Source organism: Amia ocellicauda, chromosome 6 (assembly GCF_036373705.1).
Source record: "Amia ocellicauda isolate fAmiCal2 chromosome 6, fAmiCal2.hap1, whole genome shotgun sequence".
Classification (NCBI taxonomy): Eukaryota; Metazoa; Chordata; class Actinopteri; order Amiiformes; family Amiidae; genus Amia; species Amia ocellicauda.
The window spans coordinates 35,973,411-36,550,126 of NC_089855.1; the positions used below are offsets into that span (position 1 = coordinate 35,973,411).

Consider the following 576,716-nt stretch of genomic DNA (forward strand, 5'->3'; position numbering starts at 1 on the left):
CACAGTTTAATCTTTGTACCAGAAGAAAACATTAAAAAGCTACCATATGTTCCATAGACAAAGAAGAATTACATCAATTTGCAATAATTTTCAGAGGGTGCTTTAACTGCTTGTCCACGTTTGCTTTTGTGCACTTAATCAGCTGTACTAATGCGTTACTTAAACTTTTAATGCTGTTTAGCAACACTTCTTTTTAGGGAGACAACATATGTGAGAAGAAAGCTCCATCGAATTGGCTTTGACTTTCAGCTATGATTATACTATTTACCCACACTTCGCCAGTTCAGAAACTTGTTTAAGAGCAGCAGCCTCTGGAGAAAAGGGAGTGTGAAATAAAGGCAGATTAAAACTTGAAAGAACAATATATGTGGAATGTGGAAATAAAGATAGATGAAGATAGACTAGGATAATTCAACTTTAGAGACTTTTAGAATTTGAATTGCAATATAGAAATAGCTTAAACATGCTTTGTCACTTTGCAAAGTGTGGTGCTGCTATGGGTGGTCACACCTTAATGGATGTCTACACTCTCCTGTCACAGCCATGTCTCCCTGTGTCTCTTGGTTAGAGCCGTTGCAGGACCCTGGACAGTAACACTGCAGACAGTGCAGTTCAGCAGCAGTGTGGTGCCATTAATCAGTCTCACCTGAGAAGAATATAGAGGACCAGCTGCAGCTGCTAACTGCTAATCAGCACCAATATAAAAGGAGGAGCTCCCACCAGGGGAGCGAGTCATTTTATGCCAAACAAGCCTGGTGTACAGACCTTTTTTTTTTTTTTTTTTTTTTGGTGGCTTTATGGAATAGGAACCGATGGGGAGCTCTGAATGCTGCAATACCACTGACCATCTCACAACCCTGGACCCACATGTGCTCTGGCTCTGCTACACCTACCCTGGGCCTGACACTTCTTCAGCCTCTGTCTACTGCATACCAACCCCCACAACCCGCTCAGTGTCACGTGAGGATGGGAAATGTAATGCAGGACACCCAGAAGGTGGGAAGCATAATTAATTTAATAAAAATACTGGGGTTTTGGAGAACAAGTGAACACTGTTCAACAGTTGCCCCAGACCATAGTTACTGGAGATGTTTGGAGTTCACTGTCAAGTATATTTTCAAGTGTAAAATGTGACTCATGGAGAGTCCAGGCTGTTGGAGAGAGGAAAAACAAAAATGAAATTCAAATGGAAGGAGAATCTTTTTCTGCGTAATCAATTTAGAAAACTCATTTAGAAATTTGTTGATATTGCACACTCTCTTAAGCAGTGTTTCTTGCCACATTCAGCAATTTTGTTTTTAATGTATGACCACTACCCGTTTAAGGTAATCGGTTATTAAATATAGCTTACAGTTTGTGTATTTTATTTTTAATATTTTAATATCCTGTCAATCCATGTCAGGTCTTTTTCACTTATTTTACTACATGTTTTTACATGTCTTTTTCTGCCACTGCTGCCTGCTTGAGTAAATTGGTTAATAAATTATAAAAGCCTGTTGATCTGTGTCGGGTATTTTTTCTTTTTCTTTTACTCATTTTTAAATATGAGTTTAGTCTTTTCTACCACTATGGCTTATTAGGGAAACCTCTACCTCTGAGGTCGGCTCCCTGGACACCACCCCCACAGAACACAACCTGTCAATTTCTTGCGAGGTGTGGACATCCATACATTTTGTCCACCAGCCACCACTAACTACTAAAGCAGCAACAGGGATAATTACCTTCCTTTTCTGCAATGCAAATTTACTCCTTAATGTGGCGTTAAAGTATAACCTTTGAGAGAATGTGTTAAAACAGTCATAGATATGATGTATATATCATATGCATATATTGTGTTATGTAGGCTGTTGCTTTTATCAACACTGTGGAACATCATGAAGTGAATTGGAGTAGTCAAAGAAATTTTAAACGTGGCTCAGGAATCCATGTAATAGTCTTTAGATCTTAGATTTCCCACCTCTTTGCGCCTGAGACATTGCTTTCATAATGCTGCAGGCAGATCCGTTCACAATGTTTCACTGTCTCATTATCACCCCTTCACAAACCTAGTTTCTCTGCCCATTTGCAACCCTTTTCACAATGACTCATTCATGGGAAGCTGTCAGGAGTGTAATGCAATGCTGAGTTAAGAAGCAACCAGTTAAAGCAAACCTACAAGCAAAGGAACAACTGGCATTCTTAACACACCCTTGAGTATTTGTTGATTTGGTTCTTTGCAGAATTTATTTACCAGTATGTATGTCATTATATATATATATTTTTTTCTCCAGTGGTAGATAAAAGCTGTCAGTATGGTCTCAAAATTAATGTCGACACTATGTGCTATAATACCTTCTTGGATTGTTCTCTACTGGTCCTATTGATTTGCTATGTGTTCATATCAGCAGCAAACTGAGTGCCATTTACAAAAGGATAGATTTCACACTTTCAGAGAGTCTGCTTGCTTTTTCAGTTACTATATTGATTATATTTCTTTTTTTTTTTTTTTTTTTTTTACTGGCACAATCTAGGTAATGTACCTCACTCAATGGTACAACAGCAGTGTCCCTCACCTGGGACTGAATCCATGACTCTCTACTCCAGAGTCCAGAGCCCCAACTGCTACTTCACACTGTAGTGTGTAGTGTATCACTTTCCTTTTAAAGTGCTGATATGGACATCTGATCATTCAATTCAAGTAGCCCACCAATTATTATAGAATGTATTCATTTTTTTAAGGGAATAACAGATTGTAATGTGCCAGTAAAACTGTTATAGAAAATAATTGAATGTTTGCAGTATTATTGAAGAATAGGGGTTTTACATATGAAATACTGGGTGTAATCTGTAACTCCAAACACGGATTCATCTGGAGAAGAAATCGGAGCACTGTGCTGTGACAGATGGAGTGCAGTGATGATCAGAATAAAAGTAGCAGGAAGAGACAAATATTTCCAGTGTTATGAATGTATTCAGATCATTCTATACACTATAGACTACAGACATTTATTTTTTTATTCCTGTCTATGCTTCTGGGAGAACTGCAGCACTTTCCTTTTTACTTGTCATTATACTACAATTAGTAATGAGAGACTTAAAAACATATACATAAAATAGGCACATCTGTAGCAGGAGGTTTCTACAGATGTGACAAATGAGGATATATTTTGTTGGAGGATTTATGGTCTGCTAAATGTTCTGATTTAGGCATCAGAGCAGGACTTTTCAAATAGGACCATCTGTTTTTATCTTCCAAATTACCTCTTAATCCTATGTGATAATTTAATCAACCATTTGTGCAATTAGAATAATAAAAGTTGAGCAAGTGTTATGTTTCTTTGTTTCAATAAAAACGTGCCACATATAATGGCTAGGTTATAGAATATTATATAAAAACTGGACACAAACTTGACTTGAATCTTGATTTAAGACAATGTGTGTTGTGCAAAGTGCATTTAGAATAGGCTCAGCTGTCCACATTTCTGATCCAATCCATTGGCAGTATCAGAGGTAAATAGAATCCAGATGTAAACTATGGGTCACAAACCTAGGTCCTGAAGAGATTACAAGATATGGCAAGTTCTGTTTTTTGTTTTATTAGTTAATTCTGATGAAAGCAACTGAGTAAAGATGCCTGTAAAACCCCATGCATTGATGATGTTGAAGACCAGAACTGATGGCAATTGATGCTAGCTATCATCTAGCTTCTGAAAATGGCAAAGAAACAATATGTTAAAGATGGATGTTAATTAGTTGGTGGTTTTGTTGTCTTATTAATGCTATATTTTGCATAATGGAGCCCGATAAATAAAATAAATACATTTTGTATTGATACATTTACATTTATTTTTTTCAATGATTGTGATGATAAGAATAATATCATTACCATTACTGCATTACCAGCATTTTCTTTGTTAACTTTCACTTTCACTGAAAGAATCTTGGATCATTTAGATGCACCGACAGCAATCCCCCCACCATCGATCCTCACTTCCTTTCATATTATGAAAACCATTTCAGTTTCTTACACCTTGTAGGCAGTTTAAGTAATCATTCATCTTTGGAATATTTTAAGCAAATCAGATCTATGTATTTTTTTCTTTCACTCAACTGCAAGTTAGAGGAAGAAATGTACCAATATCAGCAGCTTGCTTTCCACTTCCACTGCCACTAAAGATCAGAGGCATTCCTCATAAATATCTTTGCAAGCTAGCAGTGAATTGCTGATATACATTGAATTGTGTTAATTTGTAAAATATGGTAGGCACTAGTGACTATGAACTGTCACATAGTGGCTGTCACATAAAAAAACTAAGCATAATGTGAAAAGAGAATGCTCAGATGCACGGAGAATCAATATATGGAAATGAAAAAACTTGCTCATAATGTGAGCATGCGTTAATAATTTGTAAATCAGATTGAAATTCCATCAAGTCAAAAAGCATATTCTTTGTGCTGCTAGATTTAATGGAGATTGGACTTGTTCATGTTATGTGTCAATGCCTAGCAGATTGGAATCCTATTTTGTTTCCTGGCATGCCTGTCTCTGAAGGGTTGCAATAATTCACAAACAAAGACAAAAGATCCAGAGCCTTTAAAGGAGTTTCAGAAAACCTCTAGTTAGATGTTAGTATAAATTATGTTGAGAGAAAGGATCCTGTAAATTAACAAATACAAACCAGTTACATTTTGCAGTTTTTATTTACCACATATAAACATATTCCCAAGACTGGATATTATATTACTAAATTAATATTATAGATATTAAATTGTGTAATTTCCTCACCAGATGAAGATGAAGATGAAGAAAAAAAATAAACAACGGGGCTTACAAGGGTAAAATATCGGCAATGATTTGATTGCAATGAAACATTTTAGAAATTCTTAATCCTGCTGTGCTCAGGTAAACCATGCAGTACCAAGGTATTGTAATGTCCTTTATACAAAGATCAGTACATTAAAGGCTCGAGGGTGTATTTAGACCTGGACCAAAATCTTTGACCCACACATTTAAAAACACTGTCCTTGGTGGTGTTTTTATATTCTATAAAAGGAGGAATCATCTATGGAATAAAAAGTCACATTAAAGAGTTTTAATTGTAATTTGTGATTGATGGGTAGCTCCACGTCTTGTTGATTTGGATGTAGTAGGTATTTTTCTTCTTCTGCTTTCAGGCATTTTTGTAGTCAGATTCACTTGGAAAGCTGTAGTATTGCTTTATACACTCACCTAAAGGATTATTAGGAACACCATACTAATACTGTGTTTGACCCCCTTTCGCCTTCAGAACTGCCTTAATTCTATGTGGCATTGATTCAACAAGGTGCTGAAAGCATTCTTTAGAAATGTTGGCCCATATTGATAGGATAGCATCTTGCAGTTGATGGAGATTCGTGGGATGCAAATCCAGGGCACGAAGCTCCCGTTCCACCACATCCCAAAGATGCTCTATTGGGTTGAGATCTGGTGACTGTGGGGGCCAGTTTAGTACAGTGAACTCATTGTCATGTTCAAGAAACCAATTTGAAATGATTGGACCTTTGTGACATGGTGCATTATCCTGCTGGAAGTAGCCATCAGAGGATGGGTACATGGTGGTCATAAAGGGATGGACATGGTCAGAAACAATGCTCAGGTAGGCCGTGGCATTTAAACGATGCCCAATTGGCACTAAGGGGCCTAAAGTGTGCCAAGAAAACATCCCCCACACCATTACACCACCACCACCAGCCTGCACAGTGGTAACAAGGCATGATGGATCCATGTTCTCATTCTGTTTACGCCAAATTCTGACTCTATCATCTGAATGTCTCAACAGAAATCGAGACTCATCAGACCAGGCAACATTTTTCCAGTCTTCAACTGTCCAATTTTGGTGAGCTTGTGCAAATTGTAGCCTCTTTTTCCTATTTGTAGTGGAGATGAATGGTACCCGGTGGGGTCTTCTGCTGTTGTAGCCCATCCGCCTCAAGGTTGTACGTGTTGTGGCTTCACAAATGCTTTTCTGCATACTTTGGTTTTAACGAGTGGTTATTTCAGTCAAAGTTGCTCTTCTATCAGCTTGAATCAGTCGGACCATTCTCCTCTGACCTCTAGCATCAACAAGGCATTTTCGCCCACAGGGCTGCCGCATACTGGATGTTTTTCCCATTTCACACCATTCTTTGTAAACCCTAGAAATGGTTGTGCGTGAAAATCCCAGTAACTGAGCACATTGTGAAATACTCAGACCGGCCCGTCTGGCACCAACAACCATGCCACGCACAAAATGGCTTAAATCACCTTTCTTTCCCATTCAGACATTCAGTTTGGAGTTCAGGAGATTGTCTTGACCAGGACCACACCCCTAAATGCATTGAAGCAACTGCCATGTGATTGGTTGGTTAGATAATTGCATTAATGAGAAATTGAACAGGTGTTCCTAATAATCCTTTAGGTGAGTGTATAAACAAACTGCAAAAATGTAAGTTATTATTATGTTATTATAAATCTAGGCACCCGATCCTCGAGATTCTATATGCATCGAAGCGCCTAGTACAATAAATGTTTATGCAATATAACATATAACATATAACACAATATAGCCCCCCCCATTGTAGTCTATGGAACAACTACCGCAGGTCCCGCTAGTGGCATAAAAACGCTGTGAGATGTAAGGCTTAAACAAGGGTATTTTGGCTTCTGGAAGTGCAGAGCCCGTGGGCTAAAGCATGCCTTGTGTGGCACCTGGAAGCTGTGAGATGTAAGGCTGAAGTGAGTGTATTGCAGCTTCTGGGGGGCCAGGATAGCATAGGATAAAGCAGTGTTAGCTGCGGTAGTTGTTCCATAGACTACAATGGGGGGCTATGTCGTGAAGGCTCAATGCATATGCCTTTGTCACCGGGAGCTACAGGGGCGGCCCCCACTTGCCTTGATTGCATTACATTTTCTTCTACTAGGCACTTTGATGCATGTAGAATCTTGAGGATCGGGTGCACCAGCCATTTGGCAAAACATGTACGTTTTAGACAGGCTATCTGTAAACGGCAGGTTAATATTTTGAAAGAGTCTTTTTATTAAAATCATTACATAAAACATCAAGACTTTCTTGTTAATATTACTACTACTACTACTACTACTACTACTACTACTACTACTAATAATAATAATAATAATAATAATAATAATAATAATAATAAAAATGTAACCATTTGTTGAATGTTTCTTGATCTTTGAAAATTAACAGCCAATTGTCTATTTCATCAGGTACATTTCATACAGTGAGAATTGGGACCATGATCTAGCCTATCAACTTTTCCTTTGAATTCCACCTTTTTTCTGATACAAAGGCTTTGAGGGTACCAGGGCTGATTCACACTGAGGAATGTCTTCATACAGTCCATTTATTTTTAAAATGTAACTGCTGCAGAAGCTTCTGGTGGCTCAAAGATGAGTGCGAAACACATTTTCACCCCAGAATACACTACAATGCAGTTCAAGGTTGTGCATTTGAAAATGCAGGCTCTCATGGTTAATGATGCTGTCAAAACTGACAATAAAGTGGCTGATACAATATTTTGCACCTTTACAAATGCCCTTTGCTTTCCTAACATAGCAGTAGCACTGTCACTGAATGCACACACACACAACATTATATGTCAACCCTTCGCTCTTCAGAATGTCAAACAAAAGATTTCAGAATACTGTCTCCTTATGTCATTGCAGGCACAAAGCTTCTTCTTGAATTGTATATGATGAATGCCATTTATATTGGGATTTGTATTGTCCTTAAAAAAAAAAAACAGCTGATTGTATTTGTGTGTCATGTCATTCATTTGCCACTGTGACATGCTTTGCAATTTTGAAATATTACCTTAAACATGTAAATCCTCTGCAGTCTCCACTATTTGATTTGTTTCGCTAATTTTATTATTATTATTATTATTATTATTATTATTAATAATAATAATAATAATAATAATAATAATAATAATAATAATAATAATAATATTATTTTGCTAAGTTAATTTTTAATCTTTTGGGGTGAAAATGTCATTGAATGACTCTCAACACCATCACAGCAGAAAACAGAGACACACAAACATTTCTCTCTCTCTCTCTCTCTCTCTCTCTCTCTCTCTCTCTCTCTCACACACACACACACACACACACACACACACACACACACTCTCACTCATGCACACACACACAAACACTCCACCATCCTTTTCAAAAACAAAATTCAAATCTGTTACATCCAAGCAGGCGTACACAAATGAGTGTCTAATTCTGCTCCCCAGTGCATCACCCTTCTCCTTTTTGATTTGTCATACTACATACATACATACATACATACATATATACATATATAAATAAAAAAACATAAGAAAAACAGAACAATATTAAAATTTACTTTGAATAAGCATGTTCATTCACATATTGTAAGAATTGTAATAGGATAGAGAAGAATACTAATACAATAAAAGCTTGGAAATGTAGAATGTGGCTTGCTGTTCAAGATAACTAATATGCATTCCAAAATGTGTCTCAGACTGGTCAAAGGAGTCTGCTTGCCATACAAAATGTGCTTTTATTCTATCATTGGCAAGCATGCTATAGGTTGCACACCCCTGGTCTACATGACTGTGTGCAGAATTTGTAATTAGATGCTCCATCACTCAACACTGATCTTTCAGAAAATGGTTGCTTCATTGTTTTATTTTGAGACAAATACATATTCATTTCTTATTCAACAAACAATGCAAGCTAGTGGTAAGACATGTATTTTATAGGCTTGTAAACAGACACCACAGTTTTCATATTATATGCAATGCAATACAAATACCTCTGTATTAATAATACAATTAACAAAATATAAGAGCAATACAAAGTGCAATAATACAGTGCAGTTCAAGGCATACATTTTACAAAATCCAATTTCCACAAGTGTATATGAGATATACAGTAAACAATATATAAGGTCTTACATCCTAGATTGTAAAAGCTGATAAGTGCCGACAAGATGTTAAGTCACAGTCAAGGGTCAAGGGAAAGGGAGCATAGGGGAAATCAAAATAAACAATATGAGTACTAGTAATGCAAAAGCAAGAAGTTTGAGAAAATGTTTATAAGTGCAATCTTACAGGAGAGTAAATGACTAAATTACAAGTACAGTCTGAAAAGATGCAACTTGAGTAATCGCCGGAAGGAGGTCACGGACTCTGCTATTTTGACTTCAGTAGGATGGTTGTTCCACCACTCTGGAGTAAGGGGAGTGGAGAGGAGGCAAGGTTAGTCTTCTGGTACCGGAAGACCGCAACGGTCTGGAGGGGATGTATGGAGAGACGAGGGTCTGAAGGTAACTCGGTGCAGTCTGGTCGAGACAGCGGTAGGTGATGTAAATAATTTAGTGAAATGAAAGGATGCTGATCTCATAAGATACAGCCAAAATTTTGCAATGGACAAATTGTTTTAATTTATCATTGCAGTTATTGTTTTATTAGTAAGTACTTTTGACTGTCTTAGGACTTTAAACTAGAGTTTCCGTTTTATCTGGTATCAATATCTGAAGAAATAATAATTGCTGAATAAAGTACTGTTATCTAGTGACCCCCATACATACAACACACAGCGATCAAGTCCTCTGAAAACGAGATCGGGTTGATATGCAAGTTACCACAATACTTTACTATACATGGGCCTGGGACATGGTGCGCAAGTTGAGCAGGGTATACACAGATTAGCAGTGAGGTTGATCTGCATGAATTAACCTTGAGGCTGTTTCGTTTTATACAGATATTAAAGGTTTTATAGGTTTATTAAAAATGTAAATAGACAACATGTATTTGCAAAGATAGGATAGAGACAAGCAGGGTGGAAAATATTAAAAGTAAGAGTGAGAAGAGAACTATCCAATACTCAAGTTTTGACTGGAGGCACAAAACATGTAAAATAACAAACAAAAAATTATGATTACGCTAGCCGTTCCTACAATTTAGATCCCATACACAGCTAGGATTTATGTAATTGTGGTTTACCTAATTCTTGACTAGTACACGAAATATACTACCTGTGTGGTTTACTGAGATTCAGTTATGCAGATGCCCGATAGCGGGGAGGGCTGGCAGACTGCTTCCTGGATTTCGTCTCCTTGGTTTCTTGTCCCAGGTTGTTCCACTCCAAATTGTACCACTCCCAGTTGTGCCACTCCGAATTGCTAGTTTCAACTTTCTGTTTTTATACATTTTAGACAAAGAGATTCTAATATTTTTCCTTCCAAACTTCTGATTGGTCAGGTTTGGGGTAATAAAATTTAAAATTGAATCGAAGCAGTCTTTGCCATTCCTCTCCCTTGATTCCTACAGAATGTGTACTGGTGGTGTGATGGCTTTGAGGAATGTGAAAATGGTTCAGATGTTACCTAGAGTTTCTAACTCTCTATATTGTCAAGTTTTAGTTCTATCAATTACATTTTCAAGTTCCTTAAAGCATGACCTTATAGTTGATACCAAACAAGCCAGGTGTTCTCTCTCGGTAATGTTACATTTGAGTCTTCTTGGAATTCCAGGGGTGGGGGTGGGTCTGATGCCAATGTCAGTGTAGGATCAATTAGGTTGTTTGATTAATTCTCTTACCAAATGTTAATGTTGCATTGTATGTGAAATATAAATGGTCCAATGGTTGTTTTAGCTAATGATCTTTCTTGGCTTGAGCATGTTTTGGTTCTGAGGTAGAATTAAGTGTCATTAACTTAGTTTTAAGTCACCTTTTATTGTTTTGTTATCAAACTGAGGAAGAAGCTGGTTAACACTTCTGTTAGTAGTATGTACAGTGAGGGAAAAAAGTTTTTGATCCCCTGCTGATTTTGTAAGTTTGCCCAATGACAAAGAAATGATCAGTCTATAATTTTAATGGTAGGTGTAGTTTAGACAGAATAAAAATACAGAAAAACGCATTTCAAAAAAGTTATACATTGATTTGCATGTTAATGAGGGAAATAAGTATTTGACCCCTTCGACTTAGTACTTGATGGCAAAACCCTTGTTGGCAATCACAGAGGTCAGACGTTTCTTGTAGTTGGCCACCAGGTTTGCACACATCTCAGAAGGGATTTTGTCCCACTCCTCTTTGCAGATCCTCTCCAAGTCATTAAGGTTTCGAGGCTGACGTTTAGGAACTCGAACCTTCAGCTCCCTCCACAGATTTTCTATGGGATTAAGGTCTGGAGACTGGCTAGGCCACTCCAGGACCTTAATGTGCTTCTTCTTGAGCCACTCCTTTGTTGCCTTGGCTGTGTGTTTTGGGTCATTGTCATGCTGGAATACCCATCCAAGACCCATTTTCAATGCCCTGGCTGAGGGAAGGAGGTTCTCACCCAAGATTTGACAGTACATGGCCCCGTCCATCGTCCCTTTGATGCGGTGCAGTTGTCCTGTCCCCTTAGCAGAAAAACACCCCCAAAGCATAATGTTTCCACCTCCATGTTTGATGGTGGGGATGGTGTTCCTGGGGTCACTCCACCGGAGGTCCGGCTGCGCTTTCGGTTTCAGTTTCATTCACAAGAAGAGCCTTTTAAAAATAATAGTCGTGTTTATACAGTGCTATATATATTCCGACTGCATGCTGTGTTGGTTTTTTGTCCACAGGGCTTTTTCCTCCACAGCAGGGGCACTAGCAGCGGCAGTAAAAGTGTGTCGTAAGAGATCTCGCCCGCGTGAGGTGCTCCTCCATCGGCTTGCGCCCGCACTACAGCCCACAGCTGCGGCTCTAGGAGATCTCGCTCTCTCGGTTCGCTGAGAACGAGCACTGCTAGCCCTCCCGGTCCGTGCGTTTGTGCCTCGGTTTTAGATCCCACTACCGCTGGTGGTCTACTACCCTCAGCCCCCGCGGACCCGGCCTCCGCATCACCCGGTGTCCCTGGAAACCCCGGCACACACGGTGTGGTTAAGCCTACGGGCCTACGCGGCGCTTGTATCCAGCACCTGGTGCTTGGTATACACAATGTTCAGTCTGGCAACAGCAAGGTTACGTGTGGTTGGTGTCGTAGCGCCCCCATGTATATAAACATTGCCGGGTGGAGACGCACTTACAGCGGCGGGCCCGCTAGGTGCTCCACTTGTTGCAGAGGTGTTCCAGTTGTTGTATGCCCCTGGTGCAAGCACTGATCGGCGCCTCTGCTGCACGTTTCCCTGTGCACTCCAGGGTGTGGTGTGGACGCGAGTGGGGGACCTGTTGCATTGTGCAGCACTTCGCGTCGAAATCGCCACTCTCCTGGAGAAGCGTGCAATCCACGAAGTGCCCCTGCCAGGGCAGCACCAGGGATTTTATTCCCCATACTTCCTTGTACCCAAGGAAGATGGCGGTTTCCGCCCCATCTTGGATCACCTCAAGGTGCTGCGCTTCAAGATGCTCAACTTGCGCACCATGTCCCAGGCCATCAAGCCCGGCGACTGGTTCACCACGGTGGATCTGAAAAATGCTTACTTTCACATCCCCATTGTGCAGGCACACAGGAAGTTTCTCCACTTCACCTTCGAGGGCCGAGTGTTCGAGTTTGCTGTTCTCCCCTTCGGCCTGTCGCTAGCGCCATGCACTTTTTCCAAGTGCATGGACGTCGTGTTAGCCCCTGTCGTTGCCATGCTCGCCACGCTAGCACCAAAGAGAGTTGCCTCAATACACAGGTGTCTGTTCCTCTTCCGACTGAGAGCTTGTGTCAGGGTATCCCTTTGCCAGAGGCTGCTGGGCCTCCTAGTTGCTGCATCACAGACCCTCCCCCTCCGCCTCCTCCAGTTGAGGCCGTTGCAGTGGTGGTTCAGGTCTCTCAGGATGCACCCTCACCGCGATCGACCACGCCGAGTCACAGTCACTCCGGCGTCATGGAAGGCGCTCCGTTGGTGGCGGAGACCCCACAATTTGACCCTCGGTGCGCCCCTGGGGCCAATTTACCACCGAGCAGTCATGACGACAGACGCCTCCAAGCAGGGTTGGGGAGAAGTCTGCAACGGACGTGGAGTCCGAGGCAGGTGGACAGAGCAAGCACAGGCCCTCCATATCGACATCCTGGAGTTACAAACAATACTCCTTGGACTGGCTCATTTCCTGCCAGTCCTGCGGGACAGATATGTGCTGGTTCGGACAGACAACACAGCGGTGGTTGCCATTATCAACAGGCAGGGAGGTCTCCGGTCACGCAGACTGTACTGTATAGCACACCGTCTGCTTCTATGGGCGCAGCCACGGTTCCGTTCCATCAGAGCAGTTCACCTCCCAGGCCTGTCCAACACGGTGGTGGACCTCCTCTCTCGGGTAGGTCTCGGAATGGCGCCTCCAGCCGCTTGTCCTACAACAACTGTGGAGCCGGTTCGGCAGGGCGGACGTGAATCTCTTTGCCTCGGCAGAGTCCACACACTGCCCACTATGGTTCTCTGTCCGAGACCGCTCAAGAACCCTAGGGATCGACGTGCTAGCCCACACATGGCCACGCTGTCTCATTTACGCGTTCCCACCATTCCCCCTTCTCCCGGTAGTCCTAGAGAAGGTCAGGAGAGAATGAGTGACAGTTCTGCTGATAGCCCAACGGTGGCCTCGCAGATTCTCATTCGCGGACCTGATCGCCCTCCTCCAAGGAGAGCCTTGGCAGCTCCCAGTGAGAGCGGACTTGTTGTCTCAGGTGCAGGGCACGCTTTGGCACCCCAATCCGGGCCTCCTCCAGCTCTCGGCCTGGCCCCTAAGTGGGAGCGATTGATTGCCTGGGGTCTGTCGGACGCGGAATTTGCCACTATTCAGTTGGTGAGAGCTCCCTCTACGAGGTCACAGTATTCCTACCGCTGGCGGAGGTTTAGCACCTGGTGTCAAGACGGCGGTCAAGACCCAATTAATTGCCCCATTGGGGTCATATTGCAATTTCTACAAGAGCTGTTGGACCAGGGCAAGTCCCCATCCACGCTCAAAGTGTATCTGGCTGCTATCTCCGCATGTCATGACCGGATTGATGGCGAGCCTCCTGGGTCTCATTTTCTGGCTGTGCAGTTTTTAAAGGGAGCTCGACAGCTACGGCCTCCTCGAACCCTTTCACTGCCTGCATGGTGCCTTGATGTAGTGCTGGACACACTTTCCCAAGCTCCATTTGAGCCACTGAACTCAGCTGAGCTGAAGCTGGTGTCACTTAAGACTGCGTTTTTGCTGGCATTCACCTCTGCAAAACGCATGAGCGAGTTACACGCCCTGTCCATACACCCATCGTGTGTCCGTTTTGCGGGAGATTGCTCCAGGGTCACGTTACGGCCTAACCCTGCATTCCTCCCAAAAGTGCTGTCTCCCCTGTAAGTGCATCCTGAGGGAGCTGGTGAACCATGTCTTTCCCTTCCACCGGACTATGCCTTCAAGTCGAGCACCCACGCAAGCTGCGCCTGGATGTACGGACAGCCCTGTCAATATGTTCCCAGGGCTTGTCATGCGGCCTACAGGCATGTTGCCTTATGAGGCTGCCCTGTATATAGTTAATTCATTATAATTATGTTGCAGTGGTACATGCGTTTGGCCTGTACATTGTACTCTGTATATTGGTCAGCAGGTCTGTGGCGCGCTCTGGCTGTATTACGCCATAGAGCAGGGGACCGCTGCTGTTGTCCTCCAGCGCAGAGCACTTGAGTTCTCCAGTGCCCTGCTGTGTACATACAGTGGGGGAAAAAAGTATTTGATCCCCTGCTGATTTTGTAAGTTTGCCCACTGACAAAGAAATGATCAGTCTATAATTTTAATGGTAGGTGTATTTTAACAGTGAAAGACAGAATAACAACAAAAAAATCCAGAAAAATGCATTTCAAAAAAGTTATAAATTGATTTGCATGTTAATGAGGGAAATAAGTATTTGACCCCTTTGACTTAGTACTTGGTGGCAAAACCCTTGTTGGTAATCACAGAGGTCAGACGTTTCTTGTAGTTTGTAGGGATTTTGTCCCACTCCTCTTTGCAGATCCACTCCAAGTCATTAAGGTTTCGAGGCTGACGTTTGGCAACTCGAACCTTCAGCTCCCTCCACAGATTTTCTATGGGATTAAGGTCTGGAGACTGGCTAGGTCACCCCAGGACCTTAATGTGCTTCTTCTTTAGCCACTCTTTTGTTACCTTGGCTGTGTGTTGTGGGTCATTGTCATGCTGGAATACCCATCCACGACCTATTTTCAATGCCCTGGCTGAGGGAAGGAGGTTCTCACCCAAGATTTGATGGTACATGGCCCTGTCTATCGTCCCTTTGATGCGGTGCAGTTTTCCTGTCCCCTTTGCAGAAAAACACCCCCAAAGCATAATGTTTCCACCTCCATGTTTGACGGTGGGGATGGTGTTCTTGGGGTCATTCCTCCTCCTCCAAACACGGCGAGTTGAGTTGATGCCAAAGAGCTCGATTTTGGTCTCATCTGACCACAACACTTTCACCCAGTTCTCCTCTGAATCATTCAGATGTTCATTGGCAAACATCAGACGGGCCTGTACATGTGCTTTCTTGAGCAGGGGGACCTTGCGGGCGCTGCAGGATTTCAGTCCTTCACAGCATAGTGTGTTACCAATAGTTTTCTTGGTGACTATGGTCCCAGCTGCCTTGAGATCATTAACAAGATCCTCCCGTGTAGTTCTGGGCTGATTCCTCACTGTTATCATGATCATTGAAACTCCACGAGGTGAGATCTTGCATGGAGCCCCAGACCGAGGGAGACTGACAGTTATTTTGTGTTTCTTCCATTTGCGAATAATCGCTCCAACTGTTGTCACCTTCTCACCAAGCTGGTGATGGTCTTGTAGCCCATTCCTGCCTTGTGTAGGTCTACAATCTTGTCCCTGACATCCTTGGACAGCTCTTTGGTCTTGGCCATGGTGGAGAGTTTGGAATCTGATTGAATGATTGCTTCTGTGGACAGGTGTCTTTTATACAGGTAACGAGCTGAGATTAGGAGCACTCCCTTTAAGAGAGTGCTCCTAATCTCAGCTCGTTACCTGTATAAAAGACACCTGGGAGCCAGAAATCTTGCTGATTGATAGGGGATCAAATACTTATTTCCCTCATTAACATGCAAATCAATTTATAACTTTTTTGAAATGCATTTTTCTGGATTTTTTTGCTGTTATTCTGTCTTTCACTGTTAAGATACACCTACCATTAAAATTATAGACTGATCATTTCTTTGTCAGTGGGAAAACGTACAAAATCAGCAGGGGATCAAATATTTTTTTCCCTCACTGTAGGTCATTTATTCACACGGTAAGAGCTGTAGTTGCCCTGCGTTAGCTGCGCTATTCGACAGGTGTCAACTGCTCCTGTGTTCCACGTGTGGCGCATGAGCCAGCTCCTGCACCCCATGATGTACAGTGCATCTGGAAAGTATTCACAGCACTTCACTTTTTGTTATGTTACAGCCTTATTCCAAAATGGATTAAATTCATTATTTTCCTCACAATTCTATAAACAATACCCCATAATGACAATGTGAAAGAAGTTTGTTTGAAATCTTTGCAAATTTATTAAAAATAAAAAACAAAAAAAGCACATGTACATGTACACTCAAAATTGAGCTCAGGTGCATCCTGTTTCCACTGATCATCCTTGAGATGTTTCTACAACTTGATTGGAGTCCACCTTTGGTAAATTCAGTTGATTGAACATGATTTGGAAAGGCACACACCTGTCTATATTAGGTCCCACAGTTAACAGTGCATGTCAGAGCACAATCCAAGCTATGAAGTCCAAGGAATTGTCTGTAGACCTCCGAGACAGGATTTTATCGAGGCACAGATCTGGGGAAGGGTACAGAAAAATTTCTGCAGCATTGAAGGTTCCAATGAGCACAGTGGCCTCCATCATCTGTAAATGGAAGAAGTTTGGAACCACCAGGACTCTTCCTAGAGCTGGCCACCCGGCCAAATTGAACGATCGGGGGAGAAGGGCCTTAGTCAGGGAGGTGACCAAGAACCCGATGGTCACTCTGACAGAGCTCCAGCATGTCTCTGTGGAGAGAGGAGGACCTTCCAGAAGAACAACCATCTCTGCAGCACTCCACCAATCAGGCCTGTATGGTAGAGTGGCCAGACGGAAGCCACTCCTCGATAAAAGGCACATGACAGCCCGCCTGGAGTTTGCCAAAAGGCACCTAAAGAACTCTCAGACCATGAGAAACAAAATTCTCTGGTCTGATGAAACAAAGATTGAACTCATGTCTGGAGAAAAACAGGCACCGCTTATCACCTGGCCAATACCATCCCTACAGTGAAGCATGGTGGTGGCAGCATCATGCTGTGGGGATGTTTTTCAGTGGCAGGAACTGGGAGACTAGTCAGGATCGAGGGAAAGATTAATGCAGCATTGTACAGAGACATCCTTGATGAAAACCTGCTCCAGAGCGCTCTGGACCTCAGACTGGGGTGAAAGTTAATCTTCCAACAGGACAACGACCCTAAGCACACAGCCAAGATAACAAAGGAGTGGCTACAGAACAACTCTGTGAATGTCCTTGAGTGGCCCAGCCAGAGCCCAGACTTGAACCCGATTGAACATCTCTGGAGAGATCTGAAAATCGCCGTGCACCAACCTCATGGAGCTTGAGAGGTCCTGCAAAGAAGAATGGGAGAAACTGCCCCAAAATAGGTGTGCCAAGCTTGTAGCATCATACTCAAAAAGACTTGAGGCTGTAATTGGTGCCAAAGTTGCTTCAACAAAGTATTGAGCAAAGGCTGTGAATACTTATGTACATGTGCTTTTTTTGTTTTTTATTTTTAATACATTTGCAAAGATTTCAAACAAACTTCTTTCAAGTTGACATTATGGGGTATTGTTTGTAGAATTCTGAGGAAAATAATGAATTTAATAATAAGGCTGTAACATAAAAAATATGGAAAAAGTAAAGCACTGTGAATACTTTCCGGATGCACTGTATATATGTGTATATATGTATTATGTGTTAAACAGCAGGACTGTGGCTCCCTTCTAAAATTGTAGAATGGAGTTCACTGCCGCTGTGTATATGGTTCCTTTGTTAACACAGTAGAGCTAATGTTGCCCTGCGTTAGCCGGTCTAACCAGCAGGCATCAACTGCTCCTGTGTTCCATGGGCGGCGCATGACTTCGTTCCTGCACCCCATGGTGTATATAGTTCGTTTGTACGAATTCTAAATTGTCAGCACAATGGAGCTCTTCCACTCTGTACTGTTTAGTTGAGTAGGATTCTCTTGTGCTGTGCACTGACAGCATGAAGGTCTTGCTGTCACGCGATATGTTTATATTGTATATTGTTCAGCTCGGCTACTCTGTTAACTAGCCAGCTATGTATTATATTGTATTTTTCTCATTGGGTCAGGGGTCCACTGCCATGATATTGCACGGAGGCTGCACAAGTGCTCGGTTGCCCGCGCCAGACATTGTGCAAGTAGATTACGGCCTCGCTCCTAGCTGCACTAGTAGAGCAGCCAGCCTTGCTTTTGTAAGCGGATGGTGTAAGAGTTAACCTCTGTAGCCCCGCTTTGTATATGCTGATTGCAGACAGTTCCCAGTAGAGCGTGACAATGGTCCTTGCTCCTGGATGGCTCAGGTGCGGCTCTACGGGGCCCCTGAGGTTACTGTCTGGAGTTGTGTAGCCGAGGCCCCCTAGCGGTGCACCTCGGGGCAGCTCCCTTATCAGCTCGCTGCCTCCTCCCTTGCGACGGTTTTGTTATACAGTAACCCCTCCCCCTTGGGCAGTGCTCCCGACTTGAAAGATAACTATAGGTTGCGTATGCAACCCCGGTTATCTGATAAAGGAAGCACTGCCCAAGGGTTGCAAGGTCACGCGGGAGTCCTGGCTCCCGACAAAAGAGGACGAACCTGCGCTGACGTCACGTTTTATAGAACAGGAAGTGGGAAGGGACCTGTTCTGAGTGACGAGCCCGGGACGCCAATGGAAGCTTTGATAGAGTGATGTTTTGATCGGGTTCCTAGGGAAGTGCAAAGAAACCCCTCCCCCTTGGGCAGTGCTTCCTTTTTCAGATAACCGGGGTTGCATACGCAACCTATCGTTCCCTTTCCTTTGATAGTATTGTAGCATGCTATAATGTCAAACAAAAGAGAATTATTAGATTTGCAAGCAGAAAAAAAACTTTGCTTGTCAAACATTGTGGTTTAGTGACTGATAAAAAGGGTTGAGTAGGTGGTAGAAAATCTTCCAATAAGCAATTCCTGACTGATGGTAAAACATTGGATTACAGATGAAACCTTGGTTATCTGAAATAAAGAAACAGTTGGGGTTTTGGGAAATTACCTTTAACCTCGGAAACACTTGAATAAGCAATATTTCAAAGTCACCAATAGGCCCCTGTCTGCAGTCAGTCACTTGGCCCACACCCTTGTTCAGCCCAAGTACTCTGCACGCAGGAGAAACACCCTCTTTGCCTAGCTGTATAAGGCTGAAAGAGCAACCCCAGTTGAGGAACTGTTTTTTTTATTTCCCTAGAGGATGTTGTGAGACTGTATACCCACTTCGACATGATAGAGAACATGTCTGCAGAAATGCCCACAAGAGAGCACAATAAACGGTAGATCATCCTTGCACCACACCAGGGTGGCTAGCCATGACTGGGACCACAGCAAGAGTCTGCACACCAGTCACTGCAGCCTTGACCACTATAGAAACCCCTAGTGTTCCTGTCAGAAAGTACTGCAGACCCTGGAAACATCATGTACAGCTTCAGCGTATTGATATGGGGAGACTTCAGTTGCTTAATCCACACCCTGTAAGTGCCCACACCATTCCACATTAACACCCCAACTAAAAGGGTAATTTCCTGATGACAGACCCTGGCTGAGGGCTACACTGTGTGTCAAGTGAGAAGGCTGCCTCCAGCATTGGAGCATCTTCCAATAGGCTGGCATCACCCACATTCGAAGACGGTGAACGCCAGCTTCATGAACCAGACCTGAAGTGGCCTGAGATACAGCATACCCAGTGAAGAGTCTAAAATAATCCAGAGAGAGATGCATGGTCAATCAAAAATTGCTAGAGAAGCTGCTGTTAACAAGCCCAGCAGCCTCTGGCACACCCCTACTGAACCCTGTCCCCCAGTTTGAACTGTGAGAGACAGATCTGGATGGCAGCAACTCAAACAGCTATGAAGGACGCTGTTATGGACACAAAGTCCAGACGCAATCCCAGAAATTGTGGTTGTTGATTCGGCTCCATCTGGCTCTTCTCCAGATTGACCATGAGCCCCAGAAATGCGTGAGGTCCAGCTTCACATGCGCTGCCACCTGCTCCCACGATTGGGCATACACCAGCCAGTAGAAAGTAATTCAGCTAGATCGGCATCCATGCACTTCAAGAAAGTATGTGGAGCAAAGGCAGGCTGAACACAAAAGTATTTACAATAATTAATTGGTTAGTAGTTTTGGTGACAGTGTCACGAGAGGTGCTTGCTGAACTTATTTAATTTCTTTATTTGTTTTCACTTAATTGATTTATTTATTATTGTATGTGTTTCTTTATTATTCCGTTTTTTTTTATCACTTATTGTTGCTTTACCAGTTGGCTTATTTTACTAATTGTTTATTTCTTCATATGTATTTTCAATTACTTGCACAAGTTAATTTCAGCACTAAACAAGGTACACCTGCCCTGAGCATCCTCCCCTTGCCCAACCAGCACACTTTTACAATCTCCTATCACTCCAAGTCTAAATCTCTCCTGGTGTATAAAGATTGGCTGAAATGCATGGAGGGGAGAGCATTCAGGAACACAAGCACAGGTGCAGGGCAACAGATGGGAGCAAGCGGTGTGATAGAACTGGGGAAGGAGACTAGAGACAGCGTAGATCACAAGGCACGCTGATGAAGCTGTGAGGAATTCCAGCAAAGCCAAAAAGCTAAGTATTAAAGGAACTTTGAACAATTGGATCCACTGTATAAACAGCTGTCTAAATCCCCCGCTGTGCACTGCTCATCAGTCAGTCGCACCTGCAAGAGAAGAGAAGAGAACATCACAAACAGTTGTACAGTCCTTACATTCATTGCTGCTATTTTTACCTACCTTACAGTGACGAGTTCCCTTTGAAACCACGGAGGTCTGGAGCCTAGATTGGGTCAGCCTGGGGAGAGAGACATGCTGTAAAAGGGGGTGAGAAAGGAACATGTTTCAAGCCACCTGCTGTGTGAATGTATATTGCCTCGGTTCCACTGGCTTATGCGTCCGTGTTGTGTCATGCCGTGCCGGACGCGTCCGTCTTCAGACGCGTCCCAGAGCTTTTTTTGCAAAACCAGGCCGCTGTGAAGTCCGTCCCTCTGATGGGAGGAGCAGCGAATGTGGGTTTGGTTTGTGTTTCGTTTTAAAAACAGAGACAGGAAACACTACGAGCGACACAGCCTGACGTGGAGATGACTTGTGTGTCTGTTTTATTCTTTCTGCTTTACATGATTGTAAACAGCGTAATAAATACACGTTTCTGTTAAGAGATACCAGGAAGAGCTAAACGTGTATACACAACATTATATTCAGACTAGCACGGTCCCATAAGAATACGTTTCCATGTGCAACAATAATACTAAATAGCAAATATGTATTGTTATTATTATCGTCATCATTTGTGCTAGTAGATATGTATTTTAAACGGCACAGCGTGACTCCCTTAATATATTACTCTTACTACAGATTTGTAACTGCAAGCAATACATTTTGCCGTATTATTTATAATTTACTTATCAGACGTCCTTAACCAGGGCAAGTTACAGTTGGAACAAAATACACACATTTAACGATGAATCATCCAGCTACAATATAGCAGGTTATAATTGAACTGAAGTGTGCACGTCTCAGTCATGGCATTTATGGACACATTTATTAAACCAGTCCTTAATATTTTAGAGGTAAACCCAGATCTGCTGTATTTATTTATTCATTAATTTAACTTGTAAATGGGCACACATTAACTGAATCGTGTTCACCTTCATACTGACTGTCTCTGCGGATTGTCCTGCACATCATTCACAAAACACAGCCTGAAACACCGTCCAGTTATTCATAAAATATTAATAAAATCGTCTGCTACCGATCTGATTATTATCCTTCAGTTTATTTTTAACTAGTCACGGCACTGCACAGGTACTGTGAAATCCAAGTGTTTAATGCACTCAGATATTAACTGTAAGCAGTCATTGTTTCTGTACCTGGATTTCATTCCATGCTGTTAATAAACCTGTAATTTCTTCGTGATCGCACACGGCACTTGAGATTATATCTTCCGACACAATGTATCGGATCTCTTCCCTGTGTCTACAAGTCAAGCACACACCTCCAATTCTGAAAGTGAATCATGTCCTCAGTGGGGACAGACGCTTACGGACACGTCTAGCACCAGATTGTTAACCGTTCACAAAACACGGACACGTCCAGACGCTTAGCCAGTGGAAACACCCGTTACAGGTGCTCTCCCTAAGCCCCCTCTCTCTATCCAGTTGTGGAAGCTGGCTGCATCACAAGAGGAGTCCAGGAGTAGAAGAGCCGCGGGAGAACTCCAATCAGATAATACAAGATTTGAAGTAATTATTACATTTGAATTATTGGTATGAGTTACTTGAATGCATGGTGAGTTCACAAAAATGAATGTCATAGCTGACATAAACTAAGGTGGGTGCTGAGGTGATCGGAATTTGTGTGTCTGTGCAGTTGTGGTTGCTCACTCCAATAATGAGATGTACATGCTTCCAGTTGGGCCAAGTATAGCATAACCTGGAGAAGGATCACTCAGCCCATGAAAATTAGACTTTGGAGAGCTATGGATATATTGAGCTGTTGAAAATAGTCAACACTGAGTGTACTCAATAAACTGGGCATTCAACAACTGTAAACACTGTAAAGGCTAAATCAAATGTTTACCATGAGGACCCAAGTTCTCAAAAAACAATTAATCCTGCTGTGCAACTGGGAATCAGCTGATTGGGTAGTTGCTTCTCATCTGATGACACTGTCAAAAACTGTACTCTCTGTTTCTTGAAATAACATGTACTTGATTATCTAAAAATGCTGCTAATGGAGCTGCTCTGGACTTATTTTGTGTCTATGTTCTAAAACAATCCAAGTTATAAAATCTGCAGATTCTCCTCTTGTACACTAGATCTGCATCCCTTGATGTTTACAAGGTAATAGGTTCTGCTTCTGAAGAACTACTGCAACCAGCTAGGCTCAGTAAATCGCACAAAGCCTCAACAATCAATCACCAGTTATGATTTTCCAACACTGACATTTTATTTGCATAGATGCCAGCGTCTATATAACATGAGTAGAAAGAATTACCTTCATAAAACTGAGTTTGTGAATGAACAAATCAGAAATTTGCAGTAAAGAATGTATTGATTTTGTGTTATTGTAAAAGGACAAAAACACTCACTTAAACAGGTTTGAAAAATCCTTGAGTTATTCAAAATCAAAATCACAGGTACACGATTAGAGACCACTAGATATATAATTCTGACAATTGATTTAAAACAATGGAAATTGATACATTTATTTGGATAAATCTTTCTTTAGGTGACAATTATATGTTTATATTCAGGAATTAGATTAGTGAAATGAAACTGTCACGGTCTCCCCTGCTTCTACCTTAGTTTACCACCAGAGGTCTCCCTCTCCCGAATACTAAATGCTTCTCCTTTCCTTTGTCCAGTCCAACCAGTTTTTCCACATTCTTTCCTTCCAGGTGCACCTGTTCTGTCCTCCTCTCCTGTCATTGGTTAGTCATTCATTCACCTAGTTCAAACCTTCTTTGCTACACAGTATTTAAACCCCTCTGTTTCCTAGCTTCATTGCGAAGTCTTGCATTCTCTCCCGGATCAATTCTGAGCCTTGCTTCTTTATTGCCTTACCGTGTATTTTTGACCTCTTGCTTCCCTCTCTTGTTTACCCCTTTTGGATCTCCCAACTAGCCTGTTCGCTTGATCGATTGACCTTGGACTGTCCCTGTTTACTCTCTCTCGTTTGCCCTTATTGGATTATCTGCTTCAACTCTAAGCCTGCACTTGGATCCTTTCCTTTGGTCCTTGAGGATGTTACAGAAACTCGTATATATGGAAATATTGTACATTTTTATTAAGTTTATTAAGTGGTTTCACCTTCAGGATAAGGTGTAAGTGTAACAGCAAATATTGTAGCAGGTTAACAAATTATACTATGTTAACCATGTTAAACCCCCCTTGGATTGGTATTAGGATTTTCTTATCACATTATTGCTATGATGTAACAAGACAAAAAATGTATTTAACAATTTTTCTACAGACCCTTTGCGGTGAAAAGATCAATTTGTGAAAGGTTATTTTAACTGACCTTGAATAACAAGAAGAGATTTTGCCCCCTTATCTCTGCACTGTTGCAAGATATATTAGCATGGAATAAACTAACATTGGGACTTTGCACAACCTTAAACTGATTAAATTGGTAATTATAAATTCTATACTGTGGAAGCCACCATCATTGATAATGATATATTTATAGATTTTTTGTGTGCATGTGTACTTAACGTATATTACTAGTTTTTCAAATAAATAACTAAATACATTTTTAATTGTATCATCTGCATGGTCAACAGTTCTTTTTTGGCATATACATCAATACCATTAGACAATCAGATTTAACTATTACTGTGTCTATTTGTAGTATGTATGAAGTATATAATATGTATATAATAAACCATGCATATCTCTTTGAATGATATCCAACTAATCCTCCATTGAACACATTTACATACATTTTGAATTAAACACTAGTCAAGTGGATTGCCTTTGCAGCATATCAAAATGCATGCTCCTGTCAGTGATATTAGCACAGGGATAGTTTATCTTCACCATCTGGTACACCATAGCAATGTCATCAGTGTGTGGTAAGGTTAATTTTGGTATGCAGTGCTTGGATCGTGCCTTTATTCATATTGTATGTGTAAGAATAAATCTTTCATGTGTATTCATGTTTGTAATGCTTTCTTATTTCCTAATTATTTATTTATCCTTATTTCCTCTTAAAACTGAAACTTGTACTTCCTGGTGCCAAAGAAGGACAGTGGCTTCAGGCTCATTCTTGATCTGAGGGGCCTCAACATGTTTCTGAAGAAAATACCCTTCCGCATGTTGACGGTGCAGCATATCCTCCAGTCTGTCTGCCCAGGGGACTGGTTCACGGCAATAGACCTCAGGAACGCTTACTTTCACATCAACATCCTCCCAGCAAACAGGAAATACCTGCGCTTCGCCTTCCAGGGCCAGGCATATGAGTTCAGTGTGCTGCAGTTCAGCCTTTAACTGGCTCCCCGCACTTTCTCGAAGTGCAAGGATGCAGCCTTGGCCCCCCTCAGGACAACGGGGATAAGGATCCTGAACTACCTGGATGACTGGCTGGTGTGCGCAGACTCCAGGCTTCAAGCGGATTAACATACAACGGAGGTCATACATCATGTGACTGCACTGCAAAGCTCCCTTGAACCCGCACAGACAGTGGGCTTTTTGGGAATGAAGCTGGACTCTCAAAATATGCTTGCCTATCTGTCCAGAGACAGAATCTAGTCATTGGAGAAATGCCTGGCGTCATTCAGAAGGGCATCAATTCTCCAGCTGGTCAATTTTCAAAAACTGTTGGGGCTGATGGCGGCCACCTCGAATATTCTTCCCTTGGGCCTTATGCACATGCGCCCATTGCAACGCTGGGTAAATGCCCACATGCTACACCCAGTGAGACACAAACACCACCCACTAACAGTGACCTCAGCGTGCTGGTAGGTACTGTCCTGGTGGAGAAATCGGAACAATCTGCGCCTTGGCTCCCCCCTCGGATGCCCGCACAGATGGGAAGTCATCACCACAGACGCCTCAGGAACAGGCTGGGGAGCTATCTAGAATGGGAGGGGAATCCAGGGAGTGTGGAGCGGCCTCTGGTCAGCTGCACACATCAATGTACAAGAACTACAAGCGGTGTGACTGGCACTGTACCACTTTCGCCATGGTCTGGCAGGCAGACACGTGCTGGTTCAGATGGACAACACATCAGTGGTGGCCTACATCAACCACCAGAGAGGCCTACACTCCTACTCTGACTACATCATGTGGTGTGCAGACTTCTCCTGTGGGAGCAAGACAATCTCTGCTCCATACGGGCAATACACCTGCCAGGTATGTCCAATACCGCGGAGATTCAGTGGAGCAGATCTGGAAGAGGGCGAGACGAACTCGGGTCAACCTCTTCGCTACACAGGTGACAACCCACTGTCCTCTGTGATTCTCCCTGGAGACGGGAGGCGCCCCCCTGGGTCTGGACGCCTTTGCTCACTCATTGCCACAGGAACTGCTGTATGCCTTCCCCCCACTGCCACTTCTTCCACTGACACTGGAGAGGATTTGCCAGGAAGGAGCTCAAGTTCTCCTGATCGCTCCCCGGTGGCCGAGGCAATTATGGTTTGCAATGCTGGCACAGATGATCAGCGCGGATCCATGGCAGCTTAGATGAGACTTGCTGAGCCAAGCAGAGGGATTGCTGTGGCACCCCAACCCAGCACAGCTGCAGTTGTGGGTTTGGCCCCTGAAAGGCACCGTCTGATGTCTCTGGGGCTGCCTGTTAATGTTGTGGAGATGCTGCAGTCGGCCAGGGCCCCCTCCACCAGGGCCCAATATACTTACAAGTGGTCAGCTTTCCAGAACTGGTGTCTAGAGAGATGTGTGTATCCGGTCCTGCCCCATATCGACAATCCAGTGATTTCTGCAACAACTGCTTGAAGACAGGAAATCTGCATCCATGCTGAAAGTTTAATTGGCTGCCATCTCAGTATGCCACGAGAAAATGAACAATGTCTCACCAGGAGCCCATTTCCTGGCAATCCAGTTTCTGAAGGGTGCAAGGTGCTTGAGACCACCAATAAAGGACACAATTCCAGCCTGGGACTTGGAATTAGTGCTGAAATGACTGAGCGTGCTCCCTTTGAGCCCATTTGCACAACAGAGCTCTGCTTCCTCTCGCTCAAGGTGACCTTCCTTGTAGCGATAACGTTGGCAAGGAGAACCTTGTCTGTGGATAATGCCTGTCTGATCTTCTCGAAAGAGTCACTCTCAGGACGAACCCAGCCTTCCTGACCAAGGTTGTGTCGGCATTCCATATAAACCAACCTATTGTCCTGGAGTCTTTCCATCCCCCTCCACATACAGTGAGGGAAAAAAGTATTTGATCCCCTGCTGATTTTGTATGTTTTCCCACTGACAAAGAAATGATCAGTCTATAATTTTAATGGTAGGTGTATTTTAACAGTGAGAGACAGAATAACAACAACAAAAATCCAGAAAAACACATTTCAAAAAAGTTATAAATTGATTTGCATGTTAATGAGGGAAATAAGTATTTGACCCCTTCGACTTAGTACTTGGTGGCAAAACCCTTGTTGGCAATCACAGAGGTCAGATGTTTCTTGTAGTTGGCCACCAGGTTTGCACACATCTCAGGAGGGATTTTGTCCCTCTCCTCTTTGCAGATCCTCTCCAAGTCATTAATGGTTTCGAGGCTGACGTTTGGCAACTGGAACCTTCAGCTCCCTCCACAGATTTTCTATGGGATTAAGGTCTGGAGACTGGCTAGGCCACTCCAGGACCTTAACGTGCTTCTTCTTGAGCCACTCCTTTGTTGCCTTGGCTGTGTGTTTTGGGTCACACCCAAGATTTGACAGTACATGGCTCCGTCCATCGTCCCTTTGATGCGGTGCAGTTGTCCTGTCCCCTTAGCAAAAAATCACCCCCAAACCATAATGTTTCCACCTCCATGTTTGACGGTGGGGATGGTGTTCTTGGGGTCATTCCTCCTCCTCCAAACACGGTGAGTTGAGTTGATGCCAAAGAGCTTGATTTTGGTCTCATCTGACCACAACACTTTCACCCAGTTCTCCTCTGAATCATTCAGATGTTCATTGGCAAACTTCAGACGGGCCTGTACATGTGCTTTCTTGAGCAGGGGGACCTTGCGGGCGCTGCAGGATTTCAGTCCTTCACGGCGTAGTGTGTTACCAATTGTTTTCTTGGTGACTATGGTCCCAGCTGCCTTGAGATCATTAACAAGATCCTCCCGTGTAGTTCTGGACTGATTCCTCACCGTTCTCATGATCATTGAAACTCCACGAGGTGAGATTTTGCATGGAGCCCCAGACCGAGGGAGACTGACAGTTATTTTGTGTTTCTTCCATTTGCGAATAATCGCACCAACTGTTGTCACCTTCTCACCAAGCTGGTGATGGTCTTGTAGCCCATTCCTGCCTTGTGTAGGTCTACAATCTTGTCCCTGACATCCTTGGAAAGCTCTTTGGTCTTGGCCATGGTGGAGAGTTTGGAATCTGTTTGATTGATTGCTTCTGTTCCCAGGTGTCTTTTATACAGGTAACCAGCTGAGATTAGGAGCACTCCCTTTAAGAGAGTGCTCCTAATCTCAGCTCGTTACCTGTATAAAAGACACCTGGGAGCCAGAAATCTTGCTGATTGATAGGGGATCATATACTTATTTCCATTAACATGAAAATCAATTTATAACTTTTTTGAATTTTTTTTGTTGTTATTCTGTCTCTCACTGTTAAAATACACCTACCATTAAAATTATAGACTGATCATTTCTTTGTCTGTGGGCAAAATCAGCAGGGGATCAAATACTTTTTTCCCTCACTATATCTCCATTTTATAATGTTTTGAAAAGGCTGGTCCTGCCTACATAACATGGGTATTAATGGGTGATTACTCTGGTTAAAACACTTGTTTATGTTGTATATACCTTTTAAAAAGTACATTTTTCATATTCCCAACAGATTTCTTTCTAGATAAAATATACATATGGGATAGTAAAATAATTTGGAAACTGGAAATTTCAAAAACAAAATGTAAAAATTATTTTGTGTAAGATATCAAATTTAGTGATTGTTACAGGGGCTGTATAATGTTTATAAATTCCTTGTGCAACTGTAAATGTTAATTTCTTTAAATGAGTAGTGTGACCTTTACAATCAGAATGTAAGTATTGTGTTAAAAACATTATAAATTATGTTTTCATATGCAGTTTACAACGTATAATACAATGCAAATATATTTGAATGCCTATATAATATTATTTATACCAGTAAACCTTTACTCTGTTGTTGATGGGATTAAATTAATAGTGTTCCTTATATTATTTAGTGAAAATAACAGGAATAATCTCATGTTGTTTGTCAGTTAAGTTTCCTAGTTTTATATTTTAAGTAATTATGTCTGCAGCATTTTCATTATGATAATAGTCACAATTTACTTTGTTTATAACATCCTGATTTCCATGGTCCCTTGGGGTACAGTGGAGTGCACCAGTGTTATTTGGCTGTTATTTTACTATAATTGTTATTATTTTATTTTTTCTCTCTTTGTGATCAGATGCTAAATCCTTCTCTGATGTTTATTAATATCACCACAGGGCAGCACAATCTATTGCAACTGGAAGGTGTGGCTGTCAGCATTAATAACACTGCAGAGAATGAAGTGCCATTAATACAATAGTATCCACTCCACTTCTTGACAACTATGAATAATGCCACCCATAACAAATTATAGTGATGACTGAAAATATTCAAACTTGAGTCATGTGCACTAAGTCTTTCATTTGTTACATCAGTATTGTATTTCCTTGATTAAACTGGAAATCAAGCAACATTAATAGTTATGTTGCCAAGATCAAAATTATATATTATATAAAATGATATTTGTAGAACAATTTTAGGAAGCAATTTACAAAACTAAAGTGTTGTTATTTACATTTATTTAGTTTGTTTATGAAACTAAACAAATGTATCAGTGATCTGGTTTTAATTGTGTCGAACATTAATTCATCCAGACAGGTAGTTGTAAAGATTGCAGATAAGGAATGCCAATACTTAAGTCTGTGACTGAATATCATATTTAACCAAAATGAGGTTCACTCCTCTTGCAGTCACAAGAGTGATGTGCTCCATGATAGTAAATACATCTAACATGAGAATTTAACAATTCAAACAGCTGGTAGTTTCACAGTGGTGGTTTGAGGTGAATAGTGTTGAGAACATCTGATGTCAAGTCAGTTTCCTGACCTAAATGTTTTAGAAAATGTCTGGAAACATAAATCTCAGTTTTAACAAATCTACAATCGAGATTATAATTTTAATACAAATCAACTTTTAATAAAATCAACACAGGCTTATCAGAATAAATAAGAAGTCCGATTTCAATAGCATTGGAGACTGATTGCTATTACATAGGAAGGTCATTCTCAGCAAACTGTTGCATGCAAATTAGTTGTTATCAGACACTGAAAGAGTTTTGAGAAGTTATCTGAGGTCAACCACAGATGTAGCAGGTTATTCTGGTGCTCTGCTTTGTGCTGTGCCCCTCTTAAAAGCCACTGGTTTTATAAATGTGTTTGTAAATATTAAAAAATGTAGAATCAGCTTCACAGACATATATTCTGTGGCAAAGATTTAAGATGGATGTACATTGATCCACTGAGTTGTATCCTTCTAATTGTCGAAACATGGTACTAATCTGCAAAGCAATTTGGTGAGAGTATTGATTTTAATTGTGTTTAAGTTTAAGTTTCATTGTGTTTGAGTCTGAGTGAGACTATTGTGTTGAAAGAAGAATTACATGGGGCAGTCCATCACATTTCTCACTGCTTTAGGAGACATTGGGAGTTGACATGGGTACTGTTCTTTGTTGAATTCAGCACACTCAATGCACAGCAAAATCTATAGTGTTAATATTACAGTGTTAAAATGTAGTGTTAAAAATCTGTGTTATTTCAATACTCATTGGGTGAAATTAACATTCTGAGAGTTAAACCATCTTGAGAGTCAGTGTTAATACTGAGTGTCAAAATAAAGAGTGTTGAATTAACACTGTACTGGTGTAAAATCAAATAACTAAACTTTCCCATAATGCATTGTGGTAGTTTCCAGAATAATCAATGTTTTATTTTTCATGTTGTTATTTTTGATATAGGCACGTAATTATTGTGTAAATATTAATTATTGTAAAGCAATTATTGTTTGAGTGTAAAATGTGTCTTTACCCGCCAATATATTTGTGTTTTTCTATCCTAAATACGAAGTCATGTCTTTGAGTCAACACCTCCCACATTTTTTTTTTTTCTTTTGTCTATTTTTCTGCTTGTGGTGGTGCTTTTGAGCATGACCTGTATATGCATGACCAGTTTGCTTGTCTTACTGGGTCTGGGTATTTACTTATTTATTGGATTATTTATAAAACCAATTAAATTACAATACATCTTTAGATTTATATGTATGTATATATAAAGGACTGCTAGAAGTGTTGGGAAACCAACAATGCATGAGTGTTGATTTAAAACTTTTTGGATGGTCATGCATGTACACTTTAAAAGGGTTGATTTTAACACCTACAATGTTAAATTTGCTAATGATATTTTGCTGTGTAGTGTTGCTCACACTGGTACAGAGTACATTTTTGAATCTTTGTCAGAAACAAAGATACAAAGAATGTATCCCCTATGTATTGCCAGCATATCTGTCACACCTGATGTTCTAAAGCTAATTGCAGAAGGAAAATAAGTAAAACTGAACACAGTTAAGCTTTTGCAAATGGAATTTCTTTTAGTTAGTAAAATAAACACATTTAACAAAATGATCTATATTATTTTAATGTAATTTTGCGTTACTGTGTTTCCAGGCATAGGTTTATATAAATACATTACAGCAATTTTGTTCATTACCTGCCACAGAGGCTTCTGACCAGCCCTCTGACATGTGGTGTCTGGCCCGTAGGTTGCCAGGTGCCGACCACTGATGTATTGTTTCTTGAAATGTGTATATTGTGTGGCCATTCTGCATATAAATGAACATAGAAATAAATAAATATAATCAAAATACAATTTGTCACAAATCCCATTTACTTTCTACCAATACTCACTTGTTAATGTGCTGATTTACTAATACAATATTCCTCCATGTCAGCACACATCAAGACATTAACTTTTTAATCTTTTATGTAGCCTACTCATTTCTGTGGGTTTGTCAGTTTGTTTTCAGAATGTAGCATACAGGCTCAAATACTCTTTAACACAAAGATAGTGTTGAATTCTGACAGATCAAAAGAAAAACAAACACAAATAAACAAATTAATATATCATCATTGATTCACAGGACATACTCATTGTTGGCTGCAAACTGATCGAAATGGACATCATAAAATCCTCCAAAAAAATATTAAGAGTTTTGGACAAGATAATTTCCCAGAACGTTGTTTGGCTCATCCTGTAACGGAAAAACATGGAGCCATTGAAGATACCACCACAGGAAAATATTGCTTAACTATATTCTCACTGAAAAAAGGGGATTTGCATAACTGAAAACTCTATTTTGTGTAAATCTAGGTGTTCACAATTTTTAGGAGATGAATTATGGTACAATACTTAAAGGCTCTTGCTTCATAATCTCTTTATAATTGGTTCCATATAATACCACTCAAGGAATTTACTTTGGAGGGAAGTGTTATTGATAGCAAGCTTAAATCAAGACAAACACATATACACAAAGTGGAAACTGAAAAAGCTAGTATCGACAGCTTTTCTCACATTAGAAAATAAAATATAAAAAATAAAATGAGCTCACATGATTAACTGCATCACATTAAGGTCTGTAGCTGAGCTAATATTGAGTGTTTCATGCTCTCTTATGATCTTAAGGGATACAAAAAAGATAGTGAAATATATTTCTTATTCGAAGTGCCATTCTCCTGGGAGTGAGACAAAACCAGCTATGAAGCCAGCTAAATACAGTAAAATTGCCTGCAGCAACTCTAAATGCTGAGACCCTATTTGAATACACCAGATGGAGCCCTTGGTAACCGATTTAATTACAAGAATTTTAATGGAACCATTGAAGACAATACAGATTATAAGTTTAGAAAGGAAAAAGGTGATTTCCCCCTCCCATTCTACATGTATTTGATTTGTTTATAATAATAACCTCAACATTCTCATGCATCTCTTCAAGCAAACAAGAGTTCATGTAATCATAATCTGTCACCCAGCAGAATGAAACGGTGATATCAATCAAAGGAGCACTCTGAGAGTGTTCCTGGCATCTCATTTGCTTTAAATCTATCTCTGCCTCATGAACCACTGTCACATGAGCAAGAAGCAAGGACTTGGGGAACTATAAAGATCACTTTTACCATCTTGTGGGGGTTTGCAAATGAGGTGCAACAATGCTGTTGATGCTCTTATTTATTTGAATACAAATTATACACCGATCAGCCATAACATTATGACCTGAGATCTGGGGAATTTGGAGACTCGTGATTCATCAGACCAGGCCACCTTCTTCCATTGCTCCGTGGTCCAGTTCTGATGCTCACGTGCCCATTGTAGGTGCTTTTGGCAGTGGACAGGGGTCAGCATGGGCACCCTGACTGGTCTGCGGCTACGCAGCCCCATACACAACAAACTGTGATGCACTGTGTGTTCTGACACCTTTCTATCAGAACCAGCATGAACTTTTTCAGCAATTTGAGCTACAGTAGCGCGTCTGTTGGATCGGACCACACGGGCCAGCCTTCGCTCCCCACGTGCATCAATGAGCCTTGGCCATCCATGACCCTGTCGCCGGTTCACCACTTTTACTTCCTTGGACCACTTTTGATAGGTACTGACCACTGCAAACCGGGAACACCCCACAAGAGCTGCAGTTTTGGAGATGCTCTGACCCAGTCGTCTAGCCATCACAATTTGGCCCTTGTCAAAGTCGCTCAGATCCTTAAGCTTGCCCATTTTTCCTGCTTCTAACACATCAACTTTGAGGACAAAATGTTCACTTGCTGCCTAACATATCCCACCCACTGACAGGTGCCATGATAACGAGATTATCAATATTATTCACTTCACCTGTCAGTGGTCATAATGTTATGGTTGATCGGTGTATACAGTGAGGGAAAAAAGTATTTGATTCCCTGCTGATTTTGTACGTTTGCCCACTGACAAAGAAATGATCAGTCTATAATTTTAATGGTAGGTGTATTTTAACAGTGAGAGACAGAATAACAACAAAAAAATCCAGAAGAACGCATTTCAAAAAAGTTATAAATTGATTTGCATGTTAATGAGGGAAATAAGTATTTGACCTCTTCGACTTAGTACTTGGTGGCAAAACCCTTGTTGGCAATCACAGAGGTCAGACGTTTCTTGTAGTTGGCCACCCGGTTTGCACACATCTCAGGAGGGATTTTGTCCCACTCCTCTTTGCAGATCCTCTCCAAGTCATTAAGATTTTGAGGCTGACGTTTGGCAACTCGAACCTTCAGCTCCCTCCACAGATTTTCTATGGGATTAAGGTCTGGAGACTGGCTAGGCTACTCCAGGACCTTAATGTGCTTCTTCTTGAGCCACTCCTTTGTTGCCTTGGCTGTGTGTTTTGGGTCATTGTCATGCTGGAATACCCATCCACGACCCATTTTCAATGCCCTGGCTGAGGGAAGGAGGTTCTCACCCAAGATTTGATGGTACATGGCCCCGTCCATTGTCCCTTTGATGCGGTGCAGTTGTCCTGTCCCCTTAGCAGAAAAACACCCCCAAAGCATAATGTTTCCACCTCCATGTTTGATGGTGGGGATGGTGTTCTTGGAGTCATAGGCAGCATTCCTCCTCCTCCAAACACGGCGAATTGAGTTGATGCCAAAGAGCTCGATTTTGGTCTCATCTGACCACAACACTTTCACCCAGTTCTCCTCTGAATCATTCAGATGTTCATTGCAGGTGCTGCAGGATTTCAGTCCTTCACAGCGTAGTGTGTTACCAATTGTTTTCTTGGTGACTATGGGCGGCGACTTTGGAACCTCTGGAACTGCTCTCACCTGGTTCTCCTCCTACCTCAACGACCAGACTTACCAAGTGACATGGCGGCCTCCCTCTCCTCAGTCCTCATCCTCCTTGACCTCTCCGCAGCATTTGACACCGTTGATCACTCCATCCTCCTCTCCTGCCTCGCTGACCTTGGGATCTCTGGGACTGCTCTCACCTGGTTCTCCTTCTACCTCATTGACCGGTCCTACCAAGTGACATGGCGAGGCTCCTCATCCACCCCCCAACCTCTCCTCACAGGCGTTCACCAAGGCTCCATCCTGGGCATGCTCCTGTTCTCTCTCTACACTTGCTCACTGGGCCCCCTCATCGCTTCCCATGGTTTCTCCTACCACTTCTACGCTGATGATGCCCAGATCTTCCTGTCTTTTCCCTCTTCTGACCCTCTCATCCCCTCTCGCATCTCTTCCTGCTTGTCTGCTATCTCTGCCTGGATGCACTCACACCACCTCAAGCTCAACCTCTCCAAATCATATCTCCTCTTTTTCCCCCACTCTTCCTCACCTTCTGCTGACCTCCCCATCTCGATCCCCTTGGAATCCACCACACTCTCTCCTTCTTCTTCCGCAAAAAATCTAGGAGTCACCCTCGATCCTGCGCTCTCCTACACCCAGCACATCACCACGCTGACACGCACCTGTAGATTCTTCCTGAGCAACATACGCCGGATCCGTCCCTTCCTCACCGACTACTCGACTCAGCTACAGTCTTCTGTGTGTGTTATTAAGACATTTTAATTTTATTTTATTTTACAACTATTTATTTATTTGTGTATGTGAGGTACAGTTGTTATAACCTATAGGGCAAAACATACAGTATTTTAATAAGTTACAGAAGGCTATAAAGTAAAGTATGATAACTTCAGACCTAATCAAAGTAAATACAGTAATACTCATTAACTCCTAATAAGACTGAGACAATTTAAGATAAAGTTCAATTTAGCCTACACTTATCAGATAATAATACAGTAATTTCAATGACAGCATGTTTTTTTTTTATTTAACAAACAAAACAATTGTGTTTGTAAACACGTTTTCACATAATATTTGTAGTTGTAATATTTTACTGTTATAAGTAATAGTTTAAACAACAATAAATACTTCTATTGTATCTCCACTTCTGTGCGTTATAGGCAATGTACTTCCATCCCTGAGCAATATGGTCACCGGCTTGGATACTGCCCCTCATAGTGCTTGTATAGGCTTATTCATCTATGATAAATTAATCAGTTAAAATGTATTTTTTATTTTTGTTCTCTTTGAAAAATACTTTGTAAGTACTACAATGAAAGCTTAGACGTTGTGTTTCACATATGGTGCTAAAAGGTTGCATGATTGTTTGAAAAAACAAAAGAACAATCATATTAAAATTTTAACCTACCTGCCAGTCATAAAATTCAAACACTTCATGGTGCTTGTAGCTTTCCATGTTCAGGTGGCATCTTGTTAATCTGACTCATAAACAGTACAATACCTGGGGACTTTGAGCAGGTCTGTCAGTAGCAAGAAAAGTCAAAATGTCATGCTGTTCCAAAACTGGTTGAGATGAGGAGGTTTTTGCCACATTCATCTAATATTGAGCACAGGTGAAACAATGCCATCAAAGGATTGCTCAGCTGAAACAAACATTTTGTGCAAGTTGCTTCTTCAGTATTACAGAGATTACTGTAGAATAAAATCAGGTTATTGCCTGAATACATCCATTTACACAGGTAGTGTGAAACAGCCACATCTGTTTAAAAGAAGGAAAACAACTAAACAAAATAAACACCTTATTCCAGTTTGGAACCCTATCATATAATATTATATGTAATGATCACTAGGCTAAGCCATTGACTGATAACAAAATAACATTAAATTTACTGGTCCAGCCAGGCTTATATAATAAACTCCATATTCCATTTTTTAACTACCTATTCTTGTAAGGCAGATCCTGAGCATTGCAGTACCACCATATATGTGTTCCTTATTCAACTCGTTCATTCAAAAGTGGGTTTTCTTGTTGCCCATCTGAAGAAAAGCCAAGGTCTCCTGAGAAATGTACGCACACTGAAATTTAAAAATATCACACACGTGCCTGTTATAAAACATATATGTTAAACTCATATTCCTCTTTACATATTTTAATTATAAGTTAATATAGTAGTAGTAATAGTAATAGTTTAACTAAAGTTTTTAATCTTGGGAAGAAATACTGAGCTAACCAAATTTCCTTCCTGTACATTCTGTTTATTTGCCATACCACACCAAACAGGATTCTGTTCTCTACATGGGCTGCATTGTGAGACCACATTGGTATGCATGTATTGCTTTTCTGCTGTAATCAATAACCTCTTCTAACTGAGCTATTGTGTAATCTGAATTATGGTCTTTCCTCCTGCAGCTAAATTGACTTGTTCTTGGATAGATTTAGGACATTTACCAATATAGCCATCAGCTGTGCCATCTACTCAGCTACATATGTACATGTCTAGGAAGCTGCTGCACTTGGATAGAGTTGCCAGAAAAATATACTCTTAATACTTAATCAGATCTCTGGGTCAGTCTTTGTTTTCCTGCATGCTTTACAAAAAAAACACTAAACAATTAAAAGAAAATCTCAGACTAAGATTTTCATAATTTCAGTTTTAGTATTTTAAAAGACATATTCTTTCTATATTGTAACAATTCGATATTGTGACCATTTCTGCATAATGGATCTTCTGATTAAAAGTAGTTTATCAGAATACACCGGAGATCAACATTCATGGAAGTGCATGAGGTATTTGTGAAGCCTTCATGTGGTATTCATACTTTAATCATTAGGAATTGCATCCATTATCATAAAGTGTTACCCTTTTAGTAACTTCTTAAACCTGAATCAAATAGTGCCAACAGTGAAATGCTGTTTTGATTTAATCGCATAAACACCTGGTTGTATCCAGTTCTACTTCTAATCTGCTTACTTTTAATTAGAAGAAAAAAAAAACATAAAAATGATAGGTTGCGAATGCAACCCTGTTTATCAGAAAAATAGGAAAATGCAACCCAAAGGAGGAGGGGTTAAGCAAGTTACCATGGTACCTTATACGAAACATTAGAATATCAAAGCTGCATATTATCACAGTTCCCTAGCCCTGACCCTCTTTCCCCATTAGAGGCCACCAATGTTCCCTTGCCTTTTCCTGCTCCCTTCACTGCTTTCCTTTTCTCTCTCTGTCAATTAACATTCCTCCACACCCTTGTGCACTTCTGCTCCTGTCCTCTGTTCTCATTGGTTCTGCTCCTGCCTTCCTAGTTCCTGCTCTCCTTTATATACCCCTCACTGCCCTCACTCTGGGCGAAGTGTTGTCAGCTCTCCCTGCATCACCAAGCCTGGTTCCTTGTTCTCCTGGTTCCTTGTTCTCCTGGTTCCTTGTTCTCCTGGTTCCTTGTTCTCCTGGTTCCTTGTTCTCCTGGTTCCTTGTTCTCCCTAGCTCCTTATTCTCCCTAGCTCCTGCTGTTTCGCTCTCAGTCCTGTCTTTGTCTCTATCTCTCTCTCTCTCTGTTCTGTATCTGTCTGCTCATTGTACTAGCTCTGCACTTGGGTCCTTCTCTACAGCTTGACGGTCTTCCCATGAGGCAACCGTGACACATATAGTCTGAGCCCTATGTGGCAGTTCAAAATATGAAATAAATAAATATAGAAATAAATTAATACATACATGAACAAAAATACTTAAATGTATCTATCTATTTATGTATTTATTTCATTTTTTATTTATTTATGTAGGCGTATGTATTTCATATTTTATTTATGTATTTATTAATCCATCCATCCAAAATCACTTATCCTGGTGAGGGTCATGGGAAAGCTGGAGCTGATCCCAGCAGGCATACACCCAGGATGGGATGCCCATCCATTGCTGGGCAACACACACATACATAGACAGGACAATTTTAGATAAAATGTCTTTGGATGGTGGAAAGAAACCAGAGTGCCCAGAGAAAATCCACATGGACACAGGGAGAACATGCAAACTCCACAGACAGGCACCCCCAGCCCTGACTCAAACCCAGGACCCCGGTGCTGTGAAGCAGCAGCACTAACCACCGCACCACTGTGCCACCATTTATTTATTAATGATGTCACAAATTACCCTCTATATTTATTTACTGAATTGAATATATACTTTGAAAAATGGACTACAACTGACTTAGGTAACTGTAGGATTTAATAAAAGTCTGTTTTGGACTCGTAGGACATTAAGAAATATTTGATCTAAATCAAAAGAGTCCGTATGTAAATTGTAAGTGAATATGCAAATTGGGGATGAATATGGAAATTGGTGATGAACTGTCACTGGTGATTAAATGTCTGTGACGAACTGTCGCTGATGATGAAAAGTGCGTGTTGAAAAGTGCATGATGAAAAGACGGGATCCAAAACAAAATACAGGCATTGGCCTGGTACATAAGTTACCACATCTTGCGGACTGTTTTATTCCGTAATACTGTCTTATTAAGAGTTTGACATGAGCACATGAGGGAGCCTCTTTGTCACAGTAGGTCCGAAAAACTTAAGGAAAATAAATCTGAACAGCTGGCAGACCTAATACATTTACAATTTGTTTGACAGATATGTAAAACAATAGGCATTTATAAAGAAAAATGTTATGTAAATGTAAAATGCAAAATACTCTTATCGAAACAGATACAAAATAAAATCTTTAATATAGGGTGATCAAATTATGATTATATATAGTGATAACACTTTACAATAAGGTACCATGATTCTGCATTAATTAATTAATTAATACCATAGGATCTAAACATCAATACATCATCTGATGTTGAGCACATAAACCCTCACTTACCCTAACCCTAACCCTGTTATACATGTGATTAACATAAGAACTCAGATGATGTGCATGACATATTTATGTGTTTATCCTGTGGTATTCATATATTAATTAATGAGGAATCATGGTACCTTATTGTAAAGTGTGACCAATATAGCATATAACAGAAACAGTCAGATTCCAAATAAATGTCTCTCTTTCACCTGTTTACTTCTCTTTGTGTAAATAAAAGTACCTAAAGTGTAAAACAATGTAAAAGATTTTGCCCTTCTGCAACAGGCATAAAATAAATCTACAAACACAGAACAGCCACCCACATCTGCACTCACTTCCCCTTGGTTCTCTGCTGCTCTGGTATTTAAAGGTTCCATTAGGATGGAAGAAAGCACAGTTGCCACATCCAGCAAATTAAGGTGACGCACAATTCATGCACACAGTTATTGACATAAAGAAAACAATAACTATCAAACAATTTTGCATAACTAAAGTAGAAAGTCAATATATAAAACAATCCCATCGAAAGTGAATAAAGCACAGCAAAATAATGCAAATTAACAACTAGATAATAAAGTAATAAAGTGCAATAATGCCCTTAGTCACTTACCGTAACATATTGACGTGGGAAGGACTGTATAATGGCTACTTTATCCAATTTTTCTTCTTATGATTACTGTTCTTTTATTTTGTTTTCTCTTCTCCAACCATATATTGTTGCTGTATAACTGTTGTCGTCTTGCTTGGAAGTCCTTATCTTTTTCTGTAAGATTAATCCTCACCTCTGTTACTCAAGGACTCTTGCAATTTTTCTTCCTGATACTATCCTTTGAGTATTCTGTAACTGCCCATTTTGTGACCTCCTAAAGTTAATTTGAGGCCTTATTCTCACACTGATGCCCTGTACTGTACATTGCACTTTCAATTGAATTGTTAACCTGACGCATACTGACACTGCTAACTAGTGTAGCTGGAAAGCAATAGAGAGAGGTCTTCTTGGGAGAAATAAAAAAATGGATGGGACTAATTATTCATTTTGGAGATAAATATGGTTGAAGTTCAAATCCTGGGCAATAGTGAATTCATTGAAATACTTTAAAATTCTGCATTCAACAGAAGAATACTCTATCAGGCTATGTTAATTCTCAGGGCCTTGGATGCAAAATAAACTACCCATGAATAGTTGTGAGTGTATTTTCAATCTCTGGTGATACAATGATATTCTAAATTTAGAAATGTATGTGAATGTGAAAGGTGAGCCCCCTCCTCAATCAGTCTTCACAATACCTGCAAAATACACAGGCATATGAATGCTGGATAATATTAAACTTAAAATAGGCTTTACTTAGCATAGCATCGTACATAACACCATACTTGGACAATAGGTGTCTCTCTTTACATACCAAAATGACGTAATATCCTTTCTAGTCATTCTAGATCTGTGGAATATATACAGACTCGTTCCTATGACCTGGCATAAGTTGTTTTTGAACATAGGTCATAATTTTAGTCAGCAAAAACAACACTGGTGGAGTGTGTATGACTGTGAATACAAAAACACTTTTATTGAGCTCACCCTTTGTCTCTGCCCTCCTAAGTGCTTGCACCTGACACAGCACTCTGAGAGAGAGAGAAAGAGGGTGATCTCTCCTTAGTATTAAGGAAAGTAGCCAGCCTGAGAGGTTTTGATGTACCTGAGTGTGTGGGTCTGAGCTGGTCAGAAGAGGTCATTGATCCGTGTTGTTCTTTTGTCTTCTTCTGCACTTTCCATCTCTGTGAGGTTCCTGATCATGCTAGTGGGAGCTTCCAGAGCCACTCCAGTTTGAGGTCGGAGCACTGGCAGAGAGCAAACAGACCCTGAGGATTGTAATGTTTTCCTTTTTCAGCCTGAAATATGGGTTCACCATTGGACACATTTTATACTGGACAGTGCTTTTATTGAAGACTGTTTTTTCTTGATATTGTATATTTATTTAGCTTTAGATTTAGATATTTGTCCTGTCTGTTGAAGGCAATTTTGTTTTAGACTTACGTTGTAAGTCGCCCTGGATAAGGGCGTCTGCCAAGAAATAAAAATAATGTAGTCTGGAGATTTTTGTATTATATGGACCCTATATGTAGACTTCCTGCCTTATACATCTTTTATCTTTCTTTATAGATTACATGTGTTTTTGAGAAGAAAATACAACACACATTGCTGTTTACTTACCTCGTGCCTTGTACTATTTTTAGTTACCTTGTATGCTTACCTTGTAACAAGCTTGGTGTACTGGGGATCTACTGAACCTGCTAGGGAAAACAACTATATTGCCAAATATAAGCTGTAGCTTGCCTTAAATTTAGGATCCCTCCTCTGCAGACAAAAAGGGGTCATGTAGTAGTTTACTACTAGTTATTAGCAATTTTATTTTCTGAGTTACATGAAGATCTAACCTCCACTTCCAAAATCTTCACTTTTGTAGAATTAAAATAGTAAAATAGTTTTCTTCTAATTTATTTACACATCCTACCCCACAACTTCCAACTTAAAACATATCCTAGAAACTTGTCAAAAAGTTATTAAAAAAAAAAAACACCCCTCTTGTAAAAGCAATCCTAAATTATCTCAGGTGTAAGCAATCACCTTCAAAATCTCATACCAAGTTAAGTGGTCTTCACCTGTGTGAAAAAGAGGATTATTGCAAATGAGACACAAATATTAAATGAGAAAGCAGCCTATTTATACAGAATATTATTTTCCACTAATATTGGAGCCCAGGTGGGCTGAAGAAGTCTATTAAGGGACTATACCGAAGGAGGGATTGTTTATCTTATTTGCTTTCCTAACCAGTGTTCTTACCTGCAGCCTGCTGGTGTCCTTTTTGGCCGATGGGGTGATGGTCCGGTATTCCTGGGAAAGAAGGACACAACAGTACAAGGGCTTTGAGAGGGAGTCTGTTGTATTTTTCATCTTGAGTCACATCTACAGTGAGGGAAAAAAGTATTTGATCCCCTGCTGATTTTGAACGTTTGCCCACTGACAAAGAAATGATCAGTCTATAATTTTAATGGTAGGTGTATTTTAACAGTGAGAGACAGAATAACAACAAAAAAATCCAGAAAAACGCATTTCAAAAAAGTTATAAATTGATTTGCATGCGATTTGCGACTGTGACGTCAGCGGCAGCTATGCTTCCTCTATTTAATCTCGCTCCCTCCCTGGTGGGGGGAGCTAACCATTGTGACAGGGGACTGCCGATCCTACCTTTTGTTTGCCCGGAGCACCCTGTTTCTTTTGGTTCTCTTGAGATACCGTATTGCCTTAGTTACCCTTTTTGTGTTTTTTCCTTGAACTGTGAGAGGTCTTCTTCTTTTATAAAGAATTTGCGTAGTGTTTCCTCTATCACCCACTAGGCAGTGACATTATCCACCATGAAGCTGCAATAAAATGCTGAATAAAAGCTGTCTTCGGGCGGTGATTTGATGTTTTTGCAGATGATTTGTCCAGCTGAACATAATACATTGTGAGTAGAGCAATGCTTTTTAAATTCATTCACAGACAGCTATTGCTGTTCTTCACATTATCATTGTTTTATGATCAGGAATGCCTGCCCTACAACCTGATACCTAATACACTTCCTCTCGCTATTTTCTGTTAGTGTGCAGAATGGGTGCAGACACTGGACATTGTACATCTGGATTGACAAATCTGTGCCTCTTAAATGACAAAGCTATTAGAGGCTTGCGGTTGCATTAGCAAGCCCTTCTAAGAGATCTATTAACAAGGAAATTGAAGCCATGGCAATGAGTCATCTGCAGTTGTACATTCTAGGATCTGCTCTGGGTAATACTCATTTACTAATTACTGGTTCACAAACAACTCTGGCTAGAATTGCTCGTTTACAGTTAATAAGATCCATGCCCACATTGATTCAGTTTTATACAGATTCATAGGAGCGTTTTGGATCAGATAATAAGCGTGCATACAAAGCAAGTTTCCCACACTGGGGACAACATATATTATATATTTTTTACACTATAAGTTGTCTGTGAGATGTGACAACATTCCCCTAATTTACTATAATCCTTCAGCAAACATGATATCATAATTTGTGCCAATGCAGAAAAGTTGAATTTCCTAAAGTACTCCCCTTATTTGAGTACTGAAAACAAAGGATGTTGCCACACTGTATATCCATGGCAATGTATTAGGTGTATACAACCCTAACCATGGGATCTTTAATCATACATGTAATTTGGGAAAACACCATGTCATAATTTAGCAAATAATGGGTGTAATAAAATTGCTCAGAGCTCAGCAAATGAATGAAAGCCTAACATCCCTGTGACTTTTAAGTATGGGGATATGGAACCATTTTATATTAGGCTTTGTTTAAATTATTTATTTCTAATATAATATTTCTGTTCACTTCAAGTGTTTATATGCATGATGCATGTGTGTATGGGCAAATATATGTCAGTGACACAAGTTCCATAAAATATGGGCAGTTCTTACCAATACTGTTACTGAACTCTTTATTAATCCCTTAACCTTAATACAAAACTGTGTAGTTAATGTTACATTTAAATTTGAGCCATTGTTGTGTAAGCAGGAAGAACAAGTTTTCTAACTGACAGGCATACGCATACAATTATTAATCATTTAAAATTACCCTCTTGATTTCATATTGATTGATTTAGGGATCCTCACCAGTTATTGAAAGTATTTATTATATTGATAGGATTATATAAACCTTTTAATCATTTGTGTCACAGATGTGTTTTCTTGGCTACAGAAATATAAAAAAATAATAATATGCTGCTACTCAACTGGAGGAATTGTTCCCTCAGGATAAGATCATTTAAATGCACAGATTGTTTAAACTTAGGAGAAGTTCTGCAGATTCAACTAAACAACAAGTCTTAGGAAAACAAAAAACACAATTAAATTATCAGAAGCTAAAGGATATCCAATAATCAAATCTTCAGGCAGTCCCATATGAAGAACTGCATTTCTTTCCCTGTGTGTCTGTGTAAACAATGTCACTGTCTCACGGTCTTACTGTGCTACAGCACTGTGCCATAGTTCAACCCTGATACCTAGAAGAAAAGGGTTTGATAAGAACCAGTTTTCACCAATTTGGGATTGATACATCGTATATTAAACATTACGTATGCCTTAATTTTCCCCAGCTTAGCCATAGATGGGTCTTCCTGAGCAGTTGTCAGGCAGAAACTGAGCTTCCATTAATCACGGATCAGACATGGTAGCCCTGTTATATTTCTCTCCTGTCTGGTCTGCATAAAAGTGTCTCTAGTTTGTAACTTCTGAGATTGCCTCTAGAGCACCTCTTCCATACAGCCGCTCGTATTAAACATGCATCTTTCTCTCTTGATTCTTTGGACACTTCACCATATATATCTCAAACTTATAATTACAATGTGTGTTTGTGACAGGACACTGTCTGTCAAGGCACGGCTGCTGCTGATGCTCACTAATTAGGTGCTCAACGAGCACCGAGGCGACTGTGACGTCAGCGGCAGCTGTGCTTCCTCTATTTAATCTCGCTCCCTCCCTGGTGGGGGGAGCTAACCATTGTGACGGGGGACTGCCGATCCTACCTTTTGTTTGCCCGGAGCACCCTGTTTCTTTTGGTTCTCTTGAGATACCGTATTGCCTTAGTTACGCTTTTTGTGTTTTTTCCTTGAACTGTGAGCTAACCACAATAAAGCCCGGACACCCAGAGACTGTCTCTCTCCACGTATTGTGTCTGGCTGTTAAAGTGTTCTTCAATAATTTTTTCAAATTATATTCTGCAAAATATTAAATTCAGACACAAAACATTTCCTGTTATTACTGTTCAATTGAATTGAATTCAATTGAATTAAATGAAAATCATTTTTACATGTATTTACTAAGCAGTTTAAAAATACAATTAACATACTACAAACATACCAAGTGCAAGACAGTGTATTGTGCACACTTTGGAAAAGGAAAACACATACCTGTACTTGGCCTATCCAGTTTTAAAGGAGAGACAGACAGAGTATCCTTCCCCTGCAGCCCCATCTACATTAAGAATAATGGAATATCTTAAACACCAAATCTCAGCATGAAATAGGTAGCAAAACCACGTTCTGCTACCGAACACGTTCTATTGGTTATACCCCCCTCCAAAATACAGATCATTCACACAGGTGATACATTCATTGTTGGTATGAGACCAAGACTGTATAAGCTATAAAACCAAATATATTCCGACTGCTTGCTGTGTTGGTTTTTTGTCCACAGGACCTTTTCCTCCACAGCAGGAGCGCTAGCCTGCCCGGCCAGAGCCGCGGTTTATCATAAGAAATCTCGCCCGTGTGAGGTGCTCCTCCGCCGGCTTGCGCCCGCACTACAGCCCGCAACTGCGGCTGTAGGAGATCTCACTCTCTCAGTTTGCTGAGAACGAGCACTGCTAGTCTCCCGGTCCACGCGTGCAGGCCTCAGTTTTAGATCTACTACCCTCGGCCCCCGCGGCCCCCGGACCCTGCGTCACCCGGTGTCCCCGGAAACCCCGGCACACATGGTGTGGTTAAGCCTACGGGCCTACACGGCGCTTGTGTCCAGCTCCTGGTGCTTGGTATACACAGTGTTCAGTCCGACAACAGCAAGGTTGCACGTGGTTGGTGTCGCAGCGCACCCGTGTATATAAACTTACAGTATATATGCACTTACAGCCGCACTCGCCGCTGCGGCCAAAGATCTCCCACTCCAGCGGGGGGGCCTCGGGGGCCTCTCTTCTGAGTCGGCGTTAGCCCCCTCCCCGCCACGCCATCGGCGACAGAGAACTGGCTTCACAGACAGAGGCAGAGATGAGGCCATCCTTGCCGTGAATAGCAGGATGGACCACATCTGCACCTTTCTGTCTGCACAGTGCCAACATCAGCCCTGACCCCCCCCCCACATCTCGAGTCTCCACTGCCGGCCCATGTACCACGGGACTCTGAGGGGAGCCTCTCTGCCCTGTCTATGGACAAGGACAGCAGATAGGTAATCTGGGAGGAGGACCACCTAATACTGCAAGCAATCCATGGCCCCCCTGGCTGTCATGTGGGGCGCCTGCCTGCCGGTTCAAAGATCAGCAGCAGCCCAGGCAGCAATCCCGTCCCCCTGCTGATCTTTGAACTGGCAGGCAGGCGCCCCACACGGCAGCCAGGTGCCAGGCCTTATGTCCTGACCGCCAGCGGTCCAGCATGACATGCATCAGGAGGACGGCTGGCAGACCTCCACCCACTCCCCCTCCTGCATCTCGACCCTGTGATATTCCAGCTGTCTCTGGCCCACCCGTACACCTCCCAGCAACTCCAAACTATAACAGTGTAGATTCAGGCCCATCCACCCCCCTTCAGAGGCATGGTGTGGCCATGAGTAAGGGACCCGTGGCAGTGTGTGGCACTTTGCGTCAAGATCGCCCCACTCCTGTAGAAGCGAGCAATTTGCGAAGCTCCCAACTGGGGCAACACGGGGGATTCTCATCCCCACACTTCCTAGTTACCATGGATAGTGGCGTTTTTCTCCCTCATCTTGGATTGGAGATGTCTGAACCGCCACCGTCAGGCCCATCGACTGGTTCATTTCAATGGATCTGAAAGTTGCTTACTTTCACATCCCTATTGCGCAGATGCACAGGAAGTTCCTGCGCTTCGCCTAAGAGGGCCGAGCATTCGAGTTTGCTGTTCCCCACTTCGGCCTGTCACTAGCCCCACACACTTTTTCCAAGTGCATGGACGTTGTCGGCCCCTTGCATTGCCAGGGCCTCCACATCTCTATACACACATGTCTCTCCCTCTTGTGACTGAGAGCTCGCGTCAGGGTGTCCCCTTGCCAGAGGCCTCGGCCTCCTCCGATTGAGGACGCTGCAGCGTTTACAGATGCATCCACGCCACGATTATGCACGCCAAGTCACAGTCACTCTGGCGTGCTGACGCCTCCAAGCAGGGTTGGGGAGCAGTCTGCGACGGACATGGAATCCGAGGCAGGTGGAAGGAGCCAGCACGGGCCCTCCATATCAACGTCCTGGAGTTACAAGCATTTCTCATTTCCTGCCAGTCCTATATCAACAGGCAAGGAGGTCTCCGGTCGTGCATACTGTATTGTCTAGCACGCCGTCTGCTTCTGTGGGCGCAGCCACAGTTCCGTTCCATCAGAGCAGTTGACCTCCCAGGCCTAGCCAACACGGCAGCGGACCTCCTCTCTCGGGGAGGCCCCCGGGTCTTGGAATGGCACCTCCACCCATCTGTGGTACAGCAACTGTGGAGCAAGTTCGGCAGGGCGGACGTGGATCTCTTTGCCTCAGCAGAGTCCACACGCTGCCCACTATGGTTTCTGTCCCAGACCACTCAGGAACCCTAGGGATCGACGCGCTAGCACACATGTGGCTGCACTGTCTCCTTTACGCGTTCCCACCGTTCCCTCTTCTCCCGGTGGTCCTGGAGAAGGTCAGGAGAGAACGAGCAACAGTTCTGCTGATGGCCCCTGGGTGGACTCGCAGATTCTGGTTCCTGTTCGTCCTCCTCCACGGAAAGCCTTGGCAACTCCCAGTGAGAGTGGACTTGTTGTCCCAGGTGCAGGGCATGCTTTAGCACCCCAACCTGGGCCTCCTCCAGTCTGGGCCTGGCCCCTGAGTGGGAGCGACTGATTGCCTGCGGTCTGTCAGACACGGTAGTAGCCACTATTCAGTCGGTGAGAGCTCCCTCTATGAGGTTGCAGTATTCCTACCGCTGGTGGACGTTTAGCACCTGGTGCCAAGATGGTGTCAAGACCCAAGTCATTGTCCCATTGGGGTCATATTACAGTTTTTACAAGAGCGGTTGGACCAGGGCAAGTCCCCATCCACGCTTAAAGTGTATCTGGTCGCCATCAAAGCATGTCTTGTTCAGATTGATGGCGAGCCCCCTGGGTCTCATTTCCTGGCTGTGCAGTTTTTAAAGGGAGCTCAACAGCTGTGGCCTCTTCTGCCCGCATGGCGTCTTGATGTAGATGGCTCCAGGGTCATGCTACGGCCTAACCCTGCGTTCCTCCCAAAAGTGCTGTCTCTATTCCATGTCAACAGACCTATTGAGTTGATAGCTTTTCATCTTCCTCCCTTCACTTCTGAGCAAGAGAGTCGGCTTCACCTGCTCTGCCCTGTGTGTGCCCTCAGGTGCTATTTGGAACGCACTAAAGACCAACTGTTTGTGTCTTATGGAGCGCGGACACAGGGCCAGGCGCTGTCAAAGCAGCGCATCTTGCATTGGATTGTGGATACCATTACCCTGGCCTACGAGTCCGACTGCTGCAGCACGGAGCTCACTGCTGCTGTTTCCAGGTGATGGCACTCAAGTTTCGTTACCTCGCTGTGTATATAGTTCCTTGGTCAGCAGGTCTGAGGCCCACTCTGGCTGTGTATGCCATGGAGCAAGGGGACCACTGCTGTTGTTCTCCAGTGCCCCGCTGTAGTACATTGTTCATTTATTCACACGGTAAGAGCTGTGGTTGCCCTGCGCTAGCTGTGCTATTCGGCAGGTGTCAACTGCTCCTGTGTTTCCATGTGTGGCGCATGAGCCGGCTCCTGCGCCTCGTGATGTATATAGTTTGTTTGTCACGACACAGTCAGGCTGGTGTGGTCTTGCTTCTAGCTGTGCTATTGGAGCAAGCGGCCACAGCTATGACGTCCCACGTGTACCGCATGTGCAGGCTCCTGCGCTCCATGGTGTATATAGTTAATTTGTACGAAATCTAATTGTCATCACAATAGAGCTCATCGAATCTGTACTATTCTGTAAGCGGAGGGCGTAAGAGTTGACCTCTGTAGCCCCGCTTTGTATATGCTGATTGCAGACAGTCCTCGGTAGAGCGTGACTACGGTCCTCGCTCCTGGACAGCCCAGTTTGGCCCCAAGGGGCCTCTGTGGCTCCTGTCTGGAGTTGTGTTGCCGAGGCCTGTAGCAGTACACCTCGGGGCAGGCTCCCTTATCAGCTCGCTGCCTCCTCCATTGTGCCGGCTTGGTTATACAGTAACCCCTCCCCCTTGGGCAGTGCTTCCAACTTGAAAGATAATGATAGGTTGCATATGCAACCTCGGTTATCTGAAAAAGGAAGCACTGCCCAAGGGTTGCCAGGTCGTGCGGGAGTCCCGGCAAAAGAGGACGAACCTGCACTGACGTCACGTTTTATAGAACAGTAAGTGGAAGGGACCTGTTCTGAGTGACGCGTGTAGGGGCCAATGGCAGCTTTGATAGAGTGACGCTTCGATCGGGTTCTTATGGAAGTGCGCAGAAACCCCTCCCCCTTGGGCAGTGCTTCCTTTTTCAGATAACCGGGGTTGCATACGCAACCTATCAATTTTGTTTATTCACTTGTTCACTTTACTTTACCACTAAACCAAGTGTAAAACACATAACTGTAAAATGTATACTAGTGACAGTACAAATCAGTTAAAAAGTTATATCCACACAACTTTCTCACACTGTAACTCTCAGACACTGGGTATCTTTTTCCCAGATGCATCATAATATCAAGGATTTTTGTTCCTAAATATTTCCAATTGGATTTTTGGCACTGATTATTTTATTAATTTCTCATGAGAACAATGGCTAAATACAATTCAGGACACATTTATTTTAAAATATACTTATTGAACTTCCCCATGATTAGACTTTTAAGCCAGCAAGTATCAACAGATAACATAATTATTGTATGTATTACCATCTGCTGAAAACTGGGAGTTATATTTAATCTTAAATTTACTTTTGACTTGAATTTGACAATTGCTACGAATGAGAGATTTTATCATGTATGAAATATTGACAGATCATCCATGTGGATACTGAATTTTCTATCTATGCAGTGGCCCTCTTTGAAGTAGAAATAGCTGAGAATCCCTCAGGAATATCACATGACTTCAAATCATAATACATAAGAAGGGCAAGTGATATTTGTACTGAAATTAAGACAAGGTGTGGATTTTTTTTCTAACAGCAGAATAATGCCTGACTACTAACTTTGTATTCTGATTAGCCAGTACCTGCGTAAATTGTGGAATCTTAAAATCATTCCATCTTGCCATCTTTTTCTTTTTCTTCAGGGTCATTGCCCATGGTTACATTAATTTCTTGAAGACAAATTGAATTGGATTGATCTTGAATTATTATTATTATTATTATTATTATTATTATTATTATTATTATTATTATTATTATTATTATTTCTTAGCAGACGCCCCTTATCCAGGGCAACTTACAACATAAGTGCAAAAATACAGTAAGTACAAGGCATCAATCATTACAAATTCAATTTAACTAAAACATAGCAATTCAAAATACATTTTACAAATTCCAAATTACAATTTACACAAGTACAGTAAGTGAGGTCCTACATCCTGGACGGTGAAAGCTAAGTGCTGTCAAAATGTAGGGTCACAGTCAGGGATTATGGGAAAGGGAGCAAGGAGGAAAACAAATCAAGAATGCAAGCAGCATAATAAAAAACTGTGAAGTGTTTTCTAGCAGGGATAAAAGGACTAATATTATAAGTAGAGTCTGAAAAGATGTGTCTTGAGTAAGCGCCGGAATGAGGTCAAGGACTCTGCTGTTTTGACTTCGGTGGGCAGGTCGTTCTACCATTTAGGGGCCAGGGATGAGAAGGAGCGGGCTCTGGAGGAAGGAGAGTTGAGAGGAGGGAGAGTTAGTCTTCTGGCACTGGAGGAGCGCAGTGGTCTGGAGGGGATGTATGGAGAGACGAGTGTCTGAAGGTAAATGGTGCAGTGTGGTCGAGACAGCGGTAGGTGAGGGTCAAAATCTTGAACTGAATGTGTGCCTGTATCGGGAGCCAGTAGAGGGAGGGAGATTATTTGTTGTTAAACAAAAATAAGAAAATGTATATAGTAGTTATGGTGTGGCACTTCCTATTACAGTGATGTATCCATGGCAATGTACGTTCTCCATAACTTGCGCCTTCTTCCTGCGATACGTGTACATACATTTATAAAAAAAAAAATTGCAAGCGTAAAAAAGAAAAATAAGTAATGCATCAATTTGTTATTAAATGTCCAAAACTAGTGGAGGATATATGCAGGGGTTCATCTTCTGTGGATGACGAATGTCGTGTAAATTACTGATTGAAAAAAACTGAATTCGGTCAATGTGAACCGTCTTCTTCGAGGGAGGGAAATGCAATGATATGCTCTTCATAGATAGCATATTTTAGAGACCTCTATTACACTTAATATGTGAATATGTATTCTATTAACATAAATACAAAGTACTATGAAATAAAATAAAACGTTGCTCTCACAAAACTCAGAATCAACTGGCTGGGCAAGCACACCAGCTTCCTCCCCAGAAAACCAAAGCTGCACGTGACTGTGTTTGCAGGTGGTGCAGCTTGGATAGAGAGAGACAGAACGTATAGTGATGCTCAGAACTTTCTTGATTACTCTGGGACTCACTACAATCATTTTTCTGAGTTCTATATTTCTGACAAGACCATAGGAGAAATATATTTTAATGTTGAATTCATATAAAATATTTCATTTCAATTATTGGCAACTTTGTGTTTGGCTCTTGCATTTGTGATTCCTTGTTGTCCTAAATTGTGCTGTTTTTATATTGTATTGTATTATGTTGAACAGCTCCTCAACAGAGCTTCCCAGCATCCCAGAACCACCCCCCTCCATCCAACTCAACTCAGCCTTAATTTTTACTGTGCTTGAGACCTCAAAAATAATCTTTCAGTTTCAACCAAAGCCAGTTGCTACTCCTCTCTGCTGCTTTAGATTAATTATTCAGTGTGCGAACAAATATTTGACCACTGAATCCACCATCTCTGAGAAACCAGGTCGTAGAGTATATCACGAATCCTTGACAGCCCACTTCCATTGGGTAGGCCTGGAATCTTCATCCTAATTGTTCCACTTCAGCAGCTAGTTCAGCACCAAAGTCTCTTCCTCTTGTACGCTTCATTAAGGCATTCCAACCATGGCATTGTTAATTCTACCAAGTGAACAAGGCATGCTGATCCAGACCACAAGACAATATATGGTCAGAGGATAGTGGTGCCAATTTCAGCTGGGAATATCAGCCGTCTCAATCAGCTTCCAGTTGTCCTAGTTATGACTTGGTTCTAATATCTTTCTTTGGTGGTTGCTCCTCTGGATGTAGAAATGTTGCTCATGAAGCCAAATAAACTGTCCTTGGCTGAGACCCACTTTACATCCTGTCACTATGTGTCTTAAAGTTGCAGGTGATGAACACAGAGGACACAACTGATCCTTTCCTATTCAGAGTTTTAGGTTCTGTGGTGATAGAAGCACATCATATGTTGACATGATGAGGAAGCTAATATCTATCTAGCCTGGGACATTGCCTTTACACACTCCATTCATTCTTCCTGCTTGTGCACTTAATTGATTACCAGCATCCTTTTGTTGAGCTGTGGCTGCCTTGTGCCATATAGGAGGCGCTGAACCGAGACCAAGACCTCCTCTTCCATGCTTAAGTTGCCCCATGATGTCTCCAGTTTGAAGGGCAGTTTTTGCATCTTCCACAGCTTCTTTCACGGAGCTGTCTTCCTTACACATTTGTCTAAAGTCATTTCTAGATGTAGCTTGGCACACTTAAGTACCTGTTAGTGAGGAGACTGACAGCTGTAGCATTCCTTTACCATAAATTCCCACTTTGCTGAGACAGCATGGAACTCCCAACCATTTCCGATGTATTTAGTAATTAATGCTTCCAGCTTCTCCATGGTTGTCAGGAGAACCTTGTACAGTCAATGGCCACAGTAGCCTTGGCATTAGACCAAACTGAAAGCCATAGAATTTCAACTTGCCAGGTAAAACACTGCTGTCTATGTTCCTCAACCCATCCAATTCTTGTTGTTTCACTTCTCCCACACATATTTTGGACCTTAAGTCCCCGTCGTACAATCTTCCTAGAATTTTCAGTGGTATTTTCACTTCTTTCATCTTTGATGTAGAATCTTTGATCCACTACTTATACTCCTTGATTTTGCAGGCTTAAATGTCATTCATGCCCATTCAATGTTGGTGGTTGTGTAATTATATTAGTCATACATTTAAGGAGTCAAAATATTATATTAAAACTTATTAAACTTAAAAAAGAGGAGATCAGATTTGGAGAGGTTGAGCTTGAGGTGGTGCGAGTGCATCCAGGCGGAGATAGCAGACAAACAGGAAGAGATGCGAGAGGTGATGAGGGGGTCAGAAGACAGAAAAGACAGAAAGACCTGGGCATCATCTGCGTAGAAGTGGTAGGAGAAACCATGGGATGTGATGAGGAGGCACAGGGAGTGAGTGTAGAGAGAGAACAGGAGGGGGCCCAGGACAGAGCCTTGGGGTATGTCTGTGAGGAGAGGTTGGGGGGTGGATGAGGAACCTCGCCATGTCACTTGGTAGGTCCGGTCGTTGAGGTAGGAGGAGAACCAGGTGAGAGCAGTTCCAAAGATTCCAAGGTCATTGAGGCAGGAGAGGAGGATGGAGTGATCGACGGTGTCAAATGCTGCGGAGAGATCAAGGAGGATGAGGACAGAGGAGAGGGAGGCTGCCTGAGCACAGCTGAGGGAGTCAGTGACTGCCAGGAGAGCAGTCTCAGTGGAGTGAGCTGTAGTTCTGAGGAGAGGTGGCATCAAAGGTTGGTCTCTTTATGAGTGGGATGACATCAGCTTGTTTAAATGCCGAGGGGAAACAGCCAGAGGGGAGTGAGGAGTTGAAGACGGAAGAGATGAAGGGGAGAAGATCAGGAGAGGTCGCTTGGAGGAGGTGAGAAGGGAGAGGGTCCAGGGCACGTGTTGTAGGTTTGTGACGTAGGAGGAGAGCGGAAACTTCAGCATCTGAGAGAGGTGAGAATGAAGAAAAGGAAGCTTGATCGGTGGGAGGTTTGAGTGTGATGGGAGAGGAGGGGGGACTGTTGAAGAGCCTGCGGATGTCTGCAATCTTGGAGGAGAAGAAGGAGGCGAAATCATCAGCAGTGAGAGATGAGGGAGGAGGAGGGGGAGGGGGGGCAAGGAGGGAGGAGAAGGTGGAGAAGAGTTTGCGGGGGTTGCTACCACCACCATGCTTCACGGTATGATGTGTTGTGCTAGGCTAGCTCCAAACGTAGCGCTTAGCATTAAAGCCAAAAAGCTCTATTTTGGTCTCATCATAAGAAACATAAGAAAGTTTACAAACAAGAGGAGGCCATTCGTGATCATTTGGTGTCCATTAATAACTAAGTGATCCAAGGATACTGTCCAGTCTATTTTTAAATGTTCCCAAATTTTCAGCTTCAACCACATCGCTGGGGAGTTTGTTCCAGATTGTGACAACTCTCTGTGTGAAGAAGTGTCTCCTGTTTTCCATCTTGAATGCCTTGATGCCCAATTTCCATTTGTGTCCCTGGGTGCGTGTGTCCCTGCAGAAAGCTCTGTAAAAGCTCCTCTAGTTTGATGTGGTCGATGCCTTTCATGATTTTGAAGACTTGAATCAAGTCCCCACATAGTCTCCTCTGTTCCATGGTGAAAAGGTTCAGTTCCCTCAGTCTCTCCGAGTAGGGCATTCCCTTCAAACCTGGAATAAGTCTGGTTGCTCTCCTCTGAACTGCCTCTAGAGCAGTGATATCTTTCTTGAAGTGTGGTGCCCAGAACTGTACACAGTATTCCAGATGAGGTCTAACTAGTGCAGTTCAGTATTAACATTACTTCCCTTGTTCTAAATTCGGAAAACCGAAAAATACCCCCCATTCTATGTATCGTCTGTTTCTAGTCCCTGTAGCCATAGGGTGTATATCAGTAAGGCTATGTGTACGCAGTTACCTGATATGGTCGGCAAAGTGTAAGCAGGTGCTTGATTGGTGGTGATTAAAGGCCATAATATAATAGTGGAAAATGTGTGTTTAAGGGTTATAATAGGGTGTTGTCATATCTGCATTTCTGACAGTCTGGTATAATTGTCCGGATTCTTGAAAATAAAACACTGGAAATATCAACATTGACAGAAAGCAGAAACTCTAGAAGAGACAAAGAGCAGAAGAACATGAAAACAGTGCTCCAACTAATTGGAGGTCTTTGAAGTGTGCAGACCCCAGCTGCACCTCATATTGTCCATGATATATTTCCATCCTGGTTTCGAGCAAGGAATCCGGAAGAGTCTGTAATGTGTCAGCAAACACTCTATGTGCCAGGGCCACAAGTGTAATGTTCGTCGCTAATGGCCAATGCCACCGAGGTGTGGTCACCAGACAGTTCAGGATGCACCCAGGTCTCCAATGAGCAGGGTGTCATTCACCGGAAGACACACCGTTTGTGTTTTGTAGGGCACATCAGTGGGCCGAACCTGTATGCGGGCAATGAAGTCCAGAAGCACCATTTGTGTAGTAGACACCTCTTTAGCCTCCTCGGCATCCTGTGAATAAAGCGCAGCGATGATGGTAAAGGGTGTGTTGCCCTCAGAGAGTGGAACACGAACAAGCCATGAAAGGCAGTTTGGTGCAACACTCAGTTGTCTGGAAATGACAACATGTAGCTAGGAGTTCCAAAGCAATTCACAGCCATTGTGTACTGCTCCTGTGGGTTTAAACCTAAAGCATTGGAAAGGTTTAGGGAGACATCATAAATGATCATCAGTTGAATGGAAACGCAATGAAGCATCAGCAGAGATAAAGAAGGGAGGCGTTCTCATACAAATTGTCAACATGTCATATTAACCATAATCAAGAGGCCTCAGGTGAACACACCCAGGAGAGTGTTATTGGAGAATCCATCCAACAGACTCTCCCAACAGAGGCCATAGGGCAATCCCTCCAAACACTTGATTACAGCATTCAATAACATCATAGTTGCAAAATAAGAAAAATTGAAAGCGGAGTGCTAAGTTTCTATAGTAATACAACAGTCAAATCCTAATTCGGTTTCCGAAATCCTAATAAGAAATCAAGTGGGTTTTTGTTCAGTCGAGCAAAGCTAGTTATCTCAAGAAATGAAAACATGGCAGACTGGAAAGTCCTGAAGGACACAAAGCCTAATCAGCAGAGTACCCTGTGTACAAAAACAAACTCAGACAGTGAGATAGAGGAAGGAAGGTAGGGAAGAAAGGCAGATGAATATTACTGCCTGAGCAGTATGAAAAAGACAGAACATACACAGAGCATACTCAAACACCCAGTAACATTTTAAACAATAATTCTTGGCACTTTCAGTAATGGAAGAGCCACAAACAAATCTAAACCCGTACTAAAATATAAATCTCTCTTACAGGAGGAGCAAGGTGCCATTGCTAATCCTTGGAGATAACAACAATCTCACCCCTTGAGCAGGGAACAGGGAGCAGGCAGCTACAGAATATAAGTAAATGTGTGCATGTAAACCATGAAGTGTAGTTTTCAAATGCTTGTCCTAAACAGAAACACATGCCTATATTGATTATCAGTATAAATGTGAAAGTAACTGCTAAACCCCAGACAAACCAGTCCTTCCTTTAGTGCTGTGATATCCTCTTTGTCCACACTACTACCCATGCACTTGCAGTGATCGTAACAGCGTTCACCATTATTCTGGCCCTCTTACAGTTAATGTCAATGCTCATGTCCTCCGCCCTTCTTTCATTCAGAGTGTTCTGTACTACCTATACCATGCCCTCCTAACACTCGTGTCGGTCTCGGAGATGGAGTTATGATAGCAGTCTATGTGGGGGAATATGTACTACTACAGCCCTACCCTCTGGTCATGAGGAAGACTCATGGCAGCAAATCGGCAGTGGGCATAAGTGTGACCCCCGTCTAACCAGGCATGCAACCTGGAGTTCTCGACTATACCCATAGTGTTGGACTGAACTGCTTCCAATAGGGCATGACACTAAACTGGGCCTCAGTGGGTGAAATGTGATTGTCTCAGGGGAAGAGGGAAAATGATGTTGAGTCTTAGCGTATCGTTCTGGAATGGTAAATAATATAATGCTGCATAATAGGATTGACCCTTGTGTAGTGTGGAGAGGCACAATCTCTCAGGCACAGAACTAACAAGTAGATCTCAAGCCAAGTCTTGACAGGCTTGTGGTCAACATGTCTCATGTAGTGATATACGGTGTGAGCTATTGTGTATGTTGTAGTGTGAGTACATCTGATGTTTTGTTTCTGTTTCCGCCAACTCACAGAATCCCAGATCTGAAGTGCGTGCTATCCATTCTGTATACTCCCTCCTGTACCCAGCTGTTGTGCTTGTGACTCAAGACAGTCTGCATTGAGCTGTATTCGATGGAATCGGTTCAGAACGCTCATCAACCATTTGCACAGGGTTTGATGCATAAAACATGAAATATTCAAAGATTAGAAAGAAACATTACACAATTATTACATTCATTATAAAGCACTTCTATGATGAGTGGTGGTTCCTGAAGTGTAGTTGGGCCTGATCACGTCCACTGCGCCTAAGGCAGTGGAAATGGCAGTGGCAGAAGGTTGAAAAGCTGTCCTTCCATGGGCATTAAGATGTGTTCACTATAGTACTGGCTGGGAGCCAGACACGGATACATATAACTACAGGCAAAAGGTGAACAGGATCGGCATCTGTATTTTGCTAGGAATTCATTGGAATGAGAGGTTGCTAGCACTTCATTCCCTTCAAGACCTCTCAGTTGGTCTCTTTCCCTATACAAATTTTAAATGATTGATGATCCTCACGCTGGTGGGCACCAACCTGAAAATAAAAGTGTTAATGGGGTGACACCATGGTGTATGAAATTGGGGAGTGGGCACAATCTGAACCAAGGCATCACTGCCTGCTAGACGGCCATTGCTGTTCAGAGTAGATAGCCGGGCATTAAAGGTCTATACCTGGTCTCCCTTGGGCTCCTTCTGGGGCTCACCAGGTATTAGCTTATCTCATGTTGACTGTGTAAGCTCTACATTAGGGGGTTCCTAGGAGGGAGGAGAAGGTGGAGAAGAGTTTGCGGGGGTTGCTACCACCACCATGCTTCACGGTATGATGTGTTGTGCTAGGCTAGCTCCAAACGTAGCGCTTAGCATTAAAGCCAAAAAGCTCTATTTTGGTCTCATCATAAGAAACATAAGAAAGTTTACAAACAAGAGGAGGCCATTCGTGATCATTTGGTGTCCATTAATAACTAAGTGATCCAAGGATACTGTCCAGTCTATTTTTAAATGTTCCCAAATTTTCAGCTTCAACCACATCGCTGGGGAGTTTGTTCCAGATTGTGACAACTCTCTGTGTGAAGAAGTGTCTCCTGTTTTCCATCTTGAATGCCTTGATGCCCAATTTCCATTTGTGTCCCTGGGTGCGTGTGTCCCTGCAGAAAGCTCTGTAAAAGCTCCTCTAGTTTGATGTGGTCGATGCCTTTCATGATTTTGAAGACTTGAATCAAGTCCCCACATAGTCTCCTCTGTTCCATGGTGAAAAGGTTCAGTTCCCTCAGTCTCTCCGAGTAGGGCATTCCCTTCAAACCTGGAATAAGTCTGGTTGCTCTCCTCTGAACTGCCTCTAGAGCAGTGATATCTTTCTTGAAGTGTGGTGCCCAGAACTGTACACAGTATTCCAGATGAGGTCTAACTAGTGCAGTTCAGTATTAACATTACTTCCCTTGTTCTAAATTCGGAAAACCGAAAAATACCCCCCATTCTATGTATCGTCTGTTTCTAGTCCCTGTAGCCATAGGGTGTATATCAGTAAGGCTATGTGTACGCAGTTACCTGATATGGTCGGCAAAGTGTAAGCAGGTGCTTGATTGGTGGTGATTAAAGGCCATAATATAATAGTGGAAAATGTGTGTTTAAGGGTTATAATAGGGTGTTGTCATATCTGCATTTCTGACAGTCTGGTATAATTGTCCGGATTCTTGAAAATAAAACACTGGAAATATCAACATTGACAGAAAGCAGAAACTCTAGAAGAGACAAAGAGCAGAAGAACATGAAAACAGTGCTCCAACTAATTGGAGGTCTTTGAAGTGTGCAGACCCCAGCTGCACCTCATATTGTCCATGATATATTTCCATCCTGGTTTCGAGCAAGGAATCCGGAAGAGTCTGTAATGTGTCAGCAAACACTCTATGTGCCAGGGCCACAAGTGTAATGTTCGTCGCTAATGGCCAATGCCACCGAGGTGTGGTCACCAGACAGTTCAGGATGCACCCAGGTCTCCAATGAGCAGGGTGTCATTCACCGGAAGACACACCGTTTGTGTTTTGTAGGGCACATCAGTGGGCCGAACCTGTATGCGGGCAATGAAGTCCAGAAGCACCATTTGTGTAGTAGACACCTCTTTAGCCTCCTCGGCATCCTGTGAATAAAGCGCAGCGATGATGGTAAAGGGTGTGTTGCCCTCAGAGAGTGGAACACGAACAAGCCATGAAAGGCAGTTTGGTGCAACACTCAGTTGTCTGGAAATGACAACATGTAGCTAGGAGTTCCAAAGCAATTCACAGCCATTGTGTACTGCTCCTGTGGGTTTAAACCTAAAGCATTGGAAAGGTTTAGGGAGACATCATAAATGATCATCAGTTGAATGGAAACGCAATGAAGCATCAGCAGAGATAAAGAAGGGAGGCGTTCTCATACAAATTGTCAACATGTCATATTAACCATAATCAAGAGGCCTCAGGTGAACACACCCAGGAGAGTGTTATTGGAGAATCCATCCAACAGACTCTCCCAACAGAGGCCATAGGGCAATCCCTCCAAACACTTGATTACAGCATTCAATAACATCATAGTTGCAAAATAAGAAAAATTGAAAGCGGAGTGCTAAGTTTCTATAGTAATACAACAGTCAAATCCTAATTCGGTTTCCGAAATCCTAATAAGAAATCAAGTGGGTTTTTGTTCAGTCGAGCAAAGCTAGTTATCTCAAGAAATGAAAACATGGCAGACTGGAAAGTCCTGAAGGACACAAAGCCTAATCAGCAGAGTACCCTGTGTACAAAAACAAACTCAGACAGTGAGATAGAGGAAGGAAGGTAGGGAAGAAAGGCAGATGAATATTACTGCCTGAGCAGTATGAAAAAGACAGAACATACACAGAGCATACTCAAACACCCAGTAACATTTTAAACAATAATTCTTGGCACTTTCAGTAATGGAAGAGCCACAAACAAATCTAAACCCGTACTAAAATATAAATCTCTCTTACAGGAGGAGCAAGGTGCCATTGCTAATCCTTGGAGATAACAACAATCTCACCCCTTGAGCAGGGAACAGGGAGCAGGCAGCTACAGAATATAAGTAAATGTGTGCATGTAAACCATGAAGTGTAGTTTTCAAATGCTTGTCCTAAACAGAAACACATGCCTATATTGATTATCAGTATAAATGTGAAAGTAACTGCTAAACCCCAGACAAACCAGTCCTTCCTTTAGTGCTGTGATATCCTCTTTGTCCACACTACTACCCATGCACTTGCAGTGATCGTAACAGCGTTCACCATTATTCTGGCCCTCTTACAGTTAATGTCAATGCTCATGTCCTCCGCCCTTCTTTCATTCAGAGTGTTCTGTACTACCTATACCATGCCCTCCTAACACTCGTGTCGGTCTCGGAGATGGAGTTATGATAGCAGTCTATGTGGGGGAATATGTACTACTACAGCCCTACCCTCTGGTCATGAGGAAGACTCATGGCAGCAAATCGGCAGTGGGCATAAGTGTGACCCCCGTCTAACCAGGCATGCAACCTGGAGTTCTCGACTATACCCATAGTGTTGGACTGAACTGCTTCCAATAGGGCATGACACTAAACTGGGCCTCAGTGGGTGAAATGTGATTGTCTCAGGGGAAGAGGGAAAATGATGTTGAGTCTTAGCGTATCGTTCTGGAATGGTAAATAATATAATGCTGCATAATAGGATTGACCCTTGTGTAGTGTGGAGAGGCACAATCTCTCAGGCACAGAACTAACAAGTAGATCTCAAGCCAAGTCTTGACAGGCTTGTGGTCAACATGTCTCATGTAGTGATATACGGTGTGAGCTATTGTGTATGTTGTAGTGTGAGTACATCTGATGTTTTGTTTCTGTTTCCGCCAACTCACAGAATCCCAGATCTGAAGTGCGTGCTATCCATTCTGTATACTCCCTCCTGTACCCAGCTGTTGTGCTTGTGACTCAAGACAGTCTGCATTGAGCTGTATTCGATGGAATCGGTTCAGAACGCTCATCAACCATTTGCACAGGGTTTGATGCATAAAACATGAAATATTCAAAGATTAGAAAGAAACATTACACAATTATTACATTCATTATAAAGCACTTCTATGATGAGTGGTGGTTCCTGAAGTGTAGTTGGGCCTGATCACGTCCACTGCGCCTAAGGCAGTGGAAATGGCAGTGGCAGAAGGTTGAAAAGCTGTCCTTCCATGGGCATTAAGATGTGTTCACTATAGTACTGGCTGGGAGCCAGACACGGATACATATAACTACAGGCAAAAGGTGAACAGGATCGGCATCTGTATTTTGCTAGGAATTCATTGGAATGAGAGGTTGCTAGCACTTCATTCCCTTCAAGACCTCTCAGTTGGTCTCTTTCCCTATACAAATTTTAAATGATTGATGATCCTCACGCTGGTGGGCACCAACCTGAAAATAAAAGTGTTAATGGGGTGACACCATGGTGTATGAAATTGGGGAGTGGGCACAATCTGAACCAAGGCATCACTGCCTGCTAGACGGCCATTGCTGTTCAGAGTAGATAGCCGGGCATTAAAGGTCTATACCTGGTCTCCCTTGGGCTCCTTCTGGGGCTCACCAGGTATTAGCTTATCTCATGTTGACTGTGTAAGCTCTACATTAGGGGGTTCCTAGGACAGACAACAGACAACACAGAACAGACAAATGGGGTCCTGCAATTGCTTGTCCCCATTGTACACATAATAATTGAGTATAATATAATATTTTCCTGCCTCCTTGTCGTGGGCCCAGGACCTGGAAAAAGGAAGAAAGACTCATACTATAATTAGTACATTGACAAATGCATACCATACAGTACTGTATAACAGTGACCTTGTTTACAGAGACACACAGGGAAAGAAATACAGTCTACTGTACAGTCCCATCTACTTACATTACATTACATTATTTGTCATTTAGCAGACACTCTTATCCAGGGCAACTTACATTTTACACTGGAGCAATCTAAGTGAAGTACCTTGCTCAAGGGTACATCAGCACTGCCCCACCCGGGATTTGTACAAACAACCATCCAGTTATGAGTTCAGAGCCCTAACCACTACTCCACAGTGCTGCCTCTAGTATTATCAGCAAATTTGACAAGTTTGCTAACTATCCCAGAGTCCAGATCATTAATGTAGATTAGAAAAAGCAAAAACCCTAGTACTGATCCCTGTGGAACTCCACTAACAACCACACTCCAGTTAGAAGCGACTCCTCTAATCAACACCCTCTGTTTCCTATACATCAACCAGTTCATAATCCATCTACTTACATTACCCTGAATGCCTACAGCTTCCAATTTGGGATCAGTCTTTGGTGTGGAACCTTATCAAAAGCTTTTTGAAAATCTAAGTGTATCATATTATATGCTTGCACATGATCTACAGCTGCAGTTGCATGTTCATAAAATTCTAATAGATTAGTAAGACATGATCTGCCTCGTTTAAACCCATGTTGACTATCTTCAAGAACATGGTTTTCATTAAGATGCTCCTCTATTTTCTGACTAATAATGCAGGTGAGACTGATTGGTTTGTAATTTCCTGGATCAGTTTTGTCCCCTTTCTTGTGGATTGGTATGACATTTGCCATCTTCCCGTCAGTTGGCACATGTCATTTGAAATATTTGAGTTAGTTAGTTGAGTTATAAATAATTTCCCTAATTTCTTTAAGCACTATTGGAAATATACCATTTTGTTTGTTTTTAATTCTGCTAGTCCCTTTAGTACCTCCTCCTTATTTATCCTGATCTCTATTAGGGTTTGACTGGACTGGTTGTTAACTTGTGGCATGTTATCTGTTTTTTCTTTTGTAAAAACCTCTGTGAAATACTCATTTAGAACATTTGCCACACCTTGTTTGTTTTCCAAGATACTTCATTTTTTGCCCTTTATCTGTTTCACTTCCTCCTTTATTGACCTCTTGCTGTTGTAGTATTGAAAAAAGCTATTTGCATTAGTTTTAGCTCCAATAGCTATGTTTCTTTCTATTTCCCTCTTTGCTTTCCCTTTCTTAACATCTCTTTGCAGTTCAGTATATTCTTTGTATTTTGTTTAATCTCCATCCCTTTTGTATGCACTATACAACATTTTCTTTCTCTTTTGTTTGCATACTTCTATTAAATCATTTTGGCCAATGTTTTTTCATCCTCAATTTGCTAAGTTTTGGTACAAATTTCTCCTGAGCCTCAAGTAGTATATTCCTAAAATATAACTATCAGTTTTCAACTGAATCTGTATCCAGTGTGCTCCAGTCTAACTCTTCATTGTGCCACCTCATACCTTCAAGGTTTGCTTTTCTAAAATTGTAGATCATTGTCTTAGACTTGGTCCTTGTTTTTTGAAAGAATGCGTCAAAGCTAACCATATTGTGATCACAGTTTATCTGTGATCTAACTAGTGTCCCTCTGACTATATCTTGGTCATTTAAAAATATCAAGTCAATGCATATGCTCTCTCTGTTTGGTTCCCTGAAAATTGAGTTAGAAAGCAGTCATTTACCATCTCAGCCATATCTATTTCTGCTTCTGTAGTCCCAACTGGGCTTTCCCAGTCTATGTTTGGGAAATTGAAATCCCCCGTTAGCCAAATCCTTGCTACATGCAGTCCTGATTACATTGTACAATATAACATCTTTCTGAATATCTGAGTTGTGTGGTCTGTAACACACTCCTACCACTAATCCTCCGGATCTTTTATTCAACAGTTTAACCCACAAAGATTCTGTTTCGTTACTAGGACCTAATTTGAGTTCTTCTGCCTCAATGTCATTTTTGACATATAATGCTACCCCACCACCTCTTCAATTTTGCCTGTCCCTCCTAAACTGTGTGTATCCTTTCAACTTGTATTCATCCCCATCATTTTATGTAAGCCATGTTTCTGTCACTCCTACAACATTATAGTCACACGCCAGCACTATGGCTTCTAGGTCTAACATCTTGTTCCTTATACTCCTGGCATTGAAGTACCAACATTTCAGGACTTTCCCACTAATAGTTTCCCTTGGTTTTATTTCTTTAGTGGAACATCTCCCATTGTCAGAACTCCCTGCCCCCTTGGTCCCTAGTTTAAAAGATTCTCAGATCATAGAGTCTCCCACATGGCTTCTGGAAAACTCTAGCCGAGATTTTATGCGAGTTGTTTTCTTTCCCATAAGGGTCACTTTTGTGAAGCACCTGGCCTATTGTTGCAGTATGCACAATGTCTCCTAGCTCAGCCATGGAAGACTGTAACTCCTTTAGAATTGCCATAGATAGGCCTCTTGGTGGTACCCCTGACTAGTGCTCTTCTCACCTGGATACTCAGTTTTTGAGGACGGCCTGAGGCAGATTCACAGTTGTGCCATATTCTCTCAATTTCTTAATAATGGACTTTACTGTGCTCTGGGGGATATCTGATGCCTTGGAAATGGTCTTATATCTTACCCCTGACTGGTGCTTTTGAATAACCTTATTCCGGATTTGCACTGAATGTTCCTTTGTCTTCATGATGTAGTTTTTGTTAGGAATTGTACTAACCAGTTGTGGGACCTCACAGAGACAGGTGTATTTAACCTGAAATCCCCATTCAACTAATAACTTGACTTCTAAAGACAATTGGTTTCACCATAGCTGAACCAGGTGTGTCATAGCAAAGGGGTGATTACTATTTTGTATTTGTAATTAATTTAGTTGTAACACAATAAAATGTGGAACAGTCCAAGGGGGGTGAATACTTGAAGAGCCACTATATATATGTGTGTGACATCAGTGAAGCAGAGTGAAGATGTTAAAATGGCAATGGGAGACGTATATTGCCACCAGAAGAGATCAGATAGACTGAGGAAGTGATGGAATAGGTCTAAAGATATGAAAGACTACCAGAAAGAAAACCACATAATGTGGATGGGGAAATCAGAAACATTGCACTTATTGTTATTCCCTATAAATGCAATTGAGCTGGTAGTAGAGATTTAGAGTTAATCTCTGTTTATATTGCATTAGTAAGCATACATTTTGTATGCAAGTAAAATCAATACAAATTGGGAAAGAAGAACACAAAATAACATTTTGAAATGTCCTGTTATTACCCGTCATGCTTTCTAATCATGTATTTAATGTGCATGCAAATGTGCATATCTTTTTAAATGGTAATTGTCTGTTAAAATGTCTTGCCTCACAACATTATGCACTGTTATGTTTTGCTTTACTGTGGATAAAATGTAATACAAAATAATGCATCTGCAGTTTGTTGGTGTGTGTGGATGAGTGTGTAAATGTAGTTTAGTATATCTGTAGCAGGCTGTGGAGAAGACGGGCTCAGCAACTCAGCAGTTACCACAACCTTGGTGGGCCTCCAACTGTTATCTAATTACTTCACTTCAGTGCGTCTCTGTTAGCAGTGCAAATGTGGCACCAATGATGTCACTGCTATCTGTCTTGTCAAGGAATTCACAGCCTTTGCCCCACAAGTGGTTGCACATTTTGATTAATAGTTGCTTCCAATTGCAGGCTTCAATTCAAACCATTTTAAAACAGTGAGCCATAGGCCACAAACGCAGTGTTGAAAGAAAATGATGGGAGCTAACAGAAAACTAGTCACCCCTTGATCTCAGCACAATCTATTATGTGAAAATATATCTGATACAATGCAAGCAATTTGCTTCATAAGGTTGGTGTGTCCTCAATGTAGAGAAAGACTCTACAACATCTTAACATTTCCCAATACTGTAATCAGATATAAGTTTGGGGTCACTTAGGAATTTCCTTGTTTTCGAAAGAAAAGCACATTTTTTGTCCATTAAAATAACATCAAATTGATGAGAAATAGAGTGTAGACATTGTTAATGTTGTAAATGACCATTGTAGCTGGAAACGGCTGATTTGTAATGGAATATCTACATAGGTGTACCATCAGTCCTGTGTTCCAATGGCATGTTATGTTTGCTTATCCAAGTTTATCATTAAAAGGCTTATTGATCATTAGAAAATCCTTTTGCAATTATGTTAGCACAGCTTAAAACTGTTGTGCTGATTAAAGAAGCAATAAAACTGGCTTTCTTTAGACTAGTTGAGTATCTGGATCATCAGGAATTGTGGGTTCGATTACAGGCTCAAAATGGCCAGAAACAAATAACTTTCTTCTGGAACTCGTCAGTCTATTCTTGTTCTGAAAAATGAAGGCTATTCCATGCGAGAAATTGCCAAGAAACTGAAGATCTCGTACAATGCTGTGTACTACTCCCTTCACAGAATAGCACAAACTGGCTCTAACCAGAATAGAAAGAAGAGTGGGAGGCCCCGGTGCACAACTGAGCAAGAGGACAAACACATTAGAGTGTCTAGTTTGAGAAACAGACACCTCACAGGTCCTCAACTCGCAGATTCATTAAACAGTACCTGCAAAACACCAGTCTCAACATTAACATTGAAGAGGCGACTCCGGGATGCGGACTTTCTAGGCAGAGTTGCAAAGAAAAGCCATATCTCAGACTGGCCAATAAAAATAAAAGATTAAGATGGGCAAAAGAACACAGACACTGGACAGAGGAAGATTGGAAAAAAGTGTCATGGACAGACAAATCTAAGTTTGAGGTGTTTGGATCACAAAGAAGAACAATCGTGACATGCAGACCCAATGAAAAGATGCTGGAGGAGTGCTTGACGTCAACTGTCAAGCATGGTGGAGGTAAATTGATGGTCTGGGGGTGCTTTGGTGGTGGCAAAGTGGGACATTTGTACAGGGTAAAAGGGATCTTGAAGAAGGAAGGCTATCAACCCATTTTGCACCGCCATGCCATACCCTGTGGACGGCACTTGATTGGAGCCAATTTCCTCCTACAACAGGACAATGACCCAAAGCACAGCTCCAAACTATGCAAGAACTATTTAGGGAAGAAGCAGTCAGCTGGAATTCTGTGTATAATGCAGTGGTAAGCACAGTCACCGGATCTCAACCCTATTGAGCTGTTGTGGGAGCAGCTTGACCGTATGGTACGTAAGAAGTGCCCATTAAGCCAATCCAACTTGTGGGAGGTGCTTCAGGAAGCATGGGGTGAAATCTCTTCAGATTACCTCAACAAATTGACAACTAGAATGCCAAAGGTCTGCAAGGCTGTAATTGCTGCAAATGGAGGATTCTTTAACGAAAGCAAAGTTTGAAGGACACAATTATTATTTCAATTAAAAATGATTATTTCTAACCTTGTCAATGACTATATTTCCTATTCATTTTTCTATATTTCCTATTCAAACTCATTTCATGTAAGTTTTCATAGAAAACAAGTGACCCCAAATATTTTAATGGTAGTTTACACTTATTTTTTTGCAGAGCTATATATATATATATATATATATATATATATATATATATATTAGCCCAAATCCTCAATTCGATTTGACTTCTGATTTTTAGGTCACGATTCGACTCGATCTACATTTTATTTTTCAGTGCTGATTACACCGCTGTTAAGACTATTGGCCCTGTTTTATAAATAAAAAAACACTTGCTTTTTATTAAAACAACTTTTATGTAAATACAATGTAAAAATAACAAAAAATTTGAACATTTAAATTAACACTCAAACTTGAACAACTCTCAAAAATAGAACACTTACAACAATAACAATGTAACATTTTTTGAATTGGTGGCAAGTATGTCCAGCACTTAGTTGCCTATTTTAATATAACTATTTACACCTTGGCATATATTTGGAAATGCACTACACCCAGTGTTTTCCACCACCAAAAAAGGCTGCAGATCCATTGCCATAAACTTCGCTATTGCATTTGTTATTTCTTTGGCACGAGTAGAGTTTATTGGTAGTTTGGCTCAAAATGTAGCTGGGATAGTAGGTTGAGTGAATGCTTTCCTTCCACTTATATCAATTTCTTTGTGATGCCTCTGCATATGACCTGCCATGTTTGATGTGATACCGGAGGCAGAATATGACACCCGCATCTAGCAAACATGGCAAACTGCAGTTTTCTTATCAACAACATGAACATTGTTCTCATAACTCACAGGGGAATTAATAATGTTGCCATACTGCTGATTTCAAAGAAGCAGGGGGCATCTCAAGCTCAATAGTTTCACCTCCTGCTTGAGAAGCAGCCATCGTATTTTCTAGAAAAGTGAATGTGTGTGCCCACTGCCCTGTGCCTTATTTAGTTGCAAGGCAAAGACATGGAAGGTGTGGGGGGAGTAGCAGGTTAGCACAGATGTATTTTGTCAATGACTGCATACAAAAAGTAGCTTATTAAAAGTAACGACTCTTCCGAAGTTAAATAAATAATAGGCCTGCAGGTATAGAGCGGTATAGTTGCTTTTAACTTTTGTGAGTGCAATTAGTTTAATGCCAACTCCTTTACATAAACAGTACACGATCAGTTGCATGGATTTGGTGGAGGTGGTAACAGCTGGCCACAATCAATGACGTGCGGTCACTTAATCACAGTTTAATTAATTCAACTCCTTTTAAATTATTTTCTAATAATTTTTGATTTTCGAACTAGAATCGAAATTGTTACACCCCTACATAAACACACATACATATATATACAGATGGGTGACAAATTAAATGAAAGTAAGGTGTCGGGCCACGACAAGCCGACAACAGCTTCAATGCACCATGGCATAGATTCTATGAGTCTCTGGAACTCTACTGGAGGAATGGAACACCATTCTTCCAAAAGATATCCCCTCATTTGGTATTTTGATGATGGTGGTGGTGGAGAGCACTGTTTAACGCGTCGGCCCAAAATCTCCCATAGGTGTTCAATTGGGTTGAGATCTAGTGACTGTGAAGGCCATATGATTCACATAATTTTCATACTCAAACCATTCAGAGACCACTCCCATCAGGATAGAAATGTTTCACCACAGGATAAATGTGATCACTCAGAATAACTCTGTAATGATTTGCAGAGACCCTTCAAACCATGCCAGGAAAATGCCCCCCACAGCATAACAAAGCCTCTGGACCCCCCTCACTGTAGACGTCAAGCAGTCAGGCCTGTACCGTTCTCTTGGTGTATGCCACACATGCACTCGCCCACTCGTCGAGAATATGGTGAAGGATAACTCATCTGACCATATGACAATTTTCCACATCTATGTAGACAAGTGCCTATGTTTTTTGCACCACTGAACTCTCAAATGTGCATTTGTCTTTGTAATGAGGGGTTATACACTGCAACCCTACTATAATATCCCTCTCTGAATATTTCTCGACATACTAATCTTGCTGACACAGTCTGATCACGTCCTGCATTGACATTCTCAGTCACCTGGCAAAGAGTTGCTCTTCTATTCTTCCTTACATGTTGCAGTAATGCACGGGCATCACGGTCATCAATTGGGTGATTTTGACCACGATTTCCAACCCTATTTACAGATGTCTTTCCCATAGATCTAAATGCAGATCTAACTTTAGTCACTGTTCCAATGGAAACACTAGCCAGTTGAGCAGTCTTTGAGACTGAAGCTCCTGCCATTCGTGCCCCAATAATGACCCCTCTGAAGTTACTTAGATCCTTTCCTCTTGCCATCTTGATCCAAAATCAAGGTCAACTGCCCCTACTCAGCATTTTATACATGCCACACAGCATGATAGGATCAATTGCTTAATTGTATCATGCAGTACACCTGTTTGGAGGCAGGTCCTCAGAGAACTACAGAGAAAGGGCCTATGAGTGTTCTGACGGCTTCAGGGAAGAAGGCCTGGAAAACCTGGAATCAGGCTGCAATGACCTCTTGCTGCTATGTTAATTGGTGGCACATGTTTTGTTAACCAACAAGTAAGCCCTTGCTAAATGTCTGGGTTAATGTGCTAAGTTCTGTTCATTGCTTTGTTGGGGTGGGTCCATTTAGCCAATTAAGGCCACCTGGACTTAATGAGCATTTGCTTTGTTCAAAAGGGAATTGATTGATTGTAGAGAGTAGAAGAAAAAAAAGTATCAGGAGTTTAAAAGCCAAGACAAAGATAGAGGGCTCTTACTGAATAGAGTATATTCCATTTTTGACTTCTTTTGCTTGTTTTGTTTGGCATGATTGAGTAGACTTTACTGTTGTAATGTGGTCTCCTTTGTTTAGTGGGAGAAAAGGCCAGTTAAGTGGAGACCTGTATTAGCTTTGCTTTTGATTGTTTTACATTATGGATGAACATAATTGACAAGCCCTTAAGTGAAACCCTGTTTTTCCCTGAATAATAAAATCTTGAACTTTCTCCAACTTTTTCCATGTGTTGGGTCACTAAATGTATGTGTGTGTACACCGATCAGCCATAACATTATGACCACCTGCCTAATATTGTGTAGGTCCCCCTTTTGCCGCCAAAACAGCCCTGACCCATCATGGCATGGACTCCACTAGACCTCTGAAGGTGTGCTGTGGTATCTGGCACCAAGACATTAGCAGCAGATCCTTTAAGTCCTGTAAGTTGCGAGGTGGGGCCTCCATGGATTGGACTTGTTTGGCCAGCACATCCCACAGTGCTCAATTGGATAGAGATCTGGGGAATTAGGAGACCAAGTCAACACCTTGAACTCGTAATTAATCAGACCAGGTCACCTTCTTCCATTGCTCCGTGGTCCAGTTCTGATGCTCACCTGCCCATTGTAGGCGCTTTTGGCAGTGGACAGGGGTCAGCATGGGCACCCTGACTGGTCTGCAGCTACGCAGCCCCATACGCAACAAACTGCGATGCACTGTGTGTTCTGACACCTTTCTATCAGCATTCACTTTTTCAGCAATTTGAGCTACAGTAGCTCATCTGTTGGATCAGACCACAACAGCCAGCCTTCGCTCCCCACGTGCATTAATGAGCCTTGGCCGCCCATGACCCTGTTGCCGGTTCATCGCTTTTCCTTCCTTGGACCACTTTTGATAGGTACTGACCACTGCAAACCGGAAACACCCCACAAGAGCTGCAGTTTTGGAGATGCTCTGACCCAGTCGTCTAGCCATCACAATTTGGCCCTTGTCAAAGTCACTCAGATCCTTAAGCTTGCCCATTTTTCCTGCTTCTAACACATCAACTTTGAGGACAAAATGTTCACTTGCTGCCTAATATATCCCACCCACTGTCAGTGGTCATAATGTTATGGTTGATCGGTGTATATATATATATATATATATATATATATATATATACACACACATGTATGTATGTATGTATGTATGTATATATATACAATCCATAGTACTTTTCTTTCGAAATGCAGTCAAGGTTTTTGTTTTTAACTTTTAACTGTTAATCAGAAGAGAGGCAATCAAATACTTATTATAATGTCAAGTTGCAGTGTTCTTAAGCACCAACATAGAAACATATATCCTACCATACATGTGTTGCCTTGAGTCGCATGTGTAAATTATGTTAATTATTACTTCACTAGAATTATTAATCAATAGCAATCAAAATGTGCATTTTCTAATACACCAGATAAAGTCAAAACAGCCCAGTAATGACAGAACTATTCAAACAATCTCTTGTTTTCAGTGGAAACACTGAACCACAATCACAAACAATGTATTTTCCAAACAAAGCATGTTGTTTGCTTTTTATGGCTAAAAACCATGGCAAGCCATGGTGACATTTAATTGCTGATATCTAAAATAGAATTGCTGATATCAGCAATTCATGACATGCTGTTGTGACATTTTATCCTTAACCAGATGTTAATTAGAATGCATTTTTGATATCAAGAATACAATAGTTGATATCAATACTATTTCTGATATCAAGAATACAATTGCTGATATCAGAAATACAATTGTTGATATGAAAAATTTAACTGGATGCTGATTAGTATGCATTTTTTAGAATTTGTATTTTTGATATCAGAAACTGAATTCTTGATATCAGCAATTTAAGTTTTGATATCAGCAATTATGGATTAAATGTCACAATGGCTTGCCATAAAAACACACTGATTTACTTTTTCAATGTGTGCAATGTGACACTTTTAATTCTTGTGAATTATTCATTAACATCATTTACTCATGGGACTCAACATATGTATGTAGGGCAACACATATGTATGGTAGGACATATTTAAAAAAATTACAAATAAAAATTATAGCAATAATTATAAATGTATGTATGTATAAATAATTGTAATAATACCATCAGTACTACACCTGAATAATTCCCCTGCTTGTATTGCTGTTTGTTATAGACACTTTCAAAACATCAAATGTAGGCTAATAATAAACACCCAAGCAAGCACATTCCAAATAGAACAAGCCCCCCAAAAAATTCAACCTGAAACTCTCAAAAATATTAAGCAACTGTAAAACAAGAAGGCTGGTAAGTTCATTTTTATAGCATTCTACTATGAAGAATGGGACAAGCTGCATAGTATTTTATTAAAATGTTACTTTGCTCATATTCACAATTGCATTGAATAATATAAAATAGCTGAGCTGCAGTGCTGTCACATTTCATAGTGAACATTTCTGTTTAGTATACTTTGCCCTAGTAAATAATTGCTTCTAAGGGAATCGGTTTGTTTGTAAGAGTATGATTTTTATGTTCAGTTTTTAATAGTCAGTTTAAAGTAAGTACATTCCTTACTTTATGGTAACTTGGTGTAACCTGTGTATTCACTCTGTAGAGGGCTGCTCACTGTATTTGTTTCAAGTACTTAACTTGACTCAGACACTACATTGTCACTAATAATATAATGCAGTAATAATAATAATAATAATAATAATAATAATAATAATAATAATAATAATAATTAAAACAATTGGAAAAAGCTGTAGTAATGCGTGCTGTGGCAGAGTTTATAATAATGTATTATAATCATGTGACATAATTGATTGATTTACAGTAAATAAGTGGATGCCCCTCCCCAGAGTGTTCATGCGATTATATATTATATAATTAATTATGGAATTAATTATTTGATTTGCTTGTTGCAAGATTCTCTTTGTTCGCAGTGACACTTAAGACACATACCTGCACCACAGTGTGGGGTTACCTCAATTCTGTCCACCTGCAACTGTATACCTACTCTTCTGTTGGTTAGAAAAATGTTTTGATTTAAGGAGGACCTGCAGGTAGGTGAACAGGTGCAGCACTTCACTGAATGCAACAGATGGAGATGGAGTGAAAGGAAAGTGCTCCAGTGAATAAAGCTAGAGGAAAGAGCTAGTCTTGGGAATCCTGCCAGAGCCTGTTGCAGGGTGCGAGTGTAGTCTAGAGGTCCTCTTCTCTTTAAGTAGTCACTCATTTGGTAAGAAATTCTTATTAGAGGGGATCATGACATATTTATACATGCCAAAACCTGCATCAAAAACTTTGTATACTCAAATACTCAATTACACTTTTTTAATGTATTTTTTATAGCTCATTGCTTCCAGTGTTATACTGAAATAAGATAGCATTTTTTAGCTTCAAGAGCAGAGTTAAATTCATCCAGTTAATCATAATTAGAGACCAATTAAGTAGCCAAGAGCTGGGTTAGAACACAACCCAGTAGACACCACAGCCCCCCTCAGTAACTTTGATCCCCCTGGGGTAGAACATGTGTGAAAATGAGGAGCAGTGGTCCCAAATTAAGCTTCAGATAATTGCACACATTTGGCTCATTCTAGGTGAGCTGACTCCCAAAACTGTCACTTTGACGTAAAACAGTTAATGGGCCGATGAGCTCAGGAATTCTTGTAACTTTGGGGGAGAAGTCTTCTTTAGATCAGAGTTCCAGCTAAGGGCTAGAATGCTCTATCAAAATACACCCCCCCTTAACACTACACTTGTGTGTGTTTAGTTATTATTGATAGCTAATCCCGATTCTGTCCCGTCCACGCAACAGAGGTCCGGCTGCGCTTTCGGTTTCAGTTTCGTTCACAAAAAGAGCCTTTTAAAATTAATAGTCGTGTTTATATAATGCTATATATATTCCGATTGCTTGATATGTTGTTTTTTTTGTCCACAGGACCTTTTCCTCCACAGCAGGAGTGCTAGCAGTGGCAGTGAAATCCAAGGCCCGGCCACCCGGCCGGAGCCTCGGTGTGTCGTAAGAGATTTCGCCCGCATGAGGTGCTCCTCCGGTGGCTTGCGCCTGCACTACAGCCCGCGGCTGTGACTGTAGGAGATCTCACTCTCTCAGTTCGCTGAGAACAAGCACTGCTAGCCCTGTGTAGGCCTTAGTTTTAGATCCCGCTACGGCTGGTGATCTACTACCCTCAGCCCTGTCGGACCCCGGACTCTGCATCACCCGGTGTCCCTGGAAACCCCAGCACACACGGTGTGGTTAAGCCTATGGGCCTATGCGGCGCTTGTATCCAGCACCTGGTGCTTGGTATACACAGTGTTCAGTCCGGCAACAGCAAGGTTGCGTGTAGTTGCAGCACCCCCCGTGTATATGAACATTGCCGGGTGGAGACGCACTGACAGCAGCGGGCCCGCTAGGCGCTCCACTTGTTACAGAGGTGTTTCAGTTGTTGTGTGCCCCCGGTGCAAACACTGACCAGCGCCTCTGCTGCACATTTCCCTGTGCTCCTCTTGCCCCTGCCACTGTGCCGCTTGCGGCCAGCGCACCTCGCCCACCTGGAGTGGGGAAGTCTTATGCCCCATCTGTCTGGGCACCGACAATGGGTGCAATCTGGCTGCGACTTCCGGGTCCCCTATGGCGCACCCAGAGGTCCACCATTGCACCGGGCGCCGCCGCACTCGCCGCCACACCCGAAGATCCCCCACTCTGGCGAGTGACGGGGATGGCCTCAGGTGTGCTGGATCTCCGCCTCTCCCCCGAGCCCTCCGTCTGCTCCTCCAGGGCTGCAGTGATGGAGACAGCCACGTATTTCCTCCTGCTTCCTGCATCCCCCCATGGCAGCCGCGCCCCAGTGCGTGCCGCTACGGCCACGCGCAGGTGCACCCCCGGGCAAGCACGTGACCAACAGGAAAGAGTGGCGGAATGACGCCCATGGGCTCCCTCCCCCTCTTCTGAGTCATCGTTAGCCCCCTCCCTTTCTCTCCATCTTCGCTGCACTGGTCTCCTTAACCCCGCTGTTCGCAGAGTCACGTGACTTGGCCTGTCCTTGACCCTGCTCCAGAGGGCCTATGAGGCTGAAGCCCATGCGGCTCGCCTTCGTAACACCAAAAGCCTGCTGGCCCTTTACCTGGCCCAGTCACTGCATCACAGGCCCCGCCCCCTATCAGAGAAATAGCGGTGGTTGCCGACCTGCTGGTCAATGGCACAAGGGCAACTGGACGCTCCTTGACAACTTTTGTTGACAACCCGCCTCCTAGACGCACCCATATCGCTGGGCTTTACTTTGCGCACTTCCAGGAGAGGGAACAGTCCCTGCAGCGAGCCAGGGTCTACCTGGTTACACCCTCGGCCCAGCCTCGCAGGCAGCCTTCAGGAGCTCAATGTCTCTCGACCTTGGCTCCCAGGCAGCTGCCCAGGCAGCAATCCCACCCCCCTGCTGATCTTCGAACCAGCAGGCAGGCGCCCCACATGGCAGCCGGGCGCCAGGCCTTACGTCCTGACCCCCAGTGGTCCGGCATGACATGCATATCAGGAGGATGGCTGTCGGACCTCTGCCCCCGCCCCCTCCCCCTCCTGCGCCTCTGTGATATTCTAGCAGTCTCTGGCCCACCCGTACACCTCCCAGCAACTCCAAACTATAAGAGGCCCCTGAAAGACCTGAGGTCTTGTCAAATTTAAATACAATAAATGATATATCAGCTCTGCATAAATATTCAAGTGTATATGAATATATATATATATATATATATATATATATATATATATATATATATATATTTATTTGAATGGAATATGTAAAATGTTGTATAGTTCTGTTTGTCTGTCTCTCTACCCCTGCACACCCACTTTTCTGGTTCCACGTGTAAAACACGTAGAACAACTATTCCCTCCCCCTGCACAGCCACTTTTCTCTTTGTCTGGTTTCACGTGCAAAACACGTTGAACCACTCTCTCCCCCACAGTCCTTTGTGTGTCCCAGAATGCTTTGCGGAGGAAGCGGTGACGTCACCCTGATGCATGGTAACTCCACCCTCCAATCCACATGCACATCCGGGAAACTGCCCTCTGCTGATTGGACATTATGCACCTTTTGTTTAGAACTGTATAAAAATGCAAACCCGGAAGATAACTGTAAGAAAAAGCTGTTTGGACCGCCTCGCGTTTGCTCTGTTCTTCTTCTTCCGGGCTGGGCTGAATAAAATACTTATTTCCATTTGCAACACAACTTCCGCGCTGCCGTTTTTCATCAGTTTAAGAGGGTTTCTACAGCCACCTTGGCAGACATTTGTGCGGTTGCAGCTTGGGCCTCGCCGCTTACATTTGCCCGGTTCTACAGGTTGGACGTGACTGGTCCAGTCCCTTCCATTGGGAACCTGGTGTTGGCTGCAGTCGAGCCCCAGTAGCCTATGGGCTCTGGCTCCTGCCTTTTCCTCTCCCAGTCTGCCCCTGTTAAGTGCATCCTGAGGGAGCTAGTGAACCACGTCTTCCCTTCCACCGGACTATGCCTTCCAGTCGAGCACGCACACGAGCTGCTCCTGGATTTACTGACAGCCCTGTTGATGTATTCCCAGTCTGTTATGCGGCCTACAGGCACGTTGACTTACGAGGCCGCCCTGTATATAGTTCGTCCATTATGCATTGTGTTGCGGTGGTGCATGCATCTGGCCTGCATCTCTGTGGTGCATGCATCTCTGTATATATATATAAAATGTGTTAAACAGCAGAACTGTGGCTCCATCTGACCTGTGCAGCATGGAGCTCACTGCTGCTGATCCCAGCTGATGGCACTCGAGTTTCACTGCCTCACTGTGTATATAGTTCCTTGGTCAGCAGGTCTGTTGCCCGCTCTGGCTGTGTACACCATGAAGCAAGGAGACCGCTGCTGTTGTCCTCCAGCAGAGGGCGTTTGAATTTCTCCAGTGCCCCACTGTGTACATAGTTAATTTATTCACACGGTAAGAGCTGTAGTTGCCCTGCGCTAGCTGCGCTATTCGGCAGGTGTCAACTGCTCCTGTGTTACACGTGTGGTGCATGAGCCGGCTCCCGCGCCCTGTGATGTATAGAGGTTGTTTGTTTGTCTCCTGCCTCGCTGACCTTGGGATCTATCTCTGGGACTGCTCTCACCTGGTTCTCCTCCTACCTCAGCGACCGGTCCTACCAAGTGACATGGCGAGGCTCCTCATCCACCCCCCAACCTCTCCTCACAGGTGTTCCCCAAGGCTCCGTCCTGGGCCCGCTCCTGTTCTCTCTCTACACTCGCTCCCTGGGCCCCCTCATCGCTTCCCATGGTTTCTCCTACCACTTCTATGCTGATGATGCCCAGATCTTCCTGTCTTTTCCCTCTTCTGACCCTCTCATCCCCTCACGCATCTCTTCCTGCTTGTCTGCCATTTCCGCCTGGATGCACTCGCACCACCTCAAGCTCAACCTCTCCAAATCAGATTTTCTCTTTTTCCCCCACTCTTCCTCACCTTCTGCTGACCTCCCCATCTCGATCCCCTTGGAATCCACCATACTCTCTCCTTCTTCTTCCGCTAAAAATCTAGGAGTCACCCTCGATCCTGTGCTCTCCTACTCCCAGCACATCACCACGCTGTCGCTCACCTGCAGATTCTTCCTGAGCAACATACGCCGGATCCGTCCCTTCCTCACCGACTACTCAACTCAGCTACTCGTCCAGTCACTGGTCCTCTCCCGCCTGGACTACTGCAACTCCCTCCTGGCCGGCCTGCCTGCATCCATTACCCGCCCACACCAGCTCATCCAGAACTCTGCAGCTCGTCTGGTATTCTTTCTGCCACGATTCGCACACGCTACTCCACTGCTCCGCTCCCTCCACTGGCTCCCGATAGCGGCACGCATTCAGTTCAAGACTTTGACCCTCACCTACCGCTGTCTCGACCACACTGCACCAAGCTACCTTCAGTCACTCGTCTCTCCATACATCCCCTCCAGACCACTGTGCTCCTCCAGTGCCAGAATGCTAACTCTGCCTCCTCTCCTCTCTCCTTCCTCCAGAGCCCGCTCCTTCCCATCCCTGGCTCCTAAGTGGTGGAACGACCTGCCCACCGAAGTCAAAACAGCAGAGTCCTTGACCTCATTCCAGCACTTACTCAAGACGCATCTCTTCCGACAGCACTTGTAATATTAGTCCTCTATCTATAGATAGCACTTCAGCTTATTATGCTCCTCGCGTTCTTGATTGTTTTCCTCCTTGCTCCCTTTCCCATAGCCCTCGTCTGTAACCCTACATCTTGACAGCACTTAGCCTTCACCGTCCAGGATGTAGGAAGTCTCTTACTGTACTTGTGTAAATTGTAAAATGGAATTTGTAAAATGTATTATTTTGAATTGCTATGTTTTAGCTAAGTTGAATTTGTAATGATTGATGCCTTGTACTTCTCTGTATTTTTGCACTTATGTTGTAAGTCGCCCTGGATAAGGGCGTTTGCCAAGAAATAAAAATAATAATAATAATAATATAGTCGGGCTGGTGTGGCATTGCTTCTAGCTGTGCTAGTATAGCAAGTGGCCACCGCTCTGTTGTCCCACGTGTGGTGCATGAGCAGGCTCCTGCGCCCCGTGGTGTATATAGTTAGTTTGTACGAAATCTACTTGTCAGCACAGTGGAGCTCTTCCAGTCTGTACTATTCAATTGAGTAGGATGCTCCTGTGCTGTGCGCAGATGGCATGAATGTTCCTGCTGCCACACGATACATATTACATAAGAACATAAGAAAGTTTAATTTGACAAGTTTGCTAACTATCCAAGAGCCCAGATCATTAATATAGATTAGAAAAAGCAAAGGCCCTAATACTGATCCCTGTGGAACTCCACTAACAACCTCACTGCAACTCCTGTAATTGAAACCCTTTGTTTCTTATACATCAACCAGTTCATAATCCATTTACTTGCATTACCTTGAATACCTACAGCTTCCAATTTGAGGTTCAGTCTTTGGTGTGGAACCTTATCATAAGCTTTTTGAAAATCTAAGTATATCATATCATATGCTTTCACATGATCTACAGCTGCAGTTGCATGTTCAAAAAACTCCAATAAATTAGTAAGACATGATCTTCCTCGTCTAAACCCATGTTGACTATCAAGTTTCAGACCAATCTTAGCATTGCTCATTTTGTTTTAAGTTTGACTAAATTAGCATTGTCTGTAGTTTGCCTAAATTGAAGTAAATTCAGTTCAGATGCTGAGTTGATGAAAGTAAACAGGTTGTAGAAGGGAGATTGTGTCTAGGACTAGCAGGAATTCTGTTGCAGGAGGAGCCAGGCGTGGCCAGTTAGGTGTGAATTGGGGGTAGGTAGACAAAAGCTACTGCTGCGCTGTTTCTCGGTCACAAAAGTTAAGCATTCGACTAGGCAACAGGAACCAAGGGACTAAAAAAAACAAAAAAAACTAACATTTAGAAGCATGTGGCCACTACAGTGTCAGGTTTGCAGAATGATTGCCTTCCTGGATGAACTCATCCAAGAAGGTTTAATTTGTGAATGTTGTCAACAGGTTGAAATCCTAGAGATCAAGGTTCGTGATCTTGAGGCTCAGCTTGTTGATCTGCTTTGTATTAGGTATATAGAAGAATTGGTCAATTAGCCCATGAGAGAGATGGTGTGCACACCAAAACCTAGGAGAGTTGAGACCTCAGAGCAGGACAGTGTAGAGAACTGCTGGGTTACAGTAGGTCGTAACCATAGAACAGGGCGTGCACAACCCCTAGAGACCCCAAGAGCTAGAATTGCCCAACAGGTTCCAACTGCTGAACAGAAAATTGGACAATGACAGCTCAGAGAGTGATGGGAGGGCAGTTGAGCACCAGAGCACCATGGTGCCCACTCCCCCCCAGAAGAGGGAGGTAGACTCAATTCTTACAGGTGTAGATCACACAGTGTGCTCTAGTGATAAGGAGACCCGCATGGTATCTTGCCTGCCTGGTGCTCAGGTTGCAGATCTCCCTAAACTAGTAGACGGGCTACTGGACAAAGCCGGGGGGAATCCACTGGTCATGGTCCACATTGGAACCAATGACATAGGAAAAGGTAGGACAGAGGTTCTGCAAGACAAATTTAAAGAGTTAGGAACAAAATTAAAGAGCAGAACCTCCACGGTAGTTTTCTCCAAAATACTTCCGGTACCACGTGCCAGGCCAGGGAGACAGGAAGAGATTAGAAATCATGGTTGAAATCTTGGTGTAGGGAAGAGGGGTTTAGGTTTATGGAACATTGGTCTTTCTTCTGGGATAGATGGGACCTGTACAAACCGGACAGTCTACATCTAAACAGAAGGGGGGCTAATGCATTGGGAGAGCATATGGGCAGAGAAATTGAGAATAATTTAAACTAGGGACCAGGGGGGCAGGGAGCTCTGACAATGGGAGATGTTCCTTTAAGGAAAGAAAACAAAGGGAACCTGCTAGTAGGAATGTCCTGAAATGTTTGTACCTCAATGCCAGGAGTATAAGGAACAAGATGTTGGACTTAGAAGCCACAGTGCTGGCATGTGACTATGATGTTGTAGGTGTGACAGAAACGATGGGGATGAATACAAGTTAGAAGGATACACACAGTTTAGGAGAGACAGGCAAAATTGAAGAGGAGGTGGGGTAGCATTATATCTGAAAAATGACATTGAGGCAGAAAAACTAAAATTAAATCCCAGTAACAGAACAGAATCTTTGTGGGTGAAACATTTGGACAAGAGATGTGGAGGATTAGTGGTAGGAGTGTGTTACAGACCACACAACTCAGATATTCAGCAAGATGTTGCATTGTACAGTGTAATCAGGACTGCATGTAGCAAGGATGTGGCTGTTAGAATGGGGGATTTCAATTTCCCAAACATAGACTGGGAAAGCCCGGTTGGCACTACAGAGGCAAAAATAGAGATGGTTGAGATGGTAAATGACTGCTTTCTAACTCAATTTGTCAGGGAACCAACCAGGGAGAATGCATGCATTGACTTGATATTTTCAAATGACCAAGATAGAGTCAGAGGGACACTAGTTAGAGAACCAATGGCAAATTGTGATCACAACATGGTTAGCTTTGAGGCATTCTAAAACAATGGTCTACAATTTCAGAAAAGCAAACCTTGAAGGTATGAGGCAGCACTTAGAAGAGGTAGACTGGAGTACACTGGATACAGATTCAGTTGAAATGGATGGTTATACTTTAAGAATATACTACTTGAGGTTCAGGAGAAATTTGTACCAAAACGTAGCAAATTGAGGACCAAAAAACAGTGGACAAAATGGTTTAACAGAGGTATGCAAAAAAATATCAAGAGGAAGAAAATGTTGTATAGAGATGAAACTACATACATAGAATATGTTGAGCTGCAAAGAGATCTTAAGAAAGGGATCAGGAAAGCAAAGAGGGAAATATAAAGAAACATAGCTCTTGGAGCTAAAACTAATGCAAAGAGCTTTTTTCAATACTACAACAGCAAGAGGACAATAAGGGAGGAAGTGAAACAGATAAAGGGCAAAAATGGAAGTATCTTGGAAAACGAACAAGATGTAGCTAATGTTCTAAATGAGTATTTCACAGAGGTTTTTGCAAAAGAAAAGACAGATAACATGCCACAGGTTAACAATCAGTCCAGGCAAAGAGAGATCAGGATAAATGAGGAGGAGGTACTAAAGGGACTAGTAGAATTCAAAATAAAAAAATCACGTGTACCATATGGTATATTTCCAACAAGGCTAACGTCACGTTTTATAGAACAGGAAGATGAAGGGACCTGTTCTGAGTGACGCGCACAGGGGCCAATGGCAGCTTTGATAGAGTGACGTTTCGATCGGGTTCCTACAGAAGTGTGCAGAAACCCTTCCCCCTTTGGGCAGTGCTTCCTTTTTCAGATAACAGGGGTTGCATATGCAACCTATCGATTTTAAAGGATATAAAAACCTAAAATATTCCTTGCCATTTCTTCTGAGTAGATATCAATTCTAACATTCTAACAGCCAATTAGCAGGAGTGGTAAATTGTTTTACAACCTAAAAAATATTGGTAATCCAATCATTCTTCCCTTATTCTGCAGGTTTCTTTGCACTGCAGCAGATTATTTTGCTTAGTGTGTGGCAATCCTTCACTCACTGTAGTTTCAAAGGAAAGGGGAGGGGGGTGGATCTTCAATACAAAAATCTATGATAATACAGGACAAAAAGGATGTTGGTAGGTATGATCAGTGAAGTTTCTAGTACTTTGTTTTGTTTGTGTGATGACAGAATATCTTGAGATTTTTAGCTTTCACTCTTAGAACCTACAAACTAGTCTTTGTTAATTCAAATAAAGGCTGTAACACTTATGGCTCTTATGCTACTTTTGGCCAAGGGAAGCAGTAGGGGTAGCTGGTAAGGATAATCTCATTTTTGTTGCAGAACTCTTGAGGATTCATATGTGCCTGCAGGACTGTTCCATTATTATACTCATGTCATTGTTTTTGTGTATATTGTATTCCATTGCAGACTATTCAAATCTATTTCAACTACATATTTCTTATTATTTAATGCCCCTAGATTAACCATGTTGGTCATATGATTTTGTGGGGTGAAAACAGAAGAACAAGATACCCAGCCAATTTGTTAACGCACATAGCCAAGGATCCTCACAAAAACAGCTGGGTGATCATTTCAACAATCAGTTAATAGCATTCAATCAAATAAGCTAGATGTGCCAAGCGGCCTCCTTTCTTTGTCACCTTACTTTTGTTCTTAATGTTCAATCAGGTTTTAAAGGCAAGTAACACAGACAAACAATTAAAGATTCCTGTTTGGCTTTACAGTGCCAGTTTTAATGGGAAAAGAAATACAATAAATTACTCATTCATTACATTTGACAGAAACATTCAAACATTCATGAATCAACATATAAACACAAAAAGTATTTTATCTACAATAAATAAAATCACAAAAAGGGTTCCAAATCTGTTAAGCTAGCAATGGCCAATGTATGTCTTGTGATTGAAATGTTATGTTTTAAACTGAGCCTCAGAAAGGCACATCTGTCTTCTTATTGAATCACATAGAGCATTTAACATATTAAAATGACTATCAGCATGTGTCCTGGCCTAGAAGAGAACAAGGCTTGGACTAAAATATTTCAGTTCTGTTTGGAAAGACACAGAACAATCTCAATATATTTTTCAATATTTCCCTACAAGATGTAAATAAAGAACAGTAATGTGTGTCTTCCTTCAAAAGAACATTAAATCCCAATGATTTGGATGATAGGCTTATTAAGCACTAGGACAGAAATTAATGCAAATGTCTGTTATAATCTCACAGAGCTCAATTAATCTGGAAGCACTTTATTTTTTTTATAATTAGTATAATGAATGTTATGTTCTATGCATGTCATTGAATGGAGTAATTACTGCATAGCAATATACTCGTAAGGTCACACTATGCTGAGTACATTATTTTTTTAAACACACAGACATTGTATGTTTACTTATAATCATTTTTTTGTTCAGTTCCAGAGTTTAATTTTAATTTTATTCTTAATTAACAGAATTAAAACAAAATAATTATAATTTGATGTTGTTGAATCCAATGAGCAGGATAGCCGTCAATTCTAAAATGCTTCTGAAGAAGACACATTGTTCAATACCTTGATCTTTTGTATATCTACCTATGCGCTAGATGTATTAAAGGATTGTGCATGTAGTCACAAACAGCTTGGAAATGTCAGGTGACGTGCTAAACAAGAGCATTCACTTTTGCATTGGTTTAAATAACTGTTTTGCGGGAAATAATTTGTGTTTATGGTCAAGCCTCAAGACACAAACATGGGTGGAGATGAGGTGTACTATTTATTCCAATCAGATGTAACTAAAGCTGCAAGCCTTAAATATATGTACAGTTGTGTCAATTAATTAAGAACTTGGAAAGTGTGTTTAAAACTGTCACAATCAGTGTTCCTTTCAAAGGACGTGGGAAAAACATTATAACCTTTTTGAAGATCAAAATAACAAATTAGAATCAGGTACAGTCTTGCCAGCTACACAAATTGTGAGTTACTGGATCATCAAAAGGATGACCTGAATCCTGCCCACTGTGATGGTGGAAATGTCATTGTCTGTCACTTTAAACTTTGAAAAAGTGTTGAGAAGGGGAGTGGTTGTTTTACTCATCCTGCATAAAGATGCCATGCAGATGGGGAAGGATTAGTGTGTGAGTAGTAATATAGGGTACTTTTTCGAAAGTGGGGGCTGCGGTGGATTTGACCTTTGACCTGAACTTGAGTTGAACTCGGGGGGGCCCCTTCCTAGGGGGGCTGCGGGGGATTTGACCTTTTGACCTTGAACTTGAGTTGAACTCAGGGGGGGCCCTTCCTAGGGGGTGGGGGCCTTCCTAGGGGGTGCGGGGTGCTTGTACCGCGTCACAGAATAATTACCATATTGATGGGTTCCGAAGGAATGTGCAGGGTGGTGGGGGTCTTCAACTGTTTTTCAAACCCTCCAAAAGATTTGTCTTTAAGCCAGACTGATTCTTCAGTAAAATAGCTATTTTTCTCTATACGTGTGAAGCTCCAAAAGAGCGCTATGTATACCCTTCAGATTCTTTAGAAAACATAGATATTTTTCCCTAGCTAGTGAAGCTCCAAAAGAGTTGTATTTAAGTCCTCCCGATTTATTTAGTAGAATAGCTATTTTTCCCTACGCGAGTGAAGCTCCAAAAGAGTTCTATTAAAGCCCTCCCGATTCTTTAGTAACATAGATACTTCTAGTTAAGCGAGATCCGCGAGGCTGTCTCTTCAACAGGGCCAAAGCTGTTACCTCTTTCAAATGGACAAGGGTTATGTCAGTCTGAAGCTTTTTGAGCAAGTGGGGGTGGGGACGAGCTGTCTACGTCTTTAGTAACCTCGGATCGTTGAAGAATTAGTATATTTGGGGGCGGAGTTGACAGGGCACTGAAGAAATAGCCTATCACGTTAGAGTTTGGTCTGAATAATTTAAATATTTGGGGGCGGAGCTAACAGGGCACCAGAGGAATGTACAAGGGGGTGGGGGGGTCTTCAACTGTTTTTCAAGCCCTCCAAAAGATTTGTATTTAAGCCAGACTGATTCTTCAGTAAAATAGATATTTTTCTCTTTACACGTGTGAAGTGATTCTGGGTCTTCAGCATGTCCGACTGTATCTACGAGAAAACACCCGAGAGGAAAACCCGGGCTAGGGTTCCTTCACGATATGATGTGAGACTCGACCGAATCTGGGTTCTGGAGGATGATGAGACAAGGTGTGGATACCGTTTTAAAATGGACAAGGGATATGTCAGTCTGGAGCTTTTTGAGTTAAGAGCTGGTGAGGAGATGTCTACGCCTTTTGTAACCAGAATTGAGTACACTTACGAGGATTGGATGCATGTAAAGGACTGGACAAGGGAAGGGGATGTGGATAAAGCGTTAGAGGCGTTGAAACAGTGGAATAGAGAACGTGAAACTGCACCACTGCCTCTGATGTTTGAAAGTCACGACTGGGAAAGCGCTCTATCTGTGAATCATAGTAGAACTGTAATGACTCTAACTATGACAGGGTACAACAGAATAGTGTTTAGGAAAACACACTATGCCAAACAAATTAGCTTTTTTTACAATGCTGAACCTATTTTTATGGATCCTGAGGATGAAAATGAATATGTTACTGAAATTGATTTCTACGCCCAGGATTGGTCGAAAATGAAAATGGTCATAAAAGAAATTAATGAGGGTTTTGAGGTCTTGAGGAAATATGTAGAGTTTGACTCTGTTAAAAAGAGACTTTATTTCAACAGCGAGGACAGGCAAAAATTTGGCGGGGGTTGGTTGCATGCTGCCAAAGACATCGACAAGGACTTTGTCGACATTACCCCCATGCCCCCACCCGTCTAACTGTGATGTAATACATGACGTAGTAAAAATATTGTATTAAAGTAGCCACCCCCCTTGCTCTGGTTTTAGACCAGAGGTCTGCACTGAAGTAAGTAGAATTATTAAGAACGCCCTGGTGTATATACTGAATGCTCTCATCGATCGAGCCCTGAAAGAAGAGTGCCTGGGGTGTGAAGTGAATCATCCTAGCCAGATGAGACACAGCTGTCTGTCTGAACCAGAAACATATTATTTTCATCTCTATTTCAAGGATATTTACAAAAAACTGAACAAACTTTGGTTGAAACCAGCGCCAGTCAAAGCATTATCTTATCATCATCTGCATGTTTGTCCCGTGCAGGTCCAGAAAATTATAGATGAAATTTTGTTGGAGCTGAAAAAGGAGCCGTACATCAGAGAGAAACTCAACCAGCTGTTTGACGAGTTGGATGAGAGCAGCAGAAAAACCTCTGGCAAGCTGAAGGAATATTTCTTCCATAAAGAAAGTAAAGCAGAGTACAAGGAGAAGGAATTTGATCTGTACGAAACCGACTCAGAGGCTGAAAGCAACTGAAAGCACCTGAAGATGGGGAATGTTCTGGATTGTTTCTGTAACCGGATTTGTCGCCAACAAACCGCGACAAATCTGAGGGCCCTATTGTACAAAGTATTGGAAAAGAAAGTGGCCGACGAGCGCCTTTTCTCTACAGATTTGACTGTCGACGATGCTCAACTTTCAAACCTGGAGCATTTAATGGATGATGTGAAAAAGACTGAGGGGTATGAAAACTGGGCGGCTATGATCACTGTTGCAGGGAACGATGTTAGACCATTTCATCAACATTCATATAATCTTTTACAAGTCATGTTTAATGAACGGTTGTTGATTTTTAAAATAGCACATATTATTGTTTTATACATGTATGTAATCGATGTGTGTACTTATAAAATAAAAGCCGGTGTATTAGTGGATATAGAGCCAGTAACCAATCAGTTGATATCTTTTTGTTTAAATAATGGGAAAATTGCTGTATGTGTTATACTTTTCTCAATTGCTTAAAAATGGGTTTGTACTCTGAAAATGAATAAAGAGCCATTTTCTAAATACTTTAGTCATTGTTTTTGTGTTCTCATACAGAATGTCTCAACAAGCTCCTAGGATGAAGGATTTGTACTACAACCCCGCCAAAGTAGGGAGTTTGGGGGGTCGGAAGGGATTCTGGAGAGGGTTGTCAGAGCAGGGTATTAAGGCAGATAAGATAAGTGTGGCCGAGTGGTTGTCTGCGCAAGATGCTTACACCCTACATAAACCGGCTAGAATTAACTTTAAAAGAAATCGTGTGTATGTTTCAGACATAGATTCACAATGGCAGGTGGATCTAGTGGATATGTCAAATTTATCAAAACATAATAAAGGGCACACATTCATGTTGACGTGTATAGATATATTACCAAAATATGCGTGGGTGCGAGTGTTGAGGAATAAAACCGGCGTTGTTGTTACGCAGGCCTTTAAAGATATACTTTTGCAGGAGTGCTGTCCTAAAAAACTACAGTCTGATAAAGGTAAAGAGTTTCTCAATAGAGAATTCCAGAATCTTTTGAAAAGACACAAAATACATCATCTCACCACAGGAAACGAGCTTAAGGCCTCGATTGTGGAGAGATTTAATAGAACTATAAAGACAAAAATGTGGAGATACTTCACAGCTAACAATACTCGAACGTATCTCGATAGAGTTCAAGAGTTTGTGAATGCTTACAACCACAGTTATCATAGAAGTATTAAAATGAGACCTGTAGAAGTGGATAAGAGTAATTCTTTTAAGGTCTTTAAAAATGTCTATGGTCCGTTTAAAGCCTCAAAGAAACAGGTTTACAAGTTCAAAGTAGGAGATGTTGAAAGAGTTTCAAAGCTACGGAGACCCTTTGTAAAAGGTTATGAGCAAACTTTTTCGGATGAATATTTCACCATTATCGAACGTGTGCCTCGAACCCCGCTGGTGTACAGGTTAAAAGACTATGACGGGGAGTCTATAGAAGGTACTTTTTATGAGGAGGAGTTACAAAATATTGTAGTGGGGAATAATAGCATATTCAGAGTAGAAAAGATTTTAGGGAAAAAAACTGAAAACAGGAAAAAATATGTGCTGGTAAAATGGGTGGGGTGACCTGAAAAGTTCAATAGCTGGGTTTTGGCTAGTGCGGTGCGGGATATACAGCCGGTATACAAGTGAAAGCTCATGGGGGATCTTTCATTATGGGTCATGAAGATGGAAGAGGGAGGATTCTATGTGACGCTGCCTAGTAACGCGTCCCTCGACATTTATCCTAACAACACCATTTCTAGTATTACGGTCAAATTTGTAAAACCTATAGAACTGTGGGGGCCCTGGGAGGTGGGGTTGTCGGAAATACAGTACCCCCACACTTGGGCTGTAGTACGCGATGCAGACTCTGTCTTTTCAATTTTGGACGTCGGAGTTAAAAAACAGTGGACTTTCACATTACAAGACGGTTATTATGAAAATATTGAAAAATTATTAGAAGAGATAAACAAACAGATCTCTGGAGGGAAACAACCTGTCAGATTACATTACAGTTCGATTAAAAATAAAGTTTACATGGAGTCCGCATCTACGATAAGAATTAAAACCAGCGGTAACCTAGGCCGGATTTTAGGGTTTTACGCCAACAAGGAGGATGAATTTAAGGATATAATAGCTCCATACCCCACGGATATCCGCGCAGGATTTCACACCCTTTATATCTACACAGACATAATTTCACACCAGAGGGTGGGGGATAGTTACGTCCCCCTTTTAAGAAATGTACATATTAAGGGTAAAAACAACGATGTGGTCACAATTACTTATGACAAGCCACACTACGTACCTGTCTCCAATACTCATTTTGACAATATTACGATCGAAGTGAAATCGGATCAGAATATTGACATACCCTTCCGTTTTGGTAAGGTTATAAGCAAACTACATTTTCGACCTGTGAAACATTGTGTAAATGTGAACTATTACAAAATGCAGGCCGGTAACGGTTTGCCAGGGTTCGCTGGGGCTAATGTGATGTATGGGAGTGGAATAGGTGGACTCTTTCGAGGCCTCTTCTCAGGAGAGGTTTTGATATAGTGAAACCGCATCTTAAATCAGCCGCCAAACACATCGTAAGCGATGTGATCAGCAGCGCTATGGCCAGATCCAACAACAACGATAACCAGGAGGGTTCGGGTCTAATAGTCCTGGCCAGAGGCTCTCGTAAAAGACGACGCCCACCCAGAGGGTGGAGAGTGGTAGCTAACAAAAGACAGACTTACTTATTCAGCGACAGACCGTAGTAGAACTCGTAAGAGTAGACAGCCAAAAAAGAAGAAGAAGAAGAAGAAGAAGAAGAAGACCGTTAAAAGAAAACCTAAAAGAAAGTCAAGAACCTGTTTGGGATATATATTTTAATCATGGCTTTTGTACACAACATGTCGGAAGAATGTGTGAAATCAGAACTGGATCTGTTTACGGTCCCTTACACACAAACAAGTATCGATAAAAGCATCTATGTGGAGATTCCGCCTCTTTCTGCCATTTCAGAATTCGCCCCTCTGGAATTTTTCATAACCAGTAATGGTGAAGATTATTTAGATTTGAATAATACCCTTATTTTACTCACTTGTAAAATTGTGACTGAAGAAGGACAGGCTATCGAGAGGGAGGCCAAAGTGGGGGTTATCAACTACCCGGTGGCCACCATCTTCTCGCAAGTGGATGTAACCTTGGGGGATAGACTGATAAGTCAAAGCAGTAATACATACCCCTATAGAGCACTGATGGAGTGTATACTTAATTATAGCGAGGAGACTCTAAACAAACAGTTCAGCCCCGGGCTGTTTGCCAAAGACACACCGGCCGCCATGGATGTCAAGGATCCAGGTGGCACCAACGCGGGTCTGAAAAAAAGAGCAACATTTTCTACAGCAAGTAAAACAATTGAGCTTTTTGGTCATGTTCATTCAGACATATTTTTTCAAGAGAAACTGATGCTCAACGGGGTTGATATTAAGATAAAAATGATTCGGAACAAAAATGAATTTTGTCTGATGAGCGATGATGATGAAAAATATAAACTCATTATTTTATCGGCCTCTCTGTTTGTTAAAAAGGTATCTGTTTCACCGGCTGTTAAACTAGGCCACACTCAGGCTCTAATGACCACTAACGCCATGTACCCCATTGAAAGAGTCTATATGAAAGTGCACAGCATCGCGGCAGGAACTCGCGTTATGAATCAGGAAAACCTCTTCCTCGGACAGCTCCCAAAACATGTCATTATCGGGCTGGTGGATAATGACGCATTTACAGGGTGATATACAAAGAATCCATTTAATTTTAAACATTATAATGCAGAATTTATAGCTTTGTACATTGATGGCACGCAGGTCCCCACCAAACCTTTTCAACCCGATTTTGAAAATGGTTGCGCGGTCCGTGAATATTACAGTCTAGTTCTCGCTACAGGGAGACATCCGAAGGACCAGCGCCTGATAAACCGAGCTGAATACATCAACGGCTACTCTTTGTACGCCTTCAACCTAACCCCCGATGAAGAGTGCGGGCAACATTTCTCCCTGGTGAAAACAGGAAACATGAGACTGGAAATACGTTTTAAGCAACCCCTAGCCGGTACTGTAAATATGGTTGTGTACGCCGTGTTTGACAATATTATAGAAGTGAATCAGAGAAGGAATGTGCTCTATGATTATTATTAACCATGAACACCAGAGAGCTCACGGCTGTCATGGACTGTAACCCCTACACTAAGAAGCTGTTTCACGGAGTCTATGCCTGCGATCAATTACCTGAATTGAAGCTAAAGAACTTACCCGCCATGTTTATAATTAACACTCACCCTGAAACCATGCCTGGAGAGCACTGGCTGGCTATTTATCTGACGGAAGATCATCGCGGCGAATTTTTTGATTCTTACGGAAACCCTCCAGATTTTATTCATTTTCCAGATACGATCAAAAACTTTTTAATAAACAATTTGAAAGAACCGGTTTATAACTGTCGCCAAGTGCAAAGTCTACAGACTACAACCTGCGGTCAACACTGTGTGTTTTTCTTATATCATAGAGCTAAAGGTCTCCCCTACACAAATGTTATGATGCTGTATGGCCCTGATTTAGGAAAAAACGATAAAACTGTGTCCTGGTTTGTTCAAACATTGTGTCCTAATAATAACTATGTTAAATACCTAACATGTATACAGAATGTCTGTTCTTGTAAAGATTTTAAAAAATGTCATGCGTGTTAAAGAAAAGAAAAGCTTTAATACAAAAGCATTTTTATTTGACATAATCCTATATAATCATTACATTATAAAATGTTAAAAAAAACATTACAGAATAAGAATATATCATGTTGTAAAAAATGTGTAATACATGTCAAAATATGGATATACAACATAATAAAAGTATCAAACGTTACATACAAAGACTTTGCTTTTCCCCTTTCCAACTGCAAGTATACATTTATACCATTAATAAGGTGTCCATCTATGTTTTGATGCAGGTTTCATTATTTTCTTTCTGGCGGGGGGTTCAACCCAATCACTCTCACCGGCCTTATAGAGGCAGATTTTGTTACGGGTGGTTTGGTTAGGGATTGTTGATTGAGGCATGTTCAGACTCGCCAAAGCTTGGAGGAAATCTCTCCACCCCGTAGGCCTCCTACTATCCAGAATCTTATTAGAACTCGTTACATTCTTGATCAGATCAAACATGTGCGATCCTTTAATCACCCGACCTTTAAAAATAAATTCACCTTAGTTATTCCAGGAGGTCACCTGAGGGGTGTTAAACATTTTATGTAGAATATATTTTGCATTTCTTTGACTTCTTACAGGCATGCTTTTCAATACATCTGATAAAACCACATGTGCCTCTACAGGGTGTTCTTCTTCTGTTTCAATAACCGCACTACTTTCAGAAAGCTGCTCTTTCTCCGAAGGTAGAGTACTCTGGCTTTTTGCACCCTGTTTAACGATATTCAGATATCTCTGTAAGGCGGCTGTATAAAGCTGTACTTTTTCATAAGGGTTTAAATCGCATCGCGATAATATAGACTTCATTTCAGAGTCTAGATTATTTTCCACAGTCTGTCGGAGGGATTCTGAAGGCGGCAGGGTTTTTGCTAGTTTGTCAAGTTCTTGAGGTACCAAAAACATTTTTTGGGTGTATTCCATCGCTACTATACAGATCTGGAAGCTAGAAGGTTGGTTAAGAAAGGCAAGGGTATGTTTGTGTTATAGCCATTGCAGAATTCTCTAAAAGCCTTTTAAGAAAAAAACTTTTACCAGAATTGGAAGGACCTGATATAATACATGAAAAGGGGTGTTGAAGTCTGTTATCGAATCCCCCATCAATATCCATAGGGTAGCGAATTATAGTCTGGCAAAATAACTCTTTTGTTGTACACTACCCGAAACCTTTTCTGTAGTGGCCTGTTTTCGAGAGTGTACACCTTATTATTTCGGACGATCTGATTTCCGGAAGTAATCACCTCTTGAGGTTGAATTCCTTGATCTAGGCCTGCAACATAACCAAAGTCGTTAGAGACTTTATATTGATCAGTTTCTTGTTAGTGTGATTCAAAGTTATACCTTTCACCTTCATACAGCTCTTTCCTGAAGCTGTTTTATAAGCGTATGTCTTTGGACCCCCAGAAACAAACTCTGTCTGCTGACAAAGACTACAGAGTCCGTATCGTGATATAAAGTTCGCTCCTTCAGACGCTCCATTAAACTATACAATTCTAATCTAGCATAAGCTGTTGTAAAAACAGCTATAAAAACGTTGACATTCCCCGGCTTGGTCGGGAAATCTTGAGGTCGTCACCACTGAACCTGAGCTACTCTGTCAGTTACAAAGCTAAAGTGTGACACATCATGCTCTTTGGAAAACAGAAATTGAAGAAACTGCGACGGATCTTTAATCAAGGTAGTGTTTATTCTATTAGTCCGCTCTCCAAATTTACCCCACAGGCTATTTAGAATCAGTTTTGATATCTGTCTCTTCGCTGGGTTTACAGTTATGTTTGCTCGGATCCAACCTGATTCCCTCTTTTTCAAAATATTTCTGAATATAGCTCTCTTTACTGGTTTCATCAGTACACCATGAAGGGTAGCCGGAAGCCTCCTGCTTCCCTTTAAGGTGTGTCATGATGTAATCGGCAAAAAGCGTGTCAGATTTTTCAGAGAAATGCCAGACCTCGTACACTTTACCGACTCTGTAGCCTTTCTCAATCGCTTTATAAAGCTCCACGCTGCACCACACCCCTGTCAATGACCTCTCATCATCCTCATGCGGACACTCCACCGTCTGGTTTTCAGTTTCAACGCACGTTCTACATAGCGGAAACATCAATTTTCCCGAAGCTCTATAAGGCAAAACTGGCAAGAAAAGCCCCCTGGGTGGATCGTGACCTTGATTAAGCCAAAGTATTGCTGGAGATCGAGAAAGTCGCAATAAATTATGGTGGGGTGTCCTACGGGGTAAATTTTTGTCTTGTTGACAAAGGGATACAGGCTAGTGAAATCATAGTAATCTACTATCTCCTCAGCCTTCGCCTCGTAATGTAAACAGATTGCATTAGTGCGCCCTCCGAACAAAGCGTCTCTCGGTTTGAGACGTTCAGGAAAATCAAAGGTTTTCATAAACGTTCGTACACTACCGTCCTGTTTTTTCATAGCCGTCCACTCATGTTCACACATCACTTTCACAGTTAAACCATAGGTGTTTTTCAGAGTCTCGATTCTTTGTAAGAAATCAAAGTGCATATCTCCACAGATTTGATGAGTGACAGGATTAAAAGTGTTTGCGTCAAAGCACCAAGGACAACCGTGGTAAATACAACCAGCAAACTCATAAGCCGTACGAACCCCATTTTCCTCTGAAAAACCATCCAGAAAGTAGGGACCCATTCTAACCTCGCCATAATTCAAAGCGTGTCTGATCAAGATGTTATGATTATCAGACATATATTCCAACCATTGGATGGAGGCCATAGAAAAACTCTTTTGTCGGGATCTGTAATTGTCCGGCGTTGTAATGGCAATGGTGTTTTTCTGCAAGAAATTGGCTCGAAACATTTTCATACAGAGAGAAGCTATTGTCATACACTGTAAAGGGTCAAGACCCGCTGTCTTAATGACTTCATGCCTGAACCTAACACATGATTCTTTAAGGATCAACACATAATTTCTACAATAGGCGGCCATGTCCTTTCTGAAATCAAAAATGCCATCCTTAACCATGTCATACCAGTTGAAGAAGTCCTGCCTTTCCCGAGTCATCATGGATTCAACCCCATAATAACTGGGTGCCGGGTAGACGCCTCTATAATTCTGTGTTTCGACCGTGTTAAAAAAGTGGCAGAACCAGCCCTTTTCTCGCGTTTCAAACCCCAACGCTTTAGGTAAAGCGCTCAGTTTCATGGGTAAGAAGTTGAGCGAGTCTATGTAACGCTGGTTGAAATCATGGTCTGTGAAACACATTATTTTACACCCCTGCGCTATGATGTCGGGGGTTACACCATTTTCCACCAAATATTTCATCAAGATATAAGAGTCATACCCCCTAGCATTATGAGCTATGAATGTGTAATCTCGATACTTTGGACAGCGGTATTTTTGAAAGAAACCCTCAACACATGACTCAACGACCGCAGCCCACTCGCGATCCAACATGTCTATACAGTGAATATAATTCGCTATATGAAAAGCTACCTTTAACAGCTTCCTGCCTACACTCAAAGTCATAAAAGACATACTTGTTATGTAGGGGTGCCGGTTTAACAGACTGTATGAAACATTGGTGTTCGGTCTCGGGTGTTAAGTCGGCGTTACAGAGATGACACCTCAGAGCGGCACACTTGTGGGGTTTATCCTCTTTATAGGTGTACTGTCTATAACACTGGAGACAGAATTTTGTTTTATCGCAAGGGTTAATGCTTTGACTCGTACCCCCTCTAGGTATTTTGTGTTCGGAAAAACAGAAAGCGGACCGACAGATCCTTAAACAATCCTTAAACCGCACTGTGGGAGCTTCACCCTTTCGACATTGCGGATGGTAACACACATTACAGTACCCGGCGCATTGATGGTTCTTCCTATCGTTAAAACCCTTGTAGCAAAAATCACAGACGTACGAACAACCCAGAAAAGCCTTCAAATTTCTAATACCGTAGTAATGATTTTCGTGAAGGAAAAAAAACAATGTGTGGGGGTTAAACTCTGAGTGAGTTTGAAATGTATCAAATACATCATTTATCTCACAACGGTACCAGACTACGATCTTAACACCCGCCACCTCCTCAAATTTGTGGATATCTGAGAAAGTCACCATCTCCTGTTCCGATAGACCCGCTGCCTGATGCATTTGCAAAGCATCATGCAAAACCTGCTCTGCAGCTATATTAGGTTTGAGCAGGTGTACTATACTATACGCAAAGCATGTTTTGTTATTTGTATTACCCTCATTCACTATTTGCCCGAGTTTCTTATGAATTATTTCAGTCTTGAGACAACTTGACAATCTCCTACGAACACCACCCTCAGGGTTACGAACAACGTTAATGACCAAGACCAGACTTTCATCGGCCAGGATGGAGGCTTGACTCTGAAGCAGGTTTTCAATTTTAGATAGAAAAGCCTCAACATGTAACTCATCACCTCTCATTATGGTAAAAACACTGCTAAATAATGAATCCGCTCTCAGCTCCAACTGCACCACATCCTGGGGTCTAACACGTTTGGTAATTTGATCAAGCATATTTTGTATAATATCATGCATTGTAACAAATATCTCTGCATAATTGTCGCTGTTGAATAATTCTGCAAAGCTAAATCTGTGAACAATTTCAAAATTACCGAAGTTTGGTCTGTCTACGTGCTCTACACCCCCATCATTATTATCAGCATCGATATTATGGCAATCCCCACCACCACCAGCATTTGATCTATGGTTACTACCCCGAACATCTTCAGCCTCTTTGTTGATATTTTGAACAGCGCTAAGCTCGCGACTAAACCCATTGTTAACACCTGCAGCTTCACTGTTCTGACCTCCGCCACAACCCCTTTGTTGTACATTGTTTAAAGCATGCTGAAGACCTTCAAAAGTGTCAACACAATTGTCATTTACAACATGGTTAGATGCATACTCAGGAACGTTTTCTGTTGGAGCAGGACTAGTAATAAGTTGGTGTTGTTTTGTTAAATTGTTTGCGTTCGGAAGGGGTAGGTGTTCTAAGGAATCAACCATTTGTAACAAGTCAGAATTTACAGAGGGATAGCAGTCTATAGCAGGCGCCGGTCGGTTGTTTATTTCAGCCACCATTTCTAATAGCTCGGGGGTAATCGGTACATTTGCTATGGTCTCAGGATCGTTCATGTCAGGATCATTCTCTCTAGATCTTTTGGACTCCTGCTCGTGAATGTCTGCATCATTGGTCCTTTTATTACTTTCAGACATGTTCAATCCCCGATCCTGTTTATATAGCTTGCTAAGGCATTAATTAAGATTGTTTGACCCTCAATTACCTGTCTTTGGTTATTCAACACTATATGTAGCAACTCACACAGGTCCGTAGATGCCAACTCAACCTGTAGATTGATAGTCTCCCGCAAGGTTGTAGTTAGATCTTCTTCTTCACTCGATACGACGCTGACTGGTGATGCAGGCGGTCCAGGCAGTGTTTGGATATGCGTCGGGGAGTCCTGGCTCCTAACTTGCGGAGACACCCGGGCGGTTTCTCGGGGTGTTGTTGGTGAATAACTGGGGCTACCTTGCTGCGTAATCAGCCGCAGTATTGAACTGTCTGAAATAGACTCCGATGAACCTGAAACACATGAGAATGGATACGTTTAATCACAGACGCTAACACACAAAAAAAAAATAGTAATAATAATAATAATAATAATAAAAAAAATTAATAATAATAATTAAAAAAAAAATAATAATAATAATAATAATAATTAAAATAATAATAATAATAAAATAATAATAATAAATACATAACAATAATAATAATAACATAAATAACATCCTTAAACAAACAATACATTATTATCATAATTCGATTTATGTAAACCTATAGCTTTTAAATGAACTATTCTTACTCTTATTAATACAATAGTGCTCAGATGATTATAGACCATTCATAATAAAAATATATATAAAAATGTTTAAAAGAATAACTACATCTAGAATGTTGTATTACAATAATAGACAACGTTAATAATTGTCTCAATAAAGCGTGTGCTACGAAAACATTAATAATAACGGTCTAAGTAAGTACATTGTAAATGACAAGAACCCGGACAATATTATCGTTTCATAAATAATAGTTTTAAATACTCGGTTGTAAAAACGTATAAACGATGCAAACAGACCGTTTAAATGCAGATGTCTTCTTAGATCCGGCGTTCCTGATTCAAGATCATCATCATCACTTTCGGTGTCTTAAACGGAGACATGTATAAACATAAGTTAATACCCTAGGTTAGTCTGTGCGCCGCAGCCAGTTTACTTTCACTTTCAAATGTAGACTACTACAATCCTTTAAACACTACAGATCCCAGCATGCCTCGGGGGTCAGACTGCGTGCGCATCATTCTGCTCAGATGGCTCGGCGCAGGCCCTCAGCACAGCACGCCCGGACAGCGCAAGACAATAGAGCCATTGTGCACACTGTGTACAATATAACCACGGCTCCATCTCTTGGAGTAATGAAATAAAGGCCTCACTCACCCTCGGAACGCGTTCTTTTCCGTAAATACTTGACACAGGTCGTTCTGGATAGATCCTCTGATAAAAACACAAAATAATATAAAAATCCACCCCGTATAGATCCATAATTTAACATCACACATCCTGGCGATATTTACTACATGTATAAAATGGAAAGTATAACTTACGCGGCTCAGCGTTTGACGTTCCGGGTCGCTCGTCATCTAATGTCGGGAACAAATCTGAAAGTAAATATGGTTATATGAAAATAAAATGTACATACGTTCATAACGCGTATAATTAATACGGTCGATACATTATTAAATGAGTCTTACCCGTGTTCATTGATTCGCTCGTGTAGAAATCAAGCACATTGTATGGGGCGCTCGGTAATCCTGCAGATACTCAAGTGCTTGTTAGAAACATCGCGCTGTGCCTATTATTTATAAATATTTAAAAAATACATCAATACATAATAATACCTAGTGTAAAAGGCTCTTGAGACGTTTGAAAATCAGCATTTCCTATAAACAGAATTTAAACGTTTAAATACAAATATATTTAAAACATTTCAAATATTAGATTTCTTAAATACGTATGTAAATGTAGCATATTTTTAATCTTTCTGAACTAGTGTACGGATATCTAAACACTTCGCAATTATATTTCTTGATTAATTGAATTATACTTACCATCAAAGTTTGAGAAGTTTAGTGTCCGCTCCGCATGGTCGTGGCCGGGCATCCTGATGTCTCTTTGTGTGTTCTGGTCCGTGCAGGCAGCGTGTTGATCAAATGGACTGAATCTCCGCCGCGAACCCGCATTTAAACACCGCGCTGTGCGCGTGAACGCGCTGATGACCGCCGCAATCCCCGCAAACTTTCCGTTCACGCGCTTGAAAAAATGTCTTGTTCATGAAAATATCGGGCTTATTAGATTTATTTAACCTTAATATCTTTAAATGTTCTGTAAATTACACGTATCTATCGTATGTTGTACATCATGTACAATGCTTGTTGTTGACATATGTTTAATAAAGTTTTCTGTAGGTCTTTCCATTTATTTTGATATAATATATATATATATATATATCCCTACATGTTTAAAACTGTGTAAATAATATATTTATATAAACAGTCGAGCCTAAACATTGTGACATCAACATTAAATACACATGTTTAAAATGAAATAAATAAAGTTGTCTTTTCTAGGTTTGTATACATCTCTTATTATATTTTATTACATTTTAGAACCAAAATACCTATTTAGACAAGGGGGCTTATTAAGTGCTCTCTCTCTCTCTCTCTCTCTCTCTCTCTCTCTCTCTCTCTCTCTCTATGCGTGATTGAAGTTACAACATCCCCCACCACTGCCACACTGTTATCTTTTAACACATAGCGGCTGTATGTACCACCAGATTCCTAAATGTTTTGTGGTAACCATCATTCGTTAATTAAATCGTTATCATGTTTTTATATCTTCATACAGCCTAATGGTTAAGAATAACTATAAATATTTTGATAGCCTTATAGTTTCAGGTTTCCAACATCGTTTCGGGTAGGATTCTTTATCACATTATTGTGTTAAGTTAAACTTTTTTTTTTTTTTTTTTAAATACAAGCGGCTAGATAACAGCTCGTTCTCGTCAGAATCTGAGCCCTTGAGATAAGCGTTCCAGCCTGCACTCGGTATATATGTAAACACACACGCACACACACACACAGAGGATGTTCTGAGATCGTATTGAGTGTATTTACTTAATCTTAACGCGTGAATGGTTTATATTACATAATAAGTTGATATTTGATTACTAATATTATTACAAATGCTGCTTTTATTGAGTTGTATTGAAATGTTCCAGTTTCTACATATATAGTCTATGCTTCTTATATAACATATATATTCTATAACTCTTCTATATTTAAGGATTTCTTAACTTAGTAACGTTACATTGCTTTTACATCACCGGGTGTTGTGAACACACACACACACACACACACTTTTAAAACTTCATAATTGTATTTATTCAATCTTTACATTCTATCTGTTCTTTAAATAATACGTTTGATATATATTCTGAAATGCAAGAAAATATTGGTCTTGGGTTGGTGTAGTATTTACTGAGATTATACTGACTACTGAAAGTTTTAATTTACATTTTCTGTATTACATTTCTTTTCATTTTGCTCATATTCAGGATTTTCTAAAGTTCAGTCCATCTTGTGTCTCTCAAGCTGTCCACAGCCCCCACCGCTTCTACAGATCGCTATCTCTCGCCACATTCCATTATCTGGGGCTAGGGGGGCCCATCGCCTCAAATGTCAACAGAGCCGCTTCTTAAATTGAAAACAGACCCCACCTGTCACCAGTGCCCTGTTTGCTCCGCCCCCAAATATTTATATTATTCAGACCAAACTCTTACATGATAGGCTATTTCTTCAGTGCCGTGTCCGCCCCCAAATATACTAATTATTCACCGATCCGAGGTTACTAAAGACGTAGACAGCTCCTCCCCAGCCCCACTTGCTCAAAAAGCTCCGGACTGACATAACCCTTGTCCATTTGAAAGAGGTAACTGCTTTGGCCCTGTTGAAGAGACAGCCTCGCGGAAGTAGAAGTATCTATGTTACTAAAGAATCGGGAGGGCTTTAATAGAACTCTTTTGGAGCTTCACTCGCGTAGGGAAAAACAGCTATTCTACTAAATAAATCGGGAGCACTTAAATACAACTCTTTTGGAGCTTCACTAGCTTAGGGAAAAATATCTATGTTTTCTAAAGAATCTGAAGGGTATACATAGCGCTCTTTTGGCGCTTCACACGGTTTGAAAAACAGTTGAAGACCCCCACCACCCTGCACATTCCTTCGGAACCCATCAATATGGTAATTATTCTGTGACGCGGTACAAGCACCCCGCACCCCCTAGGAAGGCCCCCACCCCCTAGGAAGGGCCCCCCCACCCCATAGGAAGGCCCCCCCCCCGAGTTCAACTCAATTTCATGTCAAAGGTCATATCCCCCGCAGCCCCCCCTTTCGAAAAAGTGCCCTATATTACTACTTGTGTGGGACAAGAAGACATGTTACCTGTTTAGGCTACCTGGGAAGGTTTAGAGTGTGGGACAGGAAGACATGCTACCTGTTTATGTAGCAGCAGTTGTCTTTGTTTGTTTTCCTTGTTTCTTTATTTTGTTAAAACCAACTTAACCCTATAAAAATATAACTACAATGTGCATAATTTTCAATTATGTACAAACACTGAGAGTGATTAATGAAGGCTGGAGAATGGTTAGGTTCTTTACTATCTTTACAATCGAGGGAAGGATGTTTCTACTCTGCTTTGGAACTCACCAACTGGTAAAATCAAGACACCCGGAAGTCCAGGACTGGGATCATTACAATGGGAGTCCACAGCCTGCAGCACTACAAATAGGAAGTCATTGGAAAGGGTTTGAAGTGAACTTAATTTTCCTTGTTGACCTGAACACTGTTTATGCAGAGACTGTGACTAATTTCTTCTGTTACATCTCCCCGATATTGATTGTCCATCACTCTAATAGTATCACATGGTTACTGGTTATCATTGGACTGTCATTGTTTTGTTTACGTATTGTTTTGTTTGTATTTTAGTATCTGGGGTAGCATGCTACAGGTTATGCAAGCATCCCATGGTCATTCAAAAATAGAGAACAATAACACAATGAGTGTTGATTTCTCTACCGTTGTGATTACTTTCCTACTACTACTTCTACTACCTACTACTACATCACTACATGCTAGACCCTAGCCTTTTGTTTTGCTATGTGGCACAGGTTGTTGAAACTGGTATACATATAGCTATGACTGATGCATTCTAGTAACCTGGTATAATATATTATTTTGGTGGGATTACTGCTATATGCCCAACTGGCACCCAAACTTTATATCAGCCATTGCAGAAAAATCATGCCCGAACAGGGACTTGAATGCATGTTACATGTGTAGTGTTAGTAGTGGTAAGGTTTGCCTATGGTGCTGTTTATTCTCTGGTTTGATTTGCATAGTGTTTTGTAGATTTTTGGCTGTGCTCAGACTCCAATTATGGATTTTAGGCATTTATTACAAGATCCATGTCTTGATCCTCTTGTTACTTCTGATGTGCCTGAATTGGATCAATCCTTGATTGAAATAGACTTGGAAGTTGTGTATTCGCCTTTGCTTCTGTTGATCCTGTAGTATTAACTAATGGGGTAGACCTTATTAAGACTGCAATTAATGACATCCAGTTAATGCAACAGGATTTTCATAATTAATTGCTGCACAATGTGCAAGGTAATATGGAAGAAAATACAGCCAGATGTAAAGAGACTGTTTCCATGTTGGAACAACTGAAAGCAGAAAACAGGAAAACAAGAGATCTTAGATTTGATAACATCTCAATTCAAAGCTCAATCAAGTCACTTTGTTAATCATCTCAAATGGATGGTTCAACAACTGCAGTCAGAATTACAACAGGAAATTAACAATAACCATCAAATATATTTGTCTCATAAAGACTTTGCAGGAACATGTTTCTGAGTGTTTGGATCAAGTAAAAGGAATATGTATAGATGTGCATTCTTTGAAAGAGTTATGGAGTGAAAAGACTGAGGCAACTGGAACTCCTAAAGTAGAGGCTGAATTACATTATTTTCCTGTTGGTTTGCCCCTTAGTGCACATAGTCATGTTCATAGTATTGAATTGAGATTACCTTGTACTTCTCTTCCTCTTCTACCTCAGTTTGGTGATGTCCCTCGACATCCCAAAGGAGGATACCCTATTAAATTGGAGTTTCCCACCTATGGCGTTGTAAAGGGAGTCATGCTCCTGGATCTTGTTCAAAGGCAAAACTAAGGTTAAGGGAGTAATTAGTAGTGATAACTCTTCTCCACATCCACATAATGAAGTTACATCCACTGGATTACACAAAGGTATCCGTACTGTTACTACTGTAATGCATGATACAAAGAAATCCTCTTCAAAGGGATCTAGTTGTCCGACGAGTAATTACAAACCCCTTATCTCTGTCCCTTATCAACCTATTATGCCTTTATCTAGTCACAAATGGAAGGGGAGAGCTATTCTGGACACACTCTTAAACGAGCAGCTTTGGATTAAACTGAAACATCCTCAGGAAAATCTGAAATCTTGGGAATATGGCCCTTTATTTTTAGCCAATGGTGAAGCCAAACAACCACTGGGATGGAGTGAGTTAACTTTCACTTTGCATGATCAGTCCTTGACCTTGCCGATTGTGGTTATGCCATCTGAAACCCTGCCATTTGCTGTTCTACTGGGGGTTGATTTCTTATTTTTCAGAGGTATTCAGTTGGATGTTGCTGATAATATGTATTGGTTCAAAAGTAATGTTTCTGAAAAGCTTTTTTTCAGTTTTGAACCCAACAAGCAGTGGACTGGTTTCCATGTTCTCCATGAACTTCTGCAATATTTAATGTTCATTCTTCAGTAAATGCGTTGTTTACTGTATCATCTTCAATAAGCCCAGATTCTTCTTTCCAAGAGGCAAAGGAGTTGGTCACTTGTATTCATGATGCAGTACAGCAATCGCACTTAGTTGATACTGAGAAACCTCTTCTGTTGAATCTTTTAAGAAGTCAGAATCTGGTTGGCAAAGGGGTTCTTGGGCAGAAAAAGGTTGGGAACCCCTCGGTAATCACAGGTTTATATATAGAAACTGCCTGTATCACTTCCACAACTAAGATGGAAATATTCTGTAGCTTGCAAACATTTACATAATGCTCAGATTCAATTGCTTATCCAAATTAATATTAACTGCAATGTATGTAGTAAATCAAATGCTGATGATTCAATCAATAGTTGAATGAGTGCTTATTGTTCATTCATACTGTGTAAATGGGAAAATGACAGTAAAAGTCTGAGCTGTCCTCCTAAGAGGGCTGAAAGGTCATGCCATAGCTTACAGTGACCAGGATCAACAAGGAAAAACACTGAGGAATACATTTAAACCATTTTAGATGACTGTGAAGCTCAAATACATGAATTGCTGCCCACATAGAATAAATAGCCCTTTCAGCATTTTTTCCTTTTTAAAGTTTGTATAGGCTGTATAGCAGAGTGTTTTTGTATAGCAAAAGGAAAACTCCATCTGAGTTTTTCAAAGGAAAATTAAGCTTTATTTCCAAAAGTGCTGAAAAAGTGTCCGTACCTACCTTAGCAATTGTAAAGTCAAGAAAGAGAAGCCCATGATTAAATCACACTTATATAATATCTTAACTGAAGTAGGACAAGTCAATGTTTTACAGCACACTCACTACTAAGACATTAAACACTAGTCAAAAAGCAGACTGCCATGTTTAACCGAAATGTATTTGATTATGATGACAATTTAGCTGTAAATTGGGGATATGCTACTGTCCTTACATGACTTAGTGATGTTTTAGTGCTCCGAACAAGTAGTTTTATATAAATCATCCACTTGTGCAAACTTATTCTAAGAATGTGTTTTCTTTTTCCACCTATGGTAGAAACTAATAAGAAGGAGGTTTTCAACCCAGCACAACATAATTTTTCAGACAGATGCATGGGTCCAGTCAATATAATAGTCATATTTCCTTAGATCACTTGTCTTCAATGGACAAAATGTCTGTACACTGTATTAGAACTCTCTAAGATAACCTGGTAACTTGAAAATTTAGAGATGGAAAGTATGTGTAGTCCCCAAGGTTTATTTTATTAATGGGAAGTTGAGAGTAAAACAAATGTAGTCCTTCTTTTTACCTGACATTACCTGAGGAAGGGGCCTGTATGGCATTATACTTCTGCCAATATTATAAATCAAAGGTTTTGGAATCAAAATCAAAAGTATTACAGTATTGCAAACAAAAATAATACTATTGAAAGCAAAACATAAAAGTTGCAAACAAATAATTCTGAAGCGTGAGCAAAACTAAAAATGAAATGCCTAAAATAGTTCTATGTGAAATACTTTCAATCATAACACAATACAACCCATTTCAATTGCCTGCAGTTTTCCTACCTTCGGTTATGTTACCCAGATCTTTGCTTTTGCTTCTCATTTTTGCATTTAAGTTTGTTTTCTTTGCTCTAAATATTTAGGGATATTCTTCAGGAAGGCATTTTTGATGTGTCGCCATTCGTCAAATGGGATTGGAATGACAGTTAAGCCCCACACACTGATCTATCTTGTTTACACCCCCTCTTAAACATAGCATTTATTTTCAGTACTAGTAATAGTATGTTTAAAATGTTGCTCACGCATCAAAATTATTGCAACTTTTATGTTTTGCTCTCAGTATTATGTTTGCCAGCAATACTAATCATTCAATTGCAAAAACAAATAATATTGGCACAAATATAATGCCATAGGCTTTGTCTTTTTTTATATATATAGAATCAAGTTTGCCAGGTTTGCCTCATTAAATTGTATTGTTTTTAAGGTGAATTTATAACCTGTGCATGCATTTCAGTAATGCACTTTTGGAACCAGTTTTGTCTAAAGATCACCAAACAATTATTATATATTTTATAAAGAAAATATGTAACATTTCTGGATATGTGTAACATGCTGAAACCTGACTTTTGTTGAATGGGGTACCCATATCTTACCAGATGATATCCAGTTACCTGCTCTCATTCTGTCCATGTTTGCCCATGAGGCCATAAAAGCACTTAATGTATGACATTAATGTATGACATTTGAGATGAGATACACAAGAAATAATATACAGTTTGCTTACTGATTAAAAATGTTCAAATTATGACACTTTACCTTATTAAATGTAAAAAAATATATATATTTGATTAAAATCTACACTTGTGTGTGTAAATTGTAATCAGGATAAAGGAAAGGTGCAATAATATAAGTTATTTTGTTTTTAGCATTCATTGTGTCCCCTGAGGGAACTATCAAATGATTTCTGTGTGCAAATACAGCCTAGTGAATACTAGGTCACAGCATTACATTACATTAACATCACTTAGCAGACACCCTCATCCAGGGTGACTTACACTTGTACCCATTTATACAGCTAGGTATTTTGCTGGAGCAATGTTAAGTACCTTGTTCAAGGGTACAACAGCACTGCCCCACCCAGGCTTTGAACCCACAACCTTCTGGTTACAAGTCTAGAGCCCGAACCACTACTCCGCAGTGCTGAAAAACTGACCACTTGTAAGTATATTGGGCCCTGGTGGAGGGGGCCCTGGCCGATTGCAGCTTTTCCACAAAATTCTCAGGCAGCCCCAGAGACATCAGACAGTGCCTTTCAGGGGGCAAACCAAACTGCAGCTGTGCTGGGTTGGGGTGCCACAGCAGTCCCCCTGCTTGGCTCAACAAGTCCTGTGGAAGCGGGAGCTGACCACGCTGTCCACGCTGACCATCTGCACCAGCGTCGCAAACCACAATTGTCTCGGCCACCGGGAGGGGGGCGATCAGATCAGGCGAACTCAAGCTCCTTCCTGGCGAATCCTCTCCAGTGTCAGTGGAAGAAGTGGCAATGGGGGGAAGGCATAGAGCAGTTCCACGGCCATGGGTGAGCAAAGGCGTCTACACCCAGGGGGTCGCCTCCCATCTCCAGGGAGAACCACAGAGGACAGTGGGTAGTCACCTGCATGGCGAAGAGGTCGACTCGAGCTCGTCTCAGCTTCCTCCAGATCTGCTCCACCACCTGAGGATTCAGTCTGGACCTCCCCTTGAGAGAATGTCCGCTGCTGTATTGGACACACCCGGCAGATATATTGCCCTTATGGAGCAGAGATTGTTTTGCGCCCACAGGAGAACTCTGCACGCCACACAATGTAGTCTGGGGGAGTGTAAGCCCCCCTGGTGGTTGATGTAGGCCAGCCGCACCGCCTGCAGCTCCTGTACATTGATGTGTTCGGCTGACCAGAGGCCGCTCCACACTCCCATTCCAGATAGCTCCCCTGCCTGTTCCGGAGACATCTGTGGTGATGACTTCCCATCTGTGTGGGCATCCAAGGGGGGTCTATTGACGTGAACCAGTCGCCCGGCCGGACAGTCTGGAGGATACGCTGCAAGGTCAACATGCAAAAGGGTCTTTTCTTCAGAAACATGTTGAGGCCCCTCAGATCGAGAATGGGCCTGAAGCCTCCATCCTTCTTTGGCACCAGGAAGTACCCCGAGTAGATGACTGCTTGAGAGTCTTCGTCGGCCACTAGTCGTATCGCTCGTTTCTCCCGCATCACTGCAATCTCCTGAGAGAGAGCTTGAGCCCTTTCGAGACATCCGACAGTAGTGGTCAGCACCCCAGGGGTCAGGGGGTGGGGCGAGGGCAGAGTGGAATTGGAGGGCGTATCAGTGGGTCATTGTCATTCGCACCCAGGAGTCCTGCAGGCTTGCTATTGGTTGAGTCCGGTCAGTCTGTTTGGGGGATGGGGTTGTTGATGGCGGCCGCGTCCCTTCAGGGACGTCTGTTTTGTCCTTAGGCTTACAGCCAGAGAGCCTGTTCTTCACCCTCACCGGTGGCTGGCCTCCGCAGCGCTGCACAATAAGGTTCTACTTTAGCTGCAGTAAAAGGGATTAATATCAAAGAGATATAAAGTGTAATGAATTGTCTCTTCTTCTCATTCCCAGCTGCCGTTACAGAATCCAGTCAGATAAGCAGCGATGTTCTCTAGAATAAAGTGCAATAGTGAAATTGAATACTAATTTCCTTCTTATATCTCCTTTTACAGATCCCCTGGCCACACTGCTGACACTGGGAAGAAATGCCCAGCGATAAGCAACAAAGGCTCAGAAACAGGTTTGTAGAGTCACTGAACACACCGTGAGATACTACTGAGCAGTCTGCAAGAGAGGAATTTGTTATAAAAAATCATGATTTTCCTAAATATATCTTCGCTTCAGACTATTTGCAAAATTGCCATATTTACAACAATATATACAGCTAACAGAATTAAGATTTTAAAATAAAATTGTGGTGAAGTTCCAAATTAAGCACACAATCTTTATCATATTCCTCTGAAACTCAGTGATTCACTACTATTGCTATCCCCACAGAAAATCTATTCAGAGCTGTGGGGTCCCTGTCTTGTTCTTGAAAGAATTCAGAAATGACATAACTACCGGTAATCTGTGGAACACTTGACTATTGTGTACGTTGACGTAGTCGATGGCCTAGAAAGTGTGCCAAATTTAATCAATGATATTCAGTTGCACTATGAATTATTATTTCAGTATTTATTTTCATGAGGACTGTAGTCATTTGTCGATATTCGTGGGAAGTATTACCTGTGCAAATATTTACATATACGGTATGCACATATGTATATGTAACATTTATTTTGCAATCTCATTTGTATAAATATATGTAGTGAACATCTGTTGGCGTTTTCTGTTTCATGTTTGATGGTAATCAAAAATAATTACACTGGGGCTTTGAGAAACTTTGTATTTATTGTTTTACTTTGATTGTCAGATGCATAGCCTGAATTTAAATGCATTAATGGTGATTCAGCAATTTAAAATAAAAATGTCAAGTCTCTTATTGCAGGTGGACTTCAAATAGATATTTTCCCTTTGTTTAAACACAGTTGGGACAGCTTGTAATGATGGACAAAGCACACCAGTTGCTGCTAGCCAGTGAAGGAAACAAAAACATAACGACAAAGTCTGTTCAGCCAAAATGCTCAGCATTCACTGAATTATTTTCTGTTATATGCATATTAGTAAACAGTAACCTCTTACACAAATTAGCAGTATCTACAATGGATTGTTTTCTTGCTTTATTCTTTTTCCTAAAAACATTTGTTTTTCATTTTCACATATTTTGTATCGTTAGAGAAATACAAGGTTATCAAATGTATGAATGTAATCCTATGGGAAAATGTATCTTTGTGATGGACTCATGAAAAATTAAATCTTAAACAATAAATCCTGATGCTTTGCCTTTGATCCCAAATGCTGGACATGTATTTATTTATTTCTTTTTAAAAAGAAATTAATTATTCTTATCAGATGGAAAATACATATGCAAAAACATTTTTCTTATTTACTGTCCTTATGTACTGTTCTTTGTTCCCTAAATGCTGCCAACTGCTTTAGTAGCTGTTATAAATCTCCTTTTTTAGCTGCTGGCATCAAAGCTTCAGTCACTTGCCTGTTGCTTTTAATATGTGGGCCAGTCGAAACAATTTTAATTAATCCTTTTATGTCTGCTACCTCTGAATCAGATTATTTTTGACACTTTTGTCTCCATAATCCTTAAAACTATCCCAGTCCTCTCCAATGTCAATGTTTATTTAATATATATGTATATTTGTATAATACATTATATAACAACATGGGGGATCTCAATCATAACATTCTGTCTTTTTATAGGACTGTTGTCTCAAATAACATTTTGTCTTAGGGTTGGTTGTTGCTGAAATGTGGAATGATCTAATTCAATATGCTATAAACTTTCAATTGACAGGGGAAAAGCACAGCTGGATTGTGGATGGTCTGGCTTTAGTACTGCAACTCTCCAATATGGCAAGATTCAGCTTCTGAACATAACCCAGAAAAACTTTTACCTTACACGCCAAAGCAGACATGCTAAGCAGAAAGTTTTAGAAAAGTCTACATCAATTTCAAAATGCTTGTTTAGGAGTAATACATGTTTTTTTTTGAGAAAACAGATAGACCCTTAATTTTCATAAACACTCCAGGTCTCCACTTGACTTTTTTCCTTGTGCTTAATTTTATAGATTTTAAATCTCATTTAAATCTCATTTTATTTTTATTTTAAAGTTGAATAAGATCACACACATGCATTTTGTTTCTCATAATAACGAGAAGAAGAAATAATCACACTTTACAATAAGGTACCGGGATTCCTCATGAATTAATATATGAATACTACAGGATAAACACGTGAATATGTCAAGCACTTCATCTGAGTTCTTATGTTAATCAGTAATTGTTGTTTGTGGGGGCCGCATTTCTACATATATATATAAGTCTTGAACTGAATGCGTGCCGCTATCGGGAGCCAGTGGAGGGAGCAGAGCAGTGGAGTAGCGTGTGCAAATTGTGGCAGAGAGAATACCAGACGAGCCGCAGAGTTCTGGATAAGCTGGAGCGGGCGGGTAGTAGATGCAGGCAGGCCGGCCAGAAGGGAGTTGCAGTAGTCCAGGCAGGAGAGGACCAGTCTGTATAAATCTAATTATATAATTAATGAATTAATCAGAATCAGATAAATCTGCTTTCAAAATACCTGTAACGTTACAGTTATGAACGTTCAGTTCCACCTACAGACAGCATAGTCATCACAGAATAAAGACATGGCTGTAAATAAAAAGGTACTTTGAAACAGAAAATCTCATGATGAGACAATTCTATTTCAGCTCAAACAAAATGCTAGAAGCAGGGAGTCATGTGAGGTAACAGAAGACAGAGTTATTATCAGTTACTGATATTAAGACCAATTTCTTAAAGTAACTTTTATGATATATTTCTAATGTTTTGTTCAAAACAAAACCTAATGTGCAGACGTGAATAAAAATGTATTCGTCCTCTTTTGCCGGGAGCTAGGACTCCCACGCGACCTTGCAACCCTTGGGCAGTGCTTCCTTTTTCAGATAACCGGGGTTGCATTTGCAACCTATCGTTTTCTTTCAAGTCGGAAGCACAGCCCAAGGGGTTACTGTATAACAAAACCGTCGCAAGGGAGGAGGCAGCGAGCTCATAAGGGAGCCTGCCACGAGGTGTACCGCTAGGGGCCTCGGTAACACAACTCCAGACAGTAAACTCAGGGGCCCCGTAGGGCCACACCTGAGCCACCCAGGAGCGAGGACCATAGTCATGTTCTTACTGGGAACTGTCTAGAATCAGCATATACAAGGTGGGGCTACAGAGGTCAACTCTTATGCTCTCCGCTTACAATAGCTAGGCCGGCTGCTCTAGTAGTGCAGCTAGGAGCGAGGCCGAATCTACTTGCACAATATCTGGTGCAGGCAATCAAGCAACTTGTGCATCATGGTAGTGGACCCCTGATCCAATAGGAGCGGGGCCACAGACCCAATGAATAAACAACAGAATACATAGCCAGCTAGTCAACAGAGTAGCTGAGCTGAACAACAATATACAATATGTACATATCGCTTGACAGCAAGACCTTCATGCTGTCAGTGCACAGCACAGCAGCATCCAACTCAACTGAATAGTACAGAGTGGAAGAGCTCTATTGTGCTGACAGTTAGATTTCGTACAAATGAACTATATACACCACGGGGTGCAGGAGCCTGCTCATGTGCCACACGTGGGACATCAGAGCAGTGACCGCTAGCTCCACTAGCATAGCTAGAAGCAAGGCCATACCAGCTTGACTATGTCGTGACAAACAAACTATATACATCACGGGGCGCAGGAGCCGGCTCATAACGCAGGGTAACCACAGCTCTTACCGTGTGAATAAATTAACTTTGTACACAGCGGAGCACTGGAGAAGCTCAAGCGCCCTCCACTGGAGGACAACAGCAGCTATTCCATTGCTCCATGGCGTACATAGCCAGAGTGGGCCACAGACCTTCTGACCAAGGAACTATATACACAGCGAGGCAGCGAAACTTGAGCGCCATCAGCTGGGAACAGTGGCAGTGAGCTCCATGCTGCACAGGTCAGATGGAGCCACAGTCCTGCTGTTTAACACATTTTATATATATATACAGAGCGGGGTACAGGCCAGACGCATGCACCACCGCAACACAATGCATAATGAATTAACTATATACAGGGTGGCCTTGTAAGGCAACGTGCCTGTAGGCCGAATGACAGACCCTGGAAACACATCGACAGGGTTGTCAGTAAATCCAGGAGCAGCTCACGTGGGTGCTCGACTGGAAGGCATAGTCTGGTGGAAGGGAAGACACGGTTCACTAGCTCCCTGAGGATGCACTTAACAGGGGCATACTGGGAGAGGAAAGGCAGGAGCCAGAGCCCGTAGGCTACTGGAGCTCGACTGCAGCCAACGCCGGGTTCCCAATGGAAGGGACCATTCCCATCATGTCCAAACTGTAGAATCGGGCAAATGTAAGCGGCAAGGCCCAAGCTGCAGCCGCACAAATGTCTACCAAGGGGGCACCTTGAAAAAGGGCCCAAGATGTGTCAACGCAAGTCAGAAGAGGGAGAGACACGTGCGTATGGAGGCAACTCTCTCTGTGTGGCGAGCATAGCAACGGAATCGAGGCACAGTCCAAGGAACTGTGCCTGCCGAGTTGGCGTCAGGTGGCTCTTCTCTTGATTGACCCGAAGGCCCAATTCGGAGAGGCGGCCTAAAGTCAGGTCCGTGTGTTTCTGAACCTGCTCCCTCGAGTGAGAACAAACCAGCCAGTCGTCTAGATAATTGAGAACACGACATCCATGCACTTGGAAAAAGTGCGTGGGGCTAGCGACAGGCCGAAGAGAAGAACAGCAAACTCAAACGCTCTGCCCTCAAAGGCAAAGCAGAGAAACTTCCTGTGCGCCTGCGCAATGGGCATGTGAAAATAAATATCTTTCATCTTTCAGCTTGATGGCCTGGGACATGGTGCGCAGGTTGAGCATCGTGAAGTGCAACACCTTGAGGTGGTGGTTCAGGCGCCTCAGATCTAAGATGGTGCGGAAACCGCCATCTTTCTTAAATAGAATCCCTCGTGCTGTCCCCACCGCACACTGCAACGGGTCCCTCACTCCCTCAATTGTAGGGAGTATTCAAGTATTCAAATTCATAAGCCAGAGGCTGCTGGAATGCCTCAGGGATGGGGCGTGGTGGAGGAGGTGGGGTCAGGCTGGGTCCCCTCCTACCACGAGCTGCCATGGCTGCCGGGGGCCAGGGGGGCGAGCTTGCAGGTGGGCAAGGTGCGTTGGCCACAAGCGGCACAGTGGCAGGGGCGAGAGGAGCTCATCGCCGAGTGCCGAGCACTGAGCGCACACGCGCGTGCACAGGGAAACATGCAGCTGGTCAGTGTTTGCACTCGGGGCACACAACAACTGAAACACATCTGCAACAAGTGGAGCACCTAGCGGGACCGCCGCTGTAAGTGCGTCTCCACCCGGCAACATTTATGTACACAGGGGCACTGCAACACCAACCACACGCAACCTTGCTGTTGCCAGACTGAACACCAGGTGCCGGATACAAGTGTAGGTAAGTAAGTAGTGCCGGATACAAACGTAGGTAAGTAGGCCCATAGGCTTAACCACACCATGTGTGCCAGGGTTTCTGGGGACACCGGGTGACATGGAGTCCGGGGTCCGAGGGGGCCGAGGGTAGTAGACCACCAGCCGTAGCGGGATCTAAAACTGAGGCCTACATGCACAGAAGGGGAGGGCTAGCAGTGCTTGTTTACAATGAACTGAGAGAGCAAGATCTCCTACAGCCACAGTCGCGGGCTGTAGTGTGGGCACAAGCCGGCAGAGGAGCACCTCACGTGGGCGAGATCTCTTACAACACACCGAGGCTCAGGCCGGGCAGCTGGGCCTCGGATTTGACTGCCCCTGCTAGCGCTCCTGCTGTAGAGGAAAAAGCCCTGTGGACAAAAAATCAACACAGCAAGCAGTCGAAATATATAAGGCACTATATAAACACGACTATTATTTTTAAAGTGTACTATTTGTAGCCAAAACTAAAACCGAAACGCACCGGAGCCCTGGAGCGCGGACAGAACAGAGTCGGATTAGCTAATAATAATAACGAAATAATACAAATAGACACAGTAATAAACGGTGGTGACAGCACAGTCGTGAAGCCAACTAACCGAATAATAATTGTTAAACAACAATAAGGGTCTAATGTACAGACAAGACACAGAGAGCTAATGTTCTCGGGTCCAGGTGAAGTGGCAAAAGAGGACGAACCAGCGCTGATGTTACGTTTTATGGAACAGTATGTGGGAAGGGACCTGTTCTGAGTGACGAGTGCAGGGGCCAATGGCAGCTTTGATAGAGTGATGTTTCAATCAGGTTCCTATGGCAGTGCGCAGAAACCCCTCCCCCTTGGGCAGTGCTTCCAACTTGAAAGATAACTGAGATTTCAGAAATAATTTGATACATTCTTGGTTTGCTATTATTTAAGTTTATTTATATAAAACATAATGGGTATGAATTATGATGCAGATGCATCAATGCATGTGTCTGGGAAACCTCCCCCAACCCCAGATTTGAACAATGGGGGGACCTCAATCTCACCCAAATAATGTTCCCCACAACCAACAAGTAAGTGCAAACACATTTCCCCCGCCCCCAAGAACATAAGAAAGTTTACAAATGAGAGGAGGCCATTCGACCCATCGTGCTTATTTGGTGTCCATTAATAACTAAGTGATCCAAGGATCCAATCCAGTTTTTTGAATGTTCCCAAATTGTCAGCTTCAACCACATCGCTGGGGAGTTTGTTCCAGATTGTAACACCTCTCTATGTGAAGAACTGTCTCCTGTTTTCTGTCTTGAATGCCTTGAAGCCCAATTTCCATTTGTGTCCCTGCCGATCTGGAAAAGCTCCACTGGTTTGATGTGGTCAATGCCTTTCATGATTTTGAAGACTTTAATCAAACCCCAGGGTGAAAAGGTTCAGTTCCCTGAAGCAGATGGGTTCCTCCGTGCGGCACTCTTTATACTTGGTCTCTCTCCTCTCCATAGTTCCCCGGATGGCTCTCCAATGGCAACAGATGGAATACATTTTTAGGAGGTCAGGCAGTTGTAGTGGGGGGTGTATTTTGGTAAGAGCATTCATAGCTCTGAGCTGAAGCTCTGATCTGAAGAAGACCTCTCCCCCCAAAGTTATCAGATTTCCTGATCGGCACGTGAACTGTTCTATATCAAAGTGGCAGTCTTGGGAGGATGGCACAGAGAATGAGCCGAATGGCTTGGGATCCCTGCTGTGAAATGTCTGGGGAATAGGGCCTAGAGGTAATAAAAAAGCTTTGAAGTGGACGAGAGCCGAAATCCCGACACAGAGCTACGAACCCAGGCCAACCGGCATTTCCAAAAGATGGCATGGATTCACATCAGTCATAAATCAAGCCTCCTCCAATAGGACACTGGGGGCTGAAACCAAAATTCAATCTCACAAACTCAAGAACCAATCATCTATTGATCTGACAAGCGTATAAAGGGTAGCACACGGCATCTCTCTCTCTCTCTCTCTCTCTCTCTCTCTCTCTCTCTCTCTCTCTCTCTCTCTCTCTCTCTCTCTCTCACCTGAACCAGTAACTCGCTGCCACAGCTCAACCTGTAGTTCTGTTGCCAGAACTGGAACCAGTTACCAACTAAGTCTTTGCCGGCAACAGAAGAGTTTAACTGGAAGAAGGAGACTGAGCCGTACGAAAGAACTTTATTCAGTTAAAGAACTTTAGAAAATGCGCATGCCCGCCTGTACCCATTTGATCAGTGGAGTTTTACAGCTGGACAATTGACTAAGCCGACTGCAATACGAAGTGTTCATTCATTTAAATAGCTATTGAGTCTTAAGAAACTTGACCCTTGAAAACGAACAGGGTCCTGCTTTCCTCAAAGACTTTGTCTTCAAGTAACTACGGTGGAAACCCTGCTTGCAACGAAGATTTTGTGCACACCCTTGGAGCCTTCAAACCAGTGGAAAATCTGTTTGGAAAAGATTCTACTTTCACGAAACCCCAACTTCCAGGTGAATCGACTGAGTGGAAGTTATTGGACAAAGCCGAACCGGACTGCCTTTGTTCCAAACCACACGGACCTCGTGCCGTGTGTTTTTATTTGAGCCCGAAGACAGAGAGGCCTCTCTGCGACAAAGTTCAGATAAGTTTAACAGTTTGGAGTTTATTATTCATGACATTTGAGAAATCAATTAGAAATGTTATTCTGTGAGTTATAAACTTTAGAATGTGTAACATCATTTAGTATTTTCTTAAATATAAATGAGTGCTGCATTAAACTGTTTTGTTTGACAATTTTAGAAATAAAATCTGTCAACGCCGAGAAATATCTTCTCATTCCTGTTTAACTGTTTAGACTGAAATTGACACATGTTAATAGACACTAAATTATAGGTGGCCCTCCCTATCCCTAATCATTGAACAGTAATCAATTAGGGAGAATTGTGGTAACAAGAAATGATAGAATCTTTCTCGGCACCCAAACGTAAATGAGACTGATATATATAACGAGAAGTTATTTGACTTAAATACTAACCTGCATTAGTTATTTAATGTCTGACTAACAATACTAATGAGACTCACCTTCGTCTTACTAACCGGTATTGTAATGTGTTTGTAATTTTGTGTAACATTTTGTGTGTTATCATATGCCATTCCATGGTCTTTGATTTAGTCATGGAAGTGATTTGTCTTTGATTTGTTGATCTTGAGTGAATTTTAATTAGTTTTTCCCTTTTTGTATAATTAGTGTAGTGCTACATTTTATCTTTGTTTTTCTCTGGAAACTAACTTACTAATTTAGGCATATTTCCTCAGTACATTAGTGACATTGCATGGAAGACTCACCACTGCAGAAACTGCTGCTTCATGGGAACTGATATCTTCGAAGTCATTAAGGGGTATAGTCTATATGTGAGCACTACAAAGAAACATTTGAAGCATGCTGTTTATAACATTTCTGAATGTATTATGGTGTATTTTCTGGAAGAGCTACAATAAATATGAAAGCAAATGAAATAATGAGGGAAAAACAAGCAGTGCTAATATTCTATGCAAGTTTTTACTTCAGATGACATTCCATACCTCAGACTCTAAGTTGTTATTACACTTAACTGAGTAATTTAAATGTAACTGAACGAGATGCAGGGTTTAGGAACATTCAGCTAACTACATGACATTTGCTGTAGGGATCTTTTTTGTCTTTTCATGAAATCTTAAACAGCCTCAATGGACAAACTCACTTTCAACAGATTCACAATTACAATACCCAGGAACAAGGACAGATATGGAACATAAATAAACAAAATCTACATTTTGATGGTGTGTAAAGTTGTTGAAATGCTATTAGGCATTATACTGGATTAAATTAGAGAATTAATCCGTGTTTCAGAGATCAAACAGTGCTTATAGGATTGCATGTTATATAGTGTAAGATAATTTTATGCACTGTGCTGAATTTTTATAGTGATATTATTACATTTGTAATTGTAGTGGTCAGCAGCCCACTACTTAATCTGCATGTTTCTTTAGTATGTGTTTTAATTTTTTTTTATTTTTTTTTGGTTTCACAATTTGTGTTGATTAATTGAATTATCTATTTATTATTTATTATTTATTTCTTCTATGCATGTTTAATTTCTCCCTATCCTGTCCCTGTGTAGTGTGAAGCTACGTTAAAATTAATGAATGTGATACTTGATCTAAATTTAGGAAGATATAAAGCCCACAATGTAGGTAAGCTGAGCAAGAGAAAATGTTAACAGCAGTGAGTCAAAAGGGTAACAAGAAAAGGAAGTGTAAAACCATTTCTGCCTCTTCTCACCTGTACTGTGCTGAGTTTTTTGTCTGCTTTTTGATAGACTGCAGTTTCAGGTCAGACATTAAGTAAATATAAGGGTGAGCAAAAATGCTTCACACCTGGATCTGGAGAACCCATGCATTAGTAACATGATTTGAACATGAAGCATCATACCTTTTCACACAGTGTATTTATAAATTGTCTAGATTTCTGCAAAAATGTTTTGCTCACCAGCTGTCAAAACCTGTTTATTAGTGTGTGTGTGTGTGTGTGTGTGTGTGTGTGTGTGTGTGTGTGTGTGTGTGTGTGTTACAACTCTTCATGTTTGAAAGAAAAAAATAAGAATGACAAAATAGCAACAACAAATACATTATTGCAAACAAACCTAACACCCTAAGCAGATAGTTTGTAGTATCTTTAAAGTATTTTTTTATCAACTTTCTATAGCTCTCTTTGCTTTTAACTGTCATACTAATTCAATATAAAATACTCAAACCAATTAATTTTGAAAAGATTCCTCTGAAGACTAAATGTTAAGCAAAGAAGAAGGGCAGATGTGTTTAGATGCAGATTTAAAAAATAAAATAAAAGTAATAGAAAATATCCTCCCTACGATATTGTGAGGCTGTGCTGTAGGCCACAGATGTTTTTCTCTAACTAGAAGGGTGCGCATGGATGAAAAAATAACATTCCAGGAAAGGGAAGGTCAGTTTTTTGTCATGCTAAAGAACTAAACAAATGTTTTTATTTTCCTTGAAGCCATAACCAAGACTGTACTATTTATCTCAATACTTGAATTCCATAATTTTCACATCAATAATGTTGTGTGCACATCCACCTGTAATTTTATAAAGATTTAAGTATACAGGTTGGGGTAACTTGCATTTGTACCAGCTGTTATATGTATGTCACCTCCCTGTAGGTTTCTTATAATGTTGATATACCTTTTCTCCATGTCCTTCCCTTCTATTTTTCTCATGCTTTACTTCTATATTCAGATTTTCTATATTCCAACACTGAATTCAGACTGATTGCAGGCTGTGGTGGACCAATGGGTATTTTTTATATGTTATACTTCACACATTCCTCTTGTATATAAAACAATACAATAAAATCACATACAAACCTCAACACCCCAACCCCATTTTAATTAAAAGTTGTGCAGAAGACATTCCAAATCATACTTGTTCAATAAACAAATATTGTCTTGGTTCTCGTAGCTCAGAAATATCATCCCTGTTATTCCTATACTGAAATAGGCTACACTTGGCCTTGACACCCTCTGCGTTCATTAGATTCTTTCTTGTATTTTTTCTCTGTCTCAGGTTTAAAGTTGTCTCCAATCAGTTCATGTAATAACAATGAAAAATAATATTATTGGATCCCTGTACAAATTAAGCAAAAGTGTTGTGAGTAAATAAGTACATTAAACCCTGCTTTAAAAAACTGAGAAATCCCTTTGTGGTTATGCGAAATATATACCCTGCATAGCAGATATAGAGGTGAAAAGAGGGATTACACCAAATCCATTAAAAACCATTCTGGTTTTTGTTAGTAGTAAATGTCTACATTCAGCTCTTGGGCAAAGAGAAATTTAATTATTACGCTGAAATGAGGTAGGAGAAGGTCAGAGAATTCAAAGAAGGTTAGGTTTTTTTAATATAAATTTCAAATATAGACAGTTCTTTTTTATGCTCAGACCACAGGAAAAATATAATTAAGAGGGCTAACTCTACCTTGTGCCACAGGAACAATCATGCTTTCAATTGGTTTCAGGCTATTCGTGTAGATGGCTATACATCCTAAAAATATTGGTTTTATGACCTATCTTTCTTTCTAGGTTTTCAATGCAATAAAAGCTTCTTCAGTTTCCTCTGTGTCAGACAATAATCCTCTTGATTAGTATTTCTTTAATATTGAAAAAAGGCAAAATAGAATATACCTAAAATATAAATTTAACTTATTAATTCCTTCATGAAGATTCCCAAACTAATGGGAACAATGTGTATGTGTTTTTAAGACACTGCACTGCGTATTGCACAATGTAATGTCAGAGAAGAATTTACTAATTCGGGCAGGCTTTGAAAGAGTACAAAACTATTCTCAAGTTATTGATTTTTAGACTCTCTGAAATTGGACTGCCAGGTGTTGCTGTACTCTTGATATGATATTGATTCTCCCCAAGTGCTTTATAGAAGCATATATCCCTTGAATGTAGAACATGAGTCTTCTTTTGTATTAATAACTTAATTTTAAATTAGAATTTGATAAACTTCCACATGACACATGGGCATACTACACTGTCTGCAGTGAGCTTTAATAACATGGAGCAGAGGTTAGATTCATTCTCTCTATCAGGTTTGGTTTTGTTTGCCCATCCATCAATTTACGAAAAGCCTTTACCAAGACTGTCATGCATTGACTTTGTGGTTATGAGCCTAATGAATTAGGAAGTATGACAATGTGTATCAAATTGGACTTAAAAGATCTTTAAACCGTAGCTCTGTTACAAACAGTCTGACTCATCAGTTAAAGTTTTTTGTTTTTATTTTTTATCCCAGGGCTGTATGTTTTTCTATTTTAATGACAGGGAAAATAATGCAAAACCATGTTACTGAGTGTGTGAGAGAAGGCACTCCTGGTTATAAAAGAGCCCATGGCCTTTGATCAACTTTCAAGGGTGTCTGTCTTTCATTCCCACTGTGAGATTCATCATTGTGAGCGATAGATGTGACACTGAAAATACACTCAGTGTGCCAGAATTAATATTCAGTACCTGTACAGATGTATTTGATTTTTGTTACTTTTAAATTAAATTAAAATAGATAGAATAAATAGAATCTAATATATTATCTAAAACTATCAGCTTAATCCTGTTTTTTTTGCACATATATCCCTAGGGTTTGAAAAACATTTATGTTTAAGGTAAAAAAGTAGGTTAGATTATTGGCTTAGTATTAGTATTAGTATTGCAATATCAGCCTTCAATATAATAGCCCAACCATGGAATCTGTAATACACTAAAACAAATTAGCTCTGGTTCTCTGCATCCAAGTAATTTAGTCAACTCTATTCCTGTGCTTCTTTAATCATGGTCATCAATCAAAATCATTTAACAGTTCTTTAATATATTTTTAACTGTCATTGCTCACTTACAGAGTACCTTTGTATTGTATTAATAGCCTCTAGTATCTATCATTAATAGCAAGTCCCCTAGAAAACCCAGCAGAAATACCATAAGTTTTGGTTGCACATAACTTTTGCACATAACTTTTTTACTGGTCTAAACACTTTAGATGTACAGGAAGTCCTTCTACTTACACCAGGTGACATCCCAGGAAAAGGATCTGTAAGTCGAAATGAAAAAAGGGGTTACGTTCGTGACCATGAAATGTATTTTATTAATAGTTTTGAAATATAATTTTCTCATACTGGCTTTCTTGTGTAGAAATCTACCTCTATGTGGTAGCCGGCAGAAAACAGATGACATTATTAATTAAATAAATAATTACCTAATTGCAAGATGTCACCCAAAACTTGCATTCAGTTGTTTTCTGTTTTGTATTTGTAATTAATTTAGAACAATTTGCAGATTATATTTTTTCACTTTGACATTATATGGACATTTTCTTTGTTGATCAGTGCCAAAACCTCCTGATGAAATCCATTCTGATTTCATGTTGTAACACAATCAAATGTTGAAAAGTCCAAGGGAGGCGAATAAGTTTGAGAGCCACTGTAAAACAAATTAATCAGCCACAGGAAGGAGACTGACTGGGTGACATACAGACATGCTCAAATTTGTTTGTACCCTTACAGCTCATTGAAATAATGCTTCATTCCTCCTGAAAAGTGATGAAATTAAAAGCTATTGCATCATGTATACTTGCATGTAGGGCCGGAACGATGCGTCGATGCGTCACTGTTTACGTTCATCCCCAATGATAGCGGCTCCGGCTCCTGAGCATGCTGAAAATGTGCCTTTATCCCAAAAAGCTCGACCCCGATCATCAAAAGTGTGGGAATTCTTTAAACATAGACCTAATAAAATGGTGCTCTGCAACATAAACTACACCTCACCATAAATACACAAAAGCAGAGAGCATGTTTCAACGTTAAGCTATTTATTCAAAAGTGTAAATCTTTGTAAATAATGTAAGTCACGTTGTTGTTGTTTATCTGTGCTTAACCACTTTGTAGAATTCTAGCTACATCAGACAGTAGGTACCTTTCCTGCCCAGCTCCTCCACGATAACTTGCCATATATTGTCGGTCTATATTTATTTCCTCTGTTGTATAGTTACTCGTGGTTAGACACGCAGATCATAAGCTTTTCCATTCCATTCTAGTGTTTCATTGTTCGATGTCATTTTTAACGCATAGAATCAGATCGAATCGAACTCGTTTCACAGTCAGTGTGCAAGGTGGGAAAGGGAATATGAACACACTCGTGTTTTTCTCTTTTCACGCAAGTTATGATCGTATGCATCATCCAGTGTGCATGTAAATGTAAATATTGTGCTACTATGCATACTCGTATTGTTTCTCATTTCAGGAAAAAAAAAATCTACCCTCAAAATCCAGTATTGGACTGTTGTGGAAGCTATTTGATGTAGAAAAGCCTGTAAACACTGAATTTAATGTTTACATTATTTTTCATTATTTATCAAAAGAGTTTAGCACCTTTCAAAACCAAGAGTAAAACAGCTTTGTGTTTTGAGATCAATGTAAAAGCACCTGTTAATATATACACTATATGCTTTATTTTTTGCACATATGTTTTATATTGGTTTTATAACTGCCATCTCAAGTTGTTTTAAAGAGAACATTACGCAAGATGAGGAAAAACTCATTTTCAGCTTCAACCACATCGCTGGGGAGTTTGTTCCAGATTGTGACAACTCTCTGAGTGAAGAAGTGTCTCCCGTTTTCCATTTTGAATGCCTTGAAGCCCAATTTCAATTTGTGTCCTTGGATGCATGTGTCCCTGCTGATCTAGAAAAGCTGCTCTGGCTTGATGTGGTCGATGCCTTTCATGATTTTGAAGACTTGAAACAAGTCCCCACGTAGTCTCCTCTGTTCCAGGGTGAAAAGGTTCAGTTCCCTCAGTCTCTCCGAGTAGGACATTCCCTTCAGACCTGGAATAAGTCTGGTTGCTCTCCTCTGAACTGCCTCTAGAGCAGCGATATCTTTCTTGAAGTGTGGTGCCCAGAACTGTATACAGTATACCAGATGAGGTCTAACTAGTGCATTGTACTAACATTACATTAACATTACTTTCTACAATAATTAAGTCTACACTTTTGACAATATACATTCTGTTTGCCTTTTTAATTGCTTCCCCACATTGCTTGGATGGAGAAAGTGAGGAGTCCACGTAGACTCCTAGGTCTTTCTCATGCATTTCTTCATCTAGTTCTATTCCTCCCATAGTGTAATTATAGTGGACATTTTTGTTACCTGCATGTAATACCTTGCACTTGTCCACATTGAATTTCATCTGCCAGGTGTCGGCCCACAACTGAATATTATCTAAGTCCCTTTGAATAACCTTTGCTGCCAAGATTGTATCTGCTGAGCCACCTATTTTAGTATAATCTGCAAATTTGACAAGTTTGCTAACTATCCCAGAGTCCAGACCATTAATATAGATTAGAAAAAGTAAAGGCCCTAATACTGATCCCTGTGGAACTCCACTAACAACCTCACTCCAGTTAGAAGCAACTCCTCTAATCGACACTCTCTGTTGCCTATACATCAACTAGTTTATAATCCATCTACTTACATTATCCTGAATGCCTACAGCTTCCAATTTGAGGACCAGTCTTCAGTGTGGAACCTTATCAAAAGCTTTTTGAAAATCTAAGTATATCATATCATATGCTTTCACATGATCTACAGCTCATGTTCAAAAAATAAATAAATTAATAAATTAGTGAGACATGATCTGCCTAATCTAAAGCCATGTTGACTATTTCCAAGAATATGGTTTTCATGAAGATGCTCCTCTATTTGCTGTCTAATCAGTTTTTTCCAACATTTTACAGGTGACACAGGTGAGACTGATTGGTCTGTAATTTCCTGGCTCAGTTTTGTCCCCTTTCTTGTGGATTGGTATGACATTTGCTGTCTTCCAGTCAATTGGCACATCCCCTGAATTATTGCTTAATCTAAAAAGATATTCTAAAATGGCCTGGACACATTTGTTGGTACCCCTTAGAAAAGATCATGAATAATTGGATTATAGTGATATTGCAAACTAATTAGTTTCTTTAATTAGTAGCACACATGTCTCCAATCTTGTAATCAGTCATTCAGCATATTTAAATGGAGGAAAGTAATCGCTGTGCCATTTGGTATCATTGTGTGCACCACACAGAACATGGACCAGATAAAGCAAAGGAGAGAGTTCTGAGGAGATCAGAAAGAAAATAATAGACAAGCATGGTAAAGGTAAAGGCTACATGACCATCTCCAAGCAGCTTGATGTTCCTGTGACAACAGTTGCAAATATTATTAAGAAGTTCAAGGTCCATGGAACTGTAGCCAACCTCCCTGGCCGTGGCTGCAAGAGGAAAATCGACCCCAGATTGAACAGAAGGATAGTGCGAATGGTAGAAAAAGAACCAAGGATAACTGCCAAAGAGATACAAGCTGAACTCCAAGGTGAAGGTACGTCAGTTTCTGATCGCACCATCCGCTGCTTTTTGAGCAAAAGTGGCCTCCATGGAAGAAGACCCAGGAGGACTCAATTTTTGAAAGAAAAACATAAAAAAGGCATACTAGAATTTGCTAAAATGCATATTGACAAGCCACAATCCTTCTGGGAGAATGTCCTTTGGACAGATTAATCAAAACTGGAGCTTGTGGCAAGTCACATCAGCTCTATGTTCGCAGACGAAAAAAAAAATCTTTCAAAGAAAAGAACACCATACCTACAGTGAAACATGGAGGAGTCTGCTTTTTGAGTCTGCTTTGCTGCACCTGGCACAGAGTGCCTTGAATCTGTGCAGGGCACAATGAAATCTCAAGACTATCAAGGCATTCTGGAGCAAAGCGTACTGCCCAGTGTAAGAAAGCTCTGTCTGAGTCACAGGTCATGGGTCCTCCAAACAGGATAGTGACCCAAAATACACAGCTAAAAGCACCCAAGAATGGATAAGAACAAAAAATTGGACTGTTATGAAGTGGGCTTCTATGAGTCCTGATCTGAATCCTATCCAACATCTATGGAAAGAGCTGAAATTTGCAGTCTGGAGAAGGCTCCCATCAAACCTGAGACAGCTGGAGCAGTTTGCTCGGGAAGAGTGGGCCAAACTACCTGTTAACAGGTGCAGTCTCATTGAGAGCCACAGAAAATGTTTGATTGCAGTGATTGCCTCTAAAGGTTGTGCAACAAAATATTAGGTTGAGGATCCCATCATTTCTATCCATGCCATTTTCATTTGTTTTATTATTTGCAATATTATGTTGAAAAACTAAATCAAAAGCAAAGTCTGATTTCTATTAAATATGGAATAAACATTGGTGGATGCCAATTACTTTTGTCAGTTTCAAGTTATTTCAGAGGAAATTGTGCATTCTTCATTTTTTGTGGAGGGGTACTATGGGTTCAAATTAGCACCATAAGTAACAAATTCAAAATAAAAAATATTGTAAACAAAAAAAAAAGTTGAGTAAAAATTGATGTTGAGATCAAAAATAAAACAATTGAAAGCAAAATGTACAGAATTGTAAACAAAAATAATTATATCAAAAGCAAAAAACAATATATTGAAAAGAAATGATGTTAAAACGAGAGCACTGGAGTCCCTATCTTTGGTTGCAATGCTGCACTCCTTGCTTTCGCCGCCAGTTTCTTTGCTTTCGTTTTGGCACTGATTTGTCTTGAGGGTGGGGCTTAGAGGGAGGCGTAGGTCATGGTTCTCCATTGGTCCAATACTTTTGAGTGACGGTTCTTCCTAACCCAATCAGTGATCAGGGTGGGCTGGTCGGCATTGGAATTCACGGTTCTGGTCTGACAGTCACCACTATGCAACACATCTTTGACTTTACCACTGATTGTACCCATAAACTGAGTGATTGCAACTACATGGCTTCTGAATTTAATTATAAACAAAGCATGTTTTTTTTAATGAAAGTTATAGACAATCATTTTCTACATTTTACATATGTGTTAATTTTATACAGCCTTTAGTCGTATCTTTAACAATGGTGCCAGTAATTTTATAGGTGACTGGCATATGTGTATATATGAATGAGTGTATGTGTGTGTGTGTGTGTGTGTGTGTGTGTTTCTTACCTGAACATAAACTGGGACATCACATGTTCTGGATGAATATTTTCCCCTCCATTTGCCTCTTGTTAAATTATGTGAACTCCATCAGTCTGGCACTTTGTTATCTAAGGAGCTGAATTAAAGTGCTGGTGCAGGTTAAATTAATATGAACATGATATTAAACATTTTACTCTGCATGTAGCAGGTGAATCCTGTGTTTTGTTTGAGTGCTGAATGTATGGGCTCAAATGGTGGTGGGATCCAGTGATTTTCCAGCTTTTGACTGCAGGTCTATGAACACACACAGGATGTTTAAGGAGTTGCTAGAATCGGCGGTGTTGTTGAAACCGAGACAATCGATTCCCATCCCACACAGAAATCACCCAGACCAGCCCACCCTGATCACTGATTGGGTTTGGAAGAACCATCACTCAAACGTAGTGGACGAATGGAGAACCATGACCTATGCCTCCCTCTAAGCCCCGCCCTCACAACAAAACAGTGCCAAAACTAATAAACGAAAAAAAAAAAAACGAAAGCAAAGAAACTTGCGGTGAAAGCAAGAACTGCAGCATCGCAACCAAACACAGGGACTCCAGTGCTCTCGCTTTAACATTATTTCCTTTCAATATATTGTTTTTTGCTTTTGATATAATAATTTTTGTTTACAATTCTGTACATTTTGCTTTTTTGATTGTTTTATTTTTGATCTCTACATCAATTTTTTCTCAACTTTATTTTTTTTGTTTATATTTTTTATTTTGAATTTGTTACTTATGGCGCTAATTTGAGCCCATATGGTACAAACACATTTGAGCACATCTGTATGTATGTTTGAGTTACTGTCATGCAAGTATCCAGTGCCATAAGTTTTAACTTGGGTTTAAATGGCAGAGCACTTTAATTGCGAAATTGAAATAATGTGGGATCTATGTTTAGTGTGACTACATGACTCCATTCTGGATAGGATGTCCTTAAAGGGAATATAATGATCACTGATCAGCTGTTTCTGCCACCTTGTGAACAGCAGATCGATGTTACTGATTTAATCGGGAGAGAACAAACACATCAGCATTGATATGCAATTAAATATTATGTAACAGGAGATGAATGCTGACTTTAATGTATTACACAAAATAAATAAGATCTATCAAAACTGAGATACAAATATGTTAGCAGCCTTTAATTATGTTTATTGCTGTGCAACAATACTCAGCTTGGCAACAATAAATGCTAATACACACAGATCAAAGATGGATGAATAATAATAGCAGGAGTCTGAACGATCGCGCACACACTGCAACTTAAACAGGCTATCTTTGCGGTGTAATAATCCACCAAATAAACAGAATTACTAACTACAGTTTGCATATACTAACACATAAACAAGCGCAGAGGTTACTTACAGTTAGTCAGCGATGCACACTGCTCTGGCTAAACACAAAAACTAAACTTAAATAGGAGAGAGCAGAATGTACTCTCTTGACTCGCGTCTGGTCGCACTGGGAAGAAGTCGCACTGCACTCGCGTCACTGAAAGGCGGAGCTACAGCTCTTAAGCAGAATGACGCAAACTATAGCAAATCTGTAGCCTTTTGTACAGCCGCCCCCAAACTGCTTAGGCAGTTTGCTCCTGAAAAAGGCTACTAAGGGGCCACAGCAGCCATATCATCAGGATCATCTCCATCTGGGATGGCTGGGAGGACGACCAGTCGGGCAACTGGCCGTGTGTATGTCTTGTCCTTAATCCTGACCTCTGCTGACCTCACGTGACCATCTGCATTTGGATGCACCTTGATCACTCGTCAAATTGGCCAGAGGGCTCTAGGAAGCTGCGGGTCGACTAACATGACTACCCCGTTTTCAGTGAGGTCAGCTGCTGTGGCGTGCCACTTCTGACGGGCCTGCAGGCTGGGCAAGTAATTCCTGATAAAGCTAGACCAAAAGTGCTCTGTAAGAATCTGGCAGTGTCTCCATCGACGTCGGCTGAGAAGTTCAGTTTCAGGATAAACCACTTGAGACAAAGATCTATCTAGTCACCCCATCAACAGGAGATTTGGAGTCACTGGGTCTGGGTCCGAAATGCTGGAGGATACATAGCCCAAAGGCTTTGCATTTAAGATACCTTCCACTTCTATATGGACGGTCTTCAAGACTTCCTCCGTTACAGACTGGGCCCCCACTGTGGTGTAGAGTGCAGCCTTAACAGATCGGATCTCTCTCTCCCAGGCTCCTCCAAAATGCGGTGCACCGGGAGAATTGAAATGGAAGGCAATCTTCTGTTTGGCCAGCTGCTGCTGCAGGCCTGGTGACATGGCAGTGAAGGCCTCACGCAGCTCCCTCTCTCCTCCTCTAAAGTTTGTTCCCTGGTCGGAGAACAACTCTGCAGGCGTCCCTCGACGGGCAATGAATCTCCTGAGAGCCATTAAGAAGGAATCAACATCAATATTGGTCAAGAGATCCAAGTGTACGCCTCTGGTGGTGAGGCATTTGAATATTATCCCCCATCTTTTCTCAGTCCGCTGCCCCACTTTAATTTGAAAGGGTCCAAAGCAGTCCATGCCTGTAGAGTGGAAAGCTGCCTTGTCGCAGGCGTGCGGCTGGTAGGTCAGCCATCTTGGGAACAACTGGTCTGGCTTTCCACCTTCGGCATTCTGTGCAGGTGTGCTGGAAGCGACGGATGGCTTCCCGTCCTCGCAGGATCCAGAACGTGCGGCGGATCTCAGCAAACACCCTCTCAGGGCCTGGATGACACAGGCGGCTATCGTAGTCTTGAATCAGGAGTTTAGTAAAGGGGTGACTAGGGTCTAGAACGATGGGGTGCACTGTAGAATGTTCCATACCTTCAGCTCGACAGAGTCTGCCCCCAACTCTAATAAGCTCCACATACTCATCCAGTTCCAGGGACAGAGTAATTAAGCGGCTTCTGGCAGGGACGGGTTTACCTGCCTTCAGGAGACGTAGCTCATCTGGGAAGCTGTCTTGCTGGACTCTCCTGAAGATGCGGTTCTCGGCTTCCTGATAATCCTTTGCCATAATGGCACTGTCTTGTTCTGCAGCCCCATTTAGCTCCTGTACTGTCACTTCCAATAGTTCCTTCCATGTGTTGCACTGGGTTGCATCTGAGGCTTGGGGACTGGACACAGCAGATGTGACACCACAGAATGTGGGCTTCCGGAGCTCTGATATATCCTCCTCAGGTTTGGTGGTCGGATTCCCTGGCCACTCGGCTGGACATTGACGGAGGGATGGTGGTCCCTGGCTCCATCTGTTGGCCTTTGCAAGCTCTCTTAAGGTCTTGCCTCTTGTGATGTCATCCGCTGGATTCCTCGCTGAATCCACGTAGCGCCATGCATGACGATCTGTGAGCTCTTGAATTTCGGCAACTCTTGTGCTAACGAAGACTTTAAAGTGGTACGACTCTGACTGCAGCCATGTCAGCACTGTTGTGGAATCTGTCCACAAAATGGTTTTGTCGATCTTCAAGGTGAGCTCTCTCTCCAGTACTTTCGCCAGCTGGGCTCCAGTAAGTGCTGCACAGAGCTCCAACCTGGGCATGGAGTGTAAGCGCTTAGGGGCTACTCTGGACCTGCCCATGAGGAAAGACAGGTGTATCTCCCCTAGACTTTCTTCTGTCCTGAGATATGCAACAGACCCATACGCCTTCTCGGATGCATCACAGAACACATTCATTTCTCTAGTGACATCTGATTGGTCCACCTCCTCTGGTACGTAGCATCTGGGTAAGCTTATTTGTGGCAAGACCTGTGGCTCTTCTTCCCAGTCGTTCCAGGCTTGTAACAGATCTTGGGGAAGGAGGGGGTCATCCCAGTCCCTTTTTTATCCCAGAGACGTTGGACCAGCAACCCCGAGGGGATCATACTGCCTTGAGGAACAATGAGGAACCTTATATATGTTCCTCATGGTTGGAAAACCATAGTCCACCGGTCGATGCTTATACCCCAAGGTATCAGTCTGGAAGTGCCAACTGAGTCCGAGTGTGCATTCAGAGGCATCTGCTTTGTCTTCAGCTAGCCAGAGCTCTGTACTTTCCGATCTGGCCTCCTTTGGTAGGTGGTTAACGATGCTCGGCACATTGCTGGTACACTGCTGCAACTCGAACCCGCCAGATGCCAGGAGCTTCCTCAGCTTACCCACTAGCTGTCTTGCTTCGTCAGGGTTTGGCAAGCTCTGTAAGCAGTTGTCAGTCTGGTCCGGATAGCTGCTGGCCCACCTGGAGGACCCAACCACAATGGTTTGATGGGAGTGATCAAGTGGGGATGATCAGCTCCAATGAGGACCAAGGGCTGAACGTTCTCGAATGTCCGTAGTGGTATGCCGGCCAAGTGCTTGTACCTCCTTTGAAGCCTGGATACTGGATAGGAGTGGTCTGCTAGCCCCAGGTGCGTGGCTGTGAAGGCATCCTTGATGAGGAAGCTGGTCTTAGGCTGTGAGGCTGGGGAAATGTGGAATGTCACTGCGGAACCGCGGAGGGTCTGGATGTCTTGCCTTATTGTTCTCAAGGCTAGATCCTCTGGAGTCACTCGTAATCCAAGCCTCTGGGAGAAGCATTGTATGTTCTGACCCATCATCCAGTATAGCATACGTATCAAGAGTACAGTTTCCGTGGTGGAGGTGCACTCTGATGATCTTTAGCAGGACTCGGTTGCAGTCTTCCGGCCTATCCAAGTAAAGCACATCAGTAGCTGTGCTGACCAGACAACTCTTTTCCTTGGGCACCTCCTTCAGTGCTCTAGTGTTAACCTCATGAAGAAGCTGTAGATGCTTCCCTTGATAGAGGGTACAGGGCTTCTTCAGTGTACATTGGGTTGCCTGATGGGACCTCCCACAGCGCCAGCACCTTTTGTTTAACTTAATCCATTCAGTTATTTTGTCCTTAGACAACTGCTGAAAGGCTTAACACTGGCTGAGGTAGTGGTCTGAGGTGTCACAGTAGGGGCAATATGGCTTAGCTTTACCTTCCTTCTTGCGAGCAGCCAGGGTAGTTTCAGAGGCAGCGGCCTCACTCTCCCTTGATGCCCTTCTGGCTTCAGTACAGACCTGTCCTTGTTCCCCTTGCTTAACTGGCCATCGAAGTCTTGGCACCAGGACTCGTACTGAAGCCACTCTGAGAAGTCCAGTAGGGTGTACACAGCGCCAGGCTGGTGGAACATGTGATGTCTGAAGTCTGACCTCATCTCTGGTGGTATCTTGCTTAGCAGACGTGCGACATGTGACCCACACCTCAGCTCCACATCACCCTCAGGTCCCAGGGTCCTGAGCATGCCTACCAAGAGTCCATGACACTAGCGATCTTCTTCAAGGCCATCTGATGTGGCTGCCCAAACTTCTCGTTGAGAGCTGCCATAGGGTCTGTGTACGGAGTGGGAGAGTGGAGGTAAGAATCTACTACTAGGCGAGCCTCTTCTAACTTTAGATGGTCTACCAGGATCTGGTACATGAATAGCTCGGTCCCATCCACTGGCAGGAGATTCTCCAATGTGATCTTCAGACGAGCAAACTCACTTGGGTCTCGGTGGCTGAAGTTCGGGATTGTCGGACGGGGCCTTTTTTGGTGTGTTCTGCTACTGCGGCAATGGTGTGTCCAACATACGGCTGCACAGGGGGTTGGTGATAATTTGGCCCATGTATCCATGGGGAGGCATGTCATGGGCCAGCCGGTGAGTGCCTCATTCTTCGCGGCTCATCAGCTGCTGGGCAGCCTAGGCTGCTTGGTTTGAAAGCCTGGGGTGAAAACTGGTGAAACTGTAGAACTAACCTGGTGGGGGCTCTGTCGATACTCCCCATTGCTGTAGTGGCTTGACTCTCTCAGGTTCATCAATGGTGTAGAATATCTAGGTGGGGGGCCGGGAACCCTTGCTGCTTGTGGTGATCTATTTGGCTGAATTGCAGTGGCCAGGGCTTGGCCCCTCAAAACTTGGAGCTCACTCATCATTTTATCCAGGCTATCGACTAGCTGCACCCTTTCTCTGTCTGATTTCCCTAATTCCTCCTCTGGAGGCCATGGTGGGGGGGCTTGGCCACTCCTCGTCATCTGCTTCCACTTCCTCTTCAATAGGCACAGGCATATCACATTCAGGTGGCGGTATAGGCACTTGCCATGGTGGGATGGGATGAGGCTTTAAGGAGGATGAAATAGCAGCGGTGGATTGCTGGAGGCTGGAAACACTCAAAATTAATCTCCTCATATCACCTTCCATGTCTTTCAGTCTTTCTATGTCTTCACGGAATAATCCTTGCGATTGATGCAGCTTGCTGTTTTCTTGACGCATTTCTTCCAGTTCTGCTTGGTATATGGGTGGCTGCTCCCAGTAATTGCTGCCATGGGATGGGGAGGCTCCTTTGCTATACTCTCTATAATTTCCATCTATCTTCAGGCTGTGGGCTAGCTGGGTTTCTGACCTGTATCTGCTCTGATGATGGCTCTGATTTCCGTTATTCCATACATCAGGCGTAGCATCCCACTGAACCTGTTGAGTAGATGGAGAGGCGCATGAAGAGGTGGGGGGTGTCATCTTGGCAAGTCCCTCCATGATATGCGCTTCCTCCTCTTCTCGCCCATGATACTGTGCTGTGCTAACTGGGTGCAAGGTACACTCTTTGTAGTCCAAATAGTCCACTTCATAGTCTTCAAGACGTTGTGGTGGACGAATCTCGCGCCTCGGGCGGCGTGTCTTCTTCCAATTGTCACCGGTACACTGATATATCTTGTATCCAAGAGTAAACACTTTAGATCCGGCGCAAAGGACCACAATGTTGGGTAGAGCTAGGGGGACTGTAAACCTTAGGGGTGGTGCTGGAGTGTGTTTGCTCCTGGGTGTCGGTTAGGACACAGATGACTCAGACGACGACGTAATGTTGACTTTAATGGAGTTTAATGGAGAAAGGCAATTTAGAACAGTACAGGTCCCAGCACAGCACATGGGCAAAGGCACTTAATTATCTTTGAACATCCTGTGAATAGCCAGCTGAAGTGATGAATAATTGTGTATCTATTTGAATGTATGTGTATGTGTGTGTGGTCTACAAAGGAATAAAGAAAGATACAATTACTATACATAACACATATAAAACTATAATGCACATTCAATAATACTATCTCCTATTGACACACTATATATATATATATATATATATATATATATATATATACACTCACCTAAAGGATTATTAGGAACACCATACTAATACTGTGTTTGACCCCCTTTCGCCTTCAGAACTGCCTTAATTCTATGTGGCATTGATTCAACAAGGTGCTGAAAGCATTCTTTAGAAATGTTGGCCCATATTGATAGGATAGCATCTTGCAGTTGATGGAGATTTGTGGGATGCACATCCAGGGCACGAAGCTCCCGTTCCACCACATCCCAAAGATGCTCTATTGGGTTGAGATCTGGTGACTGTGGGGGCCAGTTTAGTACAGTGAACTCATTGTCATGTTCAAGAAACCAATTTGAAATGATTCGACCTTTGTGACATGGTGCATTATCCTGCTGGAAGTAGCCATCAGAGGATGGGTACATGGTGGTCATAAAGGGATGGACATGGTCAGAAACAATGCTCAGGTAGGCCGTGGCATTTAAACGATGCCCAATTGGCACTAAGGGGCCTAAAGTGTGCCAAGAAAACATCCCCCACACCATTAAACCACCACCACCACCCTGCACAGTGGTAACAAGGCATGATGGATCCATGTTCTCATTCTGTTTACGCCAAATTCTGACTCTACCATCTGAATGTTTCAACAGAAATTGAGACTCATCAGACCAGGCAACATTTTTCCAGTCTTCAACTGTCCAATTTTGGTGAGCTTGTGCAAATTGTAGCCTCTTTTTCCTATTTGTAGTGGAGATGAGTGGTACCCGGTGGGGTCTTCTGCTGTTGTAGCCCATCCGCCTCAAGGTTGTACGTGTTGTGGCTTCACAAATGCTTTGCTGCATACCTCGGTTGTAACGAGTGGTTATTTCAGTCAAAGTTGCTCTTCTATCAGCTTGAATCAGTCGGCCCATTCTCCTCTGACCTCTAGCATCAACAAGGCATTTTCGCCCACAGGACTGCCGCATACTGGATGTTTTTCCCTTTTCACACCATTCTTTGTAAACCCTAGAAATGGTTGTGCGTGAAAATCCCAGTAACTGAGCAGATTGTGAAATACTCAGACCGGCCCGTCTGGCACCAACAACCATGCCACGCTCAAAATTGCTTAAATCACCTTTCTTTCCCATTCAGACATTCAGTTTGGAGTTCAGGAGATTGTCTTGACCAGGACCACACCCCTAAATGCATTGAAGCAACTGCCATGTGATTGGTTGGTTAGATAATTGCATTAATGAGAAATTGAACAGGTGTTCCTAATAATCCTTTAGGTGAGTGTATATATATATTAGTATAATTATATCCTAATTGTGTATAAATAAAGTAATTCTACTAGGCGTATAATATTATAAACTTAAGAAGATTAACTAATTGAACATCAAAGGCTGCTGCCTCTAGGAGACCTGAGTTTAACACTGACATCTTCCGACCTTAATCAAACATTAACGAGACATGAAGGTAAGCAACCTGCCATTTAGTATCGGGGTCACAGCTGTATGTACAGAACCTGAATATATAGCGATATAACAGAAATAGTAACACGTTATCAAGCAAGAAATAATAATAATAATAATAATAATAATAATAATAATAATAATAATAATAATAATAGCCGGAGTCTGAACGATCGTGCACTTAAATAGGCTATCTTTGCGGTGTAATAATACACCAAATAAATGGAATTACTAACTACAGTTTGCATCTACTAACACCTAAACAAGGACAGAGGTTACTTACAGTTAGTCAGCGACGCACACTGCTCTGGCCAGAGCACAGTGTGTTCTTTTGTGTCCCACAAAATGTTACACTGGTGTCAGCAGTGGAGTACATTGAACAACACTGGCTGAACCTACTTGACACTGGGTGGAGAGATGACAAGAGAGGTGACGGAAGCACAGTTGCCTACATAGAGACTTTACTTTACAACTTCCAGTTGTTTACTTTCACCCTCTTAACCCTTCTCATCTTTAGCTTCACCTACTTTGTCAATAATAATTGTTTTATCACAAAATACAGGACTTTCTCTACCTCATCACCTCTTTGCAGCATGAGATGAGGACCGCACACGGACAGGCCCTGTACAACATGACATTGACAAGGGTGTCAGGCACATCCACATTCCCCCACGCCACCTCACCTTTGCTAAGAGAATAGTGATGGAGGAAAATATCAGGGAGATGGCTGCTGCAGGGGAGATTGAGCCCTCCAATGGCCCATGGTCTACCCCAGCCATCCTTGTCAAGAAAGAAATATGTTTTTTGTTGGTTCTATATGTACTACAAAAAGCTGAATCACGTCACCCAGAAGGACTCCTCTCCTCTCCCCAGGATCGATGATGCTCTTGACTATATCTCTCGAATGACATGGTTCAGCTCGTTGGACTTTTGGCAGCTGGAACTAGTGCCTACAGCCCGGGTGAATACTGCATTCTCCATTGGGCAGTTGCTTTGACAATTTACAGTAATACCACTCCGGAATTCTGTAACACCGCTATCACTTTCGAGTGCCATATGGAGTGTGTACTACAGTGGCGAGCAGTCATAGTAAGTTAGGTAAGCAGTGCTATGGCAGAAGCAATTAAAATTACGAGAGAATGTAGCCTACATAATATCAATTGAATTTGTCTTATATTATTCTTATCACTTTATATTATCATCATTATATTTCTTTTAAACTCATGTCATGTAAGTATGTTTTCATCTACCCCCTTTATTTTCTCTTCAAAGAACAAGGACCTCCATTCATTTTGTGATTACAGCACTATGCAACAGCACTACGCTATCTACGAATGATAAAGCTGTCTGGGGTTTAGCTTGCTTTGTGCATACGCTCTGTGTGTCTCTCAGTCAAATGTATGTTAAAAGTATGCATCAGCTTCCATCACGTCCAAATTCTTATAAGCTGGCTAGAAAGCTGCGTGTGGAAATGCTTGTTTAGGCACCACGCATGTGCACTATCAACTAGCTAGTCAATCATACAATAGAGCCGCAGTTATGTTTGGCTAACTAAACAGCTTGCAGTCCAAGGTGAGGGAACAATTTCCATGTGCCAGTTTCATTCATTGCTGTGCACACATCCTGAATTGAGTGTTGTCACAAGCAAGTAGCACTATCTAAGACTGTAAGGCATTTATTTATACTTTAAATGGTTTAGCCTAATTTTTTTCTACTTCTGCAAAATGCACCAAGGCTCTAGATGATATTGTTAAGAGACGTTTCCTCAGTCACATCTACAAGGTGGAATTACATGTCTCGTTTGGTTTAGGTAAAGATAAAGACCACCATTAATCTCTAATCAAACTGTTCCATCACATCAAAATTATCATTGCAATGGGAGGAAAATTCTATTATTTCAGTGATGGTTCTTTTAATAATTTTGAAGAAGAATCCCAATTCCACTTAATCTTGAAGCATTAGTTCTACAAGGACTCAGCAGAATTCCCTTTGAGCCCATTTCCATAAGGGAGCTCCGCTTTCTCTCACTTAAGGTGGCCTTCCTTGTAGCAATAACGTTGGCAAGGAGAATTAGATAAATTCATGCCTTGTCTGTGGATAAAGCCTGTCTGATCTTCTTAGGAAGCAACAACAGAGTCAGTCTGATGACAAACCTGGTCTTCCTGCCCAAGGTTGTGTCGGCGTTTCATATAAATCAACCAATTGTCCTTGAGTCATCGGATGAGGACCGCAGACTGCACACCACCACAGATGTGATCAGCTGTTTTTCTGCTACGATTCGACCACCAGAGGGTGGGCTGTTTCTAAACGACTGGCACACTGGGTGGCGGACATGATCCTGCTCACCTATGAGACTGCTAAAGTTTCCATGCCTGAAAACACCTCAGCGGACTCAACAAGGGGACAGGTCATGTCATGGGCTCTTTTTCATGACGCCTCACTAGAAGACTGGTGTAATGCTGCGACCTGGTCCGGTCATCAGACGATCACAAGATCGGTACTCGGGTACTACAGGCAGCTTTCCCTCAGGTGCTATGAGGCTCTGCTGCGATTGCTATAATGGGATTGGGGCTTAATTCGGGTGTCGGGGCTTGTGACAGCTCTGGTATATACTGTACTTCCCATTCTGTAATGGCTGTCTTTCGATTTGAAATAATAATAATAATAATAATAATAATAATAATAATAATAATAATAATAATAGTAATAACTATGTATAACATTTACTAGCTTATCCACAACTAAAACTAGACAATTGTATGCATTCACTGTCACGTGTGCCTCGGGGGCTCGGGAACAGGGGACCCAAATGCAGTGATGGATCGCGGGATGGTCGGACAGGCGTGGGTCGGGTACCGGCAAACAGGGCAAACAAGGGCTGGGCGAAGACGTGGTCGTGGTCACGGGCGATGGTCGGAGGAACAGGGTTCGGAGGAACAGGGCTCGGAGGAACAGGGCTCGGAGGAACAGGGCTCGGAGGAACAGGGCTCGGAGGAACAGGGCTCGGAGTCGCAGGCAGAGCTGAGGAGACTTTGCCCCGAGTGAGGGCAGTGAGAGGTTTAAGACAGGGAGCAGGAACTGGGGAGAAAGGTGCAGAGCCAATGGAAACAGAGGAAGAGTGAACAAGTGCACATGGGAGACCGAAATGTTAATAGGCGAGAAAAGAACAATGAGGGGAAAGGAAAGACAGGGAGATAGCGGCCTCTAGTGGAGATAGAGGGTAATGGCATAAAACCATGACATTCACATATTCACATTTCTTGGTAAACAAAAGATTCAATACTAACATAAAAATATACTTAAAAAAGAAGACAATCTACTATTTTAATTTATAGATTCTTGTTTTTTCTATTACTAACATAATTGGTATTAAGTTTGTCTGTAATTTACTATTAGCGGGTTGTTAAATGTTTTTCTATAATTCTGTGCAGACCTATTGCAGTTCCTACCCTCCCACCCTAAATAAAATGTGACGTGATGGGCTAACAACGAAATTCTGGCTGCCTGCCATTTTGGAATTCACACTGACAAAGCTTCTCTTTTCCCTCAGGTTTAGGTCTTATATATGTGATCACACACTCAATTTGAAATCACGAAAAATAAATACATATTTTTTTGGAAGAAAAAGCTGACTCTCATGTGTCTTCAAGGCATGTAAATGACAAAACGTCAGCAATTTCTTTAAATAAATATGTATGTATTGTTTGGGATTGCAAATTGATTAGAGTGTGCAATTTCTGTTTTTGAAGTGACTTGCACATCATCTACACTACTGGTGTGCATATGTTCTTTCGTATTGTCTTGTATATGTGATCAACATTAGATCTCAGTGGAAGTTCATGAAGCATTCATACATTATTCCAGGAAATCATACATGAATTCATTAAGAATTGGTGCCCATTAGTGTAAAGTGTTACCTTATATACTATGTATATACACACATCTATGTACTCAGACATTGCATAATATAGAATATCTCTTCCACAATCCATTGGCAGTACATTCTGTCTGTATCATCTTATTCTATATATATATATATATATATATATATATATATATATATATATATATATATATATATATTTCCTTGGCTGAAAAGCTGAAATTGAAAACATTTTAATAAACAGCTGCCAGATTCAACACTTCGAGGTTTAGGTCATAGAAGGATGAGGTTCAAACCATAATTATGCATTATGACATAAATAACTTGAAGTTAAAGTGAGCTTAAGGAAGCACACATAAATCATAGAAACTGAGCTGAGTGTGAATAAATATCAGATCAAAGACCAGGACTGAAAAATCTCTTGCCAGATTAAATCATGTATATGCAACAACATATAGCGGACAAAAGACGTTTCAGTGACAAAGGCTACAGAAAGTGGTAATGTACCACAAGGAACTGTCTCAAGTGTGATAGGAAAAAGAAAGAAAGACATCATCACTTAAGAGCAACAATGGGGAAATATTAGTACTCAAAAACCACGATGCATGGGCATTAGTCTGCACTGCGAAGCCAAACAAAAGAGCAAAGGCAGACAAACTGTGTGCTGACCCTTGTTGTCTCATGCCAAATTGCATACTACTGATGTGCTGACACTTGTAGCAAGGGCTTTATCACATATAGGCTGGTGCAAGGGTTATAGTGAAGTACAGCAGCAGTGTGGAGTGGTGGTTAGAGCTATGGACTCTGAAGTGGAGGGACGTGCTTTCAATCCCAGGTGTGGGACAATGCTGTTGTATCCTTGAGACAGGTACTTTACCTAGATCGCTACAGTAAAATCCCAGCTATATAATTTGGTAATTGTATGTACAAATACTGTATTATATTTTAACGGTAACACTTTACAACAATGGGCATTAATTCCTCATGAATTCCGATAGTACAGTGATTTTCAAACCGGTCCTGTAGTACCGCCTGCCCTGCTGGTTTTTGATCCAACTGAGGTCTTAATTACTTAATTGAATCTTTAATTGCCCTAACAAAGCAATATACCATTCAATTAAGTAATTAAGACTTAGGTTGGAACAAAAACCAGCAGGGCAGGGGGTACTCCAGGACCTGTTTGAAAACCACTGCGATAGTACAACACAGGAAAAACACATAAATACATGATGTAATTCTTGTGAACTCAGATGAAATTCATTTGTAATTCAAGTATGTGAATTCATAATGATTTAAAGGCTCTTATTCATATGGAATTCATTTCTAATAAATGAAGTTGATCATATATATGTAGCGTTATTTTGGGTGTATTTTGATAAGAGCATTTTAGCTCTGAGCTGAAGCACTGATCTAAAGAAGACCTCTCCCCCCCCAAAGTTATCAGATTTCCTTAACTCATCAGCTTGGAACTGGTTTACATCAAAATGACAGTTTTGGGGAGGATGGCACCAAGAATAGGCCAAATAGTCTGGAATCCTGCTATGAGATGTCTGGAGAAAGGGGCCTGTAGGTAATAAAAAAACTCTTTGAAGTGGACGAGAGCCGAAATCCCGACATAGAGGTACGAACTCGGGCCAACCGGCATTTCCTAAAGATGGCATGGATTGACATCAGTCATAAATCAAGCCCCCCTCCAATAGGACGCTGGGGGCTGAAACCGAAATCCAAACTCAAAAACTCAAGAACCAATCACCTATTGATCTGACAGACTATAAAGAACAGTGCACAGTCTCTTTCTCTCTCTCTCTCACCTGAACCAGAAACTCGCTGCCACAGCTCAACCTGTAGCTCTGTTGCCAGAACCAGAACCAGAAACCAACCAAGTCTTAGCCGGCAACAGAAGAGTTAACCTGGGAGAAGGAGATTGAGCCGTACGAAGAATTCTTTTAAAGGACTTTATTAAATAAAGAACTTTACAGACTGTGCATGCCCGCCTGTGCCCACCTGATCAGTGGAGTTTTACAGCTGGACAATTGTCGACTGTATACGAAAGTGTCAGTCATTTAAATAGCTATTTGAGTCTTAAGAAACTTGACCCTGGGAACAAACAGGGCCCTGCTTTCCTCAAAGACTTTGTCTTCAAGTAACTACGGTGGAACCCTGCTTACAAAGAAGATTTTGTGCACAACCTTGGAGCCTTCAAACCAGTGGAAAATCTGTTTGGAAAAGACTCTACATTCACGAAACCCCAACTTCCAGGTGCATCGACTGAGTGTAGGTTCTTGGACAAAGCCGAACCGGACTGCCTTTGTTCCAAACCACACGGACCTCGTGCCGTGTGCTGTTATCTGAGCCCGAAGACAGAGAGGCCTCTCTGCGACGAAGTTCAGATAAGTTTAACAGTTTGGAGTTCATGATTCATGACATTTGAGAAATCAATTAGAAATGTTAATCTGTGATTCATAACTCTAGAATGTGTAATATCATTTAGTTTTCTTAAATATAAATGTGTGTTGCATTAAACTGTTTTGTTGATAATTTTAGAAATAAAATCTGTCAACGCCGAGAAATATCTTCTCATTCTTGTTTAACTGTTTAGTCTGAAATTGACACAAGTTAATAGACATTAGATTATTGGTGGCCCTGCCTATCCTTAATCATTGAATAATAATCAGTTAAGGGAAATTGTGGTAACAAGTAATGATAGGATCTTTCTTGGCACCTAAACGTAAATGAGACTGATATATATATAACGAGAAGTTACCTGACATAAATACTAACCTGCGTAGTTATTTAATGTCTGACTAACAATACTAACGAGAGACTCACCTTCGTCTTACTAACCGGTATTGTAGTCAATGTGTTTATAACCTTTTTTGTTTAACGATTTGTGTGTTATCATATGCGATCCCATGGTCTTTGATTTGGTCACGGAAGTGATTTGTCTTTGATTTGTTGATCTAGAGTTGAATTTTAATTAGTTTTTCCCTTTTGTATAATTAGTGTAGTGCTACATTTAGTCTTTGTTTTTGAATAAATTTGACAATTTATATCTTTGGAATTGGTGTCTGTGTCCAATTATTACAGAAATTGAGTTCTACAAGATTCCAAGATTCGTGATAAGGTGATACTATAAATTCACTTCTTAAATTGAAATTTAAGTGTACCTTATGCTACATATATGTATCATGTCTTCACACATTAATTAATGTTTTTCACAACATTTTCACAACAGTAAGAGGGTATGAATTAATTATGATTCATGGTTATTAAGGGTCTTCTTTTCTCCAGTATGTTCCTCATGAATTCATGCGTAATTCCTTTGCAACAAATGGTGTTTATCACGTGTACAAGTCGGGACTGGCTATATGAATAAAAGCAAACAAAATGTATGGATTCATGACAATTTTGAATTTTAAAATGTATTTTTTCATTGCAATAATCAGCATTATGCCAAGTTACGTTTTCTTGTAAAGAACCATGCTTATTTACAAGCTAATCACATGCACTTCATGTTTACAGACAATTATACAAGTCATGACTTATTCATGTTATTTCCTAATGAACACTACATGATCAAACAACTAGTAAACTGACATATGTGGGTATAGCTGCTTCATGCTATGCTGTAAGGGCATACAATTATTTTTTTTGAACATTAGCGCATATATACAGCTCTGGGAAAAATTAAGAGACCACAACATTGATTTCTGAACTTGGAGTGGTCTCTTAATTTTGTCCAGCGCTGTATATATACATGTAAATATTGTTGCGATATCTGCTGTATGCTATACAGTGAAGGAAAAAAGTATTTGATCCCCTGCTGATTTTGTACGTTTGCCCACTGACAAAGAAATGATCAGTCTATAATTTTAATGGTAGGTGTATTTTAACAGTGAGAGACAGAATAACAACAAAAAAAATCAGAAAAACGCATTTCAAAAAAGTTATAAATTGATTTGCATGTTAATGAGGGAAATAAGTATTTGATCCCCTATCAATCAGCAAGATTTCTGGCTCCCAGGTGTCTTTTATACAGGTAACGAGCTGAGATTAGGAGCACTCTCTTAAAGGGAGTGCTCCTAATCTCAGCTTGTTACCTGTATAAAAGACACCTGTCCACAGAAGCAATCAATCAATCAGATTCCAAACTCTCCACCATGGCCAAGACCAAAGAGCTGTCCAAGGATGTCAGGGACAAGATTGTAGACCTACACAAGGCTGGAATGGGCTTCAAGACCATCGCCAAGCAGCTTGGTGAAAAGGTGACAACAGTTGGTGCGATTATTCGTAAATGGAAGAAACACAAAATAACTGTCAGTCTCCCTCGGTCTGGGGCTCCATGCAAGATCTCACCTCGTGGAATTTCAATGATCATGAGAACGGTGAGGAATCAGCCCAGAACTACACGGGAGGATCTTGTTAATGATCTCAAGGCAGCTGGTACCATAGTCACCAAGAAAACAATTGGTAACACACTACGCCGTGAAGGACTGAAATCCTGCAAGGTCCCCCTGCTCAAGAAAGCACATGTACAGGCCCATCTGAAGTTTGCCAATGAAAATCTGAATGATTTAGAGGAGAACTGGATGAAAGTGTTGTGGTCTGATGAGACCAAAATCAACTCAACTCGCTGTGTTTGGAGGAGGAGGAATGCTGCCTATGACCCCAAGAACACCATCCCCACCGTCAAACATGGAGGTGGAAACATTATGCTTTGGGGGTGTTTTTCTGCTAAGGGGACAGGACAACTGCACCGCATCAAAGGGACGATGGACGGGGCCATGTACTGTCAAATCTTGGGTGAGAACCTCCTTCCCTCAGCCAGGGCATTGAAAATGGGTCGTGGATGGGTATTCCAGCATGACAATGACCCAAAACACACAGCCAAGGCAACAAAGGAGTGGCTCAAGAAGAAGTACATTAAGGTCCTGTAGTGGCCTAGCCAGTCTCCAGACCTTAATCCCATAGAAAATCTGTGGAGGGAGCTGAAGGTTTGAGTTGCCAAACATCAGCCTCGAAACCTTCATGACTTGGAGAGGATCTACAAAGAGGAGTGGGACAAAATCCCTCCTGAGATGTGTGCTAACCTGGTGGCCATCTACAAGAAATGTCTGACCTCTGTGATTGCCAACAAGGGTTTTGCCACCAAGTACTAAGTCGAAGGAGTCAAATACTTATTTCCCTCATTAACATGCAAATCAATTTATAACTTTTTTGAAATGCGTTTTTCTGGATTTTTTTGTTGTTATTCTGTCTCTCGCTGTTAAAATACACCTACCATTAAAATTATAGACATTTCTTTGTCAGTGGGCAAACATACAAAATCAGCAGGGGATCAAATACTTTTGTCCCTCACTGTATGTGTGTTAGCCACCAAAACAACAAATAATCGGACCGAGTCATGTTTCCATCAACGGCTTTATTTTTCAGAGCAACAGCTTCTTAATGCAGCAACACCTGTCTGTATCACTTCTGTCCCGTCCTGCTTCTGCCGGTGCACCTGGGGCACCCCTATATATACCCTCGCCCGGGACCGGCTCCCCCAATCATGCAGGGCTGACCCATGAACCCGGAAATCAGTATTTCCTGCTTTCTAACAGTAATAATCACAGTAACACTAACTACCCACCAATTTTTTTTAAATCCTTGTATTATTGCTCGGTATTTTATTGTGATCTTATTAACAGTTACATTTTTCATTGTTTTCTTGTCTTCTTGTTTCGCTTTGAGCACCATCAAAAAAGCGCTGAATAAATAAAGGTATTATTATTATTATTATTATTATTATTGTTATTGTTATTATTATTATTATTATTATTATTATTATTATTATTATTATTATTATTGAATGCCATGGAACACGTTGATGATCACCCAGTGGACCCGTGTGTGACTCACAGACACATCGGGGCACTGTTTGTGGTAGTATATCCCAAACAGCATGAAACCCCTATACCCACATATTTCAGTATACATTCTTGCCCCTAGACTAAGGACTTTACTATAATTGTTTGATCATGTAGTGTTCATTAGGAAATACACAGCATAGTGTATGACTTTACTATAATGGTCTGCTCATGCAGTGTTCATTAGGAAATAACATGACTTTAAAATAATTGGCTGTAAACATGTGCATATTTGTTGCATGTGATTAGCTTGTAAATAAGCATGATTCTTTACAAGAAAACATAACTTGGCATAACGCTGATTACGGCAAGAAAAAATACGTACAAAAAAAAAAATTGATGGATCCATAAATTTTGTTTGCTTTTATTCATATAACCAGTCCCGACTTGTACACGTGATTAACACCATTTGTTGCAAAGGAATTACGCAGGAATTCATGAGGAACATACTGGAGAAAAGAAGACCGTTAATAACCATGAATCATAATGAATTCATACCCTCTTACTTGCTCACCAGGGGGTTGTGAAAAACATTAATTAATGTGTGAAGACATGATACATATATATGATCAACTTAATTTATTAAAAATTAATTCCAAATGAATAAGAGCCTTTTAATCATTATGAATTCACATACTTGAATTACAAATGAATTGAGTCTACAAGAATTACATCATGTATTCATGTGTTTTTCCTGTGTTGTACTATCAGAATTCATGAGAAATTAATGCCCATTATTGTAAAGTGTTACCATTTTAACAATTGTAAGTTGCACAGACGGGTGACAAATTAAAGGAAAAACCAACATGAAGTGTCTCAGTAAGATGTTGGGCCTCCACAAGCTGCCAGAACAGCTTCAATGCACCTTGGCATAGATTGTACGAGTCTCTGGAACTCTGCTGGAGAGATGGAACACCATTCTTCCAAAAGATATTCCCTCATTTAGTGTTTTGATGATGGTGGTGGAGAGCGCCGTCTAACACGTCGGTTCATACTCATAAAACCATTCAGTGACCCCTCGTGCCCTGTGGATGGGGGCATTGTCATCCTGGAAGAGACCACTCCCATCAGGATAGAAATGTTTCACCATAGGATAAAGATGATCACTCAGAATAACTTTGTAATGATTTGCGGGGGGACAAGTGGACCCAAACCATTCCAGGAAAATGCACCCCACAGCATAATGGAGCCTCTGGACCCCTTCACTGTAGGGCTCAAGCAGTCAGGCCTGTACTGTTCTCTTGGTGTCGCCACACATGCACTCACCCACTTGTCAAGAACACTAGCCAGTTGAGCAGTCTTTGTGACTGAAGCTCCTGCCATTCCTGCCCAATAATGACCCCTCTTTCAATGTCACTTAGACCCTTTCCTCTTGCAATCTTGATCCAAAATCGAGGTCAACTGGGCCTGCTCAGCATTTGTATACATGCCACAGAGCATAATAGGATAAATTGCTTAATTGTATCACGCAGAGTACACCTGTTTGGAGGCATCTGCATTCATTATGTTCCTCCACTAATTTATTCAGGTTTTTACTTTAATTTGTCACCCATCTGTATATATATATATATATATATATATATATATATATATATGTAGGAGTTCAAGAGTGAGAATGAAAGTGTGAATGAGAGAGAGAGAGAGAAAAAGAAACAGAGAGGAAATTTGTTGTTTATTTATTAAAAGTGTAAATGTAAATTGAGTCAATATAAATACACTTTTGTAATGTAAAGGACTGATTTCATCAGGAGAAAGCTGATATATTGAACTTGAAAAAGTAAGAAATGGCACCCATATTTAAACGTGTTTGCTTTAGGTTTCCACTTGAATTGAATTGTTCTTTTTGCCTTTGTCTTTTGAAAATGTAAAATGTAGTTGCTAATTATCCTTTTTTCTGCTTTCTTTCCATAAAGCCCTTGGATAATTCCTGGGGTGTTGTAAATGTCTTATCAATCAAGGCTATGATTACATTTCACTCAGAAATGGCAACAATGTCTTTATTATATATCCTATGTGTTTCATCCTCATCTGCTGCCACAGCAGGTATCAAGTCCCCCTTGGGAAAGAGAGATCCCTACCGGGAAATAGACATTTAAACTCTTATCATAACCTTTGCAAATGTAGACATCCATGCACTGTTGCAGAACCTCACATCTCTTTGTTGTTTCTGTTTGCTTTTGGCCATACAAAAGCCTGTTATGAGACTTTTCCCTATAGTTTTAATATTTTTGGGTGGGGTGGGCAGTGGTGGGCCAACAATTTAATTGTCCCGAGTAGCATGTAAAATCATTCCCTCCTTTGCCTTTGATGATGATTCCTATTAATGTTAATAGTGATCTTCTTGGCTTGATTAACATGAATATTTTTTTATTATTATTAATTAGCAAAGGTAAACCATAAGCATTCAGTATGCAATTACGGTTGTTCAAGTTCTTAGTTTTAATATGGAAGAAAAAGTGTAGGTGTCATTTGAAGTAACCTTGAGCCCACACAGTTAATCTAAGTTCTCCTTACTTAACGTCAACATTACTTCCATTACCAATAACATGCTCTCCTAGGTAGCGAGGCTCCATCTTCCTGTCAGAGCAGATGGGAGAAGACATGTAGACTAAAGGCAGTGTAATTATGTGGTGTCTGTGAAGGTGGAAGGTGAGACGGCTGAGAGTAGAGGAGATGAAAGAAACTCACTTTGAAATAATTTAGAAAACCGTTTAACCCTGTCCCTGCTAAAATGTGATGATCTGGTTTTCAAAATGACAGAGAATGAAGAATCTTAGAAGGATCTAGAGTACAATCTATTTTTATCTGTACTGAATTCTCATAGAAATGGAAAAACAAAGGAATACAGTTTGTTTCTGTTGGGGTTGTATTGTTGTACTGTATAGTAATGTTGTATTGTTTGATTTCTTTTTTGTTCATTTTTTTGTACGTGAGTTACTGGATTGCTCTATAAGATAACACCTAAACTTCAGTTGCAAATTGTCATCAGATTACCAATAAAGAGGATACTTAGTGTTTTTTTTCTTTTTTCTTCATAACACTGCCTTTAGATGGCAGTGACAGCTTTGACTTTCATTTTACAATTCAGCATAAAAAAAATAAAAAAAAGAATAGCTTGTTCATTTCTATCTACTTCTATCTATAATCTTTAAAATCCAAAGGGAATGATTTCTGTTGTTCATTGTGTTGGGGATATGCAACAAAGTAAACAGTTGTTATTGACATTGACAGTACATCTATCTGAGAAGTCAGAGCTTTCATCCAAGCTTTATTTTTAAAAACCAAAAACTACAAATCACGTTTGAATGACAATGGGAGAGTTAACAAGTACTGTTTTTATCTTGTGAAGTAATGATGCGCGTGCATGTCTGTGCAAAAATCTGTAAAGAATTAGATTTGAAACCCAAAAAAAAGGCCACATAGAAGAAGAGCACTTAAAAAGTATGAGAACACTAGAAAAACACTCCCAGTATCACATAGAAACCTGCATTTTATGTGCAAAGGCTACAGAAATAATCATATATATCCATGCCCTGGACAAGGATGTCTGCTAAGCAATAATACATTTTATATCCTTAAATCCTTAAAGATTACTGGTCAGTTTATTGTGGGTTTCAAGGTAAAGTAAGTTGCTGATGGATGTTTTATTTTTAGCAATGGTGTGTTAATGGCAATGCAGAAAGCAGTTTTTTTTATTATTATTATCATTATGCTCTCTTTATTGTTGTGGGTCTGTTGTGCACTTTTCATTATTGTACATCATGCTGTAATCCTAACTTTATAAAACACTTATATGCACAGATAGCTAGCTCCATTAGTGACATGAAGAAACACTCGGGTAAGATAAACAAGCTACAGCTGCACACTGTTTAAGTTGAACAAGTTGTCGCATGACAGTCATGGATTCTGTGATGGAAGTGTCTCGAGTATTGTTCTCATGCATGTAAACCACCCTCTCTGGGATTTTCCTGCAAAAACAGCACAAGAGCTGTATGTAGAGCTAATTTACATATTCATTCACTCCTTTACCCCTAATTTGCATGACGTTGGGTAAACAGCAGCTTGTCCCAAGTGATATAAACTAAAAACATGTAATCCATGAGAGGGAGAAGATAATTTAAATCTTTGACATGAGCATATTGTCTCAAGAAAGGTAAAAACACACATGTAAACTCCGCCTTTATCTAGTCACTCATGGAACAGGAAATAATAGTCCTGGGTGATTGCAGGAGCTGTGGATATTTCTAAATCAGTTGTAAGCGGACAGATCACCATTAAATGGTAATTTTGCTTTCTCAGTCAAGTTGACTATTGAATACACATTATAATTTTCTTTGGTGGAAAAAAAAATACTGGAATAATTATTAAACTATATATATATACACTCACCTAAAGGATTATTAGGAACACCTGTTCAATTTCTCATTAATGCAATTATCTAACCAACCAATCACATGGCAGTTGCTTCAATGCATTTAGGTGTGTGGTCCTTGTCAAGACAATCTCCTGAACTCCAAACTGAATGTCTGAATGGGAAAGAAAGGTGATTTAAGCAATTTTGAGCGTGGCATGGTTGTTGGTGCAAGACGGACCGGTCTGAGTATTTCACAATCTGCTCAGTTACTGGGATTTTCACGCACAACCATTTCTAGGGTTTACAAAGAATGGTGTGAAAAGGGAAAAACATCCAGTATGCGGCAGTCCTGTGGGCGAAAATGCCTTGTTGATGCTAGAGGTCAGAGGAGAATGGGCCGACTGATTCAAGCTGATAGAAGAGCAACTTTGACTGAAATAACCACTCATTACAACCGAGGTATGCAGCATAGCATTTGTGAAGCCACAACACGTACAACCTTGAGGCGGATGGGCTACAACAGCAGAAGACCCCACCGGGTACCACTCATCTCCACTACAAATAGGAAAAAGAGGCTACAATTTGCACAAGCTCACCAAAATTGGACAGTTGAAGACTGGAAAAATGTTGCCTGGTCTGATGAGTCTCGATTTCTGTTGAGACATTCAGATGGTAGAGTCAGAATTTGGCGTAAACAGAATGAGAACATGGATCCATCATGCCTTGTTACCACTGTGCAGGCTGGTGGTGGTGGTGTAATGGTGTGGGGGATGTTTTCTTGGCACACTTTAGGCCCCTTAGTGCCAATTGGGCATCGTTTAAATGCCACGGCCTACCTGAGCATTGTTTCTGACCATGTCCATCCCTTTATGACCACCATGTACCCATCCTCTGATGGCTACTTCCAGCAGGATAATGCACCATGTCACGCAGGTCGAATCATTTCAAATTGGTTTCTTGAACATGACAATGAGTTCACTGTACTAAACTGGCCCCCACAGTCACCAGATCTCAACCCAATAGAGCATCTTTGGGATGTGGTGGAACGGGAGCTTCGTGCCCTGGATGTGCATCCCACAAATCTCCAACTGCAAGATGCTATCCTATCAATATGGGCCAACATTTCTAAAGAATGCTTTCAGTACCTTGTTGAATCAATGCCACGTAGAATTAAGGCAGTTCTGAAGGCGAAAGGGGGTCAAGCACAGTATTAGTATGGTGTTCCTAATAATTCTTTAGGTGAGTGTGTATATATATATATATATATATATATACACACACATACAGTACTGTGCAAAAGTTTTAGGCAGGTTAGAAAAAATGATGTCAAGTAAGAATGCTTTCAAAAATAGACATGTTCATAGATTATATTTATCAATTAACTAAATGCAAAGTGAGTGAACGGAATCAAAATCTACATCAAATCCATATTTGGTGTGACCACCCTTTGCCTTCAAAACAGCATAAATTCTTCTAGGTACACTTGCACACAGTCAGGGGTTTTGTAGGCATATAGTCAGGTGTACGCTTAAACAATTATACCAAACAGGTGCTAATGATCATCAATTCAATATGTAGGTTGAAAAACAATCATTAACTGAAACAGAAACAGCTGTGTATGAGGAATAAAACTGGGCGAGGAACAGCCAAACTCAGCTAACAAGGTGAGGTTGCTGAAGACAGTTTACTGTCAAAAGTCATACACCACAGCAAGACAAAAGTTAGTTCTACTGCATCAGCAACCTCTCCTCCAGGCAGATATTTCAAGGCAGACAGCTATCCAAGCTCTTATGAAGAAACACAAACAAACGGGCAACATTGAGGACCATAGACATAGTGGTTGGCCAAGGAAACTTACTGCAGCAGATTTAAGACACATCATGCTTACTTCCCTTCACTATTAGAAGATGTCAAACAGTGCCATCAGCTCAGAATTGGCAGAAAACAGTGGGACCCTGGTACACCCATCTACTGTCTGGAGAAGTGTGGTCAGAAGTGGCCTTCATGGAAGACTTGCGGCCAAAAAGCCATACCTCCGACGTGGAAACTTCTACCACATTGCTGGGGAGTTTGTTCCAGATTGTGACTACTCTCTGTGTGAAGAGTTTCTGTTTTGAATGCCGGGTGCGTGTGTCCATGCTGATCTGTAAAAGCTCCTTTGGTTTGATGTGGTCGATGCCCTTCATGATTTTGAAGACTTGAATCAAATCCCCATGTTTCCTCCTCTGTTCCAGGGAGAAAAGGTTCAGTTCCCTCAGTCTCTCCGGGTAGGACATTCCCTTCAGACCTGGAATAAGTCTGGTTGCTCTCCTCTGAACAGCCTCTAGAGCAGCAATATCCTTCTTGAAGTGTGGTGCCCAGAACTGTACACAGTATTCCAGATGAGGTCTAACTAGTGCATTGTACAGTCTTAACATTACTTCCCTTGTTGTAAATTCTACACATTTGACAATATACCCTAACATTCTGTTTGCCTTGTTTATTGCTTCCCCACATTGTTTGGATAGAGAAAGTGAGGAGTGTTGGCCCACAACTGAATGTTATCTAAGTCCCTTTGAATAGCCTGTGCTGCCGAGATTGTATCTGCTGAGCCACCTATTTTAGTATCATCAGCAAATTTGACAAGTTTGCTAACTATCCCAGAGTCCAGATCATTAATATAGATTAGAAAAAGCAAAGGCCCTAGTACTGATCCCTGTGGAACTCCACTAACAACCTCACTCCAGTTAGAAGCGACTCCTCTAATCAACACCCTCTGTTTCCTATACATCAACCAGTTCATAATCCATCTACTTACATTACCCTGAATGCCTACAGCTTCCAATTTGAGGATCAGTCTTTGGTGTGGAGCCTTATCAAAAGCTTTCTGAAAATCTAAGTATATCATATCATATGCTTTCACATGATCTACAACTGCAGTTGCGTGTTCAAAAAATTTGAATAAATTAGTAAGACATGATCTGCCTCGTCTAAACCCATGTTGACTATCTCCAAGAATATGGTTTTCATTAAGATGCTCCTCTATTTTCTGTCTAATCATTTTTTCAAACATTCTACAGGTGATGCAGGTGAGACTGATTGGTCTGTAATTTCCTGGCTCAATTTTGTCCCCTTTCTTGTGGATTGGTATGACATTTGCCTGTCTTCCAGTCAGTTAGCACATCCCCTGTTCTAAGTGTCATTTGAGTTAGCGGCCTAAAAATAACTTCCCTAATTTCTTTAAGTACTGTTGGAAATATACCATCTGGTACACGTGATTTGTTTGTTTTTAATTCTTCTAGTCTCTTTATTACCTCCTCCTCATTTATCCTGATCTCTCTTAGGGTTTGACTGGACTGATTGTTAACCTGTGGCATGGGATCTGTTTTTTCTTTTGTAAAAACTCTGTGAAATACTCATTTAGAACATTTGCCACACCTTGTTCATTTTCCAAGATACTTCCATTTTTACCCTTTATCTGTTTCACTTCTTCCTTTATTGACCTTTTGCTGTTGTAATATTGAAAAAAGCTCTTTGCATTAGTTTTAGTGCCAAGAGCTATGTTTCTTTCTATTTCCCTCTTTGCTTTCCTAATCCCTTTCTTAAGATCTCTTTGCAGTTCAACATATTCTTTGTATGTAGTTTCATCTCTATTCAACATTTTATTTCTCTTGATATTTTTTTGCATACCTCTATTAAACCATTTTGGCCAATGTTTTTTGGTCCTGAATTTGCTAAGTTTTGGAACAAATTTCTCCTGAGACTCAAGTTGTATATTCTTAAAATATAACCATCCATTTTCAACTGAATCTGTATCCAGTGTGCTGCAGTCTACCTCTTCTAAGTGCCGCCTCATACATTCAAGGTTTGCTTTTCTAAAGTTGTAGAGCATTGTTTTAGACATGGGCCTTGTTTTTTGAAAAAATGCCTCAAAGCTAACCATGTTGTGATCACAATTTGCCATTGGTTCTCTAACTAGTGTCCCTCTGACTCTATCTTGGTCATTTGAAAATATCAAGTCAATGCATGCACTCTCCCTGGTTGGTTCCCTGACAAATTGAATTAGAAAGGAATCATTTACCATCTCAACCTTCTCTATTTCTGCCTATGTCATCCCAACCGGCTTTCCCAGTCTATGTTTGGGAAATTGAAATCCCCCATTCTAACAGCCACATCCTTGCTACATGCAGTCCTGATTACACTGTACAATGCAACATTTTGCTGAATATCTGAGTTGGGTGGTCTGTAACACACTCCTACCACTAATCCTCCATATCTCTTGTCCAAAAAGTTTCACCCACAAAGATTATGTTCCGTTACTGGGATCTAATTTTAGTTCTTCTGCCTCAATGTCATTTTTCACATATACTGTATATACAGTTAGGTCCATAAATATTTGGACAGTGACACAATTGTCATATTTTTTATCTGTACGCCACTGCAATGGATTTGAAAAGAAATAATCAAGATGATTGGACAAACTAACATAATCATCAATTAAATTGTGAGTTGCCTGAAGTCTGGAACCCATAGACATCACCAGATGCTGGGTTTCTTTCCTGGTGATGCACTGCCAGGCCTGTACTGCAGCTGTCTTAGCAGAGCATCACCAGGGAAGAAACCCATGGTCTATAGGTGCTTGTTTGATGTCCCTAATGTCTGATCTTACGTGTGGTGAGCTAACGAGGGTAAACGGCTGAGTGATATGGTCGAGTGGTCTTTGACTCCTTGTCGAGCTGCAGGGAGGCGGCTCAATCCGGAAGGAGTCCCTGGAGACTTATTGTGATTGGGTTGGATGGATATTTGATTAAGATGATGAACTAGTGTAGAGTTATTTTGCATCCGTTTAATCATTGAACAGTGTGTCCATGGGCGTGATTCCTGGAAGGTAACAGAGTTGCGTGAAGGGGTGAGAGGTTCATGTGAATGAGTTTAAAAATCATTTCCTGATTAGTCCATTTTATTTAGTTTAAAGGCGAAATTGTGAATCTGTGCGGTGAGGAAGCAAGCCTGATACATGGAGGCGAAGAAGAAGAAGAGGTCGAAATATGATCGACGTGCTGGATGGGGAGAGTCTTGGGAATGAAGAGGCTTGAAGGAACTGACTGATGATGGAGTAAAGTGGAATGATTGTTTGCAAGATTAGGCATAGAAGACTTTTAATGGAAAAAAGTGAGGTAACCTGAGCAATCATTTATGGTACCGGCCGGTTTTGCTGGTTGATGCTTCCAAGTTGGATCCCCAAAAAGTTGAGATGCTCTGAGAAGTTCGGACAAGAGCCACATGGGGCTGCAGGGGGTGCTGGGGGACAAGCGAACAAGGTTAGCGGTGGGGCAGGAAAAGAGCTGAAGGGGCTGCCAGGGGACAAACCAAACAAGGCTAGGGGTGGGGCAGGGAAAGAGTTGCCCAGGTATGTATACCTTATGGGTTGGAAGCAAGAGCTGAATCAGAGTTGTTTGCTCCTGAAATTCTATTGTAATTTCCAATAATCAATTGTAAAACATGTGCTTACACATGGGAAATTAAACTTAACTTTAAAATAAATGTAACAATCTACATGTTAGACTCAAAACACTTGCATTTTTTCCTTGCTTCACTTATGTATGGTACTCCTCAACTCTGGACTTTTTACTGGCTTCTTATCCTTGCCTTGTAAGTCTCTCCCTGCACCCCTTCTCATCCTCTCCACTTCTGCTCCACAGGTCAAGTAGTCATGGCTTCCCCTCCAATGAGCTACTTCTGCGCTCTGTCCTTCTCCTCCTGTGAATGTGTAAATTAAGATGAAAAAATAAAAAGTCATTTTTATTGTATGTATTATGTATTCAGCATACCATATTTCAATCTAACACGATTTATTTGTATTAGTTGTAAATTCACTCTTATATTTGTTCCTTTCAATCCCCTGCTGAGCATTGGAAAATACATACATACATACATACATACATACATACATACATACATACATACATACATACATAAAATAACAGTCAAACAAACACTCAACAGGATGTATTAAGTGCAAAGATATAAGTATAAGGATGTCCCTTTAGTGATATTTCTAACTGTTATTTATCAAGGTTTATAGAGTTGTATATTATGAATTTCATTAGTAAGCACAAGCTATAGGAATAGATAAAACAAAGGATTAGTTGCCCCAAACAGCTTCTCCCTGTAGTGGAAATATAAATTCACAATCTTTAAGGTTTGTGATGCTAAAACTGAAAACTCAGTGTGTAAAGCAGCACATTCCTAAGCTAGCTGACAAGTCAAGTAAATATATATTTCCTTATAACAAACCACAGGGACACAGTGACAAGCTATTTCATGACTAGACATTAATTTCAGTAAGCTTACAGCTTCCATTTGATTAATTTCCTCCCTGTGGGACATGGACCCCTGTGCTTGCTCATAGCATTATTCTGGCAGCTAAGTGGTGACCTAAGAGCAATAGTCAAAGTTCAGAGAGATAGTACGACAGATCAATCATTGCTTTGACTACAAAGGGCATTAACAACAAAACACTTTCACATAATGTCTTTGGCTATCTACTATGCCTTTCAGAAAAGCACTTTGAATTGCTGCATTTACATTTTTTTCCCCGTCGTTGTTGTTGCCTGCATGGCATATGTCAGGTGATAGGATGTGATTGAAGGTGATGGCAGTTTCCTCCTCACCCTTCCTCCTCCCACTTAACTCTCAGTATTTAGCAGGAAACAGTGGGTAATTTAGCCAGTTTGGGAAAGGATATTACAAAATAATAAAAATTGTATCACTAGATGAAACAAAAAATATATATATTACATAAATTAATGTATTAGGTTGTGCCTTGAAAAAGACAAGCTACACAGCAAAATCTATAGTGTTAAAATTACAGTGTTAAAATGTAGTGTTAAAAATCTGTGTTGTTTCAACACTCATTGGTTGAAATTAACACTGAGAGTTAAACCATCTTGAGAGTCAGTGTTAATACTGAGTGACAAAATAAAGAGTGTTGAATTAACACTGTACTGGTGTAAAACCAAATAACTAAACTTGCCCACAATGCATCGTGGTAGTTTCCAAAATAATTGATGTTTTATTGTGTTTATGTGTCTTTAACTGCCAATATATTTATATTTGTGTTTTTCTACCCTAAATAGAAGTCATGTCTTTGAGTCAACACCTACCAGATTTTTTTATTTATTTTTTCGTTTGTCTGTTTCTTTGCTTGTGGTGGTGCTTTTGACCATGACCTGCATATGCATGACCAGTTTGCTTGTCTTACTGGGTCTGGGTATTTCCTTATTTACTTAAAATTTAAGTATAAAACCAATGAAATTACAATACATTTTTAGATTTATATATATATATATATATATATATATATATATATATATATATATATATATATAAAAAATTATATATAAAGGATTGCTAGAAGTGTTGGGAAACCAACAATGCATGAGTGTTGATTTAAAACTTTTTGGATGGCTGTGCATGTACACTTGAAAAGAGTTGATTTTAACACCTACAGTGTTAAATTTGCTAATGATGTTTTGCTATGTAGTGTTGCTTACACAGTGGTACAGAGTACATTTTTGACTCTACCTAGTGTTGGGAAAATGCTGTTTCAACACTGAGCACTACATGACATTTGTTTGATTTGACAGATAAAATAATGCAATTCTTCCTTAGTGGAGGTCTTCCAGAATAAGAACATATACACTCACCTAAAGGATTATTAGGAACACCTGTTCAATTTCTCATTAATACAATTATCTAACCAACCAATCACGTGGCAGTTGCTTCAATGCATTTAGTGGTGTGGTCCTGGTCAAGACAATCTCCTGAACTCCAAACTGAATGTCTGAATGGGAAAGAAAGGTGATTTAAGCAATTTTGAGCGTGGCATGGTTGTTGGTGCCAGACGGGCCGGTCTGAGTATTTCACAATCTGCTCAGTTACTGGGATTTTCACGCACAACCATTTCTAGGGTTTACAAAGAATGGTGTGAAAAGGGAAAAACATCCAGTATGCGGCAGTCCTGTGGGCGAAAATGCCTTGTTGATGCTAGAGGTCAGAGGAGAATGGGCCGACTGATTCAAGCTGATAGAAGAGCAACTTTGACTGAAATAACCACTCATTACAACCGAGGTATGCAGCAAAGCATTTGTGAAGCCACAACACGTACAACCTTGAGGTGGATGGGCTACAACAGCAGAAGACCCCACCGGGTACCACTCATCTCCACTACAAATAGGGAAAAGAGGCTACAATTTGCACAAGCTCACCAAAATTGGACAGTTGAAGACTGGAAAAATGTTGCCTGGTCTGATGAGTCTCGATTTCTGTTGAGACATTCAGATGGTAGAGTCAGAATTTGGCGTAAACAGAATGAGAACATGGATCCATCATGCCTTGTTACCACTGTGCAGGCTGGTGGTGGTGGTGTAATGGTGTGGGGGATGTTTTCTTGGCACACTTTAGGCCCCTTAGTGCCAATTGGGCATCGTTTAAATGCCACGGCCTACCTGAGCATTGTTTCTGACCATGTCCATCCCTTTATGACCACCATGTACCCATCCTCTGATGGCTACTTCCAGCAGGATAATGCACCATGTCACGCAGGTAGAATCATTTCAAATTGGTTTCTTGAACATGACAATGAGTTCACTGTACTAAACTGGCCCCCACAGTCACCAGATCTCAACCCAATAGAGCATCTTTGGGATGTGGTGGAATGGGAGCTTCGTGCCCTGGATGTGCATCCCACAAATCTCCATCAACTGCAAGATGCTCTCCTATCAATATGGGCCAACATTTCTAAAGAATGCTTTCAGCACCTTGTTGAATCAATTCCACATAGAATTAAGGCAGTTCTGAAGGCGAAAGGGGGTCAAACACAGTATTAGTATGGTGTTCCTAATAATCCTTTAGGTGAGTGTACATGTGATTCACAGCTCCTAATCTATCATATTAATAATAACATGTTGGCTAATGCTGTATAGATTGTTTAATGCACTTAATTCCAGCTGATCATTATCATTATCTAACTTAACTCTGTTCTTCTCTCAAAAAGTAGATAGCATAATTGATTGGGAATTTTAACTTGCTGTTGAGTTCTTATAAGGAAAGTGTAACCACTCTAAAAATCTTGCTCGCCAATCTTTTGAGGCCATAATCAAGTGTATATATGCTGGCATCAGTCTGTCAATTAAACTGACTTTGGCATTAAAGTGTTTCTTTTAGTCATAGTGGGATCACATATGTACAATACTCCTCATTCTCAAGTGTCATATATTCAACACAGCCATTTTCAGAGGATGGCACATAAAGTGTTTCAAGTCCTGAGGCTGCTTCTCTGACTAGAAGGAGATTAATCTTCCTGTGTGCTGGCTCAGTAGTCAAATGTTAGTCCACAGAAGCTTTTCCAGAAAGACTGCTATAATTAAGCATAAGATTACCATGCACACATATGTTCAGGAAAATAATGTCAGTCTAACAATATACTGTATATACCATAATATCTGGTGGAGCAAACTGCTGTGAACACATTTAATTGATAGATAATTTCATGGAACCATCAAGTTAAAATGTATTGTGTATAGTCACAACAATATATACAGACAACACTGTATTATCCACACAAAGGAAATGTTTTTGTTATTGTGATTATTGTTTTAATATTAGATAAACTTGTGTTTAATGTAATAACATATTATTTTGTTTTATTTAATTAAAGAAACATAGTTACTAACTCCATGAAACTAATTACCAACACTGAAACTTAAAACAGTTAGATGATTGAAGAAAATGTGACATTAAATATATGCAGTGCCTTATTACTAATTAGGGGATTTCTGCTTTAGCAATTTTCACAGCTCTATGTCTTAATTTCTTAAGCAAGATTTGTACTTTTCAAATTATATGCATGAGAGGATAAAGAAGTGACTTAGGGACTTTGGTACAAACACACTATAAGGTATGCTGTTCTTTCTAAATTGAAGACGTACTTTTTAAGGCATATCTTTCTTTTAAAAATTGCTGTCTCCTGAAAATAAATATATTGTGTGAAAAACCTGCAGCCGCATTTACATTCTAAACAAACATTTCAACATTTGAATACACTGTTCAAAGATAGACTTACAAACCCTTATCAGAAATTATTTGGACAAATGCGGTGCGCAACTCTTCCCCTAATAAAAAAGCATGGTACAGTATAAATCCAGAGACTAGTACACTATTTCAAAATGTTTACATCTGCAATGAGCTTGAATGAACAGAAGATGACTTTGTCTGGTTGGTGTCAAGTGAATAGAAGGGCTCCTCTGTCATGGTCCCCTAGCACTCCCCCTCTATCCCCACTAGGGGCCACCAATTCCCTGCCTTTCTTAGCACTCTCCCAGCAATCAGTCTATTAACATTCCAGTCAACCATGTGCACTCTTGCTTCCACCCTCTGTTTCCATTGGCCCTGCACCTGCCTTCCCAGTTTCTGTTCCCTTTATAATCCCCTCACTTTGGTCAGTCAGGGTGAAGTTTTGTCAGTTCCAACTGCGATCCCTAGCCTTGTCCCAGTGCCCGTCCGTCCGTCCGTCCTCGTCTTCGCTCGGCCCTTGTTTGCCCTGCTTTGCCGGTACATGACCCACGCCTGTCCGACCATCCTGCGATCCAGCACTGCATTTGGGTCCCCTGTTCCCGAGCTCCCCGAGGCAATCGTGACATCCTCCAGCTCAAAGAATGATGCCTAGGTACTTCATTGTATGCTGATTTAACAGATTATGGGTAAACTCTACTTTAACAGTATTGGTAACTGATGCATTGTATTGCTATGAAGTTGATATGCTTGTAAATGTATTGTATTGTTTAGCTTTCTTTTTCCCCAAAATGAGGCTCACAAATTAAAGGTGTCTTAAAGTTAAGGGTGTCCTACATTTGAAGGAATACTGTATTAAACCTATAAACCGCAGAATGTGACTATAATTATATACATATAACACGTGTGTGGGTGGGATACAATTTACAGTCACATAATATAAGATGTGATTATGAACATGACATTTTGCCAAGATCCCTGCATGGCTTTGGCAGCAGGTTAAAACCTAACACCCTGAAACACTATTGTTGCTTCAGATGGTGGTTTAGTTCTGAGTGAGGGACTGATCACACTCATTGCAATGGTGCTGTGATTCAAATCAATGAGCTTGGGGCTGTTCAGTCCAATTAGTCCATATGTTATCATGTCCAAAATGGCACACTTCTTGGCAGTTGCTGTTTGAAATTATGTTCCTAATGATTTTAACTAGAACCTCAAAACTGCAAAAAAAAAAAAAAAAAAAAAAAAAACTCTGAGGAGTGGAAATACAATCATTGAGTACCACAGATTTGAATAATTTTAGAAATATTGACCAAAAATTTAAGTATTACGTCTTCAGACAGCTGATTTCATAATTAAGTGAAACATACTGTAAATTAAAAGAAAACAAAGCTGTAACATTAAGGTATGTAACATTTATAACAAATATAGAAAAACCTCTTTTTATTTAATTTGCAGTTATTTCTGCAATAGTATATCTTTACCTCCTGTATATATAAAAGCAGCACCAAATTATTGCTTTTGGGATTGTGTGCTTCAAATATACAGTGCTGTTTTTTTGCATTGTCTCTACACTAAATTGAAAAGGGCAGGCCTTTGTGAAATTGATTTATAAGGTGAGAGACTAGCAAAATCCATATTGGGTATTGAAATTTCACAAGATCATGATGAGAGTGGCACCGCCTATTGGGTACGTAAGGGCGACACGCTCACGCCACCTTTTGTTTGACGAGAGAGGACCTCGTTCACCCCCATCAATTCTCTCCCCGAGCAGGCTCGACCTGACCCCAGAACACCACCACACGGAAGCCAAGTTGACAAAAAAAATTACAGTTTATTATATATAGCTAGAACACGGCATGAACACTGTACTAGCTCAGAACCCTAGGAAATTGGCATCCCTAAAATTCTAAAACCTATATTAAAATGCCTTTAATAAAAATGGGAACATAAACCCTACCCAGAATAACAAAAGAATATAAAATAAAGAAAAGACTAAATAGAATAAATAAAACCCAATCTCCTAATATAAAACACGGAAAGCAACGAGAAAGTTTCACAGTATCTTCTGTTCACAATAGGTGACACCACACGGAAGAATCCCCCTTCCTCTCGGAGAAAACACAAGTCGACCAACTGGGACCCCAACAACTGCAGGTAGGAACAAGTATTAGTAAGTCTCCAAGTGCACGAATTCAAATGTAATTAATAAATGTATTTTCTTCTATCCCACAGTCACCCGTCTGCATCACAAAGACCGACAAATAAATCACAGCAGGTAAGTCTCTAGCCCCAGGACAGGGAACGCTCTCCACAAAGCAAACCGGCAGAGGAAATCTCAACAAAGTCTCAAAGAAAGTTCAACCTCTGCAACGTGTGGCTTCTCTTTTCTAAATTTCCTAAAATCTTTAATTCTAAAGAATTACAACCGGCTACTTAACTCTCCAGCAATCCAGTGTGCGTTGTTTCCAAAGCTTCCTTTATAATCCGTGCCTGGAGAAATCTTCGCCGTTCACTGCTTTCCCGGTCGTCACTCACTCTGCCGGCTGCGGCTGCTGCTTGGTTAGCCCATGTGAGAATGTGGTAAGGCATCTTGCGCTTGGCAACAAAAGCAATTAATTAATTAAACCAATAATCAACCCAAAAACCAAATTAACCATAAAAATAGAAACAATAAGCAAGTAAAAAAGAACATACTTCATAAATAACACAATCGTGAAAAATAAACACAGTGCGCAAGCAATAATTAAGTGAAAAAAAAATGAGAATAAGTAAATGCATAATAAGTGATCAATTACTGCAAAGGGCCAGTCACACCCCACCCGTGACAAGAGCAACATGCAGCCACATTGGGAAACATGCTCTTATTGTGAAGAAAAGGTAGGTGTATTGCTGAGTGAACCCAAAGTTAGCAGTTAGATCATTTCTGAACATACTGTATACGCCTAAAAATCTGGCTTTTGTTTTAAGTCACATAGTTGGCTGTTACACATAGAATTACTGAGAATATGAGAATGTTTCAAGGTCAAAGGTAGACAACCTTGTGAGACATGTTCAATCCAACTGCTGTGAGGTCTGTCTGTGAGCTACCAAGGGACAAAAGTGCTTCCTGGTATCAACTGATTTAGGCAGACTCCTGACCTGGTAGCATAACAGATCCACTTCTGAACTAAGACAGCGACACTTGTTTCACTGCTTCCCTAGCTGGTTTGAACATTCAGATCTAACCCATTTGTCACGGCCCTAACCTCGACCTCATTCCACTCCTGTGGGGATGTGCGCAGAGGAATGTTGTCGGTGTAGCTCCACATCCAACTAATGCACATCATTTGGCAGCCCTATTAACAGGAAATATCTTCCCTGAAAACAACAAAATATGTGTCGATGCTTCATCATGTCCTGGCAATCAATAAGGCCAATGACAGTCTACAGACCTGCTTATTGGGCAGTCATTTTGTAGTGCCTATTGTAGTCAAGGATACTGGGGAAATGAATGTATTCTTTATACCTTTCTTAAGTGGTGTGCGTAAATATAAAGTAAAATATAACAGTGGTTGAAATTTATACAAATGTGCATGTTTCAAGTTTCTCTAAGTAATTTAGAATTTCTGATTCTTCTGGTATAGCTGTTGTATAGGGCTGTTCTTCAATTAAACTTTCAGTTAGCTAAATTAACAATGTAGGATAAAGAGGCTGTGGAAAAGGGTACCTTCTAGACATGTTTAAATGTATTACTAATTACATAAATTAAGCAAAATTATGGTTCTGGCAGAGAAATTCAATTTACAAACATTAACAATTAATTATGGAAATGTTATCAAGGAAATTCATGTCCCATTTCAGATTACCTTACTATACACAGCTAATCCTATCAGTTAGCAGTGCTTATAAACAATTTAATAATTACTGAACAACAACATCCAATGAATAGCAATAAAGCAATTTTAAAAGAGCATTAAGGGAATTTGAGAGAAATATAGTGTTACAACCACATGTGGCTTCAGCTGTTTTAAGTAACATCCTTGTAATTTTTCTTCTCATGGTTTGATTTCTGAAAAGCATTTAAGTATATAACTCCCATGCAATCACTTTTCAAGAGGATAGCTTTCTTTTATGTAAGGGGTTATATCCACAAGGCCACAATCTTCCTGAAGCATCTCACAGCTGTTGGAGAAATGCCAACTACAGGCAATTTCATCTCATCACAGTTTGGAGAAAAGCTTTCTTCTAGCAGCTGTTCTCACTTGTTCACTTCTGTACACATTTGTGTACTCATAAGTTATAGAATTATTGAAGGCAACCACTTTTAACATGTCTGAATTTATTCATGCCCTAAGGCTGATAATTCCTATAATCGTGGAGGTTGGAACCCCAAGATGGCAATGCTGTGGAAGGAATATAAAAGGAAACTCAGATAGTCCCAAGTTGTCAGAGGCTGTAGAAAGCAACAGCCTCTCAGAGCACCATCACACTCCCAATAAGTTTGTCCTATTAGGACACACAAATAGTATTGGAGCATTTTGCAGACAAAGGATTTAAGAGTTTAGTATCACTGTTATCATGTCCACACAGATGAAACAGGTGATTGTTGTATTGCACCAGTATTAAGGAGAACTGCTATGACACCATACTGTGAAAAAAGATCTAAACTAAACTAAATCTACAACAGTATCAGGAGCCAAGGTAGCTCATATCAGTATAACAATAGACATGCTTCCTAGCTAGAAGAGACCCACTCAATGACTAACTACATTTGATGAATCAGCCTGCCATGAAATGACAATGAAAATAGCAGATTGGTGAAACAAATTCACATAGATAAGTATTGTAGTCATACTAAAAATTAAGGAATAAAACAGTCTTAAACCTGGTAAATTCCACCCTGGTAAAATACCACAGTTTGTGACAAATCTGGTACCCCTAAGTGTTCTTGGGTGGTGTCCTGATTCACAGAAAGTGGCCACAGTTGGTTGTGTCAAAGCATAACAATAGCCAGTGATAAAGAGGAGACAGCCTGTTTAACATGCTTTGGAGAGGGATGATTTAATCACCCTCGAGAGGTAAGCTTGATTTATGCTTCTGCATCTCCGTCTCTGCGTACATGTGTGGGCGTCGTACGCAGATGTTCGCATATGTGTCTGCCAACATACTTGTACGTAATGTTGATGCATGGATAGGGGGCAGTGTTGCATTTACCACAACACAATGTACAGAAAACAAAACGTTTTCTATGGTGCACATAAGGTTGTATGGATGTAAATCAACACATACTTTAATGACATGTTACAGAAACTACACACACACACACACACACACAATTGTCATATTGCATCCTGTATGTGCAGATCTATATTGTCTTGCTATAATTGTCTAGAGACTTAACACTAGAGCCACTATAGCCGCCTTTTCAATTCAAAAGTAAATCTCTCTGCGTATGTGAATTTCTCTTGCATATCCATTCTTATATGCTACTAAATATTTGAATTAAATACATATACAGCATTTTAGCTGTAAACTCCTCAAACTTAAGCTATGAATACTTACTTACCAAACGCCGACCCAAAGTTTATGCAGTAGGCTATACTAAATATAATATTGCACACAATCTGGTCTTTGTAATACAATTAGTAATTGTGAAAGATTTATAATCATGTTGATTGGTGAAACACATTATTTTCTACACATCATATATTCATTATTATCATTATGTAGGGGTATTGTATTAGATTTACACCTGGTTTAGCTCTCGTCAGCTATCTTAATTGGCTCAGCAAGTGTCTAACTTTCTTTTGGAATTCAATCTTGATTACGTTGCAAACCCAGGTCTCTGGATCAATGCCTTGATCAGTCACATGTTTGATCATGAATGCTAATTCTTTTGTATCAGGTGTGTGTGGCTGGAGACAGGTTGACTGGTGCACAACATTAATTTATCCTTTTATTTATTATGGACATAATGTAACTCGGCTGTTCATTCCATCCATGGAAGGCAGAGTATGTTTTACTTTTCGTCCACAAAATTGCCAAGCACGAAATAAGTGGGCATTTCATTACACAAAATGTGAATTATGTTCACAAAATGTGAATTATATGCATGAAATGTGCATTTCGAGGGACAAAATACTCATTATGAGCTCGAAATTATGAATGACACAAACGGTGCCCCCTAGTTTTGTGAGACCTCTGCACATGTCCAGGCCTGTACAGTCTGTTAGTGAGACAACTGCATTTTGTGGATGAGAAAATGCATTTAAAATACTTTTGAATGTCATCACATTATTTTTCGGACCTCCTGCAGTGCCTACAGCCATACATTGTACACCAGTTGCCCCAGCACCGAGTGATTGGCCGTGACTCTCCCTGCTCAACCAATCAGCGCTTGCTTGATGCACAGAGACGCACAAAGTGTTGTTGAGATTTCGGAGGAGTGCGCGTCGGCTCCTCTGCGAGCCTCTGTGAGCTACGCTTACCCAGAAACCCCTTCTTTGCGTCACGTACGCTTATCTACGCAGAAGCATAAATTGGTCACATACGTGTATCTACACAGAAGCATAAATTGGGCTGTACAGGTGTGGGTAACCAAAGTCTTTAACTTGGAATGTGGGAGAGAGGTAGGTGAGGGCTCCATTATCATATTGTATGCTAATAGGCAACTGCCATTGGCTACTCTGGTCGGTGGGGTGGTAACCCTGTAAGGTGCAGTTGGACAGGTGTTCAACTCATAAAAGATGTACTAACTGTACTTGTACTCTGTAATAAATCGCACTTAACCTGAATTGTCTTAGTTCTAGTCAGTTTTACAGCTTCCATTCTTACAAAGCCAAAAAAGGAAGAATTGAAAGGAACACAAGATTATTACTATTTGTATTATTTTGATTTCTTTGCAGATGCCCTTATCCAGGGTGACTTACAACATAAGTGCAAAACAAAGTGCAAAAATACAGTTCAATAAAGGCATCAATCGTTACAAATTAAATTTACATAAAACATAGCAATTCAAAATATAATACATTTTACAACTTACAATTTACACAGGCAAGTACAGTAAGTGAGGTCCTACATCCTGGATGATAAAAGTTAAGTGCTGTCAAGATGTAGGGTCACAGTCAAGGGGTACGGGAAAGGGAGCAAAGACTCCATTAGTTTGTACTAATAAGTGGTTTCTGTTTAACATTATAAAGAAAATAATTATTCCCATATTCCCACTAAATAAATGGTATAAGGGAGCTTTACGATGAAACTCATGATGAAAGGACATTGTGTCCTTTTTATTTAGTGAGAGTTTGACATCTAGAAAAGCATTTTATGAGAAAACAAAAGCTAACAAATAATTTGCTACAAAGATGGTACTGAGATATAATTCTACAAATGGGGTAACATACTATTAGCAATTTTGTTTATTTCTTGACCACATTTTCATTAGTAAAGCTGGCGTGAAATTCAAAACACACAAGCTCACCCACCCCCACACACACAAACACATATGCAGATAATTAAATTTGAAAGCAATCGACTGTTGCAGGTTGGCAGCATTACATTCGTAACAATTGGATATATCACATAGCAAGGAAATGTATGTCATTCAATTGAGGTGATGTATGAGGGATTGGAAAGGCAGTCAAAATACCTTCTGCTTCCCAGATGTGCTGCTAATAAGGAAGTTAACAAGAACTATGATTTAAGAAAAAAATATAACCTTTTCCTGAAATGCAGTTAGATTAATTCCCTAAAGCACAGCTTATGTAATAATATTAAGCACCTTTGTTTTGCAAATGGATCAGGGAGGCATCTGTTAGCCTAATTCTTAAAGCACTTTTTTCTTGCTTTGTTGAAGAATACCTATGAGTACTGAATTAACTGTTTAAAATATTAATCAAACAAAATAGCAGGAATGTAAAACTCATTTCCAATTCCACTTTTGCAGCAGAAGCAAAATTGAGGTTATAGCTTCAGCAGAAAGGTGATTTAAAACTAATCACAATCAGCTTCACTGGCCTTAATCGTCATACTTAATAAAGGAGTAGATGCTCTTTAAAGCTGATGGGATTATGTAATATATTTCAAAAAGAATGGATGCAATCTGCATGTCATGTTGTAGGCCCTATGAAGTTAATTATGCTAGCATGTGTTGCTTATTCAGTGTATTGTCTATGTACATTAATTTCTACATATAACTTGGAATTTCTTTCTTTGTTAATGTGTGCAAATGTTTATTTTCCTTACTTAAGAAAAAAAAAACATTCCTTCACTCACTATAAAATGATAGATCCTTCTTGTAAAAACACAGTTTATTTTTACTCTCTGATTAGTCCAGAAAATGTAAGTGAAGAAAAACAAACCAAGCAGTCGATGACTTGGATGAATCTTGATATGCAAGAACAGTAATAAAGATTATTCAGGATATTTTTTTAGGTCAAACAGCAATATTATTCAAGCAGAGCCACTGTCTGGAGAATGCCGTCATAGACTATGTTTACTGTACTTTACTGTCTATCTGTGAGACAAACTGTAGGTCAGGCAACCTTACTCCATATAAAGAATAAGCGGTTTCTTTATTTTCTTAAGAACAACCTTCAACCTGGGGAGTTTGTTCCAGATTGTAACAACTCTCTGTATGAAGAAGTGTTTCCTGTTTTCCGTCTTGAATGGCTTGAAACCCAATTTCCATTTGTGTCAACACAGTACACAGAACACACTGTACACAGTATTCCAGATGAGGTCTAACTAGTGCATTGTACAGTCTTAACATTACTTCCCTTGTTTTAAGTTCTAAACTTTTGACAATATACCCTAACATTCTGTTTGCCTTTTTTATTGCTTCCACACATTGTTTGGATGGGGAGAGTGAGGAGTCCACGTAGACTCCTAGGTCTTTCTCATGCACTTCATCTAGGTCTATTCCTAGTGGACATTTTTGTTACCCGCATGTAATACCTTGCACTTGTCCACATTGAATTTCATCTGCCAGGTGTCGGCCCACAACTGAATATTATCTAAGTCCCTTTGAATAGCCTGTGCTGCCGAGATTGTATATCATCTGCAAATTTGACAAGTTTGCTAACTATCCCAGGGTCCAGATCATTAATATAGATTAGAAACAGCAAAAGCTCTAGTACTGATCCCTGTGGAACTCCACTAACAACCTCACTCCAGCAACTCCTGTAATTGACACCCTCTGTTTCCTATACATCAACCAGTTCATAATCCATCTACTTACATTACCCTGAATAACTACAGCTTCCAATTTGAGGATCAGTCTTTGGTGTGGAGCCTTATCAAAAGCTTTCTGATGATCTACAGCTGCAGTTGCATGTTCAAAAAACTCAAATAAATTAGTAAGACATGACCTGCCTCGTCTAAACCCATGTTGACTATCTCCAAGAATATGGTTTTCATTAAGATGCTCCTCTATTTTCGGTCTAATCATTTTTTCCAACATTTTACAAGTAATGCAAGTGAGACTGATTGGTCTGTAATTTCCTGGCTCAATTTTGTCCCCTTTCTTGTGGATTGGTATGACATTTGCTGTCTTCCAGTCAGTTGGCACATCCCCTGTTCTAAGTGTCTTTTGGAATATTTGAGTTAGCGGCCTAAAAATAATTTCCCTCATTTCTTTAAGTACTGTTGGAAATATACCATCTGGCCCAGGTGATTTGTTTGTTTTTAATTCTGCTAGTCCCTTTAGTACCTCCTCCTCCTTTATCCTGATCTTTCTTAGGGTTTGACTGGACTGATTGTTAACCTGTGGCATGTTATCCATTTTTTCTTTTGTAAAAACCTCTGTGAAATACTCATTTAGAACATTTTGCCACATCTTGTTCATGTTCCAAGATACTTCAGTTTTATTGAAATAATGCAGAGCTCAAAAGGCATTCAAGTAAAGTTTTCCATCATTTTTTATTTGAATGAACATGTGCTGCAGCATATGTTTCTATAACTGTGCCGAGAAGAGAAATTAGTTGGAACCTTTTTGTCATTCCTTTCCAAATGTATTGAATTTTGCTTGACCCAGCTTTTTTGAATGATAAAGTGGGTCTATGTGAGTTTTTTTTTTTTTTAATTGCATGTGTTAGATAACCAGTCATATTTATATTATGTAGATGATTAAACTGCTGTTTATACTGTGGAGGTGGGAGTATCAGTTGAGGAATACATTGTTTTCCCAAAAGGATTGGGACTAAATATAGTTGTTCACAATACATGTAACAGGGTGTAGGCCCACAGTTGACCCTAATGACTGCTGCAATCCTAATGATAGATAGCCAGAGTGGTATTGTATCACCCCTTCCATAGTGTGGCATGGAGAGAAGTTGGTCTGGAGTCTTTTCCTGATTTGTTCTTTCAGTTCATCCCAGTAGTAATCTAGGGGAATAAGGCCCTGATTCTTATAATGTTATTGTCATGCTGTCCTTCTGGAACCACTGTGTTATGCACTGAGTCTTATTGTAAGAGAGCAACTCCAGTCACTCTGGCCCAAATATCTTTACATTAAGAACAACAGATTACACAAAGGTATAGTGAAAATAGGTTTATTTACACAGACATCTGAATTTGTTCAAACCAACAGCAATGGGTTAAAAAATGGAGACCCCTGCTTATTCAACTTGATGTCATAAGTTGTTCAAATAAACTTTGTTTAAATTGATTCCTTTTTCTCCCCAGTACAATGTCTTGAACACTTCTTCAGGAGTTGCCATAAAGAGTTTTAGAAAGATTGTTTCCTTGACATACTCCTTCACCTACCTGGAGAAGTCCTAATTGAGTGAAATAGATTACATGTTAAAGAACCGTAAACATAATGGAAGACAGATTGAAAACTGGAAGTGACTACAGAATGGTTTGGTGCAGAATTAATCTCTATACCAAAAGTCGAAAGAAGAAAAATAATGAAGAAACCTAACAATTTAATTGTCAGAAATCATCAAGTGGAGTAGAAATAAGAAATGAAGAACCAATTTAGTGAACTTCATGACCAATACAAAGACCTAGAAGCAACACTGTTATGCAATAAAATAATGAGTTGCACTGTGGAAATTGCAAGAGAATTTGGAGGAATCAATAAATCACAACCAGATTAAAAGATCTCTCAAGAAACAAGAGAACTTGAGAAGAAGAAAAATGTAATACAATCAAATCAAAAGTTAATTAGATTGAGCTGTGAAAAAACAGTAAGGAAATATATAACTGAAAATGTAAGAACGTTTAATAATAACCTAAAAAAAAAAAACATTGAAAATAATAGGAAGATTAAAAATGCTAAATATATGTATGTGTATATCACCATCACCATCAGCCTATATTGACCCACTGCTGGATGAAGGCCTCCACAAGATGTTTCCACTTGCTTTGATCTATATCTTCTCTTTTCCATGTCATGCCTGCAAAGTGCATGATTTCATCTTCCCATCTTTGATGTGGTCAACTTCTAGGTCTTTTTTAATCTCCATCCACTCAACAGAGTAGAGACCGGATTTGGAATGGTCTCGGTCTCGTCTTGGACTCAACCCTGTCTGGACACAGTCTTGGAATCGCCCTGGATAAGGGCATCAGCTAATAAATAAATAATAATAAATAATAATATTAATAATCGGACTCAGCACCTGAGAACACTCTGTCTGCCCCCCAACTGCTCCCCCCTGCCCCCCGCCCCCTTCCATCAGAATTTAGTCATCAAATCCTGGTGGTCTGTTACTGTCATGTGCACTTTACTGCCTAATATGAAAACATTTAACGCTACAGGGTAGAGTTGTGTATTCAATACTTAAACTGAAATTCAGTATTATACCTTATTTCCTTGTGAAATCTGCTCGGTCACAGCGGTTCACCACCCTGGCTTGTCCACCATGGCTGTGGACTTCCACAATGGGAAGTCCCCTGGCCTTGAAGTGACACTTCCACCCACAGCTGGTACAAAGAATTTGAGTGTGTAGATGTCTTTGCCACACGAGAATGCATGCACAGCCCTCTACGATTCTCTGTCCGAGGTCTTTGCATTTATTTTGCATTGAGTATAAATAATTAAATTATTATTCATTCGTAAATGTCATTGATAACTAAGTAAGAACGGGGAAGGAGTAAAATAGTTCAGGAAATGGGTGTGGGGGGGGGGGTAGATCGTGTTGTGTTGGGTCACAAACACCTTGTTTTGAAGAACATGTAAATAAAGACTATGTAAATAATATCGGGATGCATGGACTTTCATTAAAGTGAAGTGGTGTGTTGGAACTGAGCCAGTGCATTTTTTAAAAATGAGCAGGAGTCTCTGATATGTGACATCACAAAACAACAACAACAACAACACAGCAAACTCAGGTTGTTCAGCAAAACTACAGGCAGAGAAATCTTTCTTTCTTTTTTTTTTACTGTGGAGAATATTGCATACTAATGCGTCCACAAAATCTTCTTTCTCCATCCTTCAGCCACAGGGTGATAAATGTCACTTTCTTTTGAGAAGGGGGACAGTAATTCTTAGTTTTTTATTTTGTTTTTTGTTGATTGCAGGCTTTGGATTAAATTGTTAAATGATTTGTTCACTGCACTAGGTTTGAACTTTAACCCATTCTAATACACTAAATGGAATAAAATGTGTCAATATGGCAGTTGGAAATAGCACTGTTGCCTTACAGATCCTGGTGACCATGTGAGTTTTCTCCAGGTGTTTTGGTTTCCTCCCACATCTGAAAGATCTCTTTAGGTTGATTGGCTACTAAATTGACCTGTAGCCATGTGAGTGTGGTGTGCATGCATGTATGTGTGTGTGTGTGCTGCCCTGCAATGAACTAGGATGAATCCTGCCTTGCACCCTGTGTCCACCGGGTTAAGCTCTGTGACCCTGTACTAGATGAAGTGGTTATTGAAAATGTCAGCTGGCAAGCTTTAAAAAATGTGCAGAAATTTAAATTCTGGTAATGCCTGAAAGTGGTGGTGACCGCAGGTATTCATACTTGATTTTATGTTTTAGAAACTGGTTCACCAGTTAGACATGCTTGAGATGTAGACAATCTGGACAGTTGGAGAAGTAGTGTGTTTAAGAGTAGAATGCAATTATTGTAATTGGGAGTGATGTGCTCTTAAATTATTTATATGTCCATTTTAATTTTAACTTTATACATTTCTGTTTATGTAATTAAATGTGTGTTTTTATTTTTATTTTCCTACAATAAAATTTTTTTGCAAAGAAAAAAAATCTAAGGAAGAGTGTCAATACATTTGTCAACCTGTCATTATTGATTCAAATTATTTGCATAGCATAGGATAATGGCAGTTTTCAGACTTTTTAGTGGACCCCTCATTGGTTCCAATGGCACACCAGCCTCTGAGAGACACATGGGCAAAAAATCTGATCCATCACTTTCTGTCCCTGTTGGAGTCCCGCAACGAGGGGGACGAGGAGGCGGAGGAGGATCCAGAGATCACCACCACTGAAATCTCCTAGGTGATAAAGAGTCTTAAATCTGGAAGGACACCGTGTCCCGATGAGATCCCTGCTGAATTCTATAAGGTCTTTTGGGAGGTGCTTAAGGAATATCTGGCTCAGGTCTTGGGTCTTGTTGATGTACAGAGAGAGTAGACTGGCCTCTTCTATGAAGAGGAGTATCCTCTCTCTTCTTCATAAGAAGGGAGATCCAAAGGATCTGAGGAACTGGCAGCCGGTCAGCCTCCTGTGCACCGACTACAAGATACTGGCCAAAGCACTGACGCTCCGGCTGCAGCGGCCACTCCCTCAAGTCGTGGGTCCCGACCAGGTCTGCGGTGCCTGGGGGAGATCTGCGGCCGACAACGCCATGCTGCTCAGGGATGTCGTAGCCTAATCAGTCTGGACCAGGAGAAAGCCTTCGATAGAGTGGGTCACGAATACCTGCAGCTCGTCATGGAGAGGATGGGTCTCGCTCTTGGCCTGAGGAATTGGGTGAAGATCATCTACAGCAGTCTAAGCAGCAGGGTCCTTGTGAACCGAACCATTCCCGGTCAGGTCGGGGGTCTTACAGGGTTGTCCCCTGTCGGCCCTGCTGTACATCCTCTGTTTGGAGCCGTTCATGCAGGCGATCCGCCGGGATGTCCGGGTGACAGGTTTCCATCTCCCGGGTTCCGGCGGAGAGCAACTGAAAGCCCTGGCCTATATGGACGACGTGGCCGCCGTCTGCCGTGGTCCATGGCCAGGGTTGAGGAACTGCTGGACGGCTTCTGCAGGGCAACAGGGGCCGCTGTCAATAAGGCCAAGAGCAAGGTCTACCTCTCCAGGGCATGGCCTGTCGGCCGGGGCCCCGCCGACCGTGTTCCCTGTGAAGCCGTTCATCAAGGTTCAGGGGATCACGATCGACGGAACCAACACGGGCACCTGGAGCTGGGAGGAAGCCTTTTCCAAGGTCCAAAGGAAGATCCACGGCTGGAGCACAAGGACCTTGACGATGGCTGTGTAAGAGAATCTGGAATGCTTGGTTTTTCAGTCAATCTAAATAAATAGTTGAACTGAAAACTCATAGGTCAATTGGTTTCTCTTTTAAGATTCTTTTTAGAGGGAAGATGCGGTCAAGTCACAGATGTGCAATAATCATTTATTTTGACAAAAATAGGAAACTAATATCATTCAATTATATTACTGAAAATAAGTAATATTAAGCTTCTGCTGGATTACAGTAAGAAACAGATAATACCCATTTTCTTCTTTCTCCCCTCAGTACAGCTTATAGGCCAGTCTGGTCAGGCAGGAAGCGGTGTGTCTCTCTCTGTCTCTCCTCTCCAGCTCTGTCTTGTGTCTCGTTGCAGGATGAAGAAGTTAAGAGAACTCAAATTCTCTTTGTTTTCCCTTTTATAAGGTTTCCTTCCAACCAATAGCATATTGCCACCACCATGACTTGGGTGTCTTATGCTAAAGTAATCTAGAAGTGGGGGTCATTTCGAATTTGGCTAGGAGCCAATCAGAGGACAGGTCCCTTTTGGTCTCTGGTCATAAAGATAGGGTTACCAGGGCTACCAGGGGCTACCAGGGGCTACAAGGAGGAGATCTGTTTCCTCTATCAAACCAGATGGTATAGAATTTCCCATAGAAAAATACATTCTAACAAATAATATCTTACAGCTGGTAAGGTGCTGGTCGTAAAGGCCATCCTCTTCCCGATACTTCTCTACGTAGGTATGATCTTCCCCCCATCGTCTTCGCAAAACTAGTGACCAGAATCATATTTCGGTTTGTCTGGGGGAGCAAAATGGAGACGCTGAAAAGAGTGCAGATGGTGAAGGGTACCCTGGATGGAGGCAGGGGGGTCCCAGACGTTGTGCGACTTATAAAGGCGCAGGGGCCTGGCATATGTGGTCAAGACCATTCGGCCTCTGCGCCATGGATAACACCAGGCCACACTCGTGGGATCCCCCGCCGTTCTACAGGGCGCTCCGAGCTTTTGCGCTCGAAGTAGGCCTCCATAAAGTCGTGCTGGCCTCCTGGGATTATAAGACCATCTGTAGCCAGATGAGATCTACCCAGGAGACCAGCCCGATAGAAGATTTCCCTCCCGAAACCTGCCGGTTTATCTGGGCTAACGCTACGCAAGTTTGCCTCACAAACACGAAGAAAGATGTCTCCTGGATGGCTGTGAGTCAGTGTCTCCCCACCCGAGTGTTCATGCACAGAAGGGGCCTGGCCCCTTTTGACATCTGCCCCTACAAGGGTTGCCTGAGAAGGGAGATGGAGGCTCATATCTTTAGGGATTGCTCCTCCGCCTGCAGGGTCTGGCTCCTGTTTTCTCCGTTCCTCCACAGGTTTGCCGTTCCTGTGCGGGTGACCGCCCAGCAAATCCTTTATGGTCCAGCCAGGGGAATCACATCTCCAACCCTGAGGTGCTGGTGGCGTGTCGTCTGCACAGTGAAACAGGCCCTGTGGGAGGCACGGAATATCTGTCTATTCAATAAGCAGGAGCTGGACCCAGTCGTCATCGCGTGGAGGGGCATGGTACTCATAAGAGACTACGTCAATCTGGAGGTCCATCAGAATGGCAAGGAGGAAGCCTTCAAGAACTGGCAAATACAAGATCTGGGGGAGCTCAGGATCCCGTGATGGGACCCACCTCCAGGGACGGCCATCTCCCCCTGCTGGAGCCCGAGTTCAAGATCTTTTAACCTTTTTAATGAATGATTGCTTTTAAAAATGATTTAGAAAAAAAATAAAATTTTAATTGTTTTTAAAGAATGATTTGATTTTAAAATGCACTTGTTTTGTTTGGGTATTTTGGTTGTTTTTGTTTTGTTATTTTGTCAAATACATTGGCCGTTTGGATTTTAATTTTAAATTTATTTTATTGTTTTATTTGTTTTATGATTTATCTGATGCATTTTCAGTTACTTTCAATGTATTTGACCTTTTTTGTTGGTTTGCAGTTTATTGTTTCATTGATTTACGCACATGTTTATTTGAGTTTATGTATTTTGTTAATCACATTAAGATTTTAACATTTTTAAGTGATTTTAGAAATTGATGTAAAAAAAATTTAATCATAAGTATTAAAATTTTGAATGTGTTTTTAATTTTGTAATGTAAAATACTAAAACAATAAAAACAGTATTCTATAATCTAAACAAATTTGAAGTGCAGAACTTTCCTGGTTATGCTGAAAACCCTTTAAGTTATTGTTGTTGTTATTTATTTCAGTTACAATTTGCAGGATATTAGGACCAGTCTCATGAGAGTTGATTTTGAATCAACCCTAAATTGTATTTCACATAGCTTAGTTCAATATCTAGTACACTAAGAATACAGACATTTTGTTTATCAAAAGCACTAACTTAAATTTCTACAATAATCAGAATAAGAATAATAACACACATATATAATGAACCTTTAATATTTAGCAGAGACATAGATCATTATTCCTCTTAGCATGATCAGTGCTTTTCGTATCTTAATATGCAAATTTAAACATTCTGCATATTAACATCTGGCTGCCATCCCATCGAATGAGGCAAGATGTCTTTAGGCAATGGCAATCACTGTTAAGCTCTTATGAATAAAGATATCTCACAGTTGGAACTGCAAGAACATTTCCTTTTCTTATACTGAAATACTAATTGAGATAAAGCTTCTTCTTTTCTGTCCAAAATAAAAAAACTTCACTGCTGACAGAAAACTCTAGAGCTGCTCTTTGAGTGCGTGTCACAGAGGCACACGCATTAGGATGAATTGCTCAATTATTATTACATGTGCAATGTGGAGTTTAAAAGCATCCAAGACATTTGTATCTCTACTGGAATTATCAAATGTGATGGAAGAAAAAAAGAAGAGACAGTTATCCATTTAATAGTCATGGGATTGTATGAGTCCACATGTTATCTAGCATTAATACAGTGATGACAAATAAATGTTTTAAATATGAGTGTAGTCTGCAACATAAACATTTAAAGGTCAGCTTTAAACAGCTGTACAAATAAGATCACAGGCAAAGTAAATCAAGCTCAGCTTTTATAACCCCGATGATTAAGGTAAGCTCAGTATGACTACAGCTTTGTGTTAGTTATCTTTGATTCAAACAAGCAGACATCTGGTTTAGCCACCTTCAGTTGTGTGTAGTATTTAATTTCAAAATACTTGACACAAACCTCTGTCACGGCTGGTAGCTTATAAAATTAAGAATCACTAAACATTAAGAAAATACTGTATCACTATTTAGTAACATAATGTACATTACTAGACTCATATACAGTACAAGTGGGAAATATAATGATAAACACAGGCCTGTTGTATACTGTAATTCACATCTTAGCTATAGCATTTATATTGAAATATTATTAGTACTCCAACAAATATAAATCATTACAATAGATTGACATACTCTCTTTGTTCCAGTAAATTGAGTGTGAAGAGTGCCATAAATTAGTCCTGTCTATTTTGATTAAAATTAAACATATTGTGCTTTATATTGGATCTAGTTAATTTTACTATGTGGGTGTTTCTTTCTCTTCAAAAAGGCGAGTGCATTGTTTTACAAAGTCCACATTTCCAGGGAGAAATCATCAAACTGATGTTTATAAATTAACATTATTGGTACCAATACTATTCTACACATGAAGACAGATTGTTTGAACAAAGGCATGGAAAAATTCAACTATCATTTCATTTGACATTTAACAAAAATCAACTTAACATATTACAGTACAGCAACAAAATGTATTCTGTTTCGATCAAATGTTTTCAGCCCATCTTTTACTGGGTAAGATAAGGTCACCTGTCACTAAGCAATATTTGCAGCCTAAAAATTGATACATAACTATGGGAAACTGTAAAGAAGGTGAAATTTTCAAATATGTGATGAAGCCTGTGACCTTTACTTTAGCAGATTTAATATTGTTACATTCATATGTGTGTTTGTAGTCTTCAAGAGAATATGAATCACTTTTCCATTGGCATATACACTTCTTTTATAGGGGAAAAGGATAGGTAATGAGATTTTTCTATGCTAAGGGAATATTATGATACAATATATTGTATATTTTGAGATGGAGTTTAGTTTGAACTGAGAGACAAGTGCCAATTTAAGTAAAATAAAACAAAAAAGCCCTGGGATTATATTTGCAAATATGCAGTTTATGTGGCATTTTTATTAGTATATAAAGTGAATTGGCAAGAAATGTATAGAGAAGTATACATGGTAAGAACTGGATAGTTGTGCAAGGGCAGAATATCTTGACAAATCTTACGTTTTAATATGTATTTTGTGTAAATTGTGAAAAAGAAATACGAAAGAAAAACAACTTCAAACATTATCAGACTTAGAACAAGGACTCTTAGTAGCAGCACATTTTCAGCTTGTACATGATTAGAAGGAATAATGCAATTAAAAGAAAACAAAACAGTATATGACATATTTTCTGAAACAGTAAAACTCTTATTTGACTCGTTATTGTTACACATAGACATATTTTCCATTTTATCAAGGGGTTAAAATAAGGCCATAATGAAGCGTGATAATTGTTTTTAACCAGCAATCATTCTAACCACTTTTTAAGTACCTGCTGAAATACACACCTTTTTAAACTATACCTGTAGATCCAATTATTAATTTGGATTACAGACTCCTTCACTAAAAGTACAGTACTATTTGAAACTGCCTGGTATGGTGAAGAGAATCTCAATCACCTTTTTGTTTAAAAAGTCCTGCCCATTGTTTTCTGATTTTTTTTATTTTCTATAGTATTTTGTCAATCTATAGGTTTTTCCTTTATTTTATTTTATTTGTGTTGGTCTAATCCAGTACTGATTGCAAATCAATTAGCTGGATAGGTATTAACTAACAGGAGCTATCATTACAGATGTGTACTTTTGATAGTGTCAGCGTCAGTAATGGAGCAGCAAGCTATTTCAGGGAAGTAGTTTAAACTACTGACTGATTTCATGAGGGTGAGAATCAATAACTGCGCTTCAGAAGGAAGTGAAAACACCTGTTCTGTGTTTCTGACTGCAATCACCAGCTGACACCTTAGGTGCACCAAATAAGAAATTGAATTTATACAGCAGTTTTAGTTTAATTACAGCAGTTGCTCTGTGACTAGCATTTAATGCTATCAAGATTAAGTGCATTTTTTACACGTACAAACAATGTGTGTGTGTGTATATATATATATATATATATATATATATATATATATATATATATATATATATATATACACTCACCTAAAGGATTATTAGGAACACCTGTTCAATTTCTCATTAATGCAATTATCTAACCAACCAATCACATGGCAGTTGCTTCAATGCATTTAGGGGTGTGGTCCTGGTCAAGACAATCTCCTGAACTCCAAACTGAATGTCTGAATGGGAAAGAAAGGTGATTTAAGCAATTTTGAGCGTGGCATGGTTGTTGGTGCCAGACGGGCCGGTCTGAGTATTTCACAATCTGCTCAGTTACTGGGATTTTCACGCACAACCATTTCTAGGGTTTACAAAGAATGGAGTGAAAAGGGAAAACATCCAGTATGTGGCAGTCCTGTGGGTAAAGTAAAGAGTTGTTTGTAAAATTTAGATTATTTTTAGTTTTTCTGAACATTATTAAAGAACATACAAAGGAATAACTGACTTCTATTTTAATTGAGGTATTTCAGTTAAATAGTTAATTAGTTTCAGGCTCCTTATTCTGTTTATTATGCTTAATATTATGTATATTATAGAATTATATTCTATGCATTAAAAAAGATTTGCCTAACGTCCATTATACAGTGAGGGAAAAAAGTATTTGATCCCCTGCTGATTTTGTACGTTTGCCCACTGACAAAGAAATTATCAGTCTATAATTTTAATGGTAGGTGTATTTTAACAGTGAGAGACAGAATAACAACAAAAAAATCCAGAAGAACGCATTTCAAAAAAGTTATATATTGATTTGCATGTTAATGAGGGAAATAATTATTTGACCTCTTCGACTTAGTACTTGGTGGCAAAACCCTTGTTGGCAATCACAGAGGTCAGATATTTCTTGTAGTTGGCCACCAGGTTTGCACACATCTCAGGAGGGATTTTGTCCCACTCCTCTTTGCAGATCCTCTCCAAGTCATTAAGATTTTGAGGCTGACGTTTAGCAACTCGAACCTTCAGCTCCCTCCACAGATTTTCTATGGGATTAAGGTCTGGAGACTGGCTAGGCTACTCCAGGACCTTAATGTGCTTCTTCTTGAGCCACTCCTTTGTTGCCTTGGCTGTGTGTTTTGGGTTATTGTCATGCTGGAATACCCATCCACGACCCATTTTCAATGCCCTGGCTGAGGGAAGGAGGTTCTCACCCAAGATTTGACGGTACATGGCCCTGTCTATCATCCCTTTGATGCGGTGCAGTTGTCCTGTTCCCTTAGCAGAAAAACACCCCCAAAGCATAATGTTTCCACCTCCATAATTGACGGTGGGGATGGTGTTCTTGGGGTCATTCCTCCTACAAACACGGCGAGTTGAGTTGATGACAAAGAGCTCAATTTTGGTCTCATCTGACCACAACACTTTCACCCAGTTCTCCTCTGAACCATTCAGATGTTGGCAAACTTCAGATGGGCCTGTACATGTGCTTTCTTGAGCAGGGGGACCTTGCGGGCGCTGCAGGATTTCAGTCCTTCACAGCGTAGTGTGTTACCAATTGTTTTCTTGGTGACTATGGTCCCAGCTGCCTTGAGATCATTAACAAGATCCTCCCGTGTAGTTCTGGGCTGATTCCTCACCATTCTCATGATCATTGAAACTCCACGAGGTGAGATCTTGCATGGAGCCCCAGACCGAGGGAGACTGACAGTTATTTTGTGTTTCTTCCATTTGCGAATAATCGCACCAACTGTTGTCACCTTCTCACCAAGCTGCTTGGCGATGGTCTTGTAGCCCATTCCTGCCTTGTGTAGGTCTACAGTCTTGTCCCTGACATCCTTGGACAGCTCTTTGGTCTTGTCCCATTGTCCCCAAACACTTAAAGAAGAATAATAACACAGTATGAAAAGTGAGTCATAAAGTACAGGATATCCAATTTGGAATGGTGACAATCATTGTATGCCTGCAAGCTGAAAATAAGACATATACACTGTGCCATTCTAATTCTAATTTAAAATTGTACTAAAACATATTACTTTATATAAGTTTTCACAGGAATACACAAAGCCACTGTGTATATATGTATGCATACATGTATATACACACACATATAAACAGTATATAGTTCTTTATTTGTGAATACTAAATAATTTTGGACAGTCTACATCTGCACATGTAACAATGTGCAGTGTTACAGGTAGGCCACAGGAGTGTAGCTGAATTACAGCAACAGCATTAAGACAAAAAGGCACATTAGAACTGCCGGGTAAACCAGGGAATTTGCAGATGGATGCAAGAATTGTGCCATAATATAGAAAATAAGCTTTTAAACTTTAGATGTCTTGTCATACCACTGTTTTATGTACTCTGAGCATCTTACTATCAAGTTTGCATCTGTAGTTCACTATTGTTGTTATTCTCCCCATTTATATACTCCTGCTTTATTTTCTTAGGTGTTCAAAGTTAACAAAATGCTCATCTTTAGAGAGTTCAACAAACCCTTTATTCCCTCTTCTTCTCTTCTTACTACTGCTTTCCTCTGCCCTTTTTGGATGTCCCATTTTCCTACTCATATGAGTGGCAGTGATCTACAACTGCTGAGCTATTGGAGTTTTGAATCTGAATGATTCAAAACCTGGTGAAATATCTGACTGGGATAAGTACCTTTAAGTAATTTATACAGATGTGAAAGTATACACAAATGCCCCAAAACAAATGACTACTACTACTACTACTACTACTACTACTACTACTACTAATAATAATAATAATAATAATAATAATAATAATAAAGCATTGTGAACTCATTCAAACACATGCTTTTCTTGGTTTGCTATATATAACAGACTGTTTATTTAAAAAATATTATGTAGACGTTTGCATTCAACTGGCGGATGTAATGTAGCAACCAGCTGAACACCAGGGGGACAGTATAATAGTAAATAAGAAATATAATTGTATTATCAAGCATACACTACCTTCATATGTGTTAGGATTGCTAGCTTGGCTATGGCACAATTTAACTCTGCCTTGCCTATAACCTGCCACCTTCCAAACATCTACTGCAATACTTATTCTTACATAATTGTCTTAATCAATACTTATTTCTCCATATGACAATTTCTTGTACCTTACATATTCTAGTCTTTCTTAAAAATTGCTTTTGAAATCTTGCCTTCATCCAAGATTTGTTAGCTTTAATCAGCTTTTGATATGTTTATTTTTTATTATGTTTTATATACAGCAAATAAATTCTCTACTGGATCATTTACAATATTAGCTTACTGTTTAAAGCTCATCTGTATTTTAGATTAATAATAATAATAATAATAATAATAATAATAATAATAATAATAATATTACATGGAAAAATACCATTGTCAGATGTAGCCTTGTGTGACTGTCAGGGTGTTTATATTTATTATTCATCTATCTTCAACAAAAATGTGCTTGGAACATGCTTTTATATTGATGAGAAGAATCAAGTAAAGAGAATAACAGTATTACTGTGGACAAGTACCTGAATTGATCAGCTTGCTAATTCACATAAATCTAGGGCCAGATTAAACCAAAACTTTGACCCACCCGCTAATAGAAAACTATAGAACTGTACTCAGTTGTGGCTGCATTTTTAATAAGATGCCACTTTCTTCTAATCATAAATGTAACTGCTATGATCTACAGGTTTGTAGTTTGCTATTAGCAGGTGGGTCAAAGTTTTGATTTAATCCAGCCCCTAGACTGAAACCATCTGCAGCAGATAATATATATTATGACTTCTGTTCCTGTATAAATGATATGCTCAAATTGAATGAAAAACTGAATATGCATTTTTATCTTGCCAATTAATATTTTTTTATACAGGACACCCACATTATGTAATTATGTAACATTGCACTGAATGGCCTCCCTGTCAAGGATTTTACAGCACAGAAACATATTCACCTCAGCCTCCTTGAAAAGGATCATTCAGTTTCACTGAGAGAGCAATGGGTTACTTGGACATGATAGGTTTCTGATTGGGGTCAAAAGCATATGTTCTCATATTCCTCATTGCTTTAAAGTCTGTTTATCTTTATCAGAAGCCCCTACCTGATGTTTAAGTTTTAAGTCCACACTTATCAAGCAATAGGAAGTTTCAACAACAATTGCTTGGATGTCTTCTATAGCTCCTTCAGGGGGAAACAAGACCTTAGCTTTCTTAGGAGCTTCAAAAATGTTGCCAATATGTCTTTAAAAGAAAATAATAAATGGCTTTTGCCATTTCAGTGAATAGTGCTATAATTTTCTTAGCAGAGTCAATAAGGCTTCACGATTCTATTCCAGGTAATACTGCAAGTTATTTGATATGATTTGATATGTGTCTTTGTTTCACTTCCTCTTAGCTTATACATTGTTGAAGTGTGGAATTGCAAGAATGTTTCCTGTATGTTTTTGTAGCAGGAACTCCTACATGTGTCAAATGAGTTCTGCTGAATCTGCAGTCACTTATGAGGGGGCAGGAGAGAGAGAAAACTTTTGATTTTAATGGAAATACACAAGTTTAGAGGTGTCGGAATTATCATACAGGTGGACTTTTTTAAACCTATACTATATATATATATATAGTTACAAACCCACCCACTTCAGATGATTAATTATTACAGAACAATCAACCACAAAAGAAAGAAACATCAACCAAGTCAACCAATACCAACATATATTTTAGAAAAAAATTATCTGTAGTAATTTCTGCTGCATTTTGTCAAATAGCTTCAGGCTTTAAAAAGCTAACCATAAACTATTGCTTACAAATGGAGCACAATTTAATTGTATAGTCTTTTATATTGTTTAAGCTCTTCCTTTTTCAGGGTCACATTTAGTTTCCAGTGGCTGCAGTTGTTCAATTCAATATCTGAATGGAAGAGCAGTTAGAACAGTTTAAGCCTAATGGTTATTTATCACACCTGAATTGTACTTTGTCAGTTAATCTGACTTTATGTTCTAGCATAAAGATTTAATGCTTCTTCTCGCTGCAGCAGTGAGAAAGCATACATATCCATATAAAATACAGGCTTTTATGTTTGATGACAGTTCTCCCATTCAGTCCTGCACACATAAAAATAATTGCATACAGGTGTACATAATTACATTATAAGTGTAATAAAATTAAGCTATAGAAACTTTCTAAACTGTAAAATATTAACAGTATTAATAGAGTAGTAATAACTTGATAGCTGAACTTTACTAATGCTTCTGTACACATTATGAACACAAGGTCAGTTGTTCTCATATGTAACACCACATCCTGTTTCAATTATTAATGTATATGCATACCTTACTAGTGTTAAAGAGTTGGGTGTGCAATAAGACCTATTTGATTGAGGTCCAAATCTGAGCTTCAAGTCTTAATTTGTGTGGAAAGTGCTTGGGATATTTGGGAAACTAATCCTGAAGGTAAACCCACTGTTGCAACTCAATCATTGAAAATGTTGTGTGTTATAAGACAGTGCATCCCAACCTGTTTTGTACCAGAGCCCGGTTGTCGATAATCTTCCTCCTTGTAGAACCGCTTAAGCTTACAATAAAACAATGGAAGAAAAAACATAAAATGCACCCTCCCAAGCTGTCTCCAATAGTGTCTCCCTGGTACTGTGTCCCTGGTTGAAATGCATATTGCTATTTAATTACTGTGTATCAGTTTGTTTTTATGTAATCTCTTAAATATACAGTTTTAACATAATACCCAAATTCTATAATTCTATAATAATTAGGTCATTTTACAAGGCAGAATTGTCCCTTACTGAATACTGAATATGCAGGATGTGCAGTTTGGAGCTCCTGCTTAAAGTCAAATTGCACCTTCACAGGTACACCTCCAAGTGCTCCCCTCCACACAGCTCCACCCAGCAGAGCAACAAACATGCTATGCCTTAATTGTAATGCATGTCAATTGTATATGACCCAACAAAGGTGGATTTTAACAAGGGCCAGCGTGGTCACGCCCCCCAAAAAAGTGGCATTAAAAATGTTCACCATTTCACATGTACAATTATAAAGTGCTATATTTGTAAATAATAATAATAATATTAATAATAATCATATTTTTGAAATTGTCTGTGAAATTGTCAATGGCAGCAATACTCAGTAGATACTCAATAGATCATTATGTGGGCATTATTTACATAATAACATTACCCCATCTGTTTAACACTGTTTTACTACCTACTCACAGCCACCACTGGGATGGGGTCAGCCCCACCTCCCACTTACCATTCCACTGTCCTTGTGTCATGGACTTTCAACTACAATGGTGGATATTTCCAAATTTACTTGAACAAGGCTCCCTCTGCCAGTCCTGCATTGTACCAGTCAGGTGCTATGTAGAGGGACCGTGTCATAGACCAACTATATATTCACCCTCTTTCAGTCAATTTCCTCCAGTCTAACACATTGGAAGAGAGTTTCAACCTACAAAGAGTGTTGGTGTCATATTGCTCTCTGGGGAATATTGCTCAGAGATGGAAAACTGTCAGACATGCCAGAGTGAGATGCCAGACAAGCAGCCCAAAAACCAGATGTGTGTGTCCGTAAATGTTTCCACCGTATGTAGGAAACTTCATGCATGAGGGTTTTATATCAGGACAGCATGACGATGCTGAAGAGATATGAACACACAGAGAGGGATACAATTGGTGGCAAGTCCATCACAAGTAGTATCCAAAAGACTGGTCATGCCTTCTGTGAAATTCTGCTCCACTTTATTTTCAGTGGGAGTTGATTCAATCTACATTGCTTTGTCCTGAGAGATCAGTGTGGATTTAAATGTGTTTGGTACAGCGCTGTACTACCAGCACAGATTGATTTATGTTGAGCGTCTATGTATCTACCAACATAATACAATACCACAGCCTGGACCAGAACAAATCAGAGTCCCTGAATTATGTTCCTTCAATATTAAATATTGAAATATGAATTTGCCACTGGAAGATGTTTCAATGTTTTTATTTGGTTTGAGCCACTGTAATAAAGCTGGGAGTGTAGCACAGTAGTTCAATGAGAATTGTTTTGAAATCACAGGTCCAATAAAGAAACAAACACAAAATGCTAAAAACAATATATTTCAGCCAACATGAAATAGAACAGGTCAGCAGTGTAACTGTACAGTATTTATCTAGTATTTCAATATTGAGGGTATATTCTGAATATGTAACCAGCAGGAAGAATGAGAATGTTGCCCTTCTTACTGTACTGATATAATCTACAAAGTGCAACAGGGCCACACTGATAATGATTTGTTGCAAGACTTCTTGGGATTAAAGAAATACAAACTGTGTTGACAGTTCTCCAGAGACTACTGAAGAACAAGCCATAAAGAACTTCAAACTTTTCATATTTGTTTGTCCTTATTCTTTCAACACACAAGTACTAAACCCAGCAAGATTTTCTCTATTAATCACAGAGACCCAGAGAGACAGGCCTATGAAGTAACCCTCACACTGCCTGTTATTAATTAAAAGTTAAACTTTATTTTGACTCCCTCAGCAAATTACAAGCTTGCTGCTAGTACAATGTTTAATTAGCACATCATAAAGCAGACATGGGAATTAAGATAATAATGTAGCATGTCACTTCAGAGTTGACAATTTTATGACAAGGTTTAGGAAAATCAATGCAATCAATGCAACTTTTATTCAATGAGCAAGGAGGTGTGCTGTAGTGCCCATTCAACATGACATTGAAGATAGTACAAGATGTTCTTGGGATGAATGTATGTGATGTTGTTCAGAAAATATGCTGTTTGCAGCTTATGTTGCACTTGAATCAAAAGCCAATATAATATTTTTTCTCATTATTAATAATTAAGCTTCTTTGTTGGTCACACAATATAATCAGTGGAATGGAATCCTAACATCATTTCTGCAACATAGTGAACTAGAATTGTCAGAATTTTAGTTGGATTATTTTCTTTACCTCAGCGGTTAGGATGCAGGTTAATGAACTTTATTCCAAAGCACATTGGAAGATAAGGCCATGTGGTGACCCTAATTATTTCATATTGTAATACTGCCTTCTGCTGATTAAGTATCATTATCAATTTAGCTGAGTTACAGCAATCAGTTCAGGTATTTAAAAAAAAAAAATCTGTTTATGCCAAGGGTCTCAAGCTTAATCCTGTGTATTGTTCCTAACAAGCTCTCAGTTTTCTGAATGGCCCAATTATTTCATTCACTAGATGTGTTTAACAGTTCCCTCCAGGCCTCAAAAACATTCACACCAACTGCTTCTTGAATGCAGTACATATGCTGAAACTGAGCAAATATTTGAGTAACCAAGATTTAAAAATTGAATGAAATTCAGTAAACCCTGCAACCCACAAGTATAGTGGTGTGAAAACCTTAGCTGAGGGGCCACCTTAATAACCTGTCCTGTATGTCCTGTCTCAAAATACCCACAGGTTATGTAGAAAGTTGGCAATCCCAACACTCCCTGGAAATTAATTACCCCTATTAGGCTACAATTGGACAGTATAGAAGGGCCTAAATTACCATAACAAATCACTTGTCTTGACAATATTCCTCAACAGAAGCCATGGACAGGGAGTTCTTCTATTAAATTTACGAACATAAAAAAAAGCCATATATGTTTTTTCTGCCGAATTAAATGGCCACAATCCTAAAAGCATCATATACTGTCAATAGTGTGGGGGGAGGGTTAAAGAGTTATGCATGGTCTTACATTTTTAAATAAGAAAATTTTACTGTTGAAAGTTTAAAAATAAATAATGCAATCTTGCATATTCTAAAACCTTATGGTATACATGACCTAATTTGCAGAAGTGTCAACTTATCACAGCAGTGCCTTTAGCTTTAGCAAGTGTGAATCAATGTGAATTGCCAAGTGGTGGGGTGTGTGGGATAATTAACAGGTTCAAATTAATAATGTAGGGAAAATGCATTATTTTAAAGCCTGGTGTTCACTCATTGTGAAATCTACATAGCTAAAAACAGAAAAGATGCAAAAGGGCAAACCAAATTATACCACCATTGTAACCTAAAAGAAAAGAGAGTGGCATAGCTTGGTTGTTCTGTATCTTACAAAGGGATGTATGTCATGGACACAGATCTCTTTTAGTACACAAATTTAGGAAACAATTTTTTTATAGTTTTGATGAGAGTGAGGGGAGGGGGGTATACATCTGGTGATGGAAAGAAAATGAGCTTTGAGTTCTGTTTCTAAAAGTCTGAAGGCAAAGCCTCCAGTAAGAATGATTGACCTACAGGTGCTAATAAAATATGAGAACCACTAAATCCAGATCTTAACATGAATTTCACTGGGGCATATGTTATCTTCTAAAAGAGTACACTTATACTTATAAAAGCAGCCAGGCACTGCATTTAAATGTTAAAAAACAAACAACATACAATTTTACTGTCAAGAAAAATAAAAGAAACAAAGAAATCCTGTTTTAATTTAATGCAGACAGTTTCTTAGTCTCTACTCCTTTTTTTTAATCTCCATTGTTCCAAGTCATTATTTTTCCTGATGTTAACTATAATGGTTCAGTGGTTTTCTTCTGCTTGGTGTGTTATTAATTAAAAAAAAAAAAATCTCAGCAGGGGAGAGTTGCACCTGGGAGTCTTGGCAAAGGTTCCTTTGCCACAAACATTTCCAGTCTTATTAGACTCTGAAAGTGCATCTCTATTATATTAGTCTCAAAAGAATATGCATTAACAGAATGCCAAGGTTCACTCCTTTGCCACCACTTATGTTGTACTTAAGATTGTTATTTAGTCTGCAAAGCGTTCTAGTCATTCCTTAGCTGCGTCATAACTCAGTCAAATGCATTTGCAAAGCCCGAAATATTACTTTGACTTTTAAGTCAATTTTAGACTCCTGAATGTCCTCCCAGCTGGAGTATTATATTCAGAGTGGTCTTTCACAGTAGCTAAAATAGACACATTTAAATGAAGATTACTTGTACATGTTAGATTTTTTTAAAACTCAAAATATTGTGCATTTTTAGCTTACCAGCTTACAATGCAAAAACTGAACTAGCAGAAAAAGTAACTGTCAGAATAATTCTTAAGCAGCATCTTTCTACCTGATTAACATAATCATATTTGCTATGTTTCTCCTGTGATTATTCCAGAGTTTTATTAGTTATTAACACAGTAGCATCTCAGTAGCAAGTCACACAACTAGTGTAGATCAGCAAGTTTTAGTAGCTGTAGTAATCTGTTTTGCATGCTATTTCAGTTGCATTGTGTTTGTTACATCAAGCGTTAAGTCTAAATTTAATACTATTGCCTGGTGATGAGACCCTAGTTGTTTTATGTTCTATACTATATAATGTTACAGTCATGTGGGCACCAATGCTGCCTGTTCAGTGCTCAGTGTCTCATTGTTTAAATTCCAAATGTGGAAAGTTTCCAAAAAACTATATTCCACATTGTCGAAAAGTTGCTAGTCCTACTTGCTTACCTTCAATAATTCCGTTGACCCTCACTTAATCAATATTGACTAGATTTTATTGCATATTTCTTAGTTGTAATCATGGAATACAACACAGAAATATGCATACTCTTACACATAATGTCTGATTAAATAGTTTCGTCAAGAGGTTTTAGAACACTGTGATTTTTTAATGCTAATAGGCTGCTCATTCTACATCTGTAGGGCTAGAGAGACGAAAGACCATTCCCGGACAATCAGACACCTTTGTTAAGTCATGACTATTTGATCTGTAGAAGATTATGGAGAGGGTCAGAGGGGGTATAGGGAGAGACAAGAGACAGGAAGAAGGATGGGTCAGCATGATTAAGTAATAGTGTGTAAGGACTGGTGTCTTGATAGTCCCATCTTGATAGGAAAAGCATCTGGGCAAAAAGCTTTGTAGAGTAAGTAGTTAGAAGATGTATGTTACTCAGAAAGAAACTACAAGAGCATGCCACAGAAGATATATGTTGAGTAGGAAAGAGATTGATCACCAAGGTGACACCAAGGTTTGTGATGGAGGAAGAGGGTAGAGGGTGTTCGAATCAAGGAAAATGGAAACAAAAAGGCAGCAGAGGGGATGTAGAGAATGTCAGATTTAGGGAAGTTAGGCTTTGGTTGACGCAAATCCATCCAGGATGAGATTGCTGAAAGGCAGTGAGAGATGCCAGCGATGGACTGGTGTCCCGTCCTGGGTGTATTCCTGCCTTGCGCTCTATACCTGACGGGATCGGCTCTGGCTTCCCTGCAACCCTTGACCAAAATGAGCTGTTTTGAAAATTGATGGATGGATGGACAGTGAGAGATGCTAACAGAGAGGCCAGAATTAAAGGATGCAAAAAGAGGAAGATCTGGGCATCATCAGAATTGTAGGAGAATTCATGAGAGTAGATTACAGAACCCAAAGAGCAGGTGTAGAGAGCGAAAAGTTGAGGTCTTACCAGATCAGATTTGAACTCGTCTCGAACTTGACCCTGTCTGGACTCGGTCGGTACATAAGGCTGAGACCACAGAGCAGGATCAGTCAATATTTCATGCAAAATTCATAGCTACACTGTAGAACAATATACAGTTATTGTAGGTCCATAAATATTTGTACAGTGACACAATTGTCATCATTTTGGCTCTGTACGCCACCACTATGGATTTGAAAGGAAACAATCGAGATATTTTTTAAGTGTAGACATCTTTAATTTGAGGGTAGTTACATCCAAATTGGGTGAACGGTGTAGGAATTACACCCATTTCATAATCATGAGATAAATTGTAAGTTTCAATACTTGGTTGCAAATCCTTTGCAGTCAATGACTATCTAAAGTCTGGAACCGATAGACATCACCAGATGCTGTGTTCCTTCCCTGGTGATGCTCTGCCAGGCCTGTACTGCAGCTGTCTTTAGTTCCTGCTTGTTCTTGGGGCATTTTGCCTTCAGTTTTGCCTTAGAATTAAAAACAAACCAATCAGAGAGATAGCAAAAACATTAAGTGTGGCCAAATCACTAAGCACTGGTGAGCTCAGGAACACCAAAAGGCCTGGAAAACAACTGTGGTGGATGACAGAAGAATTCTTTCCCTGGTGAAGAAAAACCCCTTTCACAACAGTTGGCCAGATCAAGAACACCCTCCAGGAGGTAGGCTTGTCAAATTGTCGAATGTCAACAATCAAGAGAAGACTTCACCAGAGTAAATATAGAGGGTTTACCACAAGATGTAAACCATTGGTAAGCACCCAAAACAGGAAGACCAGAATAGAGTTTGCCAAAAAACATCTAAAGATTCAGCCAAATGCTTCAAAACTCAATGGATGGCGTTTCACAGTGCAGATGGACTATTACCCGAAGCATACTGCAAAATCACCTGACCTGAATCCAATTGAGCATGCATTTCGCTTGCTGAAGGCAAAACTGAAGGCAAAGAACAGGCAGGAACTAAAGACAGCTGCAGTACAGGCCTGGCAGAGCATCACCAGGGATGTAACATTTGTTAGGTTAAAAATGCTAATGCTGATAACTGTGTTGGTCTGACAAAGTGAACTGTGGATTGTTAACCAGTACTGTTAATTTGGAGATGTTTCCGGGGTGAATGTTTTGAGGGAGGCACAGTTCCGCTGTCGTTGTGTGGGGTGTGTTCGTCCAGTGGTGGCAATCGTGTTAAGTCGGAGATACAGAACTCAGTATTTCTGGACCCTACAAATAATAAATATTATCCTGTAAGGACATTTCTGAAGTCTACGAGTTTCTATTGAACCCGGAGGGATGCTTACATTAGTTTGTCCAATTACCTTTGAGCCCCTAAAATTGGGGGGACCACATATAAAAATCGGTGTAATTCCTACACCGTTCAGTCAATTTGGATGTAACTACCCTCAAATTAAAGATGAAAGTCTACACTTAAATCCCATATTGATTGTTTCCTTTCAAATCCATTGTGGTGGCATACAGAGCCAAAATGATGATAATTGTGTCACTGTCCAAATATTTATGTACCTAACTGGACTTATCATTGACTAAGTCAAAGTACATTACACATATTATTAATAATACATATATTAATAATTATTCATAGTAATTATTACTATTAATACAATATTTTATTTAATAAAGCTTTACCAGTTTTAAGAACTGCTTGCTTTTGCAATTTGTCCAGATACAAAACACACAAACTGTAGGTGTATAAAACAGAACATGTTGCTTAAAATACTCCTGTTTGAAGTCCTTTTCATTTTGGAATATAAGGCTCCTTTACCATCTTCTCACATCATACATTCATTTTGGGAGTGTTTTAACATCTGCTTTGGTTTCATAACAGCTTTACCATGTACTAATCATAGACCTGTTGTTTGGTAAGCCTCACTCCCATGTCCGTGTGATGAGTTGGGAAATAATTACAAAGATTTATTTTCCCTTGGTATACTAGATTATATATAATCGCCACAAAACTTTACAATCATTTAAGAAACATGACACAAACCAATGTGTGACAGTGTCAGAGGCAAGGCTGGGGTCAGGGCGGGTCTTTCAGTGGAGGAGACTACAAAACCCCTCCTCCAAGACTCCAAACCCCAGAAGCCAGCAGGGATCCTGATGGCCATAGCCCCGCCCACCACTTTCCCTATAAAAGGAAGAAGGAAGCCTGCCATTTAGGGAAGCAATAAAACAACAGCAAGCCTGTTTTGTACCCTTTGCCTGCCTTCCTACTGTGTGTTTCAAGACCAGACCCCGCCTACATACAGCCCTTTCTTGTGACGGGCCCCCCAACCCGTTACAAATGACAGATTAATTCAGTATAATTCATTAATCTATCCCTCACAAATATTTACAGATTAAAGTGTCACTTATTGCTCATCCCATTTTGAATTCAGTGGACACTCTTTCAAAATGTAAAATGCTGTGCATCACTAATGAAACACTGTTTTTTTGAAAAAAAAAAAAATGTCAATCCCTACACTGGATGCTGAACTGTAAAAATAATTATCTTATTTTCATGACCGCTACAGACGCACATATCAGAGCCCTTCAAACCTACTTTTATTTTTGTTCATTTTTCTGTATGTGTTTGAGTACATGTCACTGCGTACAAGTCAGGCTGTACAAAAGCCTCTGAGCTGCCAGCATACCGCTGTTGAAGAACAACTTTTCTATTATATGGTTTTCAAACAAACTCTTGCTGAAACTCTTGATATGAAAGCACAAGATGGAACACTTGAAGTAGGAAACAGGTTTTCCATTAGGAGAACTGCTAAGAAATAGAAAAAGGCAGGAAGGGGACACAAAGTCTGCAGTACTATAAGGAATTAGCCTGTATCAGATCTGTGCCTTCTGAGGCCAGAAGCAAACATATGAGCTGAATAATAATAATATATATAATAATAATAATAATAATAATAATAATAATAATAATAATAATAGTAGACTTAGTAGTAGTAGTAGTAATACAAATCATTATAATCTTCATAACAATAATGATAATGGCCTGCATAATGTTCATAAGACAAGAATACATTTGAAAGGATTTCATAACCTTCTAATTACATTTCAAAGGGAATCGTCTACTTGGTCAGATAAAATGTGCCAGAATCCTGCCAGCAGCTAAGTCACTGTAGATCTTGAGCTCACCAAGAAGAATGTTTTTTGCTGGTCAATCTGTTTTGTTCTCTACTGACCCCAGCTTCTCCACCATCCGGCCTCTGTGACTGTCTCTCTGGAGCAGTACAGTCAGATTACTGTCCTATTCCTTGCCAGACAGAACCCAGTTTGAGACACAGTACTTTTAATAACATCAATCCCTGATAGAATACCCCCCCCAGTGTCACATTGATCTGATTAGTTTGAGTCTTCAGCCTATTTCAGATGGGAGTTTATAAGGAACAATAGGATTTACCACTGAAAAAAATAAAAGTGCACATGGTTACATTTAATAAAGTTTCTCTCCTGCACAATGCTTGATGAAAATACAACACATATATGCTGTTTTTTTCTTATCTTTTTTCATTTTGGAAACCTATCTTTAACTTTTATTTTTTAAATTTACAACTATCCGATGTAAAGCTGTCAAATACAGCTTATTACTTTTTGTGAATCTTTATCAAGGGTGTGAATCATTTTGGCGGGTACTGTAGGTATCATTTATATCTGAGAATGCCTAGAGCTTCCTTTGAAACCTAAGTGATGAGGCAGGCTGTGTTAAGCGGTGTATTTTTAAAAGTGTCTCCCATGCAAATAACCTGTCAGCTTTTTTCTCCTTAAAGAGAACCTTTGAAAGTGGCACATGCTTAAAATGTGTATCCGACAGCAGATTGGACGGAGGAAGAACGGTCATATTGTTAACACCTGTGGTATTAGCTTTGTTTTCAATGTGATACTGAATTGACACCAAGTGAAAAGATTAACACCTTCGGTATTAGTAATATGTAACAGTAGATTCTAACAAGAATAAAATCCTTACATAAAAATAGTGCAATTTAGTAGGGGAAATTACGGCAGTTTTCCAAAGGTTTCACAAAACTCACTGCTTTGAAAAAAAACTGAGTTTGGAGTCCTATGATGCAAAAATAAGGATTTTTCACTGTCACTGAAAGACAGGCCTGACAGTTGGTTCTGCCCTCTGTGTGGGGCTCTTTGACCAGTAGTGCTCTTTGGACAAGCTTGGCCTTTTCAAAGCTGCCAGCACTGGATTAACCCTGTGGTAATGGAGGTTATGAAAGGGCCTTGTTCACTGAAGCCCTGTATGGAGCCATCTCATACGGGGAAACCGCATGGCATTACAGCTCAGTAGTACAATGCCAACGCAAAACTAGTCTGTAAGCAACATTAGGTCATTCATTGGTACCTAAGACCCCCCGCCGCCCCCATGGAAATAAATAAATAAAATAATACTATAAATATGATAAATCTACAGTACTATTTACGAATTACAGTTATATACAGAGTTTATTGATGTTTTAAAATAATACATTATTTAAGTTCTGAGCTCAACATTGCAACAAAGAGGGTAAACTGGCTATTATATGAAACAGAAATAATTCTAATATACTTCTGTCAGTACAACTCAATCAACTGTCAAATTGTGAGATCAACTATATCAGTCTTGGTAAAGGCACTGAAAAGATAAGAAGGCATGATGTGAAGTTAAAATGCTTTGATTTAATTTGGTCTTCCTTCTGATTTGTTTAGAATAGCCTGATTCTCTTTGTACATTGAAAATGTTTTTTACTTCTCCAAAACCTGAAATGGCAAACATTGACTTGGTGATATAATCGCATAGCGGTCAATAACATGGTGAGATTCTGTAGTTTTATTAAAATGTTTACTTGAGGTGGTTTTGCTAAAAACTCAGGAGTCAGGAAATGTCTAAAATACTGATAAAAAATATGATCTTCAGGGAGAGAAAACTAAACATGGACAATATGTATCAGTTTATAAAGCTGAAGGAAAAGTCACACATCATACACAATTCACACACGCAAAATCTGCGTAGTTCTTAATAAGAAAAGACAAGGATGGGCTTCTGTGACAGGGTAAATACACTGAGTCTGTAAGTCGAATTGTTTTAGGGGTGGCATTCCAGGTCTTAAGGTAATTGCAAAAGCAGGCAATATTCAAGTACTAAGAGTGGGGCAGCAGGGGGTTCCAATATATCTAAGAGAATATGACTAGGGGTCATGGATCCATGTTCTCATTCTGTTTACACCAAATTCTGACTCTACCATCTGAGTGTCTCAACAGAAATCGAGACTCATCAGACCAGGCAACATTTTTTCAGTCTTCAACTGTCCAATTTTGGTGAGCTTGTGCAAATTGTAGCCTCTTTTTCCTATTTGTAGTGGAGATGAGTGGTACCCGGTGGGGTCTTCTGCTGTTGTAGCCCATCCGCCTCAAGGTTGTACGTGTTGTGGCTTCACAAATGCTTTGCTGCATACCTCGGTTGTAACGAGTGGTTATTTCAGTCAAAGTTGCTCTTCTATCAGCTTGAATCAGTCGGCCCATTCTCCTCTGACCTCTAGCATCAACAAGGCATTTTCGCCCACAGGACTGCCGCATACTGGATGTTTTTCCCTTTTCACACCATTCTTTGTAAACCCTAGAAATGGTTGTGTGTGAAAATCCCAGTAACTGAGCAGATTGTGAAATACTCAGACCGGCCCGTCTGGCACCAACAACCATGCCACGCTCAAAATTGCTTAAATCACCTTTCTTTCCATTCAGACATTCAGTTTGGAGTTCAGGAGATTGTCTTGACCAGGACCGCACCCCTAAATGCATTGAAGCAACTGCCTTGTGATTGGTTGGTTAGATAATTGCATTAATGGGAAATTGAACAGGTGTTCCTAATAATCCTTTAGGTGAGTGTATATGTATTTCTTGATTTATTTATTGAACTATTTCATGATTTATTTATTTAATCTTTTCATTGTCAACCATGCCATCATTAAATAAATAAATAAATTGCTATTCATTGATTACTCAAAACATTTAATTTTTTGAGTAACATTCTCGGGCACTAGGAAGTACAGGGAATATAATCCCTAGTGCTGCCCCAAAGGGGGCACTTCGCGGATTGCCTGCTTCTCCAAGAGAGCGACGATTTTGATGCAAAGTGCCACACACTGCAACAAGTCCCTTACTTGCGTCCACACCATGCCTCAGATGGGCAAGTCTGAAACTGCAGTGAGTAGCCAACTGTTACTTTGGAGCAATGCTGGGAGGTGTATGGTGGGTCAGAGGCTGCTGGAATGCCACAGGGCCACAGCGCAGGAGAAGAAGGGGGGCTCCAGCCTTGTAGGCCCTGCGGAGCAGAGTCTCCGTAACACGACACTGCCTGCGGGATTAAGGAGACCAGGTGGCTCTCAGTTCATCCAGGGGGTCAGGAAGCAGCGGAAGGGCCAGCATGGGCCACTGCAACAGATGCCCTCTCTCAAACCTGCAGTGTGGCGGGGTGAGGTCAGAGGGCCAGGGGATCTCCAAGCAGTCCACAGCCTTCTGTGTCACCGCCAAAAACTCCCGTTCTTGTCGGGGGGGGTGGGAGGCCAGTTCCCCTCCATTAGCTCCGCCTCCAACTCCAAGCCCGCGTGTGGGCTGACCAATAGGTGGTCCTCCTCCCAGATCACCTGTCTGCTGCCCTCATCCGGAGAAGGGTCCAGCGGCACGTGGGCCAGTGGTAGAGACTCATGACATTGCTCGCCGGAGTGGCGAATCGCTGGACATGGCAGCAATTGCGGCAGTGTTTTGCGCAGGACTCAGCCTCACTGTCGGTTCCACAGTCGGATTGTACCTGCTTTCAGTGCCCAGACATACAGGGCAAAGGACCTCCCCAATCCAGGAGGGCAAGTGGCCGCAATTTGGTGGCAGCAATCGGCACAGCGGAGGGCACGAGCAGAGGAGGAGCAGGGTCTCAGACACATGTTGTCAGTAAACATGCAGCAGGGGAGCTGGTCAGTGCAAGTACCAGGTGGCACACAGCAACTGGGACGTGGCAAGTGGAGCGCCTAGCGGGACTGGCCGCTGTAAGCGTGTCTCCACTCAGCGATGCTATGCTTGGTTTTGTGCTAAGTTTGCACTGGTTTGTTCCATTGAAATAAACGTTTGTGTTGCTTGGGTTTTGAAGATCAAACCAAACATACCTCTTTCGTTTGTGCTACGTTTGTGCCGGTTTCTGCCGTTTAAATTAATGTTTGAACTATTATGGTTTTAACATTATTCGTGATTTTTAATTAGACGGGTGACGTCACTCAGCCCCCACACAACATCAGAATCAAACCAAACATATATCGTTCGTTTGTGCTACATTTGTGCCAGTTTGTGCAATTTAAACTAATGTTTCAGCTATTCTAATATTAAAGATATAACTAAATTAAATTATAATTACATTATTTTTGCTGAAACTCCTATTGCATATGAATAACAAACACAGTAGGCTACATTCATAGTACTAACAGGTTCCAAAACACAGGATCGGTTCTGGGCTCACTAGATCCGAATCATGAAAAGGCTTTGTACGAAGCGGATCAAGATCTGGCGGCACTGATGCGAGTGTGTGTCTCCTGTTAAACCAGCTGCCTGACTGCTGTTATATCTGATCGCGGCTCTACAGCTGCAGTGACAATAGTACAACTTTCACAAAACTATCGGTATCCGGGATACGATTTTGATCTTGATCTCAATTGTGTTGTATTAAACGGATCAGAGCTCAATCAGAGCTCCAACCTGATCACAATTCATGCGACTTCATTGTGTTCACCACCGTCATGGATACTACGTCATGAACTACGAAGCGCAATGATCGTAACCACATTTCTGAAGCTGTGTTTAGCGTTGAGAAGTAGTAGGTGACATTATTGGTGTAGACAAGTTTGATTAAGCACAGATAAACAACAGAAATGAGACCTTAAATCATTTAGAAAGATTTGCACTTTCAAATAAACAGTTTTAGGTTGAACAGTGCATTCTGCTTTTGTGTTTTTATGGTGAGGTGTAGTGTGTCTGCGGTTTTTATTTGTAAACAATGATGTAATAGCTATTTCTTCAGCAGCCCAGCTGCAACTCAGCATGGCGGATGACAGAGCTCCGTTTGCATCGCAGCTCCCCAGCTGAGCAGTGACTTCCTCAGGCTCTGAAGCACCCCTCTCCACAGTTATAAGGACATCCTTAAAACTCGCCTTTAAAAAAAGCTTTTAAGAATCTCTGTTAGTTGCAAGTTTTAAATAATACTTTTATTGCTACTACTGTTGCATATTTTATATTTTTACTATGTCTGTTTTGACTACTTGACTTGTCGCTCTGGTTATGAGAAGAGAGTGTTATACATAAAATGTATTATTATTATTAATAGAATAGTTGAGGAGATCCAGAAACAGTGACGTAGCTTGAGAAACAGGCTGTGTACTTTGTGCTGGGGCAGAAGCAGACAAATTAACATGTATTGGGAAATGGCGTGAACAATTAAGATTGTTTAATTAATAAACTGTACAGCACTTTAGCACAATGGTTGTTCTTCTGGAAGGTTCTCCTCTCTCCATAGAGACACGCTTCTTCCATTTACGGATGATGGAGGCCACTGTGCTCATTAGGACCTTCAATGCTGCAGAATTTTTCTGTTCCCTTCCCCAGATCTGTGCCTTGATACAATCCTGTCTCGGCGGTCTACAGACAATTCCTTGGACTTCATGGCTTGGTTTATGCTCTGACATGCACTGTTAACTGTGGGACCTTATATAGACAGGTGTGTGCCTTTCCAAATCATGTCCAATCAACTGAATTTACCACAGGTGGACTCCAATCAAATTGTAGAAACATCTCAAGGATGATCAGTGGAAACAGGATGCACCTGAGCTCAATTTTGAGTGTCATGGCAAAGGCTGGGAATACTTATGTACATGTGCTTTTTTGTTTTTAATTTTTTATAAATTTGCAAAGATTTCAAACAAACTTCTTTCACCTTGTCATTGTTTGTAGAATTTTGAGGAAAATAATGAATTTAATCCATTTTGGAATAAGGCTGTAAGATAACAAAATGTGGAAAAAGTGAAGCACTGTGAATACTTTCCGGATGCACTGTATGTTGATATTGAATGTCATTTTATGTTGTGTTTTGTTCAGCAATGTGTCAGTATTCATTTAGTTTCATTTTGGTTTCATGACTTGTTTAACTCCTTTATTCTGCCGTTGCTTTCTTCCCTTCATGTCTTAACAATTGATCCCTTCTTATCAGATCTTTCGTGGGAAAAGTGCCTACTATCGAGTGTATATTACCCCTCACTCGTACTCACTAGCGCCATGTCTTTGATTTGTATGTGTTGCACCGCAGCTACCTCTCTCCCCTCCCCTGCTTTCCCTGCTATTCTGTCTTGGGCGCTCATTGGTCGGGCCTGGTCTGCTTGAAGTTCCGCCAGCCCAACCTGCACTGAGGCTATAAAAAGCCATTGCCAGGACTGTTAGGTGTGTGTTCCTGAGTTCCTGCATTAAAGTCCTGTTGTACCAGTCGCTCGTCCTTTCGCCGCCGCTAGAAAACCGAAACCGCTACAATATATTCAGCCTATACCCTATATAAAGGGGGTGTTTCCATGCTTGATACATTTGGATACAACGCACTCACCACAGTTTGAATGTGGATTTTGATGTATGCATTTTGTACCCGATGTTGGGACAGTACAGTATTTCTATAATTCACGCATCTCTCTTTATAGGCTGTTCGGGGCGCTTCTCACTGACAGTTATAGGGGCTGGAAAACTGTGTTTCTAAAGACGGCGTAATGGGGGCGGATTTTGGACAGTGTTCTCCGTTGCTTCGTACGTCTTTCATCGTAATATTTTTAGGGGGGCTGACAGAAAATGTAGGGGAGCTGAAGCCCCACTAAATAGGGTCTAGCGACGCCCGTGGGCTATATGTATATTTGGGAATGAAGGCGACTTTTAATACACGAACACTACATCAAATTACACTGCTGTCACCAGCTGTATAATTGCTATGATGAAGATGTACACAAAAAGGTAAAGCATCTGGAGACGTCTGGATGAGATTTATAGAATATTGTTACAGGCATATATGGTTGTCTAACTTGCAAGCCAGTACACATACAAGTGTGTGACGTTTGTGCACTGCACGTTGGGTGCAAAAACAAAAACAAAAACAAAACAAAAAATACACACACAAAAAATCTAGAAAAATATGAACGATCTGAACTATCAATTATCTAGTAGCAGGTGGACAACGTTATGCCTTTATCCTAGACACAGTAGCCTATATAACATGGAAATGATAACGATACACTACTGTACTGTTCTGCACCATTACCTTGACACACACACAATATAGAAACAAGGTTGCAATGTTAATAGCAATTGCCGCTAATTGGTCGATTTAATTTCCACAAAAACCGCAAAACTATTCAATGTAATGTTTCCTAGGTTTTCGAATGGGAGATATAGCCAATTTCATATATAAATAAGTCTATAGATATAACATGTACGCAACAGCATAACGAAACCTGTAATAATGTAGCATCAATCATTCATTACTAATCACAGATCACAGAAAGTGGACTATTATGACAATGAAAATTATAATGGCAGATATTGATGCCTGCGTCCTTCCCCTTGCCCGAAGGTGTCGAAGACGATGCCAGCCCTACACTTTCAGATCCATCGGAACTTTCTAGACCCTCTGATCACCTTTTAATAAGACGTTATCGGTTTGATAGACACAGCATAGCGTTATTGTGTCACCTGCTGAAGGATAAATTGAATAATAGATTTGCACGCAATCATCCTCTCACTGTGGAGACAGTTATGTGTGCGTTAGCCTATTATGCTACAGGCTCCTTGCAAACTACAGTAGGGGACGTTGTGGGAGCACCAAGCCACTATCACAGCTGGCACTGTGGAAAATCAATTATGTAGACTGGCATATATACAACTGACATATACACAGTTATATTACATTGTCATATTACAACGTGTACTGTAAAGAATATTTATGTACGGATCAGTGGCGTAGCCAGGAAAATGAGGGCAAGGCATAATGAGGAATTCACGGTGGGGGTCTGGGGGTCCTCCACCACAAAATGTAGAAAATTAAATACCTGAAATGAGTGATTCTGAGTCATATCGGAGTCGAACAACTTATATCAATATCTTCATGAAATATATATTTGCTTCACAACCACATATCACAATGGGACACATCCAGTGAACAATCACACATCAACCGACATTATGCAGGCAAACTAGGGACCGGATTGAATCAAATATGTGACCCACCAGCTAATACAAAACTACAGAACTGAACTCAGTTGCAGCTTCATTCTTCAGTTGATCGTTTTTTCTAATAATGAATGTAACCACTATGATGTTCATTTTGTAGTTTTGTATTAGCCAGTGGGTCAGTTTTTATTGAATGCACCGCGCTACATATATTATTATTATTATTATTATTATTATTATTATTATTATTATTATTAGTAGTAGTAGTAGTAGTAGTAGTAGTAGTATATTATTTGTTTATTTCTTTCTTTATTGGCAGACACCCTTATCCAGGGAGTCTTACAAAACAGAACAATACAAAGTCCAAAGTGCACAAGACAAGTAAACGCTGATTTAAAGCGTCCGTGAATAAGAGATTTGCATTGTTCTGGTATTCACATATAACCAAATATATCAGCATTGATCCACCGGCTAATAGATAATGCCTGGATAAGGTTGTCTGCGAAGACATAACAAAATTAAAATACACAGCTGTCATCAAGGGTGGCTTTTGCTTTTATTATTGTATCATTTTTTCTTCTACTCATATTTGTAACCACTACAAAGTACAGGTTTGTAATTGTGTTTCGGAGCGTAAGATTTCTGTACCTTCATGCGCCATCGTGGGGCCGGATAAAATCAAAACTTTGACCCACCCGGTAATAGCAAGCTACAAACCTATACATCATAGCGGTTATATTTATGATTAGAAGAAAGTGGCATCTTACTGAAAATGAAGCCGCAACTGAGTAAAGTTGTGTAGTTTGCTAGTAGCGGGTGGGTCACAGTTTTGATTTCTCTGCTTTATTGACTTATCGCTCTTCTCGCAGCCCGTCCTGCTCTCCCGCCCCGGCTGTCTCTCCAATTTCAGACACTGTGATTGGCTCAGGGTTTCTCTCGCACTGCCCGCCCACCCCAGAAGCCACGCCAGAAAAACAGGCACCTCCCAATTCGCAGTTTTTAGATTTAATTCAGCGAGGAGCTGAGCTGCGAGTATGGGCTCAAATTAGCTCCATAAGTATCTCATTAAAAAAAAAATATATATATCACATTCAAAAAAATATATATTGTAAACAAAACAAAAAACTTGAGAAAAAATTGATGTTGAGATCAAAAATAAAAAAATCGAATGCAAAATGTATAGGATTGTAAACAAAAAAAATGTTTTGGAAAAAAAAAAAGAACGATAGCAAAACTCGCCTGCAGTCCCGGTCTTTGCTTGGGATGCTGCAATTTTTGCTTTCGCCGGCAGTTTCTTGCTTTTGATTTTTTTTTCGTTTACGAGTTTTGGCACTGTTTTGCAGTGAGGGCGGGATTTACAGGGAGGTGTGGATCCTGAGTCTCCATTGGTCCAGCAGGTTTGAGTGACAGTACTTCCTAACCCAATCAGTGACCTGCTGGGCTGGTCTGGTGATCTCTGTATTGGATGGGACTCGACTGTCTCGGTTTCAACAGCAGCGCAGATTCAGCGACTCATTAAACACACTGTGTGTCCAGAGACCTGCAGTCAAAAGCTGGACAATCACTGGATCCCACCACCATTTGAGCCCATGCATACAGCACTGAAACAAAACACAGGATTCACCTGCTACGTGCACAGTAACATCATGTTCATATTAATGTAACGTGCAGAGGACTTTAATTCATCTCCTCAGATAACACAGTGCCAGACTGATGTAGATCACGTAATGGAGGCAAATGGAGGGGCATCGTATTCATTAAGAACATGTGATGTCCCAGTTTATGTTTAGGTAAGAAACGCACACACACACACATACATACATACATACATACATACATACATACATGCACACATACACACATACACACTATATATATATATGCACAGTCACCTACAAAATTTCTGGCGCCATTGATAAAGATGCGAATAAAGGCTGTATGAAATAAACACATGTAATATGTAGAAAGCGATTGTCCATAACTTTTATTAAAAGCATGCTTTGTTTATAATTAAATTCCAAGGCCATGTAGTTGCTCCTCTCAGTCTATGGGTCAGTCAGCAGTGAAGTCAGATGTGTTGCAGAGAGGTGACTGTCAGACCAGCGCACCTGCTCACTGATTGGGTCAGGAAGAACCTTCACTCAAACCTACTGGACCAATGGAGACCCATGATTCACGCCTCCCTGTAAATCCCGCCCTCACGACAAAACTGTCAAAAAAATCAAAAGCAAAGAAACTGGCAGCGAAAGCGAAAATTGCAGCATCGGAAGCAAAGACAGGGACTGCAGGAGAGTTTTGCTATCGTTTTTTTTTTTTTGCTTTCAATACATTTTTTTTGTTTCTATAATATATATTCTATACATTTTATTTTTGATCTCAACATCAATTTGTCATCGTTTTTGTTTTGTTTACTATATATATATATATATATATATATATATATATATATATATATATATATATATATATATATTTGAATGCGATATATATATATTTTTAATGCGATACTTATGGTGCTAATTTGAGCCCATATGCGAGATCCCCTCCTGTGACTCTTCCGCGACTTTTCACGCTCGCACTTTGCGAACATTTTTTATTTAATCCTGGCCTATGTTGGTATCTATCAGCGTAATGCTAGGATCAAGTTAATGTGTCACGATGAGTATTGAAATAGTAACACTTTCTTCATGCAAGGTGCTTTTTACTGATAGTGGCAGACATCGGTAACAACAAAACCAACTCTTGCTTCTAAAAGGTAGTAGGCAAGTGTTGTTTTACCCTACTCATATACCTGTAATAATTCAATATGATGCAACATGCCCTGTATATGTGAGCTGTGCAATCCATTAGAAAACACAGCCCACTGCAAATAAAAAAATATATATACTAAAATAATCCCATATATACAGTACTGTGCAAAGGTTTTAGGCAGGTTAGAAAAAATGCTGTAAAGTAAGAATGCTTTCAAAAATAGATGATAACATATATTTATCAATTAACAAAATGCAAAGTGAGTGAACAGAAGAAAAAATCTTATTTGGTGTGACCACCCTTTGCCTTCAAAACAGCATTCATTCCTCTAGGTACACTTGCACAGGGATTTTGTAGCCATATAGTCAGGTGTATTATTAAACAATTATACCAGATAGGTGCTAATGATCATCAATTCAATATGTAGGTTGAAACACAATCATTAACTGAAACAGAAACAGCTGTGTAGGAGGAATAAAACTGGGTGAGGAACAGCCAAAGTCAGCTAACAAGGTGAGGTTGCTGAAGATAGTTTACTGTCAAAAGTCATACACCACGGCAAGACTGAGCACAGCAACAAGACACAAGGTAGTTCTACTGCATCAGCAACGTCTCTCCCAGGCAGACAGGGGTTTCCAGATGTGCTGTCCAAGCTCTTTTGAAGAAGCTCAAAGAAAGGGGCAACATTGAGGACCATAGACGCAGTGGTTGGCCAAGGAAACTTACTGCAGCAGATGAAAGACACATCATGCTTACTTCCAGGGTTGTAGTGGAAGGTAAATGCATGTAAATGCCATTTACACACCATTTTATTTGTGAAATAGCATTTACTCACATTTTCATTTTCATTTTTATCATTTACATACGATATGCTCATTAAGGGCTCTTGTGCATGCTTGATTAGACTTGCAAGTGTGCAATGATTCATCTCTCCAACAGGAAACTGCGCTCATCCGCATCCCGCTATACCAGGGGTGGGGAACCTTTTTCCTATCAAGGGCCATTCGAGTGTTCACAAATGAATTCACAGGCCACAACCTTAATTAATACACCTACATCAAAACATTAGTACAGATGAAACTTACATTCTAATGCAAGAACAAATCACTTTTTTCTAAACGCACACAAAACATAAATAGCTATATAGCCTACAATAAGCAAAAACCTCAAAACCAGCATACAATAAGATAATGAAACAATTGTAAATGTAAATATTGGAATAATGCTCAAAAGCAATATTTTATAGTTCAAAAATAACTATTGCATTTATCAAATCATAACTGTAAACTAAAGTAAACATTTTCAACACTGTGTAAACTTTGTTTTCAACATACAAAGCTACAGTCAATAAAATCAATGTATTTCAATAAACTATTTACTATATATTTAGCCTGCATACCTGACAGCTCGGGACAGTCCACACAGGACACGTTTCTCCACTTTCCCTGCATGAGCTTGTACCTCACACTGCATTTTGACAGCCCTCTCCAGGTGAACACTTTTACTCCACGAATATATAGCATCGCAATAAATGCTCCTCCACTGATAATGTCCATGCATCAGTAGAGTAAAAGCACTCGGTGCCATTTGGACCCGATGTTTCACTCGCAATGTTTTCACAACACTGGCACAAACCCACAAATGATCTGTCATTCGCTGTATCACTGATGCCCCTGAATCAGTCATGTTCACATACACGGCATTTCCAAAACGAGCTCTCTTCAATCTCCATCTCCAATCCATGTTTATTTGCGGGATAATCACTGTATCCATTCAATCTGAAAACACCTGTAATGCTGTACAATGTAAGTAGATAGTAGGGTTTTTTGGGCGCGGCCTATTTTGTTATGACGTATGCCCTAAGCTTATTAATATTCCTACGTCATAATTGGGGGGCGTGATTTTAGGTAGATTTATTTCCTTAATTATTCCTACGTCATATCCGTCAGAAAGTGTACACCCATAAAACCCTGAACAACAAGGCCGCCCATAAAGACCCCCACCCCTCTGAAGGCAACGCCCCGAAACTCTCCTCTCTATTTAAGAACCCGCGCTGCTTTTAGGCAATACCTCTTTAATTCTCAGCATCTGAAACATCCCGCTTCTTCAACATGTCCAGCGACATCAACATGAAACCCCGCAAGAAACAATCCCGGGCAAGGGTTCCTGTACTCACCAATTTGAAGATTGAACGCTCCTGGGTGTTGTTCTGGGGGGGTCGACGGGGTTACCGCTTTAAAAGGGATCCCAGCTATGTTGGAGTGGAGCTTTATGCTTTGGGAGAGAAGGAGGGTACGTTGGAACCTTTTGAGACGGTGATTGAATACTCTTATGAGGACTGGTTGAAGGTGATGGCATGGAGAGACCAGGGGCTTGTGGATAAGACTCTAGAAGGCTTGCATGAGGTTCCAAGAGAAGGCGAAACGGAGTCTCCGACTCAGAGTTTTGAAAGGTGTGAATGGGAAAGCTTGCAGAACTACGGTACAGTGTTGAAGAGTCTATCTCTAACTACTGATCGTAAGGTTTTGTTTAGCAGTACCCTGATTACAAACCCTATTGAAGGGGTTGTGGAGGATCCAGAAAAACAGGTTACTGAAATTATGTTTGACGCCGTGGACTGGCCGTTCTTGAAAGAGGTCATAAACTGTATAAATGATGGTTTTGACATCTTGACCAAATGTTCACAACTGGATTCTGTTAGAAGGAGAATATGCTGGATTATGGATTATATATCCCCCTTGAATGACGACGACGATGATAAAACAGACGACCTGTGGGGGTTTGGAGGGGGGTCTGACGGCTCAGGGTCTACTCTCTTCTAAGAGGGCGATGTGTCGTGACGTAGTGAAGAGATAGGATAAAAGGCGCAACAATTCATTCATGGTTTAAAATTAAAGAGAATGTCTTACCCGAAAGCTGCAGACGTCGACAGGCTCTACAGGCCTCTTCAAACCCGGGATCAACCCTGGTTCTATTCCCCAGATTTTGTATACACTCCGGAACCCTCTGACTGCGGTTACCCTCCAAGACCTCAGACCCCGGTCCCTCAGGACGAAACAACATGCGGGGCGATGGATGTCCAAATGAGTCTCGTGGATCCCCAGCCTCTGGAGCTCCTGGAGGGCCTCGATTTTGCCGAACTGTCTACCGTCTGTGCGTCTCAGGAGGGGGTCAGTCCAATGGATGTAGAAACACCCCACAAACCATCAGGCGACCCAATGAGCATCGGACTGTCTCGGGGGCGTGATGAAGACGCAGGATTTATGCCCGGGGTATGTGACCAAGTAAGCAGAGTGGTTAAAAGCACCCTGGTGTATATTCTGAGTGCTCTCATCGACCGAGCTCTGAAAGAAGTCTGTCGGGGGTGTGAAGTGAATCACCCCAGTCAGTTGAGACACAGTTGTTTGTTTGAACCAGACCGTTACTATTTCCTGTTCTATTTCAACGTGTTTTACAGAAGACTGAACAAACCGTGGCTGAAACCGGCACTAATCAAGGCTCTGTCTTACTCCCACATACATGTCACTGCGGGACAAGTCCAGAAAATCATAGATGAGATTTTGCTGGAGCTGAAAAAGGAGCCGTTTATAATAGAGAAACTTGGGCAGCTGCTCAATGACCTGGATGAGCCAAGTAGAAAAACCGCTGGCAAGCTAAAAGCTTATTCCTTCCGTAAAGAAGTTAAAGCTGGGGGCAGCGACGAAGAATTCGACATCTACGCCACTGATTCAGACTCTGACCTGAACTAAGGGACTTTGAACATGGGGAATGTTCTGGACTGCTGCTGCAACTGGTTCTGCCATCAACACTCTGCAGCTAACCTGAGAGCGCTATTACACCATGTGCTTGACAGAAAAGTAGCCAACGCGAGCCTTTTCTCTACAGATTTAACCATCGATGAGGATCAACTTTCAAACCTGGAAAAGTTAATGGTTGCTGTAACAAAGACCGGGGGGTACGAACACTGGGATGAAGCGCTCAAGGGGGCCAAGAATGATATTAGGCCATTTCATCAACATCTGTATGACCTTTTACTGAGCATGTTTAATACCCCTCTGTTTACTTTTAAAATAGGTCATATTGTTGTTTTATTTACATATGTAACTGAGGTGTGTGCCTACAAGATAAAGAAACAGGTATTTGTTGATATAGATCAAGTAACCAATCATATGATTTCTTTTTGTCTGGACCGTAGAAAAAATTGTTGTGTATGTTATACTTTTCTCAAATGTCTAAAAAGGGGTATCTGCTCTCCTGAAGTTGAATAAAAAACCTTGTATAAAAACTTTGGCGCATAGTGTGGGTCTGTGTGTTTATTTGGCAGAATGACTCGGCAAGCTCCCCAAATGCATGAACTATACTACAACCCAGCCAAGATTGGGGGTTTGGCGGGTAAGAAGGGTTTTCAAAGAGGACTCGCTGAGACCGGTGTGAAGGTTAATGATGTGGTTGTTTCAGAATGGTTACGGGAACAAGACGCCTATACCTTACATAAACCTCTCAGGATTAACTTTAAAAGAAACCGCATATATGCAACTGACATAGACTCACAATGGCAAATGGATCTAGTCGATATGTCAAATTTATCAAAACATAACAATGGTCACAAATTTATGTTGATGTGTATCGATGTGTTATCAAAATATGCCTGGGCTCGCATTCTACATAATAAAACAGGTCGGGCGGTGACAAGAGCCTTTGAGGATATATTGTCCCAGGGCCGATGTCCTAAAAAACTGCAGACTGATAAAGGAAAAGAGTTTCTCAACAGAGAATTTCAGAATCTACTGAAGAGACACAAAATACATCATTTCACCACCAGTAATGAGCTTAAGGCATCGGTGGTGGAGAGGTTTAACCGCACCATAAAGACCAAAATGTGGAGATATTTTACAGCGGTCAACACGTTCAAGTATTTTGATAAAGTTCAGGATTTTATCGATGCTTACAACCAAGGGTATCACGCCAGTATTAAAATGAAGCCTATAGATGTTGATCAAAGTAATTCTTTTAAGGTCTATAAAAAATTATACGGCCCATTTATTAAGAAGGGGAAAACTACTTATAAGTTCAACATCGGCGATGTGGTTCGCGTTTCAAAGCTAAGGAGTACTTTTGCCAAAGGTTATGAACAAACATTTTCTGACGAATATTTTACAGTTACCGAACAGGTGGCAATAGACCCCCCCGTGTACCGGTTAAAAGACTATGACGGGGAGGCTATAGAAGGAACGTTTTACGAAGCCGAGTTACAAAAAATTATTGTGGGTAAAGACATTGTATACAGAGTTGAAAAGATATTAGCTGAGAAAACCCAGAACCGGAAAAAATATGTGTTGGTGAAATGGCTTGGATGGCCTGAAAAGTTCAATAGTTGGGTCCCGGAACAACAGGTTTGTGATATTCAAGCCTTATAACAACATGCCCGCGGGTGTGGTGGGGTCATTACTTTCGATACTCAAGATGGAATCAGGAGGCTTCTACGTGACTCTACCCAGTAACGCCTCTCTCGATATATACCCTAAAAATGAAATATCCAGTTACACGGTACAATTTGGAAAATCTATAGATCTAAGGGGTTCGTGGGAAGTGGGGTTGGCGGAAATACAGTATCCTTACACTTGGGCTGTTTTACAAGATAAGGATGCCACCTTCGCCATTTTTGATGATGTTAAAAAGAGTCAATGGACATTCATGATACAAGGAGGTTATTATGACAATGTGGATACAATATTAGATGAGATGCATAAACAGTTCTCAGAAGGCACCCCCAACATCAAGCTATATTACAACCCTATTAAAAACAGAGTGTACAAGGTGTCAAAACCTTGTATTAGCATTCAAACCAACGGACAACTGGGTCGTATATTAGGGTTCTATTCTGACACAGAGAGCAGGTTCTCAGAAGTGGTGGCACCCTTCCCGGCTGACATCAGGGGCGGCTTTTACACTCTTTATGTGTATACGGATATCATAACACACCAGAGGGTCGGGGATAGCTATGTCCCCCTTTTGAGAAATGTACTTATTAAAGGTAAAAGCAATGACATGGTCACAATTACTTATGACAAGCCACACTACGTACCAGTCTCAAAGACCCACTTTGACAACATCACGATCGAAGTAAAATCGGATCAGAATATCAACGTACCCTTCCGCTTCGGTAAAGTTATTGTCAAACTACATTTTCGACCCCTGAAACAGTGTGTACATTATTAAAATGGCTACCTCGAGGGGTTATGTAGATCCTAGCGCCTATGTGGATTATTACAAGATGCAAGCCGGGAACGGCTTGCCCGGTTTTGTAGGAGCCCCTACAATGTATGGAGCCGGTCTAGGAGGACTCTTTCGTGGTCTCTTTAGAATGGCCGTACCCCTGCTTAAGAGAGGCTTTGCTATAGCCAGACCCCACTTGAAATCAGCGGCTAAAAATATTGTTAGTGACGTGTTCACCAATGTTATGAACCGGGCAGCTAGCCATGAGCAGCAGGAGGGTTCGGGTCTCATGGTAATGGCGAGGAGGGGGGGTAAAAGAAGAAACAGTATGTGTCCACCAGGGCGACGAAGATCCGTGGCTAACAAAAAACGAAGAATCTCTCATTCTCCAACATATCGTGGAAACACTCGGAGAAGGAAGCAGCACAAGAAAAAACCGGCAAAAAGAAAGTCGCAAAGAAAGACAAATAGAGCCTCAGGATACATCTTTTAAAAATGTCTTTTGTCCACAGTCTATCGGAAGAATGCGTCAAATCAGAACTGGATCTGTTTACAGTTCCATACACTCAAACGAGTATAGATAAGAGCATATATGTAGAGATACCCCCTCTTTCCGCAATTTCAGATACGGCCCCTCTGGAGTTTTTTATAGCTGGCAATGGCGAGGATTATATTGATTTGAATAACACATTTATTTTAATGAACTGTAAAGTGACTGATGAGGATGGCGATGCAATCGAGAAGACGGCCAACGCTGGGGTCATCAATTACCCGGTGGCCACCATGTTTTCACAGGTGGATGTGACCCTGGGAGATCGGCTCATTAGTCAAAGCAGCAATACTTACCCCTATAGGGCCATGATGGAGTGTATCCTTAATTATAGTGAGGAGACCCTAAGCAAACAGTTCAGCCCCGGCCTTTTCTTCAAAGACACCCCGGAAGCTATGGACGACCAGGATCCAGAGGGACTCAATAAGGGTTTGCAAAAAAGAACGGCCTTTTCAACAGAAGGGAGGACCTTTGAGCTAATGGGACATATCCATGCAGACATATTTTTCCAAGAAAAACTCATGCTCAACGGGGTAGACATTAAAATTAAAATGATCCGTAGTAAAAGTGCTTTTCGTCTGATGACCCCTGATACTGAAAAATATAAACTGACCATATTATCGGCCTCGCTGTTTGTGAAAAAAGTATCCGTCTCCCCGGCGGTTAAACTAGGACATGCACAGGCTTTAATGACGGCAAACGCCAAGTACCCGATCGAAAGAGTCTATATGAAAGTCCACAGTATCCCCGCAGGGACACGGGTGATGAACCAGGAAAATCTGTTTCTAGGACAGCTCCCAAAACAGGTTATTATAGGTCTCGTGGATAATGATGCATTTACCGGGGTTTACAACAAGAACCCCTTTAACTTTAAACATTATAACGCGGAATTTATAGCACTGTACGTCGATGGTGTGCAGGTTCCATCCAGACCTTTTCAACCTGACTTTGAAAACGGCAACGCGGTTCGTGAATATTACAGTCTAGTACTGGCTACGGGTCGCCATCTCAAGGATCAACCTCTGCTGATCGATCGCCGGGAATACTGCAGCGGTTACACCCTGTACGGTTTCAACCTAACCCCTGACGAAGAGTGTGGACAACATTTTTCACTGATGAAGACGGGCAATATGCGTTTGGAGATGCGTTTCAAGCAGCCTCTACCACGCACTGTAAATATGGTCGTGTATGCTGTGTTTGACAACATTATTGAGGTGAATCAGAGGAGAAACGTTCTGTATGATTATTATTAAAATGAACACCAGAGAGCTCAACCACATCATGAATGCCCTGGCCGGCTCACGGAAAGTGTTTCAAGGAGTCTACGCCTGCGACCAGCTGCCTAAATTTAAGATCAAGAATTTACCTGCAATGTACATAATCAACACACACCCTAAAAATATGCCTGGAGAACATTGGCTGGCTATTTATCTAAGGGAGGACCGCTGTGGGGAATTTTTTGATTCCTATGGAAACCCCCCGGATTTCAGACCTTTCCCTCGGAAGATCAATAACTTTCTGCTCAACAACTGTCAAGAAACCATTTACAGCGGTCGTCAAGTACAAAGTCTTCAGACCTTCACTTGTGGTCAACACTGTGTGTTTTTCTTATATCATAGATCTAAAGGAAGGTCATACCCCGATATTATGTCCTTGTACAGTGAGGATTTAGGCCAAAATGATAAAAAAGTGGCAGAGTTTGTCAGGACACTGTGGACTCCTCCTTATAACACAATTACTTACGACCCTAGCCAGCCATGTATACAGATGGGGTGTTCTTGTGAGGATTTTAAAAGATGTCATGCGTGTTAAAGTGAAAAAATAATGAAAACAGCCTTTTAATCATTAGTTTTGTTTTTATTCAACACAATTCTTATACAAAGCAGGGTTATGTTATAAATAAATGTACAACATTTGAAAATAAAAATAAAAAATAAAAAAAATTGTTTGTCGGTTCCTTATTTACAGGGGAGACAAATAAAAACATGAGATTAATAAGCTTCCCAACGATGGATAGATCCTGAGGATGGTTGCTCAGCACGGTCAGAGTAATGAGATATCGGCGGCAGATCAGTCGCCACCTCTTTACACAGATGGATTTTTTGTCGCGTTTCCTGGTTAGGGACTGTTGATTGGGGCATGTTCAGACAGGCCATCGCCTGTAGGAAAGCATTCCAGCCTACAGGTCGGCGACTATCGGGGACCTTATTAGTGCTAGTGACACTCTTCAACAAATCAAACATGTGTGAACCTTTGATCAGTTGTCATTTAAAAACAAATTCACCCTGTTCATTCCAAGTCGTTACCCGCGGTTTCTGAACCATTTTGTGCAGAATATATTCTGCATGTCTTTTGCTTCTGGCCGGCATGTTTCTCAAAACATCCGTTACAACATCTCCCTCTGAACTCTCAACAGGTTCGGGCACCGCAACATCTTTATCAACCGTACCCCCCGCATCAGCCCCAGAACCATTTTCTTGAGAGGCCATGGTTAAAGTTAAAATGTTTTGATCTTTTTCACCCTGTCTAACCAGACGGAGGTAGCGCTGTAACGTGTTGCTATACATCTGGGCTTTGGAATACTGATTTAAATCGGCCCTGGCCAGTATAGCTTTCATTTCAGAGTCCAGGTTGTTTTCGGCCGTTTGTCTAATGGGCTCTGGCCCGACAACATTTTTTCTCAGTTTCTCAAGCTGCTCCTGAGGGATCAAAAACATTTTCTGAGCATATTCCATTATTAACTCTGGAAGCTAGAAGACTGGTTAGGAAAGGCACGGCTCTGCTCAACAGCGGTCCTATAAAACCTCCGGTTTGATTAATCTTCTTTCTTTTTCTTTTAATAGAATACTTCTTATTAGCGATGATCTTGATAACCGCTTTTTGTTTTTTGAGTTTAGAATGTTGAGAAGGGGTTAGGGGTATATTACCGCGTAAGATGTTAAAAGCTATTTCACACAGGGTCTCGATCAAATCCGAGGGGGCCCCTGCCAGCACAGCTTTCCTATGGCGCGGGCTCCCCTCAAATAACATTTGCAAAAGCGGCAGATTTCTTTTAATCCGAACAGACATTCTTATTTATTTCCTTTTCTTTAGCACATACACTGCCGGCCAATCGGGCGGGCACAAACCTGTTCTGAGGCGAAAGTCTTCTGGGGTTTGTGCTTTTAAGTCCACAATCAAGTAACCGTAGGGTTTTTTGGTGGCATCCTCAAATGCCTCCAAAAAGAACTTGGTCTGGTTAGGGTACATTTGACAAGCCAAGACGGTGACCTGTAGTTTATCTCTGGGGTTTTTAAAAAGAATTATATAATTGGCATTTAAATTAATAGTGCGGCTTTTTTTACCTTGAAAAAATAGATTTTGAACTAAATAAATAATACTTAAATTCCTATGATGAGTGTACTTTGTGAAAGCTTTTTCCACTTCACTGTTGTCACCGGCCTGCTCCATCAGGTCATCAAGGATCACTAGATTAGTTTGTCCGGGCGGGAACAGGTCATCGTCACACAACGAGGCGGGGAGACCTTGCACAAATTTCAGATTATTTTTTTTTGATGCCAAATCATCGTAGAGAGGTTGCCAGCAAGAGTAACACCACACTATGTTGTCAAGAGCTTGGGACACGGATGCGTCCACATCTTCTATGATGTTCTTTATAAGATAGCTCTTACCCGAATTGGAGGGACCGGCTATAATACAGGAGAAAGGGTGTTGAAGGCGGTTATCAAAACCACTGCTAATATCCATAAGGCAGAGTGGTATAATCAGTCTTCAACACTCTTTTATTGTACACCACCCTGAACCGTTTGTTTAGTGATCTATTTTCCAATGTGTACCCCTTTTTATTGCGATAGATCTGATTTCCGGCTGTAATAATCTCGCGAGGAGGCGCGTCTTTCTCGGTTACAAAACTTTGTACCAGGGTCGTCAGAGACTTGATGTTAATGAGCTTGTTGTTACAATGGTTCAGAGTGAAACCCTTAACTTTCATACAGGTCTTACCCGCAGCCGTTCTGTATGCGTAAGTCTTAGGACCCCCTGAAACAAACTCCACTATGTGGTCCTGAGGATCTAGCTCGCTCGTTAACTCCCCAAGGTAGTCCCCGAGGGGAGGGACCCAATCCCCTGGCCTGGTGACAAAGATTACAGAGTCAGTATCATGATAGAGCGTGCGTTCCTGCAGCTGATCCATTAAGTTGTACAGTTCAAGCCGGGCGTAAGCCGTGGTAAAAACCGCTATGAAAACATTAACGTTTCCCTGTTTGGTGGGGAAATCTTTAGGGGCCCTCCACTGGACCTGTGCCACGTGGTCATTTAAGAATTGAAAGTGTGATACTGCATGTTGTTTGGAAAACATAAATTCTATAAACTGTTCAGGGGTTTTAATCAAGGTTGTGTTTAGACGGTTATTTCTTTCCCCAAACTTACCCCACAAACTGTTTAAAATCAGTTTGGACATTTGTCTCTTGGCGGGGTTTACAGTTATGTTCCCCGGCTCTAGACGGATCCCTTCCTTTTCAAAATATTGCTGAACGTACCGCTCTTTGGCCGCGGAGTCAACACACCATGAGGGATAGCCCGATGCCTCCTGTTTCCCTTTCAGATGGGTCATAATGTACTCAGCAAAAAGAGTATCAGATTTTTCAGAAAAATGCCAAACCTCATACACCTTACCGACTCTGTAACCTTTCTCCACCGCCTTGTCAAGCTCAATGCTACACCAGACACCCGTCAGCGCTCTCTCGTCATCACTGTGCAGACAAGAGGTATTTTGATTTTCAGTTTCCACACACGTTCTACACAGAGGGAACATCAATTTTCCCGAACACCTGTAAGGCAACACGGGTAAGAACAGCTCGCGAGGAGGGTACATGGTGACTTTGATCAAACCAAAGTACTGTCCGATTTCGAGAAAGTCACGATAAACAATGGTTGGATGCCCCAACGGGTACATTTTGGTCTTGTTGACATAAGGGTACAGACTGGTGAAATCATAGTAATCTACTCTCTCACCCTCCTTTACCTCATAATGTAAACAGAGGGCATTGGTACGACCCCCAAATAACGCATCCCTGGGCTCTAGACGTTCAGGAAAGTCCAAGGTTTCCATAAACCGTTGTACCCCCACATCCTGTTGCTTCAGGGTCGTCCACGCGTGTTCCCAAATCACCAGCACATTCAAACCATAGATGTTTTTTAAAGTTTCAATTCGTTCCTGGAAATCATAGTACATGTCACCGCAGAGTTTTTGTGTTACGGGGTTAAAGGTGTTTGGGTCGAAGCACTGAGGACAGCCATGGTAAATACAACCAGCAAACTCATAAGCGGTACGCTGCCCGGACACGTCGCTAAAACCGTCTAAGTAGTAAGGACCCATTTTGACTTCCCCTTGATTTAAAGCATGTCTGATGAAGATGTTATCCCGGGCACTCAGATATTCCAGCCACTGTATGGAGACAGTCGAAAAGTTCTTTTGTCTAGCACGATAGTTGTCAGAAGTGGTGACCGCTATAGTGTTTTTCTGCAAGAAATTGGATCGATACATTTTCATGCAGAGAGACGCTATGGTCACACTTTGCAAAGGGTCGAGACCCGATGTGTTGATAACCTCGGCGCGGAAACGCAAACAGGCTTCTTTAAGGATCACCACATCATTTTTACAATAAGCGGCCATCTCTTCGCGGAAATCAAAAACACCTCCCTTAACCGTATTGTACCATTTAAAGAATTCCTCCCTCTCATGAGACATCATAGTATCAACCCCATAATAAGAGGCGGGCGGGTAGGACCCTCGATAATTTTGAGTGTCCTTAGTATTAAAAAAATGGCAGAACCAACCTTTCTTCTGAGCCTCAAAACCCAGAGCTTTAGGCAAAGCGCTCAATTTCATGGGGAGGAAATTTAACGAGTCTATGTAACGTTGGTTGAAAGCTTCGTCGGTGAAACACATGATCTTGCTACCCTGAGCTATTATTTTTGGGGTCACCCCATTTTCCACCAGATACTTCATCAAAATGTAAGAATCATAACCCTTAGCATTGTGGGCAATAAATGTGTAATTGATGTATTTTGGACCGCGATACCGCGTAAAGAAATCCCTGACACAACTCTCACCGCTAGCTGACCACTCACAATCCAACATGTCAATACAGTGTATATAATTAGCAACATGGACCCCGTTTTCTTGCCGGCATTCAAAATCAAAAAAGACATACCGGTTGTGCGTCGGCTCCTTTTTAACCGGCTGAATAAAGCACTGGTGTTCAGACCCCGGGGTTAAATCAGCATTACAGATCCTACATCTCGGCTCCAGACATTTGTGTGGTTTAGCCTCATGAAAACGGTACTGGAGGCAACATTGCGGGCAATATTTAGTTTGATCACAATAACTCCGTTTTTTAACCCCCTCAGCAGCGGCCCTCTGTACCTTATGTTCGGAAAAACAGAACGCGGAGAGACAAATCCTTAAGCAATCTTTACATCGGATGGTAGGGGCCAAACCCTTACGACATTGCGGATTGAAACAGACGTTACAGTAACCGTCACAGCGGTGCTTAAGCTTATCATTGAAGGCCTTATAACACCAATGACAAACATACGAACAACCCAAAAAAGCCGTCAAACTCTTTATTCCAAAGTAATGACTATCACTTAGGAAGAGAAACAGTGTCTGTGTATGGGTTTCAGGATGTGTCTGAAATTTCACAAATACTTCCTTTACCTCACAACGGTACCACACAACAATTTTTAAAGACAACAACTCCTCAAACCTGGTAATGTCTGAAAAGGCAACCATCTGTTGAGAGTTTAAGCCGGCCCTCTGATGAAGCATTAAAGCCTCTTGCATAGCTTGGGGTTCAGGCATGTCGGGGGTGAGTAGTTTTATTAAACTGTAAGCAAAACAGAGCTTATTGTCCCCATTGGAACTCACCACTAATTGCCTGAGCTTGTTCCTAATTATGTCGTTCTTCAAGCATTTCGACAGTCTTCTAAGTGCCCCACCCTCAGGGTTACGAACCACATTCATTACCAGAGACAGACTTTCATCCGCTAAGATGGATGCGTTACTTTGCAATAACGCTTCGATTTTAGCCAGAAATTCATCAACATCTAAATTATCTCCACTCATCATTACAGATAGGTTGCTAAACAAATCATCCCCTCTGAGTTCTAACTGTACAACATCTCGAGGTCTGACCCTTTCAGCAACCTGTTCAAGCATGTTTTGCAAGGCCTCGTGTATGTTGACAAATATTTCTGCATAATTGTCACAATTTAAAAGTTCTGCAAAATTAAAACGCTGAATCATTTCAAAATTGTTATAGGCCGGTCTATCTATAATCACGGGATCACTGGTACTCTTGGCCACATCATCATTTTGAACAAAGCCTTCAACCCCTACATTCTCACAGAGCATGTCCTCCACAACCTTATCAGTCTCAGAACCCTCCACATTCCGAACACCCCCACTGCTGACATCTACAAAACCCCCTTTTTGAGGAGGCTCATTTAAAGCCTGTAAAAGTCCTTCAAAGATATCCAACCGGTTAATGTCAAGACCCTCCTCTATAGTGACGGCTGCTTCTGCCGCCGTACTGTGTTCTAATTGTCTCAAATCATTTATAACAGGGGCAGAATTTGGTCGGGGTAGCGTCTCCAAAGCCTCTACCATTTCAAACAAATCGGGGTGAACTAGGGGTTGAACCTCTATAAGCTCTACCGTTGGGAGGTGGTTATTTAGATCATTGACCATCTGTAACAGGTCGGGGTTCACCGGTAAGTCTGTTAATTCACATTCTATCGGGGGTGATTGGGGGTTATTTAAATCATTTATCATTTGTAATAGTTCCTGGTTCATTGGGACATCAGAGGAGTTCACAACAGGGCCGGGGATGTTCTCTCGGGAAGGTCTTTTTGGGGCCCTAACTTGATCATAATCCTTTAGTTTGTGAGTTCTTTTACCAAGTCCGGACATTTTTTTATTTATTTCTTATTTTTCCAACAAACCACAATAGTAAGGCGTTTTGTATCTATTAAAACATTAAATACGATACAATTCGTTAGTAAGGGTATTAATAAGGGTGTTTTGGCTCTCTATCACAAGGTTTTGTCCCACTAACACAAGTCTTTGATTTAGTAACAAAGTACGTAGCAACTCATGCCGACCTTCAGGAAGTAGCTCCGGGGGATGGTGTCCTGGCACAGCTTCAAAGGATGGTCGCTCCGGTAAATCTCGGTCGAAGGAGGCAGGGAGCGAGCGTATACTCACGGACGGAGACCAAGAAGGCCTTTGCGGTGACACCCTGGCCAATCGCGGTGTACTGTTCAGCGTTTCTGTAGCCAAGAAACGGGGATGGGGGGACGATGTTGAAACCAGTCCGTCGTTGGGTGGTGTGTCAACCCTGACTGACGGCGACCCCTGAGGTTGTTGGTTGCCTGTATTTGTTCCGACCGACAATGCGTCGGGCTGAATCTGGGTTGTTGAATTACCCCCAGAAGGCTGTGGCCTGAGTAGATGTTGGGGGGTCTCCAAGACCACCGTGGGGGATCCTCTCGGTGATCTCTCCGGGGAAGATGTTTGATCCCACTTAGACGGGGTAATTGTCCTCAATAGCTCATCCACAGAATGACTATCCCAAGAGTCTTGGGAAGAATAAAAATATACATTACATTTACATCTTTAAACGGCGACAGAAATCAAACTTAAAACAACATATCCAGGACTTTCAAAACCTTTAGCTTTTTTAGACCTTTGAAAATAGGCTTAGACATTCACTACAACGCCTTATTATTTACAGACAATATATTTATTAGGACTTGATAATAAATGTAAAACAGAGAAGCCTCTGTAAATAAACGGTTTCTTAAATGTTTCTTTAAAAACTGTAATATTGTTAATAAAACTTTATATACACACACACCCACACCACATTTCATTTTTAAACGAACCTTCCAAGTGTAAACGCTTCCTGATCCCGGGACTTCCTGTTTCACAAACGTTTTCACGATCTGTTTAAATATTAAATACAATGAACACCTTCAAGCCTTTTCCTACAGCCACTTTAAAACAGAAGTATAATTGCGGAAGATAAGCCAAACAACTTACTAAAACCTTTCGGCCAGCTTTACTTCCTAACCAGACGGTAGGACAATCGGTCATTTCTAAACACATGCCCCAGAAACAAGCCTAGACCTGTCCGGACTTCTAAAGATCTTTCCCAGAACCCCCCGCCCTACAGGAAATGGGCACCCATCGCTTAAATATTAGCCCTCAACGGGCAAACAAAGCCCTTTTAAAAACATTAAAGTTTGAAAGATCTTACTTACCTCCAAAGAATAATCGTTTCTTATGTTTTTCAGCTGGTTTAGCTTTTTGCACTTCTGTGGAGGTAAGAGACATGTTTAACCTTTAACCACCCCCGCTTTATAAAAAGCTTTAACCTCTTACAAGCGGCAGATATATACTCACCGCTATCAGATACAGGGGCTGACGGCCTTTCAGATTCTTGAAAGGTTACGGTTCTCGAATGTAAAACGAAACAAGACATCGATGTGGAAGGCCTTTCGTTGTCTCGAACCACGTTTCTTAATACTGTTAGAAAGGATAATTTTTTAAAATTAACAAAACGGGCCTCAAACATCTTACAGAAACGTTATACAAACAAACAGGGGTTTAGTTCTTACCCGGTCGGCAGACAGCCTGTCTAGGGACAACCACTTCTCTTGTTTGATCCTCGGAGACATTAATCACAGGCCTTTCGATAGTTTCTGTGTAATTAAAGAGACTGGCATTAATATATATTAAAACGTTTTCATAACTCTAATGAGCCGCTTCAAAACCACACACACACACCCATACATAAGAACCCTTGAGCGCAAACACAAAAATCTTACCGTCGTTGTTCCAGATGATATCCTCAGCGTTGGGAATTAACTCCTGTTGACTGGCTGAAAAATAATTTTACAGAACTTAAAACAGATGGTATAACCTTATTTACAATACATGACCACAACACGCTCTGAGTCAATGAAAATAATTTGAAGACTTACCTAAAAACTCGTTTAAATCGAAGTCGTTGATGTTGTTTCCGGACATTGTTGATCTTTAGGCTTAAATCGAAAGGTCAGTACGAGTCTGTCGAGCTGAAGACCAGACCTTCATACTTATACTGATGGCCAGCTGCCGGATCTGCTTGTAAGGCATTGTTCTGGGCTGGCCTTTGTGCCATCCTGTTACCAATTAACATATCAAAAACAACCAATAAAATGACCCTGCATCAAATTTCAAATAGAAACCAAGATGGCGACGATCTCTCTCCTCTCTACTCTAAACTTTTATTAGAACCTTTTGGTCTCTCAAAAAACATTTTTAAGCATCAAGACCTATAGTCAATAAACACTAAGAATATTTCAGGCCTTTATACGCGCTAAAAAACAACCTGAGCCAAGAAAATAACTATAAAGATCTAAAATAAGTAGTGCTTTTACAGCGTTTTTTTTTTTTTTTTTTAATAGCGATGCTTTGTTTGGTATTAAACAAGTCACAAACTACTCAGAACAGCGTTTATCCCGCAAAAGAGATATTTGGGTTTATTTTACAAAGCTTATAAATTATATAGTTTAAAAGTATTCTGAATGTTTTGATAACACACGCCATACCGACGTTTGTCTGAGCCCACCCCCGCCCCCCATGGTGTGAGTGATTTAGCCTTGAGTGTTGTGATCTATTTAGCATTGAGTGATCAGTTGTTTTTATTTTTTAAATGATTCCTTATCATCAGGGATTGAGACTGCTAAAATACCTTAAAAACATATCCTTATCTTAAGTCTAACTCTTATGAGCTTTAAGACCCTAGAATGTATTTAAGTAAAACGAATGAACACATTATGTGTGAGATAAAATATAACCACAGCTTTTTTTTATTTTTTTTTTATTTTATTTTTTTTACAAAAACAATTAACCTATACACACAAACACCCCCACACACCCACACACCCTCTTTTTTTTAATTTTATTTTTAATTAAATTTGAGGGGAGAGACAGAGCCATATACCTTGGGGTTAACATAAGTACCCTATGCAAAACAGGCATTGTTAGGACCTGGGACCATTACAGACAACAGAACTTGTTGATCTTATAAAATGCTTGGGCGAGAGAGACAGAGAGAGAGAGAGACAGACAGAGACAGAGACAGTGTGAATATGATAAAAGCACTATTCAAAATGGCATTGTTAAGACCTGGGACCATTACAGACAACAGAACTTGTTGATCTTATAAAATGCTTGGGCGAGAGAGACAGAGAGAGAGAGAGACAGACAGAGACAGAGACAGTGTGAATATGATAAACGCACTATTCAAAATGGCATTGTTAAGACCTGGGACCATTACAGACAACAGAACTTGTTGATCTTATAAAATGCTTGGACTAGAGAGAGAGAGAGAGAGAGAGACAGACAGAGACATAGACAGTGTGAATATGATAAACGCACTATTCAAAACAGGCCTTGTTAAGACCTGGGACCATTACATGTATATTTAAAAAAGACCCCCAACCACTACAGGAAGAGCCGACCCATTCACACTCTACAGTTGACCAACAAGAACAACAAGAACAACCGGTTATGGGCGGCCTTGTTGTTCAGGGTTCTATGGGTGTACACTTTCTGACGGATATGACGTAGGAATAATTAAGGAAATAAATCTACCTAAAATCACGCCCCCCAATTATGACGTAGGAATATTAATAAGCTTAGGGCATACGTCATAACAAAATAGGCCGCGCCCAAAAAACCCTACTATCTACTAATGTATGTGTTTTTCAAGCACATGAAAAACTGTAGACAGGTAGAAATCGTCACTTGAGTGCCAGACTGACTCTATTGTAAAGGGCAGGCAGGATTATGGGTTGTATTGAGTTATTATGTATTTTAATGACCGGTGAAAATAACCCAATTTTGGCTTTTCTAGGTAACTGTGTTAATAACTTATTTATTTTCATGTTTATGCAGTTAAAACGCAGTAGAGATGTTTGTTACATAAGCTTGTTACACAGAAATTATTTTTTTCAAATGGACTCTAGGGCCAGAGCAAACTGCCTCAGGGGCCGTATAAGGCCCGGAGGCCAGACGTTCCCCACCCCTGCACTATACTGACGATGCAGAACTGCCCAGCCGCGGCTTAAGCTCTCACTCAGACAGAGATGACAGACATACAAAACTTTTTTAAACGTCCATTAACTCCAGCGATTTCCTTGTCTTCACCTCCCCTGAAAAAACCCAGGCTCTTGGATAAGGAGTTATCAAACGGTAAATAAAATACTGTTTTTTCTGATATTTCAGTTGTTGAAATCTGTGATTAAAAACACACACATGCAGACAAGAATTTTGAATGTGGCCAACATACTGACTTCAATTAGTCAAAATGATTAGTTTTAATTGGTTTTTTGGCAATTGTTCAGACAATGAGTTCTGCAAGCAAATGTGATAAACTGCAAATATTATTTGTCACCGGTTTCATGTGTAATAGTTATGCATTGTACATTAATACATTGTTTATCATCACATATTGTATCCACAGTAGTGTTTTTTAGCGCTTCAAAATACTTACTGTATTTGCACTGTAGGTCATATCAGATAATTATTAATGTGAATAAAAATATTTTAATATCAACATTTGCAAATCATATGTTTGGTGGAATGTGTGTTCAGTCCTGATGATTTTTTTTAGATTAATAACCAGCTTAATTACCTACACTAGGCCTTCCTTTTTAGTAGACTTGCATCAAATGCAATTAATTGATACTGTTAAAAAATTTAATACGTTTTCAATTATACCAGCAGTACCATCAGCTCAGAATTGGCAGAAAACAGTGGGACCCTGGTACACCCATCTACTGTCCGGAGAAGTCTGGTCAGAAGTGGCCTTTATGGAAGACTTGCGGCCAAAAAGCCATACCTTCAACATAGCAACAAGCCCAAGCGACTCAACTATGCATGAAAACACAGGAACTGGGGTGCAGAAAAATGACAGCAGGTGCTCTAGACTGATGAGTTAAAATTTGAAATATCTGGCTGTAGCAGAAAGCAGTTTGTTCGCTGAAGGGCTGGAGAGCGGTACACAAATTAGTGTCTGCAAAGCAACAGTGAAGCATGGTGGAGGTTCCTTGCAAGTTTGGGGCTGTATTTCTGCAAATGGAGTTGGGGATTTGGTCAGAATGAATGGTCTCCTCAATGCTGAGCAGTACAGGCAGATACTTATCCATCATGCAATACCATCAGGGAGGCATCTGATTTGCCCCAAATTTATTCTGCAGCATGACAACAACCCCAAACATACAGCAAAAGTCATTAAGATCTATCTTTAGCATAAAGAAAAACAAGGAGTCCTGGAAGTGATGGCATGGCCTCCACAGACCCCTGATCTCAACATCATCGAGTCTGTCTGATTACATGATGAGGGAGAAGCAACTAAGGCTGCCTAAATCCGCAGAAGAACTGTGGTTAGTTCTCCAAGATGTTTGGGCCAACCTACCTGCCGAGTTCCTTCAAAAACTGTGTGCAAGTGAACCTAGAAGAATTGATGCTGTTTTGAAAGCAAAGGGTGGTCACACCAAATATTGATTCAATTTAGATTTTCCTTCTGTTCACTCACTTTGGATTTTGATAACTGATAAATATAATCTATTAACATGTCTATTTTAGAAAGCATTCTTACTTTACAGCATTTTTTCACTCCTGCCTAAAACTCTTGCACAATGCTGTATATTTAAAAAAAAACACACACTTATGCATTTAAGAAAGTAAATTGGAGCTACTATTAACAAAAGAGAAATGTAGGTTTTTGTAGATTGTATTTTCTTTGCTCAAACCTATACATAATTCACGTACTTTAATTTACTGGCTTTAATTGCCTTTCATTTCTGAAAATCTGATTTGATGTAAATATCCTGTATTACCAGAATATTGCAGCACTGAACATTAGAAAAATGTTTCAACCTGAGAATATTCTTTGTATAGACTCACATTCTTTGTAAATGGGGATAAGCCACCAAATTGGCCTACAATGTCATTTTGCTTATGTGGTAAATTAAGAACAAGAAATTAGGCACCTGTGAATATATGAAAAAAAACATGTTATTTTATTTTTATGTTTTTAATATGGTTCAAGTAAATTATATCTTGAGTAAATGGTGACAAATTCCTTGTTCAAAGCCAATTCTGTATCATTCCTCTACCTTATCTGTCCAGGTGAGTGGTGTTTAATAATGATTCTGTCGAGTATATTTGTATACTGGTCATGTTTGTTGCTCATTGCCTTATTCATTAAATTGTGAATTGACAAAATGGGTTCTTACAAAATTACAGATGTCCATACTGGACTCTAGGGATTTTTAACAGCCGAACAACTGCGATCTCCAGCAAAAATAGTAACCATGACCAGATTCAATTCCATTCTTAATAGATTAAATATGTCCAGAATGAGTTGCTGGTGGCTTTTATTAAATAACTGAGCTCCCATTTCTAATGGTTTAAACACTAGGAAACCATCATTATATCTGTAATTCCTTATCCCTTCCAAACACTGTCAGAGGCATAAATGGTATTGAGTATTATTCAATGTACGGGACAGTGTTTGGCAAAAGGCAAAAAGTCCTTAACACACACTGGTCTCATTGTTTTTGCTTTTTTAAGTTACATCAGTTCTCATGGTATTAAAAATTGACTCCTGGGCCTATATTTGTACTTATTTAGTACCCAACCTGTGCTACATAGTGTCTGGTACAACAAGGAACCTATCAGCTATTGCAGGAAAGTGATGGAATGAGGAAATCAGTCCTGACAATTCCAATTGTGCAGTATCCCTGGAGTCAGCATAGCCCCATGCCATTAAATTGTGGTTGTGGTACGATTTCATTTTCATTCTTTCTTTTTTGTGTAACTATGATTTCCTAGATAAGGAAGGGAAGCCTATGGGAACCAAGGGACAAAAAGACACAGACCTGCACCTCCAAACTGCACCTGGGGATAAAATAAATAGTGTGATAATTATTACTATTAATATTTATTTCTAGGCAGATGCTGTTATCCAGGGCAACTTACAAAATATGAGCACAATACAGAGTTCAAACATACAGTTCAGTACAAGTCATAAAACATTTTAATTCAAATTTACATAATACAGTGAAATTCAAAGCATAATACATTTTACAAGTTCCAATTTACAAAAGTGAATACAATATAAGGTCTTACATCCTGGATTGTAAATGCAGAGTGCAGACAAGATGTTAGGTCACAGTCAAAGGCAAAGGGAAAGGGAGCATAGGGGCAATCAAAATAAAGTACTAGTAATGCAAAGCAAGAAGTATGATAAAACGTTGTAAAGTGCTATCTTACAGGAGAGTAAAGGACCAAATTACAAGTACCGTCTGAAAAGATGTGTTTTGAGTAAACGCCAGAAGGAGATTCTGCTGTTTTGACTTCAGTGGGCAGGTCGTTCCACCACTTAGGGGCCAGGGATGAGAAGGAGTGGGTTCTCTGAAGGAAGGGGAGTGGAGAGGAGGCAGAGTTTGTTTTCTGGCACCAGAAGACTGCAGTGGTCTGGAGGGAATGTATGGGAAGATGAGGGTCTGAAGGTAGCTTGGTGCAGTGTGGTCGAGACAGCGGTAGGTGAGGGTCAATGTCTTGAACTGAATGCGTGCCAGTATTGGGAGCCAGTGGAGGGAGCGGAGCGGAGCAGTGGAGTAGCGTGTGCGAATCAGGGCAGAGAGAATACCAGACAAGCTGCAGAGTTCTGGATGAGCTGGAGTGGGCGGGTAGTAGTTGCAGGCAGGCCGGCCAGGAGGGAGTTGCAGTAGTCCAGGCAGGAGAGGACCAGTGACTGGACGAGCAGCTGAGTAGAGTAGTCAGTGAGGAAGGGTCGGATTCAGCGTATGTTGCTCAGGAAGAATCTGCAGGTGCATGTCAGCGTGGTGATGTGCTGAGTGTAGGAAAGCAAAGGATCAAGAGTGACTCCTAGGTTCTTAGTGGAAGAAAGAGAGATTGTTGTAGATTCCAAGAGGATTGAGATGGAGAGATCAGCAGAAGGTGAGGAGAACAGGAAGATCTGTGCATGATCTGCGTAGAAGTGGTAGGAGAAACCATGAGATGTGATGAGGGAGCCCAGGGAGTGTAGATAGAGAACAGGAGGGGGCCCAGGACGAAGCCTTGGGGTACGCCTGTAAGGAGAGGTTGGGGAGTGGATGACGAACCTCGCCAAGTTACTTGATAGGTCCGTTCGTTGAGGTAGGAGGAGAACCAGGTGAGAGCAGTTCCAGAGATTCCAAGGTCAGCTAGGCAGGAGAGGAGGATGGGATGAGAGGGAGGCCGCCCGAGCACAGCTGAGGGAGTCAGTGACTGCCAGGAGAGCAGTCTCAGTGGATTGAGCTGTGTGGAAGCCTGATTGCAGAGGATCCAGGAGTGAGTGATGGGAAAGAAATGCAGAGAGCTGATGGTGGACAGCACACTCGAGGGTTTTTTATAGGAAGGGGAGTAGGGAGACAGGGCGGTAGTTCTGAGGAGAGGTTGGGACAAGGGTAGATTTCTTGAGGAGTGGGATGACAGCAGCTTGTTTAAATGCAGAGGGGAAAACAGCCAGAGAGGACTGAGGAGTTGAGGGAGGAGATGAAGGGGAGAAGATCAGGAGCAGTCGCTTGGAGGAGGCAAGTAGGGAGAGGGTCCAGATCACACATTGTAGGTTTGTGATGTAGGAGGAGAGCAGAAAGAGTCCGAGAGAGGTGAGAATGAAGAAAAGGAAGCTTGGTCGGTGGGAGACTTAGGCATGATGGGAGAGGAGGTGGGACTGAGCTTGCGAATGTCTGTGATCTTTGAGAAGAAGGAGGCAAAATCATCTGTAGTGAAAGATGAGGGAGGAGAAGGTGAAGTAGAGTTTGCGGGGGTTGTTGACACTCTATAAAAAACAATTTTAAAAAACAAGAAAAAATGTAAATAAGAATTTTCTTCTTAAAATAATCAAAATTATCTGCCAATGGTGTAAGAGAATTTGACCCCTATCATCTTAAAATGAGAAAAAAATAGCAAAACTAGTATTTTTTGCTCAAGTTAGGACTGTAATCCAATGTCGTAGTATGATAAGGTATAAAATCTTGAAAACAAGAAAACTACACTTATTTTATTAAGCTACATGACTAGAATCGAGTAGATTTACATTGATCTAAGCAGGATTCTCTTAAAACTGGATAGAGAAAACAAGCAGTTTTTGCTCGATATAGGAAAAAGTCAATAAAAAAAGATAATTACACTTATTTTACTAGGCAATACGACTAGTATTGAGTAGATTTACATTAATCTAAGAAGAATAATCTGAAAATGGATGGAAAAACTAACCCATTTTGCTTGATATAAGAAAACGTCTGATTAAGCATGACCTTAAAGACATTCTTGCACTACATTACATTATGCTTGTCCCACAGCAAATGCAATAAAATATATTTACCTGATGCATAGCCTTGCTTAACATTCATTTAAACAACAATAGCTGGGTTTAGAGATTGGAACATGAAATATTCAAACACATACAATTGTAAAGCCCTTATTTGGCATTTCACACATTCACACAGTCAAAGAAAAAACAGGCAAGATGTTTCTAAAGTGGAACACATTTCTATACCTCCATTTTAGAATGGACTGAGCAGTTTGTAAGTACCTGAACCCATGCTATTATGTTTATTAAAAAGGTTACTTTGTTTTATTGAAAACCAGTGAACCAACCATATTGATTCAGGAACTTATAAACAGCTCAGTCCATTCTAAAATACATTTAGCAAAATGTAAACTAACGCTAGTCCGCTAGCCCGAGGCGAGTGAATTTTTGGAGGGACTACCTAAATTATCACTCACTAGTCCTCATGGCGAGTGGAATCTGAGGAATTTTGATCATTATTTATGTCAGGAAAAAGACCTTCTCGATAAGTGAATGGGTAAACTTTCCACTATTCAACAAATTGATGAGGATATCTGTAACGCCTGTGCCCTGACTTATCGCGCTGTCACCGCTAGAGGTCACCCAAGCCACACTTTCCCCAGACTCTGTTCCAAGACTCTGATCTCTCCATTATTCAATTATCATCCCAGCTGTCCTCGTTAATCATCTCCACCTGTTTCCAGTTCACATGCCCATTACAACCCTTATATATTCTCTTTTGTTTCCTCCACCTAACACGAAGTCTTGCCTTGCCTCACCACAGCAATTCTGAGCATCTACTCTTGTTCCCTGTGTATCGACCTTTTGCCTTCCTTCAGTTTCATGTCTCCGGATCTTCCCTATTATCCTTTGCTGATCGACCGACTTACCTTCCGTGACCCTGACTATTCTTTGCCTCAACCCTTTTGGCTTTCCTGATGCTGCAACTTGATCTGGTGTAGCACTGTAGAGTAGTGGTTCTGGACTCATAACTGGAAGGTTGTGGGTTAAAGTCCTGGGTGGGTCAGTGCTGTTGTACCCTTGAGCAAGGTACTTCATTTTGATTGCTCCAGTAAAATGCCCAAGGTATAAATGTAAGTCGCCCTGGATAAGAGCGTCTGCTAAATGACAAATGATGTAATGTAATTACTCCAGTCACCTATGGTTCCAGCCCTGACAATATCAGTTTTTTTTTTTTTTTTTATGTAGTGGCACTTTTCATCGAACTTATCACTACAACACATCAACCAATATTTATTTTTGTGATCTAAAAAACATCTGAAATTGAAATAAACGCCTGCTTTATTCATACTCCTATTTGTAATCATATTTTGAAAGCTATACATTTACAACCAATAAAACTTTTAATTAGTAGGGGAGAGCGGGGTGATTTCAGCCTGTGGGGAAGTTGAGCCACACCTTGTTTCTAGGCAACCAGAAAAAATTGGTCATGTGACCACACATTTTTGTCATCCATTTTACTCACCCTGTGATGGAGAGAGGCACATGGAATAAGTGGTAAGCACATTTAAGTTCAATTTTTTTTTTTTTGCTGTTTTGCTGTTTTTTTATGTTCAAGGAGTCATGATTCTTGTGTTTGAACAATTACAGACAAGTTTGAAAAAAAATCTCACATGTGTTAGTGCTTTAGGAAGTTACAACATGAGGCTATACTGTTAGCATGACTTTAGCTCTAAACTGCTAAATGATACAAGTTTGTATCACTCATCCATAAGTGATGCTACTGGTTCTCCTACCCATTTGGGGTATGTGTCCCCAGGAGACATACTTCCCTTCCCTAAAACCACAGCAACTAAATCTAGAATGAAAAGGAAGAAAGTAAAATCAAAAATCTTGACCGTCACACCAGAAAAGCTGGAGCCGGAGAAGGCACACTGACAGAGAACATAAAAAGACTAAAAAAGGGAAGAAAAAGGCTCTGAAAGGGTCAAAATAAATCAAAACCAAGAAGAAAACTGTTGTTTACAGTAGCTCAGAAGAAAGTGACAAACATTTCGCTTAACGACACCACTGACTATGATAGTTCAGAAGATGATCTGAGTGAGGATGATGGTGACAAGAATCTGTCTGCTGGTGACTTCGTCATTGTGAACTTTGCAGGTAAAAACAAATCCTATAATTACATTGGATTGGTGGAGGGCACTGACATTAGTGTAAAGTTTGTGGGAGTTCTGTGGATGGAAAGCCCACCTTCGCATTCAAACAGAATGATGAAGGACTCATCCCTACAGATGATGACCATGTATGGGCCATTTTTAAAAAGCAAACCTTCAAAATTCAAGGTTAAATAAGGCGATCATGTGAGGGTATCAAGAATAAAAGGGAAATTTGAAAAGGGGTATGAGCAGACATTCACTGATGAGATATTCATAGTCAAAGAATGTGTGCCTGGATTAAGACCTATTTACAAAATAAAAGATTATGCTGGTGATGAGATAAAATATTTCCTAATAACAAGAGCTCCAACTTCACTGATCATCTAGCCAAATTCATTGATCTACACTGCAAAAAATGAAATCTTGAAATAAGGCAATAAATCTTGTTTTTTTCCTCCTAAGATAAATTAACTATCCCAGAATTAAAAGTAAAAGATTATTTTGCTTGTTTTGACAAAATATAACTTAAATTTTCTTACTTAGAAAAAATGGCCTATTCTGGTGATTTATTTAAATGTATTAAGTATCTTTTTAAAGTGTATGGTATATTTTGACACAGTCCATCCTGAAACCAGAAATTTCAAGCCATATTTCCTTATTTTAAGAGCATTGTGTTTCTTATTTTTAGAAAACAATGTTAGGACATTCTGACACAAAGATTTTTATTAATTTTGTTTTCTACTTTACATTGTTTTACTTAATTTGAACAAATGAGAAACAAGAAGTAGCAAATCACAGAAGCATAACATTTTACTTCACTTTTCTTTGTTTTCCAGTAAATTAGCAGTCAGTGGTGCACAAATCTCACACACATCTCTGAGATAATACTTCAAAGGAATATAAGTACGGTTCTTAAAACTGAGTGCATAATATGATGTATAATCTAGAATTTTATCTGCATCCACTATCTCAGTGGCTTGAGCAAGGTTAGGGACCTCGATTTCATAAGAAGCAAACTCACGACTGAAACCCACTGTATTATAAACCTGACATTCAAAGCAATACAATGAAGAATTTGTAATGTATATGTCCTTTATGAGCCCAAATACAGGAACACCTTCATTTACACTGATTACAATCACTGACTTCTGTACATGTTGCCACTTAGCTCAAGCCATTTTACAGATACCACATGATGCATGTTTTCTACACCCAAAAAATCTCTCATTTTATCCTGCACATACTTCATATTTTCCACTTCAGATGGAGGACCCAATAGAATGTCTTTTGAAAAAATTGGGTGCTTCTCACAGCTGATATTTTGACAACTCTCAAACATCTGATTGTGTTTAAAACCAAGGACTTGCAAACATTCTTGAAATTTAATTTGGAAGACCACTGTTTGAAAAAACAGTGTTTAGATTCAAATCTCATAAACATGTGTCTGAGCATTGAACCTAAATCTTTAATCTGTTCAGGAATATGTATCAAAAAAATGTTGCTTTGGTGTTATATTGTTCTCAGGAAATAACCGTTTCATATTGCTCAAATCTTGCTTAATAAGCAACTTAAGCTTTGCTATAGTGGCCAAAGAAATAACTGGTGCAACTAAGATCTGAACAATCTCTATTAACTCAATAATCACTTGAAAATATTAATTTATTTCACAGCTGTCCAATATGAATGGTAGGAGCTTCAATAGGAGGAGCATTTGCCCAGCTGATTGCTTTAGTCTGTTGTCATTTGATGATAACTTGGTGACAGCAATAGGGCAAGGTTTGTCTCGGACATCAGTTGAGTATGGGTATCCTAGAATAGCACTGTTAAATGTGTCCAATTCCAGTTGCCCTGATAGCACTAGATGTTTTAGTATAGTTTTTACTTCCAGTGGTGCTACACCTTCTAATATCACATGCATAATATCCTGAGGTGTTTGCCAGATGAGATCAAAGGCTGGAAAATCAATCCGTTTGCTTTTCCTATTAATTCCATATTCAATTTAATTACACTGTCTGACATATCTATCTAAAGACCGTCTGACAAAGTATTCTGCATCAAAGTAAACTTGCATATCCTCAAAACTACACTCACAGTGTCTGCATTTGTGGAATGCAAATCCAACTCCCTCTTTAAAGCCTGTTAGCTCATGCTGAGCCAGGGTATCACCACAGAGAGAAACTACTGCACCATATATTGTTCTCTGTCCGTGTGCAGTTTTGATGTTCACTCCGTTATACAACAAATTAAAATCTTCTTGTATTCTCTGCAAAATCACATCTACATCACACTGAGAGATGTCACTTGATTTTGCAATGGCAAGAAGATGTATGACATCTAACTTAGACCTCTGTTTAGGATTTATATTGCCCAAAGTATAGTACACCATTAGTACACCATGTTTTTTGAGGCATGAGACCCCAGATGATTGCACAGTTCTATCTCATCAGTATACAGGATAAGCTGCAGAGCATTGGGTCTCACAGAGAACAGTAGATGTGACTTCAAAATATCCCCATCAACAATGTCATTGATAAATCCAGCCTTGCTTTGGCTTGGTCCATTATGTAGCCGATGCGGCGTCGGAGCGCCCCGCCCGGGATTCAAACCACACACCACCGGCGCCCCTCTGAGTGCTCCAACGCAGTACAGCGTTAAGCCCTCTACGCTAAAAGGCTGGACCTCCTACCACGGGAGGCTTAACACTGTACTACTTTTACTGAGGGGTTACGTCACTTTGTAACAGGCTCATTATGGCACAAATGAGCCCCGGTTACAATTGTCAAACATTGCTAGAATCACTGGATGTGAAAGTAGTTGTTCCAAACTTCGGACTAAAGGAATATAGTAAAAGCATCTTGTTCTTATTCTTAGAGATTGTGAGGCTCCCCATTTCCTCAAGGATGCAGTCTGGGAAATTTCAATTTCTTCTGCTTCAACTACCATGAACTTATTTTTTAGATTTGAATCTTGCATATATGTAGTGGAAACTGTGTCAAAAGGGTCTTCAAAATTATTAAAAATGTCCAACAGTGAGGCTTGATACTGCTGCACCCCGGAAATGATGTCACTGACAGCTCGCTGAAGAAAAAGCAATAATTTAGAAATAGAAATTCATGCACAAGGAACAGAATGTAAGAATATAGTTTATTACTGTAATTTCACATAATTAACTTCAGTGTCTTACCTGGGAAAGGCAGTGTTTCACTCTTGAAGTCAGTACACAATGCAGAAGCATGCTTTCTCAGTTCATCAACTTCAGGCTCATCATTTATGACACCTTCCTCTTGCTGGAAATGAAAAACATTTCAAGACTTTAAAATTCAAATAACCTAAAGTAATGCAATATACAGAGCAACAGTGCCCATTCAATTTTCAGAAACATTGTTTCAGGAAGTATTTTATTCCTATTCAGTTTTCCATTTGGACACAAAATTTATTTGTTCAATAATTATATACCATGAACCAAATCAATGAGCCAGGAGGAGATCATTAAAAAGAGACAGCATTACAAATTTTGACGAAGGAAAAATAGTATTTGAAAATCAGACAAAGACAACAACACAGGACTGAGTACTTAAAGGGATAGTGCACCCAAAAATGAATATTCTGTCATCATTTACTCACCCTCAAGTTGTTTCAAACCTGTATACATTTCTATGTTCTGCTGTACACAAAGGAAAACATTTGGAAGAATGTTTGTAACCAAGCAGATCTCGCCCCCATTGACTGCCATATTAGGAAAAAAGAATACTATGGTAGTCAATGGGGGTCGAGATCTGCTTGGTCTTTATTAACTATAATAACTAGCTTCCTGCAGATGGCCGTACGCATCAAGTTCCGGCGGAAAAGTGACCTCTGACCCGACGCATGATGCGATGTGACGAGCGCGGAAGCTCAGAGGATAGAGCAAAACAAAACACCGGTCACGAATTAGAAGTCTAAAATGAGTCTTATGCTACTCCTACATTCTATGTCATACACGCATCACGGGTTACTCACTTGTGCAGCCGGAAACTAGTTATTTTAGATTATAAAGCTTTAAATACGGATATTTTTCTTACTCGACGAATTGTTCTTCCGGGTTCTGACATTACACCTGCACCACTCTATGGGAGCTACATGGGACATGTAGTTCTTCACTAAGGGTATGTTTACATGACAACGATGTACTAAAAACAGACAACAACGTTGTCAAAATGATCCCCGTTCACACAGATTTGTGAAAATAACTAAAAAGGATGTATTTCGCATGCCAGGCCAGTAGTTGGCGATGTCACTTTGTCAAGTAACACCTCACGAATACGTAATACACATGCGCATGACGTCACCGTTTTCACAAATACGCATTTTTGTTGTTTACACGGAGATGGTAAAGGCATCGTTTACAAAACCTTGCACTTTAAAACCTGTTTTCAGGCCCCCAAAACGCCGTTGTCGTGTAAATGAAAGGCCAAAACGCATACAAAGTTTTCAATTTTCAGATGAAAATGGTGTCATGTAAACATACCTTAAGATATCTGCAACTAAACAACAACAAGCAAAAAAATCAATTAAGCTATGAGTCGTCGTTAAAATTCCACTGTGGATAAAATAAATTGTACTTTTCTCCCGGGACCAAGACAGTTGCACTCTATTAAGCTTATGTCCAATTGCTGGCTACACGTGTCTGTATGCTGACATATCCATGAAAGTCAGGTTCTATTTGTAAATGATTTTCAACTTACGTGCATTGCCTCTTGTTCTTGTTCAGTCAACAGTGTAAACGCAGCACCATCAGCAGAGCTGGATGTATCGGCGATGTCTGGTTCTTGGCCTCCACTGGAGTTAAAATCCTCCTCGTGGTTTGCATCGCCTGGTATGCTAGACACATCATGTTCATTTGGCAGAAATTCTGGCTGAAGTGGGATACTGAAATTCTCTCTTCCACTTGGATTCCAGTATCTGCAGATGCACACGCACGGGAATTGTACCCTTTAGCTTTATCTGCATTTTGGCTTCCACTTGACCTCGATTTTGACTGATAAAATGCAAATAATGCCTCCGTTTGACATGATGGTAAAATGAGTTGTACACTCGATATTCCTGAGCGCAACCATAAGTCCCACAGATCACATGAAAATCTGGGCTGGAACTATGCAGTGTTTATGTGACTCATCAGAGCTCTTAATGACAACGCCACAAAGAGGCAGCAAATAACACAACGCCAAATAAATTTAAGTGGAAATACCTTATATTATGAAATGTTATAAATGTTATAATTTAAACAGGTTTTATATAAAACCCTATGTAGCGCAATGGAACCGCCCTTAAATTTATGTCACTGGAACAAACGACCGTTAACACTTGTGCCAGTTTCGCGGTTTTCACCATTTTGTGCACTTGAAGGTAAGTGAGATAAAACATTTTTTTGTTAATCAAATTATTTATTTTTGCATGGATGTAAGAAAGAAAGATATTCATTCTGATAATTAACGTGTATAAATAATGTGTTAGAAATATGACATTGTAGTCTTAGATATTAGAAAATTACAGGTTAATTCATTTATTTCCTTCTCTTTGATAATTGATGTCATAACCAAGTAAAGGTAGCCAACAGTCTTTTGATCTTTCTAATTTCCATTTAGGTGGCATTCATGGAGCAGCTTGATTCAGTGACACGGTCCACTTTACAAGGTACATTTTAATGTTGATGTAGACTCGGCTATATTTGCTCAGTGCACATAAGAAGTCTTAGGTATGTTAGGTTTTCACTAAAAATACTTTAGTGTGCCAGTCACATATGTTTATATATTTCCAAACTGTAATTTTGCTATTAATTGTAATAATCCAGTGAGATTTTTGTATGTACAAGAAATCTGACAAAGGTAGCTTTCTCAAATAGTTTTTGAGATTTTAGTGTTATAACGTCACAGTTCTTGTGGATTTAGTCTGTCGTTTTTTCTGTTTCATGCAATCCCACACTGAGTCGATGATGGTTAAAGCTGCAGTCCGTAACTTTTTTTTGTACATCATGAATCAATTTTCCAAACTGTGTTTTTGTGTTATCCTGAATCACTATGGTATACCTATAATAAGTGTTTATATTGGGACTATTTTACACTGGTTCGGGTCGTACCACTGCGGAGTAGCACAGAACCTGCGTGACTCGTCATAGATATACACTCACCTAAAGGATTATTAGGAACACCTTTTCAATTTCTCATTAATGCAATTATCTAACCAACCAATCACATGGCAGTTGCTTCAATGCATTTAGGGGTGTGGTCCTGGTCAAGACAATCTCCTGAACTCCAAACTGAATGTCTGAATGGGAAAGAAAGGTGATTTAAGCAATTTTGAGCGTGGCATGGTTGTTGGTGCCAGACGGGCCGGTCTGAGTATTTCACAATCTGCTCAGTTACTGGGATTTTCACGCACAACCATTTCTAGGGTTTACAAAGAATGGTGTGAAAAGGGAAAAACATCCAGTATGCGGCAGTCCTGTGGGCGAAAATGCCTTGTTGATGCTAGAGGTCAGAGGAGAATGGGCCGACTGATTCAAGCTGATAGAAGAGCAACTTTGACTGAAATAAGCACTCGTTACAACCGAGGTATGCAGCAAAGCATTTGTGAAGCCACAACACGTACAACCTTGAGGCGGATGGGCTACAACAGCAGAAGACCCCACCGGGTACCACTCATCTCCACTACAAATAGGAAAAAGAGGCTACAATTTGCACAAGCTCACCAAAATTGGACAGTTGAAGACTGGAAAAATGTTGCTTGGTCTGATGAGTCTCGATTTCTGTTGAGACATTCAGATGGTAGAGTCAGAATTTGGCGTAAACAGAATGAGAACATGGATCCATCATGCCTTGTTACCACTGTGCAGGCTGGTGGTGGTGGTGTAATGGTGTGGGGGATGTTTTCTTGGCACACTTTAGGCCCCTTAGTGCCAATTGGGCATCGTTTAAATGCCACGGCCTACCTGAGCATTGTTTCTGACCATGTCCATCCCTTTATGACCACCATGTACCCATCCTCTGATGGCTACTTCCAGCAGGATAATGCACCATGTCACAAAGGTTGAATCATTTCAAATTGGTTTCTTGAACATGACAATGAGTTCACTGTACTAAACTGGCCCCCACAGTCACCAGATCTCAACCCAATAGAGCATCTTTGGGATGTGGTGGAACGGGAGCTTCGTGCCCTGGATGTGCATCCCACAAATCTCCATCAACTGCAAGATGCTATCCTATCAATATGGGCCAACATTTCTAAAGAATGCTTTCAGCACCTTGTTGAATCAATGCCACGTAGAATTAAGGCAGTTCTGAAGGCGAAAGGGGGTCAAACACAGTATTAGTATGGTGTTCCTAATAATCCTTTAGGTGAGTGTATACAGTACAGAGAGAAGTAGCTCTGGCTACAATGTTCTTCTGCAAGACGCATGCAGTTCTGTTTATTAACCGCTAGAGCGCCAAAAGTTATGGACTGCAGCTTTCACATCATCTGTTATGACTCCTTGTGCATTGAAAAAATTCACTGAACTATTAAAATAATACCAAAATTAATTAAATGTAAAGTGAAAGGCCTATTTCAAACCAAACTGGCACATTGATGCAAGATATATAAATAACTGTCCTAAAACAATTTGTAATCTATAATGCCTAAAACTTTTTCACATTACTCTGCAAATGAACAAAATTGATCTACGACATCATTGTTTTAAATATGTTTTAAATCATCCTAGCTGCAAACATCAGCGCAGCAGTATTACCAACTTTGTCACATGATCTTTTCCCGGGACCAGAAAACTTTTTACGACGGAAAACCATATGGGAAACGTTTCATACAGACAAGGAGGTAGACCTTTACTCAATTTTTCCAAATAACAGTATTAATTTTAATTATCTATTAGTGTCAGAAAAAAAAGGTTATGTACAGCAATGTTTAGGTAATTTACAAACAATCACACTAAATATCTTAATTTATAATGGGCTGTTTGAATAACAGTCACTGATCTGATAAATGACTGGATTGCTTATTGCGTTCTAAACTGGCATCAGGCAGTGAAGCCACCGGAAGTGTTCGAGTGGCCATCCTACTATTCCCTACCGACAGAGGGCATCATTGACTTCCAGCCAAAACATTGACCTAATATCACCCGATTTGCAATGTCTCAGTCTCACAGGATTAGTTTTATGATATATGTATGTAAATTAATTGTTACTTCAAATGTTATCTGTAATGTTTATGGTCTTTTCGGAGATGATTAGTCATATATTGAATGTGGGTCTGATTACTGCACACTTCTGCAACAGGTAACCAACTAAAAACATATTTCTTTATAAACATAATTATGGATGAAATATTAAACATGAACATACATCTGTGTTTAGTTGCAGAAATGTATTTGAATAGCCTATACAATAAATATTAATACAAGCCACTGTTTAAATTTAAGCCATTATATTGCACTATATTGTATTAAAATTCTAAAAGTTTATCATGCATCATCTTGGAAATAAAGCAGCCAAGCTGATGTTCACTAATGAATATGCACATATCTTTTTATTAAGCAGGGGAAATTCCTGACTTTAAACAAATAAACCATTTACGTGCTTATGACATTTGCGTTGTAAGAATGTACAGAGAGACTTCAGATATAAAAACAGTGTCTCGTTAAGGCAATGTTTTCTCAGTAAAATTTTATGACGTCATGAGCAATCCAGTTCTCTATATAGATCAGTGGTAACAGTTAGTTTCCTACTTTAAGTAACCTAATTTGCTCCTTACTTTAACCAGTGGCCTGTAATGCGATGTTATGATCAAGAAGAGTTTTTTCTTTTCTTTTTTTTTATATTAACAGGTTTGTTGTTGGTTTTGTTTATATAAATTGCAAGAGGTCTTGCCTCAATCAAAACAAGGAGCAGGCGCGAAGAGCCAAGTGGTCATAATACATTGGATCCTCCAAGAACCTTGCAGTTGCCCAACCCTGAATATGTTGTTTACACCGACAGTGAGCTAGAACATGTTAGAAAAGAGTATTTTGATCTGCAGCGAGTTGGACAAGAAAGAGGTTGCAGACTTTCAAAAAGAACTTCGTTATCGACTAGTGAGGAACACAGTGACCAACATGGTGTCTATCATGAGAGCATCAAGCACTGACTTTATGTATCCATCCAAAAATGATGTCCTTTCAATGGCAAAGCGACTGGTAGACTATTATCCCATGCTTCGAGATGACTCTGTGAACTGCAAACATAATTCAGTAAGTGTTTAAGGGCTTGGGATTCAAAAATAACATTTGAGGGCACTTAATACATCATATATTGTGTGTACATTTAGGAGGTCCTTAATAAGAACTGATAATGAAAGCACTGAGAATTAAGCCATTATATACATATATTTATTTGAATGTGTCTGGTTGTACAATCTTTAACATCATCTTCAAACAGGATTCCATCTTCAAGCAATTAATGAAGATACTCCACAACATAAGAACCCCAAAGAAGAAACAGGGTCCAACACCACAATGAAGAAAGAAAAGGCGCTTGAATTTTGAGGACTACGATGGTGATTCAAGCTCTTGCACGTTAGATTCAGCAGAAAGCAGCAATGCTTCAGCTGTAATGTTGGACACAGGAGAGAGCAGCACACCACCATCAGTGAGCACAAAACCACTTGCTGGTAAGTGTACCACATGTTCAGAATATACTTAAAAAAAAGTTTGTGGACCAAAAGGTTCCCAGCAAGCAATAGCCGTCATTTCACCGTCTCAGTTAACTATAGACCCAATATAGTCCAGCTATGAGTAACCCACTTCTAGACAAAATAATCTTGAATTTGGTTACATATCGTTTTTTCCAAAATAACTTGTGAGATATTCCACATGTAAGCAAAGTCAACAGTGATTACAAGGTGTTTGGTTTCATTTCTTTGACATGTTATCTAATTGATGAATAGTCTATTCTTGGGCTATGGTTTAGACGTCTATTAAATTTTCAATGACAGCACAAATTTTGCCTTGTTTTAGCCTAGACGTCAGAGCTGAATTTGGACTGCTATTAGATGTCTTTTAAATGCAAAATTGCTTGCTGGGTTTATACTGGTTTCTTTTTTCTTTTTCTTTTTTAATAAGGAGGAACAGCTGAACAAGATATACCATTCAGTCAGACTGACCATAGAAGAGATGAAGACCATTCTGACACTGATAGTCAACAAAGCCAGGCCAGACATTACCATACTCTCAAAGAGATCTATACAAGACCAAAGCCTAACAAGGAAGCAGTTGCTCAACTACTTGACCTTGAGTTTGATGCTCGGAGAGCCTTCATCAACTCAAACTGTTTCAAGGATCAGGACAGACCTTCAAAGATACTGCAAGCATACCCCTGTTTCTGAGAACTACATCATGTAAGTAATATATCTGATAATATATTTTAGTTCCTAGTGACTTCAGTTGTTTTTACAAATTTGTATGTGTGGGATTATTCCAGGTGATGGATGAACTTGGCCGGATTCTTGACAAAGGAAACCCCAGATTCATCCCAAAACTAAAGGCCCATTGGGAGAGCTTCTACAGCAAAGCTCAATTCTATGGGGTTTACAAAAAGGTGTTGAAGCCACCAATGACACTAGATGGAGGTAAACTACCTGCCTTTACTACTTGACTTCAAAGTCAAAATCAAAATCAAACAATAGTTAAGTTTTACTTGCTTGTCAGTGTCATACACTATCATTATAACGTTGTAGAATGGTAAAAAAATTAAAAGAAGTCTCTTTCTGCTCACCAAGGCTGCATTTATTTGATCCAAAATACAGCAAAACAGTAATATTGCAATTTAAAATAACTATTTTCATGTGAATATATAGTAAAATGTAATTTATTCCTGTGATCAAAGCTGAATTTTCAGCATCATTACTCCAGTCTTCAGTGTCACATGATCCTTCAGAAATCATTCTAATATGCTGATTAAAATATATTAAAAAATAAAGCACTTTTATTTATTTTAAATTTTAAATATTTAAATTTTAAATATTTCACAATATTACTGTTTTTGCTGTAGTATGGATCAAATAAATACAGGCTTGCTGAGAAGAAGAAACTTCAAAAAAACATTCAAAAAATCTCACTATTCTAAAACATTTAAACGGTAGTGTATTTGAAATCGGTAACAGATTGAAACAGATTGTTATGAAAAGTTTAATTAAAGTTTAATAATCCTTTTGACTAAATCCCAGTACTTTCAATTAAGTTTTTATCCCTTTTTAATGCAAAATTGTTATGACTGTATCAAGATTAGGAGGCAAAGTGAAACTCTTAAAGGGATAGTTCACTCAAAAATGAAAATTATATCATCATTTACTCACCCTCAAGTTTTTCTAAACCTGTATGAGTTTCTTTCTTCTGATGAACACAAAAGAAGATACTTTGAAGAATGTTGGTAACCGGGTTTTTTTCAATGGGGTCCATCAACTGTTTGGTTACTAACATTCTTCAAAATATGTTCATTTGTGTTCAGCAGAAGAAAGAAACTCATACAGGTTTCAACTTGAGGGTGAGTAAATTACAAAATGTTCATTTTTGAACTATCCCTTTAATGCATGCTCAACTCACTAATTTCAGTACATTGTAAAAGACTGTTTGTTCTCCTCAATAGTGAAACGCTCCATAGCCTTGATGAAGGCTTTTTCAGAGATGTTCCCATCACCTGTAGCCCCACCAAAAAAGATGGGACATGCAAGTGAATCAATGCTGTACATCCCTGAGGTAAGACATAACCTTATTTATATTTCTATAAGACCAAGAGAAATAGAGGAGTGGTCATTTATATCAAGATGTACTGCTGAGTTATTTTTGTGATTGTATTTCTAGCCAACAGAAAACCCAGATTCCTTCCTCAAGGGGAGACCACTCTTCAGTCCCCTCCTGATCGTGTCAGAGGACAACTGCATGTTGGTTGCATGAAGGTGTGCTCTACCTAATGGCATACTATTATGCACTTCATCTTATGTACCCAAAGTGTGTTGCAACTCTACTGTCTGTGCTTCACACAGAAGTAATTTCAGATGCAATCCATGAGCGTGATGCAACTTCCTCCTACAAAAAAGCTATTTCGGATTGGAAAAAGTTAATTGGGGAGTAGTGAAAAAGTCAGACTTAGGTCCTTTGATTACTAATTGTTGACAGCAGTTGTTTTCATCAGGTTCTTATAGACAGCAGTTGCTTTAATTCTAAAACAAAATAAAAATGCTGTTTTTCTTTTCTTTTTTTGTATATTTCACTGTCTCAGTGATGTATCTGTGTAACCTTGGCCAAGCTTTGTTTTTAAAGGCTTACCAATTGCTGTGATATGATGCGTTGCAGTCATTTTTGAACAATCGTTTGCTTTACTTTTGCAGTTGGAGTTAATAAAGCAATATTAAGAGCATGTTTGTTGTACCTGTTTGTATGTCTTTTTCAGAGCTTATTTTAGCACTACAGTCTAGACTGAAAGGGTACATCCATATTAGTTAGTCTTATTTTAAGACTTTAAATACTTATTTTAAACCAAACCTTTCCCTCAAAATAAGCCTGACATTCTTAAAATGTGTATATATATTCTCATATCAAGACATTTTTACCAAGAGTATTTAAAACTAACCACGAATAAAATAAAATAAATGCTAGATTTTGCTATTTTTTCATTGGTTTCTAGACATTTGTACTGATTGAATCTAGTTAAAATATCTAAATTTACTAAGTTTTTTTCTTGTTTTAAGATTTTAAGACTTTTATCACAAGTTTTTTTGTCTTGTTTTTTCTCACCCCATTGGCAGATATTTTTGCTTGATTTTAGTTTTTTTTCTTAATTTGTTTCATTTTCTTATTTTTGAATGTTGATTTTTTGCAGTGTAACGGGTAAATGGGAGGTAGGGATGGTGGAGATGCACTACCCCATGACCATCAATACGTTTGACAGGAAACAGAGCATCGAATTGCTTTCTGAAACAACCGACACAAATTGGTATTATGAAATATCACAAGGCTACTATAAAAGCATTGATGTATTGTTAACAGCCATGAATAATGCTGTCAAGGCAGTCCCCACATCACCCAAAGTATACTTTCAATACAATTATATTAGTAGAAGCATGAGGCTTTTCGGTGATTCGACTTTATTGTTTTTTACTAGGGGCCAACTAGCACACGTCTTGGGGTTCATTACTGAGAAGGGGGGAAAAAATAGCCCCATCCTGCGGATGTTACTGCTGATTTTAACCACATGTATGTTTATACTGATATAATTGAACACCAACTAGTGGGTGACACTTATGCCCCACTTCTGTGTTGTGTGCCTAAAAAAGGGGAAGAAGGCAAGTTTGTTACGCTGTTATATAATAAGCCCCACTATGTCCCCCTGAGCATGGATCAATTTGACACCATCACCATTGAAATAAAGACTGATTAGAACGAACATGTCACATTCGCATACAGCAAAGTAATAGTGAAGTTACATTTCTGACCTGTTAGATACAACCACTTTTAAATCATGGTTATCAATAAAAACTATGGAGACCTGCACATGTAAAGGAACTACTACAAGTATCACGTGGGTAATGGTCTCCACGGTTTCGCCGGGATGCCTGTACAATATGGTGCAGGGGTAGCTGCTATATTTAGAGCATTATTCAGAAAAGCTATGCCAAACAGCTATAAATCAGCTATTGTCAAACCGCACGTCAGATCAGCCGCAACAAACATAGCTAAAGATGTGGTCGGACAGGTTACAAGTGTGGTGGCCAGTAGAATAAATGCTCCGAAACAAGAGGGCTTGGGACTAATGTATATAAGGAGATGCATTAATAGAAAAAGAACATTACCACTAGGGCTCACAGGGCCCCCGACACCTGTTAAAAGAAGGGCTGTACGGAAGAAACACAATCGTAAAAGAAACAGCACACGCAAGAACAGGAGTTCCAGAAAACAACATTGCGGGGATATATTTTAAGCATGGCTTCCGTTCACTGTAGCTCTGTGTAGTGTACCAAATCTGAACTGGACCTTTTCAGCTGGCGCCCACATAGACCAGTATTGAAAAGAGTTTCTATGTTTAGCGCTCTCTGACAACACCCCACTGCAATTCTACATCACTGTAAATGGTGAAGACTATCTAGATCTGAACAACACTGTGATCTATCTGACTTGTAAAATAACTAAGCACGATGGCACCGATCTGACCCAAGATGATCAGGTGGGCCTGGTAAATTACCCGATGGCATCCCTTTTCAGTCAGGTCGACATCACAATTGGTGACTGCCTTATTAGCCAGAGCAACAACTGTTATCTGTACAGGGCTATAATAGAATCCATTCTTGATGAAAGTGTTCAGTCTGGCCAGAGGAAGCCGGGTGTGCAACCAGGAAAATTTGTTTCTTGGCCAATTGCCTAAAATAATAATAATTAGTTTTGTGGATAATGCCGCATTCAGCGGTGACGTTACACAAAACCCCATCAACTTTAAACACTGTGTAATTTAATAATTTTCTGGCCCTGTATGCAGATGGTGAGCAGATCCCCACTAAACCACTACAACCGGATTTCGAGGAATGATAATTGTGTTTGGGAGCACTTTAACCTGGTGGAAACTGCCGGAAAGTGCCTAAAAGACAAGCCTCTTGTAGTGGACCGCAAAGACTTTGCTAAAGGTTACACGCTGTTTGCATTCACCAATAGTGCACCGGGCACTATTCACTCATAAAAACGGATCCTGAGAGCAGAAATTAATTTTGCCCAGCCATTACCAACCACCGTGAACATGATAGTGTACATTGTTGAAATTAACATGAGACGCCAAGTCCTTTACGACTACAGCTGAAAAGGAAAAAAAAAACTGATTGCTTTGTGCCTTTCGAAAAGTAGCCATGGATACTGTAGCATAAGGTACACTTATAAATTTCAGTTCAAAGAAGTGAATTTAAGTATCACCTTACCAAGAATCCTAGAATCTTGTAGAACTCAATTTCTGCAATAATTGGACACAGACACCAATTCCAAAGATATAAATTCTCAAATTTATTAAAAACAAAGATAAAATGTAGCACTACACTAGTTATACAAAAAGGGAAAAACTAATTAAAATTCACTCAAGATCAACAAATCAAAGACAATCACTTCTGTGACTAAATCAAAGACCATGGAATCACATATGATAACACACAAAACGTTACACAAAAAAGTCTCATTTACGTTTGGGTGCCGAGAAAGATCCTATCATTTCTTGTTACCACAATTCTCCCTAATTGATTACTGTTCAATGATTAAGGATAGGCAGGACCACCTATAATCTAGTGTCTATTAACATGTGTCAATTTCAGACTAAACAGTTAAACAGGAATGAGAAGATATTTCTCAGCATTGACAGATTTTATTTCTAAAATTGTCAAACAAAACAGTTTAATGCAACACACATTTATATTTAAGAAAATACTAAATGATATTACACATTCTAAAGTTTATGACTCACAGAATAACATTTCTAATTGATTTCTCAAAGTTCATGAATAATAAACTCCAAACTGTTAAACTTATCTGAACTTCATCACAGAGAGGCCTCTCTGTCTTCAGGCTCAAATAAAACACACGGCACGAGGTCCGTGTGGTTTGGAACAAAGGCAGTCCGGTTTGGCTTTGTCCAATTACTTACATTCAGTTGATGCACCTGGAAGTTGAGTCTTTTCCAAACAGAATTTCCACTGGTTTGAAGGCTGCAAGGGTGTGCACAAATTCTTCGTTGCAAGCAGGGTTTCCACCGTAGTTACTTGAAGACAAAGTCTTTGAGGAAAGCAGGGCCCTGTTCATTTCCAAGGGTCAAGTTTCTTCAGACTCAATAGCTATTTAAATGACTGAACACTTTCGTATTGCAGTCGACTTAGTCAATTGTCCAGCTGTAAAACTCCACTGATCAGATGGGTACAGGCGGGCATGCGCAGTTTCTAAAGTTCTTTAACTGAATACAATTCTTTAAAGAATTCTTTGTATGGCTCAATCTCCTACTCCCAGCTTAACTCTTCTGTTGCTGGCAAAGACTTGGTTGGTTTCTGGTTCCAGTTCTGGCAACAGAGCTACAAGTTGAGTTGTGGCAGTGGGTTACTGGTTCAGGTTAGAGAGGGTGAAAAAGGTGCTGTGCGTTGCCTTTTAATGCCTGTCAGATCAATAGATGATTGGTTCTTGAGTTTGTGAGATTGGATTTCGGTTTCAGCCCCCAGTGTCCTATTGGAGGAGTCTTGATTTATGACTGATGTCAATACATGCCATCTTTTGGAAATGCCAGTTGGCCCGGGTTCGTAGCTCTGTGTCGGGATTTCGGCTTTCGTCCACTTCAAAGAGTTTTTATTACCTACAGGCCCTATTCCCCAGACATTTCACAGCTGGGATTCCAAGCCATTTGGCCCATTCTCGGTGCCATCCTCCCAAGACTGCCACTTTGATGTAGAACAGTTCACGTGCCGATGAGCTCAGGAAATCTGATAACTTTGGGGGAGAGGTCTTCTTTAGATCAGAGCTTCAGCTCAGAGCTAAAATGCTCTATCAAAATACCACCCCCCCCACTTAAAGCTACAATACCAAACAACTTTGTGCCATTATGACTAAGGACATTTACACAAGAGACTATTTTCTGGGTGTGTGTCCATCTGATAAGCTCCCCAAACGATCACGAGTCCAGAATAGGAGGCCGGTCTGTTTCATCATCAGCACCCACCCTCATGACTTACCCGGGGAGCACTGGCTTGCTATCTATCTAGGAGGAGATGGGAAGGATGAATTCTATGATTATTATGGATTCCCTCCCAATGGTCCTTTTTTCCCTAAATCAATCAAGTGTTTTTTAAACACAAACGCTGTGTTAACTGTGTATAACAGTAACCAGTTGCAGGATGCTTTATCCACAATATGTGGAAACCACTGAGTGTACTTTTTACTAGAGTATTGTAAAGGGCTAGCTTATAATCAGATTTTAAAGTTGTATTCTGAAGATTTAATTAGTAATGACAATATGGTAATACAGTTTGTGAAAAGTTATAATAACCGGAGAACAAGGCCTGTTTATTTGTTTAAGCTTAATGTAAATGAGAATTTCCAGGTGTGTAACTGAATGCATGATTTTAGGATCTGTCATAATTGCTAAATCAGTCATGAACAGAAATAAGCAATGTTAGAGCAGTGTATGAATAATGCTATAGAGGTATAGGCATGCTAGATTAGTGCTTGTGTGTGTGTGTGTGTGTGTGTGTGTGTGTGTGTGTGTTTAATGAAATTTGAAATTCTCATATATGTAATGCCTGTTAACCAGATAATAAAATATTATATACACAATAATTACAGTTTTACCTAGTTAATACATTTACACATACAAACACCATTGTTTATCACACGTTACATTTTTATTCAGCCCAATTATGACAAAAAAAATCATCAAAAACAATTTAACACCACTGACAATTGTTCTTTGGCATGCAAACACATAATAATAATAAAACACACACACTAGGATTAAACATTTTACAGATAACAACTTATGTATTTCTATAACCTATATATAAACATACACCAACCAAAATAATAATACAATAAATAAAACCGTGAGGCCCCGCTTTACAGAGATAACCTTGGTAATTTACCAAACAGCCTGTGTCTCTTTGCGGGCTGCTCTCTCTGTGGAGTTTCGTGTGGAGCAGCAGCCCCCTCCACTGAGATAAGCTCTGGATCAGGAGAAATAATGTATCTCTGTGCAGACAACTGTCCCTAGTAGGGGCCATTTGTAGTTTCTCCAATAACCCCCTGTTAACTCTGTTGACAATACAGAACCGGGGATAATAATCTCCACCATAGCTGTCATAAAACTGCCCCAGCCTTTCGGAGCCCTGCCTGCGGCAAGAGTATCCGACTGTGTGACAGCTCTAACCAGATCTATCACATGAGACCCACGGATAGGATCCCCCTTGTACACAAATTCCCCATTCTCATTCCATGAAGTCACAGCGTTGTTAGACACCATTTTCTTAAGTAATACACTCACCTAAAGGATTATTAGGAACACCTGTTCAATTTCTCATTAATGCAATTATCTAATCAACCAATCACATGGCAGTTGCTTCAATGCATTTAGGGGTGTGGTCCTGGTCAACTCCAAACTGAATGTCTGAATGGGAAAGAAAGGTGATTTAAGCAATTTTGAGCGTGGCATGGTTGTTGGTGCCAGACGGGCCGGTCCGAGTATTTCACAATCTGCTCAGTTACTGGGATTTTCATGCACAACCATTTCTAGGGTTTACAAAGAATGGTGTGAAAAGGGAAAAACATCCAGTATGCGGCAGTCCTGTGGGCGAAAATGCCTTGTTGATGCTAGAGGTCAGAGGAGAATGGGCCGACTGATTCAAGCTGATAGAAGAGCAACTTTTACTGAAATAACCACTCGTTACAACCGAGGTATGCAGCAAAGCATTTGTGAAGCCACAACACGTACAACCTTGAGGCGAATGGGCTACAACAGCAGAAGACCCCACCGGGTACCACTCATCTCCACTACAAATAGGAAAAAGAGGCTACAATTTGCACAAGCTCACCAAAATTGGACAGTTGAAGACTGGAAAAATGTTGCCTGGTCTGATGAGTCTCGATTTCTGTTGAGACATTCAGATGGTAGAGTCAGAATTTGGCGTAAACAGAATGAGAACATGGATCCATCATGCCTTGTTACCACTGTGCAGGCTGGTGGTGGTGGTGTAATGGTGTGGGGGATGTTTTCTTGGCACACTTTAGGCCCCTTAGTGCCAATTGGGCATCGTTTAAATGCCACGGCCTACCTGAGCATTGTTTCTGACCATGTCCATCCCTTTATGACCACCATGTACCCATCCTCTGATGGCTACTTCCAGCAGGATAATGCACCATGTCACAAAGGTTGAATCATTTCAAATTGGTTTCTTGAACATGACAATGAGTTCACTGTACTAAACTGGCCCCCACAGTCACCAGATCTCAACCCAATAGAGCATCTTTGGGATGTGGTGGAACGGGAGCTTCGTGCCCTGGATGTGCATCCCACAAATCTCCATCAACTGCAAGATGCTATCCTATCAATATGGGCCAACATTTCTAAAGAATGCTTTCAGCACCTTGTTGAATCAATGCCACATAGAATTAAGGCAGTTCTGAAGGCGAAAGGGGGTCAAACACAGTATTAGTATGGTGTTCCTAATAATCCTTTAGGTGAGTGTATTTCGGCATTTTTCTTTTGCCTCTGTGGTATAGCCTCTAAAATATCATCAAAAACAGGCTTTGTAGGTGTTATTTCGGCTGGGGTATCAGTATCAAGCATCTGGAAAGTTAACATGGCTTTTTCAGATTCTGCCTGCCGCGTCAGGGCCAGGTACTGCTGTAAAACTTGTACATAGCGATTAGCTTTTTCATATTCACCCAATTGAGAGCTTTGGAGAATATCTTTAATTTCCCCATCCAATTTATACGTGGCTATTTTTCTGACGTCGTGTTCAACTGGAAAGTCTTCTTTAATTTATTCCATCTGTTTCTGAGGAACTAAATACATTTTCTCTTTGAACTGCATTTTTTTTACTTGGCCAGTAAGCTGGTAATGAGGGGGAGGGTAATACTTAGCAAATTACCGATAAACCCCCCAGATTGGTTCAATAGATTTCTCTTTTTCTTAACAGACACTGTCTTTTTACTTTGTTTAGCGCTCAAGTGGATGTTGCCTTTCAGTGTATTTAGTGTGATTTCAGACACGGCCTGCACTAGGTCACTCCCCGCCGCACACAGAATAGCCTTCCTCTGCTGCGGGGTGGCTTTAACCAGTAGCTGCAGGATAGCGATGTTTCTTTGCATGCACTCTGACATACTGACAGCCAGAGTCACAGGTAGCAAATGCGCTCAAAGTTGGAAAGCCGACAGCTTTTACTTTCTTTGTTTTTTATACACATAAACCACCAGGGTATCCAGGGGGAAAAGACCCGTCCTTAAACGATATTCATCAGGGGTATTTGACATGAGATCGACAAATAAGTATCTGAAAGACATCTTGGTGGCATCTTCATAAGCTTCCAAAAAATATTGAGACTTGGCTGGGTACATCTGTCGAGCTAACGCTAATCTGTAATTTATCTCTCGGGTTCTTGAAAAGGACCATATATTTGGTGTTTAAAGTGATAGTTCTACTTTTCCGTCCCAGAAAAAACACATTCTTGACGATGTATAAAATGCTGAGGTTTCTGTGGTGCACGTATTTAGTGAATGCATTTTCAATATCATCGCCTTCACATGCCTTTTCCATGAGATCATCAATGATCAACATCATTTTACTTTATCGCAGGGCAGTAATTCATCATCATTAAATGTTTCAGGCAAGCCCTGTATTTTAACTTCACTTCTTTGTAGAGCGGCTGCATGCAACTATAACACCAAACAATATTATCAGGCATGAACGATAACACATGGCTACCATTGTCTAATAATTGTCTGATTAAAAAAACTCTTGCCGCAGTTAGAGGGCCCCGACAAAATACATGAAAACGGGTGCTGCAGTCTAAAATCCATTGATCAATACCCGTAGGGCAAGGATGTAAGGTGTTGATGTTCTCAGGACGCGTTTATCATACCCTACTTTCAGTGTCTTTTGCTGTGTTCTCGTTTCTAGGTGCAAGTCGCGCTTAATACGCACTATTCCCGGTTGCCGCAGTGTAATGTCTTTTATTTCACCATTTGTACCAGCCTCCTTATCCGCATAGTCAAGTATCAAATCTTTTAGGCTATCGAAATTAATTTTCTCACTATTAGCCACGTTTAATGTGATCCCTTTTACCTTGATACACGCTTCCCCTCCTGAGAGCATATATCCATAGGATTTAGGTCCTGTTGCAACAAACTCAGTAATGTGTTGACCTGGAGGCAGTTCACTTGTCAATTGACCCAGATAATCTCCTAATTCGGGGTCCCACTGGTTTGACCTGCTTACATAAATGATTGAATCAGTGTCATAATACAAACAACGATCTTGTAATGCATCCAGAAGAAAGTCCAGTTCTAACCTAGCATAGGCCGTGGTGAAACTGTCGATAAAAATATGTACATTTGATAGCTGTGTATAGTGCTCTTTTTCCCGTTTCCAGGTGACACAGGCGCAGTCATCGTCAATAAAATCACAAGACGAGATCTCGTGGTATGGGGCAAACACGTATTTAAATAATTTGTTGGTGTCTCTCACAATACTGGCGTTTTGTAAATTGGGTCGCTGTCCAAATTTTCCCCATAAAGAATTCAAAAACAATTTTGAAATCTGTCTTTTGGCCGGATTCTTAGTAATATAGTCACTGACAACATGTTGGATGAGTGTTTAAAATGCCAGATCTCGTATATTTAATCTGTTATGTAACCCTTGTCTATAGCAGCCAGCAGCTCTGGCATGCACCAGACACCTGTAAGCGCTCTCTCCTCGTTGCTGTGTGTGCAGGGAGACACCTGCTTGGTGTCAGCGCAAGTCCGTCAGAGCGTAAAGAAAAGTTTTTTTTACCAACTCTGGTCTGTAGCACAGAAAAACAATCACCTTTGACTTTTGCTATACCGAAATAATTGTGTAAATCTCAGGATGACCAACGGGGTACAATTTGGTTTTATTAACATAAGGGTACAGACTGGTAAAATCGTAGTATCGGAGCTCCTCGCCAGGCTTTGGCTGATAATACAGTGTCACAGCATTGGTCCTACCACCGAATAGAGACTCCCTGGGGTCTAAAGGTGCTGGTAACTGGGCTTCGGAAATAAAAGTTCTAACATCCAGATTTTCATTCTGCATTGTCACCCAATCGTGTTCCCACATCACTTTAACATCAAACCCTTGTAATTTTAAGAATTCGGTTTTATACATTGTCTTTTTATATAGCCAACCAAAGGTTGTGTGTGTGACACTGTTAAAGTGATTTTCACTATAACACATATCGCAACCATGAAAAAAACAACCATGTTACTCAAATGCCGTGTTCACTCCATTTCTTACTGCGAAACCGTCTAGAAAAACGTTTTTTTTTTTGTCTATGATAATTCTCATGGGGGACTAATGCAATTGTTTTCGGTCTGAGAAACATATACATGGTCATACACACTGAAGCTATCGTGATGTACTGAAATGGGTCAAGACTGACTTTAATCAGGTCTGAATCGGGGTCAGACGGACACTTCAGACGTATCATGCTTAAGACCTCATCCCTAAATATCATGCACGCTTGCAATTAATTTTGGAAATTAAATTCAGCGTGTTGGTGTTCATTGTACCATTTCTGAAACTCTGATTTATCATCACCCATCATGTAGTCTACCCCGTAAAATTGTTCAGCAGGTAATGGACCTACATCATTTTGGTTCGCAACCGTATTAAAGAAGTGTGTTAATGTCCTTTCGCACCCTCAAACCCCATTGCTTTTGGCATATTGCTCAGCTTCATAGGCACAAAATTTAATGAATCAATGAACCTGATGTTCAGTGCATATGAGCTCTCTAATGACCAAGTAGTTATCATAGCCTTTACCATTGTGTGAAATAAAAGTGTAGTTTTTAAAACGCATGTCAATGAAACATTTCACAAAGTCCGATAAGCATGAATCCCCATAAAACTCCCATGTGTGTTCGTTGTTTATGTGTGAGGCATAAACATAATTTGGGATGTGTGTCCCTGTTTCTTGCATGCATTCAAAATCAAAGAAAATGTATTTTTTCAATTGTTTGGGAATGTATATTACACTCATATAGCATAAATGAATGTCGGGGATCTCGATAACACTTTTACAGCGCGTACACAGCAAGTGTGCGTTATTGGGAGAAAAGTACAACAATTCGTACAGTAAAAGTGCTGAACACATTGAATCTCTTTGGTCACTGCTTTAGCCGTGTGTCTTCTGAGACACGTACTGTCTCTGCATAATATTTTACATACACGGCATCTGGTAATGGTCTCTTTAACCTCAAAACAGTGGGGGTCTAAACACGCTCGGCACCGATTCCGACAGGTGTGACTATTTTTATGCCCATATACCGCGTGGCAATAATCACAGAAAAAGCTAGTGCCTATAAACGTTCTGATGTTTAAAATCCCGTAGTAATGTTGTTTGTGAAGAAATACGAATAGGACTTTAGAATTTATAGGTGTAGGCCCAGTAGTGAAATATTCCCACCCATTTTCATGGTACAATACTTTGACCCCCAATAGTCTTTCAAATGCCTGAATATCTGAAACACTATTTTTTTTCTGAATTGAAAACCCTAGCTGGCTATGCATTCGTTTGGCACCACCTAACATTTCGGCATCTGTGCATTCTTTCCCTTTCCACAATTGGTACACACTGGCAGCGAAACATAAATTGTTACCTTGGTTTTTTAAATCAATGAGGCAAGCCCTTTTTTTGTCTATTATCTTGCTAAACAAAATACCTTTTAGATGCCTCCGTGCACCACCACCATCTTGCATATTTCTAAGTACTGTGACTGTTGTTCTCAAACTCCCATCTGTTAGAATTTCGGTGTGACTTTGTAGTAAATTAGCGATGCTCTCTAAGAAATCTGCTGCATCCAGCTCCCCCAAATTTCGCCTCCTCGAATAGAAAGGATTATTTATTGACCCCGAGCTCAGTCTAAGCTGTACAAAATCATTAGGACCCACATTGTATGATATTTCATTTAAAAGCCCTTGCACAGCTCCATGCACAGCTCCATGCACAGCTCCATGCACAATATGAACAATAAGATTCTACCAGATTCACAATCCTGAATTCTTCATAAAACTCCATACCCTGAAACCTATTAATTTCCCGGTCATAGCGACGAATATGCTCCAAAAACACCTCAGATGGGTCCCAGCCATCACCACCCTCACCCATTTGTAGATCATCATTTTCATTATTCACCTCTAACATTGCAACATCACCACCCCCAATCTGATTATCATTATTATCAGCTTCTAATGCTAATCCATCAGACAAATCCAAATCTATATATTCCTGAATTACCAAGTTTGGTTGGTCATTATTGTCATCTTGTAATGCTAATCCATCAGACAAATCCAAATCTATATATTCCTGAATTTCCAAGTTTGATGAATGGTCATCAGCCAGGACCGCGTGTAACAGTGTCTGTGATCGTGCTAATTGTGACACATCCGTTCTAAATGTAAGCCAACGCAGCATTCTTTTGGCAGCAATAATTTTCTTTCTCATTACTGCCCTGATTACACAAGCAGACACAAGCAGACCGTTTTTGTGCTTTACTTGTTTCATTGTTTGTCAATTGTTGTTTTCAGAATTGGTTGTTTTCTGTAACAGCACTTCTAGATCTTGCAGAGACTGATTGACTCACAGTGGCCCCCATTCACTAAACTCTCATCAGAAACGGGGTAAAACCCTTTTTGTTTTAACAAATTTGTCAAAACATGTATTTTGCACTGAGCGGTGTTTAACTCCTTCACAAGCTGCCAGCAAATACGACATATCTTGCTAAACTCCAGAGCCCTAGAATCACCAGGGGTCTGTATGTCTACACAGGGTGATTGATCACATTCATTTGTTTCATCACTTGGGTTGGTGTTAACAGATTTATTGACCCACTTACCTCTTTTTACAGTAGTGGGGCTCGGTTTGATCACTTTCGCACATTGCCCCTCCACATCTGAGGTACCATCAATAACCCATTGTCTTTTACAAGCCAGCTTCTCATCAGAGGTATCGTGAGCAACATGGTTTGTCTTACTTAGCACTTTTCTGGGCTCTGTGTTTACCCGTTGTGTTGCTGGTGGCTGTTTGCCCTGCTGTAGACTACCCCTTCCCTTATCAACATGATCGGGTCTCTTCAGCTGTTTACCTCTTGACACACCTCTCACTGGTTGTGCAGCGTTTTTAGTCATAAGAAAACAAACAGTGTCATGGTATTTACACTTTATGCAGTGACTTTTCACTACATTTCGAAAATAATAATAATAATAATAATAATAATAATAATAATAACATTGGTAAAAATCAGTGAATGTTACATACCTCCATTAAAAGTTTGCTCTGTGACTTGGACATAGTTATGCAGGTTAAATGCTGCCTCGCTGACTTTCCTCTCACTCTGTGTAAATGTGTGTTGTTTATGATCAGTATGTTTATTACATTACATTATTTGTCATTTAGCAGATGCTCTTATCTAGAGCAACTTACATTTGAACCCATTTATACAGCTGTGCATTTTACTGGAGCAATCTAAATGAAGTACCTTGCGCAAGGGTACAACAGCACTGCCCCACCTGGGATTTGAACTCATAACGTTCTGGTTAAAAGTCCAGAGTTATCCCACACAACTGTCAACATGAAAAGTGAGAACAAACATTGGTACCATAACTTTACACATTATTTGTTATTATGTTTTAGAAGTTGCAATTAATTCATAATATGTAACAACTTGTTCTATGGCATACCATAAAATCTGAATCAAACGGGGCATTGAACACATTGCTTTGGCCTACCTTCAGAACTCGTGTCTCCTGTGGTTTGGAATACGCTATTCGGGACGTAGGTGTTGGTAGTTGTGAGTAACACTTTTAAACCCAACTCTATTACTATACAAACCATACTTACCATTAATACATGATAATACATTTAATAGCTCTGTCTCATCAAAGGTGTCCCAGTCAGATGCCATGATGAAGACTGTGTCCGTTAATATATTATGTTGAAAATGTGACACGTATAACAGTGTCAGTGTCTGATGTGTAAAATTAGCTGCATGGAGTTGCTTATTTATCAGGGGGCAAAATGGTCTTTCATATTTATTCTAAGAAACACACAATTTGTTTTTCCACATGACATACCAAGAAACCGCCAAAAATGTTTTTCTCAAAACAGAATTCAGTTGGGGCGGTATGCTGGTGTCTATTTCACTCCGATAAAATGTATCCCCGCATACATCTGTATCTGTGCGTGCTATGGTAATGGTCAACATGTAGAGCGCGCATGTCTTCACATGACCTCGTTCAAAAACAAAATGTGGACACAGGGTGGGTTGACCGTTTGGAGAGAGAAAAGTGTTATCATATATTCATTCTGGACACGAACGTCATGGGCCCAAATGCTGACTGTACCCACGAGTCCCCATACACGCACCCAACTCCGCCCACACCCCGCCTCCTCTGAAGAGCCACTGCCCTCCATTTACAGTATAAAGAACCATCAGCGGAAAGACAGGTAAATATAGAGGTCCTAGAACCATGTATAGTCATGTACTTCTTTACTTACCAACACTCATTACAGTTTTAAGTGTTTTTTTCTTTTCTCTTCATTAGAATAATGTCCCTGACACCAGTGATATTGATTCCTCTGTCAGCTCTTTAAGACCCCGAACAAGACTGAACATTGCATGCTTCTGTTCTTGCCTTGCTAGAAACAACAAGAGTTTTGATTCAGACAGGGAAGGTGTGAGATATAATTGTAAAAACCATGATGAACATGTAACACTGTAAAGGCCAGTGTCATTCTAGTGTTAAAACATTGTATAGGCCATGAATTAGTTGATAAATGTGAGGCATGTCTGATAGGCGACCCCAGCCAAGCACAGCATCTCTAAGGTTGATGGCTGACATCCTAAGGTGGGACTTCCGGTCTATGATACGGAGGGAGGGCGGGACTTCCGGCTGTCAGTGCAATATAAGCCGCAATCTAGACTACTCTAGGTAGAGTCAAAAATGTACTCTGTACAAATGTAAGAAACACTAGCACAGTGAAAATGTGCATACATCAGAACACTCTTTTGAATTAGAATATTTCCCTATACCAGGGGTCTGCAACCTTTACTGCTGGAAGAGCCATTTTTGACAAAAAAAAAATACAATACTTTTCCTGGAGCTGCAAAAAAATATTTGAGCCATTCATGCAGGTAACACCGCTTATTTAGGCTATATTAGCCCAACCCCACTACAGATTGCCTAAATGAGCTGTCGTTCATATGTTTACCACAATGTTGCTGCACTACGTGTGAAATTGATTGAATAGTGCCCAGTTTCCACTGGCGTCCGTGTTTTGTGGCCGGTTAACTATCTGGTACCAGACGTGTCTGTAAGCGTCTGTCACCCACTGAGGAAATATCTCCGTTCTGGAAGCAAGGCTGTGTGCTTGACTTGTAGACAGACAGGGAAGAGATCAGATACATTATGTCGGAAGATATAATCTCAAGTGCCGTGTGCGATCACAAAGAAATTACAGTTTTATTAGCAGCATGGAGTGAAATCCACGTACAGAAACATTGACTGCTTACAGTTAAAGCTAGGGTATGCAATCCTGAGAAGCCAGCAGTTAGCAAGCTTGTTTTGAAAGCATAGAGCCCGTCCTTGCTTCAGAGACGTCTCCAAAGCCACGCACGCCCCCTATGTCACTCATGCGCACACACAGAGCAGAGTCTCAGCGCCAGGAGGAGTGACGTGTGGGTGGAATCGATTTTTTTTTCAGAGAAAGAAAACCCCTGCTGCCGTGGGCTTACGTTTAAGTATGTTTGAGGAATATCTGCTTGAAAATGTCATCCTCACTCTAATAGCTCACAAGTTTGGTGATTTGTATGATATTGGTAATTCTAATGTGAAATCACTAGTTGAGGATGTTGAGAAAACAGTGGAGGCCCTCTCCAGTATGCTCAAGAGAATGCTGTATAAAGATCCACAGCCTGGTGTACCTGCTTTTACAGCTGTCCAAAAAGTTCTCCAGAGTTCTTTTGGAAATACTATCCCTATTATGACCAAGTCAGATTTCTACACTGTGCTAGACAAAATAGCTATGATCTGTGTCACAGCCCTTGCCAGTAAACAAGTTGAGGGAGTTGCTAGTGCAGTACAGTTCAGCTGTTTCTTCCTGTCTGCTGTAGGCATTGGGCATGGGAGATCATTGGTCACCCATGTCAGTATCTAATCTCACTGTCTACTTCTGACCTGATACCATGTTGTCAAGTTTAGATTTGTCACAATAAAAGACTGACATTGATGCATATTTTACTGAGTCTCATTTTTTAATGTCTTTACCTTTCTTTTTTCATTTTTAATTTACCTACACAGTATCATAAAACATTATTTATACCAGGGAGTTGCTAGTGCAGTACAGTTCAGCTGTTTCTTCCTGTCTGCTGTAGGCATTGGGCATTGGAGATCATTGGTCACTCATGTCAGTATCTAATCTCACTGTTTACTTCTGACCTGATACCATGTTGTCATGTTTAGATTTGTCACAATAAAAGACTGACATTGATGCATATTTTACTGAGTCTCATTTTTTTAATGTCTTTACCTTTCTTTTTCATTTTTAATTTACCAACACACTATCATAAAACATTATAACCTAAATTAAATATTTAAAACTTTATTTTTTTTCTTATGTTTTAATTTACCAACACAGTACTGTAAAACATTATAACCTAAAAATAAAATATATATGTATTTAAAACTTTTATTTTTTCATTTACTAAAACAGTACCATAAAACAATATAACCTAAAATAAAATATATATGTATTTAAAACTTTTATTTTTTCTTTTCTTATTTTTTAATTTATCAACACAGTACCATAAAACAATAAAACCTTAAAAAACACAGTTTATGCTATTAAACATTACACCTCCACACCAGCAGGGTGAGGTACCCTTGGACCCTCACCAAGATGGATGTCATCCTAACAAAATGGCTACCATCTTATAAGATGATCTTGTGACCTTACCAATGGTCGATATCCAAAATGGCCGATATCCAAGATGGCTGACATCCAAGATGGCTGATATCCAAAATGGGCCGATATCCAAGATGGCTGACATCCTAAGGTGGGACTTCCGGTCAATGATATGGAGGGAGGGCGGGACTTCCGGCTATCAGTATGCCCAAGAGAATGCCGTATAAAGATCCACGGCCTGGTGTACCTGCTTTTACAGCTGTCCAAAAAGTTCTCCAGAGTTCTTTTGGAAATACTATATATATATATTTACATTTAGAGCAATTAAATTATTGATTGCTATCAGGATGTGAAGAGATTTTCAACCAGTATAACAAAAAATGTTTCTGGAAAAGATTGCATACCCTACCTTTAATATCCGAGTGTATTAAAAACTTGGATTTCACAGGACCCGGTACAGTTCCGTGACTAGTTCAAAATAAACTGAAGGATAATAATCAGAGACAATCAGTATGAAGGCGAACACGGTTTAGTTAACGTGTGCCCATTTACAAGTTCAATGAATTAATAAATAGATTAATAAATAAATACAGCAGATCTGGATTTCCCTCTAAAACATTAAGGACTGGTTTAATAAATGCGTCCATAAGTCCATAAATGCCATGACTGAAACGTGCACACTTTAGTTCAATTATAACTTTATTGTAACTGCTGTATGATTAATCGTGAAATGTGTGCATTTTGTTTCAACTGTAACTTGCCATGGTTAAGGACATCTGATAAGTAAATGAAAAATAATACTGCAAAAAGTGTTGTATGCAGTTACAAATCTTTAGTAAAAGTAATAAGTTAAGGTTGTGCCATTTAAAATGCATATCTACTAGCACATATCTTGATGATGATTAAAATAACAATAATAATAAATAGTATTGTCATTTACATAATATTGTCTATACACGTTTAGCTCTTCCTAACATCTCTTAACAGAAACGTGTATTTATTACGCTGTTTACAATCATGTAAAGCAGGAAGAATAAAATAGACACACAAGTCCTTTCCAAGTCAGGCTGTATTGCTCGTAGTGTTGTTCTCTGTCTTTGTTTTTAAAACAAAACAAAAACTGCTGCTCCTCCCATCAGAGGGATGGATTTCACAACGGCCTGGTTTTACAGAAAAAGCTCTGGGACGCGTCAGGCATGGCATGGCACGGCATGGCACGGCATGGACGCTTAAGCCAGTGGAACGATGCATATGTGTCAGACCATGAAATCAAAATAAGCCTACTTTGATAATAGGATAAATAAAACATAGATTTAAAAATAACGAAAGTAAATAAGTGAACCATGTAGTAGTATGTGATGCTTTGTAAGCCTAGTCGCCAGTGCGTTCAATCGTTGGGCAGCATTTACGTACTATTTTGTTGGTTCAATTGACATAACTTGTAACTATAGTCAATAAAAAATTACTTTGATACGTTTGCCTTTACATTTCTGTAGAATGCATTATCTAGAAACATCCTATTTCAATCATAGGCAAACTATAGAAATGAACTGCAGTTTATTTCAGTTTCAGGAAGAAGGGGCACCACTGGTTTAATTTGGAAGAATGTTAGGTGGTAAAAATGACTTGTCGCAGCAATCTATGGAGCCTTTGGGTTCTTTGTGAGTTTATTTTCATTAAAGAGTTTGTTTAAGAACTGCGAGGTCCGTTGTAAACACAAGGGAGCATTTAAGAACTCTTTTTCATCATGATCACGCTTGATTTAAGATACATTTAAGGTTCTTTAAGGATCCTTGTTTGCCTCCTTGGTAAAAGGCTCTAGTAAAGGAGTAAAGAAGTAAAGGTTCTAATTAGAACTTTCAGGGTTTCTCCACAGTATCAACCCCGGGAACCCTAAAAGATTCTTATTAGAACCTTTACTTCTTAGAGTGTAAAACGTGTGTTCATACAGAAAGATTTTGGTTTTAAACTTTCTCATTTGCAAATCATTGCAATATTAGCTAATTACTTTGATGTCTGATAATGTACTGTATTTTATTAAATATGTGCACACAAAAATAAACAATAAATACTAAAGCCAAATAAACAACACACTAACACTAGCCAAACCTAGTTAAACCTAATAAAAACTCATACAATTTGACAGTCTGTTAAAATGTAAATAAGGAATGTCTCTTAACCAAACTAATTCACAATTAATACAAAAACACCAAGAACTTCAACCTTGGCATGTGTCATATTGATTATGCTAATTGTATTACGAGCAGTAAGTATTCAGTTGTCAGTGAGTTTTGCCAACTCGCAGTTATCATTCAAATATACAGATGTTTTGGTCAACACCACACTGTGCACTGTCCATAATAATACTATAATAAAATACAAAGTTTGACCTTTGCGCTGGGGGGGCTAAGACATATTTTGGGGTAGCTGTACCACCCGCAAGCCCCCCGAGCCGCCACTGCTCGATCTTCTCTATTTTATAATCTGTAGCTCATCTAAACATAAAGTGATGTATGTATGTATGTACAGTGAGGGAAAAAAGTATTTGATCCCCTGCTGATTTTGTACATTTGCCCACTGACAAAGAAATGATCAGTCTATAATTTTAATGGTAGGTGTATTTTAACAGTGAGAGACAGAATAACAACAAAACAATCCAGAAAAACGCATTTCAAAAAAGTTACAAGTTGATTTGCATGTTAATGAGGGAATTAAGTATTTGACCCCTTCGACTTAGTACTTGGTGGCAAAACCCTTGTTGGCAATCACAGAGGTCAGACGTTTCTTGTAGTTGGCCACCAGGTTTGCACACATCTCAGGAGGGATTTTGTCCCACTCCTCTTTGCAGATCCTCTCCAAGTCATCAAGGATTCGAGGCTGACATTTGGCAACTCAAACCTTCAGCTCCCTCCACAGATTTTCTATGGGATTAAGGTCTGCAGACTGGCTAGGCCACTCCAGGACCTTAATGTGCTTCTTCCTGAGCCACTCCTTTGTTGCCTTGGCTGTGTGTTTTGGGTCATTGTCATGCTGGAATACCTATCCACGACCCATTTTCAATGCCCTGGCTGAGGGAAGGAGGTTCTCACCCAAGATTTGACGGTACATGGCCCCGTCCATCGTCCCTTTGATGCGGTGCAGTTGTCCTGTCCCCTTAGCAGAAAAACACCCCCAAAGCATAATGTTTCCACCTCCATGTTTGATGGTGGGGATGGTGTTCTTGGGGTCATAGGCAGCATTCCTCCTCCTCCAAACACGGCGACTTGAGTTGATGGCAAAGAGCTTGATTTTGGTCTCATCTGACCACAACACTTTCACCCAGTTCTCCTCTGAATCATTCAGATGTTCATTGGCAATCTTCAGACGGGCCTGTACATGTGCTTTCTTGAGCAGGGGGACCTTATGGGTGCTGCAGGATTTCAGTCCTTCACGGCATAGAGTGTTACCAATTGTTTTCTTGGTGACTATGGACCCAGCTGCCTTGAGATCATTAACAAGATCCTACCGTGTAGTTCTGGGCTGATTCCTCACCGTTCTCATGATCATTGAAACTCCACGAGATGAGATCTTGCATGGGGCCCCAGACCGAGGGAGACAGTTATTTTGTGTTTCTTTCATTTGCGAATAATCGCACCAACTGTTGTCACCTTCTCACCAAGCTGTTTGGCGATGGTCTTGTATCCCATTCCAGCCTTGTGTAGGTCTACAGTCTTGTCCCTGACATCCTTGGACAGCTCTTTGGTCTTGGCCATGGTGGAGAGTTTGGAATCTGATTGATTGATTGCTTCTGTGGACAGCTGTCTTTTATACAGGTAACAAGCTGAGATTAGGAGCACTCCCTTTAAGAGAGTGCTCCTAATCTCAGCTCGTTACCTGTATAAAAGACACCTGGGAGCCAGAAATCTTGCTGATTGATAGGGGATCAAATACTTATTTCCCTCATTAACATGCAAATCAATGTATAACTGTTTTGAAATGCGTTTTTCTGGATTTTGTTGTTGTTATTCTGTCTCTCACTGTTAAAACACACCTACCATTAAAATTATAGACTGATCATTTCTTTGTCAGTGGGCAAACATACAAAATCAGCAATACTTTTTTCCCTCACTGTATGTATGTATTCAGAGAAGACACGGGTCGCTGTAACCAGTCAAATTATTATATTCACTCGATAATAAATACTGTAGGAAAGTGTTTAGTACAGACACATGAAACAACACCCACCAGTTTAAAACTTTTTTTTATATTTTAATATTTCAAAGCCTTTTTTTAGAATAGAAAAGAAAAGAAAAATAACACATTTGTCACTTATTTAGACAGTATTTTAAAAATGTGTTACGCTGCATGTACAATATATAGTGTTTAAAAATACTTATTTTAGTCTATTCAAGACTGTGGTTAAGCCTTGCCTATTCTATTAATCTTCTCATAAACAAGCCTATGTTAATGGTAATTTTAATTTCCATACGATTACATAGAGACACAAGAAACGCCCTTTCTAATAAACTGCAACATTATTGACTGAAACCATTTTATGTGAGCCTGGACTTTTTATTGGTTAAAATAGGCGTGTCTGCTCCTATTCGCTAGAAAGACTGAAGTGGGTTTGGCACAGTGCATGATTGTCAGTTGTTCTGTCTCGCCGCAGATCAAACATACAGGCACGCCAGGAGTGTTTTTTTTTTTTTTTGTCAAAGCCCGGGGAGCTGCTGAGGAGGGGGTGAAGAGCCACATGCGGCTTGCGAGCCACGGGTTGCCGAAACCTGCCCTATACCAATGTAGCCAACACCAATACAGTGAAAATATGGCTTGTTTTTCAACACTGTCTGGAGTTCAATTTGTACTGTATTGCAGTGAAACCAGCAAAGTGAACATTTTATTAATATTATCTTATTTTTGAAGTAGCTCCCATCACAGAAATCCTGATACATGTCACTTTGATAGCAAGACTATATATAACTGCATACATCTTCATTCTTAAATATGAAGTTTAAGGTTTTAAGTAATTGGATGTATATGAACATATCATTTACAGGGACTTGCTTATAAACTTATTATTATTATTTCTCTTGGTGTTGTATCTTACACCTAAATGTACCTCCACAGGTTCAACAACACCCCATTTGTCACTGAATGATTTATTCCATTTGCCATCAGTATTAAAGTTGCTGAAAGGATTGAGTACATTCTCAAACAAATCTTCTAAAGACAGTCTGCTGGGGTTGGAAGGGGGGACTAAGCTCAACACTTTACTTTTTATACTTGAGTGGAGTTCATTCACATACTCTTCCATGTTTTCAACTACTGACAGGATTAGCTAAAAGCTAAAAAAGCTAAAAACAAGACAATGTAGTTGCCAACAAACCTTGTGAAACTTCACCAAATGTCCAACAGCTTCGCGCACACTTATTTTGTGTCCTATTCCTTCCAGAAGGTTGCAGTGACTTGAGATGCAACAGGAGGAGGATTGAGGATAAATCACTGTCCCATTCTGAAAGCGAGAGACAATATACAATTACCTAGGAAAACACATTTATGCCAGCTTCACACTACATGATTTTAAGCCCGATTTGAGCCCGATTTGGCCCTCACGACAGATCGGCACTGATCGTCATGACAAGCAGCCAATGGTTGTGTAGTGTGAGACGGGCTGTGATGCGATTGCTTGCCCTCTGATCTGATCATAGCTTGTCGTAGCCCCTACGATTTTATTAAACATGTTTAATATTTACGACTCGATTGGCACCGATCATGGAGAGTGACGTGATCAGCAGCCAATGAGAGCCAAGCTGACTGAAGCAGAGAAAAGAAACAGAAGAATAATCATGACAGAACAATAAGATTGTCATACGTATTTATTAAAATACTTCAAATTCCAATGGTTGTTTCGGGGCACGTTATTTTAAAATACTATACGCTTTTTATGTTTGTCTGCACAGACGAACACAAACAACAACAGCGGCTTGTGGTCGCGTTCTTTCCGCAGTTTTGCACAGATCTGCAGAAATCCACTGATCCCCTGGTGAAGCAGCGCAGATCTGCACTACACAAACATGAGCTGTACATGTGCACGTCCGTGTTTGTTGACCTTTTCTCTTTGTCACGTGTGTTTCTGCGAGATTTGGAAGCTGTGACGCAGATCGCCATGACAAGGATGTCAAATCAGTCGTGTAGTGTGTGTCCCCTGTACTTAAGCGATCGTGTAGTGTCTGCTCCTTCACAACACAAAAGACACAAATTCGGTGCAAAATAGTTGTTAAGTGTGAGCTTCCCACTGTTCACAAAATCGGGTCGGATTGTAGAAATTGTGTAGTGTGACCCTGGCATTACCTGTCAAGAGCAAACAGGCCAATAAAATCAAGTTTTATACCTTGTCTACACAGACGCTTTGTTTTTTGCAGAAGCAATCAGCCTCTGTAAGAATGTTGTTGGTGTTAAGGTCCCAGCTTCCTTGATGACTCTCTCTTTGAAGCATGTGCCCCATTTCTCCAGAAGTCTTGCAGCAGTGTCAGGTCCAAACAGCATGGCAAAATCTTGAAGTATCTGGAAAAAACAATATGGCATGTTTTTAATTATATGAAACTGCTGTCCTCTGCACAGCATTCAATAACTTAATGAATGGTACCACAGTTGTAAACAATCAGGGCATTTAATAATTAGTTCCAATGACCAACCTAATTACTTAACGTACCTACGAATCCTTTGGTATCCAAAAGCCGAGGGAACACAGCCAACACATTGGATGACTTATCTACATCATGAACAAGACGTTGTCTAAACTCAAATGTTTCCCTCATCTTCTGGCTGATGAGCTCGTGATCTTGGCTGTGGTTCATCAATGCAATGGCTTCCATGCAGCTACCCTCTGGAAGTTGATTGTCCAGGTGGCTCACATTCCTCTCATTTGCTGCCCCCCCTCTTTGTTTAGTAGATTAAGTGTTGTTCTTCATGCTGCTAGTCTTCCGTTGCATAGTTTTCAGATGCCAGGCTAGAAAACCTAAACCACTTTGGCTGTCATACAAATGCTCCTATAAAAAGGATTCAATTAATAATCTAGACCAGAAGGTACACCTAGACTAAGATTAAATACTAACATTGACGTGCTGCCTTACCATTTATGTACCATTAATATGTACTCAGAACAGTATAAACTTACATATCCCTTCTTTGAGAGAGGATCCTTCAAAGAGGGGAACAATGTGATGATTCCCAGGGCATACATCTCTTTTGTTTGTCTGTGAGGAATTCTCCTTTGAAACCAAGCAGAGAAGAAAATAATGTGGCATATGCTTTTGACATTTTCTAACATAGCTTACAATAACTCCCACCCACCACAACAGCAAATCTTACCCTTCAGTTTCTGTCATGTGTGCAGCAAGAAAACTGTCTGTGAGTGATCCATTCTCTTCATACTCTTTCAGTATCGATGCACCCCCTAGCTTGCCATCAAGAATACATTTAATCATCTAAATTCAAAGATATTTGGAGGCATTTTATTTATATAAATAAAAGACCACATCAGATAAGGTTATGGACATCAACACACACCTCCTTAGCTGTAGTGCTACAGAGTTCGTCATCACATTCGAATTTAGTCTTCTTTGATGAGCAGAGTAAGCTGTCTGAGTCACTTTCCCGACTGATTGAGCATGATAGTGACACCGTATCAGTCAAAGTTGGAGAGGAAATGGCAAGGGGTATATCTGTGGAAGATTAAAACAAATTATGATTAGGATCAACTGATTAAGTTCTGTGACAATGCCTTAATGATTGAAATTCAAACTTACCAAGATCATTAATTACAAAACACATATCTTTCATGGCCACAACATCAGGGAACACATCCACATCTACTTCAGTCCCAATTTCATCCATTACTTCAAGGTTCACCTCACTTGGTATCGAGAACATCTCCCTGACTTGAATGACGGTAATAAAAGTATACTATGAGAAACTAATACAGGTGTACAGGTGGCTAGCATAACAAATTACAAAACGCACAGAATTGGGTTTATGCCTAAAGGACTAAAAGTTCGAAAAAATATGTATTGGTTGAATTGGCTAATCAGACAAACCAAAAAAAGGATAAAACGTACCTTCTGTGATTAAGTCATTGTAGCAGGCCTCTGGGAGTTTGATATATTTCCTGTTACTTCTGTACTGCACCTTCACAAAAACACTGGCTTTGTTGCAAGTCTGAAAAATGAACATGGTCTTTAAAATAATGCTTCAATTTCTTTCACCAAGTCAGACAAGCCAGCCCATTAATATTTAAAAACTTTAACTTGTGTTGAAAGGATAAAATCAAAATGAAAGTGTTTGCAGCCCTAAACAAAATTAGGCTACTTGCATCAGGGTCTGAAGTTAACTTTTTAGTGAAACAGCCACTTAAGACTCTTTAGCAGCCAATTAGTTTTTCTCGCAGAAAACACATTATCATGCTTTGCAATGCTTGTTAATTAATAAATAATTCAATAAACAAATACATATACACTCACCTAAAGGATTATTAGGAACACCTGTTCAATTTCTCATTAATGCAATTTTCTAATCAACCAATCACATGGCAGTTGCTTCAATGCATTTAGGAGTGTGGTCCTGGTCAAGACAATCTCCTGAACTCCAAACTGAATGTCTGAATGGGAAAGAAAGGTGATTTAAGCAATTTTGAGCGTGGCATGGTTGTTGGTGCCAGACGGGCCGGTCTGAGTATTTCACAATCTGCTCAGTTACTGGGATTTTCACGCACAACCATTTCTAGGGTTTACAAAGAATGGTGTGAAAAGGGAAAAACATCCAGTATGCGGCAGTCCTGTGGGCGAAAATGCCTTGTTGATGCTAGAGGTCAGAGGAGAATGGGCCGACTGATTCAAGCTGATAGAAGAGCAACTTTGACTGAAATAACCACTCATTACAACCGAGGTATGCAGCAAAGCATTTGTGAAGCCACAACACGTACAACCTTGAGGCAGATGGGCTACAACAGCAGAAGACCCCACCGGGTACCACTCATCTCCACTACAAATAGGGAAAAGAGGCTACAATTTGCACAAGCTAACCAAAATTGGACAGTTGAAGACTGGAAAAATGTTGCCTGGTCTGATGAGTCTCGATTTCTGTTGAGACATTCAGATGGTAGAGTCAGAATTTGGTGTAAACAGAATGAGAACATGGATCCATCATGCCTTGTTACCACTGTGCAGGCTGGTGGAGGTGGTGTAATGGTGTGGGGGATGTTTTCTTGGCACACTTTAGGCCCCTTAGTGCCAATTGGGCATCGTTTAAATGCCACGGCCTACCTGAGCATTGTTTCTGACCATGTCCATCCCTTTATGACCACCATGTACCCATCCTCTGATGGCTACTTCCAGCAGGATAATGCACCATGTCACAAAGGTGGAATCATTTCAAATTGGTTTCTTGAACATGACAATGAGTTCACTGTACTGAACTGGCCCCCACAGTCACCAGATCTCATCCCAATAGAGCATCTTTGGGATGTGGTGGAACGGGAGCTTCGTGCCCTGGATGTGCATCCCACAAATCTCCATCAACTGCAAGATGCTATCCTATCAATATGGGCCAACATTTCTAAAGAATGCTTTCAGCACCTTGTTGAATCAATGCCACGTAGAATTAAGGCAGTTCTGAAGGCGAAAGGGGGTCAAACACAGTATTAGTATGGTGTTCCTAATAATCCTTTAGGTGAGTGTATATGGAATCACAGTATACAAATACCTTACCAAATAGCAGCATATACACAAATAATCAGTCAGTTTTAATACCTCCCGCCACCAGAATGTGCTCTTCCCAGCCTGCATATGCATGGATGAAAGTCGCGCGCATGCCCTAACAATAAAATGCGAGAGACACAAAGGTGTGTACATCGGGAGTCTGTCTGTTGAGGTAAGTTTTTACATAGTAATAGAATGAGAGGCTTTATAGTAAATGAACAAACATTACAGTGCAGTCAGTAAACCTTTGGTATATAATATGAAACTCATATAAATGCAGGTGTGCACCCCATACATCCCGCTTATATTCACATCAAACCCACAACAAAACAATTACTATGCATTAATACCCAACCTCAATCACTGCCTCTTCTGTAAACATTGACTCTATTGCAAATGGAAATGAGGTATATTACTGTAAATAAATTGTTCCTACACCAGACATCTCCCCTTGCACTGTTTGTAATGTTGTATCCACAGACATGTACGTAATCATACAGTACAGAAGGCATCTATTAATATTACACTCTGTGATGCTGCAGTGAGGGAGCGCAGACTAAAGATGCTCTGTCACATCTACACATTTAAATTACTTACAAATGCGGAAAGAAACTTTATCCTAACAGATGAAGCACTTAAACATACATAATATGTTAGATTAATTAGGATATAATATGTCCGATATAATGTATGTATACTATAAAAGAATGGACAGGCTTCTAACCAAAGACCAAAGTAACTTAACCCTATATTCACTTCAACAATTGCAACAATTTCTTACTTCCACATCCAATTTTAACTTTAGTTAAGAAATCCTACTTATCCTTAATGACATCAATTATCAGCTTCAGACTGAATCCAGGGGCAACAGTGTTTTCTTTCTATTCTCCATTGTCTCCATCACCATGCAGTACTGAATATTTTATTTTCCTGTTTTGTTATTGTTATTTATTTGATTATAAATGCTTATTAGATTAGATTATGTCAATACTTAAAGCTGACATGAGCTTGTTGATATGTTCATTTAAAATACAGTCATACTTTAATGGACACCAAACGACCACGATGGGTCGAATGGCCTCCTCTCATTTGTAAACTTTCTTATGTTCTTATGTTCTTCTTATGTTCTTTAAATGAATGAAGAGAAATCTGATAAATATGTAGACTTTTGGTAATGAAGATACTTACTTTTTTTAACATAGGTTCCTCATAGGTAACAAGGTTTAGGGAAAGAAAGCAGACTGAATAATGGCAGTACATTAGAAAATAAATAAACATATGAAATATGAAAGAATTTGGCAAAAATTGTATTGTCTGTGTTTTTAACCGCAGTATTAGAAAGAAAATTGATTAATTAAATGTACTTCTTGTTAAACCCACCAAACACAGAGGGAGGGAGGGAGAGAGCCTTGATAGACAAAAGTCTTTGATGCGTTCCAGCGATGTGCGCTGAAAACCCCTCCCCCTTGGGCAGTGCTTCTTTTCTCAGATAACCACGGTTGCATATGTAACCTATCGTTTTGTTTGTTTCATCACAAATTATCAGTATTATCTGTTATATAAATTAATGTTGTTTATTGAACAGAGAAATCTGTCACATCTTTCAGGTTTCATAGCCCTTCACTTGGTAAAAGACCCACAAACAAAAGTATACTCATGAACAGTCAAAGTTAAATAAGTGAAGGTTTGAACATAAAGCAGACATATCACCAATAATCACAACAGTAAGCTAAGGTTTCACAGATTGTTTTGAGTAACTTGGTTTATGGGTTTGACATCTCAAATCTTCTTTTTGTAACTTTGGGTTTTGGTATTAACGTCTTATACAACAGGGCCAGTAGATTCTTAAAGTGTAGATTTTTTTCCAAATCTGAAATGCATCCGATGCACACATAGGTAATTTAGTATGTGTTCTGATTTCTGTGCCAAAATGTTGACTTTGATTCTTTATGCATCTTCTCTGTAAACTGCTCAACCTATTAAGACAATGTCCACAATGTCCCCTGTCTGCCTGATGTGGGAATCTTACCACCTTATTATCCCACCTTCGAGATACAAAAAATGTCTGAGATCAGTGAATAATGATGGGCAATTTCATGTGAAATTACAATAATATTGTTCCTCTGAGAAGTTTGTGTCTTTCTGTCTTTATCCTCTTTTTTCTTTAGAAATGAGAACAATGGGCAACCACTATAAGCTAGCAAGCTTTTTTATGTTTTTTTAACTCCTTATCTAAAATATCTCAGGCAACCACACCAAAGAAAGGATAGAACATATGCTTCAGTGTGTTTCAATGTTTGGTAACATTGAAACGTGTTTTACCTGATGCTATTCCTCTTGAAAATATTATTTTATTTCAGTGCATTAAACAACGATTTACATGAGTGCTAGTAACAACCTTATCTTTCAACCAGTTTGAGACTGACATTTTTCACACATTGAGAAGGTGGAAGAAATCTGTACTGGTTGGAAATATTTTACAAATATAGAATTGTTCCCTTATCAGTTAAAGGAGTGAGGCTGCTTCAGAGGCACTTATCATTGACCAAAGCACCCAAGTATAATATCCTATACAGGTGAAAATAATTACCATTTATATGACCCATGGCACATGTCTCCCATAGGCCCTATATCATATGCTGAGGGGTGGGAGAGTGTCTCCTGGAGGCAAATGCCTGTTTGCAGTGTGATTGGCAGGAGGATTACCTGTTGTCCATGTGTCAGCCACACATTTGGCTTATTGTATTACCGATTTAATATCAATCTGTCAGATCCCTGTACTGCATTAGATGTCCAAAGATGTGCCATGCCAGATATGCTGCAAGTGTCCTTAAAGATTCTTTTGTTTTCACATATAAGTAGTGAGAATACCATTAATATATAATATACATGAGCATGTTAAAAGTGACAGAACCCCTCTGTAAAAAATCAGTAAGACCTGGTCTTTTGGCATAGTGGGCTAGCCCCTCTAGTGGGTGGAGCTGCTGTGGTGTGGAGCGCTTGGTGTGCCACGTGGATAGAATCCAGAGCAAGGCGCTGGCTACACAGGCATGTAATCTTAAACTGAAAAGCACCTTGGCATACCTGTTCAGAATACAGATGGACCCTTATAAATGTTTACCACAGTACATTTGCAAATAAATGTGGCAGTTTTCTCATGTGTGTACTTGTCTTACATACTTGCCTTACAATGGAATTCATGGCCCCCTTACTTTGTTTAAAAATGTATAAAAACCTTGCCATATATATGTAAAATAAGGAAATAGTTTTATCTGCAACATTATACCGCTGAGGCAGATTTTAAGTCTTCTTAAACCACAAAAGCTTCTCTCAGCTGAAGTGAATGAGTTGGGTAAAACCAGTCAAATCTGATGTGTAAAGCATGGCGATCAGGTGATAAGTGTCAAGATAACCAATGCTTACAAACAAACTCACACAACTCCACAAAACTTTGTCTCAGTCTTCCAGGTGTGTTACAACAGAACACTGTTAAGCTGTTTCCATATTGCAATTGTAATTCAAAGGTCACAATTTATCCTTGTCTATCTTTATTTTCACATTTCACATGTATTGTTATTTTCATTGTTTAAATATGCCTTTTTGTCCTGCATTTTGTGTGCTGCCTCGGGTTGCTGCTCTGGCTTAAGAAGTGCTTCTTGCAGCGGCGTTCAGCATTTTTATGAATTTACTGATCACTACGCATTTGCGATAACAGGTTATTAAATATACCGTAAAGTAAATGTGAATTGTATTTTGATTGTATTTATTATTATTATTATTTTTGTAATGTCAGGTGTTTTTTATGAACTACATTGTTGTAAATCATTGTTGTCTATCGAGGTTGAATACATATGAACAACATCATGTTAACATGAAATGCACTAATATAAAAAAAAAGGTTAATCAGTTGATTTCTGCACAAAATTACCAACTTTACTTTCTCCACCACCGACACAAATGTCTCACCATGTCATTCTCCTATCAGATTCAAGGCAACTAGAAATCCACAATGAACATATGTATTTGGCAATGGATTATGGGAAATGAAGTCTCTAAGTGAGTCATTCTCTAAGCAACAGAGCCCATTGATGATAGATCAATGATTCTCAACCTTTTTGATACCAGGGACCAGCCTGTTGTCTTCCTATACTACTGCGGACTGGCAAGTACATGAGCTTCCGGGGGGAATTTGTACTGGTAACCAGTGATGCACTGTGGTACCTAAATGTAGCAGTTCTGATACCATGGACTTCCAGGAATACCGATACCGGGACACGATCCTGGCAAGCCAAGCCGAACGACCAAAATGTTCCTGAACTTTTTTATGTTTTATTTTTTAAGTAATGCTACCAGTTTGATTTGGGATTATTTTGGCCAAAATGCAGACAATGTCTAAACGAAATTCAGACAAATGAAGGCAATACATCCAATTTGTTTAAATTTTTATCAGATTGACATTCGGATGTAGTTGAAGAAGTCAGACAGCAGGATTGTAAAATTATTAGCTTTCTCCTTTATTTTACTCTTTAATACTAAACTCGCAGTGTTCTCACACAAATCACATGGTATAGCGCCGCAAATTACTTAATTTTATATAACAAATATAATGATCATATAAAACCTATATATCACAAGAAATGTAAGTTTTTCATTCTTTCTATTATTAATTTATTTTGCAATGAATACAGAAATGTGCATTAGCAAAGAAACAGATGCCATTTGCATTCTCAAAACAGTGTTGTTTTCAACACCTGTCTCCTGCATGTTCTTTTTAAAATACAAAAACACAGATGTTTACAAATAACAATTAAAAACATATCATCAGTTTTGCAAGGAACGTATTAATAAATCCTAAACGACCCCTCATAATCCGGGGGTAAATTTTGGATAAGGACCATCGGAGCGCCCTTGCTTCGACATATGTTATAAAATAATATAATTTTTTTCTAGTGCCGCTCACTGCTATAGTACAGTACTATTTTGGTTCAAAGCTCACATGCCAACTCGTTATGTTGAATAAATACCCGCTTTACTATGAGTGGTGAAAAGGACTTTGATAAATTGCAGTCACTGGTAGATAATAATATTCTGTGTCAGGTTTTTTTCCCACAAAAAAAGAAAATCCTTAAACAATATTTTTGTAAATGTTTACACGGACCGTCAAAAAGGCTGACACCGACCAGTCGTTGAGAACCAGAGTGATAGATGACTGTGACTGGAGTTATGTGTCTTGCTATTAGAAAGTGTTTTATGTGTTTATTATTTTATTTAATACATTTAAAAACATATTTACCTTGATATTCTGATATTTTGTCCAGTAACCTTACAATGGGAATAATAGTTCCCAACATAATATTTTTTTTTTTTTTAAAAGACATACACATACAGAAAAAAAAATGTATTTGGCAAAAGTATATCCTTATCATGTTAATTACTATTGTATGGTTATGTGGTATCTTATAGTTGTTTGCCCTTTTAAGTATTGGTATTGTATTGTAACACCTCTCAAATTATGTATAATGATTATTCTCCTTGCTTTTCTACACATTACTCTGGTTTTACCATTGGTGTACTGCAGTACATTTTCTATAAGGGTAAACAATCACCACTGAAGTTGTAAAAATCTTGTCTGCCATACACAGATAGATTGAGTGGCATGTCTGGATTTTGTAACCTGCCTATATTATGGTATTTTAAGAAAACTGATTTACAAAACTTTTTTCTAAAGTCTTTGTACAATAGTTATTTTGGGTAAACACTCTTGGTTAACAACTAGCAGAAGGTAGAAGGATGTTAAATAATGAGATAATAATTAAACTCTGCCCCAATGTCAATATATAGAGTGTAAATGGAAACATTACAACATAATAGCTCTAGCTTTTTGTCTGAGTCACACACAGGTGCAACCTAATGTAATTTACCTCACTCTTATGTAGTAGACGATAGTCTATTGTGCCACTTCCTGGTAAAGAAATCCCCAAGTCCCTTGTCTACTTGAACCATTTGGCATGCTAGGAAATCTCAATCAGATAAAGTGTACTATAGTAAGAATTCAACTTTGTCTTGTATGACATCAGAGTTTTGTCTGTTTTGTAACATTTGTATCAATAGGCCTACCCTATTTGAGGGTGTTTTAAGTAAAGGCAGAAGTCGTCCCAAGCTGGCTGTATTACTATTATTATTCATATTATTATTATGAATTTATTTATTGTCAACCAAACATAGGAAGTAGCAAGGTAAAATCACAAATTTCTATCTTAATAAAACATTATATTATTTTACTATCCTAAATGAAAACAAAAATAAATTAAGAGATCCTACTGGTGTGTTCTTGGTTCTCTTTTTGTCTTAACTCGTGTCTTAAAATGTTTGTACATTTTGAGGGAGATGGCTCCAGGGTCATGCTATGGCCTAACTCTGCTTTCCTCCCAAAAGTGCTGTCTCCATTTCATGCGAACAGACCTATTGATTTGATGGCTTTTCATCCTCCTCCCTTCTCTTCAGAGCGAGATTCGGCTTCACCTGCTCTGCCTTGTGCGGGCCCTCAGGTTCTATTTAGAACGTTCGGCACTCAGACCAATTGTTTGTGTCTTATGGAGCGCGGACACCGGGCCAGGCGCTTTCAAAGCAGCGCCTCTCACATTGGATTGTGGACACCATTACCATGGCCTACGAGTCCACCAGGACCCCAGTGCCTGAACACCTGGTGGCCCACTCGACTCGAGGTGTTGCCACATCTTGGGCCCTTTTTCAAGGCGCCCCCTTGGCAGACATTTGTGCGGCTGCAGCTTGGGCCTCGCCGCTTACATTTGCACGGTTCTACAGGCTGGACGTGACAGGACCGGTCCCTTCCATTGGGAACCCGGTGTTGGCTGCAGTCGAGCCCCAGTAGCCTATGGGCTCTGGCTCCTGCCTTTCCCTCTCCCAGTCTGCCCTGTTTAGTGCACCATGAGGGATCTAGTGAACCGTGTCTTTCCCTTCCATCGGACTATGCCTTCCAGTCGAGCACCCGTGCGAGCTGCTCCTGGATTTACTGACAGCCCTGTTGATGTGTTCCCAGGATCTGTCATGCGGCCTACAGGCATGTTGCCTTACGAGGCCGCCCTTTATATAGTTTTTTCAATATACATTGTGTTGCGGTGGTGCATGCGTCTGGCCTGTACTCCACTCTGTATATATATAAATGTGTTAAACAGCAGGACTGTGGCTCCGTCTGACCTGTGCAGCATGGAGCTCACTGCCACTGTTTCCAGCTGATGGCGCTCGAGTTTATAGTTCCTTGTTCAGCAGGTCTATGGCCCGCTGTGGCTGTGTATGCCATGGAGCAAGGGGACCGCTGCTGTTGTCCTCAGCGGAGGGCGCTTGAGTTTCTCCAGTGCCCCATTGTGTACATAGTTCACATATTCACACAGTAAGAGCTGTAGTTGCCCTGCGCTAGCTATTCGGCAGGTGTCAGCTGCTCCTGTGTTTCCACATGTGGCGCATGGGACGGCTCCTCCGCCCTGTGATGTAAATAGTTTGTTTGTCACGACACAGTCAGGCTGGTGTGGCCTTGCTTCTAACTCTGCTAGTGGAGCAAGCGGCCAATGCTCCCATGTTATGCGAAGAGTGCATGAACAGTTTCCTGCACACCGCAATGTTATGGTTTGATGGTCATGGTAGAGCCGGCTGTTGTCCTGCATTAGCTGCACTAATAGGTGACAACTGCTTCCATGTCACGTGGTGGTGCATGATTTGCTTCCTGCACCCTGCGATGTGTTTAGTTGTTATGACAGTACAGTGGAGCTGGGTGCTCTCTACCGTTCAGTGAACGTGATTTTCCTGTGCTGCACGGAGGCAGCATGAATGTTCCTGCTGCCGCACTGTGTATACTGTTATACTGTAGCTACTCAGTGACTAGCCAGCTGTGTGTTATTCAGTGGGTCTGTGGTCCCGCTCCTACAGGGTCAGGGGTCCACTGCCACGTTAATGCATGGAAGGCGCACAACTTTTGTGCATATTTTGTGCAAGTAGATATATGGCCTCGCTCCTAGATGTACTAGTAGAGCAGCCGGCCTTGCTATTGTAAGCGGAGGGCGTAAGAGTTGACCTCTGTAGCCCCGTTTTGTATATGCTGATTGCAGACAGTCCCCGGTAGAGCATGACTACGGTCCTCACTCCTGGACAGCCCAGTTTGGCCCCAAGGGGCCTCTGTGGCTCCTGTCTGGAGTTGTGTTGCCGAGGCCCCTAGCGGTACACCTCGGGGCAGGCACCCTTATCAGCTCGCTGCCTCCTCCCTTGCGACAGCTTGGTTATACAGTAACCCCTCCCCCTTGGACAGTGCTTCCGACTTGAAAGATAACGATAGGTTGCGAATGCAACCAAGGGTTGCAAGGTCACGCGGAAGTCCTGGCTCCCAGCAAAAGGGGACGAACATGCGCTGATGTCACGTTTTATGAACCAGGATGTGGGAAGGGACCTGTTCTGAGTGACGAGTGCAGGGGCCAACGGCAGCTTTGATAGAGTGACGTTTCGATCAGGTTCCTACAGCAATGCGCAGAAACCCCTCCCCCTTGTGCAGTGCTTCCTTTTTCAGATAACCGGGGTTGCATTCGCAACCTATCGATTTCCATACAAGTTAACTGGATTGCAAACAGTAGATTATGTATACATAATTTATTATTAAAAAAACAACAACCAAGTAAACAGAAACCGGTCTAATATTTGTATTCATAACAAATTAATGAATTAGAATTGTTTACATTATTACTTAAATCAAGTATTTTGTATATGTAAGAGCATTCAAACACAGCAGGTATTTTGGCTTTCTGGGTTTGTCACTCACTTGGGGCTGTGTGGATCAGGTGCTTGGAGATATACCTGACACTGTATTTAGAATCCAAGCAAGGTCTGACCACAGAGTCACAAGCTACATATAGGAAATCACTTTAGGGAGGTTGTGAGCATTTATATTGCTTAAGATGCACAATTACCTGGGTCTTCATGGCAAACATAAATAAACCCTTTTAAAAATGATTTATGGTACATGCATTTAGGATAATACTGTACGTACAAGCTTGAATTCATTTTGCTTATTTTTCAAACAATAGAGAGTACAAAATTTTGAAATTGCTCCCGGAAGGCAGGGGGCTTGGGGGGACCATAATAAGAATGGATTCAAATTCTTATTAAATATATTTACTCTGGAATGTATCTGTCCCTATAGAGTCTTTATCTTAGACATTATGGAATCTTAATAACATGATGTACAAGTGCTATTTTTATCAGACTCAGACTAATGGATTACTGTACTGTACTGTACAGATAACAGATACAATGCCCACTTTCATTGATCCATTAAAACAAAGGTGATAAAAGTGATTATCATAGACGAATGGCATTAACTTATTTTCAGCAGTTACATTTCAGATGGGAAATGTGATGCTTTGACTGTCGACTGCCTTTTTATTCATGTATTTATTTTGGATTATATATGCATTATGTCTGATAATGTTCTACTAATGACTACTTTAATTTATCATTTCACTCCAAGGGCAGTGTGGAATACTGGTTACGGCTTTAGTCAAATAATCAAAAGGTCATAGCTTCATGTCCCCAATGTAAACACTGCTGCTGTATCCTTGAGCAAGGTACTTTACCTTCATTGCCCCAGTCACCACAGCTGTGTAAATGGGTATCTGCATTCACAAGGGGGTTAACCTGTGAGTTTTGTTCTCTCACGTCACTTAATGCTATATAAACCAGAATTACCTGTGACCTATTTGGGCTATTTGTAGCCATATATGTGAAGTCTAGTCTATTATTTAGACTATTTAAAATGTGCAAATCTACAGTTTGTTCTCCAAAGGTAGTTAAGTAAATTAAGTAAAATAAAGTGGTGTCATTCATGTAGAAACCAATATAATATTTAAAACTTGGTTAACAACTCGATTTCCTGCAGAGATACAGTGAGAACTTGATTCTGATATTCCAACACAAGCTCAACAATGAAACCCCAACCAGAGTATATAGATGGAACTTATTGGGGACATAAAAGTTAATGATGTGTGGAATAAACCAAGTTCCTACAATGAACAGTAAGATCAGCATAAGGATCAATATTTAACTGGCAATCACATTTTTTAGATTGACTGCTTGACAGTTTTAGAGGTCTGCAAAAGGACTAGCAAATCAGGAAACATGGCATTCTAAATCTAGATTACTGTTGTCCAGTGAATTTAAGATGCAAAGAATACTTTGGATTGCTTGAACAACTTTCATTTGTAAGTACTAACAACTGAAATCTCCAAAACCTTCATTTCCCTAATCATAGATGTCACGGTAAATATACATCAGTTGATATGCAGTGTCTATAACCAACCAACCAACCAACCTCATCATGAAAAATTTACAAAAACAAGAAAGGATCTTTATAGTAAATTGAGGGGAAAAAATAAAATAAAAAATAACCTCCTAAAAGTAATAGGAATAGAAATTGACAATATGCTTGAAATGAAGTAAAATTACATTTCCAGAAGTATTTCACTCCTGACATATTACACTTTTTATTATTTGATTAAAAAAAAAAGACCAAGGAAACTAAAAGCTGCAAATGATTCCCCTCCAATTTATAAACTCATTTATACAAGTAAATACAAACATATCTACATTGTACAGTTAATATAAAATATATTGTTCTGTGTATATAGAAGATACTGGAAGTGCAGTAGTTTATCAATTACAATAAAGAAGAGTTTATTCTGATGAACAGTAGATATCTGAGGTGAATGAATTAAGACAAGGGATGATTGTCAAGGACTCTTGCTCTGTTGGCTATAGCTATTCTATCTTTTACAGTTTATTCTCAGTGTTAATTAAGTATTAGTACATTGGATGATTGAAAAGTGGCCATTTCAAATTTAATTATTTTGCACCAATCTGTTATGCGTTATTCATCATTGGTTCACACAGTTTTTGTCAATATGCAATGACTACATGATTCCGGGGGATGCAGTTTAGGTTGGGTTTTCAATATCTCCTTTAGACCCCAGATAATGTGGAGTAAATCAAAAAGACTAAGATTTAAATTGTGCAGCCTGAAGCAATATTATTAGTTGAATTAGTCAGTGAGTTATAACTTTCAAAATACACTTAAACTGCTCAGTTCAAGACCAACACATTTCAATTCTTGTAAATACTCGAATACTTTATTATTATTATTATTATTATTATTATTATTATTATTATTTTAATTTCTTGGCAGATGCCCTTATCCAGGGCGACTTACAACATAAGTGCAAACAAAGTGCAAAAATACAGAGAAGTACAAGGCATCAATCATTACAAATTCAATTTAGCTAAAACATAGCAATTCAAAATAATACATTTTACAAATTCCAATTTACAATTTACACAAGTACAGTAAGAGACTTCCTACATCCTGGACGGTGAAGGCTAAGTGCTGTCAAGATGTAGGGTTACAGATGAGGGCTACGGGAAAGGGAGCAAGGAGGAAAACAATCAAGAACACGAGGAGCATAATAAGCTGAAGTGCTATCTAGCAGGGATAGAGGACTAATATTACAAGTGCTGTCGGAAGAGATGCGTCTTGAGTAAGCGCCGGAATGAGGTCAAGGATTCTGCGGTTTTGACTTCGGTTGGCAGGTCGTTCCACCACTTAGGGGCCAGGGATGAGAAGGAGCAGACTCTGGAGGAAGGAGAGTGGAGAGGAGGCAGAGTTAGCCTTCTGGCACTGGAGGAGCGCAGTGGTCTGGAGGGGATGTATGGAGAGATAAGTGACTGAAGGTAGCTTGGTGCAGTGTGGTCAAGACAGCGGTAGGTGAGGGTCAAACTCTTGAACTGAATGCGTGCCGCTATCGGGAGCCAGTGGAGGGAGCGGAGCAGTGGAGTAGCGTGTGCGAATTGTGGCAGAGAGAATACCAGACGAGCCGCAGAGTTCTGGATGAGCTGGAGTCGGCGGGTAGTGGATGCAGGCAGGCCGGCCAGAAGAGAGTTGCAGTAGTCCAGGCAGGAGAGGACCAGTGACTGGATGAGTAGCTGAGTTGAGTAGTCGGTGAGGAAGGGACGGATCCGGCGTATGTTGCTCAGGAAGAATCTGCAGGTGTGCGTCAGCGTGGTGATGTGCTGGGACTAGGAGAGTGCAGGATCGAGGGTGACTCCTAGATTTTTAGCGGAAGAAGGAGAGAGTGTGGTGGATTCCAAGGGGATCAAGATGGGGAGGTCAGCAGAAGGTGAGGAAGAGTGGGGGAAAAAAATAGGAGATCTGATCTGATGCGAGTGCATCCAGGTGGAAATGGCAGACAAGCAGGAAGAGATGCGTGAGGGGATGAGAGGGTCAGAAGAGGGAAAAGACAGGAAGATCTGGGCATCATCAGCGTAGAAGTGGAAGGAGAAACCATGGGAAGCGATGAGGGGGCCCAGGGAGCGAGTGTAGAGAGAACAGGAGCGGGCCCAGGACGGAGCCTTGGGGAACGCCTGTGAGGAGAGGTTGGGGGGTGGATGAGGAACCTCGCCATGTCACTTGGTAGGACCGGTCGCTGAGGTAGGAGGAGAACCAAGTGAGAGCAGTCCCAGAGATCCCAAGGTCAGCGAGGCAGGAGAGGAGGATGGAGTGATCAACGGTGTCAAATGCTGCAGAGAGGTCAAGGAGGATGAGGACTGAGGAGAGGGAGGCCGCCCGAGCATGGCTGAGGGAGTCAGTGACGGCCAGGAGAGCCGTCTCAGTGGAGTGTGCTGTGTGGAAGCCGGATTGCAGAGGATCAACGAGTGAGTGTTGGGACAAAGTCTGAGAGCTGACGGTGGATCGCCCGCTCGAGAGTCTTAGAGAGGAAGGGAAGTAGGGAGACAGGGCGGTAGTTCTGAGGAGAGGTGGCATCAAGGGTTGGTTTCTTGAGCAGTGGGATGACAGCAGCTTGTTTAAATTCAGAGGGGAAACAGCCGGAGAGGAGTGAGGAGTTGAGGAGGGAGGAGATAAAGGGGAGAAGATCAGGAGCAGTTGCTTGGAAGAGACGAGAAGGGAGAGGGTCCAGGTCGCATGTTGTGGGTTTGTGACGTAGGAGGAGAGCAGAAACTTCAGCATCTGAGAGAGGTGAAAATGAAGAAAAGGAAGCTAGGTCGGTAGGAGGTTTCGGTGTGATGGGAGATGAGGGTGGAGTATTGAAGAGCCTGCAGATGTCTGCAATCTTGGAGGAGAAGAAGGAGGCGAAATCATCAGCAGTGAGAGATGGGGGAGGAGGAGGGGGAGGGGGGGCAAGGAGAGAGGAGAAGAGTTTGTGGGGGTTGTTGATAGTGGATTCGAAGAGAGATTGGAAGCAAGACTTCTTGGCTGAGGTGAGAGAGGACAAGAATGTGGACAGTAGGGAGTGGTAGAGTTCGAGGGCGGCTGGGAGTTTGGTCCTTTTCCACTTTTGTTCGGCGGCACGCAGACTAGTTCGGGTTGCACGGAGAACAGCAGAGAGCCAAGGCTGAGGAGGGGAGGGACGGGTAGGATGAGATGTGAGAGGACAGAGAGAGTCAAGGGAGGAGGTGAGGGAGGAGAACAAAGAGGAGGTAGCAAAGTTGACAGATAGATTTGAAAAACAATCAATGGAAGGCAAGACAGTGAGGGCAGTGGAGGCAAGGGTGGAGGGGGAGACAGAGTGGAGATTACGGCAGGTGGAGAGTGGGTGGAAGGGGAGAGTGGGTGGAAGGGGAGGGAGGGAGGGAAGGGAAAGGGAGAAGGAAATGAAGTGGCGGTCCGAGATGTCCATGGGTGTCATGGAGAGTGTCGGAGGGGAGCAGCCTCCTGAGAAGATGAGGTCTAGCTGGCGGCCAGCCCTGTGAGTAGGGGAAATGGGGAGAGAGAGAGAAGTTAAAAGAGTTAAAAGGAGAGGAAGAAATCCAGCACAGTGGGAAGGGTTGGAGAGGTGGATGTTGAAGTCTCCCAGGAGGATGGTAGGTGAGGACAGTGAGGGGAGAGAGGAGAGAAGAAAGTCGAGTTCATCCAGGAAGTAGGTGAGTGGACCAGGTGGACGGTAGAGAACTAGAAGAAAGAGGTGAGAGGGAGAGGTGATTTCCACTGCATGGAATTCAAAGCTGTGGGTTGAGATAGAGGAGAGAGAGGGGGGGACAGAGAAGAGGAGAGAAGGGGAGAGCAGGAGCCCAGTTTCTCCTCCCCGCCCAGTAAGACAAGGGGAGTGGGACAGGACAAAGAGAGAGGATAAGGCAGCAGGGGTGGTAGAGTTGTCTGGGGAGATCCATGTCTCTGTGAGAGCGAGGAAATCCAGAGACTGGTGGGAGGCGAAGGCAGAGATGAAGTCGGCCTTGTTGGAAGCTGAGTGGCAGTTCCACAGGCCTCCAGAGAGTGGAGTAGAGAAGAGGGAGGAGGAGGTGGGGAGAGGCAGAGAGATGAGGTTAGAGGGATTAGGGAAACAATGGCGCACAGCTGCATGCCGAGAGGAAGAAGAGAGCAGGACAGGAATTGGAGAGATCGTCATGGTTGCCTGTTGTTGCTGTGCGGCGTCACCTCGCAGTCTTCTGCTCGCTGGAGTCCCCTCAGCTAGAGTCCCTGCCCTTTGTAATTGGGGCCCTTCAGAAGGGGGACACTGAGGCTGCTGGCGTTGACTGCTGGCGTAGAGAGGTGGGGGGCTGTTAAATACGTCACCTGTAACCAATGAGGACAGTGCACACCTGTGTTGCATTGAATGACACAAGGCTGGTCAGGATGGCCCTCCCTCCCACGCAGGACTGCTAATAGCACAATTAATGGCCGCTTAATATCTGAATACAGACAAAAACAGTGCCAGATACACGCAGTTACACTGAACAATAGCTCGTAGTAATGTTAAACAAATGCTAAATAATCACAGCCTACACAGTGTAATGCTTCTGATTGCAGACAGGGCGTGTCGAGTGCGCTAGGTTACTGGCTAAATTCACTAACAAACTAACAAATAGTCGCTGCTTTTCCGACTATACAGGTGCAAGATATACAATTCATAGCTAAACAACAAACCACGTAAACAGTCTATGTAACTTAACTAAACGAGGAAATGCGAGAGAAAGCGATACTTAGCTGCGGCGACTTAAGCGACTTCTCAGCTGGCTTGTCCAAGAGTCCAGTGCAGTACTTGCAGTATTCCAATCCCAGATACACACAGCACGAACACCAGTCATAGTTATAAACCATATTATACACAAACAAATCAACAAATCAAGAGGAATGGGGCACGAAGTCCATGCCCTCCGTGTAGTTACCGGTTTAAAACCTTTTAAAATTGCCTTTAATATATGAGCAATACAGTACAGAATTAAGAAAAGGGAAAGGAAAAACTATAGGTCCACCCAACCTCTAATCTAAAACAAATAAAACCTAATTAAAACCAACTAAAACCTAAACTAATCCTATCCCCATGGATGGTTTCTTATATAAAAACAGGCGTCTAATATAACAAGTCCAGGGAAAGAACAAAATGTATACTGTCCGGTCTCCCGTGCACGGGCCGACAAAAGTCCTCGGATTCCACAAATGGAACAACCCTCAAGAAAAACGAGAGAAACAGAGGCTCAGAGGGACTGCTACACAGATCGGGCTGGTAAGTAGAACTGTACACCGCCAGTTGAACCTATAAATGTACATCCCTCGGCTCTCCGTTCTCCCAACCTGTCTCCCTCCCGCAGGCAAAATGTCCCAGGCCCGGTCTCGCCACCAGTGCTGCTCCACGGAACCCTCCCTTCTCAACCGACCCTGTAAAATAGGACAGACAGCGGCAGTCTCCAAAATAACTCTCCTGGGTTAAATTATTCCTTTGCTGTTAAGCAGGAAGAGACTCTGGCAGACCCCGGCAGCCTACAGAAGCCACTCAATGCATTCCAAAAGTTGGAGATCAGTCCGAATACGCAACTTATATGCACTGATCCGGGTCGGGTCGTGTTGGGCCAAGCCAAGTTCATGGTCCGGAGCAGGGAGGTGATTGGTCAAAGATGTTTGGCTGATTGCTCAGGAGCAAATCGTCCAATGAGGAGGGGTGGAATGTGTGGATGCCACAGTGTGGAATGTGCACAGTGAATACAAACGTGCTCAATGAAAGTAAAATACAAGAAATAAAGATACAATCATAGTGAAAACTAATAAGTGAAGGAAAAGCTAAATAATAATGAACCAAACCAATAAATTAAATTAATCAATATAAAAGAAAACCCACACACACCTCATATTACACACACCCACACTGCCCTACACCCCCTGCAACACTTACATACAGTATATATGCAGTACTGTGCAAAAGTTTTAGGCAGGTGTGAAAAAATGCTGTAAAGAAAGAATGCTTTCAAAAATAGACGTTAATATTTTGTTAATAGTGATCAATTAACAAAAAGCAGACACTCATTCATTTACTGCTCTCCAGCCCTTCGGTGAACAAACTGCCTTCTGCTACAGCCAATTATTTCAAATTTTGACTCATCAGTCCAGAGCACCTGCTGCCATTTTTCTGCACCCCAGTTCATGTGTTTTCGTGCATAGTTGAGTCGCTTGGCCTTGTTGCCACATCGGAGGTATGGCTTTTTGGCCGCAAGTCTTCCATGAAGGCCACTTCTGATCAGACTTCTCCGGACAGTAGATGGGTGTACCGGGTCCCACTGTTTCTGCCAATTCTGAGCTGATGGCACTGCTGGACATCTTCCGATTGCGAAGGGAAGTAAGCATGATGTGTCTTTCATCTGCTGCAGTAAGTTTCCTTGGCCAACCACTGTGTCTACAGACCTCAACGTTGCCCGTTTCTTTGTGCTTCTTCAAAAGAGCTTGGACAGCACATCTGGAAACCCGTCTGCCTTGAAACTTTCTGCCTGGGGGAGACCTTGCTGATGCAGTATAACTACTTTGTGTCTTGTTGCTGTGCTCAGTCTTGCCATGGTGTATGACTTTTGACAGTAGACTGTCTTCAGCAATCTCACCCTGTTAGGTGAGTTTGGCTGTTCCTCACCCAGTTTTATTCCTCCTACAAAGCTGTTTCTGTTTCAGTTAATGATTGTGTTTCAACCTACATATTGAATTGATGATCATTAGCACCTGTTTGGTATAATTGTTTAATCATACACCTGACTATATGCCTACAAAATCCCTGACTTTGTGCAAGGGTACCTAGAATAATTGATGCTGTTTTGAAGGCAAAGGGTGGTCACACCAAATATGGATTTGATGTAGATTTTTCTTCTGTTCACTCACTTAGTTAATTGATAAATATAATCTATTAACATGTTTATTTTTGAAAGCATTCTTACTTTACAGCATTTTTTCTAACCTGCCTAAAACTTTTGCACAGTACTGTATATATTCATACACACACAGGTAAAGTATAGATTGCCTATATGGATTAGCCTGTTGGAATGTAACTGAAGTGTTCAACATTTATTGACTATCACTTCTTCACATATAATGAGTGTATTGATTTGAGGATTTTGTTCTCTCTGCTGCAGATTTCTGTTATGTGGCCTGAAAATACTGTGAGCAGAGAAATATTTTCTGAATATAATGTGCATTTATTTATTTATTTATTTATTAATTCATTCACTCTTTATTAGTAGATGCCCACACATATGGCCCTTGCCCATTTATATCTATCCATCTACCTACCTACCTACAATAAATACATAATTTATCTGTTAATCTATATACTAAGGCTGGCTTTGAATAATGCTACTTACATTCTCAATAACCAGTTTATATTCTGTGAAAATCAAAATCCCAGACAGAATGTTTTGTCGAGTGAGATCTATTAGAGCTTATGGAATGGAAATGTGACATGAATAGAAAGCTGCAATCAATTGTCCCCAGAGCAGAATGGGAAACCAGGAAGCTGAACTCATTCCCTTATGAAGTGCTATTGGCGGCATGATATTTCAGAAGAGCTGATATATCGACCTACTTCCTTAATCAGTTTGTCAAGGAGCTGCTCGACAGACTTACACTGATGGGCTACCCAATGGGGGGGGTTGCAAAAACACAACAGTAGAAGTAATGTCACTGATGTGAGGTATATTGTGTTCTTAATGCTGTGAAATTCCTCTTTTAATTCCTCAAAGTGATTAAAGATTTTTTTGTTGTTATTTTTTGCAAATTGGTTATTTTCAAGACCAGTGACAATAATAACAACTAACCTTCACTGCAAGTCCTCTGTTAATAAACTTGGGGGTGTAGATCTCTGTGTGACAATGACCTAACCATACTTGCAAGTCTTTAGAGAATTATTTTTAATTTTATTTCAATGCATCCATTATTAAAATACAAATAAAATGGAACTTCTAGGAGCAAAGCCCACTACCATGATTTATTTGTGATTTTCCACTATAAAAGTAAATGTTATTTAAAATGTAATCATTTATAATTCCTTGATTTTATAGGTAACTGTTTTATAGGTGCTGGCAACTAAATTTGAAGTGTTTTAATCAATAATCAATTTTGTAATCGACAAGTGCATTATTAAGTTATTAATTCCTGTAAATATGTGTATTTGTAAGAAACAGCAAACAGTAGGGCTTTCTGTTTTGGGAATAACCAGCACGATAATACCAATAGTGTAAAAGTGATGTTTTATAATTAGGGCACTGGGTTTTATGCCACCTGCTTTCTAAAGCTGCAATTTATTCCTCCTAGTGCTAGGTGGTCATCTAGTCTACTTAATTAAACCACTTATTGATTAATAATCTGATTCCTTTAATCATCTCAATTAATCATTCAATTAAGGCAGGTTGCTGTTACAGACATTTTTTTAAAGGACTTTAAATCCCCTTATTATTAATACATGTTCAATATTATTAGAATGTGTAAATACAAACAAAAACTGCCGATTCCCAGAACAACTGATATAAAATACATTGATATTATATATACTAATATATGTGTGTGTGTATATATATATATATATATATATATATATATACACTCACCTAAAGGATTATTAGGAACACCTGTTCAATTTCTCATTAATGCAATTATCTAACCAACCAATCACATGGCAGTTGCTTCAATGCATTTAGGGGTGTGGTCCTGGTCAAGACAATCTCCTGAACTCCAAACTGAATGTCTGAATGGGAAAGAAAGGTGATTTAAGCAATTTTGAGTGTGGCATGGTTGTTGGTGCCAGACGGGCCGGTCTGAGTATTTCACAATCTGCTCAGTTACTGGGATTTTCACGCACAACCATTTCTAGGGTTTACAAAGAATGGTGTGAAAAGGGAAAAACATCCAGTATGCGGCAGTCCTGTGGGCGAAAATGCCTTGTTGATGCTAGAGGTCAGAGGAGAATGGGCCGACTGATTCAAGCTGATAGAAGAGCAACTTTGACTGAAATAAGCACTCGTTACAACCGAGGTATGCAGCAAAGCATTTGTGAAGCCACAACACGTACAACCTTGAGTCGGATGGGCTACAACAGCAGAAGACCCCACCGGGTACCACTCATCTCCACTACAAATAGGAAAAAGAGGCTACAATTTGCACAAGCTCACCAAAATTGGACAGTTGAAGACTGGAAAAATGTTGCCTGGTCTGATGAGTCTCGATTTCTGTTGAGACATTCAGATGGTAGAGTCAGATTTTGGCGTAAACAGAATGAGAACATGGATCCATCATGCCTTGTTACCACTGTGCAGGCTGGTGGTGGTGGTGTAATGGTGTGGGGGATGTTTTCTTGGCACACTTTAGGCCCCTTAGTGCCAATTGGGCATCGTTTAAATGCCACGGCCTACCTGAACATTGTTTCTGACCATGTCCATCCCTTTATGACCACCATGTACCCATCCTCTGATGGCTACTTCCAGCAGGATAATGCACCATGTCACAAAGGTGGAATCATTTCAAATTGGTTTCTTGAACATGACAATGAGTTCACTGTACTAAACTGGCCCCCACAGTCACCAGATCTCAACCCAATAGAGCATGTTTGGGATGTGGTGGAACGGGAGATTCGTGCCCTGGATGTGCATCCCACAAATCTCCATCAACTGCAAGATGCTATCCTATCAATATGGGCCAACATTTCTAAAGAATGCTTTCAGCACCTTGTTGAATCAATGCCACGTAGAATTAAGGCAGTTCTGAGGGCGAAAGGGGGTCAAACACATGGTGTTCCTAATAATCCTTTAGGTGAGTGTATATATTAGGAACGTGTTCTTGTGCAGCACACATACCACCAAAACAGACAGCCCCATTGTTGACTGCACTGGAATGTAACTTTCTAGTCGGTGTCCCCTGAAATAATGTTGTGTGCGGAGTTAACGCTTCGTTATTTTGCACGTCGCAAACTAGTTTTTTGCACAGCGCACAGCTACGAAAATAGCAGGAATTACACATCATTTCAGCCACTCCCCCCATTTTGCACCTTGCATACATTTAAAGTGTGAAGGGCACAGAATGGATTGTGACGCACAAAACGGGGTTTTGAAATGGCAAATAATGCAGATTTTTGCACGATAGCGGCACGCAAACCCTTCGAATATCTAGCCCTACACGTTTAAGTTTCTCAATGTTTCTTTAATACATCAATGCATTGAATATGCGTTTATACAAATCAATTGCAGTATATATTTATAGAAATGAAACATAAATAAAAATACACTAGTAGCCCAAAATCAATACAATTCTAGTCCTAACCATACCAATATTTTTTTAATGACAAACCCAAAGTAATTAAATATGTTGGTGTTTCCACCCTCCACTACATTTGCCATAATTGTATGAAAAATAAATAAATAAAATCAGCAGCCGCAGTAAAGCAAATAGCGAAGAGTGTATAGAATTACTCAAGTGATAGGTCTTGTACACAAGTGATTTAATCACACGCTGAGTTCTTGGTATCTATACTAATCTATTCAAATGAAGGCCAAATGTAACAGCCATTAAAAGCAGGAGGTTGAATAACTGAGATCTTAGCTCTCAGAGTTGTGAACAGCAAAAGAAACATAGTATAAATTATTACAATGCTACAGACAAAATGATGGAAAGCACTGAAAGCTAACAATCAAATGGCAAGTACAACTCTAAATACTGGCAGTGAAATTTGGGAATTGATCAGCTTTCAATTACCATCGATATGTTCTTACCTTCTTAATAAGCATGTGACCTCAAAGAATAATCTGGGAATCAACAACAGCATTAACTGGTACCGAGATGCTCAATGTATAGTCCACTGTCACAGTTATATTAGCTGCATTGGATAGTTAAAGATGACTGTATACATGCAGTGACACTGAAACACCTGGGTGATCTTACTGGAATTAAACTAAGAAAGGAAGAATTGAGGTTAACTTGAATCATATGAAAATGCATTAACCTTTTTAAAAGAAACGTAATGTTTGCTGAAAGAAATATTATTATCTGGGGTATTCTGTCACATATTTTAATTATTATAGTCATTATGTCAGAGAAAATTCATGGGGGTTCTCTACTTTACTGTTAACCTCATCCCATAACCTCTCATCCCTTTAATGGGGTTATGTTCAAAGGACTGGTGAGAGCAGTATGTCACATAACAAAATTGGTGTTCTCCTTTCTCAACTAAGTAAGTGTGTCTGTATGTTTAGAGACAGTATCATGCTGAAAAGCATGAGTAATGTCCTCAGGGTATTGCATGACACAGATGAGTATATATGCTGGCTTTTCAGAGGAATGTGTTGGTAACTTTAATAATTGTAAATAAATAATTTAATAAAGGACACATTCAGCATGAAGCAGGGAGAGAATGAGGTTTCCATGGTAATGTATATCTGAATGCAGAACATAATGTACTTAAACTGTGATATTAATAAATTGCAACCCTTCAGGTAATAAGGGCTATGCACTCCAATTAGACCTGCACCACCACCCCCCACCCCCCACCCCCCACCCCCTCCCCCTCCCCATTTAGAATATCCAGATCTTTTAATATTGTAAGGAGTCAGAGTCTATAGATGCTTGAGAAGAAAATCAACAACTGCTCTGATTTATAGAACAATTAAGTGTTCAGCCTGTCAATGACCATAACAAAATAACTTGAAAAGCTGAAGGATGAAAAAATAATCAATGGCTGTTATACATTCACAAAGAAAGCAGCCTTCTTGTATTCTTGTTCCCTGTTGCTCTGCGCTGTTGTTTTAAGTGAATGTGCCATTATGTACAAATCAGATACTCATTCCAAGTGACATATGTGTCATTAATGGGCTGGATCTCTGTTAACACAGTAATTGTGAGTCTTTATCTTTCCCAGGTCAGGGATCTTGCCAAATTATTCAAGTCAATAGCAGGCATATTAAATAAAGCTGCTTGACTGACAATTGAATTTTACTTGTCACTATAATAATGATGATGATGATATTATTATTATTATTATTATTATTATTATTATTATTATTAATAATAATAATAATAATAATAATAATAATAATAATAATAATAATTAGGCTGATATAAGTGGTTAATATTATTAGTAGCTGAAAGTGCACTTCAGAAGCCAAAGGTTTATAGTTGCCAGAAAATTACAAATTAGTCTTCTGTATGATGTTTTATATGTCAGTTTGTTATATTAAGATGGATATATCATTATCAACATTAGATTTTTAACCACAAATATATTTGGAATCAATTTTCAGATGAATCCAGTTTGAATATGCCTTGATTTGTGAAGAAATTACAATGCATTTTCTATCAATAATAATAATAATAATAAAAAAATATTGTTTGGGATATACATGAGAAGCTTTTTTTTTTTTTGCCTTGAAGCAAGTTAAAAATCATGAACCTTTTCCATGTCATTTACATAGTCCATGGTTAGACTTTATGTAATATATATATATATATATATATATATATATATAGTCGCTAATATATCTTTATTGTTATTTAGAAAATTTTATTTCAAATCTTTTTTGTATTGATTTTCATGCAATATTTTAAATGCTTTTATTAGTATGTTAGTTCTGCTGGGGGAGTACAGAACATGGTTTCTCATTATGGACTTGCCAAATATTAGGAGACATTGCAGAAACACCTGTCAACCTTAGTTTCCCAATCTCCTGCAGTTCAAGAATATTTATCTATCGTCAGTGAGCTCCAGAAACAACAACAACAAAGAAATAAATACAACATGTCTGGTTTGCATTTCAGGTGATGAAGATTTTAGTTATCTTTCTATTGAAGATAAGTGTTTCATTTTAGAGTGTTGTTAAAACATTGTCAGGGGGACATTTTCTTTCCAAAAATAAGTGTATTGCACCAAATGCATTAGTGATCAGCCTGCGAATAGAAAGATACATAATCAGATCCAGTTTAACACTATATACTTGAAGCCTTCACCATGTAACAACTTGTTTTATTTTATTTTTTGTTCCTGAGTAGTAAGTGTTATTTTCTAATTGTTTATGCCTCAAAAGTATAGAAAATGGCTATTAATTCCCCACAAACTTTGCTTTTGTGACCAGGACAGTGATATTTAGAAATTTACCTATTTTTCAGAACATTCCAGATAGATTCAGTGCTGAGTAAACTTGGAGTAACTTTTTAGAACTTCCCAGTAATATAAATAGTAGTATAAATAAATAAGCCCACCAGTTCAGTTTAGTTCCAGCTGCCTAAGTGGATACATATCTGTATTTTTCTGAGATGGCATCAAGCGGCTGCAAGCATCCGGCAGACACATTTTGCTATGTCTGCGGCCAATTTATCAAGACAAGAGCGATAAAGTACTCCATGGAAGCATCTGCTAAGATGTGTGAGGCCTACAAGGCATATTTCAGCATGTCTGTCAGGGATCAAGACAAACCCTGGGCACCTCATTTCACCTGTGAGCACTGCAAAAAAACTCTGGAAGGTAAGATGAGCAATTGTTGCTTGGAATTTTACGTTATAAAATTTGTTTAAAATGTTTTAAGTGTAAAAGTTTTTAATTTTAAAATGTTTTACAATTTTCAATGTTATTTGAAAAAATATATCATATATGACAAATGTTGCAAGAATCTCTTACACATTAGTCATGGGTGAAATAAATGTATTTTTGTAGGGTGGTACAGAGGTGAAAAGAGAGCCATGAAGTTCGCTATCCCAAGAATTTGGCGGGAACCCACTGACCACTCAAGCAACTGCTACTTCTGCATGGTGGACCCTTCCAAATGTCGGACTGGCAAGAATGCACCTGCTATCATGTATCCGGACCTTCCTTCATCGCCCTGGTGCCACACTGCCATGAGCTTCCTGTACCCACTTCTCCGGAGAGAGAGCAGTCGTCTTTAGAAGAGAGCAGCAGGTCAGAGAGCAAGGAAGATGTTGTAGATCCAAATGACAATTTCAGAGGTGGAGCTGAGGAGAGAAACCCATACTACCCCAACCAAAAAGACCTCAACGACTTGATTAGAGATCTTTGTCTCACCAAGTCCAATGCCAAGCTTTTGACATCTAGGCTCAAGCATTGGAACTTGTTGGATGAAATTGTGCAATTCATAGATCAGAGGAAGCGTCACCAACCTTTTTCCAGCTTCTTCACCAATCAAGATGGGCTCTGCTTCTGCCATAATGTGACCAGTCTGTTCGAGGCAATCAGAATCGCCTGTAACCAGAATGAGTGGCACATCTTCATTGACAGCTCATCCAGGAGCCTCAAAGCCGTGCTGCTCCATCTCTTACCCTGGCTCAGTCAGTGCACCTCAAAGAGGATTACAACAGCATCAAGACTTTGCTGGATGCCTTGAAGTATGATGAGTACGGGTGGAAGGAGACTTAAAAATGGTGGCATTCCTGATGGGTCTCCAAGGCGGTTTTACCAAGTTTCCCTGTTATCTTTGCCTTTGGGACAGCAGGGACACCAAGGCGCACTACCACAGGCGGGACTGGCCACAGCGGACCGAGTTCTCTGTGAGGAGGAACAACATCAAGTGGGAGCCACTGCTGGACCCCCAGAAGGTGCTGATGCCACCACTGCACATCAAATTGGGCCTTATGAAACAATTTGTCAGAGCTCTAGATAAGGAGTCGGCAGCCTTCAAGTACCTTCAAGACTTATTCCCTAAGCTGTCTGAGGCAAAGGTCAACGCCAGTGTCTTCGTCAGACCACAGATAAAGAAGATCCTGGAGTGCAATGAATTCCCCAAGATGCTCACTAGTAAGGAGAAAGCAGCTTGGAACAGCTTTGTCGCAGTGGTTCTGAGCTTCCTAGGCCAAAAACTATGTGGAGCTGGGCTGTAGGATGTCCCTCAAAGTCCATATCCTTGATGCTCATCTTGATAAATTCAAGGAGAACATGGGAGCGTAGGTGAGCGCTTCCACCAGGCTATACTGGACTTTGAAAGGACAGTATAACGAGAACATGATGGGAGACTACATTTGGGGGCTGATTCGTGAAAGTGATTTACATTATAATCGTAAATCTCGAAAAACTACTCACTTCTAAATCTTTTGTAGTAATTTTTGTATTACTTTAGTATAAATACATGTTAATTTGGATTCATATGTTGTTTTTTTCTGACTTTATGTGAACGAAAAGACACACATTTTCTCATTGGAAATAGGTACATTTCAAAATATCATTGTCCTGGTCACAAAAGCAAAGTTTGTGGGGAATAATAGCCATTTTCTATACTTTTGAGGCATAAGCAATTAGGAAATAACACTTACTACCCAGGAACAAAAATTGTGTATTCATAATGACATAATGTATTCATGGACATGACATGACAACAAAATATCCAACTTCGCACTCACAGCCAGCTTCTTATCCAACAATTCCTTGTCCTTCTCTACCTTCCTCATCTTTAAGGAACTATAATTCAAATAGGCCTAACCGGTCATTACATTTAAATAGTCTGTAAACAAGATCAAACACAGTACATGTTCCAATAACCTAGTAATAATATAGATGGCTAAATTATGAATATTTCTATATGATATACTGTTGGCCAGCACAGAGCTCTATGTAATATATGCATACGTCTGGGATAAAGGATATTGAACACCACCACATTTTGGGGTCATTGAAATTGATGCAATTAAAAAACAATAAACTTAAGCTTTTCCCTATTTTGCAATTGTTTCTCAGGCTTTATCCCTAGCTTTTGCTGATGCAGCAGTATTGGCTTTAATCAATAAAATGTTCTTTGCATACCCTTCTATAATAAGTGCTGGAATAGGAAGCAAGTTTTTTACCTTCACCAAATCATAGTTTTGACACAACACTGTGTCCTTTCATATCCAAACGGGTATGCACACTTATCTTAGATGAGCGAAGTCTGACTTAAGCTAACAAGCTAATTAAATCCAAGATAAGTGTTTGAAGAACAAACATCCCAGATATCAGTTAGCACGTTAGCTCAATCCAGGATAAGTCAACTTAACCTGACTTTTTTAAACCACGTATGATGAAAGGACCCAGGAGCAGGTGAGATCATACTCTACTGGGACATGAGCAGCACATACAAGGGGACTTATATCCCTTCCAATAGCACTATGGACAGCTATAATTTTGCATTTTTTTTAATTTCATTTTAGTTTTTTATGATTAGTTTTGAGTGCTTTAGTTTGTCCCTGAGGTGCTTTAACAATTTAACTTAGCAAACCTGTTTCCCTCACTCTGCTTCATCATTCTGGTTGGAGACTGGCTGCTGCTTCTGTTTTCTCACACTTATGAGTTGTTGCCAATGAGTGAGGAGCCTGGATGTTTATATACTTGTTCTGATGTCTAATACCTACTACCGTCATGTCTCTTGTTGTGTTCTCTAAGTCCATATCGACAGTATTCTGCTATATCTCTGAATGACTAATGGACTTCTCTGCTCTTTCACTGGGATGTTTGTGATTTAACTTGTGTTCACTCATATATGGCATTAGCGCTCCCTCTGATGTACTCTTTGATTTTTTTTTCTCCGGAAGTTAAAGGGCAAAGCATAAAAAGTTTATTTCTTTTTGTCACCCAATGTGTACACAATTGAGTTAATCATTTTGCTCATTACTCATTAAGTCCTGTAGCAATGTAAAACCACTCAAAGCATCCTCCTCCATTGTAGCCATAAACCTGGGAAATACTGACTCCATTGTAGTTTTAAATTTTCTTCCTGTTTGAAGTAGTACAGTTTTCCTCAGTTCTCTACTTTCTTTGCATTTTACTTATTTTAAGCACACTTTAATTTATTTAAATAGTCTCTTGATAAACAGCTGCTTTTCCCTCTCTCTCTTTCTCTCTGGCTTATTGCCAAGTAGCAAGTCAGAATTTTACATCTCCTAGGTAACAGCCAGTTAAGCTGAGATGCTGTAGGGCAGGCTTGCAAGAACTTTTATCTTTACGTAATGGCTTCCTGTTTAACTGTTTACTTTTAACTGTGTGTCCACACAAATACTAGAATGCCATCAAATATCGAACACATTGTGAACTTTTGACCAAAAAAAAAAAAGGTCAACTGCTGCTTCTATCAGAGTGTCAGATATTAGACTATAATCATTGAGTTATAATATATTATTGCAATACATATGCTGTGCTGAAGCTTAGCAAATACTTTCTGGTGGCCATGTGGTAATTTTGAATGATTAAAAGTTCTGACCTTAAGACAAACCAAAATATTTCTTGTATCTAGAAAAACAACATTACAGTCTGATTTTACAGACACACAAGATACCACAACTAATGGAGATTAATCAAAAGTTGTCAGATATAATTAACAATTATTATTTTGTCATTGCTGTTATTTCACTTATTTTTCTTACAAAAAAATTGCAGGCAGTATCCCAGGCTCTGTCACTAAATTCAATGTGTAAAATGAATTTCTAGCATGGGTTGCTGGGAGTTTCCATCTCAAGAATCCATACAAAATTAAAAGGAAAAATAGTAAACGACTTATATAGAGCTTAATTTAACAGGAAAAGAAGAGAAGCTGCAGTGCCCAAACAATGGGTAAAATGCATGGTTCCTAAAATTATGATTTTATGCATATTTATGTATTACTATACTATATAAGATGCATACCACTCTTCCAGGTTGATTCTAGCATATAAGCTTTTTTTAATTCAAAATGTAAAAATGTACAAAATAATGTCAAACTTTGGCATTCATGCTCTTTCAGTGTTTCAGGGTGTGCCATAATATGCAACTTGTATTGCATTAAAACTACAAAAGGACCATTGTTTGACTCATTATTGTGAAGTCAACCGAGTGCTAGTGCTTCATGCTACTCCTTATGGCCGTGGCACACAGGATCTGATATGTAATTTGTTGTCAGCTGAAAAGTTGTCCATCAAGGACATTGCACATGGATCTGTTAAAACTGCACCAGGTCTTTGGAAGAGGAACAGTGAAAATGCTATAAACACCTCCATTTTTTAATTGTACAATCTGACAAGAAAAGATTGCGTAGATACTTTCTCGGTCAAAGGTAAAAGCGCTGAATCCTGACACTGAATTGTGTCCCATTGAACGCTTTTATATTTGCGAAAAGTGTTGCACACTGCAGATTTGCTTAGATTTTCCACGTCACCTACAGTGTAGAGGAAAACACCACTGGCTAAGTAGTACGGCCACACAGAGGGTTTGTGGCACTGTGTCAATGCATGACTGCAGCAGGTGGCATTATTGATGTTCGGTCCTAAAATATCAACTAGATAAATCATTCCTTGCCTACCAAACCTGTAATGCTCAAATATATAATCTCTCTGGTGAAAGAGAGATTTAATCTCTAACAATTGTTTCTTGCTGAAAAGCTTGCCTTATTAGCATTGTGTCAGCTGTCATTTCATTGGGAAGGATTAAATATACAGACATGCTCAAATATTGTTGGTACACCTCCACAAAAAACAAAGAATGCACAATTTCCTCTGAAATAACTTGAAACTGACTTTTTATTTATTTCTTTCAAAAGTGGAGTCCTCCTGGGAGGCCACTTTCGCTCAAAAAGCGACGGATGGTGCAATCAGAAACTGAGGTACCTTCACCTTGGAGTTCAGGTTGTATCTCTTTGGCAGTTATCCTTGGTTCTTTTTCTGCCATTTGCACTATCCTTCTGTTCAATCTGGGGTCGATTTTCCTCTTGTGGCCACGCCCAGGGAGGTTGGCTACAGTTCCATGGACCTTGAACTTAAAGGGGTCATGAACTGAGAAATAAAAATTCCTTGATTTTTTTACATATAAGAGGTCATTGTACTATAAAAACATCCTGTAAGTTTCAGAACTCAAAACTTTCTCGTTAGTCTAAAAACAGCTTATATTGAAGCCAATCTGCAAAAACGACAGGATGTGGAATGTGCCACTTTATTACATAATAGTGTGGCTAAACCCCGCCTCCGCAGAAGAAGATCAACGCCTGCTTCTACATTATTGCCTGTTTAGCCCCACCCACCGATTAACGCATATAGTAGGTAAATAACGAGAGAGGCAAATGCAGGTCTATGCAGAAACCAAACGATAAAGATGGCTCCGAAGACAACAATTCAAGTTTTTTACTTTAATAAAATATCAGAATGAAACATTTAACGTTAGTACATATTGAACATGTAAATGAAAGGATGATGTCATTGTAAGAACATATGAGTCCTTTAGCCTTGTGATGGAGTAGGCCCATCCCTTTGTTAAGAAACCTCCCAAACAAAGGCTTACTTGGGGTGGGGTTGTGGAGCAGCCATCTTGGGGAAAGTGGGGGAAGCTTACAGAGGCCATGTTGGGAAGACCTGGCTTTTTTTCTTTTGTCACCCTTATTCTCTAATAGTTGGGTTGAGTGGGTGTGGCTAATCTTATAATCTTATATATAACAGTATAAGAGCTGGGACAAGGGGTTCAGTAGGGGAGAGCTGTGTGGTGGTTAACACCTGCTGGTTTGTGGTCCTGTTTTGAGGATTTGTTTATTTTTGTTTGTCTGAAATAACTTAGTGACCGAAAGACAATAAATGTCCCTGTTTTTGAAGCCTTGTTTGTAACCGTCTGACTTTGGGACCACCACAAGCCTGTTTTATCAAACAAGTCATGTTTGCGACACTGCTGGAAATCAAGTTATCCACTCTCTTTGTCTCCATTCCACAAATTATGGGAAAATAATGGGCCCTTGGTTTTATCTTATTATCTTTTATCTTATTTTATTCAGTTGTTTTGTTTGTGGACGGAGACATTTTCTTTTTTATTCTGAACAAAAGGAGCACTCGGATTTGTGCCTGTAATGGTGCAGTTAGAATGCAAGAGCGGGCTCCAACATGCACAGGCCACATTAGTGCTGTTGACTTGGATCAATAACAGTGATGCTGTTCAGTCTTTGAGATTGCTGCAGAAAAATGAGTTTAGAGGGGGAGAGTGTAATGGGACACATTGTTTAATGAGCTCGTTGTAGCAATGTAATCCCTCTTTGAATTCAATAGAGTATATAACAATCCTGCATTGGGAGACTAGTCTTTTGCTGGTTTGTCACTGCTGGTGGAGCTTGTGTGGTGTAGAGCACTTGGGGTTGTGCCTGTGAGAGCATGGTTAAAATCTGAGTGGGGGCTCTGATCTGCACAGGCTACACTGGATTGTTTGAACATTTATCAATTGCTCAGTGCTAATAGGAAAAAAAACAACATTTGTACTAGATTATATTACATATAATTCGGACTAATAAGGACAATTATATTGTGAGAAAACTGTTCATAAAGAACATTAAGTGGTAATATAGTACAACACTGAACAGTCATGTTAAATGAAATACAATTTGAATGTGTGTATTACATTTAAAGGACATAATGGTAGATATTGTTTATAGATCAGTAACAGTAAACAGAGTCAGAGTCACAGTGGGATTTTATGGCCGGGGTTTTGGCCCCTATTAAGCGGTCATATTTGTCACATCCTCAGTTAATTAGTAAAGGATGGTCCAGAGTAGATTAAACAAGCCTACACCTGACAAACCTTACTGTGCTGAACTCTGAAAATAACATTTATTTATTTAAGCTTTGTCATTGATGATAACATTTAAAGGAATTATTGAATCTCCAAAGGACATGGGATACACTTTCTCCTTCCATGCACTTAAGGAAATGCCATAAAATCACAATAATGCAAGATTATTATTTTTTTTCTCCACTACTTCCTCAGAAACAGCTACAGTTAAGTGTGTTGCTGCAACTAACCATTAACATGGTAAAAGTATAATATTCTAAGTACATGAGTTCAAGCAGGTAGCTATTAAGGAAAATTATGCTCTTAGAAGCTTCACAGTGTAACATACTGTAGGGCATGGGAACAGGGCAACCCAGTTGCGGTGCGTGGTAGAGGGATGGTCAAACAGGCGTGGGTCAGGTACCGGCAGGAGAGGGCAATCAAGGAAGAGAAAGACGTGTCCGTGGTCATAAGCAAGGGTCAGGCGATAAGACAAACAGAGTATAGAGGAAAGTCCAAAGTCGTGGTCAAAGTAGTGGAAATAGAGTGTAAGTGCTAGATGGTGGCCGTGACACACAGTAGTTTAGTACTCATAAAAGAGGCACACTGGCCCAGTTTATGTTTTCATTCTCTACTTTGACTTACCATCACCTACTTTATATTCATTTATATAGTGAAAATGAAATGTAAAATATATAAGTGAAGAAATATAACTGTCAATTATAAGGTGTTCAATGTTTTGCCATAGCATGTTTAGCTGTAGTTGTCTTTGAGAATATATAGAAATAGTAATTATAGATAGTTTAAAATTCATGGTAATTTAGTAACTTTTATTGAAATTATTTTTGGGGGAAGTAGAAGAAATAAGTAAAGGGTTACATTGTTAAGGAAACTGTTATTGACAATTGCTGCTTACAGGTAGCACTTACTGAGATGTTAATGTCTATTTCATGGACCTTCGTACATTATATGAAGAACAGTGATCCTATCTGTTTGCGATAATTACTTCCCCTTGCCTTTTGGTGAGATGTATATACAAACAAAACGTGAAAGTACACTACTACAAAAGGAAAAGAATGAAAAGACCTGAATGAAAAGTGAACACCTTTCTGTAAAATGCTAACCTCGTTCATTCAAATGCACAGTCCAATCAAATTTTTACCAATTGACCACATGTTTTTGATCACCAATGTTTGTCAAACATATAAGACATGTTTTTCTTTTATATTATTTACTTTTGGATATAGCCAAACATACATTCATTCATAAATACGAGGAAATGTATGTAAAGGGTGAACACATTAGGCTAATCAAATGTATCCTCTTACAACATTATTCCTGAAAGGTGTAACCATTAAGGTTTAGGTGATGTTTTTTTTTTCTTTACTGTACAGCATAATAGAAAACCTTGGATGACATTTGAGGAAAAGAGGCTTACACTGGTAAAGATGCTAAAATGTCTTAATAGGCTGTGATTCTCTGAAGCTCAGAAACTGATTTCACCTTTGTGTAGATTCAATCCTATTCCACTGGGTTTCTGCATAAATTTGACAACATATATTTTGTGTGTATGTGTGATTTTCAACACTCATTATATTTTGTAACACTGAGGTAATACCTTTTCAAATTACTCCTCCCCTCAACATATGCAAGCACTCAAGACTCCATGAATATTAAATCAACCTATCTTCCACCTTCAAATCTGTTGAGTGCTGTTCCCCCACAGAGCTTTTGAATTAAAATGTCCATATCTCCAGAATGTTTCTGAGGAACTGGGTCAACAAACTGATTGCTTTTCAAGATTGAAATAATATATTTATGTGGTTCTAAAATGGGGAGTAAAACATTAACACAGTATTACCTTTTTAGTGAGGCACTTACCATAGGCTTGATTTAGCAAACATCTTGTAATATATAGACTTTGTTTTAAAGTATTTCAAATTAAATTAGGAGGTTAATTGGTTAAGTGATTGATTAATGGATTGATTAAAAAACATTATTGGCAGAAACCACTGTCTCTGTCTTATATGGGTGACAAAAGGAGTGATGTTTGTTGTCTTTGTTTCTGTGTAACAACAATTTGTAATATTTATTCCTTTTATAACCTTTCTAGGTTTTATAACCTTTCTAGTCATAGAAACACAGTGGCCTGCACTACTGCGCATAGCACTGATTGAGTATGCATATACACTCACCTAAAGGATTATTAGGAACACCATACTAATACTGTGTTTGACCCCCTTTCGCCTTCAGAACTGCCTTAATTCTACGTGGCATTGATTCAACAAGGTGCTGAAAGCATTCTTTAGAAATGTTGGCTCATATTGATAGGATAGCATCTTGCAGTTGATGGAGATTTGTGGGATGCACATCCAGGGCACGAAGCTCCCGTTCCACCACATCCCAAAGATGCTCAATTGGGTTGAGATCTGGTGACTGTGGGGGCCAGTTTAGTACAGTGAACTCATTTTCATGTTCAAGAAACCAATTTGAAATGATTGGACCTTTGTGACATGGTGCATTATCCTGCTGGAAGTAGCCATCTGAGGATGGGTACATGGTGGTCATAAAGGGATGGACATGGTCAGAAACAATGCTCAGGCACTAAGGGGCCTAAAGTGTGCCAAGAAAACATCCCCCACACCATTACACCACCACCACCAGCCTGCACAGTGGTAACAAGGCATGATGGATCCATGTTCTCATTCTGTTTACGCCAAATTCTGACTCTACCATCTGAATGTCTCAACAGAAATCGAGACTCATCAGACCAGGCAACATTTTTCCAGTCTTCAACTGTTCAATTTTGGTGAGCTTGTGCAAATTGTAGCCTCTTTTTCCTATTTGTAGTGGAGATGGGTGGTACCCGGTGGGGTCTTCTGCTGTTGTAGCCCATCCGCCTCAAGGTTGTACGTGTTGTGGCTTCACAAATGCTTTGCTGCATACCTCGGTTGTAACGAGTGGTTATTTCAGTCAAAGTTGCTCTTCTATCAGCTTGAATCAGTCGGCCCATTCTCCTCTGACCTCTAGCATCAACAAGGCATTTTTGCTCACAGGACTGCCGCATACTGGATGTTTTTCCCTTTTCACACCATTCTTTGTAAACCCTAGAAATGGTTGTGCGTGAAAATCCCAGTAACTGAGCAGATTGTGTAATACTCAGACCGGCCCGTCTGGCACCAACAACCATGCCACGCTCAAAATTGCTTAAATCACCTTTCTTTCCCATTCAGACATTCAGTTTGGAGTTCAGGAGATTGTCTTGACCAGGACCACACCCCTAAACTGCCATGTGATTGGTTGATTAGATAATTGCATTAATGAGAAATTGAACAGGTGTTCCTAATAATCCTTTAGGTGAGTGTACATGGAATCACATCTGACACCTTTTTATCCACTCTATTAAAACACATGTAACAGAGTCTCAAACACCCAGGGGTTTCTGGGTGTTCACTCTCTGTGCATTACATTATAAACGGGCAGTTCCTTTCATCTCACCTATGTTAAATACACTGCACTGTGCTCACCTGTTCTTGCTTTTAATTTGGAGTGACCTCCCCCTGTCCACTCCATCCACTACTGACATGGCAACATTTTTCTCCCCCTTCTCATCCTCTTCTAGTTAAGCTGTTAGTGTGCCAGCATCTCTGAGTATAAAAGGAAAACGTGAATCTCCCAGGAGAAGAGAACGGAGGCCAAGTACGCCTTCGGTACATATTTCATTCTTCAGCTGTTACTAACTGTTTCAATAAAGAATTTTAAACTCTCATTAAGCCTTTGTGCTCTGTTCGAGTTAGGAAGACTGTGAACAAAGGATTTTGTAATTGGGAAATCCCCACTGTGAATTTTGAGGGAGAGCAATGGAGTTACAAACAGTGCCTGTGGAGCTTCCTTATTTTTTATGTGGATGCTGTCAATAAAGGTTGTGTCAGCTGAAATGATTGAAATAATATACGTGACAAATTGTGCTGGGGGGCATAAAAGCAGGAAGTAGCAATCAAGTAAACATGATATTCCTCCCCTCTCTTCTTCCCCTGCTATTCTTTCTATTTTATTAAATTACAAACAGGAACAAGAAACACAAGGCTTGCAGGTTGAGCAAACAGAAGGGATCAGAAGTCCTTATAAAATGTATGATGAGAGTTAAAAGAAGATGTGATAATTAGATCAGGATAAAATTCAAGGAATCCATCTGTGCCTGATATATTTAATTTGCTTAATTACACATATAATGGTGGTGCGCTGGCTGTGAGAAAGTCATGTGGAAAATATGGGGTCTTGGTTAAAAACAATCTACATATGAAGGTGACAACTCACAATAAAGCCATATTCAGTTGTGAATATTAATGTTTTATTTCCATGTGCTGGTTATAGCAAACAGAGCTTCAGGATCAGCTGTTTGGTATAATTAAATCGAATATTTTTATTTCATCACTGAACCTTCTTTAATGTACTCTCATATTGCTTCTTTGTTCCCTCTCCCCTCTTAAAATAATAATAATAAAATAAAAAAATCTGTTCTGTTCATTTTTGAATCTGAGCTAGAATAAACACAGAAACCCCATTCCGTATACTCAAGTACTGCATAATATAAACTAGATTTATTTTTAAATTATTTAATTTAAAAATATGTTAATTTCCCATAGGGTGCCTTATTCTGTTTTCAATTTTATTTTTAGATTTATTTTTGTTGTGGTTATGCTATAAAATGAATTGTTTCCTTGAAAGGCAATGGTGTGTGTGTGTATATGTGTATTTATATGTGCCAACAAGGCAGACTTGCTTGTAGAATTACACATAACATTGATAACATCTACAGAATTTCAGGTTCACTTGAATATCTTTAGGGGAAAAGGCTTTGACACTACTCAAAGAATCAACACACCAAACACAGCCTAGGAATTTGAACTGTATGGCAAAACTATTCCCTTGAATGTTTGAAGCATCAAATGATTTACACAAAAAGTACAGTCTCTTCACTTGATCTTATGATTCCAGCAAAACAGCTGAGCTTTTGCTTTGAAATACTGTTTGCTTCTGTGAAAGGACAGAGCACATTGGGAAGGGAGCTGGGGGGATGGGGTGCAAAGATGTTCTGGACACTCATGATAGATATGAAGAATAAAGACTTTAGGTTTTGAAGTAAAGACACTCCAAACTTCAGCCAAACAGGAGCCTAAAACAAACAATAAATAAAACCACCAGCCCTGAGCTTGGCCTTTTATGTCAGAAGCCAACTAAAGCTAGGCACACAGTACAAAACTTTTAGCCTGATTTAGCCATCCCGACAAATAAGCAGGGGTGGGAATAACAAATTACAACTACTGTCGTTCCTGTAATTGAGTAGCTTTTTTGAGTATTTTTCAAATTTGGTAATTTTACTTTTACTTAAGTATTGTACTTCGCTACTTTTAAAAATGCATTCGTTACAGAGTACACATTTTGTAGGCTAAATAAAATGTGAAGGACAGACAAAAAGACCAATACATGAAGGAGCAATACATTAAAATGTCAAGCATTCCGCCCACAACACTCAACAGGCCAATTGCATTGTGTGGTGTGTTGGTTACGGTTGGTCAGTCAATTAAATATTTGAAGTCAGCCATCCAGTCCAGCAGCAGTAAGGTAAGTTAACTAGCTAGCTAGCCTCGAGTATTAGTGAGTAAGGGTGTGCATTTTTTAACTGAAATCGAAGATCGATCGAAACAATCGTTTCATTTCAACCATCGAATTTAAAGACGTGGTTATGATAATGTATTTATTTATTTGGCTTCATCAAGAGTAAATATCTCTCCCGCTTATCTGTTCTTCTATGTCACTAAATATTTGAATTAAATACCTATACGGTGTTTCAGCTGTGAACTCCTCAAATGTAATAAGTTATAAACACTTTCTTCTCCAACCACGGAACCTGCAGTTTATGCGGTAGGATATACTGAATACAATTTCTTCCTCTCCTTCACACGTTTAACTTCTCTCTCTTCCCGGTTCCCCCCACTCACAGGGCAGGCCGCCAGCTAGACCTCATCTTTTCTAGAGGCTGCTCCCCTTCGACACACTCTGTGACACCCCAGGACATCTCAGACCACCACTTCATCTCCTTCTCCCTTTCTCTCCCCTCCCTCCCCACCCCACCCGCTCCCTCTGTCACCTTCCGCTGTAATCTCCGCTCCATCTCCCCCTCCACCCTTGCCTCCACTGCCCTCACTCTCTTACCTTCCATTGACTGTTTTTCCCATCTCTCTGTTAACTGTGCTACCTCTTCTTCGTTCTCCTCCCTCACCACCTCCCTGTCCTCTCACGTCTCGTCCTGTCCGTCCCTCCCCTCCTCAGCCTTGGATATCTTCTGTTATCTGCTCGACCCGATCCAGTCTGCGCGCCGCTGAACAGAAGTGGAAAATGTCCAAACTCCCAGGTACCCTCGAACTTTATCACTCTCTACTGTCCACATTCTCCTCCTCACTCACCTCAGCCAAGAAGTCTTACTTCCAATCACTCTTTTAATCCACTGTCCACAACCCCCGCAAACTCTACTCCACCTTCTCCTCCCTCTTTGTCCCCCCTCCCCCTCCCTCATCTCTCACTGCAGATGATTTCACCTCCTTCTTCTCATCCAAGATCACAGACATCCACAAGCACTTTAACAGTCCCCCCTCCTCTCCCACCATGCCCAAGTCTCCCACCAACCAAGCTTCCTTTTCTTCATTCTCACCTCTCTCGGACTCTGATCTTTCCTCTCTCCTCCTAGGTCACAAACCTACAACATGTGCCCTGGACCCTCTCCCCACTCGCCTCCTCCAAGCAACTGCTCTCAATCTACTCCCCTTCATCTCCTCCCTCCTCAACACCTCAATACTCAATGGCTGTTTCCCCTCTGCATTTAAACAAGCTGCTGTCATCCCACTCCTCAAACCTATCCTTGACCCTACCTCTCCTCAGAACTACCGCCCTGTCTCCCTACTCCACTTCCTCTCAAAGACCCTCAAGCGTGCTGTCTGCCATCAGATCTCTGCATTTCTTTTCCATCACTCACTTCTTGATCTCACTTCTTCCGCACTGCTCACTACACTGAGACTGCTCTCCTGGCAGTCACTGACTCCCTCAGCTGTGCTCAGGTGGCCTCCCTCTTCTCATCCTCCTTGATCTCTCTGCAGCATTTGACACTGTCGATCATTCCATCCTCCTCTCCTGCCTCACTAACGTTGGAATCTCTGGGACTGCTCTAATCTGGTTCTCCTCCTACCTCAATGACCGGACCTATCAAGTAACCTGGCGAGGTTCCTCATCCAACCCCCAATCTCTCCTTACAGGCATACCCCAAGGCTCCGTCCTGGATCCCCTCCTGTTCTCTCTCTACACTTGCTCCCTGGGCCCCCTCATCACATCCCATGGTTTCTCTTACCACTTCTACGCAGATGATGCCCAGATCTTCCTGTCCTTTCCCTCTTCTGACCCTCTCATCCCCTCTCACATCTCTTCTTGTTTGTCTGCTATCTCTGCCTGGATGCACTCGCACCACCTCAAACTCAACCTCTCCAAATCAGATCTCCTCTTTTCCCCCCCCTTCCTCACCTTCTACTGATCTCTCCATCTCAATCCCCTTGGAATCTATGACACTCTCTCCCCTCTTCTTCTGCTAAGAACCTCGGAGTCACCCTTGATCCTCCGTTCTCCTACACTCAGTACATCACCACGCTGACATGCACCTGATTCTTCCTGAGCAACATACGTCGAATCTGACCCTTCCTCACCAACTACTCGACTCAGCTGCTCATCCAATCACTGATCCTCTCCTGCCTGGACTACTGCAACTGCCTCCTGGCCGGCCTGCCTGCAACTACTACCCGCCTGCTCCAGCTCATCCAGAACTCTGCGGCTCGCCTGGTATTCACTCTGCCCCAATTTGCACACGCTACTCCACTGCTCCGCTCCCTCCACTGGCTCCCAATACTGGCACGCATTCAGTTCAAGACATTGACACTCACCTACCGCTGTCTTGACCACACTGCACCAAGCTACCTTCAGACCTTTGTCGAATAATCGTAGGTGATATAGTTCGTCTGCCTGTCCTCTGATCGGCTCAGCAAGTTTCTAACGTTGTTTGGAATTCAATCATGAAACTCCAGAAAAACTTAATGCAAATCTAGAACCATTAATCTAGTCCATTAAAGTGCGTTTCATAAGCCCTTACTTTTAATTTACTGTTAATACTGTTATTGTTGATTTCCTGGCTGGCAGTATTAAAATAATTGTTCAATTTTTGTCAAGAAAGGTTATTAATTTGGAGACAAGTGTGTGAAGAAAAATAACAATTACAATCGATAATTGAACCGAATCAAAAATGTGTGGAATCGTTACACCTCTATTAGTGAGCAAACATTTGAAGAGCTTCTTGGCAAAACGTGATAATTAAGCCAATTCCACACATAATTCAAGCAGGGGTGTCAAAGATCCGGCCCGAGATGTTTTGGTTAAAAGAAAATAAAAAATAAAAAGTTTGCCCATTGTAGGTGATTTCGGCAGTGGACAGGGGTCAGCATGGGCACCCTGACTGCGCAGCCCCATACTCAACAAACTGCGATGCACTGTGTGTTCTGACACCTTTCTATCAGAACCAGCATTAACTTTTTCAGCAATTTGAGCTACAGTAGCTCGTCTGTTGGATCAGACCACACAGGCTAGCCTTCACTCCCCACGTGCATCAATGAGTCTTTTTCATTCCTTGGACCACTTTTGATAGGTACTGACCACTGCAGACCAGGAACACCCCACAAGAGCTGCAGTTTTGGAGATGCTCTGACCCAGTCATCTAGCATCACAATTTGGCCCTTGTCAAAGTCACTCAGATCCTTATGCTTGCCCATTTTTCCTGCTTCTAACACATCAACTTTGAGGACAAAATGTTCACTTGCTACCTAATATATCCCACCCACTGACAGGTGCCATGATAACAAGATTATCAGTGTTATTCACTTCACCTGTCAGTGGTCAAAATGTTATGGCTGAATGGTGTATGTATGTATGCATAGGCAGTCAAATCTATTTGTGCCATGTTTTCAGTGCATTTTAAAAATATCGATACCCATGATGTGATGATCATACTGTGGGATGGATATAATCTATGACCTATGTTGCTCACTTTCAGCTCTCGCAGCAGAATATACAGACCATATATTGCCTCCCCAGCATTGTCTTCATCCACATTATGTTTTTGCTACACTTTTTTGTTTGTCCCTACAGACAAATGCACAAACAAGAGCGGTGAGCTCGTTAGTGTCCATGTTTGTTTACTTTTCTTTGGACGGATCACACGTGTTTCTGCGAGATCTGGGGAGTTTCAAGACTGTGTCGGAGATCCCCACAACAAAGGATTCCAGATCAGTTGTTAAGTGTGTGACCCCCTGTTCATGAATGACCGTATAGTGGGCACACCATCACGATGCAAAATACATACATTTGGTTAAAGCTGGTCATTAAGTGTGAGCTGCCCACCATTCTCAAAATTGGTTTGGATTTTAAAAGTAATGTAGTGTGAGTCTTAACATTGGTGTCAGTCTCAAAATCTCATGGTCAATCAATTAATCAGACAGCTCCTGAGAAACAACCTTCTAGCCCTTCAATTATTATTAAGCATCCTACCCTGCTAAAATAGTTAAATCAGAACCCATATATATAAACATTCTTGCCAACCTGGCTGCATAATATTAGGAGTTCTGAACAGTCCAAGTTTGTTAAGGTGTCCATAAATCAGGAATAAATTAATAATATTCAGTATGCAATCCTCTCCAAATAGACAGACATAACAAATCGTTATCACTGTATGATGTCTTTTGTTTCCCTGCATGAAAATAGTCACAGATTAAAATATTCACACCTCTCATTTGCACTGATGCTATACCGATTCATTCAGTTGAACACATATTCTTAATGAAACACATTAACAATGCTATCTTTGCAGTGTTTATGGAAAGAAATGCAATTGACTGAACAGGATATGACTGACTGACTGATTGATAGGGGATGTGTATACACTGATTTTAATAGCGTGACAATCCAACATTTTGGATAACCTCTGTCTTAACTCAGTTTTAGTCATCTGAGAAAGCATTTTGGTTAGTATGCCATGGATATGTTTTCCTTTTTCCTTAAATGTCCTGATTGAGATATATATTGTGAATGCCATCATAAACTTAAATCATCTGAACTGTTTCTTGATTACACAAATTACTTGCTGTTCATGGATGGATGAAAGCAACACTCACATGTGTGGGTGTTAGAAAAAGTGAAAGCAAGTTTAATTAATTAACACATTTTACAAAGTTAAATTTAACTAAAAGAACTTTGAGGGGACTTTGAAGGAGAGTTTGAAAACTCGAACTGCAGCAGCCTCCATTTTGATCTCCCATTTTTCATTAATAAACTACAACATTCTGCTTAAAATTGGTTTCACTGGACCACATCAACAACATTTTGCAGTTCCTATAGCACTAATGATGCTGGGAGAGCCATAAAACATGATGGATTACAGCTCATCAAAACAGGAGATGTGCCCTACTGATTCACACGGTTTTATTTTGCTAAGCTATCTCCATCAGTGATTTTGGGATAGTAATTTAGGTCATGACATAAGATTTGTACCTGCCTTTCCTTGACTTTGCTATCTGACATGACATTGAGTTATGGAGCCATGATATATTAATCAGACAAGGTAGTATATCATCTCCATGCATTTTAGAGGACAGGACAGATCTGGCCAATAAAACCACATTCCAGATATACCCAACAATGGCAGAAGTTACATTAAGGGTTATTCTTCATTTCAAGAAGTAAATATTTAAACAAGGATTAAAGCTAAAGACAGTCTCTGAAAACTCAATCTATTAAAATACTTTTTTATTTTGACTGCTAAACATCAATGACTAGGTAAAAGTAGATAACATGTTACATCTTGAACAGGTTTACTATTTATGTTCAAAAGCCTATTATTAGTTTATTATTTATATTTTATTAGTATTAGGACTTTAAACTGGAGTGTGGCTTGTTTACCTTATATTAATATCAGAGGAAATAATAATTGGTGAATAAAGTCCTGCTATTGAGTGACACCAATACATATAACCCATACTGGTCATGTCCTCTGAAAACAAAAACAGGTTGATACATATGTTAGCACAATACATTAATAATATGAGCTCAGATTAGCAGTGAGGTTCATCTTCATGAAATCACCTTAAGGCTGGTACGTTTTATAGAACATATATGTTTATTTAGGAGGTAAATGGAGAACATGCAATTGAAAAGATAGAATAGAGAACATTATAGATAAGATTATAAGGTGGATAAGGTTCTGGCCTTGTGAAAACCAGCATCAATGTGTTATCTGTTTTGGCCTGTATTGTTTGACACAAACGCCTGTCAAAGACCACAAGCCTAAACTCAATTAGGATTGTCTATACAGGTATTTATATAATTTGCCAAAATAAGGTTGTATGATTTACACCTCATTCTAGACATAATTTCCCAAACCCATCACAGCTTTACAGATACTTTGTATATTTTGCTGGAAATGTTGTGTTTTTTGTTTGTAGCTCACAAGCATTTTTTCCAGTGGATCCTGAAATGGAAGACAGGATGGAATAACTGCAGGCAGCCTCCAGGGAACCAGTTAAAGATGAAGGGGGTAATGTCAAAAACAGTTTGGGGATTATACATTTCCTTCAGCACACTTGTTTTACTTTATTCCTCAACTTGAGGGTGAAAGTTTTGCTTTTTCAACATGACAATGATCTACCAGAATAAACAAAATTAGTTTAATCAAAATCAACCTGCTCTTGTTCAGATATCATGCAGGATATTGTATATATGACTTTCCTTTGAGCACTTGTATAGCGTAATTGTGTGTTTGGTACCTTTCTATGTAATCAGTAAAGGCTTGATAATTGTTGTAGCATTCCTGGCATTTCAGGATGCTTGACTTGCATTTAGTAACTGGTTGCATTTTTCCAATTGCTGTATTAAGGAGTGTGCTCCTTCTCTTCTCATGTTGGTTCCCCCCTTTCTCACCTCACCTCTCCATGTCACCTCTTTTTACTTGTTCTCTACCATCCCCCTAATCCATTCACTACCTCTGTGGATGAACTGGACTTTGTTTCTCGTCCCTTCCCTTTGCTCTCCTCCCCGACCATCTTCCTGGTTGACTTCAACATCCACCTTTATAACCCCTCCTTTTATGTTGGATTTCTTCCATCTTTCATTCTTTCAATTTCGTCCCATTTCCATCACCCCCTACTCACAAGGCAGACATCTTTACCAGAGCTTGCACACCTCTCTGAGACTCCTCTCAACATCTCAGATCACCACTCTTATTCTCCCTTTCTCTGCCCTCTCTTTCCAACCCAGTCACTCCTACCATCAGTTTCTGATATAATCTCTGCACTCTCTCCCCTCCCTTCTTGTCCTCACTCCTATTGACTCCTTTTCCCATGTTTCTGTCAACTCTGCTACTTCCAGGTTTTTCTCCTCCTTTCTTGATTCTCTCTGCCCTCTCATATTTCATTCTAGCTGTCCCTCCCCACCCCCAGTCCTAGATCACCTCTGTTCTCTGCTCAGCTAGATCAAATCTGCATTCTGATGACAGAAAATGGAAGACGTCCAATCTCCCTGCAGCCCTCGACCTCTACATTATCCTCCTCACTCATAAAATGTGGATATGAAGAATTCAAGTAACTGTGACAAGTTAACTGGTATGACTTAGATAAAAAGACAAAGCAATTAGTGGTGAAACCAAGTGGCAATGGGAATAAAGCGATTACTCGATAGTGAAGCTATTGTTTAATTTCATTAGTGGTTTGATTTTATGAAAGGACCTACCATAGTGCAAGCAATTGAGACAATATTCCCAGTGTCTCATTCTGTAATAATTATTACAGGATAGATTTACAATTGTTTTGCTTATTTGTATATATGTTTATGTGTATATGTATCTATACAGTATACCTGACGTTGTATACCTGACAAATCCCTGACTTTGTGCAGTGTACCTAGAAGAATTTATGCTGTTTTGAAGGCAAAGGGTGGTCACATCAAATATTGATTTGATGTAGATTTTTCTTCTCACTTTGCATTTAGTTAATTGATAAATATAATCTATTAACGTCTATTTTTGAAAGCATTCTTACTTTACAGAACTTTTTCACACCTGCCTAAAATGTTTGCACAGTACTGTATGCTATATGTTTTTGAACATACCTTGCAATAACAAAATTGTTACTATATACTCAGTGGCCACTTTATCAAGAATACCTGCTTGTTAATGCAAATAGCCAAACAGTGTATCATGTGGCTGCAGCTCAATATATAAAACATGCAGACATTGTCAAGTGGTTTAGATGTTGTTCGACCAAACATTAGAATGGGGAAGACGCATGATCTAAGCGACATGGTAAGATTGTTAGTGCCAGACATGGTGGTTCCAGCATCTCAGAAACAGCTGACCTGGGATTTTCATGTACTACAGTCTCTAGAATTTACAGAGAATGGTGTGATAAAAAAAAACCTGCAGTAAGCATTCAGTGGTGCGATAAAAAACATGCAGTGAGTGACAGTTCTGTCAGTGAAAACACCTTGTTAATGAGAGAGGTCAGAGGAGAATGTCCAGATTCATTCAAGTTACCAGAAACGCCAGATACTCAAATAACCACTCTTTACAACAGTGGTGTGCAGAAGGGCATCTCTGAATGCACAATGCGTCGAACCTTGAAGCTGATGGACTACAGCAGCAGAAGACCATGCCAGGTTCCACTCCTGTCAGCTAAGAACAGGAAGATTAGGTTACAGAGGGCACGTGATCACCAAAACTGGACAATTGAAGATTGAAAAAACGTTGTCTGGTCTGACGAATCTCGATTTCTGCTGCAACATGCAGATGGTAGGGTCAGAAATTGGCATAAACTGCATGAATCCATGGATCCATCCTGCCTGGTACAGGCTGCTGGTGGTGGTGTAATGGTGTGGCAGAATGTTTTCTTGGCACACAACAGGCCCCTTAATACCAACTGAGTGTACCTAAGCATTGTTGCTGACCATGTGCATCCCTTTATGGCCACAGTCTACCTGTTTTCAAATGGATACAGCAGGATAATGTGCCATGTCTCAATCCCACAACACTGCTTAAGGCCTTTACATTATCAACGCAAATGTATAGAGCAATGTATTGGATACAAAACAGGCCTTTAGATTGTCACAGGTGGTAGCAACACCTACATTCTAAATCAAGGAAGATAAGAAGGGAAAGTTCCTTGAATAAGTAATGATTCTTCTTTGGTAGGTGATAAATAAGTACTACTGTCAGTGGCTGGGAAGAAAGTACCTTAGAAGCCAAGCATTCAAATGACTTGAAGTCAGTAGCAGGGAGCAGAATGTATTGTGCATTGAATATGTGGGCCCATAACATTGCTTGAATCTTAGCCTTCCAGGAATTGTACTACTTTCTGCTCTCCCCACACCCGAACTCTGCAACAATCCTCCTTGTAAAGTGCCTGCTATTAGTAATGTAATAATGAAACAAAAACAAAGCTTTAATTAAAAAAATATTTTTTCTGTCTAATTTTAGACCCAAATGTTTACATCTGGTAAATAGACAAAACGAATAACCATTTCCCAGTTCATCAAGCAAAGAGAATAGCTGGTGGCAACAAAAACATATCCAATGATTATAAAATATTCTACATTCTACATTCTAGCAAGATGCAAAAAAACAAATTGTCATGTAAAACTGAACACAGTCTGTCATGTTAATGTTTTGGCATTATCTAATGATCAGGTGTGAATTTAGTAACTATCAGAGGTGTAAAAAGTATTTGGACGTCATATTTGAGTAAAAGTAAAAATATTCTATCAAAAACTTACTCCTGTAAAAGTAAAAAATCTCCCATTCAAATAGTACTTGAGTAAAAGTAAAAAGTAGATATTTTTAAGAGTACTCAAGTACCAAAAGTAAAAGTAAATTGTGATTTTAGTAATAACGTGAAAGTGCTTGTGTGTGAGCCTTATGAAGGCAGCACGCGAGATTAATTTAATGTTTTAATCCAACATTTTATTTTCCATAAATTATCAAGGTATTTTTATGGTTCCTCAATTTTATCTTGAAGAAAACAAAGTCCGACAATTTTTTTTTATTAGGCTCATATCTGGATATTACTTTCATGTGTATTAAGTATTAACAAAGGGTAACATTGGGGGATTTATATAAATAATTTTGAGTTTGAGCAAACTCACTGTTCACACACACACACACACGCACACGCACACACACACACACACACATATACATATATCCCAAACAGTTGTATAATAATACAAAAAACAAAAAAAACAATATAAAATATGTACCCCTGTAGTGACTGGGTTTGAATCTCAAAACTCAAAATGATATATCTCTGAACAGTAACGTGCACAGCCTAGCGGGGGGGCAGTGGCTGAAACAAATGAAGGGGCCTTCAGTCCCGGGGGTGGGGAGGTGCTGGCGAAGTGCGGTCCAACTCTTCCCAGTTGAGGATTGAGGCATGGATCGAGGGAGGGGCGATCGGGACAAAAGGGGCACTTAGGAAAAAATGACAGGGGACTGAAAAGGGGCAGTGGCTCAATATGTCCCTGTCCCCTGTAATATAACTTAAAAGCATCCGTGATCCGTGCACTGCAGTGTCTTCACTGCCATGAGGTGCTGGCCCAAATAAGGCAAACATATATGATGAAATTGTATTACGAAAACACCTTTTCGACACTACTGTGTTATCATTAGGACTAGGAATACCTAATAAGTGAGAGTGCAGTTACAAAATCATTTTTTCATTATATATATAATAAATATAAAATCTGATGTTACTCACGCCAGCTTAAACAACTTTTTTTAATATAAACATCACCATGGACATGATTTCGGGACCTTTTCTCATATACAACTGTATTTAAATCATAAAGTCAATAATAAAGTTAATATGTAAAATAAAAATCAAATGTAATTATTATTTATTAATACTGTATCTTTTATGCACAGCTGTCATTAAAGTGGAGCTGCTGTGATGTTCACCCACGCATTGTCTTTTTAATGGATGTGTTTGTCTTTTAATGTACAATGATACAGTAATGGATACACGGTTTGTTTTGGGGCGCGCACATATATGGTGCGTGTTGTCACGTGGGTTGATGTCACTTCTGATTGCTCAGATTCTTTCCAGTTGCGACAAAAAAGTCTAGAGAGTAGACCGTTTAAATCTGAGCCATGCTAATTTTCCTTAAAGCAGTGTGGAGCTCCTAATGAAATACAGGCAGTTCCACCATTTCCGCTCGTCCAGTGTGAACCGCCAACAGACTTTATATTCATGTCTGACGCAGGACAAGCCTTTAGAAGGATGCGTAACTTACTAAATTGATGAAACTGTTAAGGTCGGAGACATGAACCAAATTAGGGAGAGTGTAGGTTGATCTCTTTCAAACCCCCAAAACAGCCTCTGAATGCTCAAAAACAGCCTTTGTTGCCGAATGCATGCATCAGAACAATCAATAACTCACTCTGCTGGGTCCTTCAGAAAACAGAGACCCTGCCTCTGAAAGGGTATACCGTGTGTCGCTCAGTGTGGAGTATCAGGTCTGGCTGCGGGTTCAAGTCCATCTTTGATCAGGAAAGGAAAGAGCGATGAAGCGCTAATGGACGAGAGAGGGAGTGGATTTGAGCCACGTATCCGGCTCACTACAACGCTGCTCATTATGCTACAATGTGATTGGTCACAAGTATCTAGCAAACCTGAAACAAGTCAATTCCATGTAGATGTATGTAATTCCTCTCTCCAATTATTATAAGAGTAACGAGTTGTCTGTGGGAAATGTAGTGAAGTAAAAAGTACATTATTTTGTTCATAAATGTAGTGGAGTAAAAGTAAAAGTAGCCACAAATAAAAAAATACTTAAGTAAAGTACATATACTTGAAAAATGTACTTAAGTACAGGAACAAACTATTTGTACTTTGTTACTTTACACCCTCAAAACAGGACATTGATGTTGATGCTGAAAATGAGAAAAAAATACTTCAATCTAAATAAAGACATTTTACAAAATATGCTTTGGTTTAAACTGAAGGTGATTAAGAAATGAATGCAGATGCTCTAAAACTACACCATCTGTCATATAGGACTGCCTGACTAAAATACCAGCTTTTCATTATCACCTTAAAAGGGAACATGTGGAACAAGCAAGTTCTTGAAAAAGTCTGAGCAAACATATCTATCATTTCATTGTGTACAAATATACAAAAATCAGAAATCTCTGTTTGTCCAGAAATATTAAGAAGGGGCATTTCAAAATCTGAAAGATGAAGGCCTCCCCAAGATGTTTCCACATTGTTCTAATCACAGCTTCTCTTGTCCAAACATATTATCCAAAAAACAATCAGCCATAACATTATGACCACCTGCCTAATATTGTGTAGGTCCCCCTTTTGCCACCAAAACAGCTCTGACCTGTCGAGGCATGGACTCCACTAGACCTCTGAAAGTGTGCTGTGGTATCTGGCACCAAGACGTTAGCAGCAGATCCTTTAAGTCTTGTAAGTTGCAAGGTGGGGCCTCCATAGATCGGACTTATTTGGCCAGCACATCCCACAGATGCTCGATTGGATTGAACCCTGAACTCGTGATTCATCAGAACAGGCCACCTTCTTCCATTGCTCCATGGTCCAGTTCTGACAATCATGTGCCCATTGTAGGTGCTTTCGGCAGTGGACAGGGGTCAGCATGGGCACCCTGACTAGTCTGTGGCTATGCAGCCCCATACGCAACAAACTGTGATGCACTGTGTATTCTGACACCTTTCTATCAGAACCAGCATTCACTTTTTCAGCAATTTGAGCTACAGTAGCTCATCTGTTGGATTGCATCAATGAGCCTTGGCTGCCCATGACCCTGTCGCCGGTTCACCGCTTTTCATTCCTTGGACCACTTTTGATACAGTAGGTAATGACCACTGCAGACCGGGAACACCCCACAAGATCTGCAGTTTTGGAGATGCTCTGACCTAGTCGTCTAGCCATCACAATTTGGCCCTTGTCAAAGTCGCTCAGATCCATACACTTGCCCATTTTTCCTGCTTCTAACACATCAACTTGTACAAAATGTTCACTTGCGGCCTAATATATCCCACCCACTGACAGGTGCCATGATAACGAGATTATCAGTGTTATTCACTTCACCTGTCAGTGCTCATAATGTTATGGCTGATCGGTGTTTATATATACACACATTCAGATTAAAGTTACTGAATAGGCCAAAACATAAGACCATATATATATATATATATATATATATATATATATATATATATATATTCATTTTTAAAAATAACACTTGTCTTAAATGAAGATAAAGCTGTTTTCAGTTAAATGAGTGGCTGAACAAGCCTACTTATGAATATAGATAGACCTACCTGTAGTGATTTTGTGGAAAAGAGTGAATCAAAGTAAGGATCAAATGTCAGAGGGATTGAAAATAAGTTATGATGCAAAGCTTAAGATCATGGTTGTCAGAGATTCTAAAGCACCAATTAATTGTAATGCTGCTAAAAACATTTTTGTCACCGATAGCCTTTGCATGAATCTCTGAAGAAGTTCTTTCATGGAGATAAAAGCAATATATTTATTGTGATATCATACTGGAATACAAATCTGTATTTTTGGAGTGCATACAAGTATTAGAGCTCTACTAATGTCCTCTAATGACTAGTAAATACATATATTTTGTCTCCATTGATTGGTAAAGTTCTAGTATCTGTTTGATATGACATGATATATTTTTGTAATTTTTGTAAATAATTAATTGATTTTTTTTTCACTATTATTTTGTATACTTGTACAATGTTTTATCACTTGGAAGGATTGCATTTTTTTTTTTTTATCTTGTTTATTTAGTACATTTAAATGTTTTATTTTTGATGTGTCCAAGGGTTGCCAACCATCCCGTATTAGCCAAAAAACAGAAAAATGCTGTGAGGGAGCCCGGGGGCGTTGCTCCACCTCTCTTCCTTGTCGGTCACGTGCACACGTGGTGGGGGTGCGTGCGTTTATATACACGGGGACGCTGCGACACCAACCACACGCAACCTTGCTGTTGCCGGACTGAACACAATGTATACCAAGCACCAGGTGCTGGATACAAGCGTCGCGTAGGCCCATAGGCTTAACCACAGAGTGTGTGTCACTGCCTATGGGGTGCGTAGGGGCGACACGCTCACGACCACGACACCTCTTTTGTTTAACGAGAGAGGACCTCGCTCATCTCCGTCAGTTCTCTCCTCGGGCAGGCTCGACCGGACCCCAGAACACCACCACACGGAAGGCAAGTTCACAAAAAGTAACAATTTATTATATTTAGCTAGAACAGGGCATGAAGACTGTACTAGCACAGAACTTTAGGAATTTGGCATATGTGTAAATCTAAAACCTATATTAAAATGCCTTTAATAAAATGTGCATATAAAACACTAAAACCCCCCCAAAAAATTAATAAATAAGAAAACAACTAAGTAGAATAAATAAAACCCAATTTCCTAATATAAAATACAAAAGTGACGTCAAAGTTTTATAGTCTCTTCTGTTCACAATAAGTGACACCACACGGAAGAATCCCCCTTCCTCTCGGAGGAAACACAAGTCTCTTTTCAGCTGGGTTGGAACCCTGTCGGCCAACTGGGACCTCAACAACTGCAGGTAGGAACAAGTATTAGCAAGTCTCCAATTGCACAAATTCAAATGTAATTAATTAATGTCTTTTCTTCTATCCCGCAGTCACCCGTCTGCATCACAAAGACCGAAAAATAAATCACAGCAGGTAAGTCTCTAACCCCAGGACAGGGAACCCTTTCCAGAAAGCAAACCGGCAGAGGAGATCTCAACAAAGTCTTAATAAAGAAAGTTCAACCTCCGCAACGTGTGGCTTCTCTTTTCTAATTATTCCCTTCTAAAGAAATACAACCGGGTACTTAACGCTCCGTAGCATGAGCTGTCATCTCCAGCAATCTAATGTCCGTTGTTTCCAAAGCTTCCTTTATAATCCGTGCTTGGAGAAATCTTCGCCGTTCACTGCTTTCCCAGTCTTCCACTCACTCTGCCGGTTGCTTCACTCCAGCACTGTGCCTTGGTTCCCCTCTCTGCCAGATGTCCTGCTCAGTAAACCATTGCTCTCTGCTGAATGACCATTTCCCTGGGCTTAAATACTAAATAGAGAAATAGGGGCACAGGTAAAAGCGACCAATGAGAAAACGTGCAGGTTAGTCCATGTGAGAATGTGGTCCGGCAGCTTGCGCTTGGCAACAAAAGCAATTAATCAATTAAACCAATAATCAACCCAGATACCAAATTAACCGTAGAAATAGAAACAATAGGGAAGTAAAAGGAACATACTTCATAAATAAAACAATTGTGAATAATGAACACAGTGCACAAAACAATAATTAAGTGAAAAAAATGATAATAAGTAAATAAATAATAAGTGATCAATTAACACTAATGGCCAGTCACGCCCCGCCCATGACATGTGTGCCGGGGTTTCCAGGAACACCGGGTGACAAGGAGTCCGGGGTCCGCAGGGGCCGAAGGTAGTAGACCACCATCCGTAGCGAGATCTAAAACCAAGGCCTGCACGCACAGACCGGGAGAGCTAGTAGTGTTTGTTCTCAGTGAACCGAGAGAGCAAGATTTCCTGCAGCTGCGGGCTGTAATGCGGGTGCAAGCCGGTGGAGGAGCACCTCACGTGGGCGAGATCTCTTACGACACACCAAGGCTCAGGCAGCCGGGCCTCGGATTTTACTGCCGCTGCTAGTGCTTCTGCTGTGGAGGAAAAAGCCCTGTGGACAAAAAAACAACACAGCAAGCAGTCAGAATATATAAGGCACTATATAGACACGACTATTATTTTTAAAGTGTGCTATTTGTGTCCGAAACTGAAACCGAAGCGCACCGGAGCCCCGGAACGCGGACGGAACAGAGTCGGGTTAGCTATCGATAATAATAACTAAACAATACAAATAGACACAGAAATAAACGGTGGTGAAAGCACAGCCGTCAAGCCAACCAACCGGATAATAATAATAATTATTGTAAAAACAATAATAATAATAATAGTAAGTATAATGCACAGACAAGACACAGAGAGCTCACATTCTTGGTCCAGTTCCACATTTTATGGAACAGGATCTGGGAAGGGACCTATTCTGAGTGATGAGCGCAGGGGTCAATGGCAGCTTTGATAGAGTGACGTTTCGATCAGGTGCGTAGAATCCCCTCCCCCTTGGGCAGTGCTTCCGACTTGAAAGATAACATTGTGGCATGCTGGAATCAAAAGCATTATGTACATTATTACATAAATAGTTGGATAGATAGCAAGAAAACATTTCAATTATATCAACATTTTTGACTCTCCCGGCCCCGGACCTTCGTGCAACAGCTGCAGAACGCCTGCCACCGCTGGCTCAAGCCGGACGAGTACTCCGCCACAGAAGTTGCCGACCTGGTGGCCCTGGAGCAGTTCCTCTGCTGTCTCCCACGTCCCTCCACAGAGTGGGTGCAAGCCCACCAGCCTGAAGACCTGGAGGAGGCCGCCACGCTGGCGGAGAATCACCTTGGTGCCCAGGACGATGTCACCTCCTGACAGCCGACGGCGGGCACCCTCCCACCCGTTCCCAAGACCCTCTCTGACCCGACTCCCCCGGATACCAGCACATCACAGTAAACCCCAGTTCCTAAACCTGTCTCTCCCCGACCCGCTTTCCCTTCTCCCCTTGCCTGTCCCAAAAACAAACCTGTCTCTTTAGTCCCCTCCTTTTCTCTCTCTCCAGGTAGTGTGCGGTCCCCTGAAACAGCCACGGTGACGTGCCGGGTTTGCGGGCAGCCTGAACATCGCCCCTCCTCTCACCCCGGTTCAGCAAAAGACTTCATGGTACCGGTAAGAATCGGGGGACGTGAAGTCAAGGCCCTCCTGGACTCTGGCTGTAGAAAGACGCTGGTCCAGGATGGCCTGGCTCCATGGGTCACCAGCAAGCGAGGCACTAAAGTGGCTATACGGTGTATTCACAGGGACATACACTGGTACCCCACGGCCCAGGTGACTGTGAAGATTGGTGGGGAAACTTATAAGATGAATGTGGGGCTCGCCCCTCGCTTGCCATTCCCGGTGGTCCTAGGGCGGGATTGGTCTGAATTTCTGTCCAATATCAAAGATCTTAGGCTCTCATTATCTGATTTGGCTGGGGCACAGTTGGGACATGGCTCTGGGGACCGATCACCCATAGTGGCTGCCGGCGATGAGCGGGGAGAGGACAGCCTTCCCCCCGACCCCAGTCGTGCAGCAGCCGACAGTACTCGGGGGAGGGAACGAGTTCTGGGACTCGCCAGCTCTCTCCTTCTTCCACCAGGAGGGCTGACACCTCTGGCGCAGCAGATTTCGCTCTGGACCAGTCCCGGGATGATGCCCTGGGTCGGTTATATGACCAGGTCACAGTACACAGTGCGCTCGTATCCCCAGTTCCATATAGAAAAAGATTTATTATATAGAGTAACCAAAAACCGAGGGGGGGACCTGGTCCCGAAACAATTGCTGGTACCACATTTGCCCAGGCGCTTTGTGTTTCTCTCTGCACACAAAGTACCTATGGCGAGTCACCTGGGTCATGACAAGACCTTAAGCCGGATAACGGACCAGTTCTTCTGGCCAGGCATCAGATAGGAAGTAGAAAGGTGATGTGCTGCCTGTCCAGAGTGCCAGAAGATCAATGCCATTGCGGTACCACAAGCTCTGCTGGTACCGCTGCCTCTCATGGAAATACCACTTGAGCGCATTGGGATGGATTTGATCGGTCCGTTAGAGAAAAGCTCCGCGGGGTATCGATTTGTGCTGGTCATAGTGGATTATGCCACGCGGTACCCGGAGGCGATTCCTCTACGGACAATGTCAGCGACTAGGATCGCAGAGGAGCTGTATAAGGTCTGCACTCGGGTGGGGATCCCAAAGGAAATCCTGACAGATCAGGGCACTCCTTTCATGTCATGCATGATACGAAACCTCTGTAGGCTGCTGGGGATAAAGTCCATTAGGACCTCAATCTATCATCCCCAGACAGACGGCTTAGTGGAGCACTTAATAAAACACTCAAACACATGATCTGTAAGTTTGTGAGCACAGACGCTCGGGACTGGGACAAGTTATTGCCGCCCCTGCTGTTCGCTGTACGCGAGGTGCCCCAGGCGTCCACTGGCTTCTCTCCCTTCGAGCTGCTATACGGGAGGTGGCCGAGGGGCATCCTCGATTTAATAAAGGAGGACTGGGAGGCTACCGCCCCCTCCCGGACCTCTATAGTACAGCACGTCCTGGACCTTAGAGATCGACTATCGACACTGGGGAAACTTGCACAGTCGAATCTCTTACAGTCCCAGGAACCCGGTTACGATTGTTCGCACTGGGGGACAAGGTATTGGTGTTACTCCCAACTTCAACATCTAAGCTGCTAGCTACGTGGCAGGGACCCTTTGTGGTCACACGCCGCTTAGGGGATGTCAATTATGAGGTGTGTCGCCCGCAGATCTACCATCTCAACATGCTGAAGAAGTGGTGAGAGGAGGAAGCATTATGTGCTCCTAGCTCCTCCCAAAATCTGTCTGAGTCTGAGCCCGCTGTTTCGTATTGGTCCTGATCTAACAAACACCCAGAAACAGCAGGTTCGCTCTTTATTGCGCCGCTTCCAGCATGTCTTTTCTCACCGACCCGGGCTCATACCTCTCATTGAGCACCATATCCACACAGCACCGGACACCTGTGTGCGTGTCAAACCCTATCGCACCCCCTATTACAAGAAGCAGGCTGTCAATGCAGAAGTGCAGAAGATGTTGGAGCTGGAAGTCATTGAGAAGTCACAGTCATAGTGTTGTAGCCCTATAGTCTTTGTGCCAAAGCCTGACGGCAGCACTAGACTCTGCGTTGATTATAGGGAGCTCAATGCGGTGTCTAGGTTTGATGCCTATCCGATGTGCCATGTGGACGAGTTGCTGGACCGGCTGGGCGCTGCTCACTTTTTTACAACACTGGACTTAACCAAGGGATACTGGCAGATCCCCCTCAGTCCAGTGTCCCGAGAGAAAACAGCTTTCTCCACTCCTCAAGGTTTGTACCAGTTCAGCACTATGCCTTTAGGGCTGCATAGAGCCCCGGCTACTTTCCAAAAGCTGATGGACTGTGTGCTCCGACCCCACCAACCATACGCCTCTGCTTACTTGGACGATGTGGTGATTTTCAGTAAGTAATAGCCACTTCGTCCATGTAGTAGCTGTTCTCCGGTCCCTTCAGCAGGCAGGGCTCATGGCAAACTCGGGCAAGTGCACAGTTGGGAGGAGGGAGACCAAGTATCTGGGGTACCTCTTGGGGGGAGCAGGTACAGCCAGTCGTTGACAAGGTAACTGCTATCGCCTCCTGTCTGCCTCCTAAGTCCAAAAAGGAAGTTCGGCAGTTCTTGGGGTTTGCCAGGTATTATCGCCGGATTTTACTGGACTTTGCAACCCTGGCTTACCCCCTGACCGAACTGACATGAAAAGGTGCTCCAGATACGGTCCAGTGGACGGAGCAGTGCCAGGTGGCTTTCCAGGCTATTAAGGACCGCCTCTGCCAACACCCTGTGTTGAAATGCCCTGACTTCTCTCTCCCCTTCATTTACCAGACAGATGCCTCGGAAGTTGGAGTGGGCACGGTCCTTTCCCAAAGTGTCGGAGGTCAGGAACATCCGATCATTTATTTAAGTAAAAAACTATCACCCCAGGAGCGTAAGAATAGCACCATTGAAAAGGAGTGTCTCGCCATCAAATGGGCTGTGGAGACGCTCCACTACTACCTCCTGGGGCGCCCCTTCACCCTGGAGACGGACCACACCCCCCTGCAGTGGCTGCACCGCATGAAGGACTCCAACCACCGCATAACCCACTGGTATCTCGCCCTGCAGGACTTCCACTTCCGAGTGCGTCACTGCCCCGGCCCTCAGCACCTCAACGCCGACTTCCTCTCCCGCCCCTTTCCCTCCCCTTCCCCTTCCCCTGTCCCCTCCTCTTCTCCCTCCTCTCTCTCTCCCGGCTCACCTGTCGGGTGGTCCTTTTGAAGGGGGGGGCGGGGTGTGTGACAGGCTGCTGTCTGTCATGGCATGGCTTCTGCTGACACTCGATGATTAGGTGCTCATGTGCTGCAGCTGTGTTGTCCGCTCCCTTGCAAACAGGTTGCGGACTCACAGCTGCAGCAATGAGCACTGTGGCGATTGTGACATCAGCGGCAGCTGTGCCTTGTCTATTTAATCCCTCTCACTCCCCGACGGGGGCAGCTAACCGACAAGAAGGAGGACTGAGACTTCTAACCCTAAATGCCCGGAGCCCCCTATTTTGTGTGGATGTTTTGTTTTGTTTTGCTTGTTTTACCCCCTTGTGTTTTGTCCCCCACGAACCCCAATAAAGCACGGACACCACCGGAACCCGAGACTCTCTCTGTCCGGCTTCTACACATATGTTGCCTGATACTTATAAATCAGATATTTAGAAGGCTATTTAGACGTCATATGTGAAAGAAGCTGAAAGGAAATTAAATCTTAATACTAACATTGCGGGTTTTAGGTGTAATAAAAGGTATTTGCCTGGAGACTATTTGCCTGGAGACTAAATGGTGTTTCTGGCCAAACTTGAATAAAGAACATGATAAAATGATAAAAGATTGATGCAGCACTTAACCCTCCTATTATGTTGCGGGTCAAATTGACCTGTTTCAAAATGTAAAAATACAGGAAAAATATTTATAATCATTTTTGGAGCATGGAACCTTTTCTGCTGGGCTTAATTAGTGTAATGAACACGTAAATGGAAATTGACTATTTTAACATGTTTGCAAACCCCCCCTGCATGTTTATATTATACAGATATTGTTCGGGTCAATTTAACCTGGCAGTGAGAATGGAGGCTACAAAGGGTAAAAATATCAAATTTAGACCAAAACTGATTTGTTTTCTTTTCAAATATGAGACACAATGTGATTGCCTAATCCCTCCCAACCACAGACAGACACAGACACAGAGACAGACACACAGAGACAAATACAGACACAGAGACACACACACACGCACGCACGCATGCACGCACGCACACACGCTCACACAATTTGTTTCTGGACCCCAACTACACCACTTCCCACACTTTCTGAGTGAAAAGTGCGAGAAGTATCAAATATCATTATATCTAAAATGGGGATCTTGTATTTCCAATGGGAAAACTCCACCTACACTCAGGGAGGATGGGCAACAAATATAAAACTGCATGTAGTCCTACCAACATTATGCATCTGTACTCTCTCAGAGGTTGAAAAGATGAACAATATGAGCCGAATAATGACAGCCCAGGATGCTCTGGAACACATCAGGATAATGAAGTAGAGGAGGAAGTGTCTGAAAGTGAAGACGATCTTGAGATCAGTTCTGATAATGATGAGAAATTGTCAGATGATGAGGGTATTGTCCCACAGCCATCAACTTCAAGAGAGACATTCATATCAAAAAATGGCCAAATAGAATTTTCCTCATCCCCAAACATGTGTCAGGGAACAATTCTCCAACAGTACTTAAAGAAATGAGGGAAATTATGTATAGGCTGCTAACTCAAATATTCCAAATGACATTTAGAACAGGGGATGTGCCAACTGACAGGAAGATGGAAAATGTCATACCAATCCACAAGAAAGGAGTCAAAACTGAGCCAGGAAATTACAGACCAATCAGTCTCAACTGCATCACCTGTAAAATGTCGGAAAAAATGATTGGACAGAAAATAGAGGAGCATCTTAATGAAAACCATATTCTTGGAGATGGATTATGAACTGGTTGATGTATAGGAAACAGAGGGTGTCGATTAGAGGAGTCGCTTTTTACTGGAGTGAGGTTGTTAGTGGAGTTCCACAGGGATCAGTACTAGGGCCTTTGCTTTTTCTAATCTATATTAATGATCTGGACTCCATTCAAACAATGTGGGGAAGCAATAAAAAGGCAAACAAAATGTTAGGGTATATTGTCAAAAGTGTAGAATTTAAAACAAGGGAAGTAATATTAAGACTGTACAATGCGCTAGTTAGACCTCATCTGGAATACTGTGTACAGTTCTGGGCACCACACTTCAAGAAGGATATTGCTGCTCTAGAGGCAGTTCAAAGGAGAGCAACCAGACTTATTCCAGGTCTGAAGGGAAAGTCCTACTCGGAGAGACTGAGGGAACTGAACTTTTTCACCCTGGAACAGAAGAGACTATGTGAGGACTTGATCCAAGGCTTCAAAATCATGAAAGGCATCGACCACATCAAACCAGAGGAGCTTTTCCAGATCAGCAGGGACACAAATGGAAATTGGGCTTCAAGGCATTCAAAACGGAAAACAGGAGACACTTCTTTACACAGAGAGTAGTCACAATCTGGAACAAACTCCCCAGCAATGTGGTAGAAGCTGAAAGTTTGGGAACATTTAAAAATAGACTGGATAGGATCCTTGGATCACTCAGTTATTAATGTACACCAAATGAGCATGATGGGTCGAATGGCCTCCTCTCGTTTGTAAACTTTCTTATGTTCTTATCAGCTGCAAACATAATAAAGGCAAGCCAGGGCCCACTAGAATGGCAGTGACTCGTGTCACAGATATGAAGTCTGCTTTTGAGCTGGTCATTCCTGATTCAATTCAGAAAATTGTTCTAGAAATCAGGGCCGGCCAGTGGCATAGGCGGAACAGGCAAATGCTAGGGGCACCATCCATCCATAGGGCCACCCGAATGAGTGAAGATTTGTTTGTTTTACTTTTACTATTTGTACTAATACTATTTTAATACCATTAATTCAAAATACTACTAAAAAGTGAAAGCCCCCACAACAACATAACTACATAGTGTAGCGTTATGTTGGGTGTATTTTGATAAGAGCATTTTAGCTCTGAGCTGAAGCACTGATCTAAAGAAGACCTCTCCCCCCCAAAGTTATCGGATTTCCTTAACTCATCAGTGGGTGAACTGGTTTACATCAAAGTGACAGTCTTGGGAGGATGGCACCGAGAATGGGCCAAATAGCTTGGAATCCCTGCTGTGAGATATCTGGGAAAGGGGGCCTGTAGGTAATAAAAACTCTTTGAAATGGACGAGAGCCGAAATCCCGACACAGAGCTACAAACCCGGGCCAACCTGCATTTCCAAAAGATGGCATGGATTGACATCAGTCATAAATCAAGCCCCCCTCCAATAGGACACTGGGGGCTGAAACCGAAATCCAATCTCACAAACTCAAGAACCAATCATCTATTGATCTGACAGGCGTATAAAGGGTAGCGCATGGCATATCTCTCTCTCTCACCTGAACCAGTAACCTGCTGCAACAGTTCAACCTACAGCTCTGTTGCCAGAACCAAAACGGAACCAACTAAGTCTTTGCCGGGTTAAACTGGGAGAAGGAGATTGAGCCATACGAAGAATTCTTTAAAGAACTTTATTAAATAAAGAACTTTACAAACTGCGCTAAACTAAGTCGACTGCAATACGAAAGTGTTCAGTCATTTAAACAGCTATTGAGTCTTAAGAAACTTGACCCTTGGAAACAAACAGGGCCCTGCTTTCCTCGAAGACTTTGTCTTCAAGTAACTACGGTGGAAACCCTGCTTACAAAGAAGATATTGTGCACACCCTTGGAGCCTTCATATGTTTGGAAAAGACTCTACATTCGCGAAACCCCAACTTCCAGGTACATCGACTGAGTGGAAGTTCTTGGACAAAGCCGAACCGGACTGCCTTTGTTCCAAACCACACGGACCTCGTGCCGTGTGCTGTTATCTGAGCCCGAAGCCAGAGAGGCCTCTCTGCGACGAAGTTCAGATAAGTTGAACAGTTTGGAGTTTATCATTCATGACATTTGAGAAATCAATTAGAAATGTTAATCTGTGATTCATAACTCTAGAATGTGTAATATCATTTAGTTTTGCTTAAATATAAATGTGTGTTGCATTAAACTGTTTTGTTGACAATTTTAGAAATAAAACCTGTCAACGCCGAGAAATATCTTCTCATTCATGTTTAACTGTTTAGTCTGAAATTAACACACGTTAATATACATTAGATTATTGGTGGCCCTGCCTATCTTTAATCATTGAATAATAATCAGTTAAGGGAAATTGTGGTAACAAGTAATGATAGGATCTTTCTCGGCACCTAAACGTAAATGAGACTGATATATATATAACGAGAAGTTACCTGACATAAATACTAACCTGCGTAGTTATTTGATGTCCAACTAACAATACTAATGAGAGACTCACCTTCGTCTTACTAACCGGTATTGTAGTCAATGTGTTTATAACCTTTTTTGTTTAACGATTTGTGTGTTATTATATGTGATTCCATGGTCTTTGATTTGGTCACGGAAGTGATTTGTCTTTGATTTGTTGATCTAGAGTTGAATTTTAATTAGTTTTTCCCTTTGTATAATTAGTGTAGTGCTACATTTAGTCTTTGTTTTTAATAAATTTGACAATTTATATCTTTGGAATTGGTGTCTGCGTCCAATTATTATGGAAATTGAGTTCTACAAGATTCCAGGATTCGTGATAAGGTGATACTATAAATTAACTTCTTTAATTGAAATTTATAAGTGTACCTTATGCTACAATAGCATATTAATCCTTATTTTCTGTGTTGCCTGCAGCGTCACCTGGCCCAGCACATCAATCGCTACCCCTCCCCGCCCCATCGCGCTCTCCCATTCACAGTGAAACAATTGCTGGCATTTTGTTGCCATCAACCTGTCTGTGTGAATGCAGCAGGGAAATGATTGCCAGCAAATTCAGCATCAAGTCCTTGCGTGTCGACGCAGTGCGTCAGCTAACTGACGTAACCAATCAGAATAGGGGCGTATTTCTGAGAACACGACACCTTTAAGCAAAAAATGTAGTGAGAAATGGACCGGGTTGTTAGAAAGGTTGAAAATAATATAGTAGCAGCAATTCTGAGCGTTATTGATGAACCAACAGGATAGCATATGTATTGCTAACTATTGTCACACATGTCAGAAGTTATGTACCAATAAATAATACAAAATATATTATCTCTATACAGGCAAACATGTTACCCCCTCACACTGGGTTGGTTTTAAACGAAATCAGTTTGGTTCGCTTGATGTGAAGCAATGTATCAGTCAGTGGACTGCTGTTCACTTGCCTTGTGTACAAACTGCAGGGTTCGTAACTCAGGGTCGTTTTCGTGATTCACTTCCGTGTTTTCTCAGGACTCAGATCATATTGCAATAATCAAGTGAGCTTGGTTCCTTTTGTATTAATAAAACAGATACTTACATTTTATATGATTAGTGCATAAGAAATGGCAGCATAACACGTACAATAACAAATACATATGACTACATTGTATTGTTTACTGCAGGGGTGGGGAACCTTTTTCCTATCAAGGGCCATTCAAGTGTTCACAAATGTATTCACAGGCCACAATCTTAATTAATACACCTACATCAAAACATTAGTACAGATGAAACTTACATTCTAATGCAAGACCAAATCACTTTTTTCTAAATGCACACACTGTAGTCAAAACATAAATAGCTATATAGCCTACAATAAGCAAAAACCTCAAAACGTACCTCGTATCTCACACTGCATTTTGACAGCCCTCTCCAAGTGAACACTTTTACTCCATAAATATATAGCATCTGATAATCTCCATGCATCATTATTTTGTGTGCAATGTGCCTGCACTATTGCATTCTGTACTATGTGCAGTAGCAATCGCATATTGATCAGTAGAGTAAAAGCACTCGGTGCCATTTGGACCTGGCGTTTCAAAAGCAATGTTTTCACAACACTGGCACAATCCCACAAATGATCTGTCATTCGCAGTATCACTGATCCCCCTGCATTTCCAAAAGGAGCTCTCTTCAATCTCCATCTCCAATCCATGTTTATTTGCGGGGTAATCACTGTATCCACTCAATTTGACTACAGTTGTAAGAAAACACCTGTAATGAGTGTACAATGCATGATTTTCAAGCACATGAAAAACTGTAGACAGGTAGAGATCACCACTTGAGCGCCAGAGTTGGGTTATATTGAGTTATTATGTATTTTAATGACCGGTGAAAATAATTCAATTTTGCCCAGCTAACACACAACGTCCTCCCAACGTTGTAGTAAGGTTGTGGATTGGTTGAGGTCAACACAATGTTGCTACAACGCTGTGACAATGTTAGAAATGTTACTCCACTCAAATAAATGTCGTGGCAACGTTGCTACAACCACAATTAATAATGTTGTAAAAATGTTTTTTATCAACTTAATCACAACATTGAGGTAAGGTTGTGGTATGGTTATGAAAACCGCTACATTGTGACAATGTTGTGACAACGTTAGTTATATTATAAAGTTGTGGCAAATTAATTATTTTATTAAATGTATATGTGATTTATATATTTATTATTTAAAATAGTTATTATTTGTGGATTCATTTTAAAATGTATTTATTTTTTATTATTATTAAATGTTCAATCTGTATCCTGTATTTATTTTTAATATATCACTTTTTTTGGTGCCTTTAGTTGTTTGCTGTAAATGCAGTTGGCAATATTTGTCTTGCCTTGTCATGCCAAAAAATATGTTTTGAATAGAATTGAATTGAGTGTTCAAAGCAAACCAGCGTACTTGCAGGAATAGAGCGCGTCATGTGTCTTCACCAGCTGCTCTGTTTGGCCGGACATGCTGTGTGCGCCTGTGAAGGAGAGGAGCGCGGGGACAGATAAACTGCAGAACTATATTTGTATCATTTATGTCTTAATATACATTTAATTTCCATAGTGTTTGTGTGTATGCATATATATATATTTAGACTGTTACATTTTTTATATAGATGAAATTCAATTTTTATATAGCTGGTTTTGCGTGTGTGTGTGTGAAAATAACTCGTATCAGGAGACTCGTCGAGATCCTAAGTTGTTTTTTTTTTTATATATGATTAATGTTATCCGTACATCTTAATAAAAGCGATTTGTCATGGTTAAATTATTTTATTGTACAAATTCACTTTCAATTACTCAAAAGGGGAAAACATTTAATGTTAGGCCTATCCTTAAGGTCTAGTTTAGTATGATAAGTTAAAATGAATGTACCAATGCGACCGAGCTACCCAGTTAAAGCCATAATGAATCAGTGAAGCTGTGTTAAACTATGTAATTTGTATTGTCATTTAATTTACTGCAGTAATATTAACTTGTAATGTTTAATCACTATATACTGATGTAGCATTATGTTGGGTGTATTTAGATAAGAGCATTTTAGCACTGATCCAAAGAAGACCTCTCCCCCCAAAGTTATCAGATTTCCTTAAAGTGTGGAACTGGTTTACATCAAAGTGACAGTTTTGGGAGGATGGCACCAAGAATAGGCCAAATAGTTTGGAATCCTGCTGTGAAATATCTGGGGAAGAGGGCCTGTAGGTAATAAAAACCCTTTGAAATGGACGAGAGCCGAAATCCAGACACAGAGCTACGAACCCGGGCCAACCGGCATTTCCAAAAGATGGCATGGATTGACATCAGTCATAAATCAAGCCCTCCTCCAATAGGACACTGGGGTCTGAAACCGAAATCCAATCTCAAAAACTCAAGAACCAATCACCTATTGATCTGACAGACGTATAAAGAACAGCGTATGGTCTCTCACTCTCTTTCTCTCCACCTGAACCAGAAACTCGCTGCCACAGCTCAATCTGTAGCTCTGTTGCCAGAACCAGAACCAGAAACCAACTAAGTCTTTGCTGGCAACAGAAGAGTTAAACTGGGAGAAGGAGATTGAGCCGTACGAAGAATTCTTTTAAAGGACTTTATTAAATAAAGAACTTTACAGACTGCGCTAAACTAAGTCGACTGCAATACGAAAGTATAAACAGACATGCCCGCCTGTGCCCACCTGATCAGTGGAGTTTTACAGCTGGACAATTGACTAAGTTGACTGTATACGAAAGTGTTCAGTCATTTAAATAGCTATTTGAGTCTTAAGAAACTTGACCCTTGGAACGAACAGGGCCCTGCTTTCCTCAAAGACTTTGTCTTCAAGTAACTACGGTGGAAACCCTGTTTACAAAGAAGATTTTGTGCACAACCTTGGAGCCTTCAAACCATTGGAAAATCTGTTTGGAAACGACTCTACTTTCGCGAAACCCCAACTTCCAGGTGCAACGACTGAGTGGAAGTTCTTGGACAAAGCCGAACCGGACTGCCTTCGTTCCAAACCACACGGACCTCGTGCCGTGTGCTGTAATCTGAGCCTGAAGCCAGAGAGGCCTCTCTGCGACGAAGTTCAGATAAGTTTAACAGTTTGGAGTTTGTGATTCATGACATATCCTTAATCATTGAATAATAATCAGTTAAGGGAAATTGTGGTAACAAGTAATGATAGGATCTTTCTCGGCACCTAAACATAAATGAGACCGATATATATATAACGAGAAGTTACCTGACATAAAAACTAACCTGCGTAGTTATTTAATGTCTGACTAACAATACTAATGAGAGACTCACCTTCGTCTTACTAACCGGTATTGTAGTCAATGTGTTTATAACTTTTTTTGTTTAACGATTTGTGTGTTATCATATGCGATCCCATGGTCTTTGATTTGGTCACGAAAGTGATTTGTCTTTGATTTGTTGATCTAGAGTTGAATTTTAATTAGTTTTTCCCTTTTGTATAATTAGTATAGTGCTACATTTAGTCTTTGTTTTTGAATAAATTTGACAATTTATACCTTTGGAATTGGTGTCTGCGTCCAATTATTACAGAAATTGAGTTCTACAAGATTCCAGGATTCGTGATAAGGTGATACTATAAATTCACTTCTTAAATTGAAATTTATAAGTGTACCTTACATTAAGTGTACCTTATTATTCATATATATAATAATATATCTCATGAATGGGGTAACTTATTACTGAAAAATGATATGTTATTGTTAGGTGTTCGTAAAATATGGAAAATGTCTTAAATCTGTTGGATGTAACTTATTAAATGCCTTTTCATACAGGTATATTACATGAAAATGAGCTGGAGTTAAACTGCTCACCTTGCCTACACTGTCACTGCTGCTCATGCAGAGTAGAGTTAACCAGCTGGACATGATGTCACTCATGACAATCACATGTTTAAAGCTGTGATTGGGCTTTGAAATGAGTGGGAGGATGAGAGCGCAGGATTGGTTACTTTCTCTGTCACTCCCAGTAAGAATAAAACAGTATAAATCTACTGAAACAAGTTATAGAATTGTGTGACTGTACAATCTGACATACAATGACTCTTGATAAGAAATGGTCTCCAAATTACTTATTCTGAATGTGTGTTTTTAATCTTATTGAACATAATGCAAACATTTGATTAAATAAGCTATAATAAAAGTATAGAATATCAGGAAACTGACATGACTGTAGCTGTACCACCATTATATGTCAGTAATCAATGGGAGTAAAAGTATATGCAAAAAAAACAAACAGAATTGGGGTTATTTGTGTGTCTTTTCCACGTGTTGTTACGAATGTTTAAGTAAGGTGTGTGTATTTTTATTTTATTTTTTACATCTCAAACACTTTTTTATACTTAAATTGCAGTGTCTGCTTATTCAAGTATCCTCTTGTCCAGAACTACATTTCTCATCATCCTCCCAATCACTGGTAAATCCATTTCAGTCATATATGAGAGCAGGAGGATCAAGATGTTAAAAAAAGAGCCAACACAATACACATAACATACTTATCAATTACTTGTTAATTACTTGTTAACAATTACAGTTGTACTGTAGCAGCACACGGGAACATTTAACACTAACACTGAACAAAACACATTTCGTTTCCCTCCGGTACCAGGCAGTGGCACCCTTTGAGTTCTCAATCAGTTAATCAGATTTATAATTGAATTATTTATAACCATGACAAGTCTGCATTCTACATTTTAATTTTGTACATCTACTGCAATACATTGTTTGTCTTACGCATTTTCCCGTTACATTTTATTTTCACAGGGTCTTGTAGACCCTTTTGTAGACCCTTTTCTCCTGGACTATTGGAGTTCGTCTGAGACTAAGGTAAAAAAAGTATAGTCTCTATACATTTTTCAGGATGGAACCTACTGAAAGTTATAAAATAATTACTTTAAATATTGGAGATCAGCCACAAAGGCTGTGCAAAACTTGCAACAATCTTAAAATAAGCAAGGTCTTTTTGACATGGATGACAATTTTGCAAGTATTGATGACAGAACTGATTTAATTGTACTTGCTCTGACACAGACACTAGTACTGAAATTGTGGCCTGTGAAACAGACTTGGTAAATACTTCCAGCAATACTTGAGAAATAATCAATGACCTAAATTAGTGCTACCCTATGTATAATTTTATATGATAGTATGTAATCAATCAAAATGTTCTTTATCTTTTTGTTGTTGTTGTTTTGTTTATAGGATGCAGTAGTGTTTCTCAGAGACAGAAGTGGCAATGGTTCCTAAATCATGGCTCTTCACAATAAATGAGGTACAGTACTGGTTTCATCAGCTATTATTATTATGAGTGTACATTTTGCATTTAATACACAAAGTAAACAAACAAGATTTTTTTAAACTTCCTGATGTCAGGCTGTAACCTATCAGATCCCCCCGTCGCTGTAGGTCAGGGGTGAACACCCGGACAGGCTTGAGCCCTTTTATGAAGGGAGGAGCCGAAAATTACAGTGCCGCCCTCTTGCTGTGTGGAGGCGCTGCTGCAGGGATGAAAACTGAGAAGGAACGTTCGACCACTCTACTTAAAGTGCTATATAATATAGAGCATATAATTATGTAATTCAGCATGAAATAACTGCTTGTTTCTTCTTATTTAGGAGCAATTATGAAATTCTAATCAGGAGGTGGAAGAATGCATTTCAGAGACCCTTAAACACGCACCTGGGAAGTGCAAGAGAAAGGTAAATAGCACATGTATGTGAGGACTCATCTTTAAACTAGCCATATTATTAAAATTGTAATGGAAAGTGATCCATGCTAAGAATATTACTTGAAATGAAAGGCAGGCCACTGTTATTTTCTTTCATTTATTTTAACGTAGCATTGTTAAAAAAAAAGATTTTAAAGATTTTGACATGAATAGGAGGAGAACACAGGATATAAAACATCTTAAATGCAATAAGCCTTTGTTGAGCTGCTTTATCCATTTTTTATCCATTGGGTTTATCCATTTTTATTAGGATTTGTTAGCCTTTAAATTGCAAGCTTTTGCAAATGTTTTAGAATGACAGTCTGTTAATACCAGCAAAACTCTTTATTTCAGATACCTGCCATGACACAGCCATGAGAGGAGGAAGAGAAGAGCCTGTGATCCCATCTGTACCTTGAATCAAATGCATGTTTAAACCTCCTATAAACGTATACCCTGTTAATGAACACGGCAGCCACGGCAGATCCACTGCTTGAGGCTTCATGTTCCTTACTGTTTATATTTATATATGCATGTGTTATTTACTAATTCCTTGAATATTATTTTATCATTATTAAATAGGGTTGTTAAAATAAACACTGTGTTTGTCTTTGTATTTATTGGTATTGTGTTATTTCTAAGGTATTTCCATGTGTTTCATCATCAAAGAAGCTATACATAATTATATTGATGGTATTTTGATGGTTGTATGCATAATGCATTTTGTTTTTAAGTTGTGTAGATAATATTAAGTTATACCACAGCGTTGTAACAACATATCTGGGAACTTCATTTTTAAGTTGTGTAAATGTGTTTATAACTTATTTATTTTAGTGTTTATGCAGTTAAAACGCAGTAGAGATGTTTATTACATAAGTTCAGCGCTTCTAGTGTTAAGTGTATGTCACAGAAATGTTTTTTTTCAAATGGACTGTATTGCTATTATTTGTAAGTCGCCCTGGATAAGGGTGTCTACCAATAAATAAATAAATACATAATAATAATAATAATAATAATAATAATAAAATTATAATGACGGTAATAAAGTTACTACATGTAGTAGAACACATTTGACTACTTCTGATACAACCAAATAATACATGGGTGCGTTCACGTTGTGCAGAATGTGCGCAGATCTGACCAGCAAATCAATTCATTTTCATAATCGTATGACAACAGTCTGAATAGTGACCGCATCCAACTGTCTATTTCAACTGTTTATTTAAACACACTGTATGCAGTTATACAGAACATAACAATAGGCTGCTATATGTGTTACTAATATAATAAGATAATAATATAATATAATTCGTTTTATGTCACTTGTTTGCTGCAAGAAAGGCAAGAAAATCTCAAAGACATAAAGCTATTCAGTTTCTGTGTGAGTGTATGAACACAATGATCGGTGGTGGAAATGGCTGTGATGCAAGGGGCACCAGCTAAAATCTTGCCTAGGGCACCAAATTGGTCAGGGCCGGCCCTGCTGCCTATTATTTGATCCCTGTAATGGACAAGCTGGGAATTCCCCAAAGATAACCTCTCCCTGGTCCCTATTAAAACACATTCACCTATCAGGGAGCCAGCACACACTGATCAAATGCTGAAGAGCCGTTATTACTGTTTTATATAAACTGTATTATGTTTTATATTAATAATAATATGCAGACCAAACAAAGTAAATGTATTATGGTAGCAACAACCATTTTGCAAGTCGTTCAGGGCATACCCTCCAGACATTCCTGTCAATAATAGAAAGGATCAAACTGCAGAGAGAGAGAGGGCCCACAGCTGTTTGTTAAAAGTCTGTTTGTGGACTAAATCTTTTCTCCAGATAGGCAGGAACTGTTTTTGTTAATGAGCGATTGACAGTTGTTAAATGGCGACCGTGGGATCGGACCTTTCCTAGTACATCAATGGAAGATATCTGTTCTTTGGATCCCACACCTCTTCCGAGGAAGACTACCATGAACATTACAAGGGTCAGAAATCTGACCTCAAGATAACACTCTGGCAAACCCCCAGTGACAGACCCCGGCCACAGACCCACATGTCCTGCAATGTATATAAGGCTGACCACTTGTGCTGTTCAATAAGTCTCTGCTGAGGTAGAGTGCTTCCATGTCAGGCCCCTTAGAGGCCTGGCATGTTAAATAAATAAATTTACCGTCTATGCATCCAGACTGGGTTCTTCAATTGGCGTCACGGACAGGATCTGAACTTGCCTCCATTCCCGGGACCAAAATGGGTGAGTATTTTTACCACCCTGAATATTTAGATTTGGTCTCGGGATTTTTCGAGGCTCTCAGAGTGTAATTTAAAACTGAACCTATGAAGGTGATGCACAGATGATAAATGGCAGATGTGTGACTGTACAGTTTGTTTGTTATGTATGTTTTGTGTTATTGACTGCGCAGCAGAGGTTCTCAGTGAGGAGAACTCCAGGTTAGACAGATCTGCGGGGAGAGATGCCAAGGGTACTGAGCGGCATTGCAACACCTACTAAGTCCTATGTTATGCAAGGAAATCCTTGTACGCTAAGGCAGTTAGTGGCAGTCAAAGCCAGACAGAACCTGAGGTAAAATAAAGTCCAACGATATAGCCCCATCGTTGGCAAAGATAGGATTGGCATAATGGCATTGCAATACATGTCTGTATGTGAATTCCGACAAGTTTAAAAATGTTAAACTTAAAATGATAAAGACAGAGTGGGATCCTGGCTGGACCCCCAGGTAAAAACAAGATAAAAATCGACAAAGTTTCTACAATTCTTTGTCTGAATAATAAGAATTTAGAGAAGAAATTGATCATAATAGATCAAGAAAACACCCAAAGTAGTGAAATAATTGAAAGAGATTATTTTACATCTTATTTTAAATAATAATATGCTTAATAAATAAATAAATAAATGCTAAGGGCTGTTTGAGACACTGCAGGGTCAACAAAACACGCCACTAATCTAATATATGAATTATCTTTTGGATATCAATGTGTATGTGCTTTGTGTGTTTATGTATATATATAGTCTGAAGGTTATGTAAGGTAAATGTCTGTTTTGTATGAATTGTATTTTTAATATTGTGCATAGTCCAGAATAAGACTGAGAACGGAAGTAACCAATAATTTCAGAATTATATTTAAAATGATGCAGTTATTGATGTTTTAATAACAGATTAATGAGGATTTAACATTTAACTGTATACAGAGTGCATAAGGCATCAGCAATAAAAAAATAAATAATATATTCTATTATAAGAATAATGTTAAAGTAATACAAAATATACACTAAATACATAGATTAATAATAATAATAAAGTACATAAATAGTAATGGCGTCGTCTAAGACCCAGAAGGACAAGGATTTGTTTGTTAAAAATCATATTATGGACAAATTCTGTAAAGTCAAATTAAAGGAAAGCTAAAGGCTAGAATCCACAGGAGCAGCACTCTGGTGCAGCCCTGAGTGACAGCCTGATGTAAAATCCACAGCAGGAGAATGTAAACAGTATAGTGACATATTATAGTCTTATTTTTAGAAAATATTTGGTAATTGGTGCATAGCATAAAATACCTGAAATAAAAGTTAAGATTAGACCTTGGATTTAAGATGAGTGAATTAGTCTTAAAAAATTAGAATTTTAAAGGATACTATAGAAATATAAAATTACAAGCATTGAATAAGTCAGCTAAATTAATATAAGTCAGCTAAATTAATATTGAATAATTTAAAGGAGAAAATAAAACATAAAAATACTATTAGAATGAGTTTTACAAACCAGAAATAAAAAAATTAAATGTATTAGAATTAGAGCTAATTTTTGAAATGGGAATCTGAGGAAACAGTGAAATTTGGTGAAGAATACATAGATAACCAGATACTCCAGGAAATTAAAGGTGTGGTCATTTGGTAGCTGTGAGTTCCACAATGAAGAGTTTTTGAAATCCCCAGATATAAGATCCCTAAATACAAGGTGTAGGTAAGAAATTAACTGTTGATCAGTTCAATCTGGCTTTAGGAACAGTTCTTCTGAACCTGTACCGGTGTAGATTGGACTTCAATAGGAGGAAGTGACACAATAAAGACATATATGAGCCGCGCAGGCAGACAGTCTTAGTGCCCATACAGGCTCTTCATTGGGGAAATCATTGACTGAACACATTTTTTGAAAATTAGTTTTCCTGAGGTATCTGGGAATCATTATTGTAAACAATTAAAAGGCATATTTTCTAAAAGATATTTTATTAGGTAAATATCTTAATTTATTAAAGTAGTAATATAGGGTACTTTTTCGGAAGGGGGGATGCAGGGGATTTGACCTTTGACCTGAACTTGAGTTGAACACGGGGGGCCCATTCCTAGGGGGTGGGGGGCCCCTTCCTAGGGGGGGTTAAGGGGGGATTTGACCTTTTGACCTTGAACTTGAGTTGAACTTGAGTTGAACTCGGGGTGGGGGTGGGGGGGCTTCCTAGGGAGTGGGGGGCCCCTTCCTAGGGGTGCGGGGGGTGCTTGTACCGCGTCACAGAATAATTACCATATTGATGGGTGGAGTTGACAGGGCACCAAAGGAATGTGCAGGGTGGTGGGGGTCTTCAACTGTTTTTCAAACCCTCCAAAAGCCAGACTGATTCTTTAGTAAAATAGCTATTTTTCTCTATACGTGTGAAGCTCCAAAAGAGCGCTATGTATACCCTTCAGATTCTTTAGAAAACATAGCTATTTTTCCCTACGCAAGTGAAGCTCCAAAAGAGCTCTATTAAAGCCCTCCCGATTCTTTATTAACATAGATACTTCTACTTAAGCGAGATCCGCGAGGCAGTCTCTTCAACAGGACCAAAGGGGTTACCTCTTTCAAATGGACAAGGGTTATGTCGGTCTGGAGCTTCTTGAGCTAGTGGGGGTGGCGAGGAGATGTCTACGTCTTTAGTAACCTCGGATCGGGGAAGAATTAGTATATTTGGGAGCGGAGTTGACAGGGCACTGAAGAAATCGCCTATCACGTTAGAGTTTGGTTTGAATAATTTAAATATTTGGGGGCGGAGTTAACAGGGCACCAGAGGAATGTACAAGGGGGTGGGGGGTCTTCAACTGTTTTTCAAGCACTCCAAAAGATTTGTATTTAAGCCCTAGCATTTCTTCAGTAAAATATATATTTATCTCTTTATACATGTGAAGTGATTCTGGGTCTTCACCATGTCCGACTGTATCTATGAGAAAACACCTGAGAGGAAAACCCGGGCTAGGGTTCCTTCACGATATGATGTGAGACTCGACCGAATCTGGGTTCTGGAGGATGATGAGACAAGGCATGGATACCATTTTAAAATGGACAAGGGATATGTCAGTCTGGAGCTTTTTGAGTTAAGAGCTGGTGAGGAGATGTCTACGCCTTTTGTAACCAGAATTGAGTACGCTTACGAGGATTGGATGCATGTAAAGGACTGGACATGGGAAGGGGATGTGGATAAAGCATTAGAAGCGTTGAAACAGTGGAATAGAGATCGTGAAACTGCTCCGCTGGCGGGGGTTGGTTGCATGCTGCCAAAGACATTGACGATGACCTTGTCGACATTACCCCCATACCCCCACCCGTCTAACTGTGATGTAATACATGACGTAGTAAAAATATTGTATAAAAGTAGCCACCCCTTGCTCTTAGTTTAGATGAAAAGAGAATGTCTGTTACGAGACTCTACAGCCCTCTTACGAACGAGGACCTCCTTTGGTCCTACAATCCGGACATTTTATACCAGCCTGAGTGCTCTAACCGCAGCTACCCGCCACTACCTCAAGACAAAACAGCCCGCTGTTCAATGGAAGTAACGACTAACACCACCGACTCCCCAGCTCAAGAGACCCCGAACATCGCTGCTTTTGCGGCGGCGTCTCAGGAGACCTGCACTATGGCTCTAGAAACACCTCAACCCGCGCTGAGCGAACCAATGATCATCAAACGTGCCGGGGGGCATGACAAAGGCACCGGTTTTAGACCAGAGGTCCACGCTGAAGTAAGCAGAATTATTAAGAATGCCCTGGTGTATATACTGAATGCTCTCATCGATCGAGCCCTGAAAGAAGTCTGCCTGGGGTGTGAAGTGAATCATCCTAGCCAGATGAGACACAGCTGTCTGTTTGAACCAGAAACATATTATTTCCTCTATTCTCTATTTCAATGATATTTACAAAAAACTGAACAAACCTTGGTTGAAATCAGCACTAGTCAAAGCATTATCTTATCATCATCTTCATGTCTGTCCCGTGCAGGTCCAGAAAATTATAGATGAAATTTTGTTGGAGCTGAAAAAGGAGCCGTACATCAGAGAGTAACTCAACCAGCTGTTCGACGAGTTGGATGAGAGCAGCAGAAAAACCTCCGGCAAGCTGAAGGAATATTTCTTCCGTAAAGAAAGTAAAGCAGAGTACAAGGAGAAGGAATTTGATCTGTATGAAACCGACTCAGAGTCTGAAAGCACCTGAAAGCACCTGAAGATGGGGAATGTTCTGGATTGTTTCTGTAATCGGATTTGTCGCCAACAAACCGCGACAAATCTGAGGGCCATATTGTACAAAGTATTGGAAAAGAAAGTGGCCGACGAGCGCCTTTTCTCTACAGATTTGACTGTCGACGATGCTCAACTTTCAAACCTGGAGCATTTAATGGATGATGTGAAAAAGACTGAGGGGTATGAAAACTGGGCGGCTATGATCGCTGTTGCAAGGAACGATGTTAGACCATTTCATCAACATTCATATAATCTATTACAAGTCATGTTTAATGAACGGTTGTTGATTTTTAAAATAGCACATATTATTGTTTTATACATGTATGTAATCGATGTGTGTACTTATAAAATAAAAGCTGGTGTAGTAGTGGATATAGAGCAAGTAACCAATCAGTTGATATCTTTTTGTTTAAATAATGGGAAAATTGCTGTATGTGTTATACTTTTCTCAATTGCTTAAAAATGGGTTTGTACTCTGAAAATGAATAAAGAGCCATTTTCTAAATACTTTAGTCATTGTTTTTGTGTTCTCTTACAGAATGTCTCAACAAGCTCCTAGGATGAAGGATTTGTACTACAACCCCGCCAAAGTAGGGAGTTTGGGGGGTCGGAAGGGATTCCGGAGAGGGCTGGCCGAGTGGTTGTCTGCGCAAGATGCTTACACCCTACATAAACCGGCTAGAATTAACTTTAAAAGAAATCGTGTGTATGTTTCAGACATAGATTCACAATGGCAGGTGGATCTAGTGGATATGTCAAATTTATCAAAACATAATAAAGGGCACACATTCATGTTGACGTGTATAGATATATTATCAAAATATGCGTGGGTGCGAGTGTTGAGGAATAAATCCGGCGTTGTTGTTACGCAGGCCTTTAAAGATATACTCTTGTAGGGGCGCTGTCCTAAAAAACTACAGTCTGATAAAGGTAAAGAGTTTCTCAATAGAGAATTCCAGAATATTTTGAAAAGACACAAAATACATCATTTCACCACAAGAAACAAGCTTAAGGCCTCGATTGTGGAGAGATTTAACAGAACTATAAAGACAAAAATGTGGAGATACTTCACAGCTAACAATACTCGAACGTATCTCGATAGAGTTCAAGAGTTTGTGAACGCTTACAACCACAGTTATCATAGAAGTATTAAAATGAGACTTGTAGAGGTAGATAAGAGTAATTCTTTTAAGGTCTTTAAAAATGTCTATGGTTCATTTAAAGCCTCAAAGAAACAGATTTACAAGTTCAAAGTAGGAGATGTTGTTAGAGTTTCAAAGCTACAGAGACCTTTTGTAAAAGGTTATGAGCAAACTTTTTCGGATGAATATTTCACCATTACAAAACGTGTACCTAGAACCCCGCCGGTGTACAGGTTAAAAGACTATGACGGGGAGTCTATAGAAGGTACTTTTTATGAGGAGGAGTTCCAAAATATTGTAGTGGGGAATGATAGAGTATTCAGAGTAGAAAAGATTTTAGGGAAAAAAACTGAAAACAGGAAAAAATATGTGCTGGTAAAATCGGTGGGGTGGCCTGAAAATTTCAATAGCTGGGTTTTGGCTAGTGCGGTGCGGGATATATGGCCGGTATACAAGTGAAAGCTCATGGAGGATCTTTCATTATGGGTCATGAAGATGGAAGAGAGAGGATTCTATGTGACGCTGCCTAGTAACGCGTCCCTCGACATTTATCCTAACAACACCATTTCTAGTTTTACGGTCAAATTTGTAAAACCTATAGAACTGCGGGGGCCCTGGGAGGTGGGGTTGTCGGAAATACAGTACCCCCGCACTTGGGCTGTAGTACGCAATGAAGACTTTTCAATTTTGGATGTCGGAATTAAAAAACAGTGGACTTTCATATTACAAGACGTTATTATGAAAATATTGAAAAATTATTAGAAGAGATGAACAAACAGATCTCTGGAGGGAAACAACCTGTCAGATTACATTACAGTTCGATTAAAAATAAAGTTTACATGGAGTCCGCACCTACGAAAAGAATTAAAACCAGCGGTAACCTAGGCCGGATTTTAGGGTTTTACGCCAACAAAGAGGATGAATTTAAGGATATAATAGCTCCATACCCCGTGGATATCCGTGCAGGATTTTACACCCTTTATATCTACAAGGACATAATTTCACACCAGAGGGTGGGGGATAGTTATGTCCCCCTTTTAAGAAATGTACATATTAAGGGTAAAAACAACAATGTGGTCACAATTACTTATGACAAGCCACACTACGTACCTGTCTCCAAGACTCATTTTGACAATATTACGATCGAAGTGAAATCGGGTCAGAATATTGACATACCCTTCCGTTTTGGTAAGGTTACAAGCAAACTTCATTTTCGACCTCTGAAACATTGTGTACACGGTTAAAATGACTATCATGAGGGGTTACATCGATCCTAAAGACTATGTGAACTATTACAAAATGCATGCCGGTAACGGTTTGCCCGGGTTCGCTGGAGCTAATGTGATGTATGGGCGCGGAATAGGTGGACTCTTTCGAGGACTTTTCAGGATGGCTATGCCTCTTCTCAGGAGAGGCTTTGATATAGCGAAACCGCATCTTAAATTGGCCGCCAAACACATCGTAAGCGATGTGATCAGCAGCGCTATGATCAGATCCGCCAACAATGATAATCAGGAGGGTTCAGGTCTAATGTTCCTGGCCAGAGGCTCTCGTAAAAGACGACGCCCTGCCGGAGGGCGGAGAGTGGTAGCTAACAAAAGACAGAGACTTACTTATTCAGCAACAGACCGTAGCAGAACTTGTAAGAGTAGGCAGCCAAAAAAGAAGAAGAAGAAGAAGACCGTTAAAAGAAAACCTAAAAGAAAGTCAAGAACCTGTTCGGGATATATATTTTAATAATGGCTTTTATACACAACATGTCGGAAGAATGTGTGAAATCAGAACTGGATCTGTTTATGGTCCCTTACACGCAAACGAGTATCGATAAAAGCATCGATACTCATTTTGAAAATGGTTGCGCGGTCCGTGAATATCACAGTCTAGTTCTCGCTACAGGGAGACATCTGAAGGACCAGCCTCTGCTGATAAACCGTTCTGAATACATCAACGGCTACACTTTGTACGCCTTCAACCTAACCCCAAATGAAGAGTGCGGGCAACATTTCTCCCTGGTGAAAACAGGAAACATGAGACTGGAAATACATTTTAAGCAACCCCTAGCTGGTACTGTAAATATGGTTGTGTAAGCTGTGTTTGACAATATAGAATTATATATAATATATATTATAGAAGTGAATCAGAGAAGGAATGTGCTCTATGATTATTGTTAAACATGAACACCAGAGAGCTCACGGCTGTCGTGAACTGTAACCCCCACACTAAGAAGCTGTTTCACGGAGTCTATGCCTGCGATCAGTTACCTGAATTGAAGCTAAAGAACTTACCCGCCATGTTTATAATTAACACTCACCCTGAAACCTGGAGAACACTGGCTGGCTATTTATCTGACAGAAGATCATCGCGGCAAATTTTTTGATTCCTACGGAAACCCTCCAGATTTTATTCATTTTCCAGCCAAGATCAACAACTTTTTAATAAACAATTGTAAATAACCAGTTTATAACTGCCGCCAAGTGCAAAGTCTACAGACTATAACCTGCAGTCAACACTGTGTGTTTTTCTTATATCATAGAGCTAAAAGTCTCCCCTGCACAAATGTTATGATGCTGTATGGCACTGATTGAGGAAAAAATTATAAAATGGTGTCCTGGTTTGTTCAAACCTTGTGTCCTAATAATAACAATGTTAAATACCTAACATGTATAAAGAATGTCTGTTCTTGTAAATATTTTAAAAAATGTAATGCGTGTTAAAGAAAATAAACACTTTAATACAAAAGCATTTTTATTTGACATAATCCGATATAATTATTACATTATAAAATGTAAAAAAAAAACATTACAGAATAAGAATAAGAATATATATATATATATACACTCACCTAAAGGATTATTAGGAACACCATACTAATACTGTGTTTGACTCCCTTTCGCCTTCAGAACTGCCTTAATTCTACGTGGCATTGATTCAACAAGGTGCTGAAAGCATTCTTTAGAAATGTTGGCCCATTTTGATAGGATAGCATCTTGCAGTTGATGGAGATTTGTGGGATGCACATCCAGGGCACGAAGCTCCCGTTCCACCACATCCCAAAGATGCTCTATTAGGTTGAGATCTGGTGACTGTGGGGGCCAGTTTAGTACAGTGAACTCATTGTCATGTTCAAGAAACCAATTTGAAATGATTGGACCTTTGTGACATGGTGCATTATCCTGCTGGAAGTAGCCATCAGAGGATGGGTACATGGTGGTCATAAAGGGATGGACATGGTCAGAAACAATGCTCAGGTAGGCCGTGGCATTTAAACGATGCCCAATTGGCACTAAGGGGCCTAAAATGTGCCAAGAAAACATCCCCCACACCATTACACCACCACCACCAGCCTGCACAGTGGTAACAAGGCATGATGGATCCATGTTCTCATTCTGTTTACGCCAAATTCTGACTCTACCATCTGAATGTCTCAACAGAAATCGAGACTCATCAGACCAGGCAACATTTTTCCAGTCTTCAACTGTCCAATTTTGGTGAGCTTGTGCAAATTGTAGCCTCTTTTTCCTATTTGTAGTGGAGATGAGTGGTACCCGGTGGGGTCTTCTGCTGTTGTAGCCCATCCGCCTCAAGGTTGTACGTGTTGTGGCTTCACAAATGCTTTGCTGCATACCTCGGTTGTAACGAGTGGTTATTTCAGTCAAAGTTGCTCTTCTATCAGCTTGAATCAGTCGGCCCATTCTCCTCTGACCTCTAGCATCAACAAGGCATTTTCGCCCACAGGACTGCCGCATACTGGATGTTTTTCCCTTTTCACACCATTCTTTGTAAACCCTAGAAATGGTTGTGTGTGAAAATCCCAGTAACTGAGCAGATTGTGAAATACTCAGACCGGCCCGTCTGGCACCAACAACCATGCCACGCTCAAAATTGCTTAAATCACCTTTCTTTCCCATTCAGACATTCAGTTTGGAGTTCAGGAGATTGTCTTGACGAGGACCACACCCCTAAATGCATTGAAGCAACTGCCATGTGATTGGTTGGTTAGATAATTGCATTAATGAGAAATTGAACAGGTGTTCCTAATAATCCTTTAGGTGAGTGTATATATATATATATATATATATATATATATATATATATAGATCATAAAAGGAAGTTTCTTATGTTGTAAAATTGTGAAAAAATATTACAGTATAAGAATATATCATAAAAGAAAAAATCATGTTGTAAAAATTGTGTAATACATGTCAAAATATGGATATAGATCGTAATAAAAGTATCAAACGTTACATACAAAGACTTTGCTTTTCCCCCTTTCCAACTGTAAGTACACATTTATACCATTAATAAGGTGTCCATCTATGTTTTGATGCAGGTTTCGTTCTTTTCTTTCTGGCGGGGGGTTCAACCCAATTACTCTCTCCGGCCTTACAGAGGCGGATTTTGTTACGGGTGGTTTGGTTATGGATTGTTGATTGAGGCATGTTCAGACACGCCAAAGCTTGGAGGAAATCTCTCCACCCCATAGGCCTCCTACTATCCAGAATCTTATAAGGACTTGTTACATTCTTGATCAAATCAAACATGTGCGATCCTTTAATCACCCGTCCTTTAAAAATACATTCACCTTGGTTATTCCAGGAGGTCACCCGAGGTGTGTTAAACATTTTATGTAGAATATATTTTGCATTTCTTTGACTTCTTACAGGCATGCTTTTCAATACATCTGATAAAACCGCATAAGTCTCTACAGGGTCTTCTTCTTCTGTTTCAATAACCTCACTACTTTCAGAAAGCTGCTCTTTCTCCGAAGGCAACATTAAAGTTAGAGTACTCTGGCTTTTTGCACCCTGTTTAATGATACTCAGATATCTTTGTACAGATCTGGAAGCTAGAAGGTTGGTTAAGAAAGGCAAGGCTATGCTCAAGAGGGGGCCGATAAAACCACCTTTCTGATTAATAGCCTTTCTCTTCTTTTTAACGGATAACTTCTTGTTAGTGAGGATATTTATAACAGACTTTTGTTGTTTTAGTTCACCCAGTTGAAAAGCTGTTAAGGGTATATTGCCCCGTAGAACGTTTAAGGCAATTTCACATAAAGTTTCTATCAGATCAGAAGGGGCGGCCAACAAAACAGCTTTCCTCTGACGAGGATTACCCTCATATAATATCTTTAAAAGCGGTAGGTTTCTTCTTATCCTAGCCGACATTCTATTTTGTATTTCTTCTCTTTAGCACTTAGACTACAGGCCAATCTGGGGGCAGCAAACCCGCTCTGAGTCGATAGTCTTTGGGAGTTTGTGATTTTTTAATCCACTAGCAAGTATCCGTAAGGGTTTTTAGTCGCGTCTTTGAACGATTCCAAAAATAATTTAGATTGTCTGGGGTACATTTGCCGGGCCAAAGTGTTCACCTGCAGCTTATCTCTCGGATTTTTGAAAATAATAATATAATTAGCATTTAAATTGATCGTTCGACTCTTTTTGACTAGATAGACGATGCTCAAATTTCTATTGTGTGTATATTTTATAAAAGCTTTCTCCACTTTGCTATTGTTGCTAGCTGTTTCCATGAGATCGTCAATCACTATTAAATTACATTTGTTGCAGGGTAACAAATCATCGTCGCAAAGTGATGCGGCGACACCTTCCACAAATTTAAGATTTTTAATTTTAACCATTAGCTCATTGTACAGAGGTTGCCAACATGAGTAACACCAAACTATGTTATCGAGAGTGTTTTGGACATAATTCACAATGTCATTAGTTTTAAGTTTTGGCTCCACCTTCTGGTAGCTAGCAGTAGGGTGACAAAATTGCATTAAGCATAAGTTAAAGGTAGGGGATGCAATCTTTTCCAGAAAATTTTTTTGTTATACTGGTTGAATGTCTCTTCACATCCTGATAGAAATCAATAATTTAAGTGGTCTAAATGTAATATATATATATATATATATATATATATATATATATATATATATATATATATATATATCTTCTGTGGAAGGGACAGGACTAAAAAAGGATCGACCAATCATTGCATTCGGTCCGAATGTAATGATAGGATGTCCTTCCTGTCTGTCAATCTATATTTGCATACGGCCACGCAACTTGTTCGCGCAGACAATCACACATCATCAGCGCGGGAACCTTGATGCTGTGCAGAGCAAGCGTGAGAATGGAAGGCGAGCTGCAGCTACTATTTTTAAAAACATAATAACCGTAAATAAGATGTTTACGTTCGTTATTATTGTAATGTCTAACCTATGAATGAGACATGTGGTAATCTGAACCCGTTGCGATCAATTCCACCCACACGTCTCTCCTCCTGGCGCTGAGACTCTGCTCTGTGTGTGTGCGCATGTGTGATAGAGGGGGTGTGGCTTTGGAGATGCCTCTGAAGCGAGGGCAGGCTCTATGCTTTCAAAACAAGCTTGCTAACTGCTGGCTTCTCAGGATTGCATACCCTAGCTTTAAGTTCACTTCCTGTCAGAATCAGGAAGTAATAGAGTTCAAGGAAGTGTTTACATGGAACATGTGGCAGCTCCATTAATACCCCGCTCCTTCTTCTTTCGCTGTGTTAGAAGTAACGTCTGTAAGTGACATTGTTTGTAAGCATCCATTAATGTTATTGACGTTATTTTTGAGATTGTGTTAAAATGTGTTACTACATGCTAGCTTAACAGTGACAATCAATCTACTTACTAGAGCTATTTACTCATCTTGTTTTCTGTAGCTTATTGTTTATATGGGGAATCATATGTGTTTATCTAGCACACGCAGTGGTATATGTATGTATTTTGTTACATTTAGTGCAGATTAGTATGTGGGACAATCTGTATAATTGTAGATGCTTACCATTGTAAACTGAGACATTTCCTTTCTGTGTTGTTGCAGTTTCACACTTTATTCACTAAACTTCATGAATCATATTAACGCATCGTAGAGTTATTGGATGAGTGTTTAGCCGTATTGGATAGTTGGATACGCTACACCCAGTGAGACCATTACAGAGAGTATGTGTTATAGCCGTTGTCAAATTCTCTAAAAGCCTTTTAAGAAAAAAGCTTTTACCGGAATTGGAAGGGCCCGATATAATACATGAAAAGGGGTGTTGCAGTCTGTTATCGAAACCCCCGTCAATATCCATAGGGTAACATATTATAGTCCGTCAAAATAACTCTTTTGTTGTACACTACCCAAAACCTTTTCTGTAGTGGCCTGTTTTCGAGAGTGCAGAGCTTATTATTTCGGACCTGATTTCCGGAAGTAATCACCTCTTGAGGTTGAACGTTTTGATCTAGGCCTACAATATAATTTTGAACCAAAGTCATTAGAGACTTGATATTGATCAGTTTCTTGTTAGTGTGATCTTTGCAGCTCTTTCCTGAATCTGTTTTATAAGCGTAAGTCTTTGGACCCCCCAAAACAAACTCTATGATATGATCTTGGGGGTCTAGCTCATTTGTTAACTCGCCCAGATAATCTCCAAGCAGCAGCATCCAATCACCCGGTCTGCTGACAAAGACTACAGAGTCTGTATCGTGATATAAAGTTCGCTTCTGCAGACGATCCATTAAACTATACAATTCTAATCTATCATAAGCCATTGTAAAAACAGCTATAAAAACGTTGACATTTCCCGGCTTGATCGGGAAATCTTGAGGACACCGCCACTGCACCTGAGCTACTCTGTCAGTTCAAAGCTAAAGTGAGACACATCGTGATCTTTGGAAAACAGAAATTGAAGAAACTGCGATGGATATTTAATCAAGGTTGTGTTTATTCTATTAGGCCGTTCTCCAAATTTACTCCACAGACTATTTGGAATCAGTTTTGATATCTGTCTCTTCATGGGGTTTATAGTAGCCGGAAGCCTCCTGCTTCCCTTTAAGGTGTGCCATGATGTAATCAGCAAAACGTGCGTCAGATTTTTCAGAGAAATGCCAAACCTCGTACACTTTACCAACTCTGTATCCTTTCTCGATCGCTTTATTAAGCTCCACGCTGCACCACACCCCTGTCAGTGCCCTCTCATCATCCGCATGTGGGATACATCATGACCTTGATTAAGCCAAAGTATTGCTGGTGATCGAGAAAGTTACAATAAATTATGATGGGGTGTTCTACGGGGTAAATTGTTGTAAATTTGTCTTGTTGACAAAGGGGTACAGGCTGGTGAAATCATAGTAATCTATTCTCTCCTCAGCCTTCGTCTCGTAATGTAAACAGACCGCGTTAGTACGTCCTCCGAACAAAGTGTCCCTTGGTTCGAACACTACCTTCCTGTTTTTCATAGCCGTCCACTCATGTTCCCACATCACTTTCACAGTTAAACCATAGGTGTTTTTTAGAGTCTCGATTCTTTGTAAGATATAAAAGTGCATATCTCCGCAGATTTGACAAGTGACATGATTAAAAGTGTTCGCGTCAAAGCCCTGAGGACACCCGTGGTAAATACAACGGGCAAACTCATAAGCCATACGCATCCCATTTTCCTCCAAAAAAACATCCAGAAAGTAAGGTCCCATTCTAATCTCGCCATAATTCAAAGTGTGTCTGATCAAGATGTTATGATTGTCGGACATATATTCCAACCACTGGATGGAGGCCATAGAAAAACTCATTTGTCTGCTCCTGCTCCTGGAGTTGTAATGACGATGGTGTTTTTCTGCAAGAAATTGGCTCGAAACATTTTCATACAGAGAGAAGCTATTGTTGTACACTGCAAAGGATCAAGACCTGCCATCTTAATGACTTCATGCCTGAACACATGCTTCTTTAAGGATCACCACATCGTTTCTACAATAGGCGGCCATGTCCTTTCTGAAATCAAAAATACCTTCCTTAACCATGTCATACCAATTGAAGAAGTCCTGCCTTTCCCGAGTCATCATGGTTTCAAACCCATAATAACTGGGTGCTGGGTAGGGTCCTCTATAATTCTGTGTTTCGACCATGTTAAAAAAGTGGCAGAACCAATCATTTTCTTGCTTTTCAAAACCCAGCGCTTTAGGTAAAGCGCTCAGTTTCATGGGTTGAGTGAGTCTATGTAACGCTGGTTGAAATCATGGTCTGTGAAACACATTATTTTACAACCCTGCACAATGATGTCGGGCGTTACACCATTTTCCACCAAATATTTCATCAAGATATGAGAGTCATACCCCCTAGCATTATGAGCTATGAATGTGTAATCTCGATACTTCGGACAGCGATATTTTTGAAAGAAACCCTCAACACATGACTCACTGGCCGCAGCCCACTCGCGATCCAACATGTCTATGCGGTGAATATAATTCGCTATATAAACACCTCCTTCCTGCCTACACTCAAAATCATAAAAGACATACTTGTTATGTAGGGGCGCTGGTTTAACAGACTGAATGAAACATTGGTGTTCAGTCTCGGGTGTTAAGTCGGCATTACAGAAATGACACCTCAGAGTGGCATACTTGTGGGGTTTATCCTCTTTAAAGGTGTACTGTCTGTAACACTGGAGACAGAATTTTGTTTTATCGCAAGGGCTGATGCTTTGACCCATACCCCTTCTAGGTATTTTGTGATCAGAAAAACAGAAAGTGGACCGACAGATCCTTAAACAATCCTTACACTGCACTGTGGGAGCTTCACCCTTTCGACATTGCGGATGGTAACACACATTACAGTACCCGGTGCATTGATGGTTCTTCCTATCATTAAAGCCCTTGTAGCAAATATCACAGATGTACGAAAACCCCAAAAAAGCCTTCAAATTTCAAATACCGTAGTAATGATTTTCGTGAAGGAAAAGAAACAACGTCTGGGGGTGAAACTCTGAGTGAGTTTGAAATGGGACAAACACATCATTTATCTCACAACGGTACCAGACTACGATCTTAAGACCCGTCACCTCCTCAAATTTGTAGATATCTGAAAAAGCCACCATCTCCTGTTTCGTCAGGCCCGCTGCCTGATGCATTTGCAAAGCATCATGCAGAGCTTGCTCTTCAGATATAACGGGACTGCACATGCATACTATACTATACGCAAAGCATGTTTTGTTATTCGTATTACCCTCAATCACTAATTGCCCGAGTTTCTTATGAATTATTTAATTCTTGAGACAACTTGACAATCTCCTACGAGCACCACCCTCAGAGTTACGAACAACATTAATGACCAAGACCAGACTTTCATCGGCCAGGATGGTGGCTTGACTCTGAAGCAGGTTTTCAATTTTAGATAGAAAAGCCTCAACATCTAACTCATCACCTCTCATTATGGTAAAAACACTGCTAAATAACGAGTCCACTCTCAGCTCCAACTGCACCACATCCTGGGGTCTAACGCGTTCGGAAATCCAGTCAAACATATTTTGTATAATATCATGCATTGTGACAAATATCTCGGCATAATAATCACTGTTGTATAATTCTGTAAAGCTAAATCTGTGAACAATTTCAAAATTACAGAATGCTGGTCTGTCTACTGTCTCTACATCCCCATCATTATTATCAGCATCAACATTATGACAATCCTCACTACCACCATCGCAAGTATTTGTTCTATCGTTATTCCCCCGAACATCTTCAGCCTCTTTGTTGATATTTTGAACATCGCTAACCTCATGACTAAACCCATTGTCATCCCCTGCCGCTTCACCGCTGTGACCTCCTCCACAACCATTTTGTTGTACATTGTTTAAAACCCGCTGAAGATCTCCAAATATGTCAACACAATAGTTATTTACAGAGTGGTTAGTGGTATACTCAGGACCGTGATCTGTTGGAGCAGGACTAGCGATAAGTTGGGGTTGATTTGTTAAATTGTTTGCGTTCAGAAGGGGTAGGTGATCTAAGGATTCAACCATTTCTAACAAAGCAGAATTTACAGAGGGATTCAAATCTATAGGAGGGGCTGGTTGGTTGTTTATTTCGCCCACCATTTCTAATAGTTCAGGATTAATCGGTACATTTGCCAAGGCCTCTGCATCATTCGTATCAGGATCATTCTCTCTAGGTCTTTTGGTCTCCTGCTCATGAATGTCTATGTTATTGGTCCTTTTGTTACTTTCAGACATGTTTAACCCCCGGTCCTGTTTATGTAGTGTACTAAAGCATTAATTAAGATTGTTTGCCTTTCTATGACCTGTCTTTGAATATTCAACACTATATGTAGCAACTCAAGGTCCGTAGATGCCAACTCAACCTGTAGATTGATAGTCTCCTGCAAGGTTGTAGTTAGATCTTCTTCTCCAATCGATACGACGCTGGTTGGTGATGCAGGGGATCCAGGCGGTGTTTGGATATGCTCCGGGAGTCCTGGCTCCTAACTTGTGGCGACACCCAGGCAGTTTCTCTGGGTGTTGTTGGCGAATAACTGGGGCTGCATTACTGTGTAATCAGACACAGTAATGAACTGTCTGAAATAGATTCCGATGAACCTGAAACACTTGAGATCAGATACATTTAACACCCACCAGTAACAAAAAAAATTTAACAAATAATAATAATAATAATAATAATAATAATAATAATAATAATAATTACATCACATAAATAACATCCTTAATCAAAAATATATTAGTATTAGATTTATGTAGACCTATAGTGTTTAAATGAACTATTCTTATACTTTTATTAATAATACAATAATGTGTTCAGATTATTATAGGCTATTCACAATAAAAATATATACAAATATGTTTTAAAAGATTAACTACATCTAGATGTCTGTATTACAATATTAATAATAAACAACAACATTAATAATTGCCTCAATAAAGTGGGCGCTACAAAAACATTTAAAATAATGTAATAATAACGGGCTAAGTAAGTACAATGTAAAATGACAACCACCCGGATAATATTAGTTTTATAAATAATCGTTTGAAATGTGTGGTTGTAAAAACGTATAAACGATGCAAACAGACCATTTAAATCCAGACCTCTTCTTAGATCTGGCATTCCTGATTCAAGTTAGTCAGCACTTTCGGTGTCAGCATTCCGTTACTACAATCCTTTAAGCACTACAGATCCCAGCATGCCTCGGGGGCCGACCTGTGTGTGCATCATTCTGGTCAGATGGCTCAGCACAGGCTCTCAGCATAGCACACCCTGACAACAAAATGACCATGGGTCCATCCTTTGGAGTAATGAAATAAAGGTCTCACTCACCCTCAGAACGCATTATTTTCCAAAAATGCTTGACACAGGACGGTCTGGATATGTTATTTGATAGAAACACAAAATAAAATAATAAGCCGACCGTATATACCCATAATTTACCTTTACACATCCTGGCGAGATATTACACGTATAAAATTAAAAGTATAACCTACTCGGCTCAGCGTATGAAGTGCTGGGTCTCTCATCATCTAATGTCGGGAACAAATCTGAAAGTAAATATGAAAATATGAAAATAAATAAAAAATAAATGTACATACATTCATTCATAACACGTATAATTAATACGTTCGATACATTATTAAATGAGTCTTACCCGTATTTATTGATTCGTTCGGGTAGAAATCAAGCACATTGTATGGGGCACTCTGTAAACCTGCAGATACACGGGTGCTTTAAATATTAAAACAGAATTATATATATATATATATATATATATATATATATATATATCAATAAATAATACCTAGTGTAAAAGGCTCAACGATTCCTATAAGCAGAATTTAAACGTTTAAATACATTTCAAATATATTTAAAACATTTCTAATATTAATTAAATTTCAAATATTATATTACTTAATGATGTATTTATTTTTTCTGAATGAGTGTACGGTTATCTAAACACATTGCAATTATATTTCTTGATTACTTTAATTATACTTACCATCAATGGTTGAGAAGGTTAGTCTCCGATCCACATGGTGGTGGTCGGACATCTTGATAGCTCTTGTGTGATCTGGACCCGTGCGAAACAGCACGTGTGACCAAATGGACTTAATCTCAGCCGCGGCACCGCATTTAAGCACCACGCTTTGTCCGGGTACGCACGTGACGCCCGTCATAATTCCCGTAACCTTTCCGTTCACAAGCTGGAAAATTTATTTGACAATCCGTAGGGTGGCGATCGAGGATAAGTCATCTAAGTTTGTTCATGAAAATATCAGGCTTATTAGTTTTTATTTAGCCATAATATCTGAAAATTAAATGTAAATTACATGCATATATCACATATATCATGTACAACGCTTGTTGTTGGCCTATGTTTAATAAAGTTTTCTGTAGGTCTTTCCATTTATTTATATATATATATATATATATATATATATATATATATATATATATATATATATATGGGTATTTCCACATTAAATGCCCAGTGTTTAAAACTATGTAAAGAATATAGTTATATAACAAGTTGACCCTAACCATTATGACACCAACATTAAATACACGTTTAAAACTTAATTTTATTTATTCAATTTTTACATTTACCTTTTCTTTACATAATATGTTTGATTCTGCAATGCAGGAAATTCAATGTATCGTGTAGTAGTAGATTATATTGATTATATTGTTTATTTCTATTTCCATTTATTTTAATTTAATCTATGTTCAAGGTATCTGGGCCCGTATGTTTTACAACACCTCTTGGTGAGAAGACCGCTTCTAAAACAATCGAGATCTCTAGACATTTCTCATTATTACTAAGTAGTTCTGTGTGAAGAAATTTCTTAATACAGTTTCTCTTTTACTTAATTCTTTATTTCTTTCTTTCTTTTTTCTCCCTAAGGAACATGATGTATTTTTCATTATTTATATATGTTGTTATTTCTTATTATTTTAACATGATAATCCTAATACAATCTGTTTGGGGAAAATGACTCTTAAACTACCCACAGCCCCCACTGCTTCTATCTCTCACCACATTCTGCTCTAAAGGGGCCCCTGTCACATGTCACATGTCTCAAATGTAAACAGAGCCTGTTCTCAAATTGTAAACAGACCCCTGTCTTCAGTTCCCTGTCAACTCCTCCCCCAAATATACTAATTCTTCAAACCAAACTCTAACCTGATACGTTATTTCTTCTTCAGTGCCCTGTCAACTCCACCCCCAAATATTCAAATTCTTCAAACCAAACTCTAACCTGATTTGCTATTTCTTCAGTGCCCTGTCAACTCCGCCCACAAATATTCAACTTCTTCACCGATCTGAGGTTACAAAAGACATAGACATCTCCTCGCCACCCCCACTAGCTCAAAAAGCTCCTGACTGACATAACCCTTGTTATTTGAAAGAGGTAACCCCTTTGGCCCTGTTGAAGAGACATCCTCGCGGCTCTCGCTTAGGTAAAAGTATCTATGCTACTAAATAATCAGGAGGGCTTTAATAGAACTCTTTTGGAGCTTCACTCACGTAGGGAAAAATATCTGTTACTAAAGAATCTGGAGGGCTTAAATACTACTCTTTTGAAGGTTTTGTAAAACAGACCCCCACCACCCTGTACATTCCTACAGTGCCCTGTCAACTCCGCCTACCAATATGCTAATTATTCAGTGACGTGGTACACGCACCCCCACCCCCCTAGGAAGGGGCCCCCGAGTTCAACTCAAGTCAAAGGTCAAATCCCCCGTAGTCCCCCCTTCCAAAAAAGCGCCCTATATTACTACTTCAGTTGTTAGTCTAGGGTTTTTGCTGACCTCATCAATAATGTCTTCCTTATTTTACAGTTAGTTTAATTGTTTTCCTTGATCATAATGGTGTTATGATTATACCTTTTCACCTGTACTGCTTTGTAAATGATCTTGTGCTTCTAAGAATAGAGACATCTCTGACTCATTTGTTTAAGTTTTAACTAATGTGTGTAACTTTGTATTTTGACATGTGAGTTTTGAATCAAATGCTTAAGAATTGTCCATTGTGAAAGTAATTACCCCGTTTTACAGACCATTATTGGCTCAGGAATAAACTCTGTGATTATTTGTCAGTTTATAAATGACAATTGCTTGAATGAGAACTGGTTTGTTTCCTGTAGTGTTTTGTGTTTGTGATTACCTATCCATTACATGTTTGTAGATGTAAACCCTGTAATTGGGGGAATATATTTGTTTATGAATGAACTTTGAAAACAATGTATCATAATTCTGCATATTAAGCCAGGTGGGTTTGTGTTGGGGTCTTCTTCATAATAAATCAGGTTGAAGAAAAATTACAAAACTAAAACTTTAAACAATTGTCTCTCCAGTTCACAAAATATGTTGGTTCTACCAGTTAAAGTAGAAAATACATTCCATCTTTTTACTACGTGGTTTGGAGCCTTTATTAACATCAAACATTACATATCAGAAACTATTTTTCTCCTGTTTCCAAATGTCTATTATTATCTTTTATACACTTTTTTAAACCCAGTTATTGCACTTCTCCATTGAAAAAGATGGTTCAGCAAGTTGAGATCCTATGATAGCCTCTGGTTATTATTTTGCTTTCATAGCATCATTTGACAAACAAAGAAAAACAAAAAAAACATTTGAGTACTGTCCAAATGCTATTCTGGCATTGACATTGTCAGGATAAAAGTCTAATAACCGAAAGGACAACATTTTACCACTGGGAAATAAAGAAACAAAACAAACATATCAATTTAGATTTATATTTGAATTTACTATATATATGTTATTATACTTGTGGCAGGGTGGCCAGCAATGGAGGCTTGGAGACGGACCGCAGGTACAAAGTAAGGCTTTAATTAAATAAACACCAAACAAAATAAACAGACACGAGGACCAACCAATAGATACATAAACAAGAACAAGAATACACGTAACAAAAGGACACAGGATAGTCAAGGCCTTCACTGTGAAATAGAACAAATCAAAAACACCATGAGCAACAAAGCTTCAAAATTCTGTAGGACTCTCAGGTCTCAGTCTCAGGTAGGGATGATGATATATCTGTTACATCAGCTCTCCACACTTCCCCAGTTCGCCTACAAAAGTCATCATCACCAGAATTCTAACCCAGTCTCTCTCTTTCCCCAGCACAACTATCAATCACCCAATTAACATTCCTCAGCACCATGTGTACATTCACAATCAACACTCCCATTGGTTCACCACCACACATCCCTGTTCTCTGCCTTCCCCTGTTCTGTATTTAAACCCTCAGTTAGTTTCATTCCATGCTAAGTCTTGTCAGTTCTAAGCAGCCCTCTAGTTTACTGATCTCCCCTTTAACAGACCTTTGTTTACTCCCTGTGTTTGATGCCGGGATTGTCCTCTTACTGTTTGTATGCCTGATTGATCGACCAACTGCCTGTGACCTCTACCACTTTTTGCCTTGACCCTATTGCCTTGTTTGCTGACTTTTTGACCTAGACTGTTACACTCTTGCCTCTTCCTGCACCTGAGTCCATCACTGCTTTGGCTGTGCACAGACAGCCATGACAATATCCATGTATTTATCTATGTATTTGTTATGATGTTTTATGTTTTAAATATCAAATAACAATATTCTAATTAATTTGTATTGTGATAGAGGGTAGAAGAGGCAGCCTACATTTCCAAAATATCATTCTAATATGAATTTGATTGAAACCAATTTTCAACCCAACAGAAACACAGTAAAACTGGTGGTCTGTTTCCCAAAACCTTTGTGTAGAGGGCTACCATGGTTAATGGAAAGTGACTACATCTACAGAATTACTCTTTATGTTCGGGGGCAAAAAAAATGTTAAGTGAATCTTTTAGTCTCTGCATTTTGTAACAAGTAATTTGAGTTATCTCCCCAAAGGGCTGCTCAGTCTGGATTTCAAACAGATGTGAGAATTCTTTGACAAAGCTAGCCACCTTTAGGGGTTATTTAAATGATTTAGCGGGATGTTCTGTTTGATGTGAAACATGACTTAAGTTTAACCTTAGTGAGCGGTTCTTTTTCTGAGTATAAGCAGCTACCTAAAGGGGATTCATTACAGCACTCTTGTGGTGAAAATGTTACCGTATGGGTTTGAATAATAATAAAAAAAAGTTGTACCTTACTAAATAGCAATGTCAAAGTTCATTTTCAATTGTTTAATACTGTTTAATCTCAGTACACAAGGAAATTGTTCTCTTCCACTATAGTCATCTATTATATTTGTATTATTATCATTCTCGCAGTATTATCATAAAACATTAAAATTATTGGTTTAAAAAGGCCTTTTTTCTCTAAAATAACATACAATGCACAATATCAAAACATAAAATGTTTTGCACAATGCACAATGTCAAACCATGTACAACAATCACAAAAGTTACATAAATAACTATAAACAATAAGCAAAAAAGTTAAATAACTATATACAATAATGAAAAAAGCTAAATAATTACATACAATAGGCAAAGCATGTGAACTTGAATATTAATTAATGCATTTATCACAAAATGAAAAAGTACACTAAAATTCACATTTTTAAAACTGTAACATACAAAGCTTATATTCACTGTAGCTTTTTATTACAACAAACTATTTACATAACATGTACTTAACCTGCATACCTGGCAGCTTTCTACTCTGCTCAGTCTATACATAACACATGCTTCTCCACTTTTCCTGAGCTTGTACCACACAGAGCCCTTTGACAGCTTTCTCCAGGTGAACACTTTTTCTATCGTTTGTGAAAGACCTACGGTCTTGTCAGAAAGGTAAATACAATAAATGACATATCAGCTCTGCATCAATATTCAAATGTATATGAATATGTATACATTTGAATATTGATGCAGAGCTGATATGTCATTTATTGTATATACATTTCTGAAAAGACTGTAGGTAAAACACATGGAACCAGAAAAGTGGGTGTGCAAGGGGAGAGAAACAGACAGAACTATACAACAACATTTTACATATTCCATTCAAATGTATATGAATATGTATATATATTTATTTGAATGGAATATGTAAAATGTTGTTGTATAGTTCTGTCTGTTTCTCTCCCCTTGCACACCTACTTTTCTGGTTCCACGTGTAAAACACTTGTTGGAAAAAATGATTAGACAGAAAATAGAGGAGCATCTTAATGAAAACCATATTCTTGGAGATAGTCAACATTGGTTTAGACGAGGCAGATCATGTCTTACTAATGTATTAGAATTTTTTGAATACGCAACTGCAGCTGTAGATCATGTGAAAGCATATGATATGATATACTTATATTTTCAGAAGCTGTAGGCATTCAGGGTAATGTAAGTAGATGGATTATGAACTGGTTGATGTATAGGAAACAGAGGGTGTCGATTAGAGGATTGCTTATAACTTGAGTGAGGTTGTTAGTGGAGTTCCACAGGGATCAGTACTAGGGCCTTTACTTTTTCTAATCTATATTAATGATCTGGACTCTGGTATAGTTAGCAAACTTGTCAAATTTGCCGATGATACTAAAATTGGTGGCTCAGCAGATACAATCTCGGCAGCACAGGCTATTCAAAGGGACTTGGATAACATTCAGTTGTGGGCCGACACCTGGCAGATGAAATTCAATGTGGACAAGTGCAAAGTAATACACGCAGGTAACAAAAATGTCCACTATAATTACACTATGGGAGGAATAGAACTAAGTGAAGTATCGCATGAGAAAGACCTAGGAGTCTATGTGGACTCCTCACTTTCTCCATCCAAACAGTGTGGGGAAGCAATAGAAAAGGCAAACAGAATGCTACGGTATATTTTCAAAAGTGTAGAAGGGAAGTAATGTTAAGACTGTACAATGCACTAGTTAGACCTCATCTGGAATACTGTGTACAGTTCTGGGCACCACACTTAAAGAAAGATATCGTTTCTCTAGAGGCAGTTCAGAGGAGAGCAACCAGACTTATTCCAGGTCTGAAGGGAATGTCCTACTCAGAGAGACTGAGGGAACTGAACCTTTTCACCCTGGAACAGAGGAGACTACGTGGGGACTTGATCCAAGTCTTTAAAATCATGAAGGGCATCAACCACATCAAACCAGAGGAGCTTTTCCAGATCAGCAGGGACACACGCACCCGGAGACACAAATGGAAATTGGGCTACAAGGCATTCAAAATGGAAAACAGGAGACGCTCCTTTACACAGAGAGTAGTCACAATCTGGAACAAACTCCCCAGCAATGTGGTAGATGCTTTGGGAGTGCTCCTAATCTCAGCTCGTTACCTGTATAAAAGACACCTGTCCACAGAAGCAATCAATCAATCAGATTCCAAACTCTCCACCATGGCCAAGACCAAAGAGCTGTCCAAGGATGTTAGGGACAAGATTGTAGACCTACACAAGGCTGGAATGGGCTACAAGACCATCGCCAAGCAGCTTGGTGAGAAGGTGACAACAGTTGGTGCGATTATTCGCAAATGGAAGAAACACAAAATAACTGTCAGTCTCCCTCGGTCTGGGGCTCCATGCAAGATCTCACCTCGTGGAGTTTCAATGATCATGAGAACGGTGAGGAATCAGCCCAGAACTACACGGGAGGATCTTTTTAATGATCTCAAGGCAGCTGGGACCATAGTCACCAAGAAAACACACTACGCCGTGAAGGACTGAAAACCTGCATCGCCCGCAAGGTCCCCCTGCTCAAGAAAGCACATGTACAGGCCCGTCTGAAGTTTGCCAACATCTGAATGATTCAGAGGAGAACTGGGTGAAAGTGTTGTGGTCAGATGAGACCAAAATCGAGCTCTTTGGCATCAACTCAACTCGCCGTGTTTGGAGGAGGAGGAATGACCCCAAGAACACCATCCCCACCGTCAAACATGGAGGTGGAAACATTATGCTTTGGGGGTGTTTTTCTGCTAAGGGGACAGGACAACTGCACCGCATCAAAGGGACGATGGACGGGGCCATGTACTGTCAAATCTTGGGTGAGAACCTCCTTCCCTCAGCCAGGGCAATGAAAATGGGTCTTGGATGGGTATTCCAGCATGACAATGACCCAAAACACACAGCCAAGGCAACAAAGGAGTGGCTCAAGAAGAAGCACATTAAGGTCCTAGAGTGGCCTAGCCAGTCTTCAGACCTTAATCCCATAGACAATCTGTGGAGGGAGCTGAAGGTTCGAGTTGCCAAACATCAGCCTCGAAACCTTAACGACTTGGAGAGGATCTGCAAAGAGGAGTGGGACAAAATCCCTCCTGAGATGTGTGCAAACCTGGTGGCCAACTACAAGAAACGTCTGACCTCTGTGATTGCCAACAAGGGTTTTGCCACCAAGTACTAAGTCGAAGGGGTCAAATACTTATTTCCCTCATTAACATGCAAATCAATTGATAACTTTTTTGAAATGCGTTTTTCTGGATTTTTTTGTTGTTATTCTGTCTCTCACTGTTAAAATACACCTACCATTAAAATTATAGACTGATCATTTCTTTGTCAGTGGGCAAACGTACAAAATCAGCAGGGGATCAAATACTTTTTTCCCTCACTGTATGTTCTTATGTTCTTAAGAGAACTGTAAGAAAAGCTGTTTGAGCATGAGAGTTCGCTCTGTTATTCTTCCGGCCAGCCTGAATAAAGACTTCTTTTCCATTTGCAACCCTACTCCTGCGCTGCCATTTTCATCCTTTAAAAGGGTTTCTTCAGGCCGGGAAACAGTTTTCCTGTATGTATTGCGTCCTTGTTGCCATTTAAACTATCAGGGATAAAATGGGTTTTATTGGTTAGTGTAACACACATCCATCGTTAAGCGCCACTTTGAAACTAAACACGAGAAATCCTTCAAAGATCAGGCAGATAGGGCCCATCAGATGCGAAAAAGCTAAGAAAAGCAAACCAGCACTCTCCTTGTTTTTGTTAGACTTAAAAATAATGCTACTGAAGCAAGCTACCAAATTGCTCACTGCATTGCAAAACACGGAAAGCCGTTTACTGACGGAGAATACATTAAGGATGCTTTCCCTTCTAGCGCAGATGTTTTATTTGATGGCTTACCTAACAAAGAGACTATCAAATCTAGAATCAAAGATATTCCCATGTCAGCCAGAACTGTTCAGCGACGCATAGAAGAAATGGCAGAAAATGTCAGTGAGCAGCAAACAGCTGGATGGAAAGATGCAATGGTATTTAGTATTGCACTTGATGAGAGCGTGGACATAAATGACAAACCACGTTTGGCAGTCATGGCAAAATATTGTGATTCGAATGTAAGAGAGGAACTCTTGCCTAAAACCAATGACTGACATAACAAAAGGTGAAGACATTGCCAAAGCCTTTATTGAACATTTTGAGGAGTGATGGGTTGACGTCGGAAAAATGTTTGCAATGACAGATGGAGCTCCCACCATGGTCAGCAAACAGAAAGGAAAAAGCTGGTCACCCCATAATGAAATTACACTGCATAATACACCAAGAAAACCTCTGTGCAAAAATGTCAAATTCAGATCTTAATGAAGTTATGGCTACAGCTGTGAAGATTGTTTTCATAGTTAAGTGATCTTCCCTCACGCACTGACAGTTCCAGTCCCTTCTCCAGGAAATGGACTGCACCTACAAAGATATTCCTCTCCACTCTGCGGTAAGGTGGCTAAGCTGTGGTAAAGTTTTGGAGAGGTTTGTTTGGCTGTTTTGACAGTATTAAGCCTTCCTGACTGAAAAAAGCCAAGTCTACCCTGAACTCGAAGATGAGACGTGGGTTTTGAAACTTATTTTTCTCACTGATATCACAGGCCACTTCAACAAGCTAAATCTCCAACTTCAAGGTGCAGAACAAACCGCTTTGAACATATTCGAAACATGGGCTGCGTTTGTTGAAAAGCTAGCAATCTTGTAAAGGGATATTACTACCTCCACATTCCGATATTTCAAACATTTACGGGAGCTGTCTACGCAGCGCAGCATTAACACGGGTGAGATATCCAAATACATTTCTGAACTTGAATCGGAGTTCACAACACGATTTGGGGACTTTCGAAAATATGGGCCCATGTTCTCTTTTTTGATTAAGCCTGAAAGCTTTGATGGACACGAATTCAATTAATCTCTGATAGAATGGATGGAAACACGGGACATGGAAATGCAGCTAATTGAGTTCAAGAGTTCAGCACTGTGGATGACAAAATTTGCAGAACTGCGCAAAGAGTTGGAAACCACAGCAATGCACAATCAAGGATCTTGCATTTTCACATGCTGAACATCATTGCCAGATAAATTCTGCTGTCTCAAAAGAGTTGCTTTGGCTTTGCTGACAGTCTTCGGGTGACATACCTCTGCGAGCAAATATTCTCGCACATGAACAGTGTGCTCTACCCCTCTCGCAATCGCTTGAGTGTTGATCACTCCGAAGCATGTGTGCAACTTATGGTGACACACTACACTCCCAAGATAAAGGAGCTCAGCAAAGGAAAACAGGACCAGGGCTCACACTAACTGGTATTCATATGTTTACCTGTTTTTATTTTGCATTTGCCTACACAGGGCCCTGTTGGTTTTCTTTAACACATGTGAAAAGAAGCACTAGATGAATCCAATAATATTTGTGTTCCATAGACTTGCTGCTCTGATTTTTGTTCTCAGGAATGAAAATGTTTTTTTCATTTGTATGCATGTATAACAGTTTCAATCTATTAGAGACTTTTATTTTAACATAGTTCTATTGGTAAACTCAACATAAATGTCAATGTTCTCTTCAAATCAGATTTGGAAAGGAGCCTTTGATCACTGATTTAATAATAATGTAATGTTCAATGCTTTTTTGCTGCTTTGTGACCTCAAAAATAAAAATTATATTCAAAAATGTTTTTGCTGTTACGCTTGTTATATATATATATATATATAGTGTCCAGTGTCTTTCTGATGGTGAGGTCACTGACCTTAGCAGAGGCGAGAGAGACCTACAGATCTTTGTTGTTCTAGGTTTTTTGACTTCCCGGATGACTTTACGCCTTGATCTTGGATAGATTTTGGCAGGATTGCCACTCATGGGAAGATTCCCTAGTGTCCCAAACTTTCTACATTTGGACAATATGGCTCCGACTGTCGTTCGGTGGAGCCACCGATCCTTAAAAATGGCTCTGTAACCATTTCCAGACTGATAGGCATTTTCCTGGAGGTCTTAAGGATTTTCTGTTGATTGTGTCATCATGTACATCTAGCACCTGTGTGCTGACAACTTCACACTGATAGTAAGGGTCAAAGTTAGTCAGATTTATATTGGGAAGGGCTGGCCCAAATCATGTCTGATTGTTAACCAAAGTTCTCTTATCCCTTTAATTGGGCTGAGTTAACTAGAGGGGGCAATACAATTTTCACACCTGAAGGTTGTATGTTTGATTACCTTGCACAGCAAACAAATTAAAGAAGCACCACAGATTGGTGGCTTTTTTTCTTTCAGCAGACTCCCTGTATATGCAATCCACAAAAAGATCTGACCAAATTCAATTTAAAAAATATTCATAAATGCACAAAATTGACAGATATTTTTTCATGGTAGTGTATGTATGTATATATGTATGTATATATATATATATATATATATATATACATACAGACATTAGACCCTTCCCTCTAAGGGGACAAGTGGACACAAACCATGCCAGGAAAATGCCCACAACAGCATAACAGAGCCTCCGGACCCTCTCACTGTAGGGTTCAAGCTGTCAGGCCTGTACCGTTTTCTTGGTGTATACCACACATGCACTCGCCCACTTGGTGAAGCATGACTCATCTGACCATATCACTTTTTCCACATCTCTGTAGACTAGTGCCTATGGTTTTTGCACTACTGAACTCTCAAATGTGCATTTGTCTTTGTAATGAGGGGTTTATGCACTGCAACCCTACTATAATATCCCTCTCTGTGTAGTTCATGACGGACTGTTCTTGCTGACATAGTCTAATCTTGCCCTGCATTGACATTCTCAGTAACTTGGGAAAGAGTTGCTCTTCTGTTTTTCCATACATATCGCAGTAACACACGAGCATGATGGTCATCGTATGTGTGCAAAATCTAAACTTTAGTCATTGTTCCTATTGAAACACTAGCCAGTTGAGCAGTCTTTATGACTGAAGCTCCTGTCATTCATGCCCCAATAATGACCCCTCTTCCAAAGTCACTTAGATCCTTTCCCCTTGCCATCTTGATCCAAAATCAAGGTCAACTGGGCCTGCTCAGCATTTCTATACATGCCACAGAGCATGATACGATGTCAATTGCTTAATTGTATCATGCATTACACCTGTTTATTGGCATCTGCATTTGTTATGTTCCTCCACTCATTTATTTAGGTTTTTCCTTTAATTTGTCACCCAATATATATATATACACTCACCTAAAGGATTATTAGGAACACCTGTTCAATGTCTCATTAATGCAATTATCTAACCAACCAATCACATGGCAGTTGCTTCAATGCATTTAGGGGTGTGGTCCTGGTCAAGACAATCTCCTGAACTCCAAACTGAATGTCTGAATGGGAAAGAAAGGTGATTTAAGCAATTTTGAGCGTGGCATGGTTGTTGGTGCCAGACGGGCCGGTCTGAATATTTCACAATCTGCTCAGTTACTGGGATTTTCACGCACAACCATTTCTAGGGTTTACAAAGAATGGTGTGAAAAGGGAAAAACATCCAGAATGCGGCAGTCCTGTGGGTGAAAATGCCTTGTTGATGCTAGAGGTCAGAGGAGAATGGGCCGACTGATTCAAGCTGATAGAAGAGCAACTTTGACTGAAATAAGCACTCGTTACAACCGAGGTATGCAGCAAAGCATTTGTGAAGCCACAACACGTACAACCTTGAGGCGGAAGGCCAACAACAGCAGAAGACCCCACCGGGTACCACTCATCTCCACTACAAATAGGAAAAAGAGGCTACAATTTGCACAAGCTCACCAAAATTGGACAGTTGAAGACTGGAAAAATGTTGCCTGGTCTGATGAGTCTCGATTTCTGTTGAGACATTCAGATGGTAGAGTCAGAATTTGGCGTAAACAGAATGAGAACATGGATCCATCATGCCTTGTTACCACTGTGCAGGCTGGTGGTGGTGGTGTAATGGTGTGGGGGATGTTTTCTTGGCACACTTTAGGCCCCTTAGTGCCAATTGGGCATCGTTTAAATGCCACGGCCTACCTGAGCATTGTTTCTGACCATGTCCATCCCTTTATGACCACCATGTACCCATCCTCTGATGGCTACTTCCAGCAGGATAATGCACCATGTCACAAAGGTCGAATCATTTCAAATTGGTTTCTTGAACATGACAATGAGTTCACTGTACTAAACTGGCCCCCACAGTCACCAGATCTCAACCCAATAGAGCATCTTTGGGATGTGGTGGAACGGGAGCTTTGTGCCCTGGATGTGCATCCCACAAATCTCCATCAACTGCAAGATGCTATCCTATCAATATGGGCCAACATTTCTAAAGAACGCTTTCAGCACCTTGTTGAATCAATGCCACGTAGAATTAAGGCAGTTCTGAAGGCGAAAGGGGGTCAAACACAGTATTAGTATGGTGTTCCTAATAATCCTTTAGGTGAGTGTATATATATATATATATAGACGGGGTGGGCATGAAACCCCAAAACTTCCCACAACACATAACATCCCTCCCCAACCTCAACACAATAACATTTATATCACTTTAGATCTATCAAGATGTGAATTGTGGAAAACTTGAATTGTATGATAAATGTTGTGAATATATCCGAGATTATGCACCTTGTTAATGGGCAGAATTAAACTTGTTTTTTAATCATATATTTTTGAAGAAATGTATATATGTTCACAGAATGTTATGTTCATAGTGACGTGAAATATGTTTGCACAATCCATATCTATACAAATACATAGTAATAATAATAATAATAATACAAATAAACCTGGACAATTTGTATGTATTTTGTACTTGGAAGTAGATTGCATTGTGATAAAGACTGGATTTTTTAATAGGTAGATATATAACAAGGCTCATAATGTATGAGCTTGTTACGGTGACGTAATCACTCTCTGAACATAGAAAAGTATATAATTCCCTGCACCAGGGGACCGGTCTTTGGCATTGTGTGTTTGTTGCTCTGCTGAGGTGTGCCTGAGAGATAGCAATTTGAATCTGAACTACATTAAATTTCAACATGTTTTTTATTTCTGTATCACAGAAATTAAATAAATAAAACAGCAACAACATTTATTTTAGTTTAAATATTTATATTGTCATTAGTTTTCAGAACATTGCACTTTTATAACAGATTATAGTTTAACAACCATGCCAAACTTCTCAGCTGTGAATGCTTTAAACAGATGCAAGGTGTTTTTTATTACAAGCTGAATTTCTGAAGTTTCACAGTATATTTTTGTCCTATGATGAGAGTGATCTTTACACCCACTGCTAAAAACTCATGGCACACTCCACCTATTTGGTTGACAGTGTGGAGAAAATTCTGTTTGATGCTGTAAATTAACAGATTGATCCCAAAAGAATAACCATGGCATGATATGAAAAAAAAAGTTAATTGGTAGGAGGATCTTTATGTGACTGCTGTGAAAACACCACAATCTCAAACATTCCAAGTGCCTGATCCATACAGCCCCAACTGAGCGACAAACCCTCAGGGCCTGTGACATAGTGTGGTATACAATGATCCCTGTTACAACAATAAAATATTCTTTGATTACATTTAAGAAATGAAATGCATTTTGTATATATTACTTAATTTTAATGATTTTCATTTTATGTTACAATTATTACTTCTCTTCTTAAAAAATACAATTGATTAAATGGACTCATAAGTACAGTGGGTCTCAAAAGTATTCACCCCCCTTGGGCTTTTCCACATTTACTTATGTTACTATGAGGGGCCATTCAATTAAAAAATAACAGAAACAATTAATCATATACCAAAATGGATATATCATATACCAAAGTGGATATATCATATAGTAGAAAAAATAATTAATATACCAATGTGGATATATCATATAGAAGAAAAAAATATGAATATACCAAAGTGGATATTCCATATAGCAAAAAAAAAAAAAAAAATGTATACCAAAGTGGATATTCCATATAGCAAAAAAAAAAAAAAAATGTATACCAAAGTGGATATATCATATACCAGAAAAAAATCTGTCACTCTGCAAAAAATATATATACCAGAAAAAATGTCATGTTGCACAAAAAATATATACCAAAGTCACGTGGTTGAGATGTTGGGTTGCACATGCGCAGTGTGCCCACTTGGTTGGAGATGAGAGTAGATCCTTCACAGGGTCACAGGAGAAATCGATGCGAACATTTACGAGCATGAGATGATCATTATTGCTGAGTGTACATATACATTAATATACATATATTATATTACAATTATATCAGTTTTTAAGTTATTGGTACTGTATTTGTTATTTATGATTTAGTAATAACTCTATTTGTGTTTGGTGGTGAATTGTCAAAGTGGTGCTGTTGAAGTTTATAACAAACGGAGGCAGCATCACATTGACAAAACATATCAGCTAATAATCAAAATCAAAGCAAGCCAATTAAAATAGTGAAACCAATCTAGTTTAGTGTCTGCCATACCATTTGTGTATATACAGTATGTTAATGTTATTTTTTGTTTTTTAATTATATTAACTATATCACTCAGCAGTGGATCACCCAAAGATGTTTCCACTTATCCAGCTAACACACAATGTAAATTACGTTGCAACAATGTTGTGGCAGCATTGTGTGTTGGCTGGTTAGTTACTTCGATCTAGACTATAGCTGTGTATAGAGTTCATATACATATAGGTATGCTATATAAATATGTGCACACATATTTTGTTGCTTTGTCCTGAATTAATACATTAATTGGAGATTCCAATAATTCAATATACAACTAATCAGGACACCTGTCTACGGTGGCTGTAGGCTACTTAAATCAAGTTTCAAATGAATCCTCATGTCTATAGGCACAGTGGTTATGAACAGTACTGTGAGTTCATTGTTGCGGGTTCAGAAATATAAATGTATATATATTTCCCTATGTTTAACAGTATCAGAGTAGAACGAACAATTATAATGGGATTAATAAAGCGTTTACACAGCTTCTCTTTATTAGAATCGCGTGTCAGTATCATGGTTCAGGGACTAGTCCTATCATAAATCTTTAATTTGCTGCGAGTGAGATTTTGAGTCAGCCACCTTGGGTAATAATTCTTCTGAAAATACCTCATAAAAGCATAGCCTATTAATAATAAATAAATAAATAAATACATACATACATACATACATACATACATAAAAATAATAAATAAGTACAGCATACAATAAAATATAGCGAACAACGTATACACTAACCTCACTGTGTACACTTTGATTTAGGCTTCATGAATGGTATCTTGATTGATGCCTGCGCATGAATGTCCAAATTGATTATTCCCTCATTCGGCTCTAATGCGTGTGACCCTGTGAGGGATCCGCTCTCATCTCTACCCAACTGGGCACACTGCGCATGTCCAACCCAACATCTCCACCACGTGACTTTGCTATATATTTTTTGTACAAGGTAACATTTTTTCTGGTATACATTTTTTTGCAGAGTGACAAATTGTTTCTGGTATAGGATATATCCACTTTGGTATATGATTTTTTGTTTTTCTACTGTATAATATATCCACTTTGAAATATTAATATTTTGTTCTGCTATATGATATATCCATTTTGGTGTTTGAATTATTTTTTCTGTATGATATATCCACTTTGGTATATTATTTATTTTTTCTGTTGTTTTTTTATTGAACGGCCCCTCATGTGTTACAACATGAAATCATGAGTTTTTGAAATTGATCAACATGCTCGATCAAGTGCATTCAAGTATTTTTCTGTTTTGTAATTGTAATTCATTTAGAACAATTTGAAGATTATATTTTTCACGTTATGGACATTTTCTGTGTTGATCACTGGCAAAAACTCCTAATTAAATCCATTCTGATTTCATGTTGTAACACAATGAAATTTGGAAAAGTCCAAGGGGGCTGAATACTTTTGAGACCCACTGTATACCTAATTCTAGTAAGTTGTTAAGCCTGATTGGCAACAGAAATAATTGTGTGGCCAGGTCCAAAACCTAATCCTTGCTGAAGCTAACTGCAGTAATCTCACTCTTTATCTAAGGATTATTATTTTTTCAATCTAAATGTAACGTTATCATCATCATCATAATCATCATCATCATCATCATCATATTATTATTATTATTATTATTATTAATCATGAATTATATATAAATATATACCCTCCAAATGTGGAAATGCCAATTGTTAATCAAACAGCAATAATAACTAGCAAAGCTAACATTCTCTGAAACATGTGCTTTCAGGTCTTCTGCTTCTTCAACATATTTGTCCATAATGCAAATTGTTTAATTAAACTTTGAAAATGTTTTTTTGATAATGGAGATAATGAAACATGCTAACTAAACCGTATTTGGAAAATTCACAAGAAAAATATGAACTCTGAAGAGTTGCAGAAAATAGCACAAGACTCGGTGCGTGGTAGAAGGTTGATTCTTTATTATGGCAGCTGCAGGGGAGCCTGACAGGAGAAGTTTCCTCAGACAGTCTCAACAATTCTAAGTTACATTTGGTATTTTATGGGTTGTATACAAGACAGAGAAGACAGTTATTTCCTTCTTGATCAGTGTAAACAAGCAAACAATGTCTTACTAAGACATTTAAATTACTTACTACATATAGACTTTATGAATTAATAACCTCTTGGTCAAGGATGCTAACACAGCAAGTTTGTTAAATTACAAGATGCAGGAAAACAACAGAATGCAGAGCCTTAGAGATAAGATAGCTATATTTGAAATGATAGCAAGAATCTATACTGTTGAGAGAGGCTGTGTCAGCCTTTACCAGGTCCAAATAGTAACAGATAAACAAAGTCCACTTTAAAATTCTATGAATGTGAAATGTATCTAGGAATATTCAATTTAGTTCTTCAAACACATCCTCTTGGTAATTTCGAGAATCATTCTCACTGTGGTGTTTTTGCATTTCATTGTAGTGTGTAGCTGTGGAGTAAAAAGAAAAAAGAAGTCACAAATCTTTGATTGTAAATCCATTGTCAAGATTTATTAACTACCATGATGGGTTACCTACCTTCTAAGTTGCACATACCACTATGCAGAATCTTGTGACACTGGAATTCAGAAAAAATAATTAAAAAATGGCACAGCAAAGGCTCAGATAGTAAACTATTTTTAAAAGCTCAGATGTTGACTATTTTTCTAACAGGATAAAGATTACTCTAGTCTCATATTTAGCTTTTCTTTATTATGTTAAAAACAGTCAATATTATTAACAAATACAACATATTGAACTCAACTGACTAGAGAAAATTCCACCTGACTGTGCTAAGACTGACTAACATTGTTGCAGTTGAAGGGTGTGAAAACTTTCCACTACAACTATGAATATAATATAAGGGCTCCCAGGTTCCCCATCTTAGAATAAGACTCCAGAATCCTGTAGGTTCCTGTAGGCCACCGAGGGGCTATCAGCAGAAGTGTTGCTCGTTCTCTCCTGAACTACTCCAGGACCACAAGGAGGGGGGGTATGAAAATTTTATAGTCTTGAAAGGGAGACTAAGTACATCCACAAGTATGAGTTTTTAATATAATCTACTCTCTTCTTGAAACTTCTTCAAGTTCAAGTCTTCTACTGTTAATCTAAGGCTGCACAATGTTTCTCACCATATGGTTTTGGGATGTCACTTATTATAACCAGTGTTTGTTTGTATTCTTTGCATGGTACAAGATTCTGTAATACAGCATTCTGGATTTAGTTTATTATGATCGATTCCAGCTGAGATAGAAATTATTTGAAGATAGAGATAAACATATCAAGTACGAAGTGAAAATGTAGGAATGAGCTCCAGTTTTAGCTTTATTATGAAAATACTGAGATATTTTTTTCCCCCTTTCAAAATGTTTATGAACATTCTGTTCTAGGTGAATTTAGGAACACCTACTACACATTGATTATTATTATTATTATTATTATTATTATTATTATTATTATTATTTTTATTTCTTGGCAGAAGCCCTTATCCAGGGCGACTTACAACATAAGTGCAGAAATACAGTAAGTACAAGGCATTAATACATTTTACAAATTCCAATTTACAATTTACACAAGTACAGTAAGTGAGGTCCTACATCCTGGATGGTGAAAGCTAAGTGCTGTCAAGATGTAGGGTCACAGTCAGGGGTTATGGTAAAGGGAGCAAGGAGGAAAACAATCAAGAACGCAAGAAGTATAATAAAAACTGTGAAGTGCTAGCTAGCAGGGATAAAAGGACTAATATTACAAGTACTGTAGGAAAAGATGCGTCTTGAGTAAGCGCCGGAATGAGGTCAAGGACTCTGCTGTTTTGACTTCGGTGGGCAGGTCATTCCACCATTTAGGGGCCAGGGATGAGAAGGAGCGGGCTCTGGAGGAAGGAGAGTGGAGAGGAGGTAGAGTTAGTCTTCTGGCACTGGAAGAGCGCAGTGGTCTGGAGGGGGTGTATGGGGAGACGAGTGTCTGAAGGTAGCTTGGTGCAGTGTGGTCGAGACAGCGGTAGGTGAGGGTCAATGTCTTGAACTGAATGCGTGCCAGTATCGGGAGCCAGTGGAGGGAGTGGAGCAGTGGAGTAGCGTGTGCAAACCGTAGCAGAGAGAATACCAGGCGAGCCGCAGAGTTCTGGATGAGCTGGAGCGGGTGGGTAGTAGATGCAGGCAGGCCGGCCAGGAGGGAGTTGCAGTAGTCCAGGCGGGAGAGGACCAGTGACTGGATGAGCAGCTGAGTCGAGTAGTCGGTGAGGAAGGGACGGATTCGGCGTATGTTGCTCAGGAAGAATCTACAGGTGCGTGTCAGCGTGGTGATGTGCTGGGTGTAGGAGAGCGCAGAATCGAGGGTCACTCCTAGATTTTTAGCGGAAGAAGAAGGAGAAAGTGTGGTGGATTCCAAGGGGATCGAGATGGGGAGGTCAGCAGAAGGTGAGGAAGAGTGGGGGAAAAACAGGAGATCCGATTTGGAGAGGTTGAGCTTGAGGTGGTGTGAGTGCATCCAGGTGGAAATAGCAGACAAGCAGGAAGAGATGTGAGAGGGGATGAGAGGGTCAGAAGAGGGAAAAGATAGGAAGATCTGGGCATCATCAGAGTAGAAGTGGTAGGAGAAACCATGGGAAGCGATGAGGGGGCCCAGGGAGCGAGTGTAGAGAGAGAACAAGGAGCGGGCCCAGGACAGAGCCTTGGGGAACGCCTGTGAGGAGAGATTGGGGGGTGGATGAGGAGCCTCACCATGTCACCTGGTAGGACCGGTCACTGAGCAGTCCCAGAGATTCCAAGGTCAGCGAGGCAGGATTGGAGGATGGAGTGATCAACGGTGTCAAATGCTGTGGAGAGGTCAAGGAGGATGAGGACTGAGGAGAGGGAAGCTGCCCAAGCACAGCTGAGGGAGTCAGTGACAGCCAGGAGAGCCGTCTGAGTGGAGTGAGCTGTGCGGAAGCCGGATTGCAGAGGATCGAGGAGTGAGTGTTGGGACAGGAAGTCAGAGAGCTGACGGTGGACCGCCCGCTAGAGAGTCTTTGAGAGGAAGGGGAGTAGGGAGACAGGGCGGTAGTTCTGAGGAGAGGTGGCGTCAAGGGTTGGTTTCTTGAGTAATGGGATGACAGCAGCTAGTTTAAATGCAGAGTTTGGGAGTTTGGTCCTTTTCCACTTCTGAGAGAGTGGAGATTACGGTGGAAGGTGACAGAGGGAGTGGATGGAGTGGGGAGGGAGGGGAGGGAAAGGGAGAAGGAGATGAAGTGGTGGTCTGAGATGTCAATGGGTGTCACGGAGAGTGTTGAAGGGGAGCAGCCTCTAGAGAAGATGAGGTCTAGCTGGAGGCCAGCCCTGTGAGTGGGGGGAGACGAGGAGAGAGAGAAGTTAAAGGAGTGAAGGAGAGGAGTGAAGGAGAGGAAGAAATCCGGCACAGTGGGAAGGGTTGGAGAGGTGGATGTTGAAGTCACCCAGAAGGTTGGTAGGTGAGGACAGCGAGACGAGGGAGGAGAGAAGAAAGTCGAGTTCATCCAGGAAGGAGGTGAGTGGACCAGGTGGACGGTAGGGAACTAGAAGGAAGAGGTGAGAGGGAGAGGTGATTTCCACTGCATGGAATTCAAAGCTGTGGGTCGAGACAGAGGAGAGAGAGGGGGGACAGGGAAGAGGAGAGAAGGGGAGAGCAGGAGCCCTGTTCCTCCTCCCCGTCCAGTAAGATGAGGGGAGTGGGACAGGATGAACAGAGAGGATAAGGCAGAAGGGGTGGTCGAGTTGTCTGGGGAGATCCATGTCTCGGTGAGAGCGAGGAAATCCAAAGACTGGTGGGAGGCGAAGGCGGAGATGAAGTCGGCCTTGTTGGAAGCTTAGTGGCAGTTCCACAGGCCCCCAGAGAGTGGAATAGAGGAGAGGGGGGAGGAGGAGAGAGGCAGAGAGATTAGTTTGGAGGGATTAGGGAAGCAAGGGCGTGCAGGTGCATGCCGAAAGGAAGGAGAGAGCAGGAAATGAATCGGAGAGATCGTCATGGTTGCCTGTTGTTGCTGTTGCTGTGCAGTGTCTCCTTGCAGTCTTCTCCTCGCTGTAGTCCCCGCAGCTAGAGTCCCTGCCCTTTGGAAGATTGTTATTTTAGCATTGTTTTGTAAGCAACCTTTCAATGTCAACTTTAACTCCAGGTGTAATTAGTAGCCTTGTGAAATAATTTGGTAGACATTGCCTAACAGTGCCTAAAGCTATATGAGACTAGAAGCAAGGTTTCTAGTGCAGTAAGATGGTCTCCATGGTCTCTTCCTGATTTACATTCTTGTTAATCTGAGAGGCATTCTGTGTGATTAAAGTTAGGATTATGGGAAGGCAATTTTAAGACTATTCCTCATGAACCAATGTCTTACATTCCCAGCTTTGTGGCATTGTTATCTTGTTACTAGATAAGCCCTCATCATGAAATTACATCAGTACTGCACTGTTGTCCAGTATGTACAGGTGGTCATGGTACCCCTATTTTAAGTTTATCCTATTCCTATGACATGACCTACAATCCATTACTCCTAGAGGGAGACTTATTCCATTACAATGGTTAATATATCCAACACCTATATTGGTATATGAAATGCATACACACTAAAGTCTTTTTTAAATTCTGCTAGAGCTATTTTGTTATCAGGGGGTTGATGATAATAATTGAATGACAAAGATCACCTATGAGCATATATGATGTCACACCCATACTGATACCTAATGTTATTATTGTTATAATTATTTATTTCTTAGCAGATGCCCTTGTCCAGGGCAATACAGTAATACAATAATAATACAGTGCAGTTCAGGCATAATACATTTTACAAATTTAGAATTTACACAAGTGTATAGGAGATACAGTAAGCAATATATAAGGTCTTACATCCTAGTGTAGACAAGATGTTAAGTCAAAGTTAAGAACCCTTGGAGAGAGAGCAAAGGGGAAATCAAAATAAACAATATAATTGCTATTAATGCAAAGGCAAGGGTATGACAAAACGTATAAGTGCAATGTTATTCTCATCTCATCAAAGATAAGCACATCACTTCCAACTTGGCTTTCATTAGACATGAATAGAAAAAAAAAACATTACATGTATTTCCTTGCAGCTAAATAGGATACCTCTAAGGTATATATTTTTTTCAATACAAATGTTGCTTTTCATTTTGATGATTTAGCTTTTTAAATCAGAAATGTGTTTATGGACAAATTGTTAATCGTCAACTTTTCATGAAGACATTCTATCAAGTCTATTATTTGATTTTGTATTTTTAAAATTACATTATAACATTTGTATAATAGGAATAAAGCACTATAGGAGTATTGTTATTTTAGAAAATTGACACTTTTTAGGTGGCTGAAGCAACACAGTCAAGATGTTGGTGTCTCATGATGGCATACACCATATTTGTGGATGAGAAGGTTATGATATTTTTTTAAATTATTATTAAGAATGCTAATTGCATTATTGGGCAACACAGTAGGATGCAATTGGCACCATAAGCTGTTTTTCCTCAAGTTTTGTTGTGATATTCCCATGGTATTGTATAGTACTATAACAGAAATTAGAAATATTATAACCATAACCGGGGATTGCTCTGAAGCAAAAATTGGACTAGAGCAGAGAGTTTGGAAGCCTAAAATGTAGCTGTTATGACAGGGAGGTAGACTGAATTCAAACCAGACACCAGCAACAAGAAAGAGACAGAGGGAGAACAAAAATAATAACCATGTCTAGCAAAGCAGAGGAGTTGGGGGAGTGTAGAATAGGAGGGCTGTAGATTGATTTATTTTTATTTGACTTGCATTAATTTGCAGTTCATAGTTGCAGGAGAAATGCAGCTAGTAAAATATTAGGGATAAATAATTACTGAAAAATGCAGACAGGGCTTGACATTAAAAAATAGAATGTCATTTGTGATTCAGTTGTGTGTCTAGGCAGGTAGATTGAACACTATGTGAGGACACAGCTTTTGCTGGAGTGGTTGTAAAATATGGGGTGAAGAAAGCGATGATTTGGAAATGAAGAGCTTGCATCAAAAATAACTTAAGACAGGTGTGTTCATGGTCTTTCAGGGCTGTGCTGAATTAGTAGCAACTGCAGAAGACTGACAGCAAGAAAAAACAACCCCAGACACAACTGTGTCTTGTTAGATGGAAGCAACTTAATGTATCCTACAACACCAGTGCCAGATAACAAAGACCTTGAAACCTCGACAAAAACATCTGTTTCCTCTCAAGAGCAAATGTGTTTTGAAATACAGTACGACTGTTGAGGTCCACTGCAATCTGTTGTTGATCTCTCCAAGTCATTTTCATTCATAATTATCATTGTTGGAGGCACACAATAAACATTACAGCATTATAACAGGAAATATAAATATAAAGTTTGTAGAGGTGGAGTTAATTAAGCTTCATCATTTGCAACATTAAAATGATTTAATTGTTTTCCATAAAATGAACAGCTTTTCATTTATTAAACCAATAAGGGCAATTTTAAATTTTGCATTTGAGTCATGTGCCTTTCTTTATTACTTTCAAAAATATACAATAAAAAAGACCTGTGACAAAAGTCAAATTGTAGCCGACAACATCACCTGTTTTTTAACACGACCTCGAACAACCTTTTTCATTTACTCAGGTTCTTTTTAATCTGGGGGCAGGTCTAGAGAAAACTGATCACAGCAAAGAAGGTAGTTCAGCACAATGTATTCAATTAACTATTGATCATGTTGTAATTTAAAAACAAAAATACAATTACATGAAAATAAAATGAAGTAAAACAGGGGAACAGTCTTTAAATAGATGATTCAGATTAACTCTAATTCAAAGAAAAGGGTTCTATAAACCAAAAAAGGAAAAATACCAATATTGTATTCCCCACTATACGTTCAATACCAACAAATACAAGCTAGATTGAATACATTCAGATTGTTTAAAATCCGTTGAGTTTCAATGCTCACTCAGGGCCGAATAAAATATGCTTGTGTAAATTTAGTCAAAGTCTCTTGCCAGTGCATGTCTAATGGGAGGGGGGGGGTCCCGGGGACCACGGGTAAACACCACTAACCCGTCACCAAACAAACCAGCACCAACTATGCCAATGTACATATTTATTAGAGTGAGGAGGGGAGCCTCACCGTCACTCCTTCACTCTGTGCAGGTTTGTATTAATCCCAGTAAAGCACCACACACACATCAGGTATAGCACATTCATTTTATTCACGTCAGGACAATTCATTGTACACAATCATAAAATCAAGGAAACAGGGCATATTAATCTATGCAATTATTCTCAGATAGTAATCTCTAAAAATCAGCAAAAGAAACAGTGACACCTAACCTAAAACTAACAAGCTAAAAATCTTCATCCTTAAGATAACAGCACATACAAGAGAGATAGAAACAGTCTTTATTCCTTAAACATGCCCTAGTCTTATTCCAGAGGAATATGCCCCCACAACATTGTGGAGTAAACATACCTATACATCCCATCTCAGTTTGTTCAGTACTAGGAACAATGGCAGAATGTGTAGCTGGCCAGCTGGACAACCTCACAGACGCCTCCTGTAGGGAATCAGTCCATTCCTATTCTGGCAGCTCATGAACTCCTCCCACTGCCATTGTTCCCCACCATGTAACATCCCAGTCCATGCTCCTAACAACTGCACTGCATTTGGTTGACAGAATCCTCAGTCCTGGGGTGGCAAGGGGAGCCTGACCCTACCCCACCCATTTCCCAGGCCCTCCTGTGGGTGATTAGGGGCAAAGTATCAGCCCCCAATCTTCCACCCACCTGGCCCCAGTCCTGCAATAAGTCTTTAGAACTATCAATCACAACTCATAATACACTCCACTTAATAAGGGATTCCTCATAGCCAGGCTAACATATAAAAAAGTGAATGATTAGACAACGTTAAGGAAGATAAATAAATAGTATAGAAACATGCAAGCAATGCCACATAGTAAATAAAATCAATTAGGTCATCCTATGACATATATATATTGGGTATAGTATTATAAACAATATAGTACCTTAATTAATACAATTTAATGAAGTCCCGCTTTCATGCAAAATAAAATCTTTAGAGTTCAGCTAGAAACTGTTTCAATATGTTTTTCCCATAACTAACTACATGAAGCATTTCTGAGTGCTACTCCTTTCCTACATATATCTACATTGATGTTGTTTATAAAAACATAAAGCATTCAAATTGTGTCCTAAATTCTAGAACTTGTATTTCTTTAAAATCTCAGTGTGGTTATATAGTAGAGGTCTTGAATGACAAGAATTCTCAGACTTATTAGTTTAAAATAACAGGTTCAAATGTATACTGTGCATATAGGTGAATTACTTCAGGATTAATGTGCTGCAGAACACTGAAAGTAAATGACAACTCATAAGTCTAAAGTATGAGCTACAATCTGCTAACATGAGATGTGTGGGCAAATGGCAAAAAGCCAGCTCTGAAAAAGTCAGTCTGCTCTTCCCAGATGTGTCTGGCAGGTGACAGTTGCTGGTATTCAGGAAGACAGCTAAGAAAATTATTTACCCTTGCTAAATTGCTTTCTGAAAATAATTATGCACAAGGTGTGGGAAAAGCTTTTTTTGCAAAATGTTTAGAATGGCTAAATTATCCTTGAAGCAAAGTTCTGAACAAGAAATGAAAAATAAAATGTACAAAATGAATTTAACAAAATCCATCTTGGGATCGGTGCTAAATAATCCTTGGTTAGTCTATTTCAGAGAACCAGGACTACTTCAAATTGAGTTTGACTTATTGAGACCAAACATGATCGGCTCTATTACAGATGAGTGCCATTTTGTGATGCATTGCATTTACAGCCTCTTTGATATGCAGTATATCTTTATTATATTGCAGTGGTTTTATTTTAATTGATCATAACAGGGCCAGCCTGACGTACAGGTGATCTAGGTGGTCACCTAGGGCCCCAGAAAATCAAAGGCCCCCTAAAATATGACATAAATAATATATTTGTATTACACAAAACAAAAACAAACAAAAAAAATCCGGCGCTGTGCACAATATGCCGGCTATGAGTGGAGTGACTGATGTAGCACGAGCATTTTTTAAAGGGGCAGACCCGTCAGGTGCACAAAAGAGGACAAGAGGCGCAAGGTAGAAGTATGTTACAGACATTATTCATTATTTATTTTACCTCACCTGTCGAATAATGTTTGTGTGTGACCTCAATCCATGCAACAAGCTATTATTGAACTAGTTTTCAATCGGAATCAGTAGTTCGTTTTGAAATCAACATAACATACCATGTAAGCAGATAACTAGCCAACCAAATTTTAAGGAGCAATGACAGAATGAATGACCTGCATTAAATGTTTGAAAAAGGTCGCAGATACCATATTACCAATACAGGGAAAAATTGTCAAAAGGGTCTATATAATTGATTTTGAGTGTTCAGTGTTTTCAGATACTAAAACATTTTAACTTTCAATTTCAGTTTTGAAAGTTATAAAATATAAGGTGTAAGTGCTATAAACAGGACATTTCTTGACGAGTACTTAAATTATTTTACACGACATTTTTTCGTAAAAATACGTAAATTTCAGACACATAATAGTAGTGTGTCATGCTGGTGTTGAAAGCTGTGATGTTCAGTTTAGTATGAAAACAAGCTCAGGTTTTTCTCTTGTCAAACATGGTGTCATTCAACCCACCTGCTCAAGTAGAGCAACCACAAAGCGTTGAATCAAGATATACAGCCTCAGAGAAGGGCAGACTCAATCCCAAATACACCAGTAAATGGCATACAAATTAAGAAAACATGCCCATTGTCACCTGTAAGCCCGCACTTTATATGAAAATTCTGCTGTATGAGATAATCGTTTATATCCTGAAATCGCCACATTTTAAAAGTGCAAGATAACTTATCCGTTTGTTGTGGAGGTCAAGGTAAAGTAAATTGCTGATGGACGTCTCATGGTTAATGGCAATGCGGAATACACGTCAGGGATATCCGTGCTAAATTTCATGTAAATATGATTGATTTATAAGCAGTTACGTGCATGGCCTTGCAGGGGGGCGATGACTGAAACAAACGAAGGGGCACTTCGGTCCGGGAGGGGAGGGTGTGTGCTGGCAAAGTGCGGTCCGAGGGGAGTATAGCTAGCCTACCCAGTTGCAATCCAAATGATGATAATGATTAGGTAGTAGTTAGTTTGCCAGTTGTCAGCTAATGATTTTTTTATAGTATTGTATGTATTATTTATTTTAGTTTTTTTGATGTGCACTGTGCAATATAGTGCAACTGCAATATAGTATTTTTAGAACTGAGTATTGTTGGTGTGGGTGTTTTTTACCTAAACTGATTATTCATTATTGCTGTTATTATGTGCACTATTTACTTTTGTATTTATTACTAAATCTATTTCTTCAAGATGTACAGTGTATGTTCAAGTGCAGTACATGTTCTGTGCACTATTTAAATGTTTGTGTGTCTTTTAGTTTCACCTAAACAGTTGTGTATCAGCCATAAAGATGGGCAAAATGTTTTGCAGCGAGGTGGGGGGCCCCAACAATCATATCTCGCATATGGCCCCCAAAAGGCTAGGGCCGGCCCTGGATCATAATAATGTAATGTTCGATGTGGCATTGTGCATTTTCACTTGTGCAGTTTATGCAAGAGGGTTAATGCACTTCTCACCATTTTATTGAGTGAAATGTGTTAAAAATTGTTTGACTGTTTCAGTCTCTCTCTATAAGAAGTCTGTCAGAGGGACGTGAATGGGAAAATAACATTCAGTAGTGTGTGGTTTCACTTACCCGGCCTCAACGACGCTTCCCTTCTGAATGTCCTTTCCTGGTTTCTCTCTCCCTTCCCAGGAGTGGTGGCACTACAGAGCATGGTCCAGGGGCTGACACAGTGGAATGGGGACCCCGTACTGCCAAGCCCCCTAGAGATCCACCTGCTATGAACTTGAATGGACATCTGTGACTAAGACTCCTTTCTGCACATTTGCACCTTGATTCTGGGACTTTGACTTCTGGGGGGGGGCAAGACTTAGTTTTCAGTATTGTTTTAGTGGGGATTCTTTTAGGATTAGTTTTAGTGTTTTTAGTGCCTGTCTTTTATATATTTTGTTTTGTTTTTTAGATTGCTAGCGCAATTGCCTACTATTAAAGGCGTTTTTAATCATTTTTATTGATAGTAGAAGGGCCTCTAGCCCGGCGGACTTCGTGCCCCGCCTGGCACCCAATATAATAAACTTGTGTGTAACTCTGAATTTTGACTCTGTGGTGTGTGCATTGGGATCTTGCTAAAGCCTGCGTGGGGAGAGAGGGGAATAGTGAGACCCCCTCCTCACTGAAATAAAATAGGGGTGACGTGGTCACATGACTGTGACAATTGTTTCCCCTCTTTGTCATCTGCACAGAGGCATCAGTAATTAAGGGGAATTGATAAGGGTGTAAAGGAAAGGTTCCTGAACCATAGAGGGAAGACCTTGGATGGGGATTTACAGTAACCTGTTCCTTTTCTTTCTCTATCAAATGTTGTGGGTGCTCTCCTGGGATTGTATTTGTATAAGTGAATAAGGAAGAAATAGTTTTAACTGAGCAGAGTTTTCTTTTTTGTTTTTGTCCTTTATTTTAGAATAGGGATCAATAGTCTTTTAGGATTAGTCTAGAGGGTTTTAGCTTAGTTGTATTGGTCCAAATTAATTTGGGTTAAACTAGCTTCCTTTCTAATATCTCAAACAGTCTGTATATTTTGTATGTGATATGAATAACATTTCTATGATGTATGCTCTGTCCATGGTGGCTCTCTGGGTGACTGTGAGATGTCAGGACCTGCGTGGGGGATACTGAAGGGTAGACGTGAATTGCCCCCCCCCCCTCACCATTATCAAATATGGGGGGTGGTGTACTCTTCGGGATGTGTGGCTCTATTTCGTGAGGGGTGAGCAGTTTGCAATATAGAGGTTTCACATGTCGCCCTGGCGACCCCCAATTCCCCCCCACCCTCTTCACAATTATCTAAGATACACATTTACACACTTTGTTAATCATAATCTATATATATATATATATATATATATATATATATATATACACACTGCTCAAAAAAATTAAGGGAACACTTAAATCACACATCAGATCTCGATGAACAAAATATATTAAAGATCAAAATCTTTACTGTACATTGTGTAATTCATTGAGAACAAAATGACATAAACAAAATCACCAACCAAACTCGCACCGAAAATCAAAGTAAACAATTGAAATCACAGGCTGTTCCACCTTGCGTGAATTTCATCACGTGACTCAGTAGTGTGTATGGCCCCCACGTGCCTCTATGAACTCCTGACAGTGTCTGGGCATGATCCTGATGAGACAGTGGATGGTGTCCTGGGGGATCTCCTCCCAGACCTGGATCAGGGCATCAGTGAGCTCCTGAACAGTCTGTGGCGCTACTTGGCAGCGTCGGATGCACCGCTACATAAAGTCCCAAAGCTTCTCAATTGAATTCAGGTCTGGGGAACGTGAGGGCCAGTCAATGGCATCAATGCCTTTGTGATACAGGAACTGCCTACATACTCTTGCCACATGAGGCCAGGCATTGTCCTGCACCAGGAGGAACCCAGGGCCCACTGTACCAGCGTAAGGTCTGATGATGGGTCTGAGGATTTCAGCCTGGTACCTATCAGCAGTCAGGGTACCGTTGGCTAGCACGTGGAGGTCTGTGCGACCCTCCAAGGATATGCCTCCCCAGACATCACTGACCCACCACCCAACCGGTCATGCTGGATGATGTTGCAGGCAGCATAACATTCACCATGGCATCTCCAGACTCTTTCACGTCTGTCACATGTGCTCAGTGTGAACCTGCTCTCATCTGTGAAGACAACAGGGCGCCAATGGTGGACCTGCCAATTCTGGTGTTCTCTGGCGAATGCCAATCGAGCTGCATGGTGCTGGGCTGTGAGCTCAGGTCCCAATAGAGGACGTTGGGCCCTCATGCCACCCTCATGGATTCTGTTTCTGACAGTTTGGTCAGAAATATGCACACCAGTAGCCCACTGGAGGTCATTTTGTAGGGCTCTGGCAGTGCTCCTCCTGTTCCTCCTCACACAAAAGAGCAGATACCAGTCCTGCTGCTGGGAGACACAGCAAACCTTCTTGCGACGGCACATATGGATGTGCCATCCTGGAGGAGCTGGACTACCTGTGCAACCTTAATGGGCTGCAGGTACCGCCCAAGGACAATAGCAAAATGCAAAACTAGAGAAGAATCAGTCAGGAAGGATAAGGAGAGAGCAATTGTCTTGCTGTTGCCTCTCCAGTGCACCTGTTGTTACTTTCATTTGCACCAAAACAGGTGACATTGATTTAAAATCACTTAGGCTTCCTAAATGGACAGATTGGTATCCCTGAAGTTTAATTGACTTGGTGTTATACTGTGATGATTACGTCAAGGGATGTATATGTTATATGAATAGTGGAATCTTGGGTGCACACATTTCTGGGGTGAAAGATAAAGACCTTAAAAGTAGGAGGGGACAAAAACAAAACCTAAATAAATCATTAGAGCATGCAACAATATGAAATTGAATCTATCCTAAGTGAATTATTAGATATAATTTGTATTGTTGTTCACACGGTTGGCTGAATATTAATTCTGAACTGAGCAATTGTTGCCTTGCTGATAAGCTGAGTGGTGCAACAATCAAGTTTCAAAACCTAAAGGCAAAACTGTTCAGCTACAGCTTGATACCATCAAGTTCCGGGTCAAAGTGCATCTGTGACAGAAAAAAGTACAATGATGGGCAGCGTTAAATATTCCATTTAATGTATTCTTCCCAAAAATTGTAACATGCTCATCTTTACAACTGGTGAAAACCACAGGCAAGCCCTTGCCAGCAATTTGTTAAGATGCAGATTTTATTTATTGCTTATTGAGAATCTGAAGCTCAATGCTTTCTGAAATTTACATTTAGTATGTATCCTGAGTAGGATGCATTGCTAGTTGTTAGGCTTAGTATTAGTAAAAAATGTTTGATTAAAACAGGGTTTGTCATGAAAAGGTGCCCTTCAAAACAACATTTCTTAGATTAGACCACAGTAAGTTTACTGTTCTTGTGGCTACTATCACCACTGTTACACCTGATAAGTAATCATGTGATTAAATGCATATTCATGATAATTGCGTAAAGCATCTATTAACTAACAATGAAAATATTTGGAGCTAAGTATCAGAAATGATTATGGAGTCAGTGGTTTTTCATTAAACATCTGTCACAGCTGGAATGAGAACTGTCAAATCAGAATGGGAAAGCATCTAGAGTGGGACCTGGAGTCTGTTATTGCCTGGGAAGTTTGCCAAGTGCTTCAGGTAGTATCTGATTTTTTTAGTAATGTGGCAAAGGACCAAGATAGCTCCTCAGTCATAGCAGGGTGTTTGTCATTGCAGTTAAAATAGCAATGTGTTAAACAACAAGGTCAAATGTAGAGAGGAACAATGCAATTTTCTAGAGGTAGAGGTTATCTGAATACCAGGAAACTTCTATGTATTTATTTTATTTAATATGTATTTATTAATAGAGGAAACCAATACTGTTGGACATTAATAATCTGGCTATATAATATTTAATAGTACTCGTAATATTAGTCCTTTTAATCCCCGTTAGATAGCACTTCACAGCATTTTATCATGCTTCTTGCGTTATTGATTGATTTCCTCCTTGCTCCCTTTCCCGTAGCCCTTGACTGTGACACTACATCTTGACAGCACTTTTACTTTCCAGGATGTATGATCTCACATACTGTACTTACCTGTGTAAATTGGAAGTTGTAAAATGTATTATATTTTGAGTTGCTCTGTTTATTGTAAATTTGAATTTGTAATGTTTGATGCCTTGTACTTAACTGTATTCTTGCACTTTGTATTGCACTTATGTTGTAAGTCGCCCTGGATAAGGGCGTCTGCCAAGAAATAATATTAATAATAATAATAATATTATATATTATTGAAATGTGATTTTCATTCAAATGCATTTTAACTATTTAGATTCGACATACAGGGAATAAAGATACAGTGAGGGAAAAAAGTATTTGATCCCCTGCTGATTTAGTATGTTTGCCCACTGACAAAGAAATGATCAGTCTATAATTTAAATGGTAGGTGTATTTTAACAGTGAGAGACAGAATAACAACAAAAAAATCCAGAAAAACGCATTTCAAAAAAGTTATAAATTGATTTGCATGTTAATGATGGAAATAAGTATTTGATCCCCTATCAATCAGCAAGATTTCTGGCTCCCAGGTGTCTTTTATACAGGTAACGAGCTGAGATTAGGAGCACTCTCTTAATGGGAGTGCTCCTAATCTCAGCTCGTTACCTGTATAAAAGACACCTGTCCACAGAAGCAATCAATCAATCAGATTCCAAACTCTCCACCATGGCCAAGACCAAAGAGCTATCCAAGGATGTCAGGGACAAGATTGTAGACCTACACAAGGCTGGAATGGGCTAAAAGACCATCACCAAGCAGCTTGGTGAGAAGGTGACAACAGTTGGTGCCATTTTTCGCAAATGGAAGAAACACGAAATAACTGTCAGTCTCCCTTAACTCGCAGTGTTTGGAGGAGGAGGAATTCTGCCAATGACCCCAAGAACACCATCCCCACCGTCAAACATGGAGGTGGAAGCATTATGCTTTGGGGGTGTTTTTCTGCTAAGGGGACAGGACAACTGCACCGCATCAAAGGGACGATGGACGGGGCCATGTACTGTCAAATCTTGGGTGAGAACCTCCTTCCCTCAGCCAGGGCAATGAAAATGGGTCTTGGATGGGTCTTCCAGCATGACAATGACCCAAAACACACAGCCAAGGCAACAAAGGAGTGGCTCAAGAAGAAGCACATTAAGGTCCTAGAGTGGCCTAGCCAGTCTCCAGACCTTAATCCCATAGAAAATCTGTGGAGGGAGCTGAAGGTTCGAGTTGCCAAACGTCAGCCTCGAAACCTTAATGACTTGGAGAGGATCTGCAAAGAGGAGTGGGACAAAATCCCTCCTGAGATGTGTGCAAACCTGGTGGCCAACTACAAGAAACGTCTGACCTCTGTGATTGCCAACAAGGGTTTTGCCAGTCGAAGTCGAAGTCGAAGGGGTCAAATACTTATTTCCCTCATTAACATGCAAATCAATGTATAACTTTTTTGAAATGCGTTTTTCTGGATTTTTTTGTTGTTATTCTGTCTCTCACTGTTAAAATACACCTACCATTAAAATTATAGACTGATCATTTCTTTGTCAGTGGACAAACATACAAAATCAGCAGGGGATCAAATACTTTTTTCCCTCACTGTACCTCTATCAGAGAGACATACCAATATTCCACATTACTTCAATAGATTCTAAGTTTGCTGTATAGATATTTTTAGGAAAATGCATTTTATTATTAACAAGTAAAGCATCTTAACTTCTTGCAACATCTAGCATATGCATATGTGTGAACATATGGAGGTATTTAACAGCTCATTGGCTATAATGTTCAGAGATCTGTCATATGGAAATGTGTAGGTCTGACTAACAGTGGAAAAACATAAAGCATAAAATTGAGCACACACAAACACTCATCTTTTAGTATTTTTCTAAAATGTGATTATTTAAATACAACAGGACTGTATATATTATACCACATCACAATATTTATAGTGTTGCCAGTATGCAACAGGTGTATTTTCATAGTTAAAAAGTTACTGAGAAACAAGTTAAGTCGGCAGGTTCAATATAAAATGATAGATTGCGAATGCAACCCCAGTTATCTGAAAAAGGAAGCACTGCCCAAAGGGGAGGGGTTTCTGCGCACTGCCGTAGGAACCTGATAGAAATGTCAGTCTATCAAAGCTGCCATTGGCCCCTGTGCTCGTCACTCAGAACAGGTCCCTTCCCACATCCTGTTCCATAAAACGTGACGTCAGCGCAGGCTCGTCCTCTTTAGCCTGGACTTGCAAGCCTTGGGCAGTGCTTCCTTTTTCAGATAATCGGGGTTGCATTCGCAACCTATCATTATCTTTCAAGTTGGAAGCACTGCCCAAGGGGGAGGGGTTACTGTATAACAAAACCATCGCAAGGGAGGAGGCAGTGAGCTAATAAGAGAGCCTGCCCTGAGGTGTACCACTAGGGGCCTTGGCAACACAACTTCAGGCCCCGTAGGGCCGCACCTGAACCACCCAGGAGCGAGGACCGTAGTCACGCTCTTACTGGGAACTGTCTAGAATCAGCATATACAAGGCGGGGCTACAGAGGTCAACTCTTATGCCCTCCGCTCACAATAGCAAGCCAGCTGCTCTACTAGTGCAGCTAGGAGCGAGGCCGAAACAATACACAATATCTGGCGCAGGCAATCAAGCAACTTGTGCGGCCTCCGTGCATTATCATGGCAGTGGACCCTTGATCCAATAGGAGTGGGGCCACAGACCCAATGAAAAAACAACAGAATACATAACCAGCCAGTCAACAGAGTAGCCGAGCTGAACAACAATATACAATGTGTACATATCGTGTGACAGCAAGACCTTCATGCTGTCAGTGCACATCACAGGAGCATTCAACTCAACTGAATAGTACAGTTTATACATGTATAAAGCTATACTTATTAAATAGACTTGTGTGTGTTTTATGTATACTAATGCATCCTGTATGCTATCTCTCTTCATATTTAAGATTATAGTATGTAATTGACCACCCACCAACAAGTACCATAACAACTGTAAGTGCTGTAAAACAGTAGACTAATAAGCAAAAAAGCTGCTTAGAAGCTCTTGAACAGATTACTTGCTTTTATAACACCAGCAAAAGATCAATGGCACAATCAAAGCAGTCAAAGAAAAACTGGTTCTCTCGAGAGTCCAGAAGATTCTGTCACCAAGAGGCTGCTTCAGGAATGATTAAACATGAATCATCCCTGGGTACCTACTCAAATGTAATTAGTGTGGTGTAATTAGCAACTAATTACACTTCATGATAAATGAATATTCTTCAAATAATTTCCATTATCCAAAGAAAACAGACAAGAAGCTCATGGTAATTAGTGGGTAAAGCTCAAAACAATGCCGACTCCTTTGTCAAAAGAAACATTTCTCGCTGTGCACATTGATTGAAAATGCAGTAGCTACATTTACATATACACAATGCAGTTGCTGAATCTAAATGGGGAGAACAGCATCAAATTGCAGCACATAGCTCTAATACAATAATTGTTTGCAACTGCAGTTATGTATGCACAAACATTTCAGCACTAGTGAAGCAAATACATGATTCAAATATACACATTAGACATACACTCTATGGATTTCTTTGTGTATTTATGTATTATTCTTTTGGAGAGTAGAGTGCTAGATGCATCACGTCATGATGCTAATGTCATCACAATTTTACTATAATCATGTGTCTTATTGTCCCTATTGTTATTTCTGCTTCATTATTCAATCTTTCAAAAGGTACATGAGAGGAGATAAAGTCGATGAATATTTTGCCTCAGCCAAGTGCATTAGAAATATTGTCAATGTTCAGGCAATACTATGGCTAAAATCCCTGTAAATGCTTTGAGAGACCATACGCTGGTATGACAGAAACATCTAATTTAAATTTGAGATATTTCATCCAAGGATTTACTTGTATTCAATCTCATCAAGTAGTCAACACAAAAAAACAGAGAAAGACGTTGATGAGGAATTATTTTTAAAGGTATTTCTTATTGAAAATAAAGCCAGAAGATTTACAAAGACATTTTAAAGGCTTTTCACTTCAGAACAGTTTCTCCTAGTTTTCTGAATGCAAATGGAAGTTTAAACATGTACATGTAAAAGATAAATAGTTTTAGCTACATATTTTCTGAAGGAAATTAAGCATGATTTTTGAGAGTAAGACAAGAAGTTTATCACAAAGTGATTGTAAAGCTTGATTAATGTAATTTAATCAAATTATTTACATTTGAATTATACATAACATGGATATTTAATTTCTGTCTACATATACCATTGGAAAGTAACTATTCAATTCCCAGAATTAAGTTTCTGAAATTACTTTTTTTGCAAATCATGCTAAAGGTGTCACATATTAATTTTGTCATCCATTTGCACCTTAGGTATTATGATCGATATGGTCATAAGAACATAAGAACATAAGAAAGTTTACAAATGAGAGGAGGCCATTTGACCCATCGCTCCTCTGGTTTGATGTGGTCGATGCCTTTCATGATTTTGAAGACTTGAATCAAATCCCCACGTAGTCTCCTCTGGTCCAGGGTGAAAAGGCTCAGTTCCCTCAGTCTCTCCAAGTAGGACATTCCCTTCAAACCTGGAATAAGTCTGGTTGCTCTCCTCTAAACTGCCTCAAGAGCAGCGATATCCTTCTTGAACAGTGGAGCCCAGAACTGTACACAGTATTCCATATGAGGTCTAACTAGTGCATTGCACAGTCTTAACATTACTTCCCTTATTCTAAATTCTACACCTTTGACTCTATACCCTAACATTCTGTTTGCCTTTTTTATTGCTTCCCCACATTGTTTGCATGGAGAAAGTGAGGAGTCCACATAGACTCCTAGGTCTTTCTCATGCGTTACTTCATCTAGTTCTATTCCTCCCATAGTGTAATTATAGTGGACATTTTTGTTACCTGCATGTAATACCTTGCACTTGTCCACATTGAATTTCATCTGCCAGGTGTCGGCCCACAACTGAATATTATCTAAGTCCCTTTGAATAACCTGTGCTGCCAAGATTGTATCTGCTGAGCCACCTATTTTAGTATCATCTGCAAATTTGACAAGTTTGCTAACTATCCCAGAGTCCAGATCATTAATATAGATTAGAAACAGCAAAGGCCCTGGTACTCATCCCTGTGGAACTCTACTAACAACCTCACTCCAGTTAGAAGCAACTCCTCTGTTTCCTATACATCAACCAGTTCATAATCCATCTATTTACATTACCCTGAATACCTACAGCTTCCAATTTGAGGATCAGTCTTTGGTGAGGAACTTTATCAAAAGCTTTCTGAAAATATAAGTATATCATATCATATGCTTGCACATGACCTACAGCTACAGCTGCATGTTCAAAAAACTCCAATAAATTAGCATGACATGATCCGCCTCGTCTAAACCCATGTTGACTATCTCCAATAATATGGTTTTCATTAAGATGCTCCTCTATTTTCTGTCTAATAATTTTTTCCAACATTTTACAAGTGATGCAGGTGAGACTGATTGGTCTGTAATTTTCTGGCTCAGTTTTGTCCCCTTTCTTGTGGATTGGTATGACATTTGCTGTCTTCCAGTCAGTTGACACATCCCCTGTTCTAAGTGTCTTTTGGAACATTTGAGTTAGTGGCCTATTAATTTCCCTAATTTCTTTAAGTACTGTTGGAAATAGGTGATTTCATTGTTTTTAATTCTGCTAGTCCCTTTAGTACTTCCTCCTCATTTATCCTGATCTCTCTTAGGGTTTGACTGGACTGGTTGTTAACCTGTGGCATGTTATCTGTTTTTTCTTTTGTAAAAACCTCTGTGAAATACTCATTTAGAACATTTGCCACATCTTGATCGTTTTCCAAGATACTTCAATTTTTGGCCTTTAGCTGTTTCACTTCCTCCTTTGTTGACCTCTCCAAGACCTATGTTTCTTTCTATTTCCCTCCTTTCTTTCCTGATCCCTTTCTTAAGATCTCTTTGCAGTTCAATATATTCTGTGTATTTAGTTTCATTTCTATCCCTTTTGTATGTGCTATACAACATTTTCTTTCTCTTGATATTTTTATGCATACCTCTATTAAACCATTTTGGCCCTCAATTTGCTATTTTTTGGTACAAAAAAGCCTCAAGTAGTATATTCTTAAAATATAACCATCCATTTTCAACTTAATCTGTATCCAGTGTGCTCCAGTCTACCTTCTAAGTGCCGCCTCCTACCTTCAAGGTTTGCTTTTCTAAAACTGTAGACCATTGTTTTAGACTTGGTCCTTGTTTTTTGAAAGTATGCCTCAACGCTAACCATATTGTGATCACAGTTTGCCATTGGTTCTCTAACTAGTGTCCCTCTGACTATATCTTGGTCATTTGAAAAGATCAAGTGAATGCATGCACTCTCCCTGGTTGGTTTCCTGACAAATTGAGTAAGAAAGCAGTCATTTACAATCTCAACCATTTCTATTTCTGCTTCTGTAGTCTCAAGTGGGCTTTCCCAGTCTATGTTTGGGAACATGAAATTATGATAACATCCTTGCTACATGCAGTCCTGATTACGCTGTACAATGCAACATCTTTCTGAATATCTGAGTTTGGTGGTCTATAACAAACTCCTACCACTAATCCTCAAGATCTTTTATTCAACAAAGATTCTGTTTCATTACTAGGATCTAATTTGCGTTCTTCTGCCTCAATGTCATTTCTGACATATAATACAACAACCAGGTCACTGTGAGCTCACATGTAGGTCACACTGTGAGCTCACCAGAGCAGACTTCACACTGAGCTCACAGTGAGGTCACCTTGTGAGCTCATAATGTGAGTTCACTGTGAGCTCACTGTGACCTAGTCACTGTGACCTTTCCAACAGGGAGTGCTAAATATCCTCAATGTAAATTAGATAGTCAACTCCGCCTAATTTAGATGGGAACATTTGTGTTACCTGAAACGGTGCATTATGGGAGTTGCTTTAAGTTTCGGTGTATTTTTTTCCCTCTCTACATAATGGAAAACCTACAACCTTCTGCTTCAGAGTCCAAAGACCTAATCACTAATCTATTCTACTGTCTAGATCTAGATGATATTTAATTATGTAAATATAGGCAGTTACTATCAGGTCAGTGAGGTAACCTGACTTATGCAGAGAGGCATGTAAGAAGTTCTCTGGCTGAGAAATTCCTATTTGAAACAGTGAGCTTGTAGAGTGGTTAGTGAAAGCTGTGTCCTCCCTACAACTGTTCTTCTGTTTGCACTGTGGACATGCAGTGGGCAAAGAGGTGGATGGCTATTTCAGAGGACATGTTAGCTGCCTGCGTCCCTCCCATGTTGAGCACAGGGGTTTTGGCAATGAATCAAGTTGATATAGAAACTTTAAATTGAGAGCGTATAACAGAAGAAAACAATGCTCATTCCAAATAAATAAATACATAAACAAAATAATCTATATTTTAAGATAACTGTGGCATAAGAGGCTTTTTTTGGAAAATAGGCTATACAGGTTTTAGGGCAAACTGAAGGTCTTAAAAAAAGGAATAGGATAACTTTGAAAATAATTTTTGCACAAGTGCATTGTAGTCATACAGTCCACCAAATAATTGCTGGTGGCAGTTCCAATCTTGCTACAGCAATCCTCAGTACATTTTTGTCTTCTGGGTCTGCCTTTGAAGAAGGGTTATGTTTCCTGACATTGTTATGGTACTTAAAATTGCATACAGATCTTCAGGTTTTTGTTTTTTTTGTCAGGAGATAGATCGAGTTGGGGTTGGGAAGAATAACCTGGTTTCTTGCATACACGCCCCCCCTCCAACTCTTCGCTTACATGTTTCTATATGGCATGGTCATTAACTTGTTAAAATTGAACTTCAGAGGCCATGGCTTTAGGAAATAAATTCTTACTGGAGGCCCTCAGATCATTTCCCATTATGTCTATACAGGTTTTAGGACTCACATAATAATAGCAAATTCGTGCCTTTTCTAAACCAAAATGCTTCCACTACATTATGGTCTTCATTTGACATACAAGACAATAAAGACAACATTGATCAGGATGATCCTTTATTATGGAGCCTGGGAAGGAACAAAAAATATATCTTGTGTGAATGATTTAGTATCTCGTGAAATATTGTGTATCTTGTATGAACAATTTAATATCCTGTGCACACAATTTAATTGACTTGTGGGAAATATTTAGTATTTCTATCCATGATATGCATGTTGACATATAAAGAAAAACAACAAAATCTATATCTCACGTGTTCCTATGAGATCATTAAATTGTGTGAATAAGATATTAAATAATTTGCACAATTTAAGTAAATTGTACACATGAGATATTATACCGTTCCCATTATTTAAGTAAATCATTCCAATGATTTCTTATTTTTTATTTGTTTTGAAAGATAAAAATCACAAGTACATAATGCACCATACAGATTGTGTAAGAACATTCACAAACAATGTACATACAAGTGCAACAGTACAGGTAAAGACATTTGTAATTTACAAAAATGAAACATCATTAGACTTATTAGTCTTGAGAAAGGAAGCAGTTGAATCAGATATGTAATAAATGTTTTTTCATTGAGCAGCAAAGAATTGGGTCTCCACAAGGGGCGGTCAGAGAGCTTGGAAGAGAAAGTAAGATCGAGAACTAAAGGGATATGATGCAAAATAACAATAGCTAAATAATCTGTTGTCGTTTGCCACTGCACAGTAAGGCAAGCCAGCAAACCAGTCACCTAGCTCACCCCAGTTAAGTATCGTTTTTTCACGTGTTTACTAGTTTAGTTAAGAGATACATTAATTGCTTAAGTGGTTACTTGTTTAGCTAAGAGTTATATATATTTTGCACCTGTATTGTAGTAACGGCAGCAACTGTTTGTTAGTTAATTAGGAACTTACTTTAGCGCACCTGGTCCATAGATCGACACACAGTTTCTGTAAATCAGAAGCGGTTACATTGTAGGCTGTTATTATTTAGCATTGTTGCGAGCTATTGATCAGTGGTACTGCGTACATCTGTATTCATATTTAAAGCGGACATTAATTGTGCTATTAGCAGTCCTGCCTGGGAGGGATTGTGCCATCCCAACAGCCTTGTGTCATTCAATGCAACGCAGGTGTGTACCATCCTAATTAGCTACAGGTAGAGTATTTAACAGCCCCCTGGACCTGTGCCAGCAGTCAGCGCCAGCAGCCTTCAGTGCCCCCCTTCCAAAGGGCGCCAATTCCAAAGGACAGGGACTCTAGATGTGGGACTCACAAGGGCCCCAATTCCAAAGGGCAGGGACTCTAGCTGTGGGACTCCAGTGAGGAGAAGACTGCGAGGAGATGCCACACAGCAACACCAGGCAGCCATGACAATCTCTCCGAATCCAGTCCTGCTCTCTCCTTCCTCTCGGCGTGCACCTGCACACTGTTGCCTCCCTAATCCATCTAACCTCATCTCTCTGCCTCTCCCCTCCTCCTCCCTCCCCTCCATTCCCCTCTCTGGAGGCCTCAGCTTCCAACAAGGCCGACTTCATCTCCGACTTCGCCTCCCACCACTCTCTGGATTTCCTCGCTCTCACCGAGACATGGATCTCCCCTGAGAACTCAACCACCCCTGCTGCCCTACCCTCTCCGTTTGTCCTGTCCCACTCCCCCCGTCTTACCAGGCAGGGAGGAGGAACAGGGCTCCTGCGCTCCCCTTCTCTCCTCTTCTCTGTGCCCCCAATTTCTCTCCTCTATCACGACTAACAGCTTTGAATTCCATGTAGTGGAACTCACCTCTCCCTCTCACCTATTCCTTCTAGTTCTCTACCATCCTCCAGGTCTACTCACCTCCTTCCTGGACGAACCCGACTTTCTTCTCTCCTCCCTCCCCTCGCTGTCCTCACCTACCATCCTCCTGGGAGACTTCAGCATCCACCTCTCCAACCCCTCCCACTCTGCTGGATGTCTTCCCTTCCTTCACTCCAACTTATCTCTCTCCCTGTCTCCCCTGACTCACAAGTGCAGGCCACCAGCTAGACCTCATCTTCTCTAGAGGCTGCTCCCCTTCGACACAATCTGTGACACCCCATGTCATCTTAGACCACCACTTAATCTCCTTCTCCCTTTCTCTCCCCTCCCTCTCCACCCCACCCACTCACTCTGTCACCTTCCACCATAATCTCCACTCCGTCTTCCCCTCCACCCTTTCCTCCACTGCTCTCACTTTCTTACCTTGATTGTTTTTCTCATCTGTCTATTAACTGCACTACCTCCCTCTCATCCCTTCTCGCATCTCTTCCTGTTTGTCCGCTATCTCCACCTGGATGCAATCACACCACCTCTAGCTCAATCTCTCCAAATCTAATCTCCTCTCCCCCCCCTCTTCCTCACCTTCTGCTGACCTCTCCATCTCAATCCCCTTGGGAACTACGACATTCTCTCCATCTTCTTCCACTAAGAACCTAGGAGTCACCCTCAATTCTGTGCTCTCCTACACTCAGCACATCAACATGCTGACACGCACCTGCACATTCTTCCTGAGCAATATACGTCAAATCCGTCCCTTCCTCACCAACTACTCGACTCAGCTGCTCGTCCAGTGCGGTCCTCTCCCGCCTGGACTACTGCAACTCCCTCCTGTCCGGCCTGCCTGCAACAACTACACAACCCCCGCTCCAGCTAATCTAGAACTCTGCGGCTCAACTTGTATTCTCTCTGCCCTGATTCGCACATGCTACTTCACTGCGATACCGGCACACATGTTTATTTTAGCTCTATTTCACATTTACAGCATTTAAATAAAACGTGTTAAATTTATTTAAAAAAAATATTTTACAGTAATACTAGCAAATACAAAATGCCCCAAAAAAATGAAATAAACTACATCCGCATACGATGGATTGGTGTGGACTTGACTGGCCTGCACATAGCACTGACCTCTACCCCATCGTAAACCTTTTGGACGAATTAAGTAACACTGAATGCGAGCCAGACCTAATCGCCCAGCATCAGTGCCCAACCTCACAGCAAGGGGGGGGGGCAACTCCATATCAATGCCAATGATTTTGGAATTAGATGTTCTACATACTTTTGGCCATGTAGTGTACCTAGATCAGTGACATATACTGTTGTTCTTTGGTGAAAGTAGAAGGGAAAATAGAAAACATAACAATGTTTTGTTATGTTATTATTAAATTGGGGCCTAGACAGAATAGCTTGTTCATTTTAAGTAATTTTTTTATACAATATAAATCACATGGATTTCAGAGGTTGGGTTGGAAAGCTCATTGCAAACTATAGAGCACACTATGTAATTCCATATAATAAGGAACAGGTGGCAGTCCTTGTTATTGTTATTAAAATTGCAACCGCAGAAATGCCTCTTTGTACAGAAGGAGGTGGGTTTCCTGGGCCACCTGGTCAGTGGGTGCGGGGTGGCCCCTGACCCGGAAAAGGTGACTGCAGTGGAAGAATGGACGGTGCCAGCCACGGTGAGGCAGGTACGGTCTTTTCTTGGCTTCGTGGGCTATTACCGCTGTAGCGTAAGGTACACTTATACATTTCAGTTCAAAGAAGTGAATTTAAGTATCACCTTATCAAGAATCCTAGAATCTTGTACAACTCAATTTCTGCAATAATTGGATGCAGACACCAATTCCAAAGATATAAATTCTCAAATTATTAAAACAAAGATAAAATGTAGGACTACACTAGTTATACAAAAAGGGAAAAACTAATTAAAATTCACTCAAGATCAACAAATCAAAGACAAATCACTTCCGTGACCAAATAAAAGACCATGGAATCACATATGATAACACACAAAACGTTACACAAAATTACAAACACATTAACTACAATACCGGTTAGTAAGACGAAGGTGAGTCTCTCATTAGTATTGTTAGTTGGACATTAAATAACTAATGCAGATTACTATTTAACTGAAATAACTTCTCATTATATATATATATCAGTCTCATTTATGTTTGGGTGCCGAGAAAGATCATTTCAACCACAATTCTCCCTAATTGATTACTGTTCAATGATTAAGGATAGGCAGGGCCACCTATAATCTAGTGTCTAAATGTGTGTCAATTTCAAACTAAACAGTTAAACAGGAATGAGAAGATATTTCTCGGCATTGACAAAACAAAACAAAACAGTTCAATGCAGCACTCATTTATTTTTAAGAAAATACTAAATTATATTACACATTCTAAAGTTTATGACTCACAGAATAACATTTCTAATTGATTTCTCAAATGTCATGAATAATAAACTCCAAACTGTTAAACTTATCTGAACTTTGTCGCAGAGAGGCCTCTCTGTCTTCGGGCTCAAATAAAAACACACAGCACGAAGTCCGTGTGGTTTGGAACAAAGGCAGTCTGGTTCGGCTTTGTCCAATAATTTCCACTTCAGTCGATGCACCTGGAAGTTGGGGGTTTTGCGAAAGTAGAGTCTTTTCCAAACAGATTTTCCACTGGTTTGAAGGCTCCAAGGTTGTGCACAAAATCTTCTTTGCAAGCAGGGTTTTTCCACCGTAGTTACTTGAAGACAAAGTCTTTGAGGAAAGCAGGGCCCTGTTAGTTTCCAAGGGTCAAGTTTCTTAAGACTCAATAGCTATTTAAATGACTGAATACTTTCGTATTGCAGTCGACTTGTGCAGTTTCTAAAGTTCTTTAACTGAAAAAATTCTTTAAAGAATTCTTCATATGGCTCAATCTCCTTCTCCCAGTTTAGCTCTTCTGTTGCCGGCAAAGACTTGGTTGGTTTCTGGTTCCGGTTCTGACAACAGAGCTACAGGTTGAGCTGTGGCAGCGAGTTACTGGTTCAGGTGAGAGAGAGAGAAAGAGATGCCGTGTGTTGCCTTTTAATGCCTGTCAGATCAATAGACCATTGGTTCTTGAGTTTGTGAGATTGGATTTCGGTTTCAGCCTCCAGTGTCCTATTGGAGGAGGCTCGATTTATGACTGATGTGAATCCATGCCATCTTTTGGAAATGCCAGTTGGCCTGGGTTCATAGCTCCATGTCTCGTCCACTTCAAAGAGTTTTTATTACCTACAAGCCCTATTCCCCAGACATTTCACAGCAGGGATTCCAAGTAATTTGGCCCATTCACGGTGCCATCCTCCCAAGACTGTAACTTTGATATAGAACAGTTCACGTGCCGATGAGCTCAGGAAATCTGATAACTTTGGGGAAGAGGTCTTCTTTAGATCAGAGCTTCAGCTCAGAGCTAGAATGCTCTATCAAAATACACCCCCACTTAACACTACATACCCCCTTTCTTGAATGGGACTGAGGTCGACAAGGACGTTATCCCCTTCTAGACAAAATAAGACATTTATTATTTATCTCAAAGTCATGTAACAGAATTCAACAGTGGACTTCACCATTCTTGAGTTCGAGAAATCAGAGAAAACAAACTAATAGTTCATTATCTAAACAGAATATATTCCAATCAATTTGAAAATCCTATACTAACACATATACAGGTTACATATTATAACACAGGTACATTAAAAACAAACAAAAAATTGGTATTAGTATTACTCAGTATATTGAGTATGGTTACTGATGGTATCAATAGGGGGAAGTTAATTAACAGAGGGAGGTGACTGGGAATTCAAAGGTTATTCAGGTGCCTGAATAACCTTTGAATTCCCAGTCACCTCCCTCTGTTAAGTTATGCACTCTGTTGTGCAATACCCACAGATGCTTGGCTAGCATCCATATCACACTTCCTGTTATGATCCAGCCACTCAGGAGCAACGTTATGAATACCATATCTCTGACCCCCCAGTCGTGAGACAGCCTAAATTGAGTTCTACAAGATTCTAGGATTCTTGAAAAGGTGATACTTAAATTCACTTCTTTGAACTGAAATTTATAAGTGTAGCTTACACTACACCGCTGTTTCATTCCCGCATTCTCTAAGGTGGCCACTCCCTTGCATCAACTACTCATGGGGTCCACCCACACGAAGAAGACTGCGCCTGTCCACTGGACTGCTGCCTGCGAGGAAGCTTTTCAGTGCCACAAGGATCAGTTGGTGAGTGCATTCATTTTAGACTATTACCCCAGGAGGCTGAGCCATGCGAAGAGTTTCCATGTGCAGCAAAAAGACCCCGCAATTCAGCAAGTGTGTGAGTGGGTTGCTACAGGACAGTTGCCTTCCCTAGCTGTATATCAGACCTTGTTGCCTGAAGCCAAAAGGATCCTTCAGGAGTGGATGGAGCTCAAGGTCTGCAAAGATGTGCTGACACATGGACACTGGTGGAAAAGGAGTGTCCCACGGAACCGAGGAAGGGGACTGTGGACTAAATACCACGCGGTGGCCGGTCACGTGAGTAGCCTACGCACCCTATCCATCTTGAGAAAGAATTACTTTTGGTATGGGATATGGGAAGACTCCAGGTGATGCGCGACTGAGTGTGCCCGGTGCTCTTGGGCCAAGGTGTGGCCGGAGGGAGGTGCTCCTTAAGCTACGTGCACACTGCCCACTCGCTCAACTCGCAAATCACTCAATCTCTGGTGAGCTGTTGCTAAGCCCTCCCTTGTGTGCACACTGCCCGCTCGGGGGGGCGTGTCTTCCTAATTTATGCCAGCAACAACCAGGAAGTTGAGCGTTTTATTTTGTTATGTCCACAGTAAAATGACAGCAAACCTAAATGCACAAATGGGGTGTATTCCCATAAAAAATAAACATTTAGGAGGGAATTGTTTGTCTATTAATAGTGGGATCTTGTCAAACACGGGTTGCCTATTCCACTACTACCTGAAAATATAGGGGAAACGTCAGTATTTGTTTTCATAAATAAGTATTTATTATTTGTGTGACTGCACTACTAAAAATGTATTACGTGTCAACACGATGCCAAGTCAATGATTTGTCAATGTTCAAATAGCAATTTACTTCATTTTACATTATGCATGTATCACACACCCATGATCCAAACTATCTCTGAAACATTCTTCCATGCATACATTTTTAGAAACCCTGCCATTGTTAGTTGCCGAACTCCGTCACTGCCCGCTTGCTGGAAATTAGCATAAAGTTGAACATTTTTCAACTCTCAACTGTCGCTGCCGCTGGGAGATTTTATCTCAGAGCATAGCTCCGCCCACTGTCGCAGAGATTGGCTGGCTCTCGTTGGAGATGAATGGGAGCGTGCCTCTTTGTAGCACTAGCAAGCAGGTAGTGTGCATGTAGGGTTACTGCCTATCGTGACCTCATTCCCATTAGAGATAGTGGCTATTGACCACTTGTCACTGGGAAGGCCTGATGATTATTTTCCCTATATTCTTGTTATTATTGATCTATTTTCTCGATATGCTTGGGCAGTCCCTGTTCATGACCAGACAGTGGCTACCATTGTTAAAACACTATGGAAGACCATAATACAGCCATTTGGCTGCCCTGAACGATTTTATAGTGACCGGGGGGCTAGCTTTGAATCCCAATTAATGATAGATCTTGCCAACATGTATGGGATACGGAAGAGCAGGACCACCCCCTATCATCCTCAAGGTATTGAGGCCTGCGAGCGCATGAACCAGACCCTGCTCTCCTTCTTGGGGACCTTGGGGGAGGCGGAGCAACACCATTCGCCTGATAAATTTCCGGAATTTCCACACTTATAATAATGTGTTACATGAAAGTACCGGCTACTCACCTTTCTTTTCTATGTTTGGCAGGCAGGCCCAGCTCCCCATTGATGTGGCCACAGGGGCATTTTCATCAGAGATGGAATAATTAGTTTATTATCACTAATTGATTCATTTGATTTGTTGGATTGTTTTCACTTTATTTTCATGTGTGTTTGAGTACACAAGACATTGACAACTAATGCTGCACACCTGTTGCGCCACCCCAGCAGATAATCTGGATAAAAGCTGACCTGATCAGAGGAAAAGGGGATCAGCGGAGGGCGAGCAACAGATGGCAGTTCAAAGCAGCAGCAGCAGCAGCAGCAGCAGCAGCAGCAGCAGCAGCAACAACAACAATTGAACTTGAAATGACAAAGAGTGATTGAACGGACATTGAATTTTGGACTCAAGTCCATAATTGGATTACCTTGCAGGGCTGGAAACAAGGTCCCTTGATAGTGGACAGCACTCCAGATTCTGGACCAGGCAGAAGGGAGAGAGAGAAGGGTGAGAAAGGAACGTAATATATACTATCCTCAGTGTGCGTGTGTGTAGCACTTACCTGAGCATGAGCATGTCCTCCCTTTGAGCCTGTCTATTAATTCTCACTCCCCTCTTCTTTGTTTTATTGTTGGCTGCATCGATGAGCAGGTCCAATAGGGGAAGAGTGATGCAGGGAGGGACCTGCATCCCTAGCCGGGAACGGGAGCCTTTTTCCAGGCCAACTTGGGACCTGCATTATAATTGCCACTGGATTGAATCAGGACTGCTTATTATTTTTATTGTTGCTGTTTTTACATTCTTTGCTGCTGTTTTTGTATGGTTTTTAGGGCTTAGTTTTAGGATTTTAGTAGGATTTTACTATAGTTTATTTTTATAGCTTTTAGTCTTTTATATTGGTTTTAGTATTTTATTGCCCAGATCATTAATTTTTAACTGTGTTTAAGACTAGGATTGAGCCCTTGGGAATAGCAGACTTCATGCCCTGCTAGTTCCAATTCAAAATGCTTAACCAACGCTCAGGCACTTCAGCCAGGCAACTGGTTCACCACAGTGGATTGGAAATATGCCTACTTTCACGTCCCCATTGTGCCAGCATACAGGACATTCCTCTGCTTTGCTTTAGAAGGTAAAGTATAAGGATAAGCTGTCCTTCCTTCGGTACTGTCGCTAGCTTCTCAAACTTTCTCCAAGTGCATGAACACCATTCTAGCCCCCCTGCACAGTCAGTACCTAGATGACTGGCTGGTGTGTTCACAGTCCAGGGAGCAGGTCCAGAACCAAATAGCTTTGGTCCTCGAACGTCTCCTTGATTGGACCTCAGAGCCAATCGAAAGAAGAGTAATCTACCACTGATGCAGCAAGCACACTTCCTCATACTGCCCTTCGATTCAATTGACATGGACACCTCACTGGTGCCACATAGTCAGCTTTATCCGCACTTGCCTCTGCGTCTTGTGGTTGAGAGACAGCATGACATTGTCCATTTCCCAGAGACTGCTCTTCCCCAACTTATCCAATATGGAAGTGGACAGTCTCCATCTGCTGGTGTCCAGAATGGCATGTTTAATTTGATTTTATAGACTACATGTGACAGGACTAGCTTACTTTATTAGGAATCCAGTATTGAATTCATTTGAGGCTCAGTAGCCTGTGGCAAATGCTCCTTTCCTTTTTCTGTTTTGGTTGATGATTGAGTTGCAGTTTTCTTCCCAGCTCCTGCCTTTGCTCAAATGTTGCTTTTACAAACCATTTCCCTCCTCATTGCTGTTCCCCGGGCAGTTGAACATGACCTCTGGTCCTGGCTCCTGCATTGAGCTGACTTCCAGCCAAGTGTGACCTTTGTCCCTGCTCCCCAGCCTTATTATGAGTGTTGTGCGTGTCACAAATCCAAATCCAGACCGCCAAACACTTCTGACTGGACCGCGAGAATAACTTTAATTAACATATTATCTTTTTTTTTTGTATGTAATGTCACGGAGTTTTGTTGCACTCAGTGCTTGTTATTGTGTGGAACCCAGTAGCAGCCCTTCCTTGTTATTAGCCAATAGGATGTGACATATTAATATTTTATGAGCTCGTGTTCCCATTAGTTTGTTGATTGCTCGCAGATTCCTGGTTCGGCATCTCTGTACACATTCTGGATTGGGGCAAGAGCGCCACTTTGTACTCAAAAAAAAAAAAAAAAACAGGTATTGTTTTCCTGATTTCTATAAATAAACAGCTAAACTGCGGATTGTTTGTCGTGTGGACATATTTCAACCTCACCTCCAAAATATAAAACTGCATACACACGACTGGGGGGCATGGTGCCATTGCTTGTATTCACCTAGAAACTCCTATATTAGCGGCGGAAACACCTGATTTCCAATGAAGACGCATATTTCTAGCAGGTGCACAAATCAATTTCATATTTCTAGCAGGTGCACAAATCAATTTCAGTGACCCACCCAGTGACCCATCTGTGATTAACAAGCACCAGGAACCGCATCTAGTTTGCCTGCACAATGTCGGTTGTGATATGGTGGTGATATGTGGTTTTGAAGCAAAGTCCAAATCTGCCTGATTTAATGGAGATTTTGAGCTAAGTTTTTGAAATGACTCAGAATTGTGCATTTCAGGTCTCCAGTTGTCAAAATCTTCTGGGGTAGGACCCCCAGACCCCCCTCCCTGAATTACTCAATCCACCATGCCCTCATTTTTCAACATTAATTTTGTGCTGTGTGCAGTGGGGCAAAGGGAAATGGTATAGACTTGAATCTAATAACACACAAAATGCTTGAAAGTGTATATTATGTTTATCTATATGCCTACAAAAATCTTTAACAAATTAAAATTAAAAGTGGTCTGAAACAGTTTTAATACTAATATTTACATTTATTTTAACGTTTTATTTTTGTACTTTGTCAAACAAATATACTAAATATAAGCAACTAGGTATATTACTAATTCACAGAATTGTGTGTGTGATAGAAAGGGTCATCTGAAGGTGCGATTCCCCCCCTTTGATGTCTGGACCATGATTATACCTTGACCAAGAAATTTAGACCCTGACACAAAATAATTGACTACCCCTGCCCCAGAACCTATAATTGAGATTGGGTCTTTACACAGGTCCATTATTTTGTGACAGTGGGAGGCAGTACCAGAGACGAGCAACACTCAGAGACATGAATACAATTATAAATTAAATATACATAAAAACACACAGTAATTGGCTACGGTCCAAAGTAGCAAAATAAAAACACATACTACTTGGCTAGGGTGTAAAGTAGCAACAAAACCAAAACAACACACCATAAAAAATAGAGTATTAAACACTAGAACTGCCATAGCCACACTTTGAACAAGTTTTGCCATTCAAATTTAAATATCTTTGTGTTTGTTAATATTTCAGATTTTTAGTGTTACTAAATATTCTAATTAAACATGCATGCGGTGTTTCAGCTACAGAATAGTAAAAATGAATAAATTATATTATTTTATATGTGGCATATTGAAATCAATAAAATACAGCTGACAATTTAGTCTGGGCTTTGTGATAAAATCAAACGTACTGTGAAATAACATATTATAATATTTTTTAGTGCTAACAAACATCCTACACTTATTTGTATTATTATTGTTGTTGTTGTTGTTGTTATTGTATTAGCAGCTGTCAACAATCACAATACAGTACATATAGGTACCCTACTTTAAAGTCTGACCGCCCTTTGACTAAGCTCATCAAGTTGGTCACATATGACCTTTATAATCTCATCATGATAACATTGAAAACAACTTGTAGTGAAAAATGCCTTGATGAGTTACAAGAAACACTTTTCAAGTGTATGATAATTATTTTGTATAAAACTACTAAGTTGTATCCAATTATTTGTTTTTCATTGTTATATAGAAGCTGTTTTAAAATGTAACCACACATTGTGTGGGTGTGGTGGTTGTATGTCGTTTTAAATCATAGCGGTTCTTGTGTTAAAGCTTGCAGGCCAGCAATGTGGGGGGTGGTGCACATCAGAGGTGTAAAAACAAAGGTTGTCCTGTGTGGCTTCTCTAGAGTCAAAGAAAATAGAATTTAGTTTATTCAACACTTCACCAAGCAATTTTCTATTCCTTCATCCATATAGCGGGTAAAATCAATAAGGCCATACATCATAAAAACAGTTAAAAACTAAAAATTCAAATTATAAAACCCTGTGTGAGTAAAAATAACTGGACAGTGCAAGTGGAAAGAATAAAAAGCATCTAACCTAAATAAATCCGAAATAAACCTTGTTACTCGTTTGTTCGTGCAGTTTCTTCTCACTGTGAGTTCATGCATTCATGAGTTCATGCATTCAAGGGGGTGGCGTCTGCCTGCCTGTCAGTTAGTCAGTCTTTCACTCTGCTACTGGTATACCAGCACTGTCCTCAGACCTCTCCCTTTTCAGGTCCGTCTACCCTTCTGTCGGATCCTTCTCGAAGTCTCTCCATCTTTCTGTCTTTCCTTCCCCAGTGTTTCCCTGTACACGCTTTCCCCAGATTGCTTCGGTTGTTGGTCTCTCCATCCGTCTCTATCCAACCTAAATACTTCATTGACCTATTGATTACAGACAGGGGTGCCGCTAAGAATTTTGGGCCCCATGAAGAGATTGCAAGTTGAGCCCCCCACTATGAGGAAGAGAACATTATTTTCTTCATGTTTATTTATCTATCACATCTACCTGCTCACTATCTGCTACAAGGACAGATCCCTCTACAGGCATGAAGCATAAAGTATTGTCAATCCTAGATTGATATTAGCCTCTTAACCTGCTTATAGCCTAACATACAATACAACAGGCTACTTGATGTTAGTATTCCTGAGCTTCTTTCAGTTGAAACTGCTACAAATGATTGCTTGGAATAACTTTTAATTGCCACTATATGAGCTCACCTTGTCTCACGTCTTCAGTAACACCATCAGGAGATGATGAGGGACCTGCCACTGCTCCACTATTTATGGCCGTTTCTGAAACTAAGGGACATGTGTTTCATGATCTTAAACTTTTCTAGGTCATTTTTATAGGCCCTATATATAATGTCATATGACCAGGGGTGGATTTTAAGGAGTTTTGGCACTAGCGAGCCAGGCTAGTATAGCAACATTTCCACTAGCATGGCTAAAATGTTACTAGCCCTGTTTGTAACTGTATTTACAGAGTAAGTTTAATGAGTATTTAAGAAAATAAGAAAACTAATAGATGAAGGGGGACAATAACAGGGATGAGAAAAGTATTTATGAGTAGTAAGTATTTAATGAGTAGTAAACAAATGTTTTCAATATATATTTTCCCAGTATTCATGTTAAGTTAGTCTGTGCACAATATTATATATCCACTAGAATGAGAAAAATATTTTCTGAACTGAACGTAACCCAAGAATATCCAAACAAGTGTAAATAGGCAATGTATAATACAAAAAAATATTTTTAATATTATTTAAATAGTGCATCCAAAATAAATATATATATATATAGCTGACTTAACATATGTGAAGGATTAAGTGCCTACCCAGCTATCACAAAATAAGACGTAGGCTATTATTTATAAATCAACCGTGCATTAATCCTGTCTAATCTGTCATATTCTCGCCAGTTCGGGTACACACAGACAGCAGCTCTGGCTCCGGCCTTTTCTACCATATTAAAACTAAATCGGCGCTGAAAAGTTGACGGACGAGTGGCTCTAAAATTCAAATCGCCCGAAATGAAAACTACTTGCCTTAGGCGGTGGGGGGGGGGTAGCTTAATTTCCAGCCCTGCATATTACATTGTACCTATGATGCTGATTAATTAATGTTATACAATGCAAATACGCACCAAGCTAGATTCCTCTCTGACTACCTGCAATCTAAACAACTGTTGATATATTAGCTTAAACCATTCTTAAACTGTGTGAGTTGTGCTGTTGTGCTCACCTTTCTTTCAAAGAAATTAATTAGCAGTTGTTTTCCCTCAGTTTGCTTTCTTTCTCTTTCCTTTCTTTCTTTTATTTTTTGGTACCCCGATTTCCCTTTCTTGGGGAAAGACATGACTATCACAGTAGCAGTCACTCAGCTCGATTAGCTGCGTTTAGAGACGAATCCTAGTGCAGGGGTCGACTAAACCAATTTGTGCCTTTTCTAAGGGGTGAGAGTGGCTTCAGAGAGCCTCCACTATTTTTTTGGGATACGAAGTTCAGTCACTCAACCGATTTATTCAGCCAATTTATGTTTAGTTATGACACAAATTACTTAGAAATAAAACATTGCAAACAAAAACATTCCAAGCTTTTCGAGGGCCCTCCCCCCATTGGGGCCCTGCATACTCAGTCCCACTTTTCCCCCTACTTCGACACCCCTGATTACAGATATCATTATTTTATGTGGTCAATAACCCAAGAGCTTCTACCCTACATATCTGCATTCTCACATCACAGAATACCCCAGCCCTGTCTGCACACTAAAAAGTGATAACTCAAAATGACAAATGTAATAAAAATAATGGAATAAAACATAATTATAAAAATGTGCTTCAATAATAACAAAAAATAATATGTAAATAAATACAAACTACTGTGTTCAAATAAAAAAGAAGGTGCTTAGACAGACAATGGGATATAAATCATCACTTCTGTGACATGCAGGTCCCTTTTGGTTATTGCCCCCCTTTTTGTGATTATTATTATTATTATTTTTAATACTCTCCATTATCAGTGGAACTTCAGCTTTTGCCCCTGCCCTGGTTTTATGTTTGGGTTGAAAGGCAGGTCTCTATGTTTCTTGTCCCTTCTCTTTTTCCTTGTCTCCCAGTAGAGTAGTTCCTTATCCCAATAGGTATCCCACGGGTAATGTCAGGGCTGTTGCCTGTGGAGTTTGGACCATTTTCCTGGTTTGTTTTGGTTGGTGTGCGGTGAGGTCACATGTGAGCCTTTTTGGGGTTCCAGAAAAAAAAACAGTATGTTCCAAACTTGTCATACCCAACACATGGACACAATATTTAATAAGTAAATAATGTATTACTACTCCCCAGATTTTAAGTAGTGGCTCACAGAAGCAGGGCAAGAAGTCTGCCTCCAGCATTTGAAACAAGCTGTCGCAATACAGGGAAAGCCAGTCATAAAATCTAATCTAAAAAGCCTTTAATCCACGGGGGCTATAAAACATTTTGAAAATGCTAAATGCTAAATGCTAAGCACGGTTTTCGCATGCTTTTCCAGGGATGGCTCCTTTAACACTAAAAGCGCCAACATTTCGAACTACCTACAAGAGCCAAAACTGGTAATTTTAACAGACAGATTTTTAATAGCTGTGGTATGATAATGAAAGGCAAATGAGCAAATGTAAATGTGCTCAATTGAGTCACATGCATTTCAACATGGTAACTTGGCACACTTTTTACTTTCCTCTTTGAAACCCTTCTTCTATTATATTTTACAGAGGAAAATAAATAAGTACTTGACCTTGACTGTATGCTCTAATGATGGTATTTTTCTGAACACAACTGTCAATAACTTTATCATAGTCAACAGTTGCAACTTGATAGATATTCATCAAGCTCTGTAAAAGTACATTCCATTATAGTGTTTTGCCCCTCCATTTAATGTCAATCATGACAGCCAAAATAAATAGACTGATAAATAAATCCATAAAAAGCATGGAAATACTTAACATTAGAATTGAGTCAGATTTTTGTCTTTTTATCAGGAAAACATATGTTTCTGATTTCCGAGTTCTTCCCACCAGTTCTTCCAAGCTATAATTAATATTAATCCATTGTATGTGTCAAATATGGATATATTAATGACAGTGATCAATGAAGGAGGGGCGAAAGGTTGTGAAGCATAATGCCTTCATTTAGCAATATTGAATTGATGCCACCCTGACAACTGAGATGAATGACTTCTTGCATGGTTTTAAATAGGAAAAACTGAAGTTTGTCAAGATTGACTGCAGCTGACAATTTATACTTTTCCCCAGTGGATTAACCAGCATCTGTCTCTGTGTAACCTTTAACAACATAAAATACTGTATCTGAAAGATAGGGCAGTGCAAAAAAGAAATGAGCATATATCTGTCTGTGTAAATGGGTATTTGTCTGTATTTCTATACAAAATGGTGTGTGTGTGTACACACACAAACACACACACATATATATATATACACACCGATCAGCCATAACATTATGACCACCTGCCTAATATTGTGTAGGTCTTCCTTTTGCTGCCAAAACAGCCCTGACCCATCGTGGGTGGAACCTACATGGTTCGGACTTGTTTATCCAGCACATCCCACAGACGCTCGATTGGATTGAGATCTGGGGAATTTGGAGGCCTAGTCAACACCTTGAACTCGTGATTCATCAGACCAGGCCATCTTCTTCCACTGCTCTGTGGTCCAGTTCTGATGCTCATGTGCCCATTGTAGGCGCTTTCGGCAGTGGACAGGGGTCGCATGGGCACGCTGACTGGTCTGTGGCTACGCAGCGCCATACACAACAAACTGTGATGCACTGTGTGTTCTGGCACCTTTCTATCAGAACCAGCATTACCTTTTTCAGCAATTTGAGCTACAGTAGCTCGTCTGTTGGATCAGACCACACGGGCCAGAGTAGTAATATAGGGCACTTTTTGGAACTGGGGCTGTGGGGGATTTGACCTTTGACCTGAACTTGAGTTGAACTCGGGGGGGGGGGGCTTCCTAGGGGGCGGGGGGTGCATGTACCGCGTCACTGAATAATTACCATATCGATGGGTGGAGTTGACAGGGCACCTAAGGAATGTACAGTGTGGTGGGGGTCTTCAACTGTTTTTAAAACCCTCCAAAAGATTTATCTTTTAGCCAGACTGATTCTTTAGTAAAATAGCTATTTTTCTCTATATGTGTGAAGCTCCAAAAGAGTTCTATTTATACTCTCCAAAATTCTTTAGAAAACATAGATATTTTTCCCTACGCTAGTGAAGCTCTAAAAGAGCTCCCAATTATTTAGTAAAATAGCCTTGCGGATCTCGCTTAAGTAAAAATAGCTGTCTCTTCAACAGGAGCCAAAGGGGTTACCTCTTTCAAATGGACAAGGGTTATGTCGGTCTGGAGCTTTTTGAGTTAGTGGGGGGCGAGGATATGTCTACGTCTTTTGTAACCTCAGATTGGTTAAGAATTAGTATATATTTGTGGGCGGAGTTGACAGGGCACTGAAGAAGAAATAGCGTATCAGGTTAGAGTTTGATTTGAAGAATTTGAATATTTGGGGGCGGAGTTGACAGGGCACTGAAGAAGAAATAGCGTATCAGGTTAGAGTTTAATAAGTTTAATAAGAAATAACAACATATATAAAGAATGAAAAATAAATCAGGCTCCTTAGGGATAAAAATTAAAATAAATAAATAAAAGAAAGAAAGAAAGAAAGAATGAATGAAATAAAAGAGAAACTGTAATTTCTTCAAACGGCTCTACTTAGTAATAATAAGAAATGTATAGAGATCTCGATTGTGTTAGAAGCTGTCTTCTCACCAAGAGATGGTGTAAAACATACGTGCCCAGATACCCTGAACATAGATGAAATTAAAAGAAATGTAAAGCTTGAATTAATACAATGATCAAGGGTGTATGTGTGTGTGTCTGTGTCTGTGTCTGTGTCTGTATCTGTGTCTGTGTGTTTACATACACACCTGATACGCCACTAGACTCTCGGGCAAGCCAGCTGAGACGTCGCTCAAGTCGCCGCAGCTAAGTATTGCTTTTTCTCTAGCGTTTCCTCGTTTAGTTAAGTTACATTGACTGTTTATGTGGTTTGTTGTTTAGCTATGAATTGTATATCTTGCACCTGTTTTGTAGTAAGAGCAGCGACTGTTTGTTAGTGAATTTAGCAAGTAACTAAAGCTGCCCTCGAAGTCTACCGCTCTCTACTGTCCACAATCTCGTCCTCTCTCACCTCAGCCAAGAAGTCCTACTTCCAATCACTCTTCGAATCCACTGTCAACAACCCCCGCAAATTTTCTCCTCCCTCCTTGACCCCCCTCCCCCTCCTCCTCCCTCATCTCTCACTGCTGATGATTTTGCCTCCTTCTCCTCCAAGATTGCAGACATCCACAGGCTCTTCAATACTCCACCCTCATCTCCCATCACACCATCACAACATGTGCCCTGGGCCCTCTCCCTTCTCACCTCTTCCAAGCAACCGCTCCTGATCTTCTCCCCTTCATGTCCTCCCTCCTCAACTCCTCACTCTGGCTGTTTCCCCTCTGCATTTAAACAAGCTGATGTCATCCCACTGCTCATGAAACCAATCCTTGACAACACCTCTCCTCAGAACTACCGCCCTGTCTCCCTACTCCCCTTCCTCTCAAAAACTCTTGAGCGATGGCGAGGCTCCTCATCCACCCCGCAACCTCTCCTCACAGGCATTCCCCAAGGCTCTGTCCTGGGCCCGCTCCTGTTCTCTCTCTACACTTGCTCCCTGGGCCCCCCCATCGCTTCCCATGGTTTCTCCTACCACTTCTATGCTGATGATGCCCAGATCTTCCTGTCTTTTCCCTCTTCTGACCCTCTCATCCCCTCTCGCATCTCTTCCTGCTTGTCTGCTATTTCTGCCTGGATACACTCGCACCACCTCAAGCTCAACCTCTCCAAATTGGATCTCCTGTTTTTCCCCCACTCTTCCTCACCTTCTGCTGACCTCCCCATCTCGATCCCCTTGGAATCCACCACACTCTCTCCTTCTTCTTCCGCTAAAAATCTAAGAGTCACCCTTGATCCTGCGCTCTCCTACACCCAGCACATCACCATGCTGACACGCACCTGTAGATTCTTCCTGAGCAACATACACCGGATCCGTCCCTTCCTCACCGACTACTCTACCCAGCTGCTCGTCCAGTCCCTGGTCCTCTCTTGCCTGGACTACTGCAACTCCCTCCTGGCCAGCCTGCCTGTATCTACTACCCGCCCACTCCAGCTCATCCAGAACTCTGCGGCTCGTCTGGTATTCTCTCTGCCACGGTTCGCACATGCTACTCCACTGCTCCACTCCCTCCACTGGCTCCCGATACCAGCACGCATTCAGTTTAAGACATTGACCCTCACCTACCGCTGTCTCAACCGCACTGCACCAAGCTACCTTCAGACACTCGTCTCTCCATACATCCCCTCCAGACCACTGCGCTCCTCCAGTGCCAGAAGACTAACTCTACCTCCTCTCCACTCTCCTTCCTCCAGAGCCCGCTCCTTCTCATCCCTGGCCCCTAAATGGTGGAACGACCTGCCCACCGAAGTCAAAACAGCAGAGTCCTTGACCTCATTCCGGCGCTTACTCAAGACGCATCTTTTCCAACAGTATTTGTAATTAGTCCTCTATCCCTGCTAGATAGCACTTCACAGTTTTTATTATGCTTCTCACGTTTGATTGATTTGTTTTCCTCCTTGCTCCCTTTCCCATAGCCCTTTACTGAGACCCTACATCTTGACAGCACTTAGCTTTCACTGTCCAGGATGTAGGACCTCACTTACTGTACTTGTGTAAATTGTATATTGGAATTTGTAAAATGTATTAGAATTGCTATGTTTGTAATGATTGTTGCCTTGTACTTAACTGTATTTTTGCACTTTGTTTGCACTTATGTTATAAGTCGCCCTGGATAAGGGCGTCTGCCAAGAATAAATAAATAAGTTTAACTTAACACAATAATGTAATAAAGAATTCTAACTGAAACTATCAACATATAATCATTATTCTTAACCATTAGGATGTATGAAGATATGAAAACATTATATCGATTTAATTAATGAATGATGGTTACTGCAAAACATTTAGGAATCAGGATATACATACAGCCGCAATGTGTTAAAAGATAACACGTGTGGTAGTGGTGGGGGGTTGTAACATCAATCACGCGTAGAGAGAGCCCATTTAATAAACCCCCCTTGTCTAAAGGGATATTTTGGTTCTAAAATGTAATAAAATATAATAAGAGATGTATAGAAACCTATAGAAAAGACAATTGTATTTATTTCGTTTTAAACGTGTGTATTTAATGTTGATGTCATAATGTTTAGGGTCAACTGCTTATATAATATATATAGCAAAATAAATGGAAAGACCTACAGAAACTTTATTAAACAATAAAAAGTGTTGTACATGATCTACAGCATACGATAGATACATGTAATTTACAGATCATTTTCAGATATTAAGGCTAAATAAAATCTAATAAGCCTGATATTTTCATGAACAAACTTAGATTACTTATCCTCGAGCGCCACGCCATCAAGCTCGTGAACGGAAAGGTTGCGGGGATTACGACGATCATCAAGCGCATACACGCGCACGGCGTGGTGTTTAAATGTGGGGCCACGGCGGAGATTAAGTCCATTTGGTCATAAATGCTGTTTTGCACAGTCCAGACCACACAAAGAGCTATCAAGATGTCTGGCCACGACCTTGCGGATCAGAGTCTTACCTTCTCAAATTTTGATGGTAAGTATAATTTAAGTAATCAAGAAATATAATTGCAAAGTGTACACTCGTTCAGAAAGATTAAAATACAATGTGCTACATTTAAATACATTTTTAAGAAATATAATATTTGAAATGTAATTAAAATTAGAAATGTTTTAAATATATTTGAATTGTATTTAAACGTTTAAATTCTGTTTATAGGAACTGTTGATTTTCAAACGTCTCAAGAGCCTTTTACACTAGGTATTATTATTTATTGATATATTTTTAAATATTTATAAATATTAGGCACAACGCAATGTTTCTAACAAGCACCCATGTATCTGCAGGATTACAGAGTGCCCCATACAATGTGCTTGATTTCTACATGAGCGAATCAATGAATACGGGTAAGACTCATTTAATAATGTATCGATCGTATTAATTATACACGTTATGAAAATAAAAAAATGTACATACATTCATATCATCATATTTACTTTCAGATTTGTTCCCGACATTAGATGACGAGCGAACCAGCACGTCAAACGCTGAGCCGCTTAGGTTATACTTTTCATTTCATACATGTAATAGCTCGACAGTATGTGTGATGTTAAATTATGGGTCTATACAGGGTGGTTTTTTTATATTATTTTCTGTTTTTATCAGATGACCTATCCAGACCGGCCTGTGTCAAGTATTTATGGAAAAGAACGCATTCTGGGGGTGAGTGAGACCTTTATTTCATTACTCCGAGAGATGGAGCCGTGGTCATATTGTACACCAGTGTGCACAATGTCTCTATTGTCTGGCGCTGTCAGGGCATGCTGTGCTGAGGGCCTACACTGAGCCATCTGAGCAGAATGATGCGCACGCAGGTCGGAACCCGAGTCATGCTGGGATCTGTAGTGTTTAAAGGGCTGTAGTAGTGTACGTTTGAAAGTGAAAGTAAGCTGGCTGCAGCGCCCAGACTAACCTAGGGTATTAACTCATGTTTATACATGTTTCCATTTAAGACACCGAAAGAGCTGACGAGCTTGAATCAGGAACACCAGATCTAAGAAGACGTCTGCATTTAAATGGTCTGTTTGCATTGTATATATGTTTTTACAACCGAGTATTTAAAACGATTATTTATGAAACGGTAATATTGTCCGGGTGGTTGTCATTTTACAATGTACTTCCCATTTTTATTAATGTTTTCGTAGCACCCGCTTTATTGAGACAATTATTAACGTTGTTTATTATTATTGTAATACAACCATCTAGATGTAGTTATTCTTTTAAACATTTTTTTATATATATTGTGAATGGTCTATAATAATCTGAACACAATATTGTATTAATAAGTGTAAGAATAGTTCATTTAAAAGCTATAGGTCTACATAAAGCGAATAATAATATATTGTTTGATTAAGGATGTTATTTATGTTATTATGTTTATTATTATTATTATTATTATTATGTATTATTATTATTATTATTATTATTATTATTATTATTAATTATTATTTTTATTTTTATTTTTATTTTTATTTTATCTTTTGTATGTGTGTATGTGTGTTACCGGCTGTGATTAAATGTATCCATTCTCATATGGTAATCGGAATCTATTTCAGACAGTTCATTACTGCGTCTGATTACACAGCAAGGTAGCCCCAGTTATTCACCAACAACACCCCGAGAAACCGCCCGGGTGTCTCAGCAAGTTAGGAGCCAGGACTCCCTGGCGCATATCCAAACACCGCCTGGACCGCCCGCATCACCAACCAGTGTCGTATCGAGTGAAGTAGAAGAAGATCTAACTACAACCTTGCAGGAGATTATCAATCTACAGGTTGAGTTGGCATCTACGGACCTGCGTGAGTTGCTACATATAGTGCTGAATAATCAAAGACAATCAAACAATCTTAATTAATGCCTTAGTACACTACATAAACAGGACCGGGGAGTAGATAGTAGGGTCCTATGGGTGCGGCCTATTTTGTTATGACATATGACCTAACCTTATTAATATTCCTACGTCACAATTGGGGGGCGTGATTTTAGGTAGAGTTATTTCCTTAATTATTCCTACGTCATATCAGAAAGTGTACACCCATAAAATCCTGAACAACAAGGCCACCCATAACCCTGTGAATGGGTCAGATCCTCCTGTAGTAGTCGGGGGGCTTTTTTTTTTTTTACCATGGCTGTCCGCAGTGCTTCGACCCAAACAACTTTAACCCAGTAACACAAAAACTCTGCGTTGATATGTACTATGATTTCCAGGAACGAATTGAAACTTTAAAAAACACCTATGGTTTGAATGTACTGGTGATTTGGGAACATGAGTGGACGGCCCTGAAGCAGCAGGATGCGGGCGTACAATGGTTTATGGAAACCTTGGACTTTCCTGAACATCTAGAGCCCCGGGATGGGTTATTTGGGGGTCGTACCAATGCCATCTGTTTACATTATGAGGTAAAGGAGGGGGAGAGAGTAGATTACTATGATTTCACCAGTCTGTACCCTTTTGTCAACAAGACCAAAATGTACCCGGTGGGTCATCCAACCATCATTTATCGTGACTGTCTCGAACTCAGTCATTACTTTGGTTTGATCAAGGTCACCATGTACCCTCCTCGCGAGCTGTTCTTACCTGTGTTGCCTTACAGGTGTTTGGGAAAATTGATGTTCCCTCTGTGTAGAACGTGTGTGGAAACTGAAAATCAGACTACCTCTTGTCTTCACAGTGATGAAGAGAGAGCGCTGACGGGTGTCTGGTGAAGCATTGAGCTTGACAAGGCAGTGGAGAAAGGTTACAGAGTCGGTAAGGTGTATGAGGTTTGGCATTTTTCTGAAAAATCTGATACTATTTTTGCTGATTACATTATGACCCATCTGAAAGGGAAACAGGAGGCATCGGGCTATCCCTCTTGGTGTGTTGACGCCACGGACAAAGAGCGATACGTTCAGTAATATTTTGAAAAGGAAGGGATCTGTCTAGAACCGGGGAACATAACTGTAAACCCCGCCAAGAGACAAATGTCCAAACTGATTTTAAACAGTCTGTGGGGTAAGTTTGGGGAAAGAAATAACCTTCTAAACACAATTTTGATTAAAACCCCTGAACAGTTTATAGAATTTATGTTTTCCAAACAACATGCTGTATCACACATTCAATTCTTAAATGACCGCGTGGCACAGGTCCAGTGGAGGGCCCCTAAAGATTTCCCCACCAAACAGGCTAACGTTAATGTTTTCATAGCGTTTTTTTACCACAGCTTACGCCCGGCTTGAACTGTACAACTTAATGGATCAGCTGCAGGAACGCACGCTCTATCATGATACTGACTCTGTAATCTTTGTCACCAGACCAGGGGATTGGGTCCCTCCCCTCGGGGACTACCTTGGGGAGTTAACGAGCGAACTAGATCCTCAGGACCACATAGTGGAGTTTGTTTCAGGGGGTCCTAAGACTTACGCATACAGAACGGCGGTGGGTAAGACATGTATGAAAGTTAAGGGTTTCACTCTGAACCATTGTAACAACAAGCTCATTAACATCAAGTCTCTGACGACCCTGGTGCAAAGTTTTGTAACCGAGAAAGACGCGCCTCCTCGTGAGATTATTACTGCCGGAAATCAGATCTATCGCAAAGGGGTACACGTTGGAAAATAGATCACTAAACAAATGGTTCAGGGTGGTGTACAATAAAAGAGTGTTGAAGACTGATTATAACACTCTGCCTTATGGATATTAGCGGCGGTTTTGATAACAGACTTCAACACCCTTTCTCCTGTATTATAGCCGGTCCCTCCAATTCGGGTAAGAGCTATCTTATAAAGAACATCATAGAAGATGTGGAAGCAACCGTGTCCCAAGCTCTCAACAACATAGTGTGGTGTTACTCTTACTGGCAACCTCTCTACGATGATTTGGCTTCAAAAAAAAAAAAATCTGAAATTTGTGCAAAGTCTCCCCGCCTCGTTGTGTGACGATGATTTGTTCCCACCCGGTCAAACTTTTAATTTAAGTATTATTTATTTAGTTCAAAATTTTTTTTTTCAAGGTAAAAAAAGCCGCACTATTAATTTAAACGCTAATTATATAATTATTTTTAAAAACCACAGAGATAAACTACAGGTCACCGTCTTGGCTCGTCAAATGTACCCTAACCAGACCAAGTTCTTTTTGGAAGCATTTGAGGATGCCACCAAAAAACCCTACGGGTACTTGATCGAGACCCTGTGTGAAATAGCTTTAAACATCTTACGCGGTAATATACCCCTAACCCCTTCTCAACATTCTAAACTCAAAAAACAAAAAGCTGTTATCAAGATCATCACTAATATGAAGTATTCTATTAAAAGAAAAAGAAAGAAGATTAATCAAACCAGGGGTTTTATTGGCCCACTGTTGAGCATTTCCTAACCAGTCTTCTATCTTCCAGAGTGGGTTAATAATGGAATATGCTCAGAAAATGTTTTTGATCCCTCAGGAGCAGCTTGAGAAACTGAGAAAAAATGTTGTCGGGCCAGAGCCCATTAGACAAACGGCCGAAAACAACCTGGACTCGCCAGGGCCGATTTAAATCAGTATTCCAAAGCCCAGTTGTATAGCAACACGTTACAGCGCTACCTCCATCTGGTTAGACAGGGTGAAAAATATCAAAACACTTTAACTTTAACCATGGCCTCTCAAAAAAATGGTTCTGGGGCTGATGCGGGGGCTATGGTTGATAAAGATGTTGCGGTGACCGACCCTGTTGAGAGTTCAGAGGGAGATGTTGTAACTGATGTTTTGAGAAACATGCCTGCCAGAAGCAAAAGACATGCGGAATATATCCTGCACAAAATGGTTCAGAAACCGCGGGTAATGGCTTGGAATGAACAGGGTGAATCTGTTTTTAAAGGACAACTGATCAAAGGTTCACACATGTTTGATTTGTTGAAGAGCGTCACTAGCACTAATAAGGTACCCGATAGTTGCCAACCTGTAGGCTGGAATGCTTTCCTACATGCGATGGCCTGTCTGAACATGCCCCAATCAACAGTTCCTAACCAGGAAATGCGACAAAAAATCCGTCTGTGTAAAGAGGGGGAGACTGATGTGACTCTGACATCTCATTACTCTGACCGTGCTGAGCGACTATCCTCAGGATCTAGCCACCGTTGGGAAGCTTATTAATCTCATGTTTTTATTTGTCCCCCCTGTAAATAATGACCCGACAAACATTTCTTTTTTTTTTTTTTTTTTTTCAAATGTTGTACATTTATTTATAACATAACCCATGCTTTGTATAAGAATTGTGTTAAATAAAAACAAAACTAATGATTCAAAGGCTGTTTTCAGTATTATTTCACCTTAACACGCATGACATCTTTTAAAATCCTCGCAAGAACACCCCATCTGTATACATGGTTGGCTAGGGCCGTAAGTCAATGTGTTATAAGGGGGGGTCCACAGTGTCCTGACAAACTCTTTTTTATCATTTTGTCCTAAATCCTCGCTGTACAAGGCCATAATATCAGGATATGACCTTCCTTTAGATCTATGATATAAGAAAAACACACAGTGTTGACCACAAGTGGAGGTCTGTAGACTTTGTACTTGATGACCGCTGTAAATGGTTTCTTGACAGTTGTTGAGCAGAAAGTTATTGATCTTACGAGGGAAAGGTCTGAAATCCGGGGGGTTTCCATAGGAATAAAAAAATTCACCACGGTGGTCCTCCCTTAGATAAATAGCCAGCCAATGTTCTCCAGGCATATTTTTAGGGTGTGTGTTGATTATGTACATTGCGGGTAAATTCTTGATCTTAAATTTAGGCAGCTGGTCGCAGGCGTAGACTCCTTGAAACAGTTTCCGTGAGCAGGCCATAGCATTCATGATGTGGTTGAGCTCTCTGGTGTTCATTTTAATAATAATCATACAGAACGTTTCTCCTCTGGTTCACCTCAATAATGTTGTCAAACACAGCGTAAACGACCATATTTACACTGCGTGGTAGAGGCTGTTTGAAACGCATCTCCAAACGCATATTGCCCATCTTCACCAGCGAAAAATTTTCTCCACACTCTTCGTCAGGGGTCAGGTTGAAGCCGTACAGTGTGGAACCGCTGCAGTATTCCCGGCGATCTATCAGCAGAGGTTGATCCTTGAGATGGCGACCCGTAGCCAATACTAGACTGTAATATTCACGAACAGCATTGCCGTTTTCAAAGTCAGGTTGAAAAGGTCTGGATGGAACCTGCACCCCATCGACGTACAACGCTATAAATTCCGCGTGTTTAATGTTTAAAGTTAAAGGGATTCTTGTTGTAAACCCCGGTAAATGCATCATTATCCACGAGCCCAATAATAACCTGTTTTGGGAGCTGTCCTAGAAACAGATTTTCCTGGTTCATCATCCGCGTCCCTGCGGGGATACTGTGGACTTTCATATAGACTCTTTCGATCGGGTACTTGGCGTTTGCTGTCATTAACACCTGCGCATGTCCTAGTTTAACCGCCGGGGAGATGGACACTTTTTTCACAAACAGCAAGGCCGACAATATTGGCAGTTTATATTTTTCAGTATCAGGGGTCATCAGACAAAAAGCATTTTTACTACGGATCATTTTAATTTTAATGTCTACCCCGTTGAGCATGAGTTTTTCTTGGAAAAATATGTCTGCATGAATATGCCCCATTAGCTCAAAGGTCCGCCCTTCTGTTGAAAAGGCCGTTCTTTTTTGCAAACCCTTATTGAGTCCCTCTGGATCCTTGTCGTCCATAGCTCCCGGGGTGTCTTTGAAGAAAAGGCCGGGGCTGAACTGTTTGCTTAGGGTCTCCTCACTATAATTAAGGATACACTCCATCATGGCTCTATAGGGGTAAGTATTGCTGCTTTGACAAATGAGCCGATCTCCCAGGGTCACATCCACCTGTGAAAACATGGTGGCCACTGGGTAATTGATGACCCCAACTATGGTCGTCTTCTCGATTGCATCGCCATCCTCATCAGCCACTTTACAGTTCATTAAAATAAATGTGTTATTCAAATCAATATAATCCTCGCCATTGCCTGCTATGAAAAACTTGCGTCTTGTAATAATCCACATAGGCGCTAGGATCGACATAACCCCTCGAGGTATCCATTTTAATAATGTACACACTGTTTCAGGGGTCGAAAATGAAGTTTGACAATAACTTTACCAAAGCAGAAGGGTACGTTGATAGTCTGATCCGATTTTACTTCGATCGTGATGGTACGTAGTGCGGCTTGTCATAAGTAATTGTGACCATGTCATTGCTTTTACCTTTAATAAGTATATTTCTCAAAAGCGGGACATAACTATCCCCGACCCTCTGGTGGGTTATGATATCCGTATACACATAAAGAGTGTAAAAGCCGCCCCTGATGTCGACCGGGAAGGGGGCCACCACTTCTGAGAACATGCTCTCTGTGTCAGAATAGAACCCTAATATACGGCCCAGTTGGCCGCTGGTCTGAATGCTAACACCCGGTTTTTTACACCTTGTACACTCTGTTTTTAATAGGGTTGTAATATAGCTTGAGGTTGGGGCTGCATTCTGAGAACTGTTTATTCATCTCATCTAATATTTCATCCACGTTGTCATAATAACCTCCTTGTATCGTGAATGTCCATTGACTCTTTTTAACATTATCACAAATGGCGAAGGTGGCATCCTTATCTTGTAAAACAGACCAAGTGTAAGGATATTGTATTTCCGCCAACCCCACTTCCCACGACCCCCTTAGATCTATAAATTTTGCAAATTGTACTGTGTAACTGGATATTTCATTTTTAGGATATATATCGAGAGAGGCGTTACTGGGTAGAGTCACGCAGAAGCCTCCTGATTCCATCTTGAGTATCGAAAGTAATGCCCCCACCATACCCATGGTCATGTTGTTATAAGGATTGAATATCGCAAACCTGTTGTTCCGGGACCCAACTTTTGAACTTTTCAGGCCATCCTCGCCATTTCACCAACACATATTTTTTCCGGTTCTGGGTTTTTTCAGCTAATATCTTTTCAACTCTGTATACACTGTCTTTACCCACAATAATTTTTTGTAACTCAGCTTCGTAAACCGTTCCTTCTATATCCTCCCCGTCATAGTCTTTTAACCGGTACCGGGGGGTCTCTAGCCAACTGCTCGGTAACTGTAAAATATTAGTCAGAAAATGTTTGTTCATAACCTTTGGCAAAAGTACTCCGTAGCTTTGAAACGCAAACCACATCACCGATGTTGAACTCATAAGTAGTTTTTCCCTTCTTAATAAATGGTCCGTATACATTTTTATAGACCTTAAAATAATTACTTTGATCAACATCTATAGGCTTCATTTTAATACTGGTGTGATACCCTTGGTTGTAAGCCTCGATAAAATCTTGAACTTTATCAAAATACTTGAACGTGTTGACCGCTGTAAAATATCTCCACATTTTGGTCTTTATGGTGCGGTTAAACCTCTCCACCACCGATGCCTTAAGCTCATTACCAGTGGTGAAATGATGTATTTTGTGTCTCTTCAGTAGATTCCGAAATTCTCTGTTGAGAAACTCTTTTCCTTTATCAGTCTGCAGTTTTTTAGGACATCGACCCTGGCCCAATATATCCTCAAAGGCCCTTGTCACCGCCCTACCCGTTTTATTATGTAGAATGCGAGCCCAGGCATATTTCGATAACACGTCGATACACATCAACATAAATTTGTGACCATTGTTATGTTTTGATAAATTTGACATTTCGACTAGATCCATTCGCCATTGTGAGTCTATGTCAGTTACATATACGCGGTTTCTTTTAAAATTAATCCTGAGAGGTTTATGTAAGGTATAGGCGTCTTGTTCCCGTAACCATTCTGAAACAACCACATCATTAGCCTTCACTCCTGCCTCCGCGAGTCCTCTTTGAAAACCCTTCTTACCCACCAAACCCTCAATCTTGGCTGGGTTGTAGTATAGTTCCTGCATTTGGGGAGCTTGCCGAGTCATTCTGTCAAATAACAACACAGACCAACACTATGCGCAAAGTTTTTATACAAGGTTTTTTATTCAACTTCAGGAGAGCAGATACCCCTTTTTAGACATTTGAGAAAAGTATAACATACACAACAATTTTTCTACGGTCCAGACAAAAATAAATCAGATGATTGGTTACTTGATCTATATCAACAAATACCTGTTTCTTTATCTTGTAGGCACACACCTCAGTTACATATGTAAATAAAACAATAATATGGGCTATTTTAAAAGTAAACAGAGGTGTATTAAACATGCTCAGTAAAAGGTCATACAGATGTTGATGAAATGGCCTAATATCATTCTTGGCCCCCTTGAGCACTTCATCCCAGTATTCGTACCCCCCGGTCTTTGTTACAGCAGCCATTAACTTTTCCAGGTTTGAAAGTTGGTCCTCATCGATGGTTAAATCTGTAGAAAAAAGGCTCGCGTTGGCTACTTTTTTGTCAAGCACATGGTGTAATAGAGCTCTCAGGTTAGCTGCAGAATGTTGATGACAGAACCAGTTGCAGAAGCAGTCTAGAACATTCCCCATATTCAAAGTCCCTTAGTTCAGGTCAGAGTCTGAATCAGTGGCGTAGATGTCGAATTCTTCGTCGCCGTCCCCAGCTTTAACTTCTTTACGGAAGAAATAAGCTTTTAGCTTGCCAGCGGTTTTTCTACTCGGCTCATCCAGGTCGTTGAGCAGCTGACCAAGTTTCACTATTATAAATGGCTCCTTTTTCAGCTCCAGCAAAATCTCATCTATGATTTTCTGGACTTGCACCGGGGTGACATGTAGGTGGGAGTAAGACAGCGCCTTGATTAGCGCAGGTTTCATCCACGGTTTGTTCAGTCTTCTGTAAAACACGTCGAAATAGAACTGGAAATAGTAGCGGTCTAGTTCAAACAAACAGCTGTGTCTCAACTGACTGGGGTGATTCACTTCACAACCCAGACAGACTTCTTTCAGAGCTCGGTCGATGAGAGCACTCAGAATATACACCAGGGTGCTTTTAACCACTCTGCTTACTTGGTCACGTACCCCGGGCATAAATCCAGCGTCTTCATCATGCCCCCGGGACAGTTCAATGCTCATTGGGTTGCCTGGTGGTTTGTGGGGTGTTTCTACATCCATTGGACCGACCCCCTCCTGAGACGCACAGACGGTAGACAGTTCAGCAAAATCAAGGCCCTCCATGACCTCCAGAGGCTGGGGCTCACCGAGACTCATTTGGACATCCATCGCACAGCATGCTGTTTCGTCCTGAGGGACCAGGGGTTGAGGTCTTGGAGGGTAGCCGCAGTCAGAGGGTTCTGGAGTGTATACAAAATCTTGGGAATAGAACCAGGGTTTGAAGAGGTCTGTAGAGCCTGTCGACGTCCACAGCTTTCGGGTAAGACATTCTCTTTAATTTTAAACCATGAATGAAGTGTTGCGCCTTTTATCCTATCTCTTCACTACATCACGACAGACCGCCCTCTTAGAAGAGAGTAGCCCCTGAGCCGCCAGACCCCCCTCCAAACCCCCACAGGTTGTCTGTTTTATCATCTTCGTCTTCCTTCAAGGGGGATATATAATCCATAATCCAGCATATTCTCCTTCTAACAGAATCCAGTTGCGAACATTTGATCAAGATGTCAAAACCGTCATTTATACAGGTTATGACCTCTTTCTAGAACGGCCAGTCCAAGTCGTCAAACATGATTTCGGTAACCTGTTTTTCTGGCACCTCCACAACCCCTTCAATAGGGTTTGTAATCAGGGTACTGCTAAACAAAACCTTGCGATCGGTAGTTATCGATAGACTCTTCACCACTCTACCGTAAATCTGCAAGCTTTCCCATTCACACCTTTCAAAACCCTGAGTCGGAGAGCCTGTTTCACGTTCTCTTGGACCCTCTTGCAAGTCTTCTAGAGTCTTATCCACAAGACCCAGATCTCTCCAGGCCATCACCTTCAACCAGTCCTCATAAGAGTATTCAATTACCGTCTCAAAAGGTTCCAACGTACCCGCCTTCTCTCCCAAAGCAAAAAGCTCCACTCCAACATAGCTGGGGTCCCTTTTAAAGCGGTAACCCCGTTGAGCCCCCCAGAACAGCACCCAGGTGCGTTCACAATCTTCAAAATGGTAAGTACAGGAACCCTTGCCCGGGCTTGCTTCTTGTGGCGTTTCATGTTGATGTCGCTGGACATGTTGAAGAAGCTGGATGTTTCAGATGCTGAGAATTAAACAGGTATTGTCTAAAAGCAGCGCGGGTTCTTAAATAGAGAGGAGAGTTTCGGGGCGGTGCCTTCAAAGGGGTGGGGGTATTTATAGGTCCCAAATTATTACGTAGGAATATTAATAAGGTTAGGTCATACGTCATAACAAAATAGGCCACGCCCATAGGACCCTGCTATCTACTCAGGGGGTTAAACATGTCTGAAGGTAATAAAAGGACCAATGACGCAGACATTCATGAGCAGGAGTCCAAAAGACCTAGAGAGAATGATCCTGATACAAATGACCCTGAGGCTTTAGCAAATGTACTGATTAACACCAAGCTATTAGAAATGGTGGATGAAATAAACAACTGAGCAGAGCCTGCTAATAGACATGTATCCCTCTGTAAATTCTGATTTGTTACAAATGGTTGATTCCTTAGACCACCTACCCCTTCCGAACGCAAACAATTAAACAAAACAACCCCAACGTATTACTAGTCCTGCTCCAACAGAAAACGGTCCTGAGTATACCGCTAACCACGTTGTAAATAACAAATCTGTTGACAATTTTGAAGCCTGCTTTAAACAATGTACATCAAAAGGGATGTGGCGGGGGTCAGAACAGTGAAGCTGCAGGTGTTGACAATGGATTTAGTCACGAGCTTAGCGATGTTCAAAATATCAACAAAGAGGCTGAAGATGTTCGGGGGAGTAATGATAGAACAAATACTTGCGATGGTGGTGGTGGTGGAGATTGTCATAATATTGATGCTGATAATAATGATGGGGATGTAGAGGCAGTAGACAGACCAGCCTTCCATAATTTCGAAATTGTTCACAGATTTAGCTTTACAGAATTATTCAACTGCGATAATTATGCCGAGATATTTGTCACAATGCATGAAATTTACAAAATATGCTTGACCGGATTTCTGAACGCGTTAGACCCCAGGATGTGGTGCAGTTGGAGCTTAGAGTGGACTCATTATTTAGCAGTGTTTTTACCATAATGAGAGGTGATGAGTTAGGTGTTGAGGCTTTTCTATCTAAAATTGAAAACCTGCTTCAGAGTCAAGCCTCCATCTTGGCAGATGAAAGTCTGGTCTTGGTCATTAATGTTGTTCGTAACCCTGAGGGTGGTGCTCGTAAGAGATTGTCAAGTTGTCTCAAGAATGAAATAATTCATAAGACACTCGGGCAAATAGTGATTGAGGGTAATACGAATAACAAAACATGCTTTGCATATAGTATAGTACACGTGTGCAGTCCCGTTATATCTGAAGAGCAAGCTCTGCATGATGCTTTGCAAATGCATCAGGCAGCGGGCCTATCGGAAGAGGAGATGGTGACTTTTTCAGATATCCACAAATTTGAGGAGGTGACGGGTCTTAAGATTGTAGTCTAGTACCATTGTGAGATAAATGATGTTTGTCCCATTTCAAACTCACTCAGAGTTTCATCCCCACACGTTGATTCTTTTCCTTCACGAAAATCATTACTATGGTATTAGAAATTTTAAGGCTTTTTTGGGGTGTTCGTATGTCTGTGATTTTTGCTACAAGGGGTTTAACGATAGGAAGAACCATCAATGTGTCGGGTACTGTAATGTGTGTTACCATCCACAATGTCGAAAGGCTGAAGCTCCCGCAGTGTGGTGTAAGGACTGTTTAAGGATCTGTCGGTCCGCTTTCTGTTTTTCTGAACACAAAATACCTAGAGGGGGTACGGGTCAAAGCATCAGCCCTTGCGATAAAACAAAATTCTGTCTCCAGTGTTACAGACAGTACACCTTTAAAGAGGATAAACCCCACAAGTGTGCCGCTCTGAGGTGTCATCTCTGTAATGCCGACTTAACACCCGAGACCGAACACCAATGTTTCATTCAGTCTGTTAAACCGGCGCCCCTACATAACAAATATGTATTTTATGACTTTGAGTGTAGGGAGGAAGGTGGTGTTCATATAACGAATTATATTCACTGTATAGACATGTTGGATCGTGAGTGGTCTGCGGCCGGTGAGTCATGTGTTGAGGGTTTCTTTCAAAAATATCGCTGTCCAAAGTATCGAGATTACACATTCATAGCTCATAATGCTAGGGGTTATGACTCTTATATCTTGATGAAATATTTGGTGGAAAATGGTGTAACCCCTGACATCATAACGCAGGGTTGTAAAATAATGTGTTTCACAGACCATGATTTCAACCAGCGTTACATAGACTCTCTCAACTTCTTACCCATGAAACTGAGCGCTTTACCTAAAGCGTTGGGGTTTGAAACGCGATAAAACGGTTGATTCTGCCGCTTTTTTAACATGGCCGAAACATAGAATTATAGAGGACCCTACCCAGCACCCAGTTATTATGGTGTTGAATCCATGATGACTCGGGAAAGGCAGGACTTCTTCAACTGGTATGACATGGTTAAGGATGGCATTTTTGATTTCAGAAAGGACATGGCCGCCTATTGTAGAAACAATGTGGTGATCCTTAAAAAGTCATGTGTTAGGTTCAGGCATGAAGTCATTAAGACGGCAGGTTGCAGTGTACGACAATAGCTTCTCTCTGTATGAAAATGTTTCGAGCCAATTTCTTGCAGAAAAACACCATCACCATTACAACTCTGGACAATTACAGGAGCAGACAAAAGAGTTTTTCTACAGCCTCCATCCAGTGGTTGGAATACATGTCCGACAATCATAACATCTTGATCAGACTCGCTTTGAATTATGGCGAGGTTAGAATGGGACCCTACTTTCTGGACGGCTTTTCTGAGGAAAATGGTGTGCGTATGGCTTATGAGTTTGACGGTTGTATTTACCACGGGTGTCCTCGGTGCTTTGACGCGAACACTTTTAATCCCGTCACTCGTCAAATCTGTGGAGATATACACTTTGATTTCTTACAAAGAATCGAGACTCTAAAAAACACCTATGGTTTAACTGTGAAAGTGATGTGGGAACATGAGTGGACAGCTATGAAAAAGCAGGACTGTAGTGTTCGAACGTTCATGAAAACCTTTGATTTTCCCGAACGTCTCGAACCGAGGGACGCTTTGTTCGGAGGCCATACTAATGCAGTCTGTTTACATTACGAGGCGAAGGCTGAGGAGATAATAGATTACTAAGATTTCACCAGCCTGTATCCCTTTGTCAACAAGACAAAAATTTACCCCGTAGGACACCCCAACATAATTTATTGCGACTTTCTCAATCTCCAGCAATACTTTGGCTTAATCAAGGTCACGATGTATCCACCCAGGGGGCTTTTCTTACCAGTTTTGCCTTATAGAGCTTTGGGAAAATTGATGTTTCTGCTATGTAGAACGTGTGTTGAAACTGAAAACCAGACGGTGGAGTGTCCACATGAGGATGATGAGAGGTCATTGACAGGGGTGTGGTGCAGCGTGGAGCTTAATAAAGCGATTGAGAAAGGATACAGAGTCGGTAAAGTGTACAAGGTCTGGCATTTCTCTGAAAAACCTGACACGCTTTTTGCCGATTACATCATGACACACCTTAAAGGGAAGCAGGAGGCTTCCGGCTACCCTTCATGGTGTACTGATGAAACCAGTAAAGAGAGCTATATTCAGAAATATCTTGAAAAAGAGGGAATCAGGTTGGATTCGATCAACATAACTGTAAACCCAGCGAAGAGACAGATATCAAAACTGATTCTAAATAGCCTGTGGGGTAAATTTGGAGAGCGGTCTAATAGAATAAACACTACCTTGATTAAAGATCCATCACAGTTTCTTCAATTTCTGTTTCCCAAAGAGCATGATATGTCACACTTTAGCTTTGTAACTGACAGAGTAGCTCAGGTCCAGTGGCGACGCCCTCAAGATTATCAAGGTCCTCACTAACAAGAAGTTATCCATTAAAAAGAAGAGAAAGTGGTTTTATCGGCCCCCTCTTGAGCATAGCCTTAACTTTCTTAACCAGCCTTCTAGCTTCCAGATCTGTATAGTAGCGATGGAATACACCCAAAAAATGTTTTTGGTACCTCAAGAACAACTTGACAAACTAAGAAAATCCCTGCCGCCTCCAGAATCCCTCCGACAGACTGTGGAAAATAATCTAGACTCTGAAATGAAGTCTATATTGTTGCGAAGTGATTTAAATCCTTATGAAAAAGTAAAGCTTTATACAGCCACCTTACAAAGATATCTGAGTATAGTTAAACAGGGTGCAAAAAGCCAGAGTACTCTAACTTTAATGTTGCATTCGGAGAAAGAGCAGCTTTCTGAAAGTAGTGAGGTTATTGAAACAGAAGAAGACCCTGTAGAGACTGATGCGGTTTTATCAGATGTATTGAAAAGCATGCCTGTAAGAAGTCAAAGAAATGCAAAATATATTCTACATAAAATGTTTAACACCCCTTGGGTGACCTCCTGGAATAACCAAGGTGAATTTATTTTTAAAGGGCGGGTGATTAAAGGATCGTACATGGTTGATCTGATCAAGAATGTAACGAGTTCTAATAAGATTCCGGATAGTAGGAGGCCTACGGGGTGGAGAGATTTCTTCAAAGCTTTGGTGTGTCTGAACATGCCTCAATCAACAATCCTTAACCAAACCACTCGTCACAAAATCCGTCTCTGTAAGGCCGGTGAAAGTGGCTGGGTTGAAGCCCCCGCCGGAATGAAAAGAACGAAACCCGCATCAAAACATAGATGGACGCCTTATTAATGGGCATAAATTAGTACTTATGGTTGGTAAGGGGTATAGCAAAGTCTTTGTATACAACGTTTGATTATTTTATTACGATGTATATCCATATTTTGACATGTATTACACAATTTTTTACAACATGATTTTTTCTTTTTTTTGATATACTTATTCTGTAATGTTTATTCACAATTTTACAACAATGTTTTTTCACAAATTTACAACATAATAAATTTCCTTTTATGATATATATTCTTATTCTGTAATGTTTTTTTAACATTTTATAATGTAATGATTATATCGGATTATGTCAAATACAAATGCTTTTGTATTAAAGCGTTTATTTTCTTTAACACGCATGACATTTTTTAAAATCTTTACAAGAACAGACATTCTGTATACATGTTAGGTATTTAACATAGTTATTATTTGGTTTGAACAAACTGGGACACCGTTTTATAATTTCTTCCTAAATCAGAGCCGTACAGCACCATAACATTTGTGTAGGGGAGACCTTTAGCTCTATGATATAAGAAAAACACACAGTGTTGACCGCAGGTTGTAGTTTGAAGACTTTGCACTTGGTGGCAGTTATAAACCGGTTCTTTACAAATGTTTATTAAAAAGTTGTTGATCGTAGCTGGAAAATGAATAAAATCTGGAGGGTTTCCGTAGGAATCAAAAAATTTGCCATGATGATCTTCAGATAAATAGCCAGCCAGTGCTCTCCAGGCATGGTTTCAGGGTGAGTGTTAATGTGGGTGTTACAGTTCATGACAGCCGTGAGCTCTCTGGTGTTCATGTTTAATAATAATCATAGAGCACATTCCTTCTCTGATTCACTTCTATAATATTGTCAAACACGGCATACACAACCATATTTACAGTACCGGCTAGGGGTTGTTTAAAACGTATTTCCAGTCTCATGTTTCCTGTTTTCACCAGCGAGAAATGCTGCCTGCACTCTTAATCGGGGGTTAGGTTGAAGGCATACAAAGTGTAGCTGTTGATGTATTCAGCGTGGTTTATTAGCAGCGGCTGGTCCTTCAGATGTCTCCCTGTAGCGAGAACTAGACTGTAATATTCACGGACCACGCAACCATTTTCAAAATCGGGTTGAAAAGGTTTGGCGGGGACCTTCGTGCCGTCAACGTACATAGCTATACATTGGCATATGACCCTGTTAATGCGTCATTATCCACCAGCCTGATAATGACGTGTTTTGGGAGCTGTCCGAGGAAGAGGTTTTTCTGATTCATAACGCGAGTTCCAGCCGCGATGCTATGCACTTTCATATAGACTCTTTCAATGGGGTACTTTGCGTTAGCAGTCATTAGAGTCTGAGCATGGCCAAGTTTAACTGCCGGTGATACGGACACCTTTTTAACAAACAGCGAGGCCAAATTCAGACAAAATTCATTTTTGTTCTGAATCATTTTTATCTTAATATCAACCACGTTGAGCATAAGTTTTTCTTGAAAAAATATGTCAGAATGAACATGACCAAAAAGCTCAATTGTTTTACTTGCTGTAGAAAATGTTGCTCTTTTTTTCAGGCCCGCGTTGGTGCCCTCTGGATCCTTGACATCCATGGCGGCTGGTGTGTCTTTGGCAAACAGCCCGGGGCTGAACTGTTTGTTTAGAGTCTCCTTGCTATAATTAAGTATACACTCCATCAGTGCTCTATAGGGGTATGTATTACTGCTTTGACTTATCAGTCTATCCCCCAGGGTTATGTCCACTTGCGAGAAGATGGTGGCCACCGGGTAGTTGATAACCCCCACTTTGGCCTCCCTCTCGATAGCCTGTCCTTCTTCCATCACAATGTTACAATTGAGTAAAATAAGGGTATTATTCAAATCTAAATAATTTTCACCATTACCGGCTATGAAAAATTCCAGAGGGGTGGATTCTGAAATGGCCCAAAGAGGCGAAATCTCCACGTAGATGCTTTTATCGATACTCGTTTGCATGTAAGGGACCGTAAACAGATCCAGTTCTTTTAACAGTTTTCTTCTTCTTCTTTTTCAGCTGCCTACTCTTACGAGTTCTGCTACAGTCTGCTGCTGAATAAGTAAGTCTCTGTCTTTTGTTAGCTACCACTCTCTGCCCTCCGGGAGGGCGTCGTCTTTTACGAGAGCCTCTGGCCAGAACCATTAGACCCGAACCCTCCTGATTATCATTGTTGGCGGATCTGGTCATAGCGCTGCTGATCACATCGCTTACGATGTGTTTGGCGGCCGATTTAAGATGCGGTTTCGCTATATCAAAGCCTCTCCTGAGAAGAGGCATAGCCATCCTGAAAAGTCCTCGAAAGAGTCCACCTATTCCGCTCCCATACATCACATTAGCTCCAGTGAACCCGGGCAAACCGGTACTGGCCTGCATTTTTGTAATAGTTCACATAGTCTTTAGTATCGACATAACCCCTAATTCAAGCTGTATACACAATGTTTCACAGGTCAAAAATGTAGTTTGCTTATAACCTTACCAACACGGAAGGGTATGTCAATATTCTGATCCGATTTCACTTCGATCGTAATATTGTCAAAATGAGTCTTGGAGACAGGTACGTAGTGTGGCTTGTCATAAGTAATTGTGACCACATCGTTGTTTTTACCCTTAATATGTACATTTCTTAAAAGGGGGACGTAACTATCCCCCACCCTCTGGTGTGAAATTATGTCCGTGTAGATATAAAGGGTGTAAAATCCTGCGTGGATATCTGCGGGGTATGGAGCTATTATATCCTTAAATTCATCCTCTTTGTTGGCGTAAAACCCTAAAATCCGGCCTAGATTACTGCTGGTTTTAATTCTTATCGTAGGTGCGGCCTCCATGTAAACTTTATTTTTAATCGAACTGTAATGTAATCTGACAGGTTGTTTCCCTACAGAGATCTGTATGTTCATCTCTTCTAATAATTTTTCAATATTTTCATAATAGCCATCTTGTAATATGAAAGTCCACTGTTTTTTAATTCCGATGTCCAAAATTGAAAAGACCGAGTCTTCATCGCGTACTACAGCCCAAGTGTGGGGGTACTGCATTTCCGACAACCCCACCTCCCAGGGCCCCCGCAGTTCTATAGGTTTTACAAATTTGACCATAAAACTAGAAATGGTGTTGTTAGGATAAATGTCGAGGGACGCGTTACTAGGCAGCGTCACATAGAATCCTCCCTCTTCCATCTTCATGGCACACGATGACAGATCCTCCATGAGCTTTCACTTGTATACAAGCCGTATATCCCGCACCGCACTAGCCAAAACCCAGCTATTGAACTTTTCAGGCCACCCCACCCATTTTACCAACACATATTTTTTCCTGTTTTCATTTTTTTTCCCTAAAATCTTTTCTACTCTGAATACTCTATCATTCCCCACTACAATATTTTGTAACTTCTCCTCATAAAAAGTACCTTCTATAGACTCCCCATTGTAGTCTTTTAACCTGTACACCAGTGGGGTTCTAGGTACACGTTCTGTAATGGTGAAATATTTATCCGAAAAAGTTTGTTCATAACCTTTTACAAAAGGTCTCCGTAGCTTTGAATCTCTAACAACATCTCCTACTTTGAACTTGTAAATCTGTTTCTTTGAGGCTTTAAATGGGCCATAGACATTTTTAAAGACCTTACAATAATTACTCTTATCTACCTCTACAGGTCTCATTTTAATACTTCTATGATAACTGTGGTTATAAGCGTTTACAAACTCTTGAACTCTATTGAGATACGTTCGAGTATTGTTAGCTGTAAAGTATCTCCAAATTTTTGTCTTTATAGTTCTGTTAAATCTCCCCACAATCAAGGCCTTAAGCTCGTTTCCTGTGGTGAAATGATGTATTTTGTGTCTTTTCAAAAGATTCTGGAATTCTCTTTTGAGAAACTCTTTGCCTTTATCAGACTGTAGTTTTGTAAAACTATGTCTGAAACATACACACGATTTCTTTTAAAGTTAATTCTAGCCGGTTTATGTAGGGTGTAAGCATCTTGTGCAGACAACCACTTGGCCACACTAATCTTATCTGCCTTAATACCCTGCTCTGACAGCCCTCTCTGGAATCCCTTTCGACCCCCCAAACTCCCTACTTTGGCAGTGTTGTAGTACAAATCCTTCATCCTATTAGCTTGTCGAGACATTCTGTAAGAGCACACAAAAACAATGACCAAAGTATTTAGAAAATGGCTCTTTTATTCATTTTCAGAGTACAAGCCCATTTTAAGCAATTGAGAAAAGTATAGCACATACAGCAATTTTTCCCATTATTTAAACAAAAAGATATCAACTTGGTTGGTTACTTGCTCTATATCCACTACTACACCGGCTTTTATTTTATAAGTACACACATTGATTACATACATGTATAAAACAATAATATGAGCTATTTAAAAAATAAACAACCGTTCATTAAACATGACTTGTAAAAGATTATATAAATGTTGATGGAATGGTCTAACATCGTTCCTTGCAACAGTGATCATAGCCGCCCAGTTTTCATACCCCTCAGCCTTTTTCACATCATCCATTAAATGCTCCAGGGTTGAAAGTTGAGCATCGTCGACAGACAAATCTGTAGAGAAAAGGCGCTCGTCGGCCACTTTCTTTTCCAATACTTTGTAAAATAGGGCCCTCAGATTTGTCGCGGTTTGTTGGCAACAAAACCGGTTACAGAAACAATCCAGAACATTCCCCATTTTCAGGTGCTTTCAGTTGCTTTCAGCCTCTGAGTCGGTTTCATACAGATCAAATTCCTTCTCCTTGTACTCTGCTTTACTTTCTTTACAGAAAAAATATTCCTTCAGCTTGCCAGAGTTTTTTCTGCTGTCCTCATCCAACTCGTCGAACAGCTGGTCGAGTTTCTCTCTGATGTACGGCTCCTTTTTCAGCTCCAACAAAATTTAATCTATAATTTTCTGGACCTGCATGGGACAGACATGCAGATGATGATAAGGTAATGCTTTGACTTGCGTTGATTTCAACCAAGGTTTGTTCAGTTTTTTGTAAAAATCCTTGAAATAGAGATGGAAATAATATGTTTCTGGTTCAAACAGACAGCTGTGTCTCATCTGGCTAGGATGATTCACTTCACACCCCAGGCAGACTTCTTTCAGGGCTCGATCGATGAGAGCATTCAGTATATACATCAGGGCATTCTTAATAATTCTACTTACTTCAGCGCGGACCTCAGGCCTAAAACCGTCACCTTTGTCACGTCCCATGGCAGGTTTGATTCTCATTGGTTTGCTCAGCGTGGGTTGAGGTGTTTCTAGAGCCATAATACAGCTCTCCTGAGATGCCGCCGCAAAAGCAGCGATGTTCGGGGTCTCTTGAGCCGGGGAGTCGGTGGTGTTAGTCGTTACTTCCATTGAACAGCGGGCTGTTTCGTCTTGAGGTAGTGGCGGGCAGCCGCGATAAGAGCGCTCAGGCTGGTATAAAATGTTCGGATTGTAGGACCATGGGAGGTCCTTGTTCGTAAGAGGGCTTTAGAGTCTCGTAACAGACATGCTCTTTTCATCTAAACCAAGAGCAAGGGGTGGCTACTTTTATACAACATTTTTACTATGTCATGTATTACATCACAGTTAGACGGGTGGGGGTGTAGGGGTAATGTCGACGAGGTCATCGTCGATGTCTTTGGCAGCATGCAACCACTCCCCGCCACATTTTTGTCAAACTCTACATATTTCCTCAAGACCTCAAAACCCTCATTAATTTTTTTATGACCGTTTTCATTTTTAACCAATCCCAGGCGTAGAAATCAATTTTAGTAACATATTCATTTTCATCCTCAGGATCCATAAAAATAGGTTCAGCATCATAAAAAAAGCTAATTTGTTTGGCATAGCATGTTTTCCTAAACACGATTCTGTTGTACCCCGTCATAGTCAGAGACATTACAGTTCTACTATGATTTACAGATAGAGCGCTTTCCCAGTTGTGACTTTCAAACATCAGAGGCAGCGGAGCAATTTCACGATCTCTATTCCACTGTTTTAACGCTTCTAACGATTTATCCACATCCCCTTCCCTTGTCCAGTCCTTTACATGTATCCAATCCTCGTAAGCATACTCAATTCTGGTTACAAAAGGCGTAGACATCTTCTCGCCAGCCCTTAACTCAAAAAGCCCCAGACCAACATATCCCTTGTCCATTTTAAAATGGTAACCCCGTCTTGTTTCAGCATGCTCCAACTCCAAGATTAGGTCGAGTCTCACATTGTATCGTGAAGGAACCCTAGCCTGGGTTTTCCTGTCTTAAAGAACTGCGTTGTCACTATATACACACACGCACACACACACATATATATATATATACATATATATATATACACTCACCTAAAGGATTATTAGGAACACCTGTTCAATTTCTCATTAATGCAATTATCTAACCAACCAATCACATGGCAGTTGCTTCAATGCATTTAGGGGTGTGGTCCTGGTCAAGACAATCTCCTGAACTCCAAACTGAATGTCTGAATGGGAAAGAAAGATGATTTAAGCAATTTTGAGCGTGGCATGGTTGTTGGTGCCAGACGGGCCGGTCTGAGTATTTCACAATCTGCTCAGTTACTGGGATTTTCACGCACAACCATTTCTAGGGTTTACATAGAATGGTGTGAAAAGGGAAAAACATCCAGTATGCGGCAGTCCTGTGGGGGAAAATGCCTTGTTGATGCTAGAGGTCAGAGGAGAATGGGCCGACTGATTCAAGCTGATAGAAGAGCAACTTTGACTGAAATAACCACTCGTTACAACCAAAGTATGCAGCAAAGCATTTGTGAAGCCACAACACGTACAACCTTGAGGCGGATGGGCTACAACAGCAGAAGACCCCACCGGGTACCACTCATCTCCACTACAAATAGGAAAAAGAGGCTACAATTTGCACAAGCTCACCAAAATTGGACAGTTGAAGACTGGAAAAATGTTGCCTGGTCTGATGAGTCTCGATTTCTGTTGAGACATTCAGATGGTAGAGTCAGAATTTGGCGTAAACAGAATGAGAACATGGATCCATCATGCCTTGTTACCACTGTGCAGGCTGGTGGTGGTGTAATGGTGTTGGGGATGTTTTCTTGGCACACTTTAGGCCCCTTAGTGCCAATTGGGCATCGTTTAAATGCCACGGCCTACCTGAGCATTGTTTCTGACCATGTCCATCCCTTTATGACCACCATGTACCCCTCCTCTGATGGCTACTTCCAGCAGGATAATGCACCATGTCACAAAGGTCGAATCATTTCAAATTGGTTTCTTGAACATGACAATGAGTTCACTGTACTAAACTGGCCCCCACAGTCACCAGATCTCAACCCAATAGAGCATCTTTGGGATGTGGTGGAATGGGAGCTTCGTGCCATGGATGTGCATCCCACAAATCTCCATCAACTGCAAGATGCTATCCTATCAATATGGGCCAACATTTCTAAAGAATGCTTTCAGCACCTTGTTGAATCAATGCCACGTAGAATTAAGGCAGTTCTGAAGGCGAAAGGGGGTCAAACACAGTATTAGTATGGTGTTCCTAATAATCCTTTAGGTGAGTATATATATATATATATAGATAGATAGATAGATAGATAGATAGATAGATAGATAGATAGATAGATAGATATAGATATTCAGCCTATACCCTATATAAAGGGGGTGTTTCCAAGCTTGATACATTTGGATACAACACACTCACACGGATTGAATGTGGATTTTGATTGATGCATTTTGTAGCCGATGTTGGGACAGTACAGTATTTCTATAATTCACGCATCTCTCTCTATAGGCTGCTCGGCGCTTCTCACTGACAGTTAAAGGGGCTGGAAAACGGTGTTTTTAAAGACGGCGTAATGGGGGCGGGGTTTGGACGGTGTTCTCCGTTGCTTCGTACGCCTTTGATCTTAATATTTTTAGGGGGGCTGACAGAAAATGTAGGTGGGCAGAAGCCCCACTAAATAGGGTCTAGCGACGCCCGTGGGCTATATGGGAATGAAGGCGACTTTTAATACACGAACACTACATAGAATTGCACTGCTGTCAGCAGCTGTATAATTGCTATTATGAATATGTACACAAAAAGGTAAAGCATCTGGAGACGTCTGGATGAAATGTATAGAATATTGTTACAGGCATACAGTGAGGGAAAAAAGTATTTGATCCCCTGCTGATTTTGTATGTTTGCCCACTGACAAAGAAATGATCAGTCTATAATATTAATGGTAGGTGTGTTTTAACAGTGAGAGACAGAATAACAACAAAAAAATCCAGAAAAACGCATTTCAAAAAAGTTATACATTGATTTGCATGTTAATGAGGGAAATAAGTATTTGACCCCTTCGACTTAGAACTTGGTGGCAAAACCCTTGTTGGCAATCACAGAGGTAAGATGTTTCTTGTAGTTGGCCACCAGGTTTGCACACATCTCAGGAGGGATTTTGTCCCACTCCTCTTTGTAGATCCTCTCCAAGTCATTAAGGTTTCGAGGCTGACGTTTAGGAACTCGAACCTTCAGCTCCCTCCACAGATTTTCTATGGGATTAAGGTCTGGAGACTGGCTAGGCCACTCCAGGACCTTAATGTGCTTCTTCTTGAGCCACTCCTTTGTTGCCTTGGCTGTGTGTTTTGTGTCATTGTCATGCTGGAATACCCATCCACGGCCCATGGAGATGGTGTTCTTGGGGTCATAGGCAGCATTCCTCCTCCTCCAAACACGGCAAGTTGAGTTGATGCCAAAGAGCTCGATTTTGGTCTCATCTGACCACAACACTTTCACTCAGTTCTCCTCTGAATCATTCAGATGTTCATTGGCAAACTTCAGACGAGCCTGTACATGTGCTTTCTTGAGCAGGGGGACCTTGCAGGCGCTGCAGGATTTCAGTCCTTCACGGTGTAGTGTGTTACCAATTGTTTTCTTGGTGACTATGGTCCCAGCTGCCTTGAGATCATTAACAAGATCCTCCCGTGTAGTTCTGGGCTGATTCCTCATGATCATTGAAACTCCACGAGGTGAGATCTTGCATGGAGCCCCAGACCGAGGGAGTTATTTTGTGTTTCTTCCATTTGCAAATAATCGCACCAACTGTTGTCACCTTCTCACCAAGCTGCTTGGTGATGGTCTTGTAGCCCATTCCAGCCTTGTGTAGGTCTACAATCTTGTCCCTGACATCCTTGGACAGCTCTTTGGTCTTGGCCATGGTGGAGAGTTTGGAATCTGATTGATTGATTGCTTCTGTGGACAGGTGTCCCTAATCTCAGCTCGTTACCTGTATAAAAAACACCTGGGAGCCAGAAATCTTGCTGATTGATAGGGGATCAAATACTTATTTCACTCATTAACATGCAAATCAATTTATAACTTTTTTGAAATGCGTTTTTCTGGATTTTTTTGCTGTTATTCTGTCTCTCACTGTTAAAATACACCTACCATTAAAATTATAGACTGATCATTTATTTGTCAGTGGGCAAACGTACAAAATCAGCAGGCAATCAAATCCTTTTTTCCCTCACTGTATATGGTTGTCTAACTTGCAAACCAGTACACATACAAGTGTGTGACGTTTGTGCACTGAACGTTTGGTGCAAAAACACACACACACAAAACTATCTGAACAATCAATTATCTAGTAGCAGGTGGCCAACGTTATGCCTTTATCCTAGACACAGTAGCCTATATAACATGGAAATGATAATGATACACTACTGTACTGCTCTGCACCGTTACATTGACACACACACAAACAAGGTTGCAATGTTAATATCAATTGCCGCTAATTAGTCGATTTAATTGCCACAAGAACCCGTGAAACTATTCAATGTAATGTTTCGTAGGTTTTCGAAGGGGAGATATATGGCCAATTCCATATATAAATAAGTCTATTGATATAACTTTTATGCAACAGCATAACAAAACCTGTAATAATGTAGCATCAGTCAATCATTCATTACTAATCACAGATCACACAGGCATGACGCATTTGGATTGAATGCGCACCATATCGCCATCTATACAAGAGAAAGTGGAGTATTATGACAATTAAAATTATAATGGCAGATATTGATGCCTGTGTCCTTCTCTTTGCCCAAAGGTGTTGAAGACGATGCCAGCCCTACACTTTCAGATCCATCATAACTTTCTAGACCTTCCAATCACCTTTTAATAAGACACTATCAGGTTGACACAGTATAGCGTTTTTGTGTCACCTGCTGAAGGATAAATTGAATAATAGATTTGCACGCAACCATCATCTCACTGTGGAGACAATTATGTGCCGCGTTAGCCTATTATGCTACAGGCTCCTTGCAAACTACACTAGGGGACGTTGTGGGAGCCACTATCAGCACCGCTATCACAGCTGGCACTGTGGAAAATCAATGATGTAGATTGACATATATACACAATTATATTACATTGTCATATTATAGTGTGTACTGTAAAGAGTATTTATGTATGGATCATGGAAAATGAGGGCAAGGCATAATGAGGAATTCACGGCGGGGGTCTGGGGGTCTTTCCTCAGAAAATGTAGAAAATGAAATACCTGAAATGAGAACAATTTATATCAATATCTCCATGAAATATATATTTGCTTCACAACCACATATCACAATGGGACACGTCCAGTGAACAATCACACATCAACTGATATTATGCAGGCAAACTAGGGGCCGGATTGAATCAAATCTTTGACCCACCCGCTAATACAAAACTACAGAACTGGACTCAGTTGCGGCTTCATTCTTCAGTTGATCGTTTATTCTAATAATTAAATGTAACCACTATGATGTTCATTTTGTAGTTTTTTATTAGCCAGTGGGTCAGTTTTTATTGAATGCAACGCGCTACATATATTATTATTATTATTATTATTATTATTATTATTATTAGTAGTAGTAGTAGTAGTAGTAGTAGTAGTAGTAGTAGTAGATTATTATATATAGATTCCAGTCTTATGCGCTCTTGTCTCTTCCTTTAGCTCAGTACTCACTTATCTCGCTTCCCGGTGTTCAACTTCTTCCAGCCAACACTCTAGGTGTTCTCCTCAGTTTCCTTTTTGTAGCAGGTTGCAGAAGGTTCCTTGCTGGCCTTCTGTTTAATCTGCAATTTTCTTCTCGAAGAACAGTGCTCGTGTTTCAATCCATTCCCTGTGCGAGAACTGTATCTGATCTCTCCGTGTGCCCCCATCCTTCCATGGCCTCTGATTTCCTGTCTATGTGGTTTCTACTTGTTAAATAGGGTTAATTAAAATTACTTCAGTTGCGTTTCCCTAATCTAACGGGGGCTGTGCTCAATTATTCAATTATGGGAGGCAGTTTCCTCCTTTAGGAAGGGAATACACACTACTGCCAATGCATAATATGTGTGTGTTAATTAATAGTTGATTTGTATATTAATAAACATGCACTATATAATATACTATCTGTTAATATAATTGATACCATTAATCAAAAAAAGATATGATATCTGCTAATAATTACTTAATTAAAAAAAAAATGTTTTATTGTATGCATAATTCACAAATTGGCCTTTAAAATAAAGTGTGACCATTTTTTTCAGTAGAAAACAACCCCTTGAGGGCGCAGCGTCGTTTTTCTTTGATTAGCCATTTTAGTTTTTTCTCTACTTAGCTTGAGTGGTGAATGTATGGGCTCAAATTAGCGCCAGTAGTCTAGATGGCAGCATCACTTATTTTGACAGCCGGAACTTCTCTCTCCTTCCCATGACCCCCAGGGTTACCCTTTGACCCTCCCTTGTCAGCCATCTTGGATGATATCGGCCATATTGGATATCAGCCATCTTGGTTGATATCGGCCATCTTGGAAGGCAGCCATTTGTAAGGTCATAGGTCATCTGGTAAGATATCGGCCATTTTGGATGGCAGCCATTTGTAAGGTCATAGGTCATCTGGTAAGATGGTAGCCATTTTGCTAGGGTGACATCCATCATGGTGAGGGTCTGAGGGTACCTCACCCTGCTGGTGTGGCGGTGTAATGTTTAATAGCATAAACTGTGTTTTTTTAGGTTATATTGTTGTATGATACTGTTTTAGTAAATTAAAAAATAAAAGTTTTAAATACACACATATATATTAGGTTATAATGTTTTATGAAACTGTTTAAGTAAAATAAGTATTGTGACCAATCTAAACATGACAACATGGTATCAGGTCAGAAGTAGACAGTGAGCTTAGATACTGACAAGGGTGACCAGTGATCTCCCATGCCCAACTCCTACAGCAGACAGAATAAGAAGAAAGAACATTTAACCAGATCGGTATTCAAACCCATACGGCTATATGTCCACTGGATCTTAAGCCCAACACCTTAACCACTTGACCCCCCTGGTGTGTTACTACTTAGTATAAGTTGTTAAGGGCAACAGGTATTTTTGAATCATTAGAGGATGAGTTATGAAAAGAGATTAAAAGAGATATATTATACACCCGGTGAAGCAGGAAGTTTTGGAGGACTCGATACACTACTGAGAAGTGCCAGAGCAAAGGGTGTCCATGTAAAAAGAGAACATGTTTCACAATGGTTATCGGATCAATACACATATACAGTGCACAAACCGGTGAGGGTGCGGTTTAAGGGGAACTTGACACTGGTACAAGACATTGACTGGCAATGGCAGGCAGACCTGGTGGAAATGGGACAGTTCTCAAAGTTCAATAACGGTATGAAATACATTCTAACCTTTATAGATGTGTTGTCCAAATATGCCTGGGTAGTACCGTTAAAAAACAAAACGGGTCAGCAAGTGTGCACAGCCTTTAAAAGAATATTCACCCAAGGGTGCGTTCCAAAGAAACTGCAGACAGATCAGGGGAAAGAGTTCCTCAATCAGGGTTTTCAAAGTCTTCTCAAGCAACACCAAATTGTACATTTTGTGACAAACAGTAAAGTGAAAGCCAGCGTGGTAGAGAGGTTCAATAGGACTATAAAATCGAAAATGTGGAAGTACTTTACAACAGTGAACACTTTTAGATATGTGGATGTCTTACCAGACCTGGTGCGCAGTTACAATCACACATTCCACTGAACTGTCAAGGAACGTCCAGTAGATGTCACTCCTGACAATGCCCTGAGGGTATGGAGGACAGTGTATGGATCATTTTTAAAAAGCAAACCTTCAATATTAAAGTTTAAACAAGGTGATCATGTGAGATTATCAAGGATAAAAGGGAGATTTGAAAAGGGGTATGAGCAGACATTCACTGATGAGATTTTCATAGTCAAAGAATGTACCCCGGGGTTAAGACCCATTTACAAACTAAAAGATTATGCTGGTGATGAGATAAAAGGTCAGTTTTACACAGAAGAGTTTACAGAAGATAAACCCGAATGTTGACCGAGTATATCGTATACAAAACATTTTAGACTCAAGAGGTCGTGGCAGAAATAAACAAGTTTTAGTCAAATGGTTGGGATGGGGGGTTAAATTTAATAGTTGGATCAAAGCTTCGGAGGTGAAAGACATAGCCCCAGGGTTGTGAGAGGCTCAAAAAATGAGTGAAAACGGATTTTACCTAACTTTAACCAGCAACGCCTCACAGGATCTATTTCCTAATAACAATATCTCCAACTTTACTGATCATCTAGCCAAATCCATCGATCTATCAGGTAAATGGGAGGTAGGGATGGTGGAGATGCACTACCCCATGACTGTCAATACGTTTGACAGGAAACAGAGCTTCGAATTGCATTCTGAGACAACTGACACAAACTGGTATTATGAAATATCACAAGGCTACTATAAAAAAATTGATGTATTGTTAACAGCCATGAATAATGCTGTCAAGGCTGTCCCCACATCGCCCAAGGTATACTTTCAATACAACTATATTAGTAGAAGTGTGTGCATTTTTGGGGATTCGACTATATTGTTTTTTACCAGGAGCCAGCTAGCACACGTCTTGGGGTTCATTCCCGAGAAGGGGGGGGAAAAATCATCCCATTCTGCGGATATTACTGCAGGTTTTAACCACATGTATGTTTATACCGATATCATTGAACACCAATTAGTGGGTGACACTTATGCCCCACTTCTGCGCTGTGTACCTAAAAAAGGGGAAGAAGGCAAGTTTGTTACGCTGTTATATGATAAGCCTCACTATGTCCCCCTGAGCATGGATCAATTCGACACCATCAGCATTGAAATAAAGACTGACCAGAACGAACATGTCACATTCGCATATGGCAAGGTGATAGTGAAGATGCATTTCCGACCTGTTAGATACAACCACTTTTAAATCATGGTGATTGTTAAAAACTATGGAGACCTGCACATGTATAGGAACTACTACAAGTATCAGGCGGGTAACGGCCTCCCCGGTTTCGCCGGGATGCCGGTACAATACGGTGCGGGGGTATCGGATATATTTAGAGCATTATTCAGAAAAGCTATGCCTTTTCTGAGACGCGGATTAGAAATTGTCAGACCACATGTTAGATCGGCTGCCACAAACATAGCTAAAGATGTGGTCGGGCAGGTTACAAGTGCGGTGGCCAGTAGAATAAATGCTCCGAAACAGGAGGGCTCGGGACTAATGTATATCAGGAGAGGCATTAAAAGGAAAAGAACGACACAACTGGGGCTCACAGGACCCCCGGCCCCTGTTAAAAGAAGGGCCGTACGGAAGAAACACAATCATAAGAGAAATGGGGCCGGTAAGAAGAGGAGCTCCAGGCAACAACATCGCGGGGATATATTTTTAACAAGGCTTTCGTTCACTGCAGTTCTGGGGAGTGCACCAAATCTGAACTGGACCTTTTTCAGCTGGCTCCCACACAGACCAGCATTGAGAAGAGCTTCTATGTGGAGGTGCCCCCCCTCACAGCGCTCTCTGACAATGCCCCTCTGGAATTCTACTCTGCAGGCCTTTTTGTCAAGAACACTGCCGGCCAGCATGAGGTAACCGTTGCTGAACGGGGCAAACCTGGGGTTCAAAAATAGAGCGGCCTATACAGCAGGAAGCCGAAAACTAGAATTGTTGGGTTGTATTCATGCAGACATGTTTTTTCAAGACAAATTAATATTTTGATATAAAAATTAAACTTACCCGTAACAGAGAAGTATTCTGTCTCATGAGCAACGCTGAGGATTTCAAACTGTCAGTTCTCTCAGCAGCTCTGTTTATCAAGAGGGTCCGGGTGGCCCCTGCTGTCAGGCTGGGTCACGCCGATGCGCTGCAGGTGGCTAATGCAAAATACCCTGTAGATCGGGTTCAGATGAAAGTGTTCAGTCTGGCCAGAGGAAGCCGGGTCTGCAACCAGGAAAATTTGTTTCTGGGCCAATTGCCTAAAATAATAGTAATTGGTTTTGTGGATAACGCAGCATTCAGTGGTGACGTTACACAAAACCCCATCAACTTTAAACATTGTGATATTAATTTCCTGGCCCTGTATGCTGATGGGGAACAGATCCCTACTAAACCGCTACAACCAGATTTCGCAAATGATAACTGTGTCCGGGAGTACTTTAACCTGGTGGAAACAGCCGGAAAGCGCCTCAAAGACAAGCCTCTGGTAGTGGACCGTAAGGAGTTTGCCAGAGGTTACACACTGTTTGCATTCAACCTGAGCCCGGGTCAAGAGTGCACCGGGCACTATTCACTCATAAAAACAGGGAACCTGAGAGCAGAAATTCGTTTTGCCCAGCCATTACCAACCACCGTGAACATGATAGTGTATGCTGTTTTTGATAACATTGTTGAAATTAACATGAGACGCCAAGTGCTTTATGACTACAGCTGAAAAGGAAAAAACTATTAATTTGTACCTTTCACTAAACTGGCCATGGATACCAAACAACTTTTTGCCATCATGACTAAGGACATTTACACAAGAGACTATTTTCTGGGTGTGTTTCCATCTGATAAGCTCCCCAAACGATCACGAGTCCCGAATAGGAGGCCAGTCTGTCTCATAATTAACACCCACCCCCACGACCGACCCAGGGGAGCACTGGCTCGCTATCTATCTAGGAGGAGATGGAACGGCTGAATTATTTTATTCTTATGGATTCCCTCCCAATGCTCCTTTTTTCCCTAAATCAATCATGCGTTTTTTAAACACAAATGCCTTGTTAACATGTATAACAGTAACCAGTTGCAAGATGCTTTGTCCACAACATGTGGAAACCAATGTGTGTATTTTTTACAACAGCGTTGTAAAGGTTTAGCTTATAATCAGATATTGGATTTGTATTCTGAAGATTTAATTAGTAATGACAACATGGTAATGCAGTTTGTTAAAAGTTATAACACGAGAACGAGACCTATGTATTTGTTTAAGCTTCATGTAAATGAGAATTGTCAGATGTGTAACCGAATGTATGATTTTAGGATCTGTCATAATTGCTAAACCAGTCATGAACAGAAATGAGCAATGTTAGAACCATGTATGAATAACGCTATATATGTATAGTGCCTGTTAATGAAATTTGTAATTCTCATATATGTAATGCCTGTTAACCAGATAATAAAATATTATATGCACAATAAGTACGGTTTTACCTAGTTAATAAATTCACACATACAAACACCATTGTTTATCACACGTTACATTTTTATTAATCTCGATTATCACACAAAAATATAAAAAACAACAATTAAACACCACTGACAATTGTTATTTGGTATACAAACACAACAACAACAATAATAATAATAATAATAATAATAATTTTTTTTATTATCAGAATCACACAAGAATTAAACATTTTATGGATAACAACAACTTATGTATTTCTATAACTTATATATAAGCAAACACCCCACCAAAATAATAATTAAAAACGTATTATTTTTTACAGAGATAACCATGGTAATTTCCCAAATAGTCTGCGTCTTTTTGCGGGGTGGTCTCTCTGTGGAGTTTCGGGTGGGGCAACAGCCCCCTCCAGTGAGATAAACTCTGGATCAGGAGAAATAGGATATCTATCTCTAGTAGGAGACATTTTTAGTTTCTCCAATAACTCCCAGTTAACTCTGTTGGACAAAACAGAACCGGGGATATTAATCTCGGCCATAGCGGTCATAGAACTCCCCCAACCTTTCGGTGTCCTGCCTGAGGCCAGTGTGTGCTGCTGTGTGACAGCCCTAACCAGATCTATCACATGAGACCCGCGGATAGGAGCCCCCTTGTACACAAACTCCCCATTCTCGTTCCATGAAGTTACAGCATTGTTGGATACCATTCTCTTAAGTAATATTTTGGCATTTTTCTTTTGCCTCTGTGGTATAGCCTCGAAAATATCATCAAAAACAGGCTCTGTATGTGTTATTTCACCCGGGGTGTCCGTATCAGGCATCTGCAAAGTTAACACGGCCTTTTCTATCACTTGTGCATAGCGTTTAGCTTTTTCATATTCACCCAAATGAGAGCTTTGCAGAATATCTTTCATTTCCCCATCCAATTGATACGTGGCTATTGTTCGGATGTCGTGCTCAACTGGAAAGTCCTCTTTAATTCTGTCCATCTGTTTCTGCGGAACTAAATACATTTTTTCTGTAAACTGCATTTTTTTTTTTACTTGGCCAGTAAGCTGGTGATGAGGGGGAGGGCGATACTAAGCAAATTACCGATAAACCCCCCAGACTGGTTCAATAGATTTCTCTTTCTCTTAACAGACACGGTCTTTTTACTAAGAGTTTTTATAATGTTCCCACTTTTCTTGAGTTTCCAAAATTGTTTTGGGCTCAAGCGGATGTTTCCTTTCAGTGTATTTAGTGCGATTTCTGACACAGCCTGCACCAGGTTGCTCCCCGCTGCGCACAGAATGGCCTTCCTCTGTTGCAGGGTGGCTTTAAGCAGCAGTTGCAGGAGAGCCAGGTTTCTCTTCATGCGTGGTGACATACTGACAGCCAGAGTCACAGACCGCAAATGCGCTCAAAGCTGGAAAACCAGAATCTTTTACTTTCTTTGTTTTTTATACACATAAACCACCGGGGTGTCAGGGGGGAAAAGACCCGTCCTTAAACGGTATTCATCAGGGGTCTTTGACATGAGATCGACAAATCAGTATCCGAAAGACTTCTTGGTGGCATATTCAAAAGCTTCCAAAAAATATTGAGATTTGCCTGGATACATCTGTCGTGCTAATGTGGTGATCTATAATTTATCTCTCGGGTTTTTGAAAAGAACCATATATTTGGTGTTTAAAGTAATAGTTCTACTTTTACGTCCCTGACAAAACACATTCTGTACAATATACACTCACCTAAAGGATTATTAGGAACACCATACTAATATTGTGTTTGACCCCCTTTCGCCTTCAGAACTGCCTTAATTCTACGTGGCATTGATTCAGCAAGGTGCTGAAAGCATTCTTTAGAAATGTTGGCCCATATTGATAGGATAGCATCTTGCAGTTGATGGAGATTTGTGGGATGCACATCCAGGGCACAAAGCTCCCGTTCCACCACATCCCAAAGATGCTCTATTGGGTTGAGATCTGGTGACTGTGGGGGCCAGTTTAGTACAGTGAACTCATTGTCATGTTCAAGAAACCAATTTGAAATGAGTCGATCTTTGTGACATGTTGCATTATCCTGCTGGAAGTAGCCATCAGAGGAGGGGTACATGGTGGTCATAAAGGAATGGACATGGTCAGAAACAATGCTCAGGTAGGCCGTGGCATTTAAACGATGCCCAGTTGGCACTAAGGGGCCTAAAGTGTGCCAAGAAAACATCCCCCACACCATTACACCACCACCACCAGCCTGCACAGTGGTAACAAGGCATGATGGATCCATGTTCTCATTCTGTTTACGCCAAATTCTGACTCTACCATCTGAATGTCTCAACAGAAATCAAGACTCATCAGACCAGGCAAGATTTTTCCAGTCTTCAACTGTCCAATTTTGGTGAGCTTGTGCAAATTGTAGCCTCTTTTTCCTATTTGTAGTGGAGATGAGTGGTACCCGGTGGGGTCTTCTGCTGTTGTAGCCCATCCGCCTCAAGGTTGTACGTGTTGTGGCTTCACAAATGCTTTGCTGCATACCTCGGTTGTAACGAGTGGTTATTTCAGTCAAAGTTGCTCTTCTATCAGCTTGAATCAGTCGGCCCATTCTCCTCTGACCTCTAGCATCAACAAGGCATTTTCGCCCACAGGACTGCTCACAATAAAAAGACTGTCATTGACACATATTTTACTGAGTCTTGTTTTTTTGTTTTTTTTTCTTAAACAGTTTCATAAAACATTATAACCTAATATATATGTGTGTATTTAAAACTTTTATTTTTTAATTTACTAAAACAGTATCATACAACAATATAACCTAAAAAAAGTTGATGCTATTAAACATTACATCTCTACACCAGCAGGGTGAGGTACCCTCGGACCCTCACCATGATGGATGTCACCCTAGCAAAATGGCTACCATCTTACCAGATGACCTATGACCTTACAAATGGCTGCCATCCAAGATGGCAGATATCTTACCAGATGACCTATGACCTTACAAATGGCTGCCATCCAAGATGGCCGATATCATCCAAGATGGCTGACAAGGGAGGATCAAAGGGTAACCCTGGGGGTCATGGGAAGGAGAGAGACGTTCCGGTTCAAAGGTGGGGGTAACCCGAAGGTGAGGTGGGCTTTCCGGTCTATGGTACGTAGGGAGGGCGGGACTTCCGGCTGTCAAAATAAGTGATGCCGCCATCTAGACTACTAGCGCCATAAGTAACAAATTCAAAATAAAAAATATTGTAAACAAAAAAAATTAAGTTGAGAGAAAATTGATGTTCCAAGAACATATTTATTTAATGAAATTATCTCTTTAAATAAAGCAACCTACAGAAAATATATTGTATTAGTCTTCCTTGGATGTGGTTTATTTCTGGTGATCGAGCCTACCAGTCTCCTTAGGACCCAAACCTAGACTAGTACCTCACCTTGCAGCCTTAAAGTAGACTACATTTTAAACTACATTTTTAAAATATATTTTATTTATTTTCCCCCAATATATTATTAAAATTGTAAAAGTTAATGACTTGTACATGTCTCTCACTACTGCCCTCCAACAGGGTGTCCTCCAAGACAAGAGTCAGCATGCCAGCTGCCTCTTTTCACACTAGTCTTAAAAGCCAGCTAGAGGACAAGGTGCAGCTGTACATGCACACAGTCCTTCAGGTGTCTGGGTTGTCACAAGGTGTGTGTTGCACAGCACGATAGCACTCTCACCTGCTGACTTTCACCATTGGCACGTACAGACACATTAGATTCCAGCACAGTCTCAGATCCAACATTCATGTTCTGTTGTAGGATTCATTCTGCACACCAGGTTGAAGCTTTTTACAGATAATCCATTCAATGCTCCAGTTTACAGGGGATTTTCAAAGCTTCTGTAGCACAACATACAACATTTGAAAAGTGATATTAAATTAAAGATCCACTTGAGTGTAATACTTTTTGACAAGTACTGCTTAAAACTGTTACTTATAATATATTATGTAATACAGGATTTTACATTGAGTTACATGAATATGAAGTCATTGTGTATTCATGACAGAACACAAACATCTATTTTAATAGTCAAAATATTTGTTGTGGTCCTAGGTTGGTTTTCCATTCCAAGATTCACAAATTGTATATATAGGGAGCCATATTATCAAATTAATACTTTGAAGAATACACACATTTTGTCAAAAATGAGGGTTTGAGCAAACTGAGGGTTTGAGGGTTTAGGAAAAAGCTCAAGATACCACTGTAAGAGCTTAGATACTCAAGGGTCTTTACAGTACTAATTAAATATTGCAAGCTGTCTGCAATACTAAAATATTAATCCCCAAGAGGATTCCAATTTTCTAGTATTTGCACACTGTTTGCTCATATTAAATAATACGAGAGCAAAATTTATAGAACACAGACCACCACAAAAGCAAAACAGTCATTTTACTCACAGCCTAGGTTTAGTGCATTTATTATCATTACTATTCCTTCAGAAAAAAGTGGGCTTCAGACATTGCAGGCATATTTTACAGAGTGTTTTTGGTCTGTAAGGAGCTAAATAATTAAAGCAAATTGTAACTTTATTGAAAAAGAGGAATCACACACCCCAATACAGAAATCAATGATTTATTTAATCATTTCCAAATTAACACTTGCAAGAAATATCTTGGACAGGCAATCTTTCTTAAGGGGGTCCAAAATCAGGAATGTTAATTGTTGCATGTATACAAGTGAACCCAAGTTTATGTAAATTAAACAAATGCAATTTCTTAATTTTCATTGTTATGATTAAATGGCCTGCAAAAACAGGAAAATGTTTTTAATTCAAGCCTGAAATCGATATGGGTTAATTAGAAATTGCTATATTTAGTAAAAAAAACTATTTACAGAACTAGCTTCAGAATTGAGCTTCAGAGCAATGTTTTTGATCACAAGAGTAAGAGAACTATTTACAGTTTTTTATAAACTTGAATGAATAAATGAATCGATGAACACATGAAGTATTAAGTAAAAAGCATGAACTACAGTTTTTATAGTCAACATAACTTTCTTTTCTTTTTTTTACCCTTTAAAAATTAAATGTTAACAGTTTAATGTTTCTGTGTGTGATCACTTTTTTTTTCCACTGCCTAATATTTTTATTTTTTAACAATGTTAATTAATTATTTGGTGTGTGTGTGCTATGCAGTCAAACACGTAGGCTATTTATAATAATAATAATAATAATAATAATAATAATTATTATTATTATTATTATTATTATTTCTTGGCAGACGCCCTTATCCAGGGCTACTTACAACATAAGTGCAAAACAAGTGCAAAAATACAGTAAAAGGCATCAATCATTAAAAATTCAATTTAACTAAAACATAGCAATTCAAAATATAATACATTTTACAAATTCCAATTTACAATTTACACAGATAAGTACAGTAAGTGAGGTCCTACATCCTGGACGGTAAAAGCTAAGTGCTGTCAAGATGTAGGGTCACAGTCAAGGGCTACAGGAAAGAGAACAAGGAGGAAAACAAATCGAAAACACAAGAAGCATAATAAAACTGTGAAGTGCTATCTAGCAGGGATATCTGGCGATTCTAGAGTATGTGGGGGCCCCATGCAAAATAATTCCTGACGGGGGGGGAGGGGCAGACGGAAGTTTCTCCCGTGAGAGCGGGGTGGGGGAGTTTTCCCATTAGGCCCCCCAACCTGGCGCCCCAGGCAATTGCCTGGGATGCCTACCACCTTGCGACGCCCCTGATTAAAAGTACTGTTGGAAAAGATGCGTGTTGAGTAAGCGCCGGAATGAGGTCAAGGACTCTGCTGTTTTGACTTCGGTGGGCAGGTCGTTCCACCATTTAGGGGCTTAATAGTAATATTTAAAGCTTAAATAAAGCCTACATATATTGAAAGCTTTAATTTGTAATATTTATGATTAATTATTTTTATGAGCTATAGTGAGAAAAACGTGTTAGGTCAGCCATTTAAAAAAAATAAAAATACTAATAATATACTGTACTTGTAAGTTCAGCAAATAATGTGTGTGTGTGTGTGGCGGGGAGGTTATTATTTTCTTAAATTAACTGACGGTGTGAAGCTGGGTGATTTATGCACAGATACAGCATTCAGCCTTGCCAGATGTTTTACCGAGGTAGGAGAGAGACGAAAATCTAATTAACCGGTAGAAGCAGTGAGAGTCACGAGCTGTAACTTGCGACTGCACCGCGTCCAGTTCGAGCCCAGTTCTCACTGGTAACTCGGCTGAATTTACGAGAGATTACGTTTTAAGAGAGAAGAGTCGCGAGCTGACAGAGGCTGCCTGTAACGATGGCGAGATTGCGTCTGTGTGGCAGCAGAAGTGCAGCAGTCTGTGTAGGCGACATAATTAAAGAAACCATTGAAAATAACCACAACATCAAAACTGCAACACAGCATCTCATAATAGGAAAGAATCAGATCATGTGCCTGATAAATTATGATGGTAAAACGATCAACAATGTGAATCGAAATTAGATTATCAGAAGAGTGGAAGAATTCTGCAGAAACCTATAGCAGTGATGACAGGAGTAAACAAGAATAAGAGGTCTCAATGAAAGTTAAATATTAGATGTAATTCCAGAAGAAGTAGTGTATGCCAAATAAATGTGAAAAATAAGAACAGACCTGCATATGATGGAATCACAGTGCATATCCTGAAAGAAGTTGGAGAGGAAATTGAGATAATTATTTTTTCACAAAATGTCTCAAACAAATCCCAGATGCAAACTGTAATTTTCTTTCACAAGAAAGGAGACACAAATCTGAAGAACTATAGGCCCATTAGTCTACTTCTTATCATATACACAGTAAAAAGTATTAACACATTACCTTCAAAACTCCCTGGACTTCGCGCAATCAAGAGAACAAGCAGGAATCTGAAGGGAATATACCATGATGGATCATATCATCCGAAAAGTATTAGAAATATGTAGTGACTATGAGCTTACACTGGGCTTAACGAGTACTGCTCTTACCACCCTGGATAAGCGTGTCTGCCAATAAATCAATAATAATAATAATAATAATAATAATAATAATACAGGACTTAAAGTCACATCAACAATCCAACTCCACCAAGACAGTGACAAGATCAAGTTCAGCAAATGGAGTACATCAAGGAAGTACAATCTCTCAAAAACTCCAGAGCAACACATGGAAAAGAGGTCAAGACATTGGACTGGGAAGGAAAAGGCACCAAAATAAACAGAACTACCCACGATTTGCAATTTTACAAAAACAGAAGAAGACTGTCAGCTTCAAATTCCAGAACTCTTGAATGCATGTAAGAAAATTAACTTGAGACCATGTGTAGTTGGAGACGTCATGGAAGAAATAAAAAGAATAAATAAAAAGGAATGTACATTTGGAAAAAACATTTTCTGTTAATAAAGCATTGGTGGCTCTTTTTTGTTCCACCATATCAAAATCAGCTGTGAAGTTATTTGTGCATATCAAATATGTGGCAGAGTTTGGAAGCTTTGCCTGTCTTAGTTATGGTAGTTAATTGCTACCTTCATTGTTGCACTGGACATATATTTGATACTAGCTCAGTTTGTTTCATTATGTCCCTAAACCATATGATAGTATGCCCCATTGCGACTTGCATTATATCAGAGTTTGTTCAGCTTCAGCTCTGGGAGAGAAACTGACAATTAATCCCTCTAGTCAATCTCGGTTGGACATGGCATGTCCAAAGTTATTTAGGTCAGACTGTTAGAGAGCTATAAACGAGCTTTTGTGGCATTCCTGTCTTTACCAATGATCACCCCTCAGTTCACCTTACAGACCAAACCTTTCAAATTACAAAAACAAGAAATAAGAAAACAAAACCAGACAAAATTAAAATAAACCATTTACAGTACAACTAATAATGTACAGCAAAGTCTGAACAAGAATTGTAAGGCCCCAAAGATCACTCATGAGAATAATATTTTTTACTTGAAGGCACTGTGATGCCTACTTCAAAAGTGTTGAAGTAATTCTTCTGGCAAAGTAAACAAAGTGTGACATGAGATTATTGTGACATGAAAATCATTATAGTCACCTTTAAATCATTATAATAGCCTTTTGAAAATTATACTTCTATACCAAGTGTACATCCTGGGGGAAGATCACAAAAAGCCTACTTCTATCCTATTTCATTTCAGCTGTCCTTCATGTTTCAAAGATTAGCTTTTTGTTAAGGGTATATTCTCTCCACTCCTACTAGCACAGTTTCTTAACATCTTCATATACACCCCCCAAAAGCACCTGCTGTTATGTCTCCTGTGCTTCCAGTGGTTTGTGTTTTCTGTGAGAACAAAGGCAAGGAATCCCATACACATCATTAAAAATTAACATGTGTTGAGAGCTCATTTTTATTTAGTGATGGTGCAGGGCACTGTGGGGGCAAGGGCTCTTTTACCTTGCATATACATTTTACATAGCATATAGCTTTAATTACATCTCCAAACGGGAGCCAAATCTTATCAGTGTTTTCAGGAGTACTGCAAACCCTCTCCTTAATTGCCACCATGATTCCATAGTAGACATTGAAACTAATTAGAATCCATCTGCATTCCAAAGGAGGTTGAGGAGGTACTGTTGATGACAATAAAGGCTTCTGTGTGTTGAATTAGACAATATGCAACTGCTTAAAAAGCATGAATCATTTCATTTTTTACCAGGCCACCCCACAATTAAAATTGATGTTTTAATAATTCAATGGAGCAAAAGGTTTCTCTGCTTGTGACAATATACACATTGTATAACAGCTTGGGTGTTCAAAGTGCTATCCTACTACTCCACAAACTTAATAAGCTAAAAAAAAAAAAAGATAGTTTGCAATAGATAGTTAATATATTCATGCTGCTACAGAAATGGTACAACGATTGTAATAAAAAAATGACTCAAAAGCTTAGCAGCTCTGACATGTTGGGAATGTTTAAAGCTAGATAAATGGGCATCTTTCTTTGCAAAAGGATGTTCATGTGTGAGTATGTAGAAGATAAAGGACTCGTAGGCCTGGATTCAATTACTATACTAAACCCACTAATCACAAATTACAAATCTAGATCTTCAATGTCTGTGTTTGTAATTTGGGCCTAGCACATGACTGATATTCAAGGTCAAGTTCACTCACTCTTGGTGGACCTCTTTTAGTGGAGTCATCATAATCACTATGCATTTGTATAATTGCAGCCAGCATTTCTTCAGCGTTTTTTGTTTTCGTTTTCTTTGTATTTTAAACTGGTGACTGGTGCGCCGAGTGTTTAGGTAAAGAACATTGCACTTGGCATAATGTAAGATATAAACAGCATGTGTCTTCAGTATTATTCTAATTCATTTATGTCTCTCCTTTAACTGCTTTGTCTCTTGATATTTATTGAAAACAGATCCCATTAATAACTATGGCATACATAATTAAATGCTTTTTTTATGAGATTTTTGCATAATGAGAAATGCAGCTAAAATGATCTTGTAAGAGACTTTCTTTAATTGCACATGCAAAGATTTAATATTCTGTCAGACTTCCATCTGGTTTAACTACTGCTAAAGATGCTTTGGGGCATAATCTTCATGCACCATAGAAAGGATACTTTATTTAAAACATTTTTAGAATAATGGTAAACTCTGTATTGCAACATACAAGACATTTTGCTATGGGAGGGAAAAGCTTACTGAACGTATGCCTAGGTGTTTAAACATTATACAATGTATATGAACATATTAGATACTTCAAGTTTGCATTGGAGACAGTTTCTAAAAGGTTTATAAAGTCAGAAGTGTATAGCTGCAAGCACTGCAGTGGTTCAAAAGCCTCATAACAATTCATGACAACAGGCAAGCAGTGGCTCTGAGGGAAATACTGGAACTACCTTGTCAGATAAAAAAATAGATGTAGAGGACTTAATGAGTATAAAATTGGAGAAGAAACTTTAATTCATCATTCAATGCCAGTCATAAAAACAATAAGATATTTGAAAAAGGGTTATATGACCTACTGATCCCACAAAGTGATTGGTTCCAATGAATGGAATGAGGAGACAATCATTGACAAATAATATATTACTAACCTCAGATATGCAGAAAAAGTATTACAGGGACATGAGAAAATAAATAAATAAATTGTGGGAACAATTTACTCTAATTTAATTACATATTTATTTTTGTTATCACTTTTTTATCATTGTTATTATATGCGATTGTGTGCAACCTGAGTGGGATTATCTATGTGCATATATGAGCATTTGTATAGATGTATGTACTTTATCTGTAGTATTACTTTTTTAGTGAAATTCAGATAAGTGGAAGGATAACATTGTTAATTGGTGGTGGTGTTGTCATAATATTGATCTATGTTACTGTACGGAATTATGAGAGGGATGCCACATATTATTTTTGTCGAAATAGAATTTTATTGATCTTTTCTTTCTCATGGCTGTCCCATTGAATGTTGGGGGACGTGGGGGGGACCCTCCATTTTGGCTGATCTCTTGGTATGTCAGGGGCATGAATGATCCGGTGAAGCATTCTAGAGCTCTTTCCCACTTTAAGCAAATAAAGGCAGATATAACATTTTTACAAGAGACTCATCTTCATGTGACCATCCCATATTTCTTAAGTCGTTTGTAGGGCAGGTTTTTCACTCTAGTTTCAATGTTAAAACTTGTGTTGTCACAATTTATTATGCAGTTCAGGCATAATACATTTTACACTTTTAGAATTTACACAAGGAGATACAGTAAGCAATATATAATGTCTTACATCCTAGATTGTAAAAGCTGATAATTGCAGACAAGATGTTGTCAGAGTTAAGAACTAAGTGAGAGGGAGCATAGGGGAAATCAAAATAAACAATATAAATGCTATTAATGCAAGGCAAGAGTATGACAAAACGTTGTATAAGTGCAATCTTACAGGAGAATGAAAGACCAAATTACAAATTAAGTACAGTCTGAAAAGATGTGTATCGCCGGAAGGAGGTCAGTGACTCTGCCGTTTTGTCTTCAGTGAGAAGTTCGTTGCACCACTTATGGGCCAGGGATGAAAAGGAGCAGGCTCTGGAGGAAGGGGAGTGGAGAGGAGGCAGGGTTAGTCTTCTGGCCCCGTAAGACCGCAGTGGTCTGGAGGGGATGTATAGAGAGACAAGGGTCTGAAGGTAACTTGGTGCAATGTGGTCGAGACAGCGGTAGATGAGGGTCAGTGTCTTGAACTAAATGTCCTAGAATGTAATGTAATGGATTACTTTTATTACATTTATTTAAACTATAACAACTTCATGAGTCACTTTAGACAGTTTGAATTAACTGTTCAGAGATGAAAAAGTTACTGTTGAACATGGTTTGTTAAGTTCTTAAAATGTATCTAATATCACTATTACTATTTACTACTTAGTACATATTGCTTAGTAGTTGTAAATTAAATTACAAAAAACACAAGCCCCTCCTGCCATGTTAGGCAGTAGCCTGCTGCAATGAGTGTCATAGGGGGAGTTTACATGCAGTGGTTTTAACTCATGAAGTGATGGTGCGCGTGCACATTTGGCATCAGTTTTGTGGCCAAGAAAAGCAGACACAGAGAAGGACAGGGTCAATGCCAAGCACTCGAGTAAAGTATGTAAAAATTAGGAAAAAACGGCAAAGGCTCATTGAAAGGCTATGTACTGGAATCTGAGCTTTTTGAATGTATTGCAGGATTAAATGGAATAGTACACTCAGTTCAAAACAGGAAGGCTTTATTTAAATTGAGAATTATCCATATTCAATTCTCCATGGGCTGGAGAAGGTACTGCATTTATATATTGATTCTGTTCCCTCTGGCGGAGACGGGTAACGCTGATGTGTCTGCAGACTAAAAGAAAACCAGACATTGTTACAAAACATATTGCGCTCTTTACAGAGAACTTGGCATTGGACAGCTGAAGGAGAAAGATGGGGCTCCCAGTTTTGAAGCTAAGTATCCTGAGATCAGAAATACAAATTGGATTATAACGAAGAACTCTACAGAGAATAAAAGAGATAGAAGCAGGAACACTGTAAAATGCAATGTATTGAAGTCTGCCACCCAATACTGCCTTCCCCTCTTGTGCTTCTTTTCCATTGTTGCATGTAAAGTACTTTGGTTCTATTGGACTATTGACTCCTGTGAGTCATTTCTAAGACTTACTATACTGTGTAATCCTGGGCTTGCTGTGGACGTCCACATTCTGTTACCTACCAGATAAATCAGATATAAGATACATGACACATGGGAACAATATTCATTACATATATCAGTAATAATTGGAATCTTTATACTTACCTGTTTGTTTTCAACGCTGCCCCACCACCTGGAAAAGATGAGAAAGTGAGATTATTGCAGCTAATTACCTAGTTTTTCTGGGGGGATAAATAAGATTATTGCTGCTAAATTATCTTGTTACTTACCTGTCTGATTTCAGGGTTGCACCACCGCTTGGAAGAAAAACAAAGATTATCGCTGCTAATTACCTTGTTATCTTGTGGGATAATTAACTTTATTGCTGCTATTTGCCTTGCTGACATTTGGGACAATTTGGGAAGGGAACTTAACAAGGGAAAGTGTTTTACTGTTTTATTTATTGTTGGTCAATGTTTTAGTTTGTGGAAGTAAAGTTAGAAATTCCCCTCACAAATGGTTTACTTCATGTATACGTAAGATAAGGTCAAGTCAACAGCCAGGCCAGAAGGTAGTTTGATCCTGTTTGTTATTTTCGATGAGCATCTTGGAGAAGATGACAAACAGTATGATTTCAGTGTCTGCTCCTTAATCCTTGTATTGACCCATGACTCTGTCCTCTAATAATATATTCTCCTTAGCAAGCTTTTGGATAACATAGTAATGACTTATTAATTGTAACCAGATCTTTGTTTTATGTGTATAAAAAGCTCTGACTTTAACAATTGAAGCAGAGCAGCTTTGGGATCTTCTTGATTCACTGCTGTTCTCCATGTCATGTGTAATAAAGGCATTGCAACAAATGTTCCAACCTGATTGAAGAATAATTAATCTTCCACAAGTTTATGCCTTTAGTGGGTTTAAGAGTTTTTACCGTAATCATGTTCGCCCTGCTTTTTAGTAGGTTTTACTTGTATTTATTGTATTCTCTTTTGTCCCTGTATGCTACATAACCTGTTTGGTGCAGCCTTCTTGCCCTGCTAATCCATCTGTATTGGTGTTTGTAAATAAATTACTTTTTAATAATGAGTCAAGTGTGTGTAGGGAGGAATTGGGTGGCACAAGCTCCTCACTCGTTTAAATTAGAGATGGCATAGTCAATCATGAGCGTTGTCATTCTAACACCCATAAAGTGTGACATTTAAGATTTCCCTTCAGTGGAACTAAGGGGCCTAGCCCGAACCATCAAAACAGCCCCAAACCATTATTCCTCCTCCACCAAATTTTACAGTTGGCACTATGCATTCGGTCAGGTAGCATTCTCCTGGCATCCGCGAAACCAAGATTTGTCCATTGGACTGCCAGATGGTGAAGCGCAATTCATCACTCCAGAGAACGTGTTTCCACTGCTCCAGAGTCCAATGGAAGTGAGCTTTACACCACTCTAGCCAACATTCTGCTTTGCACATGGTGATCTTAGACTTCGGCTGCTTGGCCATGAAAAACCGAACAGTTCTTGTACTGATTTTGCTTCCAGTTTGGAACTCGGTAGTGATTGTTGCAATCGACGATAGACAATTTTTACACACTTATGCACTTCAGCACTCGGTGGACTAGTTCTGTGAGCTGTGGCCTACCACTTTGCAGTTGAGCTATTGTTGCTCCTATACATTTCCACTTCAAAATAACAGCACTTACAGTAGCTCAAGCAGGGCAGAAATTTTAGAAACTGACTTGTTCAGTTGTGCATCCTATGATGGTGCCACGTTAAGAGTCACTGATCACTTCAGTATGGCCCATTCTACTGCCAATGTTTGTCTATGGAGATTACATTGCTGTGTACTTGATTTTATCTGTCAGCAATGGGTGTGGCTGAAATAGCCTAATCCACTACTTAGAAGGGGGGTCCACATACTTTTGGCCATGTAGTGTATGTACTACTAAGTCCCCTTGCCAATAATACATGAAAGAAAATAAAGAAAAAGAAATACACTAATAAAAACAATCTAAAAAAATTGTAAATACATCGTGGTGCTTCCCTGTTGTGCTGGTTGCTATGGAAACATGTTCTCTCTTCTGATTATTTACTCAAGAAGCAAGTAGAACATTAGTGTTCCCCCCACACACATGAAGAGGGCTAAAGCATTTCAGTAGAATAAAAAGGAACAACCCCAAATATGCTCTAAAAAATATCAATGCAATGAGATGTTGCTGTTTTGTTGTACAGCTTCTGGGGACGAATAGGATAAATATAAAATTAGCATATAATAAATTACTATTATTTATTTGCTCTTGTATACAACATAATAATAAAATATATATTTCACCAAGTTAAATGATAATTGTTTCTTTATCTCCACCATCTGTATGATTTACTAAGTAAAATAAAACATAGGCCTACTACCAACATATACAGCTATTTTGTCCCTTCCACCCATTCTGTAATCTGTTTTGCCCATTATAAATACATCCATCTGATTTGTATTGACTCATTCAAGATCCTTTTTGAAATATATCTTGGAATTCATTGACCTTCTAGACATTTCTCCCCCATCTCATATATTTTGCTGAACTCTCTCTCTCTCTCTCTCTCTCTCTCTATATATATATATATATATATATATATATATATATATATATGTGTGTGTGTGTGTGTGTGTGTGTGTGTGTGTGTCTGTGTGTCTGTTTGTGTGTAGTTGGGGCAAGGTGTTGGGAAAAACATAAGAACATAAGAAAGTTTACAAACGAGAGGAGGCCATTCGACCCATCGTGCTCGTTTGGTGTCCATTAATAATTGAGTGATCCAAGGATCCTATCCAGACTATTTTTAAATGTTCCCAAATGTTCAGCATCTACCACATTGCTGGGGAGTTTGTTCCAGATTGTGACTACTCTGTGTGTAAAGAAGTGTGTCCTGTTTTCCGTTTTGAATGCCTTGAAGCCCAGTTTCCATTTGTGTCCCTGGATGCGTGGTGTCCCTGCTGATCTGGAAAAGCTACACTGGTTTGACAATATATATATATACTGGTTTGATATATATATATATATATATATATATACACTCACCTAAAGGATTATTAGGAACACCATACTAATACTGTGTTTGACCCCCTTTCACCTTCAGAACTGCCTTAATTCTACGTGGCATTGATTCAACAAGGTGCTGAAAGCATTCTTTAGAAATGTTGGCCCATATTCATACGATAGCATCTTGCAGTTGATGGAGATTTGTGGGATGCACATCCTGGGCACGAAGCTCCCGTTCCACCACATCCCAAAGATGCTCTATTGGGTTGAGATCTGGTGACTGTGGGGGCCAGTTTAGTACAGTGAACTCATTGTCATGTTCAAGAAACCAATTTGAAATGATTCGACCTTTGTGACATGGTGCATTATCCTGCTGGAAGTAGCCATCAGAGGATGGGTACATGGTGGTCATAAAGGGATGGACATGGTCAGAAACAATGCTCAGGTAGGCCGTGGCATTTAAACGATGCCCAATTGGCACTAAGGGGCCTAAAGTGTGCCAAGAAAACATCCCCCACACCATTACACCACCACCACCAGCCTGCACAGTGGTAACAAGGCATGATGGATCCATGTTCTCATTCTGTTTACGCCAAATTCTGACTCTACCATCTGAATGTCTCAACAGAAATCGAGACTCATCAGACCAGGCAACATTTTTCCAGTCTTCAACTGTCCAATTTTGGTGAGCTTGTGCAAATTGTAGCCTCTTTTTCCTATTTGTAGTGGAGATGAGTGGTACCCGGTGGGGTCTTCTGCTGTTGTAGCCCATCCGCCTCAAGGTTGTACGTGTTGTGGCTTCACAAATGCTTTGCTGCATACCTCGGTTGTAACGAGTGGTTATTTCAGTCAAAGTTGCTCTTCTATCAGCTTGAATCAGTCGGCCCATTCTCCTCTGACCTCTAGCATCAACAAGGCATTTTCGCCCACAGGACTGCCGCATACTGGATGTTTTTCCCTTTTCACACCATTCTTTGTAAACCCTAGAAATGGTTGTGCGTGAAAATCCCAGTAACTGAGCAGATTGTGAAATACTCAGACCGGCCCGTCTGGCACCAACAACCATGCCACGCTCAAAATTGCTTAAATCACCTTTCTTTCCCATTCAGACATTCAGTTTGGAGTTCAGGAGATTGTCTTGACCAGGACCACACCCCTAAATGCATTGAAGCAACTGCCATGTGATTGGTTGGTTAGATAATTGCATTAATGAGAAATTGAACAGGTGTTCCTAATAATCCTTTAGGTGAGTGTATATATATATGCTCTGTTATGTATGCTGTTGTAATCTGTCTATATGTATATGTATATGTATATGTCTATACTTGGGCTGGCAGGTGAGTGTTAGACTGATTACCAGAATTATTGATTAGGTAATACACTGAAACCAGCAGTCAATTCTGGAGATATTTTATATTGTAAAAACCATGCATTGTCTATTTAAAAAAAAAATCTATCACTTATATCTCACTATTTTCTGGGCCTTCATGCTTATTATTTTTTTTTTAACAAAAATATGAGTACATTGTATATTTCATTTAATTATTGCATGGTTTATATAAAATATGATGCATATGATACTAAACTATATGGCACTGATAACATCTTTAAACATAATTTGTTTAAGAAAAAAAAAATCCTCACCTTTTCTCCTCACTGTCCGAACTATATGGGTCAGGGTTAGATACCAGGTTGCCGGGGGTGGTGGTGGTAGCGAGATGTTTTGTTGCATATCCTGTTATACTGTACAATAATACTAGATAATACAAAAAATGATGTGAAATAAGAAAATTATTTCTCCTCACAATTATTTTTTTAATATACTTCTCAAAGTGGCTTTTGTAAAGTCAACACAGACACTTTACTTTTAATATTAATACATGACTTAATAATGCTTCGAAGCTGTCCCCTTGGGCATGGCTGTCATTTTTTTCTTTATCACACTGCAGAACAATATCTCAGGCAGAAGGCAGCCCTATTTTGCACATATTTTAAATATAGTGCATCCCAGAGTTCCATTTGAAGCCTTTATATTGGCATCTCTGAGATCAGTGTGAGCGAGTGATTAAACATTAATGAAATGGCACATGCAATCATTTGAAGTGGATAAAACAATTATATAGGCTTTTTTTATTATTCAAACATGCAGGGAGATTCATCTAAAGTCTTCTAATGTAGGCAAAACGTACTTATCTTATTTCCTTGGACCCCCCTGGGTATCTTTGTGTGGCGAGTGAAGGTCGAGACTGAAGAAACACCATCCCTGGCAACATCTGCTGCTGACCTTGGAAACTGTGGGGATTCCTGGGTGCAGCTACTGTGTGAGACTTTGATAGGCGAGGTCTGTTACGAGTCGCAGCTGCTGGAGCTGGGTAGGGGGTTCTTAACCTGCTGGGTGCAAGTCAGGACATATGGGCTGTGGATTGACATCAATGAAACTGATTGGTATGCAAACAATTCTTCCAAGGAACAGAGACTGTGGGCCAGGGGGTCAGATACAAGATGACCCCCTCCCCCTTCCAAACTGCTAATAAGCCTGAACAGTTTCAAATGAACATTAATAAGGTGTGTTCCTTCAGTGGAGGAGTCTGCTTGAAATAGTGCTGAATGTTTTTTTTCTTCTAGAGAAAGGGTGAGTCAAAGCAAATTTGTCAGAAGAACTCATGACAAAGTTGGGCATTAAAGAGCACAGCGAAAAGGGATTCCCACTGTTTCAGGAGTCATCATTTGAATTATTTGTATATTTGGAAGTAGGGCAACTGCCTGAATAGTTTGTCAAGTATGCATCTTAAACCCAAATGAATTACAATGCATTTACAAAACAAATATGTGTTAGCTCCAGAATTATTGTATAATTAACCTTAAAATATACTGTATGAAATAATAGGCAGCCAGTAAGAGATTTACACCGATCAGCCATAACATTATGACCACTGACAGGTGAAGTGAATAACACTGATAATCTCGTTATCATGGCACCTGTCAGTGGGTGGGATATTAGCCAGCAAATTAACATTTTGTCCTTAAAGTCGATGTGTTAGAAGCAGGAAAATGGGCAAGCGTAAGGATCTGAGCAACTTTGACAAGGGCCAAATTGTGATGGCTAGACGACTGGGTCAGAGCATCTCCAAAACTGCAGCTTTTGTGGGCTGTTCCCGGTCTGCAGTGGTCCAATCCAACAGACGAGCTACTGTACCTCAAATTGCTGAAAAAGTTAATGCTGGTTCTGAAAGAAAGGTGTCAGAACAAACAGTACATCGCAGTTTGTTTGCATATGGGGTTGCGTAGCCGCAGACCAGTCAGGGTGCCCATGCTGACCCCTGTCCACTGCCGAAAGCACCTACAATGGGCATGTGAGCATCAGAACTGGACCACAGAGCAATGGAAGAAGGTGGCCTGGTCTGATGAATCAGGAGTTCAAGTTTTGACTTGGCCTGCAAATTCCCCAGATCTCAATCCAATCGATCATCTGTGGGATGTGCTGGACAAACAAGTCTGATCCATGGAGGCCCCACCTCGCAACTTACAGGACTTAAAGGATCTGCTGCTAATGTCTTGGTGCCAGATAGCACAGCACACCTTCAGAGGTCTAGTGGAGTCCATGCCTCGACGGGTCAGGGCTGTTTTGGTGGCAAAAGGGGGACCTACACAATATTAGGCAGGTGGTCATAATGTTATGGCTGATCGGTGTATAATAAAATGTTAAATATTGTCATTCTGCAGTTAATTGTTTGACCTGAACGCTGCAGATCAAAAATTAATGTAATACTTTATTTGGTCAAAGCTGTCTAAATTATAAGCAGTTTTGCAGTGTGAGGAATACCATAACACCAACCATAATATTAGGCAGAATATTGTAATTCTATTATTTTGTTTAAGAATGTATTGCATTTAATTGTTTTACCTTAATTCTGCAGGACAAACATGAATTGAATACACTATTTGGTCAAAGCCATCTACATTATAAGCAGTTTTGCAGTGTGAGGAATACCATACATTGACCAGCATATTGAATAACAGTTGACTTTTTTATTTTTTATTAATTGTGTTATCGTCTCAAGCTATGCAATGGACTATATCGTACAGAAACAGTTTCGGTTTCAACATGTTTTTGTTTTGTTGTAGCATCAGAAATTGGTGGGGACGGGAGTTTCAATTCTAACAAGTGGAAGAATGACTGATTTGTATGATTATGTGCTATGCATCAATTATATATAGGTATAGTGCAAATAATTTATTCCTACTGAGGCTGTGTGCTAAATTATAGGCAAAAAGGCCATTACTCAAAGTATTCAAGCCTTTAATTTGTGGAAAATAATTTGTTTACAGTTTTGTTTTATTACTCTGAAATGTGACTTTTTGACACTGAGCTGCTTTGCCCTTTCACGCTAAACCATTTTGTTTGAATGAACAGATCCACAGAGCTAGTTAAGCAGTGCTTAATAAGCACTGAGAAATGCTTTTCCAGGGTAGACAAGCTCAACTACAGTGGGTTTTTGTATTATACTGAAAGCTGTCACAAGAAGTGCTGGGTGGAACATATTGTTATGGGAACAATTTAAGTCAAACACAGAATCGGTGATCACTAGACATTCATTTGGATTACAAATAGGAATAGTGTTCATATGGCAGTTAATTGTAGCAATAGATTATGAATATAAATACCAGAATTTACATTAGTTGCAACTCAGATTAATTTCTAATGACAAAAATGTTAGGCAGCCAGAGAGTATTATGCTGTGTTTGGCTACCTGGGCAGGGGAAAGCTTATAAGAAAATAAGAATAAAATAATACTGCTATAAAGACATTTTAACTTTTTAGCTGCTTTACATTATTGATAAACATCATACATAATCCAGCTTCAAAGAAGACAAAACACCTTATTTTATATACACTCACCTAAAGGATTATTAGGAACACCTGTTCAATTTCTCATTAATGCAATTATCTAACCAACCAATCACATGGCAGTTGCTTCAATGCATTTAGGGGTGTGGTCCTGGTCAAGACAATCTCCTGAACTCCAAACTGAATGTCTGAATGGGAAAGAAAGGTGATTTAAGCAATTTTGAGCGTGGCATGGTTGTTGGTGCCAGACGGGCTGGTCTGAGTATTTCACAATCTGCTCAGTTACTGGGATTTTCACGCACAACCATTTCTAGGGTTTACAAAGAATGGTGTGAAAAGGGAAAAACATCCAGTATGCGGCAGTCCTGTGGGCGAAAATGCCTTGTTGATGCTAGAGGTCAGAGGAGAATGGGCCGACTGATTCAAGCTGATAGAAGAGCAACTTTGACTGAAATAACCACTCGTTACAACCGAGGTATGCAGCAAAGCATTTGTGAAGCCACAACACGTACAACCTTGAGGCGGATGGGCTACAACAGCAGAAGACCCCACCGGGTACCACTCATCTCCACTACAAATAGGAAAAAGAGGCTACAATTTGCACAAGCTCACCACAATTGGACAGTTGAAGAGTCAGAATTTGGCGTAAACAGGATGAGAACATGGATCCATCATGCATTGTTACCACTGTGCAGGCTGGTGGTGGTGGTGTAATGGTGTGGGGGATGTTTTCTTGGCACACTTTAGGCCCCTTAGTGCCAATTGGGCATCGTTTAAATGCCACGGCCTACCTGAGCATTGTTTCTGACCATGTCCATCCCTTTATGACCACCATGTACCCATCCTCTGATGGCTACTTCTAGCAGGATAATGCACCATGTCACAAAGGTCGAATCATTTCAAATTGGTTTCTTGAACATGACAATGAGTTCACTGTACTAAACTGGCCCCCACAGTCACCAGATCTCAACCCAATAGAGCATCTTTGGGATGTGGTGGAACGGGAACTTCGTGCCCTGGATGTGCATCCCACAAATCTCCATCAACTACAAGATGCTATCCTATCAATATGGGCCAACATTTCTAAAGAATGCTTTCAGCACCTTGTTGAATCAATGCCACGTAGAATTAAGGCAGTTCTGAAGGTGAAAGGGGGTCAAACACAGTATTAGTATGGTGTTCCTAATAATCCTTTAGGTGAGTGTAGTAGTCATTGATTAAGTCATAATTTAGAAAATACTGATTAAGTATTATTGATTTTCTGTTCAAATACAACAAATTAAGCAAACATGACAGAAATATTATTGTTACTAGTAAAGTGAATGGTTTCTATTGCAATTAAAATTCACATAAAAAGTACTATATTCTATTTAAAAGAATATATACAGAATAATGCCAGAATGAAATTGTATGACAATTGTTTGATGATTTTATCTAAATATTTGCATATGTCTTACTTTTAAAATAATTTTGAGAAAGTGTGTGTCACGGTTCCCTAGCTCTGACCCTCTTTCCCCTCTAGAGGCCGCCACTGTTCCCCTGCCTTTTCTTTCTCCCTTCACTGCTCTCATCTCTCACTCTTTCAATTAAGATTCCTCCACACCCATGTGCACTCCTGTTCCTTACCTCTTCTCTCATTGGCCCTGCACTTGCCTTTCCACCTTCTGCTTCCCTTCTTAAACCCCTCAGTGCCGTGTCGTCAGTTCATTCTGCCTCACCAAGCCTCGCTCCTTGTGCGCCTCGTCTCTCTCTCTCTCTCTCTCTCTCTCTCTCTCTCTCTCTCTCTCTCTCTCTCTCTCTCTCTCTCTCTCTCTTTCTTTCTTTCTTTCTTGCTCGCTCGCTCCAAGTCCTGTCTCTCTCGTTCGCTCCCTCTCTTGCTCGCTCCCAGTCCTGTCTCTCTCTCTGTCTCTCGCTCGCTCCCACTCCTTTCTCTCTCTCTCTCTCTCTCTCGCTCGCTCCCAGTCCTGTCTCTCTCTCTCTCTCGCTCACTCACTCCCAGTCCTGTCTCTCTCTCTCTCTCGCTCACTCACTCCCAGTCCTGTCTCTCTCTCTCTCGCCTGCTCCCTGTCCTAGTCCTGTGTCTCACTCGGCCTCCTTGATCTAGACCATTGCCTGTGACCTCGACTACGTCCTTCCTAAGTCCTTGTGTCCTGTCAGCCGCCTCTACGAGCGCTGCACCTGGGTCCTTAACTCCCGTGCCCAGCGGTTCTCCATTGAGACCGTGACAGTGTGGAAGTGGCCATACAACAGTTTATTTTTTCTTAATGTCATCCTTTAGGTATAACTGTATTTTACAGTTAAAGCACAGCAGTTCTGTGATGATGCTTTTTGTGCACTGTGATGCAAACAGGATATGACAAGTGATGAAATTTGGCTATTCAGCTGATCACAGCATATAATAATGGCTTTCCTAGCATTGTCTGAGAATATTAGCAATAAACAAGTATCCATGACAACCATGAAGGTCTTGATGTAATTCTTGTGTCACTGTTCTTTGTACATACCTTATCGACATTCTCCTGTGACAAGAGCACGGAACTGTACAATTGGCTAATTTGCAATTGAACTCTACACTTCCTAATTAGTTTGGGGAACATCAGATTAACAGAAGCCCTTTTTGAATAAAATCAACGCAGCCTTTGTAAACTTCAAGGTGTTATTTCGTCTTTGGCTTGAGCAAAATGTCTCAATTATCATTAGAAAACACATGTAAACTTCACCAAGGACTGTTCACAGCAGTTTGAGTGGGTTCAGCAAAAATATGAAAGACAGCTGAACAATAGAAGGCCAGAATTGTATACTGACTTCTCTTATTTTCATTAAGTAGCAGTGATAGTTGGCCATAGTAGTAATAGTTTGACTTAGTCCCGGAAGTCCCTTGGAACAGCTTTGTCGTAGTGGTTCGGGGCTTCCTGGGCAATCACAAGGCCGAAAACTATGTGGAGCTGGTTGAGATTCTGGTGAAGAACTATGGCACAATGGGCTGTAGGATGTCCCTCAAAGTCCATATCCTTGATGTTCATCTTGATAAATTCAAGGAGAACATGGGAGCATACTCAGAGGAGCAAGGTGAGTGCTTCCACCAGGATATACTGGACTTTGAACGCTGCTACCAAGGACAGTATAACGAGAATATGATGGGAGACTACATTTGGGGGCTGATTTGTGAAAGTGATTTACAGTATAATCGTAAATCTCAAAAAACTACTCACTTCTAAATCTTGTGTAGTCATTTTTGTGTTACTTTAGTATGATTACATGTTAATTTGGATTCATATGTTGTTTTTTTCTGACTTTATGTGAACGAAATTACAAAAATATGCCCGTTTTCTCATTGGAAATAGGTACATTTCAAAATATCACTTTCCTGGTCACAAAAGCAAAGTTTGTGAGGAATAATAGCCATTTTCTATATTTTTGAGGCATAGGCAATTAGGAAATAACATTTACTACCCAGAAACCAAAAAAAAAAAAAAATGTTACTCTGTGATCTAAGTCCCTTTGAATAACCTGTGCTGCCGAGATTGTATCTGCTGAGCCAGCTATTTTAGTATAATTTGCAAATGTGACAAGTTTGCTTGCTAACTATCGCAGAGTCCAGATCATTAATATAGATTAGAAAAAGTCTCTTCATTTGTTTGTTATGTGTTTTGGGAACATTGCCTGGAGAGGAGTAAAGTATTAGGCCTAGACCTTAAGCCATGGACCCCCAGAGATATATTTTCTGATAAGACATCCTATAGATTATCCTATAGATGTTTTTTTTTTAACAAGCCAAATTAACATTTAGAGATATCTCAAATTGCATTTCCAGATATCAAAATATTTAAAAATATCTTTAAATCATTTAAAGATTACTAAAATGCATTTTGAGATATCTCTAAATAATGTCTTGAATGAATTGCATATATCTTATTCTAAAGTCAATGCAAAGCTATCTATAAAATGTTCAAAGATATCTACAATTCATTGAAATATTTGGAGATATCTCAGTAGTATTTCCAGATATCCCGACTTATTGGAATATATTTTGAAATATTAGAAGATATCTTGAAATAATTTGTAAATACTTCTAAATGTTAAATTGGCCTGCCATATTTTTTCATTTCTTCCTCCATGACTATTTCCCCTTTGTTTTCCCTTTACACTGGACTTCTATAGCTCAGTGTTACTGAAATGCATCTACTATAGACCATGTCTTATTTCCAGTTAAATGCCTGACTGGTTAACTATAATTATATTTATTCTACATCCTCCTTAACTTTTGAATTTGTATGCATATTAACTGTAAATACAATCAATATTTCTACTGTTTTAAAAACACAATTAAAAAGCCTATAATTGTAAATGCCTGTAATCTCTCAAAGCAGACTCCTTGCTCACTTAGCATTAATCTAGAACAATGTTTCTCCTCACATCGTATTATTCAAATACACTAACTAAAATGTTGTTTGTTTCATTGTATTTAAAATAAGGTAAGTGTACATTATATAGAATGCCTCTTGGGAGAATTCATGAATACCATTTCTTGATTTCAGTAACTTCAAAACACTAAACAGAGGATATATGCCAATTGTGATACAGTAAATTTTTGCATGTCCTCACAATAGTTCAGACTGGCTTGAAATTACTCTGTGTATTGGGTTTACATCTTTAAGTTAATCACAGATACCTATGAGAGAAAGCACAAATTGGAGAATAATAAAGTGAAACACATTCAGCATACAAGATATCAGTCACATCAGCAGGAAAAAACATTTACATGTTTTTAGGAGATGTCAGAAGATACCCTCAGGCTACGCTTACAGGCATTCTTATCTAAGCAACTGAAGGACCACCAAGGTTTGCCCAGGCCTAATCCCAAATTGCAGTCATTCTGAAAGGTTTAATAATTTGCAAATATGATGTGTTCCCAGTGGTTTAGTTGAGGCCATATGCAGGTATGGGCCGTATGCCCAACTTATTTAAAGGGGACTTTACGTATGACCACCTACTTTGAGGAGATTTGTGTATACCCTTCTGTAATCTATTATTAGTATTTGTATCATAAATCAAAATATTTAATTGCACAGACAAATATCGGGTATTCTCCCATGACAGTTGACTGCATAAATAAGGATTAAGGATTCTCATTGTCCAAATGAAAAAGGTACATATTTCAAAAATAATCAACCTGGTGAAGTGCTACTATTGCATTTTTATTTCTGTACATTTAAAATAAAATATTGTAATCTGTCAGAAAAATGTAATGAGGGACAAAAAGTTTGGTCAGAATTTTCTTGGTCCCTGACTTTATTCAGCTGTAGAAGTCCAATTAGCAAACTGGAGATCACATCCTCTCCAGAACACAGAGGGATGAGGTGTGGGGAGGTTAGCAGTGGATGCAGTAGGTGGGAGGGTGGATGGAGGGGTTCTATCTGTACATAGTGATTTTGATTAATTTGTATTGTTGATTGTTTTAAGAAATATAAATATTGGTTAAAAAAGTTTTTAGCCTCTGTATCAACTTTTACATCCTGAAGACTCTTATAGCGTTATGATGGGTTATTTTGATAAGAGCATTTTAGCTCTGAGCTGAAGCACTGATCCAAAGAAGACCTCTCCCCCCAAAGTTATCAGATTTCCTTAAAGCGTGGGACTGGTTTACATCAAAGTGACAGTCTGGGAGGATGGCACGGAGAATAGGCCAAATAGTTTGGAATCCTGCTGTGAAATGTCTGGGGAAGGGGGCCTGTAGGTAATAAAAACTCTTTGAAATGGACGAGAGCCGAAATCCAGCCACAGAGCTACGAACCCGGGCCAACTGGCATTTCCAAAAGATGGCATGGATTGACATCAGTCATAAATCAAGCCCCCCTCCAATAGGACACTGGGGGTTGAAACCGCAATCCAATCTCAGAAACTCAAGAACCAATCACCTATTGATCTGACAGGCGTATAAAGAACAGTGCACGGTCTCTCTCTCTCTCTCTCTCTCTCTCTCTCTCTCTCTCTCTCACCTGAACCAGAAACTCGCTGCCACAGCTCAACCTGTAGTTCTGTTGCCTGAACCGGAACCAGAAACCAACCAAGTCTTTGCCGGTAACAGAAAAGTTAAACTGGGAGAAGGAGATTGAGCCGTACGAAGAATTCTTTTAAAGGACTTTATTAAATAAAGAACTTTACAGACTGCGCATGTCCGCCTGTGCCCACCTGATCAGTGGAGTTTTACAGCTGGATAATTAACTAAGTCGACTGTATATGAAAGTGTCAGTCATTTAAATAGCTATTTAGTCTTAAGAAACTCAACCCTTGGAACCAAACAGGGCCCTGCTTTCCTCAAAGACTTTGTCTTCAAATAAGTACGGTGAGAGACCCTGCTTGCCAAGAAGATTTTGTGCACAACCTTGGAGTCTTCAAACCAGTGGAAAATCTGTTTGGAAAAGACTCTACATTCGCGAAACCCCAACTTCCAGGTGCATCGACTGAGTGGAAGTTCTTGGACAAAGCCGAACCGGACTGCCTTTGTTCCAAACCACACGGACCTCGTGCCGTGTGCTGTTATCTGAGCCCGAAACAGAGAGGCCTCTCTGCGACGAAGTTCAGATAAGTTTAACAGTTTGGAGTTTATCATTCATGACATTTGAGAAATTAATTGGAAATGTTAATCTGTGATTCATAACTCTAGAATGTGTAATACCATTTAGTTTTCTTAAATATAAATGTGTGTTGCATTAAACTGTTTTGTTGATAATTTTAGAAATAAAATCTGTCAACGCCGAGAAATATCTTCTCATTCCTGTTTAACTGTTTAGTCTGAAATTGACACAAGTTAATAGACACCAGATTATAGGTGGCACTGCCTATCCTTAATCATTGAATAATAATCAGTTAAGGGAAATTGTGGTAACAAGTAATGATAGGATCTTTCTCGGCACCTAAACGTAAATGAGACTGATATATATATATATAACGAGAAGTTACCTGACATAAATACTAACCTGCATAGTTATTTAATGTCCGACTAACAATACTAATGAGAGACTGACCTTCGTCTTACTAACCGGTATTGTAGTCAATGTGTTTATAACCTTTTTTGTTTAACGATTTGTGTGTTATCATATGCGATCCCATGGTCTTTGATTTGGTCACGGAAGTGATTTGTCTTTGATTTGTTGTCCATGAGTTGAATTTTAATTAGTTTTTCCCTTTTGTATAATTAGGAACGGGAGCTTCGTGCCCTGGATGTGCATCCCACAAATCTCCATCAACTGCAAGATGCTATCCTATCAATATGGGCCAACATTTCTAAAGAATGCTTTCAGCACCTTGTTGAATCAATGCCATGTAGAATTAAGGCAGTTCTGAAGGCGAAAGGGGGTCAAACACAGTATTAGTATGGTGTTCCTAATAATCCTTTAGGTGAGTGTATATATATATACAGTAAATATACACATCACCCATTTTCCAGAATTGGGACAAAACCTTATTTTGTTTATTTTTTTACTCTTCATTATGCTGGGAAAATATATTTTAAAAGATCAAAGTCTTGGCTATTAAACTTTGTAATGGGCCAAGAAAAAATGTAATTAGCATTTTTTGCAGCTGAGGATTTTGTCAACTCCGCACATAAGTCATAGTATTATAATATAAAACATGAAGGAAATGTTTTAATGATTTTTGTTGTATTAAATACAAGATTATTTAATTTGCTGTATAATCAAAACATTTGATATCTTTTTGTTCAAGAAATAAATACCATTATAATGTTCCCCACTTACAATTTCTGTTGATAATGATATTTGTCTTTGTGATAAACAACATATCTTTTATAACACAAAGAACACAAATTAGGTGTAACATAGCAACTTTTTATTGACATAAACTCATTTTATAAATCATTATGAACATACACAACTCATGGACAAAGTTGGGCATTAAAGAGCAGAGAGAAAAGGGATTCCCACTGTTGGTCTGCATTTTTCAGATTTCAGGAGCCATCAATTGAATTATTTGTATATTTAGTAGGGCAACTGCCTGAATAGTTTGTCAAGTATGCATCTTAAACCCCAATGAATTACAATGTGTTTACAAAACAACTATGTGTTAGCTCCAGAATTATTGTATAATTAACCTTAAAATATACTATATAAAACAATAGGCAGCCAGTAAGAGATCAGCCATAACATTATGACCACTGACAGGTGAAGTGAATAACACTGATAATCTCGTTATCATGGCACCTGTCAGTGGGTGGGATATTAGCCAGCAAATTAACATTTTGTCCTTAAAGTCGATGTGTTAGAAGCAGGAAAATGGGCAAGCGTAAGGATCTGAGCGACTTTGACAAGGGCCAAATTGTGATGGCTAGACAATTGGGTCAGAGCATCTCCAAAACTGCAGCTCTTGTGGGCTGTTCCCGGTCTGCAGTGGTCAGTACCTATCAAAAGTGGTCCAAGGAAGGAAAAGTGGTGAACTGGCAACAGGGTCATGGGCGGCCAAGGCTCACTGATGCACGTGGGGAGTGAAGGCTAGCCTGTGTGGTCTGATCCAACAGATGAGCTACTGTAGCTCAAATTGCTGAAAAGGTGTCAGAACACACAGTGCATCGCAGTTTGTTGAGTATGGGGCTGCATAGCCGCAGACCAGTCAGGGTGCCCATGCTGACCCCTGTCCACTGCCAAAAGTGCCTACAATGGGCACGTGAGCATCAGAACTGGACCACGGAGCAATGGAAGAAGGTGGCCTGGTCTGATGAATCACAGGTTCAAGGTGTTGACTTGGCCTCCAAATTCCCCAGATCTCAATCCAATCTAGCATCTGTGGGATGTGCTGGACAAACAAATCCGATCCATGAAGGCCCCACCTCGCAACTTACAGGACTTAAAGGATCTGCTGCTAATGTCTTGGTGCCAGATAGCACAGCACACCTTCAGAGGTCTAGTGGAGTCCATGCCACGACGGGTCAGGACTGTTTTGGTGGCAAAAGGGGGACCTACACAATATTAGGCAGGTGGTCATAATGTTATGGCTGATCGGTGTATATGTAATGAATATGGAGGTGACTTCTCAATGATGGAGTTGACGTTATATAAAACACAAAATAGTACACAAACATAAAAAACCTGTAAGCACACAGAAAGCCATTTCAAACATGAATCTTCTCTTTTTGATTGTTTCAGATTTTAACTGATTTTAACATCGAAACCTTAAAACTTAACCAAACTGATCAACTTTCAAACAAAATAACAATAACTGTGCAAGACCTATTTTCCTCTGTCAGAATTCAACAGACACCATCCCAATTTAAAAAAAATCTGATTGGACATTGACCTTTGTAACCAAACTGTTGCTGTTTATTCACTGGGAAGCAGATGGCTAATGTGTCCACCTTCTATGAAGTCCATTACATTTGGAGGAATGCAATATATTTCCCTTGTTCGACTGAGATGCATAGGAGCTGCATTTCCCACCAGTTTAACCAGAACATATTTATCAGGGCAAAAGCATTAATCTCTCCTGCCCTATTGAGATGTGAATTTCTCATTGGGGCCATGGGGATGCAGGAATTCCACTCTCACATCCTTATTTTCACCATCCACAGAAACACCTCTGGTCAACCACCAGTGCTCATCATAAACTACTGCCACCCAGTCATCAGGAGTAACACTCTCAGCAGTTATTCCTGTGAATGTGCCCTCAGGGCAGGGTGGCTCTTCTTCCATTTCCATCAGAAGTTGTGCTAAAGGTCTTAACACATTTCTCGTTTCCTGGGTAGGGTTTTGTTTTTGTTTGCGGAGAGCTCATTTACCAAAGCATGGTGAAAAAGAAGGGTCCTCTTAATTGAGGGATTTGTCAAGTCACTTCCGCTATTCATTTTCTTACTCATGGTTTGTGGAGAGTTCATGACACATTTGGATGCATGCTTTGCTCGTTTAACTTTTTTTTAAGACTATCCCTCTCCCTCTTCAATCTCAGCAGCTTGTTATTTAAAGACTTGATTTCTCTTAAAGATAAATAGTACAATTACAAAATCCAGGCTCTGTCTTTCATGCCTTACCACTGTTTGTAGCAGCACAGCATAATATGAAAAAAAAATGAAAGAAACTTTTTTTTTTTTTTTTTTTTACTTTGGGAATCAATAACTAGAGTTGGGGTTTAACCAAGAAGAAAATAGCAATCCAATCCACTGATCCTCTTATGATAGCTATTGTGTTACAAATGTTTTGACAATAAATATTTGATGGACATTTATAATTATATTGTGGAAAAGAATATACATTATGATGCATAAGAGTGCATCATTTTTTATACACAAAAGATTCCAGACAAAGAAGAAAGACATTTCAATCATGCATCTTTTTAATTATTTTTTCTCTTTCATCAAATTTCAGTGATTGTTTCTCTTTTCCTTAGATGCAAAAATTGTAGATTTCTCAGATCTTCATGGATGAATTAAAGTTTACCTTCTTTTAAGTGCTTTTACATAGACTAAGAAATATAAAGAGGTTTATTTTAGTGTCTTCGTTTTCTCAATTCTCTGCATCTGTATAATAGACTTTCTGACACAGCAGAATTTCATACAAGGGCGAAATAGTGAGTTACACATTGGGGGGACCAATTTGGTTTGGTAAAACTAAACAATATGCATGTGAAATGGTTACATTACATTGTTAGTATTATTAAGGAGTTTGGGGAAGTCAACAAATGGGAAATTATGTAAATTACATAATTACGGGAAATTACGTAACACAGGAAAAGTTTGCCTGCAAAATTGACAACATAAGGTGGGGTGTATTTTTTCTGTGGGTGTATGCTTGAGACTTTAAGAAACAGTAGACTTCTACTTATGTCAAATGATTATTACACTATGTATTTTACACATTACGTTATTGTTGCAATACAATATTTATAGCAATAAGAATACACAAAATACACATGGCTTTATTGAAGTAAATGCAACAAAATATGTAGTAACCTTTTCAATTTCATTATATCATTATTATCATGTTGATCACTGGGAGTGAAAAAATAACTTACAGACAACATTTTGAAAGAAAGGTTTTGCTTCATGATGTCTAATATACAATACATTATATAATGAATATGGTCAATTTAAAATAGACAGGGGGAGCACATTAGGAAATAAGCTGAACAGCTTATTATGAGTTGTATGTTCCTTACTACCACTCACCTCAGCATCTGCCCTGTCCCTGATGTGAACTTGCTCTGTCTCCTCCCTAACATCTATACTGCTTGGCCCTGCCACAGGCTCAGATGGATCACTCTGCTGAATTGGACATAAAGTATAGTTGCCTTTCTCTCAAAAAGCCTATAATGCCTGGATGGTCAGGTACATATAGCTCTTACATCCGCAACATGCATAAATCTGTCCCTTAATACAAAGTATTTTAAAACAGTATACAATAATATAAAATAATTCCCAGAAGATGGAATATACTTATACGTTATTCATTTGAGGGAAAACTGCAGTGATTCAGAATCAAAATCAAAAAACAAAAAACTTCTAGTATATGTAAGTAATAAAGTAATTAGTTACATATACTACTAGAAGTTTAAATCATTATTAGTTATGTACAAATCGTTTACAGAACTTATAGTGTAGGCTAGTATAGTATATAATATATAAATTATGTATATATTATAGTATGGTATAAGTTAAGCTATGCAGTCAGTAAACATCCATTCAGCTGTTAAATAATATAATCAGGTACATCAAATAAAATAAAATGCAAGTGCAATTAAAGACTAACAGCTTACTATGGGTTTTACATTCCTTACTACAGCTCACCTCAACTTCTGCCCTGTCCCTGACGTGAACATGCTCTGTCTCCTTCCTAACATCTAAATTGCTTGTCAGTCAAGCAAGTCGTCAGTTCACTGCCACCCCCTCCAAGAATCTATGGAAGATGAATGCAAACTACTTGGCCACTGCTGTTTACAGACGTTGCTTGTCTCACACGACTTTAGCAAGAAATACTAATTAGCCTGCTAATGTTTTGAGTTGTTGTTCTAGCGAGGCTATTTGCTGCAGTAAATTAGAATAGCTACTATGTCTGATCAAACAAAAGATGTAATCTAATGCCAGCAGACAACAAGACAAGAAAACATCATGTTCATTAACTGAGATCAAATTCCACACACAACAGGTTTACGGTCTGTTCAGTTTTGACGACAACTCCTCTGGTGGATCCTCAACCATAGATGTGTGTGTGTGTGTGTGTGTCTGTTTGTGTGTAGTTGGGGCAAGGTGTTGGGAAAAACATAAGAACATAAGAAAGTTTACAAACGAGAGGAGGCCATTTGACCCATCATGCTTGTTTGGTGTCCAACAATAACTAAGTGATCCAAGGATACTATTCAGTTTATTTTTAAATGTTCCCAAATTTTCAGCTTCAACCACGTTGCTGGGGAGTTTGTTCCAAATTGTGACAACTCTCTGTGTGAAGAAGTGTCTCCTGCTTTCCGTCTTGAATGCCTTGAAGCCCAATTTCCATTTGTGTCCCTGGTTGCGTGTGTCACTGCAGCTTTGGAAAAGCTCCTCTGGTTTGATGTGGTCGATGTCTTTCATGATTTTGAAGACCTGAATCAAGTCCCCACATAGTCTCTTTTGTTCCAGGATGAAAAGGTTCAGTTCCCTCAGTCTCTCCAAGTAGGACATTCCCTATAAGTCTGGGATGGATTCAATGACAGCATGTATTTTGAGTCACAAAAGGTGGAATTGAGTTAGGAATTTACAGTGAGGGAAAAAAGTATTTGATCCCCTGCTGATTTTGTACGTTTGACCACTGACAAAGAAATGATCAGTCTATAATTTTAATGGTAGGTGTATTTTAACAGTGAGAGACAGAATAACAACAAAAAAATCCAGAAAAACGCATTTCAAAAAAGTTATAAATTGATTTGCATGTTAATGAGGGAAATAAGTATTTGACCCCATCGACTTAGTACTTGGTGGCAAATCCCTTGTTGGCAATCACAGAGGTCAGACGTTTCTTGTAGTTGGCCACCAGGTTTGCACATATCTCAGGAGGTATTTTGTCCCACTCCTCTTTGCAGATCCTCTCCAAGTCATTAAGGTTTCGAGGCTGACGTTTGGCAACTTGAACCTTCAGCTCCCTCCACAGATTTTCTATGGGATTAAGGTCTGGAGACTGGCTAGGCCACTCCAGGACCTTAATATGCTTCTTCTTGAGCCACTCCTTTGTTGCTTTGGCTGTGTGTTTTGGGTCATGCTGGAATACCCATCCACGACCCATTTTCAATGCCCTGGCTGAGGGAAGGAGGTTCTCACCCAAGATTTGATGGTATATGGCCCCGTCCATCGTCCCTTTGATGTGGTGCAGTTGTCCTGTCCCCTTAGCAGAAAAACACCCCCAAAGCATAATGTTTCCACCTCCATGTTTGACGGTGGGGATGGTGTTCTTAGGGTCATTCCTCCTCCTCCAAACATGGCGAGTTGAGTTGATGCCAAAGAGGTCAATTTTGGTCTCATCTGACCACAACACTTTTACCCAGTTCTCCTCTGAATCATTCAGATGTTCATTGGCAAACTTCAGACGGGCCTGTACATGTGCTTTCTTGAGCAGGGGGACCTTGCGGGTGCTGCAGGATTTCAGTCCTTCACGGTGTAGTGTGTTACCAATTGTTTTCTTGGTGACTATGGTCGCAGCTGCCTTGAGATCATTAACAAGATCCTCCTGTGTAGTTCTGGGCTGATTCCTCACTGTTCTCATGATCATTGAAACTCCACGAGGTGAGATCTTGCATGGAGCCCCAGACCAAGGGAGACTGACAGTTATTTTGTGTTTCTTCCATTTGCGAATAATCGCACCAACTGTTGTCACCTTCTCACCAAGCTGCTTGGCGATGGTCTTGTAGCCCATTCCAGCCTTGTGTAGGTCTACAATCTTGTCCCTGACATCCTTGGACAGCTCTTTGGTCTTGGCCATGGTGGAGAGTTTGGAATCTGATTGATTGATTGCTTCTGTGGACAGGTGTCTTTTATACAGGTAACGAGCTGAGATTAGGAGCACTCCCTTTAAGAGAGTGCTCCTAATCTCAGCTCATTACCTTTATAAAAGACACCTGGGATCCAGAAATCTTGCTGATTGATAGGGGATCAAATACGTATTTTCCTCATTAACATGCAAATCAATTTATAACTTTTTGAAATGCGTTTTTCTGGATTTTTTTGTTGTTACTGTCTCTCACTGTTAAAATACACCTACCATTAAAATTATAGACTGATCATTTCTTTGTCAGTGGGCAAACATACAAAATCAGCAGGGGATCAAATACTTTTTTCTCTCATTGTAGCTCTATATGGCTCAGCAGATCGTTGGAGCGAACTGGGAGTGGAATGCACGGTCATTTTTTTCCCCACAAACCTAAAATATTGGCAGGGACAAAATCGCTTACTTTTAATATTGGAGGGGACATGTCCCCCATGTGAATTTCACACTTGATTTCATATGGATTGATTGCTTCTTTGTGACACAACCTGACACAGTTTTATGATTGTTTTTTTCTTTTGGTGTTATATTTGCCAATAATGGGTCAACATAAAAATAAAAAATAAATCAACAGACTGCTGTTCAGGGTGTGTTTAACAAGGTTTAAGATACTTTCCAACACATTTCTATCTGACCAGAAGAATACTGTCCCATTGGTCTTGATTCATTATGATCATTGACTCGTGGGTGGTGGCCCTGCCAAAAATCCCCTTCCCTGCCATTTCCTACTCACATGCACATTTACAGAGACACCCCCACATATTTCTTGTTTCAAAATTAGTCTGTGGAACTAAACACCACTTGCTTATACAAACCCATAGAGAAAATAACAATCTAGATCATTGTTATTAATCTAAATACACATTGGTAGGACTATTGAAACATACACAAAGTATTATTATTTTTCATTACTATTATTTTTTATTTCTTGGCAGACGCCCTTATCCAGGGCGACTTACAACATAAGTGCAAAACAAAGTGCAAAAATACAGTTAAGTAAAGGCATCAAACATTACAAACTCAATTTACATAAAACATAGCAATTCAAAATATAATACATTTTACAAATTCCAATTTACACAGGCAAGTACAGTAAATGAGGTCATACATCCTGGACAGTAAAAGCTAAGTGCTGTCAAGATGTAGGGTCACAGTCAAGGGCTACGGGAAAGGGAGCAATGAGGAAAACAATAAAAAACGCAAGAAGCTCTAATGAAACTCTGTTAAGTGCTATCTAACAGGGATTAAAAGGAGTAATATTACAAGTACTGTCTGAAAAGATGTGTCTTGACTAAGCACCGGAAGGAGGTCAAGGACTCTGCTGTTTTGACTTCGGTGGGAAGGTCGTTCCACCATTTAGGGGCCAGGGATGAGAAGGAGCGGGCTCTGGAGGAAGGAGAGTGGAGAGGAGGCAGAGTTAGTCTTCTGGCACTGGAAGACCACAGTGGTCTGGAGGGGATGTATGGAGAGACGAGTGTCTGAAGTTAACTTGGTGCAGTGTGGTCGAGACAGTGGTAGGTGAGGGTCAATGTCTTGAACTAAATGCGTGCCGGTATCGGGAGCCAGTGGAGGGAGCGGAGCTGTGGAGTAGCATGTGCGAAGAGAATATTAGACGAGCCGCAGAGTTCTGGATGAGCTGGAGCGAGCAGGTAGTAGTTGCAGGCAGGGTGGCCAGGAGGGAGTTGCAGTAGTCCAGGCTGGAGAGGACCAGTGACTGGACGAGCAGCTGAGTAGAGTAGTCGGTGAGGAAGGGACAGATTCGGCATATGTTTCTCAGGAAGAATCTACAGGTGCGTGTCAGCGTGGTGATGTGCTGGGTGTAGGAGATCGCAGGATCGAGGGTCACTCCTAGATTTTTAGAGGAAGAAGAAGGAGAGAGTGAGGTGGATTCCAAGGGGATCGAGATAGAGAGGTCAGCAGAAGGTGAGGAAGAGTGGGGGAAGAATAGGAGATCCGATTTGGAGAGGTTGAGCTTGAGGTGGTACAAGTGCATCCAGGCGGAGATAGCAGACAAGCAGGAAGAGATGTGAGAGGGGATGAGAGGGTCAGAAGAGGGAAAAGACAGGAAGATCTGGGCATCATCAGCATAGATGTGGTAGGAGAAAACATGGGATGTGATGAGGGGGCACAGGGAGCGAGTGTAGAGAAAGAACAGGAGCGGGCCCAGGACGGAGCCTTGGGGTATGCCTGTGAGGAGAGGTTGGGGGGTGGATGAGGAACCTCGCCATGTCACTTGGTAGTTCCGGTCGCTGAGGTAGGAGGAGAACCAGGTGAGAGCAGTCCCAGAGATTCCAAGGTCAGCAAGGCAGGAGAGGAGGATGGAGTGATCGACGGTGTCAAATGCTGCGGAGAGGTCAAGGAGGATGAGGACTGAGGAGAGGGAGGCTGACGAGCTGCTTGGAGTAGTGCTGCTGTCCCTTTAAGAAGAGTATCCTGTTTCGGTTGATTAGTACTGCCTGATCTGGAACAGGTCTGTTTCAATTACCCTGAGGGTAGCCTGATTTTCTTTGTTCTCTGAAACAACAATCACAATGTGTGTTGGAGGGGGAGGATGCTCCATTTTCTTTCTTTTCTGCTTAGTTTTTGTGAGAATCTAGAGAGTGTTCTAGGTACTCTATGTGTATACTAAGAAAAGTAATTGGAATGGAAGCGGCTGCTCCTTCTTTGTTTAGTTGTTTAATTGTTTGACCTTGGCAGTTAGTCTTCAAAGCATCCTCCTATTTGCTACAGTGGATTGCAACACTTGTTTTGACTGGGGTAAAAGCACAGAGGACTTATTTTCTACCACACTTGGACTATTGTTAATCAATCTTGAAGAATACGGAGGCTTGGACGAGTCAAGGATCCAGGACTGGGTTTGACCATTATATGATTCATCTTGTGTTTTTCCTTCATATTCTTCATACAAGACTGCCGTGTGTTCAGGACTGAAGTCTGTGGAAATAACCCATTTAATATACACTGTGCGGTTAGCTGGGGGTCTGGTGGATATAAGGCAAAGAGACGATCGCAGAGATACTGGATTACATAGTTAAAAGCATTCTTTCAACATTTTATTTTTTTCTCCTTTCCTTAAAAACAAGGCTCTCGAATTCTTGACTTAACCATAACATGTTAGGATGTCCTCCGAACTCTTACAATTCTTGTATATTTGACTGTTATGCTATCTTACCATTATAATCTGTTGTGGACATCCTTTTTCAGCCATTCACCTGCCATCTATTAATTGTTTTTATTTTCTATTTCTAGTTTTACCTGATTTACAGTTGTGTTATGTTGCTATGTTTGTTTGTTATGGTTATAAAACATACATTTGGTAAGGCTGTGCACATGCCATGTATTAAGGAGCTGGGATGTTCATTGACATCTGCTTTAACCTGTTTGAAATGTATCATGTAGAGGCAATTTGGATGTGTTGTGTTTTGGCTTTATACCTCATTTTATACATCGTTGAGTTGGGACAATCAACCAAGGGATAAAGCCTAGTTTATTTTTTATTTTTTGTTTGGTTATATACCATATACCCTGTGCAATACATGTATACTGTGCTGTTACAAGGTTGAACTGTTAATTCATTTATTTCAGTCTTATCTTCCTCTTCTTCAATTTGACTGCCCTGAGATTTCCAGACAGGGTACAGGTCTTGGGCCACTCTGTGCTCTTGGTACATGTATTCTGGTAGTGTTGCCTTTGTTTATTTTCCTGATCAGATCATTTCACTGTCTATATTCTGGAATTATACTCGAACCTTAATTCTGGCCAGGGTATGGCCTGGCCTGGCGCCCGAACATCTCTTTTGTCCTTAACGGCACCGCTACAACTTGGTCCTTGTTTTTTGAAAGTATGCCTCAAAGCTAACCATATTGTGATCATAGTTTGCCATTGGTTCTCTAACTAGTGTCCCTCCAACTCTATCTTGGTAATTTGAAAAGATTAAGTCAATGCATGTGCTCTCTCTGGTTGGTTCCCTTACAAATTGAGTTAGAAAGTAGTCATTTACCATCTCAACCATTTCTATTTCTGCTTCTGTAGTCCCAACTGGGCTTTCCCAGTCTATGGTTGGGAAATTGAAATCCCCTATTATAAACAGCCACATCCTGGCTACATGCAGTCCTGATTACATTATACAATGCAACATATTTCTGAATATCTGAATTGAGTGGTGTGTAACACACTCCTACCACAAATCCTCTGGATTTTAATTCAAAAGTTTAACCCACAAAGATTCTGTTTCGTTACTAGGATCTAATTTGAGTTATTCTGCCTCAATGTCATTTCTGTCATATAATGCTACCCCACCACATCTCGGATTTTGCCTGTCTCTCCTAAACTGTGTGTATCCTTTCAACTTGTATTCATTCCCATAATTTTATATAAGCCATGTTTCTGTCAATTCTACAACATCATAGTCACATGCTAGCACTGTGGCTTCTAGGTCTAACATCTTGTTCTTTAAACTCCTGGAATTGAGGTACAAATATTTCAGGACATTCCTACTAGCAGTTTCCCTTTTCTTTCTTTTTGTTTTCTTTCCTTAGTGGAACATCTTCCATTGTCAGAGCTCCCTGCCCCCCTGCCCCCTAGTTTAAAAAGATCTCAACTACTCTGCACATATGCTCTCCCAATGCATTAGCCCCTTCTGTTTAAATCTATACCGTCTGGTTTTTACAGGTCCCATCTATCCCAGAAGAAAGACCAATGCTCCATAAATCTAAAACCCTCTTCTTTACACCAAGATTTCAACCACGTGTTAAACTTTCTAATCTCTGCCTGTCTCCCTGGCCATGCACGTGGTACCGGAAGTATTTGGTAGAAAACTACCATGGAGGTTCTGCATTTTAGTTTCTTTCCTAACTCTTTAAATTTGTCTTGCAGAACCTCTGCCCTAACTTTTCCTATGTCATTGGTTCTAATGTGGACCATGACCAGTGGATTTCCACCCGGCTTTGACCAGTAGCTCGTCTACTATATTAGGGAGATCTGCAACCTGAGCACCAGGCTGGCAAGATACCATGTGGGTTTCCTTATTGCTAGAACACACTGTGTGATCTACCCCTCTAAGGATTGAGTCTCCTACTATAACTACCTCCCTGTTCTGGGGGAAGTGGGAACCATGGCACTCTGGTGCTCATCTGCCCTCCCATCACTCTCTGAGCTGTCACTGTCCAACTCAGTGTCCAGCAGTTGGAACCTTGTAACCTTGTAACCCAGCAGTTCTTTACACTTTCCTGCTCTAAGGTCTCAACTCTCCTAGGTTTTGGCGTGTACACCATCTCTCTCATGGGCTGACTGACCAATTCTTCAATATCACTAATACAGTGCAGTTCAGCAAGCTGAGCCTCAAGATCAGACTTTGATCTCTAAAACCCCATTCACACTGAAACAATTGCCGGCAAGGTCTGTGTGAATGGGTCATTGCCGGAAAATCGTTGCCGACAATTTTCCGGCAAGGGTCCTAGTAATATTGCGGGCTCGGTTCATTTGCTTTGAAACAATGTATCAGTCAGTGCGCTGTTGTTCACTTGCCTTGTGTACAAACTGCTCAGCTCATAACTAGAGGTTTGTTTTCGTGATTCACTTCCGTGTTTTCTCAGGACTCCGATCATATTGCAATAATAAAGTGAGCTCGGTTCCTTTTGTATTAATAAAACACCGGATATTTACATTTTATATGATTAGTGCATATAAGAAATTGCAGCATAATGCATACAATAACAAATATATATGACTACATTGTATTGTTTACTGTATATTTTCTATACACGTGTGTACATTTTATTTTGTAAATTGCATTATGCTTTGAACTGTACTGTTGTTTTGCACTTTGTATTGCTCTTACTTGGATAAGGGCGTCTGCCAATAAATAATAATAAAGACGGCAATAAAGTTACTACATGTAATCTAACACATTTGACTACTTCTGATACAACCAAATAATACATGGGTGCATTCACGTTGTGCACAATGTGCGCAGATCTGACCAGCAAAGCGATTCACTTTCATAATCGTATGACAACAGTCTGCGTGGCAAGGCAATAGTGATACATCCAACTGTCTATTTAAACACATTGTACATATGCAGTTATACAGAACACAACAATAGGCTACTATATTTGTGAATATTTTAATCAGCGTTGCGCTGCCACATGCTTCTAAATGTTACACTTTTTTCAGTCTCTTGGTTTATGTTCCCTCGTCAACTCTGTAGCTTTTTGTCACTGAGAAACAGCACAGCTCTTTCTCAACAGCAGCTTTAAGTAGCTTTTGTCTACCTGCCACCAATTCACACCTAACTGGCTCCACCTGGAACAGAATTCCTGCTAGTCCTTGACTATATCACCTCTCTTCAACCTATTTACTTTCACCAACTCAGCAGCTGTACTGAATTGACTTCAATTAATGCAAACTACAGACAAGATTAACTTCAATTAAGGAAAAGTTCAAACAAAATGAGGAATGCTAAGACTGGTCTGAAACTAGGAAAACAAACGTGTGGCAACTTGTAAAAATGTTTAATGCAGCTGGAACATGCTGGAAATAAAGTCTGATGTAATTCTTCGTTTTTTGCACACTTTCTTGCAGTGAAATTTGAAATGTATTTTCATGAACTAATTATAGAAAATATGTGTTGTTTGGTGTCAATTACTGAAATGCATAAAAAATATATATTTCAGTCATCCAAATATTAGAAACTAGAATTAATTGCAGTGTTCCTCTAATCAGAATAATATAATATGAATAATTTTAGACATGGGAAAGGGGTTACATGGATTCAGGTTACTGAATAATTAGTTAAATTAATAATTAAATTTTAATGAAGTAGAATGAAAAGCAGAAATGCTCAGTCCCATGAGGACTGGATTTGAATAATTCTAAAAGTGTTTGACTACATGTACTATGGTCAGGGCTGTTCATTTCTTGCCCTGCGACTTCTTTTGGTTTTCTTACGCACTGAGCTCCCATATTACCAAAGTGAACCCTTAGGTGAACTGTTCATTTTCTTAATTATGCCATTTTAAAACTTTTCATCAAAATATGCATGTATTATAAATAGAACAAAGAACAAAGTATATGAAGCATTTCACACACAAATAGAAACATGTGCATGTTCTATACATTAGAACAAGTACTAGCTAATATTAGCATTGTACATGTGTCAGGTTCGCCCGAGGTTCACAAGTCCTCCTCAGTCCTCAATACCACCATTCCAACAGGGGCAGGTTATAGTGCAGGATGCACAACTTCTCTGCATTGTCTCCCAAGAGGGAGCTCCGTATTTTATTTTTTTATGTATTTCATAAAATGCTGTCAAAAGTGCAACTTATTTACTGCATATATTGAAAGTATTGCACCTTTGTGCCATAGTAGACGGTAATCTTCAAGTCATGATGAGAATAAACACTAACCAAAACCATGGATACTCAAATGCAGCACAGCTTTCAAAAACACTTTCTATTGGTTATGAGGGTTTTAGTAAAACACATTTTTATTGGTTTATAAACCCTGTGTTCCTCAATGGGCATGTTTATGTTTCATAACAGCACTAAGTAGTGTGTCTGCTGCACCGCTGGGTTGAGAATCACAATGTAGTTGGAAGCTTCTTGTGCAAAACTAAAACACCATAAATATGTTACAAAACAATGGTAAATGATAATAATGACTGTAAAATGAAAATACACATTTATTTTTTGTCTGAAGTCTGACAAAGTATTTTATGGTAATTAGAATAAAATACTTTGAGAATTATCAGAGGAATATATGCCGATACCGATATTTCTGTAAAAGGCCAGTATCAGCTGATAATATCGGTGCTCCGATATATATCTATTGGGCCCTAAGGGGCGCTACGGCTTCCATCTAGACCTATGTACAGTGCTTTAGGGCAACTTGTATATAATTAGGCTTGTTGGGAACTAATTCTACTTGCTTATCGGCTAAAGAATATGCCCTATGCAACAGGAGTGCTAGGAGACATTACATTTTAATTGTGGGAGGGTCCCTTGCCAAATTAAGTCCCATCATGCATGTTAAAATGTGATTAGGTTAAATTGCATATGTAAGATATTATTTGTTAGAATATATTTTTCTATGGGAAATTCTATACCATCTGGTTTGGTAGAGGAAACAGACCTCCTCCCTTTTATCTAAGTTCCCTGGTAGCCCCTGGTAGCCCCGGTAACCCTATCTTTATGACCAGAGACCAAAAAGGGACCTATCCTCTGATTGGCTCCTAGCCAAATTCAAAATGACCCCCACTTCTAAATTACTTTAGCATAAGGCACCCAAGTCATGGTGGTGGCAAAATGCTATTGGTTGGAAGGAAACCTTATAATAGGGAAAACAAAGAGAATTTGAGTTCTCTTAACTTCTTCATCCTGCAACGAGACACAAGACAGAGCTGGAGAGGAGAGACAGAGAGAGACACACCGCTTCCTGCCTGACCAGACTGGCCTATAAGCTGTACTGTGAGGAGAAAGAAGAAAATGGGTATTATCTGTTTCTTACTGTAATCCAGCAGAAGCTTAATATTACTTATTTTCAGTAATATAATTGAATGATATTAGTTTCCTATTTTTGTCAAAATAAATGATTATTGCACATCTGTGACTTGACCGCATCTTCCCTCTAAAAAGAATCTTAAAAGAGAAACCAATTGACCTATGAGTTTTCAGTTCAACTATTTATTTAGATTGACTGAAAAACCAAGCATTCCAAATTCTCTTACACATATTACATAGGCTGAATGCTACAGGGATATGTGACTGCAGGCAGTAGGGGTTGGACCCTCATGGGGTCATTTAATTAATAAATAAACTAGAGAGACAGGGTAGAGAGACACTGTGAGCCTTGTAACATTGCTTCAACCCAAGTCTTTTACAATGTAATGCCTCTGTGTCGCCAGTGAGGGGTGGCCACTCCCTGAACAGTAATTTAATAATAAAATAATAATAATTCAAATCATATCCATCTGGCTGTTCTCTCACAGAATGTTGCCCACCTAAGTGTTCTAGGTGGCACCACCAACTCAGTCCTACGTGCAACATAAAGGTAATTTAAAAGGCATGCTTCTGGCTATTTTTAATGGAAAGCAAATGCCAATATTGGGACATTGATGTTTCAGTGCTAGTTTACAGTGATATTCTGCAAACAATCTTTCACTGATAATAAGAAATTATGAGCCATATTCTTACCCATACCCAGAGGTTAATCTAATTCCATCAAATCACAAAGCCGTTTAGGAATATTACAGTAAAAATATGCCCCTACCACAGTGATTGTACTTACCTGTTGACTGGTAGAACTGGAGGTGCTGAGAACAGGCCAAGGTCATATCTGTCAATATCACCTGTGACACATAAGACCTTACAAACCAAAGTATTGCAACTTGCTGAACAAACCTTGTGCATTAAATGTCAGCTGTTGAATATACAGTTGAAGAAACTTATTAAAACATATACTTTTGAAAAGAATAAATGCTATACATAAAGAGTGTAAAGCTTATTACATTTTGATTCTATGGGGGGAAAAAAATGACTAGATTCTAGTTCTAATGTATGCCATGTTTGTATCAAAATATATGTCTGCTAGTGTATATAAATACGAATGATTCAAGGCAGGCCTGCTCTATGTTTTTAATAGGCAGTTTAAATAATGAGTTGATAACAATGCAAGGGAAACCTTAAATAAAATTAATTAAATTATTTATTACACAGGATATTTAGTATTTAATTATAACACAATTCATTTGAAGATGAATGGGTAAGCTACATATTTTGTCTGTGATTATATCCCTTAACAAGTGGTAGCATGTGACCCCACACTATCTGAATAATCTTGTCCACCTGTTTACATTTTTGTTTCCTGCAGATCTTGGAACAAATAATCCAGTAGTGTTATCTGTCTTGAAGACATTCACAACCTAATGAGGTGAGAGATGATTTAGATCCCACAAAGTCAGCAGAAAAAATGGGGAGGGGGATGAACAAAAACACTGCCTGTACTTATTACTTTTTACAGCTGATTACCACTTTTTCAAAATAAATGTGTGCATATATAGATAAAAGCAAACAAATATGTACTCAATTGAGGCATGTTAAACATGTAAATATATCTGTAAAAACTAGATTGCAGTAAATTACATGTAAAGGCTATTGTTTGCATACAATGTTAACAAGTTATGTTATAACACATTTTAATATGATCATTACTACAAACTAATTGGGTATTTATAATATATATATATATATATATATATATATATAAAATACCTTAATAATTATAACTATTGTAAACCGATTGATTCAAACTGATTTTACTGAAAGGACTGTAAAGGCAACCCCACTATATATATATATATATATATATATATATATATATATATATATATATATATATATATAAACAATTTACTTTTCAGTAAATAAATACCCAGACCCAATCAAACACACAAACTGGTCAAGCATATACAGGTAATGCTTACAAGCACCACCACAAACGGATAAATATACAAAGTTTCTGGTTTGGGGTTGACTCAAAGACATGACTTAGGGTAGGAAAATCAACACAAATATATATGTAATATATATACTGGTGGTTAAAAATACAAACCCTAAATCAAGTATCAATGTACAATAATTAACATGTATACAACTATTAAGAAAAAATAAAACCATAAATCAACAATTATTCAGGAAACTACCACAATGCATTGCGGGTATGGTAAGTTCTTTGGTTTTACACCAGTACAGTGTAAAATCAACACTCTTTAATTTGACACCCAGTATTAACACTGACTCTGAAGATGGTTTAACTTTCAGGGTCAACTGAATCTTTTTAGTGTTGAAACAACACTGATTTTAACACTATATTATTAACACTGGGATTTCAACACCACTGGACCTCTAGCCACCCTCACACATTACATTCTATATCAGGCACAGATTTCATCTGTACACATTGGTTAAGAAAAACTCCATTGACAATTAGACTTGGAAGAATTCAGTTAAGTGGTCATCCTAAAAGGCTGGATCAGACCCTGATATGTAAGAATTGCATTGTCAAGACAGCCAAAGTTCAACAATGTGGTGTATCCATCTCTTAATCAGCAGTTAATGCAGGACTAAATCTATTGAACAATCTTAATATTCTGTGTAGAGAGTAGTAACGTACAATAACTGTAGAATGAAAACCTGGGCTAAATACTCAGAGTTCCTCTAAACTTAATTATCCACACATCTTTAACTTATTTCCTTGCTAGGATGTGGCTCCTCCAAATCCTTGTCAGTTTTATCAAAGAGCACAGCTGTCCTCTGACATTGGTAAATTCCATTTATAGTGCTATTCTTACTTTGCTGAAAACTGAAATGACATTTACCATATATGCATCTCCGTTGAACGGAGACTCAGCAAAATTATCTTGCTAAGTGCAATCATATTGATAATTCAACTTGAGTTTGTTGTTGTTTTTACAAGATTTATTATTTAATCTTCATTGCAAAAACCTGTCTGTATACTCAGGGGCGCCGCTAAGAATTTTAGGCCCCATGAAGAGATAGCAATTTGGGCCCCCCACTCTGCCAGAAAGTCACAGCCCAGGTAGTCAATAATGAACTGTTCACACCACATTTAAACAAGTAATAATATTCTGTAATATGTGCTTGTCTGCATAGTTTGAAATCTCACATTTCAACCCTCCTTTCTCAACATACTGTAGCAATTACTTTACTATGTATGGTTAAATGAGGTTTGCTTGGAGTACCATGCTTAAGAGAACATTATTTTCTTCATGTTTATTTAAGTATTTATCTATCACATCTACCTGCTCACTATCTGCTACAAGGACAGATCCCTATACAGGCATGAAGCATAATTGCCACTATATGAGCTCACCTTGTCTCACGTCTTCAGTAACACCATCAGGAGATGATGAGGGACCTGCCACTGCTCCACTATTTATGGCTGTTTCTGAAACTAAGGGCCATGTGTTTCATGATCTTAAACTTTTCTAGGTCATTTTTATAGGCCCTATATACAGTGCATCCGTAAAGTATTCACAGCGCTTCACTTTTTCCACATTTTGTTATGTTACAGCCTTATTCCAAAATGGATTAAATTAATTATTTTCCTCAAAATTCTACAAACAATACCCCATAATGACAACATGCAAGAAGTTTGTTTGAAATCTTTGCAAATGTATTAAAAATAAATAACAAAAAAAGCACATGTACATAAGTATTCACAGCCTTTGCCATGACACTCAAAATTGAGCTCAGGTGCATCCTGTTTCCACTGATCATCCTAGAGATGTTTCTACAATGATGACTCGATTGGAGTCCACCTGTGGTAAAAGCAGTTGATTGGACATGATTTGGAAAGGCACACACCTGTCTATATAAGGTCCCACAGTTAACAATGCAGTCAGAGCACAAACCAAGCCATGAAGTCCAAGGAATTGTCTGTAGACCCCTGAGACCTCTCTAAGTTTGGAACCACCAGGACTCTTCCTAGAGCTGGCCGCCCGGCCAAACTGAGCGATCGGGGGAGAAGGGCCTTTGTCAGGGAGGTGACCAAGAACCCGATGTTCACTCTGACAGAGCTCCAGTGTGTCTCTGTGGAGAGAGGAGAACCTTCCAGAAGAACAACCATCTCTGCAGCACTCCACCAATCAAGCCTGTATGGTAGAGTGGCCAGAAGGAAGCCACTCCTCAGTAAAAGGCACATGACAACCCGCTCCCCATCCAACCTGATGGAGCTTGAGAGGTCCTGCAAAGAAGAATGGGAGAAACTGCCCAAAAATAGGTGTGCCAAACTTGTAGCATCATACTCAAAAAGACTTGAGGCTGTAATTGGTGCCAAAGGTGCTTCAACAAAGTATTGAGTAAAGGCTGTGAATACTTATGTACATGTGCTTTTTTTGTTTTGTATTTTTAATACATTTGCAAAGATTTCAAACAGACTTCTTTCATGTTATCATTATGAGATATTTTTTGTCGAATTTTGAGGAAAATAATTAATTTAATCGATTTTGGAATAAGGCTGTAACATAACAAAATGTGGAAAAAGTGAAGCGTTGTGAATACTTTACGGATGCACTGTATAATGTCATATGACCAGGGGCGGATTTTAAAATGTTACTAGCCCTGTTTGTAACTGTATTTACAGAGTAAGTTTAATGAGTATTTAAGAAAATAAGAAAACTAATAGATGAAGGGGGACAATAACAGGGATGAGAAAAGTATTTATGAGTAGTAAGTATTTAATGAGTAGTAAACAAATGTTTTCAATATATATTTTCCCAGTATTCATGTTAAGTTAGTCTGTGCACAATATTATATATCCACTAGAATGAACGTAACCCAAGAATATCCAAACAAGTGTAAATAGGCAATGTATAATGCAAAAATGCATTTTTAATATTATTTAAATAGTGCAAACAAAAAAAAAATAGCTGACTTAACATATGTGAAGGATTAAGTGCCTACCCAGCTATCACAAAATAAGACGTAGGCTACGATATTTATTTATAAATCAACCGTGCATTAATCCTGTCTAATCCATCATATTCTCGCCAGTTCGGGTGTTCATGCATTCATACACACAGACAGCAGTTCTGGCTCCGGCCTTTTCTACCATATTAAAACTAAACTAACACTGGAAAGTTGACGGACGGGTGGCTCTAAAATTCAAATCGCCCGAAATGTAAACTACTTGCCTTAGGCGGTGGGGGGGGGTAGCTTAATTTCCAGCCCTGCATATTACATTGTACCTATGATGCCGATTAATTTATGATACTGATTAATTCATGTTATACAATGCAAATACGCACCAAGCTATATTCCTGTCTGACTACAGCAATCTAAACAACTGTTGATATATTAGCTTAAACCATTCTTAAACTGTGTCAGTTGTGCTGTTGTGCTCACATTTCCTTTCAAATAAATTAATTAGCAGTTGTTTTCCCTCAGTTTACTTTCTTTCTCTTTCCTTTCTTTCTTTTATTTTTTGGTACCCCGATTTCCCTTTCTTGGGGAAAGGCATGACTATCACAGTAGCTGAATCCTAGTGCAGGGGTTGACTAAACCAATTTGTGCCTTTTCTAAGGGGTGAGAGTGGCCTCAGAGAGCCTCCACTATTTTTTTGGGATACGAAGTTCAGTCACTCAACCGATTTATTCAGCCAATATATGTTTAGTTATGACACAAATTACTTAGAAATAAAAAATTCACAAACACACATGCAGAGACTCAGCAGCTTTTACTTTAAATGTTTCCAGATTTCACACAATAGAAACAGGTGATGATTTAATACATTCCAATGTATATATATATCTTTCTCATCAGAGAGCACACACAATGTCATGTGTTTTTTGGAATTCACATTGTAACATTCAAGTTTATCAAGATCCTTTTCATTAAGATATTGTGCTAATTTCTGGGTAAGTATGGAACCTCAATTCTATGATTTTAATTAGATTTTGGGCTAAACCAACCCACTTTCAAATCACAAATGACAAAGTTGTACCCTATCACATTTTGATTCAATTGTATACAGCAACGTCTTCTAATAAATTAAACCATGATAGGGTACAGATTTGTATTGATTTTTATAGGTCTTTCCCTTTGTTAGTCTCACTTTTAAATCATTTCAAATAATAACTATAGGGGGGAACACTTTTCTTTGTTAGTATTCCTGAGGAATTTCAGAGAAATAAGAAATTTCAGAACAGAATCACTATTTTCTTCCATATATTTAAAACACAATATTCATACAATGTTTTGCATTTTTAGTTGTGTTGCAACTTTTTTTGTTGCTTTTGTGTTACTTAATAAGTGGGAAAAAAAATAGAATCAGATTCCCTGGGTCGTCTTTATGTCACAATAACTTGAAATATCCTTTCACTGAAGGTGTTAAACCACTTTGACTTCACATGGTATAGATTATAGTCATGGAAGGGGACCTCTTTAAGTGATATATTGTGTACGTATTACTACATTTGCCACTGAAGATGGGACAAACTGGTGATATTTTGACCATGCATCAAAAAAAAAAACATCTGTTTTGTAGTGAAAGTATAATTCTAACCACTGTATGGCTATGAGAGGATTGTTTCAAACCTGAACATTACTGGCAAAGGCTTAATGTACCAGTACTGTAAAACACTGTGGAAATGAATTATTGTACCCACTTTGAAGTTTGAAGAATGTGTGTAAAGCAGCTGTTCTTCCATTTAGTTTCAGGCTAAACAAGTTTACTTAATCATATAAAAGATTAACAAATCAAGCATTATGATTTTTTCTCATTTAGTTATTGGATCATGATTTGAACTAATTTGTCTAATTGTGTAGTTTAATCTCTGGCTGCAGGTAATTTAAGACAAATGAAGGATATTAACCATGCCTCTGACTAAATTTGAAAAGTTGGAAGATTGGAAAAATGGTGATCATATTTACTGTTTTATTTTAGTATTTTTTTGAAAAATTAAAAATAAAAATTTGGGGTAAACATTCATATTTTAATTTAAAAAATGTCAGTACAACATTTTCAGTAAAAATACAGAAAATTCTGTATGTGGTGTGCAATTTCTATTTTTTCAATGTTTTCACACAAATAATGATAAACGGAACAGTGGCTGAAGTGTGAGAACTATCTTAGGGCCCAACCGATGTATCGGTGTACCGATATTATCGGCCGATATTTGCCTTTTACAAAAATATCGGTATTGGCACATGTTCCACCGATAATGCACCAATAAAAATTCGTGTTTCATGGACGCATGCTATATTTTTGTTCATCAAGTGCTGATTCCGCAGCTGTGCCGCCTAGTCTACCTCGTTTTGGGTTTGATGCAACCCAATCATGCAGCATGTGGATTCAAGCAGAACGGAAGAGCAGAGGATCCAAGATGCTGAAGAGACTGCTAACTTTACGGTAAATTGCTTACCAGTTCGTGAATTGCAATGTTGAAAAGTGAACACAATATTGGATATGTAATTTACTCTTCCCTGTTAATAAAATTATAACTGAGAGTCACGAAAGTGTGATGGATAGCAAGGCAAACTGGTAGTTTACATTGTAAAAAAATACCGAACCTTGCCAGTCCTTTCCAAATTGACACTTCTCATTTCATGTGAATTTGAACAGTATCAATTGTTATTAGTACATTAAGAAAGTTTACAAATGTGAGGAGGCTATTTGACCTATTGAACAGTGAGACTGTTATTTACTTTCCAAATTACCATAAAATCTATTGTCAGAATTCAGACAAAAAATAAACGCATGATTATGTGGTTTTACAGTAGCTATTTTGTGTATTTACCACCATAAGGAACTAAAAAAACTGGGGCGACCGTCTGTCTCACTACTGTGTCTCTCCTATGCCTTGCACACATTCCACACACTGAACTACTCCCCAACTCCACTGAACAACTCCCCAACTCTACTCCACTACGCGGGTATCGGGCACCCCTATTTATGTCCTCTGGCACCGTGACTGTCTCCCCCAATCATGACGCCTCCCGTGTTCCTGCTCAGGGCCAACCTTTAACCCCGGAACTAACCCCGCTAAACTAGCTAACACGCACCAAACAGCCAATCCCCCAACACACAGAACCTGACACACACACACACACACACACACACACATATACACACGAACATGCACCACCCCCACTATTATTTTTCACTGCAGGCCAGATTCAAAGAATGACTATAGGCAAAGGGTACTGGTTTTAAAAGGCTCATGTCAAAGGCAGAGCCCAGGTACACTTTGGCCGTGACTTCTGGGTCTGCTACGGTGCGCACGGAGGTCCGCCGTTCCGTCTCCTCCTCCAGGGCTGCAGTGATGGAGACAGCCGCGTGCCCCGCACTTGCGTCTCCTCCTGCTCCTGCTGCTGCACCCCTCCTGCCTACAGTGCTCATGGTGCGCACCGCTACAGCTGCGCATGCCCCCCTCCGCATGTGCACATGACCGACAAGGGAGAGCGGCGGAGCAATGCCCCCAGCCTCCCCCCCGTCTTCGGCGTCGTCCCTGACCAACTGTTCGTGTCTTATGGAGTACGGACACAGGGCCAGGCGTTTTCAAAGCAGCGCCTCTCGCATTGGATTGTGGACACCATTACCAAGGCCTATGAGTCCACCGGGACCCCGGTGCCTGAACACCTGGTGGCCCATTTGACTCGAGGTGTTGCCACATCTGGGGCCCTTTTTCAAGGAGCCCTCTTGGCAGACATTTGTGCAGCTGCAGCTTGGGCCTCGCCGCTTACATTTGCCCAGTTCTACAGGTTGGATGTGATGGGACGGGTCCCTTCCATTGGGAACCCGGTGTTGGCTGCAGTCGAGACCCAGTAGCCTACAGGCTCTGGCTCCTGCCTTATCCTCTCCCAGTCTGCCCCTGTTAAGTGCATCCTGAGGGAGATAGTGAACCGTGTTTTTCCCTTCCACCGGACTATGCCTTCCAGTCGATGCCTTCCTGGATTTACTGACAGCCATGTCGATGTGTTCCCAGGGTCTGTCATGCGGCCTACAGGCACGTTGCCTTACAAGGCCACCCAGTATATAGTTAGTTCATTATACATTGTGTTGTGGTGGTGCATGTGTCTGACCTGTACCTCGCTCGGTATATATAAATGTGCTAAACAGCAGGACTGTGGTTCCATCTGACTTGTGCAGCATGGAGCTCACTGCTGCTATTCCCAGCTGATGGCGCTCGAGTTTTGCTGCCTCGCTGTGTATATAGTTCATTGGTCAGCAGGTCTGTGGCCCGCTCTGTCTGTGTTATGCCATGGAGCAAGGTTACCACTGCTGTTGTCCTCCAGCGGAGGACGATAGAGTTTCTCCTGTGCTCCGCTCTGTACATAGTTCATTTATTCACACGGTATACTGACAGAACATGCAGGACATGAAAATGGGACAGGGCTTTACTACACATGCAATTCCTTGACTTAACAGTTGGCTATATTAATTAATAATATTTAAATTGCCAAGTGGTGACCTGAGCAACATTTACCCTACAAAGTGAAGACTTGAATAGAGTCACTGTACAGCAGTGGTCATTATTATTATTATTTTTCACTGCAGGCCAGATTCAAAGAATGACTATAGGCAAGACAAGAATATCCTCCCAACATGATGCCTGGTAGGGCCAGTGTTATATATTCGTTTCACCCCCCCAATTCCCCCGTACTATTTAATTAAACATGGGGCCAGATTAAATCTAAACTTTGACCCACCCGCTAATAGAAAACTACAAATCTGTACATAGTAGTGGTTACATTTATGATTAGAAGAAAGTGGCATCTTACTAAAAATGAAGCTGCAACTGAGTACAGCTTTGTAGATTTCTATTAGTGGGTAGGTCAAAGTTTTGATTTAATCTGGGCCATGTTTAATATTTATGACTTGTAGGGTGTAGGTGTTAAGCGTCACATGGAGACTGGCAGCAGCCAATGAGAATTGAGCTGATTGAAGAAAACAAAAAAGAAATAGGAAGAATAAACATGGCAAAGGTATTTGATTTTCAATATTCAGATATTTAAAATAACAATGGTTGTTTTGGGGCAGGTTATTTAAAAATACTGTAATACAGGGAAAATGATATTTTCAAATACAAATACCAATTAGTATCTAATTGACCCAGGTCTGCACAAAATATCGATACCTTCAATGTGATGATCAAACTGTGGGATGCATACAGATCTGCACACAACTGTGGAAATCTGCGCAACAAGAATGCGAATGTAAATGTCCAGGTCCAGGTTTGTTTACTTTTTGTTTGCATGCGTGTTTCCACGAGATTTGTGGAGTTTTGTCAGTCGTTAAGTGTGCGACCCCCTGTACGTAGGCGATCGTGTAGTGTGCATTTCTTCATGACGTGTTTGACTTTTGTGAAAGCTGCCATGCTTTGTTTCAAAATGTCGATGAGCATTTGCAGTTTTGCATACTGCTACTGCATGTTTGTGTGCATGCACGTTGGTTTTCCATTATCATTTCCGAGCAGAACAAAGCAAAAATTATCTGTTCATTCCGAATTGAAAAGTCAGTTTTCGCTGTCTACTTTGTGCACATTTTATATATATACATATACTCATTAAGTGTTCTTAGTTATTGGAACTTTTCAAATCGTAAATTCATAAACTGTAGGTGACTGAAAGCATGTCAACTTGTTCCTTAGGATTTCTTCTTGTTTTCTAATGAAGTGTGAATGTGGATACGAGGAGTTATGTTATCCAATATAAATAAAATATATATAATTATAATTTCTTCTTAATTTGTATTGCTTTTTTCTTGGGGGGTTATTCCACTTTGTAGTGAAATAGACACATATAACCACATGCGGGGCAATACCTATTGGGGACCCCCCTCTACACTATGCTCTTCACAACAATTTAGCTTTTTACAGTAAGCATTCACGTTATAGTTAAAGTTATAACCACAAGACTGTATCCTTGTAACAAAGTAAAACAATACAAATATATAATAAAATATTTAGGTATAAAAACTTGCAAACAAGTACAGAAATATAAATATTTCTAATTTCTACTTCTGTTCATCGAGTCTTAAACTTTAATTAAAAAATTAAAACATTAAGGTTACACAAATAGTTCAGATTCATCTAATATGTATAACAAATATCTACATTTTTTATCAAAATCAAAATATATGAATGCAATCCAAATATTTGTGTTTATGTATTTGATTTTATGTAACTAAAGAAAAAAAAAGTGATAATAATGTGTGTGGGTGTGTGTGTGTGTGTGTGAGTCTATGTGTATTGTCCTGAGTTATCCAAGCTGGTACTCATGTCACACTACTATTTAAGTGTGAGCTGCATTCAGCTCCACAGAGAACATCATAATATCTTATTAAAAGTTTTCCTTTATTCAGAAGGCTAATTTTGAAAGTATAGACACTGTTGATTGAATGTCATTTGATGTCATCCAAGTGAGGACTTATGTAATTCTGTGTCATTGGAGTGGGGACTATACAGTAAGGCAGTGGTTCCCAACCCTGGTCCTGGAGACCCAGTGTCCGGCTAGATTTTGTTCCAACCGAGATCTCAATTCCTTAATTTATCTAATAATTAAAGGGGAATCCATAATCCATAATATCTATGGTTATTCTAGCTTTTAATTAATTATGGATTTTCGGTAGAGTTCCCATTTAATCATCACTTGCTAAACTGACTGCAAGCCAATCTCAAATGTAAGATTTACTGAATTTAAGACTGTCCAATTAAAGAAAATCCAATAAATTAAACTGGGAGAAAACAATAATACTTGAGCTCTAAAGTTTTCTACTGACTATCTATCAATAGCACATTTGAGACAGTTAATGGATTAGCATTGCAAACTAAATAATTAAGGCTGAAATTAGTGTTTGTTTGTGGTGCACGGGTAGAATTCAAGAGAGATTGTTGTTAATAATGTATTATTTTTGTGGAGGAAGAATTGCATATTTTCAAAATGCTGCAGAGAGAAACGTTCCTGAAACTGTCTAAAACCCATTAGCAGAATAAAATAATGTCGTTGTTGAAAGTGATGCACTAACTTCTGAAACTGTCTGACCTTAATCTCAGAGAAATTACATAGTATGATATTTGATGAGAAACATTTACCTCAAAATGCCAGCAAACAATAACCTTTGTTGCATTTCCTTTTGAGAGGAGTAATACATATGCCTCCAAATCAATAGCTTAGTTTGATTTCTCCTTCTTAGTTGCATATAAGTAAGATTTTGAAGTCTATCTCTTTGTCATTTTGACTGCTAGCATATATACATCCTCAAAAATCCTTGACATTCTGCATCACCTCATTAGATAAGCCGCTAATAGTTTAATGACAGCAAAATAACAGAAAAATAAAGATAAAGATTCCTGAAAATGGTATTTTCTTATTAAATGGATTGTATTCCATGAATTGGTGGTTTATTTTTATAAAGATTTACAGAAGAAGCATATAATTTTGACCTGCACTACACGAATACTGGATGCGTTTTCACCCAAAATCCCTGTGCCTCCACAGAGTACACAACTGCATATAAAAAAAAATATCATTGAATATACTTAATCTCTTTGTAGCTGTACTTGAATCTTGAGGATTCAAAACAGAATTGTGCCCAAAAAGATCTGGCATCAAAAATTATATCAAAAATAAGTCAATTCATTTGCAGTTTCCTATTAACATAGTTCTCTCTTTTACCATGAATATGTTTCTTGTTAAGGAGTGTGTAAGTATACGATTCATTTATGACCCCATGAGTCCTATTTAGAATTCAATGGACAAACCCAAATTGCCCAGCAAGACTGAACATTCACACTACTAATAAATCATTCCAGGGCTGCTTAGTTAAGTGATTATTACTAGTAGTTTCCTCTTAGTATCAAATTCAAAACTGTCCATCCTCTTTAGTGTTTCGCTTAAACCCCCCATCTACCCCAAAAGACAAGTATAGTTTTAATACTGTTAAAATAAAATACTTTAAAAGTGGTCTATACAGATGAGTGTAGATGAGTGTATGTGTGTGTAAATATTAACCCTCATCAAATAAAACAAAATAATGTTTTTTTTTTTTGTTTGTTTGTTTTTTTACATTATCTGAAAAACAAAACAAACAAAACAATAACCGCAGTAAAGGGTCACAAAAGGAAGCTGTAAAATTATTACAAAGTAAATGTAGAGGATAACTGTAAAGTAACTCTAGAGGATGCAAAGGAGAGAGCAAATGAACTGAATTAATGTTTTGCACAGGCAGTCATTAGAGAAGAAAGTAATAACTCATCTCTGGTTAAAGAAAGATCCTGCTCTGTACTGAATATTATCAACATAACCAATATCGACATAACAGAGTGGGCCAGAGGCTATTTTTCCAAATTGACCTCAGATAAGTGAAGATGTTATTAGTTGATCATTAACTGGAATCCTCCAGCAGACGCTTAAGACTGAGGTTTGCCTTTACTGATTAATTTGAATACACTACATAAAGATACCAGTTTCAATTTCTAGAATGTGTTTGATAAAATATCACACCAAAAAATATGGGAATACAAAGTATCAAATTCACAAGAATTGAGAACTGATTAATATGCTGAAAACAAATAACCCAGAGGAGGTTTCCCATATGGAAAGGAAATATTTTGCAATATATTGCAAAATATGTGAACATATCATGCAATATAATGTAAAATATATTTAATTCAAAATACATTTTCCTAAATTATATCTAAAATACATTTAAGAATATATTTACATTAATGTATTTCACCAAATGTATTTGTAATTGTTACAAAATATATTTCACCAAATATATTATTTCCAATTTCAATAAATTTAACATTGTATTGTAGTGACATGCCCGAGTCTCAAACTCAGTTATTCGAGGTATGTATTGTCTACTAGCCATTGTCTAATTTGACTGGACAAAGTTGGGTCCTAAGTGGGTAGTAGCTGGTTAGGTTGGGCTCAGCTGGGATTTACGTGGGCTCAGTTGGACTTGGGTTTTAGACAGGGGTTGTCAATATCTGCAACTCTACAGTCCTGTATCTGTCTTATCACAATTCAGTCAACTGGAATCTTCACTCAGTATCAATTTGAAATAATGAAATACATATTAAACTAAATTAGTGAATAATGCTTTTAAAAATTAAGGGGGCCAAAACTTCAGTCTCAACTGTATATATACCAGTATATATTTTTAAATATTTGTTACATTAATAAAAACAATATGTATTCCTAATATATGACCTGCAATGATCTATGCATTTATCCATCTAGTAATCTATAATGAGTTTGAGCCGTACAGGCTCCGAGCTGACGTGATATGCTCTGTTGTCAATCAAGTTTGAAACCCTTGATACTCGGAGCTGATTGGAAGAGAGAGAGAGACGCGATAGAGGGAGGCGGGAGAAGGTTTGAATCAGTCGAGTGGGAAGATGCAGATTTGGATAAATATTGCAAACAACAGACTGTTTTCCTTTTTGCTTTGTGTCAGTTGTGTAAAATGTTGTCCTGAGCGTTAAGAACTAAATTATGAGATTTCAGACAGACAAGGATTAAAGACTTGTTACTGGCGTGTGTTTTTGGGATTGAGTCGCCGGCGCCAGTATTTGTTTTGTTGAGTTTAAACCAATGGCGATCAGGACCAGAGTTTCCACTGAAACCAGAGCAAGATGCCGATGGAGACTTCAGACAGGTATGAGACATGAAATCCAGTGTTTTTTATGTGTGTGTAACTCTGGGCTGTTTTTGTTTTGCGCTTACAGTTATTCTGATGATATGGAAGTTGTACAGGTGATCAATCGTTCAAAAACGGATATTCTGATGAAGATAGCATGTCTATCAGACTATTATTATTATTATTATTATTATTATTATTATTATTAATAATAATATTTTCTTTGTTTTCATCCGTAGTGATTTTTCTGTGAACCAAATCCAGGTAAAAGCATAGTTTTGACTTGACTAGTGCAAGTGTCAATACTTGATTTGTGTAAACATCACATACATTATTTTGTATTCACCCCCTATTGATAATAATAATGTTAATAATTTAATTCTCCCCTTACTAATTAATTCATTTTCACAGTTGTAACCAAAGAAATGTCCGGGCACTAAACAAGGGGACATCAGGAAGACTCAACTGAATATTCAACGACCTTCGACATCGCTGAAGGAGCAGCCTTCATCTGGACACTGTGTGATGTCAGTATTAATGGCCCCGTGGCGGAGGCGCTCATGGACCTTTTTTATACATTCGCATGTGTTCACAGTTTCCACTGGACTGTGAGCGTCTAGAAGTCTTCTGTCTATTGCGACAATTCATTAAAAAATTACATGTATATACATAGTTTTATATTATTATTGCTCGCTTTATTTTTAGTTGTACTTGTTAAGTTGTAGTTTATGTAGTTTTTAGCAAAAGCTAGACAGTGCTGTGACGAGATATATTCAGAAAACAGTGCTGAATACAAGGCAGTGAAGCAGCATTTGCGGTGCCAGATCCATCACAATGTGCACCCTGTTGCACAGTCTGCCAAGTTTATTGTATTGAACATTTCAATAAATGGCACAGATCAAGCCGGTGATGGCACAGGTTTTGATTGTGAGTTTTAGTTGATAGTTACTGTTAATTGTTTAGTATTATTATTATAGCGTTTCAGTGCATTTTCATTTGCGTTAATTTCGTATTATTTGTATGTGTTTTGTTTATTTGTATTTTAGTGTATTGTTTGTTTTTATTACAAAAAATCGTTATTATAAAGTATACTATTGTAAACTAAAAAGCTATGTATATTGCATTTGCATTGTTTTATTTGTTCTAACAAAAAAATATAATGTATTTCACAATACAAAAACTACAATTTACATATTTTAAAGTATATTATAAGATGCTGTAATATATTTTCCAGAAAACTTAATATATTGTAATATATATTAAACTATATTTTGATGTTCTGATAATGTATTTCTTATATATTGCTTAATTCCGTGTTTGTATTTTCACATCCCTGTTTATATTGTGATGTTATTGTATTATGACATCAGGGTTTATCCAGGGATAACCTTTTTTATTTTTTTTTTATTTTTTTACAATGTGGATTGCCACATGCAGACAAACCAGAATGAGAAAATGACAGAAAAAAGCACTATAATGCTATCTGACAAAGAATGCTACAGTAAGCCAATATGGGGTATTGTGTTTTTCTTTCCAGTTGATATTAATATAACATATGTTGTTTATTTATTTGCCACTGGCAACTTTCGGTCTTTTAGAAGGGATCTCACTCGGGTGTCCCAAGAATTAGTGTCCAGGTGTTCAACCTTGGTAACAGCTGCTATGTTTCTGCAAGTGATGAAATGCGCAATGTCAGCTACAACACAAGCAATGAAAAAAAAAATGTTACCACAGTGTGACTTCAATTTAACAGTCTGTTACATTAGTCAATCCTCCATTGTAGTAGTTTATTTGGGCTAGGCATGTAATTGTTAGTATCATGCCATACAGCAGTTACTAGTTTACTTGGTATATCAGATTAAACCAGTATTTAACAAAGTCTCTGTGTTTTAAAATCTGCAGCCCATGTATATAAACTTATGTTTCATATAGAAATAAAGATGTTAAACATGTAATAAAAGCAATTCCAACAGCATAATATGAAATAACAGCAAAAACTGTTTAAATTAAGCTCACTAATTCCTACTAAAATGTTTTGTTATTTTTCTTATTTTTTTGTTATTTTTGCCAAGTGTGTGTGTGTGTGTATATATATGTATATATATGTATATATATATATATATATATATATATATATATATATGTATATATATATATATATATATATATATATATATATATACACTCACCTAAAGGATTATTAGGAACACCATACTAATACTGTGTTTGACCCCCTTTCGCCTTCAGAACTGCCTTAATTCTATGTGGCATTGATTCAACAAGGTGCTGAAAGCATTCTTTAGAAATGTTGGCCCATATTGATAGGATAGCATCTTGCAGTTGATGGAGATTTGTGGGATGCACATCCAGGGCACGAAGCTCCCGTTCCACCACATCCCAAAGATGCTCTATTGGGTTGAGATCTGGTGACTGTGGGGGCCAGTTTAGTACAGTGAACTCATTGTCATGTTCAAGATTTGAAATTTGAAATGATTCGACCTTTGTGACATGGTGCATTATCCTGCTGGAAGTAGCCATCAGAGGATGCGTACATGGTGGTCATAAAAGGATGGACATGGTCAGAAACAATGCTCAGGTAGGCCGTGGCATTTAAACGATGCCCAATTGGCACTAAGGGGCCTAAAGTGTGCCAAGAAAACATCCCCCACACCATTACACCACCACCACCAGCCTGCACAGTGGTAACAAGGCATGATGGATCCATGTTCTCATTCTGTTTACGCCAAATTCTGACTCTACCATCTGAATGTCTCAACAGAAATCGAGACTCATCAGACCAGGCAACATTTTTCCAGTCTTCAACTGTCCAATTTTGGTGAGCTTGTGCAAATTGTAGCCTCTTTTTCCTATTTGTAGTGGAGATGAGTGGTACCCGGTGGGGTCTTCTGCTGTTGTAGCCCATGCGCCTCAAGGTTGTACGTGTTGTGGCTTCACAAATGCTTTGCTGCATACCTCGGTTGTAACGAGTGGTTATTTCAGTCAAAGTTGCTCTTCTATCAGCTTGAATCAGTCGGCCCATTCTCCTCTGACCTCTAGCATCAACAAGGCATTTTCGCCCACAGGACTGCCACATACTGGATGTTTTTCCCTTTTCACACCATTCTTTGTAAACCCTAGAAATGGTTGTGCGTGAAAATCCCAGTAACTGAGCAGATTGTGAAATACTCAGACCGGCCCGTCTGGCACCAACAACCATGCCACGCTCAAAATTGCTTAAATCACCTTTCTTTCCCATTCAGACATTCAGTTTGGAGTTCAGGAGATTGTCTTGACCAGGACCACACCCCTAAATGCATTGAAGCAACTGCCATGTGATTGGTTGGTTAGATAATTGCATTAATGAGAAATTGAACAGGTGTTCCTAATAATACTTTAGGTGAGTGTATATATATATATATATATACGGGCTCAGCCCGAAATGGCTGCGTAGAGCCACCTTATAGGCCCACCACTCACAAGGCGAAGGGTGGGGGTCGGGTGCGATGCCAGATTGGCAGCGGTAGGGATAAACCTAGACGGACTGGACCTTGGCGATGGAGACTGGCTCCAACTAGATATAGTTGGTCTCACCTTCATGCATAGCATTGGCTCTGGAGCCAAACTTCTTGATCGGGGGTGGTCTCTCTCCTACTCCAGAGTAGACCTGCATGAGCGGCCCTGGGCGGGTGTGGGAATACCCACAAGTCCCAGGCTGGGTGCCGCACCGTTGGAGTTTGTCCCTGTAGACAAGAGGGTTGCTTTAATGAGGCTTCGTGTTTCAGAGAGGAAAACTCTGACTGTTATCTGCACGTATGCGCCAAATAGCAGTTCGGAGTATTCGGCTTTCTTAGAGAAGGTGGGTATGGTGCTTGATAGGGTGCAGCTTACTGACTCTGTAGTCTTACTAGGTGACTTAAACGCTCACATAGGGAATGATGGAGATACTTGGAGGGGGGTGATTGGGAGGAACGGCCTCCCCAATCTGAACCTGAGCGGTGAGTTGTTATTGGACTTCTGTGCTAGTCATGGATTGTCAACTGATCACCACTTGGTGGTGAATTGGATCTGACGAATGGGACACTGGCTGGATATACCCGGGAGACGCAAACGAGCAGTGAGGGTCTGCTGGGAATGTCTGGCTGACAATACTGTGAGGAAAGATTTCAACTCCCACCTCTGGACAAATTTCTCCTGTATCCCGAGTGAGGTCAAGGACATTGAGTCTAAATGGACCTTGTTCAAGACCTCAATTGTGGAGGCGGCCTCAACAAGCTGTGGCATGAAGGTGGTTGGTGCCTGTCAAGGTGGCAACCCTAGGACCCATTGGTGGACACTGGCAGTGAGGGAAGCTATCAAGTCGAAGAAGGAGGCCTTCCGAGCGATGCTCGCGTATAGGTCTCCGGAGTCGATTGAGAGGTACCGGCTGGCCAATAGGGCTGCAACAGTAGAGGTCACCAAAGCAAAAGCTCGGGTATGAGATTTTGGAGAGGCCATGGAGAATGACTATTGGACGGCTTGTTGTTCTGGCAAACCATTCGGCGCCTTAGGAGGGGGCAGCGGGACGGTGCCCAAGCTGTTCTCAGCAAGGGTGGGGAAACATTGTCCACTACTGGGGAGATCGTTGAGAGCCTTGGCGCTCTGCTGTTCTCTGCTCAACCAGAACTAGTCTGCATGCCGCCGAACAGAAGTGGAAAAGGACCAAACTCCCAGCTTCCCTCAAAGTCTACCGCTCTCTACTGTCCACAATCTCATCCTCTCTCACCTCAGCCAAGAAGTCTTACTTCCAATCTCTCTTTGAATTCACTGTCAACAACCCCCGCAAACTCTTCTCCACCTTCTCCTCCCTCCTTGCCCGCCCTCCCCCTCCTCCTCCCCCATCTCTCACTGCTGATGATTTTCCCTCCTTCTTCTCCTCCAAGATTGCAGACATCCGCAGGCTCTTCAATACTCCACCCTCATCTCCCATCACACCGAAACCTCCCACCGATCAAGTTTCCTTTTCTTCATTCTCGCCTCTCTCAGATGCTGAAGTTTCTGCTCTCCTCCTACGTCACAAACCCACATGTGCCCTGGACCCTCTCCCTTCTCGCCTCTTCCAAGCAACTGTTCCTGATCTTCTCCCCTTCATCTTCTCCCTCCTCAACTCCTCACTCCTCTCTGGATGTTTCCCATCTGCATTTAAACAAGCTGCTGTCATCCCACTGCTCAAGAAACCAACCCTTGAAGCCACCTCTCCTCAGAACTCACACTCACTCCTTGATCCTCTGCAATCCGACTTCCGCACAGCTCACTCCACTGAGACGGCTCTCCTGGCAGTCACTGACTCCCTCAGCTGTGCTCGGGCGGCCTCCCTCTCCTCAGTCCTCATCCTCCTTGACCTCTCTGCAAATCGGATCTCCTGTTTTTCCCCCACTCTTCCTCACCTTCTGCTGACCTCCCCATCTTGATCCCCTTGGAATCCACCACACTCTCTCCTTCTTCTTCCGCTAAAAATCTAGGAGTCACCCTCGATCCTGCACTCTCCTACACCCAGCACATCACCACGCTGACATGCACCTGTAGATTCTTCCTGAGTAACATGTCCCTTCCTCACCAACTTCTCGACTCAGCTACTTGTCCAGTCACTGGTCCTCTCCCGCCTGGACTACTGCAACTCCCTCCTGGCCGGCCTGCCTGCATCTACTACCCGCCCACTCCAGCTCATCCAGAACTCTGCGGCTCGTCTGGTATTCTCTCTGCCATGGTTCGCACACACTACTCCACTTCTCCGCTCCCTCCACTGGCTCCCGATACTGATTCAGTTCAAGACATTGACCCTCACCTACCACTGTCTCGACCACACTGCACCAAGCTACCTTCAGTCACTCGTCTCTCCATACATCCCCTCCAGACCACTTCATTCCTCCAGCGCCAGAAGACTAACTCTGCCTCCTCTCCACTCTCCTTCCTCCAGAGCCCACTCCTTCTCATCCCTGGCCCCTAAATAGTGGAACGACCTGCCCACCGAAGTCAAAACAGCAGAGTCCTTGACCTCATTCCGGCGCTTACTCAAGATGCATCTTTTCTGACAGTACTTGTAATATTAGTCCTCTATCCCTGCTAGATATCACTTCACAGTTTTTATTATGCTTCTCGCGTTCTTGATTGTTTTCCTCCTTGCTCCCTTTCCCGTAGCCCTTGACTGTGACCCTACATCTTGACAGCACTTAGCTTTCACCGTCCAGGATGTAGGAAGTCACTTACTGTACTTGTGTAAATTGTAAATTGGAATTTGTAAAATGTATTATTTTGAATTGCTGTTTTAGCTAAATTGAATTTGTAATGATTGATGCCTTGTACTTAACTGTATTTTTGCACTTTGTTGCACTTATGTTGTAAGTCGCACTGGATAAGGGCGTCTGCCAAGAAATAAAAATAATAATAATAATAAAAGGAACACTTTGAGGAACTCCTCAACCCAGTGGACATGCCCTCCTTCCAGGAGGCAGTGCTGGAGAGCTCTGGTGGGATCAGATCTATCGCTGTAGCTGAGGTTGCTGCGGTAGTCAAGGGCCTCCGCAGCGGTAAAGCTGCAGGGGTAGATGAAATTCGTCCGGAGATGTTGAAAGCGTTGGACAATGTTGGATTGGTGTGGCTAACGCACCTCTTCAATGTTGCGTGGAAGGTGGGTACAGTTCCTTTGGATTGGCAAACTGGGGTGGTGGTCCCCATCTTTAAGAAAGGGGACCAGAGGGTGTGTTCCAACTAGAGAGGGATCACACTCCTCAGTCTCCCTGGTAAAGCCAGGTATGCCAGAGTGCTGGAGAGGAGACTTCATCCGATAGTTGAACCTTGGATTCAGGAGGAACAATGTGGATTCCGTACGGGTCGTTGAGCAATGGACCTGCTCTTTGTCCTTTCACAGATATTTGAGGGGGCATGGGAGTATGCTAACCCAGTCTACATGTGCTTTGTGGACCTGGAGAAGGCGTATGACCATGTTCTCCGGGATGTCTTGTGGAAGGTGTTGAGGGAGTATGGGGTGCCGGGGCGGCTTATGCATGCCATCCGGTCCTTTTATTCCAAAAGCGAGAGCTGTGTCCATATTCTCGGTATTAAGTCGAAAGTGTTCAAAGTGGGTGTTGGACTCCACCAAGGGTGCGTATTGTCCCCCCTCCTGTTTGTGATTTTCATGGACAGGATATCAAGGCACAGCCAAGGTAGAGAGAGTATCCAGTTTGGGGGCTTGGAGGTGGCATCGCTGATGTTTGTGGATGATGTTGTACTTCTTGCCCCATCTGACTGTGATCTCCAACACGCACTCAACTATTTCGCTGCCGAGTATGAAGCGATTGGGATGAGAATCAGCACCTCCAAGTCTGTGGCTTTGGTTCTCTCTCAGAAAAAAATGATTGCCTGCTCCAGGTTAGGGGGGAGCAGCTGCCTTTAATCGAGGAGTTTAAGTACCTCTGGGTTTTGTTCACGAGGGATGGAAAGGATGGAGCGGGAGATTGATAGGCGGATCGCTGCAGCTGCTGCAGTATTGCGGGCGCTGTATCGGTCCATGGTGGTGAAGCGAGAGCTGAGTCCTCGGACAAGGCTTGCATTTTACACGTCAATCTACCTCCCCATCCTCACCTATGGTAATGAACGTTAGGTAATGACCAAATGGATGAGATCACGAGTGCAAGTGGTGGAAATGAGGTTTCTCCACAGGGTTGCTGGACTCACCCTTCGGGATAGGGTGAGGAGCTCAGTAATCCAGGAGAGCCTCAGAGTAGAGTCGCTACTTCTCCAGATCGAGAGGAGCCAGTTGAGGTGGTTCGGGCATCTGGTAAGGATGGCTGCCTGTGCAGCTCTACTGGGCACGCCCCACTGGGCAGAGACCCCGAGGCCGACCCAGGACATGCTGGAGAGATTATATCTCCCGGTTGGCCTGGGAATGCCTGGGAATCCCCCAGGAGGAGCTGAAATCTGTTGCTGGGGAAAGAGAGGTCTGGTCTGCCCTGCTTAGTATGCTGCCACCACGACCCTCACCAGGACAAGCGGTGTAGAAAATGGATGGATGGATGGATGGAATATTTATTTAAGTATTTATTTATTTTAAGAAAGGAAAAACTAAGAAGAGGTTAATCCTAATAAACATGGCTTTCTGTATTTCTCAAGATTTAAACAGGGGCTCATATATTGGAACTTGTATTAATGTGCTACATGCAGTCAAAGGCATGGGATTACAATAATTATTTTTCTGCTTAGTGTTTAAAATCTCTTATTGTTTTATTATGGCATGTTAAATGCCAACTGAAATCCACATTATCCATAGATTACCTCATTTAAAAGGAATTTTCCATGTACTCATAAGCACTTTATTTTAAACTGAAATAATGAATGGACCGGGACTACTGCTGTGTTTACACAACAGTATTTATTAAACAAAGAAAAAAAGTTAGTAGTGAGAAGCATTTATGTCAATAGGATTATTTAAATTCCTTAGCTATTTTTATTTCTGAATGCATATACAGTGGCTCTCAAAAGTATTCACCCACCTTGGACTTTTCCACATTTCAGAATGGATTTATGGTGTTTTTGCCACTGATCAACACAGAAAATGTCCATAATGTCAAAGTGACATTTTTTCTGTTTGTATATGTAATTAATTTAGAACAATTTACAGATTATATTTTTCACATTTACATTTATCTTTGTTGATCATTGGCAAAAACTCCTGATTAAATCCATTCTGATTTCATGTTGTAACACAATGAAATGTGGAAAAGTCCAAGGGGGTGAATAAGTTTGAGAGCCATTGTACATATAAATATGTTTCAGCTATACAGATGAAAATGTATAGTTAACACCCACATCTGCTCATGTCTATGTGCTGTCAAACTATGTTGTAATTGCTTTTAGATAGAGATTGTGTCATTTAAAAACAAACAGATTTGGCATTTTGTTTAGTGCCACTGGTCTAATCCACTTGTGCACTGCTTGCAGTATTGGTTTTAGAAACAAGTTGATTAGCCACCCTGCATGGTTTCTTTGTAGATGTGTTTAGGGCAGCTTGCTGTTGCCTCAACTAATGTCTCTCATAAATCAACATGCACAAAGATTTGCATACAAGCATGAAAATATTCAATATGTGGTAAGAGAGTCAAATTCTAACCTATTGATTGGGTTCACTGTCTGCATTTACAGAAGGACTACAGCTCTCCCATACCACTTTCAGAGGAATGTTAAAAGCAAACCATTTTTTTAGTTTGGTACCAAACAGAAAATTAGGATATATTTAATAATAGGCATCCTGTATTAGGGATGTATTTTTTTTAGTAAAAAAAATAAATGACACTGTGTTCACAACACAAATTATAAATAAAACATGAATAATAAGTGCATATAGGAGCTCACAGTTTGATAAGTGCTCGATAGTCTAACAAAAAAGAGATTCAGTGTGTATCGTTATTGGGGTTTACAGGAGATGAGCAACTGCAGTTTCACATGCAGTTAAGTAACTTGAAGTGAAACAATTTTTTTCTGTTAATATCAAGATCAAGCTAAAACACCAAGGAATTCCTGCCACATGGATGAAACTGTTATGAAATATAAAAAAACAAACAAGAAAAACATGAATTTTACCTTTTGTGGACTCCTAATTATACAGTTTCATCATTGATAATTTTTATTTTGTTCCCAAAATGCAATATTATGTGTTCTTCCATAACAATCGTGCTGTCAAGTAACATGAGTTTGGTACAGTACCGAAAACTACAAATAAATAAACAAGCAATAGAAAAGAATGACACCCTGTAGTACAACCCTGTTTGTCACCGAATTGATAGTTTGTCACACTCTGGACTGGTTATGTTGATTCCATGTTCATTTAGATATTAGATTTATTTGAGCATATTAGTAAGCGTTTAGTTAGCTGCCTCCCATATTTTTATGAGTGTGCTGATTCAACTGGTGACAGTACATTTGTTATCTGTCTTATCCGTCTTATTAGAAGTCTTATACATTTAGAATTCCATTTGCAATGTTTCAGTGGAGCTGAAATTAATTCTTCAATGGGGAAACCTAAACTATTATGATAAAGGTTCAGCTTGAGAAGTATCATCTCAACCCAAATAGTTTTCCTTCCACTGATATATTAGATGATACTGCCTCTTTATAATAAAATTATTTGCACATTTATTATTATAATTTAAAAAAAGTTTTAATTACCACTGAAACTATTAGCTTTAGGAAATAGCGTGTTTTCAAGTAAGGCTTGAAATTGTTCCAATTCAACAAGGAACTCTGGAGACTGCTGCACAGGTATGAGAACCGCAGCTACTTCAAATGTTACAGAAACATAAATTGTCTTGTTATAGCTGCAACAAATATTTTCTCTTTTGAAAATGTAAGTGACATGAGCAAGCTTGTCTTTTAAGACCCAATCGAATCCACAAATTCTCTCTTTGGGATGCAGTGTGTTAATATACTGGATGATATTGTCATGGTTTTAAGCCATCACCCTCTCTCTCCACTAGAGGCCGCTGTCTCCCTGTCTTTCCTTTCCCCTCATTTTTCTTTTCTGGCTTATCAATCACCTTATTAACATCCCGGTCTCCCTTGTGCACTTCTTCACTCTTCCTCTGCACCTTCCTTCCCAGTTCCTGCTCCCTGTCTTAAACCCCTCATTGCCCTCACTCATCAACGCAGCTTACGACTCCGAGCCCTGTTTCCTCTCCTCCAACCCTCGCCAGTGACCTCGACCACGACTCTGCCTTGCCTTTCTTGCACTGATCTGCCAGCACCCGACCTACGCCTTCCCGACGATCCCGCGATCCAGCACTTCACCTGGGTCCTCTGTTCCCGAGCCCCCGAGGCACACGTGACAGAAGACTTCGCCCAGAATGGACCCAGCAGATCTGCTCTTCGAGTTACGCCTGGGAAACCGTCTTGTTGAGGCATATGTCGAGGACTTTTGCACTCTGGCAGCTGAGGTGGACTTTAACGAGGTTTGCCTCAAGGCCCTTTTTCGTTGGGGGCTAAGCGAACCCATAGCCTTCTTGCTGCCGGCAGGTCAATGCGACTGGACCCTTGTCAGGTACATTGACGGGGCGCTGCGGTTGTGTGGCTCGGCCCTTACAGTAGGAGTTGTAGAGGAGGTCCCGGCCGCCGCCGCCGAACCAGAGGTCCCAATCCCGGCCGACGCCGCCGAACCAGAGGTCCCGATCACGGTCCCGATCCTGGCCGCGCTCACCACCGAACCAGAGGTCCTGATCCCGGCCGCTGCCGTCGAACCAGAGGTCCCGATCCCGGTCCCAATCCCGGCCGCCACCGCCGAACCAGAGGTCCCGATCCTGGTCCCGATCCCGGCCACCGCCGCCGAACCAGCGGTCCCGATCCCGGTCCCGATCCCGGCCCAAGGCTCCGCCTTCTACGGCTCCCAAGGCTCCGCCTTCTATGGCTCCCAAGGCTTCCATGCCTCCCGTGGCTCCCGCAGCTCCGCCTCCCGGGGCTCCCACGGCTTTGCCAGTCAAGACTCCCCTGATTTCCACGGCTCCGCTTCCCGAGCCTTCTACAGCTCCCAAGGCTTCCATGCCTCCCGAGGCATCCACGGCTCCGCCTTCTACGGCTCCAGCTCCCAAGGCTTCCATGCCTCCTGAGGCTTCCGCAACTCCGCCTCCTGAGGATTCTGCGGCTCCGCCTCCTGAGGCTCCAGTGGGGCCTCCCTCGGCTCTGCCTCCAGTGGCGCCACCTCCCGTGGTTCAGCCTCCCTCGGCGCCGCCCCTTGTGACTGCGCTTCTCTTGGTGTGTCCTACCTTGGCTCAGCCTCCTGTGGCGTCGCCTCCCGTGGTTCTGCCTTCCTCGACGCTGGACTTGTTTTATGAACAAAGAGGATAGTTTTTAGTAAACCACGCAACTGAGTTCTTGTTTTTTTAGATCTTATTTTATTGAAGGACTTGATTTTTTTGCTTGGAATATTTTAAGATTCTTTTTCAACTTTGAACTGTTTTTAATTTGTTGATTTCTCTCCCTGGGAAGAACACCGACAACAGTGCGGGAGGGGAGAATAGTTGGACTCATTCCAGCTTTCAGTGCAACTAGAGGCAGTCGTGGGGATGTTCCAAGACTGATTTCCTGTTTTATTTCAAATATTTAGTTTTTTAGTTACTTTTTGTGTTGTGTTGTGTTCTTTTATTTTTCACTCACTGGTTGTTTGCTTAATTTATTATTAATTATTATTATTGCTGGTTGTGTTTAGATACTGTTTTTTTTTTCTTGGGGTGTGACATCTCCATTTGTGCCTCTTGACCCTGCTGCTCCTGTTAAGATTTATGTTTAATAAAAATTGCTTTTAAAATCTCTCAAATCTATTCTGCTATGGTGTTTTATGGGGATTGCTGAATCTGTTAGAGATGTATTAATTTTAAGGACATTACGTCCCTAAAGGTGTAGTGATTAATTCTTCTTGCTTTGTATCTGGCCCACTGCCAGTTTGTTCAGACTTAAATGCATTTGATTGCAAATGTCATAGCCTTTGATTTAAGTTGTTTACATTAATCTTGAAACGTTTATCTCCCCCATCCACTACCTTCAAGTATAATAGCTGTATCCCTTTGGCAGGCACCTGAATCAGTATTGTCACATTGAGCTGCCAGGGAAGAGGAAAGCAAGAGTGGAGCCTGATCAATACCTGGAAACGGGCAGGGGTCAGAGCCGGTAAACAACACTGTCCAAGGAGATCCAAAAGCCAAGGTTGATAAGACAGGCAGGGGGTCAATGATCAGGCATACAACAAAAAAGAGTGTAATCCAAAAGGCAGTTGTCGAAAGTAGGAAAGCGAAGGCCAAACTGTGAACACAATCACTGGAATAGAAAACAGAAGTATTTACAAGTTGCCACAGACAGACACAGGAGTATACAGGTGAGAGGCAGCCATCTTGTTGTTTGACTAGCCTCAATTTGTTTTAAGTTTGCCTTAATTGAAGTTAGCATTGTCTGTAGGTTGCCTGAATTGAAGTCAATTCAGTTCAGCTGCTGAGTTGATGAAAGTTAAATAGGTTGTAGAAAGGTGATTTAGTCAAGGACTAGCAGGAAATCTGTTGCAGGTGGTGCCAGTTAGGTGTGAATTGGGGGCAGGTAGACAAAAGCTACTTAAAGTAGCTGTTGAGAAATAGCTGCGTTGTTTCTCGGTCACAAAAGTTAAGCAGTTGTCTTAGTGATAAGGGTGCGCATATCCCTTAGAGACATCCCAAGAGCTAGAAATGCCCAACAGGTTCCAACTGCTGAACACTGAGTTGGACAGTGACAGCTCAGAGGGTGATGGGAGTGCAGTTGAGTACCAGAGCACCATGGTGCCCACTCCCCCCACAGAAGAGGGAGGTAGTTATAGTAGGAGATTCAATCCTTAGATCACACAGTGTGTTCTAGTGATAAGGAGACCTGCATGGTATCTTGCCTGCCTGGTGCTCAGGTTGCAGATCTCCCTAAACTAGTAGACGGGCTACTGGACAAAGCAGGGGGAAATCCACTGGTCATGGTCCACATTGGAACCAATGACATAGGAAAAGGTAGGACAGAGGTTCTGCAGGACAAATTTAAAGAGTTAGGAACAAAACTAAAGAGCAGAACCTCCACGGTAGTTTTCTCTGAAATACTTCTGGTACCACGTGCATTGCCAGGGAGACACATGGTTAAAATCTTGGTGTAGGGAAGAGGGTTTTAGGTTTATGGAGCATTAGTCTTTCTTCTGGGATAGATGGGACCGGACGGTCTACATCTAAACAGAAGGGGGGCTAATGCATTGGGAAAGTGTATGTACAGAGTAATTGAGAATCTTTTAAACTAGGGACCAGGGGGGCAGGGAGCTCTGACAATGGGAGATGTTCCACTAAGGAAAGAAATCAAAGGGAAACTGCTAGTAGGAAAGTCCTGAAATGTTTGTACCTTAATGCCAGGAGTAAAAGGAACAAGATATTAGACCTAGAAGCCACAGTGCTGGCATGTGACTATGATGTTGTAGGACTGACGGAAACATGGCTTACAGAAAATGATGTGGATGAATACAAGTGGTCACGTTCCTGAAAGAGAAGTTACAGGTTTAGCATCCTTATGATACACCATTTGTGACCGATGTTTCCACCGAGAACCTCCCTCCTGTCTGTCAACACAGACCGAGGAGTCTGTGGTGAGAAGGACAACATGCGGGCCAGACCAACGAGGGCGTAGGCCCACATAAGGCGGGAGATGGCGAACCATGACATGGGAGCCAACAGGGGGAAGGGAGGGTTGGTCAGAAGATCGGAGACTAAGATCATGAAGATATTGCAAATTGTGGGTGTGGCTATGAAGGGCAGAGAGATGAGTGCAAAGGGCCTGCACATAGGATCGAAGGTAGTCCTTGAAGGGTGCCGAGGGGTCCGTAGGGCCCCAAAGGTCACCAGGCAATTGCATAGCCCGGCCAGTCATAAGCTCATAGGGAGAAAGCAAGGTTTGACGGGACGGGGTAGCACGCAGCTTATATAAGACAGCGGGTAGTGCCACCGTCTAGCCTTTTCCAGAAGAAAGGAGGGCCTTCGTGAGGCTCTCCTTAAGCGTGCGATTAGTGCGTTCCACAAGACTACTGCTGACACCCAAGAGAAGGCAGGCCAATTTCATAACCTTCCCCATGAAGTGTGTGCCCTGATCAGAATCCATCTGACGCAGCACGCCCCAGCGGGGAATGACCTCGGTGGCCAACAAATGGGCCACAGTGGTTGCAGAACAATCGTGACAAGGGAAGGCCTCCACCCACTTGGTGAAGTGGTCAGTGATAACAAGACAGTAGGCTTTGCCATGGCATTTAGGGAGAGGGCCAGCGAAATTGATCTGTACGTACTCCCATGGGCCACCTGGACGGGGTTGATGAGAGGGTGCAGAGCGAATGGACTTTCCTGGATTGGTCTGAGCACATGGAATGCAACGTTGACAATAGACTGCCACATCTTGGCCCATTCTGGGCCACCACCAATGATTACGTAACTGTGCCAGCATAGCTTTACGTCCAGTATGTGCAGGGCCATGATATTGGTCGAGCAGAGTGTGATGGATACAGGCAGGGGCAATGGCACCAGAATTAGACGGATGCTGCCATATGCCTGAAGCATCTAGGAAAGCCTGTGGGAAAGAGGCATGGACAGGAGGATCAATGGCGTCCTTTTGAAGCTGTGAAAGATTGACATCAGGAATCCTGGAAGAGTCAGAAAGAGAGGAGATGGGGGCAGCAGGCGAAGATGCCGCTGTCTTCGCAGCGTGGTCCGCTAAAGAGTTCCCCCGAACATGGGGATCAGAGGAGTCAGGGCGGTGATCCTTAATCCTGACCACCGCCAAGGGGCGGGGGAGGCAGATGGCCTGGGTGAGGGCTCGGATGTAAGAAAAATTCTTAATGGGGAGCCCAGCTGTAGTGACAAAACCCCGGCGTTGCCACACGGTCATGTAATCATGCACAACACCCCATGCATAGCAGCTGTCAGTGAAAATATTCACAGCCTGGCCAGATGCAAGGGAGCAGGCTGCTGTTAAGGCCACCAGCTCTGCCACTTGAGCTGAGCAATGACCTGGGAGAGAGCCAGACTCCATAACCTTACCGTCTTGAGAGACCACAGCCCAACCGGTGTGTCGCACACCATCAGAATAAAAACGGGAACCATCCACGTATAGCTCGCTGTCCGGGAAAGCTAGAGGTTGTTCAGAAAACTGTGAGTAATCGTCGTGGCAGAGGACATCAGGACAGCGATTCGTATGTCATCAACATATTGGATGCATGAGGAGCCCCAAGTAGTAAGATCAAGGGGTTCTAGAAAAGAAGCTACAGCTTGATGGAACAGTGTGGGGCTATTGTGAAACCCCTGGGGTAGGTGTGTCCAGGTGAATTGCTGTGAACCTACTGTGAAAGCAAACTTGTCTTGTGAATCGGGGTGCAGAGGAAGGCTCCAAAAACCATTGGATATATCCAAAACTGAAAATATAGCATGAGATGCTTCAACAGCATTAAAGATTGTTGAGGGGTTAGCAACTATGGGATGCAGACATGGTGTAACTTTATTCAAGTGTGTATAGTCTATTGTGAGACGCCAAGAGCCATCTGGTTTGGCAACTGGCCAGATAGTTGAGTTAGTAGTTGTGTGTGTGTGTGTCTTATGATGCCGGCCTGCTGTAGTTGGAACACTATGTTCCGTACAGCAGCTAAAGCTTGTGGTTTAATCGGATATTGCTTGTGTGCTGGGTGCACTTCACCAAGGACAGAAATAGGTGGAACCTGAGCCAAACCGCAATCTTGTGTGTGTCTGGCCCAGATATGGGGAAGTGCAGCACAGACTGCGCCACAGCCATCAGCAGGCCACTGTGGGGGAGACGTAATGTCTGTGGGAGAAATGGCTGATACTGACACACAGTGTCGCAGTGTGTGTGTTAAGCTGTTATGCGAGCCCGTAGGCGTTTTCCAATGTATGTGATTATTCCTTGCGTCTACTAAAGCCCCTGCTTTGTGGAGGATGTCTGACTAATATTGTTCCTTCTGGGTTTTTGCACACCCAAAAAGAAGTGGGGACTAAGAAATCGCCTATCTCTAAAAGCTAGGGGGTGCTTAAAAATGCAACCAAAGCAGCCCCCCCTACACCAGCAATGTGAATTTTCTTTCGTGTGGTAGGAAGAGGAAGGTCGGTTATCGAAACAGAAGCGCCTGTGTCCACTAACATTGTGCATTGCCAGCCCCCTAACAATGCTGTTATGTGTAATCTTGACCGACCGAAGAGGCCGCGATGTCCTATTTATTATTTATTTGGCGCATCAGATCCTGTATAATTTTTAACAGATCTTCAGTACGTGGCTGCTCAGACGTCTGAGGTTGGTTTCTGTTTCTCTGGAAATTGGGTGGTGGATTGCCACATCCCGCTATCCAACAATTTTTTTGATGGTGACCCGACTTTGCACAGACTGTACATATTGGTCAAGTACCACTCGGTGCCGCCTTTGGATTCTTACAGTTTTGGGATGCGTGGCCTGATAGACCACACCCAAAATACTGCCCGATCGGGGAGGTGGCAACCGCAGCTAAGGGGATTCTTTTGTTAGTTTCTGATGTTTTGTTTGCTTTAGTTTCTACCTCAGCAGCCCACCACTCCTAACTCCTGATATGTGTTTCCAACAGATATTCCTATACCTAAGATGTTTTGATGCATCTGTGACATGCCATCTTTCAACATTGACAGAAACACGGCTTGGTCTCTGTCGGCTCTATCGTCTCCAGAGTGTTCTTGATAGGCTGTGAATTTTCTTTCGGCATAATCTATTACTGACTCTCATTTATTTTGTTTAATGCCTACTACTAATCCCCAATTTCCTTTACTTTGTCCTAGGGCGTTTTTCACATCCTTGACAAAGACAGTGATCAAATCTGCGCATTCTTGCACGTCTTTTGTTTCCACACAAGCCCATTCCCCAGTCCTATGTCTGAGTTTTTCTAATTGAAGCCATACATTGGAAGGGCATTTGGCTTTCACTATGATGTGAACATCTCTAGGGTGAAGAAGATTCTGTATTCTGTATTACCTTGATTTCTTTTCAATTTAGGTAATGAATTGCAAATCATTTCCTTTTCCCCTGGTGAAAAGGGAGTATGTACTCGGGTGGTATATGCTGTGGTATTTCCGTCCTTGTCTCTTTTAGTGCGGGTTTTAACCTACATTGGAGCGGCAGGCACTGTTTTAACATCTGGCTCTTCACGACCGGGTTGGAAAGGCGACAGGTCTGGATATAATCCCGAATTACCTGTATTGTACGGCGGGGGTGCCACGCCAAACCCTCCGCTATTCTTATTTCGTCCATATTCCCATGCTTTGCGTTCTAAATCGTCCCAGTCGGCACTTTCGTCATCATCTGATTCCTCCGGGTCGCCTGAGGTGCGTGCACCAAGCACAGCAGCACAGCGGACGCCCATCTTTTTCACTTTCTCACTCCATTTATTTTGTTTTGTTTCATCATCTCTTAAAGTTTTTACTTCAAGCTTCAAACCTTCCACTTCTGCCCGTAATTCACACAACTATGTATGTTGTACTGCTGTCATAGTCTGTATTTTATCCTCTTGATTTTTACTGACTTGGCAGAGAATAATTACTGCCTTTTCAATTTTGTCTTTCTTTTCTTTGTTCCACCAGTCTCGGTGTTCCTGGGGGACCACTCTCGGGTCCATCTATCATCTATCATTGACTTCTCTGTCTTTTTATTTTTGTCTCTCAAAAATTCAATAACACTCTGATCTGACATTATTATATATGTATATATATCTGTCTAACTGGATCTATTATGTGGGGGTTTAAACAATCTGACCGAAATACACTTAAGTACTCTTTGAGATCCGCCTGGCAGTTCTTTTGTGGCTAACTTAGCACATAACACAGTTATTTGCTGCACGCTTAGGCAGAATCTGCAAGTTCGGGCTAGTCTAATGCAAAATAAAATGATCTGTAATCTCCGTTTCCTCAGAACGTGCGGGGGAAATGTATCCAGTATAAGACAGTTATTCCAAACACAAATATCTGCGCCAGCTAATCCAAGCTGCGCAGACCCGCTCGGGCAACCGGACGCAACAAACAAATATCTGCCGCTTTCGAATGTCTAAACCAGTATACACTGTGCTAAGCCAGCAGTTTCTGTATAGACTCACTTGGGGACTCCGAATGTATGAATTCGAACAGCCAGCACTACTATGTCCCTTCGAATGTCTAAGCCAGAATGAACTGCGCTAAGCCAGCGCTCTCTGCAGAGACTCACTCGGGGCTTCCGAGTATATGAATTCGACCAGGGATCACAAGACACAACGTTTATGACAGACTATGCTGCACAAAAGTCTTCCCGGGGTAACCAAACACGAATATTGTTCACGAGAACACAATCAGACCTGTATAAAGCAATCACTCTCACAGCCTCTCTGTTGTTTTGGTTTCATTTTGATATCGCTTCTGTGCGGAATCCCGAGGCTTCACCAGATACGTCTCAATTCATCTATATAGGTGGTAAATGAACCTACTCACCCATTATGGAGACGGTCAATGCGGAATTCCTGGTTTTCCAGCGATATCCTGTTCGTGACGGCAACTGAAGAATCCCCTTTTTAATTGCTCTCTGAAAAATCTGACTGTAGAGTAGATTGAATCAAACAGAGTCTTTTTAGTCTTTTTCAAGCCGCTTGGAGAAAAGTAGGGGTGGAGGGTGGAGGGGTGGAGGTCATGGCCGAGGGGGTCATGCTCCCATGTGTGGTAGATACTGGTGACCTTGTTTAGCGAGTCATTCTTTAAGAAATATCTGGCCCACTCCATGGGTTGCTGGTGGGAGCAGCACCCACAAAGTGTTCTCCCTTGCCCTCCTCTGGTGGCTGTCCTGGGATTTACAGCTATAATGGAAATGGAAAGGCATTCATATTTGTTTTCTGAATACAACTGTCCTGTATCTCTTCTAGAATCCGAGGAACCGGTGCCGAGCCGGTTTGAGCTTCTGCCTGGTCCAAAACTGCTACCGGCCCTGGAGGCACCGGAAAGAAGTTGCATCCCAGAGCAGGCATCTCACTTACCTGTAGGTGGTTTGTGGGGTGTCTACTACCTGAAGAGACTGAAGTAAATTAACAGTATCCCTGGTTTAGAATTCCTTTCACTGTATTTAAGCATCTCTGGGAGAGAGACACCTCTAAATCTGTTGCTGCTTAGTGTGAATGTTTACAGTACAGGAAGATTAGTGTTTTATTAGGTCCTTTTCTTATGATTTGTTTGTTCTTTGTATTTTAGTCTTTTATGCGCCCTGAATATGAAAGGTGGGTTTTAGTTAGTGTATTTATTGCCTGTTATCTTCCTTGATTGTGTGTAATTGCCATTTGTCTTGCACAGCCTTTGTGCCCTGTGCATGTTACATCAAACCTGCTTAAATAAAATATTATTACTTACCTCCTGCTGCTACCTCTGCACTTAAAGCACATCTTGATTGTTTCCTTTCAAATCCATTGTGGTAATGTACAGAGCCAAAATGATGACAATTGTGTCATTGTCTAAATATTTATGGACCTAACTGTATATGCTGTATACACAAACTAATGTAAACAAAGTACTGGCAAGTACTGAGATTGCGATAAAATAAACAAAACTAGTATAATATGGATGAAGAAATATTCAGATTCAACAGCTAGACCTTGTCAGAACTGTAACAGCAGCAGGTAGGTTAACAGTCCCCTTTATTTTCAGTTCAAATTACATAAGTACATAATCTTTCTTTTAATTAAGTTGTCCATTGGAATAGCTACCTAGGTCTACCTACCTACCCACTTGCATTATAATTGTCATTACCAGACACTGTAGGTCTGTTTAGTTAATTACATTTAAATTGTTTTAAATTTGTTTTAATTTTAAACATATATAGATCTATATATATTAGCAGCCAAATTCTCTCTTTCTTGTATATATATAATGTAGACAGTTGACGTGCATGAACGTTTAACACTAATAACAGATCTGTGATGACAACGTAACTTAGTCTTAGCTTTTTGCTTATCTCTTTCGCAACACGATCCTCGCAACCTTTGTTAACTGGCATGTTTTTATGGTGAAGTAATATCGTCAGCACAGCATTGGGCTTCAATGTGGTTGGGGCCTTATATCCCAAGAGTTCTGCCTGCTGGTTTCTTTCATAGCAATTGGCAGTGAAATGATCTTTGCATAAAACTGCTGAATGTAAAGCTATTTAATGTGAGTCCCGGTCCTAAATTATGCAACCACCTCTTAGTGAGCAACTTATTTTCTTCTGTGTTTAGTCACACACAAGGACTTCTTATTGTCTCTTTGTTGTTTAAACAACCATACGCCTTGCACTGCACGATTTTGATATCTTGGACAGCTATACCGGCATGCATATTGTTCGCTGAAGATTCTGCCTGAGGGCTGTCAACAACAGTACATCATATTGACCTTTGACCTGGGTAAATGTCAACGCACTCGAGTGTTATTTGACGTGAAAAGGTGAGAAAGAAACTTGAACCATGGGGTTATCGGTGCTTTGTTGACAAATACCAGCACGATCAAAATGAAATATTCAATCTGGGTAAAATGCCTAGCACCTTTTTGTTTTTGACTACAGGTACCCTTTAAGGGATGGGAAACCTACTTGACTTTCCATTATTAACTACACTTTTATTTATTTCCATCGTATATTTAAACATCAGCAACTAAATATGTATAGCCACATATGTTTCATGTTTTATGATTATTTCTTGGTGGCACTGGCAGTTTCTCAGTAACAGTCATTTAACAATCAATGTGTATTTAACTGTAATGTTTATTAAAAGGAATTTACATTATCTCAGAGGTATTGCACTGTTTGTGTATGATTTAATTCCTAAACAAAAACTAAATAATTCTCCCCCCACACTCCCCTAATTATGATATCTTCCCCCCCACACTTTCCCAGTCAGCCACCAGAATACTAACCCAGCTTCTGACATCCAGCAACAACTTGCTAATCATCCAATCAAACATTCCTTGCCACCATGTGCACTTCTTCCATCTCCTGCCTCCCTCTGCTCCACATATACCCCTTTGTTTCTCTCAACATTTGTGAAGTCTTGATTTACTCACACTATATCCCAGTGTTGCCATTCCACATCCCTTTTGAACAGTGCCTGTGTGTTTTGACCCTTGATTCTTGGATTGCCCAATCGGAACGGATTTTTTTTTTTTTTGACTACTCTCTTGCCTTCTCTCCATTGTTCCTGTCACTGGCTCTTGACCCCTTGTTTGCCTGACCACTCTGTACAGCTCTGCGCCTGGGTTCACCTCACCTGTGCAACGCCTGTCATCACAGAAGACTTCACCTATAACATGGACCCAGCGGAGCTTTCAGATGTATGCGCCGCCATGTCTGATCATGGCTTCTCTTCGGAGAGCAGGAGACCAGGCTGAAGGAAATAGCAGACAAACTCAATCAGCTCATGCTTTGCCTTCCCATAAGTGCCCCTCCTCCCGCAGCAGCTGCAGATGCTGCAGGTGGTCTGTCTCCTGCAACTGAGACAAGACAAATCCGTCTCGCTGTACCTGACAAGTTCGATGGCTCTCTCCGTACCAATGTGAGGGGTTCCTTCTCCAATATGCACTGTATTTTACACACCAACCCAATGCCTTCCCTGACAAAGCTTCCAAAATAGCATTTGTCATCACCCTGTTGACAGGAAAAGTGGTGCAGTGGGCATCTGCAGTCTGGACACACCAGGGAGAAATAACTCGCTCACTCTCCACTTTCTTGGGACACTTCAGGGAGGTCTTCAATCATCCAGCAGAGGGGAAAGATGCTGGAGAACAATTACTGGGTCTCTGCCAAAGTACATCTTTTGCGGCATATTACACCTTGAAGTTTTGCATCCTGGCAGCCCGCAGTGGTTGGAATGAGGAAGCGCTTCTGACAGTTTTCTGGAGGGGTCTCAACTATGATCTCCAGTCTGAACTCGCCTGCAGGGATGAGGTGCTCGGATTGGAAAAAGTCATCCAGCAGGCTGTGCGACTGGATAATTTGCTTCAGGAGGCATCCCACCTCGGAACAGGCATGTCAACCTCCTCGACCAAAAACAGTCCATCACCCAAATCGAAGCGTATACAACAGCACCTCTGTCTCTGCTGTGGCCAGGCTGGGCATTTCCATGACTCCTGCCCAACACTTCCCAGCACTCTCTCTGATGACACGGTGAGTTCCGGACAGTGTCCATTTCTTACCAGTTCACAGTCTCTACTCCTGGCCAAAATCCTGTGGGATGCTAAAGATGTGTCTGTGTCCATCTTATTAGACTCGGGGTCGGCCAGGAACTCCATCCACCGGGAAATGGTTAATACACTTGGAAATCCCCTCCTCTCCTGCGCTTCTTCCCTCCACATCAAGGCTACTGATGATCAACCCATCGGCTCCGGCACAGTCTCCCAATGGACCATTCCCATCACCCTCCGGATCGGCTGCCTCCACACGGAAAAAATCTCTCTTCTGGATTTCGACTCCCCCAGCACAGGCATCATTCTGGGTCTTCCCTGGCTGGCTTTCCACAACCCAATCATCTCCTGGAGGGATGGATAAATTATCTTGTGGGATTTCCAATGCTGCCATCATTGCCTCTCACTCCCATGCCGAGGCATGGAAAGTCACAAACATGGCACAAACATTGAAAGTCCCTTCCAGTCTGCACCTCTTGATATAGCCTCTGCGTATGAGGACATGGCAGCCGTCTTCAACAAATCCAAGGCTGCTCATCTTCCTTCACATCGTCAATGGGATTGTGCTATTGACTTGCTTCCAGGAACTTCTCCTCCGAGGGGCTGGATTTATCCCTCATCTATCCCAGAATCCCAGGCTATGGAGGAGTACATCAGTGAAGCACTTGACCTTGGAATTATCCATCCCTCGACCTCCCCAGCAGCTGCAAGTTTTTTTTCATTGTCAAAAAAGACAGTGGACTACGGCCATGCAGCGACTACAGGGGACTCAACAATCTCACAATCAAGTATCGTTACTCTCTGCCCCTGGTGCCTGCTGCTCTCGAGCAAGTCAAAAGGTGCACAATTCTTCACGAAGCTCAACCTGTGAATTGCCTATAACTTAATTCGCATTTGCAAAGGAGACAAGTGGAAGACAGCATTTATCACTACCAGTGGACGTTATGAATACCTAGTGATGCCCTTTGGTTTGGTGAACACTCCCTCTGTGTTCCAGGCCTTCATGAACGAAGTCCTTAGGGAATTTCTCAATCGCTTTGTTATTGTGTACATCGATGGCATTCTCATCTACTCCTCAACCCTTGCGGAACATATCTTGCATGTGCGTCAAGTAGTACGCTGTTTACTGACCAATGGGCTCTGTGTGAAAGGGGAGATGTGCGAATTCCACTGTCAACGTATATGCTTTTTTGTCATTGATGCGCAAGGTGTCCACATGGATCGAGACAAAGTTCATGTGGTCAATGACTGGCCACAGCCCCATACCATTAAAGAGCTGCAGCACTTCCTGGGTTACGCAAACTTCTACAGGCGCTTTATATGCCATTTCAGTTCCGTGCCATTTTCACTTCTCTCTTGAAGGGATCAGCATGCACCCTGTCTTGGACTGACTCTGCCATTAATGCATTCTGGCAATTAAAGGCCCTTTTTCTCCACAGCCCCCCATCTTGAAGCACCCTGATCCCTCACTTCCCTTAGTTGTAGAGGTGGATGCCTCCAAATCTGGAGTAGGGGCTGTATTATCTCCGCGACATGGCAAACCTGCTAAACTTTACCCATGCGCTTTCTTTTCCACTGTGGACAGCTTACTGGAAAGAAAAAATAACATTGGCAATCAGGAACTCCTTGCCATGAAGCTGGCCCTGGAAGAGTGGCGACATTGGCTGGAGGGTGCCCAAAATCCCTTTCTGGTACTGACGGACCATCACAATCTTGAATACTTGCGTTCAGCCAAGAGACTCAACCCTTGACCAAGCTCATTATTTTTCACCAGATTTGCCTTTACTCTGTCATACATACCTGGCTCCAAGAACATCAAGGCTAATGCACTCTCGACAATTTGACTCCTCTGTATCTCCAATCACCCCAGAACCAATCTTGACTCCATCATGCATCGTGGGCCCTGTCAGATGGGATATCATGGCACAAATCTCCCAAGCCCTCATTTCTGACCCAGCTCCTCCTCAATGTCCTGCAACTCGCAACTTTGTTCCTACCTACCTGTGTGTTTTGACTCTTGATTCTTGGATTGCCCTCTCAGAACGGTTTGCCTGATCGCCTGACCCTTTGCCTGCCCTTTTGACTACACTCTTGCCTTCTCTCCATTGTTCCTGTTGCCAGCTCTTGACCCCTTGTTTGCCTCATTACTCTATAGCTCTGCACCTGGGTTCACCTCTCCTGTGCAACGCCTGTTGACAAATTAACTAATGTTTAATTGTTATTAGATTTGTTCAATTTTAAAATGTTTGCTTGTTGCATTTATTGTAGGTTTCCTTTAAAAAAAATGTAGATTGAGCAGATTGAGCAGATTGACTCTTGACTTGTTCAAACAAGTGACATCCCATCGCTTCCCATGGTTTCTCCTACCACTTCTACGCTGATGATGCCCAGATCTTCCTGTCTTTTCCCTCTTCTGACCCTCTCATCCCCTCACGCATCTCTTCCTGCTTGTCTGCTATCTCCGCCTGGATGCACTCGCACCACCTCAAGCTCAACCTCTCCAAATCGGATCTCCTCTTTTTCCCCTTCTGCTGACCTCCCCATCTCGATCCCTTTGGAATCCACCACACTCTCTCCTTCTTCTTCCGCTAAAAATCTAGGAGTCACCCTTGATCCTGCGCTCTCCTACTCCCAGCACATCACCACGCTGACACGCACCTGCAGATTCTTCCTGAGCAACATACGCCGGATCCGTCCCTTCCTCACCGACTACTCGACTCAGCTACTCGTCCAGTCACTGGTCCTCTCCCGCCTGGACTACTGCAACTCTCTCCTGGCCGGCCTGCCTGCATCTACTACCCGCCCACTCCAGCTCATCGAGAACTCTGCGGCTCGTCTGGTATTCTCTCTGCCACGATTCACACACGCTACTCCACTGCTCCGCTCCCTCCACTGGCTCCCAATAGCGGCACGCATTCAGTTCAAGACATTGACCCTCACCTACCGCTGTCTTGACCACACTGCACCAAGCTACCTTCAGTCACTCGTCTCTCCATACATCCCCTCCAGACCACTGCGTTCCTCCAGTGCCCGCTCCTTCTCATCCCTGGCCCCTAAATGGTGGAACGACCTGCCCACCGAAGTCAAAACAGCAGAGTCCTTGACCTCATTCCGGCGCTTACTCAAGATGCATCTTTTCTAACAGTACTTGTAATATTAGTCCTCTATCCCTGCTAGATAGCACTTCAGCTTATTATGCTCCTCGTGTTCTTGATTGTTTTCCTCCTTGCTCCCTTTCCCGTAGCCCTTGTATGTGACCCTACATCTTGACAGCACTTAGCTTTCACCCTCCAGGATGTAGGAAGTCACTTACTGTACTTGTGTAAATTGTAAATTGGAATTTGTTAAATGTATTTTGAATTGCTGTTTTAGCCAAATTGAATTTGTAATGATTGATGCCTTGTACTTCTCTGTATTTTTGCACTTTGTTTGCACTTATGTTGTAAGTCGCCCTGGATAAGGGCATCTGCCAAGAAATAATAATAATAATAATAATAATAATAATAATAATAATAATAATAATAATAAAAAACAACCATATTGTGAAAACAGTGCATTATAGAGAAATGGAATTTGGACCATAGTATCCACTGGAAATTTGGTCTCATTGACAATGACAGTAAACACGGAAGGTTTGTTTTCTCCAAATTAAATAGTTTTTCTCTAATTAAAATATAATATTTTAAAAACGAGTACCCTAGTTTATACAATATCATTCATATTTTGTGTCTGTTAGATAGCATACAGATTATTCAAGGTCTGACAGACAAAAACTGATGTTAAACAACTCAAACTGCAAATTCTGCCATTACAGTAAAAGCCCAAAAAGGTACAGTTACTATTTTAGCAGCACATACCTTAAAATGTGTATTATGGTAGTAAATCACAACAGAAAATATATATAACATTGTCAAACATTTACTACACAAAAATAATATTGGTAAATACATGAACCTGTGTTTAACATGTACAGCCAAAACTGCGTAACAGGTTAAATAAAGCAGAATGTTAAGGTACAACGCTTCAGTTGAAGCAACCCTTCAGATCCCAGTAAATCAGGCACCCCAGTCAGCGCTTCCATCAACAGTGGAGACTTTTCAGCAGGAGACAGGCCCGGGAAGGAAAGTCAGACACAAAGCAAATTCCTTTCTCTTCAGTTTATTGAATGTTGCACACAGTCTTTTATATATTTACAAGCGGTATTTCACAGGAGTTTCGGGGCAGTCCCGAACCTGGATGATATTTTCTTGGCATATGTCCCAGGGCAGTTCCGAAAAACAGAAAACAATATTTCATAAAGTTTTATTTTAATTAGTTTAGACATGGAGGTGTTAATGTCAAGGACAGAGTACACACTGTTCTGATAAGAAGCGGTTCGCTTCTCAGAGCAGAAATTGTTTCCACCTGCCGCACAGATAAGTTTGAGCAGAGAAAACATAATGGCGAACAAGTTTTAACTAGTAACTTACTAGAAAGCTCCTTATATTTTCTAACAGTTATACAATGGGTATATACAATACATAGGGGGCAATTTTACCCCAACAGTTGCCCTCTTTAATGAAACATGAACATGTTACATTAATTCCGTAAAATTGCGAAAAGTTGTTTCAACCATTAGATATAAAAATACATTTTAGACATGTTAATCACAAAGTAAGCCCTCTTGATCAGATTTTGTAAACACAGTGATCACCAACAACATGGCACACACCTCCTTCCTTAGCAAGGAGCATATCTAAGACCAAGCGATTCTGAGTTGTCATGAGGCATGTGGCTGTTAATTCATTGTTAATAGCTTCAAGAGCCGTTATTGTGTCATTTGTAAATTGCGCTAATCTATAATGTAAATGTTCAATAATGTGCCATTGCTGCACAGTGCCGAAGGGAGAAACAACAGAGGTCCAGAATCTCCTGGCCCTATATGTGAGGCGATGTTCTTCAGGTATGGCATATGCTGATGTGTCAACCAAAGCCCTCTTGTGTCTTTTCATGTGATCTGGCCTTTTAAGAGGCTGTCCGTGGTTCTCACTGTCAATTAAGGCAATGTAAAGACCATCTGTGAGACGAGTAAAAGTGCATCTCCCTGACCAACTTGCTGCGAACCTTGCTGCTCTCATTGTTATCTGGAGGTTGATGATGATGTCAGCTGCTTCTGGACTGATTTCCTCTGTCAGCGATGATCCCATTGGCTGGGCACTGAAGACGTCCGCTTCCCAGGCTGTTATGATGCAGACGATGGTCCTGTAGGCAGCGAGGAAGAGGATCCAGGAGAAAAGGAGAGCATCCCTCTGGTCTCCACCAGTGTCGTTTCTGTTTGGCACTTCACAGCGGTGAGGGCGGTCAGGAGCACCTGGTAGGGCCCTGTCTGCCTGGGCTTTGATGTACACTTCATTTCACCTGGCTGAAATGGGTGACAGTCCTGCTGGGCTGGTTCAGTCTGGGCAGCTTTCACCTGTGAATGGACAGCTTCGATTGCACGTGTTAGTCCCAATCAAAAAATAAACAACATAGCATCTTCCTTACAGACAATGGAGGAGTGACAGAGAGTCTCATAAGTCATCCCATAACATGCATCAGCCTTCATACAGGGATAGGCTTCAACCCATTTTAGAAAACATTTACATTACTACAAGTATATATTCATAACCACACGATTTAGACATTTGAACACAATCTATTTGCATATGAACAAAAGCACACCAAGGGGGAAAATTTGTAGTTGGTGTGAACTGTTACTATGAAACCTGGGACATACCAATTTAAAAAGACTGCTTCACATATCCCCCCACACATCTCCCTCCCCTTGCCCGTGTGGCCAACTTGCGCCAGACGGGCAAGCCAGGGAAGGAGTGCCCATGCAGCAACCTTGCCTTAAAAGATATTTGAGCTCTCTTATGGAAGGTGCAGTGGCCAGTTGCAATTTCCTGGAGCTTTTACAATGCATCTCAGATTGTTTTTTAGTCATTATAGCAACTTAGACAATATAGTTAATAATTATTAGCTCAATATTTGCAGTTTTTAATCAATTATTATTGTTTCAATTTGTTTTAAAACACTCCCATAAACATACATTTGTAATTATTTTCATAGTATTAGGAACAATTCCCAATATAATTTCAAATATATATATTTTTCTTATTCGTCTGTATCAACATCAGTGTTATTATTATTAATAATGCAACCATTACTTACTCTCTCTCTCTCTCTCTCTCTCTCTCTCTCTCTCTCTCTCTCTCTCTCTCTTAGCCCTCTCAGGCTGCTTGTCTGGCAGGCGAGCAGGGGGAGCTGAGCCCACAGACACTGTCACTGCCCCCGCCCCCCCCTTCTTTACTATTCAGGGGGGTTTCTTATTTCTTCTGTCTGCTTGATACTTTCTGAAACTGATTACTGCCAAATAGTTCCGTAACTTTAATCTTACTATGACTGTCCCATTGAATTATTAATAAAACATTGCATTAATTTACACCAAGTAAATTCCTTATTTTCCTTTCCCTAATTTCTTACTAGAAATAAATTAAAGTTATATTGATTAATTTATATTTACATACACAATACATTTACCTTGCGCAAACTTTACACTTACAAACATACAAATCCAACACATACTAATTTATATCCAAAATAAATTTGGATACTAGTTTTGTTGGGCATTTTTGCTAAACTCAGATGTTAACATATACCTTCACTTCAGCAGATTTTCTGTGATTTTCTAGACGTCAACATATCATTTCATTCAAATGTATTATCAATATGTTATTGAGGGTAACCTTCCAGATGCTTTGTGTCTACTCACTTTTGTCAGGAGGATTGTTGTGAGAGCTGTCTTTTTGGTATGCAGTTGTAATTGTTTTTGTTTGGTTTTGTCAAACATTCCAGGGGGTTAAAATATAGAATGCATTTGATATTCATCTCACAAGGAATTAGGCTTTGCGCTGGTTCTCAAACTGCCTAAAAGAATGATAAAGACAGAAGCAGCTGTTCTAAATTAAATTGGAAGCCTGTTGTGTAGCAGCACCAGGGGGGTTAAACAGAATGCAGATCCACAGCTGAGCCCAGCTCTCACAGGCTCACAGCGCTACAGATCCATCTCCAGTCTAGCCGAATCCCTACTTTTTCAGAAAAGCGATTGCAGTACTTGCTATTGTTAAGATGGTGCCTGTGAGTATGTGTTCCCATGGATGAGACAGGGGTGCAGCGCCTGTGTATTAAAGCAGGCCTTTTCCTGTAATTCACTGCAGGTTCCTTCCTTCATCCAAACAATTGCCCTGTGAAAGTCTCTGTTTCTCCAGCACCATCCTGTGTGTTTAAATAGGATAACAAGATCAATTTACAGCCAACTTACATATTCTTTACCCCGTGGTCATACAATCATACCTTACTTTTGTTAATTATCCTCCATCACCATGGGGCTTTAATCAGAGAGCCCATTTTGTTTTGCCGCAATTCCTTTGTTGCATGCTGGTATTAAGCGACAGCAAACAAAGGGTACATGAGTGAAACTTTAAACAGTAGCAATACTTACAGGTCTACAATTTGTTTTATTCTTGTTGTTTTTACTCTCCTCTGGGACATTGGGGAATGGGCCTGTTCAAACATAGATTGGAGTATGGCTTTTAAGGTTAGGGTTTTCTGCTAATAAAAGAAAACCGTGTTTGTAACCTGCAGTCTTGGATTACTGTCTGTGTTTTTATTTCTACTGGGATTTAAATAATTATTGTAGACATGCTTTGCATTGGGTTTAAGTTTTTTAACCTGGCTTTGGATGTAGCAAATTAAATTGGATATAAGTCCAGTCCTTAAGAAGAATAAAATAAATGCAATTAGAATTATACTGTTTTACATCCTGATTTTCTACTAAATCCAGTATTGTAAGTATTGTGACCTTGAAGAACCGATGAATCTGTATACAACGCCTATTTATTTGTATGGAATCAGAAGGCAAATAGCAAAGTTTTCCATATCAATCAGAGGAGATGTTAAGCAACTGTTAATGCTTGGCACAGCATTGCATTCAAATGTATGATTTTCCGACTAGGACTCATTGTGCATTTCCACCTCCCTTTTTTTTACATCTGGTTTACCCTTGTACATAGGCGGACTGGCCATCGGGCAATTCTGGCAAATGCCAGAAGGACTGGTCCATTTTTTAATTATGTGGGCTGGTCGATAGAATTGCCAAACAACCCCACCCCCCCAGACCGCACTTCGTCAGCAACCAGAACCACACATCGCCAGCTGCTGGGCCTTCTAGCGACTGCGTGGGATGTATCCTCACCGCGACAGAGCATGTCGAGTCACAGTCACTCAAGCATGCAGGAAGGCACTCTGTTGGTGGCGGAGCCCTTCAAATTTAACCCTCGGTGTGCCCTTGGGGCCAATCTGCCACCGGGTGGTGTTGACAACAGACGCCTCCAAGCAAGGTTCGGGAGCTGTCTGCAATGGACAGTCCGGGGCAGTTGGACAGCGCCCGTCAGGGCCCTCCATATCCATATCAACCCCATGGAATTATGAGCTGTGTTCCTCAGTCTTCGTCACTTCATGCTGGCCCTTCGGGGCAGTCATGTTTTAGTGTGGACAGACAACACAGCAGTGGTTACCTACATCAACAGGCAGGGAGGTCTCTGGTCGCACACACTATATCGGCTAGTGCATCATCTGCTTCTATGGAAGCAGTCTCAGCTGCGCTCCATCAGAGCAGCCCACCTCCCGGGCATCTCCAATGCGGCGGCGGACCTCCTATCTCGGGGAGGCCCCCCAGTGTCAGAATGCGCCTCCACCCGCTGGTGATTCAGCAGCTTTGGAGCCGCTACAGCAGGGCAGAGGTGGATCTCTTCACTTCGGCAGAGTCCACACATTGCCCGCTATGGTTCTCTGTTCGGAATCAGTCAGGGACCCTGGGGATCGATGCGCTAGCCCACACGTGGCCGCGCTGTCTCCTCTACGCATTCCCACTGTTCCCTCTTCTCCCAGTGGTTCTGGAAAAGATCAGGCAGGAACAAGTGACAGTTCTGCTGGTAGCGCTTTGCTGGCCCCGCAGCAGGTAGTTCAGACTGTGGTTTGCGGACCTGGTCTCCCTCTTGGTCGGAGAAACTTGGCAGCTTCCCCTGTGGGCGGACTTGCTGTCTCAGGTGCAGGGCACACTGTGGCATCCCAACCCGGGCCTGCTCCAGCTCTGGGCCTGGCCCCTGAGCGAGATTGCCCGATGGCTTGGGGTCTGTCAAACGCGGTAGTTCAGTCGGCGAGAGCTCCCTCTACGAGGTCACAGTACTCCTACCGCTGGCGGACTTTTCAAACTTGGTGTCAGGAGAAGTCTCATGACCCAGTTTATTGCCATATAGGTGTCATTCTGCAATTCCTGCAGGAGCTGTTGGACCAGGGCAAGTCCCCATCCACGCTCAAGGTTTATTTGGCCGCCATCTCCTCATGTCATGTCAGGATTGATGGGGAGCCTCCGGCAGTGGGTAACTTGCTCCTGTGTCCTGCGTGTGGTGCATGAACTGGCTCCTGTGCCCCACAGTGTATATAGTTCTTTAGAATAGACAGTTGAGCTTGTCCGCTCCTTATTAAGTTGAGCGTGAACAACTGCTCCTGTTGTTAGCGAGGGCACTCTTGCTTCGCTATGTATATAATTCCTTTGCCAGCAGTCTGTGGCCCTGCCCTAGCTATGCTAGATGTGCTGGAGGCCACTGCTGCAGTGTCCAGCAGAAGGCACTTGAGTTTGTTCTTGTTGGTCCGCTGTGTATATAGTTCCATTATTAATAATTGAACTATCCAGCAGTGGCTATCTAGTCTGGTTAGCCCGCTGTATGTTGAGCATGGGGTGCGAGACTGCGCCCTGTGCTTATATGGTGTGGTCTTGGTTTTTGCCCCGCTCCTAGCCCTGCTAGTAGAGCAGGAGGCCGCTATTACTAGGCTTTACGGTAGGCAGAAGGTCTTGTTGCCTGTGGTTACACCATTGCTTATTTCTTCCCAGTTCAGCGTCACTGCGGTCTTCGCGTCTGGGCAGCCCAGATGTGGTCCAAGGGAGTTGGTACGGCTCCTAGTAGGTTCGCCTCGGGGCAGGCTCTCTTACCAGCTCGCTGCCTCCTCCCTTGTGACAGTTTGGTTATACTGTAACCCCTCCCCCTTGGGCAGTGCTTCTGACTCGAAAGATAACGATAGGTTGTGTATGCAACCCCAGTTATCTGAGAAAAGAAGCACTGCCCAAGGGTTGCAAGGTCGTGTGGGAGTTCGAGCTCCGGGCAAAAAGAGGAAGTCCTTGTGCAGACGTCACCTTTTATACAAGCAGGATGCAGAAGGGTCCTGTTTGAGTGACGGGCACAAGGGCCAATGGCAGCTTTGATAGACAAGTCTTCGATGTGTTCCAGCGATGCATGCTGAACACCCCTCCCCTTTGGGCAGTTCTTCTTTTCTCAGATAACCGGGGTTGCATATGCAAACTATCATTCTTTTCCTTCCATTTCCTGTGTGCTGCTGCTGCTAATGTATACTTGCTTGTTGTATAATGATGTCTATTTATTAGTATAATGATGTCTATTTATTAGCCTATGCTTTGCACTTCGATGAGTTTACTTCTCTGGCACTTGTCACTTTATAGCATTTACTCTAGCATTTAGTATATTTATTGCATACGTCACTTTAAAAGAAGGGCGTTACTGTTTGCATTGACTTGAGCTGAACGATTTGCACTCTTTATGGCTACATGCACTTTAAAAGGCGTTATTGCTGTCTTTTCGTTTATTTTGTTTCATTAACCTATTGTTTATTTGTAAACCTACTCAAGTATGGTGAATCTGGGCCCAGAAAACGTTTATTTGTTTTTGTCATCATAAAGAGTAGTTTTTTGTTTTTTTTACAATAGGCAGAGGTGTATTGTATGTTTGGGAATTGCTATATACATATGTATTTTTTGATTTAGTCTAAACTCTCTGGATTAATAGAACTTTGGGTGGGCAACGTAAAACATGAATTGTGATTCTATTTAAAACTGTTTCTATTTAATCTATGTGCTATGTGCTAATGTTGATCATGAATAGAAATTGCTTTATATACGTATGTATGCCATCTAGAGTTGTGATTCTTTACCACCTACCCTTGATATCATTAAGTCTCATGTTATGAGGCTAGTCGGCACAGGGTGTAGTCAGGAGTCTTATATTTATGTGTATGTCCTGGTAACCTTTTCAAGTTATATTATTCTTAAATGGTTTAATCCATTATATATATGATTAATTGTGGTAGGCTTTATCCTACCTGGCGCCCAACTATATAATATAATGCAAATTGTTAAAACCTTTCCATCATGAATGAAGCCGAATTAAATGCTTACTTGGGGTTGGTCTAATAAGAAATTCTCACAGTTGATCCAAAATCCAAGTTTGCCAATACATAATTTATCCTCACACCAGAATACTTCAGAATATGATAACCAAAACAAAAAAAATTCTACCCTGTGACTGTTAAAATGAATTTGTATTACATACAGAGAAAGCAGTTTTATTATCTCTTTAGCAGAATAAATTGAAACTCCTTTGGATGCAATGTGTGTTTCAATGAATGAAATCAGAAATTATATATATGTATATATATATATATATATATATATATATATATATATATATATATATATATATATACACTCACCTAAAGGATTATTAGGAACACCATACTAATACTGTGTTTGACCCCCTTTCGCCTTCAGAACTGCCTTAATTCTACATGGCATTGATTCAACAAGGTGCTGAAAGCATTCTTTAGAAATGTTGGCCCATATTGATAGGATAGCATCTTGCAGTTGATGGAGATTTGTGGGATGCACATCCAGGGCACGAAGCTCCCGTTCCACCACATCCCAAAGATGCTCTATTGGATTGAGATCTGGTGACTGTGGGGGCCAGTTTAGTACAGTGAACTCATTGTCATGTTCAAGAAACCAATTTGAAATGATTCGACCTTTGTGACATGGTGCATTATCCTGCTGGAAGTAGCCATCAGAGGATGGGTACATGGTGGTCATAAAGGGATGGACATGGTCAGAAACAATGCTCAGGTAGGCCGTGGCATTTAAACGATGCCCAATTGGCACTAAGGGGCCTAAAGTGTGCCAAGAAAACATCCCCCACACCATTACACCACCACCACCAGCCTGCACAGTGGTAACAAGGCATGATGGATCCATGTTCTCATTCTGTTTACGCCAAATTCTGACTCTACCATCTGAATGTCTCAACAGAAATCGAGACTCATCAGACCAGGCAACATTTTTCCAGTCTTCAACTGTCCAATTTTGGTGAGCTTGTGCAAATTGTAGCCTCTTTTTCCTATTTGTAGTGGAGATGAGTGGTACCCGGTGGGGTCTTCTGCTGTTGTAGCCCATCTGCCTCAAGGTTGTACGTGTTGTGGCTTCACAAATGCTTTGCTGCATACCTCGGTTGTAACGAGTGGTTATTTCAGTCAAAGTTGCTCTTCTATCAGCTTGAATCAGTCGGCCCATTCTCCTCTGACCTCTAGCATCAACAAGGCATTTTCGCCCACAGGACTGCCGCATACTGGATGTTTTTCCCTTTTCACACCATTCTTTGTAAACCCTAGAAATGGTTGTGCGTGAAAATTCCAGTAACTGAGCAGATTGTGAAATACTCAGACCGGCCCGTCTGGCACCAACAACCATGCCACGCTCAAAATTGCTTAAATCACCTTTCTTTCCCATTCAGACATTCAGTTTGGAGTTCAGGAGATTGTCTTGACCAGGACCACACCCCTAAATGCATTGAAGCAACTGCCATGTGATTGGTTGGTTAGATAATTGCATTCATGAGAAATTGAACAGGTGTTCCTAATAATCCTTCAGGTGAGTGTATATATAATATATATATATATATATATATATATATATATATATATATATATATATATATATATATATTCATATCAGTGTTGACAGTGATACAAATCACTTTAATTTCCTGGATTATTTTCTTAATGTATTATGAATACATATGAAAATCCTGTCATGGACAAAGTAAATCATGGCAGAGGAAATATAATTTAAGTCAGGTCAAAACAAGCTACTGTATTAAGGAATATCTTAAAAGACAATGTCAGTTATTAGGCACTAAAAAAACAAATAATAAATAGTAAATTGTAAAGATGTGGGAAATATATGGAATTAAGAAGCCCTTCCCCCACCATCTTCTATATGAAATAGTAAGGAAACAAAACACTTTGGATTTATTTTTACAAAGCAATTTACAGAGTTTTAAGCTGATACTTTTCGCTGTTGGTTTTGCTTTGAAAACATCTAAATACCCAGATTATTTTTCTTCCTCAATCACTGTCCGGTCAGCATGTTTTTAAGTCTAAATATACCACTGTTCACAAACAGTCTTGTTTGCTGTGGCCTCATAATGTAAAATAGCATGTCTTACATCTCATTGGAGCTGACAAACTCAGAATGGGTAGAAAAAAGTTAAGACAGCACCAAAAGGGAACAAAATAACAAAGCCACTGCAGACATAATGCAAAAATATTCGTATCTGAAACAGAGACAATGCTAGCTGTTGTTTATTTTAACAGACCTTAGAAGTGTAGCTTCAAATTCTTTGGTGTAGTCATCATTTCCCATTAACTTTGACATGGAAGTGAAAAAGGGAGGAATTTGCTTGCTATATGAACCTAAGTCTGGTTTACCTCCCAATAGAGGTTCCAAGAGACATCAGCAGAGAAATGTATGTGCATAAATATAAATCAATCAAAACTGCACTTCAGAGACCAAATCAATGAAATGGGTTATGAAAATAATCAAAAATATTGCATTATGTTTTTTTTTTTTGTTTGTTTTTTAAATGTCATACAGTATGGGCTCTTTGATATTTTACTTACTTGTGTGTGTGTATATATGTATATGTATATGTAGCCAGGTGGTAAATTTGGCTATAGGGTTATTTTCTTGGCAGTGTATTTATTTTGCTTGTGTTGTATTTAGGTTTAATTAATTTCTATATAAACATGTTTCAAGCTATATACAGTTTGAAGTTTGCATACCCACTGGTTTGTCATCTAAAAGGGTAGAAATAGGAAATGTTAAAACTAATTTGTGGACTAAAGACAAACAAATTCAAAGGTTAATCTAAATGGTGACATCTCTGAGGTCTTTCTCACCACCAGCTCCGCAGAACTTCCTTTTTCATTGCTTTTCTGGGTTGAGCTAAATGCAAGATGGATGCTGCGGTGCATTGTTGCTAATCTTCGGTATTTTATCATGATGGATGCCTTGAGTTTAAAGAAGTAACATGATGTCTCCTCATGGTTAGCCCACTGCCATATTGTCTAGTATTATTTAGTATTATCTCATTATTTATTATTATTGTGTATTATCTTATATTTTATTATTTTATTATTCTGTATTCTGTATCTTGTATGTTCTATAGTGAATCCATTTCATGCCAATTGAGAAAGGCTAATTGCATATACTTTCATAGCAACATATATAAAAAATAAAAGAACCCCAAAGAAGTTAGTGTGCCTAGTGTAGTGCATCATTTCCACAGGCTACATATTTAACAGAGTGGGGTTAAAAAGATTCCAATTGGCTATATAAGTGATAGATTAGGTAATATGGCAGTGGTGAAGATTTGAGAGCAGTGAATCCAATCCTGTGGTCATCCTGTTGGCAAGAGGTGATTCCAATGAGCAGCTGTTTGCCGGTTTGAGACAGTTCCAGTGACCAGCGTCTGGGTGTAGACGTTTGGCCGTGTTCCAGACTGACGACAGCTGTACCTCTGAGGGAGAATCAACCCTCCGCCTCAAGAGTGAAGCCAGGGGCGCACACGATGACGGCCATACCAAGGCCAAGCCCCCCTCCAAAAGACATGGGCGGGCGGGTGGGCTGAAGAGCCTGATGGGGTCTCTATCCGCTGGGTCATACGCATGGTGGATGTGCCATTCCCCCATGTCCTGTCCTTCTCCGATTCTCAGGTGTCCTTCTCCCTCCAGGAACCAGGCTTGTCAGGCGGAGACTTCTCTGCTGCCACAGCATCACTTGGCTCCCCCGCAGTCTCTGGTTCGGCCTGGAGATACAGCGGGTCCTGGGCACTCTGATTGCTGCGGCCAGGAACTCAGGTCGAGCACAGGAACTCTGGTTGTCCAGGAGACCTGATGGAGGAAGCACAAGAGTCTCACCCTCTGGTGACTGCTCTGTCTTCCGGGATCCTGACTGCATTAACTGCAGCGTCTGTGGCTGCTGTTCCTGTTGTGGCTGCTCCGGGTGCTCCGGCTGCTCTCCAGATTCAGGGCCTGGTATAATCTTCCCTTCTGATTCAGTGCAGGGGAAAACAGATGATGCCTTCTCCTGGGTTATAGACACTTCCTGTTCTGGTGTGGTGTCCTTGGAGTGGGACAAGAAAGGCAGCACCTCTTCCTCATCTTCAGGACACTCGGGCTCCTCCCTCCACGGCTGTGGACACTCGGGCTCCTCCCTCTTGGACACGGGAGACTCGGGTTCCTCCCTCCAGGGCTCTGGACACTCGGGCTCCTCCCTCCAGGGCTCTGGACACTCAGGCTCCTCCCTCTCGGACACGGGACACTCGGGTTTCTCACTCCGGGGTTCCAGCAGCAGGAACACCTCGGCCCTCTGTGGCTCCGGTGGCAGGAACACCTCGGCCCTCTGTGGCTCTGGCTGCAGGCACGACCAGAGGCTCTCTTGCTCTAGCCACAACAGGTCCTCTTCTTCCTCTCTCCCTGGCAGGTCTTCCTCTTGTTACAGCCATGGTGGAAGAAGTAGTTCCTCAACTTCTCCCGGTGTCATTTGCCAAGGCAGCAGTTCCTCCCATTGCAGTTCCTCTTCCTCCATGCAGGATGTCAGTGACGTCTCCTGCTGTCTCCAGCTTAGGGACAGACAGAGGCTTCTCCTCTTCCTCCTTGGGCTCCAGACAGTACTCTTCCTCCCATTGCAGCTCTGTGAGGGAGGGAAACTCCACCTCATCTTCAGGCTCAGGGAGGGCATTTAACTCCACCCCTCTCTCTGGGGTGGAGATGGAGAGAAGCTCGACCTCCTCTTCCATGCAGGACATCAGCGATGTCTCCTGCTCAGGGACAGACATTGGCTTCTCCTCTTCCTCCTAAGTCTCCAGACAGTACTCTACTAGTAAGGCTCTTCCCCCTTCCCAGTATTCCTCTCCGTAAGGCGAAACATGCCCAGGTTGTCCAACCTGGAAACAACACTCTTCCCCTGCAAGGCACACTGGACAGACCTTGCAATCAGTGGTTGGGGAAGACTGCAGTTGAAGAGGCACTTCCTCTTCTCCTTCAGGCTGGAAGCGGGGCACCGGCGAGAGCTTTGCCTCCTCTGGCTGCATGGCCTTGTCCTCCTGCTGTTGCTGGCTCCGTTTCTCCATGAAATCCAGCAACTCCTGCACAGCCGTCTTAATGTCAGACTGACCTCCTTGGATAACTTCCAGTTTGTCAGGAACAGACAGGTACAGAAACTCCAGCAGTAAGGAGCAAGTGGTTATATGCAGGTGTTTGAGGCCGTCTGTCTTCAGCCACAATGGAGAGCTGGGATTAAACAACGAGTCAGCACCGATCTCCACTATGTTTTCCACTGCCGCCATTTTGTTTGCCTGCCTGTGTTGTTTGCCTTTGGATTTCTGCCCATTATTTTTTCTTCCAAAAACAACCTTGAGTGTGTGTGTGTCCCTTTTCTTGACCCAGACCGCACAGCCTCTGCCCGTATTCTCCACCAATTGTAGCAGGTTGGGGGGTCTGGTCTTGAAACACACAGTAGGGAGGCAGGCAGAGGGTACAAAACAGGCTCGCTGTAGTTTTATTTCTTCCCTCAATGGCAGGCACCGTGTCAAAACAAGCAAAACAAAACCTAGCTCTGTTCAAGCACTAACTAAACATAAACAGTCCCTAACTACAAACAAAACACTAATAATAATAACAACAGTAAATACCCAGGTCAGCAGAGCTGAACATGTTAACCACAAAATAACTCTCTTTACTGATCCTCTTTAATGAATAGGGAATTATAGCAATTGTGTCTTCACTGTATTTCCTGCAGCCAGGGACACAGCAACACCGCATGTTGTCTATGGGAATTATAATTACTATCAAAGAGAAATAAAATGGAGTAAGAAACACCAGCACTTGATTGACATGATAATAATGACTGGTATACATCTTACTTATTATCTATAGTGCCATGTAAAGATGCATAAAACCATATTTTTTGGTTACATTACTTGTTTCCCATAAACATTATTGCACAGTTACAGTGTCCAACTCTATTGGCAATGCAGTAATCAGCTAGGTTCTATTTTATTTATTTTTCTATATTTATATAAAAATATTCTATATTTATTTTCAGGAATACAGGTATACTCTGAGCCTGGTATGCATGAATTTGTTATAGTACAAATTTATTTATTTAAATAATACATTTTAAAATGTCACCAAAACTCAAATGCAAATGCTCATCTTGCATACATAGATGGCATAGCTGTTCATTTTTTTCTTTTTCAGTCACAAATCTAACAAAGTGAATGCTCCTGCAGCCGGACTATCTCCCCTTCCCCTTGAATAAAGTGTTGACGATGGTGGATCCGTTTGGGTTCATTATTTTAGAAAAAATACATAAAACATTAAAAAGGATAAAAAAAATTATTATAATATACTCTGAGGGAGAATCTAAAATAAAATAAAAGAGCATTAATCAGCAGCCAGGAATTAAGTAAATCAAAATTTCATTAAATATGGTGAGTTTATTTAATTATTGTTAATTTATAAAACTAACTTTCTGATTAACAACACATTTTATAAGTATAAATATATATACAGCTCTGGAAAAAAATAAAGAGACCACTGCACATTTTTACAGTGGCCCTGAAGTGCAAAACACAAGAATAATATTTTGAGAACACAAAAAATAATTCGAGCACACAACAAATATTTTGAGAACACAAAAAATAAATTCTACAACACACACAACGGAAATGATATCACTCATGAGAAGGCAGTCTGGAGCAGGAGGAAGCGGAAGAGAAACGGTTGGAAATCGGTCAGGAGTTTGTTTTTAATCTTAAATGAGCTTATTATTGTAACATGTCACTCGACACATGCTGTCCAGCAGGACCGGCAACCTTTTACACACGGAGGGACAGCGCGTCTCATCACGGTGTTTCTCCGGTCCGAGGGAGGGGGGGTGATGGTGTTTTCTCCGGTGTGGGGGTGTGTGTGACGGTGTTTTCTCCTGTGTGAGGGGGGGTGACGGTGTTTTCTCCGGTGTGGGGGGCGGTGCGTAATTTGTTTGAATGAAAGTCGGCTCCTCTCTCGCTGGTGCTGCGGGCCCTTGATCACCCCACGCGTGTACAGGTTGCCGAGCCCCGCTGTACAACATCCCAGTGAGAGAAATGCGTTTATACAGCTCTAGCTAGGGGTCGCTTTCTAACAGCAGTGTAACGACACTTGTATTAATTTACACTATGTGTATAACTTAGATAATAGCATTTCTACCAATTGTGATGATTACCGTATGTGTTAATTATTCATTCGTACGATTTTAGGTATGACTGGAGATGGCCTGACTCAATTGGATAAGGGAGTATTTCAGAAAAGACTACTGCTATGATGTAATGTTTGATTTTTTTAAAAGCACATCATGGAAGATGAAGAACCTTTCTTTAATGAAGTGGAGAAGTCGCTGAGAAGCAAAGCAAATATAATCTTTATTATATTATAATAAAGGACATCCAAATATAATACAGGACGGTGTTTCAGTTGTTACAGCACAAACATCATTTGCGTGTGAGGAGACGTGATGAAATGAAGCTGTATCTGAAATGAGTACGTTCTGAAAATCTATCAGCAGAAGAGACGGTTCTGTAGATCAGCTATCAGTCTATTGGGCCACATTATGTTTGTCACGTAGATGGAAAGGCCTAATTAAAACCTTATGGGTAAGTGGATGCATGGACTGATTTTCGAGAAAGATTTTATGATTAAACTGTTGTCCCACACAATCCAAAGCACACTGAACACTTTTCAAGTCACGTTTAAATATATAATCCTGGTTGTCAAATTTTAGAATACAACGGTAAAGTTATAGCCAATACATGTATCCTTTTTGTTGTATATTTAAGAGATAAATATGATTACATTGTGCAGTAGTCGTGCACACGATTGTTATTAAACTGCATAAATGCATTTATATGAACTTTGGTACTGTAGATTACCCTTTCCTTGTTTTTGTACTTTTAAAATAAACTTTGCATATAATTTATTAAAATTCAAATACCTTTCACACAATATGTTTAAAACAATGTGTCATACAAGTGAGTTATGTTGAGTAACTAAATGTCATCATATCTTCAGCACCCAGTTTTGGATGGAGCTCCTAGACTTGAAGGATGCAGGTTATTTCAATGGCAGCCATGAACAGGAGTGTTTTCTGTGCTTTGCTTTTGTTAACATCTTCCAAAAGGATTTAAATGAATACAAGCTGCTCTGCAACCAGTACAGAACTAGACCTTAGAGAATGTCAGCTTGTCCATCCGGAATTCCTAATGAGATATTCAACCTGCCGCACAGGTCAAGTTTATTTTTTATAAAGTGGGGAAACTTTCTAATATTAGCTTCTTATAACAAACCAACTGAAAACAAACTGCCATACCAGTGTTCTGTTGTAGTTTTTTTAATATTAATGAATACATCCAAATTTTGTTTTGTTACTTATTTTGTTTTAGCTTATATTTGAACATGAAATAGATTTATCTTGTGCAGCAGTGCAATTGTGCACGGGGACAGTGAATCATTGGTGTAATTGTAATATCTTGTTTAGGTTTCAATTGAGGGATTGTGGCAGTGGAGTGTCTGAAGAACAGCTTCAGCAACTTTCAGCTCACTGTGAATAGATTTGCTTCTGTGGAGATTAAAACATGCTGAAGTATTTGAACTCCGTAAAAGAAAAAAAAAAAACACTTCCTAACCCCACTGACACGTGAATGTGCCCTTGAATTTTTAAATTGTATTTGAAATTGAAAGAAATAGCTAATGTGTAAAGATTACATAGAAGCTATAGTTTCTAGGAATTAGTGTAAGGGCCATACTAACAGACAAGGGTTGAAAGAAAAAACAAACACTTGTATTTCAATTAAAAATTACAAGCATTTGCAGTTTGCATGCTGTATTGGAGAATATTTTTGTTTCAAATGCACTTAATTACTGTTCTAAACGTTTGATAGGGCGGTGTTAAAATCTCATGGGACATGCCAGTCACACTTTACAAAACAATATTATCACTTATTGTTTATTTGAGTAGGAGAAATTAGATGCTTACAAAACCAAAAGGCAATAACATTCCGTTTTGTAAAATGTGATGGACAGGCGTCGTGAGATTTGATTAAGTCCCAGCCCAAGTCTGTAACTTAATCAAGGTGAGAGTTAATCAAACTTCTACCAATTGCCATTGATTCAATCAAACTCACCTGTAAATGTGCCAACTTTGCAGTACAACAATATTAATGAAATGAAACGAAATGTAAAGTATGACATGAACATAATTTGCATCTGCTTAATTTACCTGTACAACTACCTCCTGTATATGTATTCTTCTTCTGTTTACCTTTTCCACCTCACTGCCAAAACCCAGTATAATAACAAAGATGGAAAACTGAGATGCATAAATCTTTTTATATGGTATTGCCATTTGGTCTTTAATGTGAACATGTCTATTCCATTGACCAGTGAAAAATGTTAATGCTTGCTTTTAGTGTACTTTCAATAATAAGGATGTCTTTATTGTACTTTTTACTGTAATTACTCATGTTTTTTGCATTGCAGTATAACAAATAAAACTTGCATGTGATCCCTTCAGAATCTTTTCTTTTCCTTCAGAAGCTTCAGGAGAAATACAAAAAGGCAGGGTTTTTCATCTCTCCTTTTTCAAAATGCCATCACACTCGGACATGATCCCAACATTAACCTGAAAACATACAAAAGAAATCTTAAATACTGGCAAAAAAATATATACCAACAACTTATCATCAAAATTACAAAAATGTTTTACAAAATTAAACACTGACAACAAATATATTTAAATCCAATTCACATTCTCTGCAAATGTTTTACAATACAGCCATGAACAGGTCATTAAAAAATTATATAATGTTTAGAGAAATATACTAAGCTATATTGAAAACGTTATGTAGATATTTGAATAATCAGGTAAATTTACTGATTTCATAATGCTCCTTACAGTAAGTACCTACAGTCTACTGTTTTGGATTAAACAACCAACACGGTAAATACTACATAAACGTTTCTATTTAGAATTCCAATATTTGTAATGCAAATAGAACAAATGTATTGCCTTCACTGATGCCTTAATGTGAATAATCCATGGAGACATTAAGAAACAAACACCTTACTGATTTGCATGAATCCCCATTCTTTCCATTATTTATTTAAATAAAAGGTTTAACAAACATGCACCTCGCAAACAGATTAATATATATATATATATATATATATATATATATAGATATGACTTCCAAACAGAAATGCCATCGATTACTTCGTTTAGGACAGAGTTTTAAAGTAAAAGCATACCTGAACTGTATATTTCAAATCCTTTTTATGTTTATTTTCGGTTGACCATTTACATTCGTTGTTTTTGATCTTTTGATACAGTTATGCACATAATGTAATGTAACTTAATACACGTCCTACTACTCAAGTATCGTTACACTGGTGTTAGAAAGCGACCCCTATCTAGAGCTATATAAACGCATGATCATATCAGAATACATATTAGATTGCATAAACATATCACAACTCTAGAAATGTGCACATAAGCATATTACAGATAACACACAAACATATGCAGGCATTAGTTAGAACCTTTCATTAGCATAACAACTCTAGAATTGTGCAAATATGCAAGACTCCGTAGGGAACAGTAGCATAACACAGCTATAGTAATGTGCAAATATGCAAGAATTCAAAGAAGACACAATGTACAAATATGCAAAATACCTAGAGAACAATAGCATAACTACTCTAGACTTGTGCAAATATGTAAGTCACAAGCAAACAGACATGTACAGGCATTAATTAGAACATTTCATTAACATAACAACTCTAGAATTGTGCAAATATGCAGATCACATATGAATGTATATAGAAGGGCTCCCCACTAGAACCCAACCACATCACTATACCTCCCTTCTGAGCACGCTACCCCATTTTATTCATGTGAGAGGGCCCTCTGCTCAAACAAGGAACAGGTGGACCAGTAATTGAGCTAGAGCTAACGGGCGACGCCCTATCTAGCACAGGTGTTAACACTACAGGGATCTGGCTCAAAAAACAAACCCATGTGTGAAAACAATTTGTAAATCAAAACAATGAAAAAGAATAACTGATACCAAGTGAATACAATTGAACAAATGATAATTGAATTAATTACTAATAAAAGCCTTATCCCGTCTGTGACATATACGAGACTTCATAGGGAACACTTAACATCAAGGCAAACAAAATCGGGTATCAGCAAGCATATATCTGCCCACAACAACAACACAAATAACCACAATATACTAGTGCTCCCATATATGTGTCTGCCACTCATTGTTTGTTTGCTTAAATTGAAGTAAATTCAGTTTAGCTGCTGAGTGGGTGAAAGTAAATAGGTTGTAGAAAGGAGATTTTGTCAAGGACTAGCAGGAATTCTGTTGCAGGTGGGGCCAGTTAGGTGTGAATTGGGGGCAGGTAGACAAAAGCTACTTAAAGCAGCTGTTGAGAACAAGAGGCCATCAGCTGTGCTGTTTCTCAGTCACAAAAGTTAAGCTGTTGAGTAGGCAGCACGCACGCACGCACGCACGCACGCACGCACGCACGCACGCACGCACGCACGCACGCACGCTACAGTGTCAGGTTTGCCAAATGATTGCCTTCCTGGATGAACTCATCCAAAAAGATTTAATTTGTAAACGTTGTCTGCATGTTCAAATCCTAGAGATCAAGGTTTGTGATCTTGAAGCTCAGCTTGTCGATCTGCGCTGTATTGGGGATATAGAAGAATTGGTAAATCAGCCCATGAGAATGATGGTGTGCGCGCCAAAACCTACGACAGTTGAGCATGTAGAGCAGGAAAGTGGAGAGAACTGCTGGGTTACAGTAGGTTGTAACTGCAGAAAAGGGCATGCACAACCCCTAGAGACACCCCAAGAGCTAGAATTGCCCAACAGGTTCCAACTGCTGGACACCGAGTTGGGCAGTGACGGCTCCGAGGGTGATGGGAGGGCAGTTGAGCACCAGAGCACCATGGTGCCCACTTCCCCCCAGAAAGGGGAGGTAGTTATAGTAGGAGACTCAATCCTTAGAGGTGTGTTCTAGTGATAAGGAGGCCCACATGGTATCTTGCCTGCTTGGTGCTCAGGTTGCAGATCTCCCTAAACTAGTAGACGGGCTACTGTCCAAAGCCGGGGGGAATACACTGGTCATGGTCTACATTGGAACCAATGACATAGGAAAAGGTAGGACAGAGGTTCTGCAAGACAAATTTAAAGAGTTAGGAACAAAACCAAAGAGCAGAACCTCCATGGTAGTTTTCTCTGAAATACTTCCAGTACCATGTGCATGGCCAGGAAGACAGGCAGAGATTAGAAAGTTTAACACGTGGTTGAAATCTTGGTGTAAGGAAGAGGGGTTTAGGTTTATGGAGCATTGGTCTTTCTTCTGGGATAGATGGGACCTGTACAAACCGGACGGTCTACATCTAAACAGAACAGGGGCTAATGCATTGGGAGAGAGCATATGTGCAGAGAAATTGAGAATCATTTAAACTAGGGACCAGGGGGGCAGGGAGGTCTGACAATGGGAGATGTTCCTCTGAGGAAAGAAAACAAAAGGAATCTGCTAGTAGGAGTATAAGGAACAAGATGTTAGACTTAGAAGCGACAGTGCTGGCATATGACTATGATGTTGTAGGAGTGATGGAAACATAGCTTACAGAAAATGATGGGGATGAATACAAGTTGGAAGGATACACACAGTTTAGGAGAGACAGGCAAAATCGAAGAGGGGGTTATATGTGAAAAATGACACTGAGGCAGAAGAACTCATATCATACAATCCCAGTAACGGAACAGAATCTTTGTGGGTGAAACTTTTGAACAAGAGTTCTGGAGGATTAGTGGTAGGAATGTGTTACAGACCACCCAACTCAGATATTCAGGAAGATGTTTCATTGTACAGTGTAATCAGGACTGCATGTAGCAAGGATATGGCTGTTATAATGGGGGTTTCAATTTCCCCAAGCATAGACTGGGAAAGCCCATTTGGGACTACAGAAGCAGATATAGAAATGGTTGAGATGGTAAATGTTTGCTTTCTAACTCAATTTGTCAGGGAACTGTCAGGTCAGTCATGGTGCACTGACCAGGCAAACGGGGACCCAGGCGTGGAGAGAACTCTATCCAGGCAGGGAGGTCGGGGGCCGGTAAACAGGAGTAGCAGAGACAGTTCCGAAAATGTGGTCAGGAGAACAGGCAGAGGTCAGGTCACAGGCGAAATGGGCAATGTAGAGAATCCAGAAACGTAGTCGTAGTAAGGCAGGCAAAAGGTCAGGAATCCAGGAAGCAAGACAATAAAGAGATCTGAAGAACAGTGGTCAAGGGGAAGCAAGGGTTTAACACAAAGGAGCGAGGAACTAGGAAAGGCTTGGAGATTGATGCTAGAGCAAACAATGACTCTGTGTTGATCTGGGGTTTCAGATGGGCTTAAATGCATTGGGAGTGAATGAGGGAAATCAAGAACAGGTGCTAGGGATAATGGAATAATGACATGAGAGGTGAAGGGTGACATCTGGTGGTGAGCTGGGGAAGGTGCAGGCAGACAGTATGACAGGAACCAACCAGGGAGAGCGCATGCATTGACTTGATCTTTTCAAATGAACAAGATAGAGTCAGAGGGACACTAGTTAGAGAACCAATGGCAAACTGTGATCACAATATGGTTAGCTTTGAGGCATTCTTTAAAAAAACAAGGTCCAAGTCTAAAACAATGGTCTGCAATTTTAGACAAGCAAACTTTGAAGGTATGAGGCGGCACTTAGAAGAGGTAGACTGGAGCACACTGGATACAGATTCAGTTGAAAATGGATGGTTATATTTTAAGAATATACTACTTGAGGCTCAGGAGCAATTTGTACCAAAAAATTGCAAATTGACGACCAAAAAACATTGGCCAAAATGGTTTAAGAGAGGTATGCAAAAAAATATCAAGAGAAAGAAAATGTTGTATAGCGCATACAAAAGGGATGGAGAGGAAACAAAATACATAGAATATGTTTAGCTGCAAAGAGATCTTAAGAAAGGGATCAGGAAAGCAAAGAGGGAAATAGAAAGAAACAAAGCTCTTGGAGCTAAAACTAATGCAAAAAGCTTTTTTCAATATTACAACAGCAAGAGGTCAATAAAGGAGGAAGTGAAACAGCTAAAGGTCAAAAATTGAAGTATCTTGGAAACTAACAAGATGTGGCAAATTTTCTAAATGAGTATTTCACAGAGGTTTTTACAAAAGAAAAACAGATAACATGCCACAGGTTAACAATCAGTCCAGTCAAACCCTAAGAGAGATCAGGATAAATGAGGAGGAGGTACTAAAGGGACTAGCAGAATTAAAAACAAACAAATCACCTGGGCCAGATGGTATATTTCCAGCATTACTTAAAGAAATTAGGGATATCATTTATAAGCCGCTAACTAAAATATTCCGAAAGACACCTAGAACAGGGGATGGGCCAACTGACTGGAAGACAGCAAATGTCATACCAATCCACAAGAAAGGGGACAAAACTGAACCAGGAAATTACAGACCAATCAGTCTTACCTGCATCACTTCAAAACCTCTCTCCCTTTTAACATTCTTAACTCAGTAAACATAAGTAGGATATGCTAAAGGTGAGTATGTGTGTGGTGTGTGATATTGGGGTGATGTGTAAGGTGTGACTTGGTATAGTGGGGCGATAGGGTAGGGTGCTTCCCATGCAAGTACATAAGGTGTATTATAGGCTTCAACAGTGTTGACTGTAGGGTATGGTTGTAGTGAAGCCCGACCTAATGTCGGGTACGTGAAAATTTGCCTGGGTCTTTTCTCTCTGTTAGATCGTCTACTCCCCGTGTCAAGTGTGAATGTTATCTACAGTGTGGGTTAAGGGTCTCGCTTCCCGTTCACCCTCTGGCTCTGGCTGGACTGGATCAGGCAGGTCTTCATCTTCATGTTGTCTTCCTTCTTGTCTCTGTTCTTCTCTTACAGATATGTGTACTTGACTGGGTCCCTCATAGATTGGGTTTCTTTGACTCATGGTAGAGTTTTCTATGGAAATATTCTCGTCTCTTTGCTTAGTTCTACTCCTAGGTATCCTCAACCAGTAATCGCCTGTTCCTGCTTCATCCTCTGAGTCGGTGGTATCCTTATCGTTAGTCTGTTCTCCATGTGTTGTTGAGTCTTGTTTCTCAGTTTCCTCTACTCAGTACAGGTGTGACTGGACGTGGTGGTGGATCAACAGGTAAGTCATTTACAAGCAGTAGCAGGTTCCGATGTAGGGTTCTAGTTCTGTGGTCTCCTGTTTCTGGACTGACTTTATACACAGGATTGTCTCCCACTTGTTCCTTCACCACATAGATATTTTTTTCCCAGGGCCTCCTCGCTCGCCGAGATTCCTGGCCTCTATCTCCAGGCATTAGGACTACCCCTTTCATCTTTTGGTCATAATAGGCTTTGCCCCTTGCACTTGATTGTTTACTATTCTCATTTGCGATCCTGTATGCCTCAGTCATTCTTCCAGCCCACTTCTTAGCATATGCTTTGGGTGAGACTGTCTCTTGCTCCCCCATCAAGCCGAATAAAAAGTCTACTGGGAGGCACGGATGGCAGCCATACAACAGGTAGAAAGGAGAGAATCCAGTTGATTCATGTCTCGTGCAGTTATACGCATGTATGGTTTGTGGGAGATGGTCCTTCCATCTTTCCTTTTCCTTGTCTCCAAGGGTTCGCAACATCTGTAGTAGTGTCCGGTTGAACCTCTCAGCAGGGTTACCTTGAGGGTGGTATGGTGACGTTCTTGAGTGGACGACCCCTGCCAGCTGTTGGACAGTTTTGAAGAGCTCATTCTCAAACTCATGGCCCTGATCATGATGTAATTTTCAGGGGTATCTGAAGCGAGGAAGGAAATCATTAAAGATGCGCTCAGCTGCAGTCCGGACAGACTTGTTCTTTGTGGGATAGGCTTGAGCGAATTGAGTAAAATGATCTACAACCACCAAGATATATTCATATATTCATATATACCTCCTCGACTGGTCTCTAGATGCAGATAGTCGATACAAACAAGCTCTAGTGGTAAACTCGACGTTATACTCCCCATAGGAGCTCGGACATGTGTGGCAGGTTTTTTCTGTTTTATACCTGGACATCTGCTCGTGACATATTGCTCAATTTCCTTGTTCATAAATGGCCAGTAGAACCTCTCTCTTGCAAGATTGAGAACTCTTTCAGTGCCGACATGCCCCATATTGTCATGGAGATATTTTAGTGCTATCTGCTTGTATTTTGTAGAGAGAACAAACTGTTGTCTCTCCCTAGTCTGTCTGTATAGGAGTCCACCTTCTAATTGTGTTTGCTCCATTCATGCAGTAGTTTCCTTGTAACTCTGTTTATTGTTTTTCTTGTGTCATTGGTGAGTACTGCATTTGTTTCTTTCAGTTTCATGATCTCTCCTATGGCTTGGTCCTCTCTTTGTGCATTGACCAGTTCGTCATGACTTATGGTTGGTAGAAGTCCATGGGGATGTTGGTTCGTGTCCTGAGAGGCTATATCAAGGGCAGCGATCCAGGCCACGTCCTTCCTCTGAGCAGCTTGGCTCCCTTCCCAAGTTGCACGCACAACCTCCTGTGATAACTCCTCAGTGCATCCGGTTACATAGCTATTCATGTCAAGAGGGATGCGAGACAGCGTGTCTGCATCAATGTTTTCTTTGCCAGGCCTATACTTTATGTCAAATCTGAAGTCCGAGAGTTCTCCAACCCAGAGGTGGCTGACAGCGTTGAGCTTGGCCGTGTTCATGACATAAGCCAGGGGATTGTTGTCTGTATAAACAGTAAAATGAGGGGCATAGAATAAATAGTCCCTAAACTTTTCGCACACACACAGCCCATTTCAAAGTAAGGAACTCAAGTTTTCCTGAGTGCAGGTTGTAGTTCCTCTCAGCTGGTGTTAACGTTCTCGAACCATACCCGATGACCCTCAACTTCCCATTTTTGTGCTGGTATAGTACAGCCTCCGAGGCCCTGTTCTGAGGCATCTGTGTGAAGTGTGAATGGTAGGTCGAAGTCTGGGTATGCCAATACTGGTGGGTTTGAGAGCATGTCAATGAGTCTCTCAAGTGTTTTCTGGCGTTCACTCATCCACTTTACAGGAGCACTGTAAGACAGCTGGGGACCTTTAACCTTTCCCCTGTGTGGCATCCCCATATTTTTCACTTGGAGCAGATCATAGACAGGTTTGGCTATTCTTGAGAAGTTCTGTATGTAGCTTCTGTAATAGCTCAGAAACCCAAGGAGCTTTCTCACATCACCAACTGTCTGAGGTGTCTTTTCTTTCAGTGATAGGACTGCCTCCAAGTCTTTTGGGTCAATCCTCACTCCTTCAGCGGAGACAAGGCGTCCAACGTACCTGAACTCTCTTCTGAAAAGTTCACACTTCTCCGGTCTGAGCTTCACTCCGTGACGTTGGAGGGCCCTGAGTACCTTTCGGAGTCCCTCCACATGCTCTTTAAAGGACTTCGCAAAGCATAACACATTGTCCAGATACGGTATGCAACATTCATCTCTGAGTGAGTCCAACATCTCTTCCATGCTTCTCTGGAAGGCTGCAGGTGCGTTCAACAGTCCAAAGGGGATCCTGACCCACTCGTAGAGCCCCCATGGAGTGATGAATGCAGTGAGGTGTCTGGAACCTTCAGCCATGAAACCTTGATGATAGGCTTTACCCTGGTCCAGGATACTGAACTAGTTATACCCACCCAGGGTGTCAGTCAGGTCCTGGATCTGGGGCAGTGGATGTTGGTCAGGCACGTTTTTTTGGTTTAGCAGCCTGAAGTCTATGTGTAGCCGGAGAGTTCTGTCTTTCTTCCCCACACACAGAACTGGGGCGAAGTATGGTGACTTGGATTTGACAATCCATCCTTTTACCAACAGGCCTTGTATGTACTCCTTTACTTCTTTGTACTGTGTTTTTGGAACTGACACGTATGCTCTCTGGACTGGGATGTTATCTTTGAGATTAATTGACATTTGTAGGCTTGGAATACGCCCAATGTCATCGTTATCTTGTGCGAATGCTGCAGATTCCTCATGTAGCATCTCATTGACTGGCTCCTGTTGTTTCTCGTCAAGATGGCTAACGTCAACAGGCGGGTGCCACAGTGCCAACACTGGATCCTCATTGGTGGATGAGGAGACTGCACTGTGAACCTTCACGCTGGACTTCTGCTTATCAGGTAAGTTTGTTTCTATGATTCTATCGATTGGCTGAATACGATTGGCTGAATTATTTCTTGGCAGACGCACTAATACCAATGACTGCTCTTCGCAGCAGGGTTATGTCATGTTTTGAGACACTGCCCAACATCTAGTTGTTCCAGCTGTACATTGTTTTCATCTGGCTCAAACAACATAAGGGAATCACACAGGTCCACATTGGGTGGGACTCTACACTTTATCTGAGCTACTTGGCCCGGTTGAATAACAATGTTCTGTGGCCTGACTCTCAGGCGGCCTTGCTGCATAATGGGTCTCTCAGCCTGTACACAGTTAACTATGGTCTTAGCTTTGTCATCTTGAATTGCCATAGCCCCACTGATTAGATTGACAAGGGTCGGCATTACTCGCTCTGGCTGTCCTTTAACCAGTTCTTCAATCACATTGAACCCAAGCAGTTAGTCAGTTAGTGGCCCGATGTCATTTCCAGGTAGGTATCTATCCTTCCAGGCACGGCCTATAATGCTGACTTGAGTCCCTGTATCAAGTAAGGCACTGGTTGCAAGTCCATTCATGTAACATTGAATCAGGCATTTCTTCCCAATGAGCTGGACTAATTTTTCATTCTCCACAGTCAGTTGAGCTCTTGAATGTGAAGTAGAGGTCTTCCTTTGCCTGCCTCCAGGTGTGGATACACCTGGTGAGGCCATACTGCTAAGATGTATTCTGTGTCCCTCAGCCCATTGGAAATCTTCAGTTTGGGACAGTGGCTGTGGCCCGGTCACTGGTCGTCCCTCCGCCGTGACCGGTTCTCGTTTCCCGAATGCTTGATCTTCTTAAGACAGCCTTATGCCCTGTGCCCTTCCTCGCCACAGGAGAAGCAATGGTTACAGTTTGGTAGTCCTTGTTCGATACATTTCACACAGCCGTATGGTCTCTCTCGTCTAGGCATAGACGGCCTACTCAAGGTACACTGGCATGTGTGTTCTGGCTGTACTGACTGTTTCATGGAATCTATTATTCTTGTTAGAGCTTCAACCTGTACACTGAGTTGGTCTATGGTGGTGGGTTTGCTTTTATGGATGGGGACCTTTTCCTTAGCATTAGAAGCATTACTATGGTCCTCCTCAAGCTGTGCACTGTGAGCGTTTGGAGGCTTTTGGCGGGTTAGTGGTCCTAGCGGTCCTAGCCTACGTTGCCTCTCTCTCTCATCATTAGTCATTTTCATAACATGCCACAGAATTGCATCGTCACTAACTTGGCTGTCTGAGAGAAGAGGTTTCAGCTCCCTGCGAACATCACCATGTTTGTGCCCTAGCCCTTGGTACATTGTGTGTAAGAATACACCTTGGACTGTCTCTGAGCTGTACTTTATGTCAGCATTGGCTTGTTTTGAAGTGAACAGGATTCTCTGTTTTAGTCCTATAACTCGGTAGAGGAACTGTTGTGGTGTCTCATGCTCATTCTGTTTAGTGCACTCTTGGAATAATTCTGTGCTACTCTTCTCCCCCAAATTCGACTGGTGAAACCCCTTGAGGTCATCCTTATTTATGAGCATGTCCTTAAAGTTCCCTGGCTTTATTATTCTCAGTACACTTCTAACTATCTCTGATCACTGACATTCTCTTGGGCACCTTCTTCCATCTGCAATGTTTGCAAACATTGTTATAGCTTATGTCTGACTTATTTGACCCCCCTGTATTTTGAATTCTCTGCGGGGGAGATAGGAGAGGTCTCTTTGGGAGACCACTTTCTCATGTGTCGGATGTGTGATGCTGTGTGCCGGTTCTCAACGTGCTGTAATGGAGGAATAAGTTTACAATGGAAGAGTTTCTTACTTAGCTCTTCATAGCTTGAGAGTGACCTCTGGTACTCTGTGTCTGGTATGTTATGAGTTGTACTAGTGGTGGATACATTGGTTGCATCATTGGATGAAGAATGTATGTTGTGTAACTCAATAGTACCCTCTGAACTCACTGGTGGTGTAACAGTTACACTACGGTCCTGGATAAGAGTATTAATGGAATCTTTCAAGACTAACAATTCAACCATCCCCTTATCCTCAGACTCAAGCAAAGGCTTACTATACATAAAATCATTGATAAAATCAAAACAACCCTCCTCATTATTCACATCAAGCTCTGATGGATCTTTATCTGCTACCTGACCCATGATATTGGCAACCTTAAAGGGTTCCTCAGACGACAGAGCGAGCAGGCACTTCCTGATGTCCCACACCAGACTCTTCCTCCCGTTGTCGGCCATGAAAACCTCTTCCTCTCTCCCTCACGCAGGTACATAGTTCCAGATGTTTGATTCACAGCCTCAGCTTCTTCTTGGTCCCAGATGTCATAGATCACTGGACCAGCTCCCAACCAGCAGGTGGCGCCGATCCCGGACAAGCCCCCAAAAATCTGTTACAGGTCCCAGGAAAAGGACCATGTTAACAGATGATTATCCTGTGAAACAGGAGAAAGGATGAGACACAACAGTGCTGGGTTCTTTTCAGTTAGGCGTTACTGAAGTCCCAACTGCCAGCGCAGTGTCTGGGTGTGAAGCCGAGCATGTCGTGTTCTTTGGAGGACACAAGTACCAACCCATCTATGAGACAACCTTTAAAATATTACATTAAAATGAAAGAAAACCACAAATAAAGGTACAAATGTAACAATACATTTTGAGTGTGTCACATGGACATAATAACTCAACACTAGTTCCATCATCTTCATCAAATTTACACCCAAGCTGATCACATCACTGAATAATTATCTGGCTACTTCTTCTGAATTAAGCCACCTCCCTGCAACTCAACGAGGAACCCCAGACCACTCAGCCATATCGCTCAGTTGTTTGACCTCTGAAGCTACTAAATACACATTATATCAGACATTAGGGACACCAAAAAAGCACTTTATAGACCATGAGCATAAATTCTGAGTTGGCGGTACTGGCTTAACTCTTCAGGGGGTTTGATGGTCTGAACCCGGTGGCATTCCCTTAGTCAAACAAGTACAGGCAAACCACTTTACATTTAAACTTCACACCAAATTGTAATCAATGTTGTGTATATATATTCAGCTCTGGAAAAAATTAAGAGACCACTTGCAAAATTATTCGTTTCTCTGGTTTTACTATTTATAGTTATGTGTTTGGGTATAATGAACATTTTTGTTTTATTCTATAAACTACTGACAACATTTCTCCCAAATTCCAAATACAAATATGAATGGGATGGAATGGCTGCCATATATGTAGAGATGCTGAAAAAATAGCAGTGGACTGTGCTATATAATAGCTGTGCTATAGCTGTATAAATATATATACATTCACACACACACACACACATATGAGTATCCATACAATTTACTACACAAGATTTACATTCTGTATATCTGGACACCCCAGTTACAGTTGTAAGGATCTTAATTGCATGATTTTCAATTTACCAGTGATTGCAACGATTCAAATATTTACTTGACAAATGCAAAGCCTTATGGCATAATTTAGAATAATTGGCAAACTTGTGATAACAGGCATGTGGGTTATGCTAAGCTTTATCTTACATTCATTTGTGAAAGTGCAGTAATTGCATGTTTAAAATGAACTCTCCTAAAGGGGAAAAGTTAATTAACTGTATATGATTACCAAAAGTCTCACGTTTCTATTAAGCTAAAAGGAAGGAATATGTATGCACTTTTAAAAATTGATGTTGATTAGGTGTAATCTGTTCAAGGTTATTAGGGTCTCTTCAGAGCAATTCTACCTGTGCATGTGACTATGATTATACAGGCTGAATGGCTCCAGAATGGTCATCCATTCACATTTACGGTGTCCTTTTCCTTGAAAAAAGTTTATACTTTTTTATGAGAATCTTTATGAGAATCTTCACAAGTAAATAGGAGAACAAAATATACATATGCCTTACTCTACATCATTTTTATCATCCTGACCTTCTATTGGTGTTACTTTATTATGTGATTTCTACTAGTGAGAATTTTCTTTAAAATCTGTATTATGTTTTATTTGTGTATTTTTAATATGGTGTGTAGTGTAAGAATAGGTTTAAAGTCATTTGATCGGTTATTCCTGCACTTAGAAACCTTTCCATTCTCCAAACTGTTTCTAAAAAGCTATTATTCTGTTTGTGTTGCAGAAATATTTGCTTTGAAACGATATTCCCAGACCAAGTTTCATCTGAAATTATGAGATAATACACACAGATACACCGATCAGCCATAACATTATGACCACTGACAGGTGAAGTGAATAACACTGATAATCTCATTATCATGGCACCTGTCAGTGGGTGGGATATATTAGGCAGCAAGTGAACATTTTGTCCTCAAAGTTGTTGTGTTAGAAGCAGGAAAAATGGGCAAGAGTAAGGATCTTAGCGACTTTGACAAGGGCCAAATTGTGATGCAGCTCTTGTAGGGTGTACTGCAGTGGTCAGTACCTATCAAAAATGGTCCAAGGAAGGAAAAGCGGTGAACCGGCGATGGGGTCATGGGTGGCTGAGGCTTATTGATGCATGTGGGGAGCGAAGGCTGGCCCGTATGGTCCGATCCAACAGACGCGCTACTGTAGCTGAAATTGCTGAAAAAGTTAATGCTGGTTCTGATAGAAAGGTGTCAGAACACATAGTGCATCGCAGTTTGTTGCGTATGGGGCTGCGTAGCTGCAGACCAGTCAGGGTGCCCATGCTTACTCCTGTTCACTGCCGAAAGCGCCTACAATGGGCACGTGAGCATCAGAACTGGGCCACGGAGCAATGGAAGAAGGTGGCCTGGTCTGTTGAATCACGAGTTCAAGGTGTTGACTTGGCCTCCAAATTCCCCAGATCTCAATCCAATCGAGCATCTGTGGGATGTGCTGGACAAACAAATCCGATCCATGGAGGCCGACCTCTTACAGCACTTAAAGGATCTGCTGCTAACGTCTTGGTGCCAGATACCACAGCACACCTTCAGAGGTCTAGTGGAGTCCATGCCTCGATGGGTCAGGGCTGTTTTGGCGGCAAAAGGGGGACCTACACAATATTTTAAGGCAGGTGGTCATAATGTTATGGCTGATCGGTGTATATTCCAATGTATGCCTGGTTATTTAAAGACAAAAATTTATCCAGCAAGAAAAGATGGAAACTGAATACAAATACAATTTTTTTAAATCATCCAGTGATGGTTTTGAGGAGCCCCAATCCAATTAATTGAATAGGTCATGTCTAAATCACCAATTGCTTAAGGTTTGGGATGTGTGCTAGTAACTGATCAATTAAGAAAGCAGGGTTAAAAAAACAATGTGCATTGCTGACGTGCAATTTAGTACACAGTACACTATTCAGTCATTCTCAAATTCTTTAACACATTATGTCTAAATATATATTATTCCTATAGCTATTAAAACACTGACTAGGTTACCAGGTCATAAATACTGTATAAAGGGGAACATGGGTGAACAAATAATACATGTCTTCTGTTGTTGTTCAGTTAATTACATATGACTTGTTGTTGACTTCTCTTCTTTGACAATTTGTGATTTCAAACAAGAGTGGTAAAAATCTAAAAGAATGTAATGATTGTTGAGTGAGATTTTGTAATTGTTTTTTGGTTCCAAATTCTGTTTGGAAACCAAGAGCAGTTTGATGAGAGTATTTATTATCTGTTACTGTGGTAATTTGTTTACATTCCTAGGAAAGGTATGTTTCTTGTGCAAAAAAGAAAACAATATGTGAGAAATGAGTGCTGATTACAGCAAAACCTTGTTATGTAAGGAAATGTGTATGTAGACAGTGCCAATATAGACAGTTTACATAGCATCTATATGTTTATGTATTAAGCACCTTAGAAATGAATATTGAAATGTAAAGGTGGTTATAGACATACAGTACTTGAGCAAGGCTTTAACACATTGACATACTTTGTTTTTCATATTGCTCCTACCTACCCTGACCACATAATATTTGTCTTAAATCCACCATATATACCTGTCTTAATTAATAATAGGCAAGCTTTCAGCTGTTACTAGGGTTAATATAGTACCCTGTACATGTAATGTTAAAGCTCATACGGCCCCCCCCTCGCCTCGATTGCATACAAATTTCTTCTACTTGGCGCTTCGATGCATGTAGAATCTCGAGGATTGGGTGATTAAACTCATTATGTGTACCTATTGGTAAATGCAAATGTTTGTGAAGATGTATAAAAGAAAACCTTTATTTCTGTACCTCCCCTCTGCACATCCCTGTTTTCCATCCAAATTCTACCACTGATGCCCTACTGTGTCTTTCAAGAGTATGTAAATAATACTATAATTATGCAAGTCGAATATTCTGCACTGATTGACGCATCAGGCATTGTTTCCATGACAGCAACAAGTTGCGTCATCCATGTGCGCGAGGACAGCGGCCTGGTTTTTGGGTCGGAACCACAAAATAGCCTCGCATTTTAATTGGGCCGTATCTGTCAGAGATATATGATGTTATAGTCAGAGAGCGAGAGATGCAGACACGTGCAGCTATTCCAATATTGCTAGCCTATATCAATAAGATTACATTAATACATACATAATTTAATTGGGTGAGGTGAAATAGATTCATACATAGTCATATGCATAAGGACATAAGAAAGTTTACAAACGAGAGGAGGCCATTCGACCCATCGTGTTTGTTTTGGTGTCCATTAATAACTAAGTTATCCAAGGATCCTATCCAGTCTATTTTTAAATGTAACAACTCTCTGTGTGAAGAAGTTTCTCCTGTTTTCTGTCTTGAATGCCTTGAAGCCCAATTTCCATTCGTGTCCCTGGGACCGTGTGTCCCTGCTGACCTGGAAAAGCTCGTTTGGTTTGATGTGGTCAATGCCTTTCATGATTTTGAAGACTTGAATCAAGTCTCCACATAGTCTCCTCTGTTCCAGGGTGAAAAGGTTCAGTTCCCTCAGTCTCTCCGAGTAGGACATTCCCTTCAAACCTGGAATAAGTCTGGTTGCACACCTCTGAACTGCCTTTAGAGCAGCGATATCTTTCTTGAAGTGTGGTGCCCAGAAATGTACACAGTATTCCAGATGAGGTCTAACTAGTGCATTGTACAGTCTTAACATTACTTCCCTTGTTTTAAATTCTACACTTTTGACAATATACCCTAGCATTCTGTTTGCCTTTTTTATTGCTTCCCCACATTGTTTGTATGGAGAAAGTTCTAGGAATCTACGTGAACTCCTCACTTTCTCATGCATTACTTCATCTAGTTCTATTCCTCCCATAGTGTAATTATAGTGGACAAGTCTGGGGGCTATTACTCTGTACACAAGGGGGTTACAAAATATAATAAATAGAATCTCAATATAAAAAGCTGAACTAGAAAAGTATTAACCCTTTGAGCAGTATGTTCTAAAATGCTCTGCTGTGACTCAGGGAGTGACTTTTTGAACATGCTTAAAATTTAATTCCTGCAGCGTACAGCATCTCTGTTCATCCCAGAGGGAAATGGGGTGAAAATATATGTATATAACTTAAAATATATTAATTGAGTTGGTTAGTTATGTTGTGTGTTAAACAGTAACAACATGGTATATAAAATTTTAAACAATATTGAACACTGGGGGAAAAATCACCTAACATAAATGTTTATTACAGTTAAATAACTATTATTTACATCTCTAATCATTACCACTTTATTTAGTGTTTCATCAATGAAGACAAGAAAGTTCATTTTTAATTAATTATATAAATATTTAAATTATAGCACTGGAAACACTTGTTTTTCGTTCCAATAAAGCACTTTTTTGACTGTAAAACTAAGTTTTTATGTGTGTGTGAGAGAGAGAGTACAGATTTTTTCTATGGGAAATTATTGGTTGACAAGATGCATTTTAGCTAGCATTTATCTTGCAGTAGGACACGCAATCCCTGCATCTAATGCAACCAGGAAGCCGTATAATTCACAGTCTTTTAGTTTTATTTTTTTGAGCATGTACATCTGTGAGAAGGACATTTTCACATGCATAGTTTACTTTATAATAAACTAAATAAAACTTCTCAATAAGACCACTTCTCACGAATTACAAATCAGACCAGTGTGTATGTTTTATCAGTACAAAGCTTGTACTTGTTTTTTTTCCGACTTTTAATGTTGTTTTGTTAGTCTAAAACATTGAAAGGGTTCAAAATAACAAGACAGAGACCAAATTTAATTAATTACAGTAATGTTTGATTGTCAAATTATAAAACATAGCTGTAAACTAGTTTTATATAGTTTCATATGTGCATATGTTACCTTTCTATTGTAGAACATCAATACTCCCTGGAACCCACTTCACGTACTGGTTCATACTGCTCAAAGGGTTAATACCCTCTCCCGTTGGGTAGCATTGTATTTTTCAGATAACCGTTAATCGTTACAACTCTTCAAGAGATTTGAAAGTTGTAAATCATTTTTGAAATTGACATTCAGCATATTATCAGTTTATTAATGTACACAATCATGTAAGAGAGCACAGTTGTAATGTAATGAAAACCAAATCATCCTAGAGTCCCAATAGCCAAGGCTACCGTAGGTTTTTATCAGCATTTACAAATGAAGTAATAAAAAAGGAAAAGACAAACAGCATCTGAAAAGCTCTCAACTTCAAATGACAGAGAATGTAGTATAATTAGTGTTGCACAGAATTGATCATGAATGGTCTTTTCAGCCTGTTGCGGCACCGATTATTTTCCCTTGTAAACTTTCTGGCAACTGCCTTTCAGAATCAATTGGAAGCTATTTTTGCCAAATGAACTAGGAAGTTTGGCAAATGGAAAGTCAAGTTCTTGCAACCAGAGACAATAACTCATGAGGCATATTGTATTATATGCCATGGGGTATGAAATGCAATTACAGGGAGATGCAGATGGTATAACCCAAGCTGTAATGCCTGGCACAGAGGGAGTTATATATTACCCTTAATAATCTATTGTTGCAGACCTAATTTAGGAAATTAGGAGAACATGCACAATTACTAAAATGTTGATGTTTATATTCATACGTGTTACTATAGCTTGTACATAAGATATATAGCAATTTTCCAGTTCAATTCTATCATATCATACATTTTTAAAACTTTAAAATGTAAAACTTACCAAATAAAGGAGGATATCAAAAGCCAGCATATATGCTGTTTCAGGGTTTCAGGATGTGATGTCATAACTTCCTATATTGTAGAAAAACTACAAAACTACATCTGATTGCAGTGTATTCCAACATTTGCATCACTTAAATCATCCCACACCCCAATGCTGTTTTTTTATAAATAGGCAAATGCACAGTAATATATGTGGCATGGTTTTGCAAGGCTTTTTGTTTGCCCTACAAATTACCAATGCACTTTTTCTATTTTCAGAATACGAAATAAATAATGCACACAATTCATTAGTGGGTTATTGCAATTGCACTCTATTAATTAATTTATTTATTTATTATGATTTTTAAAGGTTTGTTTCACCCGTGCAGTTACTGTTTGGTTAACCATTCTGAGTATCGGTTAATATTTGCATTTCACTCTGCATTTCACTCGGTGAAGTCAGTGAAGAGGGACGGATCCATATCTAAAATTACTAGATTCTATATGTATGGGGCATAACAGAACATCTGAGCGATTGTTTGCAGCATTTTTACAGAACGCCGCTAGTGACCTGCTGATGCGTACAATTGGCAATGTTAATCGTGTTAAAATGTGAATGCCATATATAACAACACAACACAATATAATTCTACATTTATTTTTAGTTGCATAGTCGATAATATTTTTTCTTCAGAGTTATACTTTGTTTGTGAATTCATATATATATGTGTGTGTGTATGTATATATTGTAACGACACTCGTTAATGAGAAATAATTTGGAAACAATAAAGAAAATTGTCTGTACCAATAAAAAAGTTATGAATAACCGGTTTATTTAAACATGCATAGGTGCCGAGGTTTGAAATTCCAGGGGGGGGCTGAGTTACTAAGCCGAAACCCCTACGACCACTGTCAGATTAAATAATTAGCAAGAGCGGAGGGGCTGATGGTTTTTTCTCCGGTAAGAGCCGGGGGAGGGGGGTGCTGACAGTGTTTTCTCTGGTAAGACCAGGGGGAGAGGGTGTTTCTTTTTTCTTCCTTCAATGATTACCTAACTCATCAAAATTCCAGGGGGGGCTGAAGCCCTTGAGCCCCCGCGTAGTCGGCGCTTTTGTTTATATGTAAACTCAAGACTATGGGGTGCCGTTCAAGAAATAATTATTGGTTTGTAGAAATATACAATGATTTATGTTTACAGTATGGTTACAATATATTTATGAACCAATCTATTCCTACCAATATATATATTGATGAACCAATCTATATATTTCTGAACCAATATATATATTCATGAACCAAAATATATACAGTACTGTGCAAAAGTTTTAGGTAGGTGCGAAAAAATGCTGTAAAGGTAAGAATGCTTTCAAAAATAGACATGTTAATAGATTATATGTATCAATTAACAAAATGCAAAGTGAGTGAACAGAAGAAAAATCTACATCAAGTCAATATTTGGTGACCATTCTTTGCCTTCAAAACATCATCAATTGTTCTAGGTACACTTGCACAAAGTCATGGATTTTATAGGCATATAGTCAGGTGTATGATTAAATAATTATACCAAACAGGTGCTAATGATCATCAATTCAATATGTAGGTTGAAACACAATCATTAACTAAAAGGAAAACACCTGTGTAGGAGGATAAAACTGGCTGAAGAACAGCCAAACTCAGCTAATAAGGTGAGGTTGCTGAAGACAGTTTACTGTCAAAAGTCATACACCATGGCAAGACTGAGCACAGCAACAAGACACAAGGTAGTTATACTGCATCAGCAAGGTCTCTCCCAGGCAAAAATTTCAAGGCAAACGGGTTTCCAGATGTGCTGTCCAAGCTCTTTTGAAGAAGCACAAATAAACGGGCAACGTTGAGGACCGTAGACGCAGTGGTCAGCCAAGGAAACTTATTGCAGCAGATGAAAGACGCATGCTTACTTCCCTTCGCAATCGGAAGATGTCCAGCAGTGCCATCAGCTCAGAATTGGCAAAAACAGTAGGACCCTGGTACACCCATCTACTGTCCAGAGAAGTCTGGTCAGAAGTGGCCTTCACGGAAGACTTGTGGCCAAAAAGCCATACCTTCAACATGGCAACAAGGCCAAGCTATTCAACTATGCATGAAAACACAGGAACTGGGGTGCAGAAAAATGGCAGCTGGTGCTCTGGACTGATGAGTCAAAATTTGAAATATTTGGCTGTAGCAGAAGACAGTTTGTTCGCCGGAGGGCTGGAGAGCGGAACACGAATGAGTGTCTGCGGGCAAAAGTGAAGCATGGTGGAGGTTCCATGCAAGTTTGGGGCTGCATTTCTGCAAATGTAGTTGGGGATTTGCTCAGAATTAATGGTCTCCTCAATGCTGAGAAGTACAGGCAGATACTTATCCATCATGCAATACCATCAGGGAGGCATCTGATTGGCCCCAAATTTATTCGGCAGCATGACAATGACCCCAAACACAGTGACAGTCATTAAAAGAAGAACAAGGAGTCCTGGAAGTGATGGTATGGCCCCACAGAGCCCTGATCTCAACATCATCGAGTCTATCTGGGATTTACATGAAGAGAGAAGCAACTGCGGCTAATGTTTGGGCCAACCTACCTGCCGAGTTCCTTCAAAAACTGTGTGCAAGTGTTCCTAGAAGAATTGATGCTGTTTTGTATGCAAAGGGTGGTCACACCAAATATTGATTTTATGTTGATTTTTCTTCTGTTCATTCACTTTGCATTTAGTTAATTGATACATATAATCTATTAACATGTCTATTTTTGAAAGCATTCTTACTTTACAGCATTTTTTCACACCTGCCTAAAACTTTTGCACAGTACTGTGTGTGTGTGTGTGTGTGTATGTATGTATGTATATATATATATATATATATATATATATATATATATATATTAGTGAGGGGAAAAAAGTATCTGATCCCCTGCTGATTTTGTACGTTTGCCCACTGACAAAGAAATGATCAGTCTATAATTTTAATGGTAGGTGTATTTTAACAGTTAAAGACAGAATAACAACAAAAAAATCCAGAAAAATGCATTTCAAAAAAAGTTATAAATTGATTTGCATGTTAATGATGGAAATAAGTATTTGATCCCCTATCAATCAGCAAGATTTCTGGCTCCCAGGTGTCTTTTATACAGGTAACGAGCTGAGATTAGGAGCACTCTCTTAAAGGGAGTGCTCCTAATCTCAGCTCGTTACCTGTATAAAAGACACCTGTCCACAGAAGCAATCAATCAATCAGATTCCAAACTCTCCACCATGGCCAAGACCAAAGAGCTGTCCAAGGATGTCAGGGACAAGATTGTAGACCTACACAAGGCTGGAATGGGCTATAAGACCATGGCCAAGCAGCTTGGTGAGAAGGTGACAACAGTTGGTGCCATTATTCACAAATGGAAGAAACACAAAATAACTGTCAGTCTCCCTCGGTCTGGGGCTCCATGCAAGATCTCACCTCGTGGAGTTTCACTGATCATGAGAACGGTGAGGAATCAGCCCAGAACTACACGGGAGGATCTTGTTAATGATCTCAAGGCAGCTGGGACCAAGTCACCAAGAAAACAATTGGTAACACACTACGCCGCGAAGGACTGAAATCCTGCAGCGCCTGCAAGGTCCCCCTGCTGAAGAAAGCACATGTACAGGCCCGTCTGAAGTTTGCCTATGAACATCTGAATGATTCAGAGGAGAACTGGGTGAAAGTGTTGTGGTCAGATGAGACCAAAATCAATCACATTAAGGTCCTGGAGTGGCCTAGCCAGTCTCCAGACCATAATCCTATTGAAAATCTGTGGACGGAGCTGAAGGTTCGAGTCACCTTAATGACTTGGAGAGGATCTGCAAAGAGGAGTGGGACAAAATTCCTCCTGAGATGTGAGATGCAAACCTGGTGGCCAACTACAAGAAACATCTGACCTGTGTGATTGCCAACCAAGTACTAAGTCGAAGGGGTCAAATACTTATTTCCCTCATTAACATGCAAATCAATTTATAACTTTTTTGAACTGCGTTTTTCTGGACTTTTTTGTTGTTATTCTGTCTCTCACTGTTCAAATACCCCTACCATTAAAATTATAGACTGATCATTTCTTTGTCAGTGGGCAAACGTACAAAATCAGTAGGGGATCAAATACTTTTTTCCCTCACTGTATATATTTCTGAACCAATGTATATGTTACAGGTTTCAGATTGGTGTTTGACCAGGTCCTGCAACTTGATTGTAATAAATAGAGGAAACCCAGTTTTTCAATGTTCTTCTTTCTGGCATCCAGTTTATTGTGTACATACACCATTTCACATTTACTGTTGTTTCAAAAAAAGTATTTTCAACAGTCTGTTTAATTTGAATCTGAATAATAAAGCAACAAAATTATCACCACAATTTCACAGTAATTCACAATAATTTGACCATCTCAGTTTTAGTTAATAAACATAAATCAACTGTTTTTGCACAAAAAAATCTATGCATTGAGATAGATGTCTGCCATTTCGTGGCCTTTTACACTAATTAATGTATATGAGTAAAAACCTACAGTTCTAAACAGCACCAGTTAGCAGACCTACACCTCCAAAATCAAGAAATAGTCATATTTCAAAAATATAAACACATATTTTCTCTTTACAGTTAGTATTGTTTCTCTATAGAACATTCATGCATAGTTAAACCGATTAACTAAATTAAACCCAAAATATCAATTTGTACAGTCAAAACTTCAAATAATAAACATAACATCTTAGTCTTCAATGGTTTATAATGACAAAAATCGAGTTTTTAAAGAAAAAATAAGGTATTACCTTGATTGTAATAAACAGAGGAAACACAGTTTCTCAATGTTCTTCTTGCTGGCATCCAGTTTCTTGTGCCAGAAAGAAGGACTTTCCTCTCTTTTCCTAGCTGCTGCGGGCCCTAATGAACATTCCAAAGAACAACAACGAAAGATCATTGCTTTGCATTTATAAAAAACAAAATGACAGAGCAGCAGAAAATAAATTAAAAAAATAATTAAGGGGTGGCTTGTTTACGTGAAACTTTAACTGTAATGCATGCTATTTCTAAGCCGTTACATATATATCTGAACCAATTTATATCTCTGAACCAATGTATACTTCTGAACCAATACATAGTTCTGAATGGATGTATATATATTCAAAACTAATAGATACAATTCAATCAATCTATCTAAACCAATGTTTCCGAACCAATATGGACACATATTGGCACTGTGACAGACATCATACTACGATTTAACTCTTCTCACACTATTACTGCATGCATTTTTTTTTTATTAATTAATTTACTATGTTACCCTTTTAAGTTTCCATTAATTTAGTATGTAGCTAGTCTACATTGATGTGGGGTCCTCACTATTCTCATGTTTGCATTTAATTCAAGACCCGGCATTGACTGTATTGCGAGTACTGTGGAGAGAATGCATTGGTTAGATATGAACAAAATTGAATTTGAATAACATGGCTAGTGACATATGTGGGGACTTTTCTGAATTAGACATATGCATTTTTGAAACCAGAAGGGAAGTTGTAGATGTAAACCATCTGGAGCATGTATCTCGACATCTTTGTATGGCACTTCTAATCGTTTTGAATGCCTCAAGAAATCTTCCAAATGGTGAAAGGTTATTATACTTAATAACCCATTTGTTTTCATTACTTAACAAATTGTTTCATTCTGTATCTGGTCGGCTTGAGGCTCTTCTTGAAAGAGAAAACTGTGAACAGCATGGATACTTTTGTGTTGGAATCAAATCTTCACAAGCCGATGGAAGACCAAGGTAAGAATGATACAACTCAGTATCTTAAATTTTTTTAAATATATATGTATATATATAAATATATAATTACACCCTCTATAATGCTGTCAGTACAAAGTGATAGCTTCTCTGCCTTTCCTTTAATGAGAAGTCTAAAGCTGTTTTCACACTACACCATGTAATCCAGATTTAAGTGGAACTGTCTAGTGTAAAATCATCTGAAATGAAATTCAAAAGATATACAAATTGTACAGTGAAGGGTAGCACATATGGTAACTGGACTTGTCTTAAGCTATTCTGTGTAGGAATATGTTAGGAATACTTAGTATTTTCCAGTTTACACTATGCGGTTATGTTTATTGTTTTTATATGTTTATTTGGTAACACTTTACAATAATGGCCATTCATTCCTCATGAATTAATTACTCATGAATACATGATGTAATTCTTGTGAACTCAGATGAAATTCATTTGTAATTCAAGTATGTGAATTCATAATGATTTAAAGGTTCTTATTCATATGGAATTCATTTTTAATAAATTAAGTTGATCATATATATATCACGTCTTCACACATTAATTCATGTGTTTCACATCACTCCGGCGAGGGTATTATTGGTAAGAGGGTATGAATTCATTATGATTCATGGTTATTAAGGCTCTTTTTTTCTCAAGTATGTTCCTCATGAATTCATGTGTAATTCCTTTGCAACAAATTGTGTTAATAACGTGTACAAATCGGGACTGGCTATTTGAATAAAAGCAAACAAAATGTATGGATTCATCACAATTTTGAATTTTAAAATGTATTTTTTCTTGCAATTATCGGCGTTATGCCAAGTTACGTTTTCTTGTAAAGAATCATGCTTATTTACAAGCTAATCACATGCACTTCATGTTTACAGCCAATTATTTTAAAGTCATGACTTATTCATGTTATTTCCTAATGAACACTGCATGAGCAGACCATTATAATAAAGTCATACACTATGCATGATATTTCCTAATGAACACTGCATGATGAAACAACTATAGTAAAGTCCTTATTCTAGGGGCAAGAATGTATACTGAAATATATAGGTATAGGGGTTTCATGCTGTTTGGGATGTACTACTACAAACAGTGCTCCGATGTGACTGTGAATCGAGTCACACACGGGTCCACTGGGTGATCATCAACGCGGTCCATGTCATTCAATGATAATAATAATGATAATAATAATAATAATAATAATAATAATAATAATAATAATAACAATAACATTAATACTTATTTATTCATTGCTTTTTTTACAGACATTATAAACAGAGTAAAACAAGAAAACAATGAGAAATGTAACTGTTAATAAGATCACAATAAAATACTGAGCAATAATACAAGGATTTAAAAAAAATGTTTGCGCATATATTTGTGGAGATATCTCAAAACATTAAATGTTTTCTGTACACCTACCAACAGTGCCAGTATTAATTCTATGCAAAATGTAAATATATGAATGGTATATTTAACTGATATTTCACCATGAAGCTCCTACAGCCGATCTGCCTGCATAACATTTCCAGTTTCTTATATTACTTCCTCCTGGATTTTTCTTTTAAATTATTCTAACCAGTCAAAAGCTCTCAGTGCTCAGTACCACCTTTCATAAGTCAGTGAAGAGATGTTTACAAAAGCAACTCTGCTCATAGGTCAGAACTGCTCCTGGGGCAGAACATGTATGATTCCTCTGATTGGTTACTTGGCTTTAGTAGGCGGGACCTTAGTTTTGAAAGCTTATTGTTCTTTTTAAGAAAATATAACTGGAATTTATGCAAGCAGGTGGGGGGTTGCAAGATCTTCATGGTGAAATATCAGTAAAATATACCGTTTGATATATCTGGGACTGTGGATGCCTGGGGCTGATTATGTCTGTGTGTGTGTGTGTGTTGGGGGTGGGGATAGTTAATGTTACTGTGATTATTACTGTTAGAAAGCGGGAAATACTGATTTCCGGGTTCATGGGTCAGCCCTGCGCGGTAACAGGGGCGCCGTGATTGGGGAGCCGGTCCGGGGTGAGGGCATATGTAGGCCCAATGGGTCCGCCGCAGAAGCAGGACAGGATAGAAGTGATGCCACGTGTTCCTGCATTAAGAAGCTGTTCTGGTGTCAATTGCAAACATACTAGGAGTTCATGTTCAAACTCTATTTAACCACAGGAGGACCTTGGGTCTTGGCACCATTAGAACTTTCAGTACAATTTCTAATCTGCAATTAGACCAAATAATATCTGAAGTGCTAGCTTTAACCCCATATGCAGGAGAAACATACATCTGTGTGAGTATAAGAAGCCATGGAATCAATGGTGGAGGGTCTGAGATTGACTGAGACTGATAGATCCAGTAGGAAGAGCAATCAGAAGACGACATTTGATTCGGATAAGATTCTATAATATTACATTCCCCAATTTTCTTTGGTAAGCAAATGGACATGGCTTTGATATATACTAATGTAGTATTGTACTAAAATGGTACTTATGATTTGAATGTTTTACTAGTTTAACCTTAATACTCTACTATCAGAAAGCATCTGCCGCTCCCACAATACCATACATTTAACACTGGGAGTGGATCCAAGTCTCCCAGTATATAGGGCATTTTCCCATTGTTTCTTGCTTTTGCACTTAATACATTGTGACGAACAGCTCATAAACGACCTTTGAATCCTGCCATGCAAAAACATGCTAACTTGGTGTGTCTGTTACATTAAACGTGTATATAATTTTGTAAATCTATCACATTTAATACATTATATAAATAATTTTAAAAATAAATTAGAGATTTTTTTTGTATTGCTCAGCAATTATTAGTCTGTTATGACTGTCCATTATGCCATGTATATAATTTTTTTAGTGGATATATAGACTGTGGTTTTGCTTTTTTCAATACATTTTATTTTAAAATCAGGCAATGTTGAAATATGTATGTTGAAAACTTCTGATTTAATAATAATCATCACCTGCTTAGATACACCATTAGGTTAAAAAGTATGTTTCCATAAATTAGCATATTATTTTTGACATGTTATTACTCATATTTTTGGTCTGTGATTTCAGGCATATGGACAGCAATCACAAGCTAAACAGCTGGAAATTTGTCTTCCATGGGTGTGTGGATGGAAATAGCTGGTGTATTATATACTTGAAGTGCTGCAACAACAATAGGGCCTCAACAGCTCTCCATCTTTTCCAAGAAGGAGTGACCATATTCGGCTTGCCATCTCGGGTTTCATATTAGAAAACGGGTCTCAAAAGGGGAAGTTTCATAACTGGAAGAAGTGTACACAACCAGCGAACAGAAAGACTATGGAGTGAACTTAATTGGGTTATGTCATGCATATTATAAAGACTTGTTTGTTTTTATGGAAAGCATTGGCATATTAGATATGACAGACACTCAGAACATCCCATGCCCTTCAATGTATTTACCTGCCAATGATAAATTTGGCATTGGAAGAGTTTATCAACCAGTGGAACAATCATAATCTTAGCCCAGAACAAAGCATGCCCCCACTTCAGTTATGAACAGGAATGTTGCAAACACAGCTGATTTAAAATATTTGTATGTAAACTATTTCATTTAACACTGATAAGTTCTATTTGTTTCCTTCATCCATCCAAAATATACATCTTTGTTCTCATTGAATATTGTGTATAAATTATATTTAATTTCATACTGTGAATTGTAGTTCTTTTGTTTTTGCTATTTAAAAGTATTCGCCACCCATCCATGCATCATTCTGGATCATCAGATGAAATTGATAAAATCACTAGCATTAGCACCAAAATATATAAACAGTAATACATATCTACTTGGATTTGATCTAATCAAAAGTCTGTCCCACACTGTTGTTTATACATAGTTCTTTTTTTAAAGACAACAATAAAGATGATCAAATATATTCTATAACATATCTATCTATTAATTATCTGTAACTGCTTAATGCACAGGCAGGGGGTGTAATGCAGGAGACACTGCATACAAAACAGCACTATACATCGGACACCATTCGATTACAGGGGACAACTAATAGGTTAAAATGGATGGCTGCACCATGAAGTAGAATCCAGACAACTGGGGGTTAACCCAAGCAAACGCATGCATGTAAAGAACATGTAAACTTCACAAAGAGACCCCGTAGTTTGAGTGAACAAACTCTGCTTATTCCAGATGGGGTTTGTCCAACAGAAGGATACATTTAAGTCAACAGTGTATACCTTTATTTTAGTTAGCCTACATATTAGGCATGGCACAAATATTATAAGGGATGCTAATTCCCTAGGTGTAAGAGAAGTTTAAAAAGTTCAAGTTCAATCCTAAGACTATGAATAAATGATTCATATGCTTTTACTAACAAGCAACGCGTCCCGCTATACACTGGCGGTGCAGAACTGCCCAGCCTCGGCTTAACCAGCAAGTGCTGGCAGCAACAATAGCTCTCTCTCAGACAGATACAAAACTTTTTAAAACGTCCGTTAACTCCTGTGACTTCCTTGTCTTCACCTCCCCCGAAAAAACCCAGGGTCTTGGATAAGGAGGTAT

At 40.3% G+C, this 576,716-nt stretch overlaps 2 long non-coding RNA genes across 2 annotated transcripts; both read right to left on the bottom strand.

The window, feature by feature from the left end:
• Positions 1-219,640: 219,640 nt before the first annotated feature.
• LOC136751440 (uncharacterized) lies at positions 219,641-220,252 on the bottom strand. Its single transcript, XR_010817008.1, has 3 exons — positions 220,161-220,252; positions 220,019-220,072; positions 219,641-219,700 (listed from the first exon to the last, which is right to left on the bottom strand). It is a non-coding gene; the product is annotated as an uncharacterized LOC136751440 (long non-coding RNA).
• Positions 220,252-221,139, bottom strand: LOC136751439 (uncharacterized). Its single transcript, XR_010817007.1, has 4 exons — positions 220,742-221,139; positions 220,586-220,639; positions 220,376-220,459; positions 220,252-220,283 (listed from the first exon to the last, which is right to left on the bottom strand). It is a non-coding gene; the product is annotated as an uncharacterized LOC136751439 (long non-coding RNA).
• Positions 221,140-576,716: the final 355,577 nt, after the last annotated feature.